General features: G+C 41.1%; 4 protein-coding genes across 9 annotated transcripts in view; 2 read left to right on the top strand and 2 right to left on the bottom strand.

The window, feature by feature from the left end:
- Positions 1–5,294: 5,294 nt before the first annotated feature.
- ZNF18 (zinc finger protein 18) lies at positions 5,295–26,536 on the top strand. Of its 2 annotated transcripts, none has more exons than XM_081270365.1 (7): positions 5,295–5,378; positions 9,245–9,713; positions 11,630–11,819; positions 12,214–12,305; positions 20,882–20,966; positions 21,642–21,749; positions 25,250–26,536. In XM_081270365.1, the coding sequence occupies exons 2-7, from the start codon at positions 9,327–9,329 to the stop codon at positions 26,035–26,037; spliced, it is 1,650 nt and encodes a 549-aa protein (XP_081126491.1). In that variant the 5' UTR covers positions 5,295–5,378; positions 9,245–9,326; the 3' UTR covers positions 26,038–26,536. The 2 variants fall into 2 exon arrangements, with proteins under 2 accessions (XP_081126491.1, XP_081126492.1); XM_081270366.1 differs by having other exon boundaries at positions 5,315–5,378; positions 9,221–9,713.
- LOC308635713 (small ubiquitin-related modifier 3-like) lies at positions 17,558–18,250 on the top strand. Its single transcript, XM_081270367.1, has one exon. The coding sequence runs from the start codon at positions 17,652–17,654 to the stop codon at positions 17,988–17,990; it is 339 nt and encodes a 112-aa protein (XP_081126493.1). The 5' UTR covers positions 17,558–17,651; the 3' UTR covers positions 17,991–18,250.
- A 2,286-nt stretch (positions 26,537–28,822) lies between the features above and the next one.
- On the bottom strand, positions 28,823–367,750 carry DNAH9 (dynein axonemal heavy chain 9; the record flags this gene model as incomplete). Of its 2 annotated transcripts, none has more annotated exons than XM_081272229.1 (69): positions 28,823–29,050; positions 36,589–36,978; positions 45,106–45,288; positions 51,637–51,807; positions 53,931–54,122; positions 55,243–55,434; positions 60,323–60,550; positions 64,374–64,501; positions 78,863–79,011; positions 81,479–81,672; positions 89,686–89,808; positions 91,533–91,703; positions 96,379–96,519; positions 100,034–100,198; positions 103,054–103,258; positions 104,824–104,946; positions 110,981–111,216; positions 113,971–114,159; positions 116,595–116,714; positions 122,029–122,454; positions 134,986–135,246; positions 147,027–147,260; positions 147,476–147,637; positions 148,707–148,849; positions 159,808–159,931; positions 162,421–162,583; positions 171,896–172,092; positions 176,084–176,245; positions 183,695–183,934; positions 184,605–184,707; positions 186,956–187,121; positions 200,263–200,470; positions 200,967–201,140; positions 206,994–207,168; positions 217,826–217,973; positions 219,895–220,003; positions 221,514–221,641; positions 226,334–226,544; positions 233,624–233,911; positions 234,818–234,956; positions 238,171–238,328; positions 249,487–249,591; positions 256,124–256,280; positions 269,552–269,712; positions 270,355–270,594; positions 271,913–272,038; positions 273,255–273,407; positions 277,760–277,886; positions 278,565–278,695; positions 281,056–281,926; positions 289,990–290,156; positions 291,377–291,599; positions 306,123–306,547; positions 306,642–306,838; positions 310,474–310,609; positions 317,692–317,933; positions 319,168–319,423; positions 323,355–323,481; positions 325,105–325,173; positions 328,716–328,830; positions 331,413–331,563; positions 334,671–334,787; positions 337,158–337,325; positions 346,218–346,451; positions 348,262–348,473; positions 354,168–354,298; positions 355,367–355,525; positions 358,308–358,504; positions 367,334–367,750. In XM_081272229.1, 69 exons carry the CDS (start codon positions 367,748–367,750, stop codon positions 28,823–28,825), a joined length of 13,461 nt encoding a protein of 4,486 aa, XP_081128355.1. The 2 variants fall into 2 exon arrangements, with proteins under 2 accessions (XP_081128355.1, XP_081128354.1); XM_081272228.1 differs by having other exon boundaries at positions 317,692–317,936.
- A 32,195-nt stretch (positions 367,751–399,945) lies between these two features.
- Positions 399,946–576,716, bottom strand: part of SHISA6 (shisa family member 6) — a 297,653-nt gene continuing 120,882 nt past the window's right edge. The window contains exons 3-6 of one of the 4 annotated variants that reach the window (XM_081271164.1): positions 561,544–561,639; positions 406,892–406,948; positions 402,946–403,098; positions 399,946–401,197 (exon numbers count right to left, since the gene is read on the bottom strand). In XM_081271164.1, the coding sequence (XP_081127290.1) occupies positions 400,644–401,197; positions 402,946–403,098; positions 406,892–406,948; positions 561,544–561,639 (860 nt within the window). In that variant the 3' untranslated portion in view covers positions 399,946–400,643. The remainder of the gene's footprint in view (positions 401,198–402,945; positions 403,099–406,891; positions 406,949–561,543; positions 561,640–576,716) is intronic. The other 3 variants (XM_081271166.1, XM_081271165.1, XM_081271167.1) reach the window with 3 other exon arrangements.

The following is a 576,716-nucleotide window of genomic DNA, read 5'->3' on the forward strand; positions in this document are numbered from 1 at the left end:
AGTCAGTGTAGATAGGTAAATCAAGTCAGGTCGGATCAAGGAGGCCAGTTTTGAGTGAGTCTGGGAAGTTGAAAACTGTGCCCTGAGGAATCTTATCAAGAACCTGCCCCTGCTCCAACCTGTTGCCAGGGTAAACTGTGCCAGGAATTTCTCCTCCCTACAGGGAGCTATAATGTTGTTATAGTATCCTTGGCTACTGCATCCTGCCCTTTCCCCTTCGGCCCACCTGTTTCCCACCTTTTGGCTGTCTCACTGAGCATTCCTGGGCCTAGTCACGTACACAGGAAGGAGAAAGATAAGGGGGAAAAGACAGGAGAACAAAGGAAGCCTAGGACATACAAAAGGGCAGAATTCCTCCCCTCTTAGGATACCAGGATACCAGCTATGGCCCTCTTCTCCTTCCCTGGAGAAGTCTACCCCTTTTTAAATAAATCCTGCTTTAGATGCTTGCCTCGGCATGCTTCTCCAATGTTCAAACTTCAACATGTGGGGAAGCAGGACTGATGGTATCAGTACCCGGTCTCCAAAAAAAGGGGAAGAAAACAAAAACAAAAGCAGAGAGTTAGCATTTGTTTAATTCTCTGTTTTCCAAATAGCCCATAGAAGACAATTCACTTCTGCCAATTCACTATGTGCTCCAAAGAAGTCACAGGATACAAACCACATCTTAATGGCAGAGGCAGAGCACTTGGGACAGGTTTCTCTTCTGGGTCTCCTTTTCCTGATCAGTCCCTTGGTCAGCCCTTTCCATAAAGCCTGCACTGATCGCCTCTAATGATACCCATGTACCTTTAATCTTGAGTCAATCTAAACCTCTTTCTCAGTTCAAATGTGTCTTTTCACATTTCTGCTCCTAGGTTTCTGAGAATTGGTGAAATAACTGACCTGGCTCATAATAATTTCATACAATTTAACTTCATCTTTGTATGAATTTAAAAATCTCATAGTAGATTGTGTAAAATCTCTTACACAATCATTTTAAACAGTTTGTTCTGTCTGTTCTGCTTTATTTGGGGCCAAATGCAGTAGAGAGGGGAGATCCTGGGTGTTATGATTTAGATAGGAAGTGTTCCCCCAAAACTCGAGACAACACAAGAATGTTTAGAGATGAAATGATTGGGTATAGTGCCTTAACTTCATGAGTGCATTAATCCACTGATAGGGATTAACTGGCTGGTAACTGTAGACAGGTAGGGTGTGGATGGACAAGGTGGGGGGGAGCTGTCTTTGAGTTTTATATTTTGTCCCCTATAAGCAGAGCTCTCACTGCTTCCTGATTTCTATGTCCCGAGCTGCCTTCCTCTGCCGTTCTTCCGCCATGATGTTTTGCCTCACCTCAGAACAACAGAGGCCCAGAGCAGTGGAGTTAACTGGCCATGGATTGAACCTCTGAAACCAGGAGCCCAGAGACACTTTTCCTCCATGTTGTTCTTGTCAGGTCTTCTGGTCCCAATGACAAAAACATTTACTGAAACACTAGTATTTGAAGTCAAAAAAAGCAGAGTTTAAATTATGGTCAGCAGCTGGGTGAGGCTTTTTATTAGGCAGGATCTCTGAATCTCAGTTATACATTTTGTTTTCAAATTTAAAAAGTAAATATCTTTTAGTGACACACACACACACACACACACACACACACAATTTCTTGGTCCTGAAGTTTTTTTTTCCTTTTTTACCCTTTTTTCTCATAATTTTGTTTTGTGGTTTCTAGTTCATGTCTTTGAACAAGTCAGAACTTTTATTTTTAAAATCTCCTTTAGATTGCTCAATTTATTTATTTACTTATTGATGCTGGGAATTGAAACCAGGGATTCATGCATACAGATTGCTCTATTATTTCTAATTCTTGGGGCACAGGTTCTTCTTTCAATTTTTTATAACTGCCATTTATGATGGATTTTTAAAATTTATTATTTTTAGTTAATGAATTATAATTGTATATATTTATGGGGTACAATGGGATATCTTGCTATTATGTATAAAGCATGAAGGATTAAAGCAAGCTTAACATATCTATCATCTCATACATTTTTTTGAGATGAGAATGATGAAAGTCTATTCTTAGCAATTTTGAGATACACATTATTAACTATAGTCACCATGCTATGCAGTAAATCTATAAAACTTATTCCTCCTAACTGAAACTTTGTACCCTCTGATCAACGTTTCCTCATTCCCCCTCATCTCTAGATGATGGGTTATTTTTCGCATGGCTTGTAATTTTTGACTTTAAGCTCCACTTCTGCGAAGCTTGTTTCCTTATTTTTTGGTCCTAGGAATTGAAACCAGGGGTGCTTAACTACTGAGCCCCAAACTCAGCCATACTTTTATTTGTTTGTTTTTGAGACTGGGTCTTGCTAAGTTTCTTAGGACCTCACTAAGTTTCTGGGACTGACTTTGAACCTGTGATCCTCCTGCCTCAGCCTTCTGAGCTGCTGGGATTACAGGCCTGAATCACCATGCCTGGCTTCCTGTGGGTTTTCTATATGATCTAGGTGGTATGAGTGCCTGAGAACTTTGTTATTAAACAATTGACATCATAATTAATTATTCAGTAGTTGTCCCTCCTTTCCTCTGCAATACAATTTCTTACTGAATCATTTTCCTGCTATCAATTCCCCTCCCACATTGCAGTTCTGTCTCTTCTCTTCTCAGTTAAATAAACCCTACTTTTCCTACTCTTCTCTTTTGTTATTGTCCATGGATTTTATTCTTCAAATTTACAAGACAAGAAAACAGAAAAAAAATAGCCGAAACAAAGAATCCAATTTCATGTCAAAATTCCAGTTTCACTACTTATCCTCCTTTCCTTGATGTATTTTTCCCCACAATGCATCATTGCCCAAAATGCTTATTAGTACTTGTGTATTTATTAATTATTTAGCTCACTTTACAAAATATAAAGTCCTGTGAGGGCCAGAACTTTGTCTGTGTAGTTTTATACACAGTTGATGTAACAGTGCTGAGCACGGAAGAGGCATCTGATATTTATTGAATGAGTAAATAAATAAAAGTAGATGATACCTTTTCAGTATTCCTTATGCCTGTTTCCCTATTTAATAAATATCTTTGTTCAGAATGAAGGTAAATTTTAAGCCTCTTCCCAAATTGCTGGTATATAAATAAATTATTAAATGTCAAGTGTCATATCCATATTAGCAGGAACTCTCTGCTAGTATTAGAATTCTCAGCCTAAGGTCCATGGGTTCCAAGAATGGCCTTCAGAGATCTGTTAGATCCTTGAATTTGAGAATAAAATGTTTATATGCAGCTTCCTTCCTTCCTTGTTAATTTTTTTTTTTTTTTTGGTACCAGGATTGAATCAGTGGCACTTAATCACTGAGCCACAAATCCAGCCCTTTTTAATATTTTATTTAGAAACAGGGTCTTGCTGAGTTGCTCAGGGATTTGCTAAATTGCTGAATCTGGCTTTGAACTCAGGATCCTCCTGCCTCAGCCTCCCAAGCTGCTGGGATTACAGGCATACACCACCATGCTTGGGAAAAGTCTTAAAGCTTCCATTAGGTTCACAAAAGGGTACATGGTCCATATAAAGCTTTTGAAGTACTGCTAGTGTCTTTGGATACCCATCAGCTAAAACCTACTACTGTTGAAGATAAAACATCATCTTTGCCTCTAAACCATCTTATCTCTTTGCTTACCTAGAAGGAAAGCACCTTGGTGTTGAAGTAACACCCAAGGCTAGTATCCATATAAATGTCTTGTAACTTGTTAGTTACGCTGTCCTCAGGAGCTCACAAAGTAGCACTGACATACAAGTCAATATTGGAAAATTCCATTCAGGTTCCATACATTTGGTCTTGTTTGGCCCCAGGGACCCACGGAGTATGTCAAATCCTTTTCTACTGGTCGGTTTTAGAAGTATATGAAGAAATCATGCCACCTCCCTGGAGACAATATCTTCAATTCCTCTGAACATGGGACAGGCAGAGAACATTTCATTATACTGATGTTTTTGAGTACTCTCCTGTTTGCCATTAGCTCAGATTTCGACATGACACTTCTGTTAATGCAACTTAGTAATCACAAGACGATTATTGTGGGCCAGTGTGGGAAGCCATTCTAACACGTGATTGGGTGACTCCCGTTAAGGGCCTGAGGCGCTTTGGCTCTGTCCAAGCTTTCCGACCCTTTCCTGATGAGAGAGCCCATCCGTGTGGGGGTGTGCCTGACCACTGACCCCGGGGACCCAATCACTGACCCTGACCTTGGAGTGTAGCCCCCCCTCAACCTTCATTGGATGGAATTCTCCCCTGAATCTCTTGTTCCCCAATAAAGGGCTACTCCCAGGTGTGTTCACTCTCTCTCTCTCTCCTGCTAGCCCAGAGTAATCCTCGCTGCCCTGCTGGGCGGCTAGAGGTGGGAACCAGAGAGGTGAGCCCTCTCGGACCTAGCAATATAAATAAGGTAACTGGTCTGTGTGTTTTATTTCGATCTCTTCTAACTAACTTTATGCCTAGAACCTCATTAATGAAACCATTGCGCAGGTCGCGTGGTAGAGGCCAGCTAGGGAAGGCCTGGAAATCAGCAAGGCTGGAAACTGGTGAGAAGACTTAGGGTCACAAATGATGTGGATTCGAGACCAGGTAGATAGAGGTAGTGAGAATGGAAAGAGGGCAAGGTATCTGCCAGGCCTGAGGACTTGGCGATTGTTGTCAAGTGGGAGAAGGGGAGGGAGGAGTCAAGAATGACATTCGTGTTGCAGTAAAATGAGAAGGGGCGGGTAGAGGAGAAAGAGGAGAGAGACACAAGTGGCAAGAGACCTTGGCACCTCACTTCAGCGCAACACTGAATGAAAAGTGGAAGGAGAGATCCAAGAAACACATAGTTTATGACTCTTGGAGGAGAAGCAAAACAGATTAGGGTAACTTAAATGCTCCAGGAAGGCCAATTGAGGCAAGAATAGCAGAGAGGAGCGAGAGACACTGGGGTAAAAACCATGAATAATGGCAAATGTCATCTTTGGATGAGAGAGCAAAGGGGTCTGCGCTAGGCAAGAGAATTATCTTTGGAGACTTCGCAGTGTTTGGCCTACTGCCTTGAACAGAGTAGGCGAGCGACGTCTGTCTGGAGAGCAGTGGAGGAATGCACCAAGCTTAAATGAATGGAGGAAGGAAAGACTGGCAGCGTAGGCTCTGCTGCGGACAGACAGCAGCCTAGATCCTGGGCGGCGGCGCGAGGCCATGGGGCGTGGCTCAGTGGCCGCCAATCGGAGCCTCAACCTCAATTCCGGCTCCGAGGCCCCGCCCCTCTAACCCCGCCCCGCCCCACTCCGGCGCCGCGCGTCTTTCTCCGCCGGTGGCGCGCGCAGCTGCCCAGCTCCCGGAAGTGCGCCCGAGTCGGCGCCGCGGGCCGAGGTGAGCTCGTGGGCTGGGCTGGGCTGGCCCGGCTGTTGGTCGCTCGGTGTCGGGCCTGGCTTCCCCGGCGTCAGCGAGAGACTTAGGCGGGCCACCCGGAACGGCGGCGGAATCAGCGGGCGCGCGCGTTTGTGCGCCAGGGAGCGCGCTCGCGGCCAGGGCGGGGGAGGGGCCGCCCGGGCTGTGCTGAGACTCCGGGTGCTGGGGGACACGCCTGCAACCTGACCTGGCCCGGCTCCTGGGGGTGTTGCCGGGTTGTGCCCCGGGAACGGAAAACGTCCCTGCTGCCTTCCACGACTGAAAATGAGCCTTAGGAGGAGGGCTACCGACCTGATGTAGCCTAGGGTCTTTCTCATCAGGGTGCTATCGGTGGGGGTCAGAGGACTCAGAGTGGAGACCCTTCCACTGGTTAGCACGGTCCAGTCCAGGCACTAAATGCCAGTAGCTGCCCCCATCCATTTATGACAACCCTCAAAGTGCTCCCCCCCAGCCTCCCAAATTAACAAACGTTGTAGTGCTCCTCCCCTAATCGCAGGCTTTAGCACTTTCTGGGTTAGAATTTGGTTCACTTGTGAGCCTCCAAGTTTCCAGATCTGTGAACTTTAATAGGTAACCTTGCAGGGTGAGTGTAAAGATCAGAAATAACGTGAGCAGAGTCTAATAGCGGATAATAATAGCTGCTCAACAAATGGTTACTTATATGTGTAACCATGTAACTTATAAGAATGCTTATATATAGGTGCACATTTAAAAATTCTGATTTGTTAAAGCCTTAATAACAAGTATGCATTTGTGGTAGGTAATTTAAGTGTTTTTGTTTGTTTTTTTTGGTAACTAATGGGAGCAGATCCTCCGGAAGTCGATGGGCTATAAATTCATAAGCCCTCTATTAAGTGAAACTTTTTCTTACTACTATAATAGTGTGTATTAATTAACACCAGATTTAAATATTATTTAAGATGTATAGTTTTCCCCTTAATGGCATTTCTCCTAAATGTTATCTAAATTGCTGTCATAATTCAGGAAACACCTAAAATTGAATAAGTTTACACATCAGTATCTTGCTATTTGAAATCTTGGCACTTGTTATTTAAAACTCAAAAGCCAAATTCATTTAGATAGTGAAGGATTTTTGTACATAAGCATTTTAAAATTTTATTTTATGAAATACATATATTACGCTTTTCCTTTTTTCTTAAAGTGGTGCTGAGGCTTGAACCTAGGGTCTTGAGCGTGCTAGGCAAGTACTGTAGCCCTGAGCTATGCTCCTAGTTCCCCATTCATTTTTTTTTAAAGATATTTGAATGTAGGTTTCCCTGTAAGAAATACTTCAGCTGCTTTCCAGAAAGTTTGAGATACTGTTTTTATTATCATTTGTTATGAAAATGTGTTTTAATTTTCTTTTCTATATCTTTTTTGACTATGGGTTATTTTAATAAATCCCATAAATTGGGATTTTTCTAAATATTGTTATTCATTTCTAATTGCACTGTGGCTAGAGAATATGTACTTTAAGTTTCCAGTCTTTTGAAATTTAATTATACATATGATCTGTTTTGATAGTGTTTATTATGCAAAAATCAGTGTATATTCTGCAGTTGTTGGGTCTAGTGTCTTGTAAATATTAATTAGTTGGCTATAATGTTATTCACATTTTCTATATCCTTATTGATTTTTGGTTTTGCATATTTATCAGTTACTGAGGAAGGGTATAAAAATCTCCAACTCACACTGAAGATTTGTCCTTTAGAATTGTTACTAGATACATACACATTTAGGGTTATGTGTTCTAGATGATTTGAATTATTTGTTCTAGTGGAATATCACCCCCTGTCCTCTAGAACTAGGGATTGAATTTGGGGCTTCATGCATGCTAGGCAGGCACTGTATTGTTAAACTACACCCCCAGCCCTGAAATAGTCTTTTTATTTCTCTTCATATGACATCTACATGTACTAGTATAGCCATAGTAATTATTTATTTTTCATGAATTATCTTTCATAAGGAAATGACTCTTTATTTTTCTCTTTGTCTTGGTCACATACTAGCCATATCAACTTCCCTATGTTTGCTCTTTGCATAGACTTTTTCTCATCCTTTTATTTTCAACCTATCCATATTTTTATATTTAAATTGTCTCTTGCAGATGGCATATAATTGGGTCTTGCTTTTTACAATTAGATAAACTCTGTTTTGTAATTTGAGTGTTTAGTCTGTTTGTATTTGCAGTTTTTGATATTGCTTCCCTGATGCCATGAGTTGAGCATGCCTTTCTGCCAGGACGCTTTACCTCATCTCAAGCTCAAAGTAGTGGAGCCAGTTGACCTTGCACTGAAACCTTTGATACTGTGAGCCCAATAAACCTTTCCTCCTCCAAGTTGTTTGTGTTTGGTATTTGGGGATGAAAAGCTAACACAAGTGTTAAGGGAGTCTTTTCATTCTGGATTGTTGAAACTCTGGTGTCTCTCATTATCAATTGGCTTCTGTCTTTTGCTTTTAACACTGTCACAACTGCTCCTTGTTAAACCTTGCAGTTTCATCATACTGATTGCAATCCAACCCTTATCCCAAGAGCTTATGGGGCCATCCTCCTCTTTTTTGATTTTTAAATTATATTCTGATAAGGAAGAATTATTTTTGAAGAATGTTGCTTATTACACCTCAAGAAAAATGTAGCTATTAAAAAAGCTAGAATTGTGTACTGATCTCTGATTCAACCAGAAATCCAGGTGACTTTTTTGTGTGTGTGTGTGTTTTGATTATTGCCATTAGTATTATGGAGGACTGATGATTTTTTGCTCCTTCATAACATTTACAGACTGATTACTAATCCATTGTTAGGAATACCTGCATGAAAGTTAACCAGAAATATGAAATATGAAGTTACTGATCCTTTTAATATATATATATATATATATATATATATATATATATATATATATATATACATACATACATATATATATATATATATTATGTACTATGTATATATTTTTTTGTTTTTGTTTTCTACTGGGGATTGAACCCAGGAATGCTTTGTCACTGAGCTACATGCCCAAGACTTTTTGTTTTTTATTTAGAAGCAGGGTCTCACTATGTTGCTTAGGGCTTCACAAAGTTTCTGAGTCTGGCCTTGAACTTGCAATTCTTCTGCCTCATCCTCCCAAGTTGCTGGCATTACAGATGTGTGCCACTTCACTCTGCTTAAATATATTAATATTAACCTTGTCACTTACTGCTATTCAGTTGCTATCTTCTGAATTTCTATGTTAGTCATATCTTCATCACTGTGTCTGAATACCTGAGATAAACAACTTAGATGGAGGAAAGGTTTATTTTGGCTCACAGTTTCAGAGTTTTCAACCTATGGTCACTTGGCCTTGTTGCTTTGGCATGTGGTGGCACGGTATATGTATCATAGTGGGAGCATGAAGCAGAGGGTGCCTGTTCATCTGTTATGGAAGCAGCTCATCCTTTCAGCCTATATTCCTAGGGCGTGAGTGTCTTTGTCCAGCTTCATTTTATAACCTGCAGATACAGAAATGTTTTGCAGAAGAGCTGTTTACCTGGAAACCAATAGTGAAAATGCTTATGTAGTGCGTTTCCTTCTTTACATGGTCTAGACATTTGAAGACCAAGGGAGAACATTACACAACATCAGGGCAATGCTGGCTCTTTAGATAATGGTATCAAGTTTGCTCTGAGGTTTCAAGTTTGCATCTTTCAAAATAGAATAGTGTATATGTTGAGCCATTTCAAAAGACCCATGATTGACCATAGGGCTATTCAGGTAGGGCATATGCATTGTTCTTTTTGAAAATGTGTTTTTTTCCTCTGTGTAGCACTCAATATCATCCTCTCTTTAGCATTCCTGAGAGGATTTGGTTCTTCCCAGAGACAATCCCACCTCAGAAACACTTCTCCTAAAAGAACTTGTGAAGCCAGACAATGCCCATTGACCTGGGGCAGGCCCTAGGCCTGCTGCCCTCATTGTCGAGGAGCGAAGACTTTTCCTTCTCTGGACCAGATGCTGCCCCTCAAGGGGAGCTCTCCAGCCCTGAGACTGCACGCCAGCTCTTCAGACAGTTTCGTTACCAAGTGCTGTCTGGGCCCCACGAGACCCTCAGACAACTTCGAAAGCTCTGTTTCCAGTGGCTGCGGCCAGAGGTTCATACCAAGGAGCAGATCCTAGAGATTCTCATGTTGGAGCAGTTTCTGACCATTCTCCCTGGAGAGATCCAGATGTGGGTGCGGAAACAGTGTCCAGGCAGTGGAGAAGAAGCAGTGACCCTTGTGGAGAGCTTAAAAGGAGATCCGCGGAGACTGTGGCAGTGGGTAAGCAGAAGTATTATTATCTGTGAGTGAAGCACAGAGCTTTTCTGATGCTCATCTGGTATATTGTCTTATTTCTGATACCATTTATGACACCAAATGTGTGGGATTTTCCACACCAAAACCCAATTCTCTGATTCTCTGACACAAACTGAGCATTCAGCATTTCAGTTCAATTCTGACATTATCTGGAGTTAGCACATATACCACCCATGCAAGGCCCACTCCCACAAGACTGTTCCCCGACTTCAGATGCCAGTCTCAAGTTCCAGGCATAAGCTGTCCTTCTGAAAATCTGGCTATGACTGGGCAGTTCTCACAGTTTCCTCTTCAGATCTGATAATTAGAATGGCATACAGAATTCAGGAAAGCACTATACTTACTGTTTCCAGTTTACTATAAAGGTTACAACTCTCTAGCAGCCAAATGGGAGAGGTGCATGGGGTGTTTCCCTTCCCTCCCCTCTCCTGGTGTGCTTAATGATACCTCAGTCAATTCAACAACGTGGAAGCTCCCTGAGCTCCAGCATTAAGAAATTTTTATGATAATGATGGATTTTTGAAAATGTGTAACAATGTAGACACTTGAATACCGAAGTTCATAGCAGCATTATTTGAATAGTAATGGGTGAAAACAACTCAAATATCCATCAACAGATGAGTGATAAAACAGTGTGGTATGCACATACAATAAAATATTATTTATTGTTACCATGAAATTAAATTCTGTTACATGCTACAAGATGGAAAAATTATGCAAAATGAAATAAACCAGACACAAAGGTCTAAAAAACAAAAAGAAATTTTTATGAGGGGTGGGCTGTGGCTCAGTGGTAAAGTGCTTGCCTAGCATGTGTGTGGCATTGGGTTCGATCCTCAGCATCACATAAAAATAAATAAATAAATAAATAAATAAAACAAAGCTCCATCTAAAAAAAAAATTAAACAAAAAGAAAAGAAAAAGTTTTTATGAGGGTCTCACTGTTTCTACACAATTGATTAAATCATTTCCATTGGTGATTGAAGATCTTCAACTTCTTTCCTTTCTCCAGAAGTTAGGATATTGGGGCATTGAAGTTTCAGTTCTTTAAACTTCACATGGTTAGTTTCTCTGTCAATCTACCTTCATCTTGAAGCTATCTAGGATTCACTAATAGTTAACTCATTAGCATAACTTCTGGTGTGGCTGACAAGGCCATTATGAATAACAAAAGACATTTCTTTTAGGAAGTTACAGATTTCTAGGAGCTGTATGCCAGGAATCAAGGACAAAGACCATTTTTTTTTCTTTTTATGGTACTGGTGATCAAACCCAGGGATGCTCTACCAGTGAGCTGCATCCCCAGCCCCCCCTTTTTTTGTTGTTGTTGTTGTTTGTATGTTTTAAGACAGGGTCTCACTAATTTGCCCAGCCTGCCTCAGACTTGAACTTGTGATCCTCCTGCCTCAGTCTCCCAATTAGCTGAGATTACAGGTGTGGGCCACTAGACCTGGCCTAATTATGTTTTTTACACCACATCTGCATTTCTTCATACCTCACCTAATTCTGACTCTGTGACTTTCAACACTTAAGCCATTGGGGATTGAAGATAAAGTTTCCCTTCCCATTCTATGTTTAGAACATTTGAGTTATTAAAAAACACCTGAGTTTTAATTGGTGGAGAATGTCTAGTAGAAACAATATAGTGGCATGTTTTAGAGGTCTCCCAGGCTGATTCAGGCCTTAGCTTTTAGTGTCTCTTCTGATAGTCCATTCATTGGTTCCTGCTAGACTAAAAGTAGAAGCTGGTTTTCTCTTTCTCTACTTATTCCATATCTTCTAGGAAGACTATCTTCCAGTCTGTTACAGGAGGCTTGCTCCATATCCTTTAGAAATCCTAACTCTGCATCCTTTAGTAATTAGTGTTGTCTGTTCTCTAGATCAGCATTCAAGTTCTAGGACAGGAAATCTTATCAGAGAAGAAGGAATCCTCCATATGCCAAGTGGGTGAAGTGGAGCCCCAGCTTGAAGTGGCACCTCCAGAGTTGGGACTTCAGAGTACATCCACAGGACCTCGGGAGCTGCTCAGTCACATGGTGAAAGAGGAATCTGAAGTGGAACCAGAATTAGGTGAGGAGCAGTTATCCATGGTAGTGTGTGGTGCTGTCTTAGAGAAATTTAGGGATTGTGGTCAGTAGGCCTAGTGTTAATTGAAATGATATGGTGTCCCTGAAAGCTTGGAAAAGGTAGATTTACATGTACCAGTTTGACTTGGAGATTTAATTTTGTATTTTAAACCACTTTGTGTTGAGGCCAGACCATTTGGATTTTGGTTTTGAGGACGGAAAGTGGAAGAAAGAAAGAAAACTGGAAGTTTGGGGGAATTTGTTAGGAGGTAAACACAAATCCTGAAATTCAAATGGCAGAATGGATTATTCTAATTTGTGGGGATTATTTTCTGTACTCTCTGGGGAGTGGTTAAGGAAAACATCTAGATTCTGAAAACTTCCTTTTCTCACTGCAGCTCTGGCTGCTTCCCAGCTTCCTGCCCAACCTGAGGAAAGGCTCATTAGAGACCAGGACTTTGGAGCTGCACTTCTCCCTGCCGCCCCTCAGGTGAGCTGGGTCCCTGCTTCTCTTCCCTGGAACCAGGCTTCAAGGGCAGGAGGATTGGGCAGGAGGATTGCCAGGGGTACAGTTACTGAAGGGGAGTAAACAGGAAGGCCTGGTTGTAAAGTTATAGTAAATGTAGAATGAACTCTGTGTTTTTACTTAAGACGGAATGTTTCCTAATTGTCATCTTGAGTAAAGGAATCTGGCAAATCCTGTCTCTACCCAAGTATGGTCGTCTCTTTATTACTTTTAGGTTATGCTAAGACAAGACTGTCTTGGTTGGGTGTGGTGGCACCTGCCTATAATCCTGGCTATTCAGGAACCTGAGTTAGAAGAATTGAGAATGGGTAACATAGGACAAAACAAAAACAAAACAGAAAAGAAAAGAAAAATCTGTTTTATTTCCTAGTATAGTTTTCATGGGAATCATTTTAATTTGAATGGTTATTTCTAATGTACAACAGGTGACTCGCTGACTTTATGTAAAAATAAAATTGGCAAACTGACTACACATATCTAAAATGTACAATTTGGAAAGTTTTGACATCATATTTGGTCCTAATACCATGACCACAATCAGTATAGTAAATATACCCACCACACTGTAAAGTTTCCTCTCGTCCCTTTTTGCCTTCCCACATCATCCTGAGATAACTAAGGATCTAACTTTCTGTTACCGCACATTAGTTTGTGCTTTCTCAGATTTTATATACAATGGAATCATGCCAATAAGTCTTAATTTTATTTTCGTTGTTCTGCATATAGTATATGTTTTTTGTTTACCTTAATATATTCTCACTTTAAAAAAAATCTTTATTTTATTTGTTTATTTTTATGTGGTGCTAAGGATTGAACCCAGTGCCTCACATGTGCAAGGCAAGCACTCTACCTCTGAGCTACAGCCCCAGTTCTCACTGGTTTTATTTAATTTTGATTTTAACTTTATTAATGTTTTTGTGTGTGTGTGTGTGCTGAGGATTGAATGTAGGATTTTGAGCTTGTGAAGCTGCATTCCTAGCCTGGATAGTGGATATTTTTGTATTTCCATAAGTGTTCTTGAGCTTCACTCTGGGATGCAGTAAATTGGTTGGAAAAAATTTGTTATACAGTGGTTTTCTCTGATTTGGAGGAGATGTGTTTCAGTACCTCTAGTGGATTCCTGGAACCATATATAATTTTTTTTTCATATCCTTAACATGCCTATGATTAATTTACAAATCAGGAAAGATTAGAGGTTAATAACTAATAATAAAGTAGAACAATTATAACAATATATTGTAATAAAGTATATCTGGATGTGGTCTCTCAGATATCTTATTGTTTTGTTCTTACCCTCGTAGTGTGATGTGAGATGACACAAGACCTGTGTGATGAGATGAAATGAGGTGAATGACTACATATTTACTGCTCACTGTGGCCATAACTTGTGCAACCTCAGCATATGAGTTTTAAAAATTATCATGTTGAAAACTTTCGTATTTTTCACTTAAAGGAAGCACTTTATGACTTCTCTTTGACATATCCACTACTCTTAAATTTTGGGCCTTTATTATGTAAAATAAGGGTTATTGAAAACAAGCACTGGGATACCATAATAGTGGATCTGATAACCAACATGGTTACTAAATGTAGTGTGTACAATGTGGATATGCTGGACAAAGGGATGATTCACGTTCTGTGAGAGATTTTATCTTGCTACTTAGAATGATGTGCAATTTAAACTTACGAATTGTTTATTTCTGAAATTTTCCATTTAATATTTTCAGACCACAGTTGACTATGAGTGATAAACCATGGAAAGTGAAACTTGGAGATTACTAGTTTTTGTTTTTTGGTTTTGCCATAGTAGGGATTGAACCAGGAGTGGTCTACCGCTGAGCTATACCCCAGCCCTGTTAAATTTTATTTTAAGATAGGGTCTTGCTAAGTTGCTGAGACCTGCCTTGAACTTGCAATCCTCCTGACTCAGCTTTCCTAAGTTGCTAGGATGACAGATGTGCATCACCATGTCTGGCTAAGTGGGATTACTTTATAGTACCAGAAAAGCCTTTAATATAGGGTTAATTTTACCCCCTTCTGTGGCAGTAGCCTTCTGAGTATTCTGCCTACTACCTCTTACTCTACTGGGTTTTCCACTCTAGCTGGTAGAAGTAGCTGTGTGAGTTTGAGGAATGTTCCCTCTGATTCTTTCGTTTGATCCTTTTCTCCAACTTGAGGAGGACCCCTCTGTAGATCTCTCAACCTCTCTTTGTACAGCTTCTTCGTCTCTGTTCTTCAGCCCCGCTAACTCTAACCACAGTGACCTCTTCAGACTCTGAGCTCCCTCTGCTTAATTCTGGGGGCCTCCTGGCTCCACTCGGGTTCCTCCTTTCTGTGATGCTGCCTGGGTTCTCCAGGAATTATGTGTGGACAACTATAGGACCCAGTTGTTTGCTTGCCTTCAGTGACCTCTTTTCTGCTTAATGTGCAACATCTGGAAGCCATCACTTCATATATTTTGTCTCCCTTTTTAGTTGTTCAATGCAGAAAGAGAACCTAGTTCCTGATACTCTATTCTGGGTTTAGAACAAAGTCTCTGGGACAAGTGTAATTGTTTATTTTTATGTGGTGCTGATTATGTAATTACTAACTTTGAAAAGTTGTATTTGATTTAAAAAATTCTTCAGGAATCAATACATCTCAATTGAAATATTGTTTAAAATTTTGAAAGTGCTCTTCTTGGGACTTGTTTTGGGAAGTACTTCAGAGTAAAGGCAAAAATAGAGAAGGCTATAAATAATAGGTGGTCCTTAATGCCATATCTAGACCAGGGTCTGAGTTTCAGCTTTCTGGGTTGAGAGACTTAGAAAGTAGAATACTAGTGTTTCAGTTTATCTTTGGCGAAGGAGAACAAAGAGGTGGCAGGAGAGGAATATGCCTTTTTTAGTGAATCAGGGTTCCAGAAACCAAGTCAAGATGTTAAGCAGGAGGTTACTTGGTGAAAAAGATTTGGGATGCTGGACATATACTTCAGTGCTAGAGCACATGAGAACAAAGGTTTAATCTCTAGCTGAATGAATGAATGAATGGATGGATGGATGAATGAATGAGGTATTCTATGAAATATTTCAATCAGGCATAGAGGATTATTGCCTCTTACATACAGTATCCCTATGACAGTCATATATAACTTATTAACATGTTTTAACTAGTGGAGTACACGGACATTAGCCATTTCCTGTTCTGGAGAACTTTAAAAGATCAGAATACTTGGCAGCACCAATTCATTATTGACAATTACATATACATATACATGTTTCTATGTGGAGCTAGTAACTGATTATGAACCACTCAAACAAACATCATCCACACCCAATCCCAACATCCCTCCCCCAAACTAAAAACAATTATCTGCCTCAGGAAAAACCTTGATATTTAATGAATTCATTGGAAGTTTGAAGGAAGTTTTAAATAATTACTTCTGATCTAATGCAGGCATTAGGAGCTTTGTGAATAATACTAGAATAATGAAGTGGGGTCACTATCACTACACAATAGTACTTTATCATCAGAAACCATGACTAAGTTGGACCCTCATCTAGACTGGAGGGATGGATGCATTTACCTCCCAGATATTTTTTTCAAACATGTAGGATAGGAGCACTCCTTGTGAAGTCAGGTGTCATAATGTCTTGTCAATCCACAAGATGGTGCTATTTCCACACAAAAATAGGGCTGTTTGGAAATTGGACTTTTTTTCTTCTCTCTAAATATGAGAAAAGAGCAAGATGGCTAGTATTTGCATTCTGTGTCTCAAGTGGGGGCTTCATTCATACTCTTGAGCGTCTTGGCAGCTCCTTGAGTAAGTGTGTCACTTTAAGCTGGAGGTACACTGTTCAGAGACTCCTGAAAGCAACTTTTCTGGCTTTTGAATAAACTGATAAACCCTTGTGGGCTTTGAGGCTTATATCCTTTTTTGTCTTTTACTGATGATTCTTCTTGTCCCCATGGAATAGGCCCAAATCATAACACTACCATCCAAACCATAACACTATCTTCTTTGATGACTAGGACAGTTTTGCTTCAGGACTGAGAATGCCATTCCTGAGGGAAATATTTATTGTATGTGATAAGAAGATGACTTCATCATTCCTCTCCTCATTTCTGCCTCTGGCTTATTACAACATAATGCCTGGCTATAAACTTAAGGGTCCCTGAAAATAAACAGAATACCTTCCGTAGTTTTCCTGCAAAGCCTGGGGATGAGTCCGGGAGACTTCAGAGAATGGTAATAATATATCATCTACTGAGAACTTGGTCTGAGAGCTTTATTTTAGCCTGACAATATATGTTAAGTGCCTACTGTGTCACAGGCAGTGGAGAGTAGGACCAAGTCCTTTTCTTGAGCAAGCTGGCCATCCAGTCAGACATTACTGAGCTAGGTGGCTGTGTCCTTTTCTTTACTAACACTGAAGGGAGGATCCATGTGTTCTGACCACGAAGACTAAGGACTCCTGTTTTCAGCAAGATTTGCTCAGGCTGGTTATCTTCAGGAGGTTATTAAAATAGCCTTATTTATAGAGCATTAACAAAATAAACTGCCAGCAGCTCATACTTTTTTTTTTTTTAACTGGTATGGGGGATTGAACCCAGAGGAACTTTTCTACTGAACTATATATCCTCAATCCTTTTTACTTTTTAGTTTGAGACAGGGTCTTGTTGAGATTGACCTTGAACTTATTATCCTCCTGCCTCAGCCTCTCCAATCACGGGGATAATAGGCATGCACCAGTATCCCTGGCTTAGTGCAGACTTTTAAACATTTTAAATTGAAATTCATATTAAAAATGTGGTTCTAGGGCTGGGGTTGTGGCTCAGTGATAGAATGCTTGTCTAACATGTATGAAGCACTGGGTTTGATTCTAAGCACCACATATAAAAAAAATAAAATAAAGGTCCATTGGCAATTAAAAAATATTTTAAAATGTGGTTCTAGCTGTAGTTCTAGCTTCCTGCCTTTTTTCTACACTAAAAGATTCAGACTTTCCTTTTAAAAATTATTTTGGCTGAGCATCTTCCAATTCAAGACTTTTTGGTGTCTCCTTTCTCCTTGAGTCATTTCCACCTGTTTTAGTCAGCTATTTCACTGCTGTGACTAAAAGACCTGACCAGCACAATTATAGAGGAGGAAGAGTTTATTTGAGGGCTCACAGTTACAGAGGTCTTAGTCCAGAGAAGGCCAGATCCCTTTTTCGGAGTTTGAGATGAGGCAGAACATTATGGTGGAGAGCGGCCGGGGCCCAGAGTGTGACTCGCTCGCTTTGCACTGCCTCTTCCACCTCTGTGTCTCGCTGCCGTCGCTGCGCAGCCATGTCCGAGGAGAAGCCCAAGGAGGGTGTGAAGACGGAGAATGACCATATCAACCTGAAGGTGGTGGGGCAGGATGGCTCAGTGGTGCAGTTCAAGATCAAGAGGCACACCCCATTGAGCAAGCTGATGAAGGCCTACTGTGAGAGGCAGGGCTTGTCAATGAGACAGATTAGATTCAGGTTTGATGGGCAACCAATTAATGAAACAGACACTCCAGCCCAGCTGGAGATGGAGGTTGAGGACACCATCGACGTGTTCCAGCAGCAGACGGGAGGCATGGCCTCCAGAGGGACCACCCCACACCCCGCCATCGTCCTTGCATTTGTTATTGAATGGTGAGCGACCACGCTGATCACAGAGGAGTCCGAGAAAGACAAGGACAGTCACCAAAACGATCCTGGAAGCACTTCAAGTGCAGCTCAAAACTCTGCAGGGATGAGTCTACAGCTTACATTGGGCCAATCACATTGTTCTCTTTGTGAAATGAGTTTTAAGGTTTTGGGTTTGTTTTTGTTCTTGGTTTTGTTCATTGCCCCTCTCAAAACATGTTTTCCTTCAAACTTGTGGCCAAATGTTGGCTTTCAGTCTGTGGCCAGGCTCTCACCCCTGGAGTAGTGGTTACTGCTGGAGCTACTTGTCCGAATCACGTGGAGAGCTCATGTTCACACTGTGCATCTGTGGAAGAGTGTTGGGGGTAGAATTTCACCAGGCGCATTATTCTAAAAGCTGCAAATGATAGACTTTATCAAGCATATGGTATAGTTGAAGGCAAAATACTGGAATACTTCTTCAAAGGTAAAAAACAAAATAAGTCCTTCAGTAATAAGGACCAAGTGCTTTCTGCTCCTGAATGTGTTCCCTTTGGGTCTGAGGCCCAGGATGACACCTTTGCATTCAGTGCCTGGGTGTGGTTATGTGGGCAATGATTGGCACAACCAAAACCAGCTTTTATCTTTTCAAAACTAGGAAATAATTACCATATTTCTCATTTGGTAATTGTATTGTGGCCTCAGATTTACTTCTAACAGATAATTATGGTCTTTATATAAAGTAAAATGAAATATCACTGAATTTGCAATTATGTTGCAAAGAGCTGCTTCAAAGTGTGGTTGCAAAAGAAACCCACAGAAAGGTGACTTTAGTGTTCTTATGGATTTTTACTTTGCCACTGTCCAAATAAGTATCGAAATTATGCATTAGAATAGTGACTCCAGTTCTGTGAGATATTTGGGAATCTATACCAATTAAAATGTTCATAGTTCTGCCTGTCGTCCTGTAAGGATCCATTGCTGCTTGATGGCCATTCTCTGCCTTTTATAGTCCCCTGACAGTGACCCATCACCTTGCTTGCTTGAGATCTTGCAGAAATGTCCTCATTTCCTGTTTTGCTGTATGGGCTCTGGTGGGATGTTGTTGGCTCTGTTGTTTGTTCACCAATTTGTACATTATGTTACCCTTTACTACTGTAAACAGTAAAGATAGTTCGGTTAAAAAAAAAAAAAGAAGAACATTATGGTGAAAGAGTGTGGCAGAGGGAAGCAGCTCACAGGTGTGATCGGGAAGCAGAGAGAGAAGCTCCACTAGCCAGATACAAATATGTACCCCAAGGCCACACCCCAATTTCCACCTCCTCTAGCCATACCCTACCACTTCAGTACACTCAGTTAATCTCTATCAGGAGATTAATTCACTGATTGGAATAAGACTCTTACAACACAATCATTTCTCCTCTGAACCTTCTTGCATTGTCTCATATGTGAGCCTTTGGGGAACACTTCACATCCAAACCATAACACTACCTTCTTTGATGACTAGGACAGATTTACTTCAGGATGAGAATGCCATTCCTGAGGGATATATATATTGTATGTGATAGGAAGATGACTTCATCATTCCTCTCCTCATTTATGCCTCTGGCTTATTACAACATAAAGACTGGCCATAAACTTAAGGGTCCCTGAAAATAAACAGAATCCCTTCCTTAGTTTTCCTGCAAAGTCTGGGGATGAGTCTGGGAGACTGCAGAGAATGGTAATAATATATCATCTACTGAGGACTTGGTCTGAGAGCTTTATTTTAGCCTGACAATATATGGAGAGTAGGACCAAGTCCTTTTCTGGAGTTTAGTGCTAGTAGAGGTGATGATTAATCAAATACGTGTGTGTGTGTGTGTGTGTGTGTGTGTGTGTTATACATATATATATATATACATACACATATAAGTATTTAATAAACTGATGATTGCTATAAATTAAATGTATGATGTGCTTTGAAAACAGTAGACACTGTCTTGTTTCTTCCAAACCTCCCTACAAGTTTTTAAGTTCAGTATTGTCATTAGGTGAGGACCAGAACTCTAAAAGGTTAAGTAACTTGCTTGAAGTTATACAACTAGAAATTAGCAAGGCTGGGACTTGAAGCCCAATATATTCTACTCCAAAGGATGGGTGCTAATCATTCTGAGTTTCCAGTGGTCTACTTCATAGTGGGGAGATTGAAATTAGAATTTTTAAAAGTAAATCCTAGTTGGGTGGCATTCCCAATTTTGTTTCTAGTCTGGTTCCATGGGAAAAGAAGGCTGCTTTGTGGATAATAGAGGGATACCTTGCTCCAGAAAACATATCGGTTTTCCCCTGACTAGGAATAAAACTAATTTGGTGTTAGGCTGTGCATACAGAACTGTTGAGAAATTCCAGGGGTGAATGGCTGCAACATCTGTCTTTTGAATCTACCAATTTTTGTTTCAGAGTAAGGCTTACAAAACAGTTGGCTTCACTATCGACTCTTCTCACATTGTCACTGATTTTTACTTGCTTTCCCAATAAGTTCCTTTTTAATTTCTTTGTTTTCCTTCTTGAATTTTCATTAAATAATGAATATATCAGGTTCTATTGCCAGACTCATACTATAAGCACTTGAAAGAGTTAAGAAAAAAAGGAACAGTATAGAAAAGGCTTCTCCTGTATGTTTTCCACTCTTAAATACCTGCAGTCTCCCACAAAACCAGAACTTAAGCCCTAAGTGTTTTCTAACCAAAACAAAAAATACTGATGTGAAGTATTGTCATTTTCCCCTTTCTCTGTTTGTTTCTTGACCCATTCTCCCTTAAGTTATTAGATCTGCTGATGAGTAGAATCCTACAGCATATTCCATTCTTGTCAGCTTTCCTATAGGAAAGAAATGCAGGTTTAAACACCTTCATTGGAGTGACAGCATTGTATTTTTTCCAGGAGCACTGGAGACACCTGGATTCCAGTCAAAAGGAGCAATACTGGGATCTCATGCTGGAGACCTATGGGAAAATGGTCTCAGGAGGTGAGGGCATGGGTCAGCTTTGACAAAGGGAGATGGAAAGGATGGAAAACTGTTAGGCATTTTCTTTGCACTCAGAGACATCTGCTCAAATTTAAGTTCTGTGGGTAAAGGAAGTCATTTAGAGACACAGTTAGGAACTGGACCTAGTTGCAGAGTTATAGTCAGAACTTCCTTGTATTGAAAGTGTTCTGTATTCCAGGAACATTTGTGAGAGTTATGTACAGTAACATCTTTAATTTATGAAGTGGGTATTTCCCTTTAAAGATGATGGAAGTGAGTGCCAGCTCAGCACTTGCTCATTGTTACAGAGCTCTTAAGTGCCAAATTAAGATGGGACTAATTGTGATTGGCTCTGAGTCCAAGCTCTTTCCTACTAAATCACACTGCCTCAGAATAACCACTGGTGAAATCTCTATCACGATCCTTGCACCAGCCTGACAGTGGTCTGCTAGTTACCTGTCCAGACTCTTGTTTTTGTGGCCTTTACATATGTCCTGGTCTAATAGTGAAAACTGGTGCCTTAATCTTTTCCATGCACTATTCTCATGTAAGCTTCCCTAAGTGGTCTTGGAGCCTTCACATTTCCCTTCATGCTGGGGTGTTCCTTTGAGAAACAGCTCGAGCTCCCAGACATCCCCATTCATGAAGGCCCACATGCTTATCTTTCTGTCACAGGCATTTCCAACACTAAACCTGACCTGACTAATTCAACAGTATATGGGGAAGAGCTGACAGGACTGCAGCTTCATGTCAGTGAGAAGATCCCACGACTCACTTGTGTAGGTAAGTGATTTATCATTGCTGTGGAGCCCTTTCTTATTTGCTGTTCTTAAATTGAAGGTGGAAGAGGATGGATTAGGACTTTAGTTTCTATTCCATTGATTAGACCTAGCCTGATTGGGCCAGTCTGGTTTGAATCCAAAGTTAAGTGTCCTTTTCTCTGGCTATAGGGCTGTTAATTCATATATTTAATCATGAAAGGAAGATCACACACACATTGGATTTGCTGTCATCAATCTTGTCTCTTGTGATAGCTTTGTTTCTCAGAGTTAAGAGTTACACATTGAGGACCTGTAGAGATATAGGGAGAACTCCATAAAAAAAGATTTTATAACAACCATTATTGTCAATCCTAGCAAGAAGGTTCAAAGTAACTAGAATTTTCTCATTCTGGATATAGTGAATAGTAACCACCTACCCTCAGCAAAATAAAATAAACAGAGAAACATGTTTTCTTTAATCTCTTCATACCTAACAGTCATTAAATAATTCATATTAGTCATGTATTTTAAGACTGGGGAAGAAGAAATTTGAATGTATTGTTGTAAAATGTACTGTTGTAAAATGGCAGTTACCCTTTGCTTTCTATGCTTTTTCTAAAACATGGCAATTGTGCAAAACTTAGTTATCTAACCAGTACATACACTCCCATCCCTGTTCACACACTTTTACATATGTAATAAATCCCAGAACCCTAGAAGAAGAAAAGGAAAGGATGGGAGAAGCAGTTCTTGGCCCCAGTAGTCTAATTAACTATTTTTCTTCACTAAAGCATCAACTAAGACCTAAGATTTTCTTTTTCTTTCTTTCTTTCTTTCTTTTTTTTAATTTGGGCGATCTAACCCAGGACTTTGCACATGCTAGGCATGTATTGTACATGTACCTTTGCTCTACACCAACCATAATTTTACTTCTAAGCTGTTCTTTAATGGTAGGACTGGAAATAAAAAGATGCTTGGGAAAAATAATGAGTTTAGTTTTTATTTATGTCTCTTTTAGTCAGCTTTTTTGCTGCTGTGACCAAAAGACCTGAGTAGCACAATTAGAGGAGGAAAAAGTTTATTTGGGGGCTCACAGTTTCAGAGGTCTCAGTCCATAGACCGCTGGCTCCATTCCTTGGGGCTCAAGATGAAGTTGAATATCATGGTGGAAGAGTGTGGTGGAGAGAAACAGCTCAAGACATCACACCAAGAAGCAGAGAAAGAGAGAGCGCTCTGCTCATCAAGTACAAAATATATAGCCCAAAGGTGCACCGCAGCCTACCAGGCTACAGTTATCACTCAGTTAATCCTTATTAGAGAATTAATTCATGGATTGTGTTAAAGCTCTCATAACCCAATCATTTTCCCTCTAAACATTCTTGCATTGTCTCACACATGAGCTGTGGGGGACACCTCATATCCAAACCATAATGTATTATACCAAAATAAGTTGGAAATACAGTTTTAAAAGATATAATATGAAAGTAAAGTAAGAAGAAAAAAAATGAGTGAATATTTTTATTGTGACTGGATAAGGCAATTTTTTATAAGTATAAAAGTGATGAAAAAAATATTTAGGAAAAGATTGATTGGCTTGAGTATCTTTAAAAAGTAAAATCCCTCACAACTTCTATACATAAAAATAACACCAAATGGAATCAGGGTAACTATGTTGAAGAAAAACATTTTTCAGGAACATGACAGATAAATGACATTCTATGTTATATTTCTTAATATAGAAAAAGTTAAAGCAGGTTAATAAGAAAAATAACTTCATAGTAAGAAATGGACAGCAGGTTTGGGATAGCTCATAAATATGAAAAATATATATCCTTTCATAACTAAGAATTTAAAATTTAAAACAATGAAAATACATTTTTCACTGATGGCATATATTTATTTTTCATATTTTATAGGTGCATTATAATTATACAAAATAGTGGGATTCATTGTTACATATTTGTGTACACACAAAATATAACAATATAATTTGCCAACATCATTCCCCAGTATTCCCCTTTTCCTTTCCTTCTCCCTCTACTTAGCCCCTTTCCTCTATATATGGCATATATTTTAAAAGCATTGAATATTTGGGTCTTTATTCAGCTCCCCCTCTGCCCTGTTTCACATACTAGAATATGCCAGAGTTGTTCAGGAAATCAGGTTGCCAGTAGGTGTCAAGAGCTTTAATATTCATGCCCGTTGACACAGTAATTCCACTTTGAAGAAGAATTCCTTTAAAGCGTTAAGCAGAATTGTGGGCAAAAACTTATGAAGAAAAGTGATTATCACAGCATATTTATAGTAGCAAAGACATAATAAACAACATAGATTTCCACAGTAAGAGGATTCTTAAATACTTCATGTGTTTATTATGACACCTTCCTAAAGGGGCATTACTCAGTTCTTTAAGATGCTATTTATAAAGTCTTCTTAAAAGAAAAGTGACAGTACCTTTGCCATTTGAGTGGAACATGTTCTAAAGCTTTGAGGATAAACAAGTTTAGTCCTAGTTCTGTAGCAGAAGCCTAAATCTCTGGCAGATAATTGGAAAGACATGAATCCATGAAAGAGAAAGTTTAACAGCCTCTTTAGATCTAAGGGATAATTTATAAAAGTTGAAAAAATCCTACAGCCAAAATAAAAATCTTTATCATATGCATCTGTAAGCAGTAAATAATTGAAAACCTACATTATGAGAAAATAAATATAACTGCTTATGTGAGTTCATAAGGCATAGGTAACTGGGTACATTGGCCCACATTTATAGTCCCAGCTACTTGGGAGGCTGAGGAAGGAGAATCACTGAGTTTGAGGCTAGCCTGAGTTGAGTGAGAACTCATCTCTAAAATAAAGCACATGTAAATACTGGATTCAAGCAAAGACTGAAGAATTTACTTTTACACTGAAGTCCTGTTGCATTGCACCCATAGGAAAATAACATCTTAATGAATTTCATGAATTTTTGAATTACTTGTAAATGGGGGAATCCATGTTAAATTGACCAGTACTACTCTTTACAATTTAAATGCTACATAACCAGATGTAGAACTATATATACAATATAATATCATCTGTATCTGAAATAGCATTTACAATAGATTAAGTAAATAGTCTGTGAGGAAGCATATGTTCACTTCTATCTGGTTAATACAATTGAGGTTGATTTGGTTTTCCTGTATATACTTTTTTCTCCTTCGAAATTCTTTTAAAGATCATTTTAAAAAGTACTTCTGGTGCATAGTATACTTTTCCTGGCCCTTAAGAAATGCTTGCTGCTGATTTGTGGAGGGGTCAGAAAAGCCTGCTGTGAGCCCTCATTTGCTATTCAGAAGTTCTTAGCTCTAGAGCTGAAACACATAGTCCTGAATCCAGTGCAGTTGAAGCGAGTGTGGAGTGACAGTTTTCTTTTTGTCTCACTAATGCTATCTTGGTAAGAAGAATATTTTCTGGTGACCCCTTCTTTGAGAGATGAGTTAGAAAATAGGGCATAACATTGAACCATTTCAAATTTTCTTTCAGGAGATAGACAAGAGAACGACAAAGAGAACTTGAACTTGGAAAATCACAGGGACCAGGAACCACTGGTTGCTTCATGTCACACCTTGGGTGAGGCACTTCCTCAGCCTGCCTTGAAGGACTTCTTCAGTGAAGATGACTCTGGACACTTTGGAGAAGGAGAAAATCTTCCTGAGGCACCAGAAAACCTTCAGGGTGAGGGGGCAGGGGAACAACTCTCTCCTCATGGAAGGAGTTCTGAGAAGCAAGTAGGTCAGTCCATGCCAAATCCACATCCAGCAGAACTGTCTGCCATGTGGTTGGAGGAGAAAAGAGAGGCCAGTCAGAAGGGGCAGCCTCGAGCCCCCATGGCCCAGAAACTCCCCACCTGCAGGGAGTGTGGGAAAACCTTTTATAGGAATTCACAGTTGGTTTTTCACCAAAGAACTCATACCGGAGAGACATACTTTCAGTGCCCCATCTGCAAAAAAGCCTTTCTGCGGAGCTCAGACTTTGTGAAACATCAGAGAACGCACACAGGAGAGAAGCCCTGTAAATGTGATTACTGTGGGAAAGGCTTTAGTGACTTCTCAGGATTGCGCCACCACGAGAAAATCCACACAGGAGAGAAACCCTATAAATGTCCCATCTGTGAGAAAAGCTTTATTCAGAGGTCGAACTTTAATAGACATCAGAGAGTTCACACAGGAGAGAAACCTTATAAATGTTCCCATTGTGGCAAAAGTTTCAGCTGGAGCTCAAGCCTTGACAAACATCAGAGATCCCACTTAGGAAAGAAGCCTTTTCAGTAGCCTTGCTCGTTCAGACCCCGTGTGTCCCCAGCTCTATTTTAAAAATGCTCAGTCCTACCTGGAGGAACAGCATTCCTAAGAGGATATCTTGTTCTCTCTTTTCATGGATTGGAGGGAGAGAACCTGGACATGGTTTTGGATTGGAAGATGTATCAACCTCTGGATCAGATTTTACAGTGGCTTAAATTCTTGCTTCTTTATCAGGAGAAAGAATAGTTTTGTTTTGTTTTGTTTCAGGCCATCTCTTTTTTTGGACCTGTTGCAAAGTTTCACTTAGAGGTTGGTTTTAGAAATGCTCCCTGGAGAGAGTTTAACCAAGTGGCTGCAATCATTGCTTGTGGGAAGAACCTCAAATCAGTCCTTGAGGATTAGGGTTCTAGAGCAGGTATCCTGATGCAGAAGGGGAGGCATAGAGGGCCAGTGAGCTCACATAGGTAAAAAAGTTAACTTCAAGTGTCTTTTGTTTGAAATAAACTTGGTTGAGTCACTCCCTATTGTATCTGTGTCTGAAGTGTTCATTGACTGTAATCCAAAACATATTTTTTGGTATTATTTTTTGTACCGGGAGTTAAAACCCTGGGGTGTTTAACCACTGAGCCATAACCTCTGCCCTTTTTATTTGTTTATTTATTTATTTATTTATTTATTTTTTTGAGACGGGTCTTACTAAGTTACCTCATTACCTTGCTAAATTGCTGAAGCTGGCTTTAAACTTGGGATCTTCTTGCCTCAGCCTTTTGAGCTGCTGGGATTATTCCCATGCCCTATCCTCCAAACATATTTTTCCATTGAAGAATGTAAATGGGAGTTGATCTTCAAGACCAGCCCATATAAACCTACAAGTTTGTAATGTTTCAGCACACCAATAGGAAAGTGCTCCACTATAGTTCAGGCCATGAGTGCAGGACCAATGCTGGGCACAACTTTTTCTCAGCTGTATCTGTCTTTGGTATGCCTTTTTTGAATCTCCCTGCCACTCAATCATGTGCCTCAAACTTCCTCTTTTACTCCCAGCATGCTACTTGGTTTATCATATTTGCTACTGTACTCTATGCTTTAAAATGATCTTTATTATCTTATTTTGCCAGTAGGTGTTAGGAAGAAATCGATAGTATTGATCTAGTTTTTAATACTGTCTGGAGGTTTATTAACATATCTATCTAACCCATCCACTGTCCTTGTCTTTGAAAACTGCCTGCCTCAAAGTGTCCTGCTTTCATTACAGTGAGATGTCTCTCCTCCACCACCTTAGTGTTCTCGAGGGGCCCTCTTGCCCTGTTTTGTGTGAGGGTCAGGAGCAATGATGCTAATGAGAAGGGCAGAGCGGTTTCTCTGAAGACAGGTTAACCAATATGAAGGAGACTAAAGGATGTTGGTAAATAATGGGAAGTATTAGTTGTTGGGGAGAAGGGACACAGTTTCAGTTAGAGTTCCTGGAGTCCAAGAGCAATTTGTTAACTCCCTTATAGCATGAAGATGAGGAGTAAAACTCCACTTAAGGGGAGGCAGATCTGTAGGGAAGAAAGCAGGAAAATCATGGAAAAATTTGGCACTAGATTCTATATGTTGTATAACAGTGATTTATAGAATTATGGGACTTGGGTTATGTGTGTGTGTTGTGTTTTGCTAGAGATTGAACCCAGGGCCTGTTTGTGCCAGGCAAACACTACCACTGAGCCACATCCTCAGCCCAATTTGGTGTTTTAAATCCAGTTTTCAAAGTATGGCCTCCAGACCAGCAGCAGTGTCATTTTGTTAAGGCTATGAAATCAGAAATTCTCAGTTCCCTGGAGGACTTGTTAATACCTGCTCTAGTTTAAGAACCATTGTATTAAGTAGCAATTAATAATAATAATAAAGTCTACAAGAATATGAAGCAATAATGATCCCAGAGGAAAGCCTCCCAGACTTTTCTTACCAAATAGCCTCTTGGAGCCGTGAAAACTCATCTACACTTTTAGAGGAAGAGTTTCTCCCTCTTAAGTAATCTTAAAATAATAGAGATAGAGAGAAACAACCTGCTTGCTTGTTCACAGCTGTATTCTCAGAAAATTGTAGGGGTTAGACAAAAACAGTAGATATGTGAATTAATGAAAGATCAACATCACATATGTACTTCCCTTAGCCTTTACAATAGGGATCATTAAAATGACCCATTGCTTGTTTCTGTAAGGTTCATGGGAATGCAGCCCACCTGTTCATTTACATATTGTCTAGGCTGCATTTGGGCTACAATGGCAGAGTAGTTGAAACAGACAATATGACCTGCAAACAAACCCTCAAATATTTGCTCTCTGGCTCTTTACAGAAAAATTTGGGTGACCCTCTAATCAAGTGTAGTATTTCTATAACATGCAGGCAAATCACCCAGACAGCTGAAGATGGAGATGCTGATTCACGGGTGATGCCAATTCTGCTTGGGGTCCTTGGGAGCTAGAGCATTGAGGATAGCATCATGTAACAGGGCTTGTGTTTGTGGCTTGTTTCTCTTGGACTTTTCCTAATCCCTGATGACTCAGAAACTCTCAAAAGTCTGGACTAGACACAGTTGAAGAATAAATCACTTTATTAGAAGAGGTTCAGTACTACAAATTCTCCTACCAGAGTTCCCGGGCCCAAAAGCCAGCTCAGCTTCACTTTTAGGCACCCTTCTCTCATGTCCCATAGGGGAATCCCACAGAAGTTGAGTGCTTATGATTTCTTATCTAAGTGTCTGTGGTCATCCTCACCCACCTGTCTGACAGGGAGCCTCTGGCCTACCCGCTTTTCTTGTTTTCTCAGAAAGCTAAATCTGGAGAAGTAAGGCTACTCCAGCTAGAACCCACTTGGAAGGATTTTCCTTAGTCTTCAAGTTGAAAGTCCACACGTAAGTGGGTCCCCGCTGACAAGTCTTGTACACTGGACAAGAATAGACACTGCGGCAATCCTGCTTGTCTGCAGGAATGGCCTTGATGAACATCACAGGCATGGAGGGTGTCAGGTCCTTCAGCTTTGCCTCTGTAATGATCCCAGCCTGAGGATAAGAACATGAGAAGAACCATCTTAGATCAGACCCAGAGCCCAGCCAGCCATCCTTGCTTCCGTTAGAAGATCCAAGGAACGAGAGAGTGGGATGTCCTTGGCTGCCTTTCTGCCTGCCCTCTTCTGGTTTCTCTCTATCACCCACAGTGGAAGGCATCTGATACTGGGAAAATGCATTTCTATCTTTTCAGGCTAAAATCACCTCTTGATATAGAGTTCCAGAAGTTTTTTATTTATTATTGGTGCTTGACTTTGCCCTAGTTTTCTCATTCATTCGTTTTTATAAGACTATTGAGTGCAGCTGTTTGATGGATGTCATACTAGGTGTTGGGAATTTAAAGAGGATGAAGACACAGATGCTAACTGTGCAAATGCTTTAGCTCTTAAGGCTTTGGTTATGTGCTGTTTCTGCGTCTCTTCAGTTTCATATGCGATTTCATTCACTTCTAGATTATGTCAACTTTTTGAGCAGAGAGAGATATATAATCTAACTTTAATCATATAATAAAGATATAACCGTTTTTAACTTTCCAGATGGAGCCTCCCTAGAGTTTCCTTCCTTCCTTGTAGCATTCTACCACTGAACTATATCCGTCACCCAACTCCCTATGATTTTCTGAGATGTCTCAATAGAGTTATCTAGTTGACTTGAGTTTTTTCTACTAGTCCTGAGAAATGTTTTGAGGAACAAGAGAGTCCCTTGGTTGAATAAATTTGGGAAATGGTGCTCATCACACCACTGATATGTACTTGAAGCTTGATAATGTATACTTGCCACACTGAAGGCAAGAAGTTCTTGCAGTAAAGATGAATACTTTAACTATATTTAACCTAATGGTTACAGGGTTTCTTTTTGGGATGATAAAAATTATCTTTTCTAAACAGGACCACAGGAACCCTCCCACCCACTTTTTTTTTTTTTTCATAGTCTGTTCATCTCATAGATGCTGCTGTTTTATGGAACATACTTTGGGAAATGATGATCCAGAGTGATTCACAAATTCCTTAATGCTGTCCATGTTGTGTTATGTCTTGTGAGCTCCTATGTTATAGATAGTGTTTGTTTTGTTTTCATGAAGTTTATTTAAAGGGAAAGATGTGCCTTTTCAGTTCATTTAGAGGCTGATACAAGGCATGGTGAGTACCAGAATGAAAATGAGCAGTGGGGGCCCCCTTGTCCTCCAAAATTTAGTGTTTATGATAAGGAGTAAGAACAGGGATAGAACTTTTTTTTCTTTCTTTTTTTTTTTTTTTGCATACTCTAAAACCAACCCCTTTCAATTTGTTTGGTTGTTGTTCTTGGTATTGGATATTGAACCCAAGAGTGCTCTATCACCAAGCTATACCCACATTTTTAATTTTGAGACAGGGTATCACTAAACTATCTAGGTTGGCCTCAAATTTGTGATCCTACTACCCCAGCCTTCTGAGTAGCTGAATTTACAGGTATGCCCTCACACATTTGGCTAAAACTAATCCTCTTTAAGTGTAAAATTCATTGGTTTTTAACATATTTACAAATCTGTGTAATCATTACCAATCATTATTCAAGATCATTTTTATCATCCCAAAAAGAAACTCTGTAACCGTTAGCATTTATTATTAGCACTGGTTGAATTGGATATTCAATCCTGTTTGCTTTTGTTTCATATATTTTGAGGGCTCTTTTGTTAGGTGCGTATATGTTTATACTCATTTTATCTTTTTGATGGCTTGACCTTTTTGTCATAAAATGTCCTACTTTGTCTCTAATTTCTCTCTCCTACATTTTCTCCAGGAATGCAACAGTGTTTGTCTTATACAGTCTATTGTATCTGATAATAGTTTAGTCCCTACGCTCTTTTTTGGTTACTGTTTTCATAGCACATTTTCTTCCATCTGTTTACTTTCAACCCATTGTGTCTTTGAATCTTAAATGTCTCTTATAAACAGCTTACAGTTGGATCATGGGTGGGTTTATCATTTGTTTTTTAAAATTCATTCTGCCTTTTCATTATGAGGATTAGTCCATTTATATTTAATGTAATTACTGATTAAATAGGACTTAAGTCTGCTACTTCAGTATTTGCTTTTGTTCCTCATTCTTCCACTTGTGTTCTTTCATGTTCATAGATATCTATCTAGTATCACCCTGATACCAAAACCAGACAAAGACACATCAAGGAAAAAAATTGAGACCAATATCCCTGATGAACATAGATGCAAAAATTCTTAATAAGATACTGGCAAATTGCCCACAAAAACATACTTAAAAGATAGTGCACCATGATCAAGGGGGGTTCATCTCAGGGATGAAAGTTTGGTTCAACATATGGAAATAAATAAACATTAATCACATCAGTAGACTTAAAGACAAGAATCACATGATTATCTCAATAGATGCAGAAAAAGCATTTGATAAACTACAACAATTCACTCACGTTCAAAAAACAAGAAAAACTAGGAACATATCTCAATATTGTAAAAGCTGTATATGCTAAGCCCAAGGTCACTATCATTCTAAATGGAGAAAAATTGAAAGCATTCCCTCTTAAAACTGGAACAAGACAAGGATGCCCTTTTGCAACTTCTATTCAACATAGTCCTGGAAACTCTAGCCAGAACAATTAGAGAAAGAAAGGGATACAAATAGGAAAAGAGGAACTCAAAATATCCCTATTTGTTGACAACATGATTATTTATTTAGAAGACCCAAAAAGCTATACCAGAAAACTCCTAGAACTCACAAATGAATTCAACAAAGTTGCAGGATATAAAATTAACACCCATAAATCAATTGTGTTCCTATATCAGCGATGAATAAAAATTAAAAAAGAAATTAGGAAAACTATCCCATTCACATTATCCTAAAAGAAAATAAAATATTTGGGAATCAATCTAACAAAAGAGGTGAAAGACCTCTACAATTAAAACTACAGAACACTAAAGAAAGAATTGAAAAAGACCTTAGAAGATGGAAAAAGATCCCCTGTGTTCTTGGATAGGCAGAATTAATATTGTCAAGATGGCCATACTACCAAAAGCATTATAAAGATTTTATGCAATTCCTATTAAGGTTCCAATGATGTTATTCACAGAAATAGAAAAAGTAGTCATGAAATTCATTTGGAAAAATAAGAGGTCCAGAATAGCCAAAGCAGTCCTCAGCAAGAAAAGTGAAGTAGGAGGCATCACAATACTAGATCTTAAATTATACTACAGTTATAGTAAGAAAAACAGCATATTGGTACCAAAACAGACATGAAGACCCATGATACAGAATAGAAGACATACATACAAACCTTCATAAATACAGTTATCTCACATAGACAAAGGCACCATAAACATACATTGGAGAAAAGATAGCCTCTTCAACAAATGGTGCTGGGAAAACTGGAAATCCATGTGTAATAAAATGAAATTAGACCTCTATCTCTCACCCTGCACAAAATTCAACTCAAAGTGGATCAAGGACTTAGGCATTAGACCAGAGACCCTGTACCTACTAGAAGAAAAAGTAGGTCCAAATCTCTATCATGTCGGCTTAGGAACTGGATTCCTCAACAAGACTCCTAAAGCACAAGTAAAATCAAGAATCAATAAATGGGATTTTTATCAAATTAAAAAGTTTCTTTACAGCAAAGGAAACAATCAAGAACATAAAAAGAGAGCCTACAGAATGGGAGAAAATCTTTACTACCTGCACCTCAGAACATTAATCTCTGGGATACATAAAGAACTCATAAAAGTTAATACCAAACAAAACAAAACAAAACAAAACCCCAAATAACCCAATCAATAAGTGGGCAAAGGACCTGAATGAACAGATACTTCACAAAAGAAGAAATATGAATATATGAAAATATATGAAAAAATTGTTCAACATCACTAGCAATTACAGAAATGCAAATTAAAACTATACTGAGATTTCATTTTCTCTAGTCAGAATGGCAATTATCAAGAATACAAGTAACAATGTTGGTGAGGATGTGGGGAAAAAGGCACACTCCTACATTACTGGTGGGACTGCAAATTGGTGCAATTACCCTTGAAAGCAGTATGGAGATTCCTCAGAGAACTTGGAATGGAAACACCATTTGACACAGTTATCCCCTTTCTTGGCCAAAGGACTTAAAATCAGCATAGTATAGTGATGCAACTACATCAATGTTTATAGCAGCTCAATTCACAATAGCTAAGCTATGGAATTAACCTAGGTGCTCTTCCACAAATAAAGAAAATGTGGTACATATAAAGCACAATGTGGTATGTTCATATATGAATATCCTACCAGTGTAATTCCACATCATGTACAACCACAAGAATGGGAAGTTAAACTCCATGTATGTATGATAGGCCAAAAGGAATTCTACTGTCATGTGTAACTAAAAAGAACAAATTTCATTCTGCCTTTTCATTATAAATTAGTCCATTTATATTTAATGTAATTACTGATCAAATAGGACTTAAGTCTGCTACTTTGGTATTTGCTTTTATTCCTCAATTCTTACATTAGTCTTCTTTCATGTTCATAGATATCTTCTAATTCACTATAAAATTATTTCACAGTGGTTGCCTTGGGGATTATAATAAACATTCAACATATAATAGTATACCTCAAATTAATTCCAACTTAATTTCAATAGTATATAAATCCTTGCTTCATTCCCTCCCTCTGGGTTATTTTCATCATTCAAATCACATATTTATTTATATATGTATTTTATGCCTATCAACACAGATTTATAACTATTGCCTTATACAGTTGTCCTTTAACTCAGGAGAAAAATAAAGGTTATAAATTAAAAGTGCATCCATACACTTATACTTTTTTCTTCAGGTAGACTTGAGTTACTGTCTAGTGTTCTTTTGTTTCAACTTGAAGGATTTCCTTTAGTATTTATTTTTTCCTTTTATTAATTGGTTCTTTTTCAGTTATACAGAACATTAGGATTCATTTTGATATAATTATAAAATCATGGAATATAAATTTTTCTAATTCAGTCCCCAGTTTCCCTTTCCCTTCCCTCCTCTCTCCCCCATTCCCTCCCTGTACTCTTATTTCCCTCTAGTATTTCTTGGAAGGATGGTCTGCTAGTGACAAATTCCTATTTCTCTCTTCTCCATCCTGGAAATGTCTTATTTCTTCATTTTTGTTTTGCTGTGTATAGACTATCTTTTCTTTTAGCTTTTTGTCTATGTAATCCTCCTGCCTCTGGGACTCATGGTTTCTGATGAGAAGTCAGTTATTATTCTCACTGATGAGAATGAGAGATGAGAATGGTAAGCAATGAGATGATTTTCTCTTCTGCTGTCATGCACAGTGGCACAGGCCTATAACCCCAGTTACTTGGGAAGCTGAGGCAGGGGGATTCTAAGTTTGAGGCCTGGTTGGGAACTTTTTGGGTCTCTATCTCAAAATAAAAAGGGCTGGGGATGTTGCTCAGCAACAGAGCATTTGCCTAGCTTGTTTGAGGCCCTGGTAGTACCCCCGACACAGACAGACACACACACACACACACATACACACTCACCACACACACACACTCACGACACAGACACACACACACACACACACACACACACACACACACACCCCAAAGAAAAGAAATGGCTACAAAGTTTCTCACTGGCATTTAGCCATTTTTTCTTGAATAACTCTTTGGATTGCTGAAAGCCTTTGATTAGTTTCCAGTTTTGATAAAAGTTCATTCTATTTTTTTTTTTTTGCTAGTACTGTTTTATGGAAGGGAAAATTTTTGGAGACTTCCTGACTCTTCCATTTTTTTTCTGTATGTATGGTAGTGAGGATAAAACCCAGGGCCTGACACTTGCTAGACAAGGGCTTGCTGTACACTGAGCTATATCCCAAAACTGACTTTCATTTTTTGCTGACATCTTTCTGGGATAGAACACTTGAAAATAAGAGTTAATGGGGGACAGATGTTGATTTTTGGAAAATTATAATTTGCCATAAGGTATGAAAAAATGAGAGGTTAGTGATTAGAATTGACATACTTTTTACTCTTCCAGAGTGTTACTGCCCTTCCTTCTGGGCTTCTTTCCTGTTTCCCTTTTTGTACTTGTCTCATTTTGGTGTTCTTGGGGATCCTAGCTCAGTGCCCTGGGCCACCGTGCACCTAGTAAAATCTGTATGAGATCTCAATGGACAGACTTCTACAAAGGTTCAGATGGAGAGAGAAACCCTCTTAAAATGTGGGCTGTTTGAACATTGTTTGACTTTACTGTCCTTTCTGTTGGCTCTCTCATTGTTTTCCTAGGACTGGTCTAACAAATTGCCGTATGAGCTTTGGTGGCTTAAAATAAACAAACTTGCTTTCTCACAGTTTGGGAGGGAGGCTGGAAGTCTTAAGGAGTAGACAGGGTGGTCCGTCTGGAGGCTCTGAGGGAGAAACTTCTATTATCTGGTGGCTGCTGGTAATCCTTGGCATTCTTTGGCACCCACATCACACTCACCTCTGCTGCTGTATTCATAAGGCATTTTCTTTAATCTCTCCCCAAGGACTTCTTGAAGGGTCCAGTCATTGGACTTAGGGTCTGTGGTTATCCAGTATGGTTTCATCTTACATCTGCAAAGACCCTATTTCTAAATAAATAAGGTTTCATTTTTCTTCTGGGTGATGTGAATTTTGGGGGGGACACCATCGAACCCTATACATTTTCATATGCATATTCATAGAACTTCCTGTGATATTCAAGATCTTTTAACAGTTTTGCATGGTTAGATTAGTATTGTCTTCTGGGAATAGTTTAGTGTCATCCACTGAGTGGGATACGGCACTAGGTAGACTTTCTAGATCATGTGTATACCAAGTGTAAACTTGCTTTAGAGTTATCCTTTGCTCATTTGGTTACTTCAGCCATCTGTGCCTGTTTGCCAGTTTCTTAACTGTGACTAAACATCTCCAATCTATGGTGACGTGGCTAATTTTTATTAGCTTTCAGAGAAGATTTTTTTTTTAAATTCACTTTAGATGACATCTATGGGCTCTTTTTTTGCTGATATAGAACAATATAAAAGGCAGAAGGAATTCCTGCCTATCTAGAGCTCATAGATGGGGAAGGTGGGACCAGAGAGGTTAAAGAATATCCCGAGATCACATGGCAGCAGAGATGCCTGTCCCTAGCACTTTTCAGCACAGTCAATGTGCCAGGCGTCTTTCAAGAATCTTACATAGTACCTTCTTCGATTTTCAGTGTCTCTACTTTCCCATTTAGAAGTTGAGTACACTGAGATCTTACGAGGTAAAACGACACTCAAGATCACAGAGTTACTAAATGGTGGTGATGATTTTCAGAGTGAGCCAGTCTGGCTCAGAGTGCTCGCTTTCAGCCGCTCTGTTCTACTCCATCTGCAAAGTCTATGTTCTCTCCACTGCCCTTGACTGAGTAAAAATGACCTTCAAGAAAGAAAGGTTATCTAGGTAGGAAGATTCAGGGGCATCTCCTTTAGTAGTCAGACTTTATGGGAGGCAAAATTTATTTAATCAACCCACCAGAGAATACTCCTTGGCTCGTCCCAGGCCTTACCTGTGTGTCCCAGCGGGCACCTTCCATGAAGAGGCCGTGAATGTAGGCCCCTTCCCGAGGAGGACTCCGGAACTCCTCTCTGTTTTTCTTTGTCACATCACACTGCAGGGCCATCTGGTCCAGTGGCCACTCGTTCTTACGAGCCATGGACTGCATGATGGCAGTCAGGAAGGACTGGGGATTGAAGAAGCCTGTCAGCCACACAGTGGAGGGCATTGCAAAGTCACCTGTCCACGTCTCCAGCTCCTTGATTCTGTTGAGGAGATCTAGAAACCAGGCTGACAGGCCTGCTGTGGAAGGGTAGGCTCGCCTGGCCCAGGGCTCTGGCACCATATCTAGGTACAGGGCGTTCTGTAAGTTTTCCATGTCGCCGGTCATGGTCAGCTCCCCCTGAAGTGAGAGAGTGAGAGGGGGAAGAGTAAGGGGACAGGAGGTCCTTGGAAACAATCTGCCTCAGATTCCTCTGGCTCCCCCACCCAGGCAATGGGAGGTGTCACCAGTGGTGGATGCCACAAGGACTGTCCTGTTCAGTATTCTTTGCAAAGTCTGTGTCACACAGTGTGGTCCTTAAAAACATTCCCTGCTCCAGCAATGTTAGTCTCAACTGTCTGCTGATAGTGTTTTGGAAAACACAACCTCTTCCCACTGTGGACCTTAAACCATCTGTGAATGATATCTGCTACAACCTTACTCCAAAGCTTGACTCTCCTGCAGCCCTCCAGGCTTCTGCTTGCAGCTTAGAAACACAGAAGCCAACAGATGCAGTGGCACACGCTTGTGATCCCAGCGGCTGGGGAAGCTGAGGCAGGAGGATCTCAAGTTCAAAGCCAGCATCAGCAAAAGTGAGATGCTAAGCAACTCAGTGAGACCCTGTCTCTAAATAAAATACAAAATAGGGCTGGAGATGTGGCTCAGTGGTCAAGTGCCCCTGGGTCCCTGAGTTCAATCCCCAGTATCTGCCCTGCCCCCCACAAATAAAGAAATACAGAAGCCAAAGCCTACAAAGACCTATTTCCTCTAATAGATCAGGGTGATGGATATATACAGTCAACTTTAAGGGGATCCTCTTTCAACTGCTAGATGGAATTTGTAAAGAAGGGTTTACATCAAAAACCATCTTTAAATTAAACTTTGCAATTTTGGTTCTGTCAAGATTGTGGCAATTTCTTGAAGACCCCATCTCTTTTTTTCTTTTCCTTTCTATTGTTTTTAATTTTTTTATTGGTGCATTATAGTTATACATAATAGTGGGACTCATTATGCTATATTCGTACATGCACATAACCAAATTTGCTGTCTTCTTCCCCAATACCTTCCCCTTTCTTCTCCTCTTCTCTGCCCCAGATCAACTTGTTCTTCTCTACTGATCTCCCATCATCATTGCTATAATTTTAATTAGTGCATTATCATCCTATATAAGTGGGCTTAATTGTGGTATATTTGTACATGCACATAGCATAATTTGCTAGATTTTGCTCCCCAGTACTTCCCCACACTCTCCCCTCCTCCCTTCTTCTTCATCCTGAAGGCCCCCATTTCTAATGCAGTGGTTCAGGTTGCTGTGAATTATAAGGGTACCCTGCAGGGTCTGGCTCACTCTGTAAGTGCAGAGTGCCAGCCTGTGAGCAAACCGTCTCCCTTGGGGTCTGGACTTGCCTTTGCACTTGCTTGTGACTTGCCCTGTAGAATTCTGGGTCCGAATCTTTGCCTTAACTTTTGGAACTGTTAAAAAATGTTAAGTGCACCTACCTCATGATGAATGCAATTCAGTGACCTGAATGATATCCACAGACTCCTGATTAACAGAATGTAGATTAAACTAATAGATTCTTTATGAACTTCACATAGATAGTTATCACACACATATATACATGTTTTTAAAAATTTTGTGTTCCTGGTGATGGCATCCATAGCCTTGTGCATGCTAGGCAAGTGCTGTAGCATTGAGCTACATCCCTGGACCTTCCTTTGTTTTGAGAGAGGAGCTTTCTAAGTTGCTCAGGCTGGCTTCAAGCTTTTGATCATCCTGACTCAGCTTCCTGAGTGGCTGGGATTACAGGTGTGTGCCATTGCTCACGGTTTACACATACTCTTTCTACACTGTAGATTCTAATGGCTGAACTCTTTTAAAGTATAAATATCTTAACATTTTAAAGGAAAGACAGACATCCTTAATCAGATCAGTGCTAGATGGGTCAGTCTAAATGAGTGAATACAGCCTGAATCACAGATATGTTACCTTTCAAGTAAAAGGACTCTATTAACAGTGATAGAAAATAGGTTTCCCCCTTGTGCCTACTCAGATTTATTGGAGTAACTGACCAGAGCAGTGAAGGAGTCTGAGGCCACATCAAGGCTCAACAGGAAGTACAAGGGTACCACATCTGCCACCAAAGTTATTACTTTTAACTACATTCAAATTAGGTGAACAGGTTTCTTCTGGTAGATTTCCTGAAGGATCTACTGAAATGAATACTGTTAGGTTAAAATAGAAAAATATTGTTCTTACTATGTGGAATCTCTATATCTGAAAAGAGGATGTTATTTATTACTTGTGTACTTGAACCCACACAGGACTTCTGAGAATTCTGAGATAATATGGTCTTTCTCTTGTCTGGAGTTATATGATAATTTGTTGTTATAATTTATATATGAATTTAAGTTTTCCTTCAAATATCCAATTATTTAATAAAATAACATGAAGTTTAAAGATTAAATTTAGTGCAAAGAAAAAAAAAATCAACGATTATGATTGTCATACCTTTTGTTGCATGAAACTCCTATCCTCCCACTACTTGAGGACCTTCATTACAATGGTGAACAAAAGTAATGAGGGTGGACATCTTTGCTTTGTTCCCAGACTTAGAGGGACACATTTAATGGACTTTAACCATTAAATACAAAAATTTCTTAGGTGTTCTTCAAGTTGACGAAATGACCTCTTTTATCTGTTTTTCTGATATTTAACAACTGGATGTTAAATTTTGTCAAATGCCTTTTCTGCATGTATAAAGATGATCACATATTTTTTCATATAGTACATTAATAGGGTGAACTTCTTGGACTGATTTCTTTTTAATGTTAAAACCAAACTTGCATTCCTGGGATAATCCCATTTGGTCACACTGTATGATCCTTTTCTTATATTGTGTGATTTGAATTATTAACATTTGGCTAATTTGTGTCTATGAGGAATATCGATCTATTATTTTCCTTTCTCACAATGTCTTTGATTTTGAGATCAACTTAATTCTGTTCTCATAAAATTTATTGGGACGTGTTCCCTCTGCTTTTTTTTCCTCTCTTCCATTTTGTTCTTCTCTTCTTATCTTCCTCCTCTTCTTCCTTCTTTCCCCACTCCTCCTTCCTGTTTTATTAACATTGCTGGGGATTGAACCCAGGTCATCATACAGGGCTAGGCATGTGCTCTACCACTGAGTTACACCCCAAGCCCATAACTCCTTTATTTGATGATCTCTCTCTTCACCAGTACCACATAGTCCTAATATAAAGCAAACTTTGTTATTTTATTACAGCAGCCCATGCTAAGACAACCTTGGGGAAGAGAACCAGGAGAATTTAGTGGGGGAAGTAACTGTGGTGGACTTAAAAAATGACCTTGAATGGGTGGGGATGTAGCTCAGTGACAGAGTGCTTGTCAGGCATGTTCAAAACCCTGGGTTCCATCCCCAGCACCACACATACACAGCACATGCATGTACACACACAAAGACCTTTAAGAGCTACAGCCATTTTAGGAAAGAGGATGAAAGTTCCCTTTTAGAAGCCAGATGGGGGGCTGTTCTTTATGGGAAAACCACCTGATACAAGGCAAATCCTTACCCACTGTTCTTGGCCATACACTGCAGTGCCCAAATAAAAATGTTTCAGGTCTACCATGTCTGATATGACAGTCACTAGCCACATCTGGCTATTTAAATGCAAATGAATTAAATTGTAAAATTAAAATTTTTGTTCCCAAGTCCCATTAGCTACATTTTTTTGCTCTAGCCACATATGACCTTATTAACACAGACTGTTCAGAAGCTTTACAGGATAACTCTTTCTCCGACAGAAAGACTGTTTCTATTGGTCATGTGAACTGTATTATGTATGTTTTTGCCAGGCCTGTGTTTAATAAAAATGTTTTTGTACGTATAATATCACTGTTTGCTTGACAATCTGGTGAAAATATATATACAAAAGTCATGATTTATTACAAAAAACAAAGTACAAAGGAGTTAATAAAATATAGGCCATATTGATTTTTTCCTTTAAAAGTTTTCAGTAGCCAGTATATGTCCATGGTTATGAAATATTTTTACAAACAATACAGCAATATAAATAATGCTATCAAGTTTGCTTTTCTACAAAATCATTTTGGGTATTATTAGATTGAAGCGCATCTATGGAAGTATGTTGTATGTATGTCATCTGTCATGTGAGTTGAGGGGGAATAAAGGACCTCACCCTGGAGTTGTTCTATAACATGACCCAACAGGACTCACAGTGTGTCAGGTCCTAGACTGCTAGCAGCACTGGAAGGGATATAAAGAAAATGGCCCAGTCTTTGACAACTCTGCCAAAGTGGGACAAACACAGACGTCAAATGGGTCCCTGGACACTGCCAGCTGCCAGTCATGTGCTTATACAGAGAAGTCCTTTGTTTTTGATTATCTCCGGGGGCTAAATTGACACTGAGTCTGTGTTACCATGACTCAGAGAAGCCATGTAAACTCTTGTGTTTTGTTGCAAGAAGAAATTATGTGCTTAGAAAAGATTAAAATGCATGTAATGCAGAGGGCTTTTAGGACAGTGAAAATACCCTGTTTGATACTATGATGGTGGTTTGATACATATGATATATGTCATTATTTATTTGTACAAATCCATAGAAAGTACACCAAGAGTGAATCCTAATTGAACTATGGATCATGACTGATAACAATGTGGTAATGTAGTTCCTCCATTGCAGTGAATGTATCAGGAAGGGGGAGGGGCACATGAGAAATCTCTGTATCTTCTGCTCAATTTTGCTGGGAACTTAAAATTGCTCTAAAAAATAAGATCTAATTTAAAAAAAATGTAATACAACACTTAATTTTTAACACCCTTCAGAAATCTAAACTCATTTTGATTGCAAAGGAACATAAAATGTGTGACTTTGCTTTCTTAAAAATTTCTCACATCTGCTTTTAATAAGATTATAATTTATTCCGACAGTGATTTTGCACTTACTAATTGAATGTGCAAGTGGTGGAAACTTCAAGAATGTACTGTCTCTTTGGTTTCCCCAGTTTAATGGGGATGCAGAAATGATTTAGAAAAAGAAGAAATCATCCACCTTAAAGTTAGGTTTCTGAACTCAGGAGTTTTCATGATCTTGAGCAGAAGTAAAGAAGTAGTTGAGAAAAAGCAAGAGAGAACCCCACCCCAAACCCCAGATCATTAAATATATCAGGCTCCTCTCCTGTGGAGGAGAGGAATATGCCCACAAACCCTAGGCCATTACATCCTGAAAGGTGTCTCAGAAAAAGAAATTAGTTTCCCGAAATGTTAACAGATCTGTGGAGGCAAGGGTGGGTGGGACAGGAAGATTCTGTGGCCAAACCCTGAATATATGGACCCATCTTAAAGGCTCAGACTACACTACAGTAAAGAAACCTGCTTGCATACACTCAATCATAAGTTTCCTAAACTCTTCTGGTCTGGATCTAGGTAATACCAATTAACATCCGCATTACCTGCTCATGGGTTGAGGCCACAGAAAGAAAACTTAAAATGCTGGACTTTGAAGAAGATGCTACATTCAGGGTGCTGTGACATTCTTCCTTTATTTTCATGAGGCAAGGGAAACTGGGAGAACTACAGGGTCCCTGGCACCTTTTCCTGGCTATGATGAAGACTGTCTAGCTTCGACCTTAACTACTTATTCATCCCTAAAAATAAATGCTTTCATGATATTTCTTTGGTATAATACAGAAAAAAAAGAACCCCAAACCTTATTTTTCCTGTAGACTTTCACTCCTTTAAGCCAGGGAGCTTGTTAGAAGTTCTGATTCATAGGCTACAGTCCAAACCTAAGGATTCAAGTTTCTAGGGGTGAGGGGTAGGAAACCTCCATTTGGAAAGGGTTCCTCTGGGCATCTCAAGCAGGTGATGCCCTGGGCTTACAGCCATGCAGTAGCATTCAGTCTACAGAAACCAGGGACAGGACAGCAATGCCCAGAACAGCTCCCTCCTTGAGGGTCTCCATGCTACACCTTGTCCTAAGGGTTAGCTGCCTTCAATTCTGTCTTCCGTAGGGAGATGAAATTGTAGATGGTTATTTATTTATGTATTTATTTGGTACCGGGGATTGAACCCCAGGGTACTTTACCACTGAGCTACATCCCCAGATCCCCAGTCCTTTTTATTTTATTTTAAAATTTGAGTTAGGGTCTCACTAAATTACTGAGGCTGGTATTGAACTTGTGGTTCTCCTGCCTCAGCTTCCTGGGTCTCTGGGATTACAGGGGTGAACCACTATCCCCTCGGAATATGTTCTTGGCAACATGCTTTAATTTGTATAAGACACGGGGACGTGAGGAGATTGGAAGGAAATAGAAATGGTAAGGGTCCCAACACTTTCTGTCTGGCTTGCAAACTAAGTTTGACAGCAGTGGTGCATCTTGGGTTTGTGGGAGAGTGCCAGATGACCAAAGGCACATGGACCAGGGCAGCTTAGTAGGTGATGATTAAAGAGCCAAAGCAAGCAAGGCAACCCTCCCTTCCAGACCTGAACTATTAAGTCAACGCAGAGTGTGGGAGTGAAGACCAGAACAGATTCCAGCATCAGCAAGTCAGACTTCATGTCTGAACATCTTTGAACATCTTTACTTATTTAGAAGCATTTTTTTGTTGTTGTTGATCAGCAGAGGAAATTAATCACTAAAGCCTAGAAATAGTCTGATGCCATCAAACATTTGAATAATGAAAAATAGTTGCCCAATCCTGTCCGTGTCTCCATCTAAGATATCACTCCCCAAGTGAAAGGGAATGCAAGCCACAGAAGTGAGCCATTAGCCTTTAAGAATAGATTCTGGGCTCCTCTGCTTTGCGCCTCTGAAGCCTCCTTCTCTTGTCACCTGTCTTAACTTATCCTTCTTCCAAAGCCTCCTCCTTACCACTTCTATGGGGGCCTTTCCTTATCTCACACACCTGTTCTCCTTTCTTCTCTGGCTTCTCTCTATGTGACATTTAATTAATTCTGCCACGTATTATAATCCATTTGATTGTTTCCCCAAGACTGTCCTTCTGGAAGGTGAGGCTCCACTTTCAGTCTCCTGAGACTTGCTTGGAGAGCTCCTCTGTCAACATAGCTTGAACTGGACTCCACCCCCTGCCCCTCCATCTTTGCCCAGCCATGATCTGTGATTCATGACACAGAGTCACAGCAAAGGCTCACAGAAGAAAAATGCATGTGAATGAATTGAAAGTTAAATGGCTAAATAGGCTGCATCCAATTGCATCGATTCAATAAGCTAAGATTGAAGCAAAACTTCTGAAGATAATTGCTAATATATACCTGCTTACCACAGTAACGGAGACGCATGACAGGCAAAATCCTTATTTACATTTGAGATTGTTAAGTAGCATTTTGTATTTCATTTGATTATTAGCTGGTACAGGATTTGGAAACACTGGCAAACTCTGTGGGTCTTCAACATCCCATTCTTTTCTCATCTTTCTTCTCATTTTTCTACATCCATATTGGGGGGAAGAGAAAATTAAAAGGTTTCTTTAAAAAAAAAACCCTAGTAATCTAGATTTTGTAGTTTGTTTCCTAATTTTTATATGTCTATATGTGAAAAGCTGACAACTGTTCTTTCTACACACATGGGGCCATAACTCCAAGAGCCAGACACGAAGCCACCAGCAGTTCCACACCCAGACCTCCAGGGCTCGTGTGAGTTTTCATCATCAGCTACAAAACTAGGTTCTTACTTTCCCTCTGTTTGGGATTACGGTTACTATTTTTTATGACACTGGGGGGTTGAATCCAGGACCTCATACATGATAGGCAAGTGATCTGCCATTGAGCTACTGTCCCAGACCCAGATTACAATTCTTTTAATAAACATGCCAGTGTAAATGGACCACACTCACCTTCCTCAGTTCCTCAGAGGTGGCAAGATCTCCCATTTACCTGTCATCCAGGTGAACAGTCACAACAGGCTCCAGGCTAGATACTTGACATCACCTCGCAGTGAATAAAGTAAACTTGCCTAAGTCATTTCTAGAAGATAGTAGACTTTCTTTGCTCAAGAGAAATGTCAGAGTGTGGGCAGTATCTTGTTCTTCCAGACAACTTCATGGTCAGATTTTGGTTTCTGGACTAACATCTTTTGGGCATTTAGGTTGCTCTGGAACAAATACCTTCTGGTTCCTAGGTTCTCTCATGTTGCTTTTTTTTTTTTTCCTGTGGGGAAAGATGTGTTTTCTAGCCATGCCTCTCCCCCTGTAGATCTCACTCACCTTTAAGCCAAGGTCCAGCTCCCTCAGTGAGCGCTGAATCTCTCTGGTGAGGAGGTTCATCTGCTCACACTCCTGGAAGGCAACTACAATGTAGGGAGTGCGCTCCTCCACTTTGGCCATCAGTTCTGGGATGTTAAACTCATCTGTCACCCGTTCCAGTATTTCTTCTAGAAGGATCTTGACCTGCCCCATGGCAGAAAACACGATTAAGAAGGGTACTCTGATTTTCCAGGACTCCATTTTCCTGCAATATGGCGCCAGAGAGGTCAATCACCCATCACCTGCTGCCTTCCGCCTCCAGGTTGTGCTCTTGTGTGCTTGCAAAGGTCAGTTAGGTCAGGGTTTGAGGAGCACCTCTGCTTAGCTTGCCAGCTCTCTGTGACTTGTATGACCAGCTTGAAAAAACTAACACAGATGATTCTCTTAAAAACTGGGATTGAAAAACTCAGAAGCTGACCCAGTTAGCTACGGGAACAAAACTAGTAAGCTATAAGTAGACTTTGACCTAGGATGGCCCTTGTGGGTCATGTGAAGCTGAAGTGATGTGAGCAGCAGTGATGAATGTGTGTGTGTGTGTGTGTGTGTGTGTGTGTGTGTGTGTGTGTTTGTGTATGTGTGTAAATTGCATTTGTACTGACCATGTACAGATTTGTCCTTGTCATTACTCTTCAAACAATATAGTATCATAATTATTTACATAGCATTTAAATTATTTTAGGTCTTACAGGTAATCTAGGGATGATATAGAGAATATAAGAGGATGTGCATAGATGATATGACCTGCCCCACTATGCTATTTTACATAAGGGACTTGCACATTGTGGACTTTGGCATCCTTGGGGGGTGGTCCTAGAATCAAATCCCCATAGAGACTGGGGAGTCACACATGCACGTACACACACACACACACACACACACACACACACACTCCGTTCTCTGTTTCAGTTTGGTGATACTGTGGTTTCTCTCCTTGAAGAGGCACCATCATCTATCATGTTAACCACCTCTTCTACCCACAGTTTCTTTCCCCATACAAACTGTCAGCTAATTAGACCAAGGGAGTTAGAACAACCAGGGTCTGTCTTCTGGAAAATTGGAATTGAGGTGCAGAGATTGTGGGTTATTCGGGGGCAAGCACTTGGAGGCTGAGTCTGCCATTTTGGAGCAAATGAGTAAGCCCGGGAGGTCTGTCAGCAAAGAAAGAAAAAGGAAACAAGTGCAGACATAATAGGCCATATGGCCAGCAGATTGGGATGTAGGGAGAGGGCGGGAGAGAGCATGTGAGTGAGCACCAGCTCTTCCTGGAGTCCCAAGAGAGCCAAACTCCATATGCCTGCCGTGGACTCTGCTGTTTTGATCAGTTCATCTTCTTGGTCCACTTCTTCTAGGAGCAGGTCCCTATTTCCTTTGAGAAATGACCTCTTCCCCATTGTTCTGGAAGACAGTCACTGGGCCCAGCCTCTCCTGATTCAAATTAGGCCAGTCAGATTATCTTTCCCAAGAGCAAAAAAATATGAAACCCGGCATCCATGGATCCAGTGGGAGGGAGGATGGAGGTTCCTTGAAAGGCCTGTGCACTCTGCTTTCTCCCTGGGACCTTAAAGCCATCATGGTCTTTGTTCTTTCTTAGGTTAATTTTTTGGATATACTGAACCATTTCTTGCCTAATTCAGCTAGATCAGTGTCTGTTCCTCACAACAAAAGAGCCCTGACTGGGTTGATACAGCACCCGTAAGCATGACTCATAGGCATAGATGCAAGTCACTTAGACTTCAAGTTCTTCATCCATAAAAATTTCTAAGAGTCTCTCCATCAGCCCTGATTTCCCAACTCCCAGGGTTGATGCAAAGATCGAATCAAATAAGCTGATGGATGTGGCAGCATCTGAAAGCTATAAAGAACTATATAAATATAAAGAATGATTAATTTCCCCCTTGCCTTGTGTGGTTAACATACAGTACATTCTCCAGGAAAGGAGCTGATGTTGGGAAAAAAGAAACTAAAAACCCATCACCCCGTCACGAAAGGGTCTAGTGCTGTCACAGCAAAGACAGGAATGGAATTTTAATGGTACCACAAAGTGACTGCCAGAGTGGAAGATAAATGGCTAACAGTATATCATATTTCTGTCTTGAGTCGAATTTGAAGAAACAACCCTCTGTCAGTGAGCTGCCATTTGGATTTTATTCACAGAGTTGAAAAAAGACAGGAGGTATTTTTGCAAAATACATTGAATCTGGGGACACAGAGTTTCATCCCATCTCTGATCAGGCTGTGAAAAGTTAGGCGGCCAGGAAAGCGAGAGGGTGGATAGGGAAGTGAACAGGTTACAGACAAATATGGGACTCACTTGCTCAGGGAACTCCAGACCCCTTCAGATAGGAGGAGTGGGCTCCAATCTTCTTGGTTTCCAGGAGCAAATGGTTTTGCTTTTTTTTTTTTTTTAAGTGTGTGTGTGTGTGTTTGTGTGTGTAATTGAACCTAGGCATTCTCTACCACCGAGATACATCTCCAGCCCTTTTTATTTATTTTTAATTTTGAGATAAGGTCTCACTAAGTTGCCAAGGCTGGTCTCAAATTTATGATCCTCCTGCCTCAGCCTCTGAGTCACTGGGATTACAAGTGTGTGCCACTGTGTCCAGCTGTTTTTTTCTTTTCAGAAAAGTAATAGATACATACGAGAAAAACCTAAACATTGCAGATACATATGAGATTAGAAGCAAACCCCTCCCACAATCTTTTTTTTTTTTGAGAGAGAGAGAGAGAGAGAGAGAGAGAGAGAGAGAGAGAATTTTAATATTTATTTTTCAGTTCTCGGCGGACACAACATCTTTGTTTGTATGTGGTGCTGAGGATCGAACCCGGGCCGCACACATGCCAGGCGAGCGTGCTACCGCTTGAGCCACATCCCCAGCCCCCCCCCACAATCTTAACCCTTCCCCCAAAGGGACAACACTGTGAAAAAGAGTTTTTTTTGTTTGTTTTTATTCCTTCAGATATCTTTCAATGTACATAACTCTATCTCCTAGTCATCTATCCATCCATCTACCCACCATTCACTTATCAATTATCCATTCATCTATCCATCCATCTACCCACCATTCACTTATCAATTATCCATTCATCTATCCATCCATCATGTCTGAGCCTCTTCTCTCTTTCTCTCTCTGCCTCCACCCTTCCCTGCTTTTCTCTCCCTCTTTCTCTCCCTCCCACTAATAGAATCCTATTATGTACCTTTTCAGCTGGCTTTTTCTACCTTATAGAAAGTCTTGGACACAATCCCTTGTTATTACAAATGGACTTTTTAACAGTGTGTACTATTTAAACATCCCCAAATTTATAAGTCATTTCCCTACTGGTAGATATTTGGTTTGATTACTATTTCTAATGCTATAAATAATTATGCAATAAATAAATATAAATACTGCATAAAACCCATGCAGTTTTGAGTGTTTCCACTGGATGATTTCTTAGCGATAGACTCATGAATAAAAATATGAACATTTTAAATTTGGATAAATTATTGTCAAATTATACTATAAATTAAACTTCCATCAACAGAGATAAGAGTACTTATTTTTTTATGCACTCTCTACTGAATATTATTATAATTTAAAACCCTCACGATTAGGTGATAAATAAGATTTCACTTTACTTCTTCTAGAAATGAATGACACTGAGAATATTTTGCCATTTTTATTGGCTGTTTGTATTTGTCATGCGAACTTTGCTGATGCTCATCTTCTTCCTCCCTTCTTCTCTCGGGTTCTTTTTCCATAAGTAAGAATTTCATATATTACAAAAATCTGCTTAATGCCCCATATCTGTGCTGTAAATAGGCTCTCATAGTTTGGCTTTGACTTTGTTCATGATCATTTTTGCTCTGCAGATGTTTTAAAGTTTTCAAGCCATCAAATTTGCCAATCTTTTTCTGAGTATTTTTTTTTTAAGTTGCAAAGTGTCTTCCTCTTTGAAAGATCATAAAAGCTTTCTCCCGAGATGTTTCCAGTACTTTTTAGGTTTTTATGTTTCACATTAAAATATTTCAGCCATCTGAGATATAGTTCAGTAAAAGGGGGAAGAGAACCTACTTTACTTTGCTCTCAATTACTAGCTAGTTGCTAAGCCTAAAGGAATCCAGTATTGGAGGGATTGGAGGGCTACCTCATCCCTGAGGAAGAAAAGAAAGTCATACACCCAATTGGTGCTATGGGCTGTATTGTCCCAGCCCCCGCCCCGCCCCTCATTTACATGTTGAAGTCCTAATCCCCGGTATCACAGATCATGACTGTATTTGAAGATAGGGGATTTAAAGAGGTGATTAAGTTAAAATGAGGCCATTAAGGTAAGCTCAAGTCTCACTGGTATCCTAGAAGAAGAAGAAATATGGACACAAAAATAGAGAAACCCAAGGCTTAAGCATAAAGTTCATGTGAGGACACAGCAAGGAAGTGGCTGTCTACTGGTGAAGAGAGGCCTCTAGAGAAGTCAGACCTACCTATGCCTTGATTTTAGATTTCTAGTCTCTAGATGAATTAGAAAATAAATGTCTGTTCTTTAAGCCACCCGGTCTGTGGTGTTTTGTTATGGCAGTCCAAGCAGACCCCTCCTGACGAGTAGCACATCCGTCTGCTCAAGAGAGTCATCAGGAGGGAAGCAGTGTCTCAGGTACTGTCATCAATTGAACTCACTGTGTCCTAGAGAGACAATTCTAGATTGAGCTGGAGATAGTAGCTGACAGCTGGTTGCCTTCTCCTGAACTCCCCTACCTCCCCCCTACTTTTCTTTCTTTTTCCTATCAGCACAACAACTTAGCCTTGTGCCAGCTTCCTTTCACAGAGATGTTAACTGGGAGTAGATTTAGGTTAAGGGTTTGGAAGTGTATGTAATGTATGCAATTCCTGGTCATTTGATCTCTAACAACAAAACACTGTCTCTGAGCTTTGGCTCTTTGCCCTTCCTTTGGCCTGTTACATGGATGGGAAGGAACAGAGCTCATAAGAAGATATGAGTGATATGAAAACCAGTACCATGGCTGAGTACAGGGGCATTGCACAACAGGTCATGTGCCCAGTAGACTGCATGCTTCTCCCACACAGTGTCACAAGTGGCAGTTGATCACAGTTCCTATCATTTCTGGCACACATCACACACATTCACCACCACCACCACCACCACCATCACCACCACCACCACCACCACCACCATCATACCTTGAGTTATCTGGGGGAGGGGTAAGGAAACAACAAAGGTTAGAAGCTTCTTTGAACCTGACCTGAAGAATCCTAAGTCTAATACTTATTGAGTTCCAACCTTTCATTTTTACAGCTAAGAACACTTTTCCCTCTGGAAGGTTATATTCTTTCCTTTATTCTCAAATCATATCATATGGAAGAGTAGAATAGGCAGAGCAGTATGATTTAAAGATTTCTCATGTGCTTACCTACATCAGAATTAATTCCTGCACCTAACTGTAGATTTTAGAATCAGAATTTTTTTTTCTCTCTTTCCTCCCTCCCTCCCGCCCTTCCTTCCTTCCTTCCTTCCTTCTGCACTGGGGATTTAACCTAGAACCTTGTGCATGCTAGGCAAATGTTCTAGCACCTAACTACAATCTCAACTCTTAAACAGTCAGAATTTCAAGCTCAATTTTAGGCATTTTAAAAATTGAGAACTGCTATTCTGATGACAGCATTCCATGCCATTAAAGTGCAAATCCTTTGGTATTTCACTTTCTTAAAAATCAGTCCCTGCAATGAAAATCCAGGTTCCCTAACCCTTGATCCCCCCAAAGTCTTTCCCTAACCCAACAGTATCTCTGATTAAAGGAATCCAAGTAGTGACATGGGTGGATGAGGGTTGACGAATGTACTCTCTTGGAAAAATTTCACCGAGAAGTTTCCCTGTGGTGGCCTTTTTTCTTTTCTGCCTTCTGCTATCCCCACATCAGGAACAGGGCCTCCAAAGTGCCTTGAGTTATCCTCAACCCATACCCAAGTCTGCTTTTCTACACCATAATTCACCTCCACCTTCCTAAAACTTCAGGAGGTCCTCGTGTAGAAGCACTTAACTGGTGTTCAGAGACTCTGGCTAGAAGTTATTCAAAGAGAAGTTCTTTTCATCAAAAGGAGTATTTATCCGAATGGACATTAGTTGGTAGAACGAGGGTGGAGCATTAGAAGCATCCATCGTTCCTTGGTTTGCCAAAGAATCCTGAGTCAATTTTCAAGGTTCCCAAATCACCCGGTCTTTCTTCACTTTGGCAGACAAACCAAATAAAAACCAATATTCTGTAAACCTGTACACTGCCCACCCCAAAGGCTTCCTATGATTTAACTAGAGAGTCAGTGTTTTGACATGGCCAATCTGAGAGGAGCTCTTGGAGGTAAAGGGCCAACACTTCAGGCTGGTGGTACTGTGTCTTGTGTATATTATCCATGCTCTGTACCACCTACATGGCCAATAGGAGTAGCCTCTCTACAGTCCTGGGGCTCCCTAGTTTGATCTCAGGCAATCCCCACCACTCACCTTTTCTTCTCTTGTGGCACCGGCTCCGTCTCCTGCTTGGCTGTCCCGAGGCTGCAGCTCCAGCACCGTGCGGAAGAGCTTTTCTGAAGTCTGGGTTAGGAAGCCGATCTCTGCATTTGGGTGAAGGCCATAGAGGTAGGGTGACTCTGTGGGCAGCTCGGCATCAATGTACTGAAATCAAGGGCAAGCTCACTTAAAAAAGCAACCAAGATGCACCTCCCACCTCCTACAGCAGCTCCTTCTCGGCAGGGGCACATTCTCTTTGGGGGCACATTCTCTTCCCCAGTCCGTCCTTGATTTCACTTATTTTCTTATGCCAGACCAGCTTCCCAGAACAGAACTTTCACATTCACTACACTCCCCTTCTTTTGGGGGGAAGTTTAGACAATGCTATCCATCTCCATTTCCAGCCCTTTCCACTGCTCACTGAAATATCCTTGTTTCCGTAGGACTTCTCATAGTATTTTAAAAATATAAATACCTCCCTGGTATTTTCACAAACTGCAGAAATGATCCCTGAAATCTTTTCCCCCTGATGTTTTTACTTGAAGTCTTTTAGGATACGAATTCTCTTCCTTTTAAATTCTTTCTCTTCCCTCTGTTTATCTTAACCAGAGATGACATGCTTTAACACATATGTGGCACTGTGCAACCCAAAGTCAGTGTGATTTGGGGTGTTGGATGAGCAAGTTTGGCTGAGAACAGAAGAGTTCACAGCCCTGGTGAAAAGCATTGCAATTAAAACATTATTAAAAAAAAGCGAGTCTCCCAAACAACAACACATCTAATGGCCACAGTCTGCGACGCCTGAAAAATCCTGCTCAGTTTGTAAGGGTCACTTTCTCCTCTGGATGTTTTGACTATTCCTTCACAAATCTGTTTATAATAATGATAAACAATCTCCCACATTACGCTCCAAATATGATTTTGATGATTACTTTGTGTTAGTGACGTCTCACCTAGGTAAACATTGCTCATTGTTAAAGGCAAATTTGCATGTTTATCTTTGTATTTCCTCCAGCACTCAGGACAATCCTGGGCCCTGATGTCCTACAACAATCTATTCCCTCACAGATGAAAGAGAGTTGTAAAGAAACGAAAGCCCAGCTTAGTTGTTTGGACATGTACAGACCATGCTACTAGGGAAACAAGATTCAGATCCACTTATCTCACTTGGCTCATCCCCTGCTCCAGCCCCCTGTCAAATTATCCCATGGACACTAGGGGATGCTCTTGCACCGTTTTCCTGGGTAAAGCCTTGCTGCCTTTAAAGATAGCTAACAAAACCCAATTCCTCTTATTTTCCTTAATGAGTCTTATTATTTTCAATTTCTTCTCATAGGTATGGTTTGTCTGGATCAAATAACTTATAATTAACTCTCTTAAACTTAATACTTCTATGATCAGCATTTTCCTTGGGTTTGGTATAAACTTTGGTAAATTTAAGAGTCTTTTAGGCATGTTCAAAAATCTAGCAATAATATTTTTTTTTCCAAAAATTATCTTTGAGTGTGTTTTCTAAGGCAGAGGAAGTAGTTTAAGCAGGCAAAGCTGAATGTTTTAAAAATAGCTGTAGTAATAGTATGTGAAAAACTAAAGTAACAGTAAGAAAAATCTCTATGAGAACTATTTTCCTGCATGTGGATATGGATACCTATATTCATAGCATCATCAGAGAATGGGAGGGGAAAGCGGTCTGTCCACAGAGGGTATAAAGTTATTTAGAATAACTGTTAGAAACTTTATTTAAAATTTGCTAAGCTCTTACTTGAAATAATAATGACTTTGTCAATATCCTGAATAAAAACAACCAAACAACTGTCTTAGATGCTACTTGCAAAAAAGAAAAACAAATAGAATTATTTTTTTAAAATACTTATTTTTTAGTTGTAGATGAACACAGTATATTTTATTTTATGTGGTGCTGAGGATTGAACCCAGGACCTCACACATGCTAGGCAAGCGCTCTACCGCTGAGCCACAACCCCAGCCCCAACAAATAGAATTATTGAATCAAATGACTAGAATAAAAAAAAAAGATCTCTAAAGTCTCAATTTTATAATTCATGTGAGGCTAGACCAGAAATTCACTCTTAAGTTGAATAAGAGAAACTTGGGGTGAATAACCAAAGTTGATACAAACTCACCTCTTTAAGCCCCTCTTCTCAGGACCCTGCCTCAAGCCTGTAGCCATGTCCCAACATGAATTGTCCTGATCAGGTTGGGCAGATGGGAGGATTACTTAGACCTTGTGTGCACCATCATGATATGGGGTACACAGAGCAGAGCCTTACCTGATGATAACCATTGTAGTCCAAGTTGTTTGGGAGTGGGAACCCTGGGGCTAGGTACAGTTCCCCTTCTAACATTTCTGGTTTAATGAATTCCTCCAGGTAGGTTCTGCAGAGTCTCCTGTCCCAGTCATCAGTGATGTGGCCCCCATACATGATCTCACCAAACAGGTAGCGCAAGTCATCATAAGGTACCTGAGAGACAGGGAAAGAAAGAAGGAGAGAAAGATCCTCACGCAGATGCTGGGGCTGGCTTGACATGCGGACAGAGAATAAGCTACAGGATGGGATGTTCCCTCAGGTAAGGAGCAACGTTTTATTTATTTGCATACCCTCAGTGCCCAGAAGTGAAAGACATTTTATCTAAGTGTTTAAGATCACTTTAACACTTGAGAAAACATATCAAAGGGCAAGAAGAGATAAGGTGCCAACCCCTCACGCAGATGCCTTCTCTCTCGCATGGTCATTAACTGTGACATTGAAGTCAGGCTCTTCCTAGAAGTGCTTTAAATAGGTAAGTGTCAGATGGAGGGAAGCAAGGACCAGGGAACTTTTCCAATTTTCTGCCGTTAATGACACGATTAATTGTTCCCTTTAGAATTTTGAAGTGAATAAAATACAAGTTATAAGTTCACTGAAATGAAAGTTAGGGTGGGCAGGCACTTGGAAAAAATAGTGATATGGGCAGGTGGAATTCCCAGGACCCAGGGGGCTGGAGGCAGAAGGATTTCCCAGGGCATGTTGGTCCGATTCATTTTCCCCAAAAAGTTGGCCCTGCTGATGCTGTGTTTGATCCATGGACAAGAAGAGACTTGATGGTTTGAACATTCCTTTAAGTGGAAGATCATCAATTTTTAGTGCAAGTTTTCCCTGAATCTGAGTCATCACAACAGCAGAAGAGATGGTATAGCAAGGATTTGGTTCCTTCTTCAATTTTGGCAAAACCATAGGGTGAAGAGCTGTATGCCCAAGACAAGGTCTTCATCCTTGGCTAATTACATTGGGAACTCACATTAGCTAAGTATGAGGTCTCTTCCTGCCAACCCATAGACCACCTGTTATGCTGTGAGTACACATCGCGGTCTGGTGGGTACCCGGACAAAATCTCATGGGACCAACTCACACCAGGCGTGAGTCACTAGTTTGGGTTTCTAGCTTCTTCGCCTCTGATTTCATTATGTTATTTCTCAGTCTCAGACTGGTCCTGGGGTCTACACCCCCTCTTCCCACTCACGTAGGATACAGGCCTCTCTGGGAATGACATATTAACTGAGAGGTGACCCTCCTGACTTACACCTGCATCCCTCTCCTTTACCTTTGCATTGGCCTCCAGGAAATTGTAGAGCACATTCACTGAGATGGTGAGGTCTCCGGTGTTAAAAGGATAGGACCGATTCCAACCTTGGGGTCCAAACTTCCGTCTTTCTGCCACCACCGCGTGAAAGTAACAAAGAGCAAAGAGGATGCTCTTAAACTCTGTCTCCCTGGAGCACACCTCCAGAGTGTCCTGAAAGGAAAAGCATTGTTTGCAATATTGACACAACAGCTTCCCTTCCCTGGGTCAGGCTCTGGGGTTATAATTGTGATTCATCCTGGTTAGGGTTTGAGTTATAGTCAGATGATGATTTCACTGAAGATATGTGGGGGACAAACTTGAGAGAACTTGTAGAGGGGTTGGATTTTAGTTTAACGTTTGAGTTTGAGTTAAGGTTTACATTCAGGTTATAATTGGTTTGGTTTATAGTTCAAATTTGCAGATATGGATGTACTAATGAGGTTAGCTGGCATAATGAATAGAAAACAGGGTAGTGGACCACAATGTCCTTGTGCACTGGCGTGTGGTTGGGGACTCCCCCAGTATCATCTCTAAACCTTCCCTTCCTGCCATACTTTTCTTCTTTATCATGAAGCCTCAGTAGGTGTAATTGCTGCCTATGTGACTAAGGAATCCCTAGCTCATTTGCTGGAGGAACGGCTAAGATGAGGGAGTGGTTGGGAACTAGAACTACAAGAGATGGAGGAGGGCTGTGATCTCCAACCTCCTCACTGCTCTCCCAAACCTGAGCATGGATGACCCAACATGAGGCTGAGGAAACCAGAATATGGAGAACTCTTGGCTGAATAGCAGGAGGCACAGGAAAAGATTTAGTTAGTGAAAGGAGAAAGAAAGAAGAGAGAGATGGAAGAAAATAGAAGCAGGCGATGGTTTAAAGGGAAGCAATGAGGCTGTGCTTAGCAGATTTTCAGGGTGATGGTAATGTGGCTACAGAGGGGAAATGCCTATATTTTTAAGGGATGAAAGGATGGGAACCCTGGAACTCTTTGGAATTAAAAATAACATCCTCTAAGTGAGATTTTCTTTTCAAGATGGAGCAAGAGGTGGCAGCTGGAGCCCAAGAAAGACACTTTCAAGTCGCCCACTAATTGAATTTAGCTCAGTCCTGGCATTTCTTCTAGGACTCTGTCTTTTGACTTTGCTCACATGGGCAGCAGCAGACGAGAAGGCAGGACAGTGGGTTTTGGTGAATCTAATTTCCCCATGGAGAATCCACGGACACAGTTTCTGTCTCTTTCTGGACATGTGGGGTCTCTGCAGTGCCTTAATTGGTTAATGTTATGGTTTGGATCTGAATGGTTCCCCAACAGCTCATGTGCTGAAGGTTTGGTCCCCAGTGTGGCAGTGTTTGGAGGAAGCACCTTTGGGAGGTGACTGGATCATGAGGATTCTGACATCATCAGTGGATTGATGCATTGGTGGGTTTATAACTGGGCTACTGGGAGGTGGTGGAAGGAGGTAGGGTTTCGATGGAGGAAGTGGGCACTCAAGGTGTGCCCTTGGAGGGTGAGTCACATCCTTAGCCCCTTCCTGTCTCTCTTTCTCCCTCTTTGCTTCCAGGATGCCATGAGGTGAGCAGCTTTGTTCCACCATGCCTTCTCCCCCAGGAAGTTCTAAATCATCACAGGCCTAGAATCAATGGATCCAAGTGACCACGAACTGAAATCTCTGAAACTGTGAGCCCAAATAAATCTTTGCTCTTATAAGTTGATTGTCTCAGATTTTTTTTTTTGTCAGAGTGATAAAGAGATGACTGATACAGTCATCATGCTTGTCACAAAGGCATTGGTGTGAAAGGTCAGAGTTGGTACAGAGGATGAGGCCATTGCCTTGTGCAAGTAAAAACTTAATAACTGCTCTATGGATAGAGCTGTTCTCTACAGACATGTAGGATGCTTCATTTGTTACTTCTCACACATTAAAAAAAAAAAAAAACTGGGTCTTGCTGAAAAGTGCCTTGAAGCACAAAGATAAAAAAAATCACACATCAAAATGCTCAAGCTTCTGATTATGGCATATTCATATAAAAGCCAGAATAAAATCATCATCTCCAAACAGCATGGCTACCAGGGAAGCAGGAGTAAAAAGTGTTTCATTTCTAGGATTTGTCTCTTAGGTGGTTAGAATGGGGCTCTGAAGGAACAGGGTTAGTGTTATAGAGGCTTCTGTTCCTGGGCACTCATGAAAGTAGAACGGAGCAATTAAAACTCTTGTAACCAGTGAATATAGACATAGAGCTATCTCTCTTTCTCAGAATGAGTTACTAAAGGTGACCATAAATGATGAGCAAATCAACGGTTGTAGGAACAGGATAACAAGAAATAGACAGCATCTTTTGGGATATATTTCTCAGTTGTCCAATGATGAAGATTAGACAATCAGTTTGCAGGGAGAAAACTCAAACACAGTGGCCCATGTGGAGGAGGACCAAAACCAGGTGTGGCTAAAGATGATAATAATCCTACTGAGGCCCAACACGAATCATTGAGAGGAGTGGTATGTGAGGCTCTGCTGCCTTCCTCCTGACTGCCTAAGACCCTCAAGTTGAAGAGTCGAGAATGGTGTGCTATTGGAGCCTTTGACAGAGCTGGCTAATTGCATCCTAATAACTTTTATTCCCCCAACTTTTAATTAAAAGAAAGAATTCTACCATGGGCTAGGGTTGTGGCTCAGCGGTAGAGTGCTCTCCTAGCATGTGCAAGGCCCTGGGTTCGATCCTCAGCACCACATAAAAAGAAATAAATAAAATAAAGGTATTGTGTCCAACTACAACTAAAAAATATTAAAAAGAAAAAAGAATTGTGCCAAAGTACACGTGACATACAATTTGCCACTTTTATGTGTGTAGTTCAGAGGCATCTTGTGCCCTCATATCGCTTTGCAATCCAGTGTCTTTCAAGGATGGAATTATCTCTGCTTGAACCAGCTATACCTCTTGTAAGAAAGACTATAGATTTAAAACTTCAGAATTTATGTTTTTTTTTTTTTTTTTTTTTTGCCAGTAGCCGTGCCACATGCTTGTAATCCCAGTTACTTGGGAGGCTGAGGCAGGAGGATGGCAAGTTGAAGATCAGCTTCGGCAACTTGGTGAGACCCTGTCTTAAAATATAAAAAGGACTGGGGGTGTAGTGTAGCTCAGTAAGAGCACTTCCAGTTTTAATCACCCATACCCCAAACAAAACCAAACAAAATAAAAACAAACAAGGACGACAAAAACCAAAACCAAAAAGGGAGGGAGACCTGTAACAATGGGGATGGGAAGAAGGGATTGGGGAGAGAAACAGGAGGTACTGGGGCATGAAATCGACCTCATTATGTTAGACACATGTGCAGATATATAAAAATGAATCCCAGTTTTATTTGTAATTTTAATGCACCAATAAAATTAATAAAATTAATTTATGTTTCCTCTATGTGAAATGTAGCCAGAAAATTTAGAGGTTTTAACCTTTGTACTCTAGCTCAGAGTATCCGGGAGGTTTGCTTAAGGCCTGTTTAAGGAAAAAAAAAGAAAAAGAAAAAAAAAAGAATGAGAAGAAAGAAAATTCCCTGGATAAGGGAATGTGTCGGGCAGGATGTTTATTATCAAAAACTTAAAGCTAGAATATCCTGAATTCTTTGATAATGTCTTTGTAATGTCCTCTTGTTCTCTATTCCAGATGATGTGTGGGGTTTGGAGTGGAGTTGGAAAAAGGACTGAAAAAGGATACTGAGTAAGTTTGCCTTTCAGAACTTTGTGAATCTTCCTTCTCCAAATTGGACTGTGAGACTCCTATGCTATGCGAGTATCATGCAGTTAATAAAATCCTGTTAGACTCCTGACTGCCACATATTGTAAACCAAGCCAGGCCCCAAGGGGTCAATGGCTCTGCTGGTTTTCACTGGGCTAACTGGAACAGTTGTCCTGTCCAGGATGGCCCATCTCCAGTTCCTAGGTGACCTGTCTGGGACAATAAGTTTTAGCATGGCTTCTATGAAACCAGAGTGTCTTTGGTGCTATTATAAGATGACATCATAGAGGAAAACCTCCTTGATAACTCCTAGAAGCTTATCCTAAGACTCTAATAAGGTTTGGTGTGGTGGATGAACTTTAAGGTGACCCCTCCCCCCCCCACACCCCATCCCCTTGCCCTTTATGTCTTCACCTTTCCGGAAAGTGGAATTCCCTTAAGAAGAAGCAACAAGAAATGGCACCTTCCAGAAAAGATGGAAAAGACCTGAGCTGCAGACTTCACAGATGCTACAGGATCAGCCACCAATAGTGGGTCTGGCTTTAAATAACCACTCTACAAGTCTTGGAATCCCCAGTAGTGGAAATTCCAGTAATGTAGCAGTCTGTTTTTGAATCATATGTCTTAACATTCTGAGTCTCTCTGGAGCAGAGTTCTCAAACTTGATCATGTATGCATAACACCTGGAGGGCTTGTTAAAGTACAGATTCATGGGCTCCATCCCAATTTCTGGTTCAGTAGACTCAGGTGGTAACTGAGAATCGACATTTCTAACAAGTTCCTAGGTGATGTTGATGCTGCCGGTCTGGGGCCCAACTTTAAGATTCTAGCATGTGGCTGTATTCCAATCTAGATTCATACCACTTGACACCTAGATTATTTGAATCCTTGATACTCAAGATGCATGTAGATGGGAAGTGACATCAACTGAATGAGAACATCATTCCCCTGATTGAAGACAGGATGTTTAGCCAACAGGTTTGTTTAACCAACAGGTGTGTAAATCAATTAGATTTATAGCATCATGCTCTTCACCATCTTGGAATATCAGTGTACAGTAGACTTGCAGAAAGTTCACCCACACCATTTTCCAAAGAATGGTCCTATGCTCAGTTCCTCTAGGTGCATCTGATATACGGAGCTGGGTTGTACCAAGTGGGTGCTGGGTGGAGGCCAGTCACCCAGGGAACACATTTCATCCATGTCAGCATTGGTGCATAGCCAATCAGCATCCTGTCCCATGCCCGGGTGCATACTCTTCTCCACCCAACTTGAATCAGCTCTTTGTGAGGTGGGATGCTCTTCCTCCCTCCCTTCCAGGGCAGTACCTGAGTGAAGTTGTCCAGGGCCTTGTGCAGGTTGGCCTGCATGCCAGTGGGGGGTTCATTGGTGATCTTGATGGAGTTTTCCAGGATTCCTTGGGGGATGATGTGGCCCTCAGGGGAGGGGGCAGGCTCGGCACTGATGAAGACCCTGAATTCAGGGTGGCTGTCATTGCTGTGCTCCTCCAGCTTCTTCTCCAGGGTGCTGAGCCATTTGGCCACTAGGTGGATGTTCTGGCAGAAAGGAAACCCCACAATTCAGGTCTCTGCTTAGTTATATTGACAGTAAACAGTCATCTGAAAGGCAGCTAGAGGAGCACGTGGCTTCAGTTTAACACAGTTTTTAAAAATGTTGTTCCTATGTACATATATGAATATACCACGGTGAGTCTCACCATTGTGTACATTTTTTTTAAAAAAATTAAAAAACCCAAGAAATTAATTTTAAAAAATAACTATGAGTAAATAGCAGATAAATCACAGAGGGAAGGGAGCTGGGAGTGGGGAGAGAAGGGGAAGGAGAGGTACTGGGGTCTGAATTAGAACAAGGTGTATTGCATGCGTATAATTAAGTCCGAATGGATTCAGCTGTCATGTACAACTAAAAAGAACCAATGATAATGTGGTAAAACAGACGTAATACTTCAACTATTTTAAGTGGATACATTTTTAAATGTTTCATGGCATTATGTGTACCCACATTGTTGTGCCACCAAATGCCTTGCGACAGCAGAAATGTCTTAACCCACATCACAGAAAGAGTCTTGGGATGTCCAGTTATGGGGACCTTCTAGTCCTATCATCTGTCAATCTTTTCTAGCACAGTGTTCTCAAACTTGGCTGCACATGAGAATCCCCTGGGGGGCTTGCTAAAACACAGATTTCTGGGGCTAACCCCAGAGTTTCTGAATTGGTAGGTCAAGAGTCGAGCCTGATATGTACCAACATGTCATAATGAATCCGACTATTAGGCATAATTATAATGAGCTATTAAAAATAGATTAAAGAAAAGAGTGGAGCCTGAGCATTTGCATTTCTAACAAGTTACCAGGTGAGGCCAATATTTGAACCCTTCAGAGTCGCAAGGGGGCGCATGGACCAGCACTGTTGGCATTACCTGGGAGCTAGTCAGAAATGCAGAATCTTAGGTCCCACCCAGACTTACTGAATCAGCGCATTTTAATGAGATCCTCCAGTAATTTGTACCCGTGCTAAAACTTGAAAGGCACTGATTTGAACTTCTTCTAGCTAGCTTTCCAGAGTCGTCTCTCCCCAACTTCAAACCATTCTGTTAATTGTTGCCAAACTTATCTTTCTAAAACACACTGAGTCATTGCTGCTTAAGACCCATGGAGGCTCCCTACTCCAATCTGAAGCTCCTCTGCTGGTCTTTGAGCCTCTCTTCTCTCTGTCTGTCTGCTTGTCTTCCTATTCAAACCTACATTTATTTCTTAGCACCACTCTGCCGAATGCACCTCTCACTTTGGTAAAGATACTCACTTGGCTTCATTGCAATATGTTTCATTATGATGGATAGATAAAAGTTCCTCGATCAATATTGGAGGAAATAGGCTTGCAGAGCCTTAAATACACAGATCAGCACTGAGAACAGTATTAGGACCACAGTTATTTGGTCTCTGAGTGCTGTTTTCTCCTCTATAGAAAGAGAAATGACAATCATGTTTTCCATACTGATTTCACAGAGTTTCTGCAAATAACCAAAGGTAATGAATTTGAAAGAGCTCTCTATCCTGTAAAAGGCTGTGTGAGGGTTAGTAGTGGTTTTTAAATGAAAATTTGTTTAAAAATTCATTTATAATCACTCTGTTGGAGCAGAGAAGTTAGTGGGCTACTTGGAGAGCCAGTGTTCCTATTAGTGGCAGTTGCTTCAATTTAGCTGCTTCTTTGGGAACTTCTCTACCAGGCAGGAGAAGGGAGGGCTAGGAGAAAGAAGCACTGTTGCCTGGGTGGATTCAGGGATCTAAGTCTGCCCTACTAGGTTTAGGGGCCTGGATATGCCATGACTAGGGTCTGTGAAACCAAGCTCATGGCTACCATAGCCAGGAAGGAAGACCGGAGACAGCCCCAGCCTTAGTCCCACACCAGCTCCCCAGAAGCCAGCTCCCCCAGAAGAGGACCCCTGACACCTTTGGGGTGGGATCCTCCAGCGGCATTTCCTAAAGGGTAATAGATTTTGGATACTCTGGGGAAAACACTGGATTAAACAAAACTTCTATAACCACAGGAGTCTCAGCACCATTCACCTACTGATATCATGGAGTGTTCTCCACATTTTGAGAGAGGAACCTGTTAACTGTTTTCCCTTTTTTCAAAGACTCTCTCGGGTTCCTGGGCTTGGAGACACTGTCCAATAGGACTCTGGTCCAGTCTAGTTCATTATACCTGAAGATTCTTAAAACTGGGGCAGCTATGAGTCCTAGGAGAGATTTTATAAACCAACAGGGATCCACTTCACAGTCTGGACAGATCATATCTCGTCGGTACTCAAAAAATGCTGCATTCACGGGGAAAAGGTAATCATCTAGATTGTGTGGTACTTATTGGGAGAAATGATTTTCCTTAAAAGTGCCCAGTCAGCAGGGTTAAAGAGGGACCTTTGAGAGCTCTCAGGAGCCACATCAGCGCAAGACATGGGAGTCTGGGTTGGCCAGCAGCAGGTGCTGGGGGAGAGAACTCTCTGCTAGTTATCTGAGTGGGCTCCCTGGAGGCAGAACTGACTGCAGTCCCAGAATCAGACTCCATGCTGATGTCTGGGTTTCCAAAGGCATCAGTGCCCAGGATGGGGTCTCTTGGCAAATGAACCTCAGATGTTAGAGTGGGGTCACACTTCCCTGCTTGTGGGAGGAAGCAATTGTCATGTTTTATCCTGGGATTTCCACAGCTTCTGAAAAAGGAGTACCAGGAAATGGCAGATCCTTCAGCTGCTAGGATCCCAACAAATAACAGGATGAAGACTCAGGAACAAGATAAGATGCGGTGAGTTATCAGGAGACAGATAAAGTGCAGGGAAGTGAAAGCCAGGACAGGAAGAGAATGGTCTTTTCACTTGTTCTTTAATTTCTTTTTTTTTTTTTTTGTACCAGGGATTGGACTCAGGGGCAATTAACCACTGAGCCACATCCCCAGCCCTTTTTATATTTTATTTAGAGACAGGGTCTTGCTCAGGGGCCTCCCCAAGTTGCAAGGCTGGCTTTGAACTTGTGATCCTCCTGCCTCAGCCTCCAGAACCACTGGAATTACAAGCATGCACCACTGCGTCTAGCTCTTTAATTCCTTTATTGATTCACCCAACAGGCTTGGGTCGGACATCTACCATGTTTAAGGCAGTGAGCTTGGCGATAAAAATTAAATAAGGAACATCACTTTCCCTAAGGAAACCTAGTGATGGGGCAAATCATATAATAAATCATGTCATCCAACATAGCAATGGATGGTTGAATAAAGTGATTTTAGAGTGCTACAGGAGAAAAGAGGAATAAACCATTTTTTCTGCCGCAGCCTCAGAATCCATGTGAATTGCATGAAAGAGGATTGAGAGGACAAACTTTGCTAGAAGAGTGGCAGCTTTACCCCTCTTGTAACTGGTGAAATTACCAGCAATAGATATTCTAGATTTCCAAACACCAACACGAGCTCTCAAAGAAACAGCGAAGGTGGTTCTAGTCACACTTGTAGGTATGAGAGTCTAATACGTAACACCAATGCAGAAGAAGGGATCCTCAACTGAAAGAATCCAGCCACCAAGCCTTCAACTTAATGCCAACTTTCTGAATGTGCATCAAAGTGGAAATTCACTTTATTTTGTAAGCAGAACGAGTTAAGCCAGAGACAGTGGTAGAGCAGGTGAGTGGGGAGAAGAGTTACTGGAGATGATGTGGGGAAGAGGACGTAGTGAGTGAGGGAATTGAAAAAAGAGACACTGGTATGGAAGGACAGGTGGGCGAGAGGGTAAGAGTGTGCAGAGAAATGCAGAGATTTGGGGACGAAGTTCAAACAGGCACACAAGACTGACCCAGATCAGGGCTAGGGGCCATACCTGCAAAATAACCCAGTGGCCTTTCTTGGCAGCTAGATCCAGAGCAGCCTCAGCCACTACCTCTTGTCCTTGTCCCAGAGACACATTGTGAAAGTTCCGGTTGTTGAATGTATATCCGAGTTTCTTTCCTAAAAGAAGCATGGAATTGGCATTATCATTTATTGAGTCTAATTATCTGTGTGTCTAATGTTCATAAGGAAAGGCATACTTCCATATCACCCTTCAAACTCAGGAGTGCTTGAACCCATATCTGAGCCTCATTTATTGACTTTTTGTCTTCATGGGAGACCATAACTGTCTTCTATCTATCTATCTGTCTATCTATCTATCTATCTATCTATCTATCTATCTATCTATCTATCTTTTTTCCTGACGCTGGGGGATTGAACCAGGAGTGATTTTCCACTGAGCCACATCCCTAACTATTTTTATTTTATTTTGAGACAGGATCTCACTCAGTTGCTCAGGCTGGCCTTGAACTTGTGATCCTCCTGCCTCAGTCTCCCAGTTCACTGGGATTATAGGTGTGTGCCACCATGCCACACTCATCTTTCAGGTTTTAAATCCCAGATAAAAGGAAGCATGATTCATATAAAAAAATCACTTTACCCCTCCTTCCTCACTGAATCCTACGAATGGTTTTGGATGCTGATCTCTACTTTGTGGCTTCCTTTTGGATCCTGGGCCTCGATCTACAAACCTTCAGAGTGAGGATATGAAAGGGTCCAAAAGCAAGATGTGGGTGTGGTTCCTTCTGGGTTGATTTATCCTCTGATTTTATATATATATATATATATATCATCTTCCTTGGGACTTTATTGGGAGGTGTGGTCAGCAGGGGCAGGATTCAGTTAATTCTAGCCTCCTGGACTTTACATCATATTAATCTCCTCCCCTACTATTCACAACACAGAAAAAAAATCATCTCATTTTATTTTGCAAGAATTAGAGAAATGGAGGCAAGAAGCAAGACAAGTAGGAGCTTGGACACATAGATGTGGATGCTTTATTGTTATCTTGATAAAGGTTCCTGGTGTTGGAAATAGTGAAGGAATGACCATACAAAGAAAAAAATCACAACTGTACCACTGCAGCAAGGCCAATGTCCATGAGTTGCTCTCCAAGGCCAAGGAATACCTAACATAAAAGAATCACCTTAATATAGAGGAACAATTTTGTTTACACATTAGCTATTAGTCCAATCCAATAAATTTCAGAGAAATTATATGCTATTCTTTAGATAAAAGAGTCATAAAGATGTGTAATACCATGAAGGAATCATTGAGCAATTTGTTTTTTTCTAAGAAGGTGAAGTAGGTGAGAGAAAAGAGAAGAAATTTAAAAAGAAAAAAAAAAGACTCAAAATATGTACTCAAAAGATTTACTTTCAGAAAAAATTGAAGACCTTATTTGATGCTTGTCCAAGATTGGATATTTCTTTTAAATAGTGAAAAGAAAATGTATAGACTCTCCTTCAACCATATAGGACAAGCAAGATGATGACTTTTTGTACTGAGAAATAGTTATTATAGATTCAACCGAGATGAACCCAAGAAATACCTTTATTAAACGCTATAAATCCTCTGTGGCAGTGCGTCTGATGTCAGCTTTAGAACTGGGGAGATAAACAAGTAATACCAGAGAAAATACCAGGATAAAAGGTGCTAGGATTATTAGATGGCTTCTGTGACGTTTCTGCTCACAAAAGAGCCCATTTATTCTCTTTATTAGCAAGAGAAGGAGATGGGGAAAGAGGTGCTTAATAAAGATTAGTTTGAAAACTGCAGACTGGAGGGGTCATGGGTGAGGGCAAGTCTATCACGGTAAAGCCCAGCCAGGATCAATCTGCATCAATCTAAGCCTGAGGCATGACAATAAGTTTGAGAAGAGAGAAATGGGTCTTGGAAATATGGAGAAGGGAAAAAATTGATGGGACTCTCACTGACTCATCTAGCAGCCACATGTGACCATATCACATGTGAGTCTCGTGGTGTGTGGGGTGAACCTGCAGAGTCCTTCCACCTCCGCCTTTGAGGCCTCTCCAGACATCTTCTGGGTCATGAGCAAGCCCTTCTTGATAGCTATCTTCTCTTGGCTTGTCACGGTCATATTGTTTTGTACTATGGCTTCATGTCCTGCCTCCCCTGTGTGTGACTCATCTCTCCCTTTTTGACCTTCTTTCCACCTCTCCAGATGGAAGTGTCACCTGGAACCATGGTAAACACCATTTAATCTCTTCATAGTGTGCTGCATCTTCCTCCTGGATTTGGGGGAACATTGTGACTCCTATGGCCCCCTTCTCTAGCTCCATATCTCTATGGGAATGCAAACACTTTTCTAGTAGTCTCTTGCTCCTTGTGGGCTATTTCTTCTCCACCCTCATATAAAAACCCTTCTCCCTTTAAAGCAAAGGCTACCTGGCTAGATTAGCTACTAACTTTCATATTCTCGGACCAATTTTTAGTGAGACTTATTTTTATGAGAAGCATTTGTGCTTGGTTAATTGAAGCTTTTTGCGTCAATTATCCTGGTAAACTTCAATGTCATTGGGGATGACTTGGCCAACGTCCAGCCTCATGCTTCCTTATTTCTTCATCGTCACAAAATTTAGTTCCACTCCATTTCTGTTACTCACATCCAATGGCTGCACCCAGGTCTTGATCATTACTTAGAACTGTCAGATGGCTGAAATTCTTTCATATCCACGGATCACTATTACATCCTATTTTCCAGATTGTTCACTGTCTTTTTTCCTTACCACCTGGTCTTCTACGTCCATGAAATGTCCAATCTGATAGCTTACTAGCTCCTTTTTAATTTATTTTTTCCTGAGACAGGGTCTTGCTATATTGCTCAGGCTGGTCTTGAATTCCTGGGCTCAAGCAATCTTCCTGAGTTAGCCTCCCGAGGTGCAGAGACCATAGGCATGCACCACTGTGCCTGGCTCATCTATTTTTTTTTTAACTTCACATTTGCCATTTTGTCTTATATTAATATGAACTAAATAATCCTTCATTTGAATCATGATATTATAAAATCCTCAATTCCACTGCCCCCTTCCACTTTTTCATTATGGAATTTTTATAAAACCTTGACTCTGAATGAACCCAAACATCAATGAAAGAGAAGAGTAATACAGGTAGCAAATTGGTGCCACAACAAGCTCATGATTCTTTTTTTTTTACTATTTATTTTTTAGAAGTAGTTGGACACAATACCTTAATTTTGTTTATTTATTTTTATGTGGTGCTGAGGATCGAACCCAGGGCCTCACACATGCTAGATGAGAGCTCTACCACTGAGCTACAATCCCAGCCCTGACAAGCTCATGATTCTTAACCTTGGATCTACTGGGTACTTTTTCCGTGTGTCCAGAAGTCAACTATGTCACTATGCTGATCTGATTTTAAGCCTCCTAATAGACCCCGTCCTTCTTATTCTCAGCAATTTGCTTAAGTCTTTACTTCCCAATTCATGCCATTTGGTAGAAATTCCTTTAATTTCTGCCATTCGATCTGTATGGTGTTGTTTTGATCAGCTTATTCACTGATAAGAACAATTTTAGAGGAAGAAAAGTTTATTTGGGGCTCATGGTTTTGGAGATGGCCAACTCCACTGCTCTGTGCCCAAGGTAAGGCAGAAGATGATGGCAAAAGGATATGACAGAGGAGAGCAGTTCAGGACATGACAATCAGGAAGCCAGAGAGAGAGAGAGAGAGAGAGAGAGAGAGAGAGAGAGAGAGAGAGAGAGAGAGAGAGAGATCCCCTCACCAGGGGCAAAGTATATATCAGAAATGCCCTAATGACTCACCTCCTCCATCCACAACCAACCTGCCTTCAGTTATCACCCAGTTAATCCCTATCAGTGGGTTAACGAACTGATTAGGTTAAGGCTCTCACAATCCAATCATTTCACCTCTTAACTTTATTGCATGGTCTCATACATGTGCTTTTGGGGGACACCTCATATCTAAACCCCAATTATTGTCCTCCTCTTTTCTGTTCTACAAACCCCATCATCCAAATCCCATCTCCTTTCAGATCTTCCACCTTCATCTCTCTTCTCATTCATCTGCTCCTTGCCAGGAGAACAAGTGAGTTTCTGTTAATACAAAAACAACACTCCCTCCATCCTGAAGGCACTCTGAAAAGAATGTACTTGCCCCAGCCCAATATACTTTTAATTGCCTCTTACAGAAATGAGAACACAGGTAAGCGCAATGAAAAAGAAACCCAGAGCAAGGAATCAATAATGTGACTGCCAAAACATTCTCAATGAAATCTGCTTCTTTGAACACATTTGGTAGCAGGCTTACATGAATCGAAGCAAGTTCATCATTCCGACCAGAACACTGGAGAAAGAAAAAGGGAGCAACCAGGAGCCAAAGATGGGATGTATAGCTTTTTTTTTTTTTTTCTGATCACAAAATAGACAGGGCAGAATTCACTTTGTCAAAACCAGATACTTGGATAAAGGAGGAAGGAGCAGGACCATGTTACAGATGAGTGAATGGAAAACCAGAGAAGATGCCTGTTTAAAAGGGCAGCAAGGGGAGGGCCAAAGATGAAGCTCGGCTTTGAAAGGATGTGACAGGAAGATACAAGGGAAGGAGCACACTGAGCTGCCTCAAAGAACAGACGAAGCATCCTCGTCATTACAATGCCGCACAATGCTAACTGGGCTTTCAACTTTTCAAAGTCTTCTCACATCTGAGATTCCATTTTTATCCTTACAGTAACCTGGGGGGGGGGTGTGTGTAGGAAGGCATCTTGGGTGAGAGAAAACAAGGAAAAAGTAGATGAAACAAAAGTGAAAACATGTGTTGGTTCCTTTGGAAAGGAGGTGATGAGGAAAGAGAGAGAGAATAAAAGTAAAACTTAAAGCCCTATTAAAGGATTAATTGGAGGATGAAGGAGAAAAAGCAGAGAGGGTGGATGAGGGTAGATTTCACCTGAAAACAAAGACCCCAAAAAAGTGGATGGAATTTCCTTCTTCTCCTCCCCTCCCCGCTCACCATTGTTTAGGAAAGAAAATCCCAGAGAAGACCCGGGTTGTGCAAAAGGGCCAGAAAAGTAGAGATGATTTACCAAGGATGAGACTATGAACTTCAGGAGCTTGGGGGGGGGCCTCCCAGCTTCGTCTGTGCATCAGAACATGAAGATTTGGGGTGGGGAGTGGAATGAAGACAAAGGAACAAATCTGACTCTTGGGATTTTTGACCTCTACCCAACCTTAAAGACTGCTGTAGTAAGACAAAGGACTAGAGAAACGAGAGAGGTAAGAACGCAAATGCTCAAAGATGGGAAAGGATGCCAAGCATTTCAAGAATCTAAACGGGAGAATACAATGGACTGTCTGATATTTCAGACTCTGCACAAACAAAGCAAAAACACAGTAAGTTTATTTAATACACTGGGGCTAGGGGAGATTGGGGAAAAGCATTGGTGTCAAACATGAGGATTCCAAGCCCGAGAACAGAGACTCATTGGGCAAGCTGATTAGATTCAGGATGTGGGAAACGTGTGTCCCCAGAATATGTGTTCTAAATGGATGAATTAGAAAATAAATCATACCATGAAGAGGGCAGGAGGGAGAGGGGCACAGGTGTCTAAGTAATCTCTGGCTGATGAACAGCAATACTGCTTCCAGAAATATGCATGGAGATTATGCCAAGGGCAAGCCGGAGATAATGTATTCAGAGACAAATAAGCAATATGGATTAGGGAGGGGTCAGTTTGCCTGACTGACAGAAAGCTTCAAACTACATGATGGAATAGTTAGAGGTCAACTGGCTAGGAACACTAGGAAATTGCTCATAAACACAGTATATAAAAGCCTCCAGGAGGAAAAACACTGAATAAAAATGAGGAAACTAGGTTTATCTCTATAAAAGGAGCAAAGCTTCCAGTGGACAGAAGGAATGCAGAACACTCTGCAAGATTGAGAGTCAGGAATAACTTAGCTATGACCGTAGTTCTTATGACAGTCCTTCATTTATCTGTTAATTCATTCCCCAAATACTTACTGAGTACATCTGTGGTAGTTTCACAATTAGGCTCTGGTAAAGAGACCATGTGCAAGATGTCAAGGTCCCTGACCTCAAAGATGTTAGTGACAAGCAGGCAGGCAAGCGTAAAGTAAAATTATCCGAGAATGATTAAATTAGAATTGTATTAAATGCCCTGGTGCAAATATGTAGAGTGCTATAAGAATGTATAATTGGGAAGCAAATCGTCTTGCAGGGAGGAGGTCAGGAGAGGCTGATCTTTGCAGGATGAATAGGCATTGGACTGTCGAGAATATTTCAGATAAAAGGAACCATTTGTGCAAATGTCCTAGTTCAGGAAGGCTCAGGGTATGACTGAGGATCTAAAACAGTCAGGTGGCTGGCGTAGATTGAGCATGGGGGAAGGTAAGACCTAAGGCTGGACAGAAAGGACAGTCTGTAAATGCCACATAGATCATGTTAATGATACTGGACTTAACCTTTAGAACAATGGGATTCCACTGGAAAGTTTTAAGTACAGAGTGATATGACCAGATTTGAGGTTTAGCAGGATGACTCTTGTGGAAAGGTTCAGAGGATGGCAGGAGAACAGAGATGAGTTAGGAGGCTATTCTGATAATCCAGGTTGAGAGATCATGGTGATTCAGACTAGAATCTAAATGAAAATAGAAACAATTGAATGGATTGGAGACACTTTTAGTAGGTTGAATCAATAGGACAAAATGTGGTGAGAGTGGAGGAAGTTTGTTTAAGAGGATTAACTGACAACTTGGTGAATAATGGTGGCATTTACCAAAATAATAGAGTAAAATTTCTGGAACTAAAATGACATGCCAAGAGTTGAGTGGATAAATGGAAAGGATCCATACCCAGACACTCGTGAAATTTCAGGACACGAGGTAGAGAGATGATTCCAAAGTTTCCAGGGAATAAAAATGGGTCACTAACCAAAAAACAAGAGAATATCATTCTACTGGAAAATGACCACTCATGAACAAATTGGCTTTTAGAAGACAACAGAGTCACCCATCCAAAGTTCTGAGTAGAAATCATTTGGAACTCGAAAAACCATCAAACAATTATTTGGGCTAAAGATGGGAGGGGAGGGGAGGGGGGATAGTAGAGGATAGGAAAGGTAGCAGAATAGAACAGTTACTAATATTGCATTATGTAAAAATGTGGATGTGTAACCGATGTGATTCTGCAATCTGTATTTGGGGTAAAAATGGGAGTTCATAACCCACTTGAATCTAATGTATGAAATATGATATGTCAAGAGCTTTGTAATGTTTTGAACAACCAATAAAAAAAACTATCAAACAATTATTTAGGCTAAATGGAAGCATTTTTAGATACACAAGAATTTGGAAATTTTACTTCTTATGATTCTTGTCTGATGAGATGGAAAATAGGAAATAAAATATGTGGGATATAAAGACAGTAGAACTAATACTGAATACCAAGAAAATAAGTCCCAGGATGTCAACTTTGTAGGAGACTGAAATATAGCTTATCAATATTATTATAGGCTTGTCAATGGGCTCTAGGAAGAGTATGTTCAAGAATAAAATGGATTCCTTTCAATGTATAGAATGAATAAGAAGTCAGTGTAAATGGTAAATGGAACTTTTTTCCCCCCAAGAAAATAAAAGGCAATTTGCAATTCCAGGGGGGGAAAAAAACTAGAAGCTATCAAAGAAGATTATCATTTACATATGAAGCAAACTGAAATTTTACATGATTTTAAACCTCTACACTAGGAACATTCTTTTTTGAAGATACCTAGAGATTATGCTATGGAATCAAAAAAAAGAGGATGTGATTCTAGACATTACTTGCCTCTGTAGCAGGTAATATGTTTGTATTCATTAGGACACATGTGCTGTTTATTGGTTTTAAAATTTAAAAATTAACCCTTAGACCAGATATGCATAAAATTATTCATGGTAACAGGAGAATGAATATGAATTTGTTCTTGATTGCGTAAAAATAAAGGCATAGCTAACACAAGTTAGAAAATGGAAACCTTAGCTCATAGACAGGGAAGTCGAGAGAAATTAGCTGAAATTCATGGCACAAGAAATTAAAATTTTGACTAACAGTACTTAAGTTACAATATATTCAATAGAGGAATTAAACACTTTAATATAGAAATCTCAATTTGGGAGGTGTTTACCAATAAATTGTGTAACTTAGATGAAATGAACAAAGTTCTAGAAAGGAGGAAATTACTGAAACTCGATCAAGGTGAAATAGGAAATCTGAATAGACACATAACTGGAAAAGAGATTGAACTAGTAATTTAAAAACTTCAGAAAAGCTCAGGACCAGATGGCTTAACCACTGAATTCATAAAAATTAATACTTATGCTCGGATTTGGATATATTTTGGGTATCTTCCCAGGGTCCCTGTGATTGGGGGCTTAGTCCCTTGGTGGTATTAGGATATGCTGTGGAGTCTTTAAGAGGTGTGGACTAGTGGGGATTCTTGTGTCATTGAGGGTATGGCCCAAGAAAGGGATTATCTTGTGTTTTTCTTGAGTTCTGAGAGAACTGTTACATAAGCAACAAGTTCGGTCCCGCCCTCCCTCTCTGTTTCCTCTCTTTCTCTGTGATTCTCCCGATATATGGCCCTGCCATCCACCATCAGGCCTTTGCCAGAACCCGCACTGTGCTATTTGGAATTTCAGCCTTCAAAACTATGAGATAAATCAACATTTTTTTCTTTATGAAGCTAACTGCCTCAAGTATTTTGTTGTAGTGACAAAAAGCTGATGCCAATCTTTCACAAAATCTTTTAAGACAAAAAAAAAAAAAAAAGGAAGGGAACACTATCAAACTCATTCTGCTATATAGACTCCTAGGATTATTCTGATACTAAAGTCAGACAAAGGCATCCCATGGAAAGGAAAAAATAGGTCAATATCCCTTATGAATCTCCATGTCAATATCTTCACTGGGGATGTTGGCACACATCTGTAATCCCAGCAGTTCAGGAGGCTAAGGCAGGAGGATCACCAAGTTTGAGGTCAGCCTCAGCAATATGGTGAGATCCTGGCTCAAAATAAAAAAATAAAAAGGGCTGAGGATATAGTTTAGTGGTAAAGTACCCCTGGGGTCAGTCCTTAGTACTCCACCCCCCCCCCAAATATATCTTCAACAGAAGATTAGAAAATGGAGTTCAGAAATATATAAGAAAATTTACGCACTAGGACTAGTTGGAATCCTAGGAATTTAAATTTCTTTAATTTAAAAAAAATAATGAATATAATACACTATTATGTTAGCTGTTTATCACTGTGACAAAATACCTGAGAAAATCATTGAGAGGAAGGAAGATTTATTTTGGCCCATGGTTTCAATCCATGGTCACTTGTCCACATCATTTTGGCCATTTGGTGAGGCAGAACATCATGATAGAGACCATTTGGTGCTCACCTAATGGTACTCAGGAAGCAGAGACACAGAGAGAGGCAGGGGACAAATAATACCTTTGAAGGCATGTCCCCAGTGATTTGCCTTTTTAAACTAGGACCCACCTCCAAAAGTTTTATTACTTCCCAATAGTACCACCAGTAGGAGAACAAACCTTCAATTCATGAGCCTTGGGGGACATTCCAGGTCAAAACTATAACAGCCCAATTAATAGAATCAATAAAAGATATATTATCACTGTACAGTAATCAAATGCTTGCAGGAGAAGCATTTGACAATTTTTAACACCTTTTCACCACATGAGGAAATAAACTCAACAAACTAGAACTTGAAGGCAACTTCCCTAATCCAATACAGGACTTCTGCCAAGAACCCACACAGCTAACGTCAGACTTAATGGTGAAGACTAAATTTTTTCCTCTAAGATCAGTGACAAGAATATCCAAATTTGCCACTCCTATTTAACATTGTACAGGAAATTCTAGCCAGGGAAATCAGGAAAATAAAACAAAACAAAACAAAAATCAACCAACCAATCAAACAAAAAGTTTTCCAGAATGGAAAAAAGAAATAGCAGAACTCTCTGTACTTATAGGTGACATGACAGTGCATCTGGAAAATCCTAGAGAATCCACTAATAATAATACTAGGGCCAATAAACAAGTTTGGCAATTTTTTAGGATAAAACTTTACAAGCAGTGAAACTGAAGTGGAGGAAACCATTTCATTTACAATGGAATAAAAAGAAGAAACTTAGAAATAATTTTAACAAAAGAAGTGCAAGACTTGTGCACTTAAGGCTACACAATATTGTTATAAAAACTGAATTAGAAAATTAAATAAATGAGAAGACATTCCATGTTCATGGATCAGAACCTTAAGTATTGTTAAGGTGACAATTTTCCCCAAATTGACCTATGTGCATAATACAATCCCTATTAAAATCCGAGCTCTCTCTTTATTTAATTTTTGCTGAAACTGAAAAGCTAGTTTTACAATTTATATGGAAATATGAGAGACCTCACGCTGCCCAAATAATCTTGAAATAAAGAACAAAGCTGAAGGACTCATACTTCTTGATTTCAAACTTACTACAAAGTGACACATGGATCATGAGAATAGAATTAAAAGTCCAGAAATAAGTTTTTATATATATGGTCAGTTTAATTTTGTTAAGAGTTCTAGGACAATTCAATCATGAAAAAGTAGTCTTTTCTGTAAATGGCACAGGGGACAACTGGATATACGCATGCCATAGGGCAAAGCTGGACCTCTTCCTTACACCATATGCAAACATTAACTTGAAATGAATCATAGACCTAAATATAAATCTCTTAGAAGAAAACATGGGAGAACAAATCTTTGTGACTTTGGGTTGGGCAATAGTTTTTAAAATGCAATAATACCAAAGCACAATTGTTCAAAGAAGGAAATAAACTGGATTTCAACAAAATTAAAAATTTTGTGCTTAAACAAGTAAAATAAAGCTCCATAGAATGGGAGAAAATATTTGCAAATCTTATGTATGATAAAGACCTTTGATTCAGAATATATAAAGAACTCTACTACTCAACAATAGAAAGACAAATAACCAAAATTCTAAAGATGGACTAAGGATTTGGATAGATATTTCTCTAAAGAAGATATATAAATGTCCAATAAGCACATGAAAAGATGCTCAACACCATTTGGGAAATGCAAATCCAAACTATAAGGAGCTATACCCTTCATACCCACTATGGTAGGTAAAAGATGAACAATAACAAGTGTTGAAGCTGTGGAGAAACTGGATTCACATTATCACTGGTGGGCATATAAAATTGTACTGCTGTTTTGGAAAACAGTTTTGAAGTTCCTAAAAAGTTAAAACATAAAGTTACCATATGATGCAGCAGTTCTACTCCTAGGTATATGCCCAGGAGAATTGAAAATATTTTTAATGCTTTTATTATAATTGAAAACACTTGTGCACACACAAAGTTGTATGTGGATGGTCACAGCAACATCATTCATGATAATGAAAAGATGAAACAGCCCAAATGCCCATCAACAGATGAATGCATAAATAAGATGTAGTATAGCCATATAATGGAAGATTATCCAGCCACATGAAGAAAGTTCTGATACATGTTTTGACCTTGAAAAACTTTTGTGAGATGAAAGAAGCTAGTCATAGGAGAAGCATTTATTGTATGATTCCATGTATATGAAATGTCCAGAATAGGCATATATTAGACACAGAAAGTAAATTGATGGTTGACTAGGTCTAGGGAGATGGTGGGATTCAATAGGGAGTGATTGCCAGCATATATAGCATTTATTTGGGGGAAAATAATATTTTTTTCCAAATTTAGAATGTTGCATAGTTTTGTGAATATACTAAAATATTTGGAATTGCATACTTTATTTATTTATTTATGTTGTGGGGTTCTTGCTGTATTGCTCAGGCTAGCCTTGGACTTGTGATCCTCCTGCCTCAGCCTTCCTAGTAGTTGGGAATACCAGGGTGCACCACCATCGCTGGCTGAATTATACACTTTAAATGGGTGAATTGTATGGCTTATGAATTATATCTCAGCAAAACCTGTTGAAAAATTTGGGAGAACAGATAGAGTCTTGGTGAGTAGTAGTATATCTCATTTGTATCTGTGGGATTTTAATTTATGAAGATAAGGGGACAAGGGGAGGCTAATACCACTGAAGGGTATTTTTTTTTTAAATCACATTTCCTGAAAGAGACACATTATACCATGCAGGGCCAAATTGGGAAGTACTAGGTTTGGTCAGGAGGCAAAGGGAGCAAGGGGAAATCCAAGTCAGAGCCTTTTTCAAGGTTTTCATAGGGAACACGAGGCAGGGCAGGGTAAGTAGATCAGGACTGGTTAATATGATTATTTCTGGTGAGCATTGGGGCATCTGGACTATCCCTATTTGTCTGGTACCTGACTGTGGGTTGACTTAGGGCAGGAGGAATACTGGACTTGGTGTGTGAGAGCTCACCAAGGAGATGGGTGGACGTCTAGACTGTTTAGTTTGCACAGGAGAAGTGTGCTCTCAGGTGACCCCTTTCCTATCTGGAAGACCAACCTGGGAGCTTTGAGAGGGGCAGTCTCTCTCCCTATCCACAAGGTCATTAATGTCATTGCATCAAGAAAGCAGAAAACAAAGCAAAAATAAAATAAAATGAAATAAAATAAAAAATTAAGAAACCCATAAAGCTCTAATAAAAATATAAACAAAAAATAAAAAAAATAGCTTAAAAAAGACAGTGTGGTCTGTGTATCTACTGTGTGACACATGGATGCCAACAGACACATGGAGTCTCAGATAACAGTGGGAGCTAGATTCCTACTTCTCATCTCATGGAATAAATGGGTCTCTAAAACTGATTAAATTTAGAAATGGCGACAAACGATCACTAGTATGAAACAGAAAAGTAACTCAGGAGGGCTAAACTTAGAAATGGTCAAAAACAGTGCCTGGAAGAAAGGACTTGGTATGGGGAAGGCCGGAGCTGTTTTTGTTTTTTTGAAATTCAACTTTATTATTCATTCTTTAAAAATACTGTGAGCAGGTGTTACTTGATTCTTTTTAAGAAACTGTGAAAGTCCATATTTAGTTAGTGAATAAGGAATAGTAATTCCTTCTTTCAATTATACAACTCATCCACTCTTTAGGACCAGGGTAGTTTTATCTCCCAAGGCATGTGCTGTATTTTCCTTTCATTACACAATGAATAAAAGACTGACTACTCAGGAAGTTGTATTACATAGTCTGCATTTTTGTTTTATAAAAACTCATCAGGTCTTTATTTAACTCTGAAAAAATACAGTTTTGCTAGTTTTATAGTTTGTGTTAGTCATTCATTGGCTCACTCCTTCTTAAATAATTGGCTCATGGTATCCTTGGGTTCTTCTTGCACAGATTCAACCAACCATGAATGAATATTAAAAAAAAATTGTGTCTGCACTAAACATGTACAGATTTTTCTTGTTGTTCCCTAAACAATGTAACAACTATTTCCATAGCATTGGGTATTATAAGTCATCTAGAGGGCTGAGGCTGTGGCTCAGAGATAGAGTGTCCCCTAGCAGGCGTGAGGCACTGGCTTCCATCCTCAGCACCACATAAAAGTAAAATAAAGATATTATGTCCACCTATAACTAAAAAATAAATATAAAAAAAAGACCTCATCTAGAGGTCATTGAAAGTATATGGGAGAAGGTGCATGGTCGTATGCATGCAAGTACTACATCATATTATATAAAGGACTTGAGCATCCATGGTTTAGGTATCTGTTGGGGGTCCTGGAACCGATTCCCTACAGGTACTATGGATGAGTGTGTGTGTTGGGGGGTGGGGCAGGGATTACACCCATGACATAAAAAACACAATACTAAGAACTAGAGATACCAAGGTTGAAAATAATACCCAAGGAGTGCTCACTCAGAGAGACAGAACTCACCAGGCAATGACAATGTGGCATTCATAGAGATAGGGTGCTCTAGAAATACATGGGAGGGGAGCCTACAACCTCAGGAATCAAATAGGAGTTCTTGGAGGTGATGATGTTAAAGTCAACCCAGCAGGATAATTAGACCTAGGCTAGGGAAGAGAATGTAGGAGGGGAAACAGCATATTTTGGAGAATGAAAAGTAATTGAGTTTGGTTCAATAATGTAGAGTGTAAAAGGAATAGGTAGGCAGAGGAACAGGCCCCTGAATATGTCCATTTGCTCATCTCTGGCACCCACACTTCACATAGCAAAAAGAACTCTACACATGTGAGTAAATTAAGGATTTTGAGATTCAGGAATTATCTTGGACTGTCTGGGAGGGCCCAGTGAAATTGGACCCTACACAGCACAGAGTGGGCCTCTCTCTCTGATGACGTTCTTTGGTTTTGCTTCAGCCATGACCTTGATTCTCTACCGTTTGCAAATGGAGAGTATTGCATCGTGAACCTTGAATCTGGAAAAGAGAACCCACAGACCCAAGAGTAAAGGGGGCTAGTGCAACGTTGGTTCCAAGAGGAGGTTTTCCTTACCTTGATTTTCCACATCTTTCAGTGGGTCCACCCCTGGGGACAGGATAAAAAACATTGGAGTGGCTGGTCCTGATTCTTCAAAGGAAGTTGCAAAATCTAGTGCTCTTCCCATTACGTATTTGCTTCCTAACTTCTCCTCAACAAAATCTCTGCCAGAAAGAAAGTATATACACATATAGTCCGAAAATAATAACATTTGAGAAATGGAAGCCTCTAGAAAAGAAAGAATATGCCCAAGATCGTGGATTAGGTAGCTATAGAGCTAGGACTGGCTACAAGTCCACAACTTGTCAACACTTACAAAGTGTGCTGCTGGTTGTAGGACAGCTCATCTAGATCAGAGCTCCTTGTGTACTACTGTCCAACTAGGTCACTGCCAACTCCTGCCTGGCGCCCTCTCCATCCATAGGTTTGATTAGGACCAATGCCTTCTGAATACTTTCAGCAGCTAGACCACCATTCTCTAGATCCATGCTATGTCCTGTTCCTGCCCAAGATTTAAAGCTCTATCAGATTCTTTCTTTGCTCTCATCTTTTGTCATTCTCCGTTCTCTTTCCTCTCACTCCATTTAACAATGCTTCCCTTCTAAAGTGGCCCATTTTGTGCTAAATAAATCCTCACAGCTGCAAATGTTTTATGACTATCTGGCCAAACTCCTGACCTTCACTGAGACTTCTACTATCCCCCCTGAGGACATTACTTCTTCATGCAGCCTTCTCAACTGGGCTCATACTCCTGCACCTGAGGATTCTCAGTGACCAGGGTTCTGCTCACTGTCCAATGCTATTTTTAAACCATTACCTTCCCATTATCGTGGTTCCAATGAGGCTCATTTTCCCTATCTCACCACTATCCATGCACATCATTGTCATCTATTGCCTCATTTGGCCACTCTTCTCATTCACTGAACACTTGAGCCTTAGGCTTATGGACTTCCTCTCCTCTTAACTGGGTAACATCAATATCCATGTGGACAATCCTCTATCCTCTAAGTGATCTCAATTTGAGTAATCTTTCATTTCCTCCCCTCTTCAGCTACCTAATTCCACGGCTACACCTTCATCCATGGCATTACTTGGAAACTTCTCTTATGTCTGATGCCATAAAGGGAGCTATCCCTTTTTCTGACTAACACCGTCTATCCTTATAGTTCTTTTGGTAATGCACTTTTACTTCACCTATTCTTTGCCCTGGTGCCATTACAAATGCAGGAATTTCAGTATCCTAGCCTTTTGGTATTTTCCCCCATACTGCCTTAATCTATTCATTTTCCTATCCAGAACAGACTCCGTAACCTATAATTTCTTTTAAAAAAAATAATTTCATTGATGTATAATCAATATACCCTACAATTCACTCATTTTTAAGTATATTTTTCAATGTTTTTAAAGTAAAATTTATCAAGTTGCACAATCTTCACCATAATCTAGTGTTTGAACTCGATTTTCATCACACTATAGATTCCTTATAATTGATTCCAATTCTCATGCCCTCATCCTCAGCAACCACTAATCTGCTTTCTGCCTCTGCAAAATACATGGCCTATGACTCCTAGTCATTTTCTTGCCAACATCCTTACCTTCCTTGCCTAATTCTTATTTCAACACACCAATTTGAGATGATCTGAGCTCTGGATCAATGTAGCTCCGAATCCTGGGATTCTGGAGAAAATTATCCAATGGTGAACACAGGTGTCACTACAAGTGCAAGATCTTATCCAGTAACCAGGCCCTTCGACGCTACTTGGAGCTCCCTGGTCAGCCTTCTCTCCCATTTTTCACAGATCTGTTTTCCAACATTCTTCACTCTCTTCAAATATTCAACCTTGCCCCTCTCCCTTTCACACAAATTCAACTGATGGTCTTCCAACTCTTCAGAGAAATTAGAAGCCAGCAGATAAAAATCATCCTCAATTTTCTGCCATTCATTTATTACATTACTTAAAGCTATAACCATCTTTCTTTCCATTTCAAAAAAAAAAACATGTGATGAAAGAGATGTTTTTCTTGCTAAGGGTGAACTCTCTGTCTTTTGGAATTTTGGTTGTTGATAAAAAGGATCTTATTACCGTACACACATGGCCTTGATGCTCAACCACTATGGTTTATATTATTAATATCCCCCTCCTCAAAGCTCATGTGTTAGGCAATGCAGGGATGTTCAGAGGTGAAATGACTAGATGATGGGCTCTGTAACCTCATTAGTAGATTAGTCTGCTTGATGGATTAATAATTTGAATAGATTGCTGGGTGGTAACTGTAGGCAGCTGAGGTGTGACTGGGAGAAATAGGTCACTGGGGACATGGCCCGGACTATATCTGTTCCTGGCCCCTCTGCCCCACCCCTCTTCTTCCTGGCTGCCATGACCTGAGCAGATTTTCTTTTCCATGCCCTTCCGCCATGATGTCTGTCTCTGGCCTAGAGCAATGGAGTCAGCCAACCATAGACTGAACATCAGAAACTGTGAACCAACATAAATTTTCTTCCTCTAAAATCGTTCTTGTCAGATAATTTGATCATAGCAGTGAAAAGCTGGATAACACTTTAGCCTTGCCGTCCTGAGACTGTCTTTTGGAGTGCCTGTCCCAGGCCTCCCACCATCCCATGTTCTCTACCTCATGGCGTAGGTCATCCGGTCAGGCCGCATGGCCCTCATCATGCAGAGGCGCTGAAGGGCTGTCTTGTTCTTCCACTCCTGGGGGAACTTCTCCTTCTCAGGACATTCTGACTCCACAAACTTCTTCCAGCTCTTGGCAGATCCTTCAATGTCTCGATCCAGATTAGAGAATTCTTCCATTGATGAAAGGGCCTGGGAAATTGCAAAGAATCTTGCTCCAAAATGCAGTTTCTCTAAAAAGCTGTAATTTGTGTTGCGTTGGAGGTTGAAAGGAAAGTGGTATTATATACACAACTCTGTCTCACGTATAGTCTGTTTGGAGTCTTGGATCTTCCTCCAGGAAAAAAGAAATCAAAGAAGAGGGAGGATTCTGACCAGTTCACCCTCAGCAGACTGCTCACAGTAATATGCAAAATTATCAAATGACCAGTTTAGGAGACTGTAGACAGCAGAGACTGAGCCATACTCACTTGCATGATATCACATGGAAAAGAGGGGCACAAAGGGGTACCATTATTATTCTGGTTGTGGTACATGGACACCTAAGTCAGAGGCTTCTTCTTTCCATCTGCACACTCACTCTGCCACCAAATCCTGTCAATTCATCTCTCAAAATATCTCATTGACTTTGTATTAATGCCAACTATTAAAATTTCCATGAGTTGTCTATTTCTGTATGGATTAAAGTCTATTTGGACATAGCTAAGTAATGAAATCTTTTCATGTATTTCTTCCCCCCAATCCATCCAGTTTACCAGGTATGCTGCTGTGTTCTTCTACCTTGTCTCAGCTTACCAGTCTCCTACCTGGAAGTATGCCTGACTCGTTCCCCACCCAATTCCTTGTTTGCACTACTTCTACCACGTGCAAGTGGTCTTCTCCACTAAATTTTACTCCTTGCTTTTCTTGTGCTGGTCATGCTTTCTATTTATTAAGGTTCTCTGAGTTGTCAAGGGCCAGTTCAAAGTCAGCGACTTTCCCCGGGCATAGACTCTATAACGTAGAACATGTAGTCCTTCCCCTGGGGTGGAGCACATAGAGCTACTCACAGAGTTGGAAACTTTACTAAACCTTCAATCAGTTTCAGATGTTTGGTTGCTGATAACATTTAAGCCATATCCCTCCTTCTTCCTCTTCTGCTCACATCTGGGCAAGCTGATCACTAAGCCTGGGCATTTCCTCCTTAGATGCAGGAGGGATGTTGTACCAGGTAAGCCCCTGCCTGTGCCCAGGAGCAGCCGCTCCGGACTCACCCCCTAACTACCATAAGTACCCAAGGTAGTTTCTTTTCCTGGCTCTCTCAAGCCATTTTTAGAATGCTTGGGATCACCCTTGCTTTTGCATACCATGTATACCACATTATTGGAATAATCAACTTTTACATACCCTTTTGGTATGTGTGCGTCTTCATCAGTCTTGACACAGGAACTACATTTTGGATGGATGAGTGTCTATCCTGTTTATCCAGAGTGCCCACCAACACCACTAGCCTAGACACTTACTGACCTGCAGTCCCTCCATCATTGTTCAACTCTGTTGATGTGTTTGATTTCTCCAAAGCTAGACCGCATGTTTAAAGCAGCTATGACAGTGCCGTGAATTTTGTAAAAAACCCAATACATTCTTGTTATTTGAATCCCTTCATTCATTGACTCATTCATCATTCTTTTAACATTTATTGCATGCCTACTACTTCCTAGGGACTTGGAATCACAATATTGAACAAAAAGACCTGGACTTTCAAGGAGCTTACAGGCCTAAATTGAGGAGGAAGGAGATGAGTATGGTCTTGGGAGATGTATAGAGTTCTGTCAGGTAGAGATGGAAGGGAAGGGCATTTTATGAGAAGGATCAATAAGAGCCAGTCTGGAAGGTAGGGCATGGCAGAAAACAGTGTGGTTGCAGGATAAGAACCTGGCGAGAAGGGCAAGGTGAAGCTGCACAAGGACCCATCCACTTGACCTGGACTTGCCTATTCTTTTCCTCCAGGGGGATGAACATAGATCCTTTCACAGGTACTCTGTGACTTCCCAATTTCATGCTGACCACTTACAGCAGGGAAGACCACATCTTCATTCATGCTGAGAAGCAGTGAATGAGACAGTGGAGGAATCTCAGATAGACAAGATTTCTGGTGATGAGCCATGGGACTTGGAGACTAGTTTTATACCTTCATGAGTTTTGGATTTTTCATCTGGAAAATGAGGCCAAGTAATCACCTGCCGCTTCTCTTACTCTCAAGTAGATGCAAAGTTTTGAAAACTATAAAGTCCTCCCTGGTCCTTCCTGGATAGCTATTGAATTGCAATTATCTGTTACTCCCACAAGATTGTGAGTTCCCGGTGGGCAAGAACTTTCTAAGGCACGGCCTGGCACTTATCGAGAGTGCTCAATTAATAAAGTTTGACATCTGGGTGGCCAGCAGGAGGGCTCTTGATGGACTGAGAAAAGCTGCATCTGCTGTAATTATTTCTGTCTGTGCTGGGGAACCAACTTTCATCTTCTTCCAGATAGCCACTCACCTCCTCTCCCCAGCTTACATCATCATTAACCCTTCTGCAGGCCAATTACCCCCCAGCATCTCCATAAAAAGGAGAAAACTACACTGTGATCAGCACTCCCAGCTGCCAAGGACTGGGTCTGAAGCACAGTTTCTTGAAGCTCTGGAGTGAACACAATTGCAATGTTTAATCTCCCAAATGAGGGAAAGGGATTTCTAGCCTTCTAATAAGCTAAATGGAAATGACTAATTAACCTAATTACTTTGGACTGCACAGCAAAATACAACTGAGCTAAACTGGCAACCAGAGTGGTAGTGAGAGGCCTTTTCAAAGGTTAACAAAGAAATTCATCACAGATGAAATTTCCTAATGAAGAGAACACATTCCTATTACCTTACAGTTCAGCATTTGATGGGATTGAAAAAAAATCCTTCCAAAGGATAATAATAAAAGCAGGATTTTATCAGAAAGATTTCATCCATTTCCTGCTTATTAGTTCTTCTGGGGAAACAAGACAATCAACCTTCCTCATTAGATAGAATGCTTTAGATTTTTTTTTTAATATTTATTTTTTTAGTTGTAATTGGACGCATGCCTTTATTTTATTTATTTTTATGTTATGATGAGGATTGAACCCAGGGCCTTGCACATGCTAGGTGAGCCACAGACCCAGCCTCTAAAATTCTTTTAAGATCATGTCCTATTTAATTATACTTATTTTGTTGCTTTAGGCTAAAATCCAACCGAATATTTTAAAAGAGTATTTATCAAAGATCATGTATACCACATATCACATTGTCCCTCACCTGTGTGCATCTATGACTGCACTTGAGTTTTGAAGGATCTGGACTTTGCTGCTTCACACAACAAACTCATATAGAAAGATAAAGCTTTGCTCATTTGCAAAAGACTTTGAACAGCCAGATGAGCCCCGCCCACAAAACAAAACGAAGAGCAGAAGGAAGCCAAGCCAAGCCAAGCCAACCAAACAACTCATTTTGTGAAAAGAGGAATGGAATGAAATTGCACAATAGCTTTTGAGTTGAGCTATGTAAAATGAATGCCTGTGAATCACTTACTCTTCTTGACTTTTACTGCAGAGGGCTTTGTGTGATAATATAGAGAAAGGAAACTGGACTAGGCCCAACTGGGCAACTTAGAGTTCCTGAAAGTTTTTCTTTCTATGGACAAATTCTATCAAGCTCAACTGGTATCAATGACAGTGCTTATGTGTCTTACAGGGTAATAAAGAATCATAATTGTTATAGGATAAATCGTGTCCATCAAAAAAGATATATTGAAGAACTAGCCTCCCAGACTGTGAACCTGACTTTATTTAGAAACAGAATCTTTGTGTGGATGTAATTAATTTAAAATGAGGATATAAGGGTAGGCCTCATATATTCAGTATGACGGGTGCCCTTATAACAAGAGGAAAAAAAACCATACAGAGGAAACCAATTTTCATCTTCATCCTGTGAAGATGGTGGAGACACAGACTGAGATTGGATTTATGGTGCCTCAAATCAAGGCACCATAATCTGCTTCCACTTACTGAACATTAATACAGTCTGACAACCCTCGACAAAGGTAGGATGGCCATTTTGCAGATAAGGATCCAAAGGCTCAGAGTGTTAAGGTAGGAGATAGGGCACACGGAAGGAACCATCTCTTAGGGTTCTCAGCTCAACCTAGGCCCTCACAGCACTGTACCTTAAGCCCCTTCTTGTGAAGGAAAACATGGCCATCTTGTGGTTAAAGTGAGAAAGCTAGATGACCACAAAGGGAATTCAAGATCACTCACGAAGGGAAAGCTCTCCGTCTCAGGTATGTGCAATAGCCCAAAAGACCAACCTAAAGTTAACTTGTTGCTGTTGAACCTATCATTAGCATTGTGGTTTGCTCCCCTTCTGTGCATTTTCTGAGGGAAAAAGAAACATACATGGGCAGTAGAAAAGAAATTATATAAAATTCAGCTGTCATTCAAGGTGTCAATCAACCTCAGATCCAGCTAAGGGAGAAGGGGAGAATAAAAGTGAGGTCTATTGTGTAGACAGAGCCTTGAGCCACTCTACCCACTCTACCCTCCACCCAATCTACCCTCCCAATGTGTTACTTTCACTTTCAATAAGCCTCTGCCTTTCCTGCCAACCTCCTGGGTCTCCTTCAATTCTTTGCTTGGGAGGAGGAGAACCCTGACTCAGGACCCCCGGAAACCCCTACCCTTGCCCTGGCAACAAGAGGACTAAGACGACATACGAGAGGCCATTTGCACACACAAACTTGAACTGGAACCCTGGTATATCTGATTCCAGAGCCTGTGTTGACAAATCCATTTCTCTCATTGTTCTAGTTCTGCAGATGGGCTCATTCAAAATTGCTTTTCAGAACCTATTTTTTCCATAAAGTAATCAGACTATGAGTTGTGATTCTCAAGGTCTAGGATCATATTGTCCAAAAGGTAACCACTGGCCATGGGTGACCATTGGGCACTTGAAGTGTGGTTATTGTGACAGAAGGACTGATTTTTCAAAAAATCTAAGATAGTCTTGTCACATTAGCCAGACTGTCCTTGACCTCCTAGGCTCAAGTGATCCCCCTGCCTCAGCTTCCCAAGAAGTTGGGACCACAGGTGCACGAGGCCATGCCCTGAATTTTTAATTCTATTTCATGTTAATGCCTTTAAAATTGAAGTGTAGAAACTGGAACTTATTTTAGTAATAGGAAAACTTTTAAAGATGTTTAAGCTGACTTGGGTATAGGAACCAATTGTTTCAACTCTTAACTTTTATGAAGTTGAAATACAAGTGTTTTGAATGAATATTTAACTTCTAAATTGAGATGAGCTTTATGTATAAAAATTACACATCGGATGTCAAAGACTTAGCAAAAAATATAAAATTGTTTTCTAATTGACAGTTTGGATCCTAAATGTCCCCCCAAAGTTTGTATGATTAAAAAAAAAAAGGCTTGGCCACTAGCCTGTGGCACTATTGGATGGTAGTGGGAACTTCAGGGGGTGGTAGAAGGAAGTTAGGTCATTGGGGGTGTGCCCCTGAAGGACATTTTGGGACCCTGGTCTCTGCCCAATCTCTCTCTCTCTCTCTCTCTCTCTCTCTCTCTCTCTCTCTCTCTCTCTCTCTCTGGCTCTTTGGTTGCCATGAGATGAACAGCTTTCTTCTGCTATTCACTTTTGCCATGTTTTTTCTGCCTCACTAAATGCCCAGAGCAACAGTGTCAAGCAATCATGAACTGAAACCTCTGAAACTGTGAGCCAAAATAAACATTTTCTCCTTTTAAGTGGTTTATTCCAGATATTTTGTCACAGTAATGGAAAGCAAACACAATCATTTTATAAAAGCTGCACATGGAAATGATAATATTTTGGCTGTACCGGGTCAAAGAAAATATTTTATTTATTCTATTAAACTTATTCCATTCATTTCTTTTTACATTTCTTCATGTGGGTAATAAAAACATTTAAAATTACAAATGTGGCTTGCATTACATTTCTTTTGGACAGTGCTACCCTAGAATAAATACACTCTAAAAGTGTTATCTATTTTTTCATATTCTGTGTGGTAGAAAAGTTGATGGTTTTCCCAGATATCTGCATTTATTACAATTATTCTTAAAAGGTTTTGTAAGTTTGTGGTTTTGGTTGCTGTTGTGAAGGAAATCCTTCTTTGTTTCTTTCCCATCGTATTATTTCCCTTTTCATTCACCAGATTGGGCTCAGGATGATGAATGAAGTTAAATAAAAATTAAATTCCACCTTTATTATTTAAATCAAGGATCAGCAAACTATAACTTTCAGGCTCAATCTGGCCCACCACCTGTTTTGTTAAATAAAATTTTACGGGAACTCAGCCATGTCCATTCATTTCCACACTGTATGTGTCTTTGGCACGGTTGAGTGGTTCCCTCAATATTTACTATGTGGTCCCTCATGAAAAGTTTGATGACTCCTGATTTATATATAGTCCTAAGGTTGATTGAAAGGATAGCTATAGGGGCTGGGGATGTGGCGAGCGGTAGCGCGCTCACCTGGCATGCGTGCGGCCCGGGTTCGATCCTCAGCACCACATACCAACAAAGATGTTGTGTCCGCCGAGAACTAAAAAATAAATATTAAAAATTCTCTCTCTCTCCTCTCTCACTCTCTCTTTAAAAAAAAAAGAAAGGATAGCTATAGATTCTGAAAAAGAAGTTAGGAAAGGATTTTGAGCAATGGTAGCATTAGTGGAATTAGCCTAGAATTTCTTAAGACGACTCCTTTGAAAGAGGAAAGCCTGCACATAAATGATTTATTTTGGGGCTTTTGTTATAAAGTAAATCAGCTTGGATGGATCTCAAGGGAATTATGCTAAGTGAACAAGCCCATTCCAAAAAGTTATGTGCCATATGTTTCCATTCAAATAACATCCTTGAGATGACAAATGTTATATAAATGGAGAGCTGATTCGTGGTTGGTTGGTAGTAGGAACTGGGTAAGGAAGGAGGACACTGTGACTATAAAAGGCCAACATGAGGAAGCTCTGTAAAATGGAACCTTCTGGGTCTTGACTGTGGTGGTGATTACATGACTCTACATGTGTCCTCTAACTAAACACACACAAGCACACACACACACGAATTTCTGTAAAACTGGTGAAATCAGACTAAGATTGGTGGATCATGTCAATGTTAATTTCCTGGATATGTGACTGTATATAGTATTACAAGGTGTTATCATTGCAGGAAGCTGGGTACAAGGGATATATCTGTATTATGTCTTACAATTGCCTGTGAATCCATAATTACTTAAAAAAATCTGAGTGAGATATATAAAGAGAAAGAAAACCAATCCCATTGCTGTAGACTCATAATTCTTTGTGAATCAAGTCTCTGTAAAAATGCAACAAATATGGAAGATCATAAGTAGGATTCATCTTATGCAGATGCCATTCCATAGGTGACTCATCCGGTAGGGACTGGAATCTCTGGAGTTGGGATTCACTCAGTTGTCCTTTCCTGCAGGCATCATGTCAGGTTTTCTTAATGTAGGCACAGTGCCTATTGAAAGGACTTTATTGATTCTTTTCAACATTTATAAAATCCCAACTAAGCTGCACAATATGGAATGAAAATGGGCTTGGCCCCCAGCCAGGCCAAAATGTGAGTTCTGAATTTGCCACTAGTAAGAAGTGGGACCTCAATTTCCTCAAATGTTAAATGGAAACCCATAACACCTATTGCCAAGACGGACAAGGCAGTGAAGTGAGACCTTGCCTTTCTGAGGCACTCAATAAGCATGAGTTCTTATCACTGCCAGCGTCCCAGGTTGGAATGCATTCCCTGCTTGGAGTCTGAGTTCAGATTCATATGGAGATGTCTGCTTTTTTAGAAATGCTACTGCAGCAGCAGCTCCACATCAGTCCCAGGGACTCACCACAGAGCCCATATTCCAGTCCTGAACCTTGTTAGATGAAGGCAGCTCAGAGAAGTTTATAGGGACTTAAGGTTCCTTTCTCCCCTGGAGACAGAGCCCTCACACACCAAAATGCATGCTCAGAAGGTTGAGCTTGCTGTGGGTGTACAGGAAAAGGGACACAGCTCCATACTTGAACTCAAAAATTGAGAGTCTCGTTGACACCATAGGCACAAGTGTTAGGAGGAAACTAAGAGATGAGAACTTGACTTTTTCACAGGAAGCAGTACTGACCTTGACACCTCCCCAGGCCTGATGGGAGAGGAACTCCACTGGGCTAGGGGTGCCTGTCTGTGCTGGAGATCGAAGCAGGAAGTCCAATTCTGCTGCACTGATTTCCTGGTTCATGAGGAGGATCTGCAAAGGAGGGAACATGACACCATATTTCTTTAGCTTGTGGTGGCCTCAGGTTCAGGGGATCTTAGGGATTGTCACTCAGTGTAATTATTGCTGCCTCTGACACTAGAGCTTGCCCATCAATTTTGATTATTTAGAGAGGACGGAGTGGAAGAAAGTGTATATTTATGCAAATTACTTCTGTGTGCATCTGTTTTCAACCCCAATATCACAGTGTCTTAAATATACTCGGTGGATGACTATGCATCTTGGCTAGCAGGCATTTATTATGTATCAATCATAAATGCCACAGAGTATGTGCCTGAAATTCAATTGAGCAGATGACACATACAAATGACATGATTTGAGGAAAGTGCCAAAGTGACATATGAATACACGCAAAATAGAAACACACACACATGAATCAACAATGTGAATTTATGCAAAATAGAAGCACATATGTGAATTAAAAATAGGAAAGAGGTCCCTGAACAAGGGAGTGGACAGCAATCCAGAGGAAGGAAGGGTTTAAATTGACTAAATTTTCTATAAGTAGTTCCCCCCCTCTGCCCCGGCCTCCGCCCCCAGTACTGGGGAATAAACCAAGGGCCTTGTATTTACCAGGCTAGCATTCTATCACTGAGCCACATCCCCAGCCCTCTTTAAGTCGGTTTGAATTGGGTCTTGAAAAGCTAAGAGATGGGAATATTGAACAGGAAGGTAGGACTTTCAGATGGGGTGGAGGGGAGAATGAAAAATGCAGAGGTTTGGAAGGGAACTACAACAGTGTGTGCAGGAGGGGAAAAGCTTTTGGCTTGGTTAGAGACATGATTTTCAGCGAGAGGTGGAACCCCTGTATTTTCTAAGGCCAAGCTATCATTTAGGCTGGCCTGGGAATTACAGAACGTGAGAGGAGCAAGGGATGCTCACATCTATAGAGCTGGATTTTGGAACATGGAGTCAACACAAAAATGATACAATATCTGACTTTTGGAATTGGAAGTGGCCTTTGAGATAGTCTAGTCTGTGCTACCAAGGTATATATTGAAAAAAAAATCCCAATTCTAAATGATTAGGGGGATAAGTGAAAGGAAGTAAATTTTTAATGACTTTTTGATATTGAAATTAAATGGAAGACCAGGGTTTCTCGTTCAAGATGCAGCAATATTAGAAGTCTCCAATTTTTCCCAGGCCTTTAAGAACCAAAGTTGTTGAAAATTTTCTAAGGTCATGGTTGCTACAATGTCTTGTGTGATTTCTTAACCCGGGAGAAGGTTAGGTCAGTAAACTTATTATCTAGATAAATATTGATGGAACAAAACTTCTGATGGCATTGGAAAATCTTCTAGTTTTCAGTATGGCCATCTAGTTCCATCTTCAGTGCCAGTTTTGATGGACTAGTAGTGGCTGCTGGAGGGATATTTTTAGAAGGATCAGAGCTCATCCAAGATCAGCAAGAAAAAGTACCATGATTGATTCAGCATATCTGTTATGAGGGGGACAATGTGGGGGCAGCATGCATGTATCCTATTGGAACTTCTTTGGAAAGTGATGTTAGAAGAAGAAAGTTTTAGGGCTGTGGCATGACTTAATGGTAGAGCACTAACTTAGTTCCTGGGTTCTATCCCCAGCTAATGGGAGAAAAAAAAAAAAAAAGAAAAAGAAAAGAAAATTACTTAAGACCTGATGACTGGGCACTAAAAATGACCTATCTTCTAGAAATTATTTTTTCGTTTTACTTTTACCTGAAAGGTGAGTTGGGCAAGGTAGGTCAACTTATCGCACTCCAAGAGTCCACGGGTTGTATACTGGTACACAGAAAAGGTTATGTTGTCTATTAGATTGGTGACCCGTTCCTTGAGGCTCTCACCAGGAGCGGCCTTCTCTACAGCCTTTTGGAAGACGATTCGGAAGGCCTGAGGACAGAAGGGTAGCATCTTGGTGACTTACATGGACCTCCTTTTATTATATGAGTGGTCAATTTCCCAGCCCACCCAATGAAAAGTGATCCCAGTATATCTGAGGAAGACAAGAAGAGACAATGGTAACAAGAGAAGATGCTTTAGCTCTTAGTTTGCTCAGATGAACAATTAGATCGCTATGAGGCTGCCACTGTTTGGATGTAGTTTGTGCCTTTTAAAAGTCATATTGGATTTTAATCCCTAGTGTGAGGTATTAGGAGAGTGGAAGCTTAATTTGATTATGGAATAAGAGAGAGGGAATTTGGGAGGAAGGTAAAACTGGGTAAGATCATCAGGTTGGAACTCCTAAAATTGAATAGAGATTTTTTTTTTTGTGGGGGGGGGAGGGTAGTACCAGGGATTGAACTCATGGGTTACTCAGCCACTGAGTCACATCCCCAATCCATAATTCTGTAATTTATTTAGAGACAGGGTCTCCGTTGTTAGTGCCTCGCTTTTGCTGAGGTTGGCTTTGAACTCGTGATCCTCCTGTCTCAGCCTCCTCAGATGCTGGGATTACAGGAGTGTGCCCCTGCACCCCGTAGTGGTGGATTTATAAGGAGAGAGACCAGGAAACACACATGCCTTGCCCCACTTCAATAAGGACTCTGCCAGCAATAAGGCCATCACCAGATGTGGCCTCTTGACCTTGGACTAAGAACGGCGAACAGAAATAAAACTCTTTTCTTTATAACTTTAAAACTTCCCCAATCTGTGATGATATTGTTCTTTTAGTAAAAGAAAAGGATCAAATACAAGGACATACAGAGAAGAGCCCAAGGCTTTGATCAGTGAAGAACAAACATCCAGTAGTCAATATACTTTAAATTCAGTAAGTTTTTGTTGGATAACTACCTGAATAGAAAGTAGACACAGCTGGGATTAATGATGCTCTACAGCATGGGATAAAATTCTTGGGGGCAGAAACAATCCTCCGTACAACTTTGTTGAACTGACCCTTGCACATAACAGGCAGTGAGAATATTTTTAGTTAATGATTTTTCCTTTGATAATGATCAGAGTCTCAGATATTATTTGTTCTTTTCCTATTAATTTTGCAGTCATTTGAAGAGTCCTTGAAAGTGTCATTTTCCCCTTATGAACCCTTCTGCAATGGTGGGAGTACAGCCAGCTTTGGGTTCTTCTTTAGAACTATATATTATGGGTACGATGGGCAGTAAAAAAAAATCACATAAGTTAATTTTCTCTTGTTTTAAACTTAAATAACGACTCCTCGTAAAAATGAATATTTGGAATGCTACCCTTTAAGTGTGACACGAATAGAACAAATCCTTAAAGAAAATAAAAGCCAAGATACAATTGGACCTTTTAGATTCTTGGTTCTGCAGATTTCTAGTTTCTTCTCTATTTTCTTCTGTGGTTTTAAGAAGAAGAAAAAGAAGAAAAAAATCTAAAGTCTTTTTGAGACCAAGTATTTGAACCTAGATGGAAACCACATAAGATTTGAGTCTCAGTAGTTCTTCATTTGCAAAATAGGAAAAAAAAAATGTGAATTCCTCTCTCCATTCACAGATCTACATTTCTTCTTGTTAACAAAGCCCTTGGAGTCTTCATCTCAGCAAAATCTTCAAACCAATCCATTGTGATGTTTGCCTTCACTTGGTAGATTTTAGGTGAAATATTAGTTGGCTATGAGCTGATGAAGCCATAGCTCTCTAGAACCACACAGAGCAATTTGAGAAGCTTCCATGTGCAGAATAGGTCTATGGAGATGGATGGATATCTTTTCCAGGTGGTTACTATAGCTTTCTTCTAAGGCTCTATCAAAATAACAGTAATCAGCAACGAATCTCGAGTTACTAAGTTTAAATAAAATGATTCCCAATTCAGGAAAAGAGTTAAAGAAAATGAAAAATCTGGATACATCCAGGATTTTCTTTATACTAAGCTCATTTGACTTCTTTTTTTTCCCCCCAACTTATAAAGAACTTCCCTGTTTCTTTCCCTTTGTGGTTTTGAACAACGCTGGTGCTGGGCTTGATCCTCACTCCCACAGCTTTCTCCAGAAGGTCTGTTCTGCCCACATAGTCTGGTTATTGACTTACGCTCCCCTGGTAGATACTCACAAGCTTTTGGAACATTTTTAGGGCCCATGAGTGATTGCCTAGTGTTTTGTCTTTCTACTTGAATAAAAATAGTTGCATTTCTCAAAATCGAGTCCAGCTCTGTGCATATTATAGGACTGAAAAAGAATGGTTGAATGAATGAATCACTTTGCTCTGCTAATGCCCAAGAGAACGAGGGATGCTCTAGATCAAGTCTGTCCAACTCAAATGCCTCCAGGAACCAGATGTACAAGACCAAATAGGGAGGAGGAAGACTACCAGGACACAGAGGGCATGTGCCCACCTAGGGAGAAGCAGCTACAAATTCATGCCATGTGGAATATGAATACAATGTTGTCAATCTTCCAAATTTTCATGAGAAGCCCCAAATTGGTATTTATGTGAATTCTCTTTATATTATTGTAATATTATTTGTGGTGCTGGAGATGGAACCCAATTCTGATGCATCTAGGTAAGCACTCTACCATTGAGGTATACCTTCAGACTAATCCTCCTTATTTTAAAATATTGGTAACCTATTCATGTATTTGAAAAGCCTTCTGTGGACCAAAGAGAAGAGATCAACAAGACCTTGGGTTCCCTGTTTGAAACCCATGATCTGTATTCATCTTGCTTCTGTCTATCTGATGATCCCTTTCCCATCTCATGGAAAAATGGTATTCCTCCAGTCATGCCTTTCTATAAAGTGCACACAAAGCTACGCTGGGTCTCTCAGCAGTCTGCAGGATATCCTAGGAGGTGTTCCCTCACCTATGACACTGTGGTGCCTTCTATGTGTGTCTCCCAGCTTTTGGTTGAGTTTTGAAGAAAAAGTTACTTTGCTTTCATTCCCATCTTAACCACATGTTGAACTTCAAGTTCATTCAAAACTTGCATTTGGATGAATTTCTGCTTGTGTAAAAGCAATTACAAATATTTTAACGCATTCTTGCTCAAAACGCTTTGAAAGATGGGACATGTGGCTCCTCGCACACTGGTCTCTCTGGGGTTTTCAGAATGTCCCTCCTTTGTGTGCCAGAAATGAGAACTGCAAAATTGATCCTCATATGAAAACTGAGACTATAGAAACTCCAGTAGCCAGCTTTTCAAAAATCACATCACAGGAGACTTTCAAATGCATTGTTCTTTTGAAGACCCATTTCCACAGCTATTTATCATTCAGAATTTCCATCTGTTTTCAATGATCTAGGTGATCAATGAAAAGTAGTTGTTCTTGGCAATTCTTCATAACAACATGGAGACCCAATGTGCACCTCTTTCTTATTTTAAAAGTAGTGCTTCAGAGTTTCCTAGATCAGGATGCTGTTGCTGCAGAGCAACTGATAACATGTTTTAGCACATATTTTCATGAATTTCATCTCAGATCTTGTTTTCCAAGTCACCATGGTAGGCTTCTGATAGTCAACTTCAACTACTCTTGGAACTAGGGAGATGACCCTGTGGTTAATAGGCTTATGCTAACTTTTATATCTGTTTTTGAAATATCTTATATTTCTTTCATATGTTTTCATAATCTGACTATAAGGCCAAGGATCGAGTTTCTCTTAAAAACATAAAATATTATAACCACATGTTTTCCAATCTGCAGAGACTTTGAGTTAAGGGAAAAGGATTGGGAAATGGATTGAAAAAAAAAAAGGATTGGAAAAGCCCTCTCCAATTAAATGAGCCCCAGGTACTGGTGGTCTTCTGATTTCTCAAATATTCATCACCATATCCACACCTTGACCTCCACATGATGACTTAGCATGTAATATACATACTGAGGTGTGTGTGTGTGTGTGTGTGTGTGTGTGTGTGTGTGTGAAATCTCTGTGTCCATATACATATGTTCTCTCTGTCTCCTATTTGTACATGTGCATGTCCTCTCTATTGGGTCAAACCAATGAAGTTGCTCAGAAACGTTTGATCTCCTCTTAATGCTTCTTTAATTGTGGTCATTTAATGAATTCACTAGGGGAGAATGATAGTTTCCAAGGTTCACTTAAAATTTATGGGTTTTATTTTTTCATGGGTAAGATGAGTTTAGTCAGCACTTGAAATTTGCTAACAACTTTGGCTTCAGGAATATTGCAACAACCATAAAACAGTTGCTTTGGGGATATTAAAGTAATAAGAAAAGTAATTTAAAGTTGACTGTTATGATGGCCTGCACTGGTCTTTCATCAATACAAGTGATGTGCATATTCAATCATCTCTGGGGACAGGAATAATTTCTGACATTTCTCTGATATCCTCGTTCACACATCCAACATGCACACATCCAGTATCCACCCATACTGAATTTGCTTATGGAATGAATGAAGCTAAGCCTTGCTGTGGCACCTGCTTCTGTTCTAATGAATTATATAAGACTCAATTAAAGAAATGAGGACCTGTAATACAGGTCTGAAGCCAATGAAGCAGTACTCCTGGCCCTGATCTTCAAGATCTGCCGTAACTAATGAAGCACATGGATAAGCTCTCATGGGAGATTACATTAGAGACATAACACCGCTTGATTACGATTATTCAAAAAAAAAAACCCTCCAGGTATAAATCACCTTGAGAGAGAACTGATACATTGGGTGTATCTTGCTGAGGTCATTCATGATGAAGTAGAGCAGAGAGGCTTGGGCAGCTGCTGGCCGATAGTGCTCTCTGGCCTCGTTGATTTTTACTTCAGTCACCCTGGCTTCCTGGACCTGTTGAGAAAATAAATAGCAGGCCATTGTTCAAACTAAATAGGGCTTCCAGAGAATCAAGCTGATCTTTCTGTGTGCGTAGTGTGTGTCTGTGTATGGGGTGGAGTGAATGGAAATGGGAAAAGTGGAAAGAAGTTGGAAAAGCCCTATATCAAGCCTGAATGGAAGGACAATATACACAATCTTGCTCTCACAGAGAGCGGTCGGTTCTCATAGTTAGGAAATATGCCAGCTTCTTAGCTCCATAGCTGATGAGATGATTTCCTCAAAATGCGAAAAATATATATTGCTTTAAAATGAACTCCATGCCAAGCAGTGGAAGTCCATGGAAAGAAGCAAAATAATTTTCTTTAAAAAAAAAGTTTAATGAAATAGTTAATACATAAATTCACAAAGAAAATCTCTCTTTTAATGGAGTATTTTTATTTTCAGAAAATTTCTTATCACAGGTTAAAAATAAGAAGAGAGGGCTGGGGATGTGGCTCAAGTGGTAGCGTACTCGCCTTGCATGCGTGTGGCCCGGGTTCGATCCTCAGCACCACATACAAAAGATGTTGTGTCTGCCGAAAACTAAAAAATAAATATTAAAAAATTCTCTCTCTCTCTCTCTCTCTCTCTCTCTCTCTCTCTCTCTCTTAAAAAAAATAAGAAGAGAAACCTAAGCAACAGGAAGAGAGCTTTCTGTAAGAACATGTCACTTAAATACAAACCTCAATGCTGTCTGCCCTCAGACTCCAAAATAGAATCAACTACTGATAACTTGTGAAAGTCCACAAGAAAAAGTAATGATCCTTATTGAAGATGCTCTCACAACAAGAAGAAGTGCTACCAAAGGGGACAGTTAGAAGGCCTTTTGCAATGAAGTGAACACCTCCTGAATCCCAGAAGGATTGGCACCCTGAGAACGAAAGATGACTGAACAACTTAAAACAGAAAGACAAATACTGCATATTCTCCCTCATTTCTGGAAGCTAAAAAAAAAAAAAAAACTCATCTCATGAATAGTGGTCTTTAAAGTCTAGAAAGGGCTGGGAAGGCCGACAGAACAAGTATGTCCTTGTTCCAGAACAAGTAGATATAAAAGAAGCACATAATAAGGTCATTACCAAAAGAACAGGCATATGTGAAAAAGAACGAACTAGACTTCTAAAAATAAGACAGTTATTTAAATTAAAAAAATGTACAGGTAAATATAAGAGGCTTGAGTTGAAAAGAAAGAAACACACTGGAAGAGAGACCTAAAGAAATTGTTACAAATGCAGCTCAGAAACAAAGGTAGAAAATGTGTAAGTTTATGAGACTTGGAAGATAGAATGAGAAGATTCAGATAGTCCTAGTAGGAAGAAATAGAGAATAGAAAGAATGAAATAGAGACAATATTTGAAGTTTTTTTTTGTTGTTGTTCTTTTGTTTTTTTCAGTACAGGGGATTGAACCCAGGGGTGCTCAGTACGTTGCCCAGGCTGGCCTCAAACTTCAGATCCTTTTGCCTCAGCCTCCTGAGTTGCATCATGATTTCTGGCTGGAAGTTACTTTGGGAGCTATATTTGGAGTTAAGAATTTTCGAAAATTGATAAAAGGCTATAGCACTCATCTTGAAGAAGCATATCAATTGTGAGTACAACGAATAAAAAAAATAAATTCTGACTATGTGGTAAAATTCAGAAACATCAAAGAAGAAGGGAAACTATTAAAAGCAACTAAAAAAGACAAAGCTGAAAAGGAATAGCAATTAGACTGAAAGCAGATTCTCAGCAGCAACAAGACAACATTAGCTATATTATAAAACAATAACAGAAGTTGGGAGGGAATGATCAGAATTAAAGTACTCTCTAATCCTTATGCTGTTTGGCAAGAAGCAAATACATTGCTTAATTTTGGACTCTTTGAAAATATATTTTAAAAGTCACATATATTTTTACATATAAACAAAGCAAGGTTAATCCATAAAGTGAAATAAAGTGAGTAGCTTTAAAATTAGGAAAGATCTATAGAAGTTACTATAGTCTCTGTAGCAAGCAGCATGGAGATTCCTCAAAAAAACTAAAAATAGAATGACTAGATGATGCACCAATCCTACTACTGGGTATGTATCCAAAGGAAATGAAATCACATCAAAGAGATATTTGCACACTTGAATTTATTGCAGCGCTATTTACAATAGCTAAGCTATGGAGTCAACCAAAAAAAAATGGACAAAAGAAATAAAAATATTTCATGTGATACTTGGAAGACAGCAAGTGCTCAATAAATGTTCACTGATTTTTACACAGTGGATCCATCCTCTGACCTACTCGTATGTGAGCCAGATCTCTCCTGCCCAGAGCAGAGGACTTTCTGCCATCATTGCTTTACAAATTCTTTGGTCCCCTCTGGAGAGGTAGAGGTCATAGATAAATGGCAATAAAAGCTGAGGGGCGCATCCTCTGCTGAGCCAGGGTTAGACTATACCCTCCTCTTTTGGGGGATTATCACTCCAATCTGAGTGAAGAGCTGTTATCCCACAGTGGGTCTGATCTGGTTTATCTGCTCTGACCATTACTTTTCAAGTTTTCTACTTTGTCTCTACTTGGAAAAGTCTTTCATATTTGGAGAAACCCCAGTAAGTCAGCAATAAGCATATTCATTCCAAGGTTCACTGTTCCCAGGCACTGTTAAGATGTGTGTGATATCTGAATCAGAATGAGTAATCACAACTGGTCTTCTGATCCAAGAGCAGGACTGGGATCGCAAAAGGGCCTATACAGGTTTGAGTGTCTGTTGGGAAAGGATGAGAGACTGGGCTTCTCTTCCCCATCAAGTCATCTTCTAGTTCTCTGCAAGGGGGAATAAAAACCTTCCAAATGTTGCGAAATGGATGAAGGAAACTATCTGCTCTAATTGTTTCCCAGGATGATAGAGAGTTTGAGAACTGAGTTTCCTGCCATGTCATTGAAGTTTTCTCATTAAAATCAGACTTGGGAGATTTTGCTAGTCTGGTGGGTTTTCTTAGGATGCAATCATGCCTGAACCTCAGAACTTGAACAGCAATGTGATTCCTTAGCTTCAGGGCCATTCCACAAACTATCTGAAGCATTCAGTTTGAAGTCTGATTCCCTGAACAGAAAGCCCGGACTGCACAGAGTTAAGCTTGTGGAGCCCAGATGTCAGAAGCATTTTCCAGAAAGTAGAAACTTTCTACACAGAATGTGAGGTAGTCATTGCTTGGAAGAATGGTGGGAAGATGGAAATGCTATCTGTTACTCTTCTTTTTTTTTTCAAAAAGTAAGACTGAGGGCTGGGGATGTGGCTCAAGTGGTAGCACGCTCGCCTGGCATGCGTGCGGCCCGGGTTCGATCCTCAGCACCACATACCAACAAACATGTTGTGTCCGCCAAAAACTAAAAAATAAATATTAAAAATTCTCTCTCTCTCTCTCTTTAAAAAAAAAGTAAGACTGAGGGATTGAGAAGAGAAAAATCATAGGAGGACCCCAACGGGGGGCTGCTTCCGTGAACCATCTCGAATAAAGTTACCTTTCTCTGCACCTCAGCAGCAGTCTGCTTGGTGATCTCCAGATTCTCCACCAAAGCTGTTTCTCCCAAGAAGTTCCCAGATGCCGAGGAGAGGCGCGAGAGCAGATTGTCTTCTAATGTTTTGAGTGTGATTTTGAATCCATTTTGCTGTTTTGTGAGATCTGACTGCAAATAAGGAGGAAGAAAGAGTAAGGCAGAGATGCCCAAGGCATCCTATGCTGGGGAGAGGTCTGAATTAAAAAAAAAAAAAATCCTTCCTGGAGTCAGAGTCCCTGCCCTTCGAGACTGTAAAGTGGAGGCCAAGTAGTGGGGTGCTTGAGACCACAAGCAACAGGAGATGAGCAGATAAGTCAAAACCCAACAGTACCCTACACTACTGTCCTCCATATCCACATGTGCAGATTCAACCCACCGTGGACCAAAAATATTTTAAAAAATTGTGTCTTTCGTGAACACATACAAGACTATTTTCTTGCCATTAGTTCCTAACCAATACGGTATGAAAACTACTTGTACAGCATGGACCTTGCATTAGGTATTATGAGTAACCTAGAGATGACATAAAAGTACAGGGAGGTGGCATGCAAATACCTTGCCATATTAGACCAGTGGCTTGAAACTCAACTGGTCTTGGAATCAAGAGGGATCCTGAAACTCATCCTCCACTCAGACAAAGGGAATGACTGTTCAAGGCCTGAGACTTGGGCTGATTTTTCTCTTTCCAGTGGGGTTAATATCAGTCCCTATTTGTGGGATGTTTGTGCTATCCTTAGCACAGTGTTGATATACTCAGTGTCACTAAATGTAATTGATTGCTGCAAATAGAGGGAAAGGTCAAGTTTTAGTTCTCTAGCTTGTCCTCTTTATCACCACTTTACTGCCCCCAAATGAACAGCTCTCCTATGCTTTGCTTGGAAGAAACAAAACAAAACAGTAGAAACTCATCTTACCCAATTTAGACAAGATCATTGCAAGAGCCTTCTCCAAGGCTGGAGAGAGACTGGCATCCAAGTGAATCCCACCTCATTTTTCCCTTTCTGATGGTTAGGCTTCATATTCCAAGGTACTGGGCACCTTTTATTCCAGTTTTGGGAGCCAGGGAGTTAAGTTCAGGCAGCTCTAACTCCTTTGTCCTCATGCAGCCTTTGGATCCATGGAAAGATCCAAAGGCTACATGTGGAGGCTTCAGCCGTGGCCACTCTGGTCTATCTCAGTCCTATCTCAAGACCAGAATTTGCTGCTCTCTTGGCTGGGGATGCTCTGTGTCAAGCAGCTTTCAAGTTGTTTAGGAATTAGTTCAAATGCCAGCTCCTCCTAGAACTCTTTTTGGTTACCACTAGCCCACTAGCTTTCTAGTATCACCCTATTTTATTTTCTTCAAAATTCTTATCCCTGGAGACTATCATGCAAAGTGAAATAAGCCAATCCCCCCAAACCAAAGGTTGAATGTTTTTTGCTGATATGTGGAAGCTAACCCATAATAAAGAGATAGGGAGGGAGAAGAAGAGAAGTTCAGTAGATTAGATAAAGGAGAACCAAAGGAAGAGGGAATAGAAATAGGAAAGACAGTGGACTAAATATAACATGATTTCATTATTATCCTATGTGCATATATGACTACATGACCCGTGTGATTCTACATCATGTACAACCAGACAAGTGAGAAGTTATACTCTATTTATGTATGATGTGTCAAAATGCATTCAACTGTCAAATAAATAAACAAAAATAAATAAGTAAGTAAATAAATAAATAAAATTAACATGATTTTCCTTTGAACACCTGTGAAAAATACCTTAGAGAACCCCACCATCATGCCCACCCACAAGAATAGGGTCCGAATTAGAATAAGATATACCTCATGCTTGTACACTTTATCAAAATGGATTCTATTGTCATGTATAACTAAGAAGAACTAATAAAATTAAAAAAAATAAATTCCATTATGTGCCTATACCAAAAAAATTCTTATCATTTGCTGAAACGATATCATTTCTTGGTTTACATTCTTATTTTGCATATACTTCTACTAGGCCATAAGCTTCATGTGGACAGGTGCATGATTTTCTGTGGTCACTGCTCTATCTTCTGTACCTATAACCTTGACTGTTATGCAGTTGGTGCTCCATGGGAGTTCAATAAATAAATGATTGTAGAGGTAGAGTCCCAGGGAAGGCCTGAAATCAATCCTACGTGCACTGTAATTTTAAACCCATGTAACCTAACCTCATCGTGATTCAAGAAAAGAGAAAAAAGAGATATTCACCACGGACTGAGTTGTCTTTCCCCTAAATTTATAAATTGAATTGTCAAAGCCCTGACTTCCTATGTGACTGTATAGGAGACAGTGTTTTTTAGGGAGGTGACTCAGGTTAAATGGGGTCCTAAGAACTGTAGTCCTGTTGGGATTAGTACTCTTTTGGGGGAGATGCTGGAGAGCTTTCTCTTTCTCTCTCTACACATGCACAAGAGGAGATCAGATGGGGGAACACAGTGCACAGTGAGAAGGTGGCTGCCTACAAGCCAAGAGGGAGTCCTCACTGGAAACGACCATGGTGGCACCCTCATCTCAGGCTTCCAGCGTCCAGAACTGTGGAACAGTAGATGGCTTTGCTAAAGCTACCCAGTCTATGGTGTGTTGTTATGGCACCCAGAGCTGACTGAGGCACAACCCTAGCAGGGTCGAACCCACTTCTGTTACCACTGCAGATTTGATTCCACTTAGACTGGACGTAGGCGTGGGCATGTATGGGATCAGAGTCCTGTGCCAGGCCCTGGTCTTGGAGGTAGGAGTGTCCTTTTCCTGCCTGTCCTCTGTTTTAACTTACTATATTCTCCTTTTCCTAACTTGGTGTTTCTGGGTGGCTCTATGGGGTTGGGTTTCTTCCACCATATTGCAGAGTTCACTTTCTTGGGAGCAAGGAAAGCAGCCCCAACCCCCGCTCCCAGAGTAGGGTGAACTGCAGGATCTAGTAGCAGAGCACTTTCCTCCACCCTTCCTTGGGTAACACCCCACGCACCTTCAGCTGCTCCAGATCTGGCCTCTCCATGCTGACCACGGCGGCCAGCAGCTGGTCCTCCAGGCCATCTCTGGTCACGGTGAAGTTGATCAAGGTGGCCTGAGCCTGCAGCTCGGGCTGGTAGTGAGGATTGGCCAGCTTGGTGTGAAGGATGAGCCGGAACTTGGGATTGTATTCACACTCTTTGTCTCCAATTTTAATGAATCTGGAACATACAGGCTCATGTGAAGGCGGGGTGATTTCCTGTGAGATTTTTTTTTTTCAAGATCATAGCCAACAATGTGGCTATATTTAGATGTACTTTTCCTAGGCATGTCTAGCGTGCTCCCTTGGGTCCTTCTTTGCTGTAATTTAGGGTACAGGTTTGGAAGGGAACCAATTTTCCCTTGGCCACCACATTTGATATATGCACTGTGCAACTCTAGGGAGAGCCATTCTGGTGGTGGTCAGTACAGTATATTATGGAAAAGCTCCAGCAGATGGCAGTAAAGTGTTTGGAGGAAGCAGCATCTTGTACTTTGCACAAAGATGTTTTTAGGCTATGATAGGTCATACTTTTTTTTTTTTTTTTTTTTTTCTCGTGGCTGACAAGAGAATGACTTTGATGGGTGAAAATAATTAAGCACATAAATGAGCATGGAAAAGCAGCTTAGGGCCTGAGCAGTGGGTGAGACTTTTGCTACAGTTGGATATGGTTTGTCCCCCAAAAGTTCACAGGCCAGAAGCTTGTTCCCCTATGTTATGGTATTGATGTTAAGAGGCAGGACCGAGTGGAAGGAGGTAATTAGGTCACAGGGGTGGGAAGGGATTAATGCTGCTTCTCTGAAGTGGGTCAGGTCTGGTGGGAGTGGATAAGTTCCAAAGAGAGTAGGTTACAAGATGAATGAGCCTGGCTCCTCCTCAGTGTCTTGCTTCCTGTTTTGCCATACGATCTCTTTGTCTTTCTCGCATGTCCTCCTGCCATAGTGCCATCCACCATATTTTGATGGAATCAGAAAGCTCTCACCAGAGGCCTAAAGGATGGAGCTGCCTGATCATGGACCTTTTTAGCCTCCAAATTGTTGAACAAACTTATTTTCTTTTTAAACTACTCAGCCTCAGGTATTTTGTTAAAGCAACAGAAAATGGACTAAGATCCTAAGTCAAGCATGCCTTCATGATAATTAGCACTCCCTGTCTTAGTGAGGATGGCTTTTCTACTTCTTCTCATTTCCCTTGTGCATCGTATACTCTTTCTGCCCTATTCTTGCTAAGCCTGAATCTGTAATGGCACCCAAGATGAAACTGAACTGTGTATTTGTGGGTGTGGGAGGGGATGCCGGAAATCAAACCCAAGGGCTTGATTGATTGCATGTTCTAGGCAAGTGCTCTACCACTGAACTGATGTGTCCAAGGCATATCAAATGACAGGAGTTGGGTTCTCAGAACCCAGATGTCTGACTTGGATCCAATGTTCATACTTACGTGTCAGTCTGCTTTTTGACCACTTTCCTTCCAAGATTCCTCCTAAACTGTACACTGTGGCCATTTAGAAGGAAGTCAACAGGTTGCTGACTGATGAAAGCAAAGTTCATGCCAAGAAGCCCTCTCTACCAGAGAAGGGCAGCTAAGCAGCCCTCTGCTGGGAGATAGAAAGGTGTGCTGGCTACAGGGAGCTCCTTGACAAGAGCAGAGGAGAAGAGATTCTAGCAAAGCAGACCTCTCCACATTTCTAACTGGGGTGGGGAACCAGCTCTTCACACAGGGGCAGCCACATGGCTTGAACCTTACCGTCCTTTCTTAATGACTTCTCTCCCCAGCAGAGGTCCCAGAACAGGATCAATGGATTCTTCCAGGTTTTCAATCAATACCACGTCTCCAGCTTCCAGGGCACGCTCGATGGTTTGCAAGTAGCTGGGGGGAGCAAGTCAGGAAGTGTGAGCCTGTGGCCAGGTGTGCACTCAGAGGCAATTTAATAAGATGACTGTGGCCTTCAAGGCACGGCAGTGCACTTGGAGGCACAGCTATTTGAAGCGTCTTCAGTGGCCCCATTTTTCTCTATTTCAAGTGACATTTATGTAATTTTGTACATTTTTAGAAATAGGGAGAAATTGCAAAATACAAAAAAGATTATGGAAATTCATCATAACTATATTAGCAATATGGCATTTATTGGATATATCTGGACATTCAGTGATCCTTTGGTAACTGTGGGGTTCCAGATCCCTGTGGACACCAGAATCCGCAGGTGCTCAAGTCCCTTCTATAAAGTGATGTGATATTAGCATTTAACCTGGACACATCATTCTGTATACTTTCTACATACAATACCTCATACAAAGTAAATGCAATGTAAATCATTGTTATACTCTATTGTTTAGGGAATAATGACAAGGGAAAAAAGTCTATATATGTCCACTATAGGCACAGTGTTTTTCATATATTTCTGATGTGTGGTTGGTTGAATCTGTGGATTTCTGCCCTGCAGATACAGAGGGCCATATTGTATTTTCAAATTTAGTTTTTATACTATTGAATTCATATGGCATCTTTACTTTAAAACCCAGTTTTCATAAATAAAATATAGTTTAAACATTTCCCTGTGCTATTAAATATTCTCCCAAAGCAAATGTTAATGACTGGATATTAGACTTTTATTTATATAACTTAACTTATTTATCAATCAATCAATGAATATCTAGGTTACTCTTAACTTTTCAGTGCTTTGTAGCATTTAATAAACACATAATAAATGAATTTCCCCAAATCAATTTATAAGTTTGATGTAATTCCAATTCAAACAGAAAAAAAAACATTTTGTGTAACTTGAGAAAAGATTTTAAAGTCATCATAAAGGAATACCATAAGGCCAGTTAACAAAATGATGAAGAAGAAAGGAGACTCATATTATCTAATACTAAAATATTTTATATAACTTCAACAATACAGGTGTGTAAAAAAAGTCTCTCTCTCTCTCTTTTTGGATTGGGAATTGAACCCAAGGATGCTTTATCATTGAACTACTTCCCCAGCTTTTTTCTTTTTTTCTTTTGATATAGGGTCTTACTAAATTGCTGAGGGTCTCATTAAGTTGCTGAGTTTGATCTTGAACTTGTGACAATCCTGCCTCAGCCTCCTGAGTTGCTGAGATTACAGGCACGCACCACCATACCCAGTCAAAAGAACTCTTAAAAGACAAGTACTGAAGAGTTAGTAAGTTAGCAATATTTTTGAATGATAAATTATAGAAAGTATTATTTCTATTCTCTTTTTCTTTTTTGCAGTACTGGAGATTGAAACCCAGGTCTCACACCTGATGGACAAGTGCTTCACCACACCACTGAGCTATATACATCCCAACCCTTTTAACTTTAATTAATTAAGTAATGTGCTGGGAATCGAACCCAGGACTTTGTGCATACTAGCTAGACAAGTGCTCTACCATGCAGCAACAATCATAGTCCTCTTTCCTTTTATCAGTAATTACTTCTCGCTACCTTTTCCACAATTATAATGCATTACTTTTGTAATGAGAAATACTACAATTAATGTGACTGAATTTATAACTAAATAATTTAAAAGCGAGGTCAGTAAGCTAGTATAGTATGAGACACATAAAAAGAACAAAAATGCTGTTTAATACAATAATGATACAGTAAAATGGCATTTCTAATTAATCGAGAAAAGGATGGAAAATGTATTAGGTTACATTGGGACAGCAGCTAACCACTTGGAAAATTAGTCTGCATCTCATTTAGGGAACTTAAAGTATGATTGGATTTCAGTGTAAAAAGAAAATTCACAGAAAACTAAAATATAATAAAATTTCTGGAGGACAAAAAAGACATTTTTCTAAAGATGATCCGCAGAAGAAATGGGTGATAAGTCTGAACAAATAAAAGCAAAATTAAATAAACAATAGTATGTCAAATCTCCCAAATAAAAAGCCTAGACAGGTTTTTCATTCACTTGACAAAAGAAGATTACACATTGTATGGATAATGCAGCATTTGCATGCAAATAAAGTACAACAAATCTAAAAAAACCATCCAACAGAAAAGTAGTCAATAGACATGAACGGAGAATTAATTGAACAAATATTTATTGAAGGCCAACAAAGTGTCAGGCGGTGTTTGCGGTAGTGGGGATGTAGTAATGAGCAATACCCCCTCCCCCCAAAAACCAATTACACTTCTATCTAAAATGCATTCTGTTGACTAGAAAGGGATATTTTAACCTAAGTTTGGGAAGAAGATTAAGGTTAGATTATTCTGTGACTGAAGATGTAGATAAAAATATATCAGTCATTCCTGGGTGTTCATTTGCTCTGTTTTACAATTATTATTTATAGTTCATGAGACTGAATCTAGGGACCCTCTACCAATGAACTACAACCCAAATACTTATTTTGGTCAGGGTCTTGTTAAGTTGCAGAGCCTGACCTCAAATTTTCTATCCTCCTGCTTCAGCCTCCTGAGTAACTGGGATTAAAGGTGTTTAACTGTTATTTTTAACATTACACATTTGGTGTAAACAATCCTGAGTGAACTAGACCTGTGGGAGGGCATGTTAGGGACACATGACCAGAGACGCAAACCTCACCTCACTTGTGCTATGTTGGATAAATCTCAGGTCTCTCAATGAGGATAACCTGGGTTCATATATTGCCTCCATCATTTAAAAAAACAAAACAACTATTTAATGGACTATCATATGTCACAAAACAACATTTTAGTCAGCAAGCAATTGCCTATATGACAGTGGTTCCATAAGGTTATGCCACCTAGTGACATCATACCTATCTCACTTTGTGTAAGGATGTTCTATGCCAAAAATCAATGAAATTTAACAAAAAAAAAATCAACAAAACAAAAAAGTTGCTTCTTTGAAAACATAAATAAAAATGACAAATTGTTAGCCAAGCTAACAAAGAGAAAGAGAGAGAAAACTCAAATTACTAAAATTTATGATGAGAAAGGAAATATCACGATGGACACTACTGAAATACAAACAATAATCACAAACTGTTTTGAACATTTATACTCTAATAAAATAGAAAATCTTGCAGCTCAGGAGGCTGAGACAGAAGGATCACAAGTTCAAAGACAATCTCAGCAATGGTGAGGTGCTAAGCAACTCAGTGACACCCTGTCTCTAAATAAAATACAAAATAGGGCCAGGGATGTGGCTCAGTGGTCGAGTGCCCCTCAATCCCTAGTACCAAGGGGAAAAAAAAAAGAAATGAAAAGAAAAAAGAAAAAGAAAATCTTGAAGACTTTGACAAATTTTTAGAGACAAATGACTCACCAAAATTGAATCATGAGGATATAGAAAATTTAAACAGATCAATTTCAAGCAATGGAATTGAAGATGTCATCAAAAGCCTACCAACAAAGAAAAGCCCAGGGCCAGAGGGAATCTCAGCTAAGTTCTACCAGACCTTCATAGAACTAACAACAATCCTTCTCAAATTATTCCATGAAATAGTAAAGGAAATAACCTTTCCAAACTCATTCTATGAAGGTAGTATCACCCTGATACCAAAACCAGACAAAGACACATCAAGGAAAGAAAACTTCAGGCCAATATCTCTGATGAACACAGACGAAAAAATTCTTTTGTTCCCAGTACTCTTTATTTACTTGTTCATTTTAGTTACACATGACAGTAGAATGTATATATTATATATACATGAAGTACAACTTCCCATTCTTCTGGTTATACACGATGTAAAAATTATATTGCTCATGCATTCATATATGAACACACCAAAGTTATGTCTGATTCATTCTACTAACTTTCCTATTCCCATCCCCCCACTTCCCTCCATTCCCTTTAGTCTAATCAAAGTACTTCAATTCTTCCCTACTCACCACCCTTATTGTGAATTAGCATTTGCATATCAGAGAGCACATTCAGTCAGCCTTTTTTTTTTTGAGATTGGCTTATTTTTCTTTGCATGATAGTCTCTAGTTCCATCCATTTACTGGAAAATGCCATAATATCATTTTTCTTTATGGCTGAGTAACACTCCATTGTGTATATATACCACATTTTCTTTATCTATTTATCTGCTGAAGGGCACCTAGTTTAGCTATTGTGAATTGAGCTGCTATAAACATTGATGTGGTTGAATCGCTTTAGTATGCTAATAGATGCAAAAATTCTTAATAAAATACGGGCAAATCACATACAAAAACATATTTAAAAGATCGTGCACCATGATTGCGTGGGGTTCACCCCAGAGATGCAAGGTTGGTTCAACATATGGAAATCAATAAACGTAATTCATCACATCAATAGACTTAAAGACAAGAATCACATGATTATCTCAATAGATGCAGAAAAAGCATTTGACAAATTCTAACCAGAGCAATTAGACAGAAGAAAGAAATTTAGGTGAAACAAATAAGAAAAAAAGGACTCAAACTATTTGCTGAAGACATGATTCTATATTTAGAAGAGCCAAAAACACTCCACCAAAAAGCTTCCAGAACTCATAAATGAATTCAGCAAAGTTGCAGGAGGTAAAATTAACACCCATAAATCATTTGTGTTCCTATATCAGTGATGTATCAACTGAAAGGGAAATCAGGAAAACGATCCCTTTATAAAATAAAATAAAATAAAATATTTGGGAACCAATCTAACAAAAAAGATGAAATATCTCTATAATGAAAACTACAGAACACTAAAGAAAGAAATTGAAAAAGGTCTCAGAAGATGGAAAGATATCCCATGTTCTTAGATAGGCAGAATTAATATTGTCAAAATGGCCATACTACCAAATTCAAAGATGTACTTTATAGAGATAGAAAAAGCAGTCATGAAATTCATTTGGAAAAATAAGCCAAAGCAATCCTTAGCAAGAAAAATAAAGCAGGAGGCATCACAATACCAGAACTTAAATTATAGTAAATTATACTACAGAGCTATAGTAACAAAAAATGCATTGAAGACCCATGGTACAGAATAGAGGACATACAGACAAACCCACATAAATACAGTCATCTCATACTTGACAAATGCACCATAAACATACATTGGAGAAAAGATAGCTTCTTCAACAAATGATGCTGGGAAAACTGGAAATCCATGGCATTTGCTGGTAAATGGATGGAATTGGAGACTATCATGTTAAGTGAAATAAGCCAATCCCCCTTAAAACAAAGCCTGAATGTTCGCTCTGATATGTGGATGTTAACACACAATAAGGTGGTGGGGAAGAAGAGAAGTTCATTGGATTACACAAGGGGGGAATGAAAGCAAGGGAGGATAAATAGGAATAGAAAGAAGAGTGAATTGAACTCAACTTTCCTATGTTCATGGATGAGTACATGTCCAGTGTAATGCCACATTAGGCACAACCACAATAATGAGAAGTGATATCCCATGTATGTACAATATGTCAGAATACATTCTATTGTCGTGTGTATCTAAAAAGAACAATAACAAAAAAGAATGCTCTGTGATGTTCACACAATGATAAAACTGCATATCAAGGATACCTATCATCACGAATCCCTGCCATTAAATGACACGTGACTGTATTTTTCATTACGGGAAAATACACAAAATATAAAATTTAGTATCTGCACCACTTTAAGGGTACATTCACACCATTGTATAATAAGCACAAGTATCCATTCACAGAAAACTACTTTTTGTAAATTCTGTACCCACTCTAACTCCCTAGTTAGAGGTGGGGGAACTGGGAGGAGAACCAGGAGCAACCAGGAAGGAACTTGTGTGAGATCAGGAGAAGAGAGACAAGCTAGGGGAGGCCTAATGTCTGCTCCTGATATTTCTTTTCTTCTTTAAATTTTTTTTTTGTTCTTTTCAGTAACACATGACAGCAGAATATATTTTGATGTGCCATACATACACACTTACATTTCTTTTTCCTGTATCCATGGCAAAATGGTGACTTTTGTGCTCAGTTACTTACCCTTTCTGACCGATCTGGGTGACCCGGAGGTCTTCTCCATATTTGGTCTTGATCCACTTAATGCCTTGTAGCTGAGGGTCCACCATGAGTGGCCAGCGCTCACAGTTGATGAGGATGGTGGCATTCTCCATGGACATGCGGTCTGCCGGGAGGCCCTCATTCTGCCAGGCGGCCACATCGGCATCATCTGTCAGCATTCTCAGGGGATCCAGGGTTGGGGTGACTGGGATGGGAACCTGGTGAAAGTGAACACATGTGTTCAGAACGGAGGAGCATTTTCTCAGTGGGGCGGGGGTGGATCCGGATCTCACTTTAAAAAGCAAGATCAAGGTTCCCCCAAAGAGTGTGCATGGGGGTGTGATCATTTTTTTGGAATCAGGTGTTTTGTTGAAGTCCTGATAGTCTTTTTTTTTCTCTTGATAGATAAATAATAATAGAAAATACCCCATTGCTCTTTGTTATATTCACCTAAACCAAATTTCTGCTAGAGATGGGTTATATTTTAATATAGAACCTCCTACATTTATTTTTCTACCACATCTCTCGGTTGCCAGTCTGAAACTTTCATCTATTATACCACCTTGCAAAGGGGTAGAAAGGCTTACTTTCCTGCCTGCCCCAAACATCCTACTCCCAGTGTTGCTCGCAGGACCCTCTCTGCACATCTGCCTGCAGAGAGCATCCACCATCCCTGAGAACTCTCCCCCATGGCTTCTCCAGGGTCCCATCAGGGATACCAGACCCTTCCTTTTCTTATTTTAATTTTCCTACAAGCAATCTTTTTCATCGATGACTCATATACACTTTTTAAAAACTAGAAGTAAAATTCACACAACAGAAAACTAACCATTTTAAAGGTGTCGGATTCAGTGGCATTTAGAACATTCGCAATGTTGTGCAACCATCGGCTCTGTCTATATCCAAAACATTTTCATTGCTCCAAGAGGGAACCTCATACACATGAAATAATCACTCCTCATTTCCCTCTACTCTAAGCTCTTGGCAACTACTAATATGTTTTCTGTCTCCATGGATTTTCTGATTATGGATATTTAATATAAATGGAATCAGACAATATGTGACCTTTTGTGCCTGGCTATTTTTATTTAGTGAAATGTTTTGGGGATTCAGACCTAGTCCCTTTCAACCCCTCTGTCTCTCTCCTCTCTGGGCTGTGCTTTGCCCAGTTGCCCCAGGAAAATCTCTTCAAACCATCTCCTGTCCCTTAACTTGATCTATTAAGGGCACAAATGGCCCGTGCTCTGCCATCTAACAAACTGTTAAAGAGAAATCAGCCCCTTCAAGGTTTTCATCCTGGGATCTGATATAGTTTTAACATTTTTCTTTTAATCTTATTCACAGCGGCATTATTTTGAGAAGGCATTAGTAGTTTTCAGCAGACTGTTATAGTTTGAATGTGCCCCTGAAATTCATGTGCTGAGAACTTTGTGATGCCACAGATCTGGGAGGTGGGCCCTAATAAGAGGTGATGGATGCTGTGCCCCTCTCCTAAGGGGATTTCTGTCCTCACTATGGAGTGGGTTAGTCATTGTGAGAGTGGACTTGTTGTTCAAGTGAGTTTGGCCCCCTCTTGTTCTCTGACTCTCACCCTCTTGTATTTTTGGCTCCCACTCTGGGATGATACAGCGCAAAAGCCCTCACCAGATGTCAGAGCTCTTGGGCTTCAAGACTCATGAAGCATAAGCCAAAAAAAAAAAAAAAAAATCTCTGCTCTTTATAAATTACCCGATCTCAGGTACTCTGTTACAGAAGCTGAAAACAGACTAAGGAGTCTATGGCACAAAAATGTTTAAGAACCCCGAACAAAGCCAGCAAAATCCTCACCAGCTGCTACAAAGAAGCTCATCTTCATTTGCTCAGTTAATAATGGTTCTTTCAACAATTTCCTCTTTTCCACCAGTGTTCAAGATGAACAAAATAACAGTTTAATTAGTACTTTTAACATGACTAGTTAACACAACGAGTACTGCTATGTTATAATAGCTTAACTAGTACTTATACCATTCCAAGTACTATAATAGTCTTTAAATCACTGTTTAGCAAATCATCACAGAAGTAGGATTTTATGAGATAATCTGGGAAATCAACCATTTATTCCCCCTCAAATGCATCTGTTTTGTTCTGGGGAAAATGAATTTTGGAAGACATCCCTTACTGTACATTGTGAACTTTTTGTGCTGATGCTTCCCATAGCTGAATTTTATGAATTTAAGATCCTCTGTGAACATGTTGGTGGTATCCTGATCTTGGATGACTTCTGAGACTCCTTTAGAATGGAGTGTAGGTCACACTGGATGCCCACTGAATATCTGTGAACTAGTGATAATGAGTGATGTGAATATGCCATGGGAATATTAGGAATTATTCTGACTATAGGGTTCAGGTGCAGCTTGTAATCCCCTTTGATCAGGAACTAGCACTATCCCCTACTTCATTAAGTTGGGTGGGAGAGGTGTAGAGGAAGGAGCCGGGAATAGATTCATCTACTTATATAAAGACCACCTGTGCAGCCCCTGGCAAAATCACCTGAGCTGTGGTGGGTGTGTCTCAGAGTCCCAGGCACAAATTAGGCAGCTTTGAGGCCTGGTGACAAGGTGCAATGAGTAGCTGCTCCTATGACATTTGGCTCTGGAGCTGAAAGATCTGAGAAAAACAAAGGTTCTGTTTGGGTCTCCTGGGTTTTACTATTTTGAGGAGAGCCAAGAGAGAGCTTCTGGCCAGAGGACCCAAATTCCCATGAAGAGTTTCATTGAGAAGTGAGATTCTGTCCTTGGCTGGCCTAAAGGGTAGTGGGCCACAATGCAAGGCAAGGTAGAAGGACACAGACACCCATGTCCCAGGCCTGGTGCTAAAAGAGTGGTAGGAGTGAGTGTGCAAGAGAGCACCAGGAGGTTTGAGTTCCTGTGGTCGTGTGACCTCATTGGTATCCAGGCGTGGACACAGTCAGGAGAGATTCAGGAAGTACGTACTTTCAGCTGGCTCAGGTAGGGTCGCCAGGTCCCGTCCATGAGGCTCTGCCGGTATTTTTTGGTAAAGAAGCCAAGGTACGAAATGAAAGCTGTAATAAGCAAAATGTCTCCACACAACGTCCTTTCCTGCTGCTTGAAGTTCTGCACAGCTTCTGCCCACCTCACGTTTTCAGAAGCGAGTCCTCCAACCTACCATTTCAAAGGCCAGAGAGGAGAGAAGATGCTGTCACATGCCAGGCAACAACAGTGGATCTGACCACAGAGATCACACATTGCATGTTCAGAGCAGGAAGAGCCAGGACATCATTTGTTTGACCCTTTCAATCAGTGCGATTTGTCCTGATTTCAGCAAACACTCCCTTGTTCTGTGCTATGCATTATGAGGACCACAGAAAGATGACTGTATTTTTTTTAATTGGTGCATTATGATTATATATAATAGTGGGATTCATTATGATACGTTTCTACATGCACATGACATAATTTAATCAATTTCATGAGCAGGTACTTCTCCTTTTCCTCTCCCCCTACCCCTGGTTACCATCCTTTACTGGATCCCTTATATTTTCATGAGATCCCTCTAAAAAATACTTTCTTCTCTCTAAGTTCCACATATGAGTGAGAATATATGACTCTTGACTTTCTGAGTTTGGTTTATGTTGCTTAACATGATGGCCTCTAGTTCCAATCATTTTCCTACAAATGACATAACTTTGTTCTTTATGGCTGAACAAAACTCCATTGTGTGTGCATACATACACACATACCCACACATGCAAGCGTGCGCACACACGCACACATTAAATTTTCTTTACCCATTTGTCTACTGATGGGCACTTAGGCTGGTACCATAACTTGGCTAGTGTGAATTGTACTGCTAAGAACATGGGTATGCATGATTGCTATGGTTTGCTGAAAAACAAGCTTTTAGGCTCTGCCTTTTTTCCCCTGTGGAGATGGACACCACCCACTTTACAGGTTGTTGGGAAGATTAAATACGATCTATATGTTAATCACTTAGCACAATACCTGGTCTATAAGACCTATCAGAAAATTAGGTACCTCTCCCTTCCTCTCTAAATGCTGGCCTGCCATCCATTGTATTTTTCATTATACCATGAAAATAAATAAAATCAAATCTGTGTGCTATAAATAATTACCACGTGGTAAGTAAGACACAAATGCCAGAAGTACGGTGCATACGGGGGTGTGTGCCGAGGACCACAGACTTCGGAACACACCCAGATTGACCTGGCCCACTTTGGGATAGCAGCCCTCTCCTTGGGAATAGAGCCATCTTTCCACCGAGGATTGCAAACTGTCTCATGGAGCTTCGTTCCTGTGTGAGGACATGCCCTTCATTTTTTCCTTGAAAAAAGCCACCATACAATGTCAGAACTGGGAAGGACCTGAGGAATTCACTAACTTCACCATTCCCCTTCCATGTTTAGATTAGACTAGAAGGGTGTAAGTATTTCCCCACAATCTGCTGGTAGAGAAAGAGGTGGTTTCAGAACATGTGCCTCATGATTCTCTAGCCTAGTGCCATCCTGCCTCCCATGAGAACCATCTCAGAAAATGCTCTAGCCAGGTGCAGAAAATTGTGCTGAGTTTTGGAAACCCATCAGGGAGCTGAATGGAAGGCAAGCCAGCTAGGAAATCTGGATGATTTCTCGCCCAATTGTGGAGGTGCTGTGTCTAAATCAAACCATTCAGTTGAATGGAGGGTCTCTAAATTATGTAGAGGCTGGTCCCACGAGCAAGCACAGACACACACTTGTGGTACGGCCTTTCTTTACTAATGCATGACTCAGTTTAATGGTAGCAATGACTCATTTCTCCCTAAATTAAAAAATATGGCTTTGTTATACAAATAAGTGGTGTCTGGAATAAATGTAAAGAAGAATCGATTATATTTCCCTTCACTGGTAGGGATGGTGCTGCTAAGACTCTCAACTGAAGAGTAACCTCATTCAATGGACTGCTTTGCAAGATCTTAACGGATAAAGACGATGATAAAATCAAACAATGGGGGAGGGATTGAAAAAGGCCACAAATTCTTTGACATTCCTCATCAAGAGTTCGTGCCTATCTCCCTGTCCTTGAATCTGTGACTGCTTGGATAGATAGAAGATAGTGGAAGTGCCATTGTGCTGGGTTTTGTGTCCAGGCTTTAAGAGACTGAGACTGTCCACTTTCTGTCTCGGAGTCCTGGGTCACTATGGAAGATATCTGGCTAGCCTGCAGGAGAGATTGCATGGAGAGGCCCTGAGACTACACTCTTATTATCAAAACATAGCATAAATAAGATCTTTAGAGCTTGCCTATAAAATACATGCTTCCTCTAGGAATGTTTCTGCTCACATGCAAGCATAATTGCATCTTGCATGGGTATGTCAGATCCAGCGTTTCCTTCCATCCAACCATCTCTATAAGCAAACTCTTGGCATGACCAGGGTGCATGTCCACACTTTCCTGAGGTCTCAGTCCCTACATCCCAGCACGTATTAATGTTTCCCCCCAAGATGGGCAGTGCTGAGCTGTGCCATATATTTCACACCTTCACAACACTCCACAGAGCTGCTAATGTAACTGGAGCTCAGGCTGCCGAGGTGTGCACTCACCAGGCGGTTTGCAAGGGAGATGGTACTTGCGGTCATTTCAGCTTCTTGCTGACATCTGAGTTTGTCGGCCGTTGCTTTCTCAAACTTGGCAGTGAGCTTTGCCAGGTTTTCATTAAGATGCTGTTTAGGAAGGAGCACAAGGTCTGTCAGTAATCCCAGCTCAGGTCACCTCCAGTGCTTCTGAGATGAGGGTTCATGTGATTATAGAAGAAGTTGTTGGGTTGTGGGGAGCTTAAGGGCCTGGGAAAGCAGGGTAGGGAAGGAAAGGAGCCAACTAAATGATCTCAAGTGGAGTCCCAGGGAAGAAGTGGCTTTATACCGTAGTGAGGCTATGGAGTGGGAATGCAGAGATTTCCCATCCAAGGTGAGAGAGCTGAGCTTCCACACTCCAACACCTCAGTCATGGGGTAAAGGCTATAGGAGGTGAGACTGATGTGGGAGGTGGGGTGCATACATCCCACCTTTATTTGTATTGGGGAAAATTGGGTTCTTGTGGTCTGTAAAAATGGTGCAAGCCCTGCTTCTAAAAGCACATTAAAGCTGGGGGAAACAAAAACATGGTCCAGAGGACACCAGGGCAGATCTTCCTGGATCACTGACTGTATCTTCTGTGTCTGGTCAGGACAGGGCTGTCTGAAATCTCAGTCCTCCTTTGACTAGAAGGCCTTAGACCCATAGGACAACTCTTATATCACCTCATTGCTTGTCTTCCATTATTGCAAAGTATGGGAATATTTTTGAAAAAGTCATAGTTTTGATTTTTAAAAAAATTATTAAGAATCTAGAACTGGGGCTGGGGTGGTGGCTCAGCGGTAGAGTGCTCGCCTAGCATGTGCAAGGCCCTGGGTTTGATCCACAGCACCACATAAAAATAAATGAGCAAAATAAATGTATTGTGTACAAATAAAAAAATAAAAAAATAGTCTAGAACTTGAGCATAAAGCATTTGATGCCCTCAAGAATACATATTTGTATGTATAAAGACACACAAAAACACAGGAGATACCTACAAATGTGTCCCATGTGTGTGCAGTAACTGGGGTCCAGGCTGTTCTGTTAGCCATTACTAAAGTCACAAGAGAAATAAATACAAGGCCAAGTTTACACAGCCAAGTAGGTTTAAGAGCAAGTGGTGAGCCATCTGATTAATGATGGCAGACTGGCCACTCATTTCCCACCTCTCTTCCCCAGACTTCTCTAAAATGATTGCAAAGCAATTAAAAAAGCCATAAAGCCCTTAACAACAAGCAAAATGGTGAAGGCTGTTGGAGGATGAGGCTTTCCAAAAGATCTTTGGAGGGTCATGCTATGGAGGGAGTGCAGAGCAGGAGGAGGAAGGAGGAAGCTGCAGCTCCCATATCTCACCAGAGGGGGAGCTGATGAGCCCACAGAGCCCCACTGTGAATTGATTTGGGGAAGTCAGGTGTGATGGGGGAGAGAGGAGCTGGAAATAGAAGGGGTCATTGGGAGCCTATGGATCTACTTCATATCTTCCTCCACATGTCCAGCATTCAATGCCCCTCGGCACCTAGGCCACCAGGCAAGAGAGTCAACAGGGGCAGAGAAAAAGCACCATATTTTGGCATTTAGGGAGCATCCAACGTAACTTATTTGATCTGGAAAACAAATTATACCAGTCAGTTCTGCACTTACCTGCAGAACCAGAATCAGCATGTTTTTTTTGTCTTTCTAAATGTTTTTATTAGAATATTACAGCTGCACATAATAATTAGGCTCATTTTGACAAATCATACTGAATGGGATCTGATTTATTCCATTTCAGTCCCTGGTACCCCCCCCCTTCCCTTCTCCTGTTCCCTCCTCCTATTTCCTTCCTCTAATCCTACTGGTCTTCCTTTCACTTGTTTATTTATTTATTTTTGATTGCTGACTTACACATATACATAAAGGTGTAATTCACTGTATACATGCACATAGCATGATTTTTGTCAAGTGCATAGAATCAGCTTTTGAACACTACCTCTTATAAACATGAAAGAACAAGAAGATGTTAATGAAAACTTAGGTTAAGGTAAATAAGAGGAAAATGAGGGTCTGGAAAAAAGAGAGATAATTCAGTAACAACAACAGCAATGTTAAAACCTTTTCCAACTATTTTATCAGAGATATGCAAGATATTTCACCCCTCAAATGAGAACAGGATGCTACCAAAACAACTTGTTGGCAATGACCAGTATTGCATTGTTAATTTAAAACATATTAAGTTCAAGGGAAGGGCTAAAAGAGGAATTTGAGGAAATCTCCTAGAAATGACAAAAAATCATACAGTGACAAAAAGAAGGGAAATAGAGGACCATGTCAGGAGGGTTGTCATCCAACCAATATGCATTCCAGAAGATGGGACGAAAAAGAAGACAGAAGGATGAGATAATACCAAGTGGTTTCCAGAGCTGAAGACAGTAAGTCTTAACATGCAAAGCACAATGAATACAAAGAGAATGACAGCTAAGCACAGCAGTGTAAAGTTTCAGATACTAAGAATAAAGAGAAGGTTGAAAGACTTCCAGAAAGGTGAGGGTGAAGGGGGGGAAACGGCATTCACAAAGGAATGGGACCCCAATGGTTCATTACACTTCTCACCAACAACAGAATAAAGCACTCTGTGTTTCAAGGGGAAAAATAGCAACTCGGAATTCAAAACTTGGCAAATTAATTGTTACTTCAGTTAAAAAAAAAAGGCATTTCCAGACTTTTAACTATTCAGACAATTTACCTCTCTTAAGTTTTTTGAGAAAGTTTCTTGAGGATAAGCCATAGAAGAATTAAAGAAGAAACCCACTTTATGCATCCTGAATATAAAATTCTGTACTGGGAATTATCCTTAAATTCTAACCACAAAGCATGCATGTGGCAGGTATTTATGTGTGTGATGTGTGAGCATGTATGTGTGTGTGTGGAGAGTGTGTGTGTGTGTGTGTGTGTGTGTGTGTGTGTCTATGAGTGTGAGTGTGTTTGTGTGTGTGACTGGAGAAGGCTGGAAATGGGAAGGAATTTTCAACAGCAAATGGGGAGGAATTTTCTTGCCCTGAGTGAGCTTGCATATTAGAGACAGGTGATGGCCCTTGTCCTCTGGTATTAGCAGGGACAGTTCACATTCTCTTGATGTTAATAGGCACATGAATACGCAAAGGATGGAGAAGAGGTGGTTAAAAGCAAGATTATATATATTTTTCCACTGGAAAATATTTTGGCAGAACAGAAGTGCCTCCCTAAGGTAGCCAAGGATTTTAAACATTCACATTCATCATGTGAATGTCGGCTACTGAAAAGGTATAAACATTTTGAAAACATCCCCTTTGCACCAAATGTTCTTTTAGTTAAAATAGCTTGAATAGAGAGTCTCAAAAATTCTCTTGTTATACTTTCCTGGGAGAGACTGAAGAACATGAAATTACTGGGAGGTCTTTTCCTCCCAGAAATCTGGAATGGGGCTATCACGGTATTTTACCCTTGGTGTTCTTTGAAGAGGAACTGCTATGGAGATTATCACCTGTTTTAAATAAATGTTCCATGAACATCTGGATTTACAAAGCAAGTATTTTAGAGATCGGCTGCTTTACCAAAACCTTTATTATTATTATTATTATTGCTGAGGATCAAGCTCACGGCCTCATACATGCTAGGAAAGTGCTCTACCACTGAGCTACATCCCCAGTCCCAAAGTATCTTTCAAAAATAGAGATTGGTGGCAAGGATCTTCGAATTAGAGACATTAGTCACAGGTTTTCATTTAGCAATCAATAAGCCCACGCCACATGAGGCATGCCGCACGTCTAAAATCCTGCTTTTGACAATTTGTAAGACCTGCTTTATCGCCATGACAAATGTGCAGCAAACATCTCATTTGCCTGGAATGCAGGTGTAGAAATTAAATATCCAGAAAATTGTTTGGATTGAAGTTGATTATGGGAGCGACTGAATTCTTGTGTGCAGTGGACATGCATGTGATAGACAGTGTGCAAGGCAAAGGAGGGCAGGAGAGGCAGAGGGGCAACAGCGAGACCTCAGACTGTTCCTGCTGCTCTCTCTGTCCTGGGCAGGTCTGGCTTCAAGCTTTACTTGTGCAATTTCCTTTAATTTTAACAACAATCCGATGAAGCCAGTTCTATTATTGTGTCCATTTTACTTTAGGAAACTTTAATTTGGGCATTCTAAAGACTTCACCAGTAAATATCACAGCTTAGTTTGGAATTAAAGTCTATTGATGAACATATTTTTAATTGCTGTGCTATCCCCAGGATTCTAATGTCTATCTTTTACTTTTGAAGTTTTTATTTTCATGGTCAAGGTGAAATTCAAGGGGACTCCTCTCTAAAATAGATGTGAACCCAAGATCGCCATCCCCTTCCCCCAGTGCAGGGTGAAGCAGATATGCTAGTGCTACTTATGTGATGTTTAAAATAGTTAATGACCCTTATAGTTTTATAGTTTTGGACAATGGAACACCCCCAAAATCACAGAATACTGCTTGCTTTTTTTTCTTTTTCCCCAGTACTAGGGATTGAATCCAGGGGTGCTCTACCACTGAGATACATCCTAAGGCCAGCTCTTGTTATTTCTTTTATTTGGAGACCATGTGTCACTGAGTTTCCCAAGCTGGACTTGAACTTGTGATCCTCCTGCCTCAGCCTCCTGAGCCACTGGGATTACAGGTGTGTGCCACCATGCCCAGCTATACTGCTTGCTTTTAAAAGCATCCATAAAACAATGCAGATAACATAAGACATGTCCACACTGCTGAGTGTGAGACAGACACAGTTGGCCAGAAATGAAGACAATTAGGTACCAAAGGTGAAGCAAGGTGGCTAAAACCTACATTTCAAAGGGGAGGAGGAGGAGGAAAGAATCTTGAAGTCTTAACTGTTTGGTCTTAACTATCAAATGTGCAAAAAATGTTAAATTCTCTTTAACATTTAACATGGTTAATAAGAGAACAGTCAGCTCCATGATAATACTGTGTGTCTATGATATATCTACCTATCTGTCACCCTTTCTTTCTTCAGAGAAAAAGGAAAAAATCTTTTCAGACCAGAATTGTAAGCCAGTGGTTCAGGGGATTTGTCTTGTTTGGCCTAAAAGATGTTAGAAAAAGAAATATAAAAAGTTGCCTCTGTTGACAAATGAAATTTTGTTTAAAAAAAAGTGGAGGGGGCTGGGTCGTGGCTCAGCGGTAGAGCGCTCGTCTAGCACGTGCGAGGCCCTGGGTTCGATCCTCAGCACCATATAAAAATAAATAAACAAAATAAAGGTATTTTGTACAACTACAACTAAAAAACCCAAATATTAAAAAAGGGGGTGGTGTTTCCTATTTCTCCTTAGATATCATGTTAGGCACTGGGTCATGGCCAGAGAAGGGTGTTTGAGAGGCTGCACTGTTTGCCATGGGGTGAAGAAGGGGCTGGGGTCCACTCACAGCAATCTTGGCTTTGATGGCCGCCAGCTTCTCCTGAGCAGCTGTGAGCTCTGAGGTGGCTTTGCTTAAAGCTTGGCGCTTGGGTTCCACATCACAGAACACCTCATAGAACCTCACGATGTTGATGACCCAAGAGCAGAGGCCCGAAGCTGCGTAGGACTTGGTGGCCACGAACTCAGGATTGAACTCAGGGTCTTGCAGATATGGTCTGATGGCTTTGAGGCAATTCTCGTGAATGTTCTCCTTGTCAAAGTGGATCAGGGAATCCAGGAAGCTGTCCACTTTGGTCATGGTGACCTTAGCAGCCTTCCAACTCCGGTCCTTGGGCACCTTGCCCCCTGGGGCCATGAGTACCATCACTGCGGCACTGACGTTGCTGACAGCTGGAGGTGGGGAACCAAAGGACTTCAGCTCTGTCAGGTTGGTCTGAGAAAAGAGAAGGAGGTCATTAGAGGGAAAACGAATGAGTTTTCTTTGTCCTCTCGGCCACTAATGGAGTTAGGCTGGGGAGCAATCCATCTGAATGGGCTGCTTTGAAGCCTGCAGCAGCCCTCTGAATTTTAAATATCATGACTCATCAAAAGGAAACCAAAGCTACTCCCCAGCGACTTCAGACTTCCCTGAATGGTGAGACGGGACTCAGCTATGTTCTTTCAATGCTTTAACTGACTCTCAGCCCATTAGAAACACACAATTATTTCACATTCAGCTGAAAAACTATAAGGATGCCAACATACTCTGAAATATGCAGCATGACATGAATAAAAGATAAGGTTATTATAAATTAATTTCCACCCCGGATTGAAGAGAATAGCACTGAAACTCAACTAATTTTTTTTTTCTTTAATTAAACTGCTTTGTTCCATGAGCTCGTTCTAACTACTCTTGACTGTCCTGATAGCAAAGTGGCATTTTTTTCTGCCAAGAAATAATTCAGACAGAAAGCCAGGCACGGCTCCTGAGTCAGCTGCAGGTCGCAGGTTTGTCCTTTGTTCCAAGTCTCACTTGCTCTAGAGAGATGTGGCTAAAAGGACTGACCTTGGCAAATCACTTAAACTTTCCTGGACTTGATGCCCTCGTGTGTAAATTGGGGTCAGGGGCACCCACTAATTCATGTATAAAATTGTGTTCTAAATGCTCATGAAGTTGATGTGAGACTCTATGTGATATTCCACGGGAAGCCCGGGAACGAAACCACTCGCTTATGGGGGAAGATCTTGATTTCAAAGCCTTTTCCAAATTTACTCGAGGTGCACTTGAGCCTGGAAATCCACCAGTGAAGGGGACTATTTCTAGCTCCTAATGGAAAGACTGAGGAAGATGCTCCTTTTGTTCCTGAACTGTTTTCACATGTGGTTATGACTCCCCGGCAGGGGAAGAAATGAAGGATGGCATAGGTGTGTGAGGGATGCTAGCATACCTGTAGTGGTAGCCTCCATGGAGGTGAGAGAGGGCGAAGGGAGAAAATAGGAACAGACAGAAATAAGAAATGGCATCATTTAAAAATCAATGCTTTGGGCATGATGGTGCATGCTTATGACCCCAGTGGCTTGGGAGGCTGAGGCAGGAGGATCGTGAGTTCAAAGCCAGCCTCAGCAACTTAATGAGACCCTGTTGGAAGGAAGGAAGGAAGGAAGAAAGGAAGGAAGGAAGGAAGGAAGGAAGGAAGGAAGGAAGTGCTGGGGATATAGCTCCGTGGTTGAGTGCCCCTAGGTTCAATCCCCAGTACAAAAACCAACAACAAACAAAAAACCCTAAGAAATGATCTGAACATGGATTCTCAAGACAATAACAATGGGGCAGGCAGCAATGGTACTACTAACAGAAGCCCAAGGTTGGCAGAGACATTTCTCAAGAGGCCAACATCAAGTGTGCAAACATTGGGCAGCCTTGGTTCCACTCCTATCCTAGGACTATTACTTTAGCTGTGGCCTTGACTGCTTTTCTTCAGGTACCTGCCTTATTAATTTGTCCTTCCCCCAAGTTTTTCTCAAACTTCTCAGGATGGTCCACACCACCTTCCTTAACACCAACTGCTACCTTCTGCCTTCTACCACTGGTCCTCACCAGCTGCCCGTCCTCGGGGCTCCTCCATGCTGTGCTCCACATTTGTCTTTTTTATTCCACAGCCTCTGCCATGTTGTATCCCTTCGTGTAAATTACCTCTTCCTTATGCTGATGGTGTCTTGCCTCTGCTAGAATATGAGCATCCTAGAGACACAGCTCTTCTTTTTTTTTCCCTGCCTAGTCCACTAAAGGCAGTTCATAAATCTTCATTGAGTGAATAAATAAATAAACAAATGTACGTCCAGAGTCATTCACAGGACAAAAATTTAATAAGTACCAGTACTGTTTTATGGGAGGAAGATACTTGGAACACAAGAAAGGAAAAGTCCTTTTACTTATTCAGCTGGGGGAGATGGTCAAACAAAGAGATAATCTTTGATAGTTTTGACAGTGAGAAGATAAACAAACCAGGGCTAATGGATAGAGACTACTTGGAGGGTGATAATACCATGTTAGCTAAGAAGGTAGGTCTGCAGAGGCCTCTTGGAAGAACCTGACTTTACAGCTGGGAGCTAAAAGATAGGAGCAAAGCAGTTCTAGAGAGATCTGCAGGACTGTTGCAGGCTGCTGAGTCAGCAATGGAGAGGCCAGAGGCAAGAAGGCATTGGGCCATGATGTAGGGGTCAGAGGAGTCAGGAGATTGGTGGAGATGAAACTGAAGGCGCAATCAGGGCCAGACCATGGGGACTGCAGGCACCATGGGGAAGAGTTAGGATTTTATTCTAATTTCAGCAGGCAGCCAGTTGGAGGCCTTAGACAGCAAATGAAATTATCTGCTTTATGCTTTAAGAGGGTCACAAGAGAAAATTACAACATATCGAGCTTTGCAGATCTTTATTGGCTTTGGTTTATGATTCTAGATTCTGGCAGCAATTCGAACAAAAACAGGTCAGAATGCTCCCTGACTGCACCAGTGGGTTATGTTTACAGCCAGAGAAAAGGAGGTGACCTACAGAAAGCAGAAAGAAGTGAGGTACAGAGATGGCGCCACAGGTTACAGCTTGACCTTGGCCTTATTGGAAACTGCTTTGGTTGGCTGAAACTCTGCTGCTGGGATAGGTTAAGACGTGGTCATTCATTATGAGAGGAGGTTGTAGACTCTCTTCACTTCAAGATAGGCTACGGTTCACTCTGTATGGAGAAACATTTAGGCCAAATTTAAAATATGTTCAGAGGCATATTTTAATGAACAATTAATAACTTATGAATGTTATTAATTATTTTTTATAAAGTGTGATTTTTAAATAAGCAATGCACTTTTCTCTCTTACAGGCACATAATTGATTGGGCCAACTTCCTAAAGGTCAAACTTAATTCAGTTTAACCAGAGTGTGTTGCAGTGTGAGGGACAGGGCTGGGGTGTACCCGTACTGTCAAGGGAAGCTGCTTTAGTCATTTACAAAGGAGACTGAAGAGGGCTTGGTCCAGGTTTTTCCCCATGTGATGAAAAATGATTGGAACTGGAACCCATTTGGGGTAGTATAATCAGAGCTTACTGACAGGCTCAACAAGAAGTGAAAAAAATTCTTCAGCAGGATTTTTTTTTTAAAGTCCGTATTCCTTCAGATGGATGAACCCAATTTATGCAAAACAAATCGAATCTCAGGAAACTTAGGTCATTTCCAAAAATTTACCTCATGCAGGATGCTTTGATGAATGTGATTCTATATAGATCTGTGTGAAAAATCTTAGAGTCATTTTTTTGAAGGATAATAATATTCCTGGAAGTGGATTGGTTGGGTCCAAATGCAGAAACATTTTAGCATTCCTTGTGTATACCATCAGGTTATTTCCCTGAAATTTCAATGACAAGGATCCGTGCTCAAGAGAGCCTGACACATGCCCATTCTTTTCAATATTTAATTTGATAAGTTGAAAATGATATCACAACATTGGTTTAATTAATTTACATATCTATATAGTCATATACACACACCCAAACACACATGCATATCCCTGTTTATGTTAACCTTCTTTTTCATGCAAAGCATCTTGAACTTTTTAATGTTATTAATTATTTTTATAAAGTATGATTTTAGATATGCAATGCAGTTTCTCTCTTACAGGTACATAACTGACTCAACTTCCTATTGTTTCACATTTAATAGTTGAATTAAAGGATATTAACTTTTAATGATATTAGAGACAAAAAACCAAAAATCCAAACTGGACTTCAATTAGATTTGTATTTGACTTATGAATAAACTGGGGGAAATAGTGGCATCCTTATGAAATTGAATCTTTCAGTATACAGACTTGGCATATGTTTATTCACATTTTTTTTTTAATTCACTAAGGATGTGCAGTTTTCTTCGCAGTTTCAACAGATTTCCTTACACTTATTTGGACCCTGTGTTTTGGTTGTTACTTTGAAAATACATTTTCCAAATGGCTTTTGTGGATATTATGGAAACTATTACATTTTGTAATCTCTTTTGTAATAAGCCCTTAACCTTTCACATTTATTTACTATATTTTATAACGTGTATGAAGAATAAGACATTTATCTGCTATTGCATAAGATTCATATGATTAATATTTTTCATTTATTATTGAATTGTTTAGGAATCTAGGATAGATTTTTTTTTTTTTTAGTAACAGTAGAGAGGGGGCAACCACAGTGCCTTTTCTATGTCAATGGGAGGAGTGTCTCTAGTGGCCTACTATTAAATAGGATGTTTTGCCCTTGGATTGGGATTGATTGCCTTCTGTTAGCAAAAAAAAATCTAATTATCCTTTTATCCCTACTTTACTAAGAGCTTTAATAAGCAGTGAATATTGAACTGTGTTAAATACCGTTTTGACATTTCTCGGACTAAAAAGCTTTTCTCCCTTGCCGTATACTGGATAAACCTTTCTGGTTGCTGGCATATGGGTGTTTGAACACATTGCCGGAGTTGATGGACTGGTATTTTTTATGCACATAACTTATACCATCATTCATAAGTTAATCTGAGGCTGTGTCTATCACTTTTAGTATTGAGCTGATCACCTTAAGGAGAACCTGAGAAGTTCCTCAGGGAAGAAGTTTGTCTATTATCCTAGCATTCCCCAAATGAATAGATTATAAAATCTATGTTTATGTTAACTTGTTAGGTTAAAAGACAAAGAACAGACTGGGAGAAAATATCACTATACACACACACACACACACCAAGGAATTAATAGGAAACATTTGTAAAGAATAACTAAATCAACAGCAAGAAGAGAAACAATCTCAAAAGAAATGGGCAAAGAACCTGAACAATTGATGAACCAAAGAAGGCCTAAATATTTGGAAAGATTCTTGGTCTGTTTAGATTGAAACCATGTAAAATTAAGTATTATTTATAGAGCTTTCTGTGACTTCTGTAGCAAATTACCACAAATGTAGCAATTCAAAACAACCTGGAGTTATTAGTGTGCGGTTCTGGAGGTCAGAAGTCCTACAGTCAAGGTGTTGGCAGGACTGGTTCTTTCTGAAGGCTCTAAGGGTCAATCCATCCCATGTCTCTGACGGTTACTAGATACTGTCGCCCCTTGGCTCACGGCCCCATAACACTCCAACTTTCCACTCCTTCTATCATCAGTCACCTTCTTTCGTCTCTCTCTTCTGCAGACCCTGTGAGTACATTTAGAGCCCTCACAATAATCCAGGATAATTTCCCTACCTCACGGCCTTTCACTTAAGTATATCTGCAAAACCATATCTGCCATATACAGTAACATTCCTATATTCTTTGGATTAGGATGTGGCTCTCTAGGGGGAGAGGCATTATTCAACCTGCCACTTTGTTCTACCAAACAGTTGTACTTATTTGGCCCAGAGAAATACTTGCACTTATGCAATTAAGGTATATGTACCAAGATATTTGTCTCAGGAGGAAGCCCTACAAGCTCAATGAAAAATGAATGAATACAATACAGTACAATTATAGCATGGAATACTACTTGCAATAAATAAACGAGGTTTCAACATAGGCACTCACAAGAAATGACCTTGTTTCAAGAGAGAAAATAAGTTTCCACATATAAGTGAGTTCATGCAACATTTTTCTTTCTGTCTGGCTTATTTCACTTGGCATAATATTCTTCGGGTTTAACCATCTTCTCACAATATAGCAGCATCTCTTTCATTTTAAAGGTCAAGTAGTAATCCATTGTATGTGTTACATTTTCAATTCATCTCTCTCTCTCTCATACACACACCACACACACACACACACACACACACGCCATACCACAAGATAAAGCTGATTGCTTTGTTAATTTTCTTGACTATAGTAATTGTTCACTATGTATACCAAATCATCATGTTTATACCCTAAATATATACAATAAAGAAACAAGAGAAAATAAGTTGGTAGCATCTATTTGCATTTAAAATATGGCATATTTTATAATGTATATATGATATGTATGCATTTGTTCAAATGTAAATGCATAGAAAAATTGTTGAACTAGATATACCCAAATTATCTTCTGGGAAAAAACTTGGGCTGGAGTAGAAAATGAGAGTGACTTCATATTTGACCCTATATAGCCTATACTATTTGAATTATTTTTAACAATAAAAATGCTGTTACATATTATGTGTGTAATAAAAATAAATTTGCTATAAAAATGCATGGGAAATAGAAAATTACAAGTAATTTTGTGGAGGGAGAAAAGGCCATGACATTGCAAGATATACCATTCCTAAACTAAGGCAGGAAAAGAAAAACTATGGGATTTATTTCAGTTTAGCTATAAAAGCAATATAAAACTGCTGAGATGGAGACAGAATGTGCAGAGACGTAGTACCCGCCTCTGATTTACAGGTATTCTTTATGTATGAACTAAAAATTTATAGTTAACTTTGAAAATAATGAGCAAACAGGGAAATGGTCCTTAAATACCAAAGTTCTGTGAGTGCAGAAGGGTTTGTGGTGTCCTGGAATCCGTGGGATCATGAAGCGGTATGTCCTTATGACATGTTGTACACTCAGGTCCATTCTACTCCATCAAAAAAAAAAGAAGTGCTATTTGAGACTCCATTATGGTCTGGGTAAGAGGTGTCCCCAGTGAGCTCCTGGAAAAGCAGAACTGTTCCGAGGTACAATGGTCACATTATGAGGGCTGTAACCTAATCAGATCATCCTAGTTTGAATGGACGCACTGGGTGGCAACTGTAGGCAGGTAGGGCATGGCTGTAGGAGGTAGGTCACTGGAAGCATTCCTCTCCCCAACCCCTGCCAATTCTGTTTCCAGACTCCACCATAAGCCCAGCAGAGTTCCTCTCCTGGGCTCTTCCCAAGATATGCTGCCTCACCTGGAGGTCAGAGCAATTCAGTAGACTCTCCATGGACAGAGACCTCTGAAACTGTGAGCCCCAAATAAGCTTTCCTTTCTCTAAGCTGTTGTTGGTCATAGTGATTAAAAGCTAACTAAAACAGGCTCATTAATAGGTTACCCACCTGCAGATTGTGATCACTGGCCTACAGTTAAACTTCTTAGTGATGTCATGGGACTATTAAGGATGGTCAACTCACCCTCAGAACCCTCACCTGGGGACCTCACTTTATATTTATTCATTTAAAATTTTGAGACAGGGTCTCATTAAGTTGTTCAAGTTGGCCTCAAACTTGAGATCCTCCTGCCTCAGCCTTCCAAAAAGCTGGGGTTATAGATGTGTACCACTGTGTTTGACTTTCAGGACCCCATTTTTGTACCCACCACTCAGATACACTGCAAAGATTGTTCCTTTTTGTAGTGTTCTTTTCTACTACCTCCATCTAGTAAGATATTCATCCAATAGTAACTGATTAGTTAACTGTGTCTTCTTTATTTCCTACCTGGCCAGGCAGTTAACTCTGCCCTCTTCTTTGCTGTCAAGTCATTGAAAATGTTTAATTTTTATTTCTGTTAGGTAATGCGTGCACAGGTTTGTAAACTCTACCGGAGCTGCAAGTCTTAGAACAAAACACCTCCCCAACTTCAGCTCCCAGAAATCACCCCATAATTTATTCCATGTTTACTTCCAGATTTTATGCATCACTGATAAAGAAAACGTTTAGACTGCTGTTAAAAACATTTTAACATTATCAAGTGACCTAGTACTCTAGAAAAATAAAGTACTTTATTATTTTTTTGACTTCCTTTCTCTCTCAATGTCTTCCTCTATTGTAGTTATGTCACAGTTTTAGTTAAATTAGCATTGAGTTTGATTATAAGTATTGCATCAGCCTAGCAGGATTTCAATACCTAAGGCCAGAAAGGAGATCACAAAAGACTATAGGCCAATGTCTTTAATGAACGTAGATGCAAAAGTCCTCCACAAAATACTAGTAATCCAAATTCATCAAAAGGATCACTCAACATGATCAAGTGGATGAAAGGATGGTATTTGCAGATTAATATAAATGTGATAGAATGCACTAACAGAATGAAGGACAAAAAAGTACAAATCGCATGATCATTTCATCAGATGCAGAAAAAGCATTTACCAAAGTCAACATTCTTTCATGATTAAGACATTCAGCAAATTAGGCATGGAATGAATGGATTTCAATATAATATATTGAATACAATATATAATTGAATACAATATATTCAATACAATATATAATAATTCAAGAGTTAATACACTTAATGGAGAAAAAGTGGAATCCTTTCCTCTATGATTCAGAAGACAAAAATACTCTTGACGCTTCTATTCAACATAGTATTGGAAGTCATTGGAAGACAATAAGACAAGACAGAGAAATAAAAGGAATGCAAATAAAAAAGGAAGAAATGAAATTATTGCTGTTTGCTGCTAGCATGATCTTACATATAGAAATCCTAAAGTTTCCACTGGAAAAAAAAAAACCTGTTAGAATCCAAAAACAAATTTAGTCAATTTATAGGATTACAAAATCCACAGTCAGAATTCAGTAGCATCTTTTCACACCTAGAATGAGCTTTCTTAAGAGGAAATCAAAGGAATAATCCCATTTACAATGACTACAACAAAACAAAATCCTAGAAATAAATTTAACCAAGGTGAAAGTCAAAAACACTAATACATACTTGTTTATGGACTGGAAGAATTAATATTTTTAAAAAGCTACCCAATGTGATCTACAGATTCAGTGCAACCCTTTCTGAGATTCCAATGTAATTTTCATAGACATAAGAAAAGGAACCCTACAATTCATATGGAATCTCTCTCTGTCTCTGTCTCTCTCTGTCTCTGTCTCTCTCTCTCACACACAGACACACACACACACACACACACACACACACACACACAACCCAAATTGCAAAGACAATTATAAGCAAAAAGAACAAATCTGGACACATCACAATATGTGATTTTTTTTCCTCTAATGTTAGGGATTGAATTCATGGCTTTTGTGCATACTAGGCAAGCACCCCACCACTGAACTAGATCCCCAGGTCTTTTCATGTTATTTTGAGACAGAGTCTCACTAAATTGCCCAGGCTTGCCTGGAACTTGTAATCCTCCTGCCTCAGTCTCCCCAGTAGGTGAGATTATAATTGTGCCTCTCTGTACCTAGCTCACAATATCTGATTTTAAACAACACTACAAAGTTATAGTCATTAAAACACCATAGATCTGGCATAAAAAAATAGATCTCCTGATGAATGGAACAGAATAGAACCCCAAAGTGAACCTACATTTGTACAGTCAATTAAATTTAAACGAAGTGTCAAGGAAATACAATGGGAAAATATAGTCTGTTTAATAAGTGGCATGGAAAAAGCTGGATATCTCTAGGAAGAAGAATGAAATTAGACCCCTATATCATACCACATTAAAAAAAAGTCAACTCAAATGGATTCAAATCTTTAAAATAAGACCCGAGACTATAAATTTCCTACAAGAAAACATAGGAGAGAAATGTACATTATACTGTTCTGGGCAATTTTTTTTTCAGATTGGACTCCAGAGGCATAGAAAGCAAAAGCACAAGTGGACCAATTGGATTACACTGAAATAAACTTCTGAATAAAAAAGGAAACAACAAAATAAGGAGATAGCCAGTGATTGAAAGAAGATATTTGCAATCCAACTGAGGAATATTAAGTCCAAAACATGTGAGGAACTCCAGAGAAAGAAAATAGTCCAATCAACAAATGGTCAGGGTCTTGAGGGGGTTGTTCAATGGTTAGAGCACTTGGTTCATCCCCCAGAACCTCCAAACCAAAACAAAAGACAGAGGGAAAAAGAAATGGGCAAAGGACGTGAATAGACATTTCTCAAAAAGACCAACATGAGTGGCTAAGAGGTACAAGGGGAAAACAAACAAACAACTACCCCCGCCCCCCCCCAGCAAAAAAGAAAAGCTCAATGTCACTAATCATCAGGCAGATTGAGATTAAAGCCACAGTGAGGTATCATCCATACCTATTAGAATGGCTATTATAGAAAAGATGAAAAACAAGTGCTGGTGAGTGTTATGGGCTAAATGGGCAATGACCAAACAGACTCCATTTTACCCTGGGACTCCATACCATGTAAGAAGTGCTTCTCCCATGGGAAAGCCCCACCTCTGTACCCATTAATAGTCACCTAGCATAACATACTTGGCAACACAAAATGGTAATTCTTATACAATGTAAAATTGTTCTCTTTGGTTTCCCTTTTTCTTGGGCAATGTACCTTGTCAGAGATTGATTGTCTAGACGTTAGTTAGTAACCATTCTCTTACATGTACTGAACTAAGGTCATTTTGACCCTCTTCCCTTCTGCTTGCTTGCTCTTATGCCAACCTGGAAAGTCCCTTGAGAAATACCAAGGCACCCATTGCATTGTCTCGCTAATTGCTCAATTCAGCTTCTGTACCTACTTGCTTGCAGCTATGTCAACCAAGATGTGTTTTTTTTGCCTTTAAATATTCTAAAATGCTCAGCCTCTGAGCTGTTCCTTGCCAAGACAGTTATGGGAGCAGTCACCTACCAGCCGGTTAAATAAAGACTCTTCCATTTGGACAAAACTGGGACTTGGTGTGTTTTCTGAGTGACCTGCCTCACAACAGTGAGGAGACGGAAAACAGGGACCCCTTGCATACTGTCACTGGGAGTGTAAACCAAAACAAACATCATGGAAAATAGAATTGCCAGATGATCCAGTAATGCTACTTCTGGTATTTACTCCAGGACTTCAAACCAGTCTGCAAAGAGGTATCCGCACTCCTGGTTTTGTGGCAGCATTTGTTACACTAGATGAGATATGGAATCAACCTCAGGACCCAAGGGTCTATCACTGGACGAATGCTTAAAGAAAATGTGATGTGTCAAACTCTCAGACAGGGGGAATACATCTGAGTTTTTTGAGGTCTACTGCACATGGCGGTGAATATATTTAATAATTAAGTACCATTCATTTTGATACTACTAAGGGACTAAATTTCAAATCCTCTCATAAAAAGTGTTAAGTGTTTGAGGTGATGGATATGCTAACTAGCTTGATTCCATCATCCCACATTGAATTAAAAAATCATAACATCACTTCATACCCCATAAATATGGGCAATTATAATTTGTCAATATATAATAAAGACAAATAATAATTAAAAAGATTACTCAGACTGCTCTAATGGGCAAAGACAGCACTGGAGCAAGGGTGGACACAGACTTATGGAGAAGTTGTTAACAGCCCAAGGACGAGATGATTGATGGTGGCTAGGGCCAAGTGGCAGCGGTAGAGATGATATAAAGCATTCAAATTCTGGATATACTTTGAAATTGGTCAAATTTGTTAATAGATTGTACAGGAGTGTGAGATAAAAAGCACATTAATTCCTCTTTCTTTTCTGTGTCATAGGGATCAAGAACTTCAGAGACTTGCTGGGCATGGTGCCATATGCCTTAATACTAACAGCTTGGGAGGCTGAGGGAGGAGGATTGCAAGTTTGAGGCAGCCTCAGCAACTTAGCAAGGCCCTAAACAATTTTGTGAGGTCCTATCTCAAAATACAAAGTAAAAAGGGCTGGAGAGGATGGAGGGAAAAAGGTACTACACTCAGACATTGCTGGTGGGACTGCCAATTGGTGCAACCACTATGGAAAGTGGCATGGAGATTCCTCAGAAAACTTGGAATTGGAACCACCATTTGACCCAGCTATCTCACGCCTCAGTTTATACCCAAAGGACTTAAAATCAGCATACTATAGTGATGCAGCCACATCAATGTTTATAGCAGCTCAACTCACAATAGCTAAACTATGGAACCAACCTAGGTGTCCTTCAACAGATGAATGGATAAAAAACAATGTGCTATACATATACAATGCGTTTGCTGGTAAATGGATGGAACCGGAAAATATCATGCTAGGAGAAATAAGCCAATCCCAAGAGAACTGAAGGCCTCATGTTTTTTCTGATATGTGGATGCTAATTCACAACACGGGGCCGGGTAGGGAAGAATAGAGGTACTTTCCATTAGACAGAGGGGAGGTTGTATCTTATTTCAGACTTATATCTTAAACATTTATGAAGGAGCCTTAGAAAGCTCTTGGGCCCTGCGGTACCCAAAGGTCAAAAGGACCCTGGGTTGCCACACTGGAAGATCTAGGGATTGGATTCTGAAGATGTAAGTTCAAGTCCTGGCTCTAATATTGACACCTGTGACTATGGGAAAGTGAGTGACTTCACTGAGCCTTGGTTTTCTCATCTGTGAAGTGCTCTTCCATGTTCTGGTTGGTTCTATGATTAACATCTATGGGATTTCTTTGGTAGCTCTTGGACCCTGATACAAGAGTCAGTTAAATGAGTATTTGTTTACTTAGTGAATAAAGCAATAGCATCTGGGGTCACCCGGAACCCTCCCAACTCTGCCCTTGTTATGTCTCGAGAACACCAGGACACCAGGTGGTCTTTGGCCCTCCCCTGGAGGTGGTCAGGTGTGGCAGGCAGCCCTCCTACCTTGTTGAGGGTGTTGAGGGCGGCCTGGGCGGCCGTGAGGGCTGGCTCTGCTTTAGCCAGATCTTCCTCACAGTCCTTCTGCTTCTGCTTCACCTCTAGCATGATGAGCGCCACCTTCTGCTCCTCCTCATCTGCGATGGCTTTCTCTTTGCTCACTTTATCGGTTTCCACGCCGACCACCTGAATCAATTTGTCTGCATCTTCGTTCTTCTGCTTTAGCTCCACTTCCTGGGTGGCCAGCTTGGCTTTCAGATCGTCCACCTGCATCAGAGAAGTAAAGAGGCTTAGCAGGAGTAAGGCAGGCATGACCCTGAAGACCCATCTCTGCAGAACAGAGAGCCAACTCCTGATGCAAACAAAGGTGCAGATCTATGTACCCTGGTGAAACCCAGCTCTCTGATCTAGGAAAGGAACTGGGCTCTCTCTCCCCTGTGATGGAATATTCTAAACAACAGGCACTCTGATACTTCTCCTTGATATCTCAATGCTTTAGGTTTCTTCTCACTGATATTGGTATGTCTTTTAAAATTTCATGCACCAAACAACAACAATTTTTTTTTCTATGGTGCTGGAGACTGAACCCAAGGCCTTGTGCGTGCAAAGCAAGCACTCTACCAACTGAGCTATATCCCCAAATGAAATTTTGCAAATAGAAAGTCCTTAATAAATATCAGTTGTTTAATTAAAACTGGCCAATGTGTTGGTATTGGCACCAAAACAGACTGGTAGTCCAATGGTACAGAATAGAGGACACAGAGACTAACCCATATAACTTCAATTATATTAGACAAAGGTGCCAAGAACATGCATTGGAGAAAAGATAGCCTCTTCAACAAATGGTGCTGGGAAAACTGGAAATCCATATGTAACAAAATGAGATTAAACCCCCTATCTCTCACCATGCACAAAACTCACCTCAAAATGGATCAAGGACTTAGGAATACAACCAGAGACCCTGCATCTAATAGAAGAAAAAGTAGGCCCTAATCTCCATCATGTGGGATTAGGCCCCAACTTCCTTAATAAGACTCCTGTGGCACAAGAGTTAAAATCAAGAATCAATAAATGGGATAGACTCAAACTAAAAAAGCTTCTTCTCAGCAAAAGAAACAATCTGTGAGGTGAACAGAGAGCCTATATCCTGGGAGCAAATCTTTACCCCTCACACATCAGGTAGAGCACTAATAGCTAGGGTATATAAAGAACTCAAAAAGCTAAACACCAAAAAAAACCCCACAAATGACCCAATCAATAAATGGGCCAAGGACCTGAAGAGACTCTTCTCAGAAGATGATGTACAATCAATCAACAAATACATGAAAAATGTTCATCATCACTAGCAATTAGAGAAATGTAAATTAAAACCACTCTAAGATTTTATCTCACTCCAGTCAGGATGGAAGCTATTACGCATACAAACAACAATAAGTGTTGGTGAGGATGTGGGGGGAAAAGGTACACTCATACACTGCTAGTGGGACTGCAAATTGTTGCAGCCTATATGGAAAGCAGTATGGAGATTTCTTGGAAAATTGGGAATGGAACCACCATTTGACCCAGCTATCCCTCTCCTCGGACTATATCCAAAGGACTTAAAAAAGCATACTACAGGGACACAGCCACATCAATGTTTATAGCAGCACAATTCACAATAGCTAAACTGTGGAACCAACCTAGATGCCCTTCAATAGATAAATGGATAAAAAAAAATATGGCATATATACACAATGGAATATGACTCAGCAATAAAAGAGAATAAAATCATGGCATTTGCAGGTAAATGGATGGAGTTAGAGAAGATAATGCTAAGTGAAGTTAGCCAATCCCCAAAAACCAAATGCTGAATGTTTTCTCTGATATAAGGAGGCTGATTCATAGTGGGGTAGAGAGCAGGAGCATGGGAGGAATAGATGAACTCTAGATAGGGCAGAGGGGTTGGAGGAGAAGGGAAGGGGCATGGGGTAATTAATGATTATGGAATGTGATGATCATTATTATCCAAAGTACATGTATGTAGACACGAACTGGTATGAATATACTATGTATACAACCAGAGATATGAAAAATTGTGCTCTATATGTGTAATAAGAATTGTAATGGGCTGGGGTTGTAGCTCATTGGAAGAGCACTTGCCTAGTATGTGTGAGGCACTGGGTTCAATTCTCAGCACCATATATAAATAAGTAAAATAAAGGTGCATCAACAACTAAATAATATTTAAAAAAAGAATTGTAATGCATTCTGCTGTCATACATAAATTAAAAAATTTACATAAAAAATTGCCAATGTGGGATTTTCCTAGGATATACAAAAAGGGGATGTCTATGGTGTTGTCTGAGAGACTAAATATACAGATGAACAATGGCAAGGCTGTATATAAAAACAGAACTCTGACCCACAACCTTCAGGAAGACTTATAATAACCCTAGAGCAATCAGCCTCAAATGGCTAGGACTTGATTAATAATGGACGACTGCCTTCATTTTTTTTTTCTTTTTTGGTACCGGGGATTGAAATCAGGGGCACTCTCCCACTGAGCCACATCCCCAGCCCTATTTTGTATTTTATTTAGAGACAGGGTCTCAATGAGTTGCTTAGCGCCTTGCTATTGCTGAGGCTGGCTTTGAACTCGTAATCCTCCTGCCTCAGCCTCCCGAGCCACTGGGATTACAGGTGTGTGCCATTGTACTTGGCTCCAATTTCCTTCATTTTTGTCCCTTATTCCAATGTAGGGCCAATCAAAACAAAACAACAACAACAACAAAAAACCCCAACATATCTCCCAGCCCACTTCTAGTGAGCCCACCTGTCCTAGCCTGCTCTCAGGGTGCACTAGACATCCTTCTCCTTCCTCATCATCAAGCTCTTCCACTTCTCTGCCTAGTTTTGGCTCTCTGCTAAATACCAGTGATGGTGGCAGATTCCCTGGCCTGTAGCAAGCTCTCCCTAAATAGCTTGGATACTTCTTCTGGTTGGTCTTCGTTGATTTCCACAATCCTCAATAGAAATAGATGACCAGGTTAAAATAATGTGATAGCCAGAACTCTGGTGGTCCAGGCCACCCGATTCCCCCATCCAGCCTCTGAAGTCAAATGTCATTTGGAGGCATATGATGAAGTGATGGGAACATCAGTGCTGGCAAACCATCTATTTATCTCATGAGCTGGGAAGAGAGGAATGGTCTTCTGTTTGCACTCAAAATCAGCAGTGTGGTAGTTTTCATAATGTTGCTTCCTGGACTAGCATCAGCTTTACATAGGAATTTATTAGTCATGCAAACCCCTAGGCCCTACTCCAGACCTACTGAGCCAGAAATTCTGGAGGTGAGGCAAGGCAATCTGTGTTTTACAGGCCCTGCGGTTGATTCTGATATCCACGTAGGTTTGAGAATCACTGATGGAGTGTAACGGCCTTTTTCAGTTGCACAGGGAACACACAGACCTGTTTATTTCTTGAAAGTCGAAAAGCTATTTGTATTTGCAATATGGCTCATAAACTTTCCATTCCAGAATGACCTCTTGCCTTTTATTTATTTTTTTCCTGCAGCCTATTGCACACAACAACCAAAGATTCAGAGCTCCTGGAATACGTCAAACAGATTCAAAGGCTTTATGATGCAAAATAATCAGGGCGAATATAAAACTGAGGCTTAGACACCACTGATAATTCCCTTTTCATGGCAGATCAAAAGGAAAGAAAAGGAAAGGGGGGAAAAAAGAATGCTCTTTAATTTTGTGTATTCATGGAAACCGGAGACTTTGTGTTAACCTCAAATAGAGGCTTGCACCCTAGAACTCCTCTTATATTCACATGTTGGAAGGTTAAACTGTTTCCATCTCCCGTTGTTCAGCTGCAGAGAGTTATTTCTACAAGGACAAAGATGCAATTGTAAATCAAAATGATTGAGTTGCATAATCACTCCAGTCAGCAAACACACCAGTAACTTTTTGTTCCTTTTTAAATCTTGGGAGATTTGAGAAAATTGAAGTGGGTTTTTTTTTTTTTTTTTTGGTTATTGTTGTTTTGTTTTGTTGATTGCAGATATGGCTTGTGACCTCAGCCCCAAGGTAAATAATCCCCTGCACTGTGAATGGGAGCTTAATAGCCCTTCAGCTATGACATGGGGCAACACGAGGGTCCTGCCAGTCAGAATTAGGCCACTCCCTGAAAATCAGAGAAGGCAGAACACAGATTAGTTTTATGATTCTTTTGCAGTAGAATAGGGAATTGGAACAGATTACTTTAAGGCTTTCTTTTCTCCTTTTCCTTTATTCAAAACACCTGAATCACACTTTGGATTTCTACCTTATTTAGACGCCCCCAAACCTGGATGGGAAGATTAAGAGGGACAGTGCCCTGGTCATAGGCAAGACCCTTTCCCTCAGTCCTGTTGGCCCCCATGAATTGTGAACATGAGTGGTAAATGGGGGAATTTTGGCGAAGACAGGTGACAACATGGGGGTGCGGGTGGCCCCTTCTTCAAGGACCAAGCACATAATGACAGAGAGATCAAGCTGCTCAGGGCCTTTCCCCCAGAGATCCAGCCACCTTGGTAATGATGTGAGGAGAAATCAGAGGAGCTGAGCAGGGGGTGTCAAAGTTGCACATGCATGCCCACATTGCCCAGGGTGGAAAATCCTGCTGGCTCCTCTGAATGTGTTTGGGGAGGGAGGGAAAATATCACCATTTGCCAAAGAAGAGGAAGCAGGGTGATTAGCAGCAATGAATAGTGCCCTATGGATTGGCAGTCTAGAGAATTCTTGTGCTTATTCTGTGTCTCTGTAGTCACTCAGCACTTCCTGATATGAATTGGGATTTCAAGGAAGTTTCTCTTAGGGTACATGTGTTTTTTTCCTTCCATCTCCGCTACGTCGATGGGTCTGATAAAAACTTTGCATCCTATTCCGGCAATATAGTTGGATTTTCTCTTTGAAAACGTGCCCTTCCCAAGACCTTATGATTGCTGGGGAGGACTGATTCCCATTGTCATGAATGGAGGAACCATGTTGTACAGCACATCTTGCAACAAGCTAGTTTCAGCTCTGTCCAAATTAACCTCTGTATTTGACTTTTTAGTAGTTTGAAAGAGTTTAGCTGCTTTTATTTAAGCAGGTGAACAATGAAGTCAATTGTTTGGTCTAGACCAACTTAAGGTAAATTTTGTTGTCATCAAGAGTCCTGATAACTAGTTCATGTGTTCTTAAGGTTTTCTCTTTCTTCCTTCCCTCTGCTCCTGTTCTTTCCCATCTTCCCTTTCTTCCTTTCATTTTTATACTTTTCTTCTTGTTAAATGAATTTTGAATTCTTTCACTTGCACCTCCCACCACCACCCCCCAAAAAAATCCAGACAAAAACATCATGAATTAATAAATCACTAACTTCAGGTAAATTTGGTGGCATGAGATTATTTAAGAACCCCAAGATAAGCTGAATTTAATTTACATGGATCACAACACTATATTATACCGCATAAATATGTACAAATATCATGTGTCAATCAAAAAAAATTGAATTTAAGAAAAAGCATTCAGATTGACAGACGTGCGGGTTAAATCCTATATGCAGGGAATCGGCAATAGCCTTTAGGCCTTTTGTGAACATTTCTTCAAACAACAGTCTCCTCTTCCTCATGAATATGCCTGAATTTTATATAGAAATGATGATCACAGTGGTTTCTGGACAGTGCCAGGGAGGGACAAAGGCACCCAAGTAAGGTTGAGGGCTCTGAATATGCCAGACCACAATTTGCACCAACCATGAAGCTTGAAGTTAAAGTTGATGCAAAGACAGAAGAAGATGATACCTAAGGATCTTGCAAGGCCAGCCTACCTTCATGAGAGCCAATGAAATCTGGCAGGTCACACCATGATGTTTATCAGTTGCCTCTTGAAACCTCACACTACCACAGAGAGGAGAAGGTACAAAGATCCTTGAAAGGAAAACACTTTGAGGTAGAGTTTGAACTGTGAACCGACTGCCCTCCAAGAAGTTTTTAACCTGTTCCAATACTATAAGAAGATAATTGATGCTGGATAACTTATAAAACAAAGAGGTTTATTTGGCTCACTGTTCTGGTGGCTGAAGGTTCCAAACAGTATGCATCAATGTTCTGGTGATGAGGGTGCCTTAGCTTCATCACAAGATGGCAGAAAAGTGGAAAGCAAAGTGGCTGTGTGTAGAAGAGGCTAAATATATGCAATGGCTTCACTTTATAACAATTCACTCTTTCTGGAGCTAAGTAACTCTGCAAGACCATTCATCCTTTCCAGGGCTAGTGACCCCAGGAGCTAATTACCTTGTATTAGACCCCACCTCTAAAGTTTCCACTACCTTAGCACCACCAGGATGAGGACAAAACCTCCACTTATGAGCCCTTGGGAAACCCCCAAACATACCAAAGCCACAGCTCCTGAAATGACTAGTCATGCTGAAATGCAAGATTTCTGCTCTTCAATAATCAAGATGACGCAGAACTAAGTCAAATTCAGTTATGCTGAATATGAAGCTACATTTGTGATCAACTCTAAGTATGAACGGTAAGGCTAAAGATGATAAGCTTTAGATTATCACAAATGGTTGATTTTTGTCACTCGGATCACAAGCATTACTACTTTGGCTACAACTAAGATGGCTAAATAAAATTATATCCTGAGCCATTTAGCCTGCTCCCACTAGATGATAAGTATTGGAAACTGTCATAGCCAGGCAACAGGAGTCTAACGACAATATGATTCAAGTCATTATCCTTATGTTAGTTATGATGGTACACATTAGTCTTTTTCTACCATAGAAACGGTTACAGATGAACAGTTTACTCCAGAGTTAGGAACCCCAAATGCCATTTTTAACTAGAAGAATCATCATTATAACCATCAATAGGTATTTATGGAATCTATTCCATGCGTACATTACTGCCCCAAACCACCCTTCACTTCCACTCTCCGCACTTGTAGGCGATTTGAGAGCTACTCATTTGCTAATTTGTTTATCCAGCCATCATCCAATGACCTACCCATTTAGCTACTAACTTACAGAACACCTGCTATGTGCTGGTCTCTGAGATAGAATATAAATGGATCTTGGTATTTTTCTTTGAAGAACTGATAACAGCATAGCATGATATACGCAGGAGAAAGAGAAGTCAAGGAAGAAACCTCAGAGAAGGAAATTCATAATGGCTTGGAGATTAGAAAGAGATTGGGGGAGTGGGTGGGTAGCAAAATGGTTTAGGTCTTGGCAGGGATGAGGTGACAAGGTGAAGGCACAAGGAAAGGAGTTTTGGGGGAGTTGCAAAGAGCACCTATGAACTCCAGAGTCCAGTGTGGAGGAGGGAAAGGATGGAACAATATGCAAAGGTAGCACTGATCAAGAGCACCGCTCATTCATTTGTTCAACAAATGTAAAATGAGTGCTCTCTCTGTGCGGGCACTCTTAGGCACTGGGATATATGGGTGAACAGAACAGACAAGGATCTTGTCATTACAGAACCTAGAGCCAAAGGGTGGAGATAGATAACAAACAATAAATGCAACTCATGAAGTCCATGATAGAGTCTGTTAGATGGGTGTGTGTGCTATAGCAAGGGAACTAAGGGAAGGGTTGTGATTTAAAATGGGGTCATCGGGATAGGACTCATTGAAGAGGTGGCATTGGGCAAAGAACTGAGCCTTGGCGATGTTAGAGGGGAGATGTCCAGGGAGAGGGATAAGGCCAGTGCAAAGGCCTAGCGTCTGAGCAGACAGCAAAGGGAAAGTCTGATGGAGACAGAGGCCACAGGTACGGGGTGGTAGGAGATGAGGTCTGAGAGTCACAGGTAGAGTCACATCTAGAGAGGAGCTCAGTCCCCTGGAGGGAGTTAGCATTAGGTTTTACATAGACGCATGACATGATCTCATTTATGTGTTAAATTAATCAACTCTGCTGGCTCAACTTGATGATAGACTATAGAGGGACCAAAGTAGGAGCAGATCCATGAGTTTGAAGGGTGTTATAGCTACCCAGGTAAAATAGGGCCAGTGGCTCCGACAGTGAGGGGGTGGGTACAGAGATTTGGGGGTGTACTTTGAAGTTATAGCCCCCAAACTTCTTATGGTTTAGGTGTGCATAGAAGAGGAAAAGAGCAATAAGAAGCATCAAGGATGACCCTAAGGATTTTGTCCTGTGTGGAGGATGCCGCAAGTTGTGGGTAAGGCAGGTTTGGAGTCAGGGAGAGACTGAGTGTTCAGCCTATTGAAATAATCCTGTTAATAAGTGTCTAAACGAAGACATTGAAAATAGGGATGCAGAAACAGAAGGATGGGCATATTTCAGAGATCTTTAGAAACACATAAGACTTTTTTTTTATTTTTGGGGTTTGAACCCAGGGTGCTTTACCACTGAGCCACAGCCCTTTTTATTTTTTATTTTGAGATAGGGTCTTCCTAGGTTACTTAAGGTCTCACTAAGTTGCATAAGCTGACAGCTGGTTTTGAACTTGTGATCCTCCTGTGTCAGCCTCCTGAGCTGCAGGGATTACAGGTGTATGTCACTGTGCCTGGCTAAGACTGGTTCATTCTTAACTGTTTAAGTGACAGAGTCTAGGATAATTCCCAGGTTTCTGGCCTAGGTAACTGGGTAGCCAGAAGTATCATTCATTAAAGTACAGACGGAAAAGATGGCCTTTGTGGTGTCTGATACTGAACTTAATGCCAGGACATGGGAGAATAGAGCTCGATTCACCTAACAATATCACCAGTCTTCTTCTTATTAAATAGAGGTCATCTAAAACAGGAACACAGACCTGTGTGCCTTCATCATTGTCTGCTCAAGGACCCTGCATCTGCACAAAACAGATTACTGCTCTAGAGAGGGTCAGAGTGTCTCCTATCCCTTGCTCCCTGGCCGCCATTCTTTACACACACCAACCAGCAATTCCTAGAGGATAAATGGGCAGGAAGTAGAGCAGGGAACGGCTGGTAGAAATGCAGAATGTTCTAGGAGCATTGAAGGTATGAGGAAACAAAGAAAGGGGAAGAGGTGGGCGATGTTGAAACAATCTGATAGTACTGCATTCTAGAATTGTGTTCTATAAATTCAGAGACTGAGAGAAACAGAAGTTGACTGATGGACAAGATGCTGCCTTTCCATAGTAAGGGGGAACAATCAGGTAAATTTTGAGGTTATGACACAAATGGAAAGGGAGTAGTATTGTAAGATAATTTTCCTATGCCATTTGCTGTTGGACATTGAATTTGAAATGATCTCACCTTGCCTGAAGGTAAATAAAGAAAAAAAAATTATCTGTACAACACTACAGAACAGAGAAAGAAAGCAACAACATCTAGAAGATGGAAAATCAACACCACTTTGAAAGTGGTCCATTATCAGACCTAGAAAACAATATGGTGGAAACCGTTTGGCGTCATCCGTAGAATGGTTCTGTGAAAGAGTTGCAGGAAAAGAGAAATTAAAAAGCAATAGGGAATACCATTTGCTTTTTAACAAAAAAGCAGAAAGGATGAGATGTGGAAGAGCGGTTAGGAAATTAAAAATGCAATGAAATGATTAAAGTCTTCATTGCAAAGTACAGGAAGCAGAGAAGCATTGCATACCATTAAATCAGTTTTGTTGAAGATAAACTTGAAAAGCTGCCCTAGAACACAAAGAAAAAGGCCAAAGGGATGGAAATAATGAGCAAGAACATAATGGATAAAGGGAACAGGGAAATCATTCGGCAAACCAGCGCTCCTAGAGGAGAGGCCAGACCAGATGGACAAAGTCAGATAATAGAAGAGGGCTTTCCTCAGTCCCAGATGGTGTAGGGATCACAGGGGCCCATTTCACCCTGCTAAATGAACTCAGATCATTTAGACAGATTATGTTTCTGAATCAAGAAACTGAAGTAGATGAAAATCAATATGGAGGCTCCCCAAAAGGCTACGCCTGGAACTACCACATGACCCAGCTGTACCACTCCTCGGTATTTCCCCTGAAGAATTAAAGTCATTATACCATAGAGATACACACCCACCCATGTTTATAACAGTACAATTCACAACAGCCAAACTATGGAACCACCCTAGATGTCCATCAACAGATGGACAGATAAAGAAAACGTGTTATATATACACAATAGAGTTTTATTCAACCATAAAGAAAAATAAAATGATGTCATTTTTCAGAAAAACGGATGGAACTAGAGACCATTATGTCAAGTAAAATAAGCCAAACTCAGAAGGTCAAGGGTTGCATGTTTTCTCTCATATGTGGAAGCTAGCAAGGAGAAAGGAAAAAAAGATGGGGGTGGATCTCTTAAAAAAATAAAAAAAAAAACCAGTAGAAGAAAAGGACCAAGGGTGGGGTTTGGAAGTGCTGGGGAGTGATACTGGACACATTATATGGTTATATTGTTTTTATTTTTATTTTTTAAAGAGAGAGTGAGAGAGGGGAGAGAGAGAGAGGGAGAGAGAGAGAGAGAGAGAGAGAGAGAGAGAGAGAGAGAGAGATTTTAATATTTATTATTTTTTAGTTCTCGGCGGACACAACATCTTTGTTGGTATGTGGTGCTGAGGATCGAACCCGGGCCGCACGCATGCCAGGCGAGCGCGCTGCCGCTTGAGCCACATCCCCAGCCCCTGGTTATATTGTTACTGTGTGCATGTACAAATATGTAGCAACAAATCTCATCAGTGTATATAACTATAATGCATAAAAAATGTGGAACAAATAAAGAAGGGGAGGAGGGACAAGTCAAAAGAGTAATTCCAAAGACAAAATTCTATGTTTTAAAAAATATTTTTAATTGTCAACAGACATTTATTTATTTATTTATTTTTTTATTTACCGAGAATCAAACTCAGTGCCTTACACACGCTAGGCAAGTGCTCTACCATTGAGCTACAACCTCAGCCCCCAAAGGCAAAATTCTGAGACCAAAAAGAAAAAAAAAAAGGCTTAGCCATCCACAGGAACATGGGCCGCCTCTGCTGCTGCTGAGAAGCAGAGAGGAGAAAGGGGCCATCAATTGAGCAGTGATCCTCAGGGAGCCAAGACAGGGGCAGAGCTGGTGCCAGAGCGATCCCTGATTCTTAAGGGCAGAAGAGCAGGTGGAAACAGACCTGTTCCACTTTTCAAGAGTTAAGTAGAAAAATCTAACAAGAGCCGGAGGACAGGGCCTTCTTAGGGTGGCCAACAACTTGGAAACTTCAGAAGAAATGCCTGAAATGAGGCAGAAGTTAACAAGTGTGTCCCACAGGCTCTTTGACAGATAACACAGGAAGAAAAGAATCAAAACTGTTAAAACCCTGAAACTGCTTTCTCCACCGTTAATTTCCTTTCATTCTAAGGATGGAAGGAGCTACGGTTTGTGTGTGGATTTTCTTCCAAAGGTTCATGTTCTGGAAGCCGTGTCCCTGGTGTGGTGATGGAATCATTAAGAGGTGAGGCCTGGCAGAAGGCAACTAGGTGACAGGGACTCCACCCTCATGAGTGGGTTAATGTCATCTTTCAGGAGTAGGTCTGATTTCATGGGACTGGATCAGTTCACATGAGAATGAGTTGTCATAGGGTACCTGGCATCAGTCCTGATCTCCTCTTCTGTAGGCACCACACACCTCTTCTATATGTGCTCCCACCAACCACCATAAGATACTGGTGCCATGAACTTGAATATTCAGAATTGTTAGCCAAATAAACCCCTTATCTTTATAAAACACACCGCCTCAGGTATTTTCCTATAACAACACAAAACAGACTAAGGCAAGAGGGAAGTGAATTGGAGAGAAAAGGAAAGTGGAGGAAAAGGAGAAGATTGCAAAGAGGGAAAAGAGAAGAGGTGGCTCAGGGGATGCCAGCATCAGAGGGGGCAGACCTGATATGAAAGTACGGACATGTGTCTCTGTTGGGGGAGGTCAGCCTTAACTTTTGGCACTGTTTCTGCTGCAGACCCTTGGAAAACAATAAATGTTTTCCAGATCTTGATTACAATCCCTCCATTGTGCTGGTTTGGGGCCATTTCTATTCCTCTAAGTCCTCTGCAGGCAGGAGAGAAGGGCCTGACTCACCTGGGCAGAGGTGCTATGAAGCTTCAGAAGCCCATTCTCGAGTCGCTCCATTTTAGACTTTAGCTCTTTTCCGTTCCTGCACAACAAGCTCTGGTAGAGCCTGATGAACTCCAGGAAGGATTTGGGAGTTGTGTAGTTGTAGCGCTGCTCATTGCTCAGGTAAGACTTGGAGGTTTGGTTGACGCTCGAGTGGACGAAGGCCATGAACTTGCTAATTGATGGCTTGACTGTGGGCTAAAAAATCACACAGCAGGAATAAGGAGATCACTTTGCCATGACGCTCGAAGGAGACAGCCCACCCCAGTTCTTCCTTCACCACATGGAAAATTGTGTCCCAATTTCATTCTGTCTGAGCTTGAACTTTAACCCTGACCTCTGGATGTGAAATCCTCTGTGCCCTGAGGTGAGGAGGACATGGAGGAGTGTCTCCTTCCCCCCCCCCCCCTCACCTCAATGCTCTCCGTGTCCTGCAAGAAGCGGAGGCTGACAGACTCCAGGGCTTGCTGAGGCCACTCATGGAACCAGTCGATGGCTGTGCAGTTCACAATGGCTGGGAACTTCCTGCTGCGGACCCTCAGCTTGTTCCCCACGGGGGAGAAACAGAGAGTCACCTGAGAAGTCAGAAGGATGGAGAGAGCAAAGAAAGGTACCAGAGAAACACAGAGAAGGAGACATGACAGAATGGCAGTCATCAAGAAGACAAGCAATAATAAATGCTGGAGAAAGAGGAACACTTTTATACTATCAGTGGAATCAGAAGTTAGTACAACCTCTATGGAAATCAGTATTGAGGCTCCTTAAAAGACTGGGCATGGAACCGCCATCTGACCCAGCCATACCACTCCTCTGTATTTACCCTATAGAATTAAAGCCACCTTACTCCATTGACACATGCATAGCCAACAGCAGCACAATTCACAGTAGTGAAACTCTGGAGCCAGCCTAGGTGTCTATCAATGGGTGAATGGATGAAGAAAATGTAACTATTGTTATATATGGGAGTTTTATTCAGCCATAAATAAAAATGAAATTATGGCATCTTCAGGAAAATGGATGGAACCAGAGACCATCATGGGAAGCAAAATAAGTCAAACTCAGAAGGTTAGGGTCATATGTTTTCTCCCATATATGAAAGCTAGAGAGGAAAAGAAAAGGAAGGTGAGGGTAGATCTCCTAAAAATTGAAGGGAGATCAGTAGAGAAAAGGGACTGCAGGGCGGGGGATGTGGAGGCACGGAGGAAATGCTGGGGAAGGATATTGGCCAAATCATATTGGCATGATATGTGCATGTGCAAATATGTAACAAAAGGTCCCATCCATCTGTACAACTATAATGCATCAATAAAAAAATGAGGTCGGGGGAGAAGCAGACATGGCTTTGGATTCCTGATCTTCCAGGGAATTGTGAAGCACATCTAACAGAGACCAGATCCATACACACTAGCCAGCTTTTCTAGCAAGAGATCAAGAAATGCTGGAACTACATTATGTAAGAGAGAGCACAGTCCCTAAAGCAGATGAGAAAGTCATCTTTCCAGTGGTACTCAGGCTGACCAGGGCACTGAGCTCTCACCCCTACCCTCAAGAAAATCAGTAAGGATGGCCATGCCCAAAAATATCAGTAGACTCCCATGAACCATTTCTGGTCCCTGTCTACCCAGTGGGTCAATCTTTCTTTACCTTCAGCTGTCGTCGGACTCGATCTATGAAGAACTTCCAGCAATTGTCCCTGCTGTCAACCAGACCTTGGCTCCTGACTTCATTCCGCACGTTGTTTATGATGTTCTCAACTTCATCATCTGAGTAGAGATCTGGGATCTCTCCTGGGAATAAACAGAGGGCAGATGGGCAGCGTTGGCATCTTGCTAAATGATGCAATCGGACATGGACGGTTATCTTGCCTTGGAGCACGGGTCTCTTGGTGTTTACACCAGGTTCCACTTCTCTTGCTGGTGAGCTGGAGAGACACTATGAATGCACCAGACTCAGGATAGGGGAGTGTCTAGCAATGGATGGGGCACGGAGGACGGCCTTGGCATTGGTATAGGGCATTGTGTTCCGGTATTGACAGTTGGTAGCGTTTCAATGGACTTTTCTTCTTTCACGTAAAACACTTAATAATTACTGTATTGTTGGCCCTTCTGGAAATTGTGTTCTTAAAGAGCTTAACATTTAGCTGGAGATATAAAATTTATTTAGCTGTAAGATCGTGGGTGAAAAGAGCCATAAGAAACATATATTGTAAATTCATATATTTCAGAAGAGTGAACTATCACTTTCTATAAGAAAGAAGGGGGAGAAAGCAGTGGTGGTTTCATGGAATTTGGTATAAAATAAATATGATTCCTAAAATCCATGGGAAAAAAGATGAACTATTTAATAATTCAATATGTAGTATTAAGGAAACAGAACTAAAAAATCATGGTTGGGTTCTTATTTTACATTGTATGCTAAGGTAAATTTAAATGGGTCATTGATTTAACTTTCAGGAAAAAAAATCCCCATAAAAACAAAAAAGAAAATATTCTCATAACCTCTGAGTGGGGAAGGACTTTCTAACTCTAACTCAACTAATTTGTTTTAGCAGAAAGATAAATTTGATGCATAAAATTTGATAAATTTGGAAACACAAAATTTGTTTTAAAATTCATGGTTGAAATACCATAGGCAAAGAATAACAATAACTACAAAGGAAAAATTAAGAAAAATACAAGGAAAAATTAAGAAAATATATGTTAATTTAGATTACTGTCAAATGATTAATCTCTTTAATATGTAAAAAATTATCTACAAATAAAAGATTAGAAAATCAATAGAATGATAGAATGAAGAACATGGAAAGGGAGTTTACGGTAAAGGAAATGAAAATGTATCTTGGACATACGAATAGAGGTCTAACTTTACTTGTAACCATATAAATGCATATCCAAACTGCTTAATTACTTTTAAGCTTATATAAATTATGATGTCAAACATGAACAGACACTCAGCCTCATAATAATAGAAATGTACATCAAAACAACCCTAATTATTAGTTTTTACCAGATGGGCAAAATTCTGAAAGTTAAATAAAACACTGTATTAATGAGGTAGCATATGAGAATAAAATTATATGCTTGATCTCACTAATAAATAAAAATTTAAGAAATTCTAACTATTGTATAAAAGTCAATATATGGTGACTAAGTCCAGCTTATCCTGGAAATGTGAAGTAAGCAAATACTAAAAAAAATCTATGAAATAGTTCACTGTTAATAGATTAAGGAAGTAAAACTGTGTAACTACTGAAATAGATACATAGGATTTCTAAAACACTGTTGGAAAACTAGCAATAAAGATATTTCTCTTAATTTGATAATAGATATCAACCCCAGCCCCAAACAAACATCCTAGTAGTAAAATACTTAACATTCCCTTCAAATACAATCACTATCTTGTTTTCTGTTTAACATTATATAGGAGGTCTTAAACTGCACAAAGTTGAGAAAAAGAAGGAAGATGTATAAGGAGAGTGAAGAAAGTTATAAAACTATTATTCTTTGAAATCTAATTTTATACATAGAAAACCTAAGAGAATATCCACATAAATAATCAGAACTCATAAGAATGTTCAAAACAAGCTTACTGGATAAAAAATCAATATTGGAAATTAAATTGCATTTTTGTTCTCTAGTAAAAAACAAAAGGCAATTTAAAAGTTATCATTTAGAATACCAGCAAACATTATAAGCAGCTAAGTAATAAATATGTAAAATGATGTGCAAGATCTTAATGTAAAACACAACATACTACTGAATGTCAAAAAATGAAACCCTTAATAAGTGGAGAGAAACATTGAGTTCATGGGGACTGATGTGGTAGTACTACTATTACAGAGATGCAGTTCCAATAAAAAATCAAATGGGTTTGTGTTTTGACCTTGATAAACATATTCTAAAATGTACATGAAAGAGTAAAGGGTAGGGGGAGGGACAACGAAAGGAAATACTGGGAAAGGATGGAGACCAAATTACATTGCTATATCATAAGCATGTAACAATGAATCCCATTATTATATAACAATGGAGGTAAAAAGGTAATATGTAATGTGTAACAATGAATCCCACCACTATGAAAATTATAATGCACCAATAAAATATGGAAAAAGATACTAAAAAAATAAAAAATAATAAAACTTGATTAAAAAAATGACATTCTTTTGGAATAACCAGAAGGAGGGATTTGCTATGCCAGAAATCAAATTTCTTTATAAAGCTACATTTGTTGAAGCAATGTGAAGTTAGTACTGGGCTAAATGATTACAATGAATGTGTACCACCTAGAAACACACACAGATATGAACAGGAAATTGATGTAAAAAAATCAGCATGCAAAGGTATAGAGAACAAATAAGTAAAGCTAAGATAATTCAATATTAGTATAGCAAATGCAATTAGATCACTCTATGAAAATAAATTCAAGGTGGATTAAAGATATAAATGTGAAAAGTAAAACCGTAATAATTAAAAAAATTAAAAACACAGGCAATTATTTTTATGGCATTGGGTTAGGAAAAAATTTCTGAAACAGATCATGAAAAGCACAAAGCATTAAAAAATAACATTAACTTTTATAACATCAGAACTAAATTGGTATGATAAAGGTCAGACATAGACTTTGAAAAGATACTAACAACCCATATTATAAGAAAAGGGTGAGTATCCAAAGCATATACAGAACTCCTATTGAGGCAGGGAGATAGGTCTTCCATCAACAGCCAGGATAAGGGCCTTGGAGAAGGCAAGGAGGGGAGGGGGCATCATGCCAACCTGAAGGGAGACCTCAGGTCTGGAGGACTGAGTTACAATTCCTAATTCTGTTCCTCACAGCTTCAACCAGAGCAGCCCCTCTTTAGTCACCTTTGTCCCTACCCCTAGCAACGTCTGACCACAAAGTAGACCCTTACCTGAAGCGTCTTCTTCTCCCTAATGTGTCAAACCACAAGGTTGGAACTGTCCCCCTAATTATGTAAATAAGGGATTGAAATTATGCACTTATGATTGGCTTATTAAGCTTAAAGCAGGAAGTGTTTGATTGGTCCATGCTGTCATCCCTGACTCTACCAATCACTGGGTTATCAGATATACCTTTAAAAACACCTAGACCATAGACACCTGTTGGCATCCCTCTCTTGGGGCCTCTCCTCTTTGGGAGCTCTTTTTTCTTTCTTACTTCAATAAATCCTGTTACTTTGCTCTCACCCTTGTGTCCATGGATTTCACTCCTCAAATTCATGAGACAAAGATACCACCCTTACATGCTCTATGTGACCCTATGAATCTATAAGAAAGAGTCCAAGAGCCAAAGGACCAATTCTATAAATAGGCAACTCACAGAAGAGGAACAGGAATGGCCAAAGAACACTCAAAAAGATGCTCAGTGTCACTAGCAAAAAAAAAAAAAAAAAAAAAAAGGGAAAGGGAAAGAGTGAGATTTCCTTTCATTCCTATTGACAAAAATTAACACGTCAGATAAACCAAATATTGATGAGGTTGGAAGGAAACAAGTATTCATGCACCAGAAACTAAATTTGCATAACTACTCCAGAAAATAATTTGACATTTTATTTAGCAATGTTGAAATGCAGGTACAAGGCAATCTAGTGATCTAGTTTTTGAGTACCTATTTAAAGCAACTCTGACAAACTTCACAAGTTTTTATTTTGCAACATTGTTCATAATTGCATGGGTGTTTGCTATATTAAATTTTGAGCTCCCAAAATACATTATAAAGAAATTATAGGAAAACATAAAGGGGAGAAGTCAACATGAGTGGTGAGGATGGGAAAGGAGTGAGTTTTATACTTTTGAGAATTTAGTCTGGGGAAATGCTCTGGGATTGTTACTTGCATTTCAAGTGAGAGAAAGGCGATTTACAATTTTCTTTTTGAGGGAGAGACTTGGTCATGTTTGAAAGACAAGACTTTTCCTAAAGAAGAGATGGACTAGAACAAAATTTTGAATTAGGAACTACAGGGGGTAGGTTCTTAATTCAGTCTGAAGGACTGGTCTTGGAGAGGTGGAATGGTAATATTGGAGAAAGGGAGAAATATACAAAGAAACAAAAACTGTTGCTTAAAGGTAGTTGAGAGGCTCATCCTGAATGAGATAAGTTTCTTTAAATAAAAGAGATGAGATTGGGAGAGAGAAATGAAGGAAGCAGTGGCATAGCTAAAAAGTTGGAAACACTATTTATCATGTGTTTTCATCAGCTTTTTCATTGCTGTGATCCAAAGATGTGACAAGAACAGTTTTGAGGAGGAAAAGTTTATTTTGGCTCACAGTTTCAGAGGTTCAGTCCTTGCTTGGTTGGCTCCATAGCTGTGGGCCTGGGGTGAGGTGAAGCATCATGGCGGAAGGTGTAGAGGAGGAGAGCAATGGCAACCAGGAACCAGAGAGAGGGTTGGAGAGAGGGAGAGAGAGTGAGAGCTTGGCTCACCAGGGACAAAATAGAAACCCAAAGAAATGCTGCAAGTGACCTACTTCCTTCAGCCACACCCCTACCTGTCTACAGTTACAACATCGGTACCTTCACCTTATGAAAAAACAAATCCTGAATATTTTCTCTGACATAAAGAGGCTGATTCATAGTGGGATAGGAAGGAGGAGCATAGGAGGAATAGATGAACTCTAGATTGGGCAGAGGGGTGGGAGGGGAAGAAAGGGGTCATGGGTAATTAATGATGGTGGAATGTGATGATCATTATTATCCAAAGTACATGTATGAAGACAAAAATTGGTGTGAATATACTATGTATACAACCAGAGATATGAAAAATAGTGCTGTATATGTGTAATAAGAATCGTAAATGCATTCTGCTGTCATTTATTAAAAAAAAAAAAAAAAAGATGCAGGATACTGAGGAGGCAAATGATGGCCGGCAGGCTAACTGTGGCTCTCTACCTCCTTTTTGTATGATCTGTAAGCAAAGAATGGTTTTTATAATTTTTGATAATTGGATATATTGAATGGCACATGAATGTTATTTGAAGTTCACCTTTTATTGTCCATAAATAACTTTACTGGGTGCAGCTGGACTCTTAGGTATTATCTGGGGTGATTTTTGCACTACAATGTCAGAGTGAAGTAGGTGTGACAGAGATGCGTGCCTTTTCAAAGCCTAAGGTATTGACTTCCTGATGCTTTGTAGGAAATGTCTGCTGACCACTGCTTCTGAGCTACCCGGAGCCAAGATGCTGAAAGCATGTAGTTAATTTAGAGATTTTCCAGCTCAGAGGATGGTGGTGTTTGTCACAGGATCCCAAGAACCTGTAAGAAGGGATTGCTAGATGAAAAATGTAGGGATAAATGCCTCTGAATTCCTAGCAAAGTCTGATTTTCAGATGTGTTCCTCCAGTTTCTCCTGACAATATTCCTGTCACTTATTCTGTGATGTGCCACATCATGTCGAAAGCAGGAAGATGAACTGCCAGGGGGGGACTTGTGATGGGAACAGAGGCAGAAGCTATTGAGACATCTGAAAACTTTCCTCCTGAGACCTGAAACTGGGAAACACTATTTTTGCCTCCAAGTGCTTGCAGGTTTTCTGTGGTCATTAAAATAGTTTTGTCATTAAAATAATGTTTTGCAAAACAGATGAATGCTCATCTTCTCTGTGTTAGTTTCAGATTCCTCAGAGGATACAACTGCTTGAGTGAGAAGAGACCCTGATAGTTTCACAAAGTTCTGTTAACTGAAGCTTGGTGATTAAAAGGGTAAAACTCAGGGTTAGATTCTCCATGACCCCAGTCTTACACCTGCTTATGAGTTTCAACCTGACCACATTCTGATAGTTTTCAAAAATATTTCCTGGGTCTCAAGGGAGAAGTGTGACAGTTATTTTGGTATGTCTATTCCTCTCTATCCATGGCAAGAAGATTTCTGAAAGCCTGTTTTCCCTTGATAGTAAGTAATATGTATGATGGCATGTCATTTTCCTGATATTACACACCTTTGTTCAAGGAATGAATGCCTCCTGAACAGTAATTATGGGCCAGGAGACGGGCTGAGCACAGAAAGTATGAAAGAAGAAAAAAATACAGCCTCTGCAGGTGGCTACAGTTTTACCTGCTTTGTTTTACTTCCTAAACTGGATGATAGGTATTTAATCATTCTGTTTTTGTATCTCTGAATTATTTAACGAAATAAAATTAACCAACACAATATAGTCTTTGCCTTTCATGAATTTATAATCTTGTTTCAATATAAGGATGATATAAACTGCTTTAGGAACACAGAGGGGACTTACATAGGGGTGACAGTGTATCAGTAGAGAGATAACACTTAAGCATGTCTTCTAATATGGGTAGGAGTGAATCCAGACCAAGAAAGAGAAGGAAACGAAGTTCAAAATGAGCATCATGAAATAAGGATGTCAGAAAACAGCATAATGTGCTACTTCAGAGTTAGACATTTCCTGATACAAAAGGGGCTTGGGTTTTATCCTGCACCCAGTTAGGAATTAATTCAGGAGTTGTACTTTTGATAAGCCCTGTCTAAAGTATAATACCAGGGGATTGTCTGAGAAGGAGGGAGATGAATTAAGAATTGCCTGCACTTGTTGAATCAAAAGGTGACAAGATCAGAGTCACTCTGATAGAGAAGATATGGATTCAGAAATGTTTAGGGAGAAAAACTGGTGGCCATTGTTTATGCCTTGGATATAGTGAGGTAAAATTTAGCCATGTAAGGAAATCCACAGAGACACAAAGTCGAGAAGAACCTGTATGGGACTTTGATACCACAACGAGGAACACAAAACGCTGATTACTTAAGCATCTTTTTGCATCACCCTCTTGGGATTTCTGTTTTTGCGTCTGGAGAACCAATCAGATCCATGATGAGTCCAAGGAATACATTCAAGAGGTTTAATGCATGCTTTCTGGCTGCCCTTTTGCTCCAAGTTTTGTGTTTTTTTTCTTTCTTTCAGTTAAACTGGGTCAGAAGTCAGCTTATACAACAGCATAGAAGGCTCATTCATCTATGGAAGCCCAGTTCCAGTTGCTCACAGGAGAACCCTCTAATGCCAAGTTCATTACAAATCTTACCAGACTCTGCATCTTCATGTGATACGTGTAGAACACTAACATAGCAACCTAGAAGATGAGGTGATCTTTTCACGTTCTATATATCAACTGGATATTGATCCAAATATAAAAAAGAGCAGTCTGGGTCAGAGGTGGAGACTGAACTGTGCCTATGACTTTAGAAGAGAAGGGGCCCAGTTGGCTCTACACTCTTCCCTAGACTATACAGAGGCTACCTGATTCTCAGAGAAGCATAGGACCTCGTGACCGGAGCATGGGAGCTTAATAAGTGATTGTTGAATAAATGAAGAAGTGGAAAGTGATCTAGCCTAAGTCAAGGGAAAGAGATCTTCATTTGGAGGGAAGTAGTTAAGACTTCTGAAAAGTGAAAGGAAATTCCAAACAAAAATTTTCAAAGTAAAATGAAGTATGAAATCTATCAGAGTTAGCATAGAAAGAGACATCACACCTGGAGTAGACCGTTCTATATACCAATAGGATATTGGTCCAAATACAAGGTATAGTTTCCTAGTTTCTTAGCCAGTTAGTGCTCATTGGGCAGGGGTACTGCAGTAAATGAACGGACTTTCTAGAAGCGTGGAAAATTAGAGGGAGACTTGGTAATTCTCTTTTCTTTTACTAAATTAGGATGGGGACTTGCTAAACTTGGGTCAAGGATCAAGAGAACAACTTTTGTAAGAGTTCCTTAAATACATGACTTTGATGGTGTACATTTTTCGTAGTCTATCATAATAGGCCAATGAGGACATAGCAAGAATTAAACTTTTCAGATCCAGCAAGAGTCTATATTTAATGCACAGTGTCATAGCATCTGCATGACCCCTATTTAAGATGGTGGCATCCAAGGGTCATGGCTTAGAGATATGCTTTATCTGCTTGTAACCTGGGTGGCCACCCAGCTTGTAAGAGGTGCATCATTGACATCCACTAACTGTGCTTTTTTTAATATTTATTTTTTAGTTTTCAGTGGACACAACATCTTTATTTTATTTTTATGTGGTGCTGAGGATCGAACCCAACCCCCCACGCATGCCAGGTGAGTGGGCTATTGCTTGAGCCACATCCCCAACCCCTAACTGTGCTTTTATAGACAACCTGGAAGGATTTATAGATGGCTATGAAGAAATGGGTTATGGACAAGGGAGCCCAAGGTATACTTTCCTAGTCTTTATTGTGCTTTTCAAGGATGGAGTAATTACATGACCCAACCACATTAAAAAATTAAGAAGATGGTGAGATTTTGAGAAGTCCCTGCAACCTTGGTTGGCCTGGCAATCAGTACAATCTTGCCAGAAATTATTTATCAAATAGGGAAAATTAGGACTAAGAGATGCTTTAATCTTCCCTGTTGAAGTGGTCAAGTTAAACAAGGCTGTGATCTCAGCCACTCAGAAGGCTGAGGCAGGAAGATTGCAAGTTCAAAGCCAGCCTCCACCACTTAGCAAGGCCCTAAGCAACTTAGTGAGACTGTCTCAAAATAAAAAAAATTAAAAAGGGCTGAAGATGTTGCTCAGTGGTAAGCAACCCTGGGTTCAATATCCAATACTCCTCCCCACAAAAATGATTAGGAGAAAAAAATGTGCTAATCTTAACTATACCTCTACCTTAACATGTCTAGGCAAAGCTTGCTTCTTTTTGACATAGAAGCCTTACAAGGAAACTGTGAGCCTGAAGCTCCATGCCTTTGGAGGAGGCTGACTTCATTAAGTTTTTGCTGGGCAAGGCTTCAGAAATTCATTTGCACTTGAGAAAAGTTGTTGTCCAAATGAAAAATTAAAGATACTTAATTGAGGACTAAAATTTCATTTGGCAAAAGTCTAACAACTTCTATGTCCCAGGCATTATTTTAGGAGAAGGTGATCTGGCTGGATTGGTGCCAACTGAATAACAGAGCGAGGCTGGCACCAGGCCTGACGTCTCCAAAGCTACACATTTTTGGAAACACACTTTTACTCTCTTAGGCGGTTTTAGAAATTAGGCTGTAGGATAGTTTCAGAGTAGTAGGCCAATTGGATTCCTTTTTGTTTATTTGTTTCATTTCATAAAATAATAAAAGATGAGGTAATATTGTAGGTTAACTACCACAGTGATGAGATGTTAAAGGCAGTATTTAGGAAGGGAAATATCCAGTACCCCCAACCTCTCCCCCCTCCAAAAAAAAAATGATTAGGAAAAAAAAAAGTGCTAATCTTAACTATATCTCCACCTTAACACGTCTATGCAAACCTTGCTTCTTCTTTTTTTTTTTAAGAGATAGAGAATTTTTTAATATTTATTTTTTAGTTTTCGGTGGACACAATATCTTTATTTTATTTTTTTATGTGCTGCTGAGGATCAAACCCAGCGCCCCATGCATGCCAGGCGAGCGCTCTACCTCTTGAGCCACATCCCCGGCCCAACCTTGCTTCTTTTTGACATGGAATCCTTACAAGGAAGCTATGAGCCTGAAACTCGAGAAAATGCACAAGAGTTGGTAGGAAAACTTCTGAATATAAAGATAATGTAAACAGAGCAGTCTGGGGAAGAAATGAGTGTGGGGAGCCAGCATGCTAAGGGACCTGGGACACAGACCCTCCTCAGAAACAAGACCTGCTAGTGCATGGTCTGGACTGGGGACCAGTGGCTCTTCATGGAACAACAGTGACAGAGCAGGAGGTGGAATATGAAGCAGGCTATGTTCTGAAGCAGTGAAGCTCCTAGGGATTGTCAGGAGCTATCCTGAAATAAGTTACTTATGGCATGGGACAGATGATGGACACATGTACCTGGGGACCATATTGACTTTATAAACTAAAGACTGTTCAATAGATCTAGGAGGTGGATTGTGGAGAAGTGGGCTTTTGAAATTCTGGGAAGCTGGAGGAAGAAATTTTGCTCAGGAACATCTTGGAATGCTGTTTTCTTTTCCCTAGTGAAGAGGTGGTTTTACAGAGGCTGCATTTGGTTTAAGAGGCAGGAATATATGTTCTCCCTTTAATTGATATAAATATATACATGTTTATATATATGCTTAATTTATGCATTATATTTTTGTATGTACTCTATTGTCTCCTGTAAATTTGTGTTTATGAAGTGTACACACACACACACACACACACACACATATGATTTTTGGGGAATTACACATTAATCAATAAGAACAATAGAGTAGCAAGAGTCAAGCTTTTCTGTGAAGTCCTATCTTGCACAGATAGTGTCACAGGGCACTAGACAACTCCTGACAAGGTCATCAGGAACTAAGGAAAAGGATGTGGAGATATTCTACATCTGTTTGTGTTTCCAGCGGGTTCTGAATCTTTGGTGAATTACATTGGCAACCCAATTTTTTCCAGTTGTACCAGTGTTGGGTATACATTATCTCTGTATTTCTTCCTGCCAATACCTAACCTTCAGCTTTTCTTCATGATGAATATAGAGAAGAAATAGCACCTTCTCTCTGACTAAGCAGATTCCCAGGTTCTTACCTGCTTTTCTTCCCATAACCAGATCTTGTCCCAGTAAGACAGCCTCAAGATTATTGCTTGATTTGCAATGCAAGTAGAATCTAAGAGCCAGGACAGTGGGCCCAGCACCAAACCTGGGAAGACTGATCAGTTTTCTCCCTCATTTCTATGACTCATCTTTTCTGACCTTGGTGGATGTCTCCACCTCTGAATGACTCTATTAGAGACACTCGAATGCAAATAACCTCTTACCAGATGCCAAGAGATCGTTGATGAGCACCAGGAACTGCTCATCAGCCACCTGTGCATCAGTCATAAGGAACACAGTGCTGAGATTCTTCACCCCAGCTTTCAGACACAGGCCAGCCAGGTCCACCTGTGGGAAAATCGATACCAGAAGTCCTGAGAAGGGGACCTTCTTGAAAGAGATCCCCAATCCACTCTTTAAAAATGGAACCATTTTCTTGTCTATTTTAATTGGAAATAAAGCAAGGTGACAGTGAGAGGCAGGAAGAAGTGCTACCTTGCACTGAGAGGCAGGGAAAATCTGCCTCACTCCCAGGCTCAGTGCCAATGGAGTTGGGTGAGTAAAACCACATAGGGAGGACCTCTAATTCATACAACCATGGGGACTCCTTAATGAGCTCCTGGAGTTTTTGATTTGTGCAGATATAAGAGAGGTGGTCCTTTCCAAAGGATGGAGGTGTTCTCTGTTCATCTGTTTTACTTGTATTATTATGCAAGCAAATGGACCTGCTCTAGAAGGCAGGTAACTGCTTTTGGTCTTGACAGAAGGATTTTGTTCTTGGGGCTATCTCATGCTGGCAGCATCTTGCATTCTTATGACTAGTTACAGCAAAACTTTTGTTGAAAAAAAATATAGATTGGGGAATACACTTTCCCTGCAACAGACAATCAGCTGTAGGCAATCACACATTCAAAACTATAGATGGATGAAGTTTGGGGCAAGGATGCCAGGCCCTGAATTTTACCCAGCATGGTCAATCTCGGTTCTTTTGCTATAACAACTTCACAAAGCTCAGCCATTGTCCAGTACGTTGCTCTATTTTCTTTCTTATGGTTTTTTTTAATTGTAGATGGATGCAATATCTTTATTTTGTTTATTTATTTTTAGGTGGTGCTGAGGCTCGAATCCAGGGCCTCACACATGTGAGGTAAGTGCTCTACCACTGAGCTACAGCCCCAGACCCCCTTGCTCTCTTTCCTATCACCAGTCAGAGATCATTTCCTAACAGCCTCCTTCATTCTGTTACTATAACAGTGGTCCACTTTGTGCTTTGAATACATCCCTGGCTGCTCAGCCACTGTGACTTATTTTTAAAATGGACATGTTTCTTTCTCTTCCTCTCTCCTTGCTCCTTCCTAATCTCTCTCCCTCACTCTAATCTCAGGAAAACAGGATTACCTTTCTTCCCCGTGCTAGACAGAGTTATCTGTCCTTGAGCACACACCCCACCACAGGAACGAAATAATCCAGACTTTGGGGATGGCACAGGAAGATCTCAGAAATGACTTATCTCCCAAATGAACAAGTGAATTACATCTCCAACAGAGAACGCTGGAATGTAGCCTTTGAATCACCTCTTTAAAAGCCCCCTGCTTCCCTTGACTGGCAGAATCACAGCTTCTGGAACAGGAATCCCCTGTGCTTCAAAGCAATAACTTCTTTTTCCTTTTTCTCAAAACTGTGTCCTTGTTATTGGATTGGCACAGGGGGCAAGGACTGCGCTTTCAGTAACATTACTGCAGAGCTTTCTTGGTATCCAAATAATTCAAGATAATACACTTCCTTTTAGATCAATGGTTCTTACCTTATGCTTTTACAAAATGATCTAAGGCAGTGTTTTTTAATTCTCATTAGAATCATCTGGAGGATGCTTTGAAAAATCCTTATGCCCAGGCTATTTCTCATGCTAGTTGAGTCAGAATAGCTGGGGGTAGGATGCAGCCATTGGCACTATTTGAAGATCCCCAGTGATTCTGGGATTTAGCCAAAGTCTCAGTGTAGAACTACTGTCTTACATCATTCTGTAAATGCATAGTTCCCATTACTATGCTGTCTTGTTTTGTCTTTTTTTTTTTTTGAAACACTGAAGAAAGACCTAATGTGAACCTGATGTATGACCTTGGATACAGCCAAGGTCAAGAGCCTGAGCTGTGGCTTCAGAGCAGAAGCCAGCATGTACCTCTCCCATCAGGGGCTGGAATATTATGAGAGCAGGTAGCTCAGGGCTGGCTGGAGTTCTTCCAGGAACAGGAGAGGCAGCATCTCGATATAAATTACACCATGACTTTCTATTGTGACTTGGTTGTGGCCATGCATAAAAGCGAGAGGACTAGACAAAGGATCTCTGAAGGTTGTATGTGTCTTTCTTCACTTTCCAGGACATGCATCATGCATGGCTCCTAAGGGCTGGTCTCTGAAACCAGAAAATGTCATTGCAGGACCTGAGGGGGCCAGTGATTATTGAATCCATCTTTTAAAATCTGAATTTCTTAATAAAACTTGGGAAGACTGTTGGGATTCTTCCTGCATGTACTAGGGAAGCTAGCAAGCTGCGTGCTGAATTTGATATAGATTTGGGGCAAAAGCTGAGGCCCCACGGATGTCGTAAGGGCAGCTGAGGACTTGCAAAGGCAGACCTTGGAGAGGTCACTGCTTGTACAGGCTGAGTCTAATAAGAAAAGAGCCCCTCCTGTCACCAACCCAGACACTAAGGAGAAAATGGACAATTAAAGGGAGACTCTGGACAGGGGAACTAGAGAGCTAAGGAAGGTGACAAGGAGTCATGGGTGGTTGGACAGAGGCTGAGCCTACTCCCCACCACCGGCGGGTCTTCTCACCTTGAAGTCAGGGATCTGGTAGCCTTTGCGCAGCGTGATCTGGAACACATCCATGGAGCTGATGAAAGCTGCGAGCCTTGTCAGACTCTGTTTGCCGCTCCCACCTACGCCAATCAGCAGAGCATTCCCCCGTGGGGACTCCAAGATGCGATTGATATGGCAGCTACAGAGGAAGAAGCAGAGGCCTGCTGCTTTGATCAGACTTTTCCCAGTACGAGGCATATAACCATCTTAGGGCGAATAGGAATCTTCCTTGGAAGCCGCGCATCATGGGCTGAGCAATAGGAACCTGATAAAATGTCCCCAAACCTGGCTCTGCCTTCTTGCCCAAGTGGACTAAAGTTGCTGTTGATTTGCTTGAATCCATAGCCTTCAGTGAACCAGGGACAGACAAGTCCAGGCCAGGCAGGCAGCACTGTGCAGGGGTCAGCCACAAGGATGGGGAGGGCCCAGAATTCCTCTCCCTCTTCTCCCCATTAAGCCTGACTGTACCCACCCCCTACCCCACTTCATAGTCTCCCCTATTTGTGCTTTTGGGCAAGAAGAGGGAACAGGAAAAAGAAAAAAGTAGAAGACATATTACTAAAAATAAAAAAATAATAATAATTAATATCAGGGGAGGCTTGGGGACATGGCAAGACCAGAACAGTGTGATTGTCTTAGGAAAGAAGAGGAACACGAGGCAGGAAGGGTAAGAACAGAGCCTGACATAGTTTCACTCTGCCTCCTTTAGTCCTTGGTGGATGTTGATGATCTTGTAATGAATATTTGCAGATTCTAATTGCCAACCCGCAAGACACTCACATCCTTGGCTTCTGGATTCTTCCCCTCATGGCTTAGCTTGTTCTCTTTGCCCTCAGTGTCCATTTCTCCACCTCAGCATTGGGGAAATATTCCAGGTCTCACACTGGGCTTAGACCACCCTCTCCAAAGGAAGCCACTGCCCCAGTCCCTCCAAGCCTTCCTCAAACGCCACTCTGCATCAAGCTCTCCAAACTCTCTCTAGGAGACGCTGCCAACCTTTTCTTTAAGCCCTCTCCTGGGTGCACGTTATTTGTAAAAAGAACTCCTGTTCCTGTTTCATGTTCATCTTAAAAACAATGGCTATGCATTGCACAAAATCTATAAACCACTGGAAAGAATACACAATTGGCTGCTATCTAGTAAGAAACATTATTAATATTAATAATTAATTGGCCTTGTGGACTTTTCCCTACTATCTATATTTTTTGTAAATACGTAGTTATGCATACATACATTCATTACACCTAAAAAGTCAATATATTTATATCTCGTCAATTTTTAAAAATTGGGTTTGGGTTCACCCTTTAGACTGAAGGTAGTGTTTTGAACCTTTTTTTTTTTTTCATTTAGCATTATACTCTGATTATTTCCCCCTTCCAGTAACAATCTGCTGAATCTTGCTTTTGATGCTGGGACAATATTGTATAAAACATGAATATTATATTCATATAAAAATAGAATAAGTTGCTTATCTATAATAGCCTACTGTTGGATGTTTAGATTGTCTCTAACATAGTGCAGCTATAAATAATAAAATATAATCTCTTTGTTTCCATCTCTAATTTTTTTCCTTGGGATAAATTCCTAGGAGTAAAATTGCTGAGTCAGGCAGTTGGACACTTTCTGTAGCTTTTGATACGTTCCAGAAAAACACCACCCCCCCAGAAGAGTGGCACTAAGTTTTAATTTTCTAAGGTAAAACTGATCAAAAGGTGAATCTGTGGTATTGCAGGATGAGGATTTATTGGATTGTATTTACTGAATTAGAATATAAATCCGTGAATGCAGGCGTTGGTGATCTTGGGACAAAAAGAGAACGATAATAAGAATTCAGGTAGCATTTGGCCAAATAGAACAGGGATACATTTGAAATTGAATTTCACAGAATACATTCCTATTTTCCTGTCTTATGTTAATGATATTATAATTAGAAACGCTATACCCAAATTAAGGAATGGTGCAGTGACTTAAGGTCTGTGTGACATCAGTTTGGAGGGAGGGCTGGGAAGTAGTTTTGGTGGGTGGGGTTTGACCGGTTAAAATACAAGTATGTGTGAGGTCACAGGGCTCATGCTGAGCTTCTTTGGGATGAATTTTCTTATTAGGGCAAATTTCTTGCATGTACTGATGACTTGGTCAGAATTAGCATAAAATAACTGTTTGTGGGTCCTCATTGTATTTGTTGTTGGGAAGGAAACTGCACAAGTATATGTGTGTCAACAATCAGTACCAGCTGCATGAAGGGGGGCCTGGTGCCCAACCTCATGCATGCATGCATGCAAGTACACACACACACACAAATCTTTGCCAATTTAGTGGCTAAAAATATTATTGTTTTAATTTTATTTTTTTTTATTTTTATGGAATTGAACCTTTGTCATGCTTATCGATCCTTCTATATTTTTTATTTTGTAAATTTTATGCTCATGTACTTTGCCCACTTTTAAACTTAAGTGTGCTTCTAGATTTGTAAGGTCTCTTTATTTAAGTTTTGAATTATCCTCCAACTTGTCACTATTACCTTTTAGTTTTCTTTAAGGTATTTTGGATGCACAGAAATTTTTAGAATTTAAAATCATATCTCACTGAATTTTATGTAGTTACAATTCATTCATCTAAGTGTTTAGGAATTATTTACTGACCTGCATTTACTTTTTTTAAAAAATGATTTTACTTTTTCACTTTAATAATTTAATTAGAAGATTTATACTCTGTCTTTTTCAGCTAGAATTATACTTCTCTTGCTCTCTTTTTAAACCATCATTTCACAACATCTGAAGAGTGTGCCTACTTGTTTGGTATGCATTTCCGTGCTGGCACATTGAAGATATCCAACAAAACTTTATTAAAGTAAAATAGAACATGTCCATGCCTTAAACTCAGTGTCACATTTGGGACTATGTATGTAATTATTCATGGTGCTATGTGCAAGGGGTCATTTGCTTTGTGTCTCCTTTGTGAAAGGTGCTAAAATATCCAGGTTCTCTCTCCTGATTTAGAAAAGGTGAGGTGGGAATGGATTCGTGGAGGAGAGGGGCAATCTTGGGGGGGGGGAAGATTTGGACTCCAACTGGGTTCCCCGGGATGTCCAACACCCAGCTGTATTCTAGAAGGCCTGAACTCAGTTTTGCTCATGTCATTCGATATCTAAATGGAAAACACATCGTTAGTGATGAAGTTTCCAAAGAAGAATGGCCAAGTCTGCAGTTGTCAGCATCAGGTTCCAGCTGGGGATTCATTAACAACCTCCGAGGAGGGCAAAGGGTTCTGAATTTAAATTACAAAATTTAAAGAGAAGATCAATATTCTAAAGAGCTCCTGGGCCAGCCAGCCAGCGCCAGTCTATGTTAAGCTCTTCACTGAATTTCTGGGAGATTAAAAACAAAAGCTGAAGATGCAACACAGCACAGCTGGAGAAGGCTGGTTTATTGAAGACTACACACACACACACACACACACACACACACACACACACACACACACAAATCCCCTGGAGAACTAATAAGATACTTTGGGCACAAAAGAAGTATATCTGAAGTTCTTTTTTGCTAATGATGGCTAAGTGATTCTCAAAGAAAAAAAGAGCAGGCAGAAAATCCACGTGGGAGTGCAAAAAAAAAAAAAAAAACAAAGAGGCAAAGAAAAAGATGAATGAAGACGGTGTCAAAAGTGGGTGAAAAGATCTAGTTGAAGGCTTTAAGAAAAGGCAGAAGGAGAATCTGCTGAAATAATGAAGGTGTTGTGAATGGATAATTATGATTGTAATGCATTCCACTATTGTCATGTATGTAAGGAATAAAAAAAATTAAAAAGAAGGAATTCAATAGAAGAACAAATTCAATGGTATTATGGAGAAGGGAAGCAAGAGCACCAAGAGAAAAATGAATATGTATTGACTGCTTTCTCGGGGGTGAAGCATTTCCCATAGGCAGCAACAACCCTACCACGAGGGTATTTTTATTATTCTCGATTTCCAGATGAAGAACGTGAGGCTTGGGGAAGTTAGGTGTCCTTGCCAAAGCACCCCAGCCAATTCATGGCAGACCTGGGACTCACCCTCCAGAACCCACACCTACCGTTATTGGGTTTAAAGCAGGAGAAGGGAAAGAAGCAACATTGGGAGAAGGTGTCAGGGAATCCAACAAAAGAAAATACTAAAATGTTCTAGTGACAAGAAGAAAATAGACAGATGAAGTCACAATGAACATAGGTCGTCCTGCACCATTAAAATAGGCTGACTCTCACTTTGTTCTGCATCCCCTGCCCCACAGGACTCCTAGGTTCCTCAGAAAGCACATACAGATAATTTTCTTCTCCTGTGCCACTCCCAACTCAGGTCTCAGGGAGTGGTATTTTCCCGGAGCAAGCCCTAAATGCTCTGAGTCTTGGACATCTAGAGGCTGTGGCATCTTGCTGCTTATCATTCATGTTTCTCAGTGCATTGTTTGGCCTCCCTTTTTTTGTGGTCTAAGGTTATGTGGCCGGTAGAAGCAGCACAGAGGGATCAATGAGCCCACAGGGAGGGGAGGGAAGGGCAGGGCAAGGGGAAAGGAATGGGACATGGATTTTTTTTTAAACAAATGTACAGGAAATTATACATCCAAATATACTCTGTGCTTCAGCATTGCCCCCTCAAGACAGTTCATTTTCCCAGTTGTTTTGCCATCGCTAAAAGTGGCTCAGGCCTCTCTTTGGAAATGATCTTTAGACTCTGTATATGAGCCTCAGGAGAAAAGCTAGTTCTCATAACCAGCCCTTAGTTTTTTTTTTTTTCCTAAAAACAATATCGTCAGTTTGATCACCCATGTTGGGAATCACTAGCTGTTCTCCCAAATTAAATTCACCCTTAAAGGGCAAAGACTTGCCTCAGCTCCAAAACTGATGCAGAGGTGCTGGTAGCTCTTAAAGAGGAGGAAAAATACTGGTTGCACTATCACGGGGTTAGTCAGTAGACATTTTAAGCCCTTATTTACTGAATACCTACTATGTACTAGGCACTGTCCAAGGTACTAGAGATAGGGCAATGAGCAAGACAGGCTGTGCACTGGATTCGTGGAGGGTAGGGGAAGCTTATGGGAAAACGTCACATGTGAAGGGCAAGAGCACAGACTCTGGACCCAGACTGCACAGGTGTGAGAGTTGGCTTCCTTTCTATGAGGTATATGACCTCAGGCAACTTCTCTTCTCATTTACAATATAGGGAGAACAATAGGCCTTACCTTCTTTAGGTCTTTTTATAAGGACTAAATGAATTGATATATTCAAAGCACCATGAACCTGACCCATGGTGATTTTTATGTCTAATGTGTCATATCAGATGCTGCATTTTTGGGTAAGACCCTCTGGATCACCTATGAAATTGGAGTCTTCATCCCCCAGCATCTCCCCCTTCCCTTTATTCTCCTCTACTTGGTTTATTCCTATATGATATGTTAAAAAGTTTTATAGGGCACCTGCTAGATTCCAGACAATGTCCTAGGTATTGGGGATCTGTAGTCAATAAAACCAAGATCCCCTACACCCATACTAAGGTGGTCTAATCCATAAACATGTGTTGGATTAATGGATGGATGCATGCCAAGAAAGTAGACACAATAGTAAATCATGACAAATGCAACAGGATGTCCAGTAATACAAGCGATGACAACTGATCTTAGCTAGAGGTGAGTCTGTGGTGATTACCGTGGGAACCTCTTTGTTCAGATGGTAAGTAGTGGGTTGAGGAGAATTAGAGGTGAGGAGGTATGACAAGTATGGATAATTTCTTTGGTGAGTTTTGCTGGAGAGAAATGAGGGGTAGTAGATGGGAAGGAATACAAAGATCAAGGAATGGTGCATTATTTTCTGGATAAGTGGTAACATGATAGGTGTGTACATTAATGTGCATACAGAAATTAATGATGGGGTAACATGAAAAGATAGAGAAAGAGAAAAGAGGGGAGGGAGAGGGAAATATAGAGGGATAACAAAAAGGAGAAGGAGAGATAGAGAGGCAGAGAAGATAATTATAGGGAGGAGTAAAATCACTGAGAAGATGAGAAGGGTTAGGATACCGTCCATATGTATGAAGGGATCAGCCCCAGGTAAGAACCAAACTCATTAATTAAAACAGCCAGGAAGGCGCAATTTTGTGGGTAGGATGCTTATGAAATACATGGGCTGTACAGGTATCCCAGGTAGGCAGGTGTAAGAATTCTCAGTGAAACAAGAGATGCCTTTGTTAGCTGGGATTAAAGAGAGGGGAGAAGTGTTAGAAGTTTGAGGAGAAAGGAAAAACATATAGTGCAGTTGTCTTGGAAAGACGAAGGAACAAAGTGTTCAGGATCATGGAGGAGGCACTCTAGCAATGTTGAGGGCCTACTTGATATTGTGGCCATAACACTGAAGCAAATCTAGTCAATATTGTTATGATTTGGATCTGGAGTGTCTTCTAAAAGCTCATATGTGAAAATGTGGTCACCAATGCACCAAGATTCAGAGGTCACACTTTTAGGGATTGATAGAGTTGTGAGGTCTCTGTCAGCTGATACTGGGAGTGTGCCCTGGAATGGTCTGTCTTTTCCCTGGCTCCTTCCTTTATGAGATGAGCCACTTTCCTCTGCCACACCCTTCCACCATGATATTTCTGCCTTGGAACCAGTTGAACATGGATTGAATCTTGTGAACCATGATCCAAAAGAAATCTCTTCTCCTGCGCGTTGTCGTCGTTAGATATTTTGTTCACAGCAGTGCAAAAAAAATGACTAGCACAAACATGGTGAGGGATTCTTCTTCAACCATGAACAGCTGGATAAGGACAGGTGTGGAACAAGGTAACAGACTGGTTTCACCAAAGTGGGGCTTTTCCGTGTGGGTACAATGACAGGAGAGGTAGGGGAGTTTGTACCAGGATGACAGAATCCATTGTAGTTGAGGGAGAAAGTAAAGACATGGTAAGGGGAGTAAAGGAGGTTGAGAAGGTAGTTGGTCCATGAAACAAAGTCTTGATGAAGTTTAAGAAGAGGTGGAATGAAAGATGAGAGCAGGTGAGTTCAAGGGTAGGAGGTACAGGGTGGAGAGTGGAATCGTTGAAATTCAGATTTTGGAGGTGAATTCAGCATTGACGGTAGATGTTCTAGGGCAGGGACTATAAATGAAGGGCTGAGGTGAGGTGGAAGAAAAGATCATAGAGCGGAGGAGACCAAGGAACAGAAAGAATGGGGACTAGAAGCCATGGGTGAGGACAGAGAGATGGCTCAGCACTGAGGAGTGACTGACTGGAAGTCACCTGTCAACTGTCACGAGGGGAGAAGTAGCATGGAACCTGGATTCCGTGTGCTTTGAAAGAGCTGTGGTTTGAACATGCCCGGGGGTGGGGGTGAGGGAGGGGGTAAGGAGGAGACTTACAACTCCCTAGACTCTGGGGTACCTGGGCCCAGGAAGGAAACAGCTTTCCTCCACTCAGGGGTCCATTGGTTTTTCAGATCCACCAGAGAAGGATGAACTCAGAGAAATGGAAGATGAGGCAGATTTTATTTCATGAAAACCACAGGCAGAGAGGGAGGATTTGGGAGGGCAGGGAGTGTGGTGGATGGAACTCAGACTGGGGAATGCAGAGCAGTTCTGGGGATAGCACTGGTAGTGTAAGTGGAATTTATCTGGAAAGCTTGCCGATTACTGCCAATCATTCATTCATTGGATAGCAACAACACTTAAAAGAATGATTAATTTTTGAAATGTGTGCACTTGAACAAAAACCCTATTACATTAAAAAACTGTTCCTTTTTTATTAAATTATTTATTCTGATTTTTTATATATGATGGCAGAATGCATTTCAATTCATAGTATACATATAAAGCACAATTTTTCATTTCTCTGGTTGTATGCAAAATAGAGTCACACCATTTGTGACTTCATATATGTACTTAGGTACTGATGTCTAATTTATTCCACCGTTTTTCCTACCCTCTTGCTCTTCCCTTCCCCTCCCTCCCCTTTGCCCTATCTAAAATTCCTCCATTCCTCCCATGCTCCGCCCCCTCCATCACCATTATGAGTCAAGCATTCTCATATCAAAGAAAACATTCAGCCTTTGGTTTTTTGGGATTGGCTTATTTCATTTAGCATGATATTCTCCAACTCTATCCATTTACCTGCAAATGCTATAATTTTATTATCTTTTAATGCTGAGTAATATTCCATTGTGTATATATACCAAAGTTTCCCTATCTGTTCATCAACTGAAGGGCATCTGGGTTGGTTCCACAATTTAGCTATTGTGAATTGTGCTGCTATAAACATTGATGTGGCTGAACAAAGGCGCCCAAAACATATATTGGAGAGAAGATAGCCTCTTCAACAAATGGTGCTAGGAAAACTGGAAATCCATATGTAACAAAATGAAATTAAGCCCCTATCTTTCACCATGCACACAACTCAACTCAAAGTGGATTAAGGACGTAGGAATTAAACCAGAGACGTTACGTCTAATGGAAGAAAAAGTAGGCCCTAATTTCTATCATGTGGGATTAGGCCCTAACTTCCTTAGTAAGACTCCTATAGTGCAAGAATTGAAACCAAGAATCAATAAGTGGGATGGACTCAAAATAAAAGGCTTCTTCTTAGCAAAAGAAACAATCAGTCAGGTGAACAGAAAGCCTATAGAATGGGAGCAAATCTTTACCACAAGCACATCAGATAGATATTTAAAGCATATGATATATAGAGCACTCAAAAACCTTAACACCAGAAAAACAAAAAACCCAATCAATAAATGGGCTAAAGGACTGAACAGACACTTCTCAGAAGAGGATATATAATCAATCAACAAATTATGAAAAAAAGTGTTCAACATCTCCAGCTATTAGAGGAATGCAAATCAAAACTATTCTAAAATTTCATCTCACTCCAGTCAGAATGGCAGCTATTATGCATTCAAACAACAATAAGTGTTGGTGAGGATGTGGGAAAAAGGCACACTCATACATTGCTGGTGGGACTGCAAATTGGTGCAGCCAATCTGGAAGGCAGTATGGAGATTTCTTGGAAATCTGGGAATGGAACCACCATTTGACCCAGCTATCCCTCTCCTGGGTCTATACCCAAAGGACTTAAAAACAGCATACTACAGGGACATGGTCACATCAAAAACTGTTCCTTTGATCAGTATGAGGGTAGGGTTGGGGACCTTGAGCTGTTCTGGTGCCTCTTTTCTGATCGCAGATCTTCTCTTGGTGTCTTGTTACCATCATGGCCAGGGACAGTACCTGGCAGGCATGGAGACAGATACAGTTTTGTCTGAGTCCAGCACCTGGTTTTTTTCCTAGGGCCAGTGGCAGAAGCCTGCAGCTACTGCTCCGCCATCTTGACCTTCAAGGAAATAGCAGTAGCTACTTTTCTGGCCCTCTCACAGAGTCCTGCTACTAGAACAGAGAAGCCCCTGAGGAAAGGCAGGAAGAGAAGTTCACTTACATGTGGCGCATGGCATCCTCAAACAGAACCAGGTCCATCACTGTGTTGACTTCGTTGTGGTTCTCCAGGGCTTCCACCAGAGTCTGGGTCAAGATTTCCCACGACTGTACAGGCATGTACTTGGGCTCACCAATACCATTGGCAAAGTGGCAATATATGTTCAGGCTTCGGGTCTGTTCCGCGGTCTCCTCAATATCCTGGTAGTGAGACAGGAACGGGGACCTTCCTTATTGACTCCCAATTCTGGTTCCACACAACAGAGTGGAGACGTCTATTTATTTTCCTCCCTGCACACTTTTTGAAAATTAAGTATTAGTGCTACTTTTAACACTTCTTCCCTCTCGAGAGGCCCTTATAGAGTAGATATTTTTCATTTACCAGCGCAGTGAAGTCATGGATATAGTTCATTATTCCCTGCGGGATGAGAATAGAAAATGGAAGGTATCTTCCTCCTAAGCCCAAGCCCAGGAAGAGTGCTGCGATCAGAAGAATGGAGGAAGACACAGGTGGATTTCTTCAAGCAGGGGTTATTTCACCAGTCTTGGGTGTAGGGATCAGGGCAGGATGGTCTCAACTCTCTACATTTATTCCAACAAGTCTAGCACCCTGATCAATGGCATTATCATAAAATATCCTTTCCTTTTTCTTGTGAGATTGCAAACCATAGTTTTCAAGTTCCAATTCCAGATGTTTTGTCCAGATGGTTCTCAGGAATCTGCTATTAGCTACCATTAGATAATTGTTTTATTCATGGGCATATAGATAATCTTAAAGAACTTAAAATAGAACCACTTATTTATAAAAACTTTCCTAAGCATTTATACTTACTGAGTGTCAAATCATACCCACAGGATAAACGTAACTATGGGAATAAATACCAGGTATAGTTTGATTAATTTAAAAGATATAGGACAGGTGCAGTGGTGCATGCATGTAATCCCAGTGGCTCTCGGGAGGCTGAGACAGGAGGATCGTGAGTTCAAAGCCAGCCTCAGCAAAAGCAAGGTGCTATGCAACTCAGTGAGACCCTGTCTCTAAATAAAATACAAAATAGGGCTGAAGATGTGGCTCAGTGGTTGAGTGCCCCTGGGTTCAACCCCCAGTACCCCCCCCCCCACCCAACAAAAAGATATGGACTGTATGTCTACTTACTACCAAATTACCCTATGAGTATTAAAGATATGACTAATTTTTTTAAAAAAAATATTATGTTAGAAGAAACAAAAAGAACTACTTGTCAAAATCCAAATTACCTGAGACTTTAGGTAAGAAGATAGATTATAGATGAGATAAGTCCTATAATACATTTCCTAAGACACAAGTAGGAAGCTCCATGAGTGAAAACTTTTGTCTTAACCTGCCAATCTTTTATCCCAAAGTCCAGACTGGAAGCCCTAAGTGTGAATCACCAGGTAACCAGCATGCTCTTCACCAGCAGGGGCACTGCTGAGGACGTATCACTAAAGGAGTAGCCTTACAAGCACCTGGGACAAGATCCTCCTAGTGTAGGGAAAGCGAAGATGACAATCATACTTAAAGAGCAACCAGAACTGCTTCATGAGCAGAGGAATAAAAGGCTAGAAAGAATTAGGCATCAAAGAGTCATTCTACAGAATTCTGAAGGTGCTTCAGGACTGTAGAAAACCATTACGCTGTGGTATAGAGTAACCATAAATGCTCCTGAATTTTGTATAACATGTAAATGCAAAGCAAGAGAGCTACTTTGGGTCGTTTTACAGTAAAGTAATGCAGGAATACATTGACCCAGTTTGAGAACGGGCTCCCATACTGGGGGTGAGTTCTGATGGCAGTCAATTTACACTGAGGATCTAGCAGAGAAGAAACAAAAGGTGAGTTTTGAAAAAGCCTGATCTACAAAGGTTCTTTGATGAACAAAACAAGTCTCCAATTTTATGATCAGAGACATGCTGCACAGAAGGGAGAGAGAGAGAGAAAATCAACCAACACGACGAATCAAAAACTCCTTAATAGCGACATGGTATCACACAGGGCTGTGAACCAGAGAACTTTAAGCTTTTGATGGTGGAAACAGGATTGTAGCACTTCTTGGGTGGGAATCTGGCAACTTTTCCTTGTTACTGATATCGGGATTTGGTGGAGCAAGGATGCTTCAGGCTGGCATTTCAAATGTTGGGGAAGGATAATGGCAGTAACAATTATATCTAAGTCTGTGATTAAAAGGATGCACCCTTCCTATACAAACCCACTTAGGGAATTGGACTTCAAAAACTGAGTGCTGTTAAAGTGCTAGCTCAGACCAACTTACGAAGACCATCCAGGCTTATCTGCAGAGCTAGCAATGAGTACAGCAACTGGCTAATGCTGCAATGCTCAGAGCAGGGCATCTAAGATGTGAGCGCTCTGAACATCAGGACCCCTACAAACAATGACAGAAGTGAAGGAATTTAGAAACTCTAGCCTAGGAAATAGAAGACTCAAATACGTTATATAAAATTCTCACTGACCACTCAAAAGATGCCACAAAAATTGGGATGCACTGTCAATACCTTCAGAGGCAGATTCAGCATCTTATCAGGAAAAATGGTGCTAAAACAGAGTGAGTGCTATGGTTCAGATATGGTGTGTCCCTCAAAAGTTCATGTGTTGGAAGCGTGGCCCCTGGTGTGGCCGTGTAAGAGGTAGTGGGACCTCTAAGAGGTGTGGCTTAATAGGAGATGATTAGATCACTGAGGGGGAGCTGCCCTCTGAAGGGATTGCTGCCGGTCTTATGGGATGAGTTATCAGTTCTTGCAAGAGTGGGTCATATTAAAGACCAAACATGACTCCTGAATCTTTTTTTTTTCATTTCCTGCCTCACCATAGTTCTTCTATACATGTTCCTGCCATAGTGCCATTCACTATGAATCTCTCACCAGAGGCTGAATTAATGGGGTCTCTCAATCTTGGACATTCAGTCTCCAAAACTGTGATCTCCATGAACCTCTTTTCTTTACAAGTTACCCAGTCCCAAGTATTTTGTTATAGCAATAGGAAGCAGACTAATACAGTGAATATAAGAACTACATCATACAATTATACTCAAGTTTGATTATTTCTAAATTCAAGAGAGGACAGATAAGCAGTATATGGAGAATATGGATCTTTGGTCAACAGAAGTGTCAGTGTAATTATGGAGTAATTTTTGACACTGATAATTTGATATAATCTCTGATGGTGTTAATATACCAAATTCTCCCAAGGCATATCATCCTTTCTTTAAGAAAAAAAAATGGGCCATTCATTCTTTTAATAATTTCAGGGGCCAGTAGTTCAATGGAAAAATAATTTCAGAAGTTTATGAAGGGAAAATAAATTTTAGGGTCTACCACATTTGCAAAATAGTATGTGAGTTAGAATTATTCTAGATTTCTGAGTTTTAACATGCCAAGTGCACTGTGAATTTTCAAAAGCGTGATATAACATGAAGGGCTTTCTTCACTCATTTCATGATGGACACCTTCTTTCCAATTGTTTAGCAGGGCACATTTTAAGATGTTGATCTTGCTTTGGGTCAGACCCCAGCTGGGTTGTGTGATGAAGGTCAGGCACCACAATTTCAGAGGGATGAACAGCTGAGAGCATTCAGGATGATATCAAGTTTTTCTGGGTTTGTAACCAATACATATCAGACACAGCCAAAAGGATTAAGGCTCTTTGACCCCGTGAAGGGAAGACTCAGTATTGGGAAGGTCAATGGTCCCAACGTGTTTCGATGTTTGCCATGTCGACCTAAAACTAATGGGTGGGAGAACAGATTTGAAATCATTTTTACAATAAATTTTCCAAATGTTCCAATTTTCAAAATGGTTCCAAATGTTCCAATTGTCAGAATCATTCCCAAAGTCCAGTTAATAGCACTTCTGAAATGGCTTCCATGGGAGAGGAGATAGTATGTTCTTGGGATGCTGGAATGTCATGTGGGATGACCAGCGTGGGAGCACTTGGGTCAGCTGATCACTGTGGACCTCTCGGCACTGAGATCTGCAATGAGTTTTCGTCTATTCTTACCCCTCCGTTTTTCACCTGGACAAAACAGTGATAGAATTTATTTCTTTAACCTAATCTCTGACCTTTTCTTAGTTAATGAACTGGATTGTTTCATTTGGGCGATCATGTGCATATTATTATTAATTTAAATGTAAAACAAATCCACAGGGCAATACTTACATCAAAAATTTTCTTGAGTACTTCTATCTGGATTTTATCGAAAAGATCAAAGTCCTTTTCTTCTACCATCTTATCCCGATAAACCCGATTTGATTCATGCAGATAGAGCTTCACTAAGTCCTGTGTGGACTTTATACATTCCACTGAAGAAAAAAGAAGTCCCTTCAAGAAGAACAGACAAAACAACATTAATAGCAATTCAAAAGTACAATAGCTAAAAGAACTTTCTGGAACATTTTGTTAAAACTAGAATAATGCCTGAAATTATCTCACTAATGAGTGTATCATAAAGTGTGGGTGTGTGTGTGTGGGGGAGACCAAGTGTTGGAGGCAGACAGATCTGACCTCAAATATTGTCACAACCATATAGCAACTATGTGACTTTGGGCAAGGCAGGTGACATCTCTGAACCTTAATTTGCTCACTTTTCAAACCAAAATAGCAATATTGACTTTCTGGAGTTGTTGAAATAATTCAAATTAATGTGCCTAGGATGATGGATCTCACTCAATAAATTGGAATCATGGTTTTCTGCTCATTATTTTTAAAAATGCTGCAACAGCTATAATTTTTTTGAAGCCAGTTATGTGACAGATGTTGGACTAGATGTTTTCCAAGACAAAGCTTATTTAATCTCTATAATGATGTTATAAAATAATTTTTACTGCAGGTATCTTGTATACTGGGGAGACTGGGATTTAGAAATATGGAAAAAACATGCCCAGTATCATAGAATAAGTTATAAGTTGCCTTCCTTCAAAGCCACAACGTTTAACATTAGGTCTTCCTTAGGGTCTATAATATTGACTACTACTTTTCAAATGACCACAATGAGGTTAGAGTGTCTTCTCTCTATATTTCGATTCTACAAGTGCCATTTTGAAAACTGATTGATGTCATGATTGACCAGGTAAAATCAGAACAACGAGAAAAGACTACAATAGATGTGGCAAACATTTGCAGATCTGCAATTGATTTAGTCATCCCTATACCATTCCCTTTCCTATATGTTACAGTGATTGTTCCCAATATTTACTTTTCTTATCAAATTCCTCTGTCACCTCACTCTGCTATCCTTAGCCCAAATCCTAGTATTTATTTTCACTGGAGAAATAGAGACCATCAGCCCCTAACAACCCGAACAAATCCTCTCACTTCAGACTCATCTCTGTGTTTGCTCTCATTGATTTCTTTCTTGTCTTAGAATAAATGGGGGTCATTTATTGGTTCCTTATTATTGACAGAATGCTGCTCAGACTCATCTGCAAGGCATAAATATCTGGTCACAATGTGATCACTGATCTGCTACTTCACGGTCACTTTTATCATTACTTCCTTTAAAATCTAGATATCACATTGAAAACTCAAATTGTTTTCTGATTCTGTATTCTTTCTGCACCTCCTCTGCCCCTTCTTTGTTTTGCTTTCTGTGCTCAACATCTAGTTCAGTTGGTCCCTCTTTGTTGAAGTCTTCTAAGACATCTCCTTTCCTGCCCAGTAACATTCCTTCTGATGTGCCCCACAGAGCCTTTTATATATAAATCTCCAGTCAGGAAAAATTATTATTTTCTCAAATTATTATTATTTTTCTTTCCCAAATTTGCTTCTCCTGGCTCATGGAAAGTGTTTCAAAGACAGGGAAGTTGACAGACTTCATTTTGGTGATGGTTGATTTTATTATTGTACTACTGTTCTCTAGCATGGTGCCTGATGTAGAGTAGATTCTCAGTGAATTCTTGTTGGAAAAATTTGTAGCTGGATATTAAATTCTTCAAACACTGTAATACAGCATAGCAAGAAACTCCATCAAAATTTCTATTTTTTGGAAGAATGAAATTATGGCATTTGCTGGTAAACAGATGGAACTGGAGACCATCATTGCTAATAAGTCAATCCCCAAAAATCCAAACGCTGGATGTTCTTTCTGATAATGTGGATGCTGACTCACAATAGGTTGTGGGGAGGGAAGAGTGAAGGTTCACCAAATTGGACAAGGGGGAATCAGGGGGAGGATGGAGAGATGGGAATGGGAAAGCCAGTAGAATAAATGGTCATGACTTTCCTACGTTCATATATGAATATACGACCATAGTAACTCCACATCATGTACAACCACAAGAATGGGAAATTATATTCCAAGTATGTATGATATGTCAAAATACATTCTACTGTTATGTAACACTAAAAAGAACAAACGAAAACAATGTTTACTGCAGCTCAATTCATAGCTCAACTGTGGGACCAACCTAGTGCCCTTCAGCAGATGAATGAATAAAGAAAATGTGGTACATATACCCCCAATCGAATATTACTCAGCCATAAGGAAGAATAAAATGATGGCATTTGCTGGTAAATGGATGGAACTGGAGACTATCATGCTAAGTGAAATGAGCCAATGCCCCCAAACGAAAGGCTGAATGTTCTCTCTGATTTCTGGATGCTGACTCACAATAAGTGGGTGGAGGTGGGCAGCGAGGGAGAAGGGGAGGTTCACTGGATGGGGCAGGTTGGAGTGGGGGGGAGGTAGGGAGGACAGGGGTGTGAAAGATAGTAGAATAGTAGGAGATAAGACCAAATGAGTAAAAAACAAAAGAAAACCCTGACTCAGAAGATCTAGCTATTGAAGTGAACAGACACAAGCTGTGATAAAACTATGATTAATATGGCAACCATTCAATGAAAAAGAAAAGGATTTTCTTAAATAATAAAAGAGAGAAAAAATAAAATAATAAAAAAACATATTATTAGTTGAGTGGAACATAATAATTGAGAGGAAAGGAAAAAGAATAGGTAGAATATATTTAGAACAAATAGCATAAGTAATTTAATCCAAAATATATTGTCATAAAAATAACAATGAATTAAACAGTATAATTAAAAGATAATAGGCTGGATTAAAAAAACTACCATATCCTGCTTAGGTTTATTCTTAAATATAAAAATATAGACAAGCGGAGCATAAAAAGTGAAAAGAGTGTATAGTTGGGTTTCTGTAACCATGTCTTCTGCATCGATGGATTCAAGTAACCACGGATCAAGAATGTTCAGAAAAGCTAGAGAGAAGAAATTAGAATGAATACCAGTGGAGCAGAGGAAGAGAATCAAGGAAAGGGAGGAAGGAAGGGAAAGGGGAGGCACTAGGGAATGAAACTGACTAAATTATAGTACATGTGTAAATATATCACCATGAATCCCACTTTTATGTATAATTATAATGTGTGAATACAAATTAATTTAAAATATTCAGAAAAAATTTTACCTGTACTGAAAAGAATGAATTTTGTTTTTTTTTTGGGGGGGGTTCCTTTTCCCCTAAATAATAGAGTACAGTGACTATCTACATAGCATTGACATTGTAATTTAAAGGTGATTTAAAGTATATGGGAAGCTATGTAGTTTATATCAAATACTACACTACTTTATATATAAAAAAATTGAGCATCTGTAGATTTTGGTATATGTGAGGGGTCCTGCAACCAATCCCCCATGGATACCAAGGGGTTACTCTTATGAAGATATTGACTAAAAGAGAATACAGAGTAGTCCTACTTATACTAAACAAAGTTGAGTTTAAAACAAGAATGACTGTTAGAGATAAAGAAGTACATTTAATAAGTAAGAAAAAAAAGTCAGAAAGATACTAATTACGAATATATCCTAGTAATTAATTACATTAGACTCAGTATAAAATACAAAAGATATGTTAAATTATGCATCTAATAACATAGCTTCAAAGTATAAGAAATAAATATAACAGAAATAAAAGAAAAAATAGATATATCCACAATCACAGTAAGAGATTTTAATATGTCTTTTTAAAGAAACATTCAAAAAAAGCACACAAAAAAATTCTTAAATACATAGAAAATTTAAATAACATGGTTTACAAACTTGTCCTAATTAACATGTTGGGGAAACTACACTAAACATCTTAGAATGTCTTTCTTTTTTGGATTAGAGATTGAATCCAGGGACACTTAACTACTGAGCCATATCCCAAGCCCTTTTTATTTTATTTTTTATTTTGAGGTAGGGTCTTGCTAAGTTACTAAGGGCTTCTCTAACTTGCTGAGGCTGGCCTTGAACTTTCCATCCTCCTGCCTCAGTTTCCCGAGCCACTGGGATTACAGGCATGGGCCACCTTGCCTGGCTAGAATACATTTGTTAATGTGCATGTTTATTATATTTTGAGTAACAGCAAATCCCAATACACTTCAAAAGAACAAAAATCATATAAAATATTTCTTTTTCTGAGAACAGTGAAAGTAAGCTAGTTATTAAAGGAAAGATAACTAGAAAAACTTTACAGTTTTGGAAAGAAAGCATCATGCTTCTAAACATTCCATGGATCAAAAAAGCATTAAGGTGGAAATTAAGAAATATTATGAACTGAAGATAATAAAAATACAGCATATATATAGGTGACTCTATGACCAGTGTGATTCTGCAATCTGTACAATTAGAAAAATGAGAAATTATACCCCAATGATTTAAACGTATGAATTGCCAAGATCATTATAATGTCATGTGTAGCTAATAAAAAATACAGCATATAAAAGCTGTTATGAGATGGCTGATGGTATAATTGGAGATAAATTTAGAGCCTTAAAAGTGGGTGTTTTAGAAAAGACAAAAGCTGACAACTAATGATATCAGTAGCCATGTCAAGGAGTTAGAAAAAGAACAAACTAAGCCCAAATCCAGAATTAAAAAGAACAAACTAAGCCCAAATCCAGAATTAAAAAGAAAAAAGTAAACATTAATAATATTAAAACAGATATCAAATTGAGGCAGTCAAGAAATTAAATAGTAATATTGTTATAATTTTTGAGTTTTTTTTTTTAAGAGTAGCAAAATTGACAGCTCCCTTGAAAGGGTGACAGAAGAGAAAAAGAGAGAGGGCACATGTAATTGGTAACCAGAATAAGAAAAAGGGCATAATGTCTGATGCAACAGACATTTAAAAGATAACACAAGCAAATTAAAAACAAGATTATGCCAATAAATTAGAAGTTGTTGAGAATCTGAGGTCTTACCATGACTGACACCTGAAGAAACCGAAAATCTGAATAGTTTTATATATATTAAGGGAATTGAATTCATAATTTAAACCTTCCATAAAGAAATTCCAGGTAGTTTCACTAGGAAATTCTTTCAATATTTAAAGAAGACACAATATGATGTTTTACCAAATCTCCTAAAGAGAAGGAAAAAAGGAGACACTTGCCAAAATATTTTATGAGGACTTTATTACTTTAGAATATTAGAGAAAGGAAAGTGAAAATATAATTGAAAATTTATAGGAAAATTTAGCAAATGGAATCCAGGAAGATATTTAAAGGACAACGTGTAATTACCCACTTGAGTTGATTCTAGGAATGCAAAGTTGACCTAACACTTAAAAATAATCTGTGTAATTTATCACATAGCCAGGATAAATGAGAAACATGACTTGAGTATTCTGACTGATGCATAAAAGACCACTTAAGTTTCCACACACATTTGTGATTAAAACTTTTAGTAAATTACAGGAAGTTTTCTTAATCTGATGAGGGGCAACCACAAAAACCTACAGTAACTATCATATTTAATGACAGGCTATTAAGATCTTTTCCCTCTAAAATTTGAAACGTGTCAAGATACCACTCTCACTACTTCCTTTCAACATTGTATTGACAGCTGTGGCCAACACAATAGGACAAGAAAAAGAAATTAAAAGATTTCAGGGTTAGAAAGAAAGAAAGAAAACTTTTACTTTTAAACTGACACCATGATTGAAAATATAAGTGCAAACATAATATTGAACAAAGATACAAAGTGACATTCACTAACATTCTATTTGCATTAGGTTAAAAAATAGGTCAAAATGATGTATTGTGTTAAAGTCTAGACCATATTGAGGAGGAGGAGGAAAGAGTGAATGGAAGGAAGGAAGCAAAAAAGGTGCTTTGGAGATGCTGGAATGTTCTAAAATGTGATCCGAGTCATGGTTACATAGGTATAACCTGGAATTTCTTTATGGAAGGTTTAAATTATGAATTCAAATAGGTGTGATCGCTTGGTGATAATTAACCAAGATGGATGCTTATGGCTTGTGTGCTTTTCTGTCTGTATGCCATAATGTAATGAAAGTTCATTAAAAGGAAAAGGAAATTCCATTATCTCCCTTTGGCCCTACCCTTGTTATCTCAGCCTTTTTCTCTTTCTCATCTCTTCTCACTATCAATCATATATAAAATTGTGGAAGTCAGGAAAAATCACTAACCAGAAACTCTGACTTCTGGGATTTTTGTGTTTGACAGTAAGGCAAGCTATCAGCTGATCTTTATAACCCCTGATATGGTCAAACTGTCAGGCAGATAATTAAGGGCTGAGTAAATGTGAGCCTGTTAAGTACAAATTGTGCACCATCTCAGATGTGTGGCCCAGAGATGGGAACAGTGGTTAATGATTTCTGCTAATCACAGTCCTACTCAATTCCGTTGTGATTTGGATGGTGTGAGGGAAGCACAGAGAAGCACTTATTATTGCGACTTGGATCTCTAGACAGGGCCTGTCTCCTAACAGGCATTTGACCATCCCCTTCATCTCTCCCATCAGGCCTCAGACAAGCAGTCAGGAAGGAGGTGGGAAAGACAGAGGGAGGCTGTGGTCAAGCTCTGAGCTGGAAACTCCCCTCTGGAGGGCGAGGATGGGGGACTGTGAGGCTGAGAGTGCGATGTCCTCTCCTATGCTGTGGCAGGAGGTTGACAGCTGGCAGGCTGCAAAGAGGCCAGGCTGGGATCCAGAGCCCAGGGCGTCGCCACTCAAGCTGCCTGAATCAGACAAAGAAACAGGCCAGGGGAACAAGATATCCACCTGGATATCTCTGCTTTCTGGTTTCTCCTTGACATTGTACCAGGTACCATGAAAACAAAGTTGAAATAGCTGGTCTTTCTCCAGGAAGCCTTTCATCACCCCAAATTACCTGGATGGAGGGGCTGAACATTCTAGTTGTGGCTATCAATGCTGCTGCATGCCAGTTTTATGATCATGCTCAAGGGACTTGATTGCCTGTGTCACAGTTTTGTCATCTCTACATTGGAAATACAGTCCTTCTTCTGTATTATCCAGGGGAGGCTGGTTCCAGGACCCCCACAGATACCAAAATCCATGGATACTCAGGTCATTTATGGAAAATAGGATAACAGTGTATATAACTTAATTTAAATCATCTCTAGATTGCCTGATATGATGTAAATGCTACATGAATAGTTGCTGTACTCTATTGTTTAGAAAATAGTGATAAGAAGAAAATACTTTCTACTTTGTGCCATTTTCCTTCCCAAGCATACTGGAATCATTTATATGACCTTATCTCTGAGATGCTGAGCCTTCTTCAACCTAAAGGAACCAACTTAGGAAATGCATGCTCTTTTCTGAGGCATATTGAAGTTCCAAATAAAACTCTGTTTTGTTGAGGTCATCCTCACAGAGGCCCAGGTGGAGTCTATGTTCAGGACTCCATATAAACTGCCTAAAAGTTTGGCATTTGCCATTTATTTTATTGATAATGGGAGCCCCTGGAGCATCCCTAAGACTCTTAGGGTGTCTCGAAGCAGGTGAACTCACCTGGAAGATGTTGGCAAAATCCCGGAGGTTAAAGATGTAGTGGAATTTGATGGCTGTGGGCAGGAATGTGGTGGCGATTTTCTGGTGGAAGGTGAGGGCCAGGTTAATCAGCTGGGGGATGGACTTCTGCAGGAAGGCTGGGAAGTGTCCAAGCTTCAGATGCTGCGTCAGGATGGTGCTGTAGATGGAGGAGAGGGCATCTGCTCCCGGGAAGGAGAGGACAAACACGCTGAAGTGACGCTGCATAGGAAGCAAAGACACGAGGTGGAGGCCGTGAGCTGGACAGACTTGATCACAGAATCAAAATCAGCACTTCGGGGCGAGCGGGGGCTGGGGCTGGGGCTGGGGCTCAGTGGCAGAGCACTTGCCTAGCACCCGTGAGGCCCTGGGTTCGATCCTCAGCACCACATTATAAAAATAAAGGTACTGTGTCCATCTACAACTAAAAATAAGTAAATAAAAAATCACCACTTCTAGACTAGGAAAAAATAACGGAGAATTCTTAAAAGCGCTCAAAATGCTACATCTTGGTCACGTATTTCACACAACCCCCAAATTTAGGTTGAATGTAAAATGATTGGGGGAATCAATGGCTGTGGTGGATCTTTGATCAAAGATGGGTACACAAGGTAACAGGAAAACAGAGTCCAAATCTGAACGTGATACCAAGTGTCCATATGACCTCTGAAGTTGCCCCATCTCAGGAATGAAGGAGTCGAATCAAATGAACCCCATGACCTCTTCTATCTCTAAAAGCTTTGTGACTCTGGGCCTAGGAGTTTCCCTGTCCCACTAGAAATGCATGTTGGCGTCCTGATTAACCATTTTGAGAGGCTGAACAGTAATCACTTCTGAGTCCTGATAAGGTGATGTTAGGACCACATACCACTTTACTTGGTGGCCACCCTACCTGAAGCCGTGGGTTGATGGTGAAGCTGCCGGCCGTAGGATTCATGCAGGAAACATATTGTACATTCATGACCTCCTTCAGGGACAGCTTGCTCCGATCATACCTGGAAGATTCAGAAAATTCCAGTGAGAGTTGTGGGAGGGCCTGTGCAGGTGAGCATTGCAAGGAGTTAAGTAGGATGTGCCCTATCACTCATACGCTTGGGTAGAAAAACAGACAAAACCCAGATCCCCTGATGGAGATGGAGACGAGATAAGTACCTAACACAAATTTCTGAGAATCTCTCTAGAAATCATATCGAAAAAAAGAGATAATAGAACTGGATTAAGAGAGACGAGGCAAATCAGGGGCATGTGGTAGCCCAGGGGGCAAAGGAAGCCCATATTTCCAAAAGGAGAGTGTGGTCATCTACACCAAGTGCAGAGAGAGTAAGAAAGACAGAACTCCAAAAGGGCCGCTCTGGTTTTGCAAAAAAAAAAAAAAAAAAAATTAAATAAATAAATAAATAAATGCAGTGAGTGGTTCAGCAAGAAAGGCTCAGTAAAGTAGAGGGAACAGAAATCAGATAATGTGGGTTAAGGGGTGAGTGGGAAAGTAGGAAGTAGAAACAGACAAGAGAAGTTGGTTATGCAGAGGGAGGTAGACAGAATGGTAATCGAGTATGAGGATTGCTTTGTTTTTGTTTTTTTACAACATAGTAGAAGAAGTCTGTGCAAGTTCAGATAACATGAAGGAACCAGCAAAGAGATAGAAGACTAGTTGAGGAAGCGAGGATTTGGGGAGTGGGAGACAGCAGAGCCATGTCGCGGTGGCTAGTTTAGCCTTAGGTAAGAGGGAACAGGAGGGCAGAGCACAGGATGCAGGAAGATGCAGTAAGTTGTACAGATGTGGAAATAAGAAATGGAGTTAGTCTCAGTGCTGAGAGGGCCACATCACCCACTGAGGTGGAGTAGGAAGTTGGAGGTGTGAAAGTTGGAGATGGTGTGAAACGGATATTTCTGAGAGACACAGGTAAGACAATATAGTAGCATTTCCAGGAAGCTCCTACCTCCCCTTTAAGATTTGTGATCATGAATCTAAAGTAAAACTAGTTATCTTAACTACCTCCCCACCCACTTCGGGAAAGCCTCTGAAGAATGCAACTTCTGAAATGAGTCTTTTCCTTTCTTTTTTATTTTAAGTTATCCCTTGGGCTTATTTTAAAAACATTTTATTAACACGTATTAATTATTCATATTAATGGGATTCAGTGTGATATTTCCAGATGTACATACAGCAGGCACTGATAAAAGCCAACCTCTTGCCAGGTGTGGTGAATCATGCCTATAATCCCAGTGGCTTGGGACACTGAGGTCTACCACGCGGCCTGCGCAGTGGTTTCATTAATGAGGTTCTAGGCATTAAGTTAGTTAGAAGAGATCAAAATAAAACACACAGACCAGTTACCTTATTTATATTGCTAGGTCCGAGACGGCTCACCTCTCTGGTTCCCACCTCTAGCCGCCCAGCAGGGCAGCGAGGATTACTCAGGGCTAGCAGGAGAGAGAGAGAGCGAACACGCCGGGGAGTAGCCTTTTATTTGGGGAACAAGAGATTCAGGGGAGAATTCCATCCAATGAAGGTTGAGGAGGGGCTGTACTCCAAGGTCAGGGTCAGTGATTGGGTCCCCGGGATCAGTGGTCAGGCACACCCCCACACGGATGGGCTGTCTCATCAGGAAAGGGTCGGGAAAGCTTCGACAGAGCCAAAGCGCCTCAGGCCCTTAACGGGAGTCACCCAATCACGTGTCAGAATGGCTCCCCACACTGAGGCAGGAACATGGAGGGTTCAAAGCCAGCCTTAGCAATTTAGCAAGGTCTTAAGCAAGTTAGCAAGACCCTGTCTCAAAATAAAAACTAAAGAGACATGGGGATGTGGCTCAGTGGCTAAGTGCTCCTGAGTTCAATTTATAGTACAAAAAAAAAAAAAAAAAAAGAAAGAAAGAAAGAAAGAAAGAGAAAAAGAAAAGAAAGAAAAAATTCAACCTCCATTTCCCCATCTTTTGCTCCCCCAAAACAGACACCTTTTGCAATGTCTAGCCATTACTGAGATGAGTTTTAAAGAAATAACAGGTTTCTTTCTTAGCTGAGAGAATAGTACATCCTCTGGCCTAATTTTCACTCGGACCTATGTGTCCTTGTTTGAAAGAGTACTCCAGAGGAACAGAGAATCCTATAAGGAGTGTGGCTGACCCCTGAGACTCTCATCTGGCCCCAGAGTGGAACTGAGATTTGCTATTTCATCCCAAGAGTGAGTGGCCCCCAAGCTGGCCTTACGTTTTGCCCCCCCTCACCCCTTGCCTGTCCTCTTACCAGTGCCCGTAATCTAGATGCTGCCTGATGACAGTGTGGGGCTGCACTGTCCCATAGGCGTCCACCTCTGGCATGTTCATGTCATCGATGAAATAGACAAGCTTCTTGTTGCCGGGAGGGCCATAATTCCTGCCAGCCTTCTTTTCTAGAGGTTTCTCCAGGACAGCTGAGGAGAGATGCAGTGAGTGAGAGAAGGAGGGTCAAGCCTCAGAGGCCACTACTGAGACAGCACAAAGGTTGAGAATGAGACATGGGCGTTGCACGTATAGGATGCATGTGTGTGCAGACACCCACACCCACACCTGCTGGTACTAGGTTCAGGCTTTCCACAGGACCAGAAGTGAAGTGGAGATTACTAGGCAGGGATGATGACGACACCTACCAGGTGTTGAACGTCTTACTATACAAGTGCTGTGCTAGGTTTCAACCAATACTTATTATCTCATTTAATTCTTATACATGACATTAAAGTTTCCCATTTCAGAAGAACTAAGCAATGCTTCTAAGGGAGAGCCTAGATACAAACCAGAACAGTTAAACTTCAAAGTTCCTGCTTCTCTCTGGCTTAATATTTTCATTTTTTTTGAGATTAGGAATTGAAGATACCCTCATAGTCCCAAGGCCAGGTACCCCAGGAAATCTTCAAATAACTGGATCCTGAGTGGACCTGTTCTTTCCACCCAAGGTAGCAAAGGGGCTCCTATGCCAGGATTAGATCTAGCCCCTTCCACCACGAGGCTGTAAGAGAGGAACCGTTGGCTCTTTTGCCAACAGTTTTGCAGAGAGTTCACCCAGTGGTTTCCCAATGATATTCAGAGAATTTCTTGGATGCCTCCAGTGTCATGAATAGCCCCCTCCCCTGCCCTCAGCATTCTGGGCCCCTGTCACGTGCCTTTCTGGAGTCTAAGTGAGGAGACTTTCTTTTGGACTTGTTTCTTCAATTATCAAACCAAAGGGAAGGAATCAGCACAGTTTCCAGCCTGACCAGACTTGTTTAGAACAAACTAAAGTAACAGGGTGGGGAAAGATATCTTTTTTTTTCCAGTGAAGTAATTAAATATTTATAGATTGAAAGAACCAACACTTTTTTATTACAGCTGGAAGCGCTAGGAACTGTCTGATTTCTTCTCTTGAAAAACAAGTTTGTAAACAAGGAGGGAGTGTCAATAGACATAGGAAGGTGACAGATAGAAAGACAAGTTCCTTCAAGAAGCTTGAATATTCTAATTTCCTGGCCCTATGTTCAATTAAGTGTTGCAAATATGAATTAAATTTAAATTTAATTAGCATTCAATTAACATACGCTATCAACCAATTAATCACCCAACACCTTTGTACCCCCTAAAGATATAACAACTATATATGAGATCTGTCAACATAAAATGTAATTAATGGGCTGCCAAGGACATGCTTTGGGGAACAGTCCGGCCAACAGGAAATTCTCAATTTAGGAAGGCTCACTTTCTCCTCCTCCCAAGGCAATGATATTCAAATCAAGCCCTGGAATTAAGCACACCCTGTAATTTTGGTTGATTAAGCTCTTAATGCATCAAAAGAATTGTTCAGGAGAAAAAAAAATGTGTCATTTAGCAAGAAGTGGCCTTGGAGTGCACGGGATTATCTCAAACGGATGATGGGAAGTTCTCCAGAGAAACCTAGGAAAGGCGGACACAGTTGTGATCCCTTTTTCACCAAGTCTGCTCTGCATCGAGTCTGAGATGGAATGACATGATATGTTCTTTCTCCAGCTGCAACTGGAGGAGTAGGGAGAGTTTAAGTTGAGAAAAAGTTTTGCGGTTGAAGGCCTGAGGTAAGAAGCAACGTGACCTTCTTACTGCATTTCTGGCTGAATTCCGATCATCACAAACAAGTCTGGAGACCCCATTATACCCAGGCCCTCAGTTCATACGTATGTTCTTAGGAAATTTCTCCTTGAGACCTGTATGGAATGACTGAGTTCAGCCTGTGGCCACTTGAAGCAGTGCCATCTGCGCCACCAGGGTCTGTGATTTATTCATGCCATTCCCCAGGCTCCATGTGAAGAGCAATTGAATTTCCAAAGTGGATTCTCCTTTACCTCATGTCCCCCTCTCTGTGGCTATTGTCCTGTCTATCGGCTCTCACCTGATAGCTATGACATCCTCCCCAATGATCTCCCTGCCTTTCCTCTGGACTCCTTGCTCCACTGTATCCTCAAAGCTGCAGATGGGGTACCTTCATGAAGTGTGGGCCAGATCATGCCAGGCTCCTGCTTAAGGATCTCCATGACACCTCATCTCAGATGGAGAGAAAAGCCAGTCTGGTTATTTCTGTGTTTAAAACTTGCTTCTGTCACAATACCAGACCTTAAATTATACTACAGGGCTGTATTAACAAAAAAGGCATGGTATTGGTGCCAAAACAGACATGAAGACCAGTGGAATAGAGACAAACCCACATGAATACAGTTATCTCATCCTAGACAAAGGTACCAGGAACACACATTAGAGAAAAGATAGCCTCTTCCACAAATGGTGCTGGGAAAACTGGAAATCCATATGTAGCAAAGTGAAATGAGATCCCTATCTCTCACCATGCACAAAACTCAACTCAAGGTGAATCAAGGACCTAGACATTAGACCAGAGACCCTGTGCCTACTAGAAGTAAAAGTAGGACCAAATCTCCACTATGTCAACTTAGGAACTGACTTCCTCAACAAGACTCCTAAAATACAAAAAGTAAAATCAAGAGTTAGTAAATAGGACTTATAAACTAAAAGCTTCTTCACAGCAAAGGAAACAATCAAGAATGTGAACAGAGAGCCTACAGGATGGGAGAAAATCTGTAAATCTACACCTCAGATAGAGCATTAATTCCAGGATACATAAAGAACTCAGAAAAACTTAACACCCCAAACTCAAATGACCCAATCAATAAACAGGCAATGGCACTGAACAGATATTTTACAGAAGGATAAATACGAATGGTCTATATATATATATATATATATATATATATATATATATATATATATATATATATATATAAATGTTCAACATCTCTAGCAATTAGATAAATGCAAATTAAAACTACACTGAGATTTTTGTCTATAGTGAGAATGGCAATTATCATGAATACAAGCACAATAAATGTTGGCGAGGATGTGGAGAAAAAGGCACACTCCTATATTGCTGGTGGGACTGCAAATTTGTGCAACCACTCTGGAAAGCAGTATGGAGATTCCTTAGAAATCTTGGAATGGAGCTACCATTTGACCCAGTTATCCCACTCCTTGGTATATACCCAAAGGTCTTAAAATAAGCATACTATAGTGACACAGCCACATCAATGTTCATAGCATCTCAATTCCCAATAGCTAACTTATGGAACCAACCTAGATGCCCTTCAACAGATGAATGGATACACAATGGAATATTACTCAGCCACAAAGAACAATGAAATGATGGTATTTTTCCAGTAAATGGACAGAAATGGAGACTATTGTGCTAAGTGAAATAAGCCAATCCCCCCCAAAGGCCGAATGTTCTTTCTGATATATGGATGCTGACTCACAATGGGGGTGGGGGTGGGGGGAGGGGGGAAGGAGGAGTAGAGATTCACAGAATTGGATAGGTTGGGGGGGATGGGAATGGGAAAAACAGCAGAATGAATCAGACATAACTTTCCCATGCTCATATATGAATACACGACCATTGTAACTCCACATCATGTGCAACCACAAGAATGGGAAGTTATACTCCATGTATGCATGGTACGTCAAAATACACTCTACTGTCATGTATAAATAAAAAGAACAAATAAAAAAATTACAAAAACAATAAAACTTTCTTCTGTTTTTCTCTCCTATCGCTCCAGCCAACCTGCTCCTGATGTACTCATTGATTTACTGCCCCAGGGCCTTTCCTCTGATGGTTTCCTTCTGCCCGGGATCCTCTTCTTCCAAATGCCAGCACAGTTTGCTCCTTCACTTACTTATCCAAAGGCCCCCCTCCCTTTTTTTTCTGGTAAGACTTTCCTGGTACTCTATCCAAAAATCAACTCCCACCTCTCCGGGGCCCCTGCTTTGATTTCTTCATAATATCACCGATTAATATCTTATACCTTTTATTTATCTTGTCTATCATCTCACCTACCTCCTCCATACTAGAACTGAAACTCCATGAAAACAGGGATTATTCTTTTTTTTTTCTCCATATCTTGACCTCCAGGACTTAGAAAGTGACACAGAATAGAATGCTCAGAAATGAGTTGGTAAATTAAGGAATGAATGAATGCATTTCATTGTTAAAACAAGCCACATGAAATAGGCAAAGAAAGTCGTTATTTCTCTAGTGCAATGAAGGATGGCTTTAGTTAGTTGCTGGGACCAAAAGACCTCACAAGAACAACTTAGAGGAGGAAAGGTTTGCGGTGGCTCCTAGTTTCAGAGGCTCAGTTTGCAGTTAGCTGACTTCAGAGCTTTGGGCCTCGGTAAGGCAGAACATCATGGCAGAAGGGAAGCAGCTCAGGACATGGCAATGAGCAAGCCAAGAGAGAGAGATCTGCTCACCAGGGACAAAATATACACCCCAAAGGCATGCCCCCAGTGAACTACTTTCTTCAGCCATAAACAACCTGCTGCTTACGCGTATCACCAAATTAATCCACATCAGTGGATTAATCCACTGATTAGATTACAGCTCTCATAAACTAGTTATTTAATCTCTGAATATTCTTACATTGTCTCACACAGGAGCTTTTGGGGGATACCCCATATCTAAACCATAACAAGAACAAAGAGGCTAAGGCAGGTTTAATACCTTGCTGGAATAGAATCCAAGTGTTTAGATACTGATTCTAATGTGTCTTCATCTCACTGGGCAGGAGAGCCCACGTAAGCCCTCATGTCCCAACACTCTCCAAGCTGTTCCTGACCATTCTAGTCTCACTGGTTCCCTGCCTGTGAACTTGAGAGCAGTTCATTCATTCATTCATGCAGCACTACTAGGGACCCATCTGTAGTAAGTACTGGACATGGGCTAAACCACGAACCCCTCAAACAGCCCCATGATATATTTTCATTACCTCTGAAACCTCTCTTAGGAAATGAAAAAAGAGGTTTAGAGAAATTAAGGGATTTTATTCAAGGTCAAACTACCAAGTGACAAAACTTGGATTTTAAGCCAAGTCGGCCTGGCTGTGGGACTTCACGTAACCACGATTACAAATCACTTCTTAAACATTAATTACTGCAATATGGCTTCTGCCCTTGAGAAATTCTCAGTTTAGTTAATTCATTGCAGATTTTTTATAGATATTATTAATAATTAATCATGTCTTTTTTGCAAAGCAGGATTTGTGTACATTATTGTAATGCACAAACAATGCTTCAAACTATTTTCCTTTCATATTATCTAATTCTTCATGTGTTAAGACATTTCAGTCATATTGCAAGGGCTTTGTATTTATTCTTTTAAAAATAGTATACTTTTCATGATTATAAAATTTATACATATTCATTTAAGAGAGATTAGAAAGCATAGAAGAACAATGATGAAAGTGACAACTGGCCATAATTCTGTCACCTAGCACTTAACATTATTTTCAATGTTTTGGTGTATTTCATTCTAGTTGCTTTTTCCTGTTAGATTTTTTCCTCTACAAAACAGAATGAAACTGAATATACTGCTTGTATATGTTTTTATTTTTATTTAATATATTTTAAACCTTTTATATGATAATAAATACCCTCTTAAAACACAATTTTGTCACATTGTGTTTCAAAATTTGGATGCATCAAAATGTATGAAATTATTTCTCTATTGTCTGAAATGTGTGTTTTCAATTTTATTTTATTTTGAACCCCCTACAATTCCAAGCAGAAAGTCTTGCTCACTAGATGATAAATCATGGATAATTTAACTTTGGTGTGTGTGATCTTCTTTTTGGAAGACATTCAGTGACAAGAGAGTGATCTATCTGTAATAACGTAAAATCTCACTTTGAAGCTAAGAGTTTGATTATATCTTATAGAGTACTGTCTGGCCTTAGCTTTTAATGGACAGGTTACAGAGATTTATTTTATATACAGTTCCAGACATCTGAGCTCTTCTCTAATTAGTGTAATTAAGCACTCAACTATTTGTTGAACTAATAATTCAAATCACAGTTGGATGGCAAGATAATTTAGGATGAGCCCTTTCCCCTTACAACTAAACCATAAGCCCATGAATGCCTTAACCAAATTCTTTGTTTCTCCTTTTCTGTTGCTAAACTATTCTGTTTGTAGATCTTTGCAAGTTCTATTATTTTAAAAATACTATTTACATGTTCACAAAGAACGAGGAGAGATTAAAGTATCTGAAGAAACATAAAACAGGCCAATTAAAGACAAAAAAGGGATTGCAAAACAGCATGGAATGAGAGGAAATTTATTTGCACCAGTAATCCAGGATGACATACTGATTGTAACCACATAAACATTTATCTCACATTTTCCTTTATGAACTGCTTATTTGAAAGTCAGAACTAAATTTCTGTTTAATTAAAGTAACCATGTCGTCCCGGATTGCTGCTGTAAATCATATATGGATACTTACAGTATCAACTGAGACTTTACAGAAGTTATAGTGTAAAAGGACTTTGGATCATAGTCACCCTCAATGAAACCCAAGGGTGGACCACTGAATTGTAACTCAGTGAAAGGAATAAAAACACTGTAATTGTGTTTGTGGACTTCAGGGAAGCTGGTGGATTGGTGGATGCATACAAATCTCTGCCTCTCTCAACTGAAGATATCGTTGTTATTAATCTGCGGTTTGTGCATATGTTGGAGAGTAGTCAATCCAAGGTTTTAATGAGTCAAAAATCGAGTTTTTCAATAATGATTTGTTATAAATATTTGCTGTCAAAGAGCAAGATGGCCATGTGTCTACACACCAGATGTGCAGAAGCAAAGTTGGCATTCTATTTTGGAAAGGAAGAGGAACACCTTACAGCCTTATGAAAACAGAAGGTCCATTTAGCTTGATGGAGTAAGACAGCTTTGCTATTAACTCACAGGGTAACTCTGAGGGAAGCCAGGGAACACCTTGAAGCCTCATTTGTTCATCTTGTGAAAATGACAAGTATCATCAGATCCGATGATGGACAGAATGCCGAGCCTCATTCTCTTTGATGCCTTTTCATCTGGGGCGCTCATGTGACACAGTTGAACAGTAAGACACAGGTGTAAATCTATGAAGTTCCTGGAGAGATATCATTTCTTGACAGGCACATTATTTTTCTTCTTTATTTCGCCCCCCCCCCCCCATTTTGAATGCAGATGTGATGGCTGAAGCAGCAACCATTCTACCACTTTGAAGGAACAGCCACGGGAATATGAAATGTTTCAATTTTAAGTTGATCTAGAGTTTGTAACTGCTTACCTTCAGACTTCCTGTTGTGTGAACAAAGATCTCTTCCTATGCCACTAGCCCCAGATTTTCTGCTACTTGCAGCCCAAAGCATTACAGATAGTGAGTCTCATAAATTGGGAAGGATTAAATGAACTAAAGGGGGTAAATCCCCTAGCAAAGGGTGGACATATTGTAAATGTTAAATAAAGTTTATACAGTCTATGCTGGGGAGCTAATCCAGTGCCTGAAGCACAGCCTTTATTTGTATTTCAAAGAGTTGTGAATTTGTGGTTACACAAGCACTCAAGGGAGACTCCAGAACGGGATGTGAAACAGAGGTGAGATGCAGGTATTACCAAGCAGCTGCCTGGTCTGTAATAAAAGACCATCTGATGTTGAGGAAAATTATATTTGCTGGGCTAGCAGGATATGTGAGTTGCAAAATGTACCCCCGGAGATCTCTAGGAATTGACCTGCTGGGTAGAGTTATTGCCTATTTGAAAGCTGCAACGTTTCTCCCAAAAACGTTATTATTTTTTTCAGCATCATAGTTTTCATTAAAGGTTCTTTTTTTTTAAGTAAAGGAAGTTTTCCTTGTGTTCTTCTTGTTTTGACAGTCGAGACTTAGAAATTATTGTATAACACACTTAAATTTGAGAAGCATTTTGTTAATGTTATTATAATAATTGCTTCTATTTATGAAGCACTTACTGTATGCTAGGAATCATTCAGTGTTTTACAAATTTTGTCTTAACTCTTCAAGGATGAACTATTGAGACACTCAACTGCATGGATAAATCTCAGAATCATGCCAAGTGAAAAAAGCAGGCAAAAAGAGATGCATATTATATGATTCCATTATATAAAATTGTAAAAAAAAATGCAAAAATTGATTTACTGTGAGAGGAAGCAGATCAAGGGTTTCCTGGAACAGGGCAAGATGTCAAAAATTGGAAGGAAGGGATTACTCGAGGAAACTTTTGGAGAAGAATATGTTTATTATTTCAATTATGATGATGATTTTGTGAGTGTATATTTCAAAACATCAAATTGTACACTTTAAATATATGTAGTTTATTGTGTGTCTGTTATAATTCAATAATTCTTTTTTTAAAAAAGAAAAATGTGTAGAAAATGATGCTACCTTTCAACAGGACAATGGATAAATGAGCTGTGATTTAATAATCACACAATGAAATTCGCAGCAAAAATAAACAAAGTAGATCTGCATGTATCAAAACACTGATTTAAAAAGTAAGCTGTCAAAGTAGATATTAACTTTTATTTAAAACTTAAATACATACAACATTGTATATTTCGTGAGCAAATACGTGTATCAAAAATTTAAGCATGGCATGATGCATACTGACTGTAGTACTCTCGTTAAGGAGGAACAGGACGGACGAAGGGATGGAGGCAGCAGATCAGTTGTACTTACAATACTAAGACCACAGCAAAAATGACAAAATTTTAGCATCTGTTAAATCTTGGTAGTGGTACAAGGGCATCTGTTATATCATTTTCTGTACTTTTTCTGCACACTTGAAATATTTCATAGTTTTAAAAAAAGTTTAAGTAATTACCCATCCCACTCAATGTCTAGTTCCCCTTGCCAGGGACAACTGCTGTTACCAGCTTTTTAAATGTCCTGGCGATATCTAAGTATAAGTATGTAAGTAGACAGAAGTTTGTGTATGAGCATATGTATGTGTGTTGCATATATGTAAATTTATATATATGTATTTTAAAAATAATATACGAGTCACTTTTATACTTCTTTTTAAACAAAATACGATTTAAAATATACTACGTAGATCTCTCTCTATCTTCATTTTCTCTCTCAACAAAACTTTGGAAATAGCTCCAACTCAGTGCATGCAGAATCTTCTCATTCTTTGGAATGCTGTTTAGTATTCTGTCAAATGAATAATTAGGCCCTTTCCCATTTTCTCTCATTACAGACACATTATAAACACACATTTGGCACTTCCATCTGGGTGTGCTACCTGTCTTTTAAAGCAGACTATGCCATGTCACATTCAGTCTTTTCTTAAATACACAGGGTCTTGTGTACAAACAGCAGCTAAAACACTGGGCTGGAAAAAGAGCGATAGGTTCATGAAACAGATGCACCAGTTCACCTCTTTGCTGAATAGATACCGGAACAGCTATCTTTTGAGCTCATTCTTTCTCTCTCTGCTTCTGTCTTTCCCTCCCGCCTCCCTCTTAATTCCAAAAATTCCCTCTTGATACTGGATTTGGGCTCCCCCTTTTCTAAGGGTTGGTAGCACCCTTTCTCCTGCCATTTCTTTGCTCATAAAGTATTTCAGGCTAAGGAGCCATATAATCATGATTGGACTGCGATAAAGCAGAAAGAAGGAGGACCTGGGTAAGGGAGCATAGCATTTCTCTTGCTGCATGGCCTTGGGACATACTAGGGCTTTGGCTACCTCTGCAGCTCCTAGTTAGGGAATTAATGGGGGACAGAAAGTGTCACTACTATCATGTATAACTAAAAAGCACCAATAAAAAATGTAAAAAAAAAAAAAGGTGCTGTTCTGTTGCATGTCCAGCTACAGTGACAGCCAACCTTCATCCTGGCTCTATTTGATAGCATTTTGGGGACATTGTTGAGTAATTCTCCTGTATTCCAACAAGAAGAAAGAAAAATTTCCTCTAGGTTAGAGAGAATGACAAGACCTTGAGGATGACAGGCCCAGGCAGGGTGAATAATTACTTTCCTCTTCTTTAGCTTAAAATTTGTACCCCCTATTTAAATTTATTTATTTATTTATTTTTTTACATTATGAAACCATTTTAATAGGAATATTTGAACAGTGCTGGAAAACTTGAACAGTACTACTAATGATAAATAATATCTGATATTTGTTGTGCTTTCCGGTACTTTCTTACCAGGGAGGGAGGCAGCAGAGCTGGGTGGTTCAGAGCACAGACTGTGGATTCAGACAGTTTGGGTTCAGAGCCTTGTTCATCCAGCTACTGGATGCAGCACAGTAGCTTATTGAACTTCTCTGTGCCTCAGTTTCCTCATCTATAAGATGAGGCAATTTAAGTATTTATTTCCCATAGCCCAATAAGATTAAATAGGTATATAAAAAATGGTGTGTAAAAGTCTAAAGCCAGGTGAATGCCTGGCATACACCTAGTGAATGTTGATAACTGTGAGTGCAGGTGTAGCAGTTGTTCGAATGGGGGAAATCAGCAGAGCTGGTAATAGAATCAGTTGTTGTACTGAAGGCTTACAAAGAGGTTTCCTTGAAAAAGAAAGAATAACTATATGAGGCAGACAGACAGTTCATATTTGAACCATCAAGTCTTCTTACCCCCCATGGCTAGGTGCTAAGGTGACAGTGACCAACCACATCATGACACCACATGGCATGATGACCTCATGGGGTAAAGATGAAACCAGAAGTTTCCTGGAGGTGATTGGCGAAACCAAAGGAATATTGTAACCTGGTTTTTAAGGCTGTTATTTCAAAAATAAATTAATAAACATGAAATCAAGTAAATTACATTAAGAGCAATGATGATAAATATTCAAAACTCATCACAACCTAATTAATTTACCATATTTCTTCATTATCTATGCCCTTGAGGTTATTTCCATCTATTATACCTAAAGTGAAAACACTTTAGAATGGCATGCTGTGGTACATGTCTTCCCGACACTGTGTGGACTGCTATTGCATGGGTGGCTTACAATTGGCCACGGTGGGATTATTTACACCACAGAAATGGGTAAATGCTACAAATAAGGGCTTGATTTGGTTTGCACACCCAAGATCATGATAGAGGAAATTGTTAATAATGCAGAATAAATGTAAAAGTGCATCATATCTGTAGCTGTTACAGTTATGAAGAACATGAAGAATTGAAGAACTATGCCTTTAGAATTCAGATGGAAGATGCTCACCTCTTTGACAAATGAGCGAAATTCCAACATGAGCCTTCAATCATTTCACTTATGCTTGTTAACACTCATGTTGGAGCTACAATGAACTGCTGGATTGAGACAGGCCTTGTGTGACCTTTACCAGCCCCACAGCAGATGAAGCCCAGCAGTTAGTTTGAGACAGAGGTGATGATGTCTCACTGTCACTACAGGGAAGTGGTTGGTGGCATGAACTTACGTCAATACAGTCAGGCACTTCACTACTGAAAGATGTAGAGAACAAAGTCAGTGCGGCTACCTTTCAGCATTTGGAGCTGGCTAGACCCTGATTCTGGAAAAGCTGGCAAAACTGGGCAGAAGGAGGGTAGCACAGTGAGCTGTCTTTCTCATGGGAGCTGGTGGAACTAGAGTGTAAGCTGAGACAAAACTATAGCACCACTGTTTGTTGACCTGGGTTTCACACCTGCAGAGATCACAGAAAGACTGGGCAAAGTAGTCCAGGCTGAGCAAGTTTGGTCCAAATGAAGCCTGTTTTGCAAGTCTGTTGGCTCAAGGCTTGGATAATAAAGTAAGAGAGAAAAAGCCCCATGCTCACCTTCCATGTTATAAACCATAGCTTGAAGTGGATCAGTCTTGCAAACAACTATATATGGAATGTCTTACTTTTGATGAATTTTGCATTAAGGCATAAGAACCTACTGTAGCATCACCTGAAAGATCAGGGAAAGTAACAGAGAATGGGGCAGGGCTGTTGCTGTTTGGAAAGTAAGGATAGAGTTTATCAGTTTATCGTTTATCCCCTGCTTTACTTCTCCCCTCCTTTGGTTGGAAGATTGGCTCAGATGTATCTTCACAAGAGAGCTGTTTTTAGTTAATATCTATGATATGGATCTGGAGCATACTCCAATATCTTGTGTAACCATAGTAGTTAATTCAGGAAGGTTCAGAGGTAGGGTTTTTAGGCCATGATTAGAATATGAGGGTTCTGACCTCCATCCAATGGACTAATTCATCGAGAGATGAATGGACTACTAGGAGGTACTAACTAGTGGGAGGAGGTAGGTTACTGGGGGTGTGCCCTAAAAGTTAGTCTCTTTCCACCCCCAGCTACCACTGTGTCTGCCATGAACTGAGCCAATTTCCTCCACCATGCTCTTCCACCATGATGTCCTGACTCACTTAAGGCCCCAAACAATGGAAATCAGCTGACCACGAACTGAAACCCATGAAGCCATGAGCTAAATTAAACTTTTCCTTCACTAAATTGTTTATGTCAGGTATTTTGGTCACAGTGACAAGACGCTGACCCCACACGTGTTGAGTGTTTCTGTCAAAAAGGAGACCCTGCTATAATAGAGAATTAAGGCTCTTCTAACTCAATTGCACTTTGTCCCAGGTGTCAACGGTCACCCCTGACTGCCATCCTGGAAATTGCGTCACCTAGAGGGGGAGGAAAACATCTGCAGTGAGCGTCAGAGCCTGAAGTCACACCTGGAGGTCCCATCCCCATTCAGAGCCCAGTGTGTAAACATGTGGTGAAAGGCACGCTCTCCATGTGGATTCAGAGGACTGGGTGTGTCACGCACCCTGCTTCTTGGTGGTGACCTTGGGTCATACATCCTCTTACCTGAGCCTCAGTTTCCCCACCTATGAGATACAAGTGGTGGATAAAAGTATCCCTAGAGATACTTCCAGGGATTGCAGTCTACAAATCCATGCAGATCTTCAGTGGGGTTCAGCTGTGTCATCAGGGTACTGCAGGACTCTGTCCTGAACACCTGACCCTGGAGGAAGTCAACAGGCCAGGGAGGAATGTGAGGAGAAAGGGCAGGGAAAGAGACAGTGTTGGAAAAGTGGGACAGAGGAAGGAGAGGAGAGGTGAGAGGGAGCATTTGGGAGGAAATATGCAGGGCTGGTGCATGCAGGATGTCCCACAAGTGGTCACAGGACAATCTGCTCCAGCCCGCGTTAGGTGACAGACACCCCACACCCCAGCCCTCTCTGTGCTCCTTACCCTGCAGCATGGCCGACGTGGTGTAGTAGTTGAAAGGCACGTTTTTCACCAGGTATTCCTCGGGGTCGAGGCTGGCCAGCTTAGCTGTCACCAGCACGGATTTGCCTGTGCCGGCTGGACCCACCAGCATGACAGGCCGCCGCCGCTCCATGAGCCGCTCCAGGAAGTAGCACACTCGAATGGTCTCACTGGTGTGCACCAAACAAGCCTGTAAAGGAAACATGAGAGCATGCCAGGGGCTGGAGGGAGAAACAGGTGCAGCAGCACACAGGTTTTGGAGCAGTCCAGAAGAGGGGCTTCTGTCACAGAGGAACTCAACAAATAAGTGTAGGGCCAGAGGGTCTTTCCTGATATCAGCAGTAAGTCTATCCTCTGGACTCATTCCTGGCTCTCTGTGGTTCAGTAGGAACATCCCATCTCTACCTATTGCTTTCTTCTGTGTCCCCGTGGCCTCTCCAATGTATTACAGAATCTTCTGGCCCTACCATCTCTTTCTTCTCTGGATGCTAGGTGGGTCTGGTATTTGTTTGCTCTTTAGGGGAGCCTGTGGCTTCATTATAGCTATAATTTGAAAATGCATGTAGCTGGGGCCCACAGGTTCCTAGCAAGGTCAAACTCTTGGGTACCAGGAGAAGATGACCACTAAAATGTGCTGCGGATCCTCAGGGGAGAGGGCCCGTCATTGGCTGCTCAGCCACACTCACCTGCAAAGGCATCTCGGGGTCGAATTCAAACTGGGGGATGAGCTTGGACCAGGGCTCGAATTTCTTGGTCTCTGGGTCTATGTAATAGTCAAAGACGGTTCCCTGGGAAGGAAACTTGACTGTCTTGAACTCCGTCACCCACCATTTGCTGAACTCTGCCCGGTAGTCCACAAGCTGCAAAAGCAAAGCAGGTCAGACAACAAGGTCCTCCAAAGCTCAAGAAGCCTAAGCAGGTGGCTCTGACATCGACAGAGGTTGGGGTAGGGACACAAAGAGCTCCTGCCTATGCTGACATTCTGCATGGACCAATTCCTCCAGGAAGGATGGTCCTTTCCTGAGGATCAGCTCTGACAACCCCAGGTGTGCAGGGGCTGCCCTGGGGCAGCTACAGATTTGGAGAATGGCTATATTTGAATTTAGTGAGTCCCAGAATTTAGGTGGGATTTATGTATTGGAAACTTAATCCCCAAAGTTATATATGAAGGGTGCTTGTAGTCAAGGATTTAGGGGATAATTGGGATTGGATGACATCATGAGGGTGAAACCCTATGATGGCCTTAATGACTTTGCAAGAAGAGCAAGAGAGACCCAAGCTAGCATACTCTTTCTGTCTTGCCACATGGTGCCCTGTGCCATGCTACGATGTAACAGGAAGGCCCTCACCGATGCCAGGGCCCTCACTAATGCTAGCATGCTTGTGGACTTCCCAGGCTCCAGAACTGTGAGCTAAATAAATGTCTATTCTTTATAACTTACCTAGCCTGTGGCATTCACTTATAGCAATAGAAAATGGGCTAAGATAAATGTGTACAAGTGCCCTTGCGTGACCATGTTGCTGAGCCATTCTGGCACCGGCACTTGTTCTAGTCATCCAAGAGTACAGAGGAAGGAAGGTGTAAGAACACAGAAAAGAGTGGGCACCTTTGGCCACAGGAAGGCAAGCAGATACCAAGGGCTCCTGAAGACAGAGACTGGCTCCCATTTTTCTAGACCCCGGAGACTGAGCAATTTTCAGGATGGCCATCAGAGGTGACTGCTGACACTTTGGGCGCACAGTGCAGGGGAGCAAGAAGAGGTCTCAGGAAGGGAGCTGGGTATGTAACTGCAGGACACCATTTTCTGTGCCTCAGTTTCCTCAACTATAAAATAAGGGTCTTACAGAAGACAATCTGTCCGATTCTTTCCAGAGCTAAAATTCTGGAATCTAGGAGCAACCAGGGAGATAAGGCTATACTGTTTTTTTTTTTTTTTTTTTGGAGTGGGGGAGTAGGGGGTGGCAGAAGGAATAGGTAGAGGCATATAATCCACATGTCTTAATATAGATGATGAACCCTAAAAGATAGATCTGTGTGATCCAATTGTCCTATCATCTCTAAGCTGAAACACACACACACACACACACACACACACACACACACACACACACACACCCTATTCCCACTGCCCCTGAAAATCCTCTAGGAGAGCAAACCCACCCTTAAAACATGGAGACATAAGAAAAATCCCACAAAAGAAAGAGGCCCAGATTGGGCATTGTAGGAAATATATACAGAGGACAAGACAAAGGGGTCAAAGGCTGGACAGACCAGGGAGCTGGGTCCATGGGAGGAAATCTGGACTCTGACGAAGGGGGTCCTCCTCATTTTTACTGTCTGTTAATGAAGTAGGATTGAATTCTTTTGCTTTAAAATGAGAATGGAAATAGGCCCTTAGGTATGGACAGATTTATTTGCTGTTCTGATTGTGATTTTAACTCAGATGAAGGGGACACTGTAGTTTGCTAATATTGTTCTCTCTAAGCAGAAGCCTAGGGAAAAACCTCCATTGTAGACCTTCCTATGAAAAGCTGATTTTAGGTTTACAAGGAGATTGTGAACTTCTGGAAAGAGACAGGATATGAAATTATGTTCCTTTCCTCACTCTTGAGTCCACCTTGAGCGACCTGGTCAGCTTCTCAAGCAAGCTGTTAGCTGGGCCACACTATCATCATCTAACCCTCCTGTAATCTGGCACTTGACCTCAGTTTCTGCTAAAAGTGGACCCTTTAAAGACAGGTGGTGATTGCTGAGCAGATCCAATGGTTCTTTCTCTTTTCTTTTTCCATATTTTTTTATTGGTGCATTAGGCTATATGTAATGGTGTGGTTTGTTATTATATGTTCATACATACAAACAATATAATAATATAATTTGGCCAGTATCGTTGCGCAGTATTTCCGCTTTCCCTCCCTCCTTCCTCTCTCTGGTGCCTTTCCTCCACTCTACTGATCTCCCTTCAGTTTTCATGAGATTCTTCCCCCCTGCCCCTGCCCCTTCATTCCACCCTCGACTTTCTGAGTTTGGCTTATTTTGCTTAACATAATGCTCCCAAATTCCATCCATTTTCCTGCAGATGACATAATTTAATTCTTCTTTAAGGCTGAACAAACTCCATTGTGCATATGAACCCCATTTTATTTATCCATTCATCCCTTGATGGACACCTAGGTTGGTCAATGGTTCTTTCTCAATTCATCTCTATGGGCTTCCCTGTCCCCCCAGCAATGGATGTTAGGGACTCCTCTTGAATTCCCCATCGTGTGTGTGTGTGTGTGTGTGTGTGTGTGTGTGTGTGTTTACATCACAGTACTAAGGATGGAATCCGGGGCCCTTCTACCACTGAGCTACATCTTCAGCCCTTCTATTTTTTTATTTTGAGACAGAGTCTTGCTAAATTGTCACCTTGAACTTGTGATCCTCCTGCCTCAGCCACCGAGTGGCTGGGATTGCAGGTGTGCACGACCAAGCCCAGCTTTCTTCTCCCTTTTAACCTGGATGATGCTAAGCCTTCACTGGTACGCTATCGGACAGTTTGAGGACCAATTTCAACCCATTTGATCCTCATTATGCTCTGAATTATGCTGGCTAATTAAAATTATCCCAGTTTTCTATTTAAAGGCAGAATTGGGAATCAAACCCAGGTTTTCAGTCTCCCAATCTGGTGCTCCGTCTACCATATGCCTCCGGGAGTTCATTTTATATGGCTGTTGCAAAGTACTTAGCCAGGATAGTGTTCTTTTTTTTTTTTTTTAATAATTCTTTTGCTGAGTGGCAGTTCTCTTCTGTCTTTCCACCTTGCTTTAATCACAACTTTTAAACTGTAAGCACCATTGGTGTTCCTGATGCCAATATTTTGGCCAATTTCCTAACTCTGGTTTTCAGCATTATTTTTGATGTTTTGCTTTAATGCAGATTGTGCAGGGGGCTTGAACATTCCCTGCTGCTAAAAGCTTTCTCCTGTGTCCTTTCCCTAGGTGCCAACATGGCTGCCTGCAGCTCCAAGTGTTCCAGAGCCCAGAAAACGGGTGGTGGTGGGGGGGATGCTTTCTCCTAGGCTTTTAAAAGCAGTGGAATGGATTCAAAGTTTTCAATACAGAGATGGGAAAATGGACCAAGTCTCTTCACCCTGCTACCCCGCTGCCTGGTTGGTACCAATATGGAAGAGAAGCCTGGTTGCTGTCTGACATTTCATCAACTGAAAGGTTGGAGACTGAATTTGATGGGAAGCAATAAGCTATGCATTCGAGATCCCTGTGATGTTCAGCCAAGTCTCATTCATTCTGCTGGACCCTTCACCTCCTTGCTCTAAGGGGAATGTAAAGCTGTCAACGGAGAAGCTGCAAAGACTGCAGAAAATTCTGCACAAAATTCTCAGATATCGAACTCCTGGTTCGTGCATCCTTGTTCCCTTCGAGATTTCCCTTTCTGCTCCCAGGGCATCTGGCTCAGGGGAGCAGAGGGGGAAAGGTACACTTCTGGAGACACTATGATAACTGCTTTCTAAAGGACACATTAGGGAATGATGGGCAGTGGGGTGAGTATTAGAACCAGAGCTTGTAAAAAGGCAAAAGAAGTTAATTGATAATTCTTTTGGTCCCAGCTTATTTCCCTTTTGAATTTCTCAAACATAACTTTGCCTTGCAAGGCTGAAACTTTTTTTTTTTTTTGCCTTTCTTTGAAAGAGCCTCACAATCAACCCAGACCAGAAGGGAAAAATCATAACTTTCCAAAAACTGCAACTTGGTCTGATCCCCTGTTGAGAGAGAGAGGCACCAGACACTTACTATAAAAATGAATATTTATGTGAGGAGAATATTAGCAATAAGCACATATGCATGCCAGCTCTGTTCTAAGAGCTTTGCACGTGTTCCTGTTGGGTGATTAGAACAGCATGCATTCACTTAATCCTCACCATCATCCTAGAAAAGGGCTACCTTGTCCTCATCCTTTGGACACATGGGAAGAATAAAGTAGGGAGAGGCTAAATTTCCTGCCCCTGGTTTCCCAGGTAATAGTGGCAGAGTAACAATTCAAAGCCATAGTCCATGGTGGTTTTTTGTTCTGTTTTGTTATGGGTTTGTGTGTGTGTGTGTGTGTGTGTGTGTGTTTAGGTTGTTTTTTAAAACCACTTTATTGTGGTATGATTGATAAACAAAAGACATTACATATTTAATGCATGCAACTTGATGAGTTTGGAGATGAGTATACAATCGTGAAACCATTACCACAATAATGCATAAACCTACCATCATCTTCAAATTTTCTCCAGCTTTATTTATTATTGTTGATTTTGTTATTGTTTATGATAAGTCTACCAAAAAAAATCTACAGTCTTCACAGTTTTTTTCTAGAGAAGAAGGAAAGCCTTCTATTTGAGGTGACATGGACTAACCTAGGAGACATCATGCTCTGTGAAATAAGCCAGACACAGAAAGACAAATACCACCTGACACCATGTATATGATGAATCTAAAATAGTCAAACTCTGAGGCAGAGAATGGAATCATGGCAGCCAGGAGCTGGGGGTTAGGGGAAATGAAAGGTATTGGTCAGTGGGTACAAAATTTCAATCATGCAGGATGACTAAGTTTAAGATAAATGACTCTTATGTACAGAGGGGTCCTTATCGTTAACAATAACTTATTGTATACTTTTTTTTGCGGGGGGGGGCTACTGAGGATTAAATCCAGGGGTGCCTAACCACTGAACCACATCCCCAGCCATTCTTACAAATATTTTATTTAGAGACAGACTCTTGCTAAGTTGCTTAGGGCCTCACCAAGTTGCTGAGGCTGGCTTTGAATTTGCAATCTCCTGCCTCCCCAGCCGCTGGGATTACAAGTGAGCATCACCATGCCCATTGTATACTTAAAAATTTGCTAACAGAGTCCACTTTCTTATCCTCTATATGATATTACATGGCAGCTAGAGTCAATTTTAAGAGATTTGTCTGCAGAATCTTGAAGATGTTGTTTCTAGGTAAAATATGTTTTATTTATAAATAAAGACAGGATCAGGTGCATTCAAGGTGCTATGGCTCTAGATTATTTATAGGTGAAGAAAAAAGGTTGAAACGCAGGAAGGATTAGGAGATAGGATGTCAAGATGTTCTAAGCCCACATCCCTGTCCCCAAACAGCTTGAGGTTACAGCAATAAACACCATGAGCTAAATACTGCTTTGGTTTTTCACTCCTAGATGCCAATTAATATTTGGTCTAGCCTTCCTTGGACAGCCCTGTGTTTTGAGGCTGTGGGGTCATGCTGGTGAGCCCTGATCTGATACAGAGCAGTGCATCCTCTGGAAGATGTTTAGAATGCTGAAGATATTCCCTCCACTGGAGTTCCTATAGCACGGCATCCTTCCACCTCTCTCTCTATAAAACACCCATCACCTGGCAAAGTTGTATACATATTCCAGAAGTTGTTCAGACTCCAACACTGTACACCTTTCCACAAAAGCAGAGGTACATTCACTAACTCAGAAGGCAACAGCTCCGAACACACCACAGCCTTGTCTGGCTCACCCCTGAAGGCTTTTGTACCGGTTACTGACATCTTTGGCAGCAGAGCAGATGGGAATTAACTAGAGTCTAATGTTTTTCTGTTCATTCCAACGTGAAACTTTCCTGTCTTCCAACTCTGGATGGAGGGTCTGATTTTGCCGCTGCACATTTCCACGTGAAGGTTAACCTCAGTTCATCCTCTTACCTGATCTTGAACCATTGCTCCACCGAAAGCCCAGATGGCAGCAAACACAAAATAAAGCTCGTAGGTTTCCTTGGGGCAGTCTGCAGGGATGTCCTCCTTGGTCAGGAGGCATTCGAGAAGGTAGCACACCATCTGAACCATGCTCTGCTCTGGGACTGGAATTATCTTCTTAAATCTGTGAAAAAAGACCAGGACACGTTCTTAAACACTATGGATGTTCCATTCTAGAAGAGCCATTGGACAACTATGGAATCCCCTTGGCTTCAGGGGACTCAGGACTGGTCAAGTTCTTTGGGGTTACAGAGGACCTTGATGTTACACAAGCCTTACTGTCCTCCGTTCTTTTCTTTTTTTTTTCTTGCCAATTATTTTATTTTTAAAAAATATAAAATTTCTTTTTTTTTAGTTTCAAAATTTTCAACCCTTCGACTATTTTTTTTATTGGTTGTTCACAACATTACAAAGCTCTTGACATATCATATTTCATACATTAGATTGAAGTGGGTTATGAACCCCCAATTTTACCCCAAAGGCAGATTGCAGAATCATGTCGGTTACACATCCACAATTTTACATAATGCCCTATTAGTAACTGTTGTATTCTGCTACCTTTCCTATCCCCTACTATCCCCCCTCCCCTTCCCTCCCATCTTCTCTCTCTACCCCATCTACTGTAATTCATTTCTCTCCTTGTTTATTTTCCCATTCCCCTCACAACCTCTTATATGTAATTTTGTATAGCAATGAGGGTCTCCCTTCATTTCCATGCAATTTCCCTTTTCTCTCTCTTTCCCTCCCATCTCATGTGTCTGTTTAAAGTTAATCTTTTCTTCCTGCTCTTCCTTCCTACTCTGTTCATTGTTGCTCTCATTATATCAAAGAAGACATTTGGTATTTGTTTTTTAGGGATTGGCTAGCTTCACTAAGCATAATCTGCTCTAGTGCCATCCATTTCCTTGCAAATTCCATGATTTTGTCATTTTTTAGTGCTGCATAATACTCCATGGTGTATAAATGCCACATTTTTTTTATCCATTCATCTATTGAAGGGCATCTGGGTTGGTTCCACAGTCTAGCTATTGTGAATTGTGCTGCTATGAACATCGATGTGGCAGTATCCCTGTAGCATGCTCTTTTAAGGTCTTTAGGGAATAGTCCGAGAAGGGCAATAGCAGGGTCAAATGGTGGTTCCATTCCCAGATTTCCCAGGAATCTCCAAACTGCTTTCCAAATTGGCCACACCAATTTGCAGTCCCACTAGCAATGTACAAGTGTACCCTTTTCTCCACATCCTCGCCAGCACTTGTTGTTGTTTGACTTCATAGTGGCTGCCAATCTTACTGGAGTGAGATGGTATCTTAGGGTGGTTTTGATTTGCATTTCTCTGACTGCTAGAGATGGTGAGCATTTTTTCATGTACTTGTTGATTGATTGTATATCCTCCTCTGAGAAGTGTCTGTTCAGGTCCTTGGCCCATTTGTTGATTGGGTTATTTGTTATCTTATTGTCTAATTTTTTGAGTTCTTTGTATACTCTGGATATTAGGGCTCTATCTGAAGTGTGAGGAGTAAAAATTTGTTCCCAGGATGTAGGCTCCCTAATTACCTCTCTTATTGTTTCTCTTGCTGAGAAAAAACTTTTTAGTTTAAGTAAGTCCCATTTGTTGATTCTTGTTATTAACTCTTGTGCTATGGGTGTCCTATTAAGGAATTTGGAGCCCGACCCCACAATATGTAGATCGGAGCCAACTTTTTCTTCTATCAGACACAGAGTCTCTGATTTGATATCTAGTTCCTTGATACATTTTGAGTTAACTTTTGTGCATGGCGAGAGAAAGGGATTCAGTTTCATTTTGTTGCATATGGATTTCCAGTTTTCCCAACACCATTTGTTGAAGATGCTATCCTTCCTCCATTGCATGCTTTTAGCCCCTTTATCAAATATAAGATAGTTGTAACTTTGTGGATTAGTCTCTGTGTCCTCTATTCTATACCATTGGTCCACCTGCCTGTTTCGGTACCAGTACCATGCTGTTTTTGTCACTATTGCTCTGTAATATAGTTTGAAATCCGGTATCACTATACCGCCCAATTCACACTTCCTGCTTAGAATTGCTTTTGCTATTCTGGGTCTTTTATTTTTCCATTTGAATTTCATGATTGCTTTCTCTATTTCTACAAGAAATGCCACTGGGATTTTGATTGGCATTGCATTAAACCTATAGAGAACTTTTGGTAATATCGCCATTTTGATAATGTTAGTTCTGCCTATCCATGAACAGGGTATATTTTTCCATCTTCTAATATCTTCTTCTACTTCTCTTTTTAGGGTTCTGTAGTTTTCATTGTATAAATCTTTCACCTCTTTTGTTAGGTTGATTCCCAAGTATTTTATTTTTTTTGAGGATATTGTGAATGGAGTGTTTTTCCTCATTTCCGTTTCAGAAGTTTTGTCACTGATATACAGAAATGCCTTTGATTTATGCGTGTTGATTTTATATCCTGCCACTTTGCTGAATTCATTTATTAGTTGTAGTAGTTTCTTTGTAGACCCTTTTGGGTCTTCTAGGTATAGAATCATGTCATCCGCAAATAGTGATAATTTAAGTTCTTCTTTTCCTATTTTTATGCCTTTAATTTCTTTCGTCTGTCTAATTGCTCTGGCCAGTGTTTCGAGAACTATATTGAATAGAAGTGGTGATAGAGGGCATCCCTGTTTTGCTCCAGATTTTAGAGGGAATGCCTTCAATTTTTGTCCATTCAGATTGATGCTAGCCTGAGGCTTAGCATAGATAGCTTTTACAATGTCAAGGTAAGTTCCTGTTATCCCTAGTTTTTCTAATGTTTTGAACATAAAGGGACGCTGTACTTTGTCGAATGCTTTCTCTGCGTCTATCGAGATGATCATATGGTTCTTATCTTTAAGTCAATTGATGTGGTGAATAACATTTATTGATTTCCGTATATTGAACCATCCTTGCATCCCAGGGATGAATCCTACTTGATCATGGTGCACAATTTTTTTGATGTGTTTTTGTATTCGATTCGCCAGAATTTTCTTGAGGATTTTTGCATCTAGGTTCATTAGAGATATTGGTCTGTAGTTTTCTTTCTTTGAGGTGTCTTTGTCTGGTTTCGGAATCAGGGTGATGTTGGCCTCATAGAATGAATTTGGAAGAGCTCCCTCTTTTTCTATTTCCTGAAATAACTTGAAAAGTATTGGTATTAATTCTTCTTTAAAGGTTTTGTAAAACTCCGCTGTATACCCATCCGGTCCTGGGCTTTTCTTGGTTGGTAGTCTTTTGATGGCTTCTTCAATTTCATCCATTGATATTGGTCTGTTCAAATTGTGTGTATCCTCCTCAGTCTGGGCAAATCATATGACTTAAGAAATTTATCGATGTCTTCACTATCCTCTATTTTATTGGAATATAGGTTTTCAAAATAATTTCTAATTGTCTTCTGTATTTCTGTAGCATCTGTTGTGATATTGCCTTTTTCATCCCGTATGTTAGTAATTTGAGTTCTCTCTCTTCTTCTCTTCGTTAGCATGGCTAAAGGTCTGTTGATCTTGTTTATTTTTTCGAAGAACCAACTTTTAGTTTTGTTAATTTTTTCAATAGTTTCTTTTGTTTCAATTTCATTGATTTCTGCTCTGATTTTAATTATTTCTTGCCTTCTGCTACATTTGCTGTTGTTTTGCTCTTCCTTTTCTAGGGCTTTGAGATGAAGTGTGAGCTCATTTATTTGTTGGTTTTTTCTTTTTTTGAGGAATGACCACCAGGCAATGAATTTTCCTCTTAAAACTGCTTTCATTGTGTCCCATAGATTCCGATATGTTGTGTCTGTATTTTCATTTATCTCTAAGAATTTTTTGATTTCTTCCTTTATGTCTTTTGTAACCCATTGATCATTCAGTAACATATTTTTCATTTTCCATGTGATATAGGATTTTTCCTTCCTTCTTTTATCATTGATTTCCAGTTTCATTCCATTATGATCAGATAAAATGCAAGGTATTATCTCCACCCCTTTATATTTACTGAGGGTTGCCCTATGGCATAATATATGGTCTATTTTTGAGAAGGATCCATGTGCTGCTGAGAAAAAAGTATATCCATTTGATGATGGTTGATATATTCTATATATCAGTTAAGTCTAGGTTATTGATTGTGATATTGAGTTCTATAGTTTCTTTATTCAACTTTTGTTTGGAGGATCTGTCCAATGGTGAGACAGGTGTGTTGAAGTCACCCATAATTATTGTGTTGTGGTCTATTTGATTCTTGAACTTGAGGAGAATTTGTTTTATGAATGTCGCAGCACCATTATTTGGTGCATAAATATTGATAATTGTTATGTATTGTTGGTGAATGGTTCTTTTTAACAGTATATAATGTCCTTCTTTATCCCTTTTGATTAACTTAGTCTTGAAGTCAATTTTATTCAATATGAGGATGGACACCCCTGCTTACTTACGAGGACCGTGTGCGTGGTATATTTTTTCCCATCCTTTCACCTTCAGCCTGTGTATGTCTTTTCCAATCAGATGTGTCTCCTGGAGGCAGCATATTGTTGGATTTGTTTTTTTAATCCATGATACCAGCCTATGTCGCTTTATTGGAGAGTTTTAGCCATTAACATTCAGAGTTACTATTGATATATGGTTTGTACTTCCAGCCATGTTTGATTATTTATCCTTTTTTAAAAAAAAATTTAGTTTGTTTCTCCATGATTATCTTTCCCCTCACCCTCTGTCTTTACCGAGGCACTTCCTACTGATGGTTTTGGTTATTGTTTTTCATTTCTTCCTCGTGTAGTGTTTTGCTCAAAATGCTTTGCAATGCTGCTTTTCTGGCTGCAAATTCTTTTAACTTTTGTTTATCATGAAATATTTTTATTTCATTGTCATACCTGAAGCTTAATTTTGCTGTATACAGAATTCTTGGTTGGCATCCATTGTCTTTCAGTGTTTGAAATATATTGTTCCATGACCTTCTTGCTTTCAGTGTCTGTGATGAAAAATCCGTTGTGAACCTTATTGGTTTACCCCTGAATGTAATCTTTCTCCTTTCTCTTGTAGCTTTTAATATTTTCTCTTTGTTCTGTATATTGGATATCTTCATAACAATGTGTCTTGGCATTGGTCTACTGTGATTTTGTGTGCTCGGTGTCCTGTATGCATCTTCAATTTGTATATCTGTTTCCTTTTTTATTTCTGGAAAGTTTTCTGTAATTATTTCATTCAGCAGGTTACTCATTCCTTTGGTTTGAATCTCTGTACCTTCTTCTATCCCGATGACTCGTAAGTTTGGTTTTTTTATGTTATCCCATAACTCTTGGATGTTTTTCTCATGATTTTTTGCCAGCCTTTCTGAGTTGGCTAGACTCTTTTCAAGATGATATATTTTGTATTCATTATCTGACGTTCTGGCTTCTACTTGCTCCACTCTGTTAGTGGTACTCTCAATTGAGTTTTTAATTTGGTTTATCGTTTCCTTTATTTCTAGAATTATTGTTTGATTATTTTTTATAATCTCTATCTCCTGATAAAGATGCTTAACTTATTCTTTTATGTGTTTATGTAATTCATTCTCAATGTGTTCTTTCGCTGCTTGAATTTGCTGTCTTGTATTCTCTTTAAGGTTCCATTCCATCTGTCTAAGGTGTTCCTTGAGTTCTTTATATGTCCATTTTTCTGATGACTCTAGGTCCTCCTGAATATTTAGGCTGTCCTGCATTGTTTGTACTCCTTTTCTTCCTTGCTTTTTGAAGCTGCTCATGTTACTTCTTGTTCTGTTTGACTGATGAGTTACTGTTTACTCCTATAAATTTTTAGATGCTTGGGAGGAAAGGTATTAGAAGGGAAGGGAAGAAGTCACTGTAGCCGCAGGTTTCAATGAAGTTATCTCCTCCGCCGTAGTCTGATGACGTCAGTTCTCTGCCATGGTGGTATCTCTTGCAAATGACGACAGTTCGTTTCCCTTTGCCGGGCGACCAATGCAACGGGTGGGTCCTTACTGTCTCTCCCAAGCCCCGTTTCAAACCTGTGGCCACTACCTATGCAGGCTCGGTAGGCATTTACCTCCGTAGGATGAGAAGGGCTGACCAGTTGTTTCAGCCGGATGGATTAGTGCTGAGTCACAGCTGTTTGTCTGCGGGAAGCAGGTGAACGGGAGCTTGAATTCAGCCGATCCGGTCTCAGTGTGTGTTCTGAGAGGCCCAGACTTTTCGCCCCAGATCCACGTCAGCTCAGCATTGCCTAGTGATCCTCTGCTGTCCTGCAATAAAGGGCTCCCCACTGTTTCAGCCTTCACAAGTTGCTTGTCACCCCTGGTTATTTTGCACCTTTACTGTACTGACAGTACCATGGGACCCTGAGATGGAAAGAGATTTTACGAGGGGCTGCCAAAGGGAAATAAAGGAGAGGGAGAGAGCAGAGAGCCCTCCGTTATTTTCTTGGGTCAACTTCTTTTGAAAAGAAGCAATGGCCTGGCAATCGACTGAGAAGCTTCCATTTCTCATCTTTCTTTCTTCTGATTCCCTGTCCCTCTCTCTTTTCTGCTCCTTGCATGGACCATCCCTTATCAGTCTTTGAGGAAAGTAGAATGCAACAAAACAAGTCAACATCTCACTTTTTCACTCTTCTTTTAATTTCTTCAATGGCCAAAAAGGACATGCATGAATATATAACAACAAATCTCACTACTATGCATAATTATACTGTACCAATAAAAATAGGGAAAACATTGTCCAAAAGGACCTGAAAAGGCACTTTTGGGAACAATTTTGAGGTCTGTTCTTTCACATCTTTTCCTCAGTGGTTTTCTTCCAACACACTGGAACATGTTTCTGGGGCCAGAGTCTTGTCTGGATAGTGGAGGGGACAGGGAGAAAGGATGATTTTTATATAATCCTGAACTGAATGGAATTCCTTATCTGAAAATGTTCCTTCTGTGACTTTCTCCTGGTCTTCTATTTGTACTTTAGATCTTGACTTTGGAGGTCTTAACTGAAAGGCAGATATCAAGAGATGCACAAAAGACATCCTATGCCCAAGGAACCAGGAGTGTGTATATGTACACACACATATTGCACATAGGAACCTGTCTGTCCCTGGGTACTCTCTCCCTGCATGTGTACATAGGGTGTACACCACAGAATCACACACTCAACCCACACTATCACAGTCTATGCTCTCAGGCTGCCCAGGGAATTGGTCTGTGTCACAAGATGAACATCATCATCTATTGCCACTGTAGAAGTCACTCACTACCCTTGGGCCTGCAAGTGGTCCAGTGTGTTCTTCTCATCAGTGTTTTGTGTTTGTGTCTTCTTCTTCTTCTTCTTTTAATCTTTGGTTAGCTTTCTGCTTTTTTAAAATCGATTTTAAAAAAATAAATGACAGCGGAATGCATTGCGATCTTATTACACACACACAGCACAATTTTTCATATCTCTGGTTGTATATAAAGTATGTTGTCACCAATTCGTGTCTTCATACATGTACTTTGGATAATGATGTCTATCACATTCCGCCATCCTTGCTAATCCCCTGCCCCCTCCCTTTCCCTACCACCCCTCTGCCCTATCTACTTCTTATCCTTACCATAATGTTATTACCATATAATACTCTAGGTGTTATGAGTAAAGAGAAAACTTAGTCCTTGATGGTCTGTCCTTCAATTTTCCAATGCATATTTCTAATAGGTGATAAAAGGAAACCATCTCAGGCTCAGTGTTGGGTAAGGCACCATAATAGTGGGTACCAGGAGCCCATACAGTCCCCAATGAGATTCCAGACAACCTAGGTGGGAGGAGAACAAACCACATAAAATGGTTTTGAGGGAACAATGAAAAAACAAGGTAAGGTCAATTTATTCTCAGCCCTTGTCTAATAAAATAATTAATATGTGTTGACGTCGCACAGCTTGTCTTAACAGGGTGGCATAAAACCAGCATCAGGATACTGTGTCTCTATAAAATAGAAGTAAGGCCTTGAAGTAAAAGCATCTGTTACTTATTAACTGCCACATCACAGAGCTCTCTCTGCTCCCTCATGTGTAGCCTTTTCAGAGAGCTGCGAGAAAAAAATGAAATAACACCCCAGAGCACCCATGAATGACAACTATTCTTCTTCCCTGATAACCATAGATTTCAACAACTGGGGGGCCAGTCTGCATAGACTTAAGACAGTTGATCTTTGAGGCTTGTTCAAATGCTTGTGTATGTGCCAGCACAGATGTGCAAGGTGCACACGCACATGCATGTGCGCGTGCGCACACACACACACACACACACATACAGATACGCAAATACACAAAAGTTTTGGCATCTATCATCTTAAATGCAGACAGTGGGGATAGCCTGACTTTTTGCTAAAGACTGTATTGACAAGTGTCCCAATCAAAGATAAAGAGCAAGGGTGGACTGATTTCCTAAAGCCTTACCCTAATCTGGTGTTATAGCCCATTGTTGACCTTGCTCATTTGCTTGCCCACTATAGCCACCAGTCAGAATTTGCTTGTTACCAGGGAAGCATTAGACTCCAAGGCTTTAGAGTCCATGGGTGATCAGGGGCTGAAAGCTTTCCAAACCCTTGAAAAAGATACCGACATTTGGAAAAAAAAATTATTGACCCTGAAATATAAAAGCATATAAAAAATACACTATGTTGGGGCTGGGGATGTGGCTCAAGAGGTAGCACGCTTGCCTGGCATGCATGTGGCTCGGGTTCGATCCTCAGCACCACATACAAAAACAAAGATGCTGTGTCCGCTGAAAACTAAAAATAAATAAATAAATATTAAAAAATTCTATCTCTCTCTCTCTTAAAAAAATACACTGTGTCGACTACTAGATTACAATTCAGTTTTATTGATACAAAGGTCACTTCTAATGTGGGTGGATTAGTAGATTGGCCCTTTATCTTGCCATCTAAGTCTGGGGTTTCCCTTTCCTCTGCCTCTGCATTTGTGGGTGACTGGACAACTGGTGCCACAATCCTATCCTGTGCTTGACAGGCCCAGGGATAAGGAGGCAGGGATCAATTTGAGTGATGGACTGTAAATTCTTGGAAACATAATCCCGACCCCAAACTTTGGAATCTTTAGAAACTATGGATCTCAGAGTCTTGGGCACTAGCTTCCGATGCCTCTTCTTGGCTGAATTATGGGAATGGGTGTCATGTTCATAGAATAATCTATCAAATGAGAGAGGTGGTGGAGGGGGAGAGAAAGAGGTTTCCAAGCACGGGAACCCCTTTATACTGACACATCAAACATTCTTACTGTAATAACTATCCTCTTGGTTAAGAGTCATTAACCTTATTTGAGTGATAGGTGGTACCTGCTATAGTTTGTATCCTGAGTTTCCCCTAAAGGCTCCTGAATTAAGGCTTTGGTCCCCAGAGAGGTGCTAGATATGTTAAGATGTAAGGCCACGAAGGAAGTCTTTGGACCACTGGGGCATCCCTCGAAGGGGACCAGGGGACCCTACTCTCTTCCTCTTTTTTGTTTCCCAGCCATGACATGAGTGGTTTTTGCTCTGCCATGTGTTCCTGACATGATGTGCTGCCACATATTCAAAGTAAGGGGGCCAGCTAATCATGGATTGAAACTTCCAAAACTGTGAGCTAAAACAACCCTTTTCTCTTTATAAGTTGATTATTTCAGGTTTTTTTTGGTAAATTCAATATTTTTAAATGTATTTTAATCAGTTATACATGACAGTAGAATGCATTTATGCACTTTGATCTATTATACATAGATGGGATATAATTTCTCATTTTTCTGAGTGTACATGTTGCAGAATCATTTTGGTCATGCAGTCATATATATACATAATGTAATAATGTCTGTTTTATTCTACTAACTTTCCTATCCCCATATCCCCTCCCCTCCTGTCACTTCTCTTCACCTAATCTAAGGTAACACTATTCTTCTCTAGTGTCCCCCATCTTATTTTGAATTAGCATCTGCATATTAGAGAAGACATTCATTCAGCCTTTGGTGTTTGGGGATTGGCTTATTTTGCTTTAGCATGATATTTTCCAACTCCAACCATTTACTGGCAAATGCCATAATTTCATTCCTCTTTGAAGCAGAGTAATATTCCATTGAATATATATACCACACATTTTTCTTTATCCATTCATCTATTGAAGGACACCTTGGTTGGTTCCATAGTTTGGCTATTGTGAATTGAGATGCTATAAACATTGACGTGGCTGCGTCATTGTAGTAGCTGATTTTAAGTCCTTTGGGTATGAACTGATAGTGATGGAGAGCTGACTCGCACAGGTGATCAGGGTTTGTTGCTTTTACGTTTGCAAAACCATAAGAGCAGAAGTGACCTCCCAGTATTCAGTGGAGAAGGACAGGTCAAATGATAAATTATACCCAATTCCTGAACTGTGAATACCCAGGATCAGAAACAGAAAGCGGGCCCCATGTGTCCCTGACAGCATCATCTTCACTTCTAGGCCTGTAGAATCATTTGTAGGAGAGACAGGTGCTTTCCTTGTGAGCAGAAGGATTTGAGTCTCAGTTCTACCATCTGATATCACAGCCACCTGCCTCCTTCTCGTACATACACACCAGTGTGGCACTTATGAAAGGCACTTTAAACCTTCCTTCTCTTCAGTCACCTCTCATCTTGCCTGAACTGACCATAGGCATTCCGTGGACATCCTACTGTGTGTTCCCCTCTGCCATCTGCTGTGCCTGGAGGGTTCTGACTTTGGGATCAGGACAGAACATCAGCAGGGCATCAGCTGTGAGCCAAGGATTCTCTGCGGCTGGGCTCATGTGCTACCTTTGTTTCTGGGCTTACCTGGTTCTGAGTGTGTCCAGACAGGTTGGAAGATACTTGTCAAACAGAATGGTTAGGTTGGCTCTCTCTGTCTGGATTTCCCTCTGGTCAATCCAACTGCTCACTGCAGGATTCCATCCCAGGTCTGCTGGGTTGATGTAGAGGATCCCTGGGAGGAAAGAGAATGCTGGGCACTGAGGATTCCATACAGGTCAAAATAAGCTTTCCCCAAGGGAGTTATCGTCTCTGTTTAAAATATTGTGTAGGATACTGGACATAAAAAGAACAGAGACCTGGCCTTGGTCAGAGAGGGCACATGTGTTTACTATTGAGGATCAAGGCCAACTGATCCATGACAGATGAAGGAAGAGCTGGGTGGAGAAGGATCCCAAGACACGAGTCAAGGCTTGGGAAGAAAGAAAACTGTGACTGATCAGCAAAACTTGTCATAATGAGGGAGAGTGCAGTGGATTGAATAATGGTCTCCTAAAAGATATGACCACATCCTAACCACTGGAACCTGTTACCGTGAATTTATTTGGGAAAGGAGCCTTTGCAGATAGATGTAATGAAGCTAAAGGTCTTGTGATGAAGTTACACTGGATTGTCTGGATGGGACCTTTACAAGTGTCTTTATACGAGATAAAAGAGGAGAGATGAATACAGATGAGGGAGGCAGAGGTTTGGAGTTATGGGGACCATAAGCCAAGGACAATCGAAGATGGATGAAACAAACGGGGTGCTCTCCTACGGCTTTGGAGGAAGTGCAGTCTCAATGATCTTGGTTCTGGATATCTGACTTGCAGAAAGGTGAGAGAATAAATTTATGCCGGTTTGGAAGCCACCAAGTTTATGATGATTTATTACACTTGTTACTGCAACCAACACTAAAACAGAGTGGGAGAGAACTCTCCTGACCTGTGTTCACCAACCTTAATCCAGGTTCTTGAAGGGGGACCCTGATATTGAGGTAGAGATCAAAAAGTTTCTCTTTTTTTATTATGAGTTTTTATTTTATTATTATGTGATGAAATACTTTAACAGCTTTATTTAGGTATAATTGATATACAAAACAGATGAACTACTTTAACAACTTTATTTAGGCATAACTGATATACAAAACACTGTGCACTGAAGTAAGCCAATCCCCCAAAACCAAAGGCCGAACATTTTCTCTGATAAGTGGATGCTAATCTATAATGGGGAGGGGGCACGGGATGAGTGGAGGAACTTTGGATGGGTGCAAAGAGGAGGGGGAATAGGGGGTATGGGGGTAGGAAAGATGGTGGCATGAGACATTCATCATTACCCTAGGTACATGTATGATTGAATGAATGGCATGACTCTATTTGGGGCACAACCAGAGAAGTGAAAGATTCTGCTCCATTTGTGTACAATGAATTGAAGAGCATTCTGCTGTCATATATAACTGATTAGAACAAATAAATAAATAAACACTGTACATATTTAATGCAAACTATTTTGATGAATTTGGGACACCCAAATCCACCTGTGAAACCATCACCACAATTAAGTTAACAAGTGTATCCATTATTTCCAAAATGTCTTCACCCTGCATAACTGAAATTTTGTACCCATTCAGCAAAATCTCCCTTGTGCCCTCCTGCCCAGGGCCTGTCAATTACCATTCTCCTTTCTATTTCTTTAAATTTGATTATTTCCCCAAATCAGTTCTTTTAACCTCTAGGCTCTGCTAATGAATTTAGTTAGCAGAGATACAGGAAAATGAAGGTAATGTTGCTATTTTCCATGAGGATTTATTGAGAAATGATGATTTGACATGGAGGCTAGAATGAGCCTCAAAGTAGCCTAATTTGAGACACTTCTGTGCAGTGGACATTTGTCCGGCTTGCAGGCTATTTCCCTTCCCATTGCTACATTTCTGAATAAACAAAACCACTGACTCTGGTCTTATAGTGCCCATTTCCCCTTGTGAATGTGGATGAGTCCTGAGAACTAGGCTGGAGTTTTGGATGAGCAGGTTTCTGACTTCCTTTAGAGCCAGAGAAACCCAATGTCCAGATCAAAGTACCCATCTCAGTTGAGCTGCTTTACCCGCAGGACCATACCTGCTCTGGAGACGGTTGCTGGAGTGGCCGTGCGCAGGTGGCTGATCTCAAAGAGGAGCCTCATTGTGGGGTTAAGAGGAATCCTCTCATTGCTTGCCAGGGTCAGCACCTGGAAACCACAGGAGGGATATCCCATTAGGGAGGTGTTAGGACACACTGCCAGCTGGTGAGGATTTGGTGGGTTATTATTATTATTATTGTTGTTGGTGTGGGTACCGGGCATTGAACTCAGAGGCACTCAGCAGCCACTGAGCCACATCCCCAGCCCTATTTGGTATTTTATTTAGAGACAGGGTCTCACTGAGTTGCATAGCACCTCTCTTTTGCTGAAGCTGGGTTTGAATTTGTGCTCCTCCTGCCTCAGCCTCCCGAGCCCTTGGGAATAAAAGTATGTGCGACCTCGCCTGGCTTGGTGGAATATTATTGATTGGGTTATGGATGATCTATGGTTTGAATAGGTTCCCTGGAAAGCATGTGTTGGAAGCTTAATTCCTAATGCAATTGCATTGAGAAGTAAGGCCTTCAGAGGTGATGAGACTAAAAGGCATCCACCTTCATAAATGGACCAATGCTAATTTTAAAAGGGTTTGAGGCTGCAGTTCAAGTCTCTGCTCTCTTGTGCATGCTTTCTTGCCCTTCCCCCTTCTACCATGGGATGAGCACAGCAAAAAGGCCCTGAGCCCTGGATCTTGGACTTTCTAGTCTCCAGAACTGAGACAAATAAATATCTTTTCTTTATAAAATTCCCACTCTCCAGTATTCTGTGAAAGTAACATAAAACAAAGTCAAGATGACTATTTTCTTCTTTTTGATTGTAAGTACTTTCTAAATTTTCTACAGTAACTCTCTTTCTCTCTTCCTATCTCCCCTCCACTCCTTCCCCTCTGTCCTCTGTGTGTGTGTGTCTGTTGAATCAGGGGAAAAAAGTTATTTAAACAGTGTAAATCGGTGCCAATAATTTGAGTGAACGAGACCATTCTGGAATAATAAAACTATTAAAAGAAAAGAGCTTCAGTTTCAAGTTTCTGCTCTTCCTTCTTAAGTGGTCTCACTGGGAGGGTGTGCATTTGTTCTAATGGTTCTGTGAATGTTGCAGCCATCTGAACACTTCCAATGTGGATGGGCTTTCTGAACGTGTCTAGCTGCCAGCTTAACAGACGTTTTACAGGCCGTTCAGTTAGCTTTCATTGTTTTATGAAAAAAATAACAGAGACTCACAATGGATAGATATTTACCGCTATGGAGGTAGTTTGACGGGCTCAGAATGTTTCTGATCCTTCATTTTCTGATTTTTAGAAAAGGAAAAGTATGGGGAAGAAAAAAAGACTTGAATAGATGATTTATGATTTCTTTCCGTTCTGAATGTCAAATGAATCTGCAGGCAGAAGTTTCTGAAGGAAACAGAACACCATCCCAAAAGTGGGCCCTTGAAGCAGTTCAAGGTGGGAACATAATCAGTCAGTCCTGAGATGTCTGCAGAAGACACCGGCAACAGCTGCAATCCCTGGGCCAGCCACTGTGAGGTGTCTAGATTTCCAAGTGCACCTGCGGCATGGAGCACTGGCTGCATTGATGGTTAGGGATGACATGGGGATTTCCCTCCCCGCTTGCTTTGATACCTTGTTGTCATCCATGACAGTATTCAGAGACTCAATCCACATTGGATCTATGTCACCATCCAGTAAAATCCACTTAGGTCCATCATGGGAGATGTTGGCGAGCTCCCGCATGATGGAAGAGAACAACCCTAAAAGGAAGCACTGGTAACTTATTTTCCATTCGACATCAATAATCTTTGTCTTAACAAAGCTTTGCCCCACTAGCACTCAAAAGGAGGGGTAAATAGAACAGGTAGATCAGACGAGGCTCTGTGTCTTGCTCTACCGAAAATTCTCTTTGACCACACCAGAGGTGCGCTCTCTCTGGGTCTCAGAGTAACTTCCTGTGAATCATTTCAGCAACTGACTGTAACATGACAGAATGACATTTAACTTGGTTAGGTGAAATTTTCACCCTTCATAACTGCAGCCCTGGTAAATCTTGCCTAAGACAGGACTTGGGCTTCTCCCTTGATTCATATTGTCATTACATGAAATTTAAATACTAACTTAGATTGAATTGATTTTATGATATTAAATTTTCCCACTCAATAATACAGTTTGCCTTTCTTTTTCTTCATTTATTCAGTTATTGTTTTATGTCTACCATAAAATTTTATAGCTTTTTTTTTAATATATCAGGGATTGAACCTGGGGCCCTTAACCACAGAACCACATACACAGCCCATTTTTAAAATATTTTGAGACAGAGTCTTGTGCTAAATTGCTGAGGCTGGCTTTGAATTTGCAATCCTCCTACCTCAGTCTCCTAGTCACTGGGATTACAGATGCCTGCCACCATGCCCAGAAATTTTATCACATTTTAAGTATACCTCTTTAGTTAAGGATATTCCTAAGTATATCATCTTTTTGATTGTTATTGTGAATGGGATTTTCTCCCCCTATATTTCCATGTTTAGGTGGATATTTCTTGTATAGAATATAGAGATAAGCTATGAAATTTTGTATATTTATTTTATGTTTGGTTAACATTAATAAATTTTCTTATTAACTCTAGTGACTTTTTTTCAACAATGTCCTGTGGGTTTTCTAAGCATAAAGTTGCAAAATGAGCAAAACAATAATGTTTCTCTTCTCTTCCAATTTATGCCATATATTCCCTTTTCTTATCTTACTGCATTTTCTAGAATATCAGCAGACAGTGCTGAATAATAATATTGCTAATAGGCTCAGTAACTTTTTCTGATTTTAATGGATGACTTTAATATATCATTATTCAGAGTAATTTCTTTTTCCTCTTCACTTGAGCTACCACATTTAAGGGATATCTTTCTATTCCTATTTTGTTTAGAACTTTCAGTAATGGCTTTAGGTTTTCAGTATCTATGGGTTCATCAAATAATTTTCTCCTTTAACATGTCAATACTTTTAGCTAATGCTTAAAAAAAATTGATCTATCCTTATATTCCTGAATAGATTCTACTTTGTTTAATTGTGTCATTCTTTTTTTTAAATAGTAGTTAATTTTTATTCTAATTCTACCATAGGCAAGAACACATAGAATTCATAAGTGCAAAGTTTTTCTGGTTCTTGGATATTTTATTTGTACCTATTTGACTCAAGATATTTTATTTGTACCTATTTGACTCAATGATATTTTTCTTTTTTTTAATTTTTAAAAAATTTTAGTGCATTACAATTATCCATAAGAGTGGGGTTCATTTTGACCTATCCATAAATGTATATAACATAGTTTTCTCCATTTCAATCCCTAGTACTATGCATTTTCCTCTTCTTTCTCCTCAGCCCCTTCCTGTAGGCAATTAGTCTCCCTTTTATTTATTGATTTTGTAAGTTGATACACTATTCCAGCTGTATTATTCTTTTGAGATTCTGTTGGATTCTATTTACTGATATTTTATTTAGAATGTTTGCATCTATATTAATCTATATCAATGAGTAAAACTGAACTTTTATTATTATGTTTTTGTTGTTCCACATGCAAGTTGATTTAAAGATTATTCGGGGGCTGGTGTGCTCAAGCAGTAGCGCTCTCGCGTGGCATGCGTGGGGCGCTGGGTTCAATCCTCAGTACCACATACAAATAAAATAAAGATGTTGTGTCCACCAAAAACTTATATAAAAAATTTATTTATGATATTTATTTATAATTTATTTATGATATTAAATTTTCCCACTCAATAAAACAGTTTGCCTTTCTTTTTCTTCATTTATTCAGTTATTGTTTTATGTCTACCATAAAATTTTATAGCTTTTTATATTTGTATATATATTCAAAAATTCTCTCTCTTTAAAAAAATATATGTATATATAAAAAAGATTATTTGGGCTCCATAAAATAAACTAATTCAGAGCTATCCTTTTATGATTTTTGAAATTACTTGTTTTTGGTCTTTTACTTTCTGTATATTTTGTTTAAATTAGGTTACTCAACTTTTCTACTTGTTGAATACATGTTGTTAATTTATATTTTGCTAGGTGATCTTATATTTCTTCTAGTTTTTCAAATATGTGTCATCTACTTATATACGCTAATCTTGTTTATATTTACTATTATATATCCTTTCTAATTCCTAATCATATATAAGTATTTACCCATTTCCCCATTAATTATGTATACAATGAACGTATTGTTCTTTATGTAAAAATGTTCATATTTATCTTCTCTATGATTTGTTTTGCATCTGTTCAGACTAATTTCAGATTTTATCTTTCTTAATTTTCTTTTACTCATTTTCTTCAAGTTTAGTTTGAGCAATCGCTTAATACAGATGCTAACTTATTTCTAGCCTACCTTCCATGATAAAATTTTTCCTTATAGGGTTTAGAGGTATTCCATGGATTTCATATAAAGTATTATTTTTATTAATTCTGAGAGGCTTGGGGAATTTAACTTTGTTTTGGATCCAGAGGTAGAGAACATTTCTTGATATAGAAGTAGTAAAATTAGTCTGGATAATTTTCTTGTTAGTTGTTTTTAATCCTGTTGCAATATCAGAGAATGTGGCCTATAAATTGATGCTTTTGAATTAAATATAGCTTCCTCTGAAGCCAACAAAATTTTTAATTTTTGGAAATGTTCCATGAACCAACTAGGAAAAAATATTTTCTATTTATAGGATGCAGAGTTCTGTGACTATGTGTTATATTGAGCTTGATGATGTATTTACAAATTCCTTTCTATATATACTTATTTTTCTGTCTCCTGGAATTTTCTAATTTTGAAAAGAGTATACTAAAATAACCCACCATATTTTATTTTTATCAAATTTTTCCTAAAATCTTTACAAGCCTATATGCCATTTACTTTACAGATATCTTATTCAGTGACTACAGATTTGTGATTATTATATCTTTGTTAATTTCACCAACTTCAATGCATACATTTAATAAAAATTTTAGTCATAATCCCAACAAAATTTAAAATGTGGAATTATATTATTGAACTTAAATATAATATGGAAAAGGAAGTGCCTAAGACTATCCAACATATTATAAGACTATTGAAGAATATCGAAGAACTAACCTTATCAGGTATTAAAATATGCTATCAAATGATTGTTACTAAAATAGATTGACATTAGTACAGGATTAGATAAGTAGGGGAGTGGAACACAACAGAAAGCCCAGAATCAGAACTCAGCACGTAGAATTTAATAAATGACAAGCTGGTGTTTAAATTCAGAGGGAAAGGATGGTTTATTTAATCAATGATACTGATACTAGCACAATCAATTACCCATCTGGAAGAAAATAAAGTTCATTTTCTATTCTACCTCATACTAAGCCCCAAAATAAATTCCAGATGGATTAAAAAAATGTTAATGTAAAAAATCCTTATTGACCAAATTTATGATACTACATCTGTAGCTGAAAATTAGAAGGAGTTATAAACTAAATAGGAATCCCAGATGCTAAAATGACTAGACAGACATAATTTTCCTTTTTTTTTTTAAAAAATATGTATGGCTCAATATGCCATAAAAAGTCTACGGAGCAAATGATCCATGGGGAGGGGGGCATTCGCAGTGTGAATAACAGATGGAGAGTTAATATCTTTGATATATGAAGAATTCTTACCCACTGATTCAAAATAACAGGGAGAAATAAAACACAAGAAGACCAATGAGAATGAAAAGATGCTAGGCCTCACTAACAGTCAGTGAAATAAAAATTAGAGATGCTGCTCATTACAATTTCCCTGCTCCAGGCTTTTGACGGACGCTCCTAAATTAAAGACATCCAGACAGTTTGGCTCTGATGAAGGCAGACATTGAAACAGCAGGCGGGAGCTGGATTTCCTCATTCTAGAAGCACAGAGTCAACAAGGGTCCTGGGTCCTTTTAGTTACCATGGAAGGGAATAGGGAACCCTCTTGAGGTTGAAAGGACATCTGAGCGTCATCACCAGGGACCTGCCGAGAGCGGTGTTCCCTGGCATGCAGCCTCCCCATCACTGCTGGGGCCCTGCTGATGGGGGACAGGTGTGCCTGGGGCATGCCAGCCTGCACCCCTTCTTTGGAAGTGAACCGTGGGCTTCCTTACCTCGCCACGCCTGGCAGTGTAGGGACTCCACGCTGTTGTGGGCTCCAGAATCATGAAACTACAGTTGAAAACCTGCCCTGCTTTATTTTATTTAGGAGACCTTTCCAAAAGGCAACTGAAAGAGGTCTCCAAGGAGGGAAAACATCTGAAAAGCTGGGGTTCCCTTCCAGCCCAAACTGGTTTCCTCCTTTTCAATGGCATTCATGTCTCCTGTGGTCCCAAGTTCATCATTCAAAGCCCTCTCTGCTGCAGTTCACCCCAGGATATTGAAACCTGTCCAAAGAACTGCAAGGATAGCAGGAGACCCACTCTTACCATCCTTCCATTCTCTCGTGGCCGGATTGATGATGCCAAAGAGTTCATCATTTGTGACTGCTTTGGGGTTGAGGTCGGTCCAGACAGGGCGACGTTTCATGATCTGATAGGTCTTGTGCAAGGACCTCAGCACCTGTGACTTGCCGGTACCAGCCGCACCCACCACGAACACGGAGTGCCTCACTGCCAGCAGCTCCTCCAGCTGGACCACCTGTGGGAACAGGAAGATGGACCTGAGGGACCAACTTGTCACTCAACTACATGCCCACGGGAGCCAGTCTGAGGTGGGAACTGCAGTCAAAACAGGAAGCATTATTTACCCCCAAAATGTATTTGGAATGAGTTTGGGATATAAGGGCAACACAATTTATTTATTCATGTGTTCCTCATGCAGTCATGTAATTATTAGTCACCAATGGAGTGCTAGACAGTGTTCCAGAAGAGGGAGATTGATTTGCAATCCCATAGTCTGATGGAGAAGAAAGTCAGGTTGACAATTCTGTTCCCCAGTATTATGAGGGTATGAATATGTACAAATACATAATAAAGAATCCCAGTATTCTGTGTAATGTACCAATAAAAAACTAAAAAAGGAAAATCATGTTGACAAATTATTATGATGTAAGGTGACTATTTATTTGTTTTGGTACTAGGGTTTGAACTCAGGGGTGCTGAGATACATCTGCATCCCTTGTTATGTATTTATTTTGAGACAGGTATGGCTAAGTTGCTGAGGCTGGCCTCCAACTTGAGATCCACTGCTCCCAGCCAATAGAGGTATTTCTTTAGTGCTATGGGAATGGAGAGGAGGAAACAATTGATTTTGAAAATAATGGGAACAAGGAAGAATTCCCAAAGGAGGGTGCATTTGAGCTGGAGGCCCAGGATGAGTAGGAGTTTATCTAGAAGATGCCCAGGAGGGATATTTCAAGTAGAGGTAACCCTAACCCTAATCCTAACAGATCATCAAAGTCTTGCAATGTGACAGAGCCTGATGTGGTTGGCTGGATGGGTTAGTGGGATGGAGGACAGTGGTGGCATTGAAGGTGACTCTTGGTCTGCCTGGCCTCCAGGTGCAGCTTTCCACAGTGTCGTAGGAGTAAACCTACAGGAATCAGGTCACTGTTGTCCTTCTGCTCTTCAAAGGTTCTCCATACCTTTGGTGACAAAGACCTAAATCCTGAGACTGGTTTACAAGGCCCTTTTGCAATGTGGCCCAGGTCTTATCTCTCATCCCCCAACCTGCACTTTCTATCCTAACAACTACTTGGAGCTCTTCAATCGATGATTTTCTTCCCTGTGCCTTTGAATGTACTCTGCCTCCTGTTTGGAAGTCTCCCTTTTTCCTGCCAGCCTCTGGCCAATCCCTGTGGGAAGGGGTGTGCTGGACCTATAGCCTGCAACCTAGCACTTGATGATATCGCAGTAGTTACTTCTCTGTCTCAGCACTTGCTGATCAGTTCACTGAAGGTACACAAGGCTGGGCTTCCTCTCTGTCCTTCCAGTGTCTTAATAGAGAATCTGGCACATGCCAAGGACTGAACAAATATTGGTTGAAAATATGAAGGATGAGGCTGGGCACGGTGGTGCACACCTGTAATCCCAGCAGCTGAGGAGGATTGTGAGATAGGAGGACTGTGAGTTCAAAGCCAGCCTCAGCAAAAGTGAGGCATTAAGCAACTCAGTGAGACCCTGTCTCTAAATAAAATGCGAAATAGGTCTGGGGATGTGGCTCAGTGGCTGAGTGCCCCTAAGTTCAATCCCCAGTACGCCCCCCCTCCAAAAAAAAGGATGATTGGAAAGGTCTAGATTTTTATATCATGAATGGTCTTGTGTATCATGAGTCAAAATATTTGAATGTTTTAGTAGATCAGGTTTCTTCATATTTTGCACAATAAAACTTTCTCAGGAGAGGAGTAGAAAATGCACCCAAATATTCACAGGGTGATGAGAAAATGGAAAGTTTCTGTCATGCATTTAATTTATTTATTCTATACTTTAAAATGGTAAATGTTGACTCATGCTTTAAGAATTTAAATAATACTGATGTTAAAAAGAATTTTAGAGTTGTATAGCCAGGGAAATAAGACTAGTGTCCGTAACCGGTTCAACATGAAGGCACCAGATAAATGGCTATTTTGAGGCAAGATGGCCAATTTTACTTGTGGCAGGAGAATGGACTGAGATGTTAATTTGCATTTTGTTTCCCAGAGCATCAGTGTTTTGGGGTTTTATTTTAATTTTTGTCTCTATCTCAAGGCATTACTCTTCCTGGGATGCCAGGCGTTGTGGTGCACACCTATAACCCCAGCAGCTCAGGAGGCTGAGGCGGGAGAATTGTGAGTTCAAAGCCAGCCTCAGCAACTTAGTGAGGCCCTAAACAACTTAACAAGAGAGAGATAACTTATCTCAAAATAAAACGTAAGTACGAGCTAGTGGGCTTGTTGCAGAATCTTCCCAGAAACTAATGAGGAAAGAGAATCTTCAAGGGAGTGATGCTTAAGTCATGAAGGACAAAGAGTCACCATGTAAGGACCAGCAGGGGGAAGCCGACCAGGTAGAGTGAGAGCATTAAGCTTGGAGGGAAGGGAAAAATGGGAGGATGGTAGAAGATGAGATTAAGCAGGGTCAGACATGCAAGGATTGGTAGTTGGTGTTTTATTCTGAGTATGATTGAAAACATTTGGAGGGTTTTAAACATGCTGTTGACCTGAGGTCATTGGGTTTTTAAAAAGCAAAGAAGAGGAGGAAGAAGAGGAAAAGGAAGATGAGGAAGAGAAGAGGAGGAGGAGAAAGAAAAACAGGAGGAGGACAGGGAGAGTAGTGGTTGTGGGGTTTCTTGCTGCTGAGTAGAGACTATGTTATACTCCCAGGTGCTACAGTTTGGATAAGAGGTGTCCCCCGAAAAGCTCGTGTGTGAGACAATGCAAGAAGGCTTAGAGGAGAAATTATTGGGTTGTGAGAGCCTGAACCTAATCAGTTAATCAATCCCCTGACAGGATTGACTGAGTGGTAACTGAAGGCAGATAGGGTGTGGCTGGAGGAGGTAGGAGTTGGGGGGTGTGCCTTTGGGGTATATATTTTGCATCTGGTGAGTAGAGTCTCTCTCTCTCTGCTTCCTGAGGATCATGTGAGCCGCTTCCCTCTGCCTTACTCTCTGCCATGATGTTCTGCCTCACCTTGAGTCCTGAGGAATTCAGCCAGCTGTCTATGCACTGAGACTTCTGAAACCATGAGCCCCTCAATAAATTTTTTCTCTTCTAAAATTGTTCTGTCAGACTTTTAGTCATAGCAGTGAAAAAGTTGACTAAAGTACTCAGGTTTTTCCTTTTTTTCTCCCCAAATACAATCAACTGAACAATGGCATCATACCCTGATACTAGGAAGACTTAAAATCACTTTCTTTCAGGCGTTGTGAGGCATGCTTGTAATCGGAGTAGCTCAGGAGGCTGAGGCAGGAGTATCACGAGTTCGGAGCCAGCTTCAGTCATTTAGAGAGGCCCTAATCAACTTAGCAAGATTCAATCTCAAATTGAAACATAAGAAGGGCTGGGGAGGGACTGAGGTGGTGGCTCAGTGGTAGACTGCTTGCCTTGCACATGTGAGGCCCTGGGTTCAATCCTCAGCACCACATATAAATAAACAAATAAAATAAAGGTATTGTGTCCATCTACAACTAAAATAATATTTAAAAAAAAGAAGGGCTGGGATGTGGATTGGTGGTTAAGCATCCCTGGGTTCATTCCCTGGTGCCAAACAACAGCAACAACAACAACAACAAATCATTTTCTACTGAGGGACACCTAGGCTGGTTTCATAACTTGACTACCGTGAATTGTGCTGCTGTAATCATGAATGTTCATGTATTACTAAAGTATGTGGGTCTTAGTTCTTCTGGATAAATAACAAAGAGCAGGATAGACAGGTAAATGTGGTCCATATACACAATGGAGTTTTAGTCAGGCATAAAGAAGGAATTATGTCTTTTAATAGTAAATGGATGAAACTGGAGAAAATTATGTGAAGTGTAAGAAGCCAAAAGCAGAAAATTGAAGGTTGTGTGTTTTCTCTTCTATGCAGAAGCTAGAGAGAAATAAAGGATTCAGAGAAAGTGGGTGGTGGGCTGGGGATGTGGCTCAAATGGTAACGCGCCCCCCTGGCATGCACGGGGCACTGGGTTCGATCCTCAGCACCACATAAAAATAAAATAAAGAAAAAGTGGGTGGTGGAAAGAATCTCATGAAAGGGAGGGGGGAGCAGTATAGGAAGGAGAGTGAGAGGGCAGAGGAGGGATGAATGAAAGTACCCACACTGGGCCATGTGCAGGTAGGAGCAGATCATAATGAATTTCACTTCTATGTAGGACTATATGCCCAGTGAAAAATAAATCCATTGAAAATCACTTCCTAATTCCACCTTTTTTTTTTCATTTCAGCCACTTTCTTGAGATATATTTCACATACCATAAAATTCAACCCTTCAAAGCATTCAATTCCATGTAGGTCTCTGCATAGGGTAGGAGGAGAAGCTCTATGGACGTTATCAGACCTTGGCCTTCATCTTTGTCCCTTCCCCTGTGGGTGCCTGAGCTGGAACTGGCCTTCTATTGAGGGCTCCAGAAGAGAATGGAGGGTTCTAATTTGGGATACCAATACCCCTATAGTAGCCTCTGTTTCCCCCAAAGAACTTCATTAAATTTTCTTAAAGACTTTCTTTTTGGCTTTGAGTTAAATGCCTGTTTGTAGATGGCCTGAGTTGCTTGGGAATTGGGAATTGAAAGAAGATAATGTGAAAAGAGTATGGAAAGCCAAGTAGCAAAATTATAGGGTCAATAGATTTGATGATGCTTCCCCCACCCCCGGCTATGTTGGTTCTCTTTCTCATTCCTGCCCTCCTGAAACTCCAAGCCCAGAGTTTCTCCAGGGTTCTGCTTGGCAGAATAGCTGCCTCCTGGCCCCTCTTTCCCCAAAGCCCTTTCAAAGTGTTCTGCAGCCCCCTCTATTCCATTGGATCTAACCCTCTTCCAGAAATGTATTGTAATGCTCCCTTTCAAGTTTCTAGTACTCTAGGAGTCTATTCCTCTTTCTTAAAAAATAAAGATTTGTAGTACGTAGTACCACTTTTAAAGGATTCTGGTTTGCCACCAGAGCCTCACACATCAGCTTTGAGAAATTATTTCCCCCAAATTCAAGCGGACAGTGCAAATAAAAAGTGGATAGAGGCATCATCTATTCCAAGTGGAGAGTCTCGACTTTCCTTTTAATAGAAAATCAGGGAGCAGCTGTTACAAAGAAGGGTAAGGAAAGAAGGAAGCAAGATGTTACCCAGCTGTTAAGTACACAGAGAGAAAGGGTAAGGCTCTGAAAGGGAAAAAAGATGCAGAATATGGAGGAAGGACGTGCCATGACCAGATCCCAGAAGGTCTAGCAAGATGTGGGCTGTCCTGATTCTAAGACCTCATCCTTAGCACACGGTATCCTGAGAACCTCATCGCATTTAACACATCTCTGGGGTGAGACTGTCTCTTAGGATTAGACCCTTTAGCAGAAAGCTCTTGACCTGGTCCCATATTGTCCTTTGAGTCTTATTGCCTGAGTCCTGCTCTCCCCTACTCTGGCGCCCATCGCCTTAATACCATTGCCTTTAGCAACACTGGACTTCCTGCTGATGCCTGTACCATCTGTTTCCCGCAATATGCCCCTTTGCTGATCCTTTTCTCTCTACCTTGAAGGCCATCCTGCCCTCTTTTCTACTTCAAAAACCTGCACTCTGAACTTGGAAGGAGGGACATAGGGAGGGGAGAGATGGGGCCAACTGGCAGAAACGGTCACAGCTGCAGAGGACCGGGTGATGCTCTGCTCTCTTTCCCATAAATGAAAGCAGGCACCTGCTTGCCGTAAGGAGGAGATATTTCACTTCATCCTTAATTCTATTTATATATATTTGGGGCTTAAATCTCTAGCAGTGAAACTACTGTGTACCAGAAACAGGTTCTGGAGTGGAGTAGAAGGGACCTGCCCCTGAGCCATAGTTCCTGCAGGGGGAGCACTTTCTCTCCCAGGAGATATCTTAGTGGAGCACCTTAGAAAAGTAAAATGCTTCATCTGCATCCTCTGCCTTAGGGGTTGTTGAGGGATCAAATGTGATACAGAATATAAAACCACCAGCGAACTCTAAAATGGTGCTCACGTATTTCTTACACATGTTATCGCACAGGAAAACAATCTGTCCACATCTATTTGAACTTCAGGACCCCCGCCCTTCTTTGTGGCACTTGTTTCCTCCCACTCTAAGCTTTAATTATACTACATGTGCAGGCATTTCTACTACCACGACATTTTATTCATCCTGAAAACATTGCCTTCTGCACCATGACACTGTAAAAAGACAGACCTGTGGAAAAACAGGGTGGGGATAGGCCATTCAAAATATGGAGAATTTTGTATGCAAAGCCCTCAAAACTCAAAAACTGAGTTCTAACCCCAGTGAAAATGCTACCGCAGTTAATTCCCTCAGCAATTGCACCCTGTCTCACAGTCAGTACATCCTTTGCACCCTTAAACCTGAGATCCCGTGCTTCTTTATTCCAGGGGTGGATGCTGAGTATGTTTGATTTTGATAGAGATAATATTAATCACAATTGAGGATCCAGTTCAGATGGAGCCTTCTTTACTAATTCACAAAGGGGAGATGGCTTTACAGGTCCTTCGCCTGCAATTGCAGCCCCCGTAGCAGACAAAGAGCCATTCAATGCACACTGGCTCCTACAGCCACTGAGCTAGTTCTATTTGTACTAAAGGTCCAGCTTTGTCCTTCAGGTCTTTACTGTGAAATCCATCAGTTTCCTCTTGATGCAGATGGTAGGGTTTTCTTCATTTTTCTCTGATAGAAAGGGGGAGGGAAGGATAGGATCATATAAAGAACCAATCAAATATAAATTAATAGACAAGCAAAAGGCAGTCGTGTGGAGTTGAGGAAGGAGAAGGGGAGGGGGGGGGAGAATGAGAGAGAAAAAAATGAGAGGGGGAAAAGGTGGGATCGTGAACTGAAATCAATTTCCATGCATGCATGAGTTTGTCGGGATGAACCCAACTACTGTGTATAACTATAAAGCTCTGATAAAAAAAAAAAAATAGCAACCAAAAAGAATGGCTGAAATGGATTAAACTACTTCTAACTGGATAATCTCTGTGTAGCTAAAGAAACCCTTTGGATTAAGGATGAAGGGACAACTCATGGCCTGAGAACAAAATGAAGAGAGCAGAGCTCAAGAGGACAAGCATCACGTACCTTGAGCACAAAGTTGTCCTCAGCCTGGAGCTTTAGGTCCACGACCGCCTTCCTGACCAAGGCTTCGAAGTCCAGGTTTCTCCTTCGGGGGACATCCAGGGCAGGAAAGAGGTCCCCAATCAAGCCCATGAACACAGGCATGTCATCTGTCACAATCTTGGGGATGTTGAAGTCTCGCAAGGAGCGCATCAAGACTTGGTCCTCGGGTCGGTCGGGGTCCCCTCGCTTCAGGGATCCTGCCACCACAAGTACAGACTTGATGGCCCGCAGGCCCCAGTCATAGTGATCCTGTGGGCAAGTTATGCAGATGAGACCCAAGTTACTGGGATGCAGAGCGCCATAGGCTCAGGTTACAAAATTATACATAACACATATCCTAGGTCATTTTTGGAGTCCAGGCAAATGCCTGGGAGAGGATTCAGGACTTAGAAAATCTTGATCCCAGAGTTCCAGATCCTGGTCTGGCATTTTCTGGCTCTGAGGCAGGCACAGCCCAGACAAGGGATGAGGCTTCAGGGAGAATCAATACTACAGGAAATGAGATGAAAACAGAATTTCCTCCTCCTTGGACAGAATTCAGAGGGCGGAGAGAGCCTGTGTCGTGACAGCAAAGGTGATCAATGCAAGAAGACGCCAAAGAGAAGCGAAATTCACTTGGAACAGCTCAGGGAAACTTCATTGCTGCCTGTGCCACCAAGAAATTCTCCATCCAAGGCATAAACCTTGTAGATGCTTAGACATATTTTGTTAAAGTGCTTTTCCCCTGGGAGGGGAGCCTATCTTAGCCAGAGGCTACACTGAGGGACAAACAGCAGTGAGAAGCAGGAGGCTAGCTATACCTAACTCTTTTCCCAACACCCTTTTCATTTCATGGCCCTTCAGGTAGAAACTATTCCCTCCAAGGATTTTTGTTAGCCATTTCAATGCTTCTTAGGGGACAATTATGTCTGTGAGGCGTTGCTAAGTATTCTAGTGAAAAATGGAGTTCTGTGGTTGAAGAATTTTTTTTTAAAAAAATGTTGATCTAAAAAGTGAGCACCTATTTTTATTTCAGAAGCACTCAGAGCTTGTAGTATGTTTATGGGCACAGTGATTCTCTACATTAGAAATTTCTAATCCATTGGCCCCAGAGCCTTTCCAGAGTCGGGGCCTTGGAGGGGCTTTTGTTCATATCAGCCTCCCTAGAGGTCTTACCTGTTTGGAGAGAAGCTCTTTGCACAACTGGTAAAGGGTAATGAACTTCCTGGCTAACAACCGAGCTTCGATGAATCCTTCTGCCACCAGCATGATCTCACAGATCAACTCAAAGTCTGGAACAACCATTGCACAAGGCCTGTGGGCAGGGAGACAGAGGTGGAGACAGTTTCCCAGCCACAAAGTTGAAGAGAGTATGTAGGACAAGAGACTTGACTGAGATCACACTTAGAGGCATCTGTGAGCTCAAAAACTCATGGAAGAATCTTTGCAATTATTTCATCTAAGATTTCCAAGTTAGAGATGAGTTAATTAAGGATAAAGGAAGCATATTGTCTTACTCAAGGTGATAGACAATGTTAGCAGATGGGGTGGTGCTGGGCTATAAGTTGGGTCTTGTATCTTGAGACTTATGCACTTTACACAATGCATGGATCCATAAAGCAAGTTATCCAGGTTAGACTGGGGCCCAGATTGAGGAACTGATTTTTTCTGGGTGTCTTCAAGAAGCGGAGAGTCTCCTTAGTCCTCATCCTTGAGATGTATGTATGCTCCCAATCCCAGATACTCAGGGCTTGTTCTGTATTTATTTGCAAACAAATGTAAATTTCTAGCTGAGGTCTAAGGTAGGTACCTATTAACTCCACATTGACTCAAAATGGTATATGTATGAGAACACAGAAAGAGAGTTTTGTCTCTATATAAACTTTTTTTTTCATGATTTTAAAAACTCTGGCACTAGAGGCATTTGGTTTTAAAAATGACTTATTTTTATTAGTTCATTAGGTAAGTAATTGGAGCCTAACATGGCTACAATTCTTTAACTGCGTTTTCCCTACACTGATGCAAAGACTTCAAAATCATTTCATTCAAGTCCAGAATTTTCCTTGAAATATTTTGCATTGCATTCAAATTCCAAGGAGCTACCAGATACTTATTAGATTCTCAAGATTTATTTGGTAACTTGGACAGAAGGTCAGAATAGACATTTGCACAACAGAATGTGATGTGGCCATGAGAGATAATGCTATAGAAGGAAAACTATTAAATGTCATGGGAAAACATTAATCAGTGAAGGCAAGAAACTAAACAATATAGAGTTGGATCTCAGTAATGTTCTGCCAATACAGTAGCAGAGGGGACATGCTGAGCGGTGACACTGATTATCTCTGGGTGACAAGACTGGGCTGGGGAGGAGCAGAGACTCTGGGTTCAAGCTTCAGTTTTTCCATTTACTAGTCAGGCTACTGGCCAATTCTAGCAACCAGGTTGACGATCCTGGACAACTTGCTGAATTTATCTGTTTTCCTCATACAAGGGAGAAACTAGTAGTATCTACCTCATAGGATCTTTATAAAAATTAAATGTAAAAAGTAGAGTTTGTGTTTATTGTTTTTAAAACTATTTTTTTCTCATTTTTTCCAAATTTTCTTCTATGAATATATGTGTTATACTGCGATAGTCTGAATGTTTGTGTCCTCCTAAAATGCATGTAGTGAAATCCGAACCTCCCTAATGAGGGCATTGGGAGAAAAGCCCTTTGGGTAACGGTTAGGTCATGAGGGAGGATCCCCTGTGAACTGGATTAGTGCCCTTATAATAAGAGGGCAGACACAAGGAGAACTTGGCCATCTGCGACTTGGAAGCAGGCCTTCCCTAGAACTCAATCACATTGGCAACCTGAACTCAGACTTCCACCTTCTAGAACTGAGAAAAATAAATGTCTGTTGTTTAGGTACTTTGTTATAGTAGCCTGAATGGACTAAGACAGTTCCATTTACATTTAGGGAAAAAAATGTAAAGAATAATTCTTACTTTAAAAAAAAAAAAAGAACAGCCAAGTGTGGTGTGCACTCTTATAATCCCAGTGGCTTGGGAGGCTAAGGCAGGAGAATCAAGTTCAAAGCCAGTCTCAGCAATTTAGTGAGGCCCTAAGCAAATCAGTGAGACCCTGTAAAATATAAAAAAGGGCTGGGGATGTGGCTCAGTGGTTGAGTACCCCAGGGTTTAATCCTTGGTACCAAAAAAAAAAAAAAGCACAATTTTATTTGGGGAGAGAAGCTACCTGTAATATTGTTTGTAACACCAAGCTCACTTAATAAATACTTTGCATAAACAAATAGCATGCAATGCAGTATTCTGCGGCAGTGTAGACCAGTTGTTAACATTCCAATGCTTCTTGGGCAAAGTTGGGACCTGCCTGAATGAGGAGACACCCAAACTACTCATGAGACAGGAATTTGCCATGACTGGAGTGGTTTAAAAGTGAGAGGCTAGGGGTTGGGGCTGTGCTCAGCAGTAGAGCACTTGTCTTACATGTGTGAGGCACTGGGTTCAATCCTCAGTGCCACATAAATAAAATAAAGGTATTGTGTCCACCTACCAAAAAGAAATTTTAAAAAGTGAGGGGCTAATGGACCCAGGGCCTCCCAAAGCTTCAGAAGTCTTTAAAAGTGTGGATTTCACCTGGGCAGAGAGCACTGGGTCTCACTCCAAGATATAAGACAGTGGTGTCATAGCTCCCTATGGTTTACCTACCTCTCCTAAAATCAGTAAGCAGAAAATCAGAAAGCTGAGAGCACCCTTCAGTTTTCCCTCTGTCGGGCCAACCTCAGGTTTTTGCAAAAAGAATGTAGACTCCAACTCCTGCTAGGGGATGCATTTGTGTTTTCGTATCAAAATAAGGAAGATTTAAAAACATAGCAATATGCATGGTGGCAAGGGTGAAATAAAAGAGGTGTTTCTATGCATCACTACTAGGGGTGTAATTTGGTACTATGGCTTTTTAGAAAGCAATTTGGCAAAGTGTATCAAGAGCCTTAAAAATGTTCTTACTCGTTAACTCAGTAATTCCACTTCTGGGATGTTAGCCAAACAAAATAATCAGGCATGCAGAAAAAAGAAAAGATTTATATACAAAAATGTACACGGCAGCATTATGTATGAATTTATTTTAAATGTTAGAAACAGTCTTAATATTCAACCATGAGAGACCAGTTAATTACATTGTGGGCCATGTACTTGATTTAAAAAAAAATGCTGTCATGAAATGAGATTCATTAAACATATCTAATAGAAGAAAGTATTGTTGATAGACTATGAAATGAAAAAAAAAAGACAATACAAAACTGTACACAGGCCACAAATATAGGTTACAAGTGTAATAAAATTCAAATACACACATAAGGAACTGAACGCAATTAAGCAAAAAAATCATCTTACTGTTGATGGCATTACAGAAAAAGCAGATTTAAGAAATTGACTTTCTAAATGTACCAAATTTTCTCTAATATATGCATCATATATTTTCAGTGGAAAAAGAGTCCCTCCCGTGGGGCGAAGCTTCTGCTTACCTGAAGAGAGCCTTGAGGTTCTCAGGCAGCTCAGTGCGGCCGGCGTAGCCTGGGTTCATGGTGATGAAGATACCCACGGAAGGATTCAGGCTAATCTCCTCCCCAAGGAAGTTGAACCGCTGCTTCTTATCTCTAATTGCATCTTGGATGCTTTTTACCTGGTGGGCCAATCAGAGGACGGTGCTTCAGGGACTCCCCAGTCACACACAACACCAACAACTACCCTGTGGTCCATTTCACTGAAGGACAGCCACCATGAACACATCCTGGACCCTTTGTTGATGAGTGCTGGGTAGTATCTAAAAGAAATTTGCCAGGCGCAGTAATCCCAATGCCTTGGGAGGCTGAGGCAGGAGGATCGGGAGTTCAAAGCCAGCCTCAGCAATGGCAAGGCGCTAAGCAACTCAGTGCGACCCTGTCTCTAAATAAAATACAAAATAGGGCTGGGGATGTGGCTCAGTGGCCCAGGGTCCTTGAGTTCAATCCTTGGTTACCCACCCCGCCTCCCCCCACCCCCCAAAAAAAGAAGAAAAGAAATTTGGCTGCCCACACCCAAATTTATAACAATGTAGCTAACAGGATGAGAGAGGACAGCAAGCAGGTATTTCTTTCTGAATGTAGGTTTCCTCTGTATAATAACTAAAGCATATTAGTACCAGCCACATGCCAGGTGCTGTTCTGAGCACTATTTTTTTTTCCCCAGTGCTGGGATTGGATTTAGAGCCTTGCACATTACCATTGAGTTACACACCCAGTCCCTGAATTATTTTTATGTGTTAACTCCCTACAATCCTTGGTGGGGAGCATTTTAATCCCATCAGTCTGATTGCTCTAGGTTAAAACAGAAGGTCAGAGAGATGGAGAAGTTTGCTCATAGTTAACAGAAATGCTAACTGGGCTGCAGATTTGGGTCCAGGGAAATAGATGCTGACCTGTGCTCTTCCCCCACTGTGTGATGGTGAGATGCCAGTCCCTACCTCCTGGGCTTGTTCTAAGAATTAAATAAAGTCTGTAAGAGCTTGGTGTACAGAAAATGCTTAAAAATAGAAGCATACATAGATGATGTTAATGTGACCGTTGTCACTGCAGTTGTGGTCCTTGCCTTGACAACTCCTCCCTACCTTCCCCCCAGACTTTGTCTCTGGCATGATGCACAGGCTGAAAGAAGATGGCGGCTCCTTTGTGGAGCATCCAGTCTATGATGAGGAGTGGCAGGAACCACATGGTACACGTAAGCTGGGGCACCCATTCCAAAGGGCTCTAAGTGCCTTTCTAAAAGAGAATCAACTTTTTCTTAAATCAGTTCTGGAGCCAGAGGGATATTGAAGCTGAAGCTTGACCTGGTCAGAGCTATATGGGTTATAGATCACTTTTATGGTAGCGGGAAGACAGGCAGAAATGAAATTCAGCCACTTAGTTTCACACCTGGTGCTTTGAAAGACACATGCAAAAATGATCAGCAACAGAGGAATGGAAGTCAAAAGGCCAACACTTGCAAGCCAGCCTTGTTCAGCCAGACCCAAGAGTGTCTCTGAGAATTTTGAGTCTCTTTCAGGGTTCGTGAGAGCAAAACCAGAATGTGGGGATGGGGACCAGTGGGAGGATTTTCAAGGAGCTTCTAGCATGTCTGCAAGCTCCAGGCTGGAAGGACAGATGAGGGTAGTTTATGTCTGTGAAGATAGGACTGCAGAGGTGAGTGTGTGTGTGTGTGTGTGTGTGTGTGTGTGTGTGTGTGAGAGAGAGAGAGAGAGAGAGAGAGAGAGAGAGAGAGAGAGAGAGATGAGAGGAATAGTAAAACAGCTGGACCATCAGCTATCTATGGGCAAGGCTACCTCCCTGCACCTAGAAGGGCAGCATTTGCCACCATGTGTGACAACTCCGAAATTAGGATTCATCTCCCATTTCGAAGTGAAGCTCTAATGACTGAACACGTTTGAGCTCACAGTAATTAGTGTGAGAGTGAAACTTCTTTTCTCCCTGCAGAATACCAATGCCATCCTGGCAGAGGCTGTCTCTAGCACCCAGCACACTGGCCAAACAGATTGAGCTCTGCTGATCTGTGTGGGGCTCACAGCTCAGCCCAGGTCTGCTGGGGAGCCCCGTGTCGTCCTTGTCACTCTGCAAGTTGTATGGCCGGTAAAGGTTGATCTCCTCCTTTGTGGCCAGTCCTCCCATCTATAAAATATACAGAGCACTATCGTGGCTAGGGAGCAGGGAAGTGAGTTTAATTAGCATTTACAAATTGCTCTGCTACCTCTGGGTGTAGACTAAAGGCCAGAGCCCAGGACCCTTTCTGCTGTTGGTTCTGACTCAGCATTCTCTCCGCAAACACCAAAGCCCAGAAACCTCACACGCAGCAAGAATTTATGATGCGCTTTTGAATTGGAGGCATCTGTGCTTTTGTGTAAAATTCTGTAGGGGGCCCCTGGAGGGAGAATGCTGAACAGACTGGAGGAGGTGGTTAATGTTGAAGCATTGATGCTCACAGACATTTCCTTTAGCTTGGCTCACGTAGGGTGGAGACCTTTTGCCAGGACTTTCCTCAGGACAAACCACTGCCATGTGATAGTGATCAGGGTCCAGAAGTCATGGATAAAGTCCAAACTTTGAAACAAAGTCCAGAAGCTTCAGGATGTCAGTGGGGAGAAGCAGGTGGGCTGGAAAACTGGATTCAATGCAATCTCAGCCAGGAGGAAGTACACACACATGTAGACACAGACTGACAGCTAAAGCTGCTAGATATTCTCAGCACTCACAGGGGTCTGTTTCTCCATACAGACTCCTCCATTTTTGCAGATTTTAAAGCCACAGGGAATGATAAAAAATAATAACTGAAAATAGTTTGAGCACTTGATGAGTGCCAGGTGCTTCTGAATATTTTACCTAATTATTCCATTCAAAACTTTCAACAGCTGTATGAGATGGGTTGGGCTTAGATCCTCACTTTATAGATGAGGAAACTGAGGCAGAAAGCAGTTAAGAAACCATCCATTGCTTATGTTGCTTATGTAAGATGTTAGCTGTACGGGAGGCTGGGGGAGGGATATACAGGGACTTTATCTGTAACATTTTTGCAACTTTTCTATAAATTTAAAATTCTATAAATCTAAAATTCAAAATAAGAGGTTAACTGAGAAAAACAGGAAGTTTGGCTGCTATCCAACAGTTGGTAAGTGGGAAACCCTTACCGAAAATCATGCAGTCTGGTGCCAAAGCACTTGCTTTTCACCAAGTCCCTTTCTACCAAAAAAAGCACCATGCCAGTCACACACTAGGATTTCATCAGATATAGTTACGGGTCACTAAATGACAGGGGGATATCTTGAGAACTATGCCATTAGATGATTTCATGTTTGCATGAACATCACAGAACGTACTTATACAAACTAAGATGGGTGCAATGCCGTAAAGTAATATCTTAATGGACTCTTGTCATATACACTGTTTGTCATAGGCTGATACGTTGCTATGTGGAGCATGACTGTCATTCATTTTCAGAGTAATGTAATTTGCTCTGAAAATAATCATGATTATTATAATTTCTACAAAATAACAAAAATTATTTTATTAACCAGTTTTTTTTTTAAAACAAACAAACAATGTGGAAATCTTTGTAGATATCAGCAATCTCAATGGAGGGAGATTTTATATGCCACCCCCATGTGACAGTGTCTGGAGCCATTTTTGCTGTCATAACTGAACTGAGGATGCTGCCAGCATCCATCCAATAGAGGCCAGGGATGCCCTTCTACATCCTGCAACGCACAAGACAGAATTTTGCAACAGAGAACTCTCAGTCCACAACATTAATAGTTCTGACGTTGCCAAACCTTGATCCACACCAGTTATTTCCCACGATTGGGAGATGGAGACCAAGAAGATATCAGTGACTTGCCACCATCTACAGAATGTGCCTGGACCCAATCAAATTCCTATGCAAATTCTTACCCCCACCCCAGATTGAACAAATAAAAAAATTCTGGAGGTGTGAGTCCAAACGTGCATCTTAACAAGCCCTCCAGCTGGACCCCATGTGTACTGAAGTTTGAGAACCATTGAAGTCTGGTCAATTGTTAGATTTCTACCCACACCTGCTCTAGTTTCATACTGACCTGCTTTTCCCTAGATAAGGCTGAGTCTTCTATCTCCTTCTGCCCTACCCAGCCTGAAGTCTTGTCTCTGCAGATGACCAGTCAGCACCAACTGGGCCCAGTCTTGGGTTTGTGATGTGAACCCACACTCTACAGTTCTCAATGATGGGTTCTTATTTGATAGCCCCCCTCTTAGCCGGGTCCTAAAGTTTGCTGAACATGCAAACTGTGTCTTTAAAATACGAATGCCTAAGTTCTACCCCACACACGTTAAATCACAATCTTTTGGGAGTGGAGTCTGTTCCAAAACCATCCAGGCAATTCTAATGTGTAGCCTGCGTTAAGACGACTGGGCTGTGGCACCAATCTCCAGTTCATTATATGTAGGAATCACAGGGGGCTTGTTAATGTGACGATCTTCTGGCAGGCCAGCCCTGGTTTCACATCAGACCTGTTGTCCACACACCCCCATGTGCTCTTCTGACCACCAGGCCCTGCTTTCTCACTTGAGAAGGCTGCCTTCCCTCTTAGACCAGAAGCTGGTGACCAGATTCTTGTTCCTGCCTCCTCGCCCACAGGCTAGGGCCTTACCTCTGACTCATGCAGTGAAGCATTTAGGTTGTCCTATCTCTTTGCAAATGACATAAGTTAAGGAGGTCACAGGTTGGCCCTACACTGTGTGAATGCTCTGTTTTTTTTTTTTTATCCACGCCTTCTACTTTGACCCCTTGATTCTAGGGAAGTGGCCCATTCTGTGGCCCTTCCGTAGGCATTATTTTTTCAATCCTTCACCCCAGATGCCATGTTTTATTAAAATCCTGCCTGGCTCACTTCATGATTCCCATTGCAATGACTGGAGTCTGCTGCTTTCAGGCAGCACAACCCACTCACTCCTTTGTACATTTTTTTCATATCTCTGTGTGTGCATGTGTGTGTGTGTGTGCACACGCACGTGCACATGCATGTGTTTTACATTAGAACTTAAGTTCCTTTATAAAGTGTGCTACTTGGGACATTCCTTTGGTTCTGAGATCGGAGCACTTGTTCCGTGCCTGGAGTTCTTGGAACTGTGCTATGATGGGCTCCTTTGCTAGCTGATCTTCTGCTTCTAGCTGCTTCTTGCTTCAGCCTAGCCCACAATCTGAACTTGTAGGGGAGAGAAGGAAGGGGCAGGGATACCTAACTAAAGAACATGGCGGTGGGGTTGGACAGGGGGTTGGAAGTACAAGATACTGGGGTGTGTTCTGGTGACAGATGTCTCAGAGCTCCAATGATCCAAGGTCTAGAAAGCTGATTGCAACAATAATAAAGAGTCTCTGAAAAGAATTAAGTAGTATCTGATACATTTTAAAAACAGCACAGTAATTTCTCTTGGAATTGCCACACTGAGATTTATTTTTTTTCCCCAAATGGATATGCAATTCTGTTTGATCCAATTTGACAGAGGCATGAAAATATCCACCAACAAAGACACTGAAGTACAATCACTTTTGTGGTAGCTACTGGGACGAAGGGCACAGACGGGTGAGGAAAGGAGAAGGGGAGAGGGAGGGTGGTGGAGAAGAACTGTCGGCAGCTGGTGCAGTTTCTGAACCAATATGCCAGCCTGGATTACTGTGTGAATAATTAAGTGCAATTTTCTCCTTGGATGGGTATACGATTTTTAAATGTTACCAGCTCAGACTTTACCCGAGCTGCTGTCAGACTACTCTCTTGAGGATGTCTTCTATGGGTGTGTTCCTAGACCAGAGTGTGAGTGACAACGTCCGGGAATTCCAGGTTAAACTTATTTCACTTAATTCCAGAAACAAAAGGGAATTAACTGATTGCAGAATACCCATGACTGACCTTGTGTGGAGCAGTTTCAAAATCAGGAAAATTCATTGTCTACCAAGTAGTGGGGCCAATGAGTGTTGAGCCCAGTCTCTACTGTGAGTGCTTGGTTAAGTTTGGTAGATAGCTTTAAGATGGTCCAGTTGAGAAAAGGTGAGGCTGGTAAGGAGACCTGAGGAACCAGGATGTGGGTCTTCCTTCCTTTTCCCATATGTCCCAGTCATCCACTTCACTTTAATCCCTTTATTGCAGTGTTCAGGTTATAATGACAGCAATCGCCCTTATCACTACTTCCCCATCATCATTACCACTACTGCTACCATTATTACCACCTCCACATTATATCACATTATCATTAAACACCACCATGACTGTCGCCATCATCTGTCATCATTGTTACCACAATCATCACAACCACTGTCATCATCACTACCATCATCATTATCATGACTGTCATCGTCACCATCATCACCACCATCACCACCATCTTCACCATCATCACCACCATTTTCACTATCATCATTACCATCTTCACCACTATCACCACCATCACAACAATCACCATAATCTTCACCACTATCACCACCATCACCACCATCACCACCATCATCACCGCCATCTTCACCATCATCACCACTATCACCACCATCATCTCCACCATCTTCACCATCCTCTTCACCATCTTCACCATCATCACCACTATCACCACTATCACCACCATCATCTCCACCATCTTCACCATCATCACCACCATTACCACCATCACCACCATCATCACCGCCATCTTCACCATCCTCTTCACCATCTTCACCATCATCTTCACCATCTTCACCATCATCACCGCCATCTTCCCCATCATCACCACTATCACCACCATCATCTCCACCATCTTCACCATCATCTTCACCATCTTCACCATCATCACCGCCATCTTCACCATCATCACCACTATCACCACCATCATCTCCACCATCTTCACCATCATCTTCACCATCTTCACCATCATCACCACCATTACCACCACCATCACCACCACCATCTTCACACCATCATCATCACCCTGATTATCACCACCATCATCTCCACCATCTTCACCATCATCTCCACCATCTTCACCATCATCTTCACCATCTTCACCATCATCTTCACCATCTTCACCATCATCACCACCATTACCACCATCATCACCACCATCATCACCGCCATCTTCACCATCATCACCACTATCACCACCATCATCTCCACCATCTTCACCGTCATCTTCACCATCTTCACCATCATCACCACTATCACCACTATCACCACCATCATCTCCACCATCTTCACCATCATCACCACCATCACCACCATCATCACCACCACCATCTTCACACCATCATCATCACCCTGATGATCACCACCATCACTGTTTTCACAGCTGCCATCACCATCACCATCATCATTGCTAACAGCACCATCACCATTATTACCATCACCATGGTAACATTTATTGAGTATCTAGTGTATGTAGGGCTATGATTTATGTGCTTTGGACATTAACTCATTTAAAAATTTTTACAATTGCTTGAGTAGATCTAATGATTCACTTCTTTTACGGATGTGAAACTTAAGACACAGTCTTGCCCAACGTCACACAGCTAATAAGTGACAGAGTCAGAATTGAATATTGGAAGACTGATTTCAGAGCCTACATATTGAGCCACTTTCTACTCCATTGAATGGCTCATTTTGCAGTTTAAAAATCTGTATTTGAAAATCCCAATTGCACATGGAGTTTGCTTATACAACCTCTGGAGACCAAGACAGGCTCTATGCTGACCCCGGTCTGGTTCTCACTGTTCTCTTTCTGATTTTCCTCTGGAGTCCCTGGGGGACACCTTAAGAAGAGGCCTCTTGAGGGGCATACTGATACAGACTTTGGCAACACCCCCCCCCCACCGAGCATCATGCTGGGAGTGCACCCCCTCCATACGCGCAATGAAGCATGATGAATGGTCCTGGACTTGAGTGACATCAGGCACAGCAGTGCAACCTGGCTAGTAAGAACAAAAGATGTCCTTTAAAATCTGTGGCAAGCAGCCAGAGGAGAAGGTGTAGGAGATCATAAATGCAAAGATGAAAGAGGTAGACCCGAAGGACAGTAGAGATAACAGAGGATAGTAGGCAAGGGAGTATAAAAATAAAAGAAGATAGGCACTAAATATCTGCAGTGGTAGATGTAAGGATGCAGTGGAAGGAGCCACAATGTAATGGACGGACACAAGATCATTCCCAATGGCCAGAGTGGTGAAAAGCTCTGGCTTCTCTCCAGATCTTCAGAATCCAATCTAGGGCTGGAATTCATACTCCAAGAAAGGGTTATTTTCCTTCACCATCATCACCACATCATCACAACCCAGAGTGAATTAGCAACCCCCCACCTCCACCAAAAATTGAAACAGATGTTGCAGGGCATCAGCACGGGTTTCAGGTTGTGAAGTGGCCACCAAAAGTGGAAACAGCTGGAAAACATGTTTGATTTCTGCTATGGCTAGGGTATTAGTTGAGTGTGTTCCTCAAGGGCTCACGTGTTGAAATTCAATCCCCATTGTGAGGTATGGAGAGGGTGGAAACTTTGTCCAACCCTAGTGTTCAGAAGTAGGAACTTTGGCAGGTGATTAGGATCAGATAAAGTCATCAGGGTGAAGCCTTATGATTGAATATGGGTAACTTTTCAGAAGAGGGGGAGAGAGATCAGAAGAGACATACATGTGTGTTCTCCATCTATCTCCATGTGATGTCCTCTGCTACCTTGGGACTCAGTAAGAAGGATGTCACCAGGTGCAAGTCCTAGAACCTCCAGAATTGTGAGCAAATTAAAAATCTTTTCTTTATAAAGCTACCTATCCTCAGGTGTGTTGTTATAATAATAGAAAACAGACTGATAGAGTTTCTTATAAAAATCTGAATGCTTAGTTCCTCCAAAATTGAAAAGATCTGGCAACATCAAGCCCACATCTTTGCAAGGCAGAGGTGTGCTGGTAGATGGTTCATGTTACTGGCTCTGTGGGAAAACAAAAGTGCCTTGATTTGTAGAATTTGGCAGTTTTCATGATGGAAATACTCCTCTTTGGCTCATTTCAAGTTATGCCAATGTGACATCCTTAAGATACACACAATCAGTTCTTCCGAGCCAACCTAAATAAGGGTTTCAGTCCACGGGAGTATTGAAGTGACCCATTTGTCTCCCTTCCCCTATGAGAACCCACTGTATAGAGCAAACCTAAGGAGAAGGAAAACATTTGGGCAACTTTCAGAAGGTTTATCAAGGAACAGTCTGGATAAGGGTCAGTGAGTGACTGAAGCGCCCAGTGGCTGTCAAATGTGAGAGATGGAAAGACTGATCACATTGGAGGGAGGAAGTGAAGGGACCTTGCAGAGCACCCCGAGTTGCCTCTGGCTCCCAATGGCAGCTAGAGATGAGGGTGGGTCTGGAAATAGCTGATGGTGTGAATTCTACCTCTGTTCAGCCTCGAGATTGCTTCAGTGTCCTGCCCACAGCTTCCAGTCCAGCCTACCAGTGTCAGGAACAGTGAGAGGGTGACAGGCTGGGGTAGTTATGTGGAATGAGGTTGGTTCCTACCAGGGCAGGCAGGCCTGACTTAGCTGGTTTCCCCTACTGTGGATGATCTGCCTGACACTCCGTCCCACCCCTGTTCTTAAAACCTTTTCCTCAATCCTGTGCTCTTGCCTAAAAAGTCATGTTAGTCAAGATGAATATTTTTTTTTTATTCCTTTGTCTGGCCCTGAAAGCACTACACAGAGACCTATAGAGACTAAAGAATCTCTCATGGCTAGTTTTCTTTTTCTGTACTATCTACATAATTCTTTGGAAATAAAAACAAATAAAGAGGAAAGTGCAACCACTTTTGATTGTTTGGCGTGTGGGCACAAACTAGGAACAATGGGCACACCACTGTTCTAAGCACCTCAGTGAAGCTTCTGTGGCTTTGCCCTGTGGAGGTGAGGAAGGGAACCAGGTTCCCCCAGCAGGAAATGAGAATACTTGGCTTACAGGGAGAGGTGCAAAAAATTGTTCTGGAAAAAGATATGCTTCATCTTAGTGATGGGGAGGCCCCAGGAGATTGGAACCTTTGCAGCTACAATAAAGACACTGGTGAGAGATCCATGACTTGAGTTCCATCCTCCTTCTACCCAGCCCCTTCTTAAAATTTCTGCTAAACAAAGGATAACCTTACTCCCAGTAATCCTCAGAGGTTCCCTGCTGCCTACTACAGAAGACATTTAAGTCTGTCTTCTATCTGGTTGGAACCTCTCTCTCTAGTCTGATCGTTTCTAGCATTTAAATTCCTAGATACCAGGCATCCACATATTAACAGCTGGATGACATGGTTGGGGGTGCCAGGTTCAAATCCTAACCTTGCTATTTTCTAATAGTGGGACATTGGGCAAGTTGCTTTTCTTCTCTAATCTCTGTCTAATTATAGAATGGGTAGAATAGTAGAGCTATTATAGGGATATGAGAGATGATACATGAAATGTGTATGGTACAGAAAAGAGTTTTAATGAAGGGTTGTTCACCTTCTGCTTTCCTCTCATCTGTTGCTTCCATTGTCTGTGCAATCCCTACCCAAATCCCAGTATCCCTCTGACTGACTTGAAGACAACATATTTGGATGTCTTTTCCCATATATGAGTCAGAATTCAACTTACTTCTTGAATATTGCAAGTATTTATGTCTGTTTCAAGAGCTAATTATTATTTTTTTTTGAAGTTAGGAGTCATGTTCTATTCGCCTGGGCAGCTCCACCCCTGTCTAGCACAGTGATTACTATGCTGTAGGTGTTCAATGAACACTTCATGGATGACTTGGAAGACAAATGGTATGCTGACATAAACTTGACCAAAAATCAACTTCATTGAACAATATTGAGGCTAAACTCCTCATTCATGTGACATTGAGTGAATTAAGCTGTATTGATAGAGGTCGAGTCACTTACTCCAAGACTTTGACAGAATATGAAAGAGATGAAATCTAAATCCTGGTCTATAGCTAAAATATAGTCTTTCTAAAGAGCGGGCTCTGCCATTTTGGTTGATCTTTTCTGCATTTCTGTGAAGCACTTAAGACAGACATTGCTTACCCTCATTTTACAGAGAAGAAAACACTCTGGTGGCCAGAAAATGGATGCACTTTGGAGGGTAAGGGCAGGGCACTTATATTGGAGAAGAGCCTTCCTCAGACCTGATTTTATAGGGTACAGGAAGGGGCATGCAATGGTAAGGAGGAAGGGAAGTGGTTACTAAGGGGAGGCTGAAAACAGAGGCCACAGTGCTCAACGTGAAGACCACAAGGCTGCCCCAACTTCTCCCCCAACTTCCAGTCCCATACCTGCACTGCCACTACTGACAGGACCTCCACGGAGATTCGATTAAACTCATCAAAGCAGCCCCAGGCACCAGTCTGAGCGAGGCCTTTGTAGATGTTGCCGCAAGACTGCAAGGAAATAGACAAGGATTAAATTATCAACAGCTCCAGGATTATCAATGCCCACCTAAAGACTTCTTCCATCCTCTTTATTATAGATATGTCCAGTGCCCTGAAAACCCCTGGTCAGAGACTTGTATTAAATTTTCAAGAACAATTAAATTTTTGATGGCGATGGTGTGTCAGCATAAACCGCAGAATCAAACAGAACCTTTACAAGATACTTGAGTGAAAAATCTCTTTCAAATGTTATCAAGGTTGCATTACTGTGGATTCTGCAGCTTTCAAACTCCCAGAAAATGAATAAAAGATGATTTTTTTTCTTACACCATATACACAAAAAGCCTTCCACTCAGTCTTTGGCATGCACTGATGGAAAAGTTTATGTCTGTATCTTTAAATTCAGGCTGGACTACCCAGGTTTCCCCAGAGTGATGGGGAGCTGGAGGTGTGGACGGCTGCAGAACCAGGAAAATAATCTTTCAGATGGGAGGTGAGCAAGAAAAGAATTTCAAAGGGAAGAAGGCATTTTTGTCCTAAAAGTAAAAAAGTGTTCTAACATTTAATGCGAAGTAGTCAACTGTAGAGCAATACCATACACAATGCCCATGTAAAACTGAAGATGCTTTCAAGGTCACTGGCAAGATGACAATCTTAAAATGCTGGGAAAATGCAATTTTAGTGGAAGTCCCATTCATTTATTCGGTGGGGATTTTCTTACTGTCAGCTCTATGCATAGATCATGTGCTAGATACAGGCAAGCTCAGACCCTTTGAGAACTTTCAGGGAAGTTGCAGAGGCAATGTATATAAATAAAGGGGGGGGAATGCTACATGAATTCTGAATTCCAATGGGTACTAGAGCACTAATATTACAGAGTTCAGAGAGGAATGGATCCAAGTGCTCCAGTTTTGCCAAAGAGGTAGTACAAAAGCACTTTGAAAAATTTATTTCATGAAACACTTGATGTTCCTTGAAGAAAGGTTTTGGAATCAGGTCCTGTGTTCCGGAACTCACTTTTTCTAGATTACAATTATGCACTAGTAGGCTAAGGGGATAGCTTCATGGTAGAGCACTTGTCTAGTATGTGTGAGGCCCCAGTTCAATCCTCAGCACAGGAAAACACACACACACACACACACACACACACACATACACACACACACACATACAGAGCCAGGCATGGTAGTGCACACCTGTGATCCCAATGGCCTGGGAGGCTGAGGCAGGAGGATGGCAAGTTCAAAGCCAGCTTTGGCAACTTTGTGAGGTTTTGAGCAAATTAGTGAGACCCTGTCTCAAAATTTAAAAAAAGCAATGGGTTGAGGATGTGACTTAGTGGTTAAGCACCTCTGTGTTCAATCTTTGGTACAAAAAAAAAAAAAAAAAAAACTACACACAATAAAATTTTAAAGGTTTTGAAGTTCTGCAACAAAAATATTGCTTTATTCTGGCAAACATCATTTTAGTGGGAAGATCATAAGAACATTGTCAGAAGACCCAAGTACCAGAATTTGCAGAACTCTATGCCTCAGAACACACATGGGAAATGCTGGCTTGTATCTGTGTGGGCAGCATAAGAGAGGAAAGAGTTTCCAGAAGGAGGAAAGATAATGGAAGGAAAATGAGCTAAATAAATGATGTGTCCAGGGAAAAATAAAGGTGCCAATTTGGATGGAAAATTGAATTACTCCTGGTTATAAAAAGTCTTGAATTATTATAAAGGATCTTTGGAGGAGGTTTGGAGCAGAGAACATGATTAAAGCATAATTTTGACAGAATCAAACATCCACATAAACCAGGTTGGATGTGGAGCAGTCTTTAAAGAAAGAAGGAAAACAACTCCCACCTCTTCCTAAGCTCCTTAAATTGATAGATTCATCTATTCATTCAACAACTATTTATTGAGTATGTACTATCTGCCAGAGAATATTCTACGTTATGAAGAATCAGCAATCAAGAAGACAAAGACTCTATTCTTGGGGGCTTACATTCTATAACAGCAAAAAAAAAAAAAAATCAGATAGGGGTAAGCCCCCTGGGAATCTTAAAATAAGGGCAACAGTGATTCAGACTGAGTAGTCAAAGGTTATATCTCTGAGCAGGTGAAGTGAGTTCCAGGCACTGGGTTTGTGTGCTTTACATTATTCCATATCATTCTCAAATAATCCTATAGGTAAGTATTTTCTATCTATTTACCTACTACCTATGTGTCTGTCCATCCATCTGTCCATCCACCCATCCTCATTCACCCATCCATCTGTCTGTCCATCTATCTATCTATCTGTATGTCTGTATGTCTCAACCTGGTAAGTGATGCAAAAACTAAGTAGAAATTCAGGAACCAACATTCATGCTTTAAAAAGTTTTTTAAAGTTGTGGATCCCTTTCATCATATGTAAACCTAAGATATAAAATTTTCAAAAGTAGACTTTCTATAGGTAGATGCTTGTCACCCCACTCATTACTCCCTGAGGACCTGTCGCAGAACCCCGGACGCCACACCACCCCATTTGTTCACCCCACATACTCATGGTGTTATTAGCTAGGCAGCGACCTCACCAGGTCATGAGATAGGGAGCTTCTGGACAGAGATACAGGCCAGAAGGACAGGGTTCAAAAGCCTGGAGGTGAGGGGCATGCTGTAGGGAGCTTCAGTGTTGCTGACAGGCCAGCACTGGGGGAGGAAGGACACCAAATGGCCAGGGTGGCCCAGGTTTTCAGCTGGACCTCAGAGAAATTGAAACCATTTTTACTGAAGGGATGGGAGGGATTGACCTGGGAGGAACAGAAGTGTTAATCACAATACAAGAGAAAGACATCCTAATGGAGATGTTTGCTGCCTCGTCAGAGGCTGAACTAGAACTTGGGTGAAGTTGGAGAACAGACGTGTGCATTATGTAAAAACGGACATTATGAAAAATGACTGGTAAATATGATTGGGAGACCAAGAGATCAGAGAGTTAGGTGGAGAGCTGTGGCAGGGTCATGTTTTAGAAGCCTTGGGAGTTGGGAGTCTCCAAGGAGTCTGAGGCTCAGAAAGGCTCAGAGTAATTCCAGACATTCTCAGGTTCAAACACCATTCGATGTTTCTCCAATAGCATCTTCGAATTGAGGTCAGGGGGGAAGTATTGGCTATTGTAATATCCAGAGCATCTCAGCACTAAAACTGCAACCATTTATAGAGACAGAGGCTAGATTTATGAGGTATCTATAGAGGAAAGCAATGACTTCCCCTTTTCCCCACATCTTCATACTGTTCTGTGGCCATACCAGTTCCCCGGCACATCTAATCCTCATGGAGCTAAATGGGCAGATGCCCCTTATTGAACTCCTGAGGCACAGGGGGACATGAGAGGGTCTACAACTACTGCCCAAACTAAACTCTTCAGCTGCTCTGTTTGCTGTGCTATCCTCTGCAATGTTCTCACCAAAGACCTTTCCTCCTTCCAGTCTCCCCAACTTAATTCATACATATATTTGTTTTTACTCCTATTCTGCAGGAGTGAAAGGTCTTTCCCAGCCCAGCTCTTCAAAGTTAGATTCTCTCAATGGCTTCTGGTCCTTTCCTTCTTTACTCATCACCTTTCTTCTGCTCCCCCAATGCTCCCTAAGGAACGTCGGCCATTGTTGCATGCTTATTTCTTCTAGCTTTTACTCTAGAGAGCCATTAATGGAATTTATATGGCCAGCTCCTGCAAGAAGAGCTCAGGGGGTCAAGGCAGACTGAGGGCGTAGAGACTGGTATTGTCTCCATGTAAAACTCAGTCCTGGCTTCAAGGCTGACGCTGCAATGGGTTAGGTGTGTTAAAATGCCACACCCCAGATCTCATGTGCTCCTTAAAGTCATCAGCACCATCTGTGGATTTCCTGTGTTCTGGAATGTTCCACGGCTTGGAGCTTGTAAAGTACACATTAGCACCCAGGATTGTGCTGTCTGGGTGCTAATCAGCTCCTCTGATTATTTAGCATGCGTTTTGGCCCTCCTGATCGCCTGACCTATCTATCCATCTTTCTGGTGGACCTATCATCTATTAGTAACCCATCTATCTTCTATTTATCTTATCTATCAATCAACCATTCACCATGTATAACCCATCAATCATGTATGAATGTATCTATCTATATATTTCCTTATCTGTATCATTTGTAGGGTTCACTGTTCCCCCCCCACTTTCTTTCTTTGTCCTAACCAAAAATAGTGGTTAATTGCCTTGGCCATTCTATGACCTAGTCAGCTGCAGGATGTATCCAGCAGGCCTGAGCCATTGCAGGGGCTTCGAACATTCCCAGTCACTGATAATAGTGTTTAGATTATCGCTCAAAACACTGAAAGAAACTGGTTTCAGCTCTGATCAAAAATTCCTTAAACCTTCATATAAATTACTCCATGTACTGACCCCTTTGCCAAAGACACTCTTAGGTTGAACACCCCTTTTCTCTTGCTGTCAGGAGAAGCTGAGGCACTCTAAGTTCCTCTAATGAATATTTTGGATTGATCACCAGGGCATTTAGTGCCCTCTCCTCTTCCCTTTCCCTCCCTTCCCTCCCTTCTTCTCTCCCTCCCTCTCTTTCTTGTGTGCTGGGGATTGACACCACAGGCTCATGGCTTTGTGCTTGCTGAACAAGTGCTCTGTCACTGAGCGGCACCCCTAGCCTTCAGTGCCTTCTTTCTTTGGAATCCCATCCAGCCCCATCTTGGGATGGTTTGGGGCACTCCCTTGTGGGAAGTCCCCTACGGCTGCCTCTGGGGTGACTCCAGCTGCAGATTTGTCAGGATGAAACATCATCTGTTTTGGGTATCCTTCCACAATGCCCAACCCATGCTGAGCAGTACCCAACAAATTAGCTTGATTTCATAATCAAAAGTAACTCCTGAATGACCAAGGGACAAGGAGGCTTGAGAACAGCTTAGTGAGGTTGTCCGGCTACCAGGGATATTTGGTGCCTAGCACGGGTCACCTTTATTCTGGTGTGTGGCATTAAGACTGTACCTCTTGATATTGCTCTGCTCTGTGTCTGGTCCAGATTTGATGGCTGAAGCTTCTCTCATAGTTCAAATGAACAAAGGAACCACTCCTCCTCCTATCTTGTACTCTGAGAGGATTCAGTGGGGTTAGGACTCAGTGAGTGATCATTTTCAAAAGAATTGGGTAAAATGGCCTTGGTGATCCCTGGTTATGTAGTCAACTCATCTCTTCTGTTTGCTACGCTAGGTGTGGCTTTGAAGATGTCCACTGATTGTCTTCATCAATACAGCGCATCTTCTACATCAAAATAAGTATGCCTTTTAGAACTTTCCCCTAGGGAAACTACTCATTGTAGCCATATTGCCAGTTCTCCACTACAGAAGAATCTAGAAACTTAAAAATCATCCTTAAGATTGAATTTATTTCTTTATGGGGGAAACTATATTTTCTTCCAACCTGATTTAAAAAGAAACATTATCTGATTGCACTCATCGAAGAAAAGCAGCTGTGCTAAAATTCAGGGGACATGGACCCAGGGGAGGGCAGTTTTGTTTGCTTGCTGTGAGAACACATAGTGCTACAGGACTTTGCTAGTCTTTGCACAGAAAAGCCACACACGAGAGAAATTATTAGTTATAGAAGAGTCTCATTTAAAAAGCCCCATAACTCTTTAACTGCAAGAGTTACGTTGAAATCTCTAAAATGATTTCTACAGTAAACTGATTTTATAAGTGATGTATCACATGATTTATATATTTAATGCAGCAGTTTCTATTTTTCTACTGTAGTTATCTTATTTATAAAAGGGAGGTAAGGCAGTAGACAAAAACACATACAATATAACAAAATAAAAATAATGGGATGGTGGACAGTGAGGAAATCTATTACTACAGATTTAGAAAATGAATTCAGTGTGAACAGAACGTTTCTAGCAAAGAAGGGACCTCATGGGCCTTTTGTTTCTCTAGCTTTTCTCTGTGACACAACCAGGAGCACATTAGTTCTTAAGAATGACAAGTTGTTGAATAAAGCACATTAGCTTTGCACCTGACTCCTGCAGGCATCTCTTGCAATGAGTGGGGTCAATCTGTTCTATTTTAGAAGTCACACTTGGTCTCATAAAATATGACAGGGAATGGCTGCATTCCAGAGAGATCAAAAACAGTGCCACACAAAGACAGGAGTCTGCATCAGGCCTACTATGAGCCTTTCTGGGCTTCTAGATCAAATAGTAAACTTTATAGGGCTTTAGATGCATGTTGTTTCTCCATTTTACAGATGATGAAGGAAAAATCCACAAGGTGAAGTCACTCGTCTGTGGACACAAAGCTCATTAGTAGAATTAGAATGTGTGAAGCTGGGCCTCTTTGTCACTTAAGAGGTTTGCAGAGAGGCCCACGAGGTCCAGGGTCAGAGATTCTCAGATTTACTATGAAGGAGCCAACAGAAACCCCTTTGTCTGAACTCTTTGACCTCGGGGGAGCTGGGCCAACAGAGTGTGGATAAACCTTGTGCCTGGTTTGTGCTACCACCCAACTCCTAATCTCTCCCAAAGCTGGGTTGACCTATACCTTGTAGTCCATCTGCTCTGAGCAGTTAAACACATAGACCATGATGCCCAGTGCTCGGCCCAGGTCCTTGGTGGTCTCGGTCTTGCCCGTGCCTGCAGGTCCTGCTGGAGCTCCACTCATGGTCAAGTGCAGAGACTGGGTGAGGGTGATGTAGCACCTGCCAAGCACAGGAGGGCAAATGTCATCCTCAGTGAAAGAGGTGGGCCCTGCAGAGTCCCAGAGAAATCCAGGTTCAAGGCCAGGTGAGATGGGACACAGCTTCTGTAAAGGAATGCTCAGAGCCCAGCCGCTCTCTCTACTCCCCACAGAGCTCTGAGGACTTCCCACAGGTCAACCTGATCCTGGCACCCCTCAAAGGGCCTCAGCAGATCTCTGCCAGGCCCACCTTGATCTTGACCCTGCCGACTCCCCCAGGTTCACTGCTCTCTGCTGCTCTGCTCCCTCCCCCAGACAGAAGCCTCTAGCCACAGGGAGCTACATTGGCTTTTCAGACACAGTAGGATTGAACTTGACCTTCTCTCCTCCCCTCATCTTGGATCATGTCACCTGGCTAGTGGTTGGCACCCCCTAGGGACTCATAGTTGGCATTTCTTCACCAGGCGTGATTCCCAACACTGGAGAGAGTGAGCAGATTAGCTCCTACTCATACATCTTCAGAATATACTCTTGTGAGATACACAAAGCAGAGCTATCTCTTATTTATTATTTCATCTCAGAGCCTAGCATATAGCTCCTGGTACATGTAAGTGCACAGTAGCTATTTATGAAATGGGAATAAATCCATCAATGAATCCATCAATCATTTAATTTACTTAATCTTCCTGGGACTATTTTACTAATGGCAATAAAATAAACCTCCATTTTAAGATTATTTCTGGCACTTTACAAAAAGGATGCAGAGTTCTACTGGTTTCACTTCAAAATGTGCCTTTTGGGCAATAAACATGAAAAGATGATCATAATCCTTGGTCACTAGGGAAATGCCAATTAAATCCTCCATGAGATATCATTACACAGCCCTAAGATGGCTATAATCCAAAAGACAACAATGATAAGTATTGGTGAGGATGCAGAAAAACTGGAAAATTCCTACATTGCTGATGGGAATGTCAAACGGGATAGCCACTTTGAAAGACAGATTAAAAGTTTCTTCAAAAGTAAAGCTGAGCAGGTGATTCAGAAATTCTTCTCTTATGAATTTATTTATTCCTCCAAAAGAAATAAATCTGCTTGTTTATTGACCTTGTTCATGTCAGCAGTATTTTTAACAGTAAAAAGCTAAAAACAAGCCAAATGCCTGCCAACAATGAATGGATAAACAAAACGTAATAAATTCATGCAATAGAATACTCTTCAGCATTATAAAGGAATGAAATGATGACCATGGTACAAAAATAGATGAATTTCAAAAACATTATGCTAAGTGAGAGAAAAGCCAGACACAAAAAATTATATATTGTTATTCCATTTAAATGAAATGCCCAAAAAGACAGAGAGACAGCCAACAGATCAGTGGATGCCTAGGGATGGAGATGGGAGTAGAGATTTACTGCAAATAGTATGAGGGAAATGTTCCAGAACTGGATTGAGATGATGCTTGAACAACACATATTTACTAAAAATCATTGAATTGTATGCTTGTCATGCGTAGACTTTGAGGCCTGCAAATTAGACTCTGAACTTGCAGGCTGGGTGGTCCAATGAGGTATCCAAAGTTAATTCTGTTTCTGAACCTGATGTCTCAGGCTGACCAAAGACAGACCAAAGGCAGTTGACAAAAACACATCCAATATAACAAAATAAAAATAATGGGATAGCGGACAGTGAGGATATTGCTACACATTTAGAAAATGAATTCAGTGTCAACAGAACATTTCTAGCAAAGAAGGGACCTCATGGGCCTTTTGTTTCTCTGGCTTTTCTCTGTGACACAACCTGGAGCACATTATTTCTTAAGAATGACAAGTGTCTGAACAAAGCACGTTAGCTTTGCACCTGACTCCTGCAGGCATCTCTTGCAATGAGTGGGGTCAATCTATTCTATTTTAGAAGTCACACTTGCTCTCATAAAACATGCTAGGGAATGGCCACATTCTGGAGAGCCCCAAAACAGTGCCACACAAAGAAAAGAGTTGTCATCAGAGCAATGTGTGGGTCTCTGCCTCTTGTGCCAGATGGTGCCTGCATCTCTACACACTGCACTGAGCCTAGCTGCAGAATGGTTTTGAAAGGACCTGAAGTCAGTTCCTTTCTTCTCCTCTAATGAACTACAAAATTTCTTTATCTCTTTCAGACTTTGAAAGTGAAATTCAGGAAGGCAGATTCCATAAGAAGAGAGGAGAGGTGTGTGGCCATCCAGGATCCTGCAGCTGCCTGACTTTTTCTGTGGACATTAGGACACTGACCATCAGACAGGCCATGAGGGGAGGTGAGTCAGGATGAAAGTGAAAAGTTGGGTCTTGTCTTTCTTGACCACTGTTACCATTCAATTACTTTTTTCTCCCCTCAAACATTCATGGCTGGATCTTCATGGTCCTATGTACAGCCTTTGGGACTCTTGAGTTTCTGGCTCCAGACTGGCCCATACCATCCACCTCTCTGGATTCCAGAGCCACTGCAGCCCTACACCCTTCAGAAGGAAAGGCCTGAAGGAGCAGAATCCTAACCCCCCTAGGACTCACCTCACCATCTCCACTCTCCCCTACTTTCTGTCCCCCACAGATGCCTTCTCTGCATCTAAAGCACCATCCCATGTCTCCTTTTTCCAGAGGCACAGGGAACACAAGAAATTTGGAAATCTAAAAGGTTTTTTTTTTTTAAGAGAGAGTGACCTTCAAGGATACATAAAATTATAAGAGGTCATGAGGGGCAAGGGGGAGGGAAAAAAAGGGAGAGAATTGAACAACAGCATGGGAGGTAGAGAGGGAAGATGGGAGGGGAGGGGAGGAGAGGGGGGATAGGAAAGGAAAGGGGGATAGGAAAGGTAGCAGAATACAACAGTCACTAATATGGCATTATGTAAAAATGTGAATATATAACAGATGTGATTCTGCAATCTGTATTTGGGGTGAAAATGGGAGTTCAAAACACAATTTGAGTCAAATGTATGAAAGATGATATATCATGAGCTACGTAATGCTTTAAATAATCAATAAAAAATAAAATAAAAAAAAAATAAAAAAAATAATAAAACGAAAAAAAAAGAGAGAGTGAGAGAGGAGAGAGAGTGTGTGAGAGAGAGAATTTTTAATATTTATTTTTTAGTTATCTGTGGACACAACATCTTTGTATGTGGTGCTGAGGATCGAACCCGGGCCGCATGCATGCCAGGCGAGCGCACTACCGCTTGAGCCACATCCCCAGCCCCTAAAAGGTTTTACCAAATAGAATTTTCATAGAAAAACTTAAGAATCATTTGAAAGAAATCTTTGGGACTGGATGCACTCTTGTTTTGAGCATCTAGTAAGTTTCTGGTCATCTCCCGGAGCACTGTGGGGGAAATGTCAAAATATTATTTCTCCCCCATGACAATAAAACTCATGATCTGAGAGAGATTTTCTAAGTGGATTAATCCAATTCTCATATTTTACAAATGAGTGGACTGAGGCTCAGGGAGAGAAACTGGGCTGTCTAATGAGTCCTACTAACTAAGAGAGGACGAGTACGGTTTTAACACAAACATCTTTTTTCCCCCCAAGTACCATCATTTATGTTTTTTTTTATTTTGATTTGTTATATATGACTGCATAATGCATTACAATTCAAAGTTCACATATAGAGCATAATTTTTCATATCTCTGGTTGTACACACAATAGAGTCACATCCTTCTTGTCTTCTTACATGTACTTAGGGTAATGATGACCATCACATTCCATCATCTTTCCTACTCCTATGCCCCCTCCCTCCCCTTTTCCCCTTTGTCCTATCTAGAGTTCATTTAATCCTCCCACCCCACCCCCACAGCATATTTTGGATCAGCATCCTTAAATCAGAGAAATCATTCAGCAATTGGTTTTGGGGATCAGCTCACTTCACCTAGCATTATATTCTCCAGCTTCATCCATTTACCTGCAAAAGCCATGTTTTTATTCTCTTTTAATGCTGAGTAAAATTCCATTGTGTATATATGCCACATTTTTTTTATCCATTCATCTACTGAAGGGCATCTAGGTTGGCTCCACAGTTTAGCTATTGTGAATTGTGCTTCTGTAAACATTGATGTGGCTGTGTCCCTGTAGTATGCTGTTTTAAGTCCTTTGAATATAGACCAAGGAGAGGGATAGCTGGGTCAAATGGTGGTTCCATTCCCAGTTTTCCAGGATTCTCTATACTGCTTTCCATATTGGCTGCACCAATTTGCAGAACCACTAGCAATGTATGAGTGTGCCTTTTTACCCACATCCTCACCAACACTTATTATTGTTTGAATGCATAATAGCTGCTGTTCTGACTGGAGTGAGATGAAATCTTAGAGTAGTTTTGATTTGCATTTCTCTAGTCACTAGAGATGTTGAACATTTTTTTTTTCATATGTTTGTTGATTGATTATATATCCTCTTCTGAGAAGTGTCTGTCAAGTTCCTTGGCCCATTTATTGATTGGGTTATTTGTTTTTTTGGTGTTAAGATTTTTGAGTTCTTTATATATTCTAGAGATTAGAGCTCTACCTGATGTGTGTGTGTTACGAATTTGTTCCCAGTTAGTAGGCTCTCTATTCACTTCACTGATTGTTTCTTTTGCTGAGAAGAAGCTTTTTAGTTTGAATCCATTCCACTTATTGATTCTTGAAATTAATTCTTGTGCTATAGGAGTCTTATTGAGGAGCTTGGGGCCTAATCCCATGTGACAGAGATTTGGAATAAAAGGCATTTCTATATATCAGTGACAAATCCTCTGAAAGGAAAATGAGGAAAACTACCCCATTTACAATAGCATTAAATAAAATAAAATACTTGGAAATTGACTTAACAAAAGAGGAGAAAGACCTCTACAATGAAAACTACAGAACCCTAAAGAGAGAAATCAAAGAAGACCTTAGAAGATGGGAAGATCTCCCTTGCTCTTGGATAGGCAGAATTAATATTGTCAAAATGACCATACTACCAAAAGCACTATACAGATTTAATGCAATTCCAATCAAAATCCCAACGATATTTCTCATAGAAATAGAAAAAGCAGTCATGAAATTCACCTGGAAAAATAAGAGACCCAGAATAGCTAAAGCAATCCTTAACAAGAAGAGTGAAGCAGGTGACATCCCAATACCAGACCTTAAACTATACTACAGAAAAACAGTAACAAAAACACCATGGTATTGGCACCAAAATAGGCTTGTAGATCAATGGTATAAAATAGAGGACACAGAGACTAACCCACATAACTACAATTATCTTATATTAGAGAAAGGACCAAAAACATACATTGGAGAAAAGATAGCCTTTGCAACAAATGGTGCTGGGAAAATTGGAAATCCACATGTAACAAAATGAAATTAAAGCCCTATCTCTCACCATGCACAAAATTCAACTCAAATTAGATCAAGGACCTAGGAATTAAACCAGAAACACTGCATGTAACACAAAGCTTTGTAAGGCACAAAGAAAAGAGAGGAGCCGTTATATCCCTCTGCTACCTTCAGACACATCCCTGCTCTAAGAAACCCTCTGTAGTCTATTAAAGAGTCCATTCCTTTAAATACCCAAGTCAGCTCCTTCAATCTGCTCCTGCTTCTTAGTGTGGGCTGGGAGTTGATGCTACATCCTTTTAAGGCAAGGACTCAAATCAGGCAGAATGACTTCCAACCTTGCTTCCATTATGCTGGTGTCTGGCAGACTTGGTCAAATTACTAAAAAAGTTTTGGGTTAAAAAAAAAAGTGTCATCAGGGTCCTGCTATGGTTTGGATGTGGTTTGTCTTTCCAAAAGTTTGTGTCCTGGAAGCTTAGTACCCAGTGTGGTGGTGTTAAGAGGTAGTAGAAGATTTAAAAGGCAGGGCCTCCTGGAAGGTGGCTAGGTCATTGGTATGCCTTTGAAAGAGATTAAGGCTGGTCTCACAGAGTTTTTGCAGAAGTGAGTTATTACAAAAGGAGCAATACCATCTCCTCCTTGCTCTCGGGATTCCTAACTCACCATGTTATCTCTGCACATAGGTCTGCCATTTTGTGATGCCATCAGCCACAAGGTCTTCCTCAGAGATTAAACAGATAGGGTCACCCAATTTTGGACTTCCAGCCCCCCAAACCATGAACCAAATAAATCCCTTTCCTATATGTGTATTTTGTTGTAGCAATGGAAACTGGGTTAATAGCGGTCCATCACATGTGGCTTTTCTTCTGGTATATTTAATTTCATTATTATTGTTTTATAGCAGTTCCTTCCACAATGAGCCAATTCCAATTGTTTGAAAGGTCTTCCTAAAATTGAGCTAAAGTAGTCTTGTTTTCTCTGGGAAAATGACTTTTACAAGTTGTAGTTTTATCTGCCCCACCAGGGTCTTAAGAGTTTAAGATGGGACAAGAGATTTAAAGGTAACTTGAAAGGGGGCTGGGGTAATAGCTCAGTGGTACAGTGCTTGCCTAGCATGTGTGAGGCACTGGGTTTGATCCTCAGCACCATATAAAAATAAATAAATAAAATAAAGTCATTGTGTTTTAAAAAAAGTAACTTGAAAGGTAGAAATTCAGTGCACTTTTTAGTGGTGTTATTTTTTGAGGTAACAAATAATTGAAATATAGTTTTTTTCTCTCTCTTTTTTATTCAGTTGTTCAACTTGCAGATAAAGAAAATATCAAATATGCTGTGTATAGATTTTGACTATGAAGAGCTGTTGCTATCACAAAAATTTTGTCTGGATAATCTTCGAGTTGGTAGAGTCAGGATGGTCTGTATTAATTTTCTATTGCTGTGAAACGAACTACCCACACACTTAGAGGCTTAAAACGACACCCATGTATTAGGTCACAGTTCTGTGGGTCACAAGTCCAGTTGGGTTCTCTGCTTAGGGGCTCATGAGACCAAAATCAAGGTATCAGCTGGGCTGGACTAGTATCTAAGGAGATCTGCTTCCAAGCTCATTCAGGTGTTTGGTTGTGGAACTGAGGCCCTGTTGGTTGCTGTCAGCCAGGGGATCTCTCAGCTCCCAGAGTCCATTATACCTTCCTTGTCATGGTCCCTTCACAATTGGCAATGGGATGTCAAATACTCATTAGGCTTCAGATTATTGTGACTTTCTCTTTTGTTTTTACCAAAACAAAACTCTGCTTTTGAGAGCTCACATGACCTTATATTAGGTCCATCTGAATAATTTCCTTTTTTACTGTAGGTTATGGTTTGGATTTTTAAATGTCCTCCAAAGGCTCATGAGGGAAGGCCTTGGTCTCCACTTTGTGGGGCTGCTGGGAAGTTGTGGTGCTGCCTTTAAAGGGATAGGGCCAGTGGAAGGAAGTCAGGTCACTGGGGTTGTGTCCTTGAACAGGATATTGGTCACTTCCTTTCTATATATATATATATACTCTCTGGCCTCCATGAGGTGGACAGGCCTTCTCCATGCACTCTGCCATGATATGTACTATGCTGCCACAGTACATCATTTTTTTGTTACTATAGGGCCAAGTAATCATGAATGTAAACCTCTGAAAGTGTCAGCCCCAATGAATTTTTCCTCCTTTGATTTTTTTTCCTCAGATGTTTCTATTACAGCAGTGGAAAGCACCTTATTACAAACACGATCATGAAAATGATATCACCATAGACTCAACTTTCACCCACATTCAAATACAAAGGGGTTTTACAAGAATTAGACACTGAGGGTCAGTCTTGGAATTCTGACTACCGCATGGTTCAATAATCATAACTGAGGAATGAATGTGGTACAAAAAATATCTACCTGCAGAGAAGCCTCCAGTAACATACCCCGGACTCAGATTCTTCCTGATGTTTGATATCTTTGATGACAACTCGAATTAGCAAATATTCAGCCTGGAGATATAACCCAGTGGTGGAGCATTTGCCTAGCATATGCAAGACCCTGGGTTTAATTCCAAATACCACAAAAAGAAAAAAAAAGAAATTATTGACCAGCTAGAACTAGATAGAAGATGGATCAAATTTCTGAATAGTTTTACAATCCAAAATGATGAGCTAGACTCAACAAAATCAAATTTAAATTGGGCAATGCAAAATAACCTTCCAAACACTTGAATGTATAGAGAAGGGGAGGGAGATATGATTAGAAGGCACTTCACATGAACAAGACCCAGAGATTTTAGTAGGTTGCAAGTTCATTATGACAAACAGAATTAATAGAAAAAAAAGTCTTTAGTGTCAAGCAAAACCTAGTCTGTTCCTTTTATAACATTTTAATATTTGACTTTAAAAATTCTTCTTGTTCCACATCCACACAAAGACTTTCATGGAAATGTTCATGGCAGTACTATTTATAATGACCCCAACTAGAAACAATCTAAGTGTCCACCAGTGGTGCATGGAAAGACAGAATAATTGTTCCCAATTTTAGGATCTATTACATAAATCATTTGGTTATAAGATCCTTTCAACCAGTGCTTATATTTTCTGCTTACACTACCTCATAAGTGACTTTCCCAAAACGTGACAGAAAGAACTGAGAGGAATTTCTCGAATGTCCCACATATGATCACTTTAGAATAACAGCATGCCTAGTCACTAAGCTCAAATAGTTATGACTATGCTCTGAAATACAGTCAAAAAGTTTTCCAAAGAATTAAAAAAGGTTAAATGAAAAAGATAGAGTGAACTAGAATAAAATGTAGATGAATATTAAATTTATCTTTATATGAATAGGGACTTTCTCAGCATAAAAGTAATCATACAAACAGAGAAAAGTGAGCAATGATAGTAATAATACATACACCGAGTAGAAAATCTAATAGTCAATAAACATGTGATTCTGAATCCTGTAATTAAGGACACCTAAATCCAAACAAGACATAATTTTGACTAATAAAATTAATTAAAATGTCTACAGTAATATTTAATGCTGTTTAAGATATTGTTCACTCAATACTTTCATAATCCACCAGTAAGAACAGCTTTATGAAAGTCCATAGTTTCATAAAACATTATTTTTCAGGAAAAATTTGTAAGTATGTATCATCTAATTGTCTTATTTCTTGAACTATATCCTGGGGAAATAATAATAAATTTTGGCCAAAAATTTACACATGATTTCATGCTTTAATAGTAAATGCTTAGAAATAACTTAAATACCCATAATATGGTTAATATGGGATACTTGCAAATAGACTATAATTCAGCATTTAAGTGTTAGAGAATGCACAAAATATAGTGCTCAGTAAAACAAGCAATCTAGCTATTTTATACGCAGCATATAACCTTAATTTCATCTTTTAAAATCTACCTGTAGAAGAAAATAGACTAAATATTAACAAGGATTATCTCTGGGTGACTTTTATGTTCTTTGTTACAGGTTACTAAATTTTCCAGATTTTCTCTAATAAAAATATCAGAGAAAAACTTCAAAAGAAAGTGTGTGGTTTTGCAAGTTACGCCCTTGTCCAGCAAACCACCTTCAAAGACTTTGACATCAATTATGCCTCACCTATGTGTAGTAGTTCCTGAGAAATTAAGAGGCACTCCAAATTAGTACACAGTTGATTAAAACAGTACTTAACACAGAATAGAAAGTGGGCATTTGTGTGTGAAGGTGAAGGAAGGGGAGAAGGGGGAAGGAGATCATCCAAAGGCTAAGAAACTACTTATGAGAATTGCTTTTGTTCAGCCTGGAAAAACATTTCCATTTATTTCTTCAACTTAGTGTTGTGCCAAAGTCCTGCGACAATGGCTGAGCCATGGTACCTACTTATATATTCAAGTCCCATCCAGGCAGTGGGAAATTCCAAAGAAACAGGCATAATCAGCCAGATGTACTGTACTACGGGTGTGCTTTTAATGAATGTGCAAAGGTTGTACGGATCAATTGTCCATTTGATTAATTCTTCTGGCAGGAGGGAATTAAATGTACTTACGCTACACCCCAGTAAAGGTTGAATGCTCTTTAAAATGTGATTTTTTATGTGGAGGCCAATTTTCTTTTCTTTTTTTTTTTTTCTGGGTAAAACATTTCTTGAGATAATAATAGAAGTCAATGAGAAAATGGAATTTACCATATAAATATTCAACTACGTAGTACTTTTGTCAGAAAGGTACTTAATGGGCCCAACAAGGTCAAGGTCTATATAGTATTCACCATTCTTTGCAGCAAACCTTCCTTTCAATTTGTTATTTGCTTCATTTCACAGAAGAGGTGATAAATCCCTATTTTAGAAATAATTCATTGTCCAAACTTTACCCTTTCCCTCTGTAAGGCATTCAGCGTAAGCATATTAGAGACCTCTAAATCCAAAAGAAGCAATTATCTTCTTCAACTCTCAGGCAGGTGCAAAGGCCCCGGGGAAACAAAAGAGAATTGTACTTTTAATCATTTGATAGTTCAGTGGGAAAGAAGGAAATATTCTGGATGGCACAGGGAAGAAGCTGAGTTGAGAGGGGAATCATTTCCTTGCATTTGCTCAGGAAGTATACCTTGAATGTTTTTGATGTGGTGGCACAGTGCTAGGTCCTGAGAGTAGAGCAGAGAGGGAATCAAAGTCAATGTTATCATGGAGTTATATAGTCTATGGTGGGGGACAGACATGAATCAAGTTGCTCAAATATATCATGGCTTCATTATTTCTGTTTCAAGTGATATAAATTCCCAAACTATTAGCTCATATTCCAAGACAGGCAAAAAAAAAAAAGAGAAATCATTGCAAAAAGACTGTGCCAGATTTCCTCTCTGCCTAGTGACAGAAGTCTTGCTGAGAATCACCATAAAGCCAAAGACATTCGAGAGTCCAGTCTGACTGAAGCTAAAAGTGGGAAAACTTTTCCTTCAACTCACACCGGCAGAGCCCCTCCAACTAACTGGGCCCAAGCAATCCCAGGTGAAATTGTTCAGACGACAGACCTCCCAGATTTTGCAGCTGCCTTTACCATCCCACCTGCAGAGAGATCTGCAAGGGTCCTGAGCAGAGCCCTACCCTGAGTCAACTGGCCTTTCTTGATCCAGTCTCTTCTTACATTGGAGGTTTTCAATATTCAACCATCATTCATTCATTTGAAAAATAGTAATTCAACACCGACTAGGTACCGGTGATCTTGCACACAGGGACAAAGGTTCCTAGTCACAGAGAGGAGTGCAGACGCAGACAGCTAGCAAGCAAGAAAGGTCATTTCAGAAGGTGAGGGAGAAGATGAACAGGAGATGCCCTCAGGGTTATCTGCTCTGTGTGTGTTTGTAGGTGCAGGAGACTGTCTTTTAGAAACTAAGAGTGGTCAGGGAAGACCTCTCAGAATTAAGAGAAGAAGAAAGCGTGAGGCGTCACCAGTGGAAGAGAAAGGCCGGGGCAGGGCACTGCAGGCAGAAGTACATGTCTGTGAAGGCTCCATAGTGGAGTGAACCTCCAGGGATCAAGGAATAGAAAGGAGGCCGTGTGGTTCAAGTGGAGGGAGTGGGGCTTCCAGATGTGGCTGGGAGTCACCAGGTCTTCCAGATGTGGAAGGGAGTCACCAGGTCCTTCAAGGAGTGCAGTTTTGACTCTAGGTGCAGTGGAGAGCCACTGGAGACAGTGACATGGCCTTTACAGGGTCTCACACAAAAGAGAGAGACTATTGTAAAGGGGGAATGATTTGAGTGGAATTCTGGGCAGAAGAGGCCTTTCAGACTGGGTAAGAAAATGAGTTAAAAACAACACTGGGGCTGGTGACCAGGATAACTTCTCCAGGGATGCTGTTGGATTTCTCATGTACTATTCATTCCACGAACAGTGATTATAATTTAACTGATTTGGAAATTTGCATCAGATATTTGTAAATGTGTTTCAGGATTTGGCCACAAACCAGGTGTTATGACTTAACATAGGAGAGAGAAAAAATTAAGAGAAAGATGACATAGATTCTATCTGGCAACTTTAACCTCTGCAATTCATGACAATCTCTTCATTACATAAAGTCATTTGCTTTAGTGAGCCAGTCATGCAGATATATCACTCTTTCTGAACGAGATGAGGCTTAATGTTTAATGGTGTCATGGGGAAAGGGTATGAACTTTTAGCAGAATTTACAGAAATCTCAGAAGAATTAAAATGTCACTTCTCACAACATTATTGCCCTTCCTTCTCTCTCCTTTGCCCAAGCCCTTGCTGACAGATATATTTTCATGAAGCACAGGTTTCCTTCTTTTGCTCCTCTGATAAAAAATTGTCAACGGTTTATCATAAATGATATTCTATAGTCTGACTCTGAAATGGCCGACTAGCTTCTCAGAGTCAAGAATCTATATTCTTCTCTTAGAAACACACCCTGAGTTTTCCCATTTCCATGACTACCTACAACCTTCCATTTTCCAGGAATGCTTATTAGTAGCTCTTTAACTTTGGCAGATCTGTTTTAACAATTAGCAAAAGCTACAGATCCTCTTGATAGAAAAAGGGGCACATCAACCCATCTCCATACAATGTTAGGGACACACTGGAAGCAACTTTCCAACCTCCTATTGGAATCCAACGCGTCCTTCAAGGTCCTGATCAGATACCCTTTCAGTCTTCTTCTCCCCTCTGGGCTCTGAGGGCTCACCCCTGTACCGGGTGTTTGGTAATCTGTAGCATAGAGCTTTGTGCCCTATTTTTTCCCATGGATTTGTACTTTTCTCCCTTGTGCTACTTAAATTTTTATTTAATATGCAGTATTTCCCCCCACGAGAAGGAATTTAAAAGCAAGGACCATTTTAGTCATCTTAGTATTACCAGTGACTAGTTCAGTGTCTGGCATGAATTCATTCAGGTATGAATTCATATGAATGAGAGAAAATAGGTCTCCCTAAAAAGTTATAAGCACCTAATGATCGGAACTACGTTGCTTATATTTCTGTATTCTCAGAGTGAGCGGCACTAAGTAAATGTGGCGGTTGATTGATCAACTGATTGATAAGAGAATAACAGGGCTCAATCACTGAGCCCTTATTATATGCTAAATTCTCCATAAGTATTCCTCTTTTATTATTACCAAAATCATGTGAGACGTGAGTTACTACCTCTGTTGTGCATACGAGGAAACCAAATATTAGTTTAATATTTTCATGGTTAAACAGCTGGTATATGTTAGAGCTGGTGGTCTAACCTAGGTACGTATAACTCCTCGGAAAGTCATGACTCAGGTTTGTTCCAAGGAAGATTCTGCCCCATTTCCTTTCAGTTTTATTTTGCATCTGCTTTGATGAGTCACGTTCTCCCCTTCCAACTCTGTGAGTAATAGCAAGTGATGGTCACCTTGACCCTAAACACCCACTGAATAGCCTAAACCCAATAGCAGTAGGGCTGTTTGTGACACTTACCTGTCAGTCAAAGGTGTGATCACTAGGCGAGGTGTATTTCCCAGGTATTCATAGGAATATAGAAACTGGGCATCACAGATGTTGGCAAAGCAGTGTTTGGCCTCATCATCCCAACGGTGGCGTAGCTGGGACAACCAGAGGAAAGCCTGGGCATTGTCCACCTAAAGAAAGAGTACCAAAGCAGTTGGGTGAACCACAGCATTCAACAGGTAGCAGGTAGCTCCCTGGTATCAGAATTCATGAGTCCTTGGATGGCTTGTGTGCTGTCTGTCACTCAAGAGTGTGGCATGCTATGACCATCACAGCATAGAAGGCACAAGCTATCTAATTTCAGGTGTTCCTTAACTTAGGATGATCTTTTGGCCTGATAAATAACAGAATTATTGAAATTGCACTTAACATGCCCAACCTACTGAATACCATACCTTAGCCTAGACTTAAACTTCTCAAAATACTTATAGTAGCCTACAGTTGGGCAGAAGCATTTAATATAAAACCTATTTTATAATACAGTGTTAAATCTCATGTGATTCATTGAATCCTATACTGATAATACAGTTTCTAGTGAATACATATAACTTTTGCACCGTTGTAAAGTTAGAACAAAGTATAAGTCAAATCATCTTGAGTAGAGGAACATCCACATACTGTTTTGCTGGATGTTCTAAAAGGTAGAAGGAGCCACCATGATCCTCACCCAGTTGGTGTGCAGACCCCAAGACTCTATATTTTAGCCATGTGTGAGCTGCTCCTTTGGTACAGTTGCTCACACAGAGGAACACCCCTGGATCTTTTAGACCTACCTTTTGAGCAATCATCTTGGCCACCACGTCCCGGGCATGCACATCAATGGTGCATATGGTCATGATCTTTTGCCGGTCCCCCTTGGAGAGCTGGCCAATCAGCATGGTGATGAGAGTTTTGAGCTGGGCCACTTGCTTCTTGTAATATTCCTTCATGGCATTCTCATAACCTTCCTCCAGTCTAGAAAATGCAATGCCCACCTCTGTTGTCCACCATATTTGAGTGCAGGTCAGGGCAACCTGTGACACCAGAGTGGTTGGTAAAGCTGTTACCAGGGTTATTTCCAACCAGCCCACTTATAAGACAGCCAGGGCTCAGAATGTAATTGTGTGGGTGACAGAGGCCCTTTCCCGCCCTCTTCCACCAGCAATGACTAAGTGAACCATCTGCTCTAAACCCTTGGGTACGTGAAATGATTATAACGCAAGTAGGGATGGCACTTTTTGCTCCTGAAAAAAATGTATCATTTGTTTGACAGTAACTAGAGTTTGACTCTGGTAATGCCAGTGGCTTCTAGAAACAGATCATTCCATTTCTACTTCCTGGAGATACCATTTTTCCCAAGCTGGAGAGGATAACAACTTGCTGACTGAGCATCTCAGTGACACTCAGTATTTGCTTGGTTCTTCTGGATCCTCTTACTGTCAGAGGATTCTAATTTAATGGGCCACTGCTGATCATCCGTGCCCATACTCACTTTTCCATAAGACTCTCACTACATCTTTAAGTTTAAAAAACATAATATAACTTTAAAATGGCTACTTTTTAAGGCAATGATGAATAATAGCAAAATTCAGTATAGTCAGTATGATTTGAATTTTTTTAGAGATTAAACATAAATAAATGGGAAAGGGGGTTCAAGTCGATATTTTTCATTTGCTTTTATATGGAAAATGCAACATTTTGAGTATTCATGGTAGAAAATTGAGAAAAACTGCTCATCTGTACTTCCACTTGGCGTGGGAGACATTGTTCTAGATGGTATTTATGGTAATAGTTGAAGGCAACATATTTTCTTGTCTCAAGATTCCGATCAGCAATTCTGCCATGAGGAATCTTGATGGGAGTGATTCATTTTGTAAAATAGAGACTCTTGTGGTAGTAAGTTGCGGGGAGCCATCCGTGAAAACCACATGCGAATCTTCTCATGGTATGAAGCCAGGGAGATTTAACCTTGGAAACTATCTGTGGCTCTCCCATGCAATAGATTATCGAAGGCACATGACCTTTATCTTTGCTCTGTTAGGAAGATCTCTCTTCAATGGGCGTAACCCATTGGGAACTGGACAGCCCACCTTTAACCTTTTTTGGAGAAGAACATTCTATAGAGGGCCTTTGGTGTTCCCCGATATAAATAAAGCAGGCACGGGCTCCATTTTGCCATAGTATACGAGTTCCATCTGAATGATTGGCTTGCCTGTTCTGCCCCTGCTTTTTGAAATTATTTTCTGTGTCCTGTGTTTTTTTTGGTCATTCTATTTTTCCCACCTTTTATTTCTCTGAGTGGGACTTGGGTGAGCGTAAGTAATACTATCCCTTAGGTCTCATTATGAATACCTGAGCCGGGTAGTCAAACAGCCACTGCTCCCTTGGTTTTTCCTCATAGGCAGTTACTCCTTCTGTCATCTGGTGCCTAACAGTTGCTTTCATGTGAGCGAGCACGTGGTTCAACCATATTTCTACCTGGAGGAACAACTCTGGGTTAGAAACTGTGAATCTAAAAAGCTTTGATCTGTACTACAGATTTTCATCACCTAGTTTGGGGGGGTGGAGTGAAGAGAATGCAGCCCAGGCATGGTATAGGACCCCAAAGCCCTATCAGAAGGCACAGGGACACATTGGGTGGTGTCGCCTGAGCTGGTGGTAAATGAAAACTAGGTAGATGTGCTTGTTTGGAACACACAGGACAGGGAAACAGGTTACAGGGGTCAGGGACTACTCTACTCCCTAGAGTTCACACAAGGAAATTCAAATCTGGTTTGGGCCAGATTTAGTTAAGTGGATTCTCAAGGACTTGTCCATACTGAGTATGGAGTTATACACCAGGAATGTATTTCCCCACTAACTGTTTTCAGGGTCTACAAAAAGAACACATTCTAAATTAAACTTCAGGACTGCTGGCCATCCCCATTTAACTGAAATTTCAAATTATTTTCTGGTACTAGAATTGCTTTCCAAAATAGAGGTGGATAAAGGTTGGAATTTTATAAAAGACCCCGCTCCCAGCAGGGGTTATTCTGCACTAGATTAGAACTCTCAGGAGCAATGCTGTGCTGGATCAATTAGGATAATGAAAAAGGCAGGATTTACAACTTTAGTGGTGTTGATGGGTGGGAAAGAGGTTTAGGAGAGAATAGACTTGGGCTTTATGTGCCTCAAATTGTATGTGGAAGATTTGGAGGTGCAGTAGGAGAACCTGAACAGGGTGGTAGCTGGCTCTCCTAGGGCTGTGAGGGAAAGTGACTCTGAGGTGTGTTTGTGCAGAGAGGGAACATCTCAGGAAAGTGGGTGATTTCAAAGGACACTTTCTCCAGGGGAAGGTGTCAGGGTTCCAGAGTCCCCTGTGGGCTGCTACAGGGTCGCCATGCTAACACCTCCTGGTGCAGCTAATCATCCTTAAATCCTTTTCTGGTTGACTCACAGAATTGTTTATGTTCATTTTGTTCCTCTTACCATAGGTCTTTGGTTAAGAAAACAACATGAATGCTATCATGTGTCCTTCCCAAAGAGAAGACAGCCGGGCACTAGAGGCTGCTCCAATGTCAGTTCAAGCTGGCTGTCCCAGGGCACAGACAGAAGCTCTTGGACAAGGCCAGCTTCCCCAGAGTTGATGCTAACCATATTTGAATGCCGATGCATGAGAAAGGCATCAGGAGGGGAAAGAACTATATCTCATTACCTGCCCACTGCAGTCACAGGGCTCACTGAAGGCCACATACTCCTCTTCTTTGCTGTACATGCCAAGACTTGTCTTGGTTGGGTTCTCACTGGCATCTAGCTGGAATTGCATCTTGGCCATGTTGTCAAAAAGTTTGGAAAGGTGACGCTGAACCTACGAAAGGAAACCGTGCCAAAATATTGGAGAATGTGTCCAGAAGCAGCTTATTAAAGTTCTCCAGAAGCCAGCCATGTGGCAACCCTTATAAAAAAACAGAACGGTAAACACCAAGCATCTAGAGGGATATTTGTGGGAAAGATGGAGAAAGGAAGATGGGAATTAAATGAATTGGATAGAAGTGGCCAAAGGAACATAAAACCATTGGGAACAGTGCACTAGCTACAAACTGATGGAACCGCATGGTTTGATTGATTCCTACTTGATCTACTAAAGGTAGGACCAGTTTAGAGAGCATACGATGTTTGATTTGTTAGCTTTCATCCTAGGGAGACACAACCGTGAAACAGGGGATGAGCAGGGGATAGTCTGGCAGAAGAGAGCAAATCTGTAGGGTCAAGAGCAGGGGTGACCTTGAAAGAAGCTGTACCATTGTTGGAATCTCTTGAGTTCAGCAAACAAAAACCAGGAGGGTGCAAAGCAAGAGAAAGCATGTTCACACCAAGCAGAAAGCCTGGCCCTGTGGCATCTCATGGTAGAAAAGTCCTTCACAGTAATGCCCGGGGCAGTGTGCGGGGAGGGAGGATGAACACAGCCACACTGTGGTGCTCAAGCCAAAAGATGGCAGGTTGAAGGAAAAAAAATAAATAAAATAAACATAAAAGCTGCCCTCTGGAAGAGCTTCTTGAAAAGATACAAAGGACCCTCCGTCTGCTGGTTTGTGGAATTACGATGCTAAATTCTCCAGCCTATGAAATGAGAGGGAAAAAATCTAAGAGTATTCGGGTGAATTGTGAAGGTACCAGAAGAAGATGCCCCCACACTTACTTGGGATGGACACCTTGATAGGCTGGGCCTTTATTGATCCAAGAACAAAAATAAGGGACTTTAAAAAAGCAACCCTCATGGGACTTAGGAAAATATCATGAGACAGAAAAGAAGGAGAAAACAAGAGTCGAGAAGTTATATAAAAGAACATGTATTTTTTTTAAAGTTTTACTAAGCGAAGCAAATAATTTTGAAACGAATATTGGTTTGTTTTGCTTTCAGTTCAATGAAATCAGTATGAACTCTATAAAATACAAGGTGAAAGATGAGTTGGTTGAGAAATAAAGTAAAAAAAAAAAATCTATCAGCAGCACAGCTCGGTTTATAACAGTGTGGATGATACAAAGGGGCTAGATTGGCACAAGAAGACCAGGGTGGTAGACAAACTTGAGAAAGTGTTGAAGAATAAATGCCAAGGAAGAGGACTGGGGTGAGTACATGACTAAAGAGAAGGCAATGTCTCCAGCACAAAGAAAATAGAATCTGTGATGGAAATTTGATGAACCCGAGGCAAAGATAGTCAGATAATTGAATAGAAATAGGAATTTAAAACCCAGTAGAAGAAAACATTTTTCAAGATAACAAAGGCTCTAGCTTTTAGACAGGGGGAAATCCTCATCAAGTGAGGGGGGAGTTCAAAACATACCTAAGCAAATACTAATTTTAAATTTTTATTTCGAGTTTTGATTTCCATCGGGATCCAGGGAGAAAGAAATTAGATTGACTCAAAAGGTTTAAAAAAAAATAAAAGCAGGCAGGCCTCAGGGGACTGCTCTGTAATAGCGAACGCACAGCAATGTCTGTAAGGATTGAGGGGAAATTACCATGACCCATGACCTCTAAATCTAATTGTTCCATCACTGACGTAGGAAACACAAAGACTCACAGATGTAGGAGGAATGGAGAATTATTCTACTGTGCTTCAACTCTTAGGGTACAAGGGGGAGCTACTCAAAAATTTACTGAAACCAGTGAGAAATAAATCAAAATATTTCAAAAATGAGTACCTTGTGTACTACAGACATACAAAAGGTGGCAGTTATCTGATCCCTTCTATACACAGAATTAGTGAAAATATAGTTACAAAACTGAAGGCTGATACGATTCATATTTCAACTCTTTCATGTCTATGCTACTTTAGAAACATTTCAATCTGTAGGAAATGATAAAAAGAAAAGAAAAGCCACTGCTATAGGAAACACTCTCTCCTTAGTACTTGCTTCTTAGTAACAAAACCACGTGCATGGGTACTCTTCTGCCAGACTATCCCCTGCTCATCCCCTGTCTCTGTTGGAGAAGCTCTCATGTACTGATAATGGTGATGCAAAAGGGTAAAATTCCTTATGGAGGGAAATTGGCCATATCTAAAAAGACTATATATGCATTCACCCTTTGAGTTAGCATTCACACTTCTAGACATTCACCTGGAAAATAGATCTCCAACAATACAGAGTACATGATTATTCAGTGATACCCCATTTGTAATTGTAAAATAGTATAAATGACCTGTGGCCAAACTATGATATATTGGTTCATGGAATATAATGCCAATGGAAAAAAAGTAAAATGAGAGTGATATCTCTCAATTGATATGGAATGATTTCCAGGATATACAAGTGAATGGAAAAAAACCAAGTCCAAACAGGCATACAGCTTAGCATGCTGACCTCCTGTGTAAAAAAAAAAAAAAAGAGGGAGATAAGGAAATGTACAGGAATGATTATAAATAGGTATCTGCTTATTTTTGCAAAGATAAACATAGAGAAGATAAGCAAGAAATGAATGAAACTTGCCATCCCCAGGGAGTGGAGGGGAGATAGAGATGAGGTGGGAGAATAGAGAAAGGAGGAACACTTATCTGAGAACACAAAGCTTTTGGTAATGGTTTGGTTCTTAGAATCAAATCAATATTCTAAAGGCTCAAAAAGTAAAATCAATAAAGAGAAAAAAAACTAAAACTGAAAGTAGAAATGAATGTACGCACGTATACTTCAAATGGATAACAAAACTACATGAAAGTGGGAAAGAACACGTCCAACTAATTCCTGAACACAGAATTTTGGCTCTATATCCTCATTCTAAAGAAAAAAAAAAAACTACAGTCTCTCCTCAGGGTGAGAAGGGAGTATGCAGTAGGGACAGCTCATTTCCTCATATTCATCCTTTTGAGATGCAGACTGTATGGTTGACAGCAATGATTCTCAAAATGTGGCCCTCAGTCCCACAGCCCCACTGGGGAAATTCTTAGAAATGCAAATTCTTTGACCCATCCAGATGTACCAAATCAGAAATTTTGGGACTAAGACCTGAGATCTGTACTTAAGAGACCTTCCGGGTGGTTTTGATGTATTTTCAAGATTGAGAACCGTTGTTTAGAGCTTCCAATACCTATAGTGTTTCAGTTAGCCACCTTAATCCTCCAAATACCTTATAACACAGCTTCTCCTATTTCATATTTCTGTGAAGAAGTGATATGCCCAAGACTATGACTAATGATGGCTGGAATCAGAGACTAGAACCTAAAATTCAGGACTTATTTATGCATGCTTTTTTCTACTAAACCACCTCAACTTTCAATTAATAAATCTTCCAAACTTATCTCCCCATAGAAATTACAGCTATTGCTCTTCTTAATATATGTTTCTATTCTTAATTGATATATAACAATTGTATGTCTTTGTGGGGTACAGAGTGATAGTCACATGTCATGATCAGATCAGAATAATTGGTACATCCATCACCTCGAACACTTATCATTTCTTTGTGTTGAGAACATTCAAATTCCTCTCTGCAAGCTATTTAAGAATATTCAATAATTTTTTTGTCAATCATAGTTATCTTACAGTGCTACAGAACATTAGAAGTTTTTCTTCGTATTCACACACCTATACCTATTAACCATCCTCTCTCCACTCCTTCCCAATATCTTTCCCAGGTTCTGGCAACCTCTGGCCTATTCTCTACTTCTTTGAGATCAACTTTGGCTTCTGAATGTGAAAACGTGGTATTTGTCCTTCTGTGCTTAATTTCTTTCTTTTTTTATTGGTTCTTTTTAGAGTTTTATACATGACAATAGAGTCCAGTTTGATATAATTATACAATCATGGAACATATCTTTTTCTAATTACTTATTTCACTTAACATAATGTCCTCTGGTTCCTTCCACATTATGAGCAAAGAACAGAATTTCATTCTTTTTTTTTTATACAGTTGTCACTGTTGATTGCTATTTACTGGATCTCTCTTCAGAATTAGATTCGAGGCTTTTTTTTTTTTTTTTTTTTTTTGCATTCTCAATGCATCCTCAGTTCTACTTTAGGGAATAGCTGCTAAAGGCCAGGAGGACATCCTGGGCTGCGATAACTAGTGATGGGAATGAAGATGGCACTGAGGTTAGTGAACCATCGCTGGTGGCAACAAGGGCCTGAAATGAAGGTCTTTTCACTGCCAGAGAGGATGCAGCTATCAGTCCTTCTGGACCTTTTTTTTCTCCCCTTTTTGCATGTGCCCCCTCAGCTTACCTGTTGTGGATCTGTGCCATTAGAAAGGATGTCTAGCAGATCAGAAGAGGAGAGAAAATAAAACCGAGGAAAGGCAAGCCTCTTGGTATCTAGGTACTCTGCTAGGGCCTTCTCACATAGGCACAATCTGAGGGCACAGAACACAGGATCTGCTCGTTAAGTGTGCCTAGACCCAAAGGTGCACACACATTACCCCAATGCAATCACAGCTGGCCATCCGTATCCACAGGTTCTGCACCCGAGGACTCCATCAACCAACTGTGGGTGGAAAATATTCAGAAATGCATCTGTACTAAACATGGACAGACTTTTTCTTGACATTATTCCATTGACAACACAGTATAACTATTCATATAACATTTACATTGTATTAGATATTATAAGTAATCTGGAGATAATTTAAAGTATATAAGAGGATGTGTGGTGATTATACACAATACCATGCTGTTTTTACATGAGGAACTTGAGTATATGCAGATTTTTGCATATTTGCAGGGTGTCCTAATTATCTGCAGGGGATCCAGTGGATGCTGAGGGATGGCTGCATATGCAATATTTCAGATATATACAGAAGTTAGCAATAGAAATGCTTAGGAATGATTGCAAACGCACATAGTCACACATTCACATTGGTAGCAACACCCCTAATAACAGCCCATATTACCCAAACAATACAGGAAAAGCAAGAGGCACTCACAGACACTCATTCACACACTCAGGCAATTAAATAAAGGCCTCAGAGATAGAAGAGGAAAGGGAAATACTGCCTCTTTCATGATGAAAGGGGCAGCAATTGGACCATCACCTGCTCTGAATATCCTCCAGTTTTTCATAAAGACCCGATTTGTTGGTGGCTTCCACAACATTTGGAGTTTTCTGAGCATCATAAGCTAGCTCCTTAAAGTCAAGGTCGATGCCTTCAAATCTTTTAGAATCCTACAAATAAAAAAAAATGTGAAAAAAAAAATTAGCAAACTGTTCCCTTCAACTCCAGGAAGCTCCCCACATATCAGAAGCAGAAATCTGTTCCTGGGCCATCCTATATAGCAATTGGACTCCAAGGAGGAAATATGTTACCTTGAAACAGAAGTTCTCAGACATCTCAGTCATGAAACCCCTTGATTTTAAAAAAAAAAATTGTTGAAGAGTCCAAATGGCCCTTGTTTATGTACCAAACATGTCTATCAGTATTTTATGTCTTATAGAATATTTTTTAAAAAACATTAAGTATTTATTAAAAAATAATAAACCCATTATGATAGCAAAAAATAACATTTTTTAATCTAAAACAATTATATTTTCCAAAACAAAAAATAACTTAGAGAAAAAGTGGTATCCTTTCACTTTTCTTTTTTCATTAAAATTTAGTGACTGACTTAATAGAAGTTAGTAGGATCCTCACATCTGATTCTGCACTGTTTCGTGATACTACAGCCTCCATAGCTCCATTGTACATTCATAGAAGAATGAGAGTAACAAAGGCAAATGATGTTTCAGTATGATCTCTAAGATGGTTTTATTTTCGAGCATCCCTTCGAAAGGTGTCAGGGACTCCCCACCCCCACCTCAGGCATAAAATACATGATTCCTAAGATGAGTGGATCTAATGTGTTTTCTAGGCTCATGAAAATATTTATATAGCCAAAGTAAAACTTTAATTAGATGCCATCATCTATCTCCCTCTGCAAATACATACAACCTTGCAATGTTGGTATGATGATTGAGAGACTATTATATGCAAAGCATTTCAGCCCAGCATCTGGCACTTAGCAGGAGTGTGTGGTTTTATTATTATGAAACAATAATCATAAAGCTATGTGCTGTGTGCATTGCTTTAATGAACTCTCTGAAGTAGGCACCAGAATTTTTCCTAATTTACAGATGAGGAAACCAAAACACTAAGAGGTTAAGTAATTTTCCCAAGGTCCCACAGCTGAAGGTGAGAGAGTTAGGACTGAAGCCCAAACCTGCCATTCTTGCCCCCTGTGATCCACATCATCTCCCAGGAAGGCTTAAAAACTAGATGCTAGGTAAATTATGCTCCCTTAATAAGATGTTCTGCTCATATTAAAAATGAAACTGCATCAAGGTTATAGTATTGAAAATATCTAGTAGGGATGTTTGAATGAAAAGAGCTGAACAGGAAATTGTAATTACACTGAGGGCAATTATGTGAAAATAGGTATATACATGCACAGAAGTTGGAAGATATTCACAATGAAAGAAAATAGTTACCAGTGGGGGTGAGAGATTATGACTGATTTTATTGTGCTTTGAAATCCCTTCCGTTATATTGTTAATACAAAGAAAATAAATGTATTTTCACACTTTGTACACAACCTTGTGGCACTGTTTAGATCCTAAGTCCTTTAATATTTTTAATGAAAAGTTCTCAAACATCTCCTACCAAAGTCTCCACCTATGTTCTTGTCTGCTTCTAATTAAGCCTGCTCCTCTTCAATCGCTGACATTTGAGATAAATAAAATCTGGCTTATTCAATAAGGCTTAATTACAACTGCTATGACAGAATGTCCTGTTAATTTTCACTGCACGTGTACAACCCCTAATCTACATTATTACACTAACTGTGCTTTTGTACCATGAGATGGAAAACTGCAATGTTCTGATGGGTTGTGCTTTAATTTCTCAACAAGACCCGGACAACCAGTGACATTTTAGAATCACACTAATTTGTAAGCAAAGAACTCAAGGTGCTGAAGATGTTTGGAAAAAAAGAATTGGAGTCCATTGAAGGAGGGGTTAGTGAGCAGCATATTCATTAGGGCTAATTAGAAGGGGCAAACACAAGAAGAACACGTATTTTAGGGAAATCCATTGTTGAGTATTTAGCTGACAGCTGGCATTGAGTGTGTTGGCAGAGACCAGGGGTTTACAGAATGGCTCACTGCTGAGAAAGGAACTTGAATTTGTCTGGAAACTCATTTTTGGTTAGTACCTGCATTTTAATGATCTACGGAGCAGCCCATGAGGAGCTCACTCCAAACAATATTTGCTAATATTTTCCACCTCCTTTCTTGTGTGCATTTAAAAGGAGAGAGGAAAAAAATAGAATGATAAAACCAATTCTTCTTTCTTTTTTTAACGCATCTAAAGACAAACTGATTAGTGTGCAGTGCATTTCATCTCCTCTCTTATCCTCTGCTTGATTTTTGGTTGTGGATGTGGTAAGTTGTGGGAAGAGCTCTCCAAAGCAAGGAGGCAGTAAAGGAAAGAATCCAGATAGTGTAGGACCTGGGCCAGAGAATAGACAGAGTGGGATTTCCTTAGCGGATACCTGGGGCAGCTGAGCCCGGATATCATCCGATCCAATGAATATACTTTCCAGGTGAGACCATGTGCGCTGCACCTCAAACCAGGTAGAGATGACGGCATCCGCTGTGGACAGCTTCTTCTGCCAGCCAGACACTTCCTCCAGGAAGAAAGCAACATACTTGGACATCATCAGGTTCTGAAGTTGGACTTGATTGTCCTCCAGAACCTCAATGAGGTCTTCATCAGACTGCAACAAGGGGACATTGGTCCGTGGGTGGGGCTCATACTGGAATTCCATGCCAGCCCAGGTGGTCTGCAGCTCCTTTAAGATCTTCTCCATACCCATCTCCTTGACCGCCTTGTCCACGATGCCCCGGACCTCATCCTCAAAGTGGTGCAGCTGGAGCTGCAGGAGGTGTGCAAGGGTGGTGTCCTTCTCCATGGTGAAGGTCATGCCGGTGGCCTGCACCAGCTGCCTCCAGTGCCGCTCCCGGATGGCTGGATTCTGCAGCTCTGCCACGGCCCTTAGGGAGGTTAGGGTGTTCAACACGGTGCTTTCTAGCCCTGTAAATGCATCCCAGGCCCTTACCTCCTTGTCAAGGTTACGAATGTGCCGGGTGAACTTTTTGCACTCCAAGTCCATGGTTTCCACGTTGATATCCTTCCACGCCGTGGTCTCCCAGGCATGGATGCAGGAGGTCACCATCCCAATGGTGTCCCAGAGCTCCTTCAGCTGGCAGGCTTCCTTCCTGCATTGGCGCAGTTGCTTGTATTCGGGAACATTGACCTCAAACAAGCTGGCGGACTCGGAAATGGAGGCCATGGTGGATTCCATCTGCTGGATCTTGATATGCCAGGCATCCAGCATTGGATGCGGCTCGATGCTATCGAACCTACAAAACACAATGTGTTCCCTTGGTAAGTACAACACACAGGGTTGGACTCCTAGAATCTCCAAGGTAACACCAGATGACATCTTTAAATGCTTGGTATTCTAGGGAAGAGCAGTGACTTTCACCAAACCTTCTAGCCTTGGAAAGAAAAGACTTTCAGGCAAGGTTGGGGTGTGGGAGCATTCAAGGGGCACACCGGGCTTCGATCCTGTCTTCACATCTGAAAAGGTAACAAAAATATTGCCTAGTCAGGTGTAAGCTAAAGCTGGCCTTGAACTTGTGATCCTCTGTCCTTTATTTAGCTTCTGCAAGACTGCTTGACCTAAAACAGCATGGTCATGTTCCCGCAGAAGCTGGAAAGCCACAGCCCCTTCCAGAGAACTAGTGGTGGCCAGTCTTTAAGTGAGAGAGCTGACACTTAGAAGTCCAAGCCCGAACTGCTCCATCTAGGGCCATGGCTCTCAGTCTTGGCTAAAAGGATCTTCTAGGCACTTTAAAAGATCCTTATGCCCAGACTTCTCCCTAGACCACTTAAATGAGAATCAATGGAATTGGATCCAGGATCTAGTATGTTTTCCAACTCCCCTGGTGATTCCAATATGCCAGGGAGGAGCTCACTCCAGTAGATTGCATCAGCATTAGATGACAGTGACCCAACTTGGAGAACCACTGTTAGTAGTCATGAAGGCTGAGTTCAAAGTCCTCCCTGGAGCCCTAAATAGTTACAGTACCATTTGGTGGTACTGAGGATTGAACCCAAGGACGTTCTATCACTGAACCATATGCCCAGCCTGCCCTCCCTTCCGTCCGTCCTTCCTTCCTTCCTTCCTTCCTTCCTTCCTTCCTTTCTTTTTTTTTTTTTTTTTGAGACATGGTCTCACAAAGTTGCTAAAGCTGGCCTTGAACTTGTGATCCTCCTGAGTCGCTGGGATTACAGGTGTGCACCAGCAAGTTAGGTGTTTCTTAGGATATGGAGGGGAGGTAGAAAGGAAGAGAATGACACACAAGTTCTTTTTTTTTTTTTTTTTTGAACTGTCCCTTCTTTCAGTAGCCTTTAGAAATATGTGACTTTGGAAATGGAAAGTCATCCTAATTAAAGTCATTAAGTCTTCTACCTGAACTGCTTGCCACTTATGCCAGGTTACCAGGTGACACAGTGACAGTTATGCATATCATTAATTGAGTGTCAGATTAACTTGGATGTGTGTTATGTTTGATTCCCACTCATTCATCTAAATCCTTTTGGCTCATAGACTGCAGTTGTAGATCTACATCATAACAGAGTGAGACCGAACATCACTTCTCTGTCAGTGATATTCCTCAACTCCCAGGTATTTCAAAGCAGAACACAAGCCTGGAGTTTTCAGAGTTGGAGAGCACCTTCTGTCTACGTAGATGAGAAGCTTTATCCCCCGTGAGGAGCAGCAGATGAAGGACTAGCTGGAAAGAAGAGAAACATCTTCATGGCAAGTGACCCACCAACCAGGATCACCAAACGAGAGGATTGTTTTGTGCATTCCTTTTCAGAGACTAATTGTTGGTCTGTGTAGGTTCCACTTTTTATCTTGACTAGAGGGAACTTGGAATGTGAAATCAGCCTCTCGGTGTTAGGACAAGATCTACAAAATTCAGACAAACTCAGGAAGCCTGTTTAATTTATTAATGGACTCTGATCCAGAATAACTTATTAGATATGATCTATTAGAGTATTTGCTTGGTACACAGAAGATAATAAATGCTTGCTAACAATTCCTTCCATATCATGTACGAACATCCTTAAATCAATGTTGGTTCCTTAAATATTTGTAAGAGGTAAGTATTTGTCATACCTATTTCAAACTTCATTCACCTCTTGGCATAATTTTTGTTTATTCTTTAAATTTGTAGATAGTCATCTTCCATAGTTCAATGTGCATAAAAAGGTTATTTGGCCTAAGCTTTGAAAGGAACTTCTAGACATGAGGACACGTAGTCAGTCCTCTTATCATTTCAAAACTTTAGGGCAAATTGTCAGAATATTCATATACTTGATTCATGTGTCTAATAAATCTGAAGCAGTTCTCGAAACCTGGGGGGAAATGATACAGCTTAAGAACAAGAAATTGGTAGGAAGGAAAAGGGTGTGCTGAGTCTTTGAAACTGAAATAATAATGCAAAGAGTATTTGAATCCCAAAGAGAAATGGCTGAGAAGTCTGCATGAATAAAACTATAATTAAGAGGAATGGAAATATGGTGCTCCTGTGCATGATCTTGAAAGAGTGATTGATGTGGGCTGCACCCAAACGTGAGCTTAGGGAGAGAGAGAGAATAAGTGACTTCAGTTGATTTTTTTTGGGAAGCTAGTTGTTGATCAATGTCAATGTCAGTACCATATCTGTACAGAGGAGGAAGGTAGGCACACCTCTGCATAATCCCCAACAGGTACATAAATCTCAGCCTGTCACCATCCCAATGGTGTCCCAGAAGTTGTGATCCTCAGTCCTTTGCATTCTGTTCCTGCCCATCTCAGTGGACTGTGGGGCAGTACCATCTTCTATCTACTTGTCCATACTGAAAGACGTGGACTCCTCTTCTCCCTCATTGCCACCCATCCTCAATCCATTCTGCTGATTCTCTCTCAATTCCACTTCTCTCTCTCCATTATCTCTTCTACAACTTCAATTCAGGCCTTGCCAATTCTCATCTGGGATGTTGTAGCCTCCTTTCCATTAAGTACCTGGTATTGAGTCTGTCTTGCTGTGGCTTGTCCATACCCACACACAGTAGGATTTATTTTATGGGTGGGTCCCTGACTTACGATGGTTTGACTTTGAGTTTTTTGATCTTAGCATGGTGAAAACATGATATTCATTCAATAGAACCTGTACTTTAAATTGTGAATTTTGATTTTCTCCAGGATGACACTCTCTCATGAAGCTAGACAGCCTCTGTGAGTCTCAGGTGCCAGTCAACTCCATGATTGTGAGGGGAAAGAGCAGAGACTCTACAGCGAGCCATGTTGCTGGGTGGGGTGCATTAAATATGTACTTAATGTGAACTATCTGGACATAATTCCATTGGTTGTCCAGCTGTTTCTGGAAGTTTTCAGCCTCTCTGCCTTGGTATATATTGTTCTCTTTTCTAGAATACCCTCACTTGACTCTTCTTTTTTTTTTTATCCCAAACTGCTCTTACATACTTGCCATTCGCTCAAACACATTTTCTTCCAGAGAGTACGAGCTGCCTCAGTTAAGATGGTAGCCAGTACATGAATTTTATTACTCATTATTGAAAGTGTTCATGAGGCAGTAAATCTTGGAGGTCAGAGAATGCATTTATCCCAAACTCCCAACACCTATGCCACTTTTTGCTAAGTCTACTGCTGAGATCACAGCTTTATCTACTCTACAGAAGCCTAATTGTGTGAATGAGTCAGAATAACTGAAAGAACAGGGTCAACCTGAACAAATATCATGGCTTAGGATATGGATATGTTCTTGGGAATTGAAAGACTCTTACTGCTCTTTTCTCCAGCTTTTGAAGAGACAATAGACACTGTACCAATGGAACCAAAGCCCTTCTTTCCTCAAGCTGTCTGCTGTGAGGTCATTTGGAAGGCCTCATTTTCTCTAGTGGTCACAGATAGAGGACAGCTGCCAATGGGAGGGTATCTTCAAGAAGATACTAGCTCTTCACAGAATCTGGTTGCCAGCTGAAAACACTAATCGTCTCCATTCACCTGGAGCTCACAGACAAAGAAATCCCTGTGTTACCTTGGTCTTGGTATAGAAGGATTGTACATCATGGAGCCATTCTTTAAGGTCAGAAAGACTGTGCTCAAGGTCAGAAAGACCAAAGTGAAGTGGGGAAACTGCCAGAAGCATGCAGCATTCCTTCTATTTATGAAGGAGAATTAATCACCAATTTCAAGAGTTGTAGAAAGTCCTTGCATCTGGGTATGGTAGTTTAGCAAATTACTGTGAAGTGTGAAAACTCAGCTTGGCATATGCTGGTATAATTTAAAGTTAAGAACTCAAGGAGAAAGTGAAATTTGATTTGGACATGAAGAAGAGGGAATCTCCACCCAAGCAACCTGTCAGATGGCAAGATACTTATTTTCCTTTTCCTTCTCCAGGACAAGGACATCAGAAGCTGGGCTAACCTGTGTGACCTAACCTGAAACTTCCACTTACAGAGAGATGCGCCAGTCTGCAGTTTAGAAATTCATAAATGTTCTAAAATGGAAGGAACCTTACACACCCAGTATCCAACTGTTCTAAAAACTCTCACGCACCCAAGTAAGAAGCAAAATACACGAGTTGACACCATTTAAGATTCCCCTTAGCAATAAATCCACGATTCTGCTCCAATCCTAATGGTTTTCTTGACAAGAAGAAAAATACATCAAAATTGCAGTAACGTTTGGTTTCCCACACTGCTGTGAGCAGTTCTTTTCAAAGCATTCTCTTCTAAAGATTCATCTGCATGTCAAATTAACAGATGTGAATTTGGAAAACCCAGCTAAGAGTAGCAATATCCTAAAAGCCAGCAGATACGAGTGCAAAGAAGAAAAACAAATGCAGCTATTAAATAAGAATAAAATAAAAACCCAACAGCTGATCAATACACACCTGATCTAACAATGAATGGGGGATACCACATTCATAACAGACATACAGCAGTGTAGGGATTCTGACAGTGGAAATATACAGGGAAGCATTCCTCTGGTAAGCAAACTCCCAGGGGGTAATAGGCACCCTGTTTCCCATGCTTAGGATGCTCTGCAGTTTCTCCTAGGAACCAGTAAGATAACTAATTACATGTGCAAGATCTAGCTGCTGTGGCAATACCCTGCATGAGGAGGCTCTATGCTAGCGTCTTATCGGCCTTCACCTTGATCTCGGGCACATCGCTCCTGGGAATAAAGGAACTTGCTTGCAAAATAACTACAATGTTTCACCAAGCCCTGGTGCTCCTGGACCTGCCCACCTAAGGGTAACTTCAGACAATGGGCTTTCTTGAGAGCTGCACAAAGCTCCTAGCATTGCGTATTGTAACTGCAAAATATAACTGGAGAATAAGCAACCTTATTGATACAATAAACAATAATGTAGTTATGCCACTTGCAAAATGTAACTTCGGAATAAGCAAACTTATTTGATACAATAAACAATAATGTAGTTATGCCACTAATGACCTAATGTAACCTATTGGTATAAATAAATCTGACTGCTTAGAGGAGCAGCCATCTTTCCTGCCTCTGCACCTTAAATCTGTGTCTCTTTTTGTTCTCATTATACAACAGCCCACCAGTGCGGGTTTCTTTTGTGCTGTCTCAGAAGTCTCTCTGGGAAGATATTTTTGCAAACATTTGTGGAATTTGTGGGAATGTTTTTGAAAAGGCAGTTGAGGCAAAAAAACATAATGTTTATGACTGCTGCCATTGAGGAGATTGTGGATAACACCAGGTAGCTCAAGAGCCCACTTTCCCTCACCAGCACTGACTCTTCACAGACAGTGTTCAACCTTGAAAATTCAATTGCATGCCCAGAGGACAGCCAAAAGAATAAGGCTCGGACTCTGAAAGAATAATCCCCAAGTGAGTTCTACAAAATGTTTTGAGCAATAGCTGTTTCTTGGGAACAAGGTCTTGGTTCCTAAGGCAATGATTCCAGGACATAGAATCATTTCATTTCAAGTTTTATTCCCTGGCATGATTGTTTAAAGGAAAATAGTTGCTGTCCTTTATAGAGTAGTGGTTCTCAACCTTGGCTGCACATGGAATCACCTGGGGAGCTTCACAAAACACTGACACACAGGTTTCACCTAGAGAGTCTGTAGGATAACCTGGACATTGGTTGTTTTAAAAGCTCCCCAAGTGATTCTTGTGTGCAGCCTAAGATGACAGCACAATTGCTTTCAAGTTGTGTGTTTAATATATTTATATTTTATGGGTAGTTCTGTCTGTCCCTGACTCTTAATGGTCTTCTCTTGTTCTTTACAGCACCAAGAATAAAGCTTTGAAAGTGGCAGCTGCTTGGTGAACGTCAGGTGAATGAATGATGAGAATGAGCTCTTACTGAGGGCGGTGGGGAGAAGGGTGTGAGGAGAAACTGGTCAATGGATACAAAATCACAGCCACCTGGAGGGATGAAGTCTAGTGCTTCATCACACAGAGGTGTGGCTGTAGTCATGAGTGCTGTGTGACATAATTCAAAACAGCCGGAAGAGAGGAGTCTGAGTTTTCTCATCACCAAGAAATGATAAATGCTTGAGATGATGCATACATAGCCTCAGAGTCCCGAGTTGAGCATTCAACAAAGTATAAATGCATCAACACATCACACGGGACCCTATTAACGATATGCAGTTGTTATCTGTGAATTAAAAATAAATTGACAGAAAGAATAGGCCTTAGCTGGGTGTGGTGCACACTTGTAATCCCAGCAGCTCCGGAGGCTGAGGCAGGAGAATCGCAAGTTCAAAGCCAGCCTCAGCAATGGCAAGGTCTAAGCATGTTAGTGGGACCCTGTTTCTAAAAAAAAAAAAAAAAAAAAAAAAAAAAAAAAAAAAAATAGGGCTAGAGATGTGGCTCAGTGGTTGAGTTCCCCTGAGTTCAATCCCTGGTACCAAAAAAAAAAAAAAAAAAAAAAAAGAGAGAGAATAGTCCTTTTCTAAGTTTTTCCAGAACAGAGAAATCTTCCTAGACATGACACTTTGAGTCAGAACAGAACCAGCACGCCACCAGAGTTGGTCACCATGTTGTCAGGCACAATGTTTAATGCTTACAGAAGTTCTCTCTTTCATCCTAATCATAGGTAGATACTATGATTATCTGCATTGTACTGAAGGAAACTGAAACACAGAAGTATTAAGTAACTTGCCATAATATAGGAATAAGTAGTAGTTTGGAAATTAGGCCCCAGAAAGGCAGAAGCTTCAGTCATTATGCTACATTCCCCCAAAATAAAGTTGTAATATTTTTTTGTTGTTGTTTAGTTTGTTGATTTGTTATCTTTTAACTTTCATTTTCTTTTTCTTTCTTTTTTTTTTTTTTTTTTTTTTTTGGTGGGGAGGGCTGGGTATTGAACCTGGGGCGTTCTACCACTGAGCTACTTCCCCAGCCCTTTTTATTTTTTAATTTTGAGATAGGGTCTCACTAAGTTGCTGAGGATGTCCTCAAACATATAATCCTCCTGCCTCAGCCTCCCGAGTTGCTGGAATAACAGGCATGTGAGCCCTTGTGCACGGCTTGCTTCACTATTTCGGTGGATAAGTAATATTTGAAAATAAAAAAAGGTTCTTCATTCCTTACATGAGGTATTTCCAAATCTGTCTACTCAGCCAGAAGCTCAGTTCTGGGACAGAAAACAGATCATAGAGCTGGAATGAAGGGAGGAAAGCTACTCCGGCTAGCATATAGGTAGACAAAGGACCATTCAGAACCACTTGTCCTCCTGGATGGAGCCCATGGTACCGAGCTGTGCACTGAGAGACTGATAGACTTCTCCACCAGGCAGGGAAGGTGCTGGGAAAGGGACCCAGGTGTGTGTGCTGGGTGTGCACATGTGAATGGTCTTCTATCCGGTGGTTGCTGTGTTTGTGTAAAAACTTACAAGTAGAGAGGGGTCCAATATTACAATAGCAGAGAAAACTTCCCAAAGAAAATCCTCACCTGAATCTTTCCCTTAGGCTACCAAAATGCCTTTCAACATAATTGAATATTTTTAGTCTGCCTTTTTTTTTTTTCCAACCCCAAGAACAGAAGTCTATAAGGACTTAGAGTGCTAAAGGTTTAGTGAAATCCTGAGATCACTTCACCACAGGTGATACCCTTGCAAATGGAGACATAGAAGGTTCTAGATTATTTTTAAAAGAAAAAAAACATCCATGTAACCTTTGATCATGCAGGTCACAATAGGACTCTGCCCACATTAGCACCACATCTTCACCAAAGGGCTACATGGAAGGAAACACCATTGACAAGTTTTCATCTGCTGAAAAGTGGCAGTAAGACCACCAGTGACTCAAAGACTACAATGTCCACAGGAGAGAGGGCAGCAGGGGCAACGGTGGTCCATACCGGAAGGGGGCTTCCTTGTGGAATTGCTCCCAGAATTGCTGTTGTTCCAGGTCGAAGGCTGTGCACCTCTGACGGAGGAGGGTCACTTCGTTTGCCTGCAGGGGGGCCACCTGCTGCCTCACAGTAACGGCCATCTTCTTTATGTTGCTCCATTTCTCAGGCAGCTCCTGCAAAGCAGACCTCAAAGTGGTCAGAACCACAGAGCTCCCTCCTCCTGCAGGCCTGAAGCTGGACTTCACCCTGCTATGCTCATCTCTGCTCTGGGATCATACGTGATGTGGTGAATTCATTCATCCTTCTCCATGTGCCTGATTTACCCTGCTGTGGCCTCCTCTGCCACTATGGCCTACTCCTGTCTCCCTCTCACCTTCATCCTCCAACCCTGCAACTTTTGCTCTTTTCTTTATTCTGGCTCTCTGATTTTCTTTTATGCCCCACATTTCCTTAGAGATCATCTTAAAAATCACTCAGACCTGCTTGTTTCCTCCAAATCAGAAAGTTGGCTTATCTCTAATTCTGGGGGAAAAATTATCTTCTTCCATATTAATTCTCTTACATATCCCCAACATCACATTTTTCTGCATTTACGGAGTTTCTAGAGTGTGCTAGACATTACATTGTGCTACACATGATAATTCCTTGAGCAATCATCAGACCCCATTTTTTAATTACTTCACCCTGCTTTGCCCCACTCTCAATCCTAATACTTCTCTTCTTATTGGTGCATTATGATTATGCTTAATTATGGGGTTCATTGAGATAGAGGCACACATGCATGGTGCATATTGGACCTGCTTCATCTTCTACACCCTTTCCTTTCCCTCCCTTCGTCTCCTCAGGTTTCCTTCCTATAGTCTGTGGGTGTCTCTTCTATTTATATGAGGTTCCTTTTGTCCTCACTAGCTGCCCCATGTGAGACAGAATGTGTAAATCTTGATTTTCTCAGTCTGGCTAATCTCACTAAGCAAACATAATTTCCTTCTTCTTTATAACTGAATAAAAATCCAGTGCACGTGTACACACACACACACACACACACACACACACACACACACACATTACATTTTCTTTATTCATTCATCTGTTGATGGACATCCATGTTGATTCCCTAACTAGGCTATTGTGAGTTGTGCTGCCATAAACATGGGTATGCCTGTATCACCTTAGAACACTGACTTCAATTCTTTGGGATAAATACCAAGGAGGAGTGTAGCTGGGTAATATTGTGGTTCCATTCTTAGTCTTTTGAGCAACCTCCAGGCTGATCTCCATGGTGGCTGTACTAACGCACATTCCCGCCAACAGTGCATAAGTGTTGCTTCCCAGCATTCATTATTTGTATTCTAAACTTCTAGTTCCTTTAAAAAGAACACACAAACACACTGACCTCCAGTTGCTCAAACACGGCTTCCGGCAACTCTTGGTCATAGGTCTTCAGCAATTCGATGGTTTGCTTGAGGGGCTCAAACATCTCATCAGTACTGCTCTGTCGTTCTTTAAGAGCCATAAGGTGTCCCATGATCTCAACCAATCCTTGGAAATCTCCTTTCTCCACTTTCTTGAGCAAGCCAATCTCGCTACTTTTTATAAATACTTCAAGGTCAGCCAGGCTGGTGACACAAACAAAACATGAGAAACTGAGAAACTGAGGTGACTCCCTTTTTGAATAAAACCAACCTCTACCTCAGAGCAAGGCCTGTCCAAAGGGGGAGGGGGATGACCCAGCATTCCTAGGCACATAGCCACCCTGCTGAGTCATTTGTCTGTAAATAACAGGAAAGGCCTGAAGAGCCAAATACCCCTAATTACAGTAACCAGATAGCCTTGACTCAGCAATGCAAGACCAAAGAATGCTTGAGACCTAGTTTCGGACCATAGCAATAACCAATCAGAGTGAGACAGGGAAAATACCTGAAATGCCAGATGACCCCCCAGTAGTTTATGGTGGTTGATAACTTGTTGGGAAACCATGTAGTTTAGCACGTACACCCCTCGTGGCTTAAACCAATCAGTTCAAAAGAATCCCCCTCTTGTACTAACCAATCACCCCTACCCAACTTGCTCCCGCCAGTGAATGTGCTAATCAATGTTAAGAGTTGTTATTTGATTTTTCCAGGGTGTGAAATGATTTGCTGTGTGATGTTATGATGCATAGATTAGCCCCCCCCCAAAAAAAAAAAAAAAAAAAAACCTATGAATCCTCACTGAACTAAGGGCTGGGACTCACTCCTTGGGACTTCTGTGTTGGAAACGGTTGTGAGTCCAGGCTCGAGCTTGCAATAAAGACTCTTGTGTGATTGCATCGGATTCGGCTCCTGGAGGTCTATTAGGGTCCCATGAATCTGGCATTACAAAGCCAATCTCCTTCCACTCTTAGAAAGGAATATTTAGTTTATTTCCTGTTATGGTTTGGATGTGAGGTGCCTCCTAGAAGCTCATATGTGACACAATGCAAGAAGGTTTAGAGGAGAAATGATTGGGTGATGAGAACCAATCAGTGAATTAATCCACCGAGGGGATTAACTGAGTGGTGACAGAAGGTAGGTAGGGTGTGGCTAGAGGAAGTGGGCATTGGAGGCATGCCTTTGGGGTACACATTTTGTATTTAGCAAGTGGAGTTTCTCTCTGCTTCCTGATCATCACGTGAGCAGCTTCCGTCTGCCCTATTCTTCCACCATGGTGTTCTGCCTCACCTTGAGCCCTGAGGAATGCAGCCAGCTGTCTATGGACTGAGACCTCTGAAACCTTGAGCCCCCAATAAGCTTTTTCTCTTCTAAAATTGTTCCTGTCATATATTTTAGTCATAACAGAGAAAAAGCTGGCTGAAACACTTCCCTAACAATAATAACTATTGTTACAGACAGCTTACCGTGTGCCAGGCACTGGCTGGGTAGACCTGTGCCCAGAGATGAATATGGTGTTTTTCACCAGTGGGAAAACTATGAAAGACCAAGGCTGAGACTTGTGCCATTAGAAGGAGTCTCAGAAGACATGGCATCTGAATGTGCTGTGTAGCCTCAGGCAGGATCCTGAACCAGTAAAAGGTTATTAATGGAACAACTGGTGCAATAAGGTCTAGAAGTGAGTCACATCAGTATTAACTTCCTGGGTTTTGTCATTTTACTATTGCTACATCAGATGTTAAACAGGAACTCTTGGTATTATTTTTGTATTTTTTTTTTTTTTTTTGGCTAAGTCTGAAATGATTTTAATGTGGTCAGTCCAGTCCAAAAATAAGACAATTTTTAAAAAAATGTAAATGCTTTGCCTCTGAAGTCACACACATTTACGTTTGGTTTTGACACTTATTAGATAATATGACCAAGGCCAAGTCATTTAACAACTCTGAGCCTCAGTTTCTTTACCCAGATGATTGGACGAATGATTTCATCCTCTCTAGGGATTGTGAGAGTTAAATGAGGTTCATTCTGTAACTCAACAAATATTCACTGAGCATGTATTGTGAGGTTTAGTTACTTCCAGATCTCGAAGTAGAATGATAAATAAGATGAAGTCTCTGCTTGTAGGAAGCTTATTTTTAGTGAGAAAAGTAATAGGAGTCAAATAAATAGAATAAATTGCGTATTTTCAAATAGTAATGAGTGCTAATGAAAAACATCAGAATAAAGGAATGAAAACTCATGATAGGACTGTTTGTTATGGGATGACAGCAAAGACCTTGCTACGAGGTGATATTGAGGTAGAAAAATAATTGATGTAAAGGAGTGAGCAAAAAAAAAAAAAAAAAAAAAAATACATGGGAGAAGAGAACTCCAGACAGAGAGAATGGCATGATCAAAGGAACTGGGGCTGGGTTAACTTTGGTTTGTTTGGGGGAAAGGGCAAGAGTAATGGTGGCAGAAGCCTAAAGGTCACAGGAAGAGGCCAAAGAAAAAGATTCGGAGGACTAATGAGGGGTCAGATAACATAGGGCCTTATTGGCTATAATTCCAGATTTTATTCTAAGTAGAAGAATTCTGAGTGGGAGCATGACTGATCTAATTTACATTATGAAAAGATCGGTAGCTGAAGGACATCAGATTTTAGCTGCAGTTTGTGTGGTGATGGCGGCAATGTTGGCGGGAAGACAAGAATGCAAGCCAGGAGGGTAGTTGGGGACTATTAGGGTTGTCCTGGTGACGAGATTGCCTTTGACCTGGATGGTGGAGGTGAGATGAGGTCAGATTCAAGATAATTTTGTACATGGAGCCAATAGGGCTCAGGGAGGGATTGGAAGAGAGGTGTAAGGAATTGAGAAAAATAAACATGACCCCCCGGGGCCATGTGGTAAAGGGTGACATCATTTACAGACATGAGGAAGTCATGGGAGAGGCTAGTTATTTTTGTGTGTGGGGGAAACGGAAGAGGAATATGTCCTTAATATCTTACATCTGTGATCGCTAGCAGACACTAGACACGAAAGCAGATATTGATTAGGAAGTTAGGTGTAAGTTGGAGTTCCAGAGAGATGGAACTTCAAAACAGAGACTTGGCAGTTATCAGCACATATACTTTTAGTTTCATCCATTGATTTATTTGTTGTTGTAGTGCTGGGGATGGAACCTAGGGCTTTTGCACATGTTTGGCAAGTGCTCCACCACTGAGCCCCATAGAGGTTTTTCAAGCACAATGCTTGTAGATAAAGAAGAAAGCCCAGGACTGAGGCTACCATAATTTTAGTATTTTGAGGATTTGGAGATGAAATGAGCCCAGAAAAGGAGATGAAGAAGGTATAGCCAACCAGGTACAGGGGTGCATGCCTAGAATCCTAACTATTCAGGAGGCTGAGGCAGGAGGATTGCAAGTTCAAGGCCAGTCTCAGCAACTTAGTGAGATTCTGACTCGAATTTAAACACTTTAAAAAAAAAAAAAGGCCCAGCTAATGAGATGCAAGGAAAAGAAGAAAAGAGAGGAATCCAGAAGGCCACATGAAGATCCTGTTAGGGAAAGTGGGAGGATTAACTGTGTCAAATATTGCTGAAGAGTAAAAGTAAATGAAAACATGATGACCACTGGACTCAGACACATGAAAAGCACTGGTCATTTTGACAAGAAAGGTTTCCATGGGGACATAATGGCAAAGGGTGCATGGACAGTAGTCAGAGGATGACAGGCTTCCATCTCTAGTTGAACGGAGTTCATGAAAATATGAGTAATCCTCTCCACAAAATAACTGAAATACTTAGGTGAAGACTTCAAACTGGATTTCAGATGCATCTCTAAAGTGGCATGAAGTGAAGGAATCTCTAGAGGCTGAAAATAAGAACACTTGGAGGTAGGCAGGCTCCACAGTCGCTTTTACATAAGTTTCAACCAAACCTTGGAAATCTTAAGCTTGTATTTTGGTTGCTTTATGGGCTGAAGAGCAGGTGACTTGGCCTAGAATTCACTCAGTGTGAGGAAACCAATAGGAGGGGACATAAGAGGTTGGGAAACTTGCCAAGGCCTCCACACTGGGTAGACATAGCAGGTTTCAGTCCAAGTGGTCCAGGCTTGGTAGAGTCCCTTGAGGATTGCCGAGAGCAAATGCAAATCCTTACTGGAGAATGACAACTAGGACCAGTCCTCAAAGGACTCCCCACAGGTAAAATTCCAAAGAATATTATTTTCTTGAAAAAAAATCACAAACCAGATGTGGGGGCACATGCCTATAATCCCAGTGATTCAGGAGGCTGAGGCAGGAGGATAGCAAGTTTGAGGCCAGCTGGGCAATTTAGTGAGACCATGTTTCAAAATAAAAAAACAAAAAAAGAACTGGGGATCAGGCCAGTGGTAAAGCATCCCTAAGGCCAAACCAAACCAAACCATAAGATGCACAAGGAAAGAAGTCACCATGAGTAGGAGTCGAATGGAAAAATAGTAAAATTGATACTGAAAAGATTTCAGATAGTGAAATTCAGATGCAGAAAGAAAAAAAAATGTAAAATGTGATATGTTTACAAGACATAAAGGTTCTCGTTTAGGGGTCTTGCTTTTTTGCTCTGTCCCACATAGCAGGAGAAAGTGACCTTCTCTGTAGTTTCTTGGTCATCAATTCAAGACTAAGAAAAATAGCTTCTTCCAACTATGGCCGATCAGTCTACACAGAAATGCTTTCATAAGGAACCCACCTCAGAGCCTAGATAACTTCTTACAGTCTCTGTAGGTACGTATCCCTGTACCTGACCTGGCCTGACTTGCCCTTTACATTCAAGAATAAATTTGGTGTTGCACTGGGAATGAAGATGTGAATGCTGTGTAGACCTTTGTATGGAAGGATGGATAAAGAAAAATCACAAAATTTACTGAGCTAAATAACCACAATATTGTGAAAGTTAAGAGTATTAACTCCAGAATTAGGAGAATTATGTCTTATGATGACTTTGTTTTGTGAAGAGAAGTGTAGGAAAAGTTTTTCATATATGTCCTAGCATTACAAAAATTATTATACAGATTAAAAGGCAGTTTCAGGACAATGAGACCAATAATTTTTTGTAGGCCTGTATATGTTCTTTCAATAGCACAAAAAAAAATGCTTTCAAGTTGACGAATCAAAACGTGTCTAAAAAATATTCTAAAATATTTTAAATAATTAAATAAAAGAGAAGCTTCAACATTTAAGCAAAGAATAAAAGAGCTTAAGTACCATCAAAGAAATATTTAGAACAACCAAGTAGAAGATCCCAAAATGGAAAATATAATTAAAATTTATATTTCAAAGAATGGATTAAACTGGAGATGGATACAAAGTTGAAAGAGAAAATTAGGCTGCTATATGATAGAAATGAAAAAGGAAGAAATGTAAGTTTTAAAACATAGGAGATGGTGAAAAGATTTGAGATAAGTCTAGCAAGAGCCCTACAAGGAAGAAATCGGGAGAATGGGTTAAAAAAAGGGGGGTGGTGGTAAAAATGTGAGGATAGTCTGGCTAAGAATTTTCTTGGCTTGCTGAAAGACAATGAATGCAATATCAAGATGGTACAAACAGATACTAGGTAGAACGAACATAAAGAAACTCTCATACAGATACTTCAATATGAAACTGTGCATTATTTAAAAAAATCTTAAAATTAGCTTCAGAGCAAAAACACATTTTTACAAAAAAAAAGAAAGAAAAAGAAGAAGTAGAATGATGGCTGATTACTTAGCTGCAAAAATGGATGCTGGGACACAGTAGAATAATATTTTTCAGCAATCAAAGAAATTTTATTTTTCCAAAACCATTGTTTTAAAGAACAAGGGCAAAATAAATACACTTCAGATGAAGAAAGAATGAGTGTTTCATTCATAGATCCTTATGAACAAACCAAAATTGATAGACTTCAGCAACAGGTCTGTAATACAGAAAGATATAAGGAGCAATGATACTGATAAATATGTTACTGAATATGAAAAGTGGGGGGCTTGGTGGTGGAGCACTAGCCTAGCATGTACAAGGTCCTGGATTTGATCCCCAGCATTAAAAAAAATAAAAAAGAAATCAGGTATAAATATTTAAAATAATGTATACTTAGAGGAGTTTCAATAAATAATAAAACAATATCTAAATTACTAGAAATGAAAAGATCTAACTTGATGAGTGAACAATAGAAATGGGACTATTCTTGTTTTGTGTTTTTTGAGGATAGTAGACATGCTGGTACAGTTATTTATTTTAAGGATGCTTATTAAAAAGCTGTGGAATGGGAGACCTACATAGTATGACATTCAAACTAGCGGAGGGAAAAATGAAATAAGAGAAAGGAAAAGAAAACATTTAAAAATTCAATCCAAGAGGAGACCAGAAAGGAGAAAAAAAAGAAAAGAAATAGAAAGCACATATTAAAATGGTAGAATTAAATCCAAATATAGTACAGTAAACATTAATGAGGAAAGCCTTCCAGTTAAAGATAAACATTGTTAAAACGGATAAAGAACTCAGTTCTACACTGATTATAAAAATCTCTCAGCGTAATTGTACGGCAAGGTTCAAAGCCGAAGGATAAAAGAGACACACCAGGAAAATAACACACAAAGGAAAATTGGTTTAATGTAGTTAACTACATTAACACAAGACAAAACAGACTTTATCAAAAGAAATATAGCTAGTGACAAGAAAGATTCTTTAATGTCTGGTTAAATGGTTCAGTTTTTGAGGAAGACATAAAACTTCAAACTCTGTAGGCCTATAGAACATAAACTAAAAATATAGGAAACACAAGGGGACAGAATTACAAGGAGAAATTAGCCATATTTAAACAATTATCTTGGTAATTGATAAATTAAACAGATTGAAAAGGTCAGATTTGAATTGAACAATTAACAAGCTTGATGAAATAGGCATGCACGGAAATTACAGTAGCTATAAAGTACACACTCTTTTCTAACGTGCAAAGAACATTTATAAACGTTGACTACGCTGCAAATGTACAAAGCAAACTTTGACAAATTTCAGAAGGCTGTTATTACATCCTCTGACCACAATGCAATTAAGTTAGGAATTAAAAAACAGAAATATAACCAGAGAAAAAAACCCATATGTTTGTAAATTTAGGAAGCTCTAAAACCATTGTAATGAATATTTCAAATATTTAGTACTATATAATAATGAAAATATTGCTTACTAAAACTTGTGAGATATAAGTAACATTGCATGTAGAAGGGAATTTATACCTTAAAATGCTAGCTTTCGAAAAGGCAGCAGGCTCAAAATCAATAAGGAAATCACCTATCTGAAATAAGCCAAATAATAGAAAATAAATCCAAAGGAAGAAGGAAAATTAAATAATAAACATAAAGTAATAAATTATTGAAATCAAAATCAAACTATAGTAAAGAGAATCAATGAGTTTATAAGACAGTTCTTTGTATATCTTTGGCAAGACTAATCAAGAAAGGAAGCCAAAAGCACAAAATAAAAATGAATAGAAATGAAAAGGGTCATACCATAGGCTCTGCAGAGATTAAACAGTTAAGAGGAAATTATAAATTTTACGACCATAATTTGATGGCATATATGAAATGGATACATTTCTAGAAAACATGGTTTACTAAAAGTGCCTTACTAAGGAAGAAGAAATCTTAATATCCTTATAACTATTACAGAAATTGTAGCTTACAATCCTCTCACAAAGAAAATTACAAGCCCAGATGCCTCTATAAAAGATTTAAATCAAATTTTCAAGGATCAAAAAATTCCAATATTACACCAGCTCTTCCAGAAAATAAACAGGAAGGATTAATTCCTAACTTATTTTATGAACGCAAAACCATGAAACCCAAATCAGACCAAGATAGTGTTAAAAGGGAAAACTGAAAGCCCATCTCCATCACAAACATAGGTCCAGCAACGCTCGGCAAGATATTTGCAAACAAAATCAACCACTGGATATATTGGAAAAGATAAAACTTTGGTTTATCTCAGTCACGCTAGGTTTAGTTTAATTTTGGAGATCAAATACTGATGTTCACCACTTTAAACATTTTGAGGAAATAAACAGAATTATCTTAAAGGACTTAGAAAAAAGCACTTGATAAAATTTTACATCCACTTATGCTAAATGCTCTTAACAAATTAGGAATAGAAGGAGAGTTCTTGAATCAGATAAAGAGAATCTATTTAAAAAAAAAAAAAACTCATGGCAGACATTATACTCAGTAGTAAAAAGTTGAAAATAACTCCTCTAAGGTCAAGGGTAAGATGGGATGTCTATCATCACAACCTCTATTAAACATTATATGGGAAGTCCTAGCCAGTGCATTAAGATAAGAAATGGGGTTATAAAGCATCAAGACTGAGGAGCAAGAAACAAAACAGAAACCTGTCTGTGACGAGGATGTACACAGCAAACTCAAAGATTATACACAATTATTAGCATTAATATTTTGTTAATTGAGCAGGGTGGCTTGATGCAAAATCAATATTCAAAAATCAATCCCGTTTCCATAGAAAATCTGGGGAACATCATGCTAAGTGAAATAAGCCAGGCCCAGTAAGTCAAGAGCTGAGTGTTTTCTCTCATATGCAGAAGCTAGGCCAAAATAAGGGAGGAAAAAAAAAAAAAGGATGGATGGGGGGGAACTTCATGAAAATTGAAGAGAGATTAGAAAGGCAGAGGAAAGGTGTTGGGGAGGGGAAGGAGGAGGGATAGGAAAAGAGAAGAATGGTGGAATGAAATTGGCCAAATGAGGCTATGTACATATGTGAATAAATCATGGTGAATTGGACTTTTAAGGACACCTATGAATCACTCATTTTAAAAGCTATAAATAAATACAAGGAAGATCAGTAGAAAAGAGGAAAGAGAATGGGTGTGGGGGGGCAGGGGGTGGGAGAATTGGGAAGGGAAAAGGGACGTACCAGGGACTTAATGGACCAAATTATATCCCATGTTTGCACTATTATGTCAAAAAGAACCCCACTACTAGGTATAACTGTAATGCACTAATAAAAACATTTTACACTAGGAATCAAAAAAATAAAACACTGAGGAATAAATCTGAACAAAGATATTCAAATTATTTTAAAGGTGACCATTACAAAATTTCACTGGTGGACAATGAAAGGACATTAAGTGGAAAACTAGCATGTTCTGGAACAGAAACACCCAACACCAGGAAGGTGGTAATTCTCCTCAAATTGATCTATATATAGTCAGTGCAAATGCAAACAAACTCTCAATAGCCTTTTTCTCTCACACACTGATGAGTTGTATTGAAAAGTAATGGCCAAGTATTGCCCAGATATTCTTCGTGAAAATGAACAAAGCTGGAACTTGCCCTACCAGATACCGGGATTTATTACAGATACAGAGATTTATTATTACTGTAATAAATCTGGTGATTGGTATTTCAGTATTCATGCAGCCACAGACAAGGGATTACTCAATGTGAAAGAGAACGTTCTGAAATTTTAAAGGAAAATAAAGGTTCCATTAGGATCTCTGGGCAAAAGGGGATTCGTTTAACAAAAGGGGATTCGTTTAACAAAAGGGGATTCGTTAATACAAAAGAAGAACAACCTAGGGGTAAGATGGACACATTTGGTTACCTTGACATTAAGAATTATTCATCAAAATACAATCATTCCTCAATAACCATGGTGCATGGGTTCTGGAACCCCTCTGGATACCAAAATCCATGGACACTCAAGTCCCTTATATAAAATGAAATAGTATGTGCCTCTATCCAATGTATATTCTCCCATATTTTTAAAACATCTCTAGATTATTGTAATTATTTAATATAATGTATATGCTATGTAAACAGTTGTTATACTGTATTTCTTAGGGAAAATGACAATAAAAAATGCCTGTACATATTCAGTACAGATGCAATTTTTTTATTTTTTAAAAATTTTTTTATTTTATTTTTTTTATCAAAAATTTTATTTTTGATCCCTAGTTGATTGAATCCACAGATGCAGACCCTATGGATAAAAGGGCCATCTAAACCACAAATGAAGAGAGAAGACAGACCACAGAATGAGAGATGATATATATATATATATATATATATATATATATATATATATCTACAAGGCACTAATATATATGTAGTCTCTTATCATATGTATTTACTTATATATATATGTGTGTATATATATGTATATATATATGTGTATATATGTATATATGTATATATATGTGTATATATGTATATATATATATATATGTATATATGTGTATATATATATGTATATATATATATACACATATATATACACTTTCTCCTTTTAGATACGACAGATATGGCAGTCTGTTCACATGCTATTGAGAATATACACAGGAAAGAATAATTTTGGAGATAGGGAATATTTAGGGTGCATTATTAGTCCATTTTCTGTGTACTGGGTACTTTATAAAGGAAAGAGGTTAATTTTGCTCATGATTTGGGTGGCTAAAGGGGGTCCAAAAAGCACAATGCTTGTCGGAAGCTGCCACATAGGAGCTGAGCGCCCCCTAGCTTTGAGTGAGGGAAATGTGGAGACTGGCTTCCCTGACCAGGAGGCAGGTGGGTCTCCATTGCCTCTCAGCAGAGGAGCTCAGCTTTGGGAGTGGGTGTTACCCAGTGGGAGTGGGCTGCCCCTTGTAACATGAGCCCTCTTCCTTAAATGGATAGAATGTTCTTTCAAACAGCCTCCCCCAATAAAACCTGGGTTCAAGTTGTGCTCCCTTCTCTTTCTTGCCTGTCTTGCCCCCTGTGTGGGAGTTGGGTCAGAGGGGCTATCTCAGAACCTAAAGAAAAAGGTAAGTAATTTCTCTTTGTGTGATTATTTTGTGCCAGCCCAGTTCACCTGGAACAGCCTTGACAGATGTGTCGTGTATTGCGACAGAAGCTGACTTACTTGCAAGGGCTCTCTAGCTATATCACAACAGCGAAAAGAAATATGGGATTCAGTCACATGCAGAAGGGGCCAAGTATAAGGTGCAGTTGCTGTCGTGAGAACTAATTCACTTCATGAGACCAGCATTAATTCCTTCCAGGTGATGCTCCCACGACCCCAAACCTCCCCACTAGGTCTCACATCTTAAAGAGTCTACCTTCCCAACCCAGCCAACCCTGGGGAAAAATTTTCAGTACACCAACCTTCCGGGAATACATTCAAACCATGTTCAAACTATAATCCTTGAGTAGGTAAAAGAGGTTGGACTTCTAAAAGCAAGGACAGCTTATCCTCTGTCCTAGGTGGGGAAGATGGATGTAGAGCTTCAAATGCAGGTAGGCTGACAGACTTAGTGAAAAGCTGAGCTAGTTCTCTCATGATTTCTTTTATTTTCTCAGTGAAATGAGAAGCAAAGTCAAAAGGGCAAAGAGGATGATTGAAGTTTGAGAAGAGCAAGGAACAAGGAGTCTGGGAGAGTTAGGAAACTTGTAGGAAAATGCAAAGGGATTTTTAAATTTATTTTTTAATTGATTCTTTTCAGTTTTATATAATATTAGGATATATTTTGACATCATCACAAAAGCATGTGATATAATTTGCTCTAATTCAGTCCCCAGCACTTCCCCCTCCTTCCCCTTACTCCCCTCCTGCTACTCGACTGATCTTCTGCAATTTATTTACACTTTTCATAAGTGAGTGTTTTGTGGATGTATTCGATGTCGGGATTCACTGTGCTGTATTCATGTACGTGCATATGAAAAATCAGTCAGAATCATCCACTGTTCTTCCCTTTTCCCATCGCAAAGGCCTTCTTGAAATGGATGCTCATAAATGTAATGTGATAAATATTCAAACGTAATTCTAGCCAGGAGAATAGTTTGTTTTTGTTTGGCAAAGATAAGCTGCTTAGGAGCAGATGTGGAGCACTTGAGTTTAAATAGTCAGGGGTTTGCAAAGTGGGAATGGCAGGGAATGGGGAGCTTGCATGATAGACATGGGGAAGAAGTTGGGGTCAAGGAATTAGAACTCCTGATGGGACTGAAGAATTCTGCATGGCGGCTGCAGAATGGGAAGATACCAGATGTGGTCAGAGAATGGAATGTTATACCTGAACTTTTTTTTTTTTTTTTTTTGTACCAGGGATTGAACTCAGAGGCACTCAACCACTGAGCCCCAGTCCCAGCCCTATTTTATTCTTTACTTAGAGACAGGGTCTCACTGAGTGGCTTAGTACCTTGTTTTTGCTGAGGCTGGCTTTGAACTCTATATCCTCCTGCCTCAGACTCCTGAGCTGCTTGGATTATAGGTATGAGCTACGGCACCAGGCATACCTGAGCTTTTGAAGAGAGTGCAATTGCTTCCCCATCTTTCCCTCCTCTGACTGACAGCCCAACGTACAAGAATGTAGAGGTCACATGGCAGAGGTAAGGGGCACTGGAGTGGGGTCCATTAAATAAGGGACAGGTGTAATGGAGACTCTATGCTGATGTTGGGTCACCAAGGGTGATTGTTGGGCAGAAGGGTGGGAAAGGAGGAACATGAGCCACATGGAAATATCTGCAATGACAAGGAAGAATGACTAAGAGTGACTGTGGGAATTACAAGTAGCAGTTAGCACTGTCTGCCAGAAGTCACTTCAGAGAAGCTGGAGATTTGGAGGGAGAATGATGGTGAACTGGTCTGACACCTTGCCCACCTCTAGACTTCGTGGTAAAAGGGAAATAGGAAAAAGAATCAGCCTCTATTAAAGAATCAGCCTCCATTTGGGAGGATCAGCAGGAAGGCAGTGTTCTTAGAGGAGAGACAGGTTTCAGGTAGAGCAAAAAAGTGTTGAAGGTGGACAGAGATATCAGTGGGTGTTTGCTGAAGGGGACAGCAAAGGATGGGTGGAAGGATACAGGTGCAAGGGCTCTAATTACCTAGCATAGAGGCTATACTCGGTAAAAAGCAGTTTTTATTTTTTCTGTTTCCATTTTTTTCTAATCCTCAAGAACATTTTAAAACATATTCTTCAAGCATAGCAAAGGAGCCAGTTAAGGAAATCACTGACTTAATGTTAAAGCCAGAAGTCTCCTTGGAGGAGTCCTGCGGTACTTGCTTGTCTTTTCGGAGATGAGGAAACAGGGTTCCAGGTCAAGACTTCAAGCCCCCTCACTGGTCTACCAGATGTCTAACCTGGTAAACCACTTGTCAGATCCTCTGAGGCTTTACCTGGTTCAGGTCATGGCTGGCATCCACCCTGGGCTTTTGGACCTATTCCCATCCGGGTCTTAAAAACCCTGAAGGGACTACTTGTTGCAAGCACAGCCAATTCCTTGAGATAGTCACTCCTGACCAAAAGCTTATCTTTCATATGCAAATAGACTAATCCTGAGCTCAGCCACCTCCTGCAACTGTCTCTTACACTCTGGGCTACTATACTTCTGCCCTCATCCCTCCAGGGCCAGGTATCAGAAAATAGGGGATAGCTACTGTGCTGTGGAGCCCACTGAAATTACTCAGACTCGCCACTCCTAAACCAGTGTACTCTGCCTTCCTACCCATTCCTTTCCACGAAAACCACTATAAAGACTACTGCTCACCTTTCCTGCCTCCTGACATGGGTGCTTTCCTGTAAGGCCCTGCTTTCCTCTTAGAACTTTGAATAATGAATGATATTTCTGATGGCAGCCATCTCCTGGTCTGTTGGTCTCGCCATACCTAAATAATAACAAAACCTATGTGCTAAAACACACCTACGTTCTTGGATTATCAGACCTACCGATGGAGGAACACAAAGCAGCTGTACCCCAAGCAGAGCTCCTTCTGGGGGTAACCGTTGCTGCCCTAATATACACTAGCCTTCCCACATCTTGCCTCTAAGTTCCTTGGTGAGCAAAAGCTCTCATGAATGTAGAAAATTGGTTCTACTTCCCAAAGAAAACCTGGGAAGACTTGTTCAAAGCATCTCCAGAATGTTTCCCTTGCAAAGTCTCTTGGAGTTTAATTTTACATAGATAAATTCTCAGCTTTGCTATTTCCTGGCTGTGCTTAGCTCTAGATCATAAAGCAGGGAAGCTGCAGCATCAAGCAAGACTAGCACCAAACCAACGAGAGGGGACATTTGTCTTCCTTAACATGTCATCTGGAGGGTGACTGCTGAACAGAGGGGCTGTGCCTGCCCCCCAGGAGTCAGGGTGGAGATAGGGGTAGAAATTCTGACTGTGACAGTTCTCTGGGGACAAGGTGAAGTGATCAGTGGACTGCTGACCATCTTGACTATTCATCCAGATGATGAGTCTCTGGATTAGAGAGCACAGTGCTGAACCCGGTGGTCTAGGTCCGTGGTGGGACAGACAGAATCTCAGACTCACTCTGTGATAGCTAGAAAGGCACAGACAGGCATGGAGGGGCATAGGGTTCTAGTGACTTCCATGTTGGATCACCCAAGGCAACAAGTAATTGGTAGAAATAAAATCTAAGAGGCCCATTAGACCCCCTCTGCTTCCCAGGCTTAAAGAGATTTCACAGTCAGAGTTGTGAAGGGAGGCTGAATCTGTGATTATTGTCTCTAAACATTATTTACCACTTACCGGGTGCCATTCCCCCACTGGGCACCAAGTGGAAAATGAAACAGAGGCCTTAGCGGGTGAGCAAAGGAAAGCACAGGACTGAAGTTACCATGGTGTCCAAAAGACTGGAGCCTCTAACCAGCTGTTTTAATTTTTAATCTAACCAATGAATCCACGGGGGGAAAATACAAAGACGGTTATGAGCATGGTGCTACGGGCAACCTGGGATGCTGTGTTACCTGTTAGTGACATAGTCAACAAGGTGTTGTTTGAACATGAGGCTCCACCTCTTAATTATATTCAGCAGAGACGCCTTAAAAGGTCGAACATCAATTTTCATCCAGCTGTCAAACACCTCGACGGGCTCCAGTTTGCACACCTCTGCATAGAGCTTTTCATAGGAGTCAATTTGCACCTTGAACTGTTGGAGGAGGGGTGGGTTCTCGGGGATGCCGTCTTCTGCATGGGCTTCCATCTCCTCAGGTGAAAGGACATGCCCATACAACAGAAACTGACCCAGAATCTCCTTCCGGTCCTCCACGTAGAGATAGGAATACTGGACAAAGGTGTTTCGATAGCCACAGCAGAGGGTCATCATGCTCTGGACCCTTTCCATGAGTGTGCTCCGCAGGCTTGTCAAATCCGCCATGTCCTCCAGATCAACCTGGGGAGGTGAGACAATAGCAGGCAGGGGTTATATCAGTGCTTGGTAGGAAGCTCCAGATGTGGTGGAGGGAAGAGGGGTGCAGACACAGTACCTGATAGTGAGGAGAGCCAGATTGTGGGGAAAGCCGTGGCACCAAGGATGACATCCCAAAAATGCTGTTGACAAGACCCTCAACCATGTCACAGAAGCCTCCCTTCACTCCAGACTCCAGCGATGGATAGAAAACTAAGTCTGGGATAGCAAGGCTAAGTTGCACTTCAAATATTGGGGTGAGTCCTGCCTTACATTCTGAAAAACAAAAGACACAAACCAACAAAGCAATGATGAATGGATGAGATGTCAAAGCAGAATAACGATTTCAAACACACAAAGCATTTCTTTAGAGAATAGAAAAATGGGAAACATAAATTTTTCCAGAAGAGGTGAGGGGGGAAAGACTTGCAGTGTTTCTCAACAGGGGGAACCAAAAACACTTTGGAAAAACCAATTTTTGTGCAGGGCTCTCTTGGGCATTGCAGGACTTTTTCTGTCTCTTTCCTCATTGGTCAATCCATTGATTGACCAAGCCAAGCCAGTCCCCTTCCACATTTTCAGGTACCGCTTGGGGTTACTGGGGCCTCTCTTCGAGAAGAGCTTGATTTTTCAAAGCCAGCTCTTTGAAACAGCCCATTTCTTCACTGACAGTCACTAGCTGAATGGGGTATGCTTGTGGATGGTTGCACAAGGCTTGAAAAACAAAGAGAAGTTACCATCCTGCCCTTCCAGCTCCTTTTTTAAAAACACAGAACTTATTTTAATTCTGTAGTCCCAGAGTGATAAAAATTTAAAAAACAGTATAAATAATTCACAAATTCCCGATTACTTGCTAGGCCAACTTGCCTTGCTAAATTTACATCATAATACAAGATGGAATACCACATTCCAAGTCAAAGATAAATGCTTACGCTTTTATCAATAACCATTTATTTTCATATATGTATTTGATTGTAGAAACATTTAGAAGGCTGTTATGGGTTGGATACTGTGGGTGGAGAGACAACGCACTGAAATCCATTGTCTTCTTATTCCCTAGAGATAGAGAATGAGACCAAATTTCTCAGTTTTACTTGCAGCGGGGGTGATAATGTGATTTCCTCACCAGTGGAATGTGGGGACAAGCAACAAGGCCGGCCACCTTTGGACTGAGAACATCCAGAGACAGTATGTGAGCTTTTTCTATACATTCTTTTTTCCTCTCCCATAGACCTGGATGTGTCTGTGATCTGGCTCAATCAGAAAATGAGGACAAGGCCCCAGAGAATGGTGGAAGTACAGGATGGGAGGAACCTACTGGAAAAACTGTAACAATCCCCTTGGACCACTACTTAGGGGTTAGACTTCTTTGTTGTTTAAGCCCCATTATTGATAGAGGTGTTCTTACCACAGCTTAGTGATTCACTCTGATCAAATATCTATAGAATTTACCTTCAAAACTGGAGGAACAAATGATGAATTTCTGCTATGAGACTCAGGAGAGTCCCATCAAACCCATATTTGACTTAAGGGAATACAGGTTTATCCAGAAAGCATGATAATAATACTAATATAAAATAGTTTGAATAAAAGACTGTGAATTACCTTTATGCTAGTTTAGCGTCTCTTATTTGAAATTCTTAGAATTAGAAATGTTTCAGATTTTGAATTTTTTTTTCAGTTTGGAATATTTGCATAGACTTTACTGATTGAGCATCCGCAAACCAAAAAAAAAAAAAAAAAAAAAAAAAAAAAATCACTAAAATCCCAAACTCTGGGCACTCAAGAATTTAGGATTTCAGAGCATTTTGGATTTCAGATTTTCCAAATGGGATGTGCAATGTACATATGTTCTTGTGGTATATTATGTATTGCTATTCACATTATATGTTAACAAATTAATAGATAAAATTGCATACAGTTTACAGGATCTAGGAGACTTTAAAGAGCATTTTGACTCAGAGACTTGTCTCATGTGCTGACAGGAGAAGCTAATCCCTAGATTGGATATAATGCAAATGTAATCGGAAGAGGCAGATTGTCCTAGATCCACACTCTTGGTATGAGTAAGTTGTTTTAGAAGGAAAGAAGAGGAAGAACCTTCCTTAATGGAGTGTATAGCATTCACCCTATTTATTCAGGATTTACACTTGGAGAATGACAGGCAGGCCAACCCAGGCTATGGAAATGGTATGGGCTTGACCACATTCAAGAAGCAAAAATGGTACGCTGGACCTGAAAAGGAAGAGCTCCTCTCTTTAGGCTACTTCATTCCTCCTTTGGTAATCAATACCTTTTAAATTTTATCTGTATTGTCTCTGCTCAGGCAGCCACGAAACCCAGTGCCTTCCCACTGAAAGAATCTGAAGGCCCTATGTGGTGAAGCAAAGGTGTTTCGCCCTCCAATTTTCATGGAGGAGGGTAACACTGGCAATCTTGGAGGAAGGCTGCCAGCTCTTCTCTCCATCCTCTTGTTCCCACTCTGTCTTTCCCTCAAGAAGACAAGTGGCATGTCAGATAGCCCAGGTCAGGAGATCCAGGTACCACTGGGCAAGAGTAGAGTCGGGACACTGACGTACGATCTCCACGCACTGCCAGTACCACATGGGGTGTCTCCCTAGGTGCAGGAAGGATTAAGTGAGGAGGCTCCCTGAACCTCTAATCTCAGAGAAAGTTTGACCAGTTTACTAAGGTAAGTACTACTTTAGTACTCCCAGTGCAGAGGCCTTAGGACCAGTTCACCTGTCTTGGTGCCAGGTATCCTATGCCCCATTAGTTACTTGCTCCTTCTTTAGAAGATGATCTTCCACCTGGCTGACTATGCTGGATCCCCCCCCCCCCACTGACAGATATCCTTGATTTGGAGCACCCCTGCATCATATAGACCAAGATCATGCATATATCTCAGCCTCTTTACCTACCAAAAGTCCAAGAGCCCTTTCCACTACATTCAAGGCTGGGCCTTTCTCCTCTTTGTATTCTCAACCTGGGTGTCTGCATGTGCCCTCTTATGGGCTGGATATTGTGTACACATGTTGGCCTACTGATTTTAACTCTGCATTTGATTTCTATCTTTGGGTTGGACTTGACATCTCTTACTTTCACCTTCTGGCTTCAAAATACTCTTTCTGCTTTGATGTTCTGACTTATCCTTCAGTATGACTCTTACAAGGCAACTCAGAACCTTCCAGAATGTGAAGGTGTAATTCAACTTTTAGTCCTGAACTCTTCTGCACTTTCTCAGCATTCTCTAAGCCAAGGTTAGCCCTTACTGGATTTTTGATTCTGTGCACCTTACCCCAGTTTATCAACCTTAAATGTGAAGTTCTTACCTACTTTTTTTATAGCTTCAAAGAAAGCTGATGACATTCTTAGCATTCCTTTTTCCTTCTCAAAGTTACCTCCCTCCTGCTTCTTGTCTAACTTTTTTTTTCCACCTAGAAAACCTTCTGTTTCTTCCACTTAACCTGACTGCCACAACCTCAAAAAGCAACAGAGACAAAGTAACTTGAAGCCGGAAGGCACCGAATGCCCTCTTCCATCACCACATGAGTCAAGGGTAAAGGAAGCCCTCATTGCTAACTCTGCTTCATGCTGCTTCAAGGTTCTCACCCACAGCTCTTTACGGGAGATGGACTTCGATTGAATGAACTTTTATGTTTTTGCTTTTGTGATGGGCTTCACCATGTTAGAGACTGTTTTGTCACCTGGTCTTTAAAAAATCAGAAATCTTATGTCTTTGAACCATTTAGAAACTCAATAACTTGGCTAGTTTATTGTATACCATTCACAAAACATCCACGGCATCTGAGGAAAGTCACAGAACACTCAATGGTGCCTCACTTTAATTCAACAAATGCTACTGATCCTCTCTTCCCAATAATAACCCACATTGATTAGCCAATAAGTACCCGTGTTTTCCAGAAGGTACTTGAGGGAGCACTCAATGGCAAGAAAGAATCCATCCAGCAACATATCATCAAGATAGTTAACATAAGTCTCCCAGGTACTGGAGGCTGGGTCTGCTGAAAAGAGACCCAGGTTTTCCTACAAAAAAAAAAGATATAAACCATGTTTAATAGCATGAAATATCTGACATAATCGTCATTCATAGGAATGAAAACAACACCTGGAGGAAAAAAAAAAAGTCTTTCTATGAAGAATTGGCTATTGCATGTCTATGGAATTCATTCTTGCCTCATGGATGTGACCATTGATTGAAAGGGATGCAAAATTCATTCCATGAAGGAAATATGGGTCTCCTCCTGTTCCTGAGAAAGGTCACCTTCTCAGAAGGAATTCTGATAGATGCGAAGTGTGTGCTTTGTAGAGATGGCCGATGATCTGTGAAGGAACATCAGAGCAGAGAGAGGTAGGGTAGGCAGAGGAAGGAGGTCAAAGGGTAGAGGGCTCTAGGTTCAAAGTTCAAAGAAATTTGAGGTTCATAGAAGGAAAGGCCTTCCTGGATAATCTTTAACAATGAGCTCCAATGTTTTGTAGTTGAGTTCTGATATTAACTAAAAGCCTTCATCATACACACACACACACACACACATAAAAATATATAACATAAAAATGCCTCCCTTCCTGCTTCTCTCTCTCTCTCTCTCTCTCTCTCTCTCTCTCTCTCTCTCTCTCCATCTCTTTCACCTATGCAGCTCCTGATCTGGAGGATGCCCAACATCACCATGGTAACAAGACTTGGACATTAAGGAGAGGGAGTTTAAATGCTAAGCAATGACAAGTACAGACATTCCATTTACTTTTCATCATTTTCATTAAGACTTTTTATAGCATCTCTCCAATTATCTGATATCTTTGGAGGAGGCAGTACCTAAGTTACAGAAGTAACTTTCCCGGATGACTCATGCCTACCCCTGCAGGAAACACTGCCATGTTATAAATCCCCCTGGATTTAAACAATCTTATGATCCTGCTTTTAAGTGACACAATTCTAAAGTTTTTAAGATGTATTATCAACAACTTTCCTTCCTGAGTAGATTTAATATTTTCTTAATGATTTAAAGTCTATCACTATGCAAATCATAGCAGAGCACGATGCAGTTGCTTGTAAGTGTTAAGATGTGTATGTGTGCTTCTACTTGAAATAACTTTCAGAATTTATGACGGTCTTATATGATTGTTCTGCCTTCTTGTTACTGAGCTGTTAATATAGCTATACATACCTTTCACCTTTACTTATTACTTCAAATCTTTACTAGGCTAAGGAGCAAATGTGTTGGAATTTTCTGTGAAGCTGGCATAAATAAGTTTCTAGTCTTGGCCAAGGTGTAAGAATGAGATTGTATTTGTCCTTCTGCCACAAACAACTATAGAACTGGACATGATACAAGAAATACTTGTTTGGGTACTTTGTATTGGTCACTACAGGGATGCAGTCCTTGAGAGAAGGAAAATACTCAAGATGAACTTCACAGCCATGTGGCTTTCTACCTGAAAGCACTTTCCAAGCCATGATGGAGGACAGTGGACCTCAACTGGAACATCTGTCTTGATAGAGAAGACAGAAACTGGAGCTAGGGTTATTGAGGTGGCTGGGTGCTCTTGAGTCTTTAACCCAGCAGAAGCTGTACATGTTTAGGGCAAGATTGCAAGATCTGGCTGAAAACTGTTACAGGAGGCCCTAATGTGAAGGAAAATTATGTAGGACATAAAGTGCTGAACGATGTTAGAGTCCTATTAGGAATGATGAAAAACCTTGCAGATATCTGAGGAACTCAAGTGGAGACTTCGTGATTTAGGATCAGAGCTGTGCTATTCTAGAGTAGGTGCTCTGTAGACCTTTGCTCAAAAAGCTTAAAAGTGAGCCTCAACAGGATCAAGGAGATTTATCAGAAAGTTAACTGACTACCAAAGCAAAAACCCAAACTCTTTAAAGGAAATTACATTCGGATTCTCGAATGGCATCCAACATGCCTAGCGCCTAATAAAAAATTGCTAGCTATGAGAGAGAGAGAGAGAGAGAGAGAGAGAGAGAGAGAGAGAGAGAGAGAGAGAGAACATTTAATCCAAGGAGAAAATAGTCACTTAAAAAATCATCTGGGTAGGTTGTTGAATTTGTAGCTGACATAACAACCTTAAAATTCTCACTGGTTAGACTTATTTTATGTGAGAGAAAAACAAATTTGTTTCATTAAAAAAGACTCAGGAAATAATGTAGATTTTTAAAACTAGCAGCCAAGAACATCTTGTTTGTAAAAACAAACAAGCAAAAGACTCCCCAAATTTGATGAAAGGCTTACAAATTCCATGCAAGATGAGTACAACGAAAACCCACTTATGTACATCATAGCCAAAATGAAAAAAAAATTAGAGATGGGAATCTATTAAAAGCATCCTGAGAAAAAGCAATACATCACCTACAGAGGAACAAAGAAACAGATTCTGGCTGGCTTCTTATGAGAAACACTGGGGGGTTGAGGACAATGAATAACTTATGAAAGGAAAACAAAACCACACAGAATTATATATCCAATGAAACTATCTTTCAAAAACAAAGGTAAAATAAGGACATTTTTATATGAACACTGAGAGTATGGGCCATCAACAGACCCTAACTTCAAGAAATACTGAGAAAATTTCTTCAGGAAGAAGAGAAATAACTCCAGAAGACAATTCAAATCTCTAGAAAGGAAAAGCAAGCCTGCAAATGGCAAGGATGTGGGTAAATGAAAAACACTAAAAATATTTTTAATGCAAAATTATAAGGCTGTACTGTGGGATTTAATGTATATATTAAATATACTGCCATATTTAACATCTATAAATATATATCAGATGTCATGCAATAGTAGTGCAAAAGATGGGCTGAAGGGTTAAATTGAACTATACTGTTGCAAACTTTCTAAATTTTATAGCAAAACTCTAAGCAGATTGGGAAAACTTTAAGATGCACATAGGAACCTAGAAAAATCACTAGAAATGCAATGCCACAATGCACAGTTGCAATGCTAATGAAGAAATTAAAATAGAATACTAAAAGGTATACATCTAGCCAACAAGAAGGTGGGCACAGAACAACAGAGGAACAAAATATAAATGGTGCAAATAGAAAACAAGTAGCAAAATGATAGAACGAAATTCTAATATACCAATATTTGCATTTGAATGTAAATAGTCTAAACATTTCAATTAACATGCTTATTATTGAACTGAAAAAGTAAGAGTTGTTGGACTAAAAAGTAAGTTTTTACTATGCACTGACTCTAAGGCGAAGAAATTTTAGCACACACCCACACAAAAAAAACCCAAATAGTTTGAATATAAAATAGTGGGAAAGATGAGTACTGCAAAAAATATAAATAATGAAATTAGGAACAAAAGGTGACACTATGATCAGAAAAAAATAGACTGTAAGACCAGGGAATATCATTAGAAATAAAAAGGGAACTTCATGATGGTATGGTCAATTTATTAGGAAGTTATAACAGAAACAAATGTGTTTGCACCTAGTAGCAGAGTTTTAAACTTGTGATAAAAATTTTGATATAACTAAAGAATTAAGTAGATAGATCCACAACCATAGGTGGAGATTTCAATACTCCACCTTTAGTAATATCATAACAATAAAAATTGCTTTGAGCTTATGTTTATAAAACACTATACCCAACAACAGAAGAATACACATTATTGTAAAGTGCCCAAGAAATATTCATAAAGATAGACCATATTTGAGGTTGTGCAACAAGTCTCAATTAATTCCAAAAAAACTAAAATCTCATGGAACATATTCTCTGACCATAATGAAATTAGATATCTATCTCACTAATATAGCTGGAGAGGCCTTGAAAATGAGGAAATTAAACAACACACTTCTACATGACTATTAAGTTGAAGAAGTAAGACACCCCCCCCAAAAAAGGAAATTAATATCATCAAATTCCTACAGTAGAAAGAAAGAAAGAAAGAAAGAAAGAAAGAAAGAAAGAAAGAAAGAAAGAAAGAAAGGCTGAATATCAATAACCTAAGTTTGTACCCTAAGAGGCAAGAAAAAAGATAAGGAATTTATTCTAAAATTAGAAGGTAATTACAAAAAATAGAAATAGGTGAATTAGAAAATATAAAGACCAGTAGAGAACGCTAATAAAGACAAGATTTGGTTCTTTGAAAAGATTGATAAAATTCAAGAAAAAAACAGAGAAATCATTCCTGTCGAAACTATAATCACATAATGATAATAAGAAATAATTATGAATGATTTTTGCCACCAAATTGATAACATAGATAAAATAAACAAATTTGCTGAGAAAAAAAACTTGAAAAACTGAAAAAGGGTGATATGCAAAAATCTATCAAAACTATCTTTTATCTACCACCTCCCCCCAAAAATCATCATCAAATACTTCCCCCAGAAGCCAACTCCATGTCCAGAAGTATTCTCTGGTGAATTCTATCAAACATAAGGCAAAGATAAGATCAGCCTTCTATAAAATTTTCAGAAAATGACCAAGGAAATATTATGCATTTTATAAGGCTACTAGCATCTTGACACCAAAACTAGATAAAACATCAAAAGAACAATCAATATCAATACCATTCAAAAACATAAGAACAAAAATTCTTGAAAATTAACAAGTCAAATTTCATAAAATATGTAAAGGATAACAAAACATGTCCAACTGGGTTTATTTAAGAAATGCAAGGTCGATCTAACATTTAAAAAATCAATACACCCATCAAGAGAATAAAGGGGGAATTTATGCAACCACCTTGGAAGGTGCAGAAAGATCATCAATAAAACTCACCATCTAATCATGACATAACCTTTGAGCCAAGCAAGAACAGACAGTGAACTTCCTGATTCTGATAATGAATAGCCACAAAAACCTTACAGCAAATTTTTATACTTAGTGGTGAATTATTAAATGCTTCTCCAGATTATTGAAAATGAGGGAAGAATATCTAAATGTTCACTCTCACCACTTCAGCATAGTACTGGAGATCATAGCCAGAGCAATCAGGCAATAAAAAGAAGTAAATTACATAAAGCTTAGAAAAAAAAGAAGGAAACTTGTTTCCATTTGCAAGTGACATGACTATTTACACAGATAATCATAAGAAATCTATAGCATAGCTACAGCATTTAATAACTTTAGAATGGTCATAAACACATTATCAACATGAAAAAATCAATTATACTTTTATATACTAGCTAATAGTAGTTGGAAAACAAAAATCAACAAATGATTCCATTTACAGTAGCACTCCAAAACAGAAAACACTTAGTGATAAACTTAATAGAAAATGTTGAAGAAACTATAGAGCATTGCAGAAAACAATTAGAGAGACCTTAGTGAAGAGACATGCCAGGTTCATGGATTGTTATTAATTTACAGATTTGATACAATTCCAATAAAAACCAATTTTTTTTTCTAGAAATTGGCAAGCTGAATTTAAAATTTATGTGCATATGCAAAGAACCTAGAAGATAAAACCATTGAAAAGAAAAACTAAGTTGGAGGACATATTGTACCTGGTTTTAACACTTATCAATAATATAATAATCAAGAAAGAGTGGTATTGTTAGTAAACAATTTTATATTGGTATTTTATATACCAACTGACAACACACACACACACACACACACACAAAATGTGTATGGGTATTTTAAGTAGTTAATTGGTTTTCAACATAGATTCCAAAAATTTAATAGGGAAAAGTGTTTTCAAAAAATTGTCTGACAAAATTGGCTATTCATATGCAAAACAACAAGCTCAATTCCCATGTCACCTCAAAAATAAATATTAACTCATGACAGATCATAATATTAAATGTAAAAGCTAAAACTATAAATCTTCTAAAAGAAAATCTAGAAGAACATTGTGGCAAACTTGGGATAGGCAGTTTTCTTAGGACTTAAAGGATGAGGGAGGGAAGAGGGTAAATTAGATTACATCAAAATTTGAAATTATTTCTCATCAGAATACACCAGTAAGAAAATGCAGAAGGGACAAATTTGGAGAAAATATTCACAATATACATATCTGACAAAAGATATGTAGCCATAAAGGATTCCTCGAACTAACAACATTATTAAAACGTGTAAAAGATGTAATGTAAATAGACACTTTAGACAGGAATATGTGTGTGTGTGTGTGTGTGTGTGTGTATACACACACACACACACACACATACTGGAATATATGTACACTGAGCAAATCAGCACATAACTGACATTTTTGGAAACACAGAGGATGTATGTGTGGGTGGATGGATGGATGGCTGGACTGATAGAGGGAAGGAAGAAAAATGAATGAAAAGTGGATGCATAGGTTCAAAACTAGATACCGAATTGCTGACTATGGAGGCAGAGGGGTTAAATATAATTCAAGTTGAGGATTTCAAAGGCAAAATTTAGGTAATGATTTCCATCACCTAACTCCAGTCATCATTAGTGCTTAAGGCTGGCCAATCTTACTGTGCTTCAAACCACAGATAAGCCATACATAATAACTGCAGATTCATTCCTGACTTCGGGCATCTGTCAACCTGTAGACACGGTTTTATGGCTACTCCAGTAGAAGTGGAGCTGGTCACATTATCCTTTCCCATTGTTTACAATGAAGCTTTGGTTTTTGATGATGGGACATGAAGTCGCCTTGGTCACAATGCAGGGACAAGCCTTATTGCAGGGAATGCTATACTCAGCAGTTTTTCCTCTTTTTGAATAGAGTTAAGGATGCCTGGTACCCTTTCATGCCTCAGGGCTCTATAGAGCTAATTATAAGAATGTTGCCGGAGGACCACACCAGGTTGCAGGGGTGAGTTGGGAACAAGGGTGGTTGGTGCAGCAGATAATTCAGGATTCTGCCCTTGGCATCTCCTTTTATACCCTTGGGGTTGGGTGTGAGACTGAAGTCATGTGACGACTAAGTGGTGTCACCACTACATGGTGTTAATTTTGACACACTGACATCAGGATGTGACTCTTCATTGTCCCTATTAGCTTCCCTTAGTTTGCTCTCAGTATGAACTTTTATTCTTGACTGCAGAAGACACAATCTCTACTGATCATTCTAATTTCCAAAGCACTTTTTTTGCATTCACACATGTATCTTGGTGCTTTCCCTCTAGTCTCAGGACGTGGGTCTGAGAGGCTGGTTATTACCTGAACAAGGGCGTGAATCTTAATGCCAGATTCTTTGATGAGACTGTAATATTTTTCCACTCGATCACGCTGATCATCCAGAGATAGAAGGCATTCCTTTTTCCCATCTTTTCTCTTAAATATTGGAGCCACCCATGTTTTCATGATGCTTTGAATCTCTTCCACATTGTCTTTTGTTTTCTGAATTCTTTGTTCAAGATCATGAATACTGTTGGTGATTTGAATGACATAATCCCAAATGCCTGCTCCCCAAAAGAAATATAATTAAACGAAGCACCTTACAGTGAAGGGCTACTCATTATGAGAGATAAGGATTTAATGCTTGCAGGTTTTATGAGAATTTTCTGTCCAGGTTACTTCATTATCATCAGAATATTTTTCTTCCAAATTGTATTAACAAACCAATTCTTACCATAATCCTGACTACAGAGGAAGGCAAACAGAAGTGACGCCTACCACACTCAACAGCTGGTACATTTGCCCAGAAATGTAATTTACAATTAGTATCAGTGAAACATGATGACTTTATTTGGATTAATCAATTTTTTTAGTACTTTTAATGCATTCAAGGTTGAAAATGTCATTCCCTCTTATATATTGAATAAAGTCCTAAATTGTTTAATATTCCAGGATTTTCAAATTTTAACTTTTCTGAGGACCCTTATTTGAATTAATCTCCTTCCCCTGTGACTTGTTACTTTTTTTTTATTGGTTGTTCACAAAATTACAAAGCTCTTGACAAATCATATTTCATACATTAGAATCAAGTGGGTTATGAACTCCCATTTTTACCCCAAATACAGATTGCAGAATCACATCGGTTACACATCACATTTTTATATACTGCCATATTAGTGACTGTTTTATTCTGCTAGACCCTCATTGTTATACAAAATTACATATAAGACTTGTTACTTTTAACCCTAGGATGGTGTTTTTTTTTTTTTTTAAATCATGGACAGGTGGACAGGTTTGTTTGATTTGGGTTCTACATATGCCTTTTGTCTTCACTACAGATGAGCTCTTTGAGGGTAGAGAACGGTCCCATATAGCTCATGTCATATCTCCCTGCACATAGTCCCCTGAATGTGTTAACCAATCAAATGAAAATTTACTGAATTGAATTGGGGGACAGTAAAGAAGTAAATGCACAGTGACCTCTTTAAGAAGTTTGCAATCTAGTTAAGAAAACCCAACAATGATGACAAATATAGTTAACAGCTCTCGTTTATGGAATGCCATGCATATGCTAGAGATCATGGTGCATCTTAAGTAAATGAAGCTTTTTAAATTGACCAGTCATATCCCAAGAGGAGAAAGAAGAGAAATACCAACCCTCTTTGCTTCTCTACACAGCTAGACAGACTTGGGTTTCCTAACCAAATCAGATTGCCAGGGAATGATTTGAGGTTCTATTAACGTTATTAGACCCCAGAATCCTAATGCTTCTTTTTAGACTGCAGGCGGTGCCATTACCTTCTGTTTTCCAGTTTAGAGTCTCCTGTGCAGCTTTCAGCTGGAGATCAATGGTTTGCAGCTCCTTCTCCACTAATGGAAATTCCACCTCTAGCAGAGTTGTCATAACCTTGTTGTACCAATTTGCCACCAACTCCAAGTTGGCCACGAGTTGCCGATAGAATTCCCTGGAGGAGAACATGGCTGCTGCTGTCTCGGGGAGGTGCTTTGTCTCTCTGGACTCCAGATAGCTCATCTCCTTCAGCACTGAAATCAGCTGGAGGAAAGAATCAACACCAGTAGTTATCGTTCAGGACTGCCTGAGTGTGAGAGAGCTGTCACATCCGTCAAGGATTGGAACATCCCTAGGGACCCAAAGACCTTCTGGGCCTCTTTTTTTTTTTTAACCTCAATTCCTGTGAGTTCCTTAAATCTAGTCTCAGAGAAGGAAAATCAAGTATTAGGCAGAAGGTAGATGACTCAGAAAGCAGCAAGATTTACCCAGATATGTAAATCACAAACAAGACCAGGAAGAGGGAATCCAGGAACAGCAGGGGAGAGCTCTGCCTTTGGTAGTGTGGGGACACTTGGCTGCACTTGGCTGCTGGACAAGCCAGTTCCACTGAGGGCTGCTGGCCTGAAGGAGGAGGATCAGCTGGTTCGGCCACCCGTATGCATGCAAAAAGCCTCAAATGTAGACTTCCGGCACTCTCTCCAGAGGAGATCATCAGTCACTGAGAGACACTGATGAGACTGAGAGAAGCACTTGATCCAAGTTTAATTGTTAAATAGCATCATTTGGAATATTTCACAATGTCTGTAACCCTGTGCTGGCATTTCTTTGTGTTTTAATATATTAAAAGGTCAAGAAACACAAATCATCCAGGCCTCTCTGAACTTCTGTGGAGCCCCTGAGTTTATAGGCAACCGAAGAAATGAAAAGCCAAGTAGACATGGTCTAAAGAAAATCCAGAAAGACCTTGACAGAAAATAGTGTGATTCTGGGCACCCTCTTTGCCCTTGTCTATTTATCAGTGTGTTTCTATCTGAACCTACAAGGACTGGTGATGTACAGGAATAGGTGACAAAGCAGACACAAAGTCACAGTTCTCCCCACTTCTGCCTCATAGAAAGACATCCCAGCCAGGTACCATGACACACACACCTATAATCCCAGTGGCTTAGGAAGCTGAAGCAGGAGGATCGTGAGTTCAAAGCCAGCTTCAGTAACAGCAAGGCACTAAGAAACTCAGTGAGACTCTGTCTCTAAATAAAATACAAAATAGGGCTGGGGATTGGCTCATTGGTAGAGTGTCCCTGAGTTCAATCCCTGATACCAAAAAAGACGAAAAAAAAAAAAAAAAAGAAAAGCAAAGAAAGAAAGAAAAAGAGAAAAAAAAAAGACATCCCAGCTCCTAGTTTCTCTTCCTATGGCTCTTCATTTTTGACCAGCTAGTCTTAGGCAGAATGAAGACAAATCATACCCATTCGGAGGGAAAATGAACTCAAGTCTCCTGGTTTACTTTGAAATGAGCTCAAGATGGATATTAAAAACAAGTGTTAAAAAAAGTGAAATAAAAAAATTAAAAGAAAATAGTGTGATATGATATTGAGGTAGAGGAGACCATTCCAAACATAAAACCACAAAGTGAAACACAAAAATTGATTTGTAGAAAATACCCAACACAGACTAAAATGACAAACTGGCAAAAAACTATTTGAATTTTTTTAGGGTTTTTTAATATTTAAAAAGTATTTCCCAATTTTTCTAACAAATTCACAAGAAAAGGGGGGGGCACTTCCACCAGAAATTGGGCCAATGGACACACGATTCATAGAAAAAAAAAATGCAAGTGGCCAATGAATACAAGACTATTAGTCATCAGACAAATTAAAATTTTAAAAATTGAGATTTGTTTTTGTTTGTAGTTCTACAGTCTGGAAACTATTGTAGGGAATGGAAGCTATCTTGTTGGCAGGAGAATAACTGACTACCATCTTTCTGAAAAACAGGTGGATAATATACATGAAAAGTCACAAAATATGAATATCCTATAGCATAGCAGTTCTACTTCTAGGCATTTATCCTAAAGAAATAATTAAGAATGTATATGACAATAACTAGGGATGCTTATTATAGCAAGTTTTATCTAACTTCAGAAGTCAAGGGTTAGAAAATTCACTATTAGTTTATGTCCAACTGAAGAAAAAAAGAATTACCACTATTAAACTACAAACATTTGTCAACTTTAGGGATATAAATATGTAAAAACAAATGTGGATCCTACATTCAATAAAATACAGACTGATGAAACTGGAAAGTAATTTAAATAACAATAATTGGACATATAAAATTTTAAATATACTTTACATAAATTAAAAAAAAAATAACCTAGACAATTCTCAGTCTGTACCCAGAAGGGCAGATCTCTAATCACGTAAGTGCATTACTGCTCATTCTTAGAAAGTAGCAAAGCTATGGCTACCCTAGAGGGATGTCAAGGGTGACTACAGTTCTTTAGTTTGTTATGCTGCTGGCTGCCCCTTCTCAACTCCTATTGTAGTTTAGGTATTTGTTTCCTCTCTCCCACTTCCTTTCTTTTCTCCATCCTCTCCCTTCTATTGCTTACAAATACATCGAAAGGCCCCAGTACCTGCTATACATGCATCCTGCTTTTCGGCTCTGTCTATAGTGCCGTGATGGTTTAGATATGAGGGATCTCCCAAAAGCTCATGTGTGAGAAAATGAAAGAAAGTTTAAAGGTGACATTATTGGATTTTGAAAGCTTTAACCTAATCAGTATCAATAAAGCTTTAACTTTAATCTTCTGCTAGGGATTAACTGGGCGGTAACTGTAGGCAGGTAGTAGGTGGGTGTGCCTTTGGGGTTCATATTTTGTCCTGGTGAGGACAGCACTCCCCTAACCAACCTGTGCTTCTTGGTGGCCATGTCCTGACCGGCTTTCCTCTGCCACATTATTGAACCATGATGTTCTGCCTCACCTCAAGCCCTGAGGAATGGAGCTGACTATCTATGGACTGAAACCTCTGAAACTGTGAGCCCCGAGTATAAACTTTTCTTCCTCTAATTGTCCTTGTCAGTTCTTTTGATCATAGTGGTGAAAAAGCTGACTAAATCAAGTGCATTACCAGGGAATGTGCCACCAAGACAGAAGTAGGTGCCTGCTCAGCAAACTGCTACAGATAGATAGACAGATAGATAGATAGATAGATAGATAGACAGACAGACAGATAGATATCTGAGTGATGCACTTCCTAGTTATTATTTTCTCCAGCATTAAGCTTTCTGTGGTTTCTAGTTTCCACCCTCCTAACCATATAGATCAGAGATGCCCAAATTCAGCACAATTGACACTTTAGGGACAAGTAACTCTTGGTTGTGGGGCACCATCCTGAGCATCATAGGAAGTTTAGCAGCATCTCTGGGGTCAGCTCATTAGATGCCATTGATACTCCCTCCAAATCTAACAAAACAAAATGATTTCAAGTGGACAAAATTATCCTAATCTGAGAATCACTAATCCCATTTTCCCCCTAAAGTTACTTTTTAGAAATTTATCATATGCTATCTAATAAAGATAGATTTTGCGTGCTAAGACTCTGGATCCCACCTGTATGTGGGTTCTTTGAGGTGGAAACTAAGTCTTAAAATACAATTGTTGAAGCCTTCAGCATTTAGTCAGTGGCCTTCACATGCTATAAGAATTCCAAGTAGGGTTTGAATGTTTGGTACCAAACCATCAGTGATATTTTGCAATACATTTATGAGCCATGAAATGTCAACAGTCAACAATGTCTCAGATGATGTCTCAGACCACATATACAACAGTGGTCCTATTGCCTAGTGATGTCATAGCTGTCTTAGCTTGTATTACTACACCCTGTGATGCACAATGACAAATTTGCCTAGTAATGCATTTCTCAGAAAGTATGTCATAAGCGACTCATGTCCATGTATCTTATTATGTAAAATCAAAGCAAATATGTTGATCAGCTCTAGAGAAAAACATGAACATTGATGACTTAAGAAACAATTACACCCTAAGATTCACCCCCCCCCCAAGAAATCCAGGGTGTCTATTCTTTTGAGCAATTTTTGCATATTTTTATACCTTTTTGCCTTTCATTAGTAGAGTTAAATGAAACTCTCCAGGAACTCAAAAGGAAGTTATTGCCTCTCAGCTGACCTGTGGGTTAAAGTTGACAGTGATCTGCTTCGTCTCTGGGTCACGTTGCAAAAGTGGTCTGGAAAGATTGTACTGTGACTTCTCTGCTACTGTACGACACCAGTCCTCATACAGTCTTGTCTCATATCTGCAATCATCAGAGACAACAGCCACCTCTTACACACCCTCCCAGCTCCCCAGCTTTTGGACATTCTCCAAAACACGAACTGAAGAAACTATTAATCACTGATCAGGCCATGCTGGGTCAGTTCCTGCATAAAACTAGTGATTTTGAATGGTGACTCAGCTTCAATCAGAGGAACATAGAAACATTCCACGTGCTCTTTTCAGGGGGATATGGGAAGTTATGATTAGTCTCAGTACATGTTGGAAGAAGGTCCAGGTAACATTAGGTTTCACACTAATCTTTGAGCAGCTCATGGACATTCATCATTCCGTCATTACATGTTGACCAAACATCTACTAGGTGTGGGCTTGGGGAATAAACAATGGTAATGAGACCAATCGTGAAGAACACAGATAAACAGATCGCTGTAATATAACATAGTGAGTACAACCCTGGAGAATCGTGCATTGCATCAGGCATCTAATGTCACAGGCAGAGGACTACAGAGAGAAAAGGAGCACATCAGGGAATGATCAGAGGTGGCACAATGAAGGGGGAGAGAACATTCCTGATAAAAGCAATGCATGGCTGAAGGGTAGGGGACATGACTGTGTACTGGGGACAAGGAGTAGATTGCATGTTTGAGGCTGGATATGGTGAGAGGAGGGCAAAGGCCACATCATGGAGGGCTTTTCACATCAGGTTAAGGAGATGATGGGAATTACTGAAAGGTCTCTGGCTGAGGGGGCGATGTGATGATATTATGGGATTGGGAAATGGTGTGGGCACTAAGGGGCACTCATCTGGAGGCAAGGAGAACTGTTAGAAAGCTGCTGCGTCAGTTCAGGCCAGGGAAGTTCAGTCTCTTGTGAAGATGCTGAAGGTGGGAACAAAGAGGAGTGGAGATGCTTGAAGCTATTTTGGAGGTAAAAGGGGTAGAGTGTGGGTCCCTGGCAGGTGGACGTACAATCAATTGATTTGTGTAATACAGTGCTAAGAAAAATCAGGATCAGAATCATAATGTCTATCTTCCTACTCTCCCAAATCAGGAGAAAGAGCAAAAGGCAGAGGGGGAAAGATGAGACCAGGGGCTGTTTCTAGCCATTGCACCCCCCAAAGACTTAGCTTTTAAAGCAAGATCAACTATGAACCTCTATAAAAGTTTTATTCTGATGCTTTCTCCATAAGAAGGATGCAGGAAGTATTTTTATTATTTACATATGTTTATATACATTCTTTAAAAATGAATTCAAATGTGTATTGTACTCTGCAGTATAGACTTATTAGTTATTAAAAGTGTTGTGGAGTTTATTTCCTCTCTGTGCAGCATGAACTATTGCATTCCGCTTAGTGAGCAGTGGCTGTGATATTCCAGGGCCCTCCTGGGAGTGCCATGAGTGGCACCCCACTCTTTCTAGCTCTGCAGGGTTTCTACTCCAAGGAAATCTACACGGGAAAAGTATTTGTGTATAGAATACAGCAGCATTCCCCGGAGACCCTGTGCATTAACCCAGAAATACTGTACTCATACACATTGTAGCTACAACATAAAACACAGTGACATTTCAGAGCTAGCAAAAGGCCCTGTGTGGGGGGAGGGTGTGCAATTTGCAGAAACATGTGATCCCCAAAGCTGCTGCTTACTTTTCCAGCAATGAGAGCATATCTTCATATTTTTGTATTATTCTCTTTCCTTCAGCAGATTCCATGCAACTGTGGGAACCCAGGAGAAAAAAAAAGAAACAGAATTAGAAGACGGTGAAGGAATTATCTCAGGAACAAACTGCATTTCTGCATCTCACAAAGAAGAATCTGTATGGCTTTGGGGGCTGATTCCCAAATGCCCCTAAATGAGTTGACATTCTTCTTCTTCTTCAACAGCCTCCTCAGGCCACTAGGGGGCAGCTGTACCTGCTAGAACACAGGTGGTCCCACAGGTGGTATGCATGTTTTGACCTTTCCTGCCCAGAACTCTCCAGACCCCTCATCTAGCTGAGTTAGTCATGCAGGAGGTAAATGAGGTCCCTCAAAATTATGAATAAAAGGGAAACTGAGCTATTAAAAAAAATTCTAGATGCCATAGTTTTCCATATTTAAGAAACAATTTAGCATTGTGTGTATATAAATGTATGTAAATAACAATGTTTTATATATAATGTTATATATAATATATACAATATAATTATATAATATATAATAATATTATATAAAACATCGTTTTATATTTAATGTATATTTAATATATAATGGATTTAATATATAATTATATATAATACATAATATACAATATATAATATAGTATATATAATAATATATAGTATAATATATATAATAAAATATAATGATATTTTTCCTTCTCTAAAATCAATCCAGGACACATGATCAGAAACACTGATAATCCTTAATATATTTACATGAGGGTCCTACACAACTCTCATCACCCCAATACATGCACACACAATGCACATATATGTGTGTGCACATAGACATACATGCATGTGCACATGTGTGCTCACACACACTCAAAGGCCTCTGCAGAAACGCTGAGGCCCACAGAGGAGTCAGCAGAGTCTAACCTGCCACCCTGTTACCCATAACTGCTCCCTCTGCTTTTGACACTTGCTGCAACATGAAACAAAAGTCCAGCTCCTGGGAAGATAGATGAAGTATCTTGAATTTCCAGAAACTGTCACAGTAACTGTTTGAAGGTCTGGGTTTTTTGTTTTTGTATTCTTTCCTGTTAGCAAAGAAAGGCAGCTTATTGTAATGATTCTTTAAAATCCATTTGCTCTTTAAACTATCACTGGGTTTCTTCATATGATCCCTCACACCCACTGAAGGAGCACTGGGCTCCCAGTCATTTCATGCCCTTTTGTGGTGAATGAGCAGCAAGGAGAAGCAGAAGTGCTCCAGGCCAGGTGGACCGGCTCACACCTTGCTCTCACTTTACAAGTTACAGGATCTCTGCAGGCCTCCCAATCCCTGCATGTCAATTTTGTATCTGAAAGAAAATGATGCGGAGAGAAATGAGGCTTCTCACATGTGGAATCTGGCAGTGGCTTGGTGGGTCTGAGAAGTCACAGGAATCAGTATAGCAAGATTCCCAGTAGCTACCACTTCCCTTCAGGGTGAGGACTCCACAACACTTTTAATAACTAATAAGTCTATGCTACAGAGTACAATACACATTTGAATTCATTTTTAAAGCAAATGGGAATTTTCATGAGACTTATAGAGGTTGCCACAGTGTGCCACCCACAGCCCCTCTTGGGACCAGGCAGTCTGACCATTCCCTAAATTTCCCCAACCCCAGACCCCTATAGCCAGGTGTGTTGGCTGCAGATGATGCACAACTGCCTCCTATTGGAGAATAGCTTCTGCCAAAGATAGACACCTTGCTCAAGGTCAAGCCCTTCCCAGGAAACCTCACATCCAAGAACTAGCTGATGTTGGGGGTGCAACAGCCAGACGGTTCTGAGGAACTGGTCCTCCCTGAAGGATCTGTTGAAGCCTTATTTGCAACTACACAGCAGTTCAGATTCTCCCTCTGCTCAATCTCTTTTCTCTTACTGCCTCACAGCTGCTATTTCTGAGAGCATCTTTGTTAGTAACTACACATGCCTGCTTTCTCAGAGACAGACCAATGACAACTTTGCAGTCCATATTCCTGGAAGCAGCCCAAACATCCCTCCCCACCACATCACTCCCATCCACTTTAAGGGACATGTCTGAAAAGCATGAAGGATTAACTGTGCTCTACTCCCGGCCAAACCAGAGACCCCTGGGAAGAGCTCTGGGCTAGAAGCACTAAAGACCCAGACGGATCTTTCAGTCATCTCCTTGGCTGTCTCTAAGAACTTAGGTGAGTCACCTCATTTCTTTCTGCCTGTTTTCTTTATCTGCAGAATAAAGAGCTCGCCTAGACTGGAGCAGATGCTCCAAATGGCCACACACTGGGCAGACCTCGCCCACAGGCATGCTTTGTTAGATCTGGGCAGAGTTTGGGGAGAAATAGAATCCTTAATCATTTTAAAATTTGATATTCAACACTAAAGATTTCCAGTTTTGCTGGGCATGGTGGTGCATGCCTGTAATCCCAGCAGCTTGGGAGGCTGAGGCAGCCAGCTTTAGGAACATAGGGAGGCCCTAAGCCACTTAGTGAGACCCTGTCTCGAAAATTAAACAAAAATAAAAAATAAAATGCTGGGGATGTGGCTCAGTGGTTAAGCACCATTGGATTCAATCCCTGGCACAAAAAGAAAGAAAGAAAGAAAGAAAGAAAGAAAGAAAGAAAGAAAGAAAGAAAGAAAGAAAGAAAGAAAGAAAGAAAGAAAGTAAGTCAGCTTCTATCCAACACTTAAGAATATGGGGGCTGCTTTTCGAGATGGTGATACTCAAATGGAGTGGTGGCAGCCCCCTGAGAACCCCATCCCACTCTCCTATACCCTCTGCCTCACTAGTTATTATGCCTCTTGGTTGCAGAAGGTCTTTACTCTCGCTACCTGAGGGTCTCACAGTTCATCCTAACTTCCAAAAGCCTGTGATGCCTACAGCCAGTTCTAGTTCCTTTGCTTCTGTTGTGCTTGCCAAAGACAAGTGCTTTCAACACAGCCGCGTCTTTTAGAAAGAGGGATCAGAGAAAGACTTCCTGTACCTAGGAAGCATCCTAAGCATGATGTCTCCACTAGCTATTCTCACTCCCTCCTAGTGGCCTCTAAGTATCTCAGTTTCTAGACTCAGCCACAAAACAGGCCCACGGTTTTGCATCTGGGTTACCATCAGAAGCACATCAGGAACTTGCTGAAGAAGCAGATTCACAGTCCAGGCCAGGCTCATATTCAGCAGGTAACAGGTGTGCCCCAGGGTGTTCTATTCAACAAGGTACTCACACTACAGTTTAGAAAGCACTGGCTTCATCTTCAGTAGCCTTAGCTGCAGAGTCATTGAGTCACAGAAAGGGAGAGATGTGCAAGACCTCCACAGAGCTTGAAATCCCTGCCTTATTTTCCTCTAGAAATGAATGTCACAGAGCAAACCGACTGTGGTCGGTTAAGCCTCACTCAATACCAAGGGACCAGGAACTCAGTTCAAATGTATGAGTATCTTTACTATTTGGCTATAGGTACCTAGACCATCGTTGGAAATGGAAAGAAATAAAGATGGTTTTCGTGCCTTAGGCAAGTGAGCTGCATTTCTACACTCAAAAAATGCACCACAGCAGGAACAAACCTGACATTCAGGAATGAGATACTCACCGATGCGTGATGCGTTTGAAGTTGCCAAAGGGACCCTGGATACGTTGCCTCAGCTCCTGTGCCCAGCGGAGGCCCCCGGCCACAGCAGGCATGTTCTTGTGCACCGGGAAGAACCCTGGGGACATGGCACAGCCAGACTGAAGTGAGGCTACAGTCCCCTATAGTTCCCTCCACCCTGCGGATACTTCCTGCCAGTTACTTCGATATTGCTGCATTTACCTCCACACTAAGGTCACCTAGGCTCACACTGAGGAGTTCCTGCAAGCTCACTCGGTTCTATTAAAGAGGAAATAAAAACAACCCTGGAAAAAATATAAGAGCATCAGAGGACATGGGTTCCCTGCCCAGCCATTTTTATTTAATTGGTCTGGGTGCTTGGTCATAGGTAATTTTTTTTAGAAGCTCTGAAGATAATTCTACCTCTAGAATTTGGTAGAGATAATCTCTCTACCAGCAGGGTGGAGAGATACTGCTTTGAACAGACAACTCTCTCTGGGCCTCAGTTTTCTCATCTATAAAATGAGAATAATATCTTCCCTGTTTAATGAACTTGGAAAGTTTCCAGGAGAATTCAACAAGGTTAAGAGTGACACAAGTCATGTGAATCATAAAGCATCTGAGCAGGGTCTGTGCCACCTCGACACTCTGACTTTAGTTCATGTGTTGTGTACATTTACCTATAACGACTTGTTAAGATTTACCAAATGTGAGATTTTATTTTTTTTTTAAATAAACGAACACAGTTTTCAACTTCCCTGGTAAAACGAGAAGATTGGCAACGATCCAATGCCAATTCTAACTAGCAATGGGATCCTAAGAGTGGACACTTCCTTTACCACTCCCTAATGTCTCACACTCAGCCCAGGGTCATTATTTTCACTTCCTGTGAGTCTTCATGATCAGAAAAATTCTAAGATGACCCTAGTGACCCTCATCCTTGCATAATCCTCTCCTCTTTAAGTGTGGATAGAAACTGTGGCCACGATAAGATACCATCCCGTGTCCATGTTCCATTCTGGAGTAGAAGGAAGAGGATCTTGGGTGGACCTCACCTTATCGGGCAAATTGGTAACAACAGAGCTCTGGCAAGAGGTGGAAGAGGATGTCAGAGATTGGCAGCATGGGAGGGTTCAGTGTGCCATGGCTGGCTTGAAGATGAAGGTAGCTATCTAGTGAGAAATGTGGGTGGCTTCTAGTTTGGGGGAGAAGCTTCTGTTGGTAGCCAACAAGGTAGAGGAGACCTCAGGCCTACAGTCACAAGCAACTGGATTCTACCAACAGGAATAACTTGGATAATAACTTTATTCCTCTGAGAACCTCCAGATGATAACTAAGCCTGGCCAACTCCTTGATGTCAGCCTCATGACGTAGAGCCGAGATCCCAGATACACCATACTGGACGTCTGTCCTTCAGGAACTGTGGGCTGAAGGATGGGTGCTGTTTAAAGCTAATAACAGTTGTGCATATCTCCCACACAGAAACAGAAAACCCATATGGCTCCTGAAGAGTTTGAGTTCTCGTCCTCTGTTCTTGACTATAAGAAGTGAGGAGAGTTGACCAACCAACTGTCTGAGAATGATTTCCTCAGTGAAGCCATTCTTAGTGACTTCACTCTGAAACCTGTTTCCTAATCAAAATGGTCCTGGTTTTTAGCTACTTACAAACCTTAAACAAATTCCCATTGCCCACATAATAAGGTCTTTCAGATTCCTTAATGTGGGACTCAGAGTACTTCACATTGGGACTGCAAACTCTGTGGCTGAACTGCTCTCTCTCTGCATATTTTGTTTGGTTATAGGCAGTACTGGCTGGCCATCTTCCACATTGCCTCATGTCTTCTCTTTGAAGCCCTTTGCCTCTTCCCCCTTGCTCTCAATCCCCCCAAATTTTAGGGCTCAGCTCCATACTCCTCTCCCATAGATTTACCTGGGAATCTCTCAGCCACAATACACCTTGTTTTGTCCTTATCCATCAGGTGGAACACTATTCAGACCCTATGAACAACCACCTTTCACTATTCATTATTTAATTAAATAGTTGATTATTCTTGATCATAAAATAACTAAGAATAAAATAACCATAAAATAGTTATGATTTTATCCCTTAAACCAGACTTGCCATTACACAGAGTGCCTGCAAAGAGATCTTGCAACGACTCAAGAAATGTTTGTAAGGCTGAAACAAACTCACTCCTTTGACTTTCAAACAAATACAACAGGGCATTGAACTGTAATAAGAATGGAGACATCGCACCTCTGCAAGGTAATGAACTGCCCTTTGTCAGGCTCCTGCGGGTTCCTCCCACCAAAAGCATGGTTGCCATGGCAGTGGAAGGGATAAGAAACTTTTCTCTGGCATGTATCATCTATTGTGGATGGCAGTATGCTGAAGATTAATCAGTGTGGCAACAGTGATCAGGGGTCCACTCGAATGTGATGCCAAGGTCACTATGATGTTCAAGGTTTCACTGCTATAACTCAGCCTGCCCATCTCAGCCCTAGATACAGGAAACCTACAGTGCACTGAACCCTGCAATCACTCAAGATGGTCTGGAATTTCAAGCAAAAGGGTCATGTTTGCCCTTCTTGGACAGTGTCATAGACCTATATATAGACATTTAACAAATATGAGGGGGATACATTTAACCTTCCCGGTAACTGAACTTCCCTATCAAAACCCCTTGATAACAAACATACCGAGTTCTGCCTCTTCCTGGATGTGCTGACTGTAGATGGTCCTCACCGCATCCAGCTCTTCACTGAACATTCCAATGAGGATGAAGTATTTATCTGATACATCCTGCGCTACCAGTGGTCTCTCCAGGAGGCTTCCTGCTATGTTTAGCAGCTGAAGAAGAAAAGGTCAGGCATTAAACATTTCCAAGCTTCCATAAATCCTGCTTCTTGGTTTTTCCTTCCGATGTCTATTAATGCAAGAGGGGTGCACAATTGTTGCAGAATCAGAGCAGTAATTATTAGTATGAGATTATTCCTACTGTTTCCCTTTTTCTTTTGCTTCTAAAATAGACGGACTCCTGTCTCCTGGGCTACCTACCAGACTCTCTTCTCTCATAAAAATCAGAACAAAAGGAAAACTAAGGATGCTAGGAAGGTTAAATTGATTTAAAGGTCGAGGTTTTAAAAAGGTTAAATAATAACCTAAAACAGAAGAGAGGTGATCGTGGAAAAGAAATGAGCTAAGCAGGTTGGGTTTGGGGAGAATTTGTAGAACTGAAAAGTGAGAGTGAGAGCCGGAAAAACAGTGCAGAGAAGAGTTGCACTGAGAAAGGAGGTAATAGTTAAGGATAATTTGAAGATGTATTAAAACAGCCTTAACACTCTGGTGCTTCCTGAAGCAGCAGAATCAAGAAGTAAAATGCATTTAATTACCTCTCGGTTCCTGGCTTGCGTTTCTTTGACTGTGAGGCTGCTCTGAGGCCAGACCATGCAGGATATCAGGTATATTTAGGACATACCAATACACCGCTTCTAAACTTGCCTTCCAGTATAGTCTCCCATCTCTATGGGTTCTTCAAGTTAGAGGTTGACCAGGGACAGGCAGTTTGTGATAAAACCTGGCCTTTGACCTCCGTATGTGGTACATTTCAAAAAAGGCGTTTTGTTTTTCTAAAAACAACTAAAGTTGAGAATACATGTGTCCACAGTTTAAAATATTTATTCTCTGACTCTGCAGAAAAATGTTTGCTAACCCTTGCTTTTAAGAGACACAGTGTCAAGGTTATATCCACGTATCTATCCTGGAAGCTGGGTAGACCCCATTTGTCTGAGACCTCATGCTCGTTCTATTGCCACCTTATTTTACATTGGGACATTCTCATCACTTTTTTCTTTACTGTCTTTCGAAGTCTAGAGCAGGAGAGAGAGTGAGCTCCAGGAGGTGACTGGCATGAATCAGAGAGGGTTTTGGATCTCCAGGACATGTCATAGGGAATGATCATGACAGGCAGAGAAGAGCCCATATAGATGGGGGGTGCAGTCCTAGATCAGATTGGGGTGAGGTCAGTCCTGGGTCAGATATGTCTCAAGTCAGACAACTCAAAGGCCCTTTAATGATTCCAGTGTACTCTGAGGAGTTGATAAAGGTATCAAAGCTTTCCATTGAAGGATTAAAAATAGCTTTTCCTCAACAAAAATCACCTAGATCCCTGGTAGAAAGTAGCTGCTTCTTGAAGGAGGTATAAGAGAGTGGGTCTCCACTGAGTCCTGTGGCTCAAATCTCTTGTTGGTAACGTGTAGACCTGTCAGCTGAGGAAGCCCTGCGGTGACTCCTGGTCTTTAGCCTGGATGTACCTTGGCTGGCCATGACCTCTAAGGTACATCAGTGGTTGGATGATTGTACAGCAGTAACAGGGTTAACAGAAGTCAGAGGATCTCTCTGGTCAGCCCCTATTCCCAGAACCCTGAAAAAGCACTTATTTTCATGAAGTTATATCCATTGGAACTTTTGCTTTGGCTAGAGGAGGAGAGAAGGGCTTTGACTTCTTGTTGGTGAGTTGGCCCACATGCAAAAGGGCCTTGGGAACCACCTTGGTTGGCCTCACTTTCTATGGGCAGCTGAGGAGAGTCATGGCCAGAAGATAAAGAATCTGCTTTGATGAGAGTCTTTTGAGACTCCATATAAACAGTGCTGCTTTAGGAACAATATTGGAAAGAGCTCCCTTTTCTTCTACCCAGACTCTTCAATAAAATTTCAAGGATTAGAATTTGTAGAACCCAGAGAGAGATGTTTTGGCCTACGTGTACGTATTTTCATGGTGGGAACCATCTAACAAGCAGTGGAAAGACTTCTTCAAACACCTTCCTGCACAGATGAAGCTCCCCAGGGATATTATAGACATAGAGTAGAGACGCACAATGATTTCATAGAGCCACTTGAGAATACATGGATGGGCTCTATTGAAGAATTCTTGAAAGCTCTTGTTTAGAGGAATTCATATGAATGGAATGGGCATTCTCAGTGCATGAATGGAGTTACGGTTTCAAAATTAGTTCAAGTGCTTGAAGAGGGACTCCTGGAAATTTTATTCAGTGAGTTATGAAAGATAAAGTGATTATTAAAGTTTACACACACACACACACACACACACACACACACACACACACACAGAGGCTAGTAAGACCTGGACTATTTGGGTTACTTAATATTCCAAAATAGCACAGATTCATCCAGACAAGGTTTAAACTCTCTTACAATTGTCTCACTGATCATTGAGTCTCTATTTGGACATTTTCAATGACCAGAAAGTAAACTAATTTTCAAAGAAGTGCATTCCACCTTAAAGTTTTGAAGGATATCTCTGTCTTCTATTGAACCATCCTTTGCCTCTCTGTAACTTCCTCCTGACTCTAAAAGCCTCTTCAGGGTTTATGTTAGATCTGTCACATGTAATCACATCTTTCAGTCTCACAACTCCACATGCTCAGATGTGCAGCTATTAATGTCCTCACTCTCCTCAACCTTCTCCTCCGTACTCCCTGGGCCACCCGATCTGGACTAGATAGGGTGAGAGCACAGGTCTTATTCTGGTGACTGATGCTGGTCCTGTGATCTGTTACAGGATCATAGGTAAGTGGTTTGCTCTAGTTTGGTAGCACTGGCTAAACAGCCATGGTATTGCAGAGCCATGGTTTCAAATGTGACCACAGTAGACTTTCTCACTTTTACTGTAGAAGGTGATAAAGTGTGGCACTGAAGAGGGCTTTTCAGAAGAAACTCTTTTAAAAAGTATTTTCTAGTGTCATGTTTTCAGAGAAGCATAAGTCATCAGTCTGACTCTGCACACTCCCTTGCCATAGGACATTTACATCCCTATCTACCAGACAGAGAAGAAGATTTTTAGGAGCAAAATAGTTGGGATACTATCCTTACCATCCTCTGGTAAAGGCCAGGGAAGTATGGAGCCCGGGGATGGCTTCTGTCCTACTTGTACAAACCTTAAAGGCATGCTCCAAGCTGGGTGTGTCATCGAAAGCTTGAATAAAGATGGTCCCCAATCTTCGGTCAAGATCTTCTACTCTCTGGTTAAATTCAGAGATGTCATTTTCAAATTCCTGAGGAGAGAAAAGAATATGTAAGAAAAACACCACTTTCTGAACACCAGTCCCACTATGTTCTTCACTATTAACCTTTGTGCTTGAATCAGCCATGCCAAAGGTTTATTTTATTTTTATTCCCTAGAATTCACTGTGCTATGACTTGGGATACTATCCTTACCATCCTCTGGTAAAGGATGGTCCATGTAGAGAGTTACCCTGTTATTGAAGCATTTTACCTACACACGCTGGGCAAAATGGCAAAGTGAATCAAATGTGAGGTCGGGACCTTTATCCCTCTTTCTGTGCCCATCTCTTCCACATCCTGGAGCCCCCTTCTCCCACCCACAACATCAGCTCATGCAACCCCACAATATATCACAACAGCAACATCCCAGCAATGGAGGCTGATTCCAACATTACTGCCTACTGTCTTTTCTTCCCCAAGTCAAAACCCCATTTTTTGGTGTGTAACCAAGTTAATCTAGCCATTAGAAAAAAAAAAGTAAGCTAAGTAAATGAATATATACTATTTCCTCTAAGTAGAACCTAATTGATTGAGACAGCAACTAGCCATTGTTGTGGAGGTTGCTAAATTTAGCAAATAAAAACACTCAGCACCCAGTTGAATTTGAATTTCAAATCAATAATGAATTTTTTTTTAAAAAATGTAAGTATAATCCAATTACTTTGTTGTGTCTGGCAACCCTCTTCTTAGAGTACAGCAACTTTCAGGAAAAATTTTGTTGGTTCAAAACTCTAATTTGTGCAATGACTGCTTGTAATGGTTTAAAAATAGTAATGCATATTTTAAAAAGTAGGAAAATATAGTATAGTTCTACTTCCTAAACCCAACTATGCTGACATGATGGTATGTTTCCTTACAATCTTTTTTTACCTGTTTCTGGGAGTTTTAAAATTTTATTTTACAGTTGCAAACACATGGTATTTACCCTGCTTTGAATCCTATCATATTATCTCTTCTCTTCTCTTCTCTTCTCTTCTCTTCTCCTCTTCTCTTCTCTTTTCTCTCTCTCTCTCTCTCTCTCTCTCTCTCTCTCTGTCTCTCTCTCTCTCTCTCAAACTAATGGAATTTCTAAAAAAAAAGTGGCAACTTTTGGGTCTGGACAACCAATATCTCTTGTCTGAAGTTACTCAGAGTAGATTACTATCCTAATTTCTCTCTCCTTTTCCCTCCCATTCTCTTGAAATTTCTTATCCGTTGACTTTGCCTTTTTAGGAAATTCCATTCCCTACTTCCATACTGGCTCCTTTTCCGTTTTGCTCTTGGGCTTTAGAACCCATAGGTCTTCATTTTTCAGAGCTACAGGTGGGATACCAGCTCTTGGTCTCACTCCTGGAAAACACATCCCTGGCTTTTCTTTATCCTCAAGGGATATCCTCACTGATTCCTCCCCAAGTCACTGATAAACTTCTGTCCAGGTATGTCTGAATTTTTTTAGAAAATTTTTATTGATTTTTTAAAAAAATAAATGTCAGTGGAATGTATTACAATTCTTATTACACATATACAGCACATTTTTTTCATATCTCTGGTTGTAAATAAAGTATGTTGGTACCAATTTGTGTCCTGATACATGTACTTTGGATAATGTTCACTTAGCAGTTTCTGCTTCAAGCTTAAAACCTCCCCCCACCCATACTTTTATTGAGGTATAATAGGCAAATTAAAAATTGTACATGTAAGGTATAGAACTTGATGCTTTGGTATGTTACAAACCTTAAAATAAACACAACCAAGCTTTAGCATATCGATCACCTCATGTAGTCACAGAGTTATTTTCTTCTGTGTGTGTATGTATGCAGGGTGGAGGGTAAGTACCCTTGAGATCTACTCAGAAAATTTTAGGTACACAGTAGATGATTGTTAACTATCATTACTTTGTACATTAGATCTTTAGAAATCATTCATCTCTCATAACTGAAACTTAGTACCCTTTGACTAGCACTTTCTTCCTCTAGCCAGTAGTGACCTCTGTTCTCTGTTTCTGAGTTTGACTGTTTTAGATTCCACCATGAGTGAGATCATGCAGTATTGGTTTATTTTATTTAGTTTAAAATGTTTGAAGCCACCTGGTGACCAAAGCTTCCATTGTCATTTCCACACCCAGCTAGCTTAGTCTGGAGCAGTTAATGATGGAGAAAGGCACTTTCTGATCTTTCTCCTAGCACAAACAATAATTAGGATCTCTTTAATAACACAGGAATAATAATAATTTTTCCAGATACAAGCAGTAACTGAGAAAACCACTAGAACACAGAGGCAAATAAAATGCATAGAAAAAATTAAAGTAAATGCCAGGACTTATAGGCTAAAGGCATCTGAGACAGGGACAAAGCTTGCAGGTTAGCCCCTCTGAGCCCTACCATGTTCGAGGGGTCCAAGAAGTCATAGGAGCACTCTGAGAAGACCTTGTACATCTCTTGGAATTCCTCGTACATTTGCTGGACCTGCTGACCTAAGGAATTCCCTCTGATGCCACTAAACTCAAGCTTTCCCAGTTTGTGGAAATCCAAGGCTGTCTTCAGAAGATCCTATGGGAACAATTCACAAATGAGTTAAAGTCATCATCATTATCATCATCATCACAACCATGGATGGGGAGAGCTGGAAATGATATGGGGGTGGGTGGTGGCTGCTTAGGAAAATGCGATGCCTGATTAGTTTTGTAACCTTATTATTAGATTGGGTTGGTAAAAATAACTCCTAGTTAAACTCGTTTACAATCCAAAAAAGAAAGTGGAGATAGATAAGATTCGCAGACACCAAGATAAATAATGGAATGCATGCTCCAACTTTTCTCTTTGTGCTCTAGAATGAATTATAAAACATAATAATCACACAACCACTTCTTGATTGATGGATTTACCACCAATTTTTATTTCTATTTAAAAAGTCAATTTTGAATGGCTGTTATCTCCTTCTAGAATGACAGTTGTTTAAGGGGATATGGACGGGAAAGCAGACCCTCCAAATGGTTCAAAGGTCACATACACAGGGTAACATCAGCCTTCTTAGCAATGCCCTCTGCCAAGCAAAAAAAATCTCTTGAAGAGCATCTTTGCCCAGCATCTGCAGCACACTGTTCCATGGCACCATAGGGAACAAAAGTCACTCACTCGTCCTTTGTGTTTTGGGTTTCTTTGTCTTTTACAGGATAACAGTAATATATTAGGTCATGGTTGTGAGAACTAAACCAGTTATTGCAGCTCTAGGATTTAGGCCATGGGTGGCACACCATATATGTTACTGTCACTATTGCTAAAATGGCAGCATCCCCAGCTATTCTCAGAATGAAATGACAGGTGGGTAACACAACCCAGAAGCCTCAGGGAGAGGTCCCTCCCAAGTCCTTAAAAAGTTACTCTGCTGGTACAAAAGCCTCCTGAGCATGTCTAAAAGCACAGGTTGAATTTATCCCTCGTGAGTACCTGTCTAAAATCACAAAACCTCCAAACTGAGATACATGTGCTGGCAGGACTTCCCATCTATGCACAGGAAGGAGGAAGGTTAAGGTTACCTTTGTGTCATTTGGGTAAACATTTTGCGTAGACCCCTGGGAGGGGGTCCTGTACCTTGAGGAGGTTGGAAGGGCAGGAACAGAGTACGCTAAGACACCGATGCTGGACAATACAGTAGGTCCTGGTAGCAGTCTAGAAAATCCCCACAGCCAGTGGCTATGGTACGATTGACCAAAGGAGCTGCTTAGCTCCTTTCTCTCTCTGGGACACCAAGTCCAACAGCAGTGACAGAGTCACTGGAAGTGAGGAGAAGTGGCTGATCCCCCCCCCCCACACACACTTTTCCCAGGGGATTACCCATGAAGCCTTAGGCAGACATCAAGTACTCCACATTTTTGCTCAGCTATGTTGGGGATGGTCATCATCAAGCAGCTAGAAAGGGCTGAGGGAGTGGTAGTGTATGGGAAGGTCAGAGAGAAGGGAGGAGGATACCACCCAAGGAAGAGAAGATGTACATTAGAACTGGGGCTCTTGCTAACCTTGGTAGAGGATGGAGTAGTTGCTATTTTAAAATATTAGAAGGAAACATGGGGAAGCACTTCAACACATTGGTATGGGCTACATTTTTTTTTTTTGATAAGACTCTCAAGACACAGAAAACAAAAGCCAAAATGGAAAATGGGTTATATCAAAGTAAGAAGTTTCTACATGGCAAAGGATACAATCAACAGAGAGACATAAGGGGAGAAAATGTTTGCAAACTTGTTCATCTGACAAAGCATTCATATCCAGAATATACAATATGTATGATATATTTTCTTATATAATGTATATAACAAAAACCTCAAATGATGAAATAATAAATTGGATAAAGGGTATTTCTTCTCAAAAGCAGAAATTCAAGTGACCGATGCATTTATGAAAAAAAAATGCTCAATTTCATCAGGTATCAGGGGACTGTGTGTCAAAACCACAATGAGATATCATCTCACCCCCGTTAGAATGGCTGTTATCCAAAAGACACACAAAAAAATAAATGCTGGTGGGGATGTGGAGAAAGAAAACGCTCATGCACCCTTGAATATAAATTAGCATAGCAGCTATACAGAACAGTATGGACATTTCTCATACAAATGAAAAAAAAAAAGATCTATCACATTATGCAGCTATCCCACTTCTGGGTATCTACCCAAAGGAAATGATATCAGCATATCAAAAAGACACCTGCATGCCCATGTTTGTTGCTGCATTAAGCCATTCACAATAGCTGAAATATGGAACCAGCGGAGATGTCCATCAATGGATGAATAGATAAAGAAAATGTGGTATAAAATTTTTTTAAAAGACGATATCTTATAATTTGCAGAAAAAAATAGAACTGGAGGACATTATGTTAAGTGATATGAGTCAGATGCAGAGAGACAGGAATGCCATGTTCTCTCCCACACGTGGATATCCAAAGAAAGTTGGTCATAATGTACAATAGTGATTACTAGAGGCTGGGAAGGATGTGGAGAGGGGGAAGTGGGAGTCAGATTAAAGGTACCCACATAGAAGTCGATATAAATAGTAAGTTCTAGTATTCTACAGCACAGTTGTGGTGACTATAATTCAAAATTATCTATCATAGGTTATGAGTAAGCAGAAGAGAAGAACTCAAAGGCTCCACACAGAAAGCAATGGTAAGAAGATGGAAACATTCATTACCTGATTTGTTCAGTACATATTGTATAATGTATTGCAATATTACACTGTTCCCCATAGATGTGTATAATTATCATGAGTAAATCAAAAATTATTTAAAATGTTTAAAGAGAAGGAAGCGTTAACTATCCTGACTAGATCATTACATACTGTATACCGTGTACTAAATTATGACACTGTTTCCCATAATTTTGTATGATAGAAATAATAAAAATACCTAAAAAAATATGTTCAACTTTATGTAGTAGGAAGAAAACTGAAGTGAATTTTATTTGAATGAAATCAACAGTCGTCAAATCTCTCAAAAAGGGCTTAGTTGTCATTGGTTTTACAGGAGAAAATTGTGCTCATTCTTCACAAATGCATAAATTTGTCAATTTCAGTTTTTAGGAAATACTATTTGACCCTTTTAAAGGAAAAAATTATCCATTTTATATGTTTGTTTACATCAGAAAGCAAGATGAGAATTTTGTCATACTATGACGAACACTTGAAACATGGTCTTGGATGGCCAGTGAAAGGTGTTTCATGTCTCATCTAACAGGTAAATTGTAGATATTAGAGAGATGGCTAATATTCTACCTTTAGAGAAAGATTCGTTGCTGAAAATAATGTTATCCTAACTTAACAAGCATGGGGGGGATGACCCATTTATTTAGGGCTCAATTAAAGGTCTTAGGGCTTTTCTTATTCTCCCCCTTTCTACCACCCCCAGAATTCTCCATCCCTTTCTCTGATTTTATAATTTTTTACTCATGATGGTAGTAAATATATGAAATTCATTGCACTATACTCAGGATGAAAACATCATCCTTGGGAGAGAACAAAGTGGCACTGTAGATAAAGCCTGGGATCCAGGGGCCAAAAAAATCTTATCACACTGTGGCGTTTTAATATAATAACGTTATATTACACAATTTGCTTATTTTCTATCCATGTTTCTGGGTAGGTTGTAAATGTCCCAAAAGGGTCCCGGTATCACCAGTGCCTGGAAGAGTCCTGGATGCTGAACAAACATTTGCTGAATGAACGGGTGCCTCCCCATGGTGCTCTGACAGAGCAGCACCCATCCAGAAGACTGCTGAAAGGGTGACAAAGCACCAAGTTTTGGTGAAAACAAGGAAAGTGAGATTGGAGGAGAGAAACACAAGGCAAGGCCTTTGGATGTCAAACGGGCCCTTGACTAGTTCAAAGAACCTTCTGCGGACCCACTTTCATTCAACAGTTGAATGAAAGCCAAGGAGCAAAGGACACAAAGAAGTAGATCTGGTCTCACCGTGAGGGTTGAACCCATGAGATTTCTGATATGTGATGGTTTTAACTTACGAAAAAAAAAAAGATGACAATTTCCCGTGGCTTCATTTAATCAAAAGGACCCATCTAGTGCCTAAACATGCCCAACCTTAGAATGGGTTGCTGAGAGAAGGAGCAAGCTCCCCTCAATGGATGGGCTCTAGCAGAATTTGACAGTAGTGTATTGTAGAAAATATTCTGAGGCAGGTGGGAAATTGCCTCACCAGTGTAGACATAGATTTATCATACTGATCCTGGCTAACCCTCTGATTCTTCTATGACTTAGATGTAAACTTTTTCCCCCACTGGTTATTTAAAAGTTCTCAAAAAAAAATGTGTAAAGAGCAAATTTAAGCCCATAAGAGGTTTAAATCATATTTTAACATATCCATTTTTATTCATGATGGTAGTAAATACATGAAATTCATTCCACTATACTCAGGATGAAAACGTCGTCCTTGGGAGAGAACAAGTGGCACTGTAGATTAATCTTGAGTTCACACCACCCTGTTTCTGCCATTTACTAGCGATGTGGCTTCAAGGGAGACACTTGACTTTTCTACAGCTCCCTTTCTTTTCTTGTAAGTGGGGACAATAATATTCAACCTGCCATGGGGTTCCCAAGTTACATGGAAAGTATCTTTTATGGGACTGCAATAAATGGTAGCCATTATACTTAATTATGATCTTCCCGATGTCAGTAGGAGAGGTTGGTAGATATTAGATGCATAACAGATTATAAAGGGGGTCATTTTTGTCGCTCCTTTCAAAATAGACATCCTTAAGAGCTCTGGGATTCCAGGTGGCTCACTGGACTGATTGGGTCCTATTCCTACGAAAAACAGCACAATATTTAATGGTGGTGGCAAGTGGAGGGTGACTGGGAGGGTTCAATTCGGGCTCTGGCCCATGAAGTGAAGAATCGACATCAGGTATAATGGCAGGCTCCACCAACAGCAATCCTATTCTCGAAGGAGAGGTCAAGCCGCCCGTCTTAAAAGAAATGTCTTCAGAATTCATTAAGGGAGAGCACAAAGCAGACATTCACAGATGAAAATCTCAAAAGGTCATTTGGAAAAAAAAGACTGTTTTCTTTACCTCTCGACTGCCACCAACCTTATGCGGCTAATGGTCTCATCTGCGACCACGTGTACAAGCTGGGCTAAAAGGGAAGCCAGTCCAATTAGGCTGGGAATGAAAGGAGGCTGAGGAGTGGTTGGAGATGGAGGAAAGAGCAAAAGGAAATGTGGTGTGTATTAGGTCAGCTTATTACCTATCTCCCTGCTAATCACTTTGCATAGAGCCTCAGCAGGAAATCATTTAGTCTCCAAGTGAAACACAGCTTTAGAGCAATTTTATAATGAAAGAAGTGAGAGTTCTCTCCAAGCTGCTTACTGCATTGTTTGCAGGGGAGAGGCTGCAGGCAGAAACATAAACAGGGGATCTGCAGAATCTACAATATTATGGCACAAAAATGAACCTTGTGTGTGTGTGTGTGTGTGTGTGTGTGTGTGTGTGTGTGTGAGTGTGCACGCATGTGGGTGGCTGCCGGAGCTTCTGTGAGAAGCTAGATCATGGAAGAAACCCAGAGGCAACCGAAATATCTCTTTTTCTTCAATTTTTTTTGACCGTTGATTCAAATGGCAAAGATTTTAAATACTTCTGGGATTTCCTTCGGGGGTCGTAAAATCGAAGAAGGCTGTTTCATGGAATGGGAATCATAATTTTACCTGAATGACCTATTTAGGTAAGAAGACCTGGAAATCATAAAAATAGGGTGCACAAAGAACAGAATGTAGAAAGATAGAATGAAACTATGAAGCTAGTTTGAGATCTTCCACATGGGAGGGAAGAAAGGGAAATAGACCTTTATAACTCCCTGGAAGATATCAAAAGTTTGGTGAAAAGACCACATGCCCTAGCTGGGGTACATATTGTAGATAAATCACTCTGAGCCATGCGATAGCAGAAGAGTTAACTTACATATCGTATTTAATTGTGCTCGTTTGTTAAAGTAAGGGCATTGAGAACTAACTCTTATGATGATTGCAAGGATACAGACTGTGGAAGGAGAGAGGCTCTTGAAATATACTACTTCTTCATTTTCCTATTCTTTCTAACCTCCAGGAGAGTGAGCTGTCTAGGTGATTAGTTATCAAGACAGGAATGAGGAAGAGATTGGCATCCTGAGAATGCAATTAGTCCACATACCGCAGACCCGTTGGAAACTGTTCAGCAATATAACACCCTTCCTTTGAAGCAGCACCTTCTGGCCCCATCCACCTTCATTTACTGAGCACCCAGAAGGGTGCTTATGGAAAAAAAAAAAACCAAAAAAGTTAAAAGCATCACAAATCAGAGGGAAAAAAGTGGGCGAAACATGGAGATGAAAAACCAGCCTTTCACAGTACATCCTCTTGGTTTGAGCACGCACAGAGCAGGGCTCTAATGACATTGATGTCATTTCTTCATTTGGCTCCATGTATTTATTACTTGCAGTTACCTTCATCTCTGTGGTCATCCATTGTATTAGAACAGAAGACGAGGATGACTAAATTCATGCTAATTCTTGCTGGAGAGAAGCAGATTAATCCCATTTCAAACAGGCATCGATCACGGTGATACACAGAATGTTAACTAAAGGGCTACATGAAATATGCCAGGAGACAATCGATCGTCCCCTGTCCTGCTGCACTGAGCTGAGGGACTGAGAAGGGAGGAGGAGGGAGGAGGTAGGAGGGAGGAGGAGGCCTACAAAGGGCAAAGGGGATGAGTCTCTGCCAATGTGTGGGAGACGAAAAATAGAGGAAATGGTGGCGCTGTGCCCACGAGCAAAAAAGTAAACTTCAGAGAGACAGAGAGCATGGTGGCATTCAATTCCTCCTTTAATTAAACTGGGACAACTGCTTTTTTATGCATGTGTGCCCTTGGTTCAAAAAAAAAAAAAAAAAAGCAGCCTGAGAGTTTGGGTAATGATTCCGGCGGCGTCTGCTTATGTTTACTGAATATACCCAGTAGATTAGGTGCCCTAATGTTAGAATAGCTGTCTATATGCAAAGTCACATCATTAGCATGTGTGCACAGGGCCTGAGGACTCTGCCCAAGCAGTCATTCTGAACCTTGCTCTCCCAACATCCCAGGGCCATTCTCAGGGCTGGACAGAGGCGATTATTCCTCCTCCATGGTCAGTGGAAGCCAGGGGCAGGCTGGAGTCCAGTGTCCATCACCTTAGCTAAACAATAGCAAAGGAACTAATGCAAGAGATGAGGGGGATAAAGAGTGGAGGGGAAGGAGAGGACAGCACACCAAGACCTGTGCTGCAAACAGCTGTGAGAAAAGGAGGCATTTTAGGATGGAGCTGGATATCAATTATTTATACTCTCCAGGATCCCGATGGAGGATTCAAGGTGTGTCTTTCAAGAACCTAGCTTTGTCTCATACATTTTCTGTTTTAAGCCCTTCCCCACCTTCTTTTCCTGGTAATTTCTTTCTCTAGTCTCAAAATTGATTTCCTCTTGTGCACCTGCTTTTGTTTGTTTACATGTTTGTTTTCTTCAAATTGCCACAGGGTGGGGGGTGGGGCCCCTTCTTTCTTGCTGCCCATAACTCATCAACTATTATTCCCATCATCCTCCGCCCAAGTCCAATCGGCAGATCTATAGTTGTAAGATGTTTCTCACTTGCGTCGGGATTCACTACTTTTGGAATTTTTAGACCCCACTGGAGGGTGTGAGGTTAGGGGAAGACTCAAAGCAGCTGATTTGTGGGCTTGGCCCATTAGACTCAACTTTTTTTTTATGGTACTCAATACACCTCACTGAAGTTTCCTGATTCTAGGTTTTTCTTCTCCATGAGTCTGTCTCCCTCCTCCCATTGATGGCTGTAGGTCCAGACAGTTCTTATAGGCAAAACCACCTTTCAGTCATCTTTGTATCCCAGTACCCAGCTCAGTGCCTGCAGCTTGGTTATGCTGGTATTTTTAGAAATAAAATGATCAGACTCTGTAATATTCTCTTATCCTTATCATCCCACGGTCTTATTTTGCTCATCTACAACTCCTTCCCAACACATCTTCTTTACTCTAAACCTCTGCTAATCATAGTTGGGAACACGATTCTAGTTCCTTCTCTTGGCTATTGCCCTTATCTTGAATTTGGCCTTGAATGTATCAAACCAGGATAAAAGTATGTATTTCATTTTTTATTCCCATCATCCTCCTACCAAAGTCCAATTGGCAAATCTATAGTTGTAAGATGTTCACCATACTAAATTCTGAAGATTGAAACAATTAAATAAAACCCTAGTATTTGAATTAAAAGTCACATTTTTGGACAGGGAGGGTGGGTACCAGGGATGGAACCCAGGGGCATTTAACCACTGAACCCCAGCCCCAGCCTTTTTTGTACTTATCTAGAGACAGGGCTTTGCTATGTTGCTGAGGCTGGCTTTGAACTCATGATCTCCTGCCTCAGCCTCCATAATCAGGGGAAAGACAAATGTGCATACAAGGTGTGTTTCTCACTAGCATAGGGATTCTCTACTTTGGGGATTTTTAGACCCCACTGGAGGGTGCAGGGTGCGGGGAAGAGCTCAAAGCAGCTGGTTTGTGGGCTTGGCCCATTACACCCAGATCTGCTCACTTTCATTTCGCACACTTGATGTACCAGTTCAAGTTTATTTGAAGCAAAGTTTCAAGATAATGGACAATCTGAAAACCAACTGGATTAGCTGACTGATTCCTTGGGGTCTTCTTCCTAAGTGGGTCTGTGATCAGAATTTTGTAAACTTCTGATAGAATCACTACTACATAATGATCAATCCAAGTGACAACTAATTCTCAAAGCCTCATTATGGGTTCTTCCAACCAATGAAGGGCTGGCCATCAGGTTGTGTTCCCTTAATACACATTGAGGTCCCTGGACTTACTTCTCTATGGGGCTAGGGGCTGAGGTGAATGGATGTACTCACTGCCACCACATACAGTCGGCCCAGGAAGCCATCCAAACGCACAAACACCAAAGAGGACTGAAAATCCCACTCCTTGACTTCCTCATTCTCTTTGAAGTAAGTATGGAGATTCTCCCTTCTATCCTGAAATTCCTGCTTGAAGGAGCTCAAGGTGTCTGAGACCACTTGCAGTTTTCTCTGACTTTCTTCCACCTCGATTCTCAGGAGGTCTTCTGGATTGAGGTAATTAGAGGCCTAAAATGCAAGCAGATTAGTGTCACTGAGTCTTACTGCAGACACAGGATATCCCATAACCAAGTTGACACCAACTCAGAACTGCATAATTGTCCAAGTAATGGATTTTACAAGTACAATATAGGAACACATCTGACTCTACCCTTAGTTCCACGGGTGGATTAGATCTGGGTTTAAGCCAAAGAGTCTTTGTGACTGTTCAGTCACAGTGATTTGACCCAATCACTGTGATTGGTCAAGTGACCTGTCAGGCAAGGAGACACAGTGGAACTTTTGGGAACCAGCTGGGGCTAAGGCAGGTGTCTGCTGATAGGTATTCTGTAATGAATAGCAATGTCACTCAAGTGCAAGAATTCTTCAGGCCATAACTACTTCTCTGTCTCCAAGAGATTTGAACCTGGAAATCTGGGAAGCTGGAGCTGTTGAACAGTAATGTTCATCACCTCAGGGAATGGCAGAGAAAGCTGGGCCCTGGTGACATCATCTAAGGCCACATTGCAAGTTGGGGCTGAAGCAAGCCTACCTCAGACTTTTGAGAACAGGAGTGAATCAGTTTTCTTCTGGTTGATGCATCTTTTAGTTGGGTTTATTAGACTTTCAACCAACAAAGTCTTGACTGATAAACATGGAGTGAGTGATGGCAAAGTGCAGATTTAAGAGTCAAACAACCTGGTTTGGGACCTTGTGTGGGTGTCCTTGGGTGGGGCAGTTAATCTCCTGAGCCTTAGCCCATGTCTTTAAATAAATAATAGTAGTAATAAATAATAGCACCCTTCCTGTCTCCCCCTCAAGGTTCAACTGATAATTGATCAAGATCAAGAATGTGACAGCATTTTGTAGCCTTAGTGTGCTCCATGGGTTTTAGTTACTATGAGGTTCTCAGGGTTGCAGTTCCTTAGGGGCAAAAGAAGCCAATGTGGGGAGAAGGTTACCCGAACCTCCTTGAGGTATCTAGCTCTATTTACAGACACACTCTTCAACTCCCCAAGGTTTACACTGCCCTGATTGATTGATACTACAAGTGTCCATACAAAGAAGGAGCAAAAGTATATAAAGTAAGAGGCGGCTTCTTAACAGTTTACATATACCAAGTTCTTTCCCTGTGTAGGGCATATGCATTATTGCATTAAAGCTTCACAATTAGCAAGCACCCCTTTGAAATGGGTCCTTGCCTTTGTAACATTGTGAAGAGAAGAATGAGGCAGGGAGCAAGGTGTTGCCCCAGCACATAGCTAACAAGTAGTGAGGCCAGGGTTTGGCAATATAACCTGATTCCAGAGGTTATATTCTTGCATGGGTGTGTATGGAGGGGTGGTACTGGGGATTGAAACCAAAACCAGGGGCACTTTACCACTGAGCTACATCCCCTGCCCTTTTAATTTTTTTTTTTATTTTGAGACAGGGTCTCACTAAGCTCCTAAGGCTGGTCTTGAACTTGTGCTCCTCCTGCTTTAATCTCCTGAGTCACTGGGATTATCAGTGTGTCCCACCATGCCTGGCTCGGAGGCTGTATTCTTCATTGCTATACTTTGCTCCAAACTTTGCACAGGCCATGAAGGAGGTTGAAATTCACCCAGCCTGCCCTTTTCTCCACCCTAGGGCTTAGGGAGAGGGTCAAGGAAGGCTGCCCCCACCCTCAAATGTTCTGGTATTACACTTTGTGAATTACTGACTTGTGAAAGTACAGTAATTAAAATGTGAGAACTCTTTGCACCATAAGTATTTCCCTGCCCCGAGAAAGCACCTTTTCCTCTTTTTAATGCCAATCAGCTCCCAAGGGAAATGTTGCTGGAATGCCCAGGTAGCCCACCTGCTGGATGAGGAGGTTACAAATCTCTTGGAGCAGCACCGTGAGCCTCCCTGGGGAGCGGTAGCACTTGCATGTGGCCCAAATCAGACAGACCACATGGAGCAGAGGCCGCAGCTTGGACTTCACCTGGGGAAACTCCACGCTCTCCAGGACTTCCAGGTGGCGGTGCAGGGGTAACAGGTGCACGTGAATGTCCTGCGCCTCTTTCAGAGCTGAAAGGAATGGGAGATGGTCACTAATCTCTGCTTAGGGCACAAATTACCAGGTGAAGCCCTGGTGCCTGGGAAATGAAGGATTTGCAAAGCCACAAATGCAATTTCTCCCTAAACAGAGAAGGCAGAGAGAAAGGCTGGTTCCAGAAAACTCTCTAGCTCTTATGCAGAATATGGGAATCTTCTGAGCCTCAAACAGCTAGGGCAATTGTTGGACGAGTTCTCTTGGATACCATTCCTCTGTCTGGATTTCTCCCTGGCCTTTCCAGCCCTAGTCTGGTGCTGTGTTAGAGCAGACACTTCATTTAATGAATGTTTGTTGATTACTTCACAGATGATATCTCTAAGATAATAGAAAGCAGATGCCAGGGAACAAGTTTTAGAATGAAAAAGGTCTGCCTTCAAATGCTGGCAGAGACACTTAGCCACTGATGACCTTGAGCACATTTCACCCCTCTAAGCCTCAAAAATAGTCTGTCTGCATCTAATTTCAAGGTAATCCCTATAATGCAAAGGGAAGAACAAAAAGACTTTGTGAACAACTAGCACAGTGCCTGCAACCTATCAGGTGTCTGATAAATGGTAGTGTCTCTGATGAAGATTTCTCAATAAAAATTCTTACTGAGCTCTTATGAAAAAGTCACTGGGAATAGAGAACTAGTGCAGACCCATGATGGCAAGGTTGTAATGATTTTTTTATGCCTGGAAATCTCCTATCATATCCTTTGAATGCAGTCAAGGAAAGAGAAGGGATATATTCAGTCATCTTGGGGTAACGTAGAAAGGACAGCAGGAAACCCAGCAGCACTGGGCACTAACACCTGCAGAGCAACTTAGAGGGAGTATGAAAGCCAACTGAGCAAACTGAACTGGAAACTAGCATCTGCAAAGTGGTTCTTTCCCAGGTGGGTAATCAGGCAGTATCACAGAACAGATGGTTTCAGGTTATATTATGTGGAGGTGGTGTTTGCATTCATCCTAAAAGAAACACCTATTTAGCAAACAGATCACAATATTCCAGGAATTGTTCTATCTAGCAGACATATACATCTTTTTAAATTTTATTTTATTTTATTTTTTGGTACTGGGGTTTGAACTCAGGAGCACTCGACTGCTGAGCCACATCCCCAGCCCTATTTTGTATTTTATTTAGAGACAGGGTCTCACTGAGTTGCTTAGTGCCTCACTTTTTGCTGAGGCTGGCTTTGAACTTATGATCCTCCTGTCTCAGCCTCCTGAGCCACTAGACATACACATCTTAAAGTGAATATATTAAGACTTGCCTAGGCTCATTCTGTGGATTGAACAGTCCTGTCTAACTGAGCAAAAAGATTACATCAAGTTAGTTACCTTGAACTCCTGGCTTGATGGTTGTGAGGCTCACTGGACATAGGAGTATGTTGACACGCATGTTTGTACCTTACATCCCATATGGGTTGATGGGATGCAGCATGCGGATGGGAAGTCAAATATCATGCGAAATTGGTAAATTGGTTAGAGTTGGGGGCTGATGGTGAGCATCGGAACCACTGAGCTGGGCAGGAGATTTGAGAATCCAACAGCCATTCCAATGAGCACATATTCTATGTGATATGAGGAAGAAGAGGCTGGGACCATCGTACTACTGGCTCATTCTCTCTCTGATACTCTGTGTTTTAAGGCCTTTAAAGGAGCCAAAATCTCCATTACTCACACAAATAGGCATTCCACTGAGAAGACACAAAGAGCACTCTAGTCCAAGCCAGGTGCAATCACCTTGTCTTCCAAAGACATAGCAACAGACAGAGCTAGGCTACACCTTTTAAAAATATATACAGTTGAGATTGGTACCAGGTCCCCCCATGGATACCAAAATCCAAGGATGCTCTCAAGTCCTTTGTGCAAGTCCCCTATATAAAAATGGTATGGTATTTGCATATTACTTACACACAGCCTACTGTATACTTTAAATCATCTCCGGCTGGCTGATGATGCCTAATACAATGTAAATGCTATTGGAAATAGTTGTTCTACTGCATTGTGTGTGTGTGTGTGTGTGTGTGTGTGTGTGTGTGAGAGAGAGAGAGAGAGAGAGAGAGAGAGAGAGAGAGAGAGAGAGAGAGAGTTTGTGTGTGGGATTGGGGATGAAATCCATGATCTTCTTGAATGTGGACAGCATGTACTGTTACCACTGAGCGATACTCCCAGCCCCACTGTCATAAAATTTGTATTGTTTTTATGGTTATATTGTTATGTTTTTGATTTTTTAAAATATTTTCAATCCTCAAGTAGTTGAATCCACAGGGTGGAACCCTTGAATATTGAGGGCTGACTGCAAATATAAATAGCCAATTGCACAGTGATGTCCAGTGGTTTGCTGGTAAATCTTTAACAACGGTTTCTTCAGTGACAAATGTCTTTATGTGTAACATTTGCTAGTTCCTGTGGTGCAGATATTCCCCATATTACCATCATGTCTGATTTCAAGTCACCAATTTGAATTCACTGAGTGCTGCTTGGCGGGTGGGAAAGTTAGAAACAGATGCAATGGAGCCACAGTGGGCCAGCCCAAGCTGCCTCCAGAGCAGCACTGGACTTGAACTTCTTACCCACGTACACACACCTTCCATCATTCATGACTGTGGCTAGCATTCAAATGTGTCCCCTCCCAAACTCAGGTGTTGAAACTTAATGTTGACTATGATGGTACTAAGTAGATGAGGCTCTAAGAGGTGCTTAGGCCACCAGGGCACCTCCCTTGGGAATGGGATGCAGGTTCTTCTCAAACACTCAGAGAGTGTTCTACTAGTTTGCCCTTCTACCTTCCACCATGTGATGACACAGCGCTCTTCTCCCCGACCCCCAGAGGATGCACCAAAAAGATGCCATCTTGGAAGCAGAGGGTAGCCCTTACCAGAAAACTGAACCTTGATTTTGGTCTTCCCAGCCTCCAAAATAGTGAGAAATAAATGTCTGTTCTTTATAAACTATCAGGTCTTTGGTTACCTGTTGCAGAAGCACAACTGTAAGACAACTGGCCAAGACAACTGGGCCAAATGTGCTCTCCTAGGAACCAGGGATACAACTCCCTAATCAATCTTTATTGCCCTGTTTTTCCTCCCCAAGGAAACGTTACTTCTTCTTTTCTAAGGTTTTTTCATCATTCAATCAATTCCGCTCCGACAATCCTATTTCCACCCATTTCTTCCACCCATTCAGCCCCCTTATTTATTTCTCACTGCTTTCCAATTCATGCTTATAATCCAGAAATACTTCTTTTCCTCTCCCTCTAGTCCATCCCTGAACCAATGAACTACCCTGATCGTGACTAGTAAGAATAATGCACATAGTATATCTGTTCAGCATAAAGGAAGCCAGATGCTCTGAAATTAAATTGGAAATGATAAAATCAATCAACAGCCTTTAAAATCTTTTTATTCTTGTAGACCCTGCCAAAATTTCTGACCGAGTCTCTGCCTAACACCTCTAATCAAATTTTCTCTTCTTCCCTCATTGGAATTGAATTACACTTCTAAAGGATTCCTACCGTTATAGTAGTGTTTATTATGTACTATTATAATGGCATTTTTTTTTCTAATTACATTGTCAATATATATTCTTCTGAAAAGAATTTTCTAAAGTTGGCCTCGGGAAATGAGTCTTTTGCACCTATTAATCTATGTGAATAAATAGTTTATTAAATCCACACGAGTATATTTGGGGGTACTAAAGAACCAATTTATAACATATATTTATTACATGTTATTTCATTTCAGAGTCCCAAATCTTAGGCTTTTGCACATTTATTTGTGTTGTAGCTGTGTCAACCTGTTAATATAGCTCCCTTCATATTTTTTCCACTAAATTTGCTTCCATTTTAGCCTAAATAAAATCATAATCATATCCTCCATATTCATGGGGGATTGGGTTCAGGGACCCCTGTAGATACCAAAATCTTAGGATGCTCAAGTTCTTTATATTAAACATCATAATGTTTGCATATAACCTCCATCCATCATTTTATAAACTATGTCAATGTAAATTCTATGAAAATAGTTGTTAACACTGTGTTATTTGGAGAATAATGACAAGATAAAAGACCTGCATGTGTCCAGTGCAGACATAAGTTTAAAAATTATCTTTAATCCCTGGTTGGTTGAATTCATGGGTGCAGAACCCACACATATGTCTTTGTGTGTAACATTTGCTAGTTCCTGTGGTGCATATATTCCCAATCGGGTCTGATTTCAAGTCACCAATTTGAATTCACTGAGTGCTGCTTGGCAGGTGGGAAAGTTTCCATATAAAATGGAAACTTTAAATCACCACCCAGAATGGAAAATCAGCATACTTTGCCAAAAACAGAGTAACCATTTGAGACATTTTACCAACTACCTGTCCACATACCTCTCATCATCTCTGATATCAGCAGTGGTAGGCATACTGCTTTGAGGCATGCCTGAATATTTGAAATGGAACATAGCCTGGGAACAAGAATAGATTCCTCTGAGACACAGCAAGTCTCAGTGAGGCAGTAAGCTGAGACCTCAAGAGACACCTTGTTCCAAGCTAGCTTTACATGTTAGCAGAGCACATAAAAGGGCCCAGGATGACCTCAAAAACCAACTTCTTATTCCAGGCCTTTTTTGTCATATAGCTCATGCCAGAAGCACCCTCACTAACTTTTAGTCCTTTTAGCTAAGTGGTTTCCATACCCCATGCCACTAGCAGAAGATGGATTGAAAGATTAGATAATGGGCTCTGGACACAGGACACTGCCCTCTTTAACAAAGCAAAAAGACCTTGCTAGTGTTCTATTCTGGACTTACATGGGAGAGTTAATTAATTTATTATTATTATTATTATTATTATTATTATTATTATTATTATTGCAATGGAGAACAAACCCAAGGCCTTGTGTGTGATAGGAAAGCACTCTATCACTATATCCCATAACCTTGGAGATTGTATTTAGAGAAAGTTCTGGGAGAGAAAAAATATTTGAAAAAAAAATCACTGCTTAGATTAAGCTGAAATTTTGTATGAAACTGCAAAAAACTTTAAATGTAGATTTTGACCTATAGTACTGTAGAGCAAGGAGGAGATTTGATAGGAAAAAAGTGAGAGGGATCAAAGTACACCAATGAAAAAAAAAATTACCTGCCTCTAATCATAGACTTTGCCAGCTTTGCAATACTGACAAGGGCCGATCTTGTCTGGTGTTCAAAGGGACAGGAAATTGCTGTCCCATATGACCATAGGAACAGAGAATGCAGACCAGAGTTAGAAACACAACAGAGATTTCTCAAGGAGTCAAGGGTGGAGGAGCCTGACTTCCAGAGATGAGAGATAACAACACAAAACGTATCTGTGTAATATGGTGGGGTCCACAAAGTCCTTCCACCTCGATTATCTCACAAGGGCTCAGAGAGGTACAATAGGTAGGAAGAGTGTGTCCTATAACCAAGCTACATACTGATGCTCAGAGATGTTGGCTGATTGTTCCCAGGTTCACAAAGTTATTGAAGAGCAAAAAGAGTACAATTCTGTATAGCTGCTCCTCTGTTTCCAGATTTGGTATCCTTGCTACTAGTTATATGTGCCAGGTTGGAACCCTATAAGGGCTTGAAGATGCTGACATTAGAGACCAGTGCATGCGTTGCTAAATAGGAAATTTGAGTCAGTATATTTGTGAGAGCATTTGCTGGTCCTCACCTGCGATGACGTCTCTGAACATGGCTTTGAAAGCTGGTAAATAGCTGCTATGAAGCTTATCCAGGAGCCCAGCCATGCCCCTCACCTGAATTGTTCGCAGCTGATTATGAATGTATTCCAGATCCTCATACCTGCAATACCACAGAGAAGGGTGAATCCTGGTGAGCATCATGGAATGCAAATCACACTGTTGTGACCCACCTGCACACACAGGCAGAGAGGACCCCAGCCTCAGGGTGCTCCAGCCCACGAAGCTTGGACATCTGTTCCAGAACAATGAGGGCAGAAGCCTGATTTAGGAACACAGGTTCAAAGGGGGGTAGCTCCAGGAAACACTGCTGTGACCATCTGGTGGTTCAAAGCCCTGCAGCTGGAGGTCATTAGCTCTAGCAGTAAGGCTGGGGCAGGGTGAGAGAAGTGTTGTCAGAGCAAGGCTGCTAGAGAAGGGCCTTGCTGGAAGTCAGCAAATGGCCGGAAACTGGGCAAGAAGATGGACCATCTCAGCATGGTGGTTCAAACAGGGCTGGAGCCCTATAGGCAAGACTGGTCATGGGATATGGACACTCTCCAATGTGAGGGCAGTAACGTCTGCCTCCAACATCTGTCTGTCTCCTTTTGAGTAAAGGATTTATCAGCACAATGATAAAGAGGAGCAAGAAAATGAGGAGCAAGAGAGAAAATAAGCAGGAGTGGGAGCCATAATGAGGTATTTCTGTTCACCCAGCGCAGGTGACACATAATGGATGACAGACTTTCTAGTCCTGCTACTAATGAGCGGAGACCTAGAACAGGTTATTTTGCAACCACCTTTCAAAACCCTTTCCCTCTTTCATTTCTTTACAAAAGGTAAGTGCACCCAGCCTCAACTGCCCAAGGAGAAGAGAGTAGAAATGAACAAAATAATAATACAAAAGCTGATTAATTTTACATGTAGTAGAAAGAGTCTTAGATGACATGCCAGAAGTTGGACTCAAGATAGGAAGGATGACTACTTAATCTCGTGGAAAGAGTCCCTCTTCCAATACACAGAAAAACTACTTGACCTATGAGGTTGAGCTGTCTGCCCAACCAGGAGGAGAAGCATTTGGAAGAAAGGACCAGACTCAGTGGTGACCACCCCACCCAGGCCAGCTTCCACTTTATCTTCTTTAAAATATCTTCCCTGCTCCCAAAATTCAGACCTGTGCCTCACTGTTTACCTTCTCTTCCAGAATTCCAACTCCACCTTTGGGGTGGGATTCTCCCCTTGTAAGAGTGGTTGAGAAGACTCTCTCTTGAGTACCACCTGGACTTGGTGGCTCCACTTGATCACTGCAGACTCAATGGCATAGATGACTGACTTATCGATGGCGTCCAAGCTGTGAGAGACAAGAGAAGTTTTCCTGGAATGTGGGGAAATAACTTAAGCCTGGGTGTATTAGTCTGTTTTTCATAGTTATATCAAAATTCTTGAGACTGGATAACTTATGAAGAAAAGAGGTTGAGTTAGCTCATGATTTTAGAGGCTGAAAGTATAAGCATCCCAAATCTGGCATCCAGTGAGGGCCTCTTGCCTGATGATATTAAGGTAGGGGTGTGTGTGAAGAGGGATCACAAAGCAAGACAGGAAGTCCAAAGCCCAACAGCAGGGGCCACAATTTGTGGCCACAAATTATCACAATTTGTCTGGAAGGAATTAACTGGGCTTCCACAGGATCTATGTTAGTCCTCTCTGAGGGCAATGAGATGACCCCGATGACCTAACTACCTTGCATTAAGCTCTGTCCCTTAAAGGTACCAACAACTCCAATAGCACCATGCTGAGGACCAAGCTTCTAACGCATGAGGCTGTGGGAGAAAAACTCATACCATATTCAAATCATTATACTGGGTGTCCTCCAGGAGAGAACCCCAAATATTTAAAAACAGGTAGGAAACTCCACCTAACCTGCACATTGTTAAATCTTTTCTTTCTTTCTTTTTTTTTTTTTTTTTGTAACAGATCCTCTTGAGTAGTCAGTGAAATGTACAGATTCCTTCTCAAGAAATCATGCTTATTTGCATATATATCCAACATTATTTATACAGATTCAGAGGCTCACTAACTATTCTGAAGATTAGCTTAAGAATTCTGAATGCCATTAAGACTACCTGTCAATGGAGGAATACTCTGGACAAGAAACATTTAGATGACCACCCAGATCTTATTTGAATCTCATTAGTAATGGCAAACTCCCAACTTAACTAAGCATCCCATTTTTTTTTTCCCCCAGGGAGAAACGTTGTCTCTACACTGCACAAAATGTATCTCCCTCCTACTTCCTCAGTCTGCTCTGAATTCTAATGTCTGCAGCAAGAGAAAACAGGTGACCCCTCCTTTGCCAGGCAAACCATCAACTCTGTGAATACCACCATCATGACCTGACTTTATCTCCATTTCCCCCCAAAAATGGGATTTCCAACTTTCCCACCCATACATCTTTTTTTTTTGTTTAATTTGTTTTAAATAATTTCATTGTGTTTGGAAGGAAGTAAAATATTTTTTAAATTTATTTATTTGCTCTAACTTGTTATATATAACAGCAAAATGCATTTAAATTCATAGTAAAATTGTTTTAAAAATTACATTCTGGCTATCTTTTTGTAAAGTCCTAATTGAAAATTGTACATATCAAACACCAAGGACACTATAACAAAAGGGAGTTTATCGTTCATATTTTCAGGTAAAAAAATACCCACCTTCACTTAATTTAATTAAATTCATATTTGTTGAGAAATGATATGGCCCAGTGGTTATGAAAGCCATTAAAGGGAGAAGTTACTCACTTCCCCCAAAATGATCTGGCCTTTTGGGAAATTATCCAATTTGAACAAAGGAATCAAACTCAGCAAGAATTACATATATATATGCTGAATGTTATTAAGTTAGAGTATAAAGGGACCAGGAAAAAGGTAGTTTAAATTTTACTTATTTTCAAAATTGGATATTTTTATTAAGCCACAATAAGTTCTCTAGTTAACGGGGAAATTACTTCAAATTATATATGTAGCAAATTACTTCCAATAGAAAAAGAAAAAGAAAAAAAAAGAAAACCCTTGTGAGGAAGTGTATTGCTGTTACACTTGTTACTTATCCCTCAGATGTCTCCTGGCTCCTGAATACACAATGTATATAGTAATGTATCCAGAAACTCCTGGCAATATGGCAGACCAGGTTCCAGCAGAAAGGCCACCTGTTGTCACAAACACATAGAAATGATGGATAAAATATAATATAATATATTATTTATATACAGAGCCTGTCTGGAAAGAAAAAAAATAATAACTAGGGGACAGAAATGAAGACAAGTCTAAGCTGGAATGATAGATGGAAGCTGATGGTGGACATGACTTATCAAAGGAGAAGTTGGGCTGGGGATGTGGCTCAAGCGGTAGTGTGCTCGCCTGGCATGCGTGTGGCCCGGGTTCGATCCTCAGCACCACATACATACAAAGATGTTGTGTCTGCCGAAAACTAAAAAATAAATATTAAAAAATTCTCTCTCTCTGTCTCTCTCACTCTCTCTTAAAAAAAAAAAAAAAAAAAAGGAGAAGAGGCTAAGGTTTGAATGCCCCCCTTAGGGACAGGAGGTATGGACTCTCCAGCTTAGCCAGATTTGCTCCTATTTGAAAGAGAAAAATAAAATAAACATAAAATGAATTCCCCAGAACCTGAAAAATGCCTGCAGCTGCTGTGGGGACGAGAGGCTGGGACAGTAACAAGAGCTGCCACCGTTGGTTCTGTGATATCAGGGGCTGAGCAAACAGGGAACGGGGGACGGCCTCCCAGACTGGACCTGGGTCTGCACCCACGAGAAGCTGCTTTCCTGATAAGGGCAGTACTGAAATCAGTGTGGCTACTCTGAACCCCGAAATGATTCTAAATGCAAAGAAGGAAACGTTGCCATAGCTTTAAAAGATCTCAGGCCGAGGGATGGAGGCAAAGGAAGTAATCAGCACAAACAGGGAATCTGAGGATGTTGCCAAAGGGAGCAGGGTGCACTTAAGTGAAGAAGGAGATGTGCAGAGTTAGGAACCGAAAAGTCATTCAAAGAAAACCTTCTGAGAAACCAGCTTCCCTCAGGTCTCAGAGGCCCATGTGGCCTGGCTGGAGGGACTTACTTGGTCTCATTTCCTGAATCCACAAACTTCAGTTTTTCGGAGCCCACCGGAAGAGGCAGCAAAGTTTTCCCCTTGACTTGCTCAAGGATGACCAGGAGGTCCCACTGGAGGGTGTGGGCGTGCTGCCGGACATCTTGACATACCATGTGGGGCCAATCCAGGTGGTTCTTCTCATTGGCCAGGACAGGAATGACAACCTGTAACAGAGGGACGCAGGGAAGAAAGGCAGGCCTTCCATTTCTGAGACTTTAAAAGACTATTCTGAACAAGGTCCACAAAGCTATATTCAACCTTTGGCAGGTCACTGTGCCGGAAGGCCTAATTCTAAAGTCCAGAATTTTGTGGGGCTTTGACATCTGGTAAAATCAGGAGGACCTCAAATTGCCTACCCACAAGTTTTCTTCCCCATCCTGCTCCTGCAGGTAAGACCCCGGAGCTAAACAACCTGGATGAAGAGAACCAGGCACATCCCTGAGTTGCAGGCTTCAGGTGCCTGCCAGCGGGGGGAACTATTCAAAGCAGCCCATCACATCCTCCCACGGGAACCAGGGGACACCACTCCTTCCGGATACTACTAAGTGTTCCTCCCACAGCCCCTGGTTGTTCACTCTGTTCCCAAGTGAACCCCCCATGCAGCTCCGCAGCTCTGCCTGGTACAGTGTAGTGTTCTCCCCCTCCTCTAGACTGTGAGTATATGTGACTAATAAACTGCTGCCCATGTCATCTATGCTATCGTGGGTGGGTTTTTTTTTTTTTTTTTGTACTGGGAATTAGACCAGGGATGTTCTACCACTGAGCTACAATCCAACCATTAAAGAAAAAAATATATTTTTTTTGATGCCGGGTCTTGCTGAGTTGCCCTGTCTAGCCTGGAACTTGTGATCCTCCTGCCTCTGCGTCCTGAGTAGCTGGGATTATAGGTGTGTACCACGGCACCCAGCTGGGGTGTTTTGGGTTTGGCCATCACTATTATCCTGGGGCAGGAATCCCTTCCTTGTCAACATGGTGAATAGAAGCTGAATGAAATAATTCTAAAGATCAGAAGCAAAATAAATAAATAAATGAACAAACAAATAAATAAATAAATAAAATTGATTAAATTAAATTAAAGGACTAATGTAGGTAAAAACGGCCATCTATTTACAGTGGGGTACCAGGGGGACTTTTAAAAAGTAAGCAAAGTCGAGCATCTTGAATCCATCTTAGGGCGAACATTAGCTAATTTTGGCCACCCAACAGAATTCCTCTTCTTTTAATACCAGTCCCTAAATCTAGAGGTGGATTTGGAACCCACTCTGAGGCAGGGAGAGTAGGTCAAAGTCTTATTTCAACTTTTCAAGGAAGAGACACCTTCTCTTTTCTCCTAGTCTGGAGCTTTGGGTGGTCATCTTGTTACCCCTAGGGAGTCTTGGGATGAAGCCAATAAAAAGCAGAGGGAATCTATAGATGGAGAGAAACCACATCCTGAGGATGGTTTCGAATTCCAGAATCAAGCTGCTTCTGAAGTTTCTGAACTTAAATTGAGTTTCTATCTCTAGCAACTTAGAGAGTTGTCAATTAAACGCATGAGGAAGCTCTAGCCTGTAAAAATCTCCCAGGGAGTGGAAAGGAAAGGCTAGAAAGACAGGCAACATGATGGGCAGGAGTAAGGATGAAAAGGAATTAGGATGCAGGTGCATGGTTTGGTTCTGCATGCAACCAGTAAGTCCTGGGAGCTGCCAAACAGAACAGATAGAGCCAGCATGTTACATTCCAGATGATGGTGGTTCCTGCCTGGTCTTTCTAGAAACATTCATTGAGATGAAGATGCATGACAGGTGCACTGAGACAACAGAAAGCAAAAATATAAAGTTGTACACTAAGATATGTGACACTGATGCTGAGAAAAGACCATTTGGATCCAGGACAGACAGTCTAAGAAGGAAAGAAGATGAACTGAATTTTTTTCTAGGATCTCAAAGGCAGGGACTATATCTCATATGAATCTTATATATCCACAGTTCTTCCTAGGGTCTGGCATTTAGGGAGCATCACATACAGCTTTATAAATTTAAACTTGGGTTGGATTTTTGGTGGGGAGGGGTACTAGGGATTGAATGCAGGGGCACTCAACCACTGAGCCACATCCCCAGCCCTATTTTGTGCTTTTTATTTAGAGATGCGGTCTCACTGAGTTGCTTAGCACCTTGCTTTTACTGACTCTGAACTCACGATCTTCCTGCCTCAGCCTCCCTAGCCACAGGGATTATAGGTGGGCGTCACCACGCCTATCTTGGGTTGGATTTTGGAGAGCTCAGAGTGATAGGAAAATAATAAATGTGAACTGTCTATGAAATGGAAATCTACTCATTCATTCATTTACTATGTGCTAGTTCTGTTCTAGGTGCTAGGAGGATGCATCTATGTGCTAGTGCATTTACTATGTGCTAGAAGGATGCATCACTGAACAAAATAGATGAATGTTCCTGACCTCATGAAGTTCATGTTCCAGGGAAGAGAAAGTCCATAAGCAATGTGCTCTGTGAATAAAAATAAAACCTGGGAGGTAGATGAAAAGTCTGAAGTGGAGGAGATGTCATTATAATCACTGAAGTCAGTGCAGGCCTCAGTGAGAAGATAACATTCAATAAAGGTAGGGCTAAGGGAGAGTGCTCTGCAGATCCTTGGGGGAAGTACATGGCAGGTAGAAGGTATAGGCAGTGCAAAAGCCCTGAGGTGGGAATATTCCTGATAGAATCAAGGAAAAGTGTGGAAACCAGAGAAACTGGGACAGGTAAGCAAGAATAGGAGTAATAAAGGGGAACAAACCACATACAGCCTTGCCTGTAGAATTTTTATTTATTTTTTTTTAACTTTCAGAGAAATGAACATCTCTGACAGGCTTTGAACAAAGGGGTGACATGATCTGACACCTTTTAGTAGTATATCACTCTACTACTGTGACGAGATTGGACCCTAGGAAGTAAAAGAGACAAAGGAGGTCAGTGAAGAAGTTAGGACTATAGTACAGTAGATGGTGGCTTGGCCGGGGGCAGTAGCCAGGTGCATCAGAAATGATCTGATTCTATACTCATGTTGAAGGTAGAGCCAATGTGACGTCTTATGAACTGGTTTGGGGGATGTGAGAGACAAAGAGCAGCTGCATGGCTCCAAGATTTGGGGCTTGAGCAAAGGGCAGAATGGGGTTGCCAAGAACGGATGGGAGGAAGCGTCAGGGTCCAGTTCTCGAGAGAGGATCAGGAGGGTGCACTGGGACATGATGAAATTTGAGGTTTTCACCAGACTTCAAGGACTTGATGTTTAATAGGCAATAGGAAATGCTGGTGGGGGCTCAGAGGGGAAGAAAAGGCTGGTGATAACAAACCCAGGTGCTGTCACATACAGATGGCTTATAAAAATTTGAAATCAAGACTCCCTAGGGAAAAGAAGACACACACGTGCATATGTGTGTACACGTGTGTGCGTAGCAACTAAAGGGGTGTATATGCACACACACACACATATATATATACATACATACATACACATATACATATATAAATATATATAATATATATAAATACACATATAAATAAAGAATATCAAGAGAGACAGAGAGACAGAGAATGTATAAGGAATGAGCCACAAAGTCCTCAATGTTAAGAAGTTGGGAAGAATGTAAATGGTAGTACAACCACTGTGGAAATCAGTATAGAGGTCCCTCTAAAGACTAGAATGGGGTCCACAATTTGACCCACTATACCACTCCTTGGTATTTATTCTAAAAAATTAAAGTCATCCTACTATAGTGATACAAGCATATCCATTTTTTATAGCAGCACAATTCACAGTAGCCAAATTATTATGGGAACCAGACTGGGCATTGGTCAACATCTATATAACATGATATATATATATATATATATATATATATATATATATATATATATATATATATATATATATACATACATACATACACATACACACACACACATACATACTTAATGATATGTCATTTGCAGGAAAATGGGTGGAACTTGAGAGCATTTTGACATGCTTATGTCAAACTCAAAAAGTTGTCATATGTTTTATCTCATCTGTGGACTAGAGGAAAAAAAATGGGGCTAGTTGGTAAGTTATCTTGAAAATGGAAGGGAGACCAGTAGAGAGAGGGGGACTGTGGGAGGGAAGAGGAGAGGGAAAGGGGATATACTGGGGAATGAAATAGAGCAAATTATATTGTTGTGTTGTGTGCATGTACAAATATATATATAACAACTAATTCCACCACTGTATATATTTATAATGCACCAATAAAAATGAAAAAAAATTAAAAAATAGTAATTGCAAATAAGAAGAGGAAGAAGGAGGAGGAGGAGGAGGAGGAAGAAATGGAAGAGGAGAAGAGGAGGAGGAGGAGGAAACAAAGAGAGGCAGCCATCAGAGGAAACTGAGAAGGAATAGTCATGTAGTCATGGTGATAGTCACAAATCTGAAGATTGGTGTCCTGGAAGGCAAATGAAGAAAGTGCTTTTGGGAGAAGAGATCAATCGTGAGCAGTGATAAATGCTGCTCACCAGTCAAGCAGGGTGAGGACTCATGAATGGCCATGCGAATTGGCCAAGTGGAGATCACTGGAAACATCGTCAAGGTCTTTTATTCCTCCTCTGGGAAGTATGGGAGTAAAAGTCTGATGAGTATGTGACAAAACAGGAAAAGATGGGGACACAGCAAGAAGAGACACACATTCCAGAAGTCTGGCTGTAAAGGGAATGATAGAAATAGAGTGGCAGATGATGAGGGAAATGGGATCTTTGTTTGATGAAGAGTAACTGGTAGAAAGGGGAAAAATAAGAATGGAAGGGTGGGGGGGAATTATGAGAGTAGGATTCAGAGCAAAAAAATGACCATTATAATCTTAGGGTTGGCATCAAAGTCTGCTTGTAGCAACCAAAAGAGAAGCAGAGGGTACGAGCATGGGCATTTACCTTGTTTGTTAAAGAAAGTGTCAAGAGCATCATAGAGAGAGGTTAAAAGAGGAGCTTCAGACAGTTGGAAGGTAGATAAAAGAAAGCTATGAAATAGTGATTCATAAGAGTAAGGAAATAGCTGGAATAGAAAAACAAATAGGATGTCTTCCTCTGGGAAGCAGAAAGGCCTACTAGGGGTTCAAGGTCAAGAATGTCAAGTGGAGCCTCTTGGTTTTCCCTAGCCCCACGCAGCTTTCATGGTGCAGGTGTGGAGTGTGCAGAGGGCTGGATTTCACAGTGAGGAAGAAGTCAGGAAGCAATGCAGGGGAATAGTGGAAAGGATGGAGTATGACTCTCAAGCTAGCCAGGGAAAAGGACACGATGTGGGATAGTGGGATAGGGGACCTGACCCAAGCTTGGACTTATGTGGAGATAGTGTTTGGAAAGTGTACAAGCCCATGCCCTGGAGGTCCTGGCAAGGTCAGGGGTTGTTTGTAGCCAGAGCATGAAAAGGGGAAAGGCAGGGTTAGTGGCCAGAGAAGGAGGCCCATGGAATTGGATCCCGACAGTGGTGATTATTGGTAATACGGGGCCTGGGAATGGCCAGGGGAGGGGCGCTGAAGCTAGAAAGGGCAGGATCACAGGAGGAGAAAGGAACTAGGAAGCCACAGAGGCCAAGTTATTGGAAGGATCCTTTATATGTCTATGGAAATAATCATATGTTTGGAGCAGCCGTGTTGGGGAGAGTCCCATGATCCAGGAGTGAAAGTCATGGAGAAATGACGGCAGTGGCATTAACCCAGGATATGAGGTCAAAATGGGTGACCCTGATGTTAAGAAATCCAAACTGGAGGTTTATCAAGCTGAATGGAGAAGCCATTCTACCTCCAGGCTCACAGGAAGAAGGACCCTGGGGGGAAATTCAGCTGAATCCCCAGGGGAGAGCCTATCTGGGCCACAGCAAGGTAACAAGGATCTGAGGAAAATTGTGAATGGGACACAGAGGGGCAGTGATTCTCCTCCTTTACAGAATACCTACGTGTGACGCACTCTGTTTCGGGTGTCCTAGTATATTAAGACCAAGACAACTCTATGAGACAGTGTAGGTCTGATGGCTGGGTTAATCCACTCACATCCTAGATTTGACTGGGACAGAACTGGGGTTTGAACACTGGCCCATCAGCCTTCAAATTCCTCACTCACTCTCCAAAACACAGAAATTCAAAGAGGCAGCCATGTCTCAGAAAAACAGAAAAAATAACCTGGCAGCCGGGCATCAAGTGGTTGGCAGGAGAGAGAGAGGAATTAGGAAAACTAGTTACTAAATTCTGTTAATTGCTCCTTCAAATGGTTCTGAGATACGTTTTCCTTTTTATTTCATACCTGTGTAATGGGATGAAAATAATGCTGAAATTATAGCTTGTTGTTCTTGTCAACGCCTCCCTTAACCACCAACACACACACACACACACACACACACACACACACACACACATGCACGCACACAGCAGGGAGACTTCTCTCAGACAGGTGGGTTCTTTGGCTTTAGTGGTTGAGACAGAGGAGAGCAAGTGGACTGGAGGGCCACCAAGCAGGGAGAAGGGGAGGGGACTCAGCGGATGGGAGGGGTGAGCAACACTTTCCAATGACACTGGATCAGCTACAGGTTATATAACAGAGGTGGAAGGGAGGACAGAGGGTTGAATGAACTGAGGATGCCTATCTTAGCTTTTGAAAAATGCAAGTAAAGGACCTGAGTGATTTTAAAAATAAATTACTTTATTTTAAATTTTAAATAGATAATACATTCACATCGTGCAAATTTTAAAAGATACAAAAGCTTTTAAAGTGAAAAATATAGCTTCTACCTATTCCTGTACTTCAACCACTCAGATCCCCTAGACTATGGATCACTTTATTAAAGAGGGTCCTCCCTCCTTCCCTCCCCCTTTCCTCCCTTCCTTTCCCCCCTCCCCCTCTCTCTCTTATACCCTTTCTAGAATTTTCACTCCTCTTTTTAACATAAATGGTGGCATACTATACATGTAATTCCGAACCTGTTTAAACAGTTATCTTATGTTGCAGCATTACTCAGAATAGTCGAGATGAAAGTGAACTAGGTATCCCAGAGGAATGAATAAATGAATAAAATGTGGTATATACATACAACAGAATATTATTCAGCTTGAAAAAAAAAAGAAATTCCTGCCATATGTGATAACAGAGATGAACCTTGAAGGCATTAGCCTGAGTGAAAGAAACCAGTTACAAAGGGACAAATACTGCACAATTCCACTTAGGTGCCTAGAGTAGCCAAATTCATAGAGACAGGCAGTACAATGGTGTTTGCCAAGAGCAGGAGAAAGGGGATGCTGGAATTGTTTGGTACATGAAGGGTTTCAGTCATGCTAGATGGGAGAATCCGGGAATCTGCTCTATATGCTTGACCATATTGTACTGTATACTTGGAAATTGTTAGGAGAATGAATTCTGTTATGTGGGTTTTACACCAAAATTAAAAGCATTACCTTAAGGGGGTGTTATATATCAAAAGATTCTTTTTAACAGCTCCAACATATTTCACTGTATAAATGGACTATAATTCATTCACCCAGCTTCCAAATGAAGAATATTCAATTTGTCTCCAATCCTTTTCAATGCACCAAGAAAAAATCTTGAATATGTGAGGATGTGAATTATTTTAAAATTACTTTTGCTTACTGGACTGTATTTCCTTAGCCACAACACAGCTCTGAGATGGGCACATTGTCCCCCATATGCACTAGTTTGTCCTGTCTCTGAATCTTTGTTCAACTGTCCTCATACCTTGAAAGTTACCTTGATCCTTACTTACCCTGATCCTTCTCCTTGTTCAAGAGCCAGTTCAACACTTAAGGCCAAGAGTGCTTCTTAGACTATGCATACCTCTCTTTTCTGAACCCGAGGACACTTTCTAACATCATTCATTAGGGGACTTGACCCAAGCTTGGACTTATGTGGAGATAGTGTTTGGGAAAACGTTTAGGGAAGCTCTACCCTCACCCCAATCAAAACAGTTTTAAATATTTGGAATATATGATTAATTACATGTTTTGGCTTTTTAAGCATTTCACGGATGGGAACTTGTCTTCTATTATTTGGTATTCCCATAACATCTAACTGGTTCTCTGTACATACTTATTTCACAGTTGGCAAGGCCCAGAGCGTTAGTCTCCAGAAGCTCACGTGCCCAACTGGCAAGGAAATTGGCTCCCATTCCAGAAGGTCTAAGTGGCCTAAGAATCATTCCTGAGTACTCCCATGAAACCTCCTGCATTCTCCAGGGCTCCAGTATAGTGTCACCAAGCATAATCCACATCTCAACCTTCCTCCCTGAATTCCAGGCAGATCCCTCCAAAATGCCTTCTGGGCATCTCCAAAAGGATGCTCAAACTTCTGCGGGCACAAGGATGGCTTTTGGCAAATGATTGTGTGATGAATGAATGAGGTGAAAATCGAAACCGACACCTCCATCTAAACTCCTATGCAAAAGTAAAAACTTTGCTTTTCATTCCTCGGGTGCATTAGAAATGCCCCCTTATTCACCACTTCCTGACCTCAGCCCTTCCTGATTTACAGAAGGGATTAAAAAATTGACTTAAAAACCGGTCAGGACTTGGGCACTCTTCAGACTCGGGCCTCTTCTCCACTTTGGCTTGAACTGGGACCTGAACTCAAGTCAGCCCCTTCGTGTTCAGCTCTGGCTTGGCCTCCACTCAAGACTTTCTCTGGCTCCCATCTTACAGCTCACCCATCCCATCCACGCCTACCATGTCTTCTCCTAATTTTAGTTTCCATCCAGCTCCAGCCCTTCCTCTCCCACTCTGCCTCAGCCCCCATTTCCCTTCCTCATTCCAGAATTGGGCTCCTGGTCAGGGCTCCAGCCCTGGCCTTGCGCCTCTACCTATGACCCCGCCCCTTAGCCCTCCCCTGCAGCTTCGCCCCTCCCCCTATGGCTCCGCCTCCGCCCCTCTCGGCTCCTCCCCCTCCCCCACCCCAGTTTCAGCCAGAGCGGGGCCGCCAACCCACCCTCACCTCGGAGAACAGCGCAGCCAGGTGCTCCAGAGGCGCCGCGGGCAGGTCCCCGCAGAGCACAGCGCCGCGGAGGCTGTGGGGCCCTGGAGGCTCGGGTCTGGTGCGCAGGAAAAAAAGTCCCTTAGCACGGGCAGGGCCAGACTCGGGTCCCGCGTCCAACCCGGGTCGCACCACCAGGCCCCCGGGCCCAGGCCGCACCACCAGCAGCGGCCGCGGCTCCTCCGCAGCATCGCGCCCCAGGAAGGCCTGGAGCAGCTGCTCCGCTTCAGCCGTCCCTGAGCAGCGCTCCCAGGCTCCCGCCACCGGCCGCAGGCTCTGAGCCACGCAGGCCCCTAGGAGACGCAGTCTCGGGTCGGCGCAGGGTTCCGGGTCCGCGTTCTCCGCGGCCAGCGCGGCCCGCTCCTCAGCGCTCGGCATCGCGCGCGGCCTCCAGCTGCATCGGTTTCCCTAGCGACGGGGACGCGGCCAGGACTTCCCTCCTCTGCTCCCCTCCTATTGGGCACAGGGCTCCTAGCCCCGCCCCTTCCAGGCTAATAAGGTAGGCGGGGAGCCGCGGGAATGGGCGGGGACGCGTCGCTGTTGCTAGGAAACGAGCCTAGGCTCCGACTGAATTGCGGGTTTGGTGGCTTGGAAGAGCTAAAGGGTGACTGTGGAGGGCCATGGTTTATTGGTCGGGTGCATGGATAAGAGGTCAAACATACAAATACTGTTAATTCATATCCCATCGTCTTATATGTAAGAAACCTATAAAACCTAAAAACCTTAAATTGAGCTTTTTATAGGTTTTTATCCGTGTCTCATATATAGATAGAATGATAGGACATTTTAAGGATCCTTTTGGCCAAGGTCAGATTCAGTTCTTCAGAGGTCTCCAGACGCTGCAAACAGTATGATTCTTTTATCTGTATCCTAAATATGTAATCTAGAAAACTTAAACACAGTGCCAAATCATAATGTAGATGTAAGGAAATTCAGTGAATTTTTAAAATTTATTTCTCACGATGATAACTAAATACTTTAGGGCAATACTAGTCCAATACAACTTTCTGCAATGATGGAAGCACTCCATATTTGTTCTAGCCACAGGTGTGCCATAAGGGACATGAAGTACATTGGTGCCACTGATGAATTGAAATTTTAAGTTTATTTGAAGTATAAATAGGCAAATGTGGCTAATCATTATCATGTTGGGAAGCTCAGCTTCAAACTTTTAATATCAGGTTTTAAAAAATATATTTATTTTTATTTATTTATTTTTATGTGGTGCTGAGGATCGAACCCAGTGCCTCACATGTACTAGGCAAGTGTTCTACCACTGAGCCACAACTCCAGCTCCATAATATCAGTTTTTTTTTAAAGTTTACTTTTTCAGTGCCTTTCTTTGCCTATGTTTTAGGCACGTGCTTCATCTGCCAAAAGAATAGTCATAATCTGAGATCCCCTTTATTTTCATAGGCAATCAGTTCTTCTTATATGTAGTGAAGCTCTTATAAATCTGAAAGATGTTCAGAGCCTCCTCATCCTGTCCTATATGCAAAACTTATCTCCAAAAAGAAATAATGTGAAGAGTCTTTCTTAACCTTAGAATTAGCAATTGTCATCTGCTGATTTCTTCTCCATGAGCAGGATAAAGAGCTTGGCCCTTTATATGCATGGAAGATTAGGGTATATGGGTACCAAAGAAATGGACAAGTGAGTCAGCACGAGGCCTGCAGATTTGTAAGGAGCTCCTTCTGCCCCTCCACTCTGATTTTCGTAACTGCCCAGGGACTGCAGAGTTTCTGGTAAAGCAGATGTTTATAATAGGCTTCAAAGGAATATTAACAGAATAGCACTTATCAAAGGCAGCTTGGCTAACAAGAGCCCCTCAGGAAAACACCACTGCCTAGAAGGTGAAATGATTGATTTCATAATAACTGGGACACAGGCATTGCTGTGATAAAAAATTTTCACTTTCAAAAATGAATCTTTATGTCTGTAAAGACTGTTTTATCATTGCTTGATTAAACAATAATCGGGCCAATTATGAAGAAAGGGACAAAGTGGGGCACTAACATTATTTTGAAAATGAATTTGATAGTTGACACTTCAAAAAAGGTTCAGGAAAAAAATGGAAACGTCAGAGGCATCTTACATATATAATTTTATATAGTTTCTTTTTTTCTTGCACATAGGGAGGCATCATTATCATTTTGATACCTAGAGCCTCCAAATGTGTCAGTCTCACTGATGCTTGGTATGCAGAATGAAGTGGGGATCATTCACTTTCAATAAATCCTTCAAATAAAATCTGTGCCATCCCCCGTGTGGCTTTTGTTTGCCCTTCATTTCCTTTGTCCCCTTGCTCCAACATACAAAAAATTAAAACAAAAGATCCCAGGAAGATCGCCTGAAGATGTCTGTCTAAGGTTGAAGGCGTCTGAACATTGCAATCCCAGTTTTTATTTTTTGTGTTTTCCTCCATAGGATATCTCTCCATTTTGTAAGATTGTTTAGGGGAGACATCTCTGAAGGATTTATTGAAAATAGTTATTTTCCTTACATTGTATAATTATGATAAGAATCATAAAGCAAAAAAAAATATATCAATTATCTATTGCTGTGAGACAAATGATACCAAAATTTAGCAGCTTATACCAATATACATTTATCACCTGGCAGGGTTTATGATGGATCAGGAATTTTGGAGCAGTTTAGGTGGGTGGTAATGGCTTAGGGTCTGTTATGATGTTGCAGGCAAGATGTCACCAGGGGCTCATCATTTGAAGATTTGAGTGGGCTTGGAGAAGCCACTTGCAAGATGACTCACTCTCATGGCTGGCCCATCAGTGCGGTTGTTTGGCAGGATGCTTCAATTTCTCAGCATGCAAGAGGGCAAGAGTGTCCTCCTAACATTACATCTGGTTCCTCCAGACCAAATGATTGAGGAGAAAAAGAAGCCACAGTATCTTTTATGACTTAGCTTTGGAAGTCACGCACTGTCATTTCTGCCATAACCCTTTGAGTTACGGAAGTTTGCCCTTGGCAGTGAGAGAGGGAACTACACAATGATGTGAATGGCAGAGGGCAAGAATCAGGGTGACATCTCAGAGGCTGGCTACTACAGAAGACATTAAGGACAGTATTGAATTTGTGTAAGACGTTCAGATTAAATAATTTACATTTTTAAAAATTAGGAACTTGAACTTGTTTCCACGAGCATACCATTTTGTAAAATCAGAATTTTTGCTTGAAATAGCTGCCTGCTCAAGACGTTTAATAATAATCTCTTTAGATTCTGAGATTCTGAATGGTCAACAATAGCAAGAAGTTTGTTCACACAGGAAGTAATGCAAAATTTAAAGCCCTTTTTACAATTGTTCAAAAATTAGCAGTTGACATCATTATACACAGAATCTAACCGACTGTTCTTTTCTTCTTTGACAAATGTTATGTTGAAATTTCTTGTGATGCTGCTAATGGACATTGAATTGAAGCCAATCTTTCCATATCAAATATTTCAAAATAATGATGAAATACTAATTCAAAGAACATCCATTCATTATTAAGATAGTCTCCTTGCAGTTATCCTCAATGTCACTAAACAAGGACATCAGGCATGAATGGGGAGATGCATATATGTGTAGAAGGAGAGTTTGGATTACCTGTGACTCCATCTGGGAGACATGCATAAGAACACTAATACTTATATTGTTAATAATGAGACAAAATAATGGGAAGCAAACCAAGTGTCTATCAGTAGAAGGATGGATAAATAAATTATTTATGCTGTAAGATACCCTACAGCAGTGAAAATGGTAGTCCTGTACATTAATATGGATGAATCTTAAAAGCAGAATATTGAATAAAAAAGGCAAGCTGCAGAAGAATACATTCAATGTTATATTTACTAAGGTTTTAATCCAAATAAAATGAATAATATTTTGTTAGAGGGGGCATACGTAAGTAGTAATGTAAACATGAATAAGGAAATGATTTCACAAAACACAGATTTCAAAGAAACATAGATTGTGAAGGGCACTCAGGCCTTTTAAATTTCTAGGTTTTAGTAATGTTTTATTTCTTAACCTAGCTTGTGGGTCTTCATCTTTATCATTCTTCTTAAGCTGTAGACGTATATTATGTACTTTTTTGTGTTCATGTAACTCACTCTCAAAAATAAATAAAAAGGAAATATGTCATCTCACGTAATCTGAATGTTACAGGGAAATTCATTCTGGTTATGAAAATAATTGTATTATTACTCACTTAAACTCTCATAATTCATTATACTTGTAAAATTACATTCAAACATCTTGACAATTAAATTTCATGATTAAGTCTATTACTGGTGATTTCTTTGTCATCAAATCTAATAGGCAGTGCTCTTTATCTTACTTAAATTCTTGGCTCCGTTCCTATTTGACTCCTGATTCATGTGGAAACATCTTCTTCTTTTGACTTTATGACAAGCACACTTAGTTTTTCTGCCCCCTTTCTCTTTGACCGTCTCTAGACTTATTTCAGTATTGGTGTTGCGTAGGCATCTGACTTACATCCTCTGGTCTTCTCCTTTTAAAATGTCTCCTAGTATGAATTTAGTCTATGGAATCTTGGGTTATTATGTTCCATTTGCACTTTTGGATCTGGCTTTCTGGTGATGTAACCTGATAGAATGTGCTAACAATTACAAGTAGACAATACATTTTGAAATACTAATTGTGATTTTTCATTCCCATTTCTGTGTGCTATCCTTTGGCCATCCACTCAGTGAATTAGCAACACTTAATGCCTCAGGGGAGTGTGGATATAGCCTAAAGCAGTCCGTCAACTCTGAACAGTTTTTAGACATATAGCAGAGACAATAGCAATGAAAGCCATGCTATTTATTTCCATATATTGCAACAGCCAAGCACTTAGAGGGAGAAAAGGTTTATATTGTTGTGCTTGTTTGTTGCAGTTGAATATAGAGGACTGGAGGTTAGAGTTTGTTAAATCATAGATTGGATAAGAATGCAGGGCTCTATGATAAGCAGACTTCCTTACAAAAATGAGAGCTTTTCCTGACTTGGGGAGAGGAGTTGAGGAACCAAGGAGAGAAATATGGAACACACTGAAATTAAGAGTCAAGCCTGAGCCACATGCCTGTGATCTCCGTGATGAAGGAGGCTGAGGCAGGAGGATCGCAAGTTTGAGACCAGCCTAGGCAATTTAGTGAGACCCAGTCTCAAAATAAAAAAATAAAAATAAAAAAGACTAGGGATGTAGCTCAGTGGTAAAGTCCAAAAACAGACAAATAAATAAATAAATAAATAAATAAATAAATAAATAAATAAATAAATAAAATCAAATCCATTTGTTTAGTCTCTCAAGCTGTCACTCTTGGTTCTTAAATGTGACTTTTGTGGCTATGGAATATGTACCTTCTCCATATGCTGATACAACTATTTATTGTCTACTAGTATATACTTACCAGAACCCAATCTGTATTTAGTTTTGCAGTTTTTTTTTTTTTTTTGTCAGAACTGGGAATTGAAACCAGGACCTTGTACATGCTAGGTAGGCTCTCTCTCTCTCACTGTACCAGTGGGCTATACCTCCAGCCCTTTTAATTTTGTTTTGAAGCAGGCTTTCACTAAGTTGCTGAGGCTGGCCTTGAACTTCTAATCCTTCTGCCTCAGCTAGCATTACAGGCATGAACCATACCCAGCTAGTTCATTGTTTATACCATTTCTGTTTTTCTGTTTCTGATTGTACAAGGACAGTGAGGATCTGGAGTATGACTAGGGTTAAACTGGAGGATAGGACAGGATGAAGTGTTACTTTAGCTCCCATGATTAACATCAGGAGTCAGAAAATTCAACTCACTGCGTGTTATTGCAAATACAGTTCTATTGAAACACAGCCCGCTTCTTTATGTATTGTCTATGGTGTTATTTATTTTTTCACAGAGTGCACAGTTGACTAGTTGTAACTATACAGGAATTATTTGGCCCTAAAGCCTAAAACATCTAACTCTTTATTAAAAACAGCTTGATTAGCAACTACCAAATCTTTTGATGGGTAAAGACTCTAGCAAGGGAAGATACAGAGCAGTCTGTTTCATTAAGTAAACCTCAAGATGCTCTTTGCTGTGAAACAGGACTCTACCTGCTCTTTTTGGGACTATTCACTATTTTTTTGTGGGGGGGACTACTTCTACCTCTTGGACTCTCCTTTTTTTTTTAATCAGCTTTTTCACCATTGCAATTAAAAAATACATGACAAGAACAATTTTAGAGGAGGGAAAATTTTATTTTCCCTGAGGTCTCAGTCCATGGCTGTCCAACTCCATAGCTCTGGGCCCAACATCATGGCAGAACATCATGGCGGAAGGATGTGAAAAAGAAAAGCAGCTCAGACCATAGGAATAAGAAAGCAGAGAGAGAAGGCTGCACACTCCAGGGACAAAATATAAACCCTAATGTCATGTCCCCAGTGACCCACCCCCTCCAGCAACATCCTACTTACTTACAATTACAACCAAGTTAATCCATATCAGTAGATGAAGTCATTTATTAGGTTATACCTCCCATAACCCAATGTCACCTCTGAGTGTTCCTGCACTATCTCAGATAGGAGCCAAACCCTAACACCCTTCCACTCCATTCCCAGTCCAGGTACTTCTGTTGTGCTCAACTCCCAACTCTATGTCTCATAATGTGACTTGGCCTGAGCTCTGTGTGTTCAGTGTGCTGGTCTTAAGTCATCGGGCCGGTGATGGCATGTGATTCCAGTAGCTCAGTAGTCAAGACCTGAGTCTCAGTTGGATTGTTGAGGTAAACAAAAACTTCCTATATTCTCCTGGATTCCAACCAAGGAGGATGAAAGACAAAACTCATCATGCAGGCATCCCGGCTCCACAAGGGGAAGAACTATCTGGAAATGGAATCAAGACAATGGAAATGGAACCAAGAGATGACTCTTTGTGATTGTGGAATTCTTGGGGTTGGGGGGGGGTGAGCTTTATCTCTTAGATATGGTCCTTTTGATTTTGGAGGAAATTAGACTTCTTAGAGGCCTAGGGAGTCAGCCTTTCTGATGCATATCAGAGAGATATGCAAATGCTAACACAATAATTGGGGGTTAAGGAAGAATAGAACTACTTTGGATTAGACAAAGGGGAATTGAAGGGAAGGAAGGGAGAATGGGAACAGGAAAGACAGTAGAAGGAATTGGACATTACTTTCTTATGTTCATATAGGAATACACAACCCATGTAATTCCACATCACGTCCCACCAGATGAATGGGAAGTTGTACTTTATGTATACTATATCAAAATACATTCTACTGCTATGTATAGCTAAAAGGATCAAAAACAGAAAGAAAGAATGAAAGAAAATAGGTGCTGGTGACGTGGGAACAATAGATCCAGCGCACCCTCTGGACAGATCAAGACATTCTCTGCCCAGTAGGTCAGCTTCAGTTATGTTTTCTGTCCTTCTTAAATAAGAATCACAACTGATGTAAGTGGCAAGTAAAGAGAAGTTTTAATTTAATTCCAGGTGTTAATTGGTATGGGGGCAGGGTTCATCAAGGAGACAGGAGAGAGAAGATAAAAAGGGGGACCGAACTGGCATAATCCCATAGGAGATGTGAAGGGTAGACCTTCACTGCTTTGCTTAATACACAAAGATTCCAGATCACATAGCTCTTGTTTCTCACCCTGCTTTTGAATAAAGGCAGTAAACCAGAAATTAATAAGGGTAGGTTTCCCTGTGTTTATCCACTGTTCAGTGTTTAATTCCCAGGAGGATGAAAGAAAGACCTATTTAATTAAACATGCTAAACAATAACAATCCTCACTTGCTTTTCACCATATTTGTCTTTGCAAAAAAATAAGCTATGAAAAGTCAACGAAGCTATTTTTAAAAATGAGTTCCACACACTCCTTAATTATAATAATCTGTAGAATGTAACTGTCCATTTTTCACCCCAGGATATGGGTGGGCAGAACAAGGAACGCTGCAGACTAAGAAGCACACACACACCTTCTTGACTCTTTGTGATTGTGGAATTCTTGGGTTTTGGGGTGAGCTTTAGCTCTTAGATATGGTCCTTTTGATTTTGGAAGAAATTACACTTCTTAGAGGCCCAGGGAGTCAGCCTTTCTGATGGCACTGGGCTTATAAATTTGTAAAGTATGTACTCATTTGTGAATGCACAAGTGAGTGAATTCATATATGCATTGTTAAAAGACTAAATAATCATGTTCACCTCAGTGGTGGTCAGGTAGAGGGGTGTCATTTTGCTCCTAGGATGCAATAAACCATTGTCTACGGAGAGGAGCTTTCCAAGGGGTTAGGGATAAGTGCACCTTAAAGGTGCTGCTCTCTATGTCAGTGGTTCTCTTCTGCAGCTGCACCCTAAAATAGCCTGAGGATATTTTAAAATATTGACAGGGACTGTCACTGTCACTCAGTGGTAGAACATGCTTAGCATGCACAAGGTCCTAGAGTGCATGGGGGAAAAAAGAAAAGAAAATCACCAGTTTCTTGCCCTAGTGTAACTGAAGCATTATCTGGGACAGGGTCCCAGTCTTGGGTGTATGTTAAAAGGTCTTCAGGTGATTCCAGTGGAAGCTTTTCCCTCTTTAGGGCCAAACTAATGGGGAGAGCTGACTCCCCTCTTTCTTCTTTTTTAAATGTAATATATATATATATATATATATATATATATATATATATATATATATATATATATAATGTGTGTGTATTTAGATAAAATATAATAGTCTTCCTCTTTGAATAATATATATACTTAATGCATTTACAGTTTTAAATATATATGCATATATTTTTACATTTTATGTGTGTGTGTATATAAAACAAATATAAAAGAATAAATAAAAGAATAAATAAAAAGAACCAATTTTCAAAAACTTAAAAATAAATACATAAAATTAGCCAATTGTGTAGATGGTAGTAACCCTGAGTTCCTCCTATTAGAGCAAGGGGCAGTGCTGCTTTAGGGATAAAATAGCCAGACTGCCACCCAGGTGTGCTTGCTTGCCAGAGTTGTTTGGTAGCATACCCTTCTGCAGAAGAAAAGCTGGTCTTGCCAAGCTACCTCTGAGCTCCTGTGTGATTCCTTGTGGTACCCTGGTATTTCTAACGGCATTAAACCAGGGCCTCGTATACCTCTACTACTGGGCTATATCCCCAGCCTGCCTCTCTTTCTCTGACTTAACATGTTTTTCTACCTCTACCAGTCTTCCTTTGTTTCTTCAGACATTTTTTTTGTGTGTGTGTGTGTTTGTGTGTGTGTGTGTGTGTATGTGTGTGTGTGTGTGTGTATGTGTGGTATTGGGAATTGAAACCAGAGGCATCAACCCTGAAATGCAATCCCAGCCCTTTTATTTTTTATTTTGAGATTGGCTACATTTCCCAGGTTGGCCTTGAACTTGTCAGCCTCCTGAGTAGCTGGAATGACAGACATGCATCCTGCCCCAAAACATTCTTACTTATATAAATCTGGAGAGGGGACAGAGACCCTAAGAGAAGACTAAGTTTCCTCTTCTTCCACTTGCTGCTTTAAGATCCCTTCAGATTCAGAGGCCATAATTGAAAGGACTTGCAAGAGCTCTGGAGTGGGAAGCTGATCCCAGCTTGAAGCAACCCTGGGGTACAATGGTCAGGTCTGCTTTGCTCATGGCCTGGGCTCGTGGTTCTCAAAGTGTGGTTCTGGGCAGACAGCAGCAATAGCAGCTCCTGGGAACTGATGAGAAATGTGAATTTTCAGTCCCCGACTACCTCTCCTGAAAAGGAAACTCTAGTAGTGGGTCTGTCACCAGAGCAGAATTGCAAGAAGTCCTGAGACAGGGTCCTTGACTCAGGATGAGTGGAAATTCTTGACAAACATCCCAGAAAATAATTTAAGGATGTATCCAGGGACACAATCAGGGATTTATGTAGGAAAGCAAGGATTACTCACTCAAGGGAAATTGAGGTTATCTCTAAAGTAAGAAGCAATGCCTTGGTCTGGGGTTCAAATTTTTTATGGAGGGACACATCAAGGGGGTTGAAATAGAGGCAGAGTCAGGATGGAGGTACACAGTTTCACACCAGCTTTCCTTGAGCTCATGCCTTCCCCTGGCATTATGCTACACTCTGTGGGCAAGGGTGTGGGTGCAAGGACATAGCCTAGGTTGCTCAAGAGTTTCTACTTTTGCCTTCCAGTGGTTTGTGGGCAGGTTTCTTGCATTCCAAGGATTCATGGACACTTCTCTTTTGAGACTCAGTGTATCTCCTATTTCAGGTTTCAGCCAATGTGTTTTCAGAACACTTCCAGGTAATTTTGCTGCGCTGAAATTTGAGAACCAGGCTCCATGGGAGGAGCATTTACTGGTTTCCTCTTCTCAGGCCTCTCTGCCATGAATAGAAGTTCTCCAGGCCTCTGAGCTCACAATCTGCTTGGGACCTATGTTTATCCAAGTAAACAATGCTGCTTGCTGAAAGCAACAAGCCCAAATCTCAGTGACATGTGTGGAAATAAACAAAGACCACCCAAGTGAGACGCTGCAAAGCTATTTAATCAAAGTTTACCGTTTTGAGGGAGCAGCCACCATTGCTTGTGCTTGGGGGATACTTGCTGGCAGGCAGAGGAGTGGGAAAGATTTGCAGTGTCAGAAAGGGATTGTGTCAGGTGTACCCTGATTTGGAGGTTCTTGGCCTGCAGGAGCTGCTCCCTAGAAATGGGACATTCCTGTGACAGGCTAGAGATGCATATTTGTCTTACTGAGTTGGCAGTAGGGGCAAAAATTAGGAAACTAATTAAAATTAGAAAACATTGACTATGATGTTTAAATTTTTTTATAGCAACTTGATTAGGTTACAGGATGATTATACAAATAATTGATAAAACATTATTTCTGCTTGTGTCCTAAAAGTGTTCCCAGAGGTTGCCAATGAAATGGGTGGACTGGTATGTAAAGCAAATGGCCCTCCCCAATGTGGGTGGGCAACTCTTAAAACAATGTTTAGATGTTTTTTTTTTTTTTTCCCAGCAAAGTAAATAGTAAAAGTAAAAGAATAAGAATATTTCCATGGCCTGTGTTTTGAAAAATGGGCATGGTTCTCAGCACTATTAAAACTGGTGGATCTTCAGTGACCTTATAAAAGGGGAATCACTAGTATGGCCAACTTACAGAGGAAGAAAGGCCCAGAGGATAAGTTACTTGCCCATTATAATCTAGCTGGCAAGTGACGGTGCAGGCAAGTTGAATCCCAAAGCTACCATCTAAACGCTACTCTAAAGTCTGTGTCTGACAAAAATATGGGTCCAGGGAAGGTTTCTCACCCAAGAGGCAGGATTGACAGGCCTTGAGAGGAAGCATCTGTCTCAGGCACTGTAAGAAGGACATTGGAAGTGTAGGATGTGGGAAGTCCAGATGAATGATCAGGGTGTGCAGAGGTGGTGGGAGAAGTGCCTCTTCTAGGTATGGGAGTGCTTCTCATAGGACCCAGGGTGTTTATGCCCTTGGACCTGGCCAAAGAGCAGTTAGAAGGCTAATGTATTTTTCACAGCTTTATTTAGGAATAATTCACATATAACACTCTGCCCACATTTAAAAATCTGAAAGATTTTGGCATGGCTATACACCCACAAAACTGTCAACATGATCAAAATAGTGAACATAGTTATCCCCTCAGAGTTTCCTTGGGCTAATATCTCAGTTTACCTCTCCTTATTGCCTCTTGCCCCCAGAAATACTGATCTATTTTCTGTTTGTCTAGATTTTATACATTTTCTATAACTTTGTATAAGTAGGATCAAGGAATATGGGCTCAGGGCTGACTTCCTTCACTTGGCATAATCATTTTTGTGATCTATGTTACTCTGTGCATCCAAAATCCATTTCTTTTTATTGCTGAGTGGTGTGCCATTGTATGGATGTACCACACTTATTTACCTACTCATCTGTTGATGAACATTGGGGTTGTTTCCAGCTTTTTGTTACTATACGTTTTTATATGGACTTATGCTTACATCTCTCCTGGGTAAATACTAAGAAGTAGAACGACTGGACTGGTAGATATGTGCTTATCTTTAAAAAAGTTCTGCTCAACCGTATTCCAAAGTGCTTGTGTAACAGTGTCCACATGATACTTTGAATATAGCCCTTGGTGCTCTGCCATGGCAACTTATTTTTAAAACAGACAGGTTTCTTTCTCTTCCTCTCTCCCTAATCTTTCCTCCTCCCTAATTTCAGGGGAAATGGGATTACCTTTCTTCCCCACTTTATTATTATTCCTACATGAAGGCAGATTTATCTGTCCTAGAGCACAAGAAGTAATCCAGAATTTGGGGACAGTACCAGAAGATCACAGAAATGACTATCTCCCAAATTAACAAGTGAATTACAACTCCAATAGAGAACATGTGGAATGTAGCCTTTGAATCACCTCTTTCAAAGTCCCCTGTTCCTGCTGATGGGCAGAATTACAGCTCTGGGACAGGAGTCCCCTGTGCTTCTTCTTTGCCAGAAAAGCAATAAACCTTCTTTTTCCATTTTCTCAAAACCCTGTTCTTGTTATTGGATTGGCATCGGGGACCAGGACTGAGCTTTTGGTAACACTTGTACCATCTTACATCCCAGGCGGCAGTCAATGAGCATTTTAGCTCTTCTATATCCTTGCAAGCTGTTGCTATGATTAGTCTTTTTAATTTTTTCAATTAAAAAAATTAATAGTCTCACTGTGTTTTTAATTTGTATCTCCTGAATGATTAAATGATGTTGAGTGTATTTCCATATTCTTAGTTGACATGCACACATCTTCTTTTGTAAAGTGCCTGTTCAAATATTTTAGCTGTTTTTTTTTTTTGGCTAGGCTGTTTGATTTATTTTCTTTTGAGAATTGTTTATATATTCTGGATACGAGTCCTCTATCAGATATAAGGTTTGCAAGTACTATTTTTCCCCAGGCTATAGCTTGTCTTTTTGTTTTCAAAATTCTTTCCAGACAGTGAGCTGGAGCAATCTTAGGGCTCACCTTGTCTGTTTCCCATCTTATAGGGATCTCTGTCTTTTGTTACCTGATATCTAATTTATTCAGGCTATTGTTTCATATACATATATATGAAATATATATGAAATACATAGATCGGATTATGAAAGCTATCACCTAATCAGTCCATCCTGGTTTGAATGGATTAACTGGTGGTAGTGTAGGCAGGTGGGTGTCTCCTCCTCTAGAGGAGGCAGATCATTGGGGACATGACCTGGAAGTTGGCATCTTCCCTGTGGTCTACTTCCTGGCTACCAAGAGCAGAGAGGTGTCCCTCTGCCACACTCTCCAGCCCTGATGTTCTGACTTACCTTATGCCCAGAGCAATGGAGTCAACTGATGGTGGACTAAATCTCTGAAACCATGAGCTCCAAATAAACTTGACCTCCTCTAAGTTGTTCTTGTCAGGTATTTTGGTTTCAGCAATGTAAAGTTGACTAAGGCACACACATACACATATACACTCACAAATTTTTTTACTTGTTTCAAGTGGGAGGATAAATCTCATACCAGTTATTCCATCTTCTATACAAATAGAATTCCCTGAAATCCAGACTTCAGAAGCTTTTATATACAAGGGAAACTATAGGATCTCTTGACTGACAAGAGGTATACCCATTGCAGGAATGTAGGATGGTTTAGCACTCTCTGAGACAGGAGAAAAATGTATATAGTTACATGGGGTTAACTATACATTCCCCATACACAACTGTTGTATAGAAAGTAAGTCACCATCTATTCTAACATTGATTGAACTTACTCTATTCTAAGTGCTATTTTAAGTTTTTTTTTTTTAAAAAAAAGCTATTATTTTATCCTCACAAAAAACCCATGAATCAGTATAATTGTAACTTCCATTTTGTAGATTAGTTGACCAAAGCATGAAGATCTTAAATGTAAGGCCTTTGGATAGCAAGTGTCTTAGCTCCAAAGCCAAACTCTCTTCTACTCTCTTATGCCATCTCTTGTTCTTTGCAGGAAGATTTCTCCCAACTGAGTTTTATATCCACTAGGGACAGATGATATCGAAAACCTACAGGTATTGACTACCACCCTGACAAATATGAAAACAGGAAGATTTATGTCTTCCTCGGTGGGATTGACAAGGCCTATCATGTGAAACTTCCTGGGATGATATTTCAAATGAAAGCTGCTATATTATGGGGCCTAGGTGGCTTTCTGGTGCATCCTATACAGCCCTATTTAGTGAACTAATTTGGGGCTGGAGATGACCTTAATTTCTGGGGAGAAAGAGAAGAGAGAGTGATGCTTGGCCTAGAGGCAACTTAATTTTCACAGTTGTGGATTTGTCGAGAGTCTGAGAGCAAAATCAAAGAGACAGTGACGATAGTAGTAAGGGGTGAGCTGTTCACTTCATTGGTCATCATGGGGGGTCAGAAGAGATCAGATACAACTAGAAAGGCAGAATATGAAGGTGATGGCAGAACTGTAGACTTTCTCTGGACTTCACTGATTTTTCCAACAAAGGCACAGCATAGCCTCATTGTTGGCCATTGAACCCAGGAAAAATAGAGGAATGTCTGGTCTCCAGGGGGTGAGGAATCTCATAGCTGCTCACAGACTCTCATTCTTCCCCGTATACCCAATTTAAGTTCAAAGAGAATGGCCTCTGCCCTCCATTGGCTAAATCCCAGTCTTGGGGGTTAGAGCTTTGAATGAACAAAAAGGACCCCCTTCCTCCACGGGTCCAGAGAGGAAGAGATGGTTGGGATGGCTCGGAGTGGAGGGAGGAGCCAACCAGCTCGATTTCACCTGGGCCGTCTACACTGCACTCTCCACCCTACCTGCCCCAATATATACGTTTGAACCTGCTTATTCACAGGATTGAGTAAATAAGACTGGGCTACAACTTTTCTTTTCTAAAAGAAAGGCGGGCCATTTCACTGCTGCAACTAAAAGACCCAGAGGGGGAAAGGTTTATTTGAGGGTTCTCACTTTTCGGGGTCTTAGTCCCTAGTAGGCCAGATCCCTTTCTCAGGGCTCCAGGCAAGACTGAACATCATGGCGGAGAGTGTGGCAAAGGGAAGCAGTTCACTTCATAATCAGGAAACAGAGAGAAACTCCATGTGCCAGATCCCAAAATAAGCCCCATAGCCACACCCCCAGTGAAATGATTTTCTCCAGCCACACCCCACCCACCTCGCGGCACCACCCAGTTAATCCCATCAGGGATTAATTCACTGACTAGGTTAAGGCTATCACCCAATCATTTCTCCTCCAAACCTTCTTTCATTGTCTCACGCATGAGCTTTGGGGGGACACCTCATATAAAACATAACACCATTTTCTTTCTCTTTTTTTGCTTTTCTTTCTCTGAGATCTTTCTTCTTTATGGTTAGCCTCAGCTGACCTGGAACATTCCCGGAGATGGAGTTGCCTGGGTCTATGAAGGGCTGGCATTCTGATTCAGACCACTGTGTCTGTGGCTTAAGAAGAGTCAGTCTCCCCGGGGCCCCACCTTATTCTTCATTCAGCTCTTAACCATAGGAATCTTCCATGAATTTCAGCTGAGTTCAGTAAAATTCTACACAGGCCTCAGACAATAATACATGTTTATTTCCTTTGTTCTCTTCTCATTGCCTATATATTCCTCAGTGAGAAGGAATATATATATTTTTTTTTTTTTTTTGCAGTGAGAAGTAGATTTTTGCAGTGAAGAGGTGATTGAAATGTTGGGGATTTAGTATTTTATCTTTCTCTTTCTGCTGTATTTTGAGGATTTTAATCAACTGCCACCATAATGTTTTCTTGGTGACACAACTTCTCAGGGGCCTCAGTGCTACCAGTGGGAGCAAAGAATGGTTCAGCTAAGAATCTTCAGAAGCTTTACTGTGAGAAAAACCATCATGGAGGTGAGCAAAATGATATCTCAGAGCCAGTTCAGCAAACCCAACTTTGTCAGCGGTTTAAATAGATTATGTTCTGCCCATATTGTACAATGAGGTGGGATTTATCCCCCATCTTCTTTCCTATTTCCATTTTTATTTTATTTTTTATTTTTGTGATAGTGGAGAGGGAACCCAGGGACTCTCTACCACTGAGCAACATCCCAGCCCTTTTTATTTTGAGTCAGGGTCTTACTAAGTTGCCAAAACTGCCTTCAAAACTTGAGATCATCCTGCTCAGCCTCTAAAGTAGCTGGTGTTACAGGCATGCACCACTGTGCCTGAGTATCCCCAATTTTCAATATTGCAAGGAGATGTTTATTGTCTAGATTTCTTGTCCATGATCTTGTGGGCTCCCGAAATAACCCTGGCCATTCCCCTCAGGTCAATGTATTACTCATTTATTGGTACCAGGACTTTCAGAATTATAGGTGTCATGCCAAATACTCATTGTGAGTAGTTAAGAGCTGCCCTAGATCTGGGAAGGGAAGGAATCCATGTTCTGACTATTTGATTTGGAGATTATGTTTTTAGTCAACCAGCCAAACTGTGGTTCAGAGATATTGTTTACTCAGAGCTTGTAGACCCATAGAATGCTTTCTTGTTAAATGTGTTAATTGACATCACTTTAAAATCAGCATGTTCTTTAATGCTTTAAAAATACAAAATACGGGTCGGGTCATTCTGGGCTGCTATCTGTACTGTTATGATGGAGCTGAAAAGTACAATTCTCTTTAGATGGGACTTTTGCTCTTCAATTTGACAAAGTCTCTATCATCTCCTAATGAATCTAACAAATATAATATTAGGCAAAAATTAAAGAGAGCTTAGGAATGGTGTCTCCCTAAAGGCAGTAGTAGTTGACTTATTTGTAAGGGATACAGCAGGGAGCGATGGGGACTGAACAGACTGTGAAGGACATATCTTTTATAAAGGACAGCTGCCACTCACCCAGACCACCCCCGCATATTGCAGCCCATAATCTACTAATTCTCCAACTACATATAGAACTGTTGCAGGAAAAGAGACTACTAGAGAGTGATAAAAGCTCTGTTCCAGAAAACAAAGTAAAAGGGTGAAGGGGCTGGGGTTGTGGCTCAGTGGTAGAGTGCTTGCCTAGCATGCATGAGGCACTGGGTTCCATCCTCAGCACCACATAAAAACAAAATAATGTGTCCGCCTAAAACTAAAGATACATAAATGAATATATATATATATATATATATATATATATATATATATATATATATTTTAAAAAGGGTGCAGGGCTAAGAGCAGGCTGATGGTAGACATTGCCCTTTAAGGTGAATGCACAGGACAGTCCCTCCCAGTTATTCTGAACTCTTCCTAAATTAAGCCAACCCCTGTGTGAATATTGTGGCACCCATAGAGAAGAGGCTTCTTATTCAGAAGGGCTTAAAACACTTCCTGCTGTTTCTAGGAATGGATAGCATCTTTAACCAAACTGAGTCTCCAACCCCAACCCTTTTAAAAATTAAAAGAATAAATCCATTGAGAAAGCAATACATTCTCGTTATAGAAAATTAGGAAATCCATAAAAGTACAGAAAATTTTGAAATTACCTAGAGTCCATATCACTGTTAATAATTTGTAGAATTTTTTTCCCAGTCATTCTGCCATGCTCCCACCACACTCCTATATGTGTGGCACACATTCATAAGTAATGATCTAGTTGTCACCAGAGTTCTGAGAAATTCCCAGAGAGAGGGACCTCAACTCAGGACAGTGGAGTCCTTGGAGTACAAGATGGAAAAGAATTTTAGCACAAGCCAGATAGAGACACAAACAGATTTATTTAGGAAAACAGATAGACATTCAAGGGAGAATGTAATCTATCTCAGGGAAGAGACATTTGGGGGGATAAAGTAAGAATTACTCATTGAAGGAACAATGTGGGCCATCTCCATAGGGAGACAGCCCCTACTGGTGTGGGGGCTGGGCTAGAGGGGGGGTCAGGTCAGACTGACACAATTCCATGCCAGTTTTTCAGCACTTGGGCATTGCCTTCATGTTATTTTTACAGACAAGGGCATAGGTCAAGGGCACAGGCCAAGGACTCAGGCTGAGGACATGGGCTGCTTTGCTTGGGAATTCTTGTTTGAATTTCAAAAGTTCATATATGTTTCTTATATTACAAGTCTCATGGGTGTTTCTCTTGAGACTCAATTTATCCTTTTCTGTATCTCCAAATTCCTATCTCACTATACTTGTAACTTTATATATCTATATCTATATCTATATATCTCACTATATATATATATATATATACACTTGATATTTTCTGAACATAGGAGTAATATACACCTCTTATATAAATTTAGAAGCCATAGAAAACATAAAAACACTAAAAAGTCATAGTACCACCACCTAATGATAATATAATTGATACACTGGAATATTACTCCAGATTTTGCATGCATGCATGTAGACACATTCTCTCTCTCTCTCTCTCTCTCTCACACACACACACACACACACACACACACACACACACACACACAATTAAGACTTTTAAGCATAATATACATCAGAATAATCCTGATCCTAAACAGAAGATAAGTGGAAGGGGGGATGTGTGGCAAATACGACCTGTTGCTAAGTAGTTAATTAGTCTATATTTGAAAAAAAATCAACGATGCAGATCATTCAATATAATTTTTGAATAACTGGAAAATGATTCAAAAGACTCCCATGACTACTATGTTGTTCTCTGCCAGTGAATCTAAGGACAGGCAAAAATTCAGTAAATCTCACTATGCTCCTCATGGGATTCCCTGCCTACAACTCTGAAGTGTAGCCTTGCAGTTACTCCTGTGCTTCCCATGGCCTCCCAGTGGCTTCCTGTCCTTAGGATCAGGCCAGACTCCTTAACAGTGGGGCACAGAGTAATCTGCCCACAAGAGATGGTGTAAGGATCTAACGAGTGAATGCATGCACAGTGGTTTGGAATAGTGCATAATGCCTATTGGCACTGCAGGAATGTCAGCTATCGTTGTCAAGCTTTTCTACCTCCCACATACATACCCCATACGGTGTGGGACAAGGTTCTGGGCAACCCCAGGCTCATATTATTAAATCAGCTCTGGTCCCTGCAGAATTTTCTCTCTTTAATTTTTAGTTTGGAAATTGAAGAGAAAGACTGCCCTTGGTCTGGTCTGAGGTATGTGCCTGCACGGGTAGCTGGGGAAGGGTTGGAGTCTGTTATGGGGAAGTGTGTGTGGTAGACTGTGAGCCAGGTTGATGCAGAACAATGAGTCAGAGGTGCAATTATCACCCCTACCTCCTGCCACCTACCTTGCTCTCTCTTGGAGATGTTCTGTTCTTCGTTTATAAAAGTCTTGTCCCTCTTTTGTAGTGCATCAAGGGTACAATGGAGTTTCCCATCCCTGTAATTTTACATTCCTCCTTCTTGAGTATAATATCCCTCTTTTTAGTCTGGGTTATTTTGCCTCAGCCCTGTGCCAGGTGTGTTATCTGCATGACCATTGTGGCAGGCAAGTCCACCTAGTGTGTCCTCCCTAGACAACTCTACCCTTTCTTCGTATCCCCTACTCTTCAGGTTTTTCTTAGAAAATAAGAAGTCATTTTGTTACTTCTCTAGGTTAATAATGGATACGTCTAGTCCATTATAATGTGAACTTTAAAATGACTGCAAAACTACAACTTCTTCCAGTCTCTAACTCAGACTTACTTTGGGCTGGCCAGTGGCCATGGGAAAGAGAGACTGCTTCTCTGTTTCCTCTCTCTGGAACTCCTTCTCCTCCTCTTCCTCTCTTTACTCCTTCCCCTCTTCCTCTCCCTCCTCTTCCTCCTCCTACAGTGTTTAGTCTGCCCCTGGGGGCTATGCAAGGTGTGATGTTGTGGCAGATTGAACACAGAAACAGACATCAGAATCTGGTCATCTTCTGGTACTGTTCTTTAATGTCTATTAAAGAACTTTGCTAAAAAAATATGAAACAACTCCACTCCCCATAACTTACTTTTTGGAAAATGTAGTTATTTGTGATCGAAATGTTATTTATGTTAACATAAATAGTATAATCCAATAATCATGGATGTATTGTTGTTGTAAAATCAATTAGTAAATATACTTTTTAAATTTTATTGACAGATTATAATTGCACATATTTATGAGGTACAGCAAAGTGATATTTTGGTATATTTATACATTGCATATCGATGGAAGGATATTTAGGTTCTCCATCATCTCAAACATTAATCTCATCTTTGTGATGGGAATATTTAAATTTTCTCTCCTCTAGCTATATTGAAGTATGCAATACAATGCTATTAACGACAATCACCCTTTGGTATACTAGAACACCTGACTTATTCCTTCTTTCTGGTTGCAATATTATTAAATACATTTTAAAAGTTCTTCATTTTAATTTCAAGTGTAGTAAACATATTTAGATATGTGCTACACAAGCAAAAGCTCACTAGGGTTCTCAATAATTTTGAAGAGTGTGTGCAGAGTTCCTGAGACAAAAGGGTTTGACAACCACGGTTGAAAGGCTTCAGATACAAATATACGAGCTTCAGACTTTATGGCTATAACTCAAATGGGCAGATCTGTTCTTGTCTCTATTTATCTGCAGTGGTGGTCCTTTGCTATGAGCTCTGACATACCCAGTCTTTGGAAATATCTTTCAAATTCCCAGCCAGGGTACTCATTTTCTGGGTATTATGTGCTGGTGACCTGGTATTGAGCGGGGAACCCCCTCTCTGTGTGGTCCCATCTTGCTTGTGTTGCTGTGCTGCCACATGTTGGCATGGAACATTCATCAGGAGCATACTTCCCAGAGGTCTAGGCAGAAAACGATTTAGAAGTCCATTCTGTCCTCAAATCCTCCAAACTAAATGGGTGATTCTGTTGTCTGCTTCTTCCCATCCCCTATGAGCCCATCCATTGGGTGTGATCAGGGTTGGGGCTTTCTCAGAGATCTAAAAATTTCCTCTCTTTGATTGGCTCTGAGACTTTTTTCCCCAGTGAGGGAAGACATGACTGTCTGTCCTTTATAGCAGGACCTGTCCCTCCCACATCATGTATGCTATTTCCTCTGTTAAAAAAAAAAAAACTTATTGTAAAAAAACCCTCAAGTTTTCCAAGCTTGATTCACTGATACTCAAAAGTCAGCTTTCAATGTTAAATATAAGATTTCTCTTTTCCCTAGGTGACTCCTATTCCCAGTGCATGACAATTTTGGCACTGTGATCTTGAAAAAGTCCATTTTGAAAGTCAGGCTCACGAAGACTTCCTCCTCTGGTCTCTGTCTAACTTTTTCCCTAGGAGCGGTGTAGGTAGAGGGTTACTGTTATTGTTATTGGTGGGGGGAAAAGGAGTAGAAGGGAAAGGGGGAGTAAAACCATCAGAGTTTAAAATTGTCATTCTGCTGCAGGGTGTATATATATATATCTATAATTTTATTTTATTTTTTATTAGTTACACATGACAGGGAATATTTTAATGTGATCCCACAGAATCTACCATCTGAAGTCATGCCCACCATCTTCTCTGGAGACCTGGGATTGGAACTAAAGAGTAGATGCTTTTTCAAAGGATACTTTCTCAACATTTCAGGCATGTCCCACTATGAAGAAGCTTATTTCATTTTCTGAAAATTGGCTGCAACTCTAGAATGGGTATTTCCCACCATTTCTTAGTATCTGATTCAAGTTTCTTTGACCACACTGATGATGGAATAGGATCTTTTCCCCAGATGTAGCATATTATGTTTTTAAAAGAGACCCACAGCAATATCGCCCATCAACTTTCTTCTCTTACAATGAACCTTGCTATACACTTCCTTCAAACAAGCCATCTGTTTCCTCTCTCGGATCTGGGAAGAACTGCACAAATACTTAACCCAAAGAGTATATTCTGTGACTTCTGAGACTACATCATATAAGAAGATACGGCTTTTGGCTGGGTTGTTCTCCTAATCTCTCTCCTACCTGTTCCTCTCTTCCTCTCTCTCTGGACACATGCTCTTAGAACTCAGCTGCTATTGTTAGGAGGGACCTCTGGTGAACATTCCAGATGATGGCTCCTTTTCCTCCTCTTCCTATCGGGGCCAGCTGATAACTAGCAATAGCAGTCAGGCATGTGCGTGAGAAACTCTTAAGATGATTTCTGCTTCACTCACTGTCTGACTACAACCGTGTACTAGATCCCAAGTAAGGACTGTTTGGCCAAACCCAGTTGGCTTCCGGTATCATGACAGCCAATAACAATAAATAGTTGCTATTGTTTTATGCTATTACATCTTGGGGCATTTTGTTATGAAACAACAGATAAACGATACACAAAAGAAGTGGAGATTTTTGGATTTTCTCCCAGCAGTGCTGGAATTGAGGCACAGAGAGATTATGCCAATTAGCCACAAAAGCTGGAAGATTATGCAGACCTAAATGCTGAAGGTTTATCCATATGTGAAAGGAACCATGCAAATGAGAAATGGGAATTTTCAGAGAGGGAAATGAAAGGGCGTGATGGAAATTTGAAGACTTTCTACTTCTTAGCTTCTGTAAGGCTGGTCATACATTCAGGCCTTGTATCTTATGAGCTGCTTTTATAGTCTACAATAAGAATAAACAGTGAATCTATTCTCATTATTTGCCTTAACTAATTTCAGTGTCTTTTAATTTCTTTCTACCAAATAACTCCTGCATAAGATACTCACTAACCAATTTGAAATGGAAGTGGACATTAGCTTCATATGCAATATATCAGAGGCAGAAAAGTTTTACCTGCCTTAGGGAAGAATGCCTTAATAGTTTTGCTCTGGTAATAGAGAAGGGGACCTTTATACCTATATACTCCTGGCCTTTGGCTCCAAACACAACATGGCAACCCTGGTGGTCACTGATGCTGCTCACTGTCTATTTACTGTTCTCTGCCTTCCTGGAACATGGTGGAATCACATTTCCCCAAAGCTAATCCCTAAGTAGTGTGGGATTGTGTAACCAGATCCAGACAGGAAGGTATGGCAGAATTGCTCTGTGCCACTCTGAGCTGCCACTGAATTGTCTTTTCCAGACTCTCCATTGTTCTCTTGCCTTCGCCATGTTTCCAGTTGACAATGCTCAGAGTGGCTGCTCCATCTATTTCTGGGTTCTTGAGTAGGAATGAGAAAGTGCAACAGAAACCCAGCTGATTCACAGCACAGTGGGACTGAAGAGTAATCCTTGGAGGTTTAAAGGAGATGTAGGAGTTGTTTATCATCATAGCATAATCCTGCCTATTCTGCTTGATTTCATGATCCCTCACCATACACACTATACACACACACACTCTCTCTCTCTCTCTCTCTCTCTCTCTCTCTCTCTCTCTCTATATATATATATATATATATATATATATATATCACTTTAAATTACGTATCTCACATATATATCACTTCAATTTTTTCTGTATTTATTTTACTGGTGCATTATAATTGTACATAATGGTAGAATTCATTGTTACATATTCCCTTTGAATTTTGACACACTCTGGTATGTGTAGGTTTTAAAGGTTCCCATTCAACCTTATAATGCCATTTAAGGCATGTGCCACAGCATCCAGCTTATGTTCTATTTCCAAGGGCATAACAGTTAAATCATCAACTGTTGAGAACTTTCTATGGAAATGCAATCTTTGGGATTTGCCATTTAAGAGTCATATAATACCTATGAAAATTTCCTATATATAGTTTTACACTCTGCCTCAGTTTTCTCCTCATTTCCTATACTCAATTTTCTGTAAACTTATTTTATTCTAATCACTTCCCTAAAGCCAGGTCAGGCTACGCAGACCAAGGCTATTCTGATAATCTAGTCTTTATTCTGAGCATATGGCTAAAAACTCTCAAAATTGAAAAAAAAAGGTCAAAATGATGGGCATCTCAAACTCAAATGTGTTTAGAGTTACGTAGGGATGCTGATACAATGCAAATTCTAAGGTTCCATTGCAAGAGATTCTGATTCAGAAAGTCTAGGGAGGGCACTGGCCAGCTGCACTGTAGTGAGCTCCCAGGGGATACTCATGTTGCTACTCTGTGGACCACACTTGAAGTAGCATGACTTCAGATGATGGTTTTTAGTTTTCTCCAAGTCTAAAATGAAGACCAGTGTGTGAACCAATATCTTCTATGGAGTAGAGGAGATCTTCTCTATAATTGCTTTGATGAGCTAGCATGAATAACACTTATAACTGGTTCAAGAGAGAATTACTAAAGTGTGCTCCATTGGGAATGGGGGAGGGTGGAAATCTTGTTAATCTGCACTTGTTTTATATCTTTACAACTTGGAGTTCAGATGAAGGCTGGAGGTGAATTTTTTTTTTTTTTCTCCTGTTTGTAGGCAGAGGTCTGGCCCTGAATCACACATTTGTACTCTATTTCCTCCTCCCTCCCTTCCTTCCTTCCTTCTTCCCTCCCTCCCTCTTCCTCCTCCTTCTTTTTGGACTGGGATTGAACTCAGGTGCACTTAACTGTTGAGTGGCATCCCCAGACATTTTTATTTTTTTAAATTTTGAGATAGGGTCTTGCTAAGTTGCTTAGGGCCTTGTTAAGTTGCTAAGGCTTGCCTTGAACTTGCAATCCTCCTGCCTCAGCCTCTCAAGTCACTGGGATAATAGTCATGTGCCACAGCATCCGGCTTGTGTTCTATTTCCAAGGGCATAACCATTAAATCATCAACTGTTGAGAACTTTCTATGGAAATGCAATCTTTAGGATTTCTTTGACAGCCAGCTGTTGAACTTGGGAACTCACAAAAAGTTATGTGAAACAGAGGTCTCATTCTTCTTTCTCAATATTTTCGCTTCCTCTAGAGCTATCTTTTTGATTCAATGGCAGATAGGTTGACAACTGAGTAGATAGTGTCCTGTAAGTGGTGGCCCCAGCCAAGTATTTTATTCCTCCTCATCCATCCCTCTCAATCCTTTGTTTATGATCAAAATCAGCTAAGCTCCTCAATTCCCTGAAACATTTTAACAAAGTCATGCAACAGTTTAGATTGCCGGGTCCAGTCTACTCATTTTGGGTTAAATGAGAAAGTTGAGATTTGAAGGGGAGAAATAAGTTTTTCCAGGTCACACAGCAGAACCCGAGCAGAACCCGGGCAGAGCCAGTGCAGTGAAAATGATCTCCTAACCCCTTCCCAGACCAGTGTTTTTCAACTGCATACACTTCTCATGGGATCAGAAAATTGAGATGAGCAGGAGGAAGGAAGACAGCTATGTGGGCACCCAACGTTCTTTTAGCTACCCAGAAGCCCAGACACGATTTGAATGTTGTTCTGCCATCACTAAATTGTAAACTATCAGACCTGGGAAGAATGTATCCCATTCTCTAACTCTTACAGTAATGACACTGGGCATCACATACATAGTATAAAATTTACCAATTCCCTTATTTTAGGAAATTTAAGACATTGCTTTTCCAAATTCTGCTTCCAAACCCCTTCTGCTTTTCCCATTCCTGATACTTGCAGCCCAAATGTGACTGTCCTTGGTCTTGGATCCTTAAAGGAAAAATATTTCTTGCTTCTTCCTGGAGATTTTGAGCCTCGTTCTCATATTCAGAGAGGAGAAAGAAGATCATTAGTGTCCAAAGTGACACTGCTGGTAAAAACCTGTCCAAGATCCCTGGATCTTAGTGCATCCAAAGCAGGTTTTCTTTGGTCTTTGCTTGTTAATGATGGTGTATTCAAACCTCCTTTATTTAGATCTCACTGATTTGGTATCAACAGTAATTGTGACAGGGACTAAACTGAGATTTACCTCTTAGGATTAAAGAGAGAAAGTTGAATAAATTGTTAGAGTTAATGCTATTTAAAAAGAGATAGGTAGCCTATTTAAGAAAAAAGTCTGCAGCAGTGGATGGAACTCAGTGGTAGAACACATGCCTAGGATGCTCAAGACCCAGTTCACACACCACAAACACACACACACACACACACACACACACACACATACACACACAAAGATGTTTTAAAGTATTGTAGAAGCACCATCTATAGCAGGTTCAGAACCCTGACCTATACCTCTTGGCCACTTTATTTATATGTTATGCTTAGCTGTACCATGATCTGAGAATTTTAAAATCTGTATGTTTGTTTGTTTTGCAGTGCGGGGGGATGGAACCCAGGGCCTCTCCCATGCGAGGTAAGTGCTCTACCACTGAGCTAGCTATACCTCTACCCATCTCTTGAGAGATTATATTGGGGAATATGTTTTAGTTTAAGCAATATAACTAAATTGTACTTCTCTGAAAGAAGAAAGAATCTTCCACTTCAGAGTTTTGTTTTCTTTTGGGTTTCCATTTAATAATGGAGATGGCTTTAGTGAAGTTTTCTATACTCACAGTGTGTGCATGTGTGTACTTACTCTGAGTTGTCCTGGGTTGGAGACACTCTGACTTAGAAGCAATGATACTGAAATAGTGATTGTTGTAAAGCCTAAATATAGTTCAGAATAGGTGTAGTTATGTGTTATAGTGTTCAAGAATAGTAAACAGGTTCAAAACTTCATCCTGGGTAATAAATGCCACTGAGAGGAGAAAATAAGAGGATTTTTCATGTAAGCCCAATGCATCCAACGAGAAGGATTTTATTTTAAAGGGGATGGAGAGTTGGGAAGAGAGCGTGACTGACTGAATTCTGGGGGCAATGAAGATGCTGAAGTTAGGGGTTAGTCAACCATCCTGTTAGGTAACACTGTTTTTGCTCATCCTGTACCTAAGCTCTGATGAATAATGGACTACCTTAACAGCAAAGGGGTGAGAAAGTTCAAAGAAAATAATATGCAAGATGCAGCTAGAGAAAGAGAGCCCTGAACACACACAACTCCAGATCTAAAATCAGTTATCATGGTGCAACGTGATCCTCTGGATTAAGTGGCCTGGACATGAAACTACTTTAATGCTAACCATAGCACCTAACTTTTAAATCCAGCTAAGACCTAAGGTCCAAGCACAGTGGATTTATGAATATGGACACAACATTAGAACTTGTGACTCTGTTTTGAATTGGTATACTTTGTCCATGGTACCCGTCCTGGGTCCACCTTCCTACATTCCTTTTGTTCCCAGTTTTCAAAAGTACTATTAAATTTTAATGTGTAAACTGCAACATTTACCCACATACACACTTTGGTGATTGTAGTAAATGTATATGGTTGTGCACCCAATACCACAACCCGGTTTTAAAGCCCTGCTCACCCCAAATGTTCCCGAGATCCTGTTTGCAGCCGACACCTGCTTCTACCGTCCCCTCCGATGATCCTCTACATCTTTTTCACACTTTTCAATTAGCTTTGGTTTGAACCCTGTAAACGTAAGTAGGTGGCTACTTTCAGAGACATGAGTTATGTTGAAACAGCTTTATTTTTTTTTAATCCATAAATATCTGTTACTGACAAAAGTGGAAAAATCCTTAAGACTAAATCTTACTAAAGTGATACCTGTTTACAGTACATATAGAATGTGCTTTGACAGGTAAGTAGGACGATGAGATTTGTACAGAAGCAGTAATGAGGGTACTGCTCTCCATGAAGCTTACATATGGGTAATGAAGAAACTGTGCAAAGGTACGGATAGAAAGGTACTGTTCATCAATACTACCATATAATAAACATGGAATCCATAAATTGGGCTAATGCATAAAAATGTTCATTAATTCCCCCCCCCTTAGGAAATTGTGTCCCCAAACTAAAAATATTACAGTAAGAATTGCTTTTTTATTAGAGAATTTCAAGAACTCTTTACTACAAAATGTCCAGTGGAGTTATAGAACTAGAGGAATATTTGCCACTATGAAGCAAATGAACGGGTCCTCCCGGGGAGTGGCTCTTTCAAGGGTCACTGCAGGGTGGGCAGCACAGTTGAGCAGGGTCTTCCTCTCCCTCCACAGGGAGGGTATTAAGGAAACAGACAGCATCATTTTTCTGAACAATGGAAGGTTTATGTGTTTGCCGATTTACAAGATGGTTTGGATGAGACCAACTTGGAATCTCCATTCCTGCTTCACAAGCCTTCATGGGGAGGACAATAGTGTCCCAGAAGGGGCCAGAAAGATACTAGAGTGGGGTGAGTGCCCACCTCCTAGCAGCCCAGGTGGCGGCGCCTCCTCCTCTCTGGTTGGAATGGAGCCTCCGCGTCCAGACTTGGTCTTCAGGATGCATGTTCCAGAGTGGGATCTAAGAACATTCTTTGCCACACAGAGTCTTTGCCAACTCTGGGGCTCAGAATGTATTTCCCAGCTGTCCTCAGATACAAACTTCATGCCCCCAATTCCCAGGCCGGCTCTGAACTTTCCTCCTCCAGTCCATTCCCTATCTGAAATTGGAATCGCCTCCCTCCAGCTATAAAGGGCCATTTCAAAAAACGAAAACTCCAGACTCAGAATTTCCCAGTGACATAGACATCTGGGTGGTTTAGGTGTGTGTCTACAGGAGAGGCTTCCGTGACGCATGGTTGGTGACCTTTTGAATGGTCACACCCTTCATCTTCTGGTCTGAGAGTAACTGTGGGTGGCTGAGCCCGTTGAGCCCACCCCAGGCTTTGGTGAGGAGTCTGGTGGCTGTCTAGGGCTTCTGAGGATGTCACCAGGGGCAGGCAGAGTGGGATGTGTGCAGCTCAGTTGAGGTGGAAAGGATATGGAGAAAGGATGGTAGATGAGAGGCTGATGGACATGAGAGCCCTAGAATGTAAGAGCTAGGTGAGACTTTGAGGCTCATCTAGACAAAGCCCCTTGTTTTACAGATGGGGGAAACTGAGGCACTGAGCAGGAACATGATTCCCCCTTGGTCACATGGCAAGATGGAGAAAAAGCCAGGGCTGGAAGCCACATCTCCGGAGCCACAGCCCTGTGCTTTCTTTTTCTCCCCCAAGTCTGCTGTCTTCCAAAACCAAATACAGAGCCCAGGAAGACTTCTTTCACATTGAATCTGCCATTAAAATGCTGCATTTTATAAAAAATAACATTTGAACCCTGAAAAATACTTCGTTAAAACACAACATCCTCCCTTGAAAATATTCCAGAGCAAAGTTTCCCAGATTTGGAGAGAATGACAGGAATGTGAATGGGAGGTAATATGTCCACACTTCTTAGAATAGGTGCCTTCCGGGGTCCAAGGGATTGGAAGCCCTTTCAAACTTTTACCTTGGGTCAAGACCACAGATGCCTGTGGAAGGAATCAGGGTGGAAGGCTGGTGGCAGACAGAGTATCTCTGAAGAAAATGGATTGAGTTGGGTGGCAGGGACTTGGGATGGATACTCCTCTATGTGTTGAGAGCTGTGAGTCTTTCAAATCCTTTGGAACAAATGGGGGGGGGGGGGCGGAGGTTGTGATGCACACTATCAGGAAGGAGAAATGAGTAAGAGCAGTTGCTGAGAGCCCCCAAGGGTATGAATCTTTGGCCAGAGCAGGAGCCTCTGGGCTAGTAGAAGCCTGGGGCAGGGGCTTCACGGGTCTTGCAGCTATAGAAACCAAGGCTGATATTTTAGCCATGATACCTCTAACCTAGCAACCCTCCCCCTTCCCTCCCAAAGATCAGCCAGGGGAGAGCCCTTGGCTCTACACCCTGGGCTATCACCTTACAGGTGTAGGAATTGAAGTATAAACCAATAAGACCAAAAGAGGACTCGAGCAATGTCTGATTCTTCCACAGTTTTTACCCAAAGCTCTAGTTCTTGAAACTAGAGACACTAGCAGGACCAGAGAAAAGAAATTAGGGATGGAGGAAGATAAATGGAGGAAGAGGGAAATGAGAAGAAGGAGAAAACTGGCATACGAGAGAGACTGAGGTTGAGAAGAGAGTGAGCTTAGAAAAAGAAGGGGATACGTTTCAGCTGGGGAGAGGGTTGGAACTTTCTAAGAGGCAGACCCATTGCCCAAGACACTGGGGAATCCTGAGGGAAGAAGCCCAGTTCGGAGGTTAAGGGATCCTAGGCAGGAGGAAGCAAGACAGGAAAGGTGGAAGGGCATGAGGGATCTTGAGATCTTCAGGAGGAACACACAGAGCAGGAGAGACCTGTGCCGACTCCTGTCCATTTCTATCAGAGCAATGGAGACATGCAAGAAAGAACAAAAAAGGAGCAGAGGGAAATCTTGGGCTTTAGGCTTTCTTTACTTGGGAGGGGCAGGAGCACTTTATTATGAAGGAGGTGTTGCTCCTCTGGGGGTAGCAAAGGCCACTGACCTGGTGGGGCTGGAAGTTGTGAATCTAGGTTCCAGCCCCAGAACCCTCTCTTTGTGAGAACTTACCTCGCACCGTGGCTTTGCTTATTCCAACCATATGATGGGACAACTGAATTAACGAGACACAGCAGTCCCCCCTTATTGGCAGGGGATATCCTCCAAGACCCCAAGTAGATGCCTGAAAATGCAGATGGTACCAAGCTCTGTATATATATATATATATATGTTTTTTTTTTTCTTATACATGCACATGTGTGATAAAGTTTAGAAATCAGACATGGAAAGAGATTAGCAACAACAGGTAGTAATAAGATAGGATAATTATAGCAATATATTGTGATAAAAGTTATATGAATTCAGTTTTTCTCTATTAATAAAGAGTCAAGACAAATATTAATATTTTAGGACCATGTTTGATGGAAACAGGGTGATGCAAAACTGTGAATGAGTGGGGGACTGCTGTCCCTCTATGTCCCAGTTAAGACATAGTTTTCTGGATTTTGCTAGAGGGGGACTGAATTGGAGCATGTTTGTAGACCTGTCTCTATGTAAACCCGTCTCTGTCCCTTTTTCTCTTGCTTTCTGTTCTTCACTCCCTCTTTTCCTCCTTCCCTCCTTCCCGACTCAAGGGTGAGACAGGAAAAAAAAAATCCTTTAAAAGAAGTAAGGGTTCTAAGCAGAATTTTCTGCTCCAACAGACACCAAAGATTTTCAACCAGACAGTGGTAAGGCTGGAATGAGAAATTTTCTGGGATCAACCTGTCCAACAACCCTTGAGACAGACACCTTGTCAGAGACAGGGCTGAGGGAAAAGCATCCCCCCTGGGGGATGGAGAACTTGGTGGCTAGAAGATGCCTAGATGGGATGTGCCCAGCTCTCGTGTTTAGTGTGTACATGTGTGGACACCCGGGGAGGACATTCTCACCTACCCATGTCCTGTCCTCATCCCCTCGGCCAACAAGTGGCTCTCAAGGCTTAGGGGCCAGCTGTGAGACACATCTTTGATTTGGGGAGTGATCAACTGCTATCTTTAGACTTGATTACTTGTTGTCTGAGCCTTCTTAGAAGCCTCCAGCCTTCTAGAACAAACACTCATAAACCCATGGGGACCAGCCCTTAAGAAGGTTTATGTGTTTGTGGGGAAGAAAGCAAAGCGGACCCTGGCTCCCTGGCACCACAGTCCCAGGGACACTCTCCCAGTGGGGAAGCTGAGGGCTGCATCTTTGTAACCCCAAACCTCCATCCCCTCAGGATTCATGCCAGGAATTCCTGTTCACTCTGGGAAGTGAGCCTTGGGAAGGGGAGGAGAAAAGAGCTTTGCAATTTCTTGAAATCTGTAAGAGGAAGCAGTCCATTGATCTCTCTGCTGTTGGTGGACCTGATTAAATATCCCCAGGGTAGATACTGAGGAATCCTCCCACCCTTCTTTTTTTTATAAAGGGCCATCCATGCAGAACTGAGGGAATGTCAAATTCCAGTTAAGGGCACGGTTGCTGGAGTCTGTTTTTCTCTTGTCATGCCTTTACCAAACAGTCTGGAACCGATTTCCCCCAGCCCCAGCTGGGGAAGGTGCCCTGGCTCTGAGAGTGGAGGAGCCCCCATCTCCCTTCCCCTGGTCTTGGGGGGAGGGTGCGGACACTGCTCTGTTCATGGTTAGTTCCCCAGGAGCGGTCAACCATTGTCCACTCTCTAGGTCGAAGACAGAAAAGGGGCTGGGGTGGGCTGGCAGTGGAGCCCCTCACAGAGAGGGTGGGCGCAGGTCTGCCTGATGCCCACTGCAGGGAAAAATTAATGAGGTGTGTCGGGGGGATGGGCTAGTTAGCCCCCAGATCAGCAGCCCAGAAGACCATTGTTTAAATGCATTTGACAATGTGTCTGTGCCCCTTTGGGCCACTGGTCTGAGGAAAGAGCAGCCCGGACAGAGTAATGGAGCTGCAGGTAGATGCAGTGGGGGAAGGGAAGCCAGGGTGGGAGAGGGAGTTCTGAACCCAGAAGGAGCCCAGCAAATAGGCTGAAATGGGGGAAAGAGGAGCGTGAATGGTGTAGGACAACTACCTCAGGGATGTCCTTCTTGTTGGGGGTGCTGAGCACCCCGTCTCTAGAAGCATTTGCCTCTGTCCTGCCTGAGGCTCGTGGTAGAGGACAAGCAAAGACCTGGAAAGATGGGAATGGTGAGCCCCTGAGATCCTGGGCATCACAGTGGCCCTCCCCACCCTGCCTCTCTCTGACCACCGAAGGTGCCTCCGGGGAGCAAAACAGGGGTGGAGAAGGCAGGCCTGAGTGGCGGTCATAGTTCAGACTTAGAGGCCTGGAAGAAATGTGGGGATGATCAGGAAGGGCACTCCTGAAGTCCCTGCAGCCCACTGCTACTCCCCTTGGGCTAAGGGGACAAGAGCTAAAGCCCCAGAGAACTTGAGGGTGAATCAAGTAGGCCTAGGGAAAGCCAGTCCCCTATAGGAGGGGGGCCAGGGCCTCCAGTGGGAACAGGACAGGGGTCCCAACAGCAAAGACGCAGCTGAAGGACAGAATACTCCCTGTCGCCGGGTTGAAGAGAGGGAAGGAGGGCCAGGGTGGGGTCAGCAAAGGAAGGGCCACTTGGTGGGGACCAGAGAGTTCCAGCAGGCAGAAGAGAATCGTTATTGTGCTTATGAACTCAGCAGCTCTCCGACTGCGAGAGCGAGCAGGCAGTTTGTAGGCACTAGAAGATTTCCGTGATGCATTCTAGGTCAATGAATGAGACCGAGCAGCCTCTTCGGTCAGCCCACTGACTGTACCCGCTGGCCGGTTCCAACCCAGGCGGCTTCAGATCAGGAGAGGGTCTTTTTGGCTGACAGAACCTGCCGCTGAGTCCTCAGAAGGGGGAGGAGGGGATGTGGGACAGAGGGGAGCCCGTGAAGGTGTGGGAGTGAGACTGGGGCCTCGCCTCTCTCCTCACTCCCCGGGGGACTCTACTGGAAGAGTAAGAGCAGTCGCTCCAGATACTGGGTCTGAGTGTTGGACCAGGCCAAGGGGCTGTGTCCCCTGGGGGGTATGGCTTTCTCAACCAAGGTGCACACCCCCACCTCCCACATAGGGGACCAGGGAAGGGAGAAGTACAAGGCTCCTGACCCCTGTCCTGCCCTGCCCTGCCCGGTCCCAGCCCATCAGATGGCCCCAGCCGGGCCCCTCCAGTCACACGGTCACTTCAGTCTTGCTGGCGGTATAGCAGGTGTGGTGGCCAGGGATGTAGTGCAGCTGCTCCACCGTGTTGTGTCTGCGTGAGGCAAAGGCGTGGCGCTTGGCTGCCGTGGAGTGACTCTTGCCCAGGGTGGCGTAGGAGTTATTGGAGGCACTGGGATGGGAGTGCATCTTGGTCATGCGGTAACGGTCCAGCACGGGCGTGGACACAAAGACGTCCGTGTGCGAGATGGCCCGTGACAGCGACTGCTCGGGGAAGGCCGTCCGCTCTGGGGACAGCAGCGGGTCCTGGGAGTGCAGGCGCTCGGTGGAGAGCAGCTGCTCATCAGACAGGATGCGGTCGTAGGGCATACTGAACTCATCGGGCAGGCGCCGCTCTGGGGACAGGACCCTGTCCTGGGACATGGCCCGGATGGGCCTGCGGGGTCGTTCTCGTGGCAACGGCTTCTGCTGTGACATCTGGATGACATTGAGGGGGAGAGTGCCCCGGGCAGCCAGATCAGGCAGGTGCCTCCGTCTCATGTAATACTCATCAGCCTCCTTGTCAGCTGCAGGGGAGACAGAGAGAAGAGAGAGAAGATAACACAAGACCCCGTAGCCATGCCTTGGATAGAGCCCTTCAGGCAACTTGCTCAACACAGACCTGTAACTCTTCAAGGACAACATAGTCAAAGTCCTTTAGTTGATGGAATGGGACACAGAGGCCCAGAAAAGTGAAGGCCATGCTACTCTACTGAATGTGCAAACTAACCCTTGGGGGCTTGTGCAGTGCAGGTTCTGATTCAGGGGTTTGGTAGGGGTCCAACAGTCTGCCTCTCTAACATGCTCCCAGGTGCTGCTCCTGGTCCAAGGACCACCTCAAGTAGCAAGAGATTAAGGGGCTTCCTCAAGATTACCAGAGAGTTCATGCAGAGCTGATGCAAGCCCAACTCTCTGAGCCCTCCTGCCCTGACACTGTACCTATCTCACCACAGTCCTGAAATAGAATAGTTCCCTGTCTTGCTGAAACATCTATGCAGCACTCGGCAGCTTTCAGATACGAGGTCTAGAGACTCTTTGGGAGCTGGGTCACAGAACCAGCCTCCTGGTAGGATAAGTAAGATGCTCCAGCTACAAGGCACTTGCGAAAATCCTTAACTTAGCAATATAGTAACACCTTCTCTGGAATAGCAGCCAATGCGCAGGAAGCCAACACACGGGCATCCAGCCCCCACACAACCATACAATCAGCCTACACAAACTCTTGCCTGTACCCACAACTATAGCAGGCTGGAAGGATCCTATGTGTGCATTTCATTCAGATGCTCCATGCTTTTCTTACAGACCTTCCCTCTAGACCTTTGAATTTATGTAGGACACACACAAACCTGCATTGCCCCAAATTTCAGCCATGAGACCTCCTATAGACAGCATTTGAATTTTCTGCCAAATGCAGGAATGGGGCCTGCTTCTCATTTGGCCCAGAGGAGTCGCTGATGGATATATCCTGCCTAATGAGTGACATTCCCTCATTCCAGGACATCCATCAGATTCCTCAACTCATCAGAGATGCCCTCCGCTTGCCAGAGAAACTCAATGTTCCACCACAGAGGTGTCTGATGTAAACTTGAGCCATCCTACCCAGAAGCCCTGAGTCTTGAATTGCAGTTGGATGATCATCAAAAGAGATTCATGGGGAGAGCAGGGGGCAAGAGTGGTCCAAAGGTCAGAAGATCTGGAAAGGAGAGCTGTCATTCAATGAACTTTCTTGACTTCTTAGTATCTTAAACCCATCAATACCACAGCCTACCTAGACTCAAATGGCAGAACTGCAGTCCCTGGATAAACCAGCTTTAACTGATGAAATGGGATTTGCACCTGAGAGGTAGAAGTCTTTGGTCCTTAAGATGGCATTGCTTTGGTTAGAGAGGGAGCTGGTTTATGAGGCTTTTGAAAGGTCTCAGAGAAAGCTCTGGACACTACTACTGTCTATTTCAAGATAGGATATAGAGCAAGAAGTGCCCATGGTTTGAAAAACACAGGTGGTGTGTAGGCTAGGGAAGGCTCCTTGCAGTTGAACTGGTGCATGAGTTGAAGTGCTGCCACATATGGGAATGTAGATCTGAGTCCTGTGGCCTCTGTTCTCTCTATGGAAAGAGTGAACTCAGACCATGTACACCTTCCTGTGTACCACTCCCTCTTTGTCCTTGGGATTCTGCACCTGTCCTCTTGGTAACTAGACCAGAGAGTGAGACAGAGGAGGATGCTTTGGAGATCCTCAGAGACAGACCTCAGCCCCAAGGGGAACTTGGCTTACTTAGCCTCTTCAGAGATGAGTACTTGCTCGGGTTGGTCTTCACTGCAGACTCATAGGAGGGGGGAAGGTGAGCCAAGTTCTGGAAAGAGCGGGAGAAGGAGAGGTCATAGGGCTCGGTGGCTGATGTCAGGATATTGTTCATCCTTGGCTTCTCTGCAAGAAAAGGGAGGGAAGTGCATTGCATTAGTGAAGACAAAAGCTGAGGTAGGCAAGAGCTATATTCCAGGTTTCCTCTCTCCACTTTCTGCCTCATCACTCACTAGAGTCCCCATTCTGCTTTCCTGAATCACTATGCTAGGACACAGCAGGTGCTGTTGACTCAGTTTCCCTCGGGTTCAGTTCCAGTTGTCAATAAGCCTAGGAGGAGGTTTTAACTGTCACTGGTTCCTATGGCATTGACCATTCCTTGAATGGCAGACTGAACTCAGACTCAGAGGTAGAATTTTTCTCCTGGGACATCACTGGGTTGTCTGATGAAAATGTAAGCCAGATGTAACTGAGGAGCATCATAAAATCATCCACTTCTGTGCTAAAGTATCCTCTACTAATAGCTGCAGGAAAACCCCACTCTCTGACTCAGACAAATTGGTCTTGGGAGGAGCTGCATGTAGACGTCTTCTACATACCCGTGGAGGAAGTGCATCTAGGACTCAACTCTGCTACAGTTCCAACCCACGCTCTGTGCATGATGTCATTCCGCTCCTCAGACAGCTACTTCTCCTTTGGCCCTCTCCAAGCTGCATACCCGACAAGCCATTGTGAGCCTCCCCTCCAAGGTATCTTACTTTAATCCCTTTCCCAGAAGCCCCTTTAGTCCTCTCTAAGGTGCTAGAGGAAAGAATGTGGGCAGACATGCTCATCACACCCTTCCTCTTCCCCTGAGATTTTTCCTCTTCCCTTGAGATTCCAAGGTCAAAAGAGAGAGGATGGAATATTGATCAGTGACAGACCTGGGGAGAAAATGGAGGAAGGAATGGAAAAAATGGTAAAAGGGAAATGAAGTGAATGACCAATGGGGGCACCATGCAGGGTGAGCTAGGAGCCAGATTAGGAGTAAAACAGGAAGGGAGAGAGCAGGGGCATGGCTGGGTAAGGGAGAGGTGGCGAGCATTGGAGTCAGAGAGGAGTGGTGGGAAGGCAAACAAGCATGCCCTATAGCTTGACAGGAGGAAGAGGAGCCAGGAGGTAGTTGCTGGTGAAAATAGTGGCACTATTCTCAGAAACCAGGCAGTTGAGAGGCTACAGTTTTGCTGCATCATCCCTCCATCCTCCATGGTTGGTATACCTCTAAGAAGGGGTCTTGGGACAGATGTGCAGATGGACTGTAGTTTCCCACACCTCTTGGCAAAGAGTGTGCTGGAATCATGGAACACGAGAATTCTGTGCACAATGGGGGAGTGAGAAGCCCTCCTTGGATTTATCCAAGGGCAACTCCAAGAATAGGGAACTCCTGGCTTCTCTATCCTTTCCTGCCTGTATTGTCACCCCCAGAACTGGGGATTGAGCCAGAGGATTTCAGCCAATCAGCTGTTGTTCATACCAGCTCAGTACATATGTGAGGGGGTGGGGGATGCTGTGCATCCCTGAGAGATCAGAATATACTGTACAGAGAGCACCTCCCTGGCATGGACCAGGACAGATGCCAGGAAGTGGGGTGGGTAGGAAGCTGACAGCTCTGATCCCTAGACTTGGTTCATAGCCACTAGTCCCTCAGCCTTTGTTTCTTCACTTCTGGATGTACTTGAGAAGAACAGACTTTTTTCTGCTGATTGGCATCATTCTTCTAAGGAGGACATCACTCAGCTCACCCCCTTCCAAATGCAATATTTCTGGATACTGTTGCTCCACCACTGTTTTCTAAAGCATGACACTGAGTCAGTGCCAACTCTAACTTGCCTTTTGTCCCCATCAGGATTGCCCCTGGCCCCTTGATCATGCTTTCCTCACTCTTCCTCTATCAGATTCTCCCCCTTAACTCCAAGCTCTTGGTTGTAATCATGTCACATCTTTTCAGCTCACAATGATGTCTTCTCTTCTGGCTTGCTTAACCCTTCTCGCAGGAAGCCAACACACGGGCATCCAGCCCCCACACAACCATACAATCAGCCTACACAAACTGTTACTGTCTAACTGGTCTCTAATAATTTGACCTGAGTTGGTCTTGGGGCTCTTCATCGATTGCCATCTTCTTGACAGCATATGCCTTGCTCTCGGATTTTCCTGATTATTTCATATTATGTGGCACCAAACAAGGATCCAATTGGACCTCTGTGGTTAATCAGGCCTCCTCCTTTCTTAATAATTGCTCTGCCAATTTCTGGGGAAAAGGTGATATCTAAGACAGGAATGCTCCCCCTACACCTTAAGCTGCTCAAGGGCAGGTACTGGAGCTCATCAACCCCCATCTCCTTGCCTCAGTTGGAGGAAAGATGGCAGGAAGAGAGAGAAGGAGGATGGCTCTTCCTTTTGTACTTGGTCCTCTGTGCTTGTGCTGGCTCCTTCTGGGGAAAAATCAGCTCAGCCTTTGCTCTTTCCAGAATGTTACTGAGCCAGTGGACGCTCTCGTCACCGTGGACATCCTGGGGCTCCCTATCTCTACTCTCTGATTTTCTCTTTTGGGATTCTTGCACAGATTGTTCTCACTCCCAAGGCTTCTGTTGCTGTCTCCAAAGTTTATCTTGGATCTTCTGCACTAACCTTCCTCCAGACTTCATTTCTGTATCCCTACCTGCCTGTTGAAGGATTTTTTTTCTTACAAATCCTATGCTCATATTAAACTATTGATGTCCAGATCCAAACTCACCACGAACAACTCCATTCCTCGTACACATGATTTTCCTGATTGCTTAGGTAGTATTATCAGCCCCTCCTCCACTCTTCTCATTAACCTTGGCTTGCTGTTCTTCACGGATCTCCTCACCCGTGCTCAGTTACTAACACATCTTTCTCAACATGTTTCATATATTGATCCTCCTTCCTGCTCCCTCAATACTGCCACTTCTTTTCAATGATCTCTCTCAGTTCTAATTCTAGCTAGACCCTACAACCTGAAATATCTGATTATACTACTCTTTAGTCATATATTTCTACTAGGAGCACTACACTTAAGGGGCACATCAAAACAGTCTATTCCCCTACTTTTAATTAAAATGTCCCTCTACCTCAATGCTGAGGCACTGTGCAATCTCACATGAGAGTGGTAGGTCTCTACCATGTGGGTTGTTGAATTTATCTTTGTATTTTTCAGACTCTCTCTCACTAAAACGTGAATAATGCTTATGCTCTTTCATAGCAAAGAGACAGGAATAATTGAAGCTTCACAGTTTACATGGTCGTTTTATGTTCTGTTGAGCTTTGAACAGGGACTCCCCAAATAGGTTTTTCTCCATGGTCCCAAATATTGTGACCTGGTGGGAGGATGTTAGAACCGAGGAGGGAAAAACATGGTTTTGTAATTCTTTGGCTGTCCTCCTCTGCTAAGGGTTCTCTGCCTCTCACCCTGCCAGGAGGCTGAAGCCCAATCAGCTCTGAGTTTCATCGAATATTAATTAGTTTGGGGAAGATCGAGATAGTTTAACCAAGTCTCATGTCCATTTGTATTAATGATGCCAAAAGTAGATTTGGGCAAAGAAGCGTGTTCATCTTCTTGCCGTAGACACAGAATCTATGACGGCAAGAAGTGACACATATTGCAAATGTAAATGAGTTGAGAAAGGATCTTGCTTCTTCTCTTTCATGGCAGGAAATCACTCTGATATCAGAGACAGAAGCACCAAGAGGGAAAAAGAGAAAGTGAAGATTTGTGGCCAGGAGGAGGGCAGGCATGTGGCTCCTCAGTTTCAGTGAGTCAATGACCATGCATTTGATGCTCAGATAGGCATCCATGGTTGGAATGGAGCCACTTGAAATGAGGATGGAATGCCGAGTGTTCTCAGTCATCTCTCACCATGTGTAGGGGTCTGGGTAGCACTGCTTAAAATCGGATGATTATACTGATGATCACCTGAAAGTTACAGAAAAGAAAAATTTAAAGAAGGGCTCAAACATTCCAATGTCTCCCCAACACGACAGCAGCCCTCTTTACCTCTAAGTCTTTTTCTGACTCAAGGGAAGTACTTCTAAGAAAGGCAGGAGTTAGTGTATTATGCTCCAAGAAACTTCCCCTGCTGTTTCTGTCTCTCTCCTGCTGCATCTGGGCTTCCTCTGTCACCATGGTGACCCACACCCATCCCTGGATGTGGCTTACCAGCTATACACATTTGATAGAGGGAGGTGAAGAAGGAGCATTTGGCAAGCATATGTACATAGGATGGGGAACTGAGTTAGTGGGAGGGTGCTAGGATGTGGTTAACCAGGATTAGGATCCCTGACTTAAGGTTTTTGTTTTATTTTATTTTATTTTTAATTTTTTGGTACTGGGGATTGAACCCAGGGACCCTCAACTACTGAGCCACATACCCAGTCCTCTATTGTATTTTATGTAGAGACAGGGTTTCTCTGAGTTGCTTAGGGCCTTGCTAAGTTGCTGAGGCTGGCTTTATTTATTTATTTTTATTGATTGTTCAGAACATTACAGAGCTCATGATATATCATTTTTCATACATTAGACTCAATTGGGTTTTGAACTCCCATTTTTACCCCAAATACAGATTGCAGAATCACAACTGTTACATACTCACATTATTACATAACGGCATATTAGTGACTGTTGTATTCTGCTACCTTTCCTATCCCCTACTATTCCCCCTCCCCTCCCCTCCCCTCCCATCTTCCCTCTCTACCTCCTCTGCTGTTATTCAGTTCTCTCCCCTTTTCCCCCCTCCCCCTTGCCCCTCATAACCTCTTATAATTTTGTGTATCATTGAAGGTCTCCTACCATTTCCATATGCTTTCCCTTCTCTCTCCCTTTCTCTCCCCCCATTCGTCTTTGTTTACTGTTAGTCTTTTCCACATGCTCTTCCTTCCTGTTCTGTTCTTAGTTGCTCTCTTTATATCAAAGAAGACATTTGGCATTTGTTTTTTAGGGCTTGGCTAGCTTCACTTAGCATAATCTGCTCTAATGCCATCCATTTCCCTGTAAATTCTATGATTTTGTCATTTCTTAGTGCTGCATAATACTCCATTGTGTACAGATGCCACATTTTTTTATCCATTCATCTATTGAAGGGCATCTAGGTTGGTTCCACAGTCTAGCTATTGTGAATTGTGTCGCTATAATCATTGATGTGGCCGTATCCCTATAGTGCGCTCTTTTAAGGTCCTCAGGGAATAGTCCGAGAAGGGCGATAGCTGGGTCAAATGGTGGATCCATTCCCAGCTTTCCCAGGAATCTCCATACTGCTTTCCAAATTGGCCTCACCATTTTGCAGTCCCACCAGCAGTGTACAAGTGTACCCTTTCCCCCACATCCCCGCCAACACTTATTGTTGTTTGACTTCATAATGGCTGCCAATCTTACTGGAGTGAGATGGTATCTTAGGGTGGTTTTGATTTGCATTTCTCTGATTGCTAGAGATGGTGAGCATTTTTTCATGTACTTGTTGATTGATTGTATGTCCTCCTCTGAGAAGTGTCTGTCCAGGTCCTTGGCCCATTTGTTGATTGGGTTATTTGCTATCTTATTGTTTAATTTTTTGAGTTCTTTGTACATTCTGGATACTAGGGCTCTATCTGAGGTGTGAGGGATAAAAATTTGTTCCCAGGATGTAGGCTCCCTATTTACCTCTTTTATTGTTTCCCTTGCTGAGAAAAAACTTTTTAGTTTAAGTAAGTCCCATTTGTTTATTGTTGTTATTAACTCTTGGGCTATGGGCGTCCTATTAAGGAATTTGGAGCCCGACCCCACTATATGTAGATCGGAGCCAACTTTTTCTTCTATCAGACGCAGCGTCTCTGATTTGATATCTAGCTCCTTGATCCATTTTGAGTTAACTTTTGTGGATGGCGAGAGAAAGGGATTCAATTTCATTTTGTTGCATATGGATTTCCAATTTTCCCAGCACCATTTGTTGAAGATGCTATCCTTCCTCCATTGCATGCTTTTAGCCCCTTTATCAAATATAAGATAGTTGTAACTTTGTGGATTAGTCTCTGTGTCCTCTATTCTGTACCATTGGTCCACCTGCATGTTTTGGTACCAGTACCATGCTGTTTTTGTTACTATTGCTTTGTAGTACAGTTTGAACTCTGGTATCGCTATACCTCCAGATTCACATTTCCTTCTTAGAATTGCTTTTACTATTCTGGGTCTTTTGTTTTTCCATATGAATTTCATGATTGCTTTATCTATTTCTACAAGAAATGCCATTGGGATTTTGATTGGCATCGCATTAAACCTGTAGAGAACTTTGGGTAATATCGCCATTTTGATGATGTTAGTTCTGCCTATCCATGAACAGGGTACATTTTTCCATCTTCTGAGATCTTCTTCTATCTCTCTCTTTAGGGTTCTGTAGTTTTCATTGCATAAATATTTCACCTCTTTTGTTAGGTTGATTCCCAAGTATCTTATTTTCTTTGAGGATATTGTGAATGGAGTGGTTTTCCTTATTTCCATTTCAGAGGTTTTGTTGCTGATATACAGGAATGCCTTTGATTTATGCGTGTTGATTTTATAACCTGCCACTTTGCTGAATTCATTTATTAACTCTAGCAGCTTCTTTGTAGACCCTTTTGGGTCTGTTAGGTATATTATCATGTCATCCGCAAATAGCGATAATTTAATTTCTTCTTTTCCTATTTTTATGCCTTTAATTTCTTTTGTCTGCCTAATTGCTCTGGCTAGTACTTCGAGAACTAAATTGAATAGAAGTGGTGATAGAGGGCATCCCTGTCTTGTTCCAGATTTTAGAGGGAATGCCTTCAGTTTTTCTCTGTTTAGGATGATGCTAGCCTGAGGTTTAGCATATATAGCTTTTACAATGTTGAGGTAAGTTCCTGTTATCCCTAGTTTTTCTAGTGTTTTGAACATAAAGGGATGCTGTACTTTGTCAAATGCTTTTTCTTCATCTATCGAGATGATCATATGGTTCTTGTCTTTAAGTCTATTGATGTGGTGAATAGCATTTATTGATTTCCGTATATTGAACCAGCCTTGCATCCCAGGGATGAATCCTACTTGATCATGGTGCACAAGTTTTTTGATATGTTTTTGTATTCGATTCGCCAGAATTTTATTGAGAATTTTTGCATCCAAGTTCATTAGAGATATTGGTCTGTAGTTTTCTTTCTTTGAAGTGTCTTTGTCTGGTTTTGGGATCAGAGTGATGTTGGCCTCATAGAATGAATTTGGAAGCGCTCCTTCTTTTTCTATTTCTTGAAATAGCTTGAAAAGTATTGGTATTAATTCTTCTTTGAAGGTTTTGTAGAACTCTGCTGTATACCCATCCGGTCCAGGGCTTTTCTTGGTTGGTAGTCTTTTGATGGCTTCTTCTATCTCTTCCTTTGTTATTGGTCTGTTTAAATTGTGTGTGTCTTTCTGTCTCAATCTGGGCAGATCATATGCCTTAAGAAATTTATCGATATCTTCACTATCTTCTATTTTATTGGAATATAGGGTTTCAAAATACTTTCTAATTATCTTCTGTATTTCTGTAGTATCTGTTGTGATATTGCCTTTTTCATCCCGTATGTTGGTAATTTTAGTTCTCTCTCTTCTTCTTTTCATTAGCATGGCTAAGGGCCTGTCTATCTTATTTATTTTTTCAAAGAACCAACTTTTAGTTTTATCAATTTTTTCAATGATTTTTTTCGTTTCAATTTCGTTGATTTCTGCTCTAATTTTAATTATTTCTTGTCTTCTACTACATTTGCTGTTGTTTTGCTCTTCCTTTTCTAGGTTTTTGAGGTGTAGTGTGAGTTCATTTATTTGTTGGTTTTTTCTTTTTTTGAGGAAAGAACTCCAAGAAATGAATTTCCCTCTTAAAACTGCTTTCATTGTGTCCCATAGATTCCGGTATGTTGTGTCTGTATTATCATTTGTCTCTAAGAATTTTTTCATCTCCTTCTTTATGTCTTCTGTAACCCATTGATCATTCAGTAACATATTGTTCATTTTCCATGTGATGTAGGAATTTCCCTTCCTTCTTTTATCATTGATTTCCAGTTTCATTCCATTATGATCAGATATGGTGCATGGTATTATCTCCACACCTTTATATTTATTAAGAGTTGCCCTATGGCATAATATATGATCTATCTTTGAGTAAGATCCATGTGCTGCTGAGAAGAACGTGTATCCACTTGATGCTGGTTGATATATTCTATATATGTTGGTTAAGTCTAGGTTATTGATTGTGCTGCTGAGTTCTATAGTTTCTTTATTCAGTTTTTGTCTAGAGGATCTGTCTAATGGCGAGAACGGTGTGTTGAAGTCACCCATAATTATTGTGTTGTGGTCTATTTGACTCTTGAACTTGAGGAGAGTTTGTTTTATGAACGTTGCAGCTCCATTGTTTGGTGCATACAAATTGATAATTGTTATGTCTTGTTGGTGGATGGTTCCTTTTAACAGGATATAGTGTCCTTCTTTATCCTTCTTGATTAGCTTAGATTTAAAGTTGATTTTATTCGATATGAGTATGGCCACTCCTGCTTGCTTCCGAGGGCCATGTGAGTGGTATGATTTTTCCCAACCTTTTACCTTCAGCCTGTGTATGTCTTTTCCTATCATATGAGTCTCCTGAAGGCAGCATATTGTTGGATTTGTTTTTTTGATCCAGGTTACTAGCCTATGTCTCTTGATTGGTGAGTTTAGGCCATTAACATTTAAGGTTACAATTGAGATATGATTTGTACTTCCAGTCGTGCTTCTTTATTTATTTATTTTAGTTTGGCTGGTTTTACTTTTTGGTTATTTTCCTCCCCCTTTATTGAGACACCTCCTGCTGTTAGTTTTGGGCACTATTTTTCAATTCCTCTTCTTGTAGTATTTTGCTCAAAATGCTTTGCAGTGCTGGTTTTCTTGCTGCGAATTCTTTTAGCTTTTATCGTGAAAGATTTTAATTTCATTGTCAAATCTGAAGCTTAATTTTGCTGGATACAGTATTCTTGGTTGGAATCCATTATTTTTCAGCGTTTGAAATACATTGTTCCAGGATCTTCTCGCTTTCAAAGTCTGTGATAAGAAAACAGTCGTTAACCTAATTGGTTTACCCCTGAATGTAATCTGCCTCTATTCTCTCATAGCATTTAATATTCTCTCCTTGTTCTGTACATTGGCTATCTTCATAATTATATGTCTTGGAGTTGGTCTATTATGGTTTTGAATGTTTGGGGTCCTGTAGGCTTCCAGGATTTGGCAATCCATTTCATCTTTCATCTCTGGGAAGTTTTCTAGAATTATTTCATTTAATATGCTGTCCATTCCTTTGGTTTGAGTCTCTGTGCCTTCTTCTATCCCAATGACCTGGTTTTTTTATGACATCCCATATCTCTTGAATAGATTGCTCGTGGGATTTAAGCATCTTTTCTGTGTTGACTATATTCTTTTCAAGTTGATAAACCTTGTCTTCATTATCTGATGTTCTGACTTCTACTTGATCAAGTCTGTTTGTAATATTCTCGTTTGAGTTTTTAATTTGGTTTATATTTTCCTGCAATTCTAGGATTATTGTTTGATTTTTTTTTAAGATCTCTATCTCCTGGTAGAGCTCGTTCTTTGCCATTTGAATTTGGTTTTTTAATTCGTTTTCAAAATATACTTTTATTGCTTGGACTTGCTGTCTCATGTCTTCCCTAATATTCCTTTCCATTCGAGTTAGGTAGGCCTTGAGTTCATTCCCTTTCCCTGCTTCTGATGTTTCTATGTCCTCCTGTAGAATTAAGTTGTCCTGTATTGTTTGTACTCCTTTTTTCCCTTGTTTTCTCATGTTGTCCACGTTACTTTCCAGCTCTATTTGATTGCCGTGTTTCTGCTCTCTTCTATAGATTTGTTTTGGTTCTGTATTACTCTGTTGTTTCTTCTTTGTGTTGTTAAACTGTGCCTGCTAAGGTGGATTCTGCTGGGAAGGAATTCCGACAGCCGAGCTCCAGTGACGTCACTACTCTGCTATGATGGGCCCCAGGCTCCTTGCTGGGGTGTCCTAATGGGGCTGTGTGACTGGACTGTCTCTGTTTGGTTTCAGCTCCCCGTCGAGGCAGGCGGGCAGTCTCCAGCCGCCCAGTATCTCAGGCAGCGGGCGGGTGATCGGTCGCCGGTGGGGGAGTGGACTTCAGCCGCCCAGTCTCGCGGGCAGCGGGCCGGCTGTCGCCGGTGGGCGGGTGATCTCTAGGCACCCCGTCCTGCGGTTGGTAGCCGGCAGGCGGGCATTCTCCTACCGCCCAGTTACGTGGGCAGTGGGTGAACTGTCGCCGGCGGGCCTGCAGTTTCCAGCCGCCCAGTCGTGAGGGCCTGGCCTCTAGTCCCCTAGTTTCTCCTGCTAGTCTTGGTTTCTCCTGCTAGACCAGATTTCCCCTGAGTGATGGCTCTCGGCAGTTCAAACTGTACTCTGGACCTGCCGTTTGTTGGGTGTGGAGGGTGTCTATTGGGGACCCCGGCACTCTATTGTTTTGTTCCCGTTGTGGGGGATAGAACTGTACCGCTTCCTTCCCCCTCTGAAATTCTGTACTCAGCCCGGGGGTCAGTGCGGGCTCATCCAGCAGGATTCCACAGAATTGCAGCCACTCTTCTCCCTGCTTGCTAATTAATTACTTCTCTGCGGTGCCCCACCTTCTGTAGCCGTGGGGAAGGCCGGGCGAATCAGTCAGCCTGGATCCCCGGGGTCGCACAATTGGCTATTGGGATCCCTGGCACTCTATCGTTTTGATTTTTTCTGCTTGCCCCGCCCCCAGCGCTGGCTAGACAGGTTTCGTTTTGGCTGCTGATGGGAGGGGGAGTTGAAGGTCAGGTGTCTCTAGTTTTCCCCTAGTCTTTATGCGGGCTCACTCTGATACTCCCTCCCTCGGAAAGCCTAGGAGAGGTTTTATGCGAATTCCCCGATGTATGGGGGATGGACTGAGTGACACAGACCTGTTTTATTGTTGCAGTCTGTTGGAGAGTGGCCGTGGATACTACAGCTCTCCAAGATGGTGGCCGCTGATTCGAGGCTGGCTTTAAACTCACCTTCCTCCTGCCTCAGCCTCCAAAGCTGCTGGGATTACAGATGTGCACCATTGTGCCCAGCTTAAGAATTTTAAATACAGGTGTCTGGGGATATCCTGAGATGCAGCAAGCTGATGAGAACTATCCATAGACTGAGATCAGGAGTCCTGGGTTCTAGGCTAAATGACATACCCAATAATTTAGAAGAATTTATTTTATTAATATTGCAAAAGCCTATTTAGATAGATCCATAAAATAAACAGATTTTGGGTATTGCTGTCAAAGTCCAGAGTTCAGGGCATTCCAAGAGCTTCTAAATGGTTAGAATGGAGATTTAGCTTGCCTCTAATGTATACTCCCAACATTGTATTATCGCTACAACTCAGTATTGCATTTTTTAAAAATATTTTTTAGTTATAGAGGGCACAATATCTTTATTTTGTTTATTTATTTTTATGTGGTGCTGAGGATCTAACCCGAGATTCACACATGTGAGGCGAGCGCTCTACTGCTGAGCCACAACCCCAGCCCAACAGTATTGTATTCTTGATTTCTCTGGTGTGTGTATCTAATTTTAACCAAGAGACACAAGGTACTTTTTTTTCCCCTTTATTTCAGTACTGGGGATTGACCCCAAGGGGGCTATGAGTGAGCTACATTCCCAATGTTTTAAAACTTTATTTTGACACAGGGTGTCACTGAGTTGCCCAGGCTGGCCTTGAACATCTGATCCTCCTGCCTCAAACTCCCAAGTCACTGGGATTACAGGAGAGTGCCACCACACCAGCCTGCCAGGGTCTTTGCTTTATTATACCTATACTGTGGAATATGGCTCTGTCATATTTTGTTTATTTTTATGTGGTGCTGAGGATCTAACAGGGCTAGTACATCATCTTCACAGGGCTAGTACATCTGTCTCTATTTCTGTACATCTTGTTGAAATTGTCTTTCTTACCCTTGGCCTTATACTCTCTGGCTACTCACTCCCTAGTTCCTTTATGGTATCCCTTTCCCTCTTCTCTAAGAACGGAGGATCCATCAGGCTCACTACTCTTCAGGAAGACTTCAACGCCGACTTCAACGCCATTCAAAATATTCCACCCTCTTGCCCAAAGTGATAGTTTGCAAATCTGCAACTTTAGACTGAGGCAGATCTGATTTGCAATTTACATTTTAAACTGCTAATGGACATCCCTTGACATTCCTGCCCTTACTCCAGACCATAAGCCCCAAAGTGAGTTTATCATTTTATTCTCCTTTGTTCAAGCCCTAGGTACTCATGTTTCATGGGTGTGGAAGGCGAAACATCAGTCATCTTGATTGTTTTCCTCCTTTCATTCTCCATATTCACATGAACCCTCAAAGTTTTCTTCCAATTGTTTTCTACTGAATCCAGGCCCACACTATATCTTTATTGTCAAGATTTTGCTTAGCTCTAAGCTCTGGCCATTTCTAAGACAAATCATCCTGTATCCTCTTAACCACATAACATTCCCCAAACCAATAAGTCTGGACTCTAAAAAAAATCAAGCACACTATCTAATATGATGTGGGCTTGGGCAGCAGGCCAGAATCTCTCATTTGAAGAGAATGTTCATTCCTGAGAAAGATAAAGTTACAGCCAGGGAAGAAAATATTTGCCAAAGGTTGAATAGGACCTGGATTTAAGAAGAAGAGGAAATCCAGGAAAGGAGAGAAAATATTTTTTTTCCTCTTGCTCATTTCCAGAAACAAGGAAAAAATCTGATTCATTTCCTCCCTCCCTCTTTCTCTCCTTCCCTATCCTCTCTCAATCTTTCCCTTTCTTTATTTGGTTGATTGGTTGGTTTTTAAGTAATATGGCAGCATCAACAACAGGGGGTGCCCAGGTTAAATGGTGGAGAGTTTTTAATCTAGGGTCTTGGCAACACCAGGCAAGGATTATGGATAATGCGGATTCAGATAATTTCTGATAACCGATTATACTCTATGCCCTGTGCAAAACTCATTCACATGGATTTTTTTTCTTTTAAAATTATTTTTCTAATTTTAATGTACATATTTATGAAGTTCAAATTATATATATATATATATATATATATATATATATATATATATATATGTAATGACCCAATCAGGGTAGTTAGCATTTCCATCTCCTAAAACATTGAACAAAATGTTTTGGATCAACAAATAATATTTGTAGATATTTATGGGTTACAGTGTGATATTCAATACATGTGTATAACATGTACGCTCAAATCATGATAATTAACATTTCCTTCTCCTTATCTCTTCTCTGTATTTGGAGTCTTTGAATCCCTCTCTTCTAGTTATCCACAGGTGTATAATAGACTATTGTGAACTGTAGCCCCTCCCCTTATGCTATATGCAGGACACTAGAACTTATTCCTTATGTCTAATTGTTTTGGTATACATTATCCATCTCCCTTCTACTCCTATTGCCCCCCTCCTTCCCAACCTCTGGTAATCACTCTACTACATTCAGATCAATTTTTAAGCTTCTATATGAGGGAGAACATATGGTATTTGTCTTTCTGTGTCTGACATATTTCACTTAACATAATTCCCCCAGTTCCATTGATTTTCACATGCATTTTTTTCTAAACTAATCCTTCCAAAGATCCTCATGTAATTCAGAGAAGAGTACAATGAATATAGATTATTGGCCTATCATTTGTCAGACACTATAAAACTCTCTAAATACCTTAATTGAAATCTTTATGTATTTGTCTTTTTTTTTTCTTTTACAGATGAGGTCATGAACTTCATCTGCAAACTCCTGTCTTGAGTTCACATATTTTGTATGTAAATACCATGCTTTTTCTTTTGTTTGAATCTCACTGAAAATGTTTTTTTTCTAACACTTGAATTTTTCCTGTGTTGGTATTAAGGAGAAATAGCTTCAATTAAATATAAAGATAAAATTAAAACTGCCCTAAGATAATCACTCTGACATTTTGTTTCATTTTCTTTTGTTCCATTTCTTGCATAAATAACTGTGTGTGCTTACACACCCACACACAACTCCCCCCCACACACTTAAATAATGTTACATGAATACTTCTGTAGATGTGTGTCATTTTTCACACAGATTACAATTCTAAAATGGATTAAAACATGATGGTGATTTGATCCTCACCCTTCTGCAAAATTTCCAATGTATGAGGCTATTTATTGCAGTATTTTTACATTAACAAAAGCAAGGAAAAAATCCAAGTGCTCATATATATGTGTGGATATGCACATAGAGATAAAAATATATAGTTTCCCCTATTGCAAGCATGCTGCACATGTTACTTTAATTTTTTATACTTATCAAACATCATATCTTGGATATATTTTCATGTTTTAAAATATGCCTTGAAATATTTTCTATAATTTCATAATGGTCTTTGTATAGAATAACATGTTCCTTATTTCTATATATTATTTCTTTTTTTTTTTTAGAGAGGAGAGAGAGAGAGAGACCGAGAGAGAGAGAGAGAGAGAGAGAATTATTTTTAATATTTATTTTTTTAGTTCTCGGCGGACACAACATCTTTATTGGTATGTGGTGCTGAGGATCGAACCCGGGCCGCACGCATCCCAGGCGAGTGCGCTAACCGCTTGAGCCACATCCCCAGCCCTATATATTATTTCTTTAGATAATATTTCTGTACATCATTTGTATCAAATACAGAAAAATATATTTGTTCAAGCATTATACATTGAAGTATATATATTTAAGCATACCTCTATATTTCCTCTATATTTTGGTATTTTAGATTGTTTAAAAGTTTAAGAATGGTATACCAAACAACCTTAACACAAATCTGTGGCAATGTATCATTTCCCTAGGCTAATAATTAAAAACATTTCTAAGTCAGCATGTCATCAATTACCCAACAGTGTGATAAAGTAGATGATAGATTTCCTCATATTGAAACATTGAACTATTCCAAGAACACATTCTATTTGATTTTGTTGTCTTCTTATTTCATTACAACTCTGGCTTGTATTTGCTTATATTTAATTGACATACATTACGCATTCATAAAATTTGTATTTTTCTGTGCTAACACTGTCAAGGAGTTTTGTTTGAAGATAATGATTTTTGTGAAACCAAATGGATAGCATGGAATCTTTTCCTCTACTTTGAAATTATTTATATAGCACGTGAAGTATCTGTTCTTTGGAAGTTTGAAGGAATGTAACAATAAAAATGCCTTATGTCTGGGGGGGGGCTCCTTCTGTTAGCACAGGACTAGAGGTGTGGCTTGTATTATTTCATTGACTGTTTCACTGCTTTGGGAGGTAGATATTGTTATCATTGCCAGTTTAGAGATAAGGAAACAGGTTTTTAAAGATTGAATATTTTTCCCAATGTTATATAGCTAGCAAGAGAAGCTGGAATGCAAATCCTAGGAGACTAGCACTAGAGCCCAAATCCTTAACCAATATGTATCTTGCTTTCTCATGCTTGGCAACATAGTCCTTGCAAATTGATTCATTCAAGCTTTCTGATCCTAATTTCAATTTGTAATTTATATTTTTTCTTTAAAAAAATCTTATTGGACATTTAAAATCTTATTGCCTGAAAACTGTAATACCCACCACAACATTCTCTATACACGAAGGCATTTCCCCTTCATTGTTCTTTATTTTTTGTATCCATGTTTTCTGAATTAGCAAGTATTCATATTATTCTCCTTTTCTAAAAAAATGACCTGTATGTATTGATTCTATATTTTTTTCTATCTTCAAATAATTATTGTAATGCTTTTGGATTTGTTAAGTCCTGCCTCTTCATTTTCTTTGGTTTTGGTTTGTTATTGTTTTATAATTTCTTGGCTTGAATCTTAGGCTATTTATTTTCCTTTTTTTCTATTAATGGTATAAGGTTTTCTGCTCTGAATTTACATCTGGCATTATCCCATGAGCATCAGTACGCAGTGTCCTTATTGTTGTTGTGTCCTCGGTGATCTGTAATTGCAGCCTTGCTATCCTCTCTGACCCAAGAGTTATTTAGTAGAGTGTTGCTAAATTTCAAAGTGTTGTTGATTTGAACTTTTGCCATTAATTTTCAGTTTTACTGTACTGTGGTCAGAGAACAAGGCCTGTCCGAATTTTGCTTTCTGGAATTTCAATGGGATCTCCTTTGTGGGTTAATAGAAGATCAATTTTTATAAATGTTTTATGAATACTTAGATAAAAGGTATATTTTCACTTTGTAGAGTACAAAATTGACGTCTATCTATTAAATCAGACACATGACATGCATTATTCAGTTTCTCTATACCCTAATTCATTCTTTACCTACTTAATCTGTCAAAGACTGAGGGAGTTGTGTGAAGGTCTCCCACTACTCTTCTGCACCTGTCATGTTCTCTTTGTATTTCTTACAGAAATGGTTTTATAGACCTCATAGCTACATTATGCAGCACACACACAAAAAAAAACCACCTCATGACACTTATATCTTCTTCATAGATGGTACCTTTATTGACATGAAATAACACTCTCTGTCCTGTTTAAAGCCTTTCTTTACCTTTAAGTTCATGGAATCTGCTATTTATATTGCCAGTCCAGCTTCTTTTTTGTTTGCATTTCTCTGATAAACTTTGCCTATCTTTTGATATCTAACCTTTCTATATTGTGCTATTTTAAGTTTGTCTCTTGATGAAAATACACATGTGTGAATATATATGAAATAGGTAATATATATTAAATATATTCTATGTATTCGTGTCTCTATATATGTATATGCATATGTGTGTGTCTGTCTGTCGGTCTGTCTGTCTGTCTATCTATCTATCTATCTATCTATCGAGAGACCTTATGTGCTTTACTACTTTCTGCTTTCTAAGTTGTCCTGATAGCTAAAGGAAATTCCTTCTTCTCATAAAACTGTCCTGTGTTCTCCTGGAGTATCCCCCCCTGCTTCCTGCACCCCACCATGCACCCCAAACTCCAGGTGTTCTGGATAATTTGACCAGGTGTGTATACCTGACTTCACCTGGGCCAATTGGAATTCCTACTCTAGAAATAAGGAATCATTACAAGAGAAACAGTAATCTCTGTATGGCTAGAAATGTGACCATGCAAACCAGGTAGCTCTGGATAGTTCTGTGGGTTTAGGAGAGAGAAAGTCAGTCTTTAGAAACTGTAGGATGCTGCATTTTCCCAAATGGCCCTGGTTAAATATCTAGTCTTATGTGCTCCCCAGAACCTTGCCTTTCCCCCTTGAGTAGAGTATAAAAGAAAATTGAAACTTGGGGGCCATCGTGACTCCTTAATGAATAGAATGCAGCAAAAGTAAGGGTGCGTGACTTCTGAGACTAGGTTGCAAAAGATGATGTGCCTTCCCCCCGCACCCCACCCCCACCCCGTTCTCTCTCTTTTGACACACTCAAACTTGGATCCCAGATACCATGTTGTAAGGAAGTTCAGGCCACATGAAGGGGTTACACATAAGGACTGATAATCCCAATTGAGGTCTTTGTAAATAGTCAACACCCACAGGCCAAACATGGGGGTGAGCAACCCTTCAGATGAAGCTGACTTTAGCCATCTAGCAGCCCCAGCTGAATCAAGTGGAATAGAGACAAGCTGTCCCGCTGAATTTTGCCAAAATCACAGATTTATAAGCAAAAAGAGAGGTTGGCTTTATTGTGCCTTTTTCAGTTTAAATGTTTATTTGAGGTAGCTGTAGATTGGCATGCAACTATAATAAATACAAAAAGATCCTCTCTACACCCTGCCCAGTTTCCTCAGTGCAAAACTTTAGTGCTATATCAAAATCAGTATATTCACATTGATACAGTCAAGTTACAGACATTTCTATCACTGCAAAGATTTCTCATATTGCCTTTTTATGGCCACATCCACTTCCTTTCTGTACCCATCCCCTCATGAGCCCCTGACAACCACTGAACTGGTTACCATTTCTATAATTTTATTATTTTAAGAATATAATATAAATAGAATCATGGACTATGTAACTTTTGGAATTGAATATTCTTTTATAAAGCATAATTCTCTGGAGTTTCACAAATTGGATCTATGTACCAATATTATATGTATGAACAGTCCACTCTTTTTTATTGCTGAGTAGTAAATGTTCCATGGTATAGATACACCACAGTTTGTTTAACCATCCACCTGTTGACAGATGTGTGGGTTGTTTTCAGTTCTACGATCTTATAAGTAGAGATGCTATAAATATGCATGGATATGCAAGGTTTGGTGTCAATGTATGTCTTCATTTGACTGGGATAAATCTTTAGGAGCACAGTTGTTGTTTGTATGATAGTTGCATGTTTGATTTTCAAGGAATCTGTCAAACTGTTTTCCAGAGTGGTTATGCTATGGCATTTTACATTTCTACCCAAAGAGAATGAGTGATACAGTTTATCTACATCCTTGGCAGCATTTGATATTGTCACTAATTTTTATTTTAGCTCTTTGTATCTACTGAGATACTTTCCTGTGGTTTTAATGTTCATCTCCCTAATGGCTAATGATATTGAGCAGCTATTCATGTATTCATTCTTCATCTGAATATCTTCTTCAAGGAAATATCTCTTCAGCCCTTTGCCTATTTTCTAAACAGTTTTTTTTTCTTTCAGTTAAGTTTTGAGAGTTCTTTTATATGTCCTAGATTCTAGCCTCTTGTTGGATATATGGTTTGCAAATATAGCTTCCCAGTCTGTAGGTGATCTTGTCATACTTTTAATAGCATATTTTCAGAGCAAATGTTAATTTTGATCAAGTTCAATTTATCAATCTTTTCATATATATATATCAGAAATATACATGTATACATATTTTCTGTCAATATATATGTATACATATTTTCAAGTCTAAGATCTTCTTTCTCATCCCCAGATCCTGAAGATTTTTTTCCTGAATATTTTATAATTTTATATTTAAATATATGATCCATTTTAAGCTAATTTCTATATAAGCTATGAGACTTAGGTTGAGGTTCTTTTTTAAAAAACTGCTCCTGGATCATATCTTAAGAATAATATTTCCTCCATTAGTAGATTTCAGTCAAAGAATCATTTTCATAGGTCGGTTTCTGGGTTTTTTATTGTCTTCCATTGATCTGCATGTCTTTCCCTCTGATAGCACCACACAGTTTTGATTATGGTACCTACATGACATTCTTGAAATTGATTAGACTCATCCTCCCAATTTGTTTTTCTTTTTTCAAAATTCTATTAGCTCTTTTATTACCTTTGCCTTTTCATATAAATTTTAGAATAATATTGACTATATGTATAGAAACTCTTTCAGGGACATAGAAACTTTATTAAATCTTTCTATTACTTTGGGTAGAATTGATATCATTACTCTGCCTTAGTCTTCCAATTCATAAGTATGATGTATCTATTTTTATTATATTATTTTAATTCCTTTGACATTTTAAACTATATTTTAAAAGTTATTTTCTTAGTGGTTGTTCTAGGGATCATAATATGCATCTTAGCTTATCACAACCTTCATAATCAACTTAATCCCCATAGAATATGGGAACTTTGTTCAAATTAGAACATCTTTGTATTATCATTATCAATATATTACATCTTTTGTATGTACATATGTACACATAATGTTATTTTACATCATCTGTAGGCACATATGTATATATATGTTACACCTAAAAATACAGGATTAAAACTATTGCTCTTTGCATTGTTATATCTTTAAAAAGTTAAAAGATATAAATAAATTATGTTTATAGAGTCTTTTACATTATTCATATATTTATCATTTCTGATAGTTTTCATTTCTTCCTATGGATTTGAGTTATTGCCTTGTGTCCATTTCTTTTTAGCCTATGAGATTTCTTTAGTATTTTTTACAAGTCAGATCTGTTAGCAAAGAATTTTCTGTCTTTGTTTAGCTAAGCATGTCTCTATTTCACCTTTATTTGCAAAGGTTAATTTTGCTGGATGTAGAATTGGTGATTGGCAATTTTTCTTTTGGCACTTTGAACAGGTCTTCCCAATGGCCTCTGGCCACCTTTGTTTTGCATGAGAAATCAGTCTTGAACCACAATGCTGTTCCTCTATAGGATGAGGAGAAGGGGGGCCAGTCAGCACTCCAAATTCATCGGGTCCCTTTCAACCATAGCAGCACAGCCACTAGTACTCCCAGCCTGGCCCAACCTGTGAGGACCCCTGTGCTGACCACCCTTGGGAGGATGGAGCAGCCTTAGACAAGAATGCTTGGAGGTAATAAGCACTCACTGTTCTTACTTGAAATTTAGTAGTTTTTTAAAAGCATAAATGTTTTGTAGAGAGTTGAATAACTTTGGTCCATGTGTTTGATTCCAGGACCTCCAGAGAGATAGAACCCATAGCTTTTCATATGAGAGGGGATTTATTAGAGGAACTGGCATACATAATTATGGTGGCTGAGAAGTCCCAAGTAGGCAGTTTAGCTTCACCATTACTTTATGGGAAGATTTGCCCACGTTGTCCCTAGGGCATGACCAGCTTTACCTACATTCTAGAGAGAACCTCCCCAATTGTTCTCCATTTCCCTAGCAGCCTGGAGACCTCAGAGTTAAACCAAAGGTGGATGGAAGTAGGGAAAAAGGGAACTTGGCTGTGTCCTCAGTCCCTCAGTAGCTTAAACACATTTCTAAGACTTCTGATATCAGTAAAAATTCCCAACATATTTTAGACTTAAGATTTTGTAGCTGGGGAGAAGAGGATCTGTGTCCATCTTTCAGATTCATTCACACATTTTAGTAGTGAGCATATTGGCCGGGAAGAATCAATCGGTATTGAAGACACCCGCAAGGAGAGTGTTATAGGCATTGCAGTTGCTTTATCCAGAGAAAGGGGAATTACTTGTTGCCTAAAACTGACATATTTTCAGAAGTGATGATAGTAAAGATTCCCGTGGCTCTTCACCTGCCTTTCCTTAAATGCAGACCCAGTGGCTCACTGCACCTGCCCCAGGTCGAGGTCAGCAGTGATTCCTGTGAAGACCCCCTCTGTGCTCACATCAAAGCAGGAGCTGAAGGGTACCTCTAGGACAGTGTTGTCCAACCCAGCCCCAGCTAACCAAAGGCTACTGTCTAGGGATAATGTCTAGTGGACGGAGCGTCACTTCCACCCAGGCCTCACACAGAGCTGCTTGATCTCCACCCTTCTTTGGATTGGGCTTTGACTTAAGTGTTCATTTGAAGAAACATTTATGCTGGTAATAAGTAAGTTTAAAATGTGTTGATCAAGTTGTTATTGGTGAGAAAAGAGGACCAAAGAAAAATGGCCCATTATAGATTACAAAGTCAGTGGCAGAGGTCTTAGGTCTTAAGTGTCATTTCCCAGGGTTGTAATTTTTCATGATGTGTCATTGAAAGCTTGCATGCTGTTGTCTCCATTGTATTCCTCAGCATACGGTCCAAGGAGCAGTTCTTGGTTGCTGTACATCTCTTTGCTAGCTGCCTTTAGCTGTCAATACATTATATAACTGGTTTCCTTCAAATGTTTACTATGGATTCTGCATGCTATATACCCTTCTTCTTGGACATTTACTATGCATACTAAAGGCTCAGAGAAACCCAACCATAAACAGCCTATTTCATGAGTTATTTGATGAGGGGCCACTTTTATCACTTAGGGTACATTCAGGATACAGATACACATTCATCTTGGTACTTGGGGGAAATTTTAATAAAGGGACTATATTCAAAGGTGTGAGCTGGATATAGGAAATCCACAAGGATGGGGAAGGGCCCTGGGGTTAGCAAGAGTGGGGAGCTTTATCCAAACTAGAACCTCTAGGGAGAGAGAGCTGAGTGGACAGGGCCCTCTGATCTTGGTTGGGGAACACAGCCTGACCCCTGTGCATGTCCAGGAATGAAGTGTCCCCAACTTTATTGTCCTCCATTCCTCTTCTGTCTTTTTGGGAGTTACTATTTATCAAACCCAATGAACATACATGGAACAAAGTAGCCCAACAAAGCAGTCCATAGAGGTCAGCATCTGAGAACAGAGGGGAGAGGGTGCAGAGCCCATCTGGAGGGTCAAATGGAAAAACTGTTCAACGTAGATTTATTAATCTACTCTCACAAATGCTTTTCTATAGTAGCTCAAAGATGTCCTGTGGGGGACCTAGAGAGGCAATCCAGGTGACAGATGGATGTATAGGGTATGTGGAAAGTAGGCATTCATGCAAAAGAGAGAAAAGTAGAATTCATAGTGCACACAGAATAGAAAGGCTAACAAATCCCAGACTTTCCTTGGGGCTCTTCTCTATGGGCATGTGTATGTGGTCTGTTCAGTTTGGCATCCTGTCTCTCCCTGGACTTATCAACTGATCACATCTCTGCTACCTCAATTACCAGTCTCCCCCCGCCCTTCTCCCTTTAGTGAGTCCTAGCTCTTGGCACAGTGCCCAGTGGAGGCCACCAGCCTTCCTGATGGATTGAGCAGGATAAAATAACAATTAATTAGCGCTCAGGACTCATTGATCGATATGCTGACAAGCCCCTGAAGTGACAAAACAATCTCCACCTGAGCGGCAAGGCTGTTTCAAGGCAGCCGAGAAGCAGGGTGGGGGCCTCTGCCCACCGAGAGCATGAGGAACCCTGGTAGCAGGGCACCGATCTCTGAGAACCGGAACTTCCCTTTTCACCTCTGTGTCCAAGGCTTATAGGACTGACACTGAGTTTCCTGGTGTTGGTACCAGCTTTAACTACTAAGGAGAGTGGCCAGTTCTCTCTATGAAAATAATAAACAGCGTGCACGTGGGTTCATGTATTTGCTTCTGTGTGTGTTTGGGTGGGAAGGAGGGAAAGTGAAGAAGGTGATTTGGTGTTGTGCAGTCTTGCTGATTATTCAGCCATAGACGTAGAGAATGTGATTTCTGTTTGACGAATCATGATAATGTTGAGGAGGGAGATACAAATAATACCTGTGCATGTAAATAATGTCTTGGTTCATGGGGTCCTGAGAATACAAAGCAAAAGCTGATGTGCATGTGGCCTACAGAAGTCAAGTTGGAGCCTGATCATCACACACCAGAACTGCTATGATAACTTCCTGATTGCCTCCCTACTTCCATTGGGGCCACCCTGTATGTCTGCTAGATTAGGTTTTCTCAGATGCAAATGTCAACCTAGCTTTGAGCCTACAATTACAACAAACTACTAGTAAGCTAAATTTTATATGCCTAAGGCCAAAGAGTTTTAAACTCTACTGTATCTAAGAATTGCTTGAAAAAAAAATCTGGCTCTTCTCTTATCCCGTGAATTATGATTTGAGAGATCTGGGACAGGACCCAGGGGGAAAATACTAGAGAATAATCTTGGCCAAATTATATTGTTATAGTATATGCAGGTATGCATATGTAACAACAAATCCCATCATTATGTACACCTATATTGTACAAAATAAAAAAATATAGAAAAAGATGAAATCTTAGCAACTAAAAAAAAAAACAAAAAACAAAGCATCCTAGAGAATTTTTTTTTTCAGCTACAACTGGACTAAACTTAGAGCAATGCTGCAGATATTGCTGCATTTTCAAAGCTTCTAGTCCGGGCCCACTTCCTCTCACCCCACATGCCAGGGTCTCCTGTGGACTGGCTTTCCCTCTGGTCTCTTCTGCATCTGTCACCAGCTCAGTGCTTGATTCTATAATGTCTTCCACCTGGATGGTTATCTTTCTCCTCACTTTGCCCAAATCATTCCAGTCCTTGGAGATGAAATTCCAGTTTCATCTCCGTAAAGCCATGCTCAGCTCCTACAATGCACAAGGACAATCCTAGCTGGACCACTGCCCTTTCCTTTGGGTGCTTAATCACGTACTGTTTGGCTTTGTTGTTCTTCAACTCCTTCGTCCGCTCTTTGGACAGTGGTTAACACCTTCTTGCATGTCAGGCTCTTCTCCCCCACTATTAATACATTGAACATCTCTGAGGATGACATGAGTGATCTTTCTTTTATGTTTACCTTAGAACACAACTTCCTGGGCTCCCCAGAGGCACTGTGCACCTTTTTGAATGTTTAACAAATGAATAAATGCATCAACACTTGAGGTAGCAAAAATATGGGCAAGAAGCCACGGTGGTAATACTTGATTGTTTTTTCCTACCTTTCTTCTTATTTTCTACTCTTTTCTTAATGCCCAAAGTGGCAGATTTCCTGGGCTTGTGAACGCATTTTGTAATATTTAGCATGTGTGAGTATGTCTGGAGAATGCAGGCGTCTCAAATCCTGCCCACACTTGGCACTTCTTCTGGAGGATTAGCTGCCATTCTAAGGCATGCAACCCAACTCTTTTAATTGGGGTAGCATGACACATTGGATTCCTCCCATGACAATGACATTGTGAGGTCATGGATCCCCATCCATGCTCCCTCCTTCCCTATTTCTCAGTCTTTCCCCCTGACTCCAGAAGTTTTCATTCAGGGTCTCCTGCATCCCGCCCCTGAGAATCCAGCTTTGTGGGAGCTCCTCCCCAGTGGGCTTGTTCCACTTCCCCACTTAGCAAAGATTTTCATTTTCATTTCTCCCTGGGAAAAATAAAATGACATCGCGTGGGTTATCATGCCCACATGGGGAAACAATGTGTTTTCTGCCAGATTTACTTAAAAAGACAAACTTTAGGTTCCCGGAGAGCTGCCTGCCACCTGCTATGATCCACTTCAGCTCTGGCTCGTCTCAGCCTGGAGAGGCTGGGACAGTGTTTGTTCTGATCATGGTTATTGTAATCAGCACCAAAGTAGTATTTACCCTCCTCTTCTGAGCTGCAGGGCACTAATCCTCCTCCTGGCATCAAGGCAGACTCAAGGGAGTCCCTGGAAGCTATTTAAATCATGCCTTTGGAAAAACAACCTTGGAATACCCTGAAATTACCTGGAAGTGAGATCAGGTGTGAGCATCAGGTGTGTGATGAGGCGACTGAGAGAGAATGGGTTGGATGTGGTTTCTGTGGTTTATGTGCCAAGCTGGCAATTCAACTGGGATGACTCTGGAGATTCAAGGTCTATGGTATTCCATCAGAAGTGAAATGCAGTTGTGAAAACTCTTTTGCAAATTTAGGACTCTTTCACCCCCCACTCGTGGGCACTCCATACGACAATCTCCCAAACCCCAATATAGGCCTTCAACATCTCCACTGGGAAATACAAGGTAGCTCAGTATCTCAAGCATGTAGCTCAAATTGAAATAACTGGAAGAGAAGGACAGTGAATCTATCAAAGTTGTGTGCAGACTTCTGAGAAACTCCCAAATATGTCTCATACAAAGTAGATCACCATAGGACTTGCATCTACCTGGTAATATTAGGAGTGCATCTGACTATTTCTCTTTAGGGAGTGAAATTTTCTATGTTAACCTTCATATTTGCTCGACATATTGCAACAACTGGAAGATACTCTAAGCGTGGTCATTGCTTTCCCACACATTTTGTTGTCTCAGCTTAAGTAACATTTGGACCAAGACTGTCTACCTAGCTATGTATTTTCTTCCTGTCAGCTACCTCTTGTGTCAGACCTTTTGTGAAGTAATTGATGAATGTCATCCTATTGAAGCATCCCAACTCTGTGAGTGAGGTCATTCACATTTTATAAGATGATAGGAAAGGTAGCAGAATACAACAATTACTAATAGGGCATTATGTAAAATTGTGGATGTGTAACCGACGTGATTCTGCAATCTGCATTTGGGGTAAAATTGGGGGTTCATAACCCACTTCAATCTAATGTATGAAATATGATATGTCAAGAGCTTTGTAATGTTGTGAACAACCAATTAAAAAAAAAAGATGATATCGAGCTGCCCAAGGAGGTGGCACAGAAAAGAAGCAGCTGAATTTGAATTCAAATTCAGCACTTTGGTGCTGATTACAATAACCATGATCAGAACAAACACTGTACCAGCTTCTCCAGGCTCAGACGAGCCAAAGCTGCCCTTGAACTCTACACTGTAACTGCTGTTTTGCTGGAATGTACAAATACATACTCAATGCGTTGAGTTGCACTGAATTTCCAGAGGATCTGGATTTGCAAACTTGTCATAAATGGCTGACACTTAGAGAAAATCTGATACCATTTCTAATCCACAGGACCTGTTGCCACACCCACCTCCAGCTCCTCCGTGGTGCTGCTTCTGACTCAGCGCACAGCAAAGCAGCTAGCCATCCCCCAGCCGTGCCTCCTCTCCCCAGTGATGGCAGACTTGTACCTTTCCATTTCAACCCTTCCGTTCCTTCACCTGAAGTCTCCATTGGATAATGCAGCCTGGCAGAAGCTACTAGGGAAGGACATGAGATCCATAAGCCCAGGAGTGGGGCAGGTAGCACACTTTTTCTGGAGACCATTATGTACATCACTGCTTCCTGACAATGAGTCATGACCATCTGGATATGGGTCAGCATGCTGGGCTGTTCTGCCCTTCACTTCTGCCTTCCTGGCTTCTTATAATCATCAGAGCACTTAACTCCTTATTGGTCTTTCCGCCAAGTTCCCATGCCGTCATCACTTTCCTGACTTCTGTATCTTTCGCCGTGAAATGCCTCTCAGCCCATTACCACTCTCTCCATTATTATCTATTCTTCAAGGTCAACTACAACACGGCCTCCTCCACTGCAGTCTTCTCCAGTCTCTGCAGGCTTCTCCAGTCTCTGCAGGTTCTCTCTCCTCCCTGTGAACTCACTGAAGCTCTGAGACATCCTGGGAGGGTTTACCACGTGCCACATTTCCTTATCACTGTGTCTGTGTATGATTTGTCTCTTCTAACCCACTTAGTCTCTTAACGATGACGGGTGGGTGATAGAGGACTCATCTTGGCATCTCCCAGGGAGTCTAACATTCCTTTCATTTGATGAGCCTCTATCGGGTGACCCAATGATGCTGGTCATCTGCACTTGTACAGATGTGATGGTGGATCTGACACAATCCAATCTGTACATAATAGGTGTTCAATGAATTTTTTTTAAATGAAAGACAAATATATGCATAATTAATTGCAGAAAGTACATAAAATATTTTGAAGATTTTAATGCAAGAAGAATACTGAAGGGAAGCCCCATATATTTTGCACGAGTCTATATGAGTCTTGATTTTTGGAAGGGGGAGAAGAGGAGGTCAGAGGAGGGGTCTCCTTTTGTGTAAACAGAGGAAAAGACTAAAACATGAGGATGGAGTGTGACAACTGTATGCTTTCTGGGAAGGGTCACAATAAAGACGGCTGGAAAAAGCGGGGAATTACAGCAGCTTTCAATGGCAGGTTGAAGACTGACTTTATCCTGAAAGGCGTTATGGGCGACATGGCCTTGATTCCTAAGAAGTAGTCAGTGGAAAGGACTAGATTTAAGAAGGGAAATAAGCTGGGAGGCGACTGAAGAAATGCAGTGGGGGAGATAATGGGAGATGAATTAACTCTGAGATTTCTTCCATACTGAGGTCTCTACAATTTATGGTCTTTGTGTTTCATGAGCCAAGGACCAGGTAGAAGATCTTTGTTAAAAAGATCCATATTTAATCAATATTTGATTACATTTCCTTGTTGGGGGCCACATTCCTGCTGGCTGTGGGGTGTAGCATTTGTCTTAGGCAGTTGGATAGGCTTCGTGGCAAAGAGGCAGGGTACCCAAAATGGCAGTTCACACCAAAATCGGATGGTTTGTCAGATCCCTGAGAAGGTCAGTTTGGGGCTCTCAGTGAAATCTGGGTCAGGAGAGAGGTGGAGAAATGCTGTGTCCTTCCCTTTTCCCCACCTCTTTCAGAGAGGGCACCATAACTGCACCAACACACCCATCTCAGGTAAGCATGAGCCCAGGAGAGAGGATGGGGGCGCCTTCTGATGAGACTCAGGGGAGCCTCTGAGGGTCATTCTGTACTGAAAGGTGAGATACTTGTGAGGAGGCGGCCCATAGGGTTGGAATAAAATTAAAAAGAGAAGAAGCCCTGGTGGAATGGTGAAGGATAGAAGGGCATGGGTTCCTGTGCCTGTGAAATTCAGTTCAGAACCTGAATTTCAAGACTGTGGCAAAATCCATCTGTGGCTAACTTGCTCTGAGAAGTGTGTGTGTACTTAAACTGAAATGCTCCCTGGAGGGAAGCACATGACATTGTGGGGGAAGGAATTTGAGGGAAAGGACATTACACACACACACACACACACACACACACACACACACACCACACGCACACACACACGCACGCACGCACACAGCGTGTTTTGCTTTCTCCTCTGTTCATTGGATGCTATGGGGAGATACAGAGAGGCAAGAAGGATCAGTTGAGTGGGCGCCAAACAGGTAAATATGCTTTCCTGGATTCACGGTCCTACCTTTATCAATTCCTCCAAGGCTCAGCTAGGAGTGGGAAAATAGGACATGTGATCTAATATGCCTGCTACTCCTGGGAGAAGATACAGCTCCTGAAGTCCCCCCAACTCTGCACCACTTTATGCCCATTCAAATCTACCTGCTGGTGCTGGCCAAGTTACCACCTTTCGCTCCAAACTTGTCTTGCTTCGGCATGCTAGCCTTCCCAATTGCCTTTTATACGTCACTGTCTTTTACCATCTGACTTCTTATGACTTTCTTTTTCTCCTGATTTCTGTCATATTCCCTCTGGTTGGATTTCATCAGGCATTATATTCCTATTTATTTATTTATTTATTTAGGGTACTGGGGATTCAACTCTGGGGTGCTTAACCACTGAGCCACATCCCCAGCTCTTTTTATTTATTTATTTTTTTACTTTGTGACAGGGTCCCACTAAGTTGCTTAGGGCCTTGCTAAGTTGCTGAGGCTAGTGTCAAGTTTGTAGTCCTCCTGTCTCAGCCTCGTGAGTCAGGCTTTGTAGTTTTTATTTTTTTAAACAATTGTATTTCATTCTGGGGAAAAAAAAATGTAGGTCCCCTTTTATGACAGTGCGATGTTTTGATATTTGTTTACGTCGTGGAATGATTAAGTCCATTCACATGGCCAGTGTCTCGTGTGCTCAGCAGTGTTTTCCAGCAAAGACATTTAAAGTCTTTAAGCAATTTTGAGACATGCAACGCATTATTGTAATATTATACTCACCATTTTGGTCAATAGATCACTAAATCTTGTTCCTCTGGTTTCAGGTATTTGTTTTTGAATTTGTGCACAAAGGCACTGATTAGTGTCAATGTTATAAATGTAAAAAAAAAAACTCAGTGAACTCTAGGGTCTGTCTAAGCTCTTTATATACATTACTTTATTTAATACTGGCAGCAACTCTAAGAGGTAGGAGTATTATCTCCATCTTCTAGATAAGAAAACTGAGGCTCAGAGTGGCCACTTGGTCAAGTCCCATGGCTGTGGGTAGTGGCACAGTCCAGTGAACCCAGACAGTCCAACTCTAGAGCCACTCTCTCAACTCTCACTAACCACATCAGAGCTGTGTCTTTGTTCACCAGTACTACACCATTAATCTTGTCATGGGTGTATTCTACTCAAATCAGTTTCAAGACTACTGAAAAGACTGTGTTGGTTCTCTGGGAATCCCATCCATATGAATATTACAATAAAATACAGAGCATGGGCTGATGTTTCGAGTAGGGAAGAAAGAACAATTAATAAGCTCACCATCTGCTGTATGGTTCCACGTTAGCTTGTTAGATCTAGAAACAACTAGTTCAGCTCCCCTGCTATGAAACCCATCCTTGCTTTGTTTGTGAAAAATTCACACACCACTTCTTTTCCTCATGAGCATGGAGAGCCCTCCACAAAGAACATCTTAAATAAATGACTAACCTTGACAACAGACGTGTCAATGATGCTGTTATAACTCTATAGCATGGTGTTCTGAGACATTCCTCTAAGTGTGATAGGCAGGAGAATAAGTGTTCCATTTCTGTGCTCATTTGTTGGGCTTCTGGGAACAGCTGAGGATCTCTGGTCTCCCCTCTGAAAACAACTCTAGTTGTTGCTGGTTTTAATCTTTTAAAGCTATATCATTAACACATGTAATTGTTGGAAAACTAGAAAATAAAACTAAGCACACAAATAAAAAGATGCCTATGTGCATTTCATCCATAAAAACAGGATAACACTGAACAAACTATTTTGGGATGTGCTTTTTCAATCACAAAATACTGTGAATATTTTTCCAAGCCAATAATGAGCACGTCTATGATTGTAAATGGCAGCTTAGCATTCAGCTCCATAAATGCATCATAATCTTTGTGGTGGTAATTTTTTTTAACCAATTCCCTACTGTTACATATTCAAGTTGTTTCCATTTGTTATAAATGGTGCTTTGTACCTCTGTAGGAAGACCTCAATGGTTTTTTCCCTAAGGAAAATTTCTAGAATCAGAATTTCCAGGTTATAAGGAATGCAGTTTTAAAGGTTTCAGTTTCATTTTTCGTCAGAATTGTTTTGCTAGATAATAATAAAGAATGCAATGACAAGTTCCACTTATTCTGAGTAGCACTGGGTGATTTTTTTCTTTTCCTTTTTTTTTTTCGGGTTGGGGGGCTGATCTTTGCCAACCTGAGAGATACATGTGAGTGTCCAATTCCTTTTGAATGCCATTGATCACTAGTGAAATTAACCATGTTTTCCTTTCTCCTATGTTTAATACAGGAGATATGTTCAATAAACATTTGAATATATTTCATAGTTTTTTTGCTCATTATCCCCCATTGAGATGATCATATGTTTTCAATCTTTTTTTTTTAACTTAAGAGCCATCTATCTATATAAAGGATGTCAACATCAACTGTCATATATCCCATCTCCCCCAATTTTTAAAAGACATTGTTATTTTTCTTTAACTCTTTTGACTCAACAAATATCTTACATTCAAAGGCAGTCAACTTTATTAGTACCTTCCTCCGTGTTTTGTCCCCTTGGCAATTTATTAATTAAATTCATAGAGCATTTTCTTTTCCTTCTGTGGAGCTGAGACTAGAGCCCAGGGCCCTACATTAAGCATGCTCCCTGCCACTGAGCTACACCCCAGCACACAATGCCACTTTTGAGCACAGACTCTGGGCTTAGTGCTGAGATACGTTCAAAGAGATCATTCTCATTCCCAGATGGCACACATACTGTTTTCTGATTTTTTTTTTTTTGTAATGGTTTCCCATTTGGTATTTTAATCTCCAGTATGCCTGGAATTTATTTTTATATGTCATGAGATGAGAATTTATTATTCAATGGCTAGATTAAATCTAGTGCAGTATCCATCTTAATCCCACACCACATCATTAGCTGTTGCAGAGTCTGGCAGCCAAGCTCCCAGGTGGGCAGTGAGAGAGGGTCGCCCGCGGGAGGTATAGAGAGCAAATGGTCAGTGAAACTTGGTCAACAGGTGTGAGACTATTTTGATTGTGGAGGGGAAATCAAGATTTTGACCTTGCTCATAAAATAAAGAGCAGCTGAGTATAGAAGAAGAGAGAGGCTAGAGCTGGTGGAGCCTATTCCATGCAGGCTGCTGCCATCAGGGCTTGCTGCCCAGAAGCCTCTCTGTGGGACTTGGACACCAGCTGAGGTGCTTCTGAATACCCTGTGCTTCTGTCCCAGGGGGTCTCAAATAGGCACAGAAGTACAAGCCAGCTCTTTATTATTAAGTGAACGTTTATTCCCACAAAATGTCTGTGTCTCAATGCTTTCCCTGTGGACCAGAATTCATCACATGTACAATTCCATGCTGCCTATTCTATCTTTCTTTGGTACCATTCTCATTAAAATTTCACATTACCCTTAACTATCTAAATATCCAGCAGTGCAAATACCAATTATATATGTGTTTCATACATTTATTCTTACAAATGTATTTTGTCAAGTTAACACATTCAGATTTTTGTTTGGTATTACTTTTGTCAATTAATTTGGAGATAACTCAATTTTCCCCTTTCATACACATAATATACATCCCTTTCTTATGTAAATACTCTATTCTGCTTCTTAGTAAATATTCCCTGTCTTCTCTCTGTTGATTCTGTTTTAATAATAAAATTTATTTGTAATTATTTTGTATTTTTTTCTTGTTACAGTTACATAACTAGTTTGATAAATACTCTCAGGCAGCCAAGAACAACTTAGGGAAGTCATAAAGTTACCAAAAAAAAAAAAAAAAAGATTTTTCTTTGGAAGTCAGTCTCTGGAACTATATTATATTTAAAGTTTATTGCGAAGTTCTTTCTTTTTTTTAAAAAGAAACAAGCTAATGAACCAACAAGTAGTTATGATTAAGTCTTGTGTGAAGAGCCTGGTTGATAGATTAAGGAATTCTGACAGGGTGGTTTCGTTCAGGAGTGGAAGGTAACTGTTGGTGGATGCCCAGCCTCTTGTGTTCCATCCATTTCTAAGCCTGGGTTACCGGCATGGGGGGGCAGGGTGTAGGTCAATGGTAGAGTACATACCCTGGCTTTGATATCTGATTCCTTTAAAAAATCTCATAGTTCTTTCTACTTAGAGACCAGTAATAGCTCCTCATAATAGAGCTGAGTTTTAAAAACAGACCAAAGTAGAGCACTGAAAGATGGGGCCCCTGAGACCCGTGTTTTCTTCTAGTGCTGCTTAGGAGCCATTCTGCATGGTGGCTCTGCCTTTCTCTGGCTTTTGATCTTAGCAGGCACTCCAGGGGAGACCCTGTTGCCTGGGCTCAGAGGAAAGGGTTTCCATCTTCCAAGAGCACAACCCTTTAGCACCCCCCCCACCAAATTACAGAAGTATTTTTTTTCCTTCTTTATGCCCAAAGAATAAGCCAGCTTTTTGCTTGATAAGCCATAAGTTTGGCTTCCCAGGTGAATGTTATCCACCTTTCATATGAAAAGCTGTGGATATTAGTCTTGGCGATACCATAAACACCTCTGGAATATGCCTTCCTGTACCGTGAGGAAATAAGTCAAATAATGTAATAGATTATATATGGATTCAATGAAGTGTCCTGGATCATTGTAGGAATCAGCTCAGGTGGTTAAACTATAGTAATTCTGCATACCTCTTTGGTATGGATGGAAATACAGAAATTACACTGTGTTTTTTACCATGGGAGTTGATCAAAATCTCTGGCAGGGTAAACTTGTCTGAGTTTTGTCTTATTTGTTGCTAATATGGGGTCTCAGGGTCTCACTGAGTTGCTTAGAACCTCACTTTTGCTGAGGCGGGTTTTGAACATGTGATCCTTCTGCCTCAGCCTCCCCAGCCTCTGGAATTACAGGCATGTGCCACCTCACCTGGCAGCTACTTTCTTCTTCAGGGCATCATGGATTATACAACTGAGAAGATTCCATTTCTCTAGCTGGCGATTGGAACAGCCTGATCAAATAAATATACAGGTGAGTTCTTGTCTTTGCTTTGTGTCCTTGACCTGTTTTGCTTTCTTCCCTTTTAAAGTCCTCTTTTACCTTTGAAAGGCTCCTTTAATTCTTTTTGGGACAAGGATAAAAATCAAATTGAAAACAGCAACTACCAAACCCTGCTGGTCTTCATTGGTCTGTCCAAATTCATAGGGTCTCCAAATGTGTGGGAATTACCTTTATAAACACAGTAGAGCCAGACTTCTGCATTTTAAAATTGAGATTATTTATCATTTTTAAAGTTTTAGATTATAGAAGGAATTGATGTTTGCAAAACATTTAAAAGTTAAGAAAAGTAATACTAATATCAACATATTATTCATTTGTTATGCATGAGTTCAACCTGCTTCCTTTGAGATACTTCCTTTAAATGATTCAGGACCATATTAATCTATCGAAGAAAAAAAATTCAACTCCTCCTTATAGAATACCTATTTTGTGCTTTACTTTGCCACAAGTTGCTATCTTTTGATTTTCGGTATTTTTATGGCTTGCCAGAAGAGATCGGGTCCAGTCCCTATCTCAGGAGTTTTGGAGTCCCATGACCAAATGGCAGAGGTATGACCTTGTTCTGTAATTCAAGGTGAAAAGTACACATATTATATTCAAAAGAGTTCGGTATTGTGACTCTTTACCTCTCCATCTAGTAAATAACTGAATGGAGAATAAAGGATATAGATATTCACAACCACATTTTAAATAAATATCAAAGTGCACACACTCCCCCCCCACCACACACACACACAGACCCCACTCCATACACACACACAGCCAGAGAATTAGGATCAGCCTGACTCTGAGGTGGCCAAATCCCCCCAACAGCACAAGCTACAAGTTTGACTTCTCACTCAGGATTTGGGCAAATTGTGCCTTTCTCTTCTCTCAGGCATGTCTATCTCTCAGGCTCACAGAAGAGGCATCTGCCTGCTGCACCAGTGATATTTCAGCATTTTTATTCAGCCACACTTTTCAGTGTTTTGTCAGATTCCCTTTGCAGACTCTAATCCTCCCACAGACGACTGGAGGAATAAATTGCTAGAAATGAAAACAGTGAAGCTAAAGCCTTGTGTAGCGGCAGCCGCAAATCCAGTCAGAGCCAACGGGGTGGTTTTCTTGCTTTTCTTTCTTTTTGAGGAGGAGAGCTCTTCAGCTTCCTCATTCAGCCCCAAAACGTGCCTGTAAACGTGGTCCTTGCTTGTTAACTAAAAGGTTTCGCTGGTGGTTCCTAGAAAAACGTACCATTGGGTTTTTAAGAGGCTGAGGTAGAGCTCAGCATCAGTATCCAGATGAAAGAGGTATAAATGTCTGCCGAGAAACTGTGTTTAAGTATTTGTTTAAAAAATTATTTTAAAAAATTCTGTTCAAGCAAAGCTTACAAGTTGTTTTGGAAAAGAAGCTCTGAAGACAGAGACTCTGACGCCATCTGTGATCTCAGGGAATGTCTGGGAATTTGATAAGGCAAAGAAGCTTCTAGAAGCCTATATGTAGGGTATTATGGCATGCAAGTCAGAATAAAGAAATTCTTGTTGAAAATACTGCACTAGAATAGGGAACAAGAGCCCAGGTCAAATAATATGAAATATGCCATCTATTGATGAGACAGATCCTGATTATGAGTTTGGATTTTCTTCTAAAACACTCAATGCAAAAATGACGTATACCCTAGAGTTTTCCCCTTCACTTCTCTTCTTCTGTCTCTGCAAAGTGAGAAAAGATAGGTGTGAGAGAAGAGCTAATGTCTAGCTAGTAGCTTTAAACTACCCATTGAAAGGTAGATATTGAAAGAAAGGGTCTTGCTGGGTGCTATAGCAAGAAATTCAGGAAACTGAGTCTGGAGGATCGCAAGTTCAAGGCTAGACTGGGCCTCTTAGCGGAACCCTTTCTCAAAATAAACAGGGTGGTGGATAGAGCTAAGTGGTAGAGCACTCCTGGGTTCACTCCCCAGTACCACCCACAAGAGAAAGGAAGGAAGGCAGGAAGGGAAGGAAAGAGAGAAAGCATCTTTTAGTTTAGACCAGCAACTCTAAGTGACACTGCAAGTATTTTCAAAGTCAAGTTGATTGGAAATCTCAAGTGCTAAAGAGTGCCTTTTACCTAGTTTAGGATAAGAATATATTGATATTTGGAATTTATGAAGATATCAAATACTAATTTTTATTAAAGAAAATCTCACTTTAAGTACAGAATATATTTAATTATTATCTTCAAAAACTTACTTTAAGATGAATATAATCTACTGTTTAATATTATTTGAGATTAGTTGTCTTCATAAACAAATTTTATTAGTTCATAAAAATGGGAGAAATTCAGGACTATAAATTTCTGGAACATGACCATAAAAGTATCTTAATCTGAATTTAAGCTTTAAATCCAAGGCATCTTGTCCCAGGATGACACTGTACTCCAATCTGTCAAACAAGGATTTATTGAGTAACCATGTCCCAGGCAGATACTATCAGAGGGTCTCCGGAAACACAGTGGCGAACCAAACAGATGTAGCTCCAGTACTCGAGGGGTCCAGAGTTTATCAGAAGAGACGGGTAACAGCAAGTTAACAAACACACATGAAGCTTCGCTCAGAGTGATAAAGGCCAAGAAGATGTCAACAGACGTAAGGGACAGACGATAACAGAAGTTGGTGCCTATTTAGAGCGGTCAAGGAAGGTTTCTCTGAAGAAATGATATTTATACAGAGATCTTATGGATGAGACAAGGCCAGCCATGCAAATGGACATGGGGACACTCGAGGGAAAAGTGTGTGTGTTTGTGTGTGTGTGTGTGTGTGTGTTGTGTGTGCAAAGACCCTGGGTTAAAGAAGAGCTGAGCTAAGTTGAGCATAAGCAATAGTTAAGACACTGAACTGACCCATGTGACAACAGCATCGTGGCTGAGGACAAGACACAGAGAGGCTACAATTGAGGATAAGGAATAATCATTTAGGACCCTGGATGGGTCAGGAAGCTACTGCAGTTGTCCAGCTGAGGAGAGAGAGTGACCCAGATTAAAGAGGTAATAAGGAGAGAGATTCAAGATGGCGGCTTGGAGGCACCCCAGCTTCTCCATGTGTTAGGATCAAAGCAATTGGAGAGCAACTACATATGGAGGGGGGTGACCGTGGGAGACTGCTGAAGTTCAAGAGTATACAGAAACTTGGAGAAACTGGAGCTTTGGATAGTGGAACAGAGGGTGAAACAAGGTACCCTAGTCCCATCATATGGCGTGTGACAGAGGGTGGGGTAGAGATGAAAGAGGAAGAGCCCCAGAGAGCACCACTAGCACAGGAACTGGTACCTTGCAAGATACAGTCTAAACAGACTGGGATCTGCTTGGCAAAGGGCCTTGAGAAATTCTCTGCCCTTCCAGACGTATTCTCACCATGCTGTAATAGGGACCATCTTAAGATGGTCTTGTATGAACACACTGCTCTGGGAGTCAAAGGCTCCTGCATTTTCCAGGCTCCAGGTCCCTGCGGCAATATCACTACTTTGTCTCAGTGATTGCCTGCCTGGATCATCTGTTTAGCTCTGGGGCAGAACCTCTGTCACAAATATGCTGAGAATCCTGTGCTACGGAAACTAAACTGCAACTTCTATTCCAAAGAGAATGGAGGGCACACCTCCTTTAAAACCAGTGGCTTGGGGAGCCAGCCACAGGAATCTGGAGAATGAGCAACTGTGTGCAATTTGTTGCAGGAGCTGTCTCAGAACACCAGAGTGGTGGATGTGTGGGGTCTGCTGCATCCACCCACCCTCTGCATAGATTATTGCAGCTCCATAGCCTCTCCACACCCTTGGAGTGTGCAGCACAAAAGGTGCCAGAGTTCTTGACACTCTGTAGCAGCCAAATTAGTCCTGTCTTTGAAGTGTGCATTGCAAAGGTCAGCAGAGGGGGACCTGTGCCAGATGAGTTCTGCACTCCGCACTAGCTTGGTGACTTCTGCAATGTCAGTGTCCTCTAAGAGTGCGCAGTCCAAATAAGTCCCAAGTAGATCTTTGCCTGGGAAACTGAGTCCCACCATGGCTCGTTCTGGTATGCAGGGCAGCTGAGAGGGGTTCCAGTTGACTTGGGCCACAAACCATTTCTTTGGTCCCACCTGGTGAGCACCACAAAGGAAAGAAGGATGTAAATAACTCTCAGTTTTTGTTCTCTCCAAGGGGCACACAGCCCGAGAAGCCATGGAAAGAAGTTCTGATCGGGCACTGGTTGTCAACAACCACTCTTTCTCACGCAACTGAGCAATTGAACATCTTGGCAGACAGGAAATTTTTGTTTTTTTATTAATACCTTTTTTTATCTCAGGGATTGAATCTATGAGTGCTCTATCTCTGAGTTACATCCCCAGGCCTTCCTATTTTATTTTTAGACAGGGTCTTGCTAAGCTACCTAGGTTTGTCTTGATATTATAACACTCCTGCCTCAGCCTTCCAAATAGTTGAGATTACAGTGTGTACCACCATGCCCTGCAGTGCCATTTATTTTATTTTATTTTATTTTTTGGTTATTGCTGTTTTCTTTTGAAGTTGTGTGTGTGTGTGTGTGTGTGTGTCTGTGTGTGTGTGTATAATTTGTATACATATTTTTTTCTCCCTTTAATTTATATTTTATCTCCCCCCTTTTGTTTATCTTTTACATACTTTCCCCTTTTTTCATTTCTCTTTTTCTAATTTGTAACTTTTTTCCTTTTAAAATTCATTTTATTTGCTTAACTTTTCAGCTTATTCTATATTGGTTTTGTCCCTTTCTTTTCTGTTGTTGTTGTTGGTGGTGTCATGGTGGCTGTTGAGTTTATTTTATATCTCAATCTGGTTTACCTTTTGTGTTGGTTGTTGTTATTCTTGTTTGTTTCCTTCTTTCTATGTGGTGCTAGGGAGACAGCCTAGTACTTTGAGCATGTTGGATGTGTGCTCTGCTGCTGAGCTATACTCCTAGCTAGCTCAGGGAAATTGTACTTTACTTTATTGATGATATAGTCCCACTCAAACCTTGCCAATCACTTAAACTTAGGGTATAAGGAAGGTAAAAGCCCTGAGCTATTCACCTGGCCCCAAGTCCTCATGGATAGGGGGATGAATTTTCACTCCTGGCTGTTCACCTCCATAGCTATAGCAGAGAGAAATAATCCAATGGTTGTGCACAGTGCATCTAGGAGGGACCTCAGTATAGGATGCTATCATACCACAAAGACTGTACACCATGTATTTTTCTGTCTATACCACACCTGTCTCAACTACCCAAAGAACCCCAATATTGCAAGACCTACAGAGAAATCAGGTTCCTCAGTCTCTGACATAGTGCACATTATGCCCAAATCCACTAATGATAGCCCACAAGTCATAGAGAAACTACTTTATGAAGTCCAAATGAAATTAAACTCAACACTACACAACCACCCAATATCCCAGTAAGCATCAAGAGAAAAATGCATACTAAAAGGGCTTCACATAAAAGTGGAAGAGATATCTATCTGAGCAGATGCACAACTCTGAACAGAAAACAGAAGAAATATGAAAAACCAAGGCAACATGACACCTCCTAAAGTTTATAACACTCTAATAACTGATTTCAGAGATAGCAAAGTACTGAAAGGCTGGTCAAAGAGTTCAAAATAACTATTTTTTAAAGTTTTAATGAATTTTAAGAGAATCAAAATAATAGTGTAAATGAGTCAAGGAAGAACATGCAGGTTATAAATGAACCATTAATGAATACATAGAGTTTTTTTAAAAGAACCAAACAGAAATTCTGGAAATAAAAAAGTTAAATAACTCACATTAAAAATTAAGTTGAGGCTGGCATTGTGGCTCAAGGGTAGAGTGCTTGCCTGGCATGTGTGAGGCCCTGGGTTCAATCCTCAGCACTGCCCATAAGTAAATAAATAAAATAAAAAATCCATTTACAACTAAAAAAATATTTTTAAAAAATTCAGTTGAAAACATCACCAAAAGACTAGCTCAGGTGTAAGAAAAAAATATCAGCATTTGAAGATGAAGGTTGAGGAATTTTCACATTCAGACAGTAATAAAGAAAGTAAAAACCATGAGAAAAACAAACCACATGCAAGATCCCTGGTGGACAATTAAAAGACCAGATTTATACATAATCAGAATACATGAGGGACAAAAGCTATAAGTCAAAAGCATAGAAAACATAGAGCTCCATGTTAAAGTTATTATTCAGTGAAATAATAGAACATTTCCCAAATTTGGGGGGAAATATGGCTATCGAGGTACAAGATGCAAATCAAACCTCAAATAAACATGACCAGGAAAGAATTTCTTCACAACATATTACACTTAAAATGCCAAAATACAGAACAAAGAAAGAATTTTAGAAACTTAAAGACGGAAACACCAAGTCACATCTAAAGATAAATCTAACAGAGCAACAGCAGATTTCTCAGCAGAAACTTGAACAGCCAGGAGAGCATGGAATGATGTATTTCAAGTCCAGAAAGAAAATATCTGCCAAGTAGATCACTGTACCAGAAAACTCATCTTTCAGAATCAAAGAAGTAAAGACCTTCCATGATAAGCAGAAACAGGGAATTCATGACTACTAAAGCAGCATTACAGAAGATACTTTTAAGGGAATCCCTACATTCTGAAGGGGAAGAAAGATGATGCATGAGAGCATGGGAAAGAATAAATAAACAAATGACAATTCAGAAAAGGATCAAACATTATTAATACAAAAAAATCAAATCCCTAAGGTAAATAATAGAGGATGAAGAAAAAACATTTAAAAATTGCAGACTAGCTTGATTGAATTAAAAAGCAAGACCCAACGATATGCTACCTGCAAGAAACTCATCTCAACTGCAAAGACATACACAGACTGAAAGTGAAAGGATGGAAAATTATATTTCAAGAAAATGGAATGTAACAGCAAGCAGGAGTAGCTGTACTCATATCTGACTAAACAGACTTTAAGCCCAATAAAAATGACAAGGAAGGCCACCTCATATTGATAAAATGAACAATCCACAAAGAGGATGTTATGATTATAAATATATATGTGTTGAATACAGGAACATGCAATGTTATAAAACAATCAGTACTGGACATGCAGGGAGATATAGGCCCCTACATAATATTTGTGGAGGATTTTAGTGCCCTACTTGCATCAACAAAGAGGTCAACCAGACAAAAGAATCAACAGAGAAATATCAGAGGTAAATTACATTATAAATCAAATGGACTTAGTAGACATCCACAGAATATTCTATCCAAAAGCAGCAGAATATACATTCTTTTCATTAGCACATAGAACTGTTTCCAAAATAGATCATATATTAGGCAATAAAGCAAGGCTTAGCAAACTAAAAAATTGAAATAATTTCTCAAATCTATTAGATCATAATGGAATAATGCAAGAAATCAATAGAAAGAGGAACTGCAGAAATTATATAAACACATGGGGATTGAACAATGTTCAAAGGCATAATGGATTATTGAAGGAATCATGATAGAAATTTTAAAATCCCTACAATCATTTGAAAATGAAACACAACATACCAGAACCTGTAGAATACAGAGAAAGCAGTACTAAAATGGAAGTCTATAACTATGAGTTCCTGCATTAAAAAAGAGAGAGATCAAATAAATAACCTAATGAGGCATCTCAAGGTCTTAGAAAAACAAAAACAAACTAAATCCAAAATTAGCAGAAGGATAGAAATAATGAAGATGAGGATGGAAATAAATGAAATAGAGACCAAAAGAACGATGCAAATGGTCAATGAAACAAAGAGTTGGTTCTTTGAAAACATTAACTTGACAAACCTTTGTCAAAATTAATTAAAATATAAGATCCAAATAAACAAAATTAGAGATGAAAAGGGGGATATTATAACAGATATCACCAAAATGTATAGGATCCTTAGGGAATAATTTGAAAAACTATATGCCAATAAACTATAAAATTTAGAAGGTTGAACACAATTTCTAAACACATGTGATCTACCCAAATTGAGCTACTGAGATCTTAAAAACTTAAACAATAAGAGTGAAGAAGAAATCAAATATCTCCCAACAACCACTATAACAATGAAAAAAGCTGACGGATTAGCTGCTGAATTTTACCAGACTTTCAAAGAAGAACTAATACAAGGCTCTTCCAACTGTACCATCAAACAGAAAATGAAAGAACCCTTTCAAACTCATTCTCTGAAACCAGGATTACTCTGCTACCAAAACCTGATGAGGCACAACAAAGAAAGAAAACTATAGACCAATATCTTCGATCAACACAGATGTAACCAAATATTTGCAAGTTGAGTTCAACAACACATTAAAAAGACCATACACCATGATCAAGTTGATTTCATTTTGGGGATTTGAGAATGATTCAACATATGCAAATCAGTAAATGTAATACAGCATATGAATAGGATCAAGGATAGAAATTACAGGATCATCTCAATGGATGCAGAATAAAACCTTTGATAAAATTCAACATTTCTCACGATAAAAGCCTTGAACAAATTAGGTGCAGAGGATCGAACCTCAACATAATAAAGGCTATGTAGGACAAACCCACAAATCCATAGCTAACATCATTCTGAATGGGGAAAAACTGAAATAATTTCTTCTGAAATCCCACTCTCACAACTCTAATTCAGTGTAGTACTTGAAATTTTAGCCAGAGAAATTAGACAAGAGAAAGAAATAAAAGGAATACAAATAGGAAAGGAGGAAGTCAAATTATCCCTTTTTTGCAGATGATTTGACTCTGTACTTAGAAGACCAAGGCTTGGTGTGATGGTGCCTACCTGTAATCCCAGCTACGGGGGCAGCTGAGGCAGGAGGACCACAAGTTTGAGGCCAGTCTCAGAAACTTAGCAGGACCCTGACTCAAAATTTAAAAAGCAAAAAAAAAAAAAAAAAAAAAAAAAAAGCAAAATGAAGTAAAACAACAACAACCAAAAACAAAATAATAAAGGTGGGGTGGGGTGGAGTGGGCAAGGGATGTAGCTCAGTAGTAGAATGACCCTGGGTTCAATCCTCAGTAGTGGGGGAAAAAAGAAGATTGAAGACTTCACCAAAAGACTCTTATATCTGATAAATACAGAAAAATAGCAGGATATAAAATCAAAATACAAGTTAGTAGCTTTCTATACTCCAATAATGAATACGCTGAGAAGGAAATCAGGAAAGCAATCCCTTTCATAGTGGCCTAAAAAAAAATAAAATGAAATGAAAATACCTAGGAAAAAACCTAGCCACAGAGGTTAAATACTTCTACAAAGAAAAATACAAAATACCGAAGAAAAAAATTGAAGACACTACACTCTATTTTCTGTCTCTATGAATTTGCTCACTCTAAATCCATAATACAAGTGGAATCATACAATAGTTGTTATTTTGTGGCTGGCTTGTTTTACTTAAGATAATGTCCTCAAGATCTATCCCCTTTGCCTCGTGTATCAGAATTCCCTTCCTTTTAAAGACTGAATAATACAGTTGACTCTCTGCCTCTGTGGGATCTGCATTTGCAGATTCAACCAACCACCAGATCAAAAATATTTGGAAAGAAATTGCACCTGTACCGAACATGTACAAAGTTTTTCTTGTAATTGGCACTTAATCAATACAGTATAACAATTACTTCTATGGCACTTATATCAGGTATGGTAATCTAGAGATGATTTAAAGTATAGGGAAGGATTGCTTAAATTATATGCATATGCGATGTCACTTTTTCCAAGGAACTTGAGTGTTCATGAATTTCAGTGTATGTTGGGGGTCCTGGGGCTCATTCTTCCCATTGATACTGGCGGGGGAGTGCACTTCATTGTAGGCATACAGCACATTTCATTCATTCATCCATCCATCCCTGGACACTTGGTTTGCTTCTACCGCTGGCTATTCTGAATAAGGCTGTTGTGCACATGTTCACCGACAGCTCTTTGGACTAGAGTAACGTGGGCAAGAGCTACGGGAGGTGTGTAGACAAGGGAGAGGGTATGCTTTTGTTTCTGCTGTCCCCAGGCTAAGAGAAACCATGGGCATTGACTCTGAAGAATAAGAGACAAACTCTGAGCTGGAAGAGGGACCTTTGGAACAGGAAGAAAGAACCAGGACAAGCACAGCACAGACACAGAGGGCAGTGGGACTTGGGCAGGGAACACACGCTTCCTCTGCAGAAGAGAAGGCGGCAGATGTGGCTCCAGAGATAGGCACATGGATAGCATTCACAGTGGGTAGATGAGCAGGATTCCTCCAACTATTTCTATGAAATAAGAGGCAAGTTCATCGGATGCGGGGGTGAAAGGAGACATGAGAGGAGGCAGTTTAAAGAGAGAAGTGTGGAATCATCTCTTAGAGGAACGTGTCTCTGTCTTGGTTACCTGGAAGACCCACCTGAATGCAGAACTTGAGTTTGCTGCTACCCGCTCCACGTTCTGATTGTGATTTAATAATTCTTAGGGGTTGCTGGGCATTTTTAATTTTTTTTTTAAATCCCCCAGGTGACTGTGATGTGCTACATTGGTTGAGAATGACTGTCTGGGAAAGCAAAGTATACCATACACAGAAAGACAAATCCTGAGCGTTTACACTCATAAGTGGAATCAAATACAATTGAACTCACAGATGCAGAGAGTGGTGGTTGCCAGAACCTGGGGTGTTGGATGGGGAAGTAATAGTCTGAAGGTACAAAGTTGAAGATAGAAGTAAATTCGATTTTTTTTTTTTGTAGTTCTACTGCGTAGCATGGCTAACATCGCCAATAACGAAGTACCATACACTTCAATATCACTGAGAGAGTAAGTAAATCTCAAGTAGTCCCATCACAAACAAAAATCAAATATTTGAGGTGATGGATACTAACTAGCTTGATTTAATCACTCCATATTATTATTAAAAAATGTAACATCACTTTGTACCACATAAATATATGCAAAAATAATTTGCCAATATGTGAGAAATTCCCGACGTGATTCTAATGTGCCACATGGGTTGGAAATGACGTAGAGTAGAAAAGTAAAACTGTTAAGAGAACAATGATAGGATTCCTGAATGTGTCAACCACCAATTTGAGATCTGTAATCATAAGTTTCAAGTGAAATGAACCATTATGGATTATAGGCTGTATGTGTGTTTCCCTGGCCCCAAATGTTAAAGTCCAGTAAATCTCTGTCATCAGTGTTTTTCTTTTTAAATTTACTCACCAGAGGGCCAATCATTCCTTTTTTCCATAAGAGTAACAGCTAACATCACCATGTGCCTAGCATGCTTCTAAACATCTTACTATCAATTCCTCAGTCCCCTCAAGAGCCAACATGCCCATTGTACAAAAAAGAAAATGAGTCACAAAAATGAAATCGGGCAGCTGCAAACACACAACCAATGCAAAATTGTTGTAGTACCTGCATCCAGGAAATCTGGACCTCAGGTCTGAGCTACGGACCACACTCCCTCCATGCACGTGGTCTAAAACATGGATCTCTAGGCTTGCCTTTCTGAAAACACAAAACATAGAAAATGGAATTCACCAGAATTCCTGTATGTTGGGGAGAACTTCATAGGGTTGGAAGAGATACAAACCCTCTGCCAAGGAGAAGATCCTCCAGGAACACAGAATGCAAGCCGGAGGGTGGAGCTGAACTCCTCCACATTCTAGAGGAGAAGGCTGCCAAGAAGAACCAGGAGCCGTGGCACCCAGGGGCAACTTTGGCAAACAGGTATGCATAAGGCAGACTTTGAAACCTATCTTGCATCTTCTCCTTGGTATTGTCTGTGCATCTTACACTGCCCATGACTCACGGCACTGGGGACAGTGGATTATTTAGAGGAATGTGACCTGTGCTGAGGTCCATGGCAAAGTTGCATGGTTGGAAAGCAAAGACAGGAGTAGTCATATCTGGTGGTATCTCTAGGGTGCAGATTACAGTTTGGAGTCTCAGAGACACTTACACCATAATGATATACAAGCTCATTGAACTCACAATTATCCATTGTTGACATCAGTGGAACAAGTGGTGGCACGGTGGCAATTTTGGATCAACATGACTGAAGGTCTGGATGAGCATCAGACCCTGATTCTTTCAGATGTCACTGCAGAGACACTCAGTGACTGCAAACTATAGTCCTACTTGGTCCCTTTTCTAAATTATTTATCTATCTGGGAAGGTATCAGGAACTACCATTTTGTTGGATTTAGCACATCACTGATTTAATGCCTGTTCTAATGACATGCTGTTATGTTCATTTGGAATCTCATCTTTATTCTGTCCCTGTCAGTGAGCTCAGCAAGGTTGTAGGAGGTGAGGGTGTTGTCAGAGGTCCCTTGGCTGGTGAGCAGCAGAACTGGAATTGGAATCTAGGGCTTCTGATGGAAGGACTGCAGACAGTGGAATTAGATCCTGATGTATTGTTACAAGGAGTCATTTTGACATCTGCCACCAACGCCTAGGCAGGATAGATAGCCCCTGAGCTTTGTGTCAGAGACCCTTAGGGGAGCATGCTGCTTTGTCTTCTGAGGCAGTGCTATCATCCTTGGGGAAACGCTCTGGTGTTCAGCTTATAAAAAGACTCCTAATTATCAGCGTGCAACCCTGCAGGAATGGTGGAGATTTATGAGCATTTTCATGCTAATGACTGGGATGATGTCATAACATTGACAGAATCTTCAAATCCCTTGGCACTCCTCTGAGATCTCTCAGTTGGAACTTTGTTTTGGATGAAGATGAGAAGGAGGTTCCTAATGATTAAACAGAACTCTGAGTGAGGGAAGTTTCAGAGCATGCAGCCAGAGCAGAAGTCTGCATCACAACAGAGTTGGAGGGGAAATGGCTCACTCCTTATGATCTCCTTATTTAGGGAAATATAGTGGATGCTGTTGCAGGTGCCTGCCCAGGTCCCCTTCTGCAAGCCACTACACTGATTTTCCACTCTTATTTCTTCATTTTTTTTTTTACTTGTATAGTACTGGGGATTAAATCTAGGTCCCCATGCATGGCAGGCAAATGCTCTATCAACACACTACATTCCCAGCCCCTGTCTTCCAGCTCTTGGGAATATTTCCTGGTCCAGTCTGGACCACCTCACTAGGGAAATATTGGGGAATAGAAGGCCATCTTCAGCCAGTGTCTGTTTGACATGGGGTACAAAGGGTACCTTTTATCTCCAGGGATGACTGACACTCTGCTCTACTCTGTGCTCCAGGGTCTACTGTTGGATCATGCAGAAACAAGTCACTAGTCGGGATGACACTTACTTAATTTTCTTCCCCTGTCTCATTCTCCTTTCATTATTTCCCTTCTCCTGAGAAAACTCCCTCAATCACTCACTTGCCCAAGAATACCCTCTTAGGCTCGGCTTCTAAGAAACTCCACCCAAGACAGGAAATTCTTCTAGGGATTCAAGAAATAAAGGAAGCTTAGTGGTTATTTGGAATATCTTCCAAGAGTCCTCCTGGTAATGTCATCCTTTAACCCCAGACTTACTGAGAGAGGAATTTAGGGACTTCTGACCTCTTGGTGAGACCACTGGCTAACTAGCAGGGATACCATCTCCTGCTGTAGTCTCCAAAGGAAGGTCACAGGGCTCCGTGTACTGCCTTCCTAGCTCCCTGTGACACTGTAAGTCCACCCACCTTGGCCTCCATGGCACCTACATAAAAGTACTTAGAGGCAAGGACATGGGTGTGGGTTTATTTGCAGGATGATTCTGGAATTGAGCAGGGAAGGAAAACAGGCCATTTGGGGAATGTGGGTAAAGCTACTGCTTCATGCAATAGGACATGTGCTCTGTTCAGGGACCTCCCGAGTGACGCACAGGTCTTTCCTGCATTGCCCACCTGAAGGAAAAGAGGCAGGAGCACATCAGAGTTAACTCCCGTCCCACATGGGCTGGGAGATCCCTGGGTGTATTAAATCCCTAGAGATTCTGGGCTTCTACTGCATTGAGCATTGTCTTGGGGAAAAAAGCACAAAGATGTGTGCTTAAGATTGGATGCTGCACATTCGAAGGAGTCTGAGGTCCCATGGAACAGTCCCCTGCAGCAAATACTGAAAGCAGAGAGAAGCCAAGGACTTGGGGTATCAGGGAGCAGAATCCCTATCATTTCAAAGTAGCTAAAAAGTCAATTCCAAAAAGGAAGATATAATTACATCTGTTTTCTCAATTTCCATTAAAAACATTAAGACCAACCATCATGCTTTACCACTGTGCTACCTCAACCCCCACCAGAAGCCAAAGTCTATGTCCAACACCATCACCATCTCAATATACATGACTTGGTCACCAGAGGAAAACAAAATGAAGCACAGAACTTTAAGTCAAGACATTAGCATCCATCAGATCCCATGAAAAAGACAGAATGATTGACAGCACAGTAAAATCAGATGGTACTCTTCCTGATGCCTTGATCATCGCTAAGGCATAACGGGGCTGATCACACGGAGGCGAGGGTGCTGGTCGACCACAAAGCCCAGAGCCCAAACTGGCTGTGTCCTCCCAGGCGCCATCCAGGGAATGTCAGGAAATGGCTACAGAAAGCCATCAGAGCATGATGCTAGCAAACTTCCTGATCTTGTAACCTTGTTCTGCTCTCTGCTCACCCTTTAGAGATATTTGGCTGCTTCTGTAGCTTTCCTGAGGGATAAATTGTACTAGAAAGTCCAGCAATTGTCTGGTCTGCCTGACAGTTATATTTCTCATCACAAATAAGTTGGCTCTCTGGATTATACACTCAGGTCTCCTGTGAGTTTAGTCACTGTGAGTCAGCCTGCTTGGGGTACTAACAAGGTCAAGTTTCTAGACATGTTAGATCAATGCTTGGCTTCTGGGTGGAGTGAATTCACCAACTTAAAATCTGTTCCTGGTTAAGACATCAACTCCTCCTGGAGGGCTCCTATGGTCACTTAGCTGGCATTCTTCCAGGGACCCTGCCTTCGAATAGTGAAAGGGCAGAAGGAGACCACATTAAGGGAGATCCACGATGGGTTTTTTGGTATATCATCCTCATAGAGGATGGGAGGGAGTTTACATAAGTTAGCATATGAGATCTGTTTCCCAGAGATGTGGGATGAGTTGGGGAACAAAAAAAAAAAGAGATTTAAGAAGAAGAAATTGCTCATTTAAAAGTTACATAGTTCTACATTAAGAGGGGATTCATACAAGAAGAAATACTGGAAAAGTTCTTGGCATACAGTAGATGATCAATAAATATTTGTTGAATAGCTGACATGTGCTTGATCAATAAGCATGAAAAAATATCCACTCTTAGTGAAAGAAGAAATGCCTATTAAAACAACAATACTCTATTTCTCCATCTCAGATATATATATATATACATACATACACATACACACACACATACACACACAAATAATATGTTGTATGTGTGCAAATAACACATCCTGAAAAAGAAAATAAACACCTATGTAATTGCTACAAAATTTTTTGGAAGTAAATAAAGTAGCATGCATCAAAAAATCTTAAAAAATAGGGCTTGGGATATAGCTCAGTGGTGGAGCACTTGTCTACTGTGTGTGAGGCCCTGGATTTGATTCTCAGAACCAACAACAACAACAACAAAAAAATCTTAAAAATACATAGAGCATTTCACCTAGCCATTTCATTAATATCAATGAATACTAATGAAATAATCTAGCAAATTCACTTCAAAACTCTTGGTAATAGCAAAAAAATTGAAACAACCTCAGTGCCCAATAATAACTGACCAGTTGAATAAACTATAGAACTCCAAGTAATGAAATACCACTCCGCCTTTACAGCTCATAATGTAAATAACTAACACATTTATGCATATTAAATAAAAAGAAAGCAGATTGAAAACATTATACTAGGATGTGATTCTCTGTTTTTACTTTCACAAATTTGCATAAACAACCTATAAAAATATACGATAAACGTTACCTTTGATTAGTAGGATCACTGGTATTTCTATTTGCTCTTTGACTAATTCATACTTTCTAATTTTTTCCACAATCTTATGCTGTTGCAATAATGAAAGGTTACTTAGAACTTTAAGAAAACTAAGGTGTGAGTTAATCTTTGCCAATTTCAAAACAGTCTTTATTTGACTTAACCTACAGCTACAGAGACACATGTGTAATGTCAACAGGATTTGCCTCAGTGAGTGAAAGAATGAGCTGATACTAACTGGGTGTGTGGAGTCCTTTGATCAGTAATGGATTTTTGGGGCAACTTGTCTGTGAGTCGCCTGGTGGCTAAGGCAGAAAGAAACACAGGCAGTAATGCTGTTTCCATGTGTGGAAAGGGAAGGCAAATAGAGTCCCTTCCTCCAGGTGCAAAGGTAAAACAAGATGCCTTCGTCATCCATTAAGGCTAGTAGATAATGCAGTCATTCTTTATTATAAAGATCACAGAAGCGTTACTGAAGGAGGGGAATTTTGATTAGAACTTTTAGTCCTTTAAAACTTTCTTTCAAACCAACAGGTGTAAAGCAAAGCTAAAACCATGAAATTAAGCTTAGAAATTGCTGAGCCTTCGAATTGGAAGGGAAGGACCTTGGAGATCAAACTCATTTACAGACGAAGAAACTGAGGGTCAGGGTGGTGAAGTAATTTGCTCAGTAAACTGGAAGAGTGGGATTAGAATTTTGAGTCTCTTGATTTCTTGCCTGATGCTCTTTGTTCCACACCCCCAAAGCCTCCATTCTCTCCGCTTCTGGCTTGTCTACACATTCAGGACCGGACTGGCTGTTAACAGCTGTGTGTCAATTTGTGTCTGACTATGTCTGACCCACCCTCCGTATTACCATCTTGGCTGTCACAGGAATCTCATTTATCGCTTATGCCAGCTGCATAGTTGTCTATAAGCAGAAGGCATGTGGAGTGGGGTTTATTGATTTGTAGTCAATGAAGGGATCATGCAGACGATGAAAATGCTATGATAATTTTGCTTAATTTTGTGTAGCTGTGAAATTTTAGCGTAACATCAAAGGCTGAGAATAACAAGCGCTGTGGTACCTATTGAGCTCCGAGTGGGTATGCTTCTCATTTCATTGCCACAACCCTGTGAAGTGAGTGCTCCACCTGGTCCCATTTAACAGATGGAAACTTTGAGGCATGGTGCAGGAAAAACAACTAGTCTTAGGTAACATGTCTAGAAGATGGAAGAACTTCTAGTTTAAAACCCAGGCCATGGGTTTTGCAGTCCAGACCATTAGCTACCAACTACACCGAGCCTCTGGAGTAGCAGCGAGAATGATAATGCTTGAGTTAGGCACTGATCTGGGTTACTTTGGACGTTCCACTCATTAGGTAGGAGTATCTGCATTCAATCTGATGACTGGCGTTATTTACCCAAATCTAAGACAGTGGTTAAGTGGAGAAACTTGGATCGAGACCCATATCTCATAAATGTCTGTGCTGTCTCTGGCTGATCAAATGCAGACAAAAGACCCCACCACGCACCCCCACCATGACAGGGCAAATTCTGAACCTTTGTAGAGGAATCAGGCAGAAGAAGGATTTTACTCACCTCTCAGATGGATCCCAGGATTTGTGACCTAGACTGTCATGGGGTGTGGGAGAGGCAGCCCCATCACCAGGCAAGGGCCACCAGGTGGCTATTTCTGCATTTTGCAGATGTGGCCATCACTGTCCAGCCCGGGAAGACCTTCAACTGAAGAAAAGGTAGAGGCTAATGCTCCTCTCTCTCTCCCCCTGGGACTCAGCAACCACTCCTGCACTCGGGGGACATGGTTGCTCTCTGGGATCCCTGGGGGCGTCCATGGAGCATTGTAGGAACACAGGCCCTTTGGAGGGTTTAGGCATCAGGAGAGGCTCCCTGGAGAAAGTGACATCTAATCTGTGATATCCAGAAATAACTGGAAATGTGAGGTTTGGGAAGGGAACTGTGAATGCTGTGGCTGAGGGATAGGACTTCCCAGGATGGAACCATCAAAAGGCGGGATGATGTCCCTGGAGGGGCCAGTTCTGTGCAACACAGCAAACAGCAAGTGTTCTTCCCTCCCAGCTCCTCAGCATATCCCTTATGTGTCTTTTGCTCCTTTCTTGTTTCTCTTCTCTCCTCTCCCATCGCCCACCTCGAAGGCATCGCTGCTTTGTGGATCCCTGATTTTGTTTGGTTTGGTTTGGTACTTGGTATTGAACTCAGGGGCACTCTACCACCAAGCTACACCCCCAAGCCCTTTTCATTTTTTAAATTTTCAAGACAGGGTTTCACTAGGTTGCTGAGGCTGGCCTCCAACTTGCAATCCTCCTATCTGAGCTTCTCGAATCCCTCGGATTACAGGCCTGCACCACCTCACCTAGCAGGATTCCTGCTTTCCAAGCTTCTCTTCCCCAAGGTGCAAACAATCAAGAGGGCCACAAATGTTCTTCTCCCCAAGGTTCACACAGCATCTCTAGGACCACAGGATTTTAGGAGGCTAAGACTCTGTCTGCATGCTGCCCTCTGCCACCTTAGCTTTCTCTCTTCTATGCCAGAGTGGGACCCCCCCCCCCTCCACCCAACATGCTCCATTCATTCTGGGGAAAGTCTAACCCTTTGTTTCTTGCTGTTTCAAGTGTTAACTCCTTTGCTCTGGTCTCTCTTAGAGGCAGCATAGATGCTTAAAAGGAGGGAGTTTCAAAGAGAGGCCAGGAGGCTATGGTTCGGTGGAGGAGGCAGCAGCAGGTCAAAGGTGAGAGCGAGCACATGTGGGCATCCCGCTCTCCACATGGAGTAGAAAGCTCTGTTCCAGAGGGGAGGTGACTCCAGACAGTTCTTCCAGCTGCCTGAGGCTCGATTTCCTAGCTGCCTCTCAGACACAGGTGTGTGCTGAGCCTCCACAGAAGGGGAAAGTGCTTATGAATGATAGCGTCTGGCGCAGGGATGAAGGGTCGTGTGTGTTGCTGTGGTTGGGCGTGGATGTGTATTGCTCATCCACAATCACTAATGGGCTAAGCAACTTCTCCTGCCAATGCCTGGGGTTCCTATAAACCACCAGTTAGAGAACTGGACCTTCCTAGCCTTCCCCGACCTGTGTTACCTGAGAGTGGAAGCCTTCACAGGCATGAGTCTGAACTGCTGATCCCTTGAGAGACAGCCAGTGCTTCACGAGCCACGACTTCCTGGAAGGACTCCAAGGTGGCATTGTTATCCCTCTCAGGTAGACCATCTTGTCCCCAGGGCTCGTTATTTCTATAAATGCAAATGATTGACTTGGACCCTTTGAATGTAATCCTGAGACACAGGAGTGCCTGGTTGAAACTTGCTAGGATCCCTTGGACAGGAAATAATCCCGGGATGGATGGGGAGAGACACAGAACCGTGGGAGAGACAGCCCCCTGAAGGCATATGGGAAAGGCTGCGGTCCTGTCTGTCTGTCTTATCTCCCTCCCTCCCTCCCTCCCAACCCCCTCTTACTTGGGGTGTGTGGGCAGAGGGCAGCAGGAAGCGCAGGAAGGATTGGAGTGGATATGTGGTGCACGTAGCAGATGCTCAGAGTGAGGGAGGAAGAGGATGGATGGATCATCTGGGGAGCTTCCTTTTTCACAGAGTTGCCCCGCCCCCCATAAATTTAGTGTCAACCTTCCCAGTTTTCCTCTTCCTGCACACCTCACGATCCCTTTTTCAAAATGTTGACTTTGGCATGGCCCAGTTTGGGAGGGTCAGAATCTTCATATGGCTTCTCCTGGTGGCCAGAATAGAACTTGTATTCCGTGCCATGGCTCGCAAAGCCTGCTCTCTCTAGCCTTTGCTGTGCTCTCTGAGTGCATCTCCTTCCTTTCTCTCTCACACATGTCTCCCGCCAAGCAAGCCCCTTTTATGTTTTTGCAAGCCCAGCCAGTTCATCCCTACCTTCATGAATTTGTCTCTCTTCCTGGAAGATTTTTCTTCTAGATATTTTCCATGCTAATTCCTCTCTATTATTTAGAGCTAAAGCCCATGCCCTTCTTCCCTGGTTCAATGATGCTGCTCATCTCAAATGTGTGCCACTTGAGACAGAGACTTCTCTGTATTCTTTGCCCACAGTTCTTGCCACCACTCGCATTTATCTTGTTTATGGGCTTGGTCATTGGCTGTCACCCACACTAAAAGATATCTCCTTTAAGGGAGGGACCATGTTGGTCTTATGCACTGTTTATCTCTAATACCTTAAAGTGCCTGGTATTAGTTGATAACTTTGTAAAAATTTGATGGATAAATAAAGAGGAAGCCTAATGAGTATACAGCCAAGGAGAGCAGAGAAGGCAATGGGATTCTGGATTCTGTATCTGACATCTTGTATGTAGCAACCACCTGAGGTTCTACCTCTGGAGAGATGACCAGGGAGCACCACAGGGTATAGGGAAGTCCAAGGTGCAGGTTTGGCAACTGCTGTACCTGAGAACCTGGTCACAGGGTCTTGGGTCTAGAGGTCTTCAAGTTAATGTCTTTCTCTTTCTTATTAAAAAAATGTGGGAAAAGAGTCTCAGAGATGTTCAGACATTTTCCCAAAGTAACTTTCATGGCTTAAATGTGTCGTCTCCAAAATTAATGGTGGAATTGAGAGATAGGGCCTTCAGAAGGTGGTCGGGTCATGGGATCTCCTCCTCCATGAGTGGATTGAGTGACCCTATTAAGGGGCCTGACAGAGGGAGTTCATCCTTTTTGCCCAACTGACTTGTGCTAGGTGAGGATGCGACCCTCAAAAAACACCAGGTGCTGGTGCCTTGATCTTGAACTTCCAGACTTCAGAACTGTGAGAAACAAATCTCTGTTCTTCACCAATGACACAGACTGTGATATTCATTGATAGTGGCACCCATGGACTAGGATGGTCACAGCTAGTATATTTCATAGCAAGAATTAGAATTGGACCTCAACTTCTAGATGAGTGTTTTCTCGCTGTGCCTAGCTGCCTGTAAAGGTCTGGGGTAGAGAAGTATACAGCAGCTTTAGCATAAGGCTCAGCAAAGGTCCCAGTGTATCCACGAGCAGTTACCTGGATGGGGAAAATGTTAGCTGCAGTTAACGCTGGATTCCTTGGGCTAAGTCATTCCCTTGACCTCATCTTCTGGGTGTGGGAAGGCGATATGTGTTTCAGCGCTTCCAAGCCACAGTCCAAGTGAGATGCAAGCAGATGTTTCAAGAGGAAATACACCAAGGACGAGGACATTATGAGATTAGAGGGGTGCTGAAGATCAGAAATTAAAGAATCTTATTGTTTTTAAGGAAATATGTACTTTGAAGTTAGCAGCAAGAGACACATTAAGACCATAATGTGGAAGTTGGAGGTGTTGGGGAAGCAGCAGGCAGATTTGTGCTACACTCATATTCTCCAAATGCTGTTTTCTTGTAATAAAGTTGGAGAAGTGGGAGAAGATTATCACTTCTGTACTGTGGGAGAGTATCCTCTTTCAGAGGTCTGGGGAGGCTACATTTGTTTAAGGTTAAGTAGAAATGTCAGAGAACGGGTTATGCTCCTCATTAGGTGGCAAATGTGAGACATCTCTTAAGGCAAGATGTAGGACGTGGCATACTGTGACATGTACCCAGATGGTTTAAGAGGGATGGAGAGAGATGCCCGGGGGCTGAGGGGAGAAGAAACCATCAAGCAGAAGGCAGAGGTACTAGGAGACACCTCTGCGCCATATATCAGCAAAGCCAAGGAATCCTATGCCTGACACAAGTGGCCAGTCTTCTGTGTTATTTGCAAAGAAGACAGACATTCTGTTCTTCAGCCTGCCTGTCATCTCTACTAATAAGAAGAATAGAAAAAGTAGCATTTGTTGGGCAATTTGCTCCACAGGCACTTCATAGATACATAGTTTATTCAATCTTTATGAGATACTGGTGGAGCAGGAATAATTAATAATAGTCTGGGTCGATACATGGCTTGACTCTGTGAAGCTCCTTCCTATCTCAGTTCTCCGAGATTCAGAAACTGAGGCTGAGAGAGGCCAGGATACCCATTGGAGAGGCAGAGTTGGTGAGTGGCAGGGTAAAGGTGTGAACCCCACCCTGGGCCCTTAGATGACATGGCCCCAACATGCCCTGGCTCTAAGAGCATCTCCTCTTAGGCAGGCAGGCTTGACAGTAGTCCTTATAGCCCCCCCCACACCCATCCTTGAGTCAGCAGGTGTTCACTCCTGACAATTTCTGTCCCTAGAAGACCCGATGGTGGGAGGGGTGGGGCAGGGTCACTGTCCTAGGTGCTGAATTTTATTTTGCAAAATTTGAGGTGTGAGGAAGAACAGAAGGGTTTTCTCCTGCAACTGATTCTAGTTTTAAGTCCCTTTATAAAAAGCTTGCAGCAGTTCACCAGGCTGTGCTGCGTGTGGCCTGAGATCACTGCTTCTTTCCACAGAGTAGCCAGACCAGAAGCTCTCAGATAAGTGTCCCAACTCCACTTCCTGTTGGTCTGGGCTGAGAATGGCCCCAGAGGACCAGCTGAACATGTTCGCGGGACCTCATCATAATAGCCTGGGTCAATACGTGGCTTGACTTTGTGAAGCTCCTTCCTATCTCGGTTCTCTCCTAAATAAATAGAACGGATGGGTTTTGAGAGATTAGGGAAAATAAGGAAGATGTCACTCTTTTTCAAAAGAGAAAAAAAGAGGTCACGACCAAGGGATTTGTTGGACGCTCAATTACTTGAGTGTGACACCTAGGGTCTCCCGATCTGTATTAAAGACTCGGCTATTCTGTGTCATCTCCCCAAGGTGATTACAGACAGAAATCAAAGAGGGGAAGAAAGGGAGAGGAAGAATAAATAGAGACAGAAAGAGGCAAAGGAAGAGGACAGGTTGGGAGGCCAGAAAGGAGAAGGAAGCGAGGTTTCAAGCATCATGGCAAAGGAACAAGATGCTCTGGCCAATTCCCTGGGGTCATTCAAAAGACCAAGTTTTCACCAGCTTCATAAGTACCGGTGTCTTACTCAAGAGCATAATCCCTGGATATGCTGTTTCCTTCCTCCCTTTCCAATGGAAACTTCACGAAGAGTGACCACTCATCACATTCTTTCTACAGATTCAGAATCGAACTCTCTTTCGGGTTCTACCATCTCCCCAGCCCCTCGAGTTTTCCCCCACCCTCCCCCTTCCCACCTCTCTGCCTTCTTTGCCCAAATATTTCCAGTGGACCCTTGTCCATGAAGCCCTTGAGAGAGCCACTGAGCTTCCTGAGCCCCTCTCCATTCCCGCTTCTTCCAGGAAGCTTCCCTAGGTTGTCTTACCTGGGAGAAACCTCCCCTTCCCTGAATTCTCCATTGTCCTTAGAGAGCATCACTATTGGGACAGTCATCATGGACCGTCTTGTGATACTGTACAATGCTCCTCTTTCTTCTCCATTTGCATTTCCATCATTTGGAAGGTGGAATCTTTCTCTTATGATCCTTGGGTCTTATCTCCCATAACACCAAACACTCTGGCTCACAAAGAAAGGACTGGGGATTATTTAAGTAAATGGAATTTTTTTTTTTTGGTTGAAATCCTTTTTTAGAATGCATCAAGGACTTAATTTGATAGAGATAATGTGGAGATAAAAGAACTCCAGGTATTCTGTCTGGCTCACGGTCTAGTCTGGTTTTTTTTTTTTTTTCATTTTATGCAACCCCATCTGCTCCAAGGCTCTGGGGAGCACCTTGAGCTTGGGAGTCACTGACTTGGGTGTTCATGAAGGAGACAGCTCATTTCCAAGGCAATATTTCCAGAGTATTATAGTCTATGGGTAATGTGGCCAGACCAGGGAGACTTTAGAGTAAGAAAGCTGTGGGGAGATAAATGATAATAGGCACTCTAGGGTCTTCTTACACTAAAACAGGGGGCTTGAATCATGGAGCTACATCCTTCTCTATTTACAAGGCTGTCAGAGGGGAAGATTTCCTTTTCTGGAACTCCTTCATGAATCTAAGAATGTCCAAGAAGGATTCTTTTGGACAGAACTTGTCCAAATGACTATGGTGTGAGAACTCAGAATTCTGAAGCATAAGCCACATGACACCCCCTATAGAGAGGAGAGAAAATGATTATAAACTTTTTTTTTTCTGGAGAAAGGAGAGAGGTCAAGTTGTCTAGTCTTTCTGAAAGAACTAGGAATTTTTCTCCCAAGAACGCAAAAAAATAAGGCTCAGTCCAGATTTTTCTAGTCCCTGAACAATGAGGCTTTTCAAAAGCATGCCAGTCCCAGGTAAGTAAAGCTTGGAAGTCCAGTTTCAGGAATCCCAGGTAACCATTGGCCAGCAAGGATAAGGACAGCTAGAATGGCAGTGTTAGAAACATATCAACCGAACATTTACCTGCATGAGACCCACATGCTTGTTGGGACACAGGTGCTATGTTCATGTCCTCTTTGTGGGTCTTCTGGTCCCTGTCAAGGGCCAGTGAGACTCCATGTCTGGGCTCAGCATCTCCTTTTCAATCCTAGTGTCTTTAAGTTCTTAGAGTTTGTCTCCTTCCAATGAGGAATGTGAATATGTGTCCCTCCCCTTATCCCATCAGTGTGAATTTTACCCAGATGTTTCAGGTCACTAGAAGCTAGAAGGTCCCTGGATTACACTGTCACCATAGATTCTCCTATCTCTCTTCTTGCAAGACTCCTTCCTCTACTTAGATTGACCCCTGTGATTTGAGAGACATGCCTTTTCAAACCTAATCTGAAAGTTCTAGGAATTTTTCTTTGCCACGTCTTCAAATCTCTGGTCAAGGACATGGATATGGATTTTATTCCTTAACAACAGGACCATGTCAGGATCTGGAGGCAAATCTCTCCTAAGTGGGTTCAGCTGCCTATGATCAGGTCAGAGAGGAGGGGTACGAGGGTTGGTCCACCTCCTCCTCGTGGCAATAAAGCATTTCTCAGGGTGAAACTCTGCACAGCGGTTTAACAATTCTTACTAAAGATTAGATTCCAAGGAGCTTCCCTGGACACCAAGAAACTCAATCTGCTAATTAGCTGCCCCACTTCTGCTCTGCGCTTGGAGATTTCTTTCACCCAGAATAGTCTGGGTGGCGGTGATTTGCCTATATAAGTGAAGTTAGTGTTCCCTCTTGTTCCCCCCATGTGAGCACTTTCAGCAGAGATCAAGGGGGCTCGGGGACCCTTCCAAAGTCACGGAGTAGTCGTTTTATCCAGCCCACTGCCTTTTAGTTATAACTCAGGCATCCATCCCAGATAAGTAAGAATCTCCCCTAGGTTTAAAAATCGCCAGAAGGCGTCATGTTCTTTCGGTTCTGTTTTTATTACGTTGTGAACATTGGTACAAGGTTAAATACACAGAGACAGACATCCAAAGGCTGCAAAGAGCATACACATCAACATGCTTGTACATAAAGAAGGAGTACAGAGACGCTGACAGAGCATACATATACACATACGGTTACAGACGACAGGCACAGCGTGCTGGTCACATCTGGTGACATTCCCACACGAAGCACAGCATAGGATACAGACAGCAGATGTCAGTTCACAAACATCATCAGTTTAAATCCAGCTGTTTGAGTTACATTTGACAACAATATACAAAGCCTCGTTACATCTCCAAGGGGGAAAATAGTTCTAGCAAACCTCCAAGAGCTTATTGAGGTTTGGTGGTAGGAAAGAAGCAGGCAGAGACCCCAAAGATAATGAGGGAAGGAAAACTGTCAGCTAAGTGAGAACAATGAGGGAGAGTCAGATGCACAAAGGAGCCATGTTTTTCAAGAACCTCAGTAATACATCCAAAACTCATCCCTGTGGTTGGGCTGGGCTGGGCTCTCAATCCAGAACCTCAGCCCCAGCCCCGTCTCCATTCTCCAGCTTGACTGGAAAAATCCAGGGATTGGAAATGACCAACGAGGAGTCTGTTTGGTTTTGTTTAATATCTATTTGATGGCCAAGTCCCCAGCACTTGACAATAGTCAAAGGATGTCATCCCTGTGTGTTGAGAACTGCCATCAAAGCCTCTGTGTTGTCAGCCTTGGGTTCTAGCCCTGGTTCTGCAATCAGCTAGCTGAGCCATCCTGGGCAAGTCAATTAACCTCTCTTGGACTTAGTTTCTTCATCTGTTATATGAGGGCTCTGGCTCTTGTAGGCCCCTAGAAGATCTCTAGATCCCTTGCAGATCATATAGAGGGAAATTCAGGTATGTTTTAATAGCACCTTTTTCTGAAGGAGAAATAAAACAAAAAGGAAATGGTTGATCAAAGTTAATACAGCTTCTCAACCCTCCTCCTTTGTAATACCCAAAGACCAGACCCTGAAATCTAGCAATTAGATACCTTGGAATATGGCTCTGTGCCCAAAGTCATCCCCAAAGGCAACCTCCTGTTCTGTTCAGGATAGACTTCAAGGAATTAGAAGTAAACTAGTACAGTGAAGTCAGATATGATATTGTATTTGCTTGGTAAACCCCAATCCAGTATTTGGAAAATAAGAATTGCTTTATTCCTAATTTTCTACAACTTTAATATGGCCTAATGGTTGGACTGATTTTCTGCTAGGTATGAATTCCAAGCAGCATTTCAAGTTCTCTTTTTGCTCTTGAGGCCCTGTAAGTAGAAAGACCTCAAAAAAATATATTGGAAAAAAGGAAAATCAAAGTGTTTTGGTATCAAGGAATTCCCTACTTCCTAAGGAAGCACTGGCCAGGGGACACTGATTCCCCCATCACCTCTGTCTGTCTTCTCTCCCTTTTATTCTCCTTCCCTGTCATTAGGAGATGGAACCAGAGCCCTTTGTCCTTGTCCCCAGCCAAAAGCACCACTGGAGCCATGGAGGGTTATCTCTGGATCCCTCGAGACGCAGTGGTCATCTCCCCCTGTGCCTTTGGGTCAGGGCTCAGAACTCAAGGACCACCATTCTGTGATCACCAGAGCTCTCTTTGTCCTACACTCTCTTTGCTGGCCTTTAGCACCAACAGAGAGAGTCTTTGCCCGCCCAGCAGCCTCCCGATAGGATCAAATCACCCACGGGTTTCCTGCAGTTGAGCCAGCGGCCATGGTCTAGGCTCTTTCAATCCACTGGAAGTAGTGGAAATTAGTAAGTAAGTACCTGGTCCCTGAAGTCAGAGTTCAAGTACACTATGAGCCATGTGACCATGGCAAGTGACATTATTTTTCTAAGCTTCAGTTGCATCTGTAAAATGGGACCAATGAAAGCAGCTACGACAACATGCAGGAAGACTGGAGGGGTCGTGCCTGTGAAGTGCTTGCCACGATGCTGGGCACAGTGACACCCCAACAAACACACAACTCTGTGGTTTCCCTGTGGACCCAAGTATGACCCACAATCCAGTTAGGTCCAGTAGACCTTCCTGAGATGATGAGAATTCAAAGACAGCAGCCACTAGCCACATGGAGCTATTGATTCCTTCAAATGTGGCTGGGTGCAACTCAGGAAATGAATTTTTAATTTTATTTCATGTGAATTAATTTAAATTTAAATAGCCACTTGTGCCTAGTGACTACTATATTAGAAAATGCAGAACGGTTTCTCGGTGGATATATCTTCACTGTGCACAAGGGAAGGCCTTTTTAAACAAGCCAGGGGAAGTGTGGTGTCAGTTGTGGCTGGGAGTAGGAGGTGCCCACCGGACACTATCCTGGAACCTGGAGCAGGTCAGCTCACTTCTGGGCCTCAGTTCCTTCCCTCACAAAATTGGGACCTTGTGCAGTGTTTCAAGACCCCTTCCATCCCAGGGGACTCCATATGAGCACACAGGCTGTACACAGCATTATTGCAGGTGGTGGTTCAATTTGCAGAGAGTGTTGTGTGAAGGAGCCCCCTAGAGTTGTGCAGCCTCATAGACTTGCTTCATCTCTAAACATTCTGGGGCTTGACAAAGCAGCTTTTCCAAATGACCTCCTACAAGTTAGGAGGGGCTTCCAGGATGCTTCAGGATGCAATCTGCAAGGGCAGAAGGGAAGGGTGCACTAATAACATTAGGCCAGATTCCTTTTGCCCAACTATCTTCCTTGGGCTCAGACTCCACTGTCTTGTCACCATTATTTAACATAAGGCATGGCTCCTGGTTAAAGTACTGAATGAGTACCTATGGGAAGTCTTAGGAGCCATTAATATGTTAACACAAATTAGCCTGTTCTCACATGCCAGCTAGCTGAGAGCTGTTTTGCTAAGGCAGAGAGACATTTGGGGCCTGCCATTGAGAAGAGAGACCTAGGAGGGACATGGTGGGAGAGCTGAGCAGGGGGCTAAGGGTTGGGTGCGTGTTTGCGGAGGCATGTGCAGGAGGAATGGAGGAGCCTGGCAGAGGGGAAACATGGTGCTCCCTTGCCCATTCCCTGGAAAGCCTGCACAGGCCCAGTGCCAGCCCTGAGGGAGCCTGGATGCAGCTACTCTAGATCAGTAGTGCTGCTCCTACCAGCTCCTCCTCTTAAGGCCCGGTACTGCCTCTCTCAGTTCAGCGATGCAGGGAATTCCAGGCTCTGTGGACTCCCTGTTCTGGGGCGGGGTGCCGGGTTTTGCATCCTCACTCTTCTATGCAGAAGAGAAGCTTCAGTTGGCTGGATGTTAATTATGCCTCCTTAGGAAGCCAGTCCATGTGTCACTGTTGCTGAGGGGTGCAGCCACAGCTGTTTCCAAGCCAATCCCTGGAGGCCCGCTGGATGTGCTGTGACGGCAAGATAGTATAGAGGCAGCTCCTATTCCTCTCCCTCCCCGTCTCCCTTTTAATACTAATAATGACAACAAGGAAACATTAACAAACATTTATTGAAAGAGGACTCTATGCAAGACACTCCACTAAGCCCTTTATATCCACCACCTCACCAGAATTTCAAGCCACTCCTTGGCAATTTCAAGAGATTCAGGCTCCTGCAAACCTTTGACAATTTCAGGGATTCAGGCTCCAGCAACTCTTTGATGATTTTAGGGATTCAGACTCAGGCAACTCTTTGGAAATTTCAAGGATTCAGGCTCAGGGAGGGCAAATAGCTCTTACAAAGTCACACATTTAACTATATTGAAGAGGTGGAAGTTTAAACCAGTTCTGCCTGGCTCCACAATCCAGACTCTACCTTTCTCCTCCTTTTTTCCCCTTCTTCTCTTCTTTTTTTATTTCCCCTCTAACATTGATTTTCACCTCCTTTCCCTCTTAAAGAACACTCATGGAAAATAGGGGTCTTGGGGCTTCTCTCTGTAAGATTCTGTGGTTCAGGATCCATAACTATGGGAGGTGGCAAGCAAACCGAATCTGGCCTACATAGGTATTTTATTGTTCTTCATTGCTTTAAAAGTTAGGAAATTGTATAACAACTTGGATTCCTGACTTTTCTTGAAAAGTGAGAAGACCCAGACACAGTCACACAGGATTTGTTTGGAGGAAGTTCAATAATTAGCTGGCACCTTTAAATAGGGTAATGCTTTCCAATTTGCCACGGTCCCCACCACTCCACATTGTTTTCCACCTATCCCTCTTTGCCCCCATTCTATGACTATCTTTAACAGATCTTTGAATTTGTAATTTTTCCAGGCTGGACAACTTCTAAAGTCTCTTTCATCTTAGGTTGTTATTTTTAGCCTGCAATGAATCAAAATCAAGATGGCATCTATTGGAAAGCTTGCTTTGAAGTCTCATCTGTCATGGGTTGAAGGCTATTAAAGAAGTTTAAGGTAGCAAAAGACTGGTTGGGAGGAAAGTGGTGATATGAGAATGGATACCCTCATGTGGACCTGGAAGTCTTACCAGGTTGGACAGCTTTGTTTGACCAATGGGCAGGTCCATTCAATTCCAGGAGATTAAATTTGGTGAATCTGAAGTGTTGCAAGTGGAATGTAAGCAGGAGAACAGCAGGCCCTCAGTCGTTTCTGGTACATCATAGACCATCAATAAATATGAAGAATGGCTGCATAGGTAGGTGGATGAATGGAAGAATGGATGGATGAGTGGGGGCATGGGCCAGGCAAGATGCAGGCTCTCTGGGAAAGATCTCTTTTGGATTCTTCCATATGCAAATTCATCTTAACAATTGATACTTCTTTCCCTCAGCTTCCAAAGGTGTGATTAAAAAATCTAGGCTGCAGCCCAAACAACAAAACTGTTAGACATTCCTTAGATAAACCAACCCCTTGATGGTTCAAAACCAGGGGAACTGAGAGAATGTGAGCCCCATATGTGTGAGCCCGCTTGGTTCTCAGAGTGACGGCACTGTGACTGGCTCATGTCAGGAGCAGCAGGAACAGTCTTGGCATCCTTGCCGTCTGACAGCCTTCATGTCACACGGCGGGGCCAGGACATACCTAGGCAATGGATAAGTGGGCAGCTACCTCAAGAGGTGCTCTGAGAGAAGAGCCTGGATTCAGGGTGCCTGTTTGGAAAAATCCCACCAAATGGCATTGGAAGAAGCTGAAAGGAAAGTATGTGTGTTCAGGGCACACACGTGGACCGGAGAGGCCCGCCAGGTTCTCCTCCTTTCCCTCATCCCCCAGTCCCTGCCCTTTTGTGGTAACCTCTTGAACTCTGTGGAACTTGTTTCCATCTGGTCCCTGGGCTGGACAACACAGCTAGTGAAGGCAGCTTGATGTATGAAATCCACAGATGGTGAGAAGGAAGGACAGAGAAAAGGCAGAGAAGTACCAAAGCGGAGAGGTACTCTGTGATAAAGGGCACAGAGCTGCCAAGCAATAGAGTGGAGGACTCGCTCGCTGACTCTAAGGCTCACACGGTTAGATGAATACACCCCAAAGACCCAATGATAGACAAGATGGGTCCGTCTGAGGTTTGTATTTCTCCCATGCAGAGCTCTGAGAAGTCTATTGGAGGCAGGGGACCAGCTTATTCCAGTTCTCCCAGTCTTTGCCTGGGGTTTGCCCTGAAAATTCCAGTCTCAGGGGACTCCACATTACCTGGCAACTCAGTGTGGCCGGTCACCCTCATAAAAAGATAGATGGTCTATGACCAAGTGATCTTCTCTTTGCCTGTGCAGCGATGGGCACTTGGAATAATATTAATGACTGGATCCTGACTCCAGAATTTTAATTTAATTCATTCAGTGTTCAGCCTGGGGTTTGAACGAAGAGTTCCAAAAGTTTCCCGGATGATTCTAATATGCAGTTGAGAACCCCTGGCTTCAGTGGAGGAACTGAGCCTGATACTGTCACTGGGTAACCTTTTGTCCACATCCTTCCCATGACTCATTATTTCCTGCCAAAATAGGTATAAAGTCTTCAGTCTGGCTTCCAAGAGCTTCCCCCAATGGCTCCAGCCTAACTCTCAAGATCTATCTTTCTTTAGTTCTCTTATGTTATTCACCCTGTTTCAGATATACCATCTGGTATTTTGAACAGTTATACCTAGAAATCCTGCAGCAAGGGGCCCCTAGATTTGGAGAAAGTTTGTTTTCCCAGTCCCTTTCTGAAGCTTCCCTTCTTCACTGGAAGTTAGTTCCATGTATGTGCAGAGGTGGTGCACTGGGGAAGAGATTCACTTTTAGGTTAAATAACTGCACATTTAACCAATCAACCAGTAATTCAAGAAACCAGTCATTCAAGAAAAGAGACTACGGAATTGAGGACGAGGTTTGGGCAGCAAGCCACATTTGGGAATGGGTCTGGGCAAGGGCCACCGTGTAACAGAAGGGGCAAGGCAGGGATACGGTGGGGGGCTTGGGCTGAAGGCAGGGAATTCAAATGAATCACAGGTCATGTCTCCAAAAACCTTCCACAGTTTCCATTCGAGTGCACAAAAAATGGACAATAATTTTCAAATTGGCATTTAAACCCCTGCACATATGGCCTCCCAGGGCCCTTTAAGCTCTTCTTCCCCTGACTCCTGCATGCTCCAATCAAAAGGGACACCTCCTGGGCTGTTTTCCTTGATAGATCCTTGCTCTCAAAACTCTTTTCCTCTCAGACAAAATTCAGTCTGGCAAAGTCACCCCTGGAGAATGTACTGCCACAAAGTTTACTGGTTCATTCTGCTCACAGCAGGTCTCTTCCTCTGGGTCCCTCAAGACATTACAAAGCTGTGCCTACTCCCCAGAACCCCTCTTCCCTGGCCTCTAGCCTAGTTCCTCTTAGAGAGTCTTGGCGCCAGGGAGACCATTAGTGAACCACATATTGGCATTGAAGGGATCCCAGAGGACCAGGCTAGTAAAGAGCATCCCTTTCACCTCCCTGTGCTCAGAGGTCAGGATGCAGCGTAAGACGGGAGTTTGAGTCCTAGATAGGTGCTCGCCCTGCTCCGCCAGGTAAACCAGACCACTTTTGCTGCATATGCCCCAAAGCCACAGGAAAACCCCTTCTCTGCCTTGAGCCATCAGTGGGGTGGGTGCAGATGTCAAATTCGAGTCCTAAGGCTGGACGAACACCCCATGTCTCCTTGGACATCTTGGCTCCAAACAAATCCATCCGTAAATGCCCCTCCACTCTTTACCCAACCTGGAGCTATCAGGACAGGGATTATCAAGGAAGGTCATTGGCTCAGGTCTGACCACCTATGGTCAGGAGGGAGGGTACGGTACCCTCCCCTCCTTTCTGCAGTGTGCACAGATCCAGAGTTACCACCAGCTGAACCTCTCCGGAGTGTAGCACAGCACATGGCCTCAGAAACCCGTCAGAGCAGAGTGTGAATAATGGGAACTGCTTCTGACTTAATTAGATTCACATTAACATCGCCCTCCCTGAAGCTTGCAGAGGCATGGGGAGGCCTCCTGCCTCCCAGCTCTGTGACCTGGGATGCTCTCTCATCTACCTGAGTTCAGATACCTCCAATGGCAAAGGCAGGAGAATCCTGTCCCTCTCCTGTGCTTCCTTCCTCTTTCTATCCTTTCCTTCTGCTCCTTCCTCCTCTCTTACCCTCTCTCGGTGTCAGCACTTGGACTTTTTGTTGCTCACAGTCACTCACCACTCTTTTTTTTTAATTTATTTATTTTTTTTATAGGTCCATAATTTTTTTTTATTGGTTGTTCAAAACATTACATAGTTCTTGATATATCATATTTCACACTTTGATTCAAGTGGGTTATGAACTCCCATTTTTACCCCATATACAGATTGCAGAGTCACATCAGTTACACTTCCACTGATTTACATATTGACATAGTCATGTCTGTTGTATTCTGCTACCTTTCCTATCCTCTACTATCTCCCCTCCCCTCCCCTCCCCTCCCCTCTTCTCTGTCTACCCCCTCTACTATAATTCATTTCTCCCCCTTGTATTCTTTTTCCCTTTCCCCTCACTTCCTCTTGTATGTAATTTTGTATAACCCTGAGGGTCTCCTTCCATTTCCAAGCAATTTCCCTCCCCTCCTGTCTGTCATCTTGGGTACCGACAGTCCTGTGTTATGCATCTACTTGGTCTCTCTGCCGGGCAATGATGACCATGGACCAAACACTGGGCATCCTCTGGTTATATGAAAACTAGAAAGACTGGCAGGAACAGGTGTCTGTCTCCCCAGCCCTGTGTCCTCAGTCATATATATTTCCAATCTCTTCTGACAAAGAGGAAATAATGGTAACGAACCATTAGTTGGCCTGTGGCTGGGGACAGAGAGAAAGCCAGTAGGAGCTATGAATGGAAACCTGTGTTCTTTGGTCACTCCCAAGCCAGGGTTTTGCAACCGGGGTACCACTGACATTTGCTGCTGTATAAATCTTTGTCCTGTGTGCTTGACCATTGTTATGTTTAAACGATCTCTGAGGCTTAAACAGGAACAATGGATCTTGGCATTTGTGTCCTGTGTCTCCCCCACCACCACCCACTCCCCAGCTCTGCAGCACTTTACTGAGTTGATTTTTTTTCCCTCTTTCATTTTGCAAATGGGGCCATTGCCTACTCTGCAGGATTAATGTGAAGAACAAATGAGATACAAACTATAAAGTACCACATAATATTACATGAAATATGCTTAAGCACTACACTGTGTTATTAAATGCAAATAGGACTGAAGCTGGATACTCCAGGGAGAGTTCATTTTAAGGGGAGTTGAGGAAGGACCCTCCAAGCTCACAGTTGATTAGATGGGGAGATTCTTGAGGGACCCTTTAAAGGGAGGAGGGCCTCTGATGTCAGGACTGTAGAAGGAGAACCACATGGTGCAGAAGAGGAAGACTTCCATACAGATCAAAGCCCTGAAAAGCACCTTGGCTAAGAGACCAATAGTTGGTCTGGGCTAGTTTCTCCAAATGGAGGGAAGGATTTGAGAAGCGGAGGGAGGCCAGGTGAAGTGTGGCTAGAGTGGGTGAGTGGGAAGGCCTGAAGATCTTAGAGATGTTGGGACTAGCCAAAAAAAGAGAGCCCCCAGCAGGATAGTGGGGGCACACGCCTGTAATCCCAGTGATCTGGGAGGCCGAGGTAGGAGGATTATAAATTTGAGGCCAGCCTGGGCCACTTAGTGAGATCCTGCCTCCAAACAATATTTTGAAATGAGTGGGTGATGTGGCTCAGTGATAGAGCACTTCCCTGGCATGTGCACAGCTCTGGGTTCAATACCTAGTTGAGAGGACCTGTTAGGGAGTGGGGTGGACATCTGCTACTCTTGCTCTCTGTATCTCTTGCCCTGTCCTTTGGAAACAGTACTCTGATTTTTCTTTGGGGAACCACGCATTTCTCATTCTCTGTCCCTGTGACTTCAGGAGTACATGCGAGTATCTATCATATCCTCCAGGATGCACTCACAGACTCAGGAGGACCATAAAACTCCAGTGAGGCCAATCTCAGGGAATGAACAATTGGCCCTGGGGAACTGAACAATTATAGGACAGGATGTACATTCTTTCAGCTGAGGTGGCTAACCTGGAAGAATACAAAGGATCCCTTCTGAGAATTAAGTCAATACAGAACAAAGCAGAACAAGAGGTGGACAGGAATAGATTAGTGATAGTACCATCTATTCACCTGGATCCAGCCATGTCTGAAGCCCAACACCCCAGGCATTTTTTTTTTTTTTTTTTGGTAAAATGAAACCAGAAATCCTGTTTAAAAGTTCTGCTTAGTCCATTCGGGATTTACTTCTGAAGTCATCCATAGTAATATACGTCAGAGGTGTAAACCAGCAGAAGGGCTGGCAAAGGCATCAGGAATTCTCTTCTTGGTTGTAGTAGCCATCTCACTTCTCTGAGCTTCAGTTTTTACTCATCTATAATAAGAGGGTGTTGAACAAGCTGATGTTGAAGGACACTTCATACTAGTAAACATGACTATTACCAATAATTCCTGCCTATAAATGAGCACTGGGACTTTCTCAGATCCAGGTCCTCGACACGATTTAGCTCTTCTGGATGGCTTCCAATTATCTATTTGCCCAGGTAGCTAAATACTCACAGGGCTGGCTTTAGAAAATACTGTAAAGTCAGGGAAGTTTTTCTCCGTTGGAAACATAACTCTTCCTCCAGTATCACCCTACTCTGTATTCTTCATCTCAATACCTTCTTATCCCACCAGATCAAAAACCAATCAGCTATCAGACTTTTGCCCTTTAGTCTGAACGAGACTCAAATAAGTTTTTGCTTTTATAAAATGACACGGGCAAATACTGGGCCAGGCTCCTCATAATCTTCCCTCAGAGGCACTTTGTGACTCTCACAGAAGCTGGCCTAAAATTGAGTCGTGACCAGGGACTTGCCACCCAGGAGAGTCACATTCTTAAGACCAGACTCCAGGTTTTTGGAGGCAGGGGTAGGGCTAGGGGCAATGCAAACTAATTTAATTCCAGGCTGGAACTCAAATAGGCAGGCAGACTGGAGAGGATATTTACAAGAAGGTCCTGGCATGAGCAAATTGCTCAATTGAAGGGGCTTCTGGTCTTAGAGTGAGGAGACGAATACCCTCTGGCTGAGACTAATCCTGTGTTTTGGAGCTCTGTCAGGACCTTGGCTTGAGACTAATCTCAGGAGTAACTTAGGGCACGGGGCTGCTTGTCCTTCCTAATCCTTAGGCCTTAATGATATTTCCTGGGTGCATGGCTAGATCAGGGCAGGACTTCAGAGAGACAGAACCTGGCACCATCTGTGATTTCATTCAGACATTTTTGGTGCCATCAGGGGCCTTGGACCTCAGGGTCTCCTGATGGTGGGGGTGGCAACAGTGGAACCTGTGCTTAAGCAAGCTTGGGTACGAGTGCAGACAGCGGTACCCGTGTTTCCCCTAAGTCAGGGGTCAGCAAGTCTCGTGTGAAGGGCCAGAGAATTAGTATTTTAATGCTGTGTAGGCTGTAGGTTCTCCATCACAACTATTCAACTCTGTCCTTATGGCTCAAAAGCCACCATGGGTAATATGGAAATAAATGATGTGGTCTTGTTCTAATGAAATGTTTTATATATATATCAGTTGGCTCTGGATGTGGCCCAGGGGTCTCTTTGGCTGACCCCCTGGGCTACGATCGAGTGCACTGGGAATGTGGTTTACACTGTAGACTTAGTTTGGTTGTCTGCATATTCTTAGGTGTCCTTTCTGTAGTGGATGTGGAATTGCTATCCTCCCTGGGGCATGAGAACAGTCACTGATCACAAAGAGATGGCTTCTTAAGATTTCTCCTAGAGCCCAGACCCTAGGGGTCAGAATGGATGAAGAGTGACAGAAAACTTCCTCAATGTGTCTATTTATGATATCACCTGGACTGGTATGTCCACTGGTCTGGGAATTGTCCTTAGACACAATATGCATAAGCGTAAGCCCCCACTCGGGGGCCTATAGTCCCTGATAGTCTATCATAATAATTCTGTTCATCGTAGCATTTGGGGTGAACAGTTGGCCCTCTGTGTCTTCAGGTTCCACATCCTCTAATTCAACAAACAGTGGACCAAAATGTTTGAGGAAGAAAAAGTGTCTGTACTGAACACGCACAGACCATTTTTCCTTGCCATTACTCCTAAATAATACAGTGTGACCACTATTTACATTGTATGAGGAATTGTAAAGAATCTAGAGATGATTTAAAGTCTTTGAGAGACTCTCGGGTATATATCTAAAGACTGAGAACAGGATGTCAAAGAAACACCCATGCTCACATGTTCATTGTGACGCTGTTCACCACAGCCAAGGTGAGAAATCAACCAAAGTGCCTATCAATGGACGAATCAAGAAAATCTCACACACACACACACACCACAATGGAATATATATTCCATTCCACGTATACATCCATACAATGGAGTAGTAGTCACTCATAAAAAATAATGAAAGTCTGCCATTTGCAGCAACAGGATGGAACTGGAGGGTATTATGTAAAATGAAATAAGGCAGGCACAGAAAGATGAATCTCACCTGCTGCCATTTATATGTGGAAGCTGAGAAGTTGACCTCACAGACATGGAGCTTAGAATAGTGGTTACCAGAGTCTAAGAAGGGAATTGGGGAGGGATTGGAAGGAGGATGGTTAACTGGCTCAGGGGGTGTGACTGGAGAGAAGGAGTAGCCTTTGATGTTCTCCAGCACAGTAGGATAACTGGTTGACAGCTGAATGTTTCCATATAGCGAGGATATGATTTTGAATGTTCCCAACAAAAAGAAATGATAAATGCTTGTGGTGATAGATATGCCAGTTATCCTGATCTGAGCATTACAGTTGTGTACACATACTGAGACATCACACTGTATCTCATAAATATGTACAATTACCATGTGTCAATTAAAATAAAAATCTATAAAAATAGACAAAGTAGGCAGGACGATGTGCATAGGGTATATGCAAATACTATTCCATTTTATTTAAGGAACTTGAGCATCTGTGAGTTTGGAAATTTGCCAGGGATCATGGAACCTATCCCCCATGGATACCAAGGGATGACTATTATCTATTCAATTCAACTTCTCGTTCTCGTGCAGTACTTTGCGTACTTGTAGTGGAGAAGTTGCACCGTTATTTGTTGAATATCTGCCAATCAGTGCCAGGTCTTGGGTTAGGCATTGTGGTTCAGAGGGAAAAGCCCCAGTCCTTGGCCCCAGGGAGCTCAGAGTGTCGCTGACACAAAGGAAAGGGAGCTATTGCAGTACAATCTGATCGGTGTGGTGACCGTGGAGAGCAAACAGCACTACTACGAGATGACAAGCAGGGTCCAGGTTTTATCGAAGACTGAGGAGGGGGACAGAAGTCCGGAGCGCAGTGCCACTCAGCCATTTACCTGCTTAGACTCACAGTGAGCTGCAGCAGAGGCCTGGAAAGTGCATTTGTAGAAATGAAGAGCAGCCCATTCAAGGGGAGAAGAAAAAAAAAAAACACCCCCTCTTTGCTTCTTACAGCAGTTTTTGTTTATCTCATTATCTCCCAACCTGAAGAACAGGGACCATCTGGCATGCGGGCATGTTAACAAGATCATAAATTAGGAGGAGAAATGAAGCCAGATTTCCATAATGGTCGCAAGACAGAAATCAACAGCACTGGCATGGAATCTGCTTGGAAGGTAGGGTGGGAGGGACGTGGAGCAAAATCAAAATGCTTTAGCACATCCAGCCTGAATGAAGAGCACAGATCCAGAGTCATTTAGGAGTGGTTTCTTTTCTTTCTTTTTTTTTTTTTTAAGTGCTGGCAAAGCATCTTTCCTCTCTCTCTCTCTCTTTCTCCCCGTCCTCTCCCACTTCCTGTCTTTTGGGTCTGCTCCTAGGAACGGGGCCAACTTGAATCCCCTCATTCTCACAGGTCATTATTGTAATCATTGTGTGAAAACTCATTTTTGCAGAGATAAGGGTTCATCTGGTGCACAGGCTGCCTGCTTGGGCCAGCGCTCCAGGGTAGTAGCATTTGCAAGTGTTCTGCAGTGTTTCCTGGGATTTCCCGTGTCTCCTGAAACTCTGGGCCTTGGGTATGGCAAGGATAACAATTGTGGGTAAATAAAATGACAGGGCATTGCTCAGAAATCACCTGGATGCCAAAGTCCCCGGGACATGGTCGCACACACTTAGCTTAGCACATATACCACCCATGATGTTGCTCCTGGCTTCTCAACACACAGAAGAACCATGCCCTCATCCCCCAGATTGTTGTAAAGTGAGCATTTTAAATGCCCCCATCTATGGTGGCTTTGGCATCTCTCCCTCCTTTGACACCATTTTCCCACTCCGACCTCTACCTCTTTGGGAAGGCAGAGTTTCTTTCCCATCTGTCCTGACCACAGAAATACCATTTTTTGTTGAGAGCCACAGCCAAAGGGGCCCCAGCAAACTTCCAGCTGCCAGCAAACTTCCAGCTGCCAGCTGATGATTGGCTCACAGCAGCCCCAGCAACATCACCTAGCCAGTCTGATGATTTTTGTTTTAGCAATGGTTTGGAAAGTGGGAGAGGATATTGTTTCATTGATAATACTTAATAGGGGACATCAGGGAAAAAGAGTCTGGTCCTTTTTATAAATCAGGAGCAGATAGGATAGGTTGAGCTTGGAGAAACCCAAGGCCTGCCGATTTTAAGCTATCCAATGGGCTCATACGGTGAGGCTAAAACAAATTCTCCATTCAATTGGAAAAGTCACATCATTACAGATTCACTTTGGTAATGTTTGTGGTATCTGGTTCCGTTATTGTCTGCAAATTGATCTCTGCTCAGTGTCTTTTCTGGGGGAAATTCATTGATGGGTTTCTCAATTTCTGTCGTGATTTTTTCACCTATCCAGGTTTTTCAACTTTTTAAAAAAGTCAGTTTCAGTAATATGCAATTTTGATAGTTTCCTTGAAAATGGCTCTTTTAGTGGATGTTACAAAACCTACTTTTTTAAGCCTGTGGTTTCTTACCCTATTTTGTGCATTCAGAGTTTTCTCTCCAGTTCTGATTAATGTGTGTGCAGGCTTTGTATATTTTATTCATACTTTGTTTAATCCACAGTTCTTGGACTGACTAATCAATTCTGCTTTCTAATTTATTAATTTCTGCTTTTATCTTTATCAGTTATGCACTCCTAATTTTGCAGGATTTACTTAATTGTATGCCTCCACATTCTTCAATGAATGGGCAATTCAATTCATTTTTGTTCGTTTTTGTTCATTTTCTTTATAGCCTAATACGTGGGCCAATTCTGTAAATATTCCATGCTCACTAGAAAAGAAATCATTTTTACTTCTTTGTAGGTTAGTGATATAAATATTTAATTATTGAACATTCAGATGATCACGGCCTTATTCTTTGAATTCTGGATTGCTCAAGAAATACTCCCCTTTTTTATTTTTGTTAAAAATTTTCCTTCAATTTTCACTGTTTTGCTTTAAATATTTTTATGTAGCATTATTATGTTGTGAAAGGATAGATCTGTTCAGTCTTCATCATATGTTATTAATTTCATTGCTCAAAAATGACTGTGTCCTATAAGTGATTCGTCACTTGGATTCTATGCAAGCATTTCTTTCTTTTTATTTGCATTACCTGGTATTTCATCTGTTGATTTTGTTGCTCAGACCTTAACTTTCAAATTCTTGGAGTAAATTATGTTGTAGATCCATGTAGATGACATAAAGACAAATTGTATTTCTTGAACCACTCTGAAATCTGTTTTTTAGTGTAGGACTTATGTCCACTTATCTCTGTCCCATATCTGGTTTGTTTATTCTTATGTTGGTATTATTCCTGTTGTTGTTTCGGATTTTTCTTTTTATACTTTCTTGCTATTTGCATTATTTCATCGCATTAGGTCTGTGGGGCTCACTTTTTTTTCCTCTCTCTATAGTGTTGTATTTAATTCCACCAATAGTTCTTCAAATTTTATAAATACTGTCAGGTCTGCCTTTTATAATTATCAAGGTCAATGGTGAAGAGTAACTGATGACTTACATACATAGAGGAGGAAACAGTTAACACATATTAGAGCCAAGAACTGTGATGTCTGCATTCCATTTTGTTTGTTTCGAGGGGCTGGCGATTGTATTGTAGGTCCATGTAGATGACATAAAGACAAATTGTATTTCTTGAACCACTGATAATAATTATTTAGACCGGTATGGTTAACGACTGGTTCCCAGGTTCACCACCAGAGCCCAAGTCTTTTCTCATGAGCTCTTTGACTCATTGCATAGTTGTCACATAAGCCGTGTGTGTGTGTGTGTGTGTGTGTGTGCGTGTGTGTGCGCGTGTGTGTGTGTCTGCGTTAGTTACTGAGAATTAAATCCAGGGCCTCACACATGCTAGGCAAGCACTGAACCACTGAGCTACATCCCCAGCCCTACATAAATATCTCAGCATCATCTATTTTTTTAGGAACAAAGCTGCATTTTATAATTTTGGAATTTGTACATATCTGAGAAAATCCTTATGTTGCCTTGAAAAGTAAATGACACCTTGGTTGGCCAGCGTGTTCTGGGATCCAATCCCTCTCCACTGGGTAGCTGCCATCTTGTGGAATTTACATAACCTTATGTTATGGAGATCCCTGTGGCAAACCCAAATCACATTCCTTTATAGCTTTTTCTTTTTTAAATTCCTTGCCTGGGCATTTTTCAAATTTCTTCTTTATCCTTGAAATAATTTTTTAAAAATCACCAACATATTTCTATATTATGGTGACTTTTAATTAATTTTGCCTGGGGAGCCCATTTCATCTATCTGTGCAAGTCTAAGATCAGGTAAATTTTCTTCCACTCTACTCTATTTGGTCCTTTATAATGATTCATTTCCTTTTTTTTTTTTTTAAGTCTCTTATTCAAGAGCTTCCTTTACCTATACATTAATTTTTACATTCAGGGATCGACCTCCAAAGGTCCTCCCTCTGGGGCCTCTCACCTCTTCACCCTTTCTTCAACATCATGGAAGCATCTCCAGACTCTTTCACATCCCTGTTGATTTTTTTCACCCCATCAATATCATTTCCAATGATATTTGCCTTCTTTTATTCTTTACTTAGTCTACTGTACCCTTTAATAATCTTCAGTTTGTCCTCTTAGTCATTTGTCTCCTATCTTATTAAATGTCTAGTCTCTTCTATTTCGATTGAAATAAATGCTATCTAGTGTTAACATATGTTTCTAGATATTTTAAAGATCATTTTTATTCTAATTCATAAATAGCATTTATCTTTTTGTATTCTCCTTATATGTCACAGGCTTTACCTCCCCAGACCTCAACTGGTTTACCTTAAACTAGACAACTATCTCAATTGGGACCAAGCCCATGAGTAGTAGTTCTCCTTGGGGACTTTCCCTGTTCTATCTTGGATGAGTTCCCTATTTGGACACTACATTAGTGTAAGTGTACATACACTTGGCTCAGCACTCACAGAGCCCTAGCAGCATGTGTACCACTCCCCACAGGACCATGGTCACTGTGACATTTCTATCCTGCCCAAGATTAGTGATTTCTATTTTGAAGGTACCAATGTGGGGGAGTTTAGTCACTTCCTGGAATCCAGATTGGGAGCTCAGTAAAGGAAAATACCACTGTGAAGACAGCAACCCAGAGAGTCAGGGGAAAGCTGGGTAGAAGCGGGGAGATCTATGACTTCAGGGTGAGCCTGGCCATAGCCTGCTTCTCCTAGCAGTTTTTTTTTTTTTTTTTTTTTGGCATAGTGGCATGCCACCTAGCTAACTCCTACTCATTCTTAAGATTCCCATTTCATTCACCCATTCACTCACTCACTCATTCATTCAATAAGTGATAGTTCATTGATTCATTTAACAAGGTTTTAGAAATATGTGCCAAGTTCCCCAAATGAATGTCAGATGCCAAATTGCAGATCCAAGAAACTCAGAGAATGACAGTCAGAATAAATTCCAAGAAATGAAAATAAAAAATATAAAAGTTACCCAGACACATTGTTTTCAAACTATAGAAAGTTTAAAAAAAATCCTGAGAGACATTAGAGGAGAAGGGTTTTACCTAAAGGAGAACAAAGAGAAGAAGTACATCCAATTTCTCTGAAACTATGCAAGCAAATAGAAAGTAGAGTGAAATAATTCAACTGTTGAGAGAATAAAACACCAAATAATTCTGTATCCTGAAAAATGCCCTTCAAAAGTGATGGAGAAGTGAAGACTTTCTCAAACGAAAATTGAGGAATGTTGCCAATATACTTGCCCTGCAAGATATATTGCAAGAAGTTCTTTGAGAGAAAGACAATGTCATAGGTAAGACCTCAGATCTACATTATAGAAGGAATAAGTGTAGATAAAATTGAATTTCTTATTCTTACATGATATAGCAATAAATTTGTTTAAAAATTTGTTTAAAATGGTATCAATGTATTTAGTAATGTTTGCTTCTGTATGTCCATGTGTGTGTAAGATACTGATACTTGTGAGGTAGTATAATACTATTTAAAAGTGTAATAGGATTGATTGTAAATGTATATTTAAACTCTAGAACAACCACTAAAAAATATTTTTTAAAAAAGAAGTATAGCTGATATGCTATGAAAGGAGAGGAAACGGAAATCGCTCGGAACTTTCCATTAAAAACCGTACAAGGCAGAAAAGAGAGTGGAACACAAAAGCTGGAGCAAAGAATCAGTTCGGTGAACTGAACTTTTGACAAAATAGCAAAGGCAAGACAATGGATAAGGCAATCTCTTCAACAAATGATGCTAGAAAAACTGTACATCCACATACAAAAAAGTGAATCTAGACATGGACCCTACACCTTTCACAAAATTAACTCAAAATGGACTCATAGATTCAAATTAAAAAACAAAACTATACAACTGCTAGAGGGAAAAATGGGAGAAAACCTTAGGTGTGGCAATCGCTTTTTAGATACAGCACCAAAGGTGTGATCCATGAAAAAAATAATTGATAAGCTGGGCTTCATTGGAAATTAAAATTCTGCTATTTAAAAGAGAATTTCAAGATAATGGGAAGACAAGGTACAGACTGGGAGAAATTGTTTGCAAAACACACATCTGGTAAAGGACTATTAACCAAAATATACACAGAGTTCTTAAAACTCAACAATCAGAAAGCAATACAACATCAAAACAACCTATTTAAAAATGGGACAAAAATCTTAACAGACACTTTATCCAAGAAGATATACAGGTGTCAATAAGCATATGACAAGTTATCATCAGGAAAATGCAAATTAAAACACCAACCAGACACAATTGGACATCTGAAGAACAGTAAAATTTGAAATCCTGATACCATCAAATATTGGTGAAGGTCTGGAACAATAGAAACTCTCTCTCTCATTGCTGGTAGAAATACAAAATGGTATGATCTGAAAAACATTTTGGTGGTTTCTTACAAAACTAAACATACTCTCACCAGTTGCACTACTTGATATGGACCCCAAGGAGCTGAAAAACTGTATATCCACATACATATGTGGCTCATGCATGTGCATGAACACACACACACACACACACACACAGATTCCTACACATGATGGTTATAGCAGTTTTATTCATAATTACCAAAACTTATTGTCTTTTAGTAAGTGAAGGGATAAACAAACTGTGGTATATCCAGACAATGAAATATTACTTAGTGCTGAAGAGAAATGAGCTATTAGCCATGAAAAGATGTGGGAGGAACAGAAATTCATATGAACAAATAAAATAGCCTATCTGAAAGGGCTCCATACTATATAATTCAAACCATATAGCCTTCTAGAGAATGCAAAATTATGGAAGGGACTGGAGGAGGACAGATGAACAGGCGGAGAATAGAAGATTTTTAGGGCAATGAAAATACGGGAGATACATTACTATCACAATGTGGGCAAACTCAGAATTTACATTGCCAAGATTGAACCCAGATGTAAACTATGGACTCTAGGTGATAATGGTGTATCAGTGCAGCTATAGGCATTGTAAGAAATATATTCTTCTGGTGGGAGATGTTGATAATAGGGGAGCTACACAAATGTGGGGATGGGAGGTATGTGGCAAATCTCTTCCTACTAATTTGGCTGTGAGCCTGAAACTTCAATTATCATATGTGGGTGCCAGGCGCAGTGCCAGTTACAAGGTCCCCTCAGTGTGCTTTTGTTTCAGCGGTTCAAACACGCTCAAAAGTTCCAGTGTAGTGACATACAACAAAGGAGTAAACAACCAATCAACCAATCAAGGAAGCAACACTTTGATTACAGACTGCAGCGGAAGCTATAGAAGATATCCAGAAAGGCAAGTGCCATTACTTTAGATCACTATTTAGAGAGGTCAACAAAGGCTTCTTCTGAGCAGATGGCATTTGAGCTCAGACATGGAATATAAGAGGGAGTCTGTCATATTAGAGAACAGAAAGGAGTATATGGGAGCAAAGTAAGAGTGCTGGTACCTTTCATCAGCCCTCCAGACCCACTCTCAGCCTCTCCACTGTGCACCCAAGCTCCCTGACCCTCTGGTTGCCAGCTGAGCTCAGCCAATGGAGAATACCAGCAGGAGTTGGAAGTTGATGAATAAGGCAGTCATCTGGGGTCTATATCCCCCAGTTCCTGCCCACTTGGATCACTGCTGTGTGTGGTTTTTCTCTGTCTTCTTTGGGTTCTGGAACTCACCTCTGCTCTTGCCCTTTTAGTCCTAGGGATCGTGACAACTTCGCTTTCCCCCATCCGCTTTTTCCCACAGAGACTGCATGCAATAGCCCGTGTCAGTTATCCTAAATTATGCTCACTCTCTCCTCAAGTACCATGGCTTCCTGCCAGGAGATGGATCACACATTTGTCAGGGCACCGAGATGACCGCTGTCCACCTTACCTCCACACACCTACTGGATGCAGAGCTATGACTTCACTGTTTATGGGACTGAACTACTGTCCCCTGCACATCTTCCTTGATCATTTTAATCTTGTTCACTTGCTGCTGGTGAAGCCTGAGGAGGGGATGCCCTCTGTCTGCGAGGTCAGATCCCTAAGGAATGTATGTCACCATCATTATGGGAAAGAATCAAAACCAATAGGACTGGTGTGACCTTGGGATCCCCTTGAAAGGGACATTCATCCTAAGCAAGAGAGGAATGAAGAGCATCAGCAGTTTTCTGCATGTGTCTTCAGGGACTGATGCTATAAGGAATGCTCCCTAGAGAGGCTCCTGACCTCCTTCTCACTGTGTGTGCATAATGGGTCATTTGAAATCAGGAAGCTCGGAGGGGGAAATAGCAGAGGTGCTCGGAGTTAGTCCAGCTGTAAGGTAGAGCTAAGGGTGTTGAGGCTTTGCACTGAGTCACACTCACCCCAGGATGAGTGAACTCAGCTGCTCCGGCTGTCCCAACAAACTATTGCAGGCAGAGTGGACTAAAGGATAGTGAGAAACTTGTTCTTTCACTGCTCTAGAGGCTAGAAGTCCAATGCAAGCGCCAACAGGGTTGGTTTTCTGTAAAATCTTTTTTCCTTGCAGACAGCAAGCTTCTTGCTGTGTCCTCACATGGCCTTTCCTCTTTATGTGGAGAGAGGGTTAGATAGGGGGAGACATCTGATTCTTCCTCTCCTTAGAAGAATTCTGTGGTATCCATTCATTCTGAAACATCAGGATCCCACCTTTATGACCTTACTTAATCTTAATTACCTCCTTAAAAGGCTCTCTTTCCAGATACTGTCACACTGAGGGTTGGAGAATCAACAAGTGAATTTCATGGGTACGCAGTCCATCTGTAGCCATGAGGAAATCCAGAGTTCACAGGTCTGTTGCTGAGCCCAGGTGGGAGGTCAAAGTAGAGGAAATCACTTTCTTGGGATGCACTTGAGTGTAAGGCTGAAGCCATGCTGGACAGTGGGAAGGAGGAGGAAGAAGGAGGAAGGTCCAGTGCTGGGGAATGGGATCCAAGATGAAGGAGATTCTGAGGACATCTCCTAGGTGGCCCATTTAGATCAGGTGGACCTTGCCCACAGGCTGACAGCAAACCCTCAAGGGTTGTGCTCCTCTTTAGGGGGTACATTAGTTCTCCTATTACAAATTAGCATGATCCCAGTGTCTTAATGCAACATAAATCTATTTCCTTACAGTTCTGGAGGTCAGAAGCCCAAAATGGAGCTCACTGAAGTAAAATTAAGGTGTCACCACGGCTGCCTTCCTTGTAGAAACTGAAGGGGAGAATCCATTCTCTTGTGCTGGACGCTGCCTGCATTTCTAGATCTTGGCCCCATCCTCCACTCTCACAGCCAGCAACCTACCATGGAAACATTTTCTCACTGTCACACTGTCCTTCTTCCCTATTATTAGGACTTATGATTACACTGATCCTGCCTGGACAATCCAGGATTATCTTTCCAGGTTTTATCTCCTTTGCTAAGTAAGATACCATATTCACAAGTCTGGGGGATGAGGACGTGGACATCTTTAGTGCCATTATTTTGCTACTCTCGTGGTCATTTTGCAAATGCTAGAGGTTGTCTTCTATTCCTTGAAAGGCACTGCGTCCCAAAGAGTGATGTTCAGGTGGAATGTTAGACACCACAGCATCCAGGTCAGGATGAGGCATTGATTGGCCTTTAGGAAGAGCCTGCTCAGGGGTCATTAGAAAGGCAGGAGTTATCAGCCTGGTAAATGTGAGCCAGTGGGGTGAGTTAGCACAGCAGCAACATTAGCATTTGACTCTAAGAGCTGGGCAGTCCCCACAGTCAGATGCACTTTCAACTCTAAAGCTCAAGAATGCTCAGAGCTGGACATTAGGGCTATCTGGACCACATAGGTTCTGTCCCCAGGAAGCATGTGTGCAGGAAACTGAGGTCCTTCATGGTGGACACAAAGGTATCCACCCCAGGACACTGACCTGTGTTCTAGACAGAAGCCTCAAGGGTGGGAGGGATTGGGTAGTTTTGTGGTTGTAGCTCATGAAATCATACTGTCTCCTCTCTTCCAGAAAGGAACAATGGGCTTTGTTCTCATAAAGCCTGATCAGGCTTGGACCGACCTCTCTGCTAACAAAGCCAGGTGCTGTCCTGTGAGTACTCCAGGGATAACCCCAGAGTACCAGGCCTCCCTTTCTCCTAAGATTAGTGTTCAGATGAAAATCACCTCCAGGCTCCTCCGTTCTCACTCTCCTAATGGAATCAGGCACAGTAACCCACTTTCACACAAGCTCTAGCATGCAGGCTGCATGCACCCTGGGGGATGCTCCTGGCTGATTCTGTCCCCACGTATAAAATCTGGGTCTTGTGCATGCACAGCCTGTCTCTTGTAATGTGGCTCTGATGCTCAAGGAAGACAGAAGCTGCCTCTTTACCCTAACTTAGGACAGGACACAGAAACTACAGAACCCAAGTGGATGGTGACTCGGGAGAGCAAGGAACATCAAGGAATGGTTTTGCAGTAGGAACCTGGACCAGGGGAGTTGAAGAAGGAGAGGAAGAAAGAGCAGGGAGTGGGCATTGAATGGAAAGAGAGCAGGGAGTAGAGGGAAATGGAGCGAATAAACTCATCTCCCTGAAGTTGTTGAATTAGGAAAATTAAGAATATAAATTAAATAATGCATCTGTTCTCTGAGGTCCCATCCAGCATTAAAATTTTTATGCTTCTATAAGCTTTTGGGGAAAAGAATAAACCAACCACTAATATCAAGGAGATTTTGAAAGCTTTAAAGGTTTTAGGAGCTGTAGCTAACAGGAACAAGTATGTTTGCTGCACACAAGGGAAAGCCTAGAGGGAAAAGTGAATACTCGGCTCTCCTTAATCTGGATGGAGGCTTATCCAAAGCAAACCTGCTTTCAGGCACTTACGCTGGATCTATTCAGCTGCACTAAGCTCTCAGAACAGGGATATTGTTTTCTTCTTACATCTCGGGAGTTACAAGAAGAGGCTCTTTAATCCATCACATATCCTCACTCCTCAAAAGAGGTGAGAAGCAGTTTGGACGGAGTGGAGTTCCTGTTAGAACCCTTGATGAGACCTGGTTCTGGTTATAAGCTCAGAGACTCTGAAGTGCATGAGATTTAGATATCACAGCAAGGGCCATGGGTCCCTCTCTTGTCCAACCGTCTAGCTTTTCTTTTTGTGTGTGTTCAGAAGCAAATTCACTGTGACATGTCTTTTTGCCATGTAAGAAATAAAAAAAAAGGACTAACAAATTTATGATGTATGTCATTACTGACACTGTATGACCATGGCAATCCTATGGACAAAGTCACAAATTAAAGGGGATCTTTAAAATTTATAAATTGAAGGTGGTAGTGGTAGTTTATCTTTGAAGTTATGTCTCAGATGGGGACCAGTGTCACATTGATTGTTCATTGATGGCTATAGTTTGGATATTAAGTGTACCCCAAGGACTCATGGGATAAAGGCTTGATCCTGATCTTGGTGCTCTTGGGAGGTGGTGGTACCTTTAAGAGGAGGGGCCTAGTGGGAAGTCATTAAGTTGCTGGGGAGATGTGCCCTTTAAGGGTATTATGGGACCTCTTCCTCTTCTTTTCTTTCACCGCCTGACCATGATGCAAATAGTTTGGCTCTGTCATGTGCTCCTGCCATGATAAGCCACCACAGTTTCAAAACAATGGGGCCAACCAACTGTGGACTGAAACTGCTAACACTACAAACCCCAAATACCCTTTTTTCTTTATAAGTTGATTATCTCAGGTATTTGTTATAGTAATGGAAAGCAGAGTAAAACAGCATTACATTCCTGGACACAAACAGTATCTGGACATAGTAGATGCTCTACATCCATGGGAGAGATGCATGTAAGTAGAGAGAGAACCCCCATAAAATTCATAAGTAAGCAGAAGGAAGGAATGCCAAGCAGGTTGCAAGAGACAAGCTCAGAACAAAACATGGGCTGTGAGACAAGTCCCTGTGGGATGCAGTGGCCAATACATTTCCAGGGTGATGTCATCTGACAGAAGTTTCTAGACTGGTTCCTGCTCTCTGCCTCTTATTCTATTTTCCTAACTTCATTACAGAAAAAAAAAATGTTTATGGAATCTTATCCTAATGATTCTTTGGAGAGGAAGATGGACAGTGTCTGAGGTGGGTGGTCGTAAAAGAGGATGCCTGAGGAACAGACCAGTGATGGACAGGCTCATGGAGGTGAAAGCTACAGTGTGACCCAGGAGTGGACGGGACAAAGTGACCGGTGAATAACAGACCCCCCCCCACCCAAAGGATGTCCCTGACGTGTGTGAACATCACCTTCCACATCACAAAGGATTTTGTGAAGGCATGATTAAGTTAAGGATCTTGAGATGGGAAAACCACCCTGCCCTGTCCCGCCGGACCACAGCAATCACAATGCTCTTGTAAGGGGTAGCAGGAAGGTTAAGAGAATGTGATGACAGAAGCAGAGACTGGAGTAACGTGGCCACGAGCCAAGGAATGTGAGAGGCCTCTAGAAATTAGAAAAATCCAAGAAATAGATTTTACCCCAAAGCCTCCAAAAAGCACTCATCCATGCTGATACTTTTGATTTTAGCCCAGTGAGATTTATGTCAAGCAACTTCTGACCTCTAGCATGGGGAGACCATAAATTCGTATTCTAAGCCTCCATGTTGGTGGGGATTTGTTAGAGCCCCCAACAGGAAACTAACACAACACTTTTCCACAGAGAGGCAGGACAATAACTCCACAAATAACTCCTTATTAGCCAGCCTGCTAATAAGGGAGGCCAACAGCAGAGTTTGGATGAGTGTGTGTGTGGAAGGTGGTGATTTCTGATCACCCCAACCTTGGGGTTCAGCAACAGTAGCAATAAGTGGTTCGATGTTCCTTCCTTTTCTTCATCTTAGTCTATGCACTTTTCATGCATAGATGCAGGAAAAGGCTGGAAAAGATAGAAACTGTACTTTACATACACACGATTCTGGTCCTGTCCATCAGCCCCCGGCCAAGATACCAGGGATGAAGACTGGTCCGATGGTTCGACTGCTGAGCAGAAATGGAGGGTTCTCTAGTTGTAGAGCTGGTAGGACCCTCATCCAAGGATTCTCATTTCATGGATGAAGAACTGAGGTTCAGATAGTCTGAACTATCTGAGGTCGATGTGGAATCCGAACCTCAGACTGCTGATTCCTAGATGCTTGGTTCTAGAAACACCCTTGCCAACCCCTGAGCCCCTAACATGGGGTTGTCTCACCACTCTTCTACAGGAAACATTTTGCTAAAATGGATAGGCAAGTGAATTAGTCTGAAGTGCCTGTGAGATTAACTGTGATTACAGGTCATCCAGTTTCTTCTGCTCAGCGGTAGACCCTTGAGTACCTCAAGGTGGAAGTGTCCATGTCTGAGCATTTCTTGGGAGGCAGGTTTGGGGATATGGATATCAGACTATAGTCTTTTACAATTAGCCTTTGTAGCCAGAGCTGCCACCAACCCAGAGGGATACCTGGAGAAATCTTGGGAGGGTGCTGTTTGTTTCTTTCAGTAATATCTTCTCTTCCTCAAGCTCCCTTATCCTGAGTTCCCTTGGATTTCTTCTGCAACTAACCCCCATGGATTAGGAACCCTTTGTTAGTGGAGTGTATGCACCTCTGGGTTCCATCAACCTCAGCATTCTTGACTTAATGACAGATAGTATTCTCTTACTCTCCGTGTGTTTGCATTCATTGATTGGTGTGTTCATCAGGTATTTTGAGCAACTACTATGTGCAAAACCCTGCCGGCAGCTGCATATATGACAAGTTAGAGCCCTGGATCCCAGATCCTAGTCTGGGCCTGTAGTCATGTGGATGAAGGCTGCTGCAGTACCTTCTGCACCAAAGCAGGAGGTCTTACTTCACACATTTACCTCTGATCCCTTTCCCAGGACTCCACTGTATGAGAACTTCCTTTGGCTTGAAGTTTTTATTTTTATTTATTTGTTTATTTATTTATTTTGGTGCCAGAGATTGAACCCAGGGGCGCTTAATCACTGAGCAACATCTGCAGTCATTTTTTATATTTTGTTTAGAGACAAGGTCCTGCTAAGTCGCTTAGCACCTTGCTGAGTTGGCTGAGGCTGGCCTTGAACTCGCAATCCTCCTGCCTCAATCTCCTGAGCCACTGGGATTACATGCATGCACCACCATGCCCAGCTGGCTTGAGTTTTTATACACTGGCTTCGGGGTGGTGGTAGATAAAATGTTTCTGCTATTAGCGGAATGGTATTGAGAGCCACGAAGACAATATGAGAGATTTGCAAGCTCTCTGTTCTCAGAGTGTTTCCATGGGATCCCAGGGAAAAGGTGTGGAGAACACATTGGCAGCAGATCCTAGCATGGATGCAAGTGGGCCCACAGCATGTCCTTCTGAAGGGCATGGCAAGGTGATGCACTGTGGAGAAGTGCCCTCCTGCCCCCATTATTCCCACCAAATGCAAGACTTCTGCAGGGAAGAGCAAGTGCTTGGTTTTCAGGAGACTGGACAGTGGGGATGGGAATAGAAGCCCAAATGGGAGCAGCTGGGAAAAGTGACATCAGTTGGAAGGGGACTGGGATGTGAAGGGCATGAATCCAACATCCAGGAGAAGGTTACAGATCTGTTGGGGGCAGGCAGCTAGGATATGTCTAGAAGGAAAACTGAGTAAATAAATTTCCAGGTCTAAATGACTTGTTTCTAAATTCTCTAATATGTCAACTTCCTGGCTCCCCAAAGGTTCCCTCCATCCCTTGGGCTTAGGACCAGACTCCCTATTTCCCCCATAGTTAGGCCAGCCCCAGCCCGACTGAAGCCTGCGTGGTGTGTTTCGGGACGACTGCCCTGCTCAAATCTCCTCTACACAGCGATGAAAGCCCATTGACTAGGTGCTGATTTGGTAAAACTAGCAAGCACTCCTCGAAAAATGAACATTGTGATGATAAGTCACATTCTTAACCTAGTGTAATGTTTTAAAATATGTATTAAGTGCTTCTTACATGCAGGGTACATTAGATTGTAAAAAAAAATGGTTTATGTGGGCTGGTTGCTGTCCTCTAGGACTTGATAATCTAATAAAGGACATAAGCCATATATATGCAAACAGTAGCAATGCACAGCTGAGATGCATAATGAATATTAAAATAATTTAAAAGAGAGGAACAGTTGTTATAGCCAAAGCTTCCTGGAGCAGTGGCCTTTGGGCTGAGTTCTGCCGCCTTGCAGGATTCAGTCAGCTGGGGATGAGAAGGCAGGGAGAGCAGAGAGAGAGAGTGGGAAGCATTGTGTTGCAAAGACAGGGGGAGCGGGGAGCGTTGGGCCGGATTTTCTGGGACATGGAGCTAGAACAGTCAGTAAAGGTCAAGTCCTGGAAGACTTTAAGTTGCCAGTCTTGGGAGATTAAGCTTTTGGTAAATAATGGAAAGAAACTGAGAATATATGAGAAAATTAGAAACATAATCAAGGTGGTGGTTTTTTTGATTCTCTCAATGAACAGTCTGGACCTGATGCTTATAATGGGAGATTTCCTTTGGCTTGATGGTTTTCTTTGCCTGGGAGCAACATGGGGCGGTCCTCCACTGTGGGACTCTGAGTGCTCCTGGCTCTCTTCCCCAGGCATATATCACATTTGTTTCCAGGAAGCAAGGATGAAATTGGAGCTTGCATGCAAAGGAAAGCTATTACCTGGTGCAGGTGGTCAGTTGCACCTCATGACACAGATTTTCTAAGGGGACCAGACTTGAGGATTACTCAGGCATGATGAGAAATGGGGCCTCCTGCCTCCAGTTTCCAGAATCTCTGAGAAATACGTTCTCTTTTGAGTGATGGGACTAAGGCTCAGGTGGGCATGGAGATTAAATCAATTTCACGGTGTTAACAATTACAGTGATTTCAAATAAGAGCAAGGGGAAATCTATATATTGATTATGTGGCTAATAAAATCTTATAAATTTAAGCAAAAAGCTTTGTACTTTCTTAAATTTGACACTCCTTGTCCAAATACCGGTAGGTGCTTCGCATATACTTATAAGATGAATGAGCAAAAGATTTTTTTTTTTACATCAGATTCCATTTGGGAAATACAAAGATTGCAAGCTAAATATGTCCATCTAATAGGGATGGGCTGAATGAGGAAACATTTATTCTGTGAAGCAGCGCCTGGTGTTCAAAACAAGAGTATCTGAGCGTCTTCTACCACCTATCATCAAGTGAAGTAAACAAGTTCCAGACCAGTACAGACAACATGACCTCATTTTTACATAAAAAGATACATGTGTACATATGGATACATACAGATATGAAACCAAACTTAGCACAATGTTGGAAAAGAATCTGTTAAAAGCACTTAAATAACTAGACTAGGATGAGTTTGGAGAAGAGGCTGTAATTTCCACTTCTTTCTCTAATCATTATAGATGGTGAGATTTGAGGCAACTTTTATCTTCTTTTTTTTTGTTCCCTACATTTTTTGAAAAAAATAAAATAAAAACAATTTATAAGGTTCATAAAGGGTTTTTCACTATTTAAAGGAGTAGTGAATCACTTAGTAAAGTGAAGAATAATAACAGCTATTATTTGTTGAGTGCTTGTTGGATGCCAAATCCTGCACCAAGAGCTTTACACACATTGTCTCATTGATTCAGTGCCTTTTTGAAGTAGATACTATTATGAGCTCCATTTTATGGATGATAAAACGGGCTAAGTGACTTGAAGACCCCATGTTATTAGCATGGGATGAGTCAGCATTTCATCTGTACCCTGGTCACTTTATGGACCATTCTTGGCTGGTAAACTGCTCTTAGATGAGCCCTTCAAAAAGTGAATAATTCTGTGTTCTATATCTAGGTTTTATAGAGAGCAGATATTTATGTGGTGCTGAGAATTGAACTCAGTGCCTCACATATGTTCTAGGCAAGTGGTCTACCACTGAGCCACAACCCCAGCCCCTCATTCACTTATTTAATTTAATGTCCACTTTTTGCTGTTAAATGAGGCCTTCTCCTAGCTTCTATCTGAATTCCCTTTGCCCAGAATCTGCAGGATATACCCATGTCAACCACTGCCTAGGAAAGCTTGCATTGAGATAAGATGGTCTCTAGAAGAATGTGGTAACCAGAGAAATGGGAGTGGGGAGCTGGACACTTCTCTTATCTCCAATCCTTGGGAGAGGATCTGAACAGAGTGACCCTGGTTGTAAAGTAATGGACATAACCTATAAAACATCTGAAGAAACCCACCATGCCCATGCAACCTATCCTATATATTCCTCCAGCTTGTAGGCATAATGTGGCCATCCACTGATCCTGGCCTGCTGGTGGTGAGGAGTGAGTTAAGTAGTAAAATCGAGTCCTCCCAAGTTCTATCTTTGGGACTAGTAAATGGTATGCTTGAGGCCTTTGCAGCTCTGGTGAGAAATATCAAGTCAACAGAAGGGCAAATTAGAGAATCCCTGAACCGACTAGCAGGGGTATCCTTCCTAGATGCATTCTCACAATTCTTCCCAGATCCTGAGCTCCAGACCTCTCCTGGGGAACAGGATTCGTGAGCAGGGGCAACTTTTTCCTTATAAAACACATGCAATATCTGGAGACATTTATGATTATCCTAACAGAGGAAGAAGATGCTACTGTCCAGTAGGGACCAGGAATACTGCTACCTTCCTACAATACACAGGACACCCCACAAGGAAGAATTATGCCCTTAAATGTCAGGACAATACATAAGACAGTCCCCTTCAAGAAAAATTACCCCCCCCCATGTCCTTCATTGAAAACTCTATTGAGTGAAGAGCTAGAAAGCATTTGCCCAGGTAGAGAGAAAGTGATACATTAAACCTGAGTATTGAAATTGTGGGCCTGTTTCCAAGACCTCAGTTGGAGTAAGCTTTATTAATAATGATTATAATGATGATTATAATGGTAAAAGCAAGAAATAATTACTCTCAAGCTTGTCTTCTCCCTTTCAAAGATGGTGCCACCAACCAACCAGTGTCCAAAGGCAGAAGCCTCAAGGTTAGCCTTGATTCTTTCTCCCCTTATTCCCCACTCTATTATCTCACTTCACAGACCTTCCAAAGGACACCTTGAATCCAGCTGCTGCCCCAGGCACTGCTGTCTATCTCAACTCCACAACTGCCACAGCCTCCACACTGAGTGTTCTGCTCTCCTTCTTGTTGCTCTGAAATTCAGTCTCCATTGAGCTGCCAAAATGATCTTTGAAAAAATCATTAATTGAACCACGTCATCCCCCCTGCATGGAACCCTCCCACCGCCCTTGGAATAAAATCCAAATTCCTTGACATTTCTCCCAGTCCAGTTCCTAGAAACAGTCATGTTCCTCCTTCCTTGGGGCCTTCGTACTTCTCTTTCCATCTGTGCAAAGCAGCCCTTTCTCTGCCTCATCACAAGATGACTTCCTCTTAGCTTCTGGATCTCTGCTTTCTTCCTCTCGGAGAAGTCGAACCTGACATTTCTAAATAGACCCACCTTGTTATTCTCCTCCACACATCCCTGTTTATTTCCGTCACTGCATTCACACAACGTGAAATCAATTAAACCAATTATTTTGTTTCCTTATCATTGATCTCCTTCTACTGAACAAGTGCATGACCCAGGGTTTCCGGGCTCATCATTGCATCCCCAGCACCTAGCATGATGCTCAGCCTCAGTAGATGTTCCTTAAAGTGCTCCTCAAGTGCATGAACTGGCTCTTACAATCATACAGGTGTCCTAGTTGACAATCTGCTATGTGTGTTTCTTATCTCTGGAAAGAGGTCCCCACTACCGGGGGCTGCCTCACCATGGACATGATGTGGGTGGTCGCCCCACAGTAGACTTTGCTAATCGCATTGACCATGGCCGTTGTACAGCATTGCATCCTGGGTTCAGTTGGGCTCAGAGGTTGCCTGACCCATTCCCAGTGACCACACTTGATAGGCAGCTGGGTTGAGATGAGAATCTCTGGTGTTGGAAGAGAGACACGTCTCCTTAGACCAGCCTGGGGACAAACATGGGTGTTGTCCTTACCACACAACTGCCAGGGCATATTTTATGGATCCAGATTCACTCTGACTTTGCCCTACCCACCCATAGCCCCAGAAGGCAGAGGGAAGGAGTGGGAAGGAAGGGGTGAGCCTCAACTTATACTTTCACTTTGTCCCATTTCTTTGTCCCTTTTCTCATTCTTATCCAATGACCCCTGCCCCCATTACTATGTCTTTGCATGAATTATTTTTTGCATCTTGGATACACTGATAATCCAGTTTTCCATCAATATCAACACACAGTAAGCTGTACTCATATTTATACCTGCATATAAGTTTGTATTAACTATAATTTTTTTAATTTTCTGTTTTGTCTTTTGTTGTTGTTATTGTAGTTGTTTGTTTGTTTGGTTTGGGTACCAGGGATTGAACCCAAGAGTGCTTACCCACTGAGCCACATCCCCAACCCTTTTGATTCCTTTTGAGACTGGGTCTAGCTAAGTTGCTTAGGGCTTCATTTATTTTCCATATTCTTGTTGCTCTGCCATCTGGAGTCCTGCTGTGGGAAGGAACTATCCCTCCTAGGGCTACCTAATTCCTAGAAACAGTGATCAACCTGCTTGGGAGAAGTAGGTCTTTCATATGCAAATTAACCAATTCAGAGCCACACTCCCCAAACTGGGGATGTGGTTCAGTGGCAGAGTGTTTGCCCAGCATGCAAGAGGTCCTGGATTCAATCCCCAGTGCCAAGGGTGTGTGTGGGGGGGCGGGGGGGGGGAGTAATAAAATACAGAGCCCATATACCTGCCTCCACCTCCTTTTCTTTTGGGCTCTTACTTTATGGACCACCCTTTACCTGCCTTAATCACCCCAGGGCCAGGTATCAGACAGCTAGAGAGGTGTTCCAGAGCCTGTCAAAATGATCCACAGGAGCCAATCCTAAACTCATTTATCTTGCCTTACCTCTCCCATGGAAACATAATAGAGGCTCTTCCCTCTGTTTCCCCCTCACTCCCTCTGCCTCCTGATTAACCCTGATGCTCTCTGGTGTGGTCGAGCATGAAACATGTGCCTGCTTATTTCGAGAGTTCTAAATGTAAAAAGAAAAAACAAAACAATAACAACAAAAACCCCTTCCTCTTCCTTCATGACAATCATTTCTGTCTCTCTCTCATATATTTGACTAAAACAAAGCCAGAACATTTTTTAAAACAAGAGTGTTTTCTATGTAAGTGATTTTTTTACATTTATAATAAAAATGGTTATTTTTAACATATTCAATTATTTTTAACAGATTCAACACACACTCTTTGGATATCGTAATAGTTCCTCATGAAAACAGAAACCGTTAGATAAAACGGGTAGATAGAATTAATCAATAAAACCCTATTCTAGAAAAAAAAAAAAAAACCACGTTGTAAGCTTCCTTGTTATCCCAGCCACAATTCGTTAATTAAGACAGCCCGTTAATCTTGAGGTGATTAAGACATTCTGGGATTTATCAGCTCTCTGCAGGCTCAGCCAGGCCTCAGGGCCAGTGGCAGGACCCATGTTGAGGGATGTGGGCTTTGCCTATGGAAGACCCAAAGTCTGAGGGTCCCACTGGCCCTCTTCCTCTCTCAGTCTGTCTGGTGAATTACCCAGGACTCTGGATGTATTCAGAATGGAGAAGTCTAAAAGCTCATGATTTTTTCATTTTCTCGGCTTCCGGATACAAAATCTGTTGGATTTCTCTGGAGAGACCAACTTGGCGCCTGGCTGAACCGCTGCCCAGCCATGGAAAAGTCCTTCCTTCCTACATCTGGACAAAATTGTGCCTGTGTCCATTTCTGCCCTCTCTTCCTCTCCCGGGCCTCCCTGAACTGGGCATGGCTATCTTCTTGCAGAATATTTCCACAGACTGACACAATGTTATTTGTTCTCCTCCACAATCAATCAAACAAATGGCTTCTTCTTTTCCTCCCAGGTCCTATTTTCTGGCCTTTAATCATGTTTGTTGCTTAAGGTTGGCCAATCCACTCAGTGGCTGTTTTATTTGAGACCTCTACAACCAAGGCTGCGGACAGTCCCTCCTGAACCGTGTTAGGGTTCTGGGGTTTGATGAGCAATTGCTCTTATCAGTGGGCTGATTATTAAACAGCTGGGTCTCTCTGCAGCCATTTCAGATACTTGCCCAGAAGACAAGGAAGCAATTTCAGAGACAAGAAGCAATTGCTTCCAAGACTCCATGCAGTTCCTAGGATGTGTTCTGTGTCTGCACACAGGAAAATGGAGTGAAGGAACTCGGCTCTATGTCTCACCTACAGAATCTCAACTCATCCTATCATTTCCCACTTATGTGACCAGCTTGCTGGACTGAGCCTGTCCCCCAGGAGAGGGAGTGTGGAACCTTTAGAGAACCTCTTTCTCCTACCTGCAGATGTTGACGGGCACATAAAAGATAACACACAGACTCTCTGCAGAAAGAGATCTCAAGTTTCTTTTATGAAACACTTATCCGGCACCTACAATGTACCAGACACTGCCGTATACAGCAGTTAATGCAGAGATGAATGAACGTCATACCCTGTCTACTTTGTCTCCCTAGAGATTAAGGTCCAGCAGGTCAACAAGTGCATGTGAATAACTGTTATTCAGGGAAGACTCTGTGAAATGCTATGTAACAGGAGTTTGTTATTAATATTCAGGAGGCGGTCATGGGGAATACAAGATTAATTCAGTGTAGGAGGATATGGGCAAGAGCTTTCATGGAAGAGTGAAACATTTGAAATTAGTCTTGTATTCACAATCTTTTACACCATGACTGCTTTTAATTCTCAGAGTCACACAATAGGAACAGATCAAGATTATGCTCATTCGTGAATTAGGATATCAGGGCTCAGAGGCTCTGTGACCTATGGAAGGCCACACAAAGATTAGGTGGCAGATCTCCATGGAGTTGGTCCAAATCTAAAAGCTCTCACGTGCCACCCTGCTTTCTCAGAAGAGATGGTGGGCCCAGAAAACTCTGCTGCTGGGGCTAGTTCTCCAAGTGCATGCCAGGTAGGTACAAGGACACCAAGGTGGTTTATGCCATGAACCAAGGAGTGTGATCCAGTCTGCAAGTCTGTAGGGGGGCTCCTCATCCCAGCCATCATGACTTCCAAAATGTATAGTGCAGCGTCCTCTGGGAGAGCAGATCCTTTCTGCTGCCCAGCCTCATCCATCCTCATTAGCACATGGTCTGCTACGCCAAACAGGGTGGCCACAGAAAATAACTGCTCCTCCTCCAGTGTCTGGTTTGATAGGGCTCAGCACACACGCCTTGAGATATTTAGCTTTCTGTGTTCCCTGGCCAAAAAAAACTATCCAAGAGAAGAGAGAGAAGACCAGGAGGAGAGGAAGACTACTACTATCAGGGCTCAGCAATCAGCTTTGCAAACTGATTGGCTTTCATGACTTCATCCACGTACAACACGACATGCAGGAAAGAGAGATGGAAAGCCGAAGGCTGAGAAAGTTCCGTTTTGATTGAAGAGAGAGATAGTCCCTGGTCTGACTGAAGAAAGATAAGACTTGTCCAGTATGTATGACAATTCTTAACTCACGATAAGTGCTCAATAAATGCTAGTCTGTTTTCTGGATGATGCTGTATTCGTCACGGTTATTTTTATTTCATCTCTCTTTTTGAGAGCCATTAGCATTTTCTTATGCAGAAATGAGCCCCCTGAAGTTCACAGAAAGCTTCTATTTGGAAAAGGGAGGGTTGAATCTGTGTTATAACTGCCCACTGTGTGGGTGGAGGTTAATTCAAAAGAGTCTCCTTAGGAAGACTGAGAATTGACAGATGGAGATCAACAGCAAAGAAGGAAGAATGCAGGGGAGAGACAGAGAGAGAAAGAGAGAGAGAGAGAGAGAGAGAGAGAGAGAGAGAGAGAGAGAGAGAGAGATGAGTGGCAGGGACATCGATGGAGGATGGAGGGAGGAGAGAGGGGGCATCAGTTGCCACTCCACCTAGGGAGGGCAGGCTGCATGCATTAGAAAGACTGCATATAGGGAGGGGAGGAGAAGGGCCCCATGGAGCTTTTTTGGCATTATAAATATTCAGTTGGTCACCATGAATATTCAATTAGGCACAGATTTGCAGATAGGCTCTTGAGGGAGCTGGAAATGACAAGGGGGATTGACTTCTTTTAAGAATCACCCAATATTAAAGGAACATGTGTCACCGCAGAAAACTGGATGGGATCATAGGTGGAGGCAAAGGGCTACAAGTTTTAATGAAGAATAGTGCATGAATGACAACTGGAAAGGAGCTGAGGGCCCAGCTAGGATGGTATGCAAAGCATTGCCCAGTTGAACAGCCAGGATGCACAGTGGGACTGTGAGTCTTATGATTTCTATTTGTGCAACTCTCCCGGTGTCTAGGGGATATTTCCCTGCTTGGCAGATTCTTATAAAATCACAGATATCTGGCACTAAAAAGGGCATTAAAGACAGCCAAGGACTCCTGCTGCTGTTCACCATGTATGAAGGGGTGTGGCACAGCCACCTCAGAGTTCCTCCCTCTCGAAGCAGTACAGCCTCAAGGTCATCTGCTTTACTCACTAGCTTTGGAGAACAGTTTCACTGGAGGACGTGGCTCTGCAGCTACAAAATAAAATGTGTGAAAAATAACTGTCTTGTCCAAACTCATCATTTTATCACGTGCATGCTGCCTGTCAGAAGAGTCCTAAGTTAGTAGCACAGTGGAAGCTAGAACTTAGGTTCGGCTTACTCCAACATCCCAGGTTTTGCTTATTTCTGTCTGTGAAGGAGAATGTCCTGGCAGCCTGTCACCCATTGGTACTGTCAGTGACTTCAGGTGAATTAGAAAAAGGGAGACTCCTCTGGGTGATCATAGCCCCGGATCACAAAAAGTCCCCTTCCACAGGGACACCTGGTTGCAGAGCTCTCCCTGGATGACACTACATGAAAAGAAATCAGAAGTGGGTCTGGAGGGGTCCACCATGCCTTTGTGTATCCTCTTCCCTCTAGATAGAAGACAGATAGTCTTCTATGTTCACTATTTAAAAATATGCATTAAGCCCGGTGCCATGGCACATGCCTGTAATCCCAGCGACTCTGGAGGCTGAGACAGGTGGATCACAAGCCTCAGCAATTTAGCGAGGCTCTAAAAGTAGGAGGGGCTAGGGATGTGGTTCAGTGGTTAAGCAACCTGGTACTACTGCCCCCCTCCAAAAAAAAAAAAAAAAAAAAAAAACATTAAATAAGTGCCTTCCTGCACGCACAATGGCAGCTTCATGACTCATTTGGTGATGAATACCATTGGGTAAAGAAAGCGATGGTTTAAATTTACAAAGCACTTTCCCAACCATGACAATTTAAATTGCTAGACTAAGAGTACCGGACTGAAGAGGCTTAAGATACTTAGAGGGTGATGAGTGACAGCTGCTTTGAAGACGATGTGGACTTCTATATGTTTGGATCTCTGCTGTCAAACTTCAATCCATTGTGCTCACTAGAAGAAAGTGGATTCGTTTTAATACAAATGTGATGTGGAGACGATCTCAAAATGATGTTTAAATCGCTTTGATTGCAAAGGTCCTCCTAAGAGATATTGAATGACTAAGAAGTGGTGCATTCACTGCTGATGCAAATTGTACCCAGAGCAGTGCCCCGCTGTTATGGTTTGGATGTGATGTCCCCTCAAAGCTCACGTGTGAGACAATGCAAGAAGGTTTGGAGGAGAAATGACTGGATTATATAGCCTTGACCTAATCGGTGAGTTAATCCCTGATGGCATTAACTGAGTAGTAACTGGAAGCAGGTGGGGTGTGGCTGGAGGATGTGGCTCATTGGGGGCATGGCTTTGGGGTGTATATTTTGTATCCAGACAGTGGGGTCTCTCTCTGCTTCCTGATCATCCTGTAAGCTGCTTCCCTCTGCCACACTCTCTCACCAGGATGTTCTGCCTCACCTTGAGTCCCAAGGAATGGAGCGGGCCTCCCCTGGACTAAGAACTCTAAAATTGTGAGGCCCCAAATAAACTTTTCCTCCTCTACAGTTCTTGTGGTCAGGTCTTGTAATCGCAGCTGTGGAAAAGCTGACTGAGACACCTACCATAAGGGATGCCCTTCTCAAGTGGAATGAAAACTGACTCAGTGGCTGCTGTTTGGTTGGAGGTGTGTGTGTGTGTGTGTGTGTGTGTGTGTGTGTGTATGTGTGTGTGTGTAAGAGAGAGAGAGAGAGAGAGAGAGAGAGAGAGAGAGAGAAAGAGAGAGAGAGAGGAGAGAACCTTCAATCAGGTGAGAACTGTCATTCCTGGCTCTCTCTTTGGAGCCAACTGTGAAGGTTTTGCCTTCTGGTCTCCTGAGGAATGCCAAATGGGCACCATGTTTACATCTGTGCACGCAATTCCATCCATGCAGACTCAGCAAGTATTTGTTAGAAGAATGAAGTGATGTGTTCTCCTAGGAAGACAGAAACTCCTTCTTTCTCATGAATCTAGTTCCACCATCACCACCACCACCATCATCATCTTTATCATTTTCTTTTTGTTCTTTGAGACGGCATCTAGCTATGTTGCCTGGCTGGGATCAAACGTCGGGGCTCAGGTGATCTCCTGCCTTTGTCTCCCAAGTAGCTGGGACTACAGGGGTGTACCACCAAGTCAAGCTTTTCATTTTTAGTTTCAAGCTCCTCTTATGTCATATATATACTGTGTGCCAGGCCTTATTGTAAATACCTGGCATGCATGGACTCTCACATCCTACCCAATGAGGTAGGTCATGATACCTTAGATTAAAAAAAAAATCAGGAGCGCAGGCTGTCATTAGGCCATCTATTCACCCACTCACTGAATGTTTAGGACACACCTACCATGTGTGAGGAACTGTCCCAGGTACCTATAATTGTCAGGATGAGTTCCCTGTTCCAAACGTGCTCCTGGTATAGTGCAGTGGCACATGCTGGTAATTCCAGCAATCTGGGAGGTTGAGACAAGAGGACTGCAAGTTTGAGGCCAGCCTCAGCAACTTAGTGAGGCCCTAAGAGACTTAGTAAGATCCTTTCTCAAAATAAAAATAAAACAGGCCAGGGATGTGGCTCCGTGTAATGTGCCTCTGGGTTAAATCCCCAATACCAAAAAAAAAAAAAAAAAAAAAAAAGACAAACAAAACACAAATGAATGAACCAATGTGTATAAAAATAACCACTTTGGGTATATGTGCCTTGATGAATAAGACATTTTGAGAAGGTGATATTTAAACGAGGGTGTGAAAGAGCCCCATGCCTAGAGCCCAGAGAAGAGTATTTCACAGAGGAAACAAGGTGTCTAGGAAACAGGTCCTGAGGTCTAGGAAATATTGGTCCATTCTGGAAAATTACAGAAGGTTGGTTAACTGCAGCAGAGAAATGCACAGAGGAGTGGAAAAGTGGAGATGTAGCCATGGGCCAGACTGCCAGACCCTCTGAAGGCCAAGTGCAATGGGACATTGATGGTAGGCGTTGTCTGATAAGAGTGTCTGAGAAGGATCTGTGGGGCTGCTCTGTGGAAAATAGGCTATAGACATAGGAGCAGAGAGGATGTGAGGGATGAGAAGGTAGCTTTTCCTTTTTTAGTGTTTTTAGTGCTAGGAATGGACCCAGGGCCTCACATACACTAAGCAAGTACTCTACCACTGAGCGATACCCCCAGCCCTAGAAGACAGCTTTTGTAGGTGTCCAGATAAGAGAGCATGACAACTCCCTCCCAGGTGGGGGCTGTGACAGTGGGAGGGGGGAGGATGGACTCTTTGAAGCTATAATTTGAAAGTAGAATCATGAAGACTTGCAAATAGAGCGTGGGGAGAGATGGACGTAGAGGTGATAACAAATGATTTCCAGGTGTTGACCTTAAAAATGGACGGAAGCTACTCTGGAACATAGTTTGGCTTCCTGGTTTATAAATTATTGATTTAGATGGCAGAATTAAACATCAACGTACCATATGACCCACCATCCCGCTCCTAGGCATTTACACAACAGAAATGAAAACTTACATCCAAACAAAAAACTTGTACCATAAATTCCCTTTAGTGGCTAAATTGATAAACACGTTGCAGTATATCCTAACCCTTAATCCCTGACAACCACCGACCTGCTCTCTGTCCCTGCGGTTTGACCTTTTCCAAAATGTCATATTAAAGGAATTATAAATATGTAGTCCTTTAAGACTGGCTTCTTTCACTCAGTACAGGCGTTTGAGACCCAACCTACTTTAAGCGTCCGTGTTTCAAGAGTCCATTCCTTCTTATCGTTGAGTAGTTTTCCAGCAACGTCTCCACCAAAAGCAAAATTTAATATGTGTGAACTTGAAAATAAAATCAATTTTTTTTTAATGGGAAAAGAGCAAGGGGCAGGCAGAGACGATAAAAATTGAGTGGATAATTGTCTCATTTTCTCAGATGGGTAAAATGGAGGAAAAAGTAGTTTGGTGGAATAGAGGGTTGATTTAAAAAAAAAAAAAAAGCTATATTAAAATGCCTTAAATTCCAGTTCAGTAGGCTTGTGTTACACTTAGCAGAAGGTTTGGTTCGGCAGCAGCTCTGACCTTCTAAGGGTCTCTGGGAGTCAAGGTGGATGAACTATGCAAGGGAAGAAGTCAGGCAATAGAGGGCAGAGGAGGCATGAGCCCCCAGCTCCTCTGAAGCTGCTCCTGCTATCCTCCATCAGATGCCTGCTCTGTGGCCAGCACGGTCCTTGGATCAGCCTGGAAAAATGAGCTTTTGCCACCCAGTTCTGATCTCTGATGTCCTTAGGTGGGTCTCATCCTGTTTGGGGTCCACTCTCGTATCCCTGGTCCTTTTCCAAAACCACAAGCCCAGGCAAAGACGGGCTGGAGGGAAACTATTGCCATCTGTGTTCTGGTCTGGGGGGGTGTTTCCAAGCATTTGGGTCCAGATTGAGAGTTGGGAGGAAAAGAAGAAGAAAATGGAGGAGGAAGAAAAAGAAGAGGAGGAGAGGGAAGTCTGCTGGCTCCACAGGGTTGTTTAATGGTAGCTTTCTGGTTAGACTCTCCAGGCTCCAGCATGTCCAGCCTACCTCAATGAAAGTGAGTGCTGCAAGCAAGACACAGATCGAACTTTGCTCACTTTCCACTTTCACAATAAGGAAAAGACTGTTTCTGTAGACTATATGTTTATGGTATAAAAAGTCGGAAAGGGAGACACTAAATTGGGAGCAGTGATTTCTTTTAAGTGGTATAATTCTGTTGACTCTCAGGGGAAAAAAATCTGTCCCTGAAAGGAAAACCATTGAGGATTCTACCCCACAGATTCCATACAGAAACAGGGACAGCAGAAGGCACAGAACCATCAGGAAGCTCTTGCCACTCATCTCCCATCTCTGAATTTCTCCTGTATCACAGCATCTACTTTTTCCCTTGGTGGTTTTGTGATACATGGGAAAATCTTATCACTGTGTGAGATCATAGAAAGGATCTTCTACAAACTCTCTTGAGATGAGGAGTATCCCTTCCACTCTCAGATACAGTAGTTGCTCAACAAACATTTATTGCCTAAATAGAAATAAATAAATAAATAAATAAAAACAAATGCCTAACTCAGAGCTCCCCATCAGAAATATAGTTCAAACCATATAGATAATTTTAAGTTAGTTTCTAGTAGCTACATTTTAAATGGTTAAATGAGATTTAAAATATTTATCTCAGGTATTAGGATTTCAATCTGTGACCAGTAAAAAATGAATAATGGGTTATTTTTTATTCTTTTTGTGTTTGTACTCATGATTTCAAAACCTTGTGTGTGTATTTTAGGCTTACAGCACAAGCCAATTTAGGTAGCCACATTTCAAGTGCTTAAAGGCCACCTGTGGCTACATTACTGGAGAGCATTCGTCTAGACCAAGGTATGACATGTAACTAGTTCTCAATATTTTCTTCCCTTCCTTCTTTCCTTCCTTCCTTCCTTGCATCCCTCCTTCCTTCCTCTTTCTTCAAGTACTGGGGATTGAATCCAAAAATGCTCTACTAGAGAATTTTACCCCACAGTCTTTTGATTTTTTATTTTGAGACAGGGTCTTGCTAAGTTGCCCAGACTGTTCTTGGACTGGTGATCTTTCTGCCTCAGCCTCCCGAGTTGCCGGAATTACAGGCATGAGCCACTGTACCTGGTGGTGGTTCCCAATATTTTCTGAATGACTGCTTGAGTCAGTCAGAGACCTGGGGGAGAAGGGATCCTTGGAGGGCCTTGGAGAGTATCACAAAGCTGTGCCAGACTCTCAGTATGACTGGCTAATGGGATTCTTCCCCCACCTGTGTCTGGCATGAAACAAAAGTTATTAATCCACTAAAATCATTCTTATTTCTTCTACCTTGGCCTTGAGTCACTAGCTGGATTTCTTTATGTGCAAACCAATAATGCCAACCCCAGAGGGAACAAGATTGGGCTTACATGCTTGGTAATGTCCATGTGGGACATGCCCATGAGCAGGACAAAGCTTTCTTTAGAATACCAGTAACACAACTCTGAGGATGTACATGTAGAAATCCATATCGAATACACCTGCATCCCACAAAGGAACACTGTATTCTTGGAGAGGTTCCATGAGATTGGCTAAGAGTGTTCTTCCCATCAGGGCACTTGGATTAGCTGTCTTCTGTCTTGTAGGCTGGCCCTGCCATCATCCACCATACCTGGTTCTGCTTGAGGAGCCTCTGATCATTGTTGCAGGTGGAGTTTTTCTCTACTCATATGGACTCATCTCCTGTCCAGAGACAAACATCACCATCTTTTTTTTTGTGTGTGTGTGTGTGTGTACCAGGAATTGAACCAAAGGGCACTTAACCACTTAAGCCCTTTGTTGTATATATGTGAGTGTGTGTGTGTGGGGGGGGGGTACTGGGGATTGAACCCAGGATCTTGTGCATGCAAGGCAAGCACTCTACCAACTAAGCTATATCCCCAGCCCAACATCACTGTCTTGCTCGGGTGAGCAGGACCTCGAAGATGAATCACACATTTTTAGAGATCAAGAACCCTCTTGAGCCCAATTTGCACAGGATCTAGAAATTTCTTCAACAGTCTTTACTGATGGGCATGGTTCCTAAAGCTTGAACACCTGTGGAGATGGAGAGCTCAAGACACCCACAGGCAGCCTACTCCATAGATGGTGGCTCCAATAGTCTGAAAAGACTTTCCTATATTGTGCCTGATTCTGCCTCTTGAGTAATTTCTACTCGCTGGGCCTGGCTCACCTCCTGGACCAACACAGAGCAAATCTACTTGGCTTTGTGTCCTTACAGGAAGAAAGCCACACCATGTGAAGAGAGAGACACAGGTTGGAGGGAAACATCCCCAAGAAAAGAAAAGACAAGGCTTGCCTGCCATCACCAGAAGCTAAGAGAAGGATGTGGGACAGAGTCCCCTCAGAGCCCTTAAAAGGGAGAGATAGAGTCTTTGGAGATTTTCAGCCTCAAGAACTGTGCAAATACATTTCTCTTGTTTTTAAATCCCCTAGTATTTTGAACTTTGTTAGCAAATTGGAATACTCTTTCTTCCTTTGCTTGGTTGATTTCTTTTTCCTGTCCACAGTCATCTGGGATTTTCCTATTTTTTCATCCTAGATGCTCCCCCCATTTCTTGTTGCTCTCTTATCTCTCTAACAAAGGCTTCCAAGCCTCAATTTCTATTCCTATCCCCACCCCTCAACTTCCTACACACCTTCAATCCGGATGCTCCATGAACCTTTTGGATTCAACCTGTGTGATACAATTCATCTTTTCTCCTTGATCCAACTGTTTCCAAATGTGCCGCTTTCTGCCATTTGGTACCCGATGCCTTTCCGCATCCAGACCTGAAATCTTTGACATGTACATTCTATTGTATAAGGACAATTTTCATATTTATAGTGAATACTCGTCATTTTTTTCACTTTCATATTTACCTGTTTCCCACTTTTTACTACTTTAAGACTACATGGACCTGTGTCCTTGTAATAGCCCACTAACACACCCTTGTCTCCAGTCTTGCTTCACCTATGGGCCATAAACTCCTTGAAACTCAGCTTTTACTGTACTCATTCCTCCTCAAAAGCCTGTGGTTTCTCTAGCAATAAGCAGCTCATGCCAGGCTCGTCTCCCATTACCTAGCTCCAGCCCCACGTTGGACCATCTTCCAAATGCCCCTTCCTCTGCTCATGAACATTTCACATAGATGGCATGGGCTAATCTTGCTGCTCTGGATTGATTACATGCTTATATGCAGAGCTACTGACTCTCAGTCAACACTGTGGGATGTAGAGATAAGGATACTCTCTCACCATAAGTTTGGGCATTATTGTGGAGCAGCATGCAGTTGTCTTTTGGATTGTTGAGTAATAATGACTGGATTTATAATCTGCAACTGGTTTTAGTGGAGGCCATGGGGACAGGGTTTTTTCCCCCCACATTTAACACTGGGGATGTAGCTAGAATGTGCTTATATAAGAAGCTCACTTATGAAAGCACCCACCATGAGCAAACTTGGGGCTTCCTGGTATCAAGATGCTTTGCAAATGTGCTAATGGTGATTCAAGACCTGAAGATAATATCTGTGCTGTGTGTCAGCTCGCACCTGAAACTTCCAGACCCCTTGCATATCCTTCTCCTGCTCTTGCTGTGCAGTGTTCCTAGCCTGTCATAAAGCTGTTCCTCGAAATAAGATGTTTGGGTTTTGCAAGTCCTTTTAACAACGGAATGGCTAGTTGTGTAACTAATGCCTTTACTCTTTCTGTTCTGAGGCTGAAATGTCCCCTCTTTGGCTTCTCCATCCCATCCACCCCACACCTAACCTCTAGAGAGGTCTCAAGACCCACTCCTCCACAATGCTTCCGCTGTCTTTCTGCTTCTGGATCATCACAGAAAGTGGTCTGAGGGGAAATCAGGACTTGGTTAAGTTTTTTTTTTTCTCCTGTTTTTAGGTATCACTGTTTAATGGAAAACCCATTTCCATTTCAGTCACTTATTTACTCTATAAAACTTGGAACGTTTACTTAACCCTCCTGCATCTTAGTTTCCCCCATCAACAAAACAAGGACACTAATGCCTGCTAGAAGGGATTGTTATGTGATCTAAACAAAATGACATAGGAAAAGTGTCAGATTTTCAAGAAGGGGACAGTAAATGTGAGCTCTCTTTTTCCTTTTAAACATTTTCCTTCTCTTTCCAAAGACACTGAAAATTCCTTAAAAGAAGAAATCATTTTTTTTTAATTTGCATATGTCTCCCAAAGAAATAAGTCCAGATGACATAAAATACACTCAAATCATAGAGTTTAAGAATATCATTAGGAAGCAAAAGACACAATGTATGTTGAGTGAATCTCCATGGAGGTACATGCACACTGGCCTGGCAAGTCTTAGGGACCCTCTGTGCTTTATCTTTTTATTAGGACAATTAAGCCAACTTCAGAGACAGCAATTATCAAATCTAAATAAAATAACGTAGGCAATGTTTCCAATGCTTAGCTATTCCATAAATGTTAGTTTTCTCTATTGCTTTCATTTTTCCCCTTCCACTCTCAGGGGACGCAGTGATATTTCCATTGTGTGCCCTAACACACTAAGTCTTGGGCAAGCTACAATATGTGGTCCCATCAGAGACTCCAAAGCAACATTAGAAAGTCAAAGCACAGCCAGCAGGGTGGAACTCTACAAAGGAGATATTCACACTCACTGCCCCTGTGGCCCTGCACGCTGCTTATTTTAGCTTTGATAAGCCTTCTACTGGCTTATCAGCCTTCATCTTCAGATCCTGCCCCTTCACACACATATCTGGAGGTATTTCCATCAGAATATGCCAGCTGCCAAACTCTTGGGTTTAGAATGGAAGAAAGTGGAAAAAAAAAAAAAGAAAAACCCATTAAGTTGGTGATGGAGATGGTGATCATGGTTTAATGAGGCAGCTGTCCCATAAATCCATCATGAAGGACACAGTAAGAATCTGTCAAATCAGCAAGGGGATTATATGTGGTGAAATATGAAATGCCTACCTCCTCTCTGAAAAGGTTTGGCTGAAGAAAAAAAAAAAGAGAAAAAGAAAAAGGAAAAGGAAACCTGCAGAGGCTGGAATGGGGTGAGTTGTTAATGAATCTGGCATTAAGAGATTTGTGTTAACCCAAGAGAGGTGGCTCCATTCCCAGATTTGATTCAGCCCGTTCCGGGAAGCTGTGGGGTATCTTCTCTGAGGTCAGCAGCAGTTAAGTTAAAATATTCAACTGCTCATTATTCCCACAGATTACACCACTTTCCCCAGAGTATTTTTGGGAACCAGATAATAGGCTCACATTGAGTGCATTTAGTCCAGCCCTAAATTTCTGATGATATCGTCCTTAATTCAGAGACCCTACCTTCTCCTTATTTACTTCTTCTTCCTGTCTCAGAAAATTCTGCTGTAGATTGCTCTGCTTTTGAATATCACCTCGACACTATTTCTTGTGTGCAAATGTGTATTAGTTAACATCCTCCTATGGTTTTATTTATATCTGCGTAGAGTTCATTGTGATTGACCACAAGCAATGGCTCTCTGCATCTTTTGGAAGAAAAGAGCTGACAGACGACAGGTTCAGATGGGACTTAGTATAGGAAGGAGCTAGACGGTAGAATGATATTTTTAGCTAGGCAAAGTTGAGGAATGGTCCTGTTTCTGCTTCTTTGGATGGTAACAAACCATGGAAAATGAGATCTCAGAAAGAGGGTGGTCCTGTACCTCCTACTCTAGAAGGACTATCTGAAATAGTTTCCTGAAACTTATATTAGATTTTAATTATCCTCTCTCTAAATAAATCAAATGTACCATAAATTATATGGGTATATATATATATATTTATTATATACAATAAATATATATATATATATAAATCATATAGGTTATACTAAATTTACATATAAATAAAAAATAAAGACACTGTAAACACAAGATATATGAGGCTGCTACCATGGCATATTCTTACTATTTTTATAAATAGGAGTATAGTGTAAAATAATGATTAAACAGCATAGTATAGCAAATATGTAAACCAGTAACAGCCATTTGTTATTATTTTCAGGTTACATGTAGTGTACATAATTGTACTGCTATACTTTTTTTTTTTTTTTTTTGGTACTGGGGATTGAACTCAGGGGCACTCGATCACTGAGCCACATCCCAAGCCTTATTTTGTATTTTATTTAGAGACAAGGTCTCACTGAGTTGCTTAGCACCTTGCTTTTACTGAGGATGGCTTTGAACTCGCAATTCTCCTGCCTCAACTTCCCCAGCCACTGGGATTACAGGTGTGCACCACTGCGCCCAGCCTGCTATTACTTATGTATGACTGGCAGCATAGTAGGTTTGTTTACACCAGCACCACCACAAACAAATGAGCAAAGTACTGCACTAGGTTAGGATACATACAGTGTCATCAGAGACAGGAATTATTCAGCCCCATTATAATCTTTTGGACCATCCTTGTATATTCAGACTTTTGTTAACTGAAAAGTTTTATGCAATGTGACTATAGTTCCCAAGCCCCCAGTCCCCACCATAAGGGAAGGGGCCGGTACGTGTTGATGAATATGAATGCATGCACACACGTGTGTGTGGTTCTCTACATTTGACCATGTGCAAATTCACATAACCATGACAGTCAATAGACAAACAGTTCCACTCAAGCATTCCACTTGGACCCATGCTCTAGTCTTTTCATCCAACATGTTTCTCACTTGCTTTTCCTGGGTTTGGATTACTCCTCAAGACTCAGCCCTTACATTACCTCCGTTTAAAAACATGCGGTGGATCTCTTGTCTACTTGTAGACAAGTCTTTCTGTGCCTCTGACACGCCCCTGCCAGGAGAAGTGCTCCCCATTATAACCCTTCCTATCTATTAATTGCTAAAATGTCCCCTTGCCTATGAGTTTCTTACAGTTAAGGACAGTGTATCTTATGTCTCTGTATCAACAGTACTTAACATAGTGCCTGATACATAGTAGGGAATCCATCATTGTTGGCTGAATGTGATAGAGTTTTAAAAAGAATAAATGTCCAATGGCTTAGGGTAAAACCAGGCATGAGGAACCTATTGTATAATTAGTACTTAATATGCTTGACTAGTTCAGAGATATTCATACGGCTGAAATATTGAAATATAATTAATCTGAGTTATTTTGCAAGGATATAGTGTGAGTATGTATGATGATTTTTGCCTATAACTACACCTCTTTTTCAGGAGTATTAAGTGCTATGCTGCTGTACAGGACTTCAGTGGACTGAAAGTTTGTGTCTCCCTCACCAAAATTCATACGTTGAAATTCTTGGCTCTGAGGTGATGATATTCAAAGGTGGGATCTTTGGGGGCTAATTAAGTCAAGAATTAGCCTCCTGAATTGGATTAGTATCCTTATAAAAGGGAACCCAGGGGGCTCCCTTGCCTCTTTCCAGCATTCAAAGACCCCCAACAGTCATCAGTGTACAACGTGGAAGAGGACCCCTGCCACAGCCCCCCTGTGATGGTGTCCTCCCTGGATCATGGGCTTTCAGCCTTCAGAAAGGTGAGAAATAAATTTCTGTTGTGTTTCAGCCACCCCGTCTTTGATGCTTTGTTATAGCAACCCAAATGAATGAAGATACATGCAGGTCCTCTCTTAAACACTGCTACTGAGTTTTGCTTTAGGGTTACATTCAACTTCATCAAAACGATGTTTGAAAAAGGCCCTACCTAAAACCACTTCTCAACACCTGCATTATCTATAAAACTATTATTCACTGCCTCCTCTATTACTTATTTGAATTGTACAGTGAGCTGAATTTAGAATTTGATGTGGAGCTAATCATGGTCTCCTCTGTGGAGCTGGTAAGCTTCTTTCTTTCTAATAACTAGATGTATATAATTCACCATTTTTTTCCTTTGGGGCATGGTTTCCAGGATGCTCAGAATGCTATATGAACTTTATTTACTGATTTTCAATCATTCTGTTAACTCCTTTCTGGCCTCCTGGTATTTCCTGAGAGAATTACAAACCACCATTATAAGCTTTGTGGAGTTGGAGAAGCAGGTCCATCCAGTTCTATACCTTTAGCTAGAAGTATCTCCCTTGGTTCACTTTGGTGCAAAAACATTGTTGTTATTATTTTTATGTCACATAGGTCCAGAGCATCTGAATCCATATATCCCCCTTACTCTCAGAGGGTGAGCGGTAGTGGACCTCACTAGGGCTATTCTGGAAGGCCACTCTTCTTGGTGAGGCTCCTCTATAACCCATCAAAAGGAATTTCACATGCACTGTGTAATTTGGGAAAAAAAAATCTTTATGGCTGTTTGCATGAAGTGTGGTAACATAAAAAAAAAAACACTTCATTTTCTTCTTTCTTTCTTATTCTTGATTTTTCTATTCCTCTTTTATTTCTTTGAATTTATTTTATGGCTGTCATTTATGACATGTCTTAAATCCTTAAAAAAAAAAAAGAAAAGAAAACATACTTCTACATCCAGCTCCTACTGAAGACATTGGGTAGTATACATCATCTTGTATAAACATGGAGTCTGTCATGGCCAGCTTGTATTACATCTCCTTCCTTGCACTATATCTTATCGCACTCAGCTTATGCTCTGGGATATCTACTGATGATCATTTCATTGCTGATGGAGGGGGCCCACTCCATCTGTGGGTAGCATGGATGGTTGCATACCTTCCTTGTGATAATGAGTCCAACAGTGTTCATGTTCCTAACTTGTAAACATCATCTACTCAGCTCCTGTCCTACAAATATCTAATGGGCCTTCAGCTATGCATTAAAACCCTGCTCAACATTAGGAATATTGGAAGTGATCGTACTTACTACTTCTGTATCTTTGTGAAGGACACAATGCTGCCCATTTTGAGATAGGGATATGGAGGCAGCCCTAATTATTCTGAAGCCCAAATCCACATGGGTAACTTCTGAGGCATATGCTTTTATGCCAAGACGTGTAGCCTTTTTCCAAGGGCTTAGGCAGCTGCAATAGAGAATAAACTCTTCAAATCCCGGGGGTGTCCTTCAAGATTCCTGAAGACAAAGCTTCTCAGGCTAGGTCAAGTGTATGTGTCAAAACTGTCAAATACAACCTCCACCCAAATACTCAAGACTGCCGAGGTGGGAGGGAGCAGCAGACCTCTGCTCATCACTGCGACTTCAACTTCAACTCAACTTTTTTCTAGTTTGTGGACTTTCTTTTTCTTCTGAGAATCATCAGGCGAGAGAGATCTTAACTCTGTCTCACTTTTCTTCTTTACCTGAGATCCGGAGGAAGAGTTAATGAACAATGGATGGGCTAAAACTAAGGGTGCTGAAGACTGGTGAGATAGCATTAGACCAGATGCTCAAGACTACTGCAGCCCAGCAACGCTCTGCCGCCCACACCACACTTCTGCCTGCTGGAGACCCTGCAGCCTCATGCCTCCAAGACTCCTTCCTATCATGCTCACATGCACTGAGCGCTTTGTCCATAGGAAGATGTTGCCCAAAGCTGACCCTTGACCACTGGAATCTATTAGTTAACAGTCCTAGGATTTTACTGTGCATCACTGGGCTAACTACATCAAACATGTTCTTTATTTAATCCTCACCATAGTCCACTGAGGGAGGTATCACCACCATTAGTCTCACTTTTAGGTGAAGACACGGAGGCTTGCAGAAGTTGAGCAATTTGTCTGTGGTCCCACACCTAGTGAGAGCTGAGTTAGGACTGGAACCAGAGAACTGCCCTTCATTGCACAGTGCTTTCCCTGCTGGTTCAGGGTTCTGATGGAGTGACAGGAAGGACAGGCAGGATTTTTGAAGGAAGAGGGGGTATGAAAGAAAGAGCCAAAACTTGGGAGGCTCTATTGTGGGCAGATCCAAATGGGAGCAGGTTCACACTGACTCCAGAATGATTTGTTGTTGACAGTTCACTTACCACTTGTGTGACCTTAGAGCTGAGCCTCAGATTCTTTAGCTATGAAATAGGAATAACAATACCAGAAATAATAGAATCTCAAGCATCAAATGCCAAAATGTCTGTGAGCAGCCTCAGAGCATAGTATCAGGTCTGTGAGAGTGATGATGGTGAACAAGTGCATTCATACAGAGAGGGGTTGATAGAAGAAACAAGGGCTCCCCAAAGAGGAAAGAGGCAGAATTAATGGTTTTCCTACTTGTTGGCTTTATCCCTGGTCTACCTCCAAGGAGTGGCTCTGGGCACTGTACTTGTTAGAAACCAAAGGCCTCCAGCATGTTCTCGTTTAGCAAAGGTGAGGTCTCTGCATAGTTGCTCTCTCCTCACAGAAGACTCCTTCAGAACTTTCTGCTAAGTGGTTCCTCAGTGCTGGGTCAATGCTCTTCATTATGGTGCCAAACACAGCTCATGGCCCAGCCAGAAGGAGTCAGTGTGAAAAAGTACCAGAATGTATACCAACTTAATGTAGGAGAAAATGTTTGACAAGAAGAGACTCATAAAGTGAGTTCTGTTGGGCTCAAGTCACAAATCTATGACTATCATTTCTTCTCATCCCTCCCCCCTATGCATCCTCAAGACACAACACTTAGGAGTTCCCAGTAGACAGGCAAAAATGCAAAGTGATTTTAGTCTTTCTTGTATGGATCATGGATGCTCAAACCAGAGTGACTCTTTAAAACATGGAACACTATCTCTCATCTCACTGAGCTTATGCTCTGGGATATCTACTGATGATCATTTTGTTGCTGATGGAGGGAGCCCACTCCACCCGTGGGTAGCATGGATGGTTTCATACCTTCCTTGTGATAAAGAGTCCATGTGTGTTCATGTTCCTAATGTCCCCCTTTCTAGAATGTCCAGTCCCTCTTCAAATTGAAGCACCCTCCACATTGGTATCCCCAGAGTCTTTTTCTTTTCAAATACTCCCCTTTGGGGGAGTTTGGAATCCTTTCTGTTTGCTCTCCTGTATTTTCTTACCTAAAGTTGGCTATTTCAGGGTAGGCAGTCTTTAGAATGTCCCAGTCCGTGCTTTCAGCCTGGCTTCTGGAAAGTGGAGGAACTGCTATGGGTCTCGACTTGGACTTACAGTGGAAAGAAGTCCCTTTGCTCATAAGAGGCAGAAGCTTCGTGGGAAGATGGCCATGACAGACTCGATGTTTTCATCTTCATCCCCTCTTCTGTCATTCCCTTTCCCATTGCTCTCCTCTATTTCACCAAGTCTTTGTCTTCCACCTTCCTCTTGATCTGCCATTGTTGTTGGAACCCAACCTCCTCCATGGAGTTGCAGGAAGAACATGGTGAGGAGTGTTTGGAGCAGGAGGGGACCAAACCCAAATTCCATAATTAGCTACAGTTGGGTATTGCAAGCAAGCTAATGATAGCAGGACTAGCAGTAATAGTAGCAGGATAGGGGCAGAAATAATAATAAAATACCCTCTCTCCTTTAGGGGGCTACTACTGGACTTCAAATATTTGCTCTATGTTAATCCCTGAGTCTGAGGTGCAGATTGATGCATGGAGAAACTGTAGCTTGTCCAACCCCAAGGAAAGGTAAGTGATTCAGTCAGATTCAGCATCATGGCTATTTAGATCTAAACAGAGAATCCAAATCTTCTACCAGGCTAACCTGCTTCTACCTTCACTCCTGGTTTAAGTCCGGATCCAGCAGGAACACATGGAGGAGTAAGGTCAAAGGTGAAAGCAGAAATCAGTCAAAACCTGACATGTTCTCTTGTTGCAAACTGGATTTTCACATAATGTTCTTGAAGACCCCCCTCTCTTCTCAAACCCAGAGAAATCACTGGATGGCAATGGTTGTTGACTAGAGTTTAGTGCAAATTACGAAGTAGCAAACATTTGCTTCTGGTTCCCACCAATCTTCTACTTCTGGACTTCTTTTTTTTTTTTTTTTTTTAATTCCTGGGGACTCCGTGCTCAGCACTGAGCGGGTTCTGAATAAAAATGGAATGAAGAAATGAATGACTCCTACCAGCACACAGAAGGCCTTCAACTTTCTCCTGTTTATTTGGGATGCTCTGTGCTATACCCCAACTGGGTTCTCTCTCTTTCCTTGACCAAAGTGAAACAGGGCTCCATCTCCCCAGTATGTTGCAAATGATAGTAGAGGATGACTCTTCTTTTTCCTCCACAGAGGTCCAGGAAACATGGAAGGAAAGGTTGTCATCAAGACCACAAAACCCTCCCTCTCCAAACAACCTTGTGCCTGCAATCTGAGAAGCCTGGCTGGGAGGAATGGCTGAGTGCTCCCGGAAGGTCAACTCCAGTGCGGGTGCTCCTCCAACTCCTGTGCAGGTGCTCCTCCTGCCTTAGATAGGCGTTCTTCTAGAGTTCTGCTGCAGATACAGCTGGCGATCCACTTAGATATTCCCTGATTCCTTTGACTTCTTTTGGCACTTTGGGATTAGTATGCTTTTGCCTACAATGGACTTACTTGTCTCTCTTCTTCTTTGAAAGGTTTTCCTGGATAACAGACAACCAAGAATGCTTAGAAACCAACATCTGCCAGGCAGGCCCTTTGCCAATGACTGAAAGGGTCAGGAGTCCAAAAATCTAGACCCTAAGTCAGCAGAACTCCAAGGTGAGGTGTAATTCACACTCCAGGGAACCCGGTAGGACTGCCTGGATTTGCATATTTGCTTTCCTTCTCCTTCCCTGACCTTCTTCCCCCATTCCCTAACCAGCCTTCTGGAGACTTGCCATAAACCCATAAATCTGTTATCCATGGATCTTCATCTCAGGGAAACCCAATTTTTCCACAACTCCTACTTCATCCTCTATGACTTGGGTCCTTAAAGGTAAGTTCAACTGTAGCTCATTGCTTGCCGCCTGATTAGTTCATAGTATCTTTAAAATAAAGTGTTTTTGCTGCATGTGGTTACTAGTATGGACTGAATTATTCCTCCTCCCAATTGATTTTTTGAAGCCCTAAGCCCAAATTACTATATGTGAGGAAAGGGTCTTTAAAGAGGTAATTAAGGTGAAATGATGTCATAATCTCTCTCTCTCTCTCTCTCTCTCTCTCTCTCTCTCTCTCTCTCTCCTGCTCCATAAGCTTCCCTCGCCCATCATACCACACACACACACACACACACACACACACACACACACACACACACACACACAAACACACACACAGCAAAGGCCATGTGAGAACAGTGGGAATACAGCTGTCTACAATCCAGGAAGAGAGGCCTGACCAGACACCAACCCTGCTGGCACCTTGATCTTGAACTTTTAACCTCCAGAATTGTGAGAAAACAAATTTCTGCCTCTCAATTGGTGGTATTTTGTTTTGGCAGCCCTAGCAAACTAATACTGTCGCTAAGAACACATTCCAGGTTTTTGAACATAACCTGTATCTACTGAATGTTTGGAGAACGGAGAGGATGAAAACAAGGAGAAAACCATATAGTTGTGAAAATAATGCTTATTAGTTAATAATGGCCCTTGTCTTCATAAGCAGCAAGAGTGGCTGCAACCCCAATATCAAAGAGCCACTATAAAATTTTCTCCAGGAGCACCTAGGCTGTGTTGGTTGTTCTTCGAACCAAAGTCACCACCAGCTCACAAAGACCTGTCATGCATGGGGACACATGCACAGAATCAAAAAAAAACCAAATAATACAAGACACACTGGCAGTTAAAGAGACTGGCAAATTCAGAGTGGAATGGGCTTTGGGAGCTTTGTTTTGGGGGCCTGGAGTATGACTGATTATTTTGCTATTCATTTGAGGCATCTTTCTATCTGGTTACCAAAGAGCTTCACCCTCTGTTTTGCCCCTTGTGATCCAAGTATGCTCATGAGCAGAGAACAAGCGTATCATCCACTTATGCACAAGGTGACGAGCAAAGGAAATATGTTACTGCAAAATAAGTAAGTGAAGTAAAAGAAAATTAAAATACTGAGCTGATGTTTGCCATGGTAGCGTGCCTTTGTGATATCCCACCTCTGATTTCAGACAGTTACGGGAAACAGCTCCCTGCAAGTGTAGGCTTATGCTGACCTGTGACCCATTTCAAGAATTCACTGTGTTTCTTCCCACTTTGGTGACTCAGCACCTTCTCCCAAACCTCTGGAAGTCCTCTTCGTCTTCACCCACAGGCAGCCTAAGGGTGGGAATGAAACATCCTGGAAAAATTGTCAGCCAACAGGAGATGGGCTGGTGGGTAAGTGACCAACCTCCCACCATCCTTCAAGCACACACTTCTGTGTACCACCCAGAGGTCGTAGCTTAATTGAGCTTCTAGTGACCTCAACAAATGAAACCTTCTTCAACCCCTTTCCTCTCTCATCTCCCTGTCTTTCACTATTTCTTCCTTAGTATTCTTTCCCTGAACCCAAGACACACGTTCTGCTCTCAGAGAAAGAACAAAGTCAGCCATGATTTAGCAACACAGGTGTTACACACAGAAGTCTTACGATTTTTCTCCCAAGCTTTTTATCTTTGGTTATGTGGTGGCCATAATGTGGATAGCCATTGACATGTTAGGGCCTTATGGTTGGAAAAGCCAGATTTCCATTAAGGAATATCACCGAGTTAAAGTTTGACTTTTATAATTCTATTAGGCTCTTTAAGAGTCTAAAATAGAATTATTTACTAAAACAATTAAGCAAAATGAGTTACTACTCAATAATTTACAGCACTGGGGTTCATTTATGCATTGATATATCAAATGACTATTTATCAGTGAATCACTATTTATCAGCTATGATAAGTCCAAGATTTATAGTAGAGTTCAGGACAGAGTCCCTGTCCTCCTGGGGCAGAACACACAGACATTAAACAATTAGGTTAGTGTAAATACAACTAAGAAGAAATGTAGATGAATTGAATGTAAATAAGAGAAATCCGAAGAAGAAGAGGTTGTGATGAAGTAAAAAATTCATAAATAACTGTCAATTAACATGTAAGAGATAGCTTATAAAAAAAACTACATGGATATATATGCTGATTCAATTCAGTGGCTATGTTCATCCACTTGGGCTAGTGTAACAAAATACCAAAGGCTGAGTGGCTTAAACAGTAAGAATTTAATTTTCAGGGTTTTCTGGAGCTTGAAAAGTATCCAAGATCAAGATGGTAGCTGGGATGTCATTCTGAGGATTCTTCTCCTGGCTTGCATAAGGTCCCATCCTACTGTGTATTCACATAATTTCCTCTTAGTGTGTGTGCAGAGAGGCAGGGAAAGAGAAAGGAGTGGGGTAGACAGAGAAAGGGGTAGGAGAGCATACTCAGGCATCTCCCCTTATTTGGGCAGTAATCTCATTATCAAGCAAAATCTCATCCTCAAGACGTCATGTTATGGTTTGTATGTGAGCTGTCCCCAAAAGCTCATGTGTGAGACAATACAAGAGGTTTTGGAGGAGAAATAATTGGGTTATGAGAGCCTTAACCCAATCAGTGAATTAAACACCTGCTGGCGTTGAGTGGCAGGTAAGGTGTGGCTGGCGGGAGTGGGGCGTTGTGAGTGTGGCCTTGGGGTATATGTTTGTATCTGGCAAGTGGAGTCTCTCTCTCTGCTTCCTGATCACCATGTGAGCTGCTTCCCTCTGCCACACTCTTCTGCCATGATGTTCTGTCTCACCTGGAGCCCCAAGGAATGAAGCCAGCAGTCCATAGAACTGGTATTTCTAAAACTGTGAGCCCCCCAATAAACTTTTCTTCCTCTATAATTGTTTTGATTGAGTCCTTGAGTCACCGCAGTCAAAAAGCTGGCTAAAACACCTCATCTGACCCAAATTCCTTCCCAAAGACTTTTTCTCTGAATACCAACACTTTGGGTGTTAGGAACTCACCATATGAATTTTGGGGTAAACATTCAGTCCGTAACAGTGTCTCTTTCAATAATCTTTAACTTTCTCCATCTTTGAAGCCTGTGAAAGGGTCCAGGGTAGAAAGATTAAGGAATGTGATCATCAATTCTTCCTTGCCTCTTCTATACCTTGGGAATTTCTTTGCATTTCAGGTTTCAAACTTTTTAAAATTTGCCAGGTAAGTAGAGACGAGAGCAATGCATTAGGCCAGAAAAACTTAAAACATGGGAGAAGATGGCACCAGACACCAGTCAAATAATTCGTAAAAGACCATACACTGTCTATGTTTCTCTTTTAGATTGAGATAAACTCTAGATATGACACGAGGAACAACCAACTGAAGACACTGAAGATGAACCTGTCTGAATTTAGAAATCCTTCTTGTTTTAGGATCAGAAACACAGGAATGCCAACCTTATAGAAGGACTTGGTTGGGCGTGAAGGTCAGAAGGGTGGGGAGCTCAGGCCAGTTGTCATGCATTGGTTGTAGACACTACTGCAAATATGAAAAGAACAGAGACTTGTGAGAAAACTGGGAAGGAAACCCATTTAGGCTGTGATACATCTGGGCCCAAGTGATAGGACAAAAGAGATCTGAAATAAGGAATCTCTTGTGACATGAAGAATGAGGCTCTGGACACACTGGAGATGGGTGTGCACTCATGCTGGCCTTTAATAATCCCTCTTGATTTCCTTTTGGGAATTTACTTCATTTCCTTTTGGTATAATCTCATTTGGACTGAAAACCCTCAAGTCAGATACAGAGGATGTTCTTTGGGGGTCTTGTGTCTTGAGTGGAGTCAGCAAATACGGAAATGAGAGGAGGTGAGGGTCATTCCACCCAGAGAGGACACCGTCACAAGAGGACCCTGTAGGGCGTCCAGCACCCTGAATGTAGTCAAGTCAGGATTTATTTGACTTTTTAAGGATTTTCTGAATGTAATCTTTAAAACATTTAAAAATGGTTATACTCCTTTTTTATATGTAACAGCTTTATTTTGAGATACAATTCACCCACTACAAGTATTCAATTCAGTAATTTTTAATTTAGTACATTCACAGACTTGGGCAACCATCACCACAATCAATTTTAGTACATTTTCATCACCCCACAAAGAAACTCTGTATTCATCAGCTGTCACTCTCCACTACCCACTGCTCTCCATCCCTGGGCAGCCACAAGTCTACTTTCTGTTTCTATAAATTTGCCCATTCTGGATATTTCCTATGAATGGACTGGCTTCTTTCACTTTGCATAATGTGTTCAAGCTTTGTGCGTCTTGTAGCATGTGTCAGTACTTACTCCTTTCTGTGGCTGGATAATATTCTTTTGTATGTCGGGATACAGCACATTTTATTTATCCATTCAGCGGTAGATGGACATGTGGTTTGTTTCTCCCATTTACTTTTATGAGTTACTTAATGCTTTCCCAATAAATTCCCTTCCTACTTAATGTTGGCAGGCTCAGTTTTCATTGCTTGAAGCGAAACACTGTAACAGATAAAATTTTCCTCTATAACTGTGCATATTTGATATCTACTTCAGATTCAGTGGCCCTGGGGTTCAGGCAGTACCCAGAGCTATATGCCTCATTCAAATGTAGCCTTTCTTTACAGGATCTCAGTGAGGCAGGCTGAGGATAATTGTTTATTTAGCAATCGAACATCAGGGCAGCAGACCAGAACTTTTGGATGACTGAATGTTTTAAAAGTCTATTCGACTGTTCCATTCTGTCTCGGAGGGGTCCGCTCTACCTAGTGTCCCAAGGGATATGCTCTCAAACAACAGCAGAACCTATCCCATGCTTAAGTGTGAAGTCATGGAAATCATTTTTATTTTTCTTTCTCCTTTGCATAGACCATCCCTCCACTATCACCTTAAGTGTGTTATCCTCTCTCTTCCACAATTTTTCAACCTCTAGCCTCATGGAAGGATTTAATATTAATTACATAGACCTTCAGTGTGAGTGTGGATCTTTTCATTCCCTCTTAATAAGCTGTGTGCAGGATTCTATGGCACCTGAAGGGTACTCTGTCATTGGCAAGACATCTGACCTTAGTTTGTTACATCTGTAAAATGGGGTGCAGTGGTTAGATAAACGGGTGTTGTTTCAATTTTATTTAAGAATAGAACTTGTTCTTCAAGGGCAATCATAGGTGGAACCCCCATATAGAGTGGAGGCCAAGGTAGGAAGAGTTACTCTATTTTTTTTTTAACTCAGCATACCTAAGTCTACCTTGGAAGACAGTGCTAGAACATTTACCCGAAGCCCTGGCTGCACGTATCTGTAGTCTGAACAACTTAGGGTTAAGAAAACTTTCTGCTGTGTGGAAATGAATGGAGAACAGATGGCTCTTAGGAGAGATCAATCTTTATGGGGTTTTCTGAAAGGGGGAGACAAATTTATGTGTACAAGTTGGAAAAAGGAATGAATCTGAAAAAAAAAATACCTCTTGGACTTAAGAACAAAGAAACAACATTAGAAGCTAGGGTATCCATAATGTCACTCCTTGCAAAGGGTGACTTTTCCTTGAACTATGGGAAAAGCTAGACTTAGTAGGCAGCTGAAGAAGTTACTTCTTGTGCTTGGTTGGGAGGCGTCAGTCTTTGGGTGAAATCTGATGCAACCATATAACCCTGTGTGCATGGGTTAATGGGCAGAGCCATACTGTGAAGCATACCCTGCCCCACAGTACCCTCCTTGTGACTGCCTATATGAAGGGTGCAGTTGTCTATCAAGGGAACCACATCCACGTAGCAACGCATGGAAGTCCTCACTGGTAGGGAGGACAATAAGCACCCGGCAGAATGCTTGGCAAATAGTTGAGTTTGTATTGGCTATCTACTGCTGCATAACAAATTATCCCCAAGCTCAATGGCTTAAAGTAATATACATTTATTATCTCACTTCTGCTAAAAAGCAGAACAAGCTGTTGGGCTTATGACTCTGGAAGGAAAGGGGACGAGAATCCCACCCTCTTGATGGAAGACGTGAGAAATTGAAGTTGACTTAAAAAGTCATCTCATCTTTAGTGCCTCCTCACATTGTGTGAGTCAGTCTCCAGACCAATAAGGGAAGACTGGCTAAGTGAATCCCACCCCAGCAGCAAAGTCTCCTGAGTGACAAGCTGATCTGCTCCCTTGAAGCCTGTGTCAAAGGCTTTGTGCTGTGCTGTGTGGGTCAGAACAGGCCTGGGTGGGGATAACCCTTCTCCTGCTCATGTGTTCCTTGCTCTTCTAAAGCAAGGGGTGTTCAGAGTGAAGGAGGTAACAGGGTTCACACCCTACCTCTGAGCAATGCTGTCTGATACCTCTTAACTCTGCCCAGTTGTGCCCAGAAATAGAAATCTGTGAGTCTGCAGACACCATGGAGCCAAGGTCAGCCAAGGTGAAGGTAAGCTATTTCCATACACTCATGCTGCCATCAGACATACGGAGGACACCCCTTGAGGTGACTCCACATCCCCTTCCTCCCTACTCCTTCATCTTTTCTTTAATAATACATCAGCGAAGACAGGCTGGATTATGCTGGAGTAACAAATACCTGCAAGCTCCCAAACCTGAGATCCCAGACAACAAAAGTTGATTTCTTGTTCATAATACCTGTCCATGGTGGGTTGGTGGGGGCAGGATAAAAGCATCTGCGCATCACAGCCACCCAGGTACTTAAGCTTTATGGTACCTATCTGGCACCCTTGAAGGGTCTTGCAATGAGATGCTCAGGCCTGGAAGTGAGACTCTTCACTTATACTCACAACACATGGACTACGTCTACTCTCATGGCCTCACCCAATTATAAGAGGGCCAAAAAGTGCATTCCTCTTGGAATAAGTGAAAAAAATCTGAGAAGTAGCACTAACAACTAACATAAATGGAAAGAATGTGGTTTTACAGGGCAGGAAACCCTGGGTCACAGTCTTAACTCTGCTTAGCTCTGTTACAAGGAGCAAATTATCTGAGTTTCTGACCCTCAGGTCCTTCACCTGGAAGGTGAGAAATAATATCTGCCTTGGGACAACTACTAGTGTTTAGTACATAAAACAGGGTGCCACCAAATACCAGTTCTCTTCCTTCCTTTTCCTACTAAATACCTTAGAGCAGGTAACTATCTTGATGGATGCAATTTGTTTTCATGTACAATTTTTTTTTAATTAAAGCATTATTGTTATACATAGCAGTTGGGTTCATTTTGACAGAATCATACATGCATGGAATTTGATTTCATTCCTGGTCTCCCCACTTTTTCCTCCCCTCCTACTTCCCTGTATTCTCTTTCTCTACTGATCTTCCTTTCACTTAATTAGTTATTTATTTTTGATTGGTTCTTTCTACTTATACATAAAGGTGAAATTCACTGTGGTGTATTTATATATTCACATAATGTGATTTTGTTAAATTCATTTGATGGATGTAATCACTAGTCAATTTCAACCAGAAAGCTAAATGGAGATAACAACTTGAGTTTATTGATTTTTTTTTTTTTTAATGCTCAACTCCTGTAAGGGATATTCACATTTTGATGGGCAAAGTTCAATTGCACAGATAAGCTTTGAAAGCCTTCTGAAATGGCTCCCATGATTTCTTCTCTTTAATATCAACCCTTGTGGAATCCCCTCCCCTCAAATGTACCTAGCACTGAGTGTTGTTTCTGAGATTTGGTTATTAAACACTGTAACTTCTGTCTCTCTGGTATTCTTTCTTCCTACCCTTCCCTCTTTAACATTTTGAAGATGAAAGCTGACATGTTGGAGAGGGCTAGGAGACTAGCAGGGAGGGCACAGCATCTAGGTAACAGCCAGTAAGGAACTAGAGTCTTGGGAAAACAGTTGCAGGGAACTGGATCCTGCAAACACATATGAGTGAACTGGAGAGTGCATCCTTCCCCAGTTGAGCCTTTAGCAGATTGTAGCCCCAGCCACTCTGTGATTGTAGCCTAGAGGGAAACCCTGAGCCAGAGGCAAAGAGCTAACCTATGCCTGGATTTCTGACCCCCAGAACCTGTGAGATAATAAATGTGTATTACTTTAAGCCATCATCTTGGGGATAATTTGTTATGCAGCAGTAGATAGATAGCCAATACACATGTTCTTGCCATGATGTGGTGTCTTGCCACAGGCCCAAGGGAGCCAACTGATCTTCCACCGGAACTTCCAACTATATGCCAAGCATCCTGCTGGGTGTAGAAACCCCAGGTGGGCAAAACATATCCCTTCCATAAAAAGAGAATCTTGTGGCCACCACCTTTAAGCTCTTGCATTAAATGTTCACATGCGCTGTTTGAGAGCACAAGTGCTTAAATTGACCTAGAGTTTTCTCATGCTTGGTTTACTCTACCTTAGATTTTTAAAAGACTGAGCCCATTCCTGATTCCCAGTCGTGTTCCAGCTCTTTTATCAAGAGACGATTGCGTGCTGTGGTTATAAGCACAGAATCTAGCGTTAAACTTGGTTACATCACTCAACTATGTGCCTTTGGGGAAAAAAATTCTACCTCATTGGGTTTCTGTCTTCTTGTGCAATATTGGGGGATAAAATAGCACTTCAGGATCAAGAGGGTAAAATGAGCATCATTACTGCCTCATCTAGCATAATAGCAGAGCCTATGGGCTGGGAAGTGGTTAAGTGCTTGATAGATGCTCACTGTCATTATTAATCTCAGACATACGCCACATTTTATAGGCAGAGTGTTCTTCTGGTGAGCATCTATGCTCTCAGTACTATTCTGGTCTCAGCAATTACACTCAATCTAAATTAGTAGAGGAGGGACAGCCAGGGGCATGGATGGTCATAATTCAGCTCAGCTATATTTATGTGTTGCCCCTTGCTTCCACGTTCCTAAGTCGCGATACACAACATGGCTGTTTCTGGGAATGTCTTTCCAGCCCCTTGCAAAAGTTGATTTTGGAATGCAATGTGGTTTATGTTGCTGTTTTCTTGGAAGAAGGGGAAGGAAGATGGAGCAGATATGAGGAGGGTGGATGATCTGGAATAGCTAGGTCAACAGGTGAGGATGGAAAGATGGACATATTCTTACCTATTCCTCACCCTGTAGGTTACTCTACCCCACCTCCAGAATTATTTAACTCCATGGGAATCATCTCCAAGTATTTACTGCTCACCTATCATATACACATCTATTTTAATTTTAAATGTATTGTGACATTTATTTAGATTTATCATGTTTTGAGAGTGGTTCAAAATTAAATATATTTTTTTCTTGCAATGCCATGAAGATAAATGATTTATAAAATTCTCATGGTCTATTTCTGACAATGGTGCTATGGAAAAAACTGATACTTGCTTATCCAGCACCGTTTTCTTTAGAGAATGTACTGTACCAATCATCTCACCATCTATAGATGTCCATAGTACCTAGCCCCCTCCTAAACCACTTTCTTCTTATTTTTACTATTAGCAAACATCATTATGGCCTTACTTCTGATTATTATCTGTCAGTCCAATGATAACTGTATCTGATGGATTTTTAAAAATGTATCTTTTGAGCTAAATAAGTCCCTGTCTAGTTCATGAATATTGAGACTGGTATATGATGAATATTGAGACTGGTATATGTTAGTCTTGGCATGGCCCCTTTTTGTACTTAGAATGCTCCTTGCTTTTAACATTTCCCCCTCACCTTCTGTCTTTTGGTACAAAAAGAGATTAAAATATTTAGATTGTCTTTATTGGGAAGTGGATCTTGAGCGTTGCCCAAAAGCCCCTATGTTAAAAGGCTTGGTCCATAAGATGGCATTGGTGCTGTGGAACCTCAGAGGAGTTAGGACATTGGGGCATGACCTGAAAGGAATTTGGGGGCCAGAGCTCTTCCAGTCTTTTCTCTTTGCTTCCCTGGATCATGCTGCGAGCAGCTTCGCTCTGCCATATGTTCTTGCCATGATGTGGTATCTTGCCACAGGCCCAAGGGAGCCAACTGATCTTCCATTGGAACTTCCAAGATTGGGAGCCAGAATTAATTATCTAAGGTGCTTCATTATACTGAAGAAAGGTAACATGTGCCTCTTGACACAGGAGGAACATGTTCACAGCTAAGGCTGAGCAGCACATAGCTTTGCCCTGTGTACAATGAGTGGCTCCATCTTGGGCTTAGGACTCAATCAAAACTACTGAGACACAACAAGTGTGTCACTGGGACGTGGGTGAAAGAGATTTTCTTTTCTTTCAGCACAGAAAACTCTAGAGGATTTAAGGGCTGGGACTGCCATCACCATCTGGTTGCAACCGCCATCTGGCTTATCACACCATGGCTAAGAAGAAAGCCAGCGTAACTGAAGGCACAGTACAGAAAACTTACAAAGAACACACCTGGGGCTCATGACAGAATTTGGGGGCCCCAAACTTAGTTGTTTTTAACACTAGACCTTACCCTGAAGTTTTCATCTCGTATAAAACAATAATTTTTCACTTTAAGCCAATTGAGGCTGAAGTTTATCACCTAAAGCCAAAGGAATCCTTATTAATATGGTAAAAAGGCTCTTTTATGCCTGAACATGTGGTCATCTGAAAAATCAAAGGCAAAGCTAAGAGGGATGGTGGAAATGCAAAGAATCTTATACGTTAATCAGCTGTCGTCTTCTGCTCTACCTCTTGAATGATAGTTTAGCTGGTTACAGACTTCTAGATTGAAGAATTTTTATTATACCTTATCTCAGCATCATCGGACACTATGGTATATGTTGAGCAGAATGAGGAAACAGGGAGGCAAAGTCAGTGCATGTGTTCCCATGGTTGCCTGGTGGTAGAGGTGGGGACATGGTCTACACTGGACATCCAGCCCCCAGTGTCACTTCTTCCCAATCCCATCTTTCTGTTTGCCCTCCAGCCTGCCCAGCAGCAGTAGTAGTTATTCTATAATCAGTGTAGTCGCATTTTTCTCCCTATTGCTTTTTATTTTAAATACACAAATACTAAATTCTTTAGTAACAGGGTTTATAATTTTATGTCCATAGTATTGTACACATCCTATTGTGGCTTGCTTTGCTTACTTACATTATATTTGGAGATTTACTTATATTGGTAGAGGTAGATGTGTTAGCCTTCATTTGTATAAAACTGTTTTTCTTTTGTCCTGCTCTTGAATGATAGTTTACCTGGTAATAGACTTCTAAATTGAGAATTTTTATTACACCTTATCTCAGCATCATCATAGACAACTATTGTATATGTTAAGCAGTCAACCACCGGTTCCTATTATTAATTTATATCTGCTTTGAAATGTTACAAATAATTTTGGATTTTTTATTATATTACCTCCTTAATAGTTACTGTGTTTTTTTTTTGTATCTGTAGATTCAGGTTCATTCATTAATATTGGAAAATACTTTACCATTATCTATGCAAATACTTTCCCCCCAATATTCTATGTCTTTTCATTGTGAAAATCCTTCTAGATATGTGTGAGATCTATACATTCTAAACCATTTCAGTTAATCCTAAACTCTCTCACTGTTTTGCAGTATAATTTCCTCAAATTTATTTTCCAATCTATTAATTCTCTCTTCAGGGGTGTTTAATTTATTACTTAATCAGTTACTGTTTTTTAATTGCAGTTACTACTTTTTCCATAACTACATGTTGTATAGCCACTTTCTCAAAGGTCCCTAATCTCCTTTCATAGGGTCTTAATCTTTCATTAGTAAATTAATCTTTTTCTTTATGTTTGCAATAATTTTAAACAAATTTTTATATTGTTTTCCAGACTCTTCTGTTTAAATTCGAGAAATACAATTTTCATGAAGTTTGTTTGGCTGTGTTATGCACTGTTCTTTGTGTGTGTGTGTGTGTGTGTGTGTGTGTGTTTTCCTTGCAGAAAGCCTTTGGCTCCCCTTTTTTAATAGATTTCTGGTTTTGTTTCTCCTGCGCATCCCAGGAGTATCACTTGTCAAAGAATCAATATTTTTATGATATGTTTTGTGATATATTTTCACTTCATTGCTCCCTACACATTAAATCAGAAACTTTAAAAACTGTTTCTCCCTTAAACTGTGTTGTGCTGTTATTCATAGGTACTATACTGGCTCCTTGTATGTGTTATCGGAGGTAGGACCTTTATTTTAGTACTGTTCCTAACATTTAATTTTTATAAGCAAGGAGTCTTTAATTTCATTTTATTCTTTGTAATTCCAGATACTAGATTGTAGCTTAGTCATTCCTGATATCTTTTAAAAGGGATATATTTTCTTGCACAGTTGTTCAAATGAGAGACAAGTCTCAATCCTCAATACCATTCTTTGCTTGATAGGTATAAACTTTCCATACAACTGAAGAAAACCCTACCCCATTGCCGAGGTATTCCTTGTGCATTCTCTGCGGGGGGAAAGGGAACTGTTTTTTTCTAAATTGCAGGCAGATTGGGCTGTGATGGTGTAACTTGCATAGGCAGAGCCGGATCTGACAGACTGAGATGTTCTGTACTAACGTGTCGCTTTGTATCACAAGTTAAACAGACTTTAGTACAACAAATAAAGGTCAAGTTTTGAAAAAATAAAAAAAATTTAAAAAAATAAAGGCAGGAAGGAAAGAGGGAAGGAAAAGGATAAAAATAGGAAAAAAATAAAGGCAATTTGGGTTTGATTTTTCAAAAGAAGATTTTTCCCCCAAAAAAACAGGTATGGACAAGCTTCCTTAGCATTGCCTTGTTCTGATGGGTAACTATCTATTTTTCAGTTGCCCTAGGGATGCAATTATTTGAGAATCTTACTATGCCTTTCACTTTGCTCATGCCCAAGGTTTTGTGACTTCCTCTACATGGGGGGGGGGCTCAAAATCCCACCCTGGCTTTAAAAGTTACTGGCATCAAAAGTCACTCCTTTTAAATAAAACCAACTCAGATACCAGGGAAAAAAAGAGGAAATTAAAGCCTAAGAATTTCCCCTTCTTCATTAGGATTCCAGCCATGAATTTTAACTTATTTGTACACTATCCAGCAATTTTTCATGTGTGTAGCAAAAGGGTCCTCAAGGTATTCAGTGTACCTGACCCAGTTTATGGACCTTTATGGATACCCTTGGCTGTGTTTTCTGTTGGAGGTACTGATGAGGCACCAGGAGGACCACCTGGGGACCTTCAAATGGATTCTTGTCAGTGCAGTGGAATGTGTCCATCTCCGTGGAACTCTGTGCCTCCTTCATGGTGTGTCACTGGCTTAGCTGATGGGACTCTCTTCCATGGCTACTCTAGGTCCCTCCAGTCATTCACAAGCATGGTCTTGTGCCTCATTCTGCATCCTTCTAGCTTCTTTGTTCTGGGCTTTCCTGTTCCAGTGGAAATATGTGAGATGGTAGGGTCTCTTGACACATGTAGTTTCTGGTCCACCCAGCCTGTTGAGGTTGCTGGAAGAGAAATGGGGACTGCCACTTGTAGGCTTCCATCATGGGCTCGGTCTACTGCTGTGACTTATGTCATAGATGCTGCCTTAATACCCTGCGATCTGGCTTGCCAAGTACCTCCTGAAGGCACCAGGAGGTAAACCCAGAAGTACGAGAGAATGGGTGTTTATTTGACCAAAGGGAGACAAGAGCTGACATTTAAAAGCAAAAAAACAAAAACCTCCCTTCCTTTCCCAGGTAGATGATCAGGACACAAAGTAGTTTCCAGAGGCCTCCTTGAAGACAGTCTGAGAGCTCAAGGAATCAACTGTGATCTTTTTTATTTATTTATTTTTTTAAATTTTAATTTTCTTTTTTTGTTCTAGGGATTAAACCCAAGGCCTTGTGCATGCCAAGTATGGCCTCTGCCACTGAGCTCCACTCCCAACCCCAACTGTGCTTCTTATAAAAGCCACAAAAATGACCCCTTAAATTTGCTTTCTTCCCTCCCTAGACACACTCCTGTTTCTTCCCCATATTCTGAATTCCCTGGAGTTGCTCCTCCCACCCCTATTTTTTCAATACCTAAAAATTTGCCTCCTGCTTCATTTTTTAGGGAACTCAGATTAGACTATTCATTTGCTATCTTACTGAAATCTGTAAATTTGTTGTAATTGGACACAATACCTTTATTTTATCTATTTATTTTTATGTGGTGCTGAGGATCAAACCCAGTGCCTCACACGTGCTAGGCAAGCGCTCTACCACTGAGCCACAACCCCAGCTCCTTTTTGTATTTTAATCCAGCAATAACTAGAGAAAGAAAGATGCCTTTTTGAGAAAAACGTACATTCCTTCCATCATTTTTTATATAATTTTTTTTAATTGCAGATGGACACAATATCTTTATTTTATTTATTTATTTTTATGTGGTGCTGAGGATGGAACCCAGTACCTCACATGTTAGGCAGGCACTCTATCACGGAGCGGTTGCTGCAGCCCCCATTGTTCTTTAACGTGGATAGCAGCCTAAAAAAGACTCTAGAAGCTTCTAAGCTTTCTACCTCATGGTTGTGTTGTATCTTGGTGCCCAATGCAAGCCCACAGTGGAGAAGGTGGATGGAAAAGACTTGCTATCCAAAACCTAGGTAGTAGTGCGGAATTCTAGATCCAAGGTGTGGGCTGTAGGTCCTTGAATCGTACAACCCCTTCTCTGGTTTCCATAACAGACTTACTTTAACCATGGACATTGCTTGAGGCCCAAGAAATCTCCTTGGTGCTGTTATTTATCCTTTCTTTCTGTTGCACAAGTTATTTTTTCCAGCCATGCCTTTTTGCTGAGTCTGCAGGATACTTCTGAGAGTCATCTTCATTCTAAAGCTAAAGCTCTCTAACATTTCATCGTGAAAGCAATGTCCTTAACACGGTGTTTTATGACCAGGAAAAATGTTACACGGAAACATTTCATCATAAAAAAAAAATCTCAGAATATGAGAGCTAGAGGAACTGTACCACCGTGGAGAGTATTTGGGAAGGGTTCCATATTTATTACCATTTAGAAGGAATTTAGATGAGGTCACAAGAAAGGGTGAAAAGATCTAGTAACACTTGGAGTGAGGAGACCTGGGATTTAGCCTTGCCATCAATAGTCTAGGGCCCCTGAGTAGTTCATTTAACCCATAGAGTCCTAAAAAAGGCATCTCGGAGGGTTCTGACTCAGGATTTCTCTGTGGAGAAGACTTAGAAAAAACTGGATGATAGAAGCTTACCTCCTTCTGATTACCCTGGGATCATGTAGAATGTAAAATGTAGAGTGTAGGCAGATAATCCAATCTTAGTCCTGGGCCACCCAAGACTTTGACTCTTATTTTCCTCTTCTTTCTCTTCTCTACTCTCCTTCCTTCCTTCTTTATGTTTTTTCCTCCCCTCCCCTTCTCTTTTTTTACTAGGATTTGAATCCAGGGACATGCTGACACTCACCTTTATATCTCCAGCTCTTTTTACTTTGTGAGGCAAGGTCTCCCTAAATTGCTGAGCCTGGTCTTGAACTTGTGACCCTCCTGCCTCAGCCTCCTGAGTTGCTGCCACCCAGAACTTCAAATCTAGAGCACATGATGCCATAAGGTAAATGAGGCTATGATGGCCACTGGGAACTCATTTTAGGTAGTGGCACTGTCACCCCCTTTTGGTAGTCAGTTGCGGTGATCAGTGGTGGTAGCACCAGCTTGGCAGCAGCAATGCCCAAATGCATGCTCCCTGTGGCATTTTGCTGTTGAGCTTTCTGGATTCTACCTGCTCTACTTGCTATTGATTCCTACATTTTTATCAATAGGTATTTATTGAACATATTAATGGCACTCAAAGTGATATTTTGAAACAGGCAGACAGTGTGAACTGATCAAATCCAGCAGCCTCCCCCTTTTTCCAATCCCCCAACCCAACACCTTTCCTAATTGCTACTGTTATTCTACTTTCAGGTTAACTGTTTTTAGTTTCCACATGTGATGGAGAACATGGAGTCTGTATTTTTCTGTGTTTGACTTATTTTACTTAACATGATGTCTTCAGTTCCACTCTCATTTTGCTGCAAATGAGATTTTGTTCTTCTTTATGGCTGAATAATCATCCATTGTGAATATATATATATATATATATATATATATATATATATTACATTTTCTTTATCTGTTCATTTGTTGATGGGTACCTAGGTTGATCCAATAGACATGGGGATGCAGGCATCTCTTCATTATGCTGATTTCATTTTCTTTGGATGTATACCTAGAAGTGGGATAGCTGGATCATATGGTAGACCCATTTTTTAGGGTGTTTTTTTTTTGAGACTGGATTTCAGCCTTGCTATAGAATCTCTGAATTATGTGATATCATTTCAACATGCTCCTTTCTGCTTAACTTGCAGAATTATATTTTTGTTGCTTGCATTCCAAAATCCTGTTAGTGGAAGATCTAAAGTTCCTTAACTGTTCATAAATCCCATAAATTGTTGTGTGACTCTTTGGCCTTTGCAAAGCACTTTTATACATACGGTTTATTTTGTCTGCAATATAAACTAGGTGGGGATGCTTGATTAGTCATATGTATATGATTATACACGTGTGCAGATGAGAACAAATGAATATCACAGGGGTCCATGGACGGCTCAGTGTCACACAGCCAGTCTGGATGGGGGCAGAGTTTGTGCCCACTGGAATTCCCCACACTTTTCCTATGTCACCGCTGTCTCCCTGTCCGGGTTGAAACTGAGATCATGACGGTGAAGATGAATTCTAAACTGAAGAGCATTATGTTTCCTATTATTGTCCAAGGTCACCCAGGGTGAAGGTGGAAGAAACCTCCTTAATTCTAATCCAGTGTCTTTTTCAATTCATTCCAAAGGAACGCATTTGCTTAATTAAATTTATAGGTTGGTTACTCTTTTTGGTACTTATTTTTATAGCTGGTTTAGGAATAAAATGAGACATTTCTTAGCTATATGAAAAAATTTAAGAAATCTTTGCATGGAGTTTTTAAGAAGCCCACCAAAATGACTTCCCTGTCACCTCTAAGTCCTAACCATTCACTCAAGGTTATCTATCTACTGCAAAGAGATGGAACTATACCTCATAAGTAAATTAATGACAGCACTGGAGAATCTGCTTTAATTATCTCAACACTCTCCAAATTGTCGGAATATTTTTTTTTTCAGTTCCTTGCTCTTCTGCCATCTGCTCTTGTTAAACCTTGTGACGAAATCACATCCTTGAACATCCCTGACAGCATCTCGTCTCCTGGTGAGAAGAAAGGCAGGTAGACAGAGGAATGGAGCAACAGGCAGCACCCCAATTAGTAGTGACTGCTGAGCAAGAAAAATGGGATGGAAATGGAATGAACTCCACTGACCACAGAAGATTCAAGTAGCCAAGAGGGAAATTCACAGATCCATTATAAACCCAGGAGTGTGATGGCGGTAATAAACTCGGGGGCCGAGGAGAGGTGTTCCCTTCTCTGTTAGTCCTTTCAACAAACAAAATGGGCAAAAAAACCTCCACCGGGGATATGTTTATGCCAACACGGGGGAGAAGGGGACAGGGCAATAATAAGCATAACAAACACTTTAGGTAGCACTTAAGAGTTTGCAAAGTGAGGCGGACAGATCACCTCATATTCCCTTTTAAATATAAGGAAATAAGGCTCCAAGATAAGCCTTGTTTAGAGACTAGCCAAGAATCACTTAGCCATTAAGTGTTCATGCCAAGAGTTGAGCTAACCTGATGTTGGGGAGGGAAGGAATGCAAACAGAAGGGAAAAGAACAAAGAAAAAGGAAGAGAGAGAGAGTTGAAGAGGAGGTGGGAGGAACTGTGGAATAGAGAGCTCTCTCAAGACCACAGAATGGAACTCAAAGGAAGGATGCTAATAGAACACCCACCATGATAAATCCCTACCCTGTGGAGAGGAGAGAGAGCAGGTTCCCAGCCAAGGAGAGAGACACAAATGATACACTCCGTTACACAGACATGCAGACAGAAACAGCTTTAAAAAAAAAAAAAAATTCTCTATCATAAGGATTTTTTTTTAAAGAAAAAAAAAAAACAAGACAACAACAAATCAAACCACAGAGCATAAGAAAACATGGCTTCAGTGTCACGTTGTTTTGTGATGCTTTCGACATACTCTGTCCTGCTTCCAACATTTGTCAGGTGTAAGGTTCTAGGTTACGGAGTAGCACGTGTGGGCCTATCCACAGGTGCCTCTGCTCACAAGACACTCTGTGTGTTACTTCTCCTTGTCACCTTCCCCTTCAGACTAAACAAGTACCCACCGTCATTTCCTTGTTATCTTTCTCTTAAAAATAGATCCAACATATTCCTACGTCTCTTTTCTGATCATAATGGAGGATGAATTCATTCAGATGGAAATAGACATCCAGACTGATATGTTAATTACTCGGCTTCACAAAACCTTGCTCAGATTCCGGAAGCTCCCTTTCCCACCATGTCCAAAATAACTGTGGTGACTTTGCCTGGAAGATGATTGGACACTGTGAGGGAGCTGGGTGGGGCCAGGGCAGGAGTGGGGGGCGGGGGGCAGAACTAAGTCTCCAGGAAAAGAAGGAAAATAGAGACTCCTTCTGTCCTTCCTCATCCACTGTCTTCATAAGTCCCCATGGGAGAGTAGGTTATCTCTAAACTCTTCTCCAGCCTACAAAAAAAGCCAAATCTGTCCCAGAGCACCTTAACTGATCGTCAGTAACCCCAGGTGAGTCTACAATTCCTCTTACCATAAACTCAATGGCCTTGCTGGTTATCAGGTGGCTCCTAAGGGCCTTATTGCAAGCAAACATGGTTGTCTTCCATGACCTTGAGCCACATGACCAGTAATGTATCCATTTACTTCTTCCACCTACTTACGTTTTTAGAATAAATCATCCCTCAGCCGTAATCGGGTGAATGATTCTCTTACCTATTTTGTTCATCAGTAGTTTGAACATTCGGAAGATAACCTTTGTCAAGGCTAAAGGATCTGGTGACTAGATGAGTTTCTTAGTCACCTTTCACGGCTTGACAGAAATGAATTCTATCTCCCTTTAGCCTTTCCTGTCACATGGAAGTTATAAAATTATTGTCATTAGTTGGCTAGCCATGTCCGTTATCGAATGGAAGATTTCCTTTGGATTTTAACTGTTCTCTGGGCTTGTTTATTCATGATAAATGGAGTGTGAGTTTCAGAGTCAGTTTGGGTTCAAACCCTCACTCTTCTGCTGTATTACCTGTGGAAACCTGAACGGTTTTGATTTCTGTAGGGCATAGGTTTTCATATTTGTAAAGTGAGGGCTTGAATGCTTACCTTAAAGGGTTGTGAAAGAATTAAGTTAGACATAAAAATGATTTACACCTGGGAAACTCTCCAGAAATGGTCCTTTCCTCCTCCAATTCACTTTTATTATGTCTTCCTTGAATTTGGCATCAGAGATCAAAAATAATATACAAGTGAGGATGTTTCATATTTTTGGACATAATCTTCACCAAGAATTTAATGAATGTTCTTTGGTGTTTAAAAGCCAACATACAAATTCTATTTTCAATTTATTTTTAGCTAAATAACACAGGAAGTCATAAATCTTTAAAATCCAAGTCATTTTCATTCAAAATGGAAATAAATTTTAGAAGGATGGGAAGAACATAATTTAAAAATACATTCAACACTGTTGTATTCACAAGTGGAACTGGAGATCCATACAGTTCTGCTGATACTTGTGAATTCTGATCAACGACGATGACATCAAATTGACTAGCAATTAAATATGTATGGGCCAACAATGCAAATAATACTGCTGTCTTTAGAAATGACACAATGCAGGCTACAATGTGTAAAACACTCTGGTAAGTCTCTCAGTAAACAAGCAAGCATACTTCAAATATTAATGAATCTTGTATTTTACCCATTTATTTGTCTATGAGATCCTTTTTGTTGATGGGTCACCTGTGAATAATACTATAATAGACTGAATGTCTCTACCCCCTCACATTCATATATTAAAGCCTAAATCCTTAAGGTGATAAGTGATTGGAGGTGGAGCTTTTGGGAGATAATTAAGTTGCATGGGTAGAGTCCTCATAAATGGAATTAGTGTCTTCATAAGAAAAGACATGACAGAGATTATACCTTTCCCCCCACGTGCCTCTGTCCTATAAGAATATAAGAAAGTGAAGACAATTTGCAAATCAGAAGCAGACTCTTATTTCAGATTGGGTCTGCTGGTATGCTGACCTTGGACTTCCTGCTACCAGAACTGTTAGAAATACATTTCTGTGGTTAAAGCAACCAAGTCTAGGGTGTTTTGTTACAGCAGCTCAGAGTGGCTACAACAAACATATAACAGAGACAAGTTAAGGAATGTAGTTTGAGAAATTCTAATCTGTTGCATAATATCAAAATCCTAGAGCACAAAAACAAACAAACAAACAAAAACCAATAAGCAATAAAAGCAAAACGCACAGCAGACCTCAGTCCTGCAAATTCGGTTTAATATACACAAATGACAGAGATAATGAACAATTTCATTAACAAAGATCTTGTTTACACCTTTTAACATTATCAATAATCATCTAGCTTCAGTCATAGACTCTACTTCATTAAACAATGCCAAAGTCATTAGAGCCTGTGAGTAACTGCAGATTCATTTGAGTTTTAATTGTTTGGGCTCGCACACAGGGACACAGACTCAATCAAGACATCAGCTGATACTTCAGAAGCATGAATCATTTATTTATTCATAATTACTTTTGCACATGGAGTACAAACAAACAGGATGTCGAGAGTTCTAATGGTCAGGAGTGAGGGCTTGAAATCAGACCGAGGTGAATTTGAAATCTCAATACCTGACCTATCTGTTCCTCAATTTCATCATATGTAAAATGGGGTTATTTCCTACTTCATTAGACTGAAGATTAAATGAGGTCACACAAAAAAATGCTTATTAGCAAACTCCCAGGCATATAAGTGCTTAATCAAAGCTATTATTTTATGAACTTCAGGTCATGAAGTTGATTCTTTCTTTTTTTTGAATAACAACCTCCTTTATCCTCAGAATATATATAGTCACTGAAATGCCAATGTAGCTAGCACGGCTCTGCATCCAGACTGGTATTTACCTACGTGCCATTTACAAATCATTTGGCTTTCAAGTAAAAAATCCTTAGGGAGAGTTATTATTATATGCGGGTTTTTGAAGGTCTCCTTTCATACCTTATCACAGAGTGTGTTTCTGAGGAGCGCTCCTAAAACCCCAGGGAAGCAAACCAACCATTCTGTACTCACAAATACTCTGCCAGAGTTGGCAGTGACTGACATTTCAATGGCAGGGAGGGGCAGGGAAAGAAAAGAGGCATATTCTCCCGTATCACTCAAGTTCCTTTCATGCCTCAACAGGAACCCAGTGCCATTTGGAGGGCTGCCTGGGTCAGAAATGAATACTTCTAGGGATATGCCATAGGAACCAAAGTGGAGGGTTCTGACTTGTCATTATTAATGAGCCTCACAAAATAGTGATACTGGTTTAACAACTTTCTTGTCAAAGTCCAGAATGAGAGTTGAATATTTTGCGAAGCATTGCAAAGCGTCTTGTCCTGATACCCTTTTTCCCTAAACTGTTTTTATACTATTTTTATTTAGGGGTCTGGTAAGCTTGCAGGAAAAAGAGAGGGGCAGGGAAGAGGTGGAGGAGGAGGAGGAGGAAAGGGAGGAGCAGGATCAGAAGAAAAAGAAGATGGAGGAGAAAGAAGAAAAGGTGAAGGGGAGAGGAAGGAAGGAGGAAGGAAGGAACAAAAGAAGGAGGGTAGGGAGGAGGGTGGGAGAAAGGGAGTGATTGGGAGAAAGGAAAAGTCTCCCACTCCCAGTTTGGGGTTTGTCCACTGGGTCTGCAGGAGATTAACAGTCCCTATTCTTCTGTATGTGTGTCTCTTTGCATTGTGACTGTCAGCAACTCCCATCAGAAGGTGGAGTCTATTTTTCTACTTCTTGAAGCTAAACTAACCTTGTGACTTGCTTCTGCCAACAGAATGAGGCAAAGAGACGTTGCACCAGTTCTGAGGCTATAGGACTCCAGAGGACTTTGCCTTCCCCCCAGAAACACCACTGCTGGGTTGCAGGCCAAACCAAGCCCAGGTGAGCCCACCCGGTGACTAAAGACACTTCATCCATTGGCCCCATTCACAGGAGCTGGTCCATTCCATTGATCTCAATCGACCAAGTCCAAACACACATGAAAAGAAGAGCCCCACGGAGCCATCCCCTAACCGCCTTCCCCATCTCTGTTAGTTGAGAACAACCGTGGTTGTGAGCATCAGCAGTGAGACAAAGACAGAAGTCTGGTGGTGTTTCCCCACCTCAGTTCGTGTTCTTCCTATCTTAAATACCTAGAAGGTGGCATTGAAGCTGAATAATATCACAGCCAGAGTTCCCCAAGCACCAAGCAACTAGGAGGAGAAGCACAGACATTTTTGTGAGGTACCTAAACCCCTGTGTGCGAAGCCAGGTCTTCTGTACTTGCAGCTCAACACAATCCCAACTGAAGCGAGGGTGTGATTGAAAGTCATACTAGATTACAGTAGATGGGGTAGAGAGAGTAAAAGGGAGGGGAGGGGAGGGGGGATAGTGGGGGATAGGAAAGGGAGCAGAGTACAACAATTACCAATAGGGCATTATGTAAAATTGTGGATGTGTAACCGATGTGACTCTGCAATCTGCATTTGGGGTAAAATTGGGAGTTCATAACCCACTTCAGTCTAATGTATGAAGTATGATATGTCAAGTGCTTTGTAATGTTGTGAACAACCAATAAAAAAAAAAAAAAAAAAAAAAAAAAAGAAAGTCATACTAGAGTAGGAGGCATACTGGAAGGTGACAGTGACCTGGGGAATGTAAAAGCCCATTCATTCACTCATTTACTCAGTCATTTAAATATGCATTGAGTGCCCATCTGCAGACCCTTTGGGGGGGGGTCAAGTGTCTGTTAATCACACCCTACAGGTTCATGGTTGGGGAGGGTGAGGAATAACCAAGCCCTACTTCCCTCCCAGTTTCCCCTTTTAGGATACCTGGGGCAGGTTTCTAACTACAAGGCAGCCCTTTTCCTATTTGTTACAAATTGATTTCTAATTAAATCAACATCTACCTACCCATTGCATTGATCAGCTGGCTACAATCTCAATTTCTTTCTTTCTTTTTTTTTTTTTCTTTTTCTTGTAGTACAGTGGGATCAAACCCAGGGTCTAGCACATGCTAGGCAAGGGCTCTACCACTGAGCTACTGCTACATCCCCAGACCTTTTTTTTTTTTTTTTTTTTTTTTTTTTTTTTTTTTTTTTTTGAGACAGTGTCTCACTTAGCTGCCCAGCCTGGCTTTAATCTTGTGATTCTCCTGCCTCGGACTCCTGAGTAGCAGGAGTCTTGCATTTGATTGCTTTTCAGATCATTTCTTGGAAGTCTGTCAAGGGAAAAGAGGTGAAAGCTGGAGTAGAGAATGACAATGGGAACTGAGAGAAGTCTAAATTTTTTTTTTTTCAAAATCACATTTTATCTCAACAGTTCAAAAACACAGGAGAGAGCAAAGAGAACCTTGGTTTGTTTTAATTTAGAAATCATATTTTTATTTCTTACCGGGAAATAACTGCTACTTGAGGAGCAGACATCTTATTTATCTTGTGGCTTCTATACCTTTGCTGCCAAGGAAGCAAGACCATGCTATTCTCCACAATAGCACTAGGCAGGTGTTATTCATTTAACACCTACAATATGCCAATCATTGTGGTAGGGTACTTCACTCTCATGTGCCATATAATTTTTAGCCCTATGCAGTATGATTTTCTCCATGTTAAAGATGAAAAAGTCCAGAGGTTTTTAATTATTTTTTTCTCAAGCCCTCAAAAGGGATAAAGTGGAAATGATATTTAAACTTGGTTCTGAACATCTTCAAAGCTCATCTCCTATTCTACAACTTGCCCTTGATAAGCAACAGGCCCACTTATAAGAGAAAAGCTTTTCCTTCTCTTTTCCAAATATCCTTGAGGGAAAAGGAAGCTAAAATAAAATCAGAGTCTTTTTTTTCAAAAGGGACTTATAAATTGCTAGACATTGATTAATTACAGAAAATGGAAGGAAGAGACAGTGTCTTGGCTTCTCTCTCTCTCTCTCTCTCTCTCTCTCTCTCTCTCTCTCTCTCTCTTTCTTTCTTGTCACTCTATCCTAAAAGGCCTGGAAACTCTTGGAACACACCTACTGGAATCCTGGGGTATGTATGGTAAATAAAGATCCAAGTAAATAGAAGAAAATCCCGATTTCTTGGCAAGGTCAAAGCTGCAAAATGAAGACCCAGATGCTGTCCCCTAAAATGGAGAAACTCTCTGTGCCAGGCTTGAGGAGTCCATGGTAACTTTAATGAAATAGAAGTAATTTTGGTAAAAAAAAACAAAAACGAAAACAAAAAACAATATAGGGCTTTAAAGTCCATCTGAGGAATTTTTAAATACATGAAATATTAAAAAATTAGTAGGAGAAACTAAAGGGTTGAATTTAGTCTCCGTGACACTGTTTCAGGCTTCTCCAAAAACTGTTAGAACGATGGTTCTCAGATCTTGCTCGTGGGTTAGAATCAATGCAGGTGACTTGTTAAAACACAGGATTCTGGACTCCACATCCAGATTTTCTGAGTCAGTAGGTGTAAGAATTTGCATTTCTAACTTATTAATAGGTGGTGTATGCTGCAGGTCAAGGGCCACCTTTTGACAACCACCAACTCCTAAACTATTCCTGGAGCCAAACTAGAGAAGTAGATGCACGGGGCATCTTGAATCTAAGGAATAGACTAGGGTCCCGGTGAGCACCCACTGGCAGATATTCCACATTATCAGTCAGTGACACACTTTCATAATAAGAGAAAAAAGAAAGAGTTTGCTTGAGAGATCTTACTCTAGTGCTGACTCTAATTGGACCAGAGTGCAAATATTGGCTCTGCTACTTAATAGCTGTATAAATTTGGGCAAACACTTCATCTCTCCAAGTTTCCTTCTCCTCATCTGTACCTGAGAGATATTAGTACCTAACTTGTAGAAGTACCTAAATTGTAGAATCATGGGACTTAAAGAAGACATAGACAGAGGACTTGGAGGCACAGAGTTGATGTGCAAGCATTAACGTTGATTCAGGGAACTGGGTAAACTTATCCAGCTTCTTCTGAGGGGATTAAAACTAGGACAGTGGGGTTAGAGCCAAAATGAGTTATTCCTCCTTGTTTGAGCCTGACCCTATGGATGGTAGCTTCAGAAAGTTAAGATCAGATCAAAGAGATCTCGAACAATCAAAGATAATTATTAGACTCCAGGAAGACTGAGAAGCATCCAGACCTTAACGGACAACTTGTGGTTAATACCAGCAGAGGGGATGAGGAGACCTGAACTCTTCCACCAACACCACCCGTTCTGTGAATATCAAGACCTTTTATCACTTTGCCTTCAGCTCCATATAAACCTTTCATCTTGTGCCTCTGGATTCAGGGAAAGGAAAATGATCAAAGATATGTGTAGAAGAAGCAACTTGTGCAGGGTGCAGTGGTGCACGCCTGTAATTACAGCAGCTCAGGAGGCTGAGGCAGAAGGATATCGAGTTCAAAGACAGCCTCAGCAAAAGTGAGGCACTAAGCAATTCAGTGAGACCCTGTCTCTAAATAAAATACAAAATAGGGCTGGGGATGTGGCTCAGTGGTCCAGTACCCTTGAGTTCAAACCTGGCTATTCCCTACCCTGAAAAAAAAAAAAAAAGAAGCAACATGTTAGATCATACTAATAGTTTACCTAGATACGTTTTGGTAGTGGTACCCAACGCATGTGGTGACTCTCAACTCTGATCCTATATGATACTACTCTTATGTAGTCAGGTAACATCACAAACTGGCTTTCTCAAAATTAGTAGGAGAGCAAGTAGGAGACTTGGACGCAGTCTAATGTAGACAATACAAGACAATAGCCCAGGGATTTGGAACTATGGGTTCTCTGAGTTCAATGACCTTGTATTTTATTCTTAATCTTTCATGTGAACCCATGTCCAATTTTTCTTTTGAGAGGGTAATTATAACTAATATTCTCCCTAGAACAATATTGGAAAGGCAAGTTAGTTACTGTCTGACCTAATTAGGTGTGTAACTTCTTCAAAGAGAAAAGCTAAGTTATTTTAGACACTGCAGCTATAATGACACAACGGTACATGGGTCTAATGAGTAATTTTATCAAATTAATTATTTCTGAAAGGATAAATTTTTATGCTCAGAAAAAAATCACTCCAGTTTTTTTTAAATGTTTTGATCTTTGTAACCAATTTTATAGATCACACCATGGCCAGTTCCATTTGCCCTGTGAGTCTTGCAATAGTCCTAGTCAAACGTAATAACATTTAAATTGGACCAAAGTCCCAGTCTTTATAGTCGCTCAGTGTGTCCTATCACCCTGGGTGATTAAAGTCAGTTGGTTGCATTAGCTTTCAGAATTTTCATAGTTACTAATATCATCACTTCAATAAGGCAGCTGCTATCAGGAGGACAGATGAGCTCTTCCAAGTCAGAAACACCTAAATTAATCATTTGCCTCCAACCATGTCCCACCCACCTTGATCAACGAGCAAATGATGGTTTGTACACAGCAGAGGTATTATTCTGGGGTCAGTAATGAACGAATAGCTTTAATTTCCCACCAGTGGATCTCATCATTATTTGAAGCTTTATGCTTTATAAAGAACTACATTTCTAGGTAATATCAGCTGAGTTACCCTTTGAGGACACAATGCTGTTGTGGTGTATCTTTGCATCCATGTATCTGCACTGCTTATCTGTATACATATGTTATATATTATATGTAACAAGCATGTTTGGACCAAATATCTTTATTCTTTATGACTAGTTCTCAAACTTTTGCATGCACTGGAATCACCTGGAGAGTGAATTAAAGCACACAAGGCTGATTCCCCTCCTCTAGAGTTTCTAATTTAGTAATTCTGGGTGAGAGTCCAAGAATCTGCCTTTCTAGCAAGTTTCCAGGCTGTGCTAATGCTTCTGGTGTGGAGGCCACAGTTTGAGAACCAGTGCCATAGGGGTACTGATACCACGTTTATTATTATTTGCAAATTAAGTTCTAGTGGTTTCCAACATGGCATAACAAGGATTGAGAATGTAGGAACCATGGTGACGTCCTGACCTACTGATGTTCCTTTCAAAGAGGAGGAGTCCACGTAAAGAACTTTGTTAAAAGCACTAGCTCCCAGCTCCTCCCACTGGCACCAGAGATGGGAAGAGGCAGCAGGTCACTGTGGCCCAGGCACATCATCAGATCATGCTTCCTTGTGGATGTCAGGGAAACCCTATCTTGGAAGAAATAGCCAGGCAAAAACACTGATTTTGGCTCTTAGCTTACATACATATATGAGAGAAATAAAGAAAGAAACAGAACTGGATAAACTTAGAATTTGAGAAGTGCTCTTCTCATTAGAAGACACTAATAAGATGGTCCAACCTATATCCAAGGATCAGTTTGGTCTGTTATTTATTAACATATGAACTATGCAGGATAGTTAATAGAAGCATAATGAGAAGTGTAATTAATTTTTCTTGGAAGAAATCCACTCTGTAGTGCAATATACGAGGACAAACTTGGAGCTACCAATCTACCTGGTCCCAATAGAGACTCCACCTTTTATGAGCTATACAGTCTTGGCCAATTTATCTCTCTGTGACTTAGTTTCCTCACTTATAAAATTCATGAACGAATGGTTCTCATCTCATTGGACTGATGTGTTGGGTAGATGAGTTAATAGATGTGAAGTACTTGAAAGAGTGCCAGCACATAGAAAATGCTATATAAGTGCTAGCCATTATTATTTATGTCCAAAAACTCTGCCATCCTTCTTCTTTTGTTCTATGCAAATTCCTCATGCTGATGCTATTTAGATTGGCTAACATCCAAAATGGAGACTTCTGCCATAATTATCTACATATGGCAGCAGGATCGTTCCAGAACCACCCTAATGACTTTGATTAGAACCAATCACCTGTGCCTATTTACACAGCAGAATGATTGGCAGGGTTTTGGAAGGCCTGGGTATTTCAATTATATTCTTGTCGGGTATGGACTGGTTTGAGCAGATATGCCAGTCAGAACTGTGCTAAAACAGTTCATTTTATGTACGTTTTATACAACCTAACAGAGGAACCAGACAAAAAGGTGGAAATTGGAAAGGAACCATTGATTGACTCAATAACATGTTGGTTAAGCCTTTGCTGTGTTTGGAGCATTGTGCTCAGGATGGAGTATTGTGATGCAGATGGAGACATGGACCAGGCACTTCCATCCATGAAGAGCTCCACAGTCTAGTGGAGAAAACAGATTGGGAAAAATCAATAAATACAGCACAATGCACTCAGGATTTCAGTAGACATTTCCATGGACACATAAAAATTGCCGAGCATTGCAGTGCCTCTGTTCGCTTGAAAAGAGAAGTCCAAAAGCAGGCAAGAAAGAGCTAGAAGGCAAGGAGCAGCCAACCAGGATGACAAGGTGGAGAAGGGAAATCTGAGCAAGGCTTTGCAAACAGCTCAGAGGTATGAATGACATGAAAAAAAGGTGGAAGAGGCCAGGAAGCAAGGTATCAGTTCTTGGAATCTTTAAAGGAGGATACATAGAATATAAAAAGACAGGAAAAATGGAGGGATTATGTGAGTGAGAGATTGTGTGAGTAACCTGCAGTGCGTCTGTGCATCTATGACTATATGGTTGTATAAATATATAACCATGGGATGGATCAAGCCAGAAAGAGGGAAGCCTAGGAGTATTAACCAACCATTGGGAATTAATTTTTCTGTGCAAAGGAAGCAGAATGGATGTACAGACTTTGCAAATATTGCTATTGGTTATCTATAGAAGGGGAAAAGTTTCAATGAGCTCTTCTGTGGCGATAATATGTATTGTCTGGCTGTCTGGAAAAACATATGCAGTGCCTAGTTGCCTGGAAAATAGGTTTTGGAGAGGTAGGTGGCAGCCCTGTGGTTGGGCTTGGAACTAAGCAGCTGAATCATAGACCCATTCTGGTTTGAAATGGTTCCTAGATCAGTGGTTCTCTATAGGGATGCACAATTCTAACATTTGGGGAAGCTTTGGAAATTACTGATGGCTGGGTTTCAGCCTCAGAAACTATGATTTAGTTGTTCAGGGTTGCAACCTAGGTAAAGAGATCTTTCAAAGCTCCTTAGGTGATTATAATATGCAGCCAGGGTTAAGAACCCTAACTCTATACTTTTGCTAAATAAAGTTTGCTCTTGGACAACTAGCAAATTTCATTGTTAGAAATGCCACATCTTAAGTCCATTCCAGATCTTCTGGGTCAGAATCTACAGTTTAAAATCACTCTTCGGTGAAATGAACAGCACATGGCAGATTGAGAAGCACTGACCACCCCTGTGTGTTGGAATCACCTTGGGAGCTTTATCAAATTTATATAGATTCCAATTCTATAGACTATGACTCAGGAAGTGTCTGATGCATATGGTCACATGCATATTTTAAAAGTTTTAGTGAGTTTGATATACAACTGGACTTTAAACTACAGTCTCCCTGTGCAGATGAAGCTGGGCAGAGGGCCTTGATGGAGGGATTTGTGTAAGACTGCCCTTGTGAGGAAATGGGAGGATTGGGGGAGGCAGGTGGTCCTGCTCATCTTGCAAAGGGAACTTCATATTGAGAATGGATTTTGGTGAAGAGCCGCACAGCCCCTTATAGAAGCAAAGGGAATAGATGGTGGTAAATCTGAGCCCAAGGTTGAGGTGCTCTTGTTTAAATGTGTCCCCCAAATTTCATGTATTAGAAATTTAACCTCCCATATCACATGTTGATGGTATTTGTAAAGTGGGTCTTCTGGGTCATGAGGGTTCTGCTCTCATGAGTTGTCACAGGATGAATGGGTCATCACAGGAGGCCTTTATTATAAAAGTAAACCTCTCTCTGGCTTGTTTGCTCTGTTTCCCCCACAGGATGCTCTCTGCCACATCGTGCCCCAGCAACAAGGCCTTCATCAGATGCCAAGTAGCACCATCCTCTTGGAATTCTTGGTCTCCAGAACCCTGAGCCAGAATAAGTCTCTTTACTTTATTAATGACCTGACCTCCGGTGTTCTGTTATGGCAATAGAAAATGAACTAAGTCACCGTTCTCTAAAATGACTCACAACTTCAGTGTGGTCCTCCCAAAAAGAAAGTCAAAGGGCAAAAATTTAAATCTCTTTGAGCTCATCTATGGGTGTGTCTTTGCACACACGCATGCACACACACAGGCATTTTTCTGTGTGCTTGGGCTTCTTTCCATTCTTATAAAAAAAAAAAGTCTCACCAGTTCAAAGTCCCTATGATTCATCCCTTACACTGACCTCCTTTGCCACCTGGTCTGCAGTTTGTAATTGGTAGAGGGTTCCAAGCCCTTCTGAACAGTGAGAGGGCAAATGGAGGGCAGCCAAACAAAACTAGCCATGTGGGTTTGTCACAGCCCGTGGGCATTTTCTTTTTGTCTTCCTCTGTGAAGAGAGAGCTGGGAGCAATTTGGTGCCTGCACCAGCAGGGTATTGGGATACCCAGGCACAGATCCCCTGGGGCTCTCCATGCTCACCCCAGTCTTCCGTGGCTCACACACGGACTCCTGTTCTGTATCCTCTTTCCCTGCCCAGTGAGACCCTTGATAAGAGATTCTCCCAGTACCTCACACAGGGTCAAATGCATAGAAGGAATGAATGGATACATGAAAAATGTTATTCTTTTTTTTTTTTGCAATTAATCTTTTCATTCGAAAGGCAAAGATGTGAGTCTCAGAATCACCTGGGTCAGGACCTGTTGCCGATTCTGGCTTTGATCTCCCGAGAAGCTGCTCAATATTTTTATTTTTCTTTTGACAGAAAACACACATTTTTACTTAAAATATATAATTTCCTAGCTGGCTCTTGAGTGGTACCTCATGTGTAGGAGCAGTGAAGCAGGTGTGAGGGCTTTATGTGCCTGGGGTATGGCCACAGAGCAACACATTGTGTCGCTTGCCCTCCATGTCATGTGACTTTCAGTGACTGTATTCCTGAACGGCCACAGAGGGACCTGTCTGGGACTGATTGACAGGAAACCTCTGGGAATACCCACCCACCCCCAACCCTCCTTTTCCTCTGTCTCCAATTACCAAGGGAGGGATTGGATTGAGAACATATTTAGAAAATGCGTTCACTGTTGCTTTAAAAAAAAAAAAAATCTCCTGTGTAATTAGGTACTACAGGGGTAGTCAACCACAAAAAGTCACAGGCAGTGCTGTCAAGTTCCATAAAACAAAAGAGGAACCAATTAATCAAAATGAAGAAGAGGCTGGCTAAGTCTCGGCACCTGTCTTAGCCACTCCAAGCCTACCCCCATCCAGATGACTCCTTTGACTATCAGGCAAGCCCACTCTGCCGGGGCACTTCCAGACCCCATGTGAACACAGGGTCATCCCCTGTTTGACCTCTATCCCAGGAACCCACCTCATTAACAATAGGGCTAGTCGTTTTCCTGTGCTTCCCTAGTAAAACTTCCAGGACGGCCCTCTGAACCTGACAATTGTGAATAATAAAATAAATAACAAAACATTCAGATTCCCAGGACTTCTGGCAGGCTGGGTGGCTCTTGAGAATTATTTAAATCCATATGAAAAGACGGAGTATGGATGCAAAGCCCTGCTCAGACTCGATTCTGTTCCCTGATGGCTCTCGAACTTCCTTCTAGCAAATGTTAGTATTGGGAGCAATTACTCCCTAACAGTTAGAGTGACTCCAGCCATCTACATTCACTGGAAAGGGTTTAGCTAAAAGGGAATGTGAGGTGAAAGTCAAGTACCTTTATGAACCCTTACAGACATCTCTCCTTGCTTCAGCTTAACCAACATCAAGACTGGCCTTATTCTCTAGAATCTGCAACCACATGGAGAATGAGTTTTCTTTCAAACCTACTCTCTAGGAAGGAGTTGTTTCAGGCTATCAAAGGAATAGGAGACTTTGAGCTGCAGAACCTTCCAGAGTAAGTACCACAATTCCTTCCACAGGTGCAACCACCAGTGATTCTGACCTTGGATGAAAGGGGAAAACTGAACCTTCTGGCATCTTCTGGTCAAGGTCATTGCTTACTGCTTTTCTGAGACCTGCTTAGTACCCTTACAGTTGGAACCTACAGTCACCATGAAAATAACATACCCCATAATCTTCACTAATTGATCTGCCTCTCCTTTCCATCCCAGTGCAGAGAAGAATATATCTTGAAGTGTGGCAGGACCATATGAATTGCCTCGGTCCACAGCAGATGAATGGTAGTCACCTGCGTCATGTGAAAGTGGAGACAGTGTCTATGCTCCTCTTCCTCTGCTCCACTGAATGAGAAGGTCAGTACTTTATGGAATAAAGTGAATCAGTTTAAAGGGCTCTCTTGAAGTGAAGAAAGAGGGCCCTGAAAAAGCAAAGGAAGCAAGAGATCTTGAAGCTAAGTCTCAAGAATTGTGTGTGTTTACAAGCATATGGAACACACTAGAGTGACATAGATAAGAAACCTCGGGATTTAACAGCTGAGCTGCCAAAGGAGCGGGGAATCTGTAACCAGTAAGGACTTCAAATAATCCTTGGACCTCTGATTAATCTCGGCGAAGTTGGTGAGTTTAGGAAGCTGGGGTGCTCCTAGCCATTTCAGATGTGGCCACAGTAAACCATGGAAAATCTCCTGTAGGGTCAAGCCAGGAGTCTTGGCAAACAATGAAACAAGGGAACCCCTTCAGAGAGCAGAAGTGAAACCTAATCAAGGAATCTTCCCCTAGTCCAGATTAGGAGTGCTGCCTAATGTCTAAAGTAATGTGTAAACTCAATGCCATGAGGACCTGGGCATTTGAAGTTACCCCCCCCCCACCTTGGAGAAGGAGTGAATGTATCCTTTATATTGCAAAGAGAGTAAAATTACTTTGGATTTCCAGGCCACAGTAAACATTACTAGAGTTTACCATTATATCCTGTTTTCTTCTTCTTTTGGAGGGCTGGAAAGATTACTTCTCCCTGGAAGATCATATTCATCCTCTCCTTGGTTTTAGGCTTGGGATGCAACTTGCTTTACTCACTGATGTGATTAGATGTGATCGTCATTTCAGGGCAAAGTACTCAGGAGAACCAAAGTCTGGTTTCCTTTTTTTTCTTTTTGGCACTCAACCGCTGAGCCACATCCCCAGCCCTATTTTATATTTAACTTAGAGACAGGGTCTCGCTGAGTTGCTTAGCACCTCACTTTTGCCAAGGCTGGCTTTGAACTCCCCATCCTCCTGCCTCAGCCTCCCGAGCCGCTGGGATTACAGGTGTGGGCCACCAAGCCAGGCCAGTTTTCTTCTTTCTCAGTTTTGTCAACAAAAGCGACTTCTTGTCCCAGTGCAGCCACAGAATACTGGAACCCCTGTTAGTCTTATTTCCTGAGGCACCCCATGGAGGATATTTGCTTTAAAGGATTGTTCAAACCTTCAGTAAACTGTTGTGTGAGGAACAAATATATATAAATCTTTGTTGGTGTTCAGTCACCAATTTTTTTTTATTGCTGTCATTCCAGCGTCACCTACTGTTACAATGACTATAGACCTCTTAAACTCAAGTCTAAGATGATCTATTCTGAACTCTCCTGTAAAAGTTCTGAAAACTCCTGACAGTGTTAAACCTTTAAGTGTCTGGGGCCTTATAAAAAGAGCTAGATCCAGAGGTCCCCCAGGTAATATCAAGACTCTCTGCTCCATACCATGGCCATAAATCTAGTCTCAACAAAAAGCTAACAACCCCACCAGAAACAGAGGACATATGTATATGCACAAATAGTATTATAAGTCAAATAATAATAATAATAATAATAATAATAAAAGAATGATATACCTGAAGACTCAGATGAGGAAAACTCTTGGAGGTTGAAGTGCATGAAGAAAAGTAAGACTTCTATAGGGCCATAAAGCAGGAGAAGGATTTCAAGTAAGTAAAAATGTGGGAAACCAGACATTTCAGGATTCATAGATGCAGAAAGAATCAATGAAAGGTAAGGAATATAAGGAAGGCTCTCCATATGAGGTTGGAACCCAGTGAGAAGATAGTCAGAATGACTGGAGAGGTGGAGAAACTAACATGCCTAGGGAATGGAAGAAATGTAGGAATTGGGGAAATTGGGAGACACTCTAGGATCCTGAGCAGGGGGGATGGCTTTGCTAGAAACTCTATGGAAGGAACATGAACTTGGCAAAAGACTGTGAGAGAGTGAAGAGCAAATGGGTGGGGGCAGGAGCTCCAGGTAGGCAGCTATTAAATTAAACTGGAAATGAGTTGGGAAAAGTTTGCATTGAGGGAAGGGACAGATGCAAAAGAACCTGAGGATGCATTGAATGGGAGTCAACAGAATAAGGATCAACAGTGAGGAGGAATGCGTATCGAAAGAGTCAAGCAAAATGTTGTCCATGTTTTCTGCTTGGGTAATAGAGGAGAATAATGTCAATTCATGTTCACCCCCCCCCCCCAAGCAGTTGAGTTTTTGGGGAAAGATGCAGATGCACCTTAGAAAATGCAAGTAGGTCTTTCCTTCCCTCACATCCAATGCCACTGCTCTGCTAAAAAGCTTTCGTAATGAAGTTCAATAAAAGGATCAGGACTCAGAAAGAGGAACTTTAGATAGATAGCTGGCCTAGGAATGGTTACATGACAATGTCCTAGTAAAACTAACAGACTTTAAAGGTGAAAATAATTCTCAGCAGTTTTAAGTAGGAAGATCAAATAATTTATAAGCTCTGAGGATCTGAAGAATTAAACTGCCATCAGACTTATGTAAAAAAAAAAGCAACTAGGGAGCAGAATTTTCAAAAGAGTCAGGAAAAGTGTGAACCTAGCATTTTATTACCAGGCAAACTTTCCTTCAAGTGTCAAGTCTACAGGACAACAGTTCAAGAGAGAATCGTACAGCCATGAACCTTTCTTGAGCAATCTACCAGATTAACTTCATCCAACCGAGAGATCATTGGGCAGACTTCAGAGAAAACATAAAGGTGGCAAAACATTTTCCTTTTTACATTTGAATAAAATCTATAGATTAGATATATTAGTATGCACATATCTGTGCATACACACATCAAAAGTTAAAACAGAAGTGGTTCACAAAGTAGATAACTGGCATACGTATGCAACATGTGGCAAAGGAGAAAAGATCCAAAATAAAATAAAATGGAGGGAGAACGGACACAGAAATAAAAACAGGATAAACACATTGATTATTGTATAAGCAAAAAAATATAAGTTAAACATTGTTAAAAACTAATGAACTAGATAAAAAGATTAAGTTCTAAACACTTGAAACTAAACAGCAATAAAAAGTTAAGAATGAAGATAACTACTTTTAATATTTTAATTCACATTAAAATATTCCTAAGTATTTAAAATTTAAAAATTAGTTAAATATCAAAAAATGCACACCTTACAGAAAAGTTATTAATAAACTATTCTTGAAAAGCAGTATTCACTGATGTTCTCACAGGAGAATCATTTCCAACCTCCAAAGACCAGATAGCCTCAACATTGTGTTTCCACAGCACCCAAAATGAAGGAAAATTCCTAATTTCTTTTAGTAAAGCAAATAGAACATTGATGTTAAGCATATGAAAATATCACAAGAAATAAAACCATAGACTAGTATTGTTCATTAATATTGATACACGCTGAATGAAATATTAACAAGCAGCATGCAATATATCCAGGTGGGATTTATTTTTGGAATGCAAAACTGAGTCAATGTTAGAAAATCCACTAGTATTATCCACCATGCTAGTTGATCTAAGGGAAAAACCATGATTATTTTCACAGATGCTTAAAAAGCTTTTCAATACCTATTTTTGATTAATAAAAATTAATAAGGAAAAAACTCAAGAAATGGAAATTAAGTATTACATTTTTAACATGAATTAATCTATATCTACATATTTGTAGATCTATCTGCCTGCCTGCCTGCCTGTCTATCAAGCTATCTATCATCACTTACTCTATTTCAGTTCTAGAGACTGTATCTTAGGAAAGCTCTTGAGGTATTCACACTATCAGAAACAAACTATGCCCTTTATATCTATGAATCCTTAACACTGTGCTGGTAGTATCCAGCCAAAGAATTAGGCAAAAAATTAATTAGAATATCAAGAAGTAAAATTGCCTCTATGTGCCTATGATATGATGGTATACCTAGAACACCAATGATAAAAATAACAAACAATAAAAGAAATCACTTAGGTAGCCAAATAAATAATTATCACACAGAAATCAATAGCCTTCACATACCCAAACATAACCAGTTAGAGGTTAAGATGGTAGAGAATGGTATTTATAAATTCCAACAAAGACAATTAAATACATATTAATAAATCACAAAACATAGGAGCCTGGACCAGGAAAAACATTTTCCTTTTTATATTCATTGTACATTTAAATAAAAGAGAGAGATTAGATGCTGGTATTCTAGCAGGGTTAATTTTCTGATAATTGTATTGTGGTTATAAAAGGAGTGTCTCTGATTTTAGGAAGAATACACTTAAGTATTTAGGGATCAAGGGCCATTATATTGGCAACCTTCCCTTTAGTGTTTTAGACATACAATTATACATGCCTATGTATTTGGAAAAATACATGAAAAAAAATATATATATATACATATATAATATATATAATGTTTGTATGCATATCTATTTTGTATGTGCATGTACACATAAATAGAGAGACAGATAAGCAAAGATAAATGATAAAGCAAAGGTGATCAAATGTTAAAATTTGGGAAATTTGAAGGGAATACAGAAATCAATTCACACTGTTTTCATAACTTTTATATGTCTAAAATTATTCCTAAAAAACATTTAAAAATAAGTGACAAAAAATCAGTCATGGATATAACACTGGCTGCATAAATGATGGTATGATATGATGGATTATTAAACAGTCATTAAGAGGGAAAAACACTAAGCTAGCTCTACGCGTGCAGCTCTTAGGCTCTGCCCCCAAGAATGGATTGATACTGTTATTGTGACAGTGGTGTCTTCATGAAGAGTGAGTTGGCACCCCACCTTGTGCACTCATGCTCTCTCACCACGCATGCGATGCCCTCTGTCATGTTATAGTGCAGCAAGAGGGCCCTTGCCAGTAGCTCTTCTCAATCTCGGACTTCCCCGCCTCGGGGAAGTTAAATATGATTTATAGACAACCCTATCTGTGGCATGCTGTCCCATCAATGCAGAATGAATTGAGATGAGGGCCAAGTAAGATGGGAGAAATGGAAAAAAGTCAAACTGAGACCTGAACAATGGGTGTAGTGGTCGAGTAAGAACCAACAGGGAAGGTCACTGCAGACAGAAGGAGCCCTGTGCAAAGGTTCTAAGGAGGGGAGACCATGTTGGCAAGCATGCAGTCAGCAAGAAAGAATCTCCATCAGTAAGCAGGGGCTGGATGGCTTAGGGCCTTGAGTGCTATGTTGCTATCCACCAGGGAAAAGAGGGAGAGTTTGTGCATAATACCTCGTAAGAGTTTTGAACTCAGCCAGGATATTTTTCTCAGTACTAGGGATTGAACCCACTGATTACCACTGAGCTACACCCCTAGCCCTTTTAATTTTTTTTTTTTTTAATTTTGAGACAGAGTCTTGCTAAGTTGCTGAGGCTGGTCTGCAATTTGTGATTCATCTGTCTCACCCTCCTGAGTAGGTGGGATGACAGATGTTCACTGCTCCACCTGGTATGTCGGGCACCACTCTTCCAAGGAATTAATATTTAAGATTCTTATTCTAACAGGCAGCATTTGAAGTTCTGTAAAATAGAGAGTCACAACAGATCTGAGCTCTAAGGTAGGTAGGTAAACTGGATTAAGCCAGATTAAATCCCGGTAGAGTGAATTAGATCATTCTGACTGGATGTGGGAGGTAAGAGTAGATTCCCATGTAGGAGGTCTTTGTGAGTTGTAGGATAAGAAGGAAGAGAGGTACAGCCTGGGATGCTGGGCTAAGGAGGGGACAGATGGTGTACAAATCCAAGGGAAAGTAATGGAGGGTGATGGACTTGGGTGTGGGAGTAAAGGGAGACAGACATCAAGGCTAGTATTCAATATATGGTGTTCTGCTTGAGCAACTGAGTAGCTAGTAGGGTGGATAACACAGAGGGAAGAGCACACCAGGATTAAGGAGCCAGTGCACATTAAAACCTCTGCCTTCTGAATCATGCAAAAAGATCTACAACCACACAGAAGAATCTACCTTGATAAATTTGGGGACTTCTTAAAAGAGGTCTCATGAAAACTAGAAATGTTTCAGACATAAAGAAAAGGGTCATTTACTTTATTTATTTATATGTGGTGCTGAGAATCAAACCGAGTGCCTCACACATGCCAGGCAAGTGCGCTACTACTGAACCCTAGCCCCAGCCCCACTATCATCGGTTTTTAAACTGAGAATCTCACCATGTTACCAAGGCTGGCCTTAAAGTCCTTGGCTCAAGCCACCCTCCCTCTTCAAAGCTTTCTAAGGAGCTGGGATTATAGGTGCACACCACCACCATGCCCAGCTCATTGCTCTGGACTTGAGATAAGGCAGAGCTTCATAATAGAAGAGTGTGACAGAGGAAAGTGGCTCAGGACATCACACTAGAAAGGAGAGAGAGGGAGGGAGAGAGGGAAGGAAGGAGGGAGGGAGGGAGGGAAAGAGAGAGAGAGAGAGAGAGAGAGAGAGAACTCCCTTCACCACAGAAAAAAATTGTACCCCAAAGGCACACCCCTACCTCCTCCAGATACACCTAACTGCCTACAGTTACCACTCAATTAATCACTATCAGAGGATTAATGCACTGATTAGGTTAGGGCTTTCTAACCCAATCATTCACCTCTAAGCCCTCTTGCATTGTCTCACACATGAGCTGTTGTTGGACACCTTATATCTAAACCATAACAGATGGTAAAACATTTAGGCACAGTTTCCTGGTCAATCAAGATTCTGAGAATTGAGGAGCTTGGCTGAGAAATCTGGGAGTTGGTGGTTATATACAATATTGGCAATCATTTTCTTTGAGCAATAAAAGTAGACTCTACATAAAATTTAAAAAAAAAGAAAAGGGTCAAATGATAGAATTTGGGCAGAATAATAAGGTGAGGGGCAAATGCTCAAAAGCCTCTCCAGAACACATCAACTCACATTCAAAAACGGGACAAGAAAACTGCTTATTCTACTCCTAGAATTACCACCACTCTTGCCCAGGACTGCCAAAGACTGTGACTCCCTCAGTTCTAAGCCACCTGGATTCTGGCTAAGGTTCCACTCCCTCATTGCCCTGTGGTCCACATTTTTTGACTCCCCCTTCTTTTCTTGCTCTGGGACCCACATCTTCATCTGCACAAGCAGGAGCTTCGGAGGAATCTGCCACACTCCAGTCTGTGCCACGGCCCTGGATATTGAAGCTGAATGCATTCAGGCATACGCGTTCAATTGCTCTTAGTAAAAAACCAGAAAACCATTATGCTCCCTCAGAATTGTTCCCCCAGGGCAAAAGCAAAAATGATTCACTGGGAAGCAGATGAAGAGAACAAGGTTCCAGCATTCATCCTATTCAAGGAATGAATACTTTATAAGCGCTGGCCCCTCTGAAGCCAGACTGCACATTTATGAATTGCTGGTGGAAGGGCCTTCAGGTGTGAACTATGAACAAAACGCTGTTAACCTCGGGGGAAATCATCTCTCTCCATCACTGTGATCATATTAAGAGGGTCTTCTTGCTGATACTTTGAAGTGCAGGCAAATAGGCCACCCCGGGAACACATGGGGTACTCAAACCCAAAAGGTCACCTCCGAGAGAAAAAAACTCCCTGCTTTATTCTATGCAGTAATTCTATGTTCAGGAGGTGCCTTATCTTGAAATGATCCCAGAATATCAAATAAGGAAACGTTTTATCAGTGCTCTGACTTGCATGAGGAAACGGACACAATGAGACATTTGCAACCTAGGCCATGATTGAGCGTCCACAGGGCACTGACACCCTGAGCTCATGCAACTGCATCCAGCTCTGCAGCCCCAGCCACCTCCCCATCCAACCTCTCCACCCCCCGCCCAATTCATGCAAGAGGAACAGAGGCCAAGGGAGCTGAAGATCAGTTTGCTGTGTCCCTGTCTGCCCTCAGAGTCAGCCACACACAGAGACCTGCTTTTCATGTGTTTACTTTGCTTCTTAGTTTTGTTCTGTAAAGCAGAAGAGTTAGAAAGAAAGAAGATGGTATGGTAGGGCTAAACAATTGGAATTTTTTTTTTAATTAAAAATATTCCTCAACCAATATATAAAAACACAAAACTGCACATATTAGTAGGGTACCATGACATTGGGTAATGTTCAAATCAGGATAAACACATCTGTCTCCTCAGACATTTATCATTGCTTTATGGTTTCTTCCAGCTCTTTGACATGTGCAGCATATTGGGATTATCTATAGTCACCTGACTGTGCAACAGCACCCCAGAATTTATTAATCCCACCCAGCTGCAATTTAGCACCCATTGATCAACATCTTCCCATCACTTCCTCCTCCCTTCTCTCCCTAGTCTCTGCCATTAGTTTTAACTCAACCTATATTTTGTGCTCGGGAGGATTTGGGACACTATCTCCAACCTACCTTTCTAAGTCCATTTCCTGTGGACTCACTACAGGTGCCTGGGCTCTGGTCACTTTCCTGCTATTCTAGGAACATCTCAACTCCTATCTTCTGTAGGAAGCCATGTAGGAACATCCTCATTCAGTGGCCATGTTTCCTTCCTTTAAACCCCTTCAGCGCATCTCTGGATCTACTGCATGGAACTTCCCATTCACTTGACAGGAATCAGACCACCCAGCTTCTGGAAGACAGATGTTGTCTTGCTTATCTTAACTCAACCAATATTTTATTTTGTGGAAATGGGAAAATGCCTGTGTCTGTGCTACCATTTTTGTTTGGTTCTCCATCTTGGACAGGACACCAGAGTCCTAACTCTGGTCTCTTTGTATCACCCCTCTGAGCTCAGGTATTTCTCTTCTTAGCTACAGGAGAACCTGCTTTCCATGAGGATGGTAAATGAATCTCGGAAATGGAGGTGACCTTGGAGACCATTGAGAGGACCTTATCCAAAATTTTTTTTTAAAAAAAATTATATCAATGCTTCTCAAATTTTAATGTGTATTTATGAATTTCCTGGAGATCTTGTTAACTGATGGTGATTCAGTTGATTTGGGGTACAGCCTGAAAGTATGCATTTCTAACTAGCTGCCCAGCAGCCCTTGCTGCTGGATCTAGTTTTTTTATTCTGTTTCACTCTGAAGCTAGAACAAAAGAAAGACTACCTTGCCTGAGTGCTTAGAGATCTGGTGCATGTGTTTCTCTAGAATCTCCACAGCAGCTCTGAGAGGTAACTGGTACATATGATCTTAGCTTATAGAAGAAAGTCATAGAGGTCAAGGTCACATAGCAAATGGAGGAGCTAGGAGTTGACCATGTCTGCTCCCCAATGACTCTCTTCTTTTTGCCATTTGTTTTTCTTTCACAATGATCTAATAAGGGGAATTTATATCCATATTTGGAGGAGAATAAGACTGAGGCTGAGGTCATGATTCTGGGCAGGAAAGACTGGAATTCTTTATTCTGCCCTGTTAATAATCAGTGTAAGAGCAGAGCCCCAGAATAGCATGATTGTGTTCTAGATGATGATTTCCTAACAATACCAGACTTATGCCCCACTTCTAGGACCCCATGGAATTCTGGTAACTGTTGATGTAGAGGTCCACATAGACCCTTGGTAACATAAAGCTCCTATTTCTACATTTTCCTGTGACTTGACTGAGTCCCAAAGCTAAGGGTGTTTGAGACTCTTGGCAGTGGGAAGAAAATGAGGGGAGTAAATGCCAAGGTTGGCTCCTTGGGAGAGGAGATTCCCAACTTGGATGACTGGTCAGTGCCAGGAAGAGAGATTGTACTGGCCACAAACTTGCTCCTACAGCTAACTTGAGCCAAAGGTCATGGTAAGAGAGAGCTCAGATCTGGCACTAAAAAAGGATTGGGGGGGAAAAAACAAGAAGAACAAGAGCACAGAAATGTTAGACCTCTGGCTGGGCAAGCCAGCCTCTATGAAAACAGAACTTAATCCTCTGTCCTCTCCCAAAGAGATTTGAAAGACAGCACCAATACTCAGGGTGAAAAGCCTCATATGATTTTCCCCTCTTGCCTGATAGAGAGTCAGGTTGGTGGCACTGAGGCTTATAAAGGATGCACTGATGATACCAAGGTACAGAAAGTCTTGTCTCTTTTCTCAATGCTGAGGGTCATGGGAAATTTAGCTGTACCCAGGTTACTCCTCCTAAGCTGAATATACATGCACTTTACAAGGAAGAGCTGAACTTCCCAAAGCACGGAGACTTGCAGTGCATCCTGACTTGCGCATCTTTTGTCCTACACTACCTTTCTTCTTACATCAGCCCAGCAGATTGTACCAGTAGACTGGTCCAGCACCTGCATGGTCCAATGGGAGCAGATCCATAGAGAAGCATTCAACAGGGACATGCATGGGCTAGGGCTCAGCATAGGGCCTGCTGCATGGAAATTTTTCTCTTGAAAATTTTTCTCTTGACATATTTATTAAAGTAGTGTAAGTTGGTTAACAGCTTAGATGCCACATGAAGACAACAGTCTCTGTGTCAATTCAACCCAAACACTCTATTAGAATGAGGAGATAAGCCAAAGAGGAATGATGCTTATTTCTTTGGTCAGCTTGTACTGACTTATGAGGCGGAAGACTTATTGCCTCAAATGGGTCTCTAAAGATAAACTGGGTGGTGCTGATTTAGAGGTGAATTTCATGAGTAGTTTGGGAAGTGGATCCAGGACGCTATGGTTTAATTGTTGCTGAAAGTAACCTTGGTGGGAACAGAGTGCTGAGCAGGATGGAGGAGAGTCAGAGCATCCTTTCAGATTTCTGAAGGGTCATGCGTATTCTTGTTAACCGAAGCCATATGGAAACAGGACTTTTGTGGAATAGTGGCCTTTAAGCAAAATGGCTGAGCTTGCAAACAGAGGTATCCAACTTTGAAAGATCTCAAAGGTATTGCACTGGGTTTTGTTTTGCCTTAATTCTCTTTATTTTGTTTGAATAGAAGTTATATCAGGAGATGGATCCACTGGGTGTAGGTGGAATTCACCATTCATGCAGCTCCATCCTTGCGAACAAAGCAATCAGGCCCCATACAAGGTTGACTCAATTTTTAACAAAACATGAAACCATACTGATGCCACATATTTTCATAAGGGCAATACTTAGGGACAGCTCTGTGTGCTGGCCAGGGATCATGTGAAACACCACTGAATAAAAGCTGAGCACACCAAGTTAATGACTAGTGCTCAGTATTCCGACATTAATCAGCAGTGAACAAGCCGAGAGTACACAAGGGAGCTGTCCCACGTGCACAGACCAAACCACCAGTCGATGGCTTAGAGCTTCGGTGCCCTCAACTGTGAATGAAAGCTTCCTCCCTGCTCGGCTCCCACTCCTTCCGCCCACCCCTCCCTTAGGGACAGGAAAGAATGCCCCCCGGAAGTGAAGCCTCACAGAGACCATTCTCTGGCAAAAAAACAGGTCCAGCCCTCTCCCTCTCTCTCTCTCTCTAGCTGTACTGCAGGCCTCCCTGTTACCATGGAGATAGGACGCCTTCTGAGCTCTATGCTTTCTCTGGAGTCCAGCCTTCAAATACCTTAGTATAGTCCAACCCACTCACTCTCTTGGCTCCCCGGACTGAAAATCTCCAAGCTGGATTCCTTTAGTGGAATGACTCAGGGATCTCCTTGCTACAATCTACTGATGGTCGGAGGGTTCTTGCTCAAATCCTGAGATGGGGGTGGCAGCCTGTGGTTCCACAGAAGCCTGTGCATCCACATCCCTCCTTTCTTTTCTAAAGAGAAGACCTGACTTCTTCCCTGTCTGAGATAAGACCACAAGAGCACCCAGTCAACTGGGCTGGTGGGAGCTCAGGAACATGGCTTCAGGGATACAAGTAGATCAGACCAGCAGATGGGCTGGGGAAGGTGTGTGGGAAGACAAGTGTGAGGCCAGACCTCTAGGAGAGTGCTGGGTAGAATGTCACAGGGCAGTGGAACCAGAAGAAGCTGAAGGAGGTTCCTGAACTAAGCTTCAGTGAACTTTTCCATGTGTTTAACCACAGTTATCCTCTGCCTTTCTCATCACCCAAAACTGCACCACCTCAGAAATCCTGCACTCTAGCATTCCCCCAATCTGGCCCCAAACCTTTCAGACTTGCATCCTCCTGCCCTTTCCCTCTAACTCCTGCTAGAAACCTTCACCCAGAATTATCATTGTATATCTTTACATTGTCCAAATATTCAAATCAATTCCTGGCTTCATTCCCTTCTCAGGGAGTCAGTCATAAGGTAGGTACCACTGGGTCAGCCTCTGGGACTCCCCCAACTCTGCTGCTGCCTCTGCTCAGATCTGTGGGTTTAGACTGCCACAGGGCCACCCTGAACTCCCTGTGCTCGGTGAGATTCCCAAATTGCCATCAGGATTGTCGCTTTGCCAGCTTTGATCTCATCACCCGCTTCAATGTCCTTATCCCTTTCTTACCATTTACTCCTCCCCCTTATTTTCTGCCTCAGATCCCATGGAGCATCAGGCTGGGGAGCAGGACTGGCCATATCCAGCCTCATCTCCATGGATTATCATCTAAACAGGAAAAGGGATCTGCTCAGGATCCTTCTGTGGGATCTGCAAAGGTTCTCATAGATCAGCAGCTTCTCACATTCTCTCCTTGTCTCCATCTCCCAGGTAACCTCAGGGCAGCCCCAGCACCTGCTTAATGCACGTGGACCCCCTTTGTATTTCTTCACACAACAAGAAAGTTTCTACCTCAAGCCTTTCTGTTGCCTGTGACCGGTCTCTGCAGGTCTCCGTTCAATGATCCCCTTATCTGTCCAGAGTAGCTCTCCACCACAGCACTCCCTATAATCTTACCAGCTTTAGTTCTTCTCCTTGCACTTACTGTCAAGAATTTATTTTGTCAGTATCTCCCAATGAAATGTGAGTTCTCCATAAGGATGGATTCTATGTTGTTTACTTTTGATTATTCCTTAGCACACAGTAGACCTCTTAAATATTTATCAAATATAAAGAGTTCTATTGCTTGGAGCGTTTGATGTTTCAGGGTGAACCACCTATAAGGGGTAGGGATAAGGGTGGGGAACAGGGCAGTTGAGAGGTCTTGGTAAGAGTTGCCGGGTTCTGTTTGAAAAATCCAGATTTGTAGCTCCACCCCATGATTTGTAGGTATGAGAAAGCCCACCTCCAAAATGGCCCCAGTGTTTGTCAGCTCTTGATGTTCTTGTCCCTGTCCCTGTAGAGCTACCTCCCATCCTGAAGGGAGCTGGCTTGTGTAACCTGTCAGATACTGTGAAATAATGGCTTGGTCATGAAAGACATTGTGGCATGTGACTTTCTCTTTCTTTGATCACCCAGCCACTATACCACGGAAAACACTCAAGTAACCCAGGGAGATGAATGTCACAGGGAGGGATGGAGGCAGAGGCCCCCTGCCGATGACCAACACCATGTGAGTGACCCATCTTGGAATCACATACACTAGCTCTAGTCAAGCCTTCAGATGATGCAACCCCGCCGGACACTGTGACACTGTGATCGCAAATTCAGGAGAGACACTCCCCTCAATTCAGAAGCACCCACATTTCCAACCCATAGAAACTATAGGAGGTAATAAATATTTATTATTGTTTTAAGATGCTAAGTTTTAGAGTGATCTGTTTCACAGCAATGGGTAATTATTATGAAGCAAGTAACATGGGGGCTTGCAATCCCAGGTTCGAGTTGATCCGAGTGTCTCTAAGATTGTATTTCCCAGTGGTTAACCGTGCAGCCCGTTTCCCTTGGTTGGTCCCAATTTAATTCTGCAACTTTTTGTAGCCAGAAATGCCACCTGTATCCTTAATAAACTTTATTTAGACACAAATAGACACAACAGAAAGTACATACACAGATACAGATTTGTTTTTCTCTATAGGATGAACAAACATCACAGAAGGATTTAAAAAGTAGATGCATGGAATGTAAGAAAATATTGCAAAGTTCCTTGTTCACTCACACTGGGAACAGACACATATTTCAGAGGAAGACAGGGATATACTTCCCGGACAACAGGATTCACATTTGGTGGATAACAGCACACAGGTGTTGGGAAGGTAATCAAGGAGTTAGTGATCCAGTTACTCTTGAGGTGACAGAATGCTCACAACACTAGTAGGACGCTTGTTTAAACAAAAGAGAGAGTGGAGGAGGATTCCAGACCCCCTGCCCAGATGCTCTGCAAGCTGTCAGCTAGGTCTTAAAGCAGCTCACAGAACGCTAGGTGAGCTTTCATCTTGCAGCAGGAAGGTCTGCGCCACCTCTAGCTTTGGGTCCACATCATAGAGTTTTACAGAAACACACTTAGGATGCTGAAACTCTCCACATGCACGCTGGCTTAGAAACCCACAGTACAGGACATTGACATCAGGGTATAGAATGGGACTTTCGAGTAGAAGGGGGATAACCGCCCCGAGAGGCAAACATACACTTGGCAAATGCTACCACATCCATTGGTAGTGTTTCCACCACGCTGTTTGTGGTCCCTTCCCATGGGGAGCCATGAGCATCTCAGTCCTGTTTCCCCGCCATGGGCAGAACAGGATGGATGTCTCTCGGAAGTCTATTGACCTCTAAAGTCACACCTGTGACCTCCTGGTTACTCCTGTCGGAAGCCACACATGTCCCCAGGACAAGCTGCCATGGAACCACCCCACTTACTCCTTCCTGTCTTGGACCAAGCCTCTGGCCTCCAAACCATCTTCCAATTTTCAGACCGGGGTTCCCTAGGCAACCTCTGTATTTTTAGTAAAAAATGGTTTCCACTGTACCCTTCGTGTGTCCTCTTCCTAATGTGACAAATCCAGATGAGATGAAGTTATGGAGATCGGGTCCTCCACTTCGGTAAGCATCCTTCCCATAATGCCCTGCAAGAAGATGGGGCACAATTACCTGACGCATCCACCACATCAAAACAGAAGACAATGGCAGCTCCATCAACCAGCAGTGAGTGATGGTGCACTTAGGTTCAAATCAGCAGCTGAGTCAGAAGGCAGAAGGACTCAAGGAAAAATATAATATATATACAATATATATTACTGAGAATATATTTCTATATATATACATATACATATATACACATAGATACCTTTATGTGTATATATTTGTTACTGTTCAACAAAGAATAACATCATGTTGAAAGCAGAGAAGGGAAAAAGGAGACACATGAATTGATTTTGGCATTTCTAACCAAGTACAAAACACCAGAACATTCTTTAGAGATGCTCCTCAACTGACAATAGGATTGCCTCTTGATAAACCCAGGGCAAGTTGAAACGTCCCATGATGAAAATTCGTTTGCTATGTCTACCCGACTGAACGTAGCTCAGCCACACAGCAGATTGAGGATCTGCTCTTTCCCCTTGTGATCGATCCCATGGCTGACCAGGCGGCTGTGGCTCACTCCCGATGCCTAGCATCACAACATATTGCTAGCCCAGGAAAATATATCAAAATTCAAAATGCAAAGTGTGGTTTCTACTGAATGTGCGTTACTTTTGTACCATGATAGTAAAAAAAAAAAAATGCCCACTGGACTAGGTCAAGGACATCCTGTTCCTGTCCCACCTTCCTTCTTTCTCTTTCTTGCCTTGTACATTTATTTTCTTTCTTTCAAAGCATGCAGGAGTGGGCCTGATGGGGACCGCTCTGTTTGTGAATGTTTATGAATCATACACAACCTATGGGATTACAGGCTGGTAACTTAAGAAAAATCTAACAGCAGCTGAAACTGGCAAGTCGAATGGGGGTTATAAAACACTGGGAAAATATTTATGTGTTTTCCTTTCTTTAATTTCTGCAATAAGACTGTATCTTCCATCAGCCAGATGCAGACATCTTACCTATAGGATGGGGGTAGGAGAAAGGCCAAGGGCAGAGGAATCACCGTGGGAGAACAAATTCAGAGTAGGAAGTTAATATTTTATTTCTGGACACTCAAAATAGGCTTTTATAATATTCTTGAAATACAGGCATTGTAAAGAAAGAAAGAACTTTCTAACTGCCATCCTGAAGTAGGTACATGCAAAAATGGAGAAAAAGTCTTTTTTCTTTTCACATTACCAAAAGCATGTATGAAAAATTCTAATTATAATAATGTGCGGAACCACTTAAGATATAAAGTTAAAAAGTGGATAGAAAACGGGATTTTAAATGTGATAACAGTGCTGTAAAAATTCAAGCCAGTTGCGCACACACACACACAAAAAAAAATTGAAAAGATTGAAAGAAAACTCACAAAGATATTGTCAGCTGCCTTTGGATAGTTAGAACATGAGTGTTAATTTATTTCTCCGTTCAACTTGCCTATATTTTCCAAGTTTTTCTAGAATGAATATGAAATTTTTATAATCTAAATAGGCAAAGTAAATGTCCAACAGAAAAATTCCTGAGAAGTGCAAACACAAAACAAATCAATTTTTCTAAGCGGGGTACCCTCTAGATCAGTAGATCTCAACCAAGGGTGCATATTGGAATTATTTGGAAGCTCTCAAAAATATAGATACCCAGACCAACTCCCAGGGAGTCTAATTCAATGGTGGGGAGTGAAGGCTTAGACAGGGGTATTTTTAACTCATGGGTTTCCAACTCCTCACTGTAGGCAATGAGAACCAACCGCTGCCCTAGCATAAGTGGAGAAACAACCTAAACTGAGTTTATTTGGGTGGGTTAACTGGGACCACTATAGGTACACCATCCACTATTGATGTGCACAGGTCTGAAGCTCTTCCTCTGGAGGGTAGAGTCTGGCCCCAACTCCTCCCTTCTTATTCCAGATTTCAAACCTAAGCCCACATCAGAATAAACAGGAAAGCTTAAAAAGATCGTGGGGGCCTGATTCTGAAGATGTGGATTAGAGTTTGCATGTCTATCAAGGTCCCTGCTAACGTCAGTGTTGCTGGTCCAGGAATCACACACAACGCTTGTCCTGCAGCATGAGTATCATGAGCATTCACCACTGGTTCCCTGGACTTTGAAATAAATTACCTCATTCCTCAGGACATGCAGCTTTTCACAAAGAACATTCTTACTGTAAATCTCTGTGGTCACAGCATATAGTTTCATAAGAGTTGTCAGAACTGAGATAAAGACTTCTACCCCAAACCATGTCATGTGACAGCTCTAGGCATGACTCCGGTACCCAGAGAAATGCATCTGCCCTAGAGGTCAAGGGATGTGTGGAAGTTGTGCTCCCAACCTCAGGGAATGCAGGGACCCTGCTTGTGTAACACTCTCTCCCCACCACACCAATAACAGCGAGAAACGGAAGGAACAACTCTGAACTTTCATAAATTATGTTTTTGTTTGTTTGCGGTTTTGTTTTGTGCAATGCTGTGGATGGAACCCAGGGCCTTACACATGCTGGGCAAGCACTCTACCACGGAGCTCTATCCCCAGCCCAAAACTCTCATAAATTTAGACCTCATTAATTCAGAACCTGTGATACATCCCGCAGAATTGGGGCTGGTATATTTCTGTGCTTCTTATAAATAACATTTTTGATAAACAAATCAATACCAAAGAAGATGGAACATAAAACAGGGCCTGTGCTATTTACAAATCATTCTTGTCTGTCAACTGGAACAAGGTCCCTCAGGACTAAGCATTGCTCTAATGCTTTGGGGCTCTGTTTGTTTGAAAAAGAACTGAAGTTTCTGGATCATCTACTTGTTGGCCAGACAGAGGGATGGAGCTCTTGATGGTACAGCTTCTAAAATATATAATAATTTAGCCAATGTTTTATAGTACTTTGCGGTTTACAAAGATCTTTTCCATACACTATGAACATTTCCATCAATACTGCCTGGTAGGTGGTTTATTATTATTTCCCATTTAATGGATGGGGAAATTGAGACCAAAGAGCTGAACTTGGTAGATGATTGAGCAAGCAAGCACTCATACCCAGTTTCTCTGACTCCCAATACCATGCTCATTCTATTGTGCACACCCAGCTTTGTTTATGTGTCACCAGAACCCTGGGAAAAATGGGAGCCAGTCAGTGGTAGATCCTGGATCTCTTCCAAGATTAACTACCTTCCAAGTCCATAGTCTTTCTACAACCTCAACCCTATGGCCTGACCAGTGTTTCTTCTCTAAGACTGTAGTAAGGACATGTAGTGGAGATGTGAGTTCAGGAGAATTCCATGTGGTAGCACCCAAGTCTATAGAAGTGAAAACTCAGAGGTTTTGAGCTTTGAGTCTGGAAGTTTTGAGGGGAGAGAGAGAGAGAGAGAGAGAGAGAGAGAGAGAGAGAGAGAGAGAGAGAGAGAGAGAGGGAGGGAGGGGGAGGAAGGAAGGAGGAAGGAAAGAAGGAAGGAAGGAAGGAAGGAAGGAAGGAAGGAAGGAAGGAAGGAAGGAGGAAAGAAGTAGGTAGGTAGGTAGGGAGGAACAGAAGAAAAGAAAGAGAAATAGATACTGAGGTATAGAGGCAGGACCCAGGACACTGGGGCAGGAATAGAGAAATGTATGTTTAAATCGGTTTAAAGATATTGAGTTAAACAAAATGAAGAGCTACTTGAAAACCAAGTCTAAGAATTTTTCAAAGGCCATGAGCACTGAACTCTCTCTGGAGCCCTTCTTTTTTTTTTTTTTTTTTTTTTTTTTTTTTTTTTTTTTTTTTGCAACTGCATCTCTTGGGACACTTTTTGAGAAAGCTGCCCTTGAGGTTGAGGTGGAAAATGTAGAGTGACAGCTTGACAATTTGTCCGAGCGTGGCTCTCAAACTAGAGCATGCACTAGATCCCCTTGGATGGGACCTAGATTGCTCTGCTCAAGCCCCAGAATTCCCAGTCTACCAGATTGGAGCATTTCTAACAAGTTCTCAAGTGATGCAGATGATGCCCATTTGGTACCAGGACCGTGTTTCATGAACCACTATATTAGGGCTAGTGACAGGTGAGTTTTTTTGGCGGGACCCATGGACAAGGTCAACAATGATTTATTTACATGCTCTGTACCTCTCATGAACCAGGGAATTATGAAGTAAAGAGGATTTAGTAAAAAGTGAAGCTCCATGCAGGTGTATAATCAAAAGAGAGAGGAGTTAATGTCATCTTTATTTCTTGGTGATACGTGGAGTTGATGGGTTGGTATAAATGGCATGAATGGGTGTCACAGAATTCATTAGCTTTACCACAAAGAGCTATTCCCTTCTCTGTCCCGTAGCAACAATCCTGAGTCTCGGCCCAACTGCCAAGTCTCAGGGCCAGAGGACAAAGGAGTACAGACTTTGATCAAATTGCCATTACACAGAAACAACCATATATCCAACAGAGCTCTAAGTAAAAGAAAGCAAGAGCATTGTGAAGCATCCCGGTAAAGTGGTGTGAGCACTTTCTGTATCACAGTAGAGACAAATACAAACTCCATGCCAGAAACTAGGGTGGTTTCGGGCTTCAGAGCATGACTGCTACCACCTGCTGAACCCAACTGTGCAAAGCAGCATCTAATGATGTTTCTACCTCCAGTTCTGCCACTGCATCCTGACCTTCACATTGACAGCCCTCCCCAAAGCCAGATAGGTTTTATTCTAGCTCACTTACTGCCCAAGCTGCCTTGACCTCCCATCAGAATTCCATACCCTTCCTAAGTCTCAGCAGAAGCCAGAAGTCAGAGGGACAAGAGACAACTGTCCTCGGGCAGGAGGCAGATTAAAGCCAAGAGAGGTCCAAGGCTGAGCTCCTGGAGTGGTGCAGTGCTGTTGGCTCTGATAAGGAAGTGACCAGAGGGGAAAATTTCTCTGTACAGGAGATTTAATGCAAGCCATGGGAAGGGGGGGAATGAGATACGATCTAAATGATGCTCTCTGTGAGATTCAACAGGGTTGTGCATCTGTGAAATTAGATCAACAACCATGAGAGGGAAACAAACCAATCAGGACTGTTTGCCTGGATTTGCAGACCCGGACAACAGAATGGATGCAGAAGGAAATTGGTGATGTAGCATCCAATGAGAGAAGCATACCGTGTTCTACGTGCTGGGAAAGGACATTGAGAGGGAAGGCAAGTTCCTGCGGACTAAAGGACCCAGGAGCCACTTAATGTAAGACTCCCAGAGGAGAGGCGGGAGGGATGGTTCAGAAACAGTAACTAAAAGTTAATAGTGTGTGTGTGTTTTCTGAGCAGCTGGACAACTTAACTTCTAGATTTCCCCCCCCCCAAAAAAAATGAATCAAATATCAGACTGTATATTAGAAGGACTTCATACCTACCATGTCCTGATAAAAATAAAGAAGAAAAAAAAATCTCAAGACAACTGCTTAAGATATGAAACCTACAAAACATGAAGCAACCTTCTTTAGCATTTTGAGACTTATTTCCTTGCAAGTAAGATGATGTGCTGGTTGAGGAACAATCTTATCTAGAACTCAAGTGACAAGTGTATACACACACATACACACGCATACATGTATATAACTCATACTACATATTGTTTAGAATAGCAATGTCAGTGCTATTTACGGGTTCACTAATATTTTGAATTAAAGTGTTTTTATTCTGTTTTTCTTACTCAAAATTCATTGGAAATAATGAAAAGAAGGAACAATAGAAAAACTACTAAAAAAAATGTCCAGGCTTTTCACTAAACAGAGGTAGAACAATATACCTACATATATATACACACAGAAATATACCCAAAAATATGTACACAGAAGTCAATTTAAGGAAGACCAAAGACCTAAATACAAAATAAAAGCAAACCCTAAAAAAATGGTAGAAAGGAACATAGGAAAATATATTAATGATCTCAGAGCAGGATATAAGATTCAAAAGGTACAACCTAGAGAAGGAACATTGGAGAAATTTTAAACCATGATACATCGAAAACAATTGTGAAACTAAGTCAAAGACTAGAAAATACATTTATATCAATATGCAGAACGCATAAATAACTCCCAACTAATAAACAAGAAAACAATCCAAATAGGAGAAAATAAGCAAAAGAAACAAATATGCAACTCACAGAAAAGAAAACCCAATGGGCCAATATACAATAGAGTAGGGTTCAATTTCACAAGTAATCAGGAAAATTCAAATTAAAACCATAATGAGATGTCATTTCACACCCAGTAGAGTGGCAAAAATTAAAATGCCTGAGACTACTGACATGGATAAGCAGGAAGTCTCGTTCATGTACCTTCTGGTGGGGATGTAAATTGGTACAACTGTTTTGCAAAGAAATTGGGCAATGGGTAAGGAAGTTGAACGTGGACGTTAAGAACTGTCCATTCTTTCTGTAGGTACATGTCCTAGACAATCCTCACACATGTGCATAAAGAGCTTTGCACCAGCAAGTTCATGTGTGACACTGGTTTTAATAGAGACAAACTGGAGGGAGAATCTCTACTCCAAGAGAAAAGTGATAAACAGCAGTATACTTACTTGTATAATGCAATCCTGTACAACTGGAGAAATGCAATGCAATGAAATGAAATGAACCAGAGCTCTAAATATTAGCAGAGATGATTCTCAGCTATAAAGTTGAGCACATAAAAGCAAACTGCAGAAAAAAATAGAGTGGTATGAGATAGGGCGAGTTTTCAAATATGCAGTATAACTCTATTGTTTAAGGACATGTACATAGGTAGTAATATACAAATGAAAGATGTTCAGCAAACCCAATAACTATAGATTTCAAGATAACAGATAACTTCCATGGGTCAGAGGTAGAATACAAGACAGAAAGAACACATAGGAGTTACTGGATTCTATTTTTTTTATGCTGGATAGCTGGAGACAGCTTCAACTATTAAATAATGTTTATTTTATTTTTGTTTATAACATAAAATGAGATGATATGTGATAGATACTGAATTGATAGAGGATGGATGGATGAATGGATGGACAGAATGGTCAACTGTTTTTGGTTAAGTAAGTGTTACTTGAGGCTTTCACTCATTCTCAAATTACCCTTCAAGAATAAAGCTAACAAAGAATCTTCAGTTTTAAGAACTTGGAGACTAAAATATTCCTGAGTCCCCACTGTGGGGTGGGGGTGGGGGATAATAAAACTAGGTGATGATGAAATCTGTCAATCAAGAGGCAAAACTACAGAATTTCTAAAGCCATGACGGCATTTATTTGTGATCTTCAAGGAGCACAGAAATCTAAAAATTCATTGAGAAAAGATTGGTAAATTAGATGACATGCTTTTAAGCATTTAATGAATTGTCTTTATGGACAGACACAAAGTTAAATGAGGCTGGAGCAGCTCTGGGAAATCTGGTGTGCAAACAGAGCAATAAAAATACACTATGGAGATGAAATAAAGTCAAAAGCAGCTTCAGGGATGGGAAGAACTGCTCTCCATCTTCAGAGCCCGCTTGAAATGCACAGTGCGACCTTGGAATGCACCTGGAACTGGCCTCTGGGAAGCAGGGTGATCTGGAAGGATGCCCAGGCCCGCCCTGAAGCCCCATGCCTGGTCAAAGCCTCCCTATGGAAGGATATACCGCAGACAACAGACGGAAGCCAGACAAACCCTAGGGACAGATTTTGAACACATGAGATAAAGGGCTTTCTCCTTTACTTACAAAAAGCTCAGGCTTATCAATCTAGAAAGATGCACACCAACAGGAAACAGTATATTAAAAAAAAAAAAGGAATATGCAGTTACTCTCACTCCTACCCCAAAAAAGAAAGGAAAAAAAATTCAGGCACACACACACACACACACACACGTCTATCAACCTTAACTACTAAATTAAAGAAATGCAAATCAAAATAGAGATCTTTTTTTCTAAAAAAAACAACCATTTGCCAAGACCTAAGAGTTCTACCATCCTCAATGCCAAGGGAATGGACACTCTCATTACCCCTCATGAAAGCATAAATGGGTAATGCCTACTTGACTTATTTTCCCTCTGCCATGAAATTTTCCCTACAAAGATGCACTCAGATTTTTCCAATATTTATGAACCAGGATAAATAGTACAGAATGGACTGCAAACAGTTTTTAATCAATGTGGAACTGACTAAACTGTAATGGTGGAAGACTATGCAGCTATAAAAAAGTATGACGCAGAGCTATACATGCTGTTTGGGGAAGAGTTTCAAAATATAGATAGTAAAAAACAACAACACAACAATAAAGGACAGCAATGTTTCAGTCTGGTTCCTTTTTTATAAGTAATAATTTTTAAAAATTCATACAAAGAGAGTATCTATAGGCACGCTGCAAGGAAGACGGTTTATATAATGAATGTTTTTCTGGAACTAATCATGCACACAAACTATTAAATTTTTTTTTTTTTAATTTGGGAAGAGAGACAAGGATGAAAGGAGAGAGATCTCTCCCTTTGTCTTTTATTACTGTTTACTACTTAATTTTCCTAAACTAGTATGTTCGTTAGGTTTATTTTTGTAGTATTTGTGAAGTTTATCTGAGATTATGAAGTGGGGTCATGGGCCATATTTCTGCTTCCCTCTTTGGCTTCTTTCTATGAGGAAAAACTCCACTAAAAGTCATTTTCTAAAAAGAAGTACAAGGGTCAGGAAGTGAGAGGTGCCCACCTTTCTTTGTGTAAATGACAAGTCTCTTATCAATACCTGCCACACCGGAGGGTGGTGGGGATTAAATGGGAGATGCTCTGCACCAATAAGCCCTCAAAAAATGGGAGCTTCTCTTGCATGAAGACCACATTCTTTTCTCTCTCCTAGGCTGGGAACTCTCAGGGGTCTTCTCACTCTGTGTGTTCCCCAAGCTGACCTCAGGCCAGAATGTCAAAGATGAGGGAGCTTCAGAGAGCCCCAGGCTTACCATCTGGCCTGAGAGCCCTTTCCCTTGGAGAAACCCTGGGGCTCCTTTCAGTTCCCAAGAAACTACAGCCCTGGCTCTCCAATGGGGAGGGGGCTGTGAGCCAGGATACCTGTGCTCCTCTATGCAGACATTTTCTTCGCTAAGGCAGTTTCCAAGCCTGCCCTACCAAGCTAAGTGGGGCAGAGCTGGTCTATCTGTGCATTGCTCTAACAAGGACTATTTTCCAGTTTAAGAATCTCTCAAGTAACTCCCGGAAATGTGAGAATTCTAATGTTTGCTCCCACAAGTGTAGTGGGCAATGTCTTTCAATGCTTGTAGAGTTGGGCAATTCCAAAGATCTCCCCTCTGGGGTTTTTCCTCTGCCTAGGCCACCCCCATAGGCTGAGGACCATTATTAGGGACCAGTCCACCTGGTGAAGTTAGGTGGACACAGTTGTGAAAGCTCTGGAAAAATAATCCCAGATTCCCGTGAGGTTTGGGAACTGCCTTGCCCAATCTTCTGACTGAACAAATGAGTAAATGAGCCCAGAAAGGAGAACAGTAGCCTTCTCAAGGTCACAGAGGGAGATCTTTTGGACTTGGACTTACTGACCTTCAAAGACAGCACTCTGTCTTACCACTGATTCATCCTTTAGAAAGCAGAAGATCTTATCAAATGTAAGAGAACAGGGAGCCCAGGCAGGATGGATGGAAGCCAATAATAACCTAGAATACTCTTGGATAACCACTCAATGAAGGGACCAACCCACCAGAAAGTAATTCATTAAAAAAAAAAAATTCCTTTCCCTACAAATAAATGCATCCCCCCATGAGTTTTGTTGATGACATTTTTAAAAACCTGATCCTTTGTATTTGAAACCAAAAACCAAATAAACAAACAAAAACATAAACATATGCTGTGGGGTTGGGGCTGGGGCTCAGTGGTAGAGCGCTTGCCTCTATGTGTGAAGCACTGGGTTGGATCCTCAGCACCACATAAAAATAAATAAATGGGAAAAAGTATTGTGTTTATCTACAACTAAAAACATTTAAAACAAATAGATAAATAGATGTTCTACCGAGATATCTCACTATGACCAAGGGCAAAGAAGCAGGGTAGACAAGGACAAATTCTAAATCAACCTCATCCACTACAACTGAGGAGTTCAAGCAGGGCAGGATTGGGAATAAGATCTTTTTTTTTTTTTAAATAAAGCATTACATAGTCTAAAAATAAAAGTTTGAAACCCACACCTCTTATGTATCCTAATTATTTTCCAAGGGAATGAGGGGTGGAGGGGCTGCTTGTTGGTGGTATTAGTATTAATCCTTAGAGATTTTTAGGAGGTCTACACCCTCTATCTTAGCCTTGCCAAGACAGAATCAGGATGTAGCAACTAAAGGAGGGTTTGATGTCACCTTTTCTAGTCTCTGTATGTATCAATGAGGAAACCGGGGCTGGGGAGGGACCGTGAGCAGTTCAAGGTCATGGACGGCTTGACTCTGACCTCCCAGACCAGAACTCTTCCCAATGCACCACATAGCCCACACAGCCTGCTCTGAGTTGGAGGAAATGGTGCCAGGGCTGATTTCTATTCCAGGAGACCCCAGTGTGCCATTTATTTTCTCTTCAGATAACGTTGGCTGCAATCCCTTGGAAAGATGCCCAGTTTTACCAAATTCCCATCTCTGCAATCAGTATCTCAATGCTGGCTCATTGTCATGAACAGGACCCTGGCCAGGAAGGGTCCTGAAGAAGACCCCAGCAGAAGAGGCAGAAGATGCAGGTGCTCTCTGCAGGGAGGGGTGACTCTTCCTTTGCTCCCAGCATCTTACAAGATTAGGTTTGACCTCAGGGCTCCATTAAAACATGGAGTGGTCAAGTCCCTCTTGTTATCACCTGCAGAGGTACAGCGTGCTAGCCCGTGGGGAGAATGAGACCTGCTTTCTTCTCCGTTCCTTGAATTCTTACACTCTGCAAGAAGAAAAACACTGAGCTTCCTATGAGTGCATCCAAATTAACAGAGTTTAATGAAATGATCTTGAGAAACTGCCACCACCTTATATAACGTGCTCACGTGCCTTGCCTTGGGACTGAGACGTTGGCAATTAGTGCCTTTTATTATCTAGAGGAAAATATGAATGTTTTCTCGATTTTTTTTCAGATGAGTAAACAGACTCAGAGAAGTTAAATAATCATCAAAGTCACAGAATGACTAACCCATGGTTTAGGATAGACTCTCAATCCCTTGGCTGTCTATGCTGGGAGTTCCTGTTCCAGGAAATCTAAGCCCGAGGTGCCAAATGACTCCAGACACGTCTCGTTCATACATAGGGAATCCGAACATCCAACGGCCAACAAATCACACCAGCTAGGTAGCTCTGGACAAACCATTCATACTTTCTAAGTATCAGTTTTGCTCATCTGTGAAATGGGAATAGTGCCTGCCTCATAAATATATGGTGAAGAGTAAATTAAATGCATTAATGCATATAAAGCACAGAGTATTTATTCAATCAGCGGCTATTATTACTAATATGACTAGAGGACATGGAGACTTCCTCAAATGTGTTAAATATTTCAAAATACTACAGGGAGGAAGATATAAGAAGGGAGTCTTAGATTCAACGTTCTTCAAAAGTTCCAGGAATGGCACCTCTACCCACTATTTCCCTGAGAGTGCCTAGGCTCCCAATGGTGTATCACTGTCCCCCAGAGGTTTAGGGTACTTGTTCCAGTTTTAGTGGACATGCACTCGAGGAGGCAGAAGCAGAATGTTCTTGAACCTAGCTCATCTCACATCAAAAAGGAAACGTGCTGCGGACACCTGCCTGCACAGGTCTCCCCTGTGATCCTGTGACCCTCATTTCCTGTTCATGTGGGTCGGAGCATATCCTCAGTTTAGAAACAGAACTTTGCTTAGAAGGGTAGTGTTCCAGTGAAGGCATTTGTGTGGGGCATCTGGTGGCATTGATCAGCTACTGGATCTAGTTATTTGGAAATGTGGGTCACATGAGATTTTGGGGTTTCAATGGATTCAACTTTGAGGGGGTGAAGGAACTCCAAGTGGGGTGGCTGCTCTGTTAGCTTCTGCTCAAAGAACCCCACCTCTTGCAAAACACTGAAGAGAGACCCTCTTAGTCAGAGCAGGATCAAAAATTACACAGGGAAGAATTTGACAGGTGGTCATTTTTTCAGACTTTAAGTCCCCAGGGGAAGGTGATTTATTCTGTGGACTCTTTAATCCTGAGCCAACCTTCCCTCCTCATCCAGTTGAGACATGGCCCATCCGTGTAACTGTCCCCCATCTCCACCCCATTCCACAGGCTTGTCCAGCAAAGCTATCGGCATTGAAGGTCTACCAGTCTGCATTGAGTAGCAATGCAACTTCAGGCCAATTATTTTCCCTCTGTAGATCTTAATTTCCTCCATTGTAAAATGAGATAATTTCCTCCACTGTAAAATGAGATCAACGACAGAACTTAATGAAGGTTTGTGATAATTTAATTAATTATCACCTGGAAAGGGTTTAATAAGACTTAACTAGACGTACTTAAGTAGTCAATAAGTGATTGTCATTGCCACTTAAGGCCCAAGCAAGTGCATCTGGCTAGGAAAAAATGATGCACCGTGCTCAAGACATGTCCTTATTGCTGATGCCACACGGATACGTCTAGATTAAAAGCTCAGCTTTGCTTCTTGCTAGCTGTGTGATTTGGGAAAAATTACTTAAAACTCCCAGTTCACTCATCAACAAAATAAGGAAAAGAGGATGAAACTTCTCCCTATTGAAAGAATTCAGTAAATAAATGAACAGAACACTGCCTGGGAGCAGGTAAGCACTATGTCTGCCCGGTGTCTCTCAGAATTGAGGACCACGAATCTCCAAAGACCCCCCTCAACCTTTTGATAATTCCGCTCTTTGCCCTTAGAGGGTTGGCTCTTCCAATTCCCAAATGTCTGACACCCTATTTCCTGGTTTCTGAAACCTCTGACACCTCCTGATCCCCGTACCCTTCAGTCGATGACCTTGCCTCGTGTTCTATGGAGAAACTGGAGCAGTAAAAATGGAGCTCTCTCGTTTACAGGGGAATCTACTCTGTCTTTTCCTTTCACTCTGTCTTTTCTGCTATTTAAGCATGTGAAATATCCTTGTTCCTGTCATTGCCTAACATCCATCTCCTTTCATCTTCTCAAGGACTTAGCTCCTGAAATTACCGGGCCGGTCCTCTATCATCAAGCTCTCCCCCTCAACAGGCTCATTCACACTTGAACTTCTGGAGACTTTCTAGCCTTCAACACAACTCCCCCTTCACCTACAACCCTCGCCTGAGTCACTGCCTCATTTCTCTGCTATCTTTCGGAGTGAAATTTTTCAAAAGGGTTGCCGATAGTAGCTTTCTTCACCTCACATTTTGTTCTCAGTTCTTTCCTATTAGGCTTGTGCATCCATCTCTGCTTGTTGGCATTAGTCCCTGTCATCATGGGTTAAGACCCACCTTCATCCAGCATGACTTTGTCTTATTTGAGTCCATCTCTAAATATCCTATTGACAAATAAGGTCACATTTACCAGGTGACCAGGAAAAACATAACCTTTTTGGGGAGATGATGCTACCATTTTTGTCCACCAAAGGCTTATATGCTGGAAATGTGGTTCCCTATAATTCATATCTTGATGATATTTAGAAGTGACACCTTTGGGAGGAAATTAGGGTAAGATGAAGTCATGAATGACCCTGTGATGGCATTTAGTGATGTCTTAAGGAGAGGAAGGGTGACCTGAGATTGCATCTTTCTTCTCTCTCTCGCCCTGTGAGGCTCCTCCATCATATTAATAAGATAGCAAGGACCTCAATCACTCAATCTTGGAATTCTCGGTCTCTAGAGCTGTGAGACATAAATTTGTTTTCTTTATAAATTATCTAGTGTCGGGTAGCCAGTTACAGCAATTCAAAATAAACTATGATGAGAAACACAATTCAACACAGAACAGGGCTCTAAAGAGAATTTTATTTCTACAACCTCAACTGCTTCTCTTCCAGTATTTCTCATCATCAATCCCCCAATCCTGGATCCTTGAGCCTCTCCTTACCTTATCCTCCCTGTCATCAGCAAGGCCTATCAGGACTATCTGCAAAATTCATCTCATGCCCACTTTCTCTCCAGCCCACTCCATGACCATCCTTCATCTGACCGAGTGCAATAGTAGACCCAAGCTTCCTCCTTCATCTATGTATCTCCAACCATCTATTTCTCTGCACAACTCACATGAAGTCATCTGAAAACAGGCATCACACAATACCTCTCTTTAAAATCTTCCAAGGCTGCATATTCAAACACATTAAACAGTCTGTGGGTGCTATGTGCCATGGATCTGTTGGCTTCGACCCTCAGCAAATTCTTTCTAGTCTTCAAACATGCCCTGCTTCTGCCTGTCTCACAGACTTTGGGCTTCTAGTTCCTTCTACTTGGAACTCTCTGTCTACAGATCTTTGAAGCCTAGATGATTCTTCTTCGTCATTGAATTCTTGTTCCCAGTGTCACCTCTTAAGAGAGGAGTTGTCTGGTCACCTCATTTACTGTAGATGCTCCAACGTTCTCAATGGCACTTCTGTTTACATCCTGGGCATATGTCACAACTATTCTGTCTGCCTATTTGGTTACTGTCTGTGTTCTGTCTTCCCTCTACAGGAGGAGGACCTAGTACGTAGGTGGGTCCTAGGTACTGGGCACATAGACCTGACACACTTGTAATTGTGAATAGTCTAGACAAATGTCTTCTCTTGTAATTCTCCTTAAATTCATGTGAGCTACCTAAAAAAAAAAAAAAAAAAACCTTTATACTAAAAAAAAATTTTTTAAAAAACAATGTTCATCAGTGTGTAGGACTACCTTAAAATAATAAGGGATTTCTTTACCTAAATCATATTCATTGCACTAATACTACCCATAGCAGTAACGATGGCTACAATGCCTACTGTCAATACCAAGAGGTTTTATGAGGCAGAACCTCTGTTGGTAACAATCATCTCATTTAATCTTCCTAAAATCTCTTGGGATGGACCAGAACAGCTTTTTTATTTTATAGGTGAGAAAACTGAGTCCCAGAGTGTTTATGTTTCTTGCTCCCTATTCATAGATCCCATTAAGTGATGACCTAAGGCTCAAATGTCTTTTTAAATTTTTTTTTGCATTTCAAAATATT

Source organism: Spermophilus citellus (genome assembly GCF_964194105.1).
Source record: "Spermophilus citellus genome assembly, chromosome: 17".
NCBI classification, from domain to species: Eukaryota; Metazoa; Chordata; class Mammalia; order Rodentia; family Sciuridae; genus Spermophilus; species Spermophilus citellus.

Coding starts and splice junctions, on each gene's coding strand:
- ZNF18 (XM_081270365.1), top strand. CDS start 9,327: ATGCCCATTGACCTGGGGCAGGCCCTAGGCCTGCTGCCCTCATTGTCG. Junction 12,306..20,881: donor TTCTCCCTGCCGCCCCTCAG/GTGAGCTGGGTC, acceptor TATTTTTTCCAG/GAGCACTGGAGACACCTGGA. Junction 20,967..21,641: donor TGGGAAAATGGTCTCAGGAG/GTGAGGGCATGG, acceptor TTTCTGTCACAG/GCATTTCCAACACTAAACCT.
- LOC308635713 (XM_081270367.1), top strand. CDS start 17,652: ATGTCCGAGGAGAAGCCCAAGGAGGGTGTGAAGACGGAGAATGACCAT.